At 37.7% G+C, this 507,284-nt stretch overlaps 25 protein-coding genes, 1 long non-coding RNA gene, 5 other non-coding genes and 1 pseudogene across 54 annotated transcripts; 21 read left to right on the top strand and 11 right to left on the bottom strand.

Annotated features, from left to right (window-relative positions):
* Window positions 1-19,382: 19,382 nt before the first annotated feature.
* On the top strand, window positions 19,383-20,833 carry rgs5b (regulator of G protein signaling 5b). The gene is made up of 4 exons (XM_055202882.2): window positions 19,383-19,517; window positions 19,688-19,830; window positions 19,936-20,102; window positions 20,205-20,833. The coding sequence occupies exons 1-4, from the start codon at window positions 19,474-19,476 to the stop codon at window positions 20,376-20,378; spliced, it is 528 nt and encodes a 175-aa protein (XP_055058857.1). The 5' UTR covers window positions 19,383-19,473; the 3' UTR covers window positions 20,379-20,833.
* A 12,770-nt stretch (window positions 20,834-33,603) lies between these two features.
* nos1apb (nitric oxide synthase 1 (neuronal) adaptor protein b) lies at window positions 33,604-47,432 on the top strand. 3 transcript variants are annotated; one of them, XM_055202880.2, is made up of 10 exons: window positions 33,604-34,168; window positions 34,591-34,662; window positions 38,945-39,037; window positions 39,140-39,201; window positions 39,687-39,795; window positions 40,324-40,402; window positions 40,913-41,007; window positions 43,066-43,191; window positions 45,177-45,348; window positions 45,568-47,432. In XM_055202880.2, the coding sequence occupies exons 1-10, from the start codon at window positions 34,064-34,066 to the stop codon at window positions 45,924-45,926; spliced, it is 1,272 nt and encodes a 423-aa protein (XP_055058855.2). In that variant the 5' UTR covers window positions 33,604-34,063; the 3' UTR covers window positions 45,927-47,432. The 3 variants fall into 3 exon arrangements, with proteins under 3 accessions (XP_055058855.2, XP_055058854.2, XP_055058856.2); XM_055202879.2 differs by having other exon boundaries at window positions 39,137-39,201; XM_055202881.2 differs by lacking the exon at window positions 34,591-34,662 and having other exon boundaries at window positions 39,137-39,201.
* A 953-nt stretch (window positions 47,433-48,385) lies between these two features.
* On the top strand, window positions 48,386-58,535 carry ddr2b (discoidin domain receptor tyrosine kinase 2b). 3 transcript variants are annotated; one of them, XM_073854237.1, is made up of 16 exons: window positions 48,386-48,464; window positions 50,448-50,550; window positions 50,630-50,861; window positions 51,287-51,434; window positions 52,042-52,147; window positions 52,384-52,567; window positions 52,697-52,937; window positions 53,392-53,451; window positions 54,218-54,354; window positions 55,324-55,522; window positions 55,917-56,143; window positions 56,219-56,340; window positions 56,440-56,637; window positions 56,807-57,041; window positions 57,122-57,271; window positions 58,060-58,533. In XM_073854237.1, exons 1-16 carry the CDS (start codon window positions 48,392-48,394, stop codon window positions 58,189-58,191), a joined length of 2,547 nt encoding a protein of 848 aa, XP_073710338.1. In that variant the 5' UTR covers window positions 48,386-48,391; the 3' UTR covers window positions 58,192-58,533. The 3 variants fall into 3 exon arrangements, with proteins under 3 accessions (XP_073710338.1, XP_073710323.1, XP_073710329.1); XM_073854222.1 differs by having other exon boundaries at window positions 48,389-48,464; window positions 55,938-56,143; window positions 58,060-58,535; XM_073854228.1 differs by having other exon boundaries at window positions 48,389-48,464; window positions 53,440-53,451; window positions 58,060-58,534.
* A 597-nt stretch (window positions 58,536-59,132) lies between these two features.
* Window positions 59,133-87,324, top strand: xpr1b (xenotropic and polytropic retrovirus receptor 1b). Its single transcript, XM_055202878.2, has 15 exons — window positions 59,133-59,530; window positions 65,813-65,864; window positions 72,886-72,987; window positions 75,200-75,420; window positions 76,816-76,965; window positions 77,074-77,157; window positions 77,252-77,333; window positions 77,443-77,639; window positions 78,941-79,120; window positions 79,266-79,434; window positions 82,431-82,625; window positions 82,738-82,898; window positions 82,985-83,124; window positions 83,437-83,658; window positions 85,766-87,324. Exons 1-15 carry the CDS (start codon window positions 59,462-59,464, stop codon window positions 85,818-85,820), a joined length of 2,079 nt encoding a protein of 692 aa, XP_055058853.2. The 5' UTR covers window positions 59,133-59,461; the 3' UTR covers window positions 85,821-87,324.
* A 4,385-nt stretch (window positions 87,325-91,709) lies between these two features.
* Window positions 91,710-93,436, bottom strand: LOC129443403 (uncharacterized). Its single transcript, XR_012357953.1, has 2 exons — window positions 92,804-93,436; window positions 91,710-92,396 (listed from the first exon to the last, which is right to left on the bottom strand). It is a non-coding gene; the product is annotated as an uncharacterized lncRNA (long non-coding RNA).
* Window positions 93,437-100,445: 7,009 nt separating this feature from the next.
* On the bottom strand, window positions 100,446-102,354 carry LOC129443401 (lipoamide acyltransferase component of branched-chain alpha-keto acid dehydrogenase complex, mitochondrial-like; annotated as a pseudogene).
* Window positions 102,355-105,835: 3,481 nt separating this feature from the next.
* On the top strand, window positions 105,836-135,487 carry cdc14aa (cell division cycle 14Aa). Of its 3 annotated transcripts, none has more exons than XM_073854216.1 (16): window positions 105,837-106,122; window positions 106,246-106,303; window positions 106,505-106,595; window positions 106,749-106,824; window positions 116,435-116,527; window positions 116,986-117,065; window positions 117,220-117,286; window positions 118,752-118,814; window positions 118,890-118,977; window positions 123,603-123,833; window positions 123,996-124,134; window positions 124,207-124,372; window positions 128,277-128,374; window positions 131,195-131,323; window positions 131,431-131,821; window positions 135,004-135,487. In XM_073854216.1, the coding sequence occupies exons 2-16, from the start codon at window positions 106,258-106,260 to the stop codon at window positions 135,031-135,033; spliced, it is 1,788 nt and encodes a 595-aa protein (XP_073710317.1). In that variant the 5' UTR covers window positions 105,837-106,122; window positions 106,246-106,257; the 3' UTR covers window positions 135,034-135,487. The 3 variants fall into 3 exon arrangements, with proteins under 3 accessions (XP_055058840.2, XP_073710317.1, XP_073710308.1); XM_073854207.1 differs by having other exon boundaries at window positions 105,837-106,132; XM_055202865.2 differs by having other exon boundaries at window positions 105,836-106,303; window positions 131,437-131,821.
* Window positions 135,488-135,758: 271 nt separating this feature from the next.
* Window positions 135,759-139,673, top strand: LOC129442653 (vascular cell adhesion protein 1-like). Its single transcript, XM_073854189.1, has 4 exons — window positions 135,759-135,949; window positions 136,063-136,347; window positions 138,974-139,291; window positions 139,396-139,673. The coding sequence occupies exons 1-4, from the start codon at window positions 135,889-135,891 to the stop codon at window positions 139,656-139,658; spliced, it is 927 nt and encodes a 308-aa protein (XP_073710290.1). The 5' UTR covers window positions 135,759-135,888; the 3' UTR covers window positions 139,659-139,673.
* Window positions 139,674-139,752: 79 nt separating this feature from the next.
* On the top strand, window positions 139,753-141,387 carry LOC129442654 (uncharacterized). The gene is made up of 4 exons (XM_073854198.1): window positions 139,753-139,849; window positions 140,762-140,863; window positions 140,953-141,057; window positions 141,156-141,387. Exons 1-4 carry the CDS (start codon window positions 139,816-139,818, stop codon window positions 141,299-141,301), a joined length of 387 nt encoding a protein of 128 aa, XP_073710299.1. The 5' UTR covers window positions 139,753-139,815; the 3' UTR covers window positions 141,302-141,387.
* Window positions 141,388-148,108: 6,721 nt separating this feature from the next.
* On the top strand, window positions 148,109-164,036 carry LOC129442655 (vascular cell adhesion protein 1). The gene is made up of 11 exons (XM_073858271.1): window positions 148,109-148,196; window positions 148,370-148,663; window positions 151,954-152,265; window positions 152,350-152,604; window positions 152,708-152,924; window positions 154,674-154,678; window positions 155,621-155,899; window positions 162,433-162,744; window positions 162,848-163,102; window positions 163,202-163,465; window positions 163,560-164,036. Exons 1-11 carry the CDS (start codon window positions 148,109-148,111, stop codon window positions 163,694-163,696), a joined length of 2,418 nt encoding a protein of 805 aa, XP_073714372.1. The 3' UTR covers window positions 163,697-164,036.
* Window positions 164,037-165,913: 1,877 nt separating this feature from the next.
* On the bottom strand, window positions 165,914-171,804 carry extl2 (exostosin-like glycosyltransferase 2). Of its 2 annotated transcripts, none has more exons than XM_055202873.2 (5): window positions 171,648-171,804; window positions 170,483-170,910; window positions 168,104-168,174; window positions 167,874-167,989; window positions 165,914-166,785 (listed from the first exon to the last, which is right to left on the bottom strand). In XM_055202873.2, the coding sequence occupies exons 1-5, from the start codon at window positions 171,704-171,706 to the stop codon at window positions 166,392-166,394; spliced, it is 1,068 nt and encodes a 355-aa protein (XP_055058848.2). In that variant the 5' UTR covers window positions 171,707-171,804; the 3' UTR covers window positions 165,914-166,391. The 2 variants fall into 2 exon arrangements, with proteins under 2 accessions (XP_055058848.2, XP_055058849.1); XM_055202874.2 differs by lacking the exon at window positions 171,648-171,804 and adding an exon at window positions 171,042-171,088.
* A 238-nt stretch (window positions 171,805-172,042) lies between these two features.
* On the top strand, window positions 172,043-177,910 carry LOC129442649 (uncharacterized oxidoreductase ZK1290.5). Of its 5 annotated transcripts, none has more exons than XM_073854194.1 (8): window positions 172,043-172,163; window positions 172,481-172,637; window positions 173,520-173,768; window positions 173,871-173,972; window positions 174,057-174,148; window positions 174,344-174,526; window positions 174,986-175,045; window positions 177,497-177,910. In XM_073854194.1, exons 2-8 carry the CDS (start codon window positions 172,559-172,561, stop codon window positions 177,596-177,598), a joined length of 867 nt encoding a protein of 288 aa, XP_073710295.1. In that variant the 5' UTR covers window positions 172,043-172,163; window positions 172,481-172,558; the 3' UTR covers window positions 177,599-177,910. The 5 variants fall into 5 exon arrangements, with proteins under 5 accessions (XP_073710295.1, XP_073710294.1, XP_073710293.1 ...); XM_073854193.1 differs by having other exon boundaries at window positions 172,066-172,374; XM_055202861.2 differs by adding an exon at window positions 176,839-176,967 and having other exon boundaries at window positions 172,067-172,637.
* Window positions 177,911-179,334: 1,424 nt separating this feature from the next.
* rc3h1b (ring finger and CCCH-type domains 1b) lies at window positions 179,335-195,197 on the bottom strand. Of its 3 annotated transcripts, none has more exons than XM_073854177.1 (19): window positions 194,992-195,197; window positions 193,250-193,701; window positions 193,044-193,164; window positions 192,728-192,967; window positions 191,160-191,335; window positions 190,865-191,065; window positions 190,353-190,485; window positions 189,855-190,086; window positions 189,152-189,379; window positions 188,744-188,892; window positions 187,133-187,560; window positions 186,628-186,786; window positions 186,398-186,544; window positions 186,105-186,321; window positions 185,765-185,858; window positions 185,581-185,671; window positions 185,317-185,484; window positions 183,771-183,865; window positions 179,335-183,529 (listed from the first exon to the last, which is right to left on the bottom strand). In XM_073854177.1, exons 2-19 carry the CDS (start codon window positions 193,478-193,480, stop codon window positions 183,367-183,369), a joined length of 3,273 nt encoding a protein of 1,090 aa, XP_073710278.1. In that variant the 5' UTR covers window positions 193,481-193,701; window positions 194,992-195,197; the 3' UTR covers window positions 179,335-183,366. The 3 variants fall into 3 exon arrangements, with proteins under 3 accessions (XP_073710278.1, XP_073710273.1, XP_073710281.1); XM_073854172.1 differs by having other exon boundaries at window positions 195,002-195,197; XM_073854180.1 differs by lacking the exon at window positions 194,992-195,197 and adding an exon at window positions 194,719-194,856.
* Window positions 195,198-199,921: 4,724 nt separating this feature from the next.
* LOC129442647 (uncharacterized) lies at window positions 199,922-212,952 on the top strand. 3 transcript variants are annotated; one of them, XM_073854171.1, is made up of 10 exons: window positions 199,922-200,492; window positions 200,990-201,893; window positions 202,921-202,990; window positions 204,664-204,804; window positions 205,421-206,508; window positions 208,216-208,330; window positions 209,776-209,995; window positions 211,769-211,890; window positions 212,320-212,489; window positions 212,603-212,952. In XM_073854171.1, exons 1-10 carry the CDS (start codon window positions 200,415-200,417, stop codon window positions 212,794-212,796), a joined length of 3,102 nt encoding a protein of 1,033 aa, XP_073710272.1. In that variant the 5' UTR covers window positions 199,922-200,414; the 3' UTR covers window positions 212,797-212,952. The 3 variants fall into 3 exon arrangements, with proteins under 3 accessions (XP_073710272.1, XP_073710269.1, XP_073710264.1); XM_073854168.1 differs by having other exon boundaries at window positions 208,150-208,330; window positions 211,772-211,890; XM_073854163.1 differs by having other exon boundaries at window positions 208,150-208,330.
* A 6,454-nt stretch (window positions 212,953-219,406) lies between these two features.
* On the top strand, window positions 219,407-250,818 carry LOC129442643 (ephrin type-B receptor 3). The gene is made up of 4 exons (XM_073854158.1): window positions 219,407-219,587; window positions 220,710-220,774; window positions 248,638-248,922; window positions 250,538-250,818. Exons 1-4 carry the CDS (start codon window positions 219,524-219,526, stop codon window positions 250,568-250,570), a joined length of 447 nt encoding a protein of 148 aa, XP_073710259.1. The 5' UTR covers window positions 219,407-219,523; the 3' UTR covers window positions 250,571-250,818.
* Window positions 250,819-251,097: 279 nt separating this feature from the next.
* colgalt2a (collagen beta(1-O)galactosyltransferase 2a) lies at window positions 251,098-267,955 on the top strand. 3 transcript variants are annotated; one of them, XM_073854155.1, is made up of 12 exons: window positions 251,098-251,240; window positions 261,216-261,329; window positions 261,427-261,544; window positions 262,023-262,157; window positions 262,244-262,448; window positions 263,080-263,199; window positions 264,623-264,696; window positions 264,796-264,902; window positions 265,030-265,162; window positions 265,284-265,411; window positions 265,846-266,052; window positions 266,831-267,955. In XM_073854155.1, the coding sequence occupies exons 1-12, from the start codon at window positions 251,233-251,235 to the stop codon at window positions 267,072-267,074; spliced, it is 1,593 nt and encodes a 530-aa protein (XP_073710256.1). In that variant the 5' UTR covers window positions 251,098-251,232; the 3' UTR covers window positions 267,075-267,955. The 3 variants fall into 3 exon arrangements, with proteins under 3 accessions (XP_073710256.1, XP_073710249.1, XP_073710250.1); XM_073854148.1 differs by lacking the exon at window positions 251,098-251,240 and adding an exon at window positions 258,823-260,375; XM_073854149.1 differs by lacking the exons at window positions 251,098-251,240; window positions 263,080-263,199 and adding an exon at window positions 258,823-260,375.
* Window positions 267,956-270,440: 2,485 nt separating this feature from the next.
* Window positions 270,441-275,817, bottom strand: LOC129442639 (Krueppel-like factor 9). Of its 2 annotated transcripts, XM_055202849.2 has the most exons (3): window positions 275,672-275,817; window positions 274,970-275,591; window positions 270,441-273,810 (listed from the first exon to the last, which is right to left on the bottom strand). In XM_055202849.2, exons 2-3 carry the CDS (start codon window positions 275,472-275,474, stop codon window positions 273,539-273,541), a joined length of 777 nt encoding a protein of 258 aa, XP_055058824.1. In that variant the 5' UTR covers window positions 275,475-275,591; window positions 275,672-275,817; the 3' UTR covers window positions 270,441-273,538. The 2 variants fall into 2 exon arrangements, with proteins under 2 accessions (XP_055058824.1, XP_055058822.1); XM_055202847.2 differs by having other exon boundaries at window positions 274,970-275,768.
* Window positions 275,818-277,723: 1,906 nt separating this feature from the next.
* LOC129442636 (uncharacterized) lies at window positions 277,724-324,685 on the top strand. The gene is made up of 63 exons (XM_073854144.1): window positions 277,724-278,004; window positions 278,133-278,183; window positions 278,261-278,409; window positions 278,558-278,628; window positions 278,877-279,042; window positions 279,220-279,357; window positions 280,207-280,384; window positions 280,469-280,605; window positions 280,681-280,784; window positions 281,118-281,283; window positions 281,365-281,550; window positions 281,638-281,790; window positions 283,841-283,985; window positions 284,114-284,272; window positions 284,363-284,481; window positions 285,255-285,449; window positions 285,522-285,677; window positions 285,935-286,119; window positions 286,333-286,515; window positions 286,586-286,677; window positions 287,041-287,204; window positions 288,169-288,322; window positions 289,284-289,363; window positions 289,461-289,641; window positions 289,761-289,916; window positions 293,768-293,898; window positions 293,988-294,146; window positions 294,250-294,433; window positions 294,536-294,747; window positions 294,985-295,173; window positions 295,265-295,407; window positions 295,547-295,706; window positions 297,189-297,272; window positions 298,574-298,711; window positions 300,483-300,599; window positions 300,718-300,935; window positions 301,020-301,207; window positions 302,720-302,941; window positions 303,029-303,180; window positions 303,426-303,503; window positions 303,622-303,695; window positions 303,941-304,022; window positions 304,112-304,249; window positions 306,372-306,525; window positions 306,623-306,726; window positions 306,816-306,959; window positions 307,175-307,288; window positions 307,429-307,557; window positions 307,651-307,809; window positions 309,554-309,715; window positions 309,818-309,980; window positions 310,971-311,152; window positions 311,235-311,327; window positions 313,982-314,183; window positions 314,621-314,808; window positions 314,911-315,005; window positions 318,755-318,939; window positions 319,209-319,411; window positions 319,523-319,685; window positions 320,251-320,360; window positions 323,391-323,510; window positions 323,801-323,957; window positions 324,099-324,685. The coding sequence occupies exons 1-63, from the start codon at window positions 277,932-277,934 to the stop codon at window positions 324,101-324,103; spliced, it is 9,042 nt and encodes a 3,013-aa protein (XP_073710245.1). The 5' UTR covers window positions 277,724-277,931; the 3' UTR covers window positions 324,104-324,685.
* A 2,571-nt stretch (window positions 324,686-327,256) lies between these two features.
* Window positions 327,257-331,634, bottom strand: asip2b (agouti signaling protein, nonagouti homolog (mouse) 2b). The gene is made up of 3 exons (XM_055203946.2): window positions 331,381-331,634; window positions 328,957-329,033; window positions 327,257-328,687 (listed from the first exon to the last, which is right to left on the bottom strand). The coding sequence occupies exons 1-3, from the start codon at window positions 331,517-331,519 to the stop codon at window positions 328,502-328,504; spliced, it is 402 nt and encodes a 133-aa protein (XP_055059921.2). The 5' UTR covers window positions 331,520-331,634; the 3' UTR covers window positions 327,257-328,501.
* An 11,349-nt stretch (window positions 331,635-342,983) lies between these two features.
* Window positions 342,984-345,352, bottom strand: LOC129442635 (sorting nexin-16). The gene is made up of 7 exons (XM_055202844.2): window positions 345,096-345,352; window positions 344,810-344,896; window positions 344,562-344,707; window positions 344,090-344,150; window positions 343,808-343,932; window positions 343,469-343,558; window positions 342,984-343,350 (listed from the first exon to the last, which is right to left on the bottom strand). Exons 1-7 carry the CDS (start codon window positions 345,246-345,248, stop codon window positions 343,227-343,229), a joined length of 786 nt encoding a protein of 261 aa, XP_055058819.2. The 5' UTR covers window positions 345,249-345,352; the 3' UTR covers window positions 342,984-343,226.
* Window positions 345,353-349,437: 4,085 nt separating this feature from the next.
* ripk2 (receptor-interacting serine-threonine kinase 2) lies at window positions 349,438-365,897 on the top strand. The gene is made up of 11 exons (XM_055202843.2): window positions 349,438-350,141; window positions 350,565-350,718; window positions 351,586-351,741; window positions 354,626-354,783; window positions 356,191-356,240; window positions 356,552-356,713; window positions 359,795-359,880; window positions 360,842-360,934; window positions 361,041-361,140; window positions 361,229-361,453; window positions 361,554-365,897. Exons 1-11 carry the CDS (start codon window positions 349,951-349,953, stop codon window positions 361,934-361,936), a joined length of 1,758 nt encoding a protein of 585 aa, XP_055058818.1. The 5' UTR covers window positions 349,438-349,950; the 3' UTR covers window positions 361,937-365,897.
* A 781-nt stretch (window positions 365,898-366,678) lies between these two features.
* On the top strand, window positions 366,679-380,855 carry LOC129442633 (Y+L amino acid transporter 2). 2 transcript variants are annotated; one of them, XM_055202842.2, is made up of 11 exons: window positions 366,679-366,869; window positions 367,043-367,098; window positions 368,289-368,815; window positions 373,071-373,196; window positions 373,607-373,751; window positions 376,984-377,107; window positions 377,191-377,294; window positions 377,364-377,460; window positions 379,103-379,252; window positions 379,351-379,534; window positions 380,063-380,855. In XM_055202842.2, exons 3-11 carry the CDS (start codon window positions 368,290-368,292, stop codon window positions 380,155-380,157), a joined length of 1,551 nt encoding a protein of 516 aa, XP_055058817.2. In that variant the 5' UTR covers window positions 366,679-366,869; window positions 367,043-367,098; window position 368,289; the 3' UTR covers window positions 380,158-380,855. The 2 variants fall into 2 exon arrangements, with proteins under 2 accessions (XP_055058817.2, XP_055058816.2); XM_055202841.2 differs by lacking the exon at window positions 367,043-367,098 and having other exon boundaries at window positions 366,680-366,869.
* Window positions 380,856-390,132: 9,277 nt separating this feature from the next.
* Window positions 390,133-444,887, bottom strand: ccdc39 (coiled-coil domain 39 molecular ruler complex subunit). The gene is made up of 20 exons (XM_073854125.1): window positions 444,536-444,887; window positions 444,342-444,461; window positions 443,958-444,104; window positions 443,630-443,788; window positions 442,497-442,589; window positions 442,280-442,408; window positions 441,270-441,461; window positions 440,883-440,986; window positions 440,435-440,567; window positions 438,981-439,175; window positions 438,721-438,885; window positions 438,284-438,421; window positions 437,953-438,161; window positions 437,057-437,180; window positions 434,934-435,093; window positions 396,256-396,362; window positions 394,858-394,998; window positions 394,034-394,213; window positions 392,373-392,461; window positions 390,133-390,780 (listed from the first exon to the last, which is right to left on the bottom strand). Exons 1-20 carry the CDS (start codon window positions 444,623-444,625, stop codon window positions 390,510-390,512), a joined length of 2,946 nt encoding a protein of 981 aa, XP_073710226.1. The 5' UTR covers window positions 444,626-444,887; the 3' UTR covers window positions 390,133-390,509.
* Window positions 444,888-445,346: 459 nt separating this feature from the next.
* Window positions 445,347-449,654, bottom strand: dcun1d1 (DCN1, defective in cullin neddylation 1, domain containing 1 (S. cerevisiae)). The gene is made up of 6 exons (XM_055202839.2): window positions 449,429-449,654; window positions 449,040-449,208; window positions 448,777-448,907; window positions 448,593-448,675; window positions 448,374-448,470; window positions 445,347-446,182 (listed from the first exon to the last, which is right to left on the bottom strand). Exons 1-6 carry the CDS (start codon window positions 449,643-449,645, stop codon window positions 446,106-446,108), a joined length of 774 nt encoding a protein of 257 aa, XP_055058814.1. The 5' UTR covers window positions 449,646-449,654; the 3' UTR covers window positions 445,347-446,105.
* A 6,841-nt stretch (window positions 449,655-456,495) lies between these two features.
* On the top strand, window positions 456,496-462,608 carry eif4a2 (eukaryotic translation initiation factor 4A2). The gene is made up of 11 exons (XM_055202835.2): window positions 456,496-456,618; window positions 457,369-457,426; window positions 458,007-458,139; window positions 458,229-458,368; window positions 458,786-458,954; window positions 459,174-459,283; window positions 460,781-460,924; window positions 461,229-461,366; window positions 461,590-461,679; window positions 461,762-461,841; window positions 461,930-462,608. The coding sequence occupies exons 1-11, from the start codon at window positions 456,590-456,592 to the stop codon at window positions 462,072-462,074; spliced, it is 1,236 nt and encodes a 411-aa protein (XP_055058810.1). The 5' UTR covers window positions 456,496-456,589; the 3' UTR covers window positions 462,075-462,608.
* On the top strand, window positions 458,627-458,699 carry LOC129443545 (small nucleolar RNA SNORD2). Its single transcript, XR_008644205.2, has one exon. It is a non-coding gene; the product is annotated as a small nucleolar RNA SNORD2 (small nucleolar RNA).
* LOC129443546 (small nucleolar RNA SNORD2) lies at window positions 459,025-459,098 on the top strand. The gene has a single exon (XR_008644206.2). It is a non-coding gene; the product is annotated as a small nucleolar RNA SNORD2 (small nucleolar RNA).
* On the top strand, window positions 459,317-459,494 carry LOC129443538 (small nucleolar RNA SNORA81). Its single transcript, XR_008644200.1, has one exon. It is a non-coding gene; the product is annotated as a small nucleolar RNA SNORA81 (small nucleolar RNA).
* On the top strand, window positions 460,974-461,162 carry LOC129443539 (small nucleolar RNA SNORA81). The gene has a single exon (XR_008644201.1). It is a non-coding gene; the product is annotated as a small nucleolar RNA SNORA81 (small nucleolar RNA).
* Window positions 461,434-461,508, top strand: LOC129443547 (small nucleolar RNA SNORD2). The gene has a single exon (XR_008644207.2). It is a non-coding gene; the product is annotated as a small nucleolar RNA SNORD2 (small nucleolar RNA).
* A 487-nt stretch (window positions 462,609-463,095) lies between the features above and the next one.
* b3gnt5b (UDP-GlcNAc:betaGal beta-1,3-N-acetylglucosaminyltransferase 5b) lies at window positions 463,096-481,796 on the bottom strand. Of its 2 annotated transcripts, none has more exons than XM_055202836.2 (2): window positions 481,720-481,796; window positions 463,096-467,824 (listed from the first exon to the last, which is right to left on the bottom strand). In XM_055202836.2, exon 2 carries the CDS (start codon window positions 467,616-467,618, stop codon window positions 466,479-466,481), a length of 1,140 nt encoding a protein of 379 aa, XP_055058811.2. In that variant the 5' UTR covers window positions 467,619-467,824; window positions 481,720-481,796; the 3' UTR covers window positions 463,096-466,478. The 2 variants fall into 2 exon arrangements, with proteins under 2 accessions (XP_055058811.2, XP_055058812.2); XM_055202837.2 differs by lacking the exon at window positions 481,720-481,796 and adding an exon at window positions 469,585-469,672.
* A 3,308-nt stretch (window positions 481,797-485,104) lies between these two features.
* tbl1xr1b (TBL1X/Y related 1b) lies at window positions 485,105-505,736 on the bottom strand. 4 transcript variants are annotated; one of them, XM_073854112.1, is made up of 17 exons: window positions 505,384-505,736; window positions 500,358-500,423; window positions 497,173-497,301; window positions 496,859-496,959; window positions 496,596-496,741; window positions 496,302-496,512; window positions 496,013-496,145; window positions 491,851-491,992; window positions 491,330-491,393; window positions 491,146-491,243; window positions 490,980-491,040; window positions 489,621-489,742; window positions 488,448-488,522; window positions 488,205-488,332; window positions 487,951-488,116; window positions 486,674-486,771; window positions 485,105-486,549 (listed from the first exon to the last, which is right to left on the bottom strand). In XM_073854112.1, the coding sequence occupies exons 4-17, from the start codon at window positions 496,914-496,916 to the stop codon at window positions 486,519-486,521; spliced, it is 1,533 nt and encodes a 510-aa protein (XP_073710213.1). In that variant the 5' UTR covers window positions 496,917-496,959; window positions 497,173-497,301; window positions 500,358-500,423; window positions 505,384-505,736; the 3' UTR covers window positions 485,105-486,518. The 4 variants fall into 4 exon arrangements, with proteins under 4 accessions (XP_073710213.1, XP_073710207.1, XP_073710206.1 ...); XM_073854106.1 differs by having other exon boundaries at window positions 505,461-505,736; XM_073854105.1 differs by lacking the exon at window positions 497,173-497,301.
* Window positions 505,737-507,284: the final 1,548 nt, after the last annotated feature.

Raw genomic sequence — 507,284 nt, 5'->3', positions numbered from 1 at the left:
TACTTGTACAAGACCTTGAATCTTGAATGATTATCTACAATAGCGAGTATTTTTATAACAATTATATTATATTTATATTATTGCTTACATTTTAATATATCTGTGATCAATTCTACTTATACTGTTCTAATGTGGTATTAAAAATATAAAATCTTGCAAAGATGTATCAGATATAAACCAATGTCACCGCTTGCCCTCACTGACCAGAGGGTCACATCACATGTCAGCTTATTATATAGAGTCTAAAGTACATGTGAACATATGTGACACGTGGTTCTTCGTATAATCAAATCAACTGACTCAATGTTAAGCTGTGTATTGCAACCCAATCTCACCATTTATTGAAATGTCGGTGCTCAAGCACCTCAGCTTTTACAATGTTCTCAATTAAGTGCTTGTAAACATCCTGTGGCGAGGTCATTTTCATTTGGTGACTTGTTATCTTTCCAGGTAGCACAGGGAGAGCTTGATTCTGCAGAAACTAAAGGAAAATTGTACTGTTCAATGCAGACCAGTGTTCAAGACCCCTATTGTTATTCACTGAATCCCATGAAATGATTTTGAAGAAAGGTTACATTTTTAGTCATAGAACGAGATGCTTCAGGTACAGTATAAGACAAACACTGTTCAGACTTAAATCATTTACCTGTAAACTCTTTACCTTAAAGGAGCATTGTGTACTTTCTTGACAGAAATGCATGTTATCAGTGGTGTGTAAAGACCTTAATATAACATAATGAACTGTATTGATTTTATTAGCTTAGCATGAGCCATTTTTATCTATACACCACGCGTCTCCTTACATGGAAGTCGGCGTCATGTTTCTATAGTAGCCCTAAATGGACAAACTGTTCTACAGAGCGCGTTTCGTCCCTACGTTTTCTCAGACGACGTCATGTTTGTCCTGTGACGTCTACCACCATATGCGTTTTGAAATTGAGGGGTGAGCTGTTGTTTGCAATTCGCAGTCTCACCACTAGATGCTGCTAAAATTTACATACCTTCAAAGGGATAGTTAGGCTAAAAATGATATTAACCTGATAAGTAACACTGTGCCGTACACGGTACACCCCCCCCCCCTTGCACGTGAGGCTGCATTACGTCATTGTAACTTTGAAGCATTCAATTTTCAAAATATACGGTCATGCGGCACATCGTTGGAAAGCTTAGACTTTCAGGATTCCATTAAGCGCACACACAAAGCATAATATGATTTTTAGCAGTCATAAAACTGTAATCTAGTTGTTAGTTACCTGAACCGGCGGCGCTGATTTAGGATGTTTACTCACCTTCAAAGTCTTCCCTTTATCCGCTTCAGTGAAATTGTCCAAAACAAATTGTTCATAAATCCCCAAAAGTCCAAGGAAATGGAATATCCAAGCCTTTTAATCCAAAACGATTTGTTCATCTCACAATCTTGACGTTTCTGACCCAATTACGATATAAATACTGTATACAATTAGTTTACTAACGGACATTCGTTCAAATCTCACTTTTCATTCACGATTTATAATGAATATATTCGGATGTCACGTTTATTGTGCAATGTCTAAGGAACAAATACGCCCCCTTTTGGAATTTCAGCCGTTCCATAAGAGGCAACACCCATGATTTACTCACTCTCATGCCATCCAAGATGCATATGTCTATCATTTAAGCTAACACATTTTCAGTTACTTAAAAAATCTTTCAGTTTATAAAATGCAAGGATATGTGGGGGCCACCTCCTTCAAGTCCACAAAATGTGCATCCGGGTGATTCTCACGAAACCATTGAAACACCACGGCACTAATGATTTTAGCTTTAAAATGTGTAATATAGTAACATTAAAAAGCATCAGAATTAACACAATACTGTGTTCTACCTTGCACAATGTGTGATTTCAACATAAGAATTTATAATTGTAAATTTTATCTCATTTTCTGCTGAAATTCTCATTACCGCAATGTGTCCGGCTGTGTTTGAACATGCGTTATGTTGTAATTTAATCAAATTAACACAAAAATATTAAGAAAAAAAATAAATAGATGTTTTGCTAGACTACTTTAGATGACAGAATTTTTTTTTTTTACTGAATATTCATGTATAATAATAATGAAGAAAAATTAGGAAAATGATGTGTCCATGCCTGATGTTCTCATCCTCCGCAACACTTTTTGAGAACAGTTTAAGCACACATACAGAATTTTAATAAAGTTTGATTTTGAGTGACCAAGCACATGGACCAGTTACTTCAAGATGGCTACCAGGTAAGATCATTTTTTTTACAGTTCATTTGAAATATTGTCTTGTCAGAATGCTTACACAACATTTTGATTATCATTACCGCAACAGATGCTTATTAAATGTTAATTTAATTAATAGAAGCATAATACTTTGATTTTAAATGCATGTGCAGAATCTCCAAATTATGTTCTTTCAGGTTTGTAATGTCATTTTGAAAATATGTCAGTGTTGATGTTTTCTGACTGTTGCGGTAATGAGATTTTTTAGGCCTAATTTTTTTAATTATGTTACAAAAAGTGTTAAATGATAAGTAAAAGTTTTTAAATTTATGTTACCATTTACTCCAGACTTTGTTTTTCAATGTCTGGTGGGAAAAAAAGTAAATTTAAGCAATTTATACATTTTCATGCTTGACATTTTTAAAACCAAGTTTTCGTGAGAATCACCCATCCATCCTTCACAAAAGTAATCCAACCGGCTCCAAGGGGATAAACAAAGGCCTTCTTATCAAAATACAGGCTGATGGTCGACCTGCTGGGCATTGCTGCCTGACGCACCTCCACCGGTGCCTTTGTGCAGTTGTGCTCCACCTCTTTAGGGCATGAAACGGGTCATCAGCTGGGGACCACCAGTCATGGATGTTTCGCTCCTTTAACCCCAGTACATCTCCTGGTGGCGGAGCGATGGCAGGGATCACTCCCTGCCACCCCCTGCTGATGCCCTAGGTGTCACTTGGCCCCCAACTCCTATGCTTCCTCCTTAACCACAGCCAAAAGCTGCCCCTTTCTGCCTCCTCTGCCAGTTCTTTAATGGCTTTTCGACACCCTGCTCCTGTACATCCCATCTCGCGGAGCAGGCGAACCGTTGAGGACCCTACAAAGCCCCTGCATCCTACTTCAACAGGATACGTGGTGGCTTTCCACCCAGCCTCTCTGCAGTCTTCTACCAGGTCTGCATACTTGGCACGTTTCCGCTCATTAGCAGCCTCCATTCCCTCCTCCCATGGGACGGTGAGCTCCACCAACAAGATAGTTTTAGTTGGCTCTGACCACAGGATGAGGTCTGGCCGGAGCAAAGTTTCTGTGATCTCTCTGGGGAATTGAAGCTGCCTCCCCAGATCAACCCTCATGTTCCACTCCCTGCCAGATAAGAGAACTCCAAATGTTGCTCTCTGGTAAGGTTGGTTGATTCTTTCTCCGGCCCTTGCGAACTGGATGGATCTACTTGTTGACACGGAAGGTCTCCTATTGGCCTCCTGTCTGCATGACTCTGCCACCTCTGCTAATTTGTTCAACACAAGATCGTGTCGCCACCTGTAGCGGCCTTGAGACAATGCCGTCTTGCAGCCCGACAGGATGTGTTGGAGGCTTGCATTGCTGGTGCTGCAAAGGGGACAAAGTTCCTCGGTGCCGAACCATTGGTGGAGGTTTCTGGGACAAGGTAGGGTGTCATAGGTGGATCTAATCAGGAAACTGAGCCTGGCTTGGGGGATCTTCCACAGATCAGACCATGACAAATGCCTATCCATGACGCCTTCCCATGACATCCAACGTGCCTGCCGACTCTGAGACACCGCCTTGATGTTAAGGCGCTCCTGCTCGGTCCTTGTCACTTCTGCCACCACCATGGCTCTCCGCTCTTCCTTGGATGCCTTTGACCAGAAGAGGGGGGTCTTGCTCCTTCCAAGGCCTGCTCGTCCCTCCTGGACTCTGCCAACTACTTCACAATGTTTCAGCCTGCTAATTGCCATGTCCACTTCTTTCTGGGCTTTCCACTTCCTCCCTGTTTGTATGGTAGGGCCAGCTGCTCTCACTAGATGGTCAGTGGATTCCCTCAGCTCCAGTACCATCCTAGCCTTCTCCTGCTTATATCCTAGGCTAATGGATCACAGTGGCAGCTGTAGTGTGTTCCTGCCAAAGAGGCCTACATCTGATAGGCATCTCGGCAGACCCAACCACTTCCTGATGAATGAATTCACAACCCCAACCATCTTGTCTGCCACCGACGAGGGAACTTAGCTCATCTTCAGAGGACACATCACCCTTGGGTACAGTCTGAACTGGTAGCTCCAAACTTTATACTTGCCGGGGAGCTGGCTCTGATTGATCCTGGCGAGGCCATCTGCGAGCTGCTTCCTCACTGTCTCCCCCATCTGCCTATCAGAGAGGTCTGCTGTATAAGTGCGGCCCAGGCTACGAACGGGCTGGTTTGCCAGCAAGGGGATTTCTTCCCCACCTGCGACAAAGACAGTCTGGTCACTTCTAACCCCTTTCCTCAGGGACAGTCTGCGTGATTTGGAGGGTTTGATCTTCATCCTCGCCCACCCCACAAGCTCGTCAATCCTCTTCAGCAGTCTTCTTGTACATGCTGCTGTCTGTAGTATGGTGGTAATGTCATCCATATAGCCTCTCACTGGTGGTAGCTTTTGGCCTGATGGTAGCTTCATGCCTCCAACCATCACCCTTGCTCCAATCAGGATGATCTCAAAGGCTGCTACAAACAGGATGGGAGAGATTGAACATCCCATGGCAATGCCCACTTCCAACTTTTGCCAGCCTGTTGTGAAGTCCTGATGGGTGCAGCACATCTTCATGTCCTCAAAGTACTTAGCCACAAGGTCACGAATCCTGACAGGGATGTAGAAAAAATCCAAGGCATACTCGATGAGTTGGTGGGGGACGGACCCGTATGCATTGGCCAGATCCAGCCATACCACATGAAGGTCACCTTTGTCTCTTTTTGCTCTTTGGATCTGATCCCATATGACTGCGGAGTGTTCCACGCATCCTGGGAAGCCTGGTACACCTGCCTTCTGGCAGCTTGTGTCGATGTACCCATTGCTTATGAGGTAGGTGGTCAACCTCTTAGCCATGACGGAGAAGAAAACCTTGCCTTCAACATTCAAGAGTGCAATGCTCCTAAACTGGCTAATGGTGGTCGAATTTGTTTCCTTTGGGATGAACACTGTAACAGCTCGTTGCCACTCTGAAGGGATGACTTTGTTCTTCCAGGCCACTCTCAGGAGATTCCACAGATATTTCTGGACCCCTGGGCAGTACTTGTACAGCTTGTACGATACCCCATTGGGGCCTGGAGCTGAGGCTGCTCTTGCTTTCCTTACAACTTCTGCTACCTCACTGAGCTTGGGGGGATCTTCGTTGAACAGGAAGGATGGAGGGGCTGGACGAGGAACATAACCTGGTGATCCCAGCGGCGATGACTTTTCTGGGTCACTGTACTGCTTCCTTATGAAACTCTCCAGTTGTAATTGTGTTATTTCCAGCTTCCCATTTCTTTTGTCCTCCAGTAGCTGTCTCGCATGCTTGAAGGGGTTTTTGAAGAAGTTGCTCCTCTCCTTCTCCTTCCGCCTTCTTCGTTTGCGGATGCGCTCTGCCCTCCGAAGGCTGGCTAAGTTTTCCTTCACCTCCTCCCACAGTGGCTTCAGGCCCTCCTTCTCCTCTTTGCTTGCCTTTCTCCACTGCTTTCGGAGATGGCGACGCCTTTTCACAAGTTGCTCGATCTCTCTCTCTCTCCTCCCCTTTTGCTTTGAGCCCTTTTGTTTCCCAGCCACTACTCCAAACCTGCTTCTGCATTCCTCGTACAGGATGTCTCCAATGCGATTCAGCTTTGTTTCCACCTGGCCACGCAGTGACTGCTCCAGAATAATGCTGAGGTCATCATCGAGCTGCTGCCACACTGCTACTTCATTTGCCTTTGGCCATTTGATTAGCTGCCTCCGCCCGGGTTCTTTCTCTGTCCTCTGGTCTGGCTCCTGGTTGCTGGGGTTAATTGCTAATGGTGTCCTAAGGGTGTTTTCTCCTGTTCCACCCTCAGAGGAATATGTATTGGCCAAGGACTCTCCTGTGTTCTCCACCTGCCTTCCTTCAGCAACGCTGGAACCCTCAGCACTGTGGTTAGCGACCTGGCTTTGGGCTCCACTTGTCTGACCTGCGGTTGCAGAGCAATGTTGCTGCTTTTCCCCCTCCTGACACTTCTTCTTCCCTTGGTGAATCCTTAAACCTCTGAAGGTAGTGACTTTCTCCCATCCGCACCTGCATCTTCTCAAAATCTTTAAATCATTGTCTTTATCCGTTCCGGTCATTACCATAAAGTCCGTCAAGTTTGGCCCTTCTTCCACCCCGCCTCTCGGAGGGCCACCGGGTTGTTTCCCTTTCTTCATCTTCGTAGTTTGTTTAAGGTGTCCCCTAAAGGACTGGTGGATAAGGTAACTAGCCTGCCACCCCTGGTGCAGACTTTCCTGCTGTCATCCAGTCTCTCCTGGCTGTCCTCCAGTCTTCCCTGGACGCCAACTGCCCTTTCACAGTAGTCACTGGATGCCTCCAGATTAAACTTATCAAAATACAGGCTGATGGTCGACCTGCTGGGCATTGCTGCCTGACGCACCTCCACCGGTGCCTTTGTGCAGTTGTGCTCCACCTCTTTAGGGCATGAAACGGGTCATCAGCTGGGGACCACCAGTCATGGATGTTTCGCTCCTTTAACCCCAGTACATCTCCTGGTGGCGGAGCGATGGCAGGGATCACTCCCTGCCACCCCCTGCTGATGCCCTAGGTGTCACTTGGCCCCCAACTCCTATGCTTCCTCCTTAACCACAGCCAAAAGCTGCCCCTTTCTGCCTCCTCTGCCAGTTCTTTAATGGCTTTTCGACACCCTGCTCCTGTACATCCCATCTCGCGGAGCAGGCGAACCGTTGAGGACCCTACAAAGCCCCTGCATCCTACTTCAACAGGATACGTGGTGGCTTTCCACCCAGCCTCTCTGCAGTCTTCTACCAGGTCTGCATACTTGGCACGTTTCCGCTCATTAGCAGCCTCCATTCCCTCCTCCCATGGGACGGTGAGCTCCACCAACAAGATAGTTTTAGTTGGCTCTGACCACAGGATGAGGTCTGGCCGGAGCAAAGTTTCTGTGATCTCTCTGGGGAATTGAAGCTGCCTCCCCAGATCAACCCTCATGTTCCACTCCCTGCCAGATAAGAGAACTCCAAATGTTGCTCTCTGGTAAGGTTGGTTGATTCTTTCTCCGGCCCTTGCGAACTGGATGGATCTACTTGTTGACACGGAAGGTCTCCTATTGGCCTCCTGTCTGCATGACTCTGCCACCTCTGCTAATTTGTTCAACACAAGATCGTGTCGCCACCTGTAGCGGCCTTGAGACAATGCCGTCTTGCAGCCCGACAGGATGTGTTGGAGGCTTGCATTGCTGGTGCTGCAAAGGGGACAAAGTTCCTCGGTGCCGAACCATTGGTGGAGGTTTCTGGGACAAGGTAGGGTGTCATAGGTGGATCTAATCAGGAAACTGAGCCTGGCTTGGGGGATCTTCCACAGATCAGACCATGACAAATGCCTATCCATGACGCCTTCCCATGACATCCAACGTGCCTGCCGACTCTGAGACACCGCCTTGATGTTAAGGCGCTCCTGCTCGGTCCTTGTCACTTCTGCCACCACCATGGCTCTCCGCTCTTCCTTGGATGCCTTTGACCAGAAGAGGGGGGTCTTGCTCCTTCCAAGGCCTGCTCGTCCCTCCTGGACTCTGCCAACTACTTCACAATGTTTCAGCCTGCTAATTGCCATGTCCACTTCTTTCTGGGCTTTCCACTTCCTCCCTGTTTGTATGGTAGGGCCAGCTGCTCTCACTAGATGGTCAGTGGATTCCCTCAGCTCCAGTACCATCCTAGCCTTCTCCTGCTTATATCCTAGGCTAATGGATCGCAGTGGCAGCTGTAGTGTGTTCCTGCCAAAGAGGCCTACATCTGATAGGCATCTCGGCAGACCCAACCACTTCCTGATGAATGAATTCACCAGCCCATCCATCTTGTCTGCCACCGAGGAGGGAACTTCGCTCATCTTCAGAGGCCACATCACCCTTGGGTACAGTATGAACTGGTAGCTCCACACTTTATACTTGCCGGGGAGCTGGCTCTGATTGATCCTGGCGAGGCCATCTGCGAGCTGCTTCCTCACTGTCTCCCCCATCTGCCTATCAGAGAGGTCTGCTGTATAAGTGCGGCCCAGGCTACGAACGGGCTGGTTTGCCAGCAAGGGGATTTCTTCCCCACCTGCGACAAAGACAGTCTGGTCACTTCTAACCCCTTTCCTCAGGGACAGGCTGCGTGATTTGGAGGGTTTGATCTTCATCCTCGCCCACCCCACAAGCTCGTCAATCCTCTTCAGCAGTCTTCTTGTACATGCTGCTGTCTGTAGTATGGTGGTAATGTCATCCATATAGCCTCTCACTGGTGGTAGCTTTTGGCCTGATGGTAGCTTCATGCCTCCAACCATCACCCTTGCTCCAATCAGGATGATCTCAAAGGCTGCTACAAACAGGATGGGAGAGATTGAACATCCCATGGCAATGCCCACTTCCAACTTTTGCCAGCCTGTTGTGAAGTCCTGATGGGTGCAGCACATCTTCATGTCCTCAAAGTACTTAGCCACAAGGTCACGAATCCTGACAGGGATGTAGAAAAAATCCAAGGCATACTCGATGAGTTGGTGGGGGACGGTAATCTGTGTGGTTTTGTCATACAAATATCCATATTTAAAACGTTATAAACAAAAAATAACTAGCTTCCGATTTCCGCAATCTTAGACGCCTCGGCATTCAGAAGACAGTATCAAATGCATAAAATGTTAAAATGTAAGGTTATTTGACATAAATGAAAAGAAATAAAGTTTGTTTCTATGACAACATCTCAGTGCAGAACAGTGAAGAAAATGTGCAGAAATGCAAACTATAAACGCTAATTCATTTTCCTGTCAAATTTCACAGCTCTGCTGCAAGTTATTGCTGATTTCATCATGCACAAATATGGTGACCTATTTTCAAGTACATGTATGTGTACAGTACCCACATATGCTGTGCAGATAATAAGATAAAGTTCCCATTCACAATAGCACACGTCCAGTCAAACATCTGGACACACCTAAATCAACCACAATTAAGAAATGATCAAAATGGTGGTATGGGAATTACAACCCCAAATCAGAAAACGTTGGAACACTGTAGAAATTGTGAATTTAAAAAGCAATAATTTACAAATCTCATAAACTTATATTTTATTCACAATAGAATATAGATAACATATCAAATGTTGAAAGTGAGACATTTTGAAATTTCATTTTGGATTTCATGAGAGCTACACATTCCAAAAAAGTTGGGGCAGGTAGCAAGAAGAGGCCGGAAAAGTTAAACGTATATATAAGGAACAGCTTAAGGACTAATTTGCAACTTTTTAGATCAATTGGCAACATGATTGAGTATAAAAAGAGTTTCTCAGAGTGGCAGTGTCTCTCAGTTTTCTGAGTTTCTCAGAGAAAAATGGTAAGAGTTTGAAGTTATCATCATCTACAGTGCATAATATCATCCAAAGATTTAGAGAATCTGGAACAATCTCTGTGCGTAAGGGTCAAGGACGGAAAACCATACTGGATGCCCGTGATCTTCGGGCCCTTAGACGACACAGGAATGCTACTGTAAAAGAAATCACAACAGGAATACTTCCAGAAAACATTGTTGGTGAACACAATCCACCGTGCCATTCGCCGTTGCCGAAACCATATCTAAACATGATCCAGAAGCACAGGCGTTTTCCCTGGGCAAGGCTCATTTAAAATGGACTGTGGCAAAGTGGAAAACTGCTCTGTGGTCAGATTAATCAAAATTTGAAGTTATTTTTGGAAAACTGGGAAGCCATGTCTTCCGGACTAAAGAGGACAGGACAACCCAAGTTGTTATTAGCACTCAGTTCAGAAGCCTGCATCTCTGATGGTTTGGGGTTGCATGAGTGCGTCTGGCATGGGCAGCTTCCACATCTGGAAAGGCACCATCAATGCTGAAAGGTTTATCCAAGTTCTAGAACAACATATGCTCCCATTCAGACATTGTCTCTTTCAGGGAAGATCTTGCATTTTCCAACATGACAATGCCAGACCACATACTGCATCAATTAAAACATCATGGCTGCGTAGAAGAAGGATCCGGGTACTGAAATTGCCAGCCTGCAGTCCAGATCTTTCACCAAATGCGACAAAGAAGACCTAAGACAGTTGAGCAACTAGAAGCCTGTATTAGACAAGAATGGGAAAACATTCCTATTTCTAAACTTGTTTTCTCAGTCCCAAGACATCTGCAGACTGTTATAAAAAGAAGAGGGGATGCCACACAGTGGTAAACATGGCCTTGTCCGAACTTTTTTGGAATGTGTATCTCTCATGAAATCCAAAATGAGGCAATATTTGGGATTACATTTCAAAATGTCTCACTTTCTACATTTGATATGTTATCTATATTCTATTGTGGATAAAATATAAGTTTATGAGATTTGTAAATAATTCCATTCCTTTTTTTACTCACAATTTCTACAGTGCCCCAACTTTTTCTGATTTGGGGTTGTAGGTAGTGACCTAAATCTTTATGAAAAATCATGAAAACTCACAAAACAGATACCTATCACATTAGATTCAAATCCACTGAGATGTCATGTATCAATGAAATAATTGTTTTTCTTGATTTACGTGTGTTGTATTTGCTGAACTGATCATTTTCTGCTACTCATGACTGATATTCATTTGCTTAATCTTAGCAGCATGACCCTTGAAACTCTCATATTTCAAACTGTCTTGAGACTGGCTCGAGAGATTTGTTGTGGCCCTTAGTTTCATTGGACGATTGCCAGCTCGTGATGCAGTGTTCCCACAAGTCCTGCTATCCTTCCAGTTATCCAGAGCTTGGGCAAATCCAACATTAGCTGAAAGATTAAAATGGGCTTTCCCAACGACCGAGGTCCAGTAAAATCTCATCAATAGCGCGTGATATCTTACGGACTTCCTGTTTGTCATCATCTGTCATGGGTTCGGTAATTTTTTTTTAAATGAACTACCCACTCAAGAATCACGAGGGATTTTTGGGTGATGTCTAGTGTAAACATGCTGTTAAACTTGTGTGTATTCCCAGAGAGAGTTTTTGTGGAACAGGATAAAAGACCCAAAGTCACAAGGGTTTATCTGGCACACTTAAGGAACGAGAATTTAGATGCTAAATTTGTTGCTGACTTGGTCAAAAAAATAACTTGAAAGGTCAGTGTTTTCCATGCTAATAAGATTATATGATAAGCACCATATACAGCATCAGTTAATCTTAAAGGGGTCATACTGTGAGATTTTTTTGAAGATGTAAAATAAGTCTTTGGTGTTCACAGAGTGCATATGTGAAGTTTTATCTCAAAAATACCCCACAGATAATTTATAATAGCATGTTAAAATTGCCACTTTTTAGGCCTGAGTAAAATGTGCCGTTTTTGGGTATGTTCTTAAAAATGCAAATGAGCTGATGAAATGCACTGATCACAATGACGGTGCTTTGTTCAAATTGAAACTCAGTTGTGCTCTCAATTATCTCTCTTTCTCTCTGCATTAAATGGCAGTGCCGTGGTTGGATAGTGCAAATTAAGGGGCGGTATTATTGTAATTGGCCTTGCTACCTACCTCACAAATCAGGCAAAATCTGAACGACCTAATTTTTCGACCTTATCAACGACCTTATCAAAACAAAGTTGGTGGCCTGTTATTTTTCATATTTTCTAGATTGATTGATGGGGACCAAATTTTAGCACTTAAACATGGAAAAAGTCAGATTTTCACACTATGACCCCTTTAAATCATTACTCATCAAATTCATTAGAAAGAAAAATATATCTCCATTCCATTGTCACTCTTTTATAGCTATCTTTTCAATTTTTTATATTTTATTTTGTTTAATAAATTATAGATTTATACCTGCTTCTATTGTTTTTTTCTTTATTGGTTGTTTTACTAAAAACTAAGGAAAGTTTCGTGCAAATTTCGAAAAGATATAAAAACACGTTTCCGAAGACGAACGATTTTCCAGTGGAAGTTTTTGTTGCTTGTGTCATCAAACCGATACGGGTTGGTAGGGGCTTATCATCTGTTTTGTCAACTAATTCTTAACACAATGACTGAATGTGTTTTCATTATCAACTCTGTTTTTGGTGTAATTTAAAAACAGTATGCATATTATACAGAAACAACCCGTGCCTTCACGAAAATAGTTCAGAAAGATGTTCACAAACATTTTCTGTTCAGAACGTTGAACATTTTAAAAGAAAATGTAAAAGACTGACATATTTAGGTCACAATCAAAATATCACGTAACAGCATCACAAACTAGTTGAATAATATGGGGTAGAAAAATAAGCGCTTTATATCTTTGACCCAATTTCCTCCAAAAGTACCTGATTTCAATTAGATTTTCTCTTAAAGGATACTGTACACCTGACCCGACTCTCCATTATACTACGCAAACAAACTTTTTATTGAAAATAATAAGATTAAAATTAAACAGGGTTTTGAATAACTCTATTTACGGTACAGTTCTCATGTTCAGACATAACACAGGTTGCTCTATAAAAATAAAGATGACATGAGCATTCCTTATTCATAAGTGTGACCCAATTATAGACCTGCAAATGGGTCTATTTGTTAAAATATGATGTAAACCTTTGTTCACGCTTATTGATTTGGCAGCGTGCCACATCCTTCTAGCTCACATAACAGATGTTTCATTAAAAAATTGATAAGCTATTCTAAAGGTAGCATCATAAACGGTAACCTAGAAATAGAAAGAATATAATGTCCTTTACGGCAATATCTATTTAGTCAAACAAACCCACTTCCAGAGAAACATAATAAATTTAACCAATGCTTTAAATAGAAACAGCATTGTGGCTCAGCAATTCCCTGTTAACTATTCCCATTGTTTAATAAAACAGGAAGTCAGACTTCAGGGAAGTGCATTTTTTTCTTGCAATCACAAAAGCTTAGGCTTTGTGGATGGCTGGCGCCCACAAACAGGCGCCAGCACCCTGTCGCCATACACAGCTGTCTGCACAAACTCAATGTATAAGGTATAAGATATACTACTGAAAGGCACTGTCCTTCACATGTGATTTGCTTTCTAAATCAACGGTGAAACATTGGGACTATTTGTATCATACAAACATTGACAAGTCTTGTTTTTCCAAAATCCAATGTCTTTCTCACAATATTTTCCAGTTTGTGATTTTGCAAGGCGTATATTATTATGAGCACTCACAAACAAAACATGTTTACATATTGACTGAGCTGACAGTGGACAGATAGCAGGAGAGTCTCTGTATAATGTACTACAGCTGGCCTGAGACACATGCTGTAACACTGTGTCCTCTGAACACATAAACACAGCACAACATTTAGGTCTTCTAAATTAATGTAATAAAGTTCACCGTTAAATGTCACTCTTTTTACGAGTAGAGTACCAAGGCTAGGAAAACAGTGTTTTATTGACAGATTGAACGCTTTTGAAAATCTCAAATTTGTTCTTGTAGCATAATTGGTAGAGTATTGGGTTAATAGCGCAAAGGTCATGGGTACGATTCCAAAACACATACCCTGCGCCGTCTGAAATCGCATACGCAACGTATTACATCTGCCATGTTGATACTGTACATCACGTGACACATGTTGCCATAACAACAAGTGAGTTGTTAAGTTGAATGATTTTAAACAGACACAATTAGGGACAACTGTTTTCTATATGTATTTGCGTATGAATAAAGCTGTGTTAAAGCTTTCCGACATTTTTTAATATGATGACGCCTCTCCTTCTTGTTCTTCATAGGGTGCCTCTTCCTAGGGCTCAAAGGAAAGTAAAGTGTCCATCAAAATCTTCCAAAAGTAGTTCAGGTTTAGGTCATTTTCACTTACTTTTTTTCCGAATACTATGAATTCGGACATAGTACTCGCCTCGCAGACATATTTTTGCCTACTATGTAGTGTGGAAGTAGTCAATTTTGAATAAGCAACTGTAGCCTATGACTTGAACGCACTGTAAATGAGTTTGGGATGCCAAATGCATAAATGTAAAACATAATAGTAAATGTAAATAGTAAATGAGACATATTTACTGTATATCTACCAGTGGCGGCTGGTGACTTCTTTTTTTGAGGGCGCACGATGCGAAGTTCGTCACAACATTTATGTAGCTTGACATGTGTGTGGTTCGTAATTTCAGGATGTGTGTTCTGCGCTTTGGGGGATCGTCTGTGCATCGCGTGTCCTGCCAAGTTGGGTGCCTGCTGCAGACGCGTCTAAAGGGTTCGTGATAAAAGAGTTTGCCAGATACTCGCATAATCTCATGCGTAATCAGAGTTTACTGTAAAGGAAGTGTCTAGCGTGTATTTTGGGAACGTAAGCATTTTTTTTATCATAAACGGTTTTGACGCGTGTGCAGCAGGCACTTGTTTTTACAGGACACGTGATGCGCACGGGATCTCTCGACGCGCGGGACACGTGTTGTGGAAGAGGGAACCACACACGTGACAATCCAAACACTTATTTTGAATCAGCGCATCCTCAGATGAGCAGTCACGAGCCGCCACTGCTACACAAACATTTCTCTAGATTATCAGACACCAGTAAATTACCTTCTCTTGAGTGTCAGAAGAGATCTCAATAATGACAATGTACGCAAACTTTGAAATTAAAAGTCTGATATTTCAATGTTATCTCATGGCAATTCGTACGTTTTTTACGAGGTGGCTAATTCGTATTCATTCATACAGCCACATTTGTACATTTTTTTGACAATTTGCCTTTTCCACCGTGACGTGAGTTAGGGGGTGGAGTTTCGTTATTGTTTTTTTATGATAATCATACGTTTTTGAACGATTAACTTCGAATTTATGGCCAAGTCGTAAAATATCTACAATAGCCTGATCTCACAAAATACGTGAAATAGTCACACATTATTTTGCTCAGTTTTGCGCGACTTTGCACGTATTTCCACCATTTTACGACTTTCTTTGCCGTGACAGTTTCACGCATTGGTTACTCAACTGTTTTCCCTATTTTCTTACAATTGTCGCTTCGGTTTGGGGTTAGAACAACTTTCTGTTACATAAAATGACATCCTTAGCCAAACCCAAATCTAACCCTAACGTCAGGCGACAATGGTTTAAAAAGCATACGAAAAAATACATTATACTAGACACATCACCAGACAAAGCTAAAAGTAAGATGAGATATTAAGAATTAAGTTTCTTATATGACCAAACTATGATAATCGTACGTTTTTGAACGATTAACTTTGAATTTATATGAATTGGCGAAGTCGAAAAATATCTACAATAGCCTGATCTCACACAATACGTGGGGTGGTCGTGCATTGTTTTGCTCGGTTTTGCGTGGCATTGTCGCGTATTTCCACCATTTTACGTGCCCCTGCCACGACTTTCTTTTCCGTGGCAGTTTCACGTGTTGGTTGCTCAACTGTTTTTCCTATTTTCTTACAATTGTCAAAATAGTATAAACCAATACTTTAAGTGACATCCTAACGCAAACAGCAAATCTAACTCCAAACCGAAGCGACAATTTTTTAAAAATAGGAAAAACAGTTGAGTAACCAATACGTGAAACTGTCACGGAAAAGAAAGTCGTATAGCAGGGGCATGTAAAATGGTAGAAATATGTAACAATGTCACACAAAACTGAGCAAAATAATGCATGACTATTTCACAGAAATTTGTGAGATCAGGCTGGATATTTCTACACAAACATCATCAAATTTGTTACTAAAAAGAGAGTATTAATGTTACAGCTCTATACTCTAACTGTACTTGTAAGAGTACACAAAAATGTCTCTTTTTTTGTTTTTATTTCTCCTCAATACAATCTACTAGACACATCACCAGACAAAGCTGATGGTTAGGTGAGATATTACGAATTAAGTTTCTTATATGACCAAACTCTGAGCAATAAAATCCCCCTCAGTGCTTATCAAACAGAATATTAAAGCATCTCATCTCTCCAGGTCAACTATCTGAGCCATTTCATACTTTAAGGCCATCAAAAATCATTATTCGTACTGCTTTGCCCTAAAAGGCATTTGGCCTAACAGCAAATGCAAATCATTAATATGCACAGATGTATCTCTTCATTTTCTAGTTTCCCTTGAATTCTAATGGCGTTTGCATTCATTTCCAACTAATCCTTTGTGTCTGTTTCCCTGTTTCCGGACAATGCTTTTAAGATCCCTCCTCTTGAATGTCAGACGAGTTCAAACCGCAAGAGTGGTGCTGTGACATCGGCAGGGGGTAAAAAAGTGTAGGCGGACCTCATGCGCTCTACAGAAAGATCGCCCCCCACTTCCTACATGCTACAGACGACCCTGTTTACCCAGATATGCGGTTAAATACATTTACTTGTGAAACATCAGACTAGAAGAAACCCCCTACACCTCTTGAATCAGATTGTGTATCAAAACTGATACTAAAGGTTGATGTTAAATAATGAACCAAGCGTGACCAAGTCCAAGGTACCAATTGTTAAGTAACATAAAAAGTATACATATATATATGTTTTAGATTTTGTTATTATCTGAGATAAAAACAATAGATGCTGTACTTACCCTAAATATTCATCAATATCAAATAATTGCATAAGTGACCTTGACCTTGTTAAAGATATCAAGCTTATATTTTCACGAAATGTTCTTTAGATTATGTATAGGATGATTTTATTCAGAAAATCACACAAAACAAGATTTAACTGGGCTTTTACATGCAGGGTCGTATTTCCATTTGATCCCTCACAATATTGCTGACTTGAATTTTATTTAGATGTTACTGGATGGAGTACATTATTAGATTACTGTATCTGGTAAAACATTACAGTCAGCAAATTCATTTTGTAACATATTCTTCAAATGTAGCTAACTGATCACGCATGCAAAATAGCATCATAAAATAACTGTATCTACCTTATTTTTAACGTAAATGTGGGTGCCACCATCTTTGAGCTGTTACAGTATGTGTAAAACTTCCGGTGCTGCAGGGTAAACCACTAGAAGTCATATTGCGAGTGACAAGGGTGTGCTGTTTTTACTGGCTAGTTAATGTTTATTATGAAATCCAGAAAGGCCGGCATAATTTGTGCAGTTAGGGGTTGCCATAATAGCTGTAAATCTCTACAAAAACATTTGTTTTGACTATAATCTACGCACCAGAGCTGAATGTGTATGTGGCTCACGTACACCCATGATCTGTATTCACACATCCATCCAGTAAAACCTTTCATAGAAACTACCAGTAAACAATAAATACATTTGACCCTTTTACTGTTTGTACACAATGATGACGTGGCAACGTATGCACGCGCAGTTTGGCAACGGATGTATGGCAAGAATCATCAGTAAAGCAACACAGACGGAGAAAGTTATTTTACAAAGTTGACTTTATCAAGTTTTTCAACACAGCTACCAGATCCGTATACTATAGTGGAGTGGATAGAAGGCGTTATGTGGCTTTCACATAGGACATAGTGTGCGCCGCGCTATGAAACCCATTCATTTCAAATGGCATTTTTTTGTTGCCGTGGTCAAAGTTCAAAATAGTTTAACTTTTGCGCTGCGCTCTGTAACGATTACCTACCAATAGAAAACGAGGCATTCCAAAAAAGCAAAATGGACGAAAAGCTTATACTCGGAATTCCCGGAGCTTCATAATACATGTTTACGCTCCTACAGAGACATCGGAAGGAAATCCGTGTCATGGAAACACGTAGCAATTTAAGTTGGCATGTTTTAGGTAGGCAGCTTAAAGTTACGTGAAATGGAGACAGGCAACATCAGTCTCTGTATTCCTCATCGACTATTTAACGCAAATATAAACACCGTAGTAATTTAATGAAAACCTCGCCTACTTAGGTCTGGCCATCAGAGCACAAATCGCTTGGCTGCGCTGAACCCAGCGGCGAGCGCAGTGCACACTGCGTCCTATGTGAAAGCCGCATTAGCAGATTGCCAAATATAAAGTGGCCAGATACATATATAGTATATTAGTATATTATCTTAGTGCAACCAAATGCAACAACCAGTCCTTTTGCCGTTTTAATAAACTTTCTGAGTTGCTAACACGTTAAAACCACTGGGGAAAAACACCACTTCTGTTGCCAAAATGCGCGCGCAGGCCATTTGATCACTTGGGCTGTAAAAGGGTCTATAATTGTTCAAAAACAACTAATATTATGCACCACGTGCGGGTCGCGACGCACTCGTTTTTTTTTTAGGGGCGTCCGCACCGTTAAAAACATTTCAACTTTTCAGAATGCCGCAAGCGCACCGCAGGTCATGTGAGAAGAACCAACCAACGGTCGCGTTTTCCGCACGGTTTTAGACGCGAAATGTGAACCGCCCATAAAACTGCTTATTAGTTCATGTTTATAATACTTGTTAAAGTGTTTGCGCATACTTTTGTTATGTTTTAAATGAAAAAGCTAATTATTTCCTAAATGAACTGCCCAAGAAAATAATAGGCCTACTGAATAAATGTAATTGGTTTATATGTTTATTATGGTCTTTCCAAATAACTCATAATGTGTTGAATAAGAAAGATACACCTGCTGACTGTCAGGAGAAAGCGCCACATGCACATGAAAAGCTTGATGTGTAGCAAAAAAAAAATAATTTAAAACATTACAACTTACAGTCAATTAAAAATTGCCATTTATAAAACTCACTCCAGGGTGACAGTTGGGACATTTTACACATGCATAAGAAGGTAAAAAAACTAATTCTTGGTCTATTTTATGTACAAACCCTCAACTGACTTTCCCACGGTACAGGTACTGTATGCCTCTGTGCTTTTATAGTTGCACCAAGCAACAACACAAAATAATTGAACATATCTTTATATGATATATCTGGCCACTCTTTAGTTCATCCTCCCACTGGGTTCTACATGGTGGGTATAGTAAATATTTACCATTACTGTTTTAATCAGGTTTTGTGCGTGCTCCCATTACAGCATATTGTTTTCTACCGCCCGGCTATTGAAACGATAGTCTAAACAAAGAAATGCAAAGAAATGCATTTTGAAATATTTGATAAAATGAATTTTGTAAGAATTGGAGACAGTAAAGCAAAAGGAAAAAGTGAATCTTTAAAATAGTGCTAGTGGAAATGAATCACCGGAGACTGAAGGCAGCTTGAGAGGCAGAAACCCCCCTCCCTCCACAGCTCGCATCCTATTGGCAGAGGCACGTGACGTTGCTGAGGGGAAACTGCATAAATAGCCTTGCACTGCTGACATTAAGACAGATTCAAAAGTCTAAGACCAGTTGTTCGACAACCACTTCTGGAGAATAGTGGGACATCATTAGACCTTTTAGCATGTGTCGATCACTCGAGCATCTGCCAATCACCTGTCTGGAAAGGTACGTTTTTATATTTGTTAAAAATTTTACTTATTACAAGAATACAGGGAATGGTTAAGTTTCACTATAGTGACAGTTTAAGTAGCTTGAGGCTTCATTTGAGACTGTATAACATTGAAAAAATTAAAGTTTTTTTCACTGACTAAAATTATTGTTGATTTTCCTTACAGGGCAAAGGAGCTAAAAGCTCGGTTTGGAAGTTTTCTCCTCAAGCAAGAGCTGTACATGGGCCATTCTCATAAAACCGACAAACTATCTCAGGAGGACAGACACAAATGGAGTCAGTCTTTCCACGACCTCCTGGCTCACAAAGGTGAGTTAATGCCAGATGAACATAAACATAAAATCACTCGTACTTGCCTAGAATGTTGGATGAGACATCAAGGTCACCTAATGGTTTCTTCATGTTTGTGTACAGATGGACTGTGTGCATTCAGAGCGTTCCTTTCATCTGAGTACAGCGAGGAAAACATTGCATTTTATTTGGCCTGTGAGGACTACAAGAACACAAAGCCCTCGTCCAAGCTGTGCGCCAAGGCCATAAAAATCTATGAGGAGTTCATTTGCAGTGACGCACCGAAAGAGGTAAATATCAATGATGAACAATGAATGCAAGACAAGATGAACAATGTTTAGATCATCAAACAAGTTCAATAGTTGCTAAGTAAATATTCTCTTTATTCTCAGGTTAATCTTGACCACGAAACCAAAACAATCACCAAGAAGAATATGGAGGACCCCACCTTCACCTGCTTTAACCTAGCCCAGAGTAAAATTTACACCCTGATGGAGAAAGATTGCTACCCTCGTTTCCTCAAGTCAACAGTCTACCAGGAACTCATCACACAACATGTGGGCTAAACAACTCATGGCTGAAGCGCAGCCGGATCTTGACACAACAGCATTGGAATGTGTCACGGACAAACACAGCGTTTGTGGGACGTTACGGGCTGGTGAAATATCTGACTCTGTTTCATGAGGTTCAGAAACCCGAACACAAAAAGCAGACTGGAAAGTAGCGTGATGCTCAGGCTTTGGAAATATGAAAATATTGTTTCTATGAATACAGTAATGAAGCGCACAAGAAGGTCAAGTTTGTACTGTAGCACTGTGAATGTGTAATGACTTTTGCACTTTTATGTTTTTTTGTCTTTTATGTATGTGTTTTGTATTGCCTGATGAGTATTTATTTCGAAGAGTTACATTGCGAATACTTTTATTTATATTGAATGAATGAATGTGGGTTATTTATTGAACATTCCTGTGAAACGAAAACTATAAAAATGTTTGAATAAATTAAATTTTTTACATACAAACATCTGCCTCAATGTATCTTTTGTATATAATATATTGTATATTAGTCAGTCACTTACTGTGCGTTGCAGAGGATTATTTTATTGTGGCTAAAGGGAAAACGATTGTTTCATTGTCCTTTTGAAATACGCAAACGCTGACCCCCCCCCCACACACACACACACACAGATCCTCTGCCCACACAAACCCCACTTACGAGGTTAATGGAGGCTCTTAGTCACCTCGAATTCACAATGCCTACCACCTTAGAAACCTTTTAAACCACATTATACACATACACACTTGCAGAGACTCATAATTAAGAGGACATTTCAGGTTTTCCAGAATATTCAGATTGCCAGCTGTGTATTTTCTAGGAGAGGTCTATTGAGTGGTGGCTGGTCTCCATGGCGACCGTGTGGCCCACTCATCTCACCCACTCCACGCCTCTGCAGGAGCTTGATTATCCGTGTTGTGATGGCACTGAGAGACATAAACATGTTTCAATGACCGACTGACTCACCTGCCTGCACTTCCTCCTTCATATTATGCCCTTTAACGGTGTCATTGACCAGCGTGTGTAATAATTTTGTGCTTATTATTAAATAGGGGAAACTGGTTTTAAACTTTATAAGCTTTTGTCCGTCTTATGAAAATATGTCATGCTCACCACACAATCGTTTACTAATAGTATTTGTTGTGTATACTTAAAAAACTATAAGGTTATGTTTATAGAAGTAAAATGAATTTTAACTGATTTTTCAAGTTTCATGGGTTTTATTATAGGTTCCTCAGATTAGTTCATGGGTCATTTGTTTAACTAAAAGAAACTTTACTCTTCAATTTTCCCATGTTCTCAAACGTGGGTCTGCAAGCATTGTGAGTCTATTAAGAACCTATAGGGTTCGTCATAAACCATATGTTTGTTTAAAACTATAATCTCTGTACAAAGTTTGGGTTGTTTCAATCAATTGCTCAATAAATATTAGACAGAACCAAAACTAAATATAACCTATGCTAGGTTGCTGTCAACCCAACCATGGATTGTAACCTCTCACCGATGCAATGATTGGTTCTGTCCAAACTTTACCCAACAATGGGTTAAAACAACCCAACCCACACTGTAAAAAATACTTTGCTGCCTTAAATTTTTTTTGTTAAAGGATTAGTCCATTTTCTTAAAAAAAAATCCAGATAATTTACTCACCACCATGTCATCCAAAATGTCGATGTCCCTCCCTGTTCAGTCGAGAAGAAATTATGTTTTTTGAGGAAAACATTGCAGGATTTTTCTAATTTTAATGGACTTTAATAGAACTCAACATTTAATACTTAACTCAACACATAACAGTTTTTTTCAAGGAGTTTCAAAGGACTATAAACAATCCCAAACGAGGCATAAGGGTCTTATCTAGCAAAACGATTGTTATTTTTGACAATAAAAATGACAAATATACACTTTTAAAGCACAACTTCTCGTCTGAGATGAGTTGTTAAAACCTATAAAATGAAGTTGACTTTTTTCAACTAAATTTTATGAGATATAACAACTCACCTTTAGTTATAACAACTAATCTCTATTCAAGATAAATTATAGTAAGTTGAAAGACTTGTAAATCAGAGTTGATTCAACAAAAATTTAAGGCAGCAAAGTATTTTTTACAGTGCAGATTGTATTTAAAAATATAGAGAGTCTAGTTCTGTCATGCAGTTTAAAAACACTAACGGTATAGGTGAAAGCGTTAACGCTTGACCGAAGGCTTGTCTGAAGCGTGGCCAACAGCCAATCACCGTGCCCGCAACGCATGGTCCGGTCTTCCATAAACGTAATTGGCTGGCTCTGCCTAGGTTATTTGCATAAGGCGATCTGATTGACTGACGCACATGTTGCTGCTTGAAAAGTTGAGAAATTTTCAACTTCTGCCGCGAGAAACGGCACTGACGTGGCACAGACGGATCCACAATTCAGTTTGGCAACACATGACATCACCCAATAAAAGTGAATGGGAAGCGTCAACGCTTACGCCCCATGTGAATGTACCATAATAAAGTGGTAATTCCACTTTAGGAGCCGTTAAAGGTGCACTGTGTAGATTTTTAGTGGCATCTAGCGATGAGATTGTGAATTGCAACCACATCAGTCCACAGCTCACCCCTTCCTTTCGAAACTCAGAGAATATAATGGCCGCCACAAGACAAACATATTATTGTCTGAGACAACGTAGTGACAAAACACGCATTATAAAGTTTGTCCATTTAGGGCTACTGTAGAAACATGGTGGCGCCTGGAGTATATGTAGATAAAAAGTATTTTTACTTAAAAATATTAACAGTACATTTTTTTAAGTTGATTTAACTATTCACTTTTTACAGTGCACTGATAATATAATTATAAATATTATATTGCATTTCTGTCAAGAGATCATTCTAAAATTACACATTGCACCTTTAAATGGGAAATGAAAATAACTTTTGTAGAATATTGTAAAATAATCTACTGATATGTTCCACATTACCATAAACAATAGTTTAATGTAAATTGTTTCTATAAATCAAACTATGGCGGTTTTTTATAAAAAAACAGAGCAGAATTACAAATAACAATCAGCCCTTGTATTTAGACTACCTCCTGTAGTTTGTAAAGTTAGATATATTGCAGTAAAGACATTTTTTAGGGCAAACCCCTGATTGTGGAGTGTGCATTTCTAGACAATGACTCTACACCACTGGCACACACTTCCTGAGCGTAATGTATACTGGGCCTCTAACAATAAGTAGACATTTCCTTCCTTTCTAAAGTTAACCACTGATGTGATCCACTGATGTGATAAATGTGCTTTTTCAGTAATTCAGTTATTGTAAATGTTGATGAAAGTAATAACAATGACGTCAAACTGACATCTCAAGTATTTGCTGTAAATACTGCCACCTTTATTCACCGCTGATGATTCAAGTTGCATGTTCTCCACTCACCTCTCTCAAGGCAAGTTATTCACACCCTGAGGGATATTTATGGAGGGTGATAAGCTATGGTTTAGGTCACACTTGGGCATGCAGACATAACAATAGAACAAGAACAGAATTCAGAGAAATGATCTTGTGTTATCCACTCTTAATACATGTAGGGCCAGTTTCCCGGACAGGACTTATCCTAGTCCCAGACTAAAATGCTTAAATATCCTTACACAACTAAGGCCCTGTCCTGGATTAATCTAAACCCGGTCCGGGAAACGCAGCATTTATTCAGCATTTATTAATGTTTTAATTTCTAATATTAGACATAAAATAAAATAAAATAAAATAAAATAAAATAAAATAAAGTTAAATTAAATTAAATTAAATTAAATTAAATTAAATTAAATTAAATTAAATTAAATTAAATTAAATTAAATTAAATTAAATTAAATTAAATTAGAACAAGACAAAGCAAAGAACAACAAATGTTAAATTATTTTTAAAGGGATAGTTCACAACAAAAATAAAAATTCTGTCATAATTTTCTCATTCTCATGTTGTTACAAACCTGTTTAAATTTCTTTGTTCTGATGAGCACGACGGAAAATATTTTGAGGAATGTTTGTAAACAAACAGTTCAGACCCAAAACAGACCCATTCACTTTTATAGGTTTCTTCTTTCCTACTATGGAAGGGAATGGGGCTCATGGTCGGTTTGGTGCTCAAAATATCTTCCTTTGTGTTCATCAGAAAAAAATAATTTATACAGGTTTGTAACCACATGAGAGTGATAAAATTATAACAGAATTTTCATTTTTGGGTGAAATATCCTTTAAAAGGGATTGATAATAATATAAGGATGCTATTTCAGTTGTTTGTGAAGTTGCAAAAATTATGTAGGAAAATGTATTGTATTTTTTAAGCCTCTATTGCATTATGGGTATTTTTGTTTAGATTTTTATGGCTGTGTCAGAAATAGCCCCCTACACCCTCATTCACTATTCCCTACATTAGTCCACTAATTTAGTTCCCTCGAATGCCTGAATAAAAACTTTGCTCACCGGAAGTGCTACAGGGTGCTGTCTTCCACTGAGACGAGAGAATTCATTCAGTGTGAACCTCGATGGACATGTAGTAGTTTATTGTGGTGCATTTTGGGGTTGAATGAGTGCACTTAATAATGTCCATGATTTTGGACACCACTAAAAATGGATGCTCCCTCAAATAGGTAAACTATTTTAGGGTATATAGAGATATTTTATCTTTCTTGGGCTCAAAATAAGACTGTTATTGATCTGTAAGCATTGTAAATCATATCTGAGTAGGTCAAAGTCACAAATCATGAACTGGGGAATGACTTTTTGGCTCCCCAAAAGTTATAAGATAGAAAGGACGTACTGTGCCTATTGACCTAAGACGCCATATCCTCACCTGTCTCTCGGTTGTGAAAACAGACTGTGTCAAGCACCACACACATTAGCTGTGTTATTGTGTGCACGTATTTATAGTCACATCACAACCAAGTTCGGTAAGATGACGCAGGTCTCTTAACACTTCAAGTGGTAGTGCATGAGCCAGAAGAACACAAAAAGAACATTATGGTCTACACTTGTCTCTATAAATGGTGACAGTAGCAAAGCCACCTGAAATATCAAACCAGCATCCATGAGGCAGCTAGTCATGTAAGGCAATAGACTATATTTTGCACCCCAGCTGTTATTTACTGTTACACAATATATTGGCTGGGAAACTGTAATGTTGTCTGTTGTTACACAGAGTGGTGCCCCATGCCCCTATTCCACTGTAACTTGAAGGCATACATAAACTATACAGATTCTATGTGTAAAGCCAACAATAAAAGATATAGCCTACCAAAATGGTGCACTAGCATTACTATAAATGTAGGTGAGGAAATGCAACAGTCAACATGGTCGCTCAAGTGAAGCGACTCTTTAGACGGTTTTAGCAAGCGGCTGTCTTGGTCCGCACGTAACTTCTGGTAAACTCTGCTAAGAATAAATAACAACAAAGTTCTTTAAACGTAGTTTATTTATATAACAAGCAAAAAAACAACACATAGATTACCTAGGAAACCGAAACATTTGTTATTTTTGACGAGGCATTTGTTCAAGAGATCATATAGTCAAAGTAAGGTTCAGATCCAGACGTGTATCGCGTCAGCGCACCTGCGTCCGATGAAACCGTTTATACAGAGTCGCGTAAGGCACTTCCCAAAATGCAATATTTGAACCAACTTCAAATAAAAGGTGTTTTAGCCCAATTTGAGCTTAAAGGTTCTGTAGAATGTAAAACTGTATTTACAAGCATCTATGAATAATATGACATGTACATGGTAATGACATATTGCGAGCCTCAAACGCGATTGTTTCCTCCTTCTTATGTAAACCTCATGCATGCAAGACAGCTGTAAAACATGCCAATCTCAACATAACACCGACTGTGATGTATGCCCAAACATTAAATTACACATAAGTACAATGTTGCTACCGTGCTAAAACAAAGCACTGCTGAGACTGCTGAGTTAGCGCTATATGCTATTTTGGTGTAAGTAACAATATTTAGATGCTTTTCTCAATAATTTGAAATCTATCATTTTAAAGTGATAGTTCATATATCCCCAAAATTCTGTCATCATTTACTTACCCTTGTATTGTTCTAAGCCTGTAGGAGTTGATTCTGTTGTATTTATTAGTACACAAAAGAAGATATTTTAATAATTGATGGTAAGCACGGTTGATGGTACCCACTGACTTCCATAGTAAGAAAAACAAATACTGTGGAGGTCAAGGGGTATTGTCAACTATTAGATAACCATCATTTATCAAAATATTATCTTCGCTCAAGAAATTTAACTCATGCAGGTTAAGAACAACACAAGAATAAGTAAATGAGTACAGAATACAATTTGGGGGGGGGGTACCTAAAAAGGCCAATCATCATTTCATTACTCTTGATATTCAAAACTCAAGAAGAATGCCAAAATTTAAGCATAATGCTTAACATGTTAATGCTATATGCTAGCGCAGTGTCGGTTCGTGACTGCTCTTCCGAGTGGCGCAAATGCAAAATATGTGTTCGGGGTATCATGTGTGTTGCTCGTGTTTTCAAAATATGCATTTGTTGCATCATGTGAACCATGTGCATCACGTGTATTGTCAAAATAAGTGCCTGCTGCACACGCGTCAAAACCGTTTATGATAAAAGAGACGCTCACGTTAACAAAATACACGCAAGACACTCCCTTAACAGTAAACTCTTACGCATGAGATTACGTGAGTATCAGATAAACGCAAGCATCTCTTTTATCATAAACCCTTTAGAAGCATCTGCAGCAGGGACTACAAGACACGTGATGCACACATGTTTCTTGACACGCCCGAACACATATTTTGAAATTACAAATCACGCACATGACGGCCTACATGCATGTAGTGACGAACTTCGCATTGTGCGTCCTCGAAAAAAAAGAAGTCACCGGCCACCACTGTGCTAGCGTTTAGGCTATTATTGACGTTACAGTTATGTTTTGCAGGGTCATACTGAAAAAAAACCCACAAACTTATCACTTAGAAATGTCCATTAACAGTTAACAAACAATTGATGATTCTGTATCTGCTTCTGTAAAAGAGCTGTTCTGAGACAGCCAATCAGAGCAGAGCTTAACATTATTATTCATGACCCTTTCAAATAAGGTAATAATGGACCATTTCATTCTGGGGGCAACCGCCTCTGGATCATTTTTGCACTTAATAAAGCCACATACCTTCTGTGTATATCAGAGAACAATTTAAAGTATTATTTTAATGCATTCTTTGGCACCTTTAAGTACAGTTAATGATAGATTTGATTGTTAGTAAGAAATATGTTGTTTAATTGTGAATTTAGCATGTGATTTTTGATATATTTGTCTTTCCGCATTCAAGTAGATAGGACTTTATTATTGCATGACTGAAATAACTGCCTGGAGCGTTGTGATTTCCCTAAAGGGACTTTGGTAACCCTCCAACACAGCATGTAATGAGAATAATCATCGTCTTTGTTGATGGCTGTATTTGCATTAACTGCACCATTACATATGCAGTGTGGTGTACAGGACCTTCAATTTAAAAAGTAAACTTGGATTCTCAACATGTGCTAGACATTTGAGGTTTGGTGGTTGGATGGTGGTGTATTCTAGTTACCATTAGAAAAAAATAATGTGATTATTTAATAGCTTAAATAGCTAATGCTTAAGTTACTTATGGGAAACCTGAGCAGAAGCAAATAGGGACTTATATAGGGACTTATATAAATAGGGCAGATATCTTGTACTGTAAATCATAAACATATTCACCTGCCATATTGGTCCAGGCAAAAGTGCCCCATAAACACAAATCAACACAACAAGCTGTGTGCGGGAAAAGCACAAAAACTTTCAGTAGTTTACGATACCCCTTATGAAAATTAACCATGTTTTTTTTGTAGTAACCATGTTTTGGCATACTGACTACCACTAGCAAAACCATGATTTCACAACAGTAACAATGGTTTAACCATAGTTTTTTTGTAGCACAACCATGTTTATTTTGTGGCAACCACGGTTTACAAAGACAAAAACTACACGTTTGGTCAAAATTGAGGTTTGAAATTGGCTTTGTGTCATCTGTTCTGTCTTGTAACTTTCTTGATAAAATTTTGTCCGATGCATTTCAGAGAAATGAGTGTGTCACAATTGTAGTAACATGTCTGACTGGCTGGTGTTAAAACTTTAAGTGCATTTTTTTCCAGTTTCAGTTTGCATAGTTACTGCACTTTGTATTTTTAACTGTGGATAATACATATTCAAAACTTTAAAAAACATAATACACAAAAAAATCTTGTTCACTTTGAAAAAAAGAAAAAATAGATAAGTACTATTAGATCTGTAAGTACTATTAAATTAATATAGAGCTGTTGTGCTACTTTTTACCATATGACAAAATGTGTACCACTGTAATGGTTTGCCAGATAGATAATGAATTATATTTTAAAATAATTTTTAATCATCTGTTTTGAGGTATATCTGTATCCTTTCATCATTACATTTTTATTGTAACATAGGCCTATCATGCTGATTGCTGTGACAAGCAGCACAAGAAAATGATGACAGAAAATTCCAATATACAAAACACTTTGTTTTTATATTATCTTAGAGGTTTTTTAATGATTCAAATAAAATACTTATTAAACGTCTCGTTCTGGTTCTTCATTCTGATTGGTTGAAACGCGTTCTAAGCCGTGATAAAATACCCCGGTAAACCCACGGTTCAGACCGCATCACAAGTATCACTGCGCCACTGTTGCTGCATACTGATTTATGAAAATAAACACCACAGTCTTTAATCATATTTAAATGTTTCTACATTTGCACAATTATGGCGATAGCCAGATAAATGTCATAGATATTGTTGAGTCATTTCGTCAATAAAGAGAAAACGTTCTCTGGGTTGTTTTAGTCTTAAATTGATATTTCGGCTATTGTCCACTAGATGGCAATCTTACCCAACTTAAACACTTTACTCAACACAACAGCGTTGTGGTGGATTTAGCGTAACGTGTGAGTTTTGATGGCTCTGAATCTGATCTCTTACAAAAGTTCTTCACAAAAATTGAATTATCTCTGCTTTTGAAAATTTGAGAGGTGATAACTGATAAGAGAACAAATGAAGGTAGGATGAAAGGGTTTTTTTTGTTGTTGTTGTTGTTGTTGTTGTTGTTGTTGTTGTTGTTGGAAAGCGAATGGTCTGTTCTTTCATTTGATATTTTATGTTTATTTAAAGAAGATAGTTTTTCTGTTAGGCATTAAACTAAAACTGGGTCGGGCAACTTAAAAAAAAAAAAAAACACTGACGGGGAAAGAGTTAAGCATGCTTCCAAGCATATTTGATCATCACTTCAACAGTTGCACGATATAAATGTTAATGTATATTTTAGATGAATGTTGATTTATAAAAATAAACACCACAGTCTTAAATCATATTTTTATTGTGTCTTTGCTGCGTCGGTGTTGCTTGAGGATTGCGCCCTGTTGCAGCCACACTTGATTCTGAGGAACTACTTTGTTTGGTGGAAGAGCAATATTTGTACTAATATAATTACAACTTATTTGTGTTTCATTTTGTGAAACCCTGCTATGCATATGAAGTAACCGTTTTATAAACGCAATAAACCCCCGCGAAGCAGTGGGGTTACAGTGCATTTTATAACAGCTAAGGGGGTTTTAGGCACTCCGCGAACAACGCTTCTTGGGGTTTATTGCTTTATTTTTTGTGTCAGTGTTGAGTGTAACAAGTAACTAAGTATTTAGTTAATCCAATTACTTTTTCCATGAAAGTAAAGAATTATTCTTATTTTTTCATTAATTTAATTACAGTTACTTCTGATTAGAGCTGCAATAACTAATCAATAAAATTTATAAAAATCGATTATGACATTTGTTGTCAAGAAATGTCATTATCAATTAGTTGGTCTGTGACGTCATATGCTCCCCAACCACAAGGTTTAATTTTCTTTAATATAAGCACGCTTGTATTTGTTAAATTGTTGTTGGGTTTTCATAAAAATAGTAATGAACCACAAGCATCTGTTTTAAAGTAAGGGGGAAATCCAGGTTTTTATTACTGTAATAACGCATGTATATCACCACTTTCATATCATAATGGCTTATTTATTTTGTTAATATCAAATAATCTTAATATTCATCAAGATCCAAAGCTGAAGATTAAAATTAGTTTATTAATCTGTGGCAAAATTCTCAGCAGATCCCTGAAGACTCAATTCATTTTTTTAATTGACATTTTGACATTTAAAGATGTTTTACAATTCAAAAGCTGCACAAACTTTTTTTATTTAAGGCTTAAAATATCTAAATCAAAATTATTATATTAGTAAAACTCTAGTAGTGTGTGGTTTTTGCACTTTTACTTCTACACGTGAATACCCAAATTTTGTGCCTTATTTAGGTATAATACGTGAAAACATCTAATTAAGTAAATATTTATATTTAATCCGATTAGTTGTTAAATCAAAAAAATAATCGCCCGATTAATTGATTATGAAAATAATTGCCCGATTAATTGATTATGCAACTTAACTAAATGAATTATATTACAACTAGGCTATATATAATACAATAGTGGATTTAACAGTAATATTTGAAGTCTAAAGTTAAAATGCATGTTTTTTGTGTATCCTTCTCACTGTAAATACTTTGGTGAGTTAAAAAGAATAATGGTAACATTCTAGTGTACTGCCCTCCAAATGCTAAGTGCAGTATCTACGCAAACACTGAAACTGAGAAAAATGGCTTTAAAGTTTTTTACACCAGCCAGTCAAACATGTTACTGCAATTTTGGCACACACATTTCTCTGAAATGGGACAAAATTTAACCAGGAGACTTTGTCACAAGACACAACAGATCTCACAAAGCCCATTTTAACCCTTAACTCAATTTTGACCAAATGCGTAGTTACTGCGCTTTCGCTTTGTAGGGCAGTGTAGTTTAGGTACAATTCTCACTTTGAACTGGTTGGTTATTAGCATTAATATTACTGAGATATCGCCTGTTTACTTAAAAAGCACATATTAATGCCTGATTCTGCAAAACCTTTATCCTACCCAATTCCTGCCAATACTTAAAGGGGACATTCCATGAAAATCAGACTTTTTCCGTGTTTAAGTGCTATAATCAGGTCCCCAGTGCTTCTACCAACCCAGAAAACATGAAAAATAGCAACCCTGTAACTTTGTTTTGGTAAGGCTCTCTCTGCAAGCATGTGAATATATAGGTCATGCGGATTTCGCTCCCCGCATGACGTAGCTAAGGGATCTCATTATAATGATACCGCCCCTGCAACTGCGCTATCCAATCATGATGCTATCTCGAGTGAGAGTGACCGAGAGAAAGTATGACTGACAGCACGACGCGTTTGTATTCCATCAAACACAAACATGAGCCTACAATCTTATAACTTGTAGTTTTAATAATCTTTCTAAAGACTGAATTAACGTTCTAAAGGATTAACGTTACCTTAGTGCAAGAGAGAGAGCGAGTGAGCGAACGAACGAGAGAGAGAGCAACGCGACGGTTCGCTTTCAAGTAAGTTATGTTGTTTAATATGTTTCTCTGAAGTTTATATAAATGAACACGATGATTAATGCACTGCACGAGACAGAGTGAGTGAACAACACGTATTCACTATCATACACAATAAGTAAATATGTTGTTTAATGTTTCTCTGAAGTTTCAAATGAATGAGGAGTTACAAAATAGATGAGAGACTGACAGAAACGCGAATGTGTTCAATATAGCCGAAAGTATACTAGGGACGTCCGCGTATGCGCGCCGTCCGCATGACGTCATTTTCGTCATCAAGAGGGTCCGCGGCCGGCCGCGCGGACCGTCCGCAAGCCCAAAATTTGAGACCGCGCGGACAGTGCGCGTACAGTCCGCGTACAACAGCGCATGCGCGTTAAAATATTTAGACAGGACACTCCACTATAAACAATTATACAAAGGAAATAGACAGCATTTTGCACACACACTATCGTTTTTCTTCTTTAACTTTTACTTCTTCCAAGAAGAGAAAGCACTGGAGCATGTTTGTTTGATTCCTGTTCTTTGTTGTCTTGTTGTTTGTTCTAAACTGTGTTTGCAATGGTGGATCTGTTACTTTTCTTCACCTATCCTAATGTTTTAATGTACTGTAAATGTCGCCAAATCAGTGCTGTCCTGACAGCCTGTTAGACTAATAATTTGAGTAAGAAATCATTTGTATTGCGTATAGTGTCGAACGCGGCCATCCGCGTGTGGCCGCGCGGAGTATACTCGGAAAGCTTCGCGGACGCGTGCGCGCGCGAGCCGGACGCGGACGCGGAAAAAAAGTATACCCGGGCCTTATGTGTGCACAAAAACTTAAACATGTCATTTGATCTGTTTCTCTGAAGTTTAAGCATTAAACGTGTTGTTTTATTACAGATCATTTAAATGTGCTCGTGTGGTTTGGTCAAAAAGTAAACTTCTGAGTGTTTGTGGACGTGTATTTTATTGTAACATGCTGAAAATCATTGTGCCTGTTTAAAACAAGTGCAGCAATGATACCTAAAAGTCTTGGTTTTTATTCCACAATGTTCCCCATCTGCTGATAAACATGTATTTAGTATGCATAAAACAGATAATTGACTTTTTAAACTTGTTCAAATATATAATGCTTAACATCGCTCACTAACTTCTTTCGTGAGAGAATCTCCCTCGATGCTTTGTCAGCTCTACAGCGGGAGCGCTTGAGACTCCGCCCACCTGAGCAGCTCGTTTGGATTTAAAGGGATACACACAAAACGGTGCATTTTTGCTCAGCCCCATAAAGTGCCTATTTTAACATGCCACAATAAATTACCTATATGGTATTTTGAGCTAAAACTTCACATATGTACTCAAGGGACATCAAAGATTTATTTAATATCTTAAAAACGTCTTCTGGAATGTCCCCTTTAAACATAACAACTACTTTACCAAGCATTAATCAGCAGTAATTTTGTTTTATTCTCTACCCATGTGGTGGTTATTCTTATAATCATTGGCTCTCATAGTATCAATAACATAATACTTAACATAAAAATATAGTTTTGCAGTGATTGTGACATGAATTGGACAGCCAGCAGCTGCCATAAACCTGGCAATGTATTCTTACCCAAGAAGACGACTTAATATTTTTATCCACTAGATGGCAGCATTTCACAAGCAGTTCACAATTTTCAACAAAATACTTACCCAAACATTTTCAAATACAGATCCTACTATGTTCAAGGCTTGGCTGTAAATCTGACCTCGGTCATCAAACAACCTTCTATACAGCGATTGCTTTGTTCATAAATTACATAGATCGTAAATGTTGCTTAATAACCTTTAAATAGTGAATGCTTCATGAATATTAATATCTAAGCCTTCGCCATAGCACGACCTGTGCATTCAGAATGAGGACTGCCTGCACCAGCAGTGACAGGTGCAGTATTTATCATCATGCTGGACTGATGCTGCTGAAAAACCGGACTTTGCATACTAACAGACAGCCACGCGGCGGTGCAGATGCCTCCTTTTAGTTAAGAAGCAAACACCGAGATCGTATTTACTATAAATGATGCTAAGTCGTTTGTGGCGAACATTTCGACGCTCATCTTTTCATTAAAACCACGTAGCTCAGTGTAGTAGTGTCAGATGTTTTGAGTAAATAAAGGAAGCGATTTAGAGTCTTATATCATAATGCTTGAAAAGAGTAAATATAATTTGGTAGACGACTCGATAGACCCGAGGATACCTACCGATAATGAAGGGCAATTCCAGCATGGACTCTCATTCGAGGTTAAGGTGCGTATTAATAACATAAATATTTAGCTTAGCCTGCTGTATTAGTGGCTTATACTTTACATTATTGTGGACATTTACAATGTGATTTAGTAGTGCTTAATACTAATGACTATCTTTGAATAAGATGTTTTTTTAAATAGCTTGCAATTACAGTAGTCTATAAATATAGGTATTATGTGTAACACGGACACTGTACTTTATACTATAAATACCTGCATGCGGACCTCACCTGTTGCATGAATGCAATTTTTATTGACTTTTCTGCAATATGCATAACGCTTTATCATAACGTATATATATGTGTGTGTGTGTGTGTGTGTGTGTGTGTGTGTGTGTGTGTGTGTGTGTGTGTGTGTGTGTGTGTGTGTGTGTGTGTGTGTGTGTGTGTGTGTGTGTTACTTATTCTAACATCACTGCTACAGTTCATAGGAAGTCTGGATATCGTGCGACCTAAAAGCAGGATTGAAATCCTGGCAGCTATGAGACAAATACGGGTAAGCCTTTCTGCATTTAACTGATGCCGTTTCAGACAGAAAATCTCCATCAAAATACACAAAGTTAACTTCCTGGACATCCTTTTTTTTACACCATAATACTTAATTCTGTGTAACTGAAACCTGTTGTACACAAACATTGACAATTACACTAGCTGCTTCATGTTTAAAGAAAAATATTTGGTTATTATATTTATTGGTTCTTCCTAATCCCAAAATAGCTGGTACAAATCTGAAAAAAGGGACAAGCCAAAGCTCGGGTCTTAGGGGGTTAATGACATTTTGAAAAGTAATAAAAAAAATTAATACTATAAAATAATATAAAAAATAGTATACCGTAATTATACAATAAATAAAAAATATAAAATGCCCTATTTTAGATTGTACTGTATTAGTTTTATACGTTTTTAGTGTTATTCTTCTCAGAACTGGCAATGTCATCTGAAGCACCATATCCTTTGGTGGACATTATTAAAATCAGTATTACGCCCAATAAATTTCCATTTTAAACATATTTTGCATCAGTTTCTGTGCCATAGTCTTGAAATGAAGTCATGGTTTAGTTTTGTGCTGGTAAATGCTTTGTGTGGATGTAACACTTGTTCTTTATTGAAAAAATAAATACCACAGGATATGTGAGGAACAATAGATAAAAAAAGTTAATAATGTAAGGAATAATTGATGACTGACCATTGAATTATAAGAAAATTATGCACACCCAAACTGCAATGCGGCACGACGCGAAGAGGAGTGCCGTCACACTGCAGGTGTGCATTATTTTCAAATAATTCAAAGGACCGGAGTCAATTATTCCTCTTATACCACGGTTGCCACAAACATTGCTCTGGTGCCTATTTCTAACTGTGGGTTTACACCAAACGCGAAGCTTGCTCACTCTTGATTACTTGTGGGATTTAACTTCGTGTCATGCGAATGTTTGAGGACGTGTTTGAGGCGAATAGCGTGTGTTTTCACGGCAAACGCGCCACCCATATCATGTCATTCGCATCGGCCCACACGAGAACGCGTCTGATCGCGTCTTTGCATTGACTTTGTATGTAATCTACTCACGCAAATCATTGAACTCGCATCTGGTGTAAACCCACAGCAACTGTGGGTTTACACCAAACACGAAGAGTGCAATCGCATCGCGTTGGTTGCTCTAGATTACTTGCGGGATTTAACTTCGTGCATGCAAATTTTTCGCTCGAGTTGAATATTTTCAACCTGGGTTGAAGACGCGTTTGAGGCGAATAGCGCGTTTTCACGGCAAGCACGCAGCCCATATCGCGTCATTCGCATCGCCCCACAGTAACTGTGGGTTTACACCAAACGCGAAGTGTGCAATCGCATCGCGTTGCTCGCTCTAGATTTCTCGTGGGATTTAACTTCGTGTCATGCGAATTTTTCGCTCGAGTTGAATATTTTCAACTTGGGTGAAGACGTGTTTGAGGCGAATAGCGTGCGTTTTCACGGCAAACGCGCCGCCCATGATCTCATTTTGCATTGACTTTGTATGTAATCTACTTGCGCAAATAGCTGAACTTGTAACTGTTGTAAACCCACAGTAAGTGTGGGTTTACACACCAAATGCGAATCGTGCTCGCTCTTGATTACTCGTGGGACTTAACTTTGTGTCATGCGAATTTTTCGCTCGAGTTGAATATTTTCGCGTCTTTGCATTGACTTTGTATGTAATCTACTCACGCAAATCGTTGAACTCGCATCTGGTGTAAACCCAGCGTAAGACATTTGACAAGTTAGGTGTGCGGTTATCAGAAATTAATGCATACCCACGGAACATTTCTCAGCCAATCAGAATACAGCATTCAACAGTCCTGTGGTATAATAAAAATGAATGCACACCTGTGGTGGTAAAGTAATATAACCACAATGCAAAGTTAAATAGCTGGATGTACTTTTTTCTTGAAGGTTTTTGCTGAATTTTACAAATTTGTAGAGAAGAGATTTATTGAGAGTAAACTACTATTTTTCATTAAAACACAATAGAGTGGGACAATATTACTAATATTAGATTTGCTCTTTTGACATGTGACTTTTCAAAAATAATATTGTATGGCATTAATGCAAGTGGTGAACTTTTTTTTTTTTTGACACAATATGGATCGGGTCATTGTTTTGCATATAGATTCCAGTGTGGCTGTATTTATGACTATGAGATTGCAGCAGTGTGCTGGCAGCAGCAGTATGGTTTGGACGAAATGACTTTGCTTCATTAAAAAAAGTGTCTGTGCAGTGACAGCTTTATCCAGGTTTTTTGTTAAGGTAACATGTTGATAAATCTAACCTGTTTTTCACAGCACAAAGCCAGACAGCATCACCCTTTCAGGCATTACTGTCTATTTTTGGTTAGAAAGTGAACGTGTCAGAAGAGACACACTCCTTAAAAACAAGCTCGCTCTGCACTACATTTAATGGTAGCGTTAATCAAAGATGAAGTAGGTTTCCGATGAAGTGTTTTTCTGCAGAGATCTTTTAAGCCAGCCACACTCAAGTATGCGTGCTGCATCGCCTCTGATCCCACCCTTGTCGATTTTCTGTTATGTCCTTGTCTTTGATTGCTTATCTGGGCGCTGGATCTAACAGAGCTCTTTCAAGTCTTCCAAAAGCAGCAGTATCTTTATTTGTGGTTGATCATATCTGTGAAGTAAGTGATTGCAGCGCTCAAGTCATTTGATAAAAAGATGGTCTTTAATCACAAAAATTACTTTAAAAGCACAATATACAGTCTTCACTGATGAACACATCTTTTATGTGTCAACGTTCTGCTTTTTATATCGTCTTGTAATCAATATAACACATGTATTTATCGGTGAGAATTAACTTGTTGTTGGACAAAACGTGCAAGTGTCATAAATTTTGTTAAACACAAAGTTTCTTTTCTGTGATAATCCAAAAGTCTATGGGGAAAATGTTTGGTCTTTTTTGCGATGGAACCACTTTATAGGCACTTTATAGCTGCATCCCAAATGGTGCATTCTTGTGACTTGCGGTCTTGTGAACTTACAATGTCCACCGCATGCACATCCTTTAAGACAGAAGACCATAGGAAGTCCCTTTTTTTTTCGTTTCCACTTAGGGGTGTCCCGTTTTTTTTGTTTTTTTTTTTGGGTGTCCCGTTTCGTTTCCACTTTTACTGCTGTAGACATCATAGATGTGGTCGACTTCATGCAGTGCTGCGCAGACCAGTCGGCATATGACATCATAGTATTGCAAAAGCAATCCAAAAGCAGTACTATCCAGTTGATTTTACGAGGGCGGCATTACACAACCAAAGGCAGCTGACTTGTTGCCTCGCTGCCTGACTTCAGCAGCTAAAGGCAGTTTCGGGAAATGCATTCAGACAGCTTTCATAGGAAGTGCAATGGAATTCTGTTTGAAAATATAAACAGAGAGCGCCGCTGTGATAACTAATACCATATTTGAAAATTGCAATACAAATTTCTCGCTAGAAATGCAATTAAAAGGCGTAAAAAGTGAAAATAGGACTTTTTTTACATTAAATTTGTGATCCAGCCGTATTCGGTCGCCATTTTATTTTTTCGAACTTGACCAGGCTCAGCCAATCACAATTCATTCAAATTGAATTGTGGGACAAGATAGTGAAGGTATCTCAGAAGACAGGAAGTAAAGCAAAAATTGGATTAGGACGTGCCTTAATGCTTTCCTGCCTTGGAATGCTGCCTCTGAAGGCATGTCAGAGATTTCGGACATAGCCAAAATGTTATATGGGATTGATCTGAGGAGCACTGCAGAAGTAGTGTTGTTGTGTACTGTTGTCTAGCACGCCTTTCTATTGTTGTTTCTATCAATCCACTCTGTTGGCTTACATTATAACAAAACTGTTTTCATTACATCATCCATTAACATGATTAATAAATCTCATTGATTAAATCCCAACCGGCAGTAGTGGTAAAGACTCCCATCATTCCACGCTCCTTCACAGCATCATCAAGCTGAAACTTTGTTTTAGTGTGGCGACCTCTAGTGGTGAAAATTACATATTGTGCTATTAAAGTCTTTTTTATGTTCTCAGTTGTAGCCTGAACTTGAGCGTCTCAGTGGTAATAGAGGACTTTTATACATTAACTGACCTTATAAACCCCTTATAAATAATGAATTTCACGTAGTTTAGAAAAGAGGTCAGTTATGAAGGGAATTTAATGAAGCCCCCATCCTATTAACTTGTTTTTAATCTTGTTAAATTAACATTTTTAGTTGTGTAACCTATTTGTGTACATTTTTTACATATTATTTGCAGTACGAGTTTAAAATTAAGAACATTAAGAAGAAGAAAGTCGCCCTCATTGTGTCAGTGGATGGTGTCAGAGTGATTTTGCGGAAAAAGAAAAAGGTGAAGACTTTCAATGTATATTAAAACATCAATGGTGTATTGTTATTATTTATTTCAGTAATGTGTTTTTTATTCTTTTGTGATAAATCTTTTACTTAGAAGTATACAGCTGGATACAGCTGGGACGACAGTCAAGTGACACTCGCTCAGGACCCTATTTTTAGGTAATTTAATAACATATTTGTTTAGACCAGAGTCTATATGTTATGTTGCTCATGAACAGAGTGACATGGTCTCTGGGGTGTGATGACCTTTATCATTGTGCATGTCAAAATCATTTGATTCTGTATGCTGCATCAGTGTCCTCCAAATCCCCATAGCAACAAGTCTGCTGTTAGCATAAATAGAAAGAGTGTTTAGCAGTAGCATCATTACAGTGTTAATCAGTGCACTTTCATTAAATAAATAAATAAAAATAGAGAGAATAAAGAGAAAATGTTTCTGCATTATTTCTGAAATAAATAAACATTTACTGTTACAAAACTATAAGATATTGCATAGTCTTAAATCTACTTGGGAGTTCATGAAGTGTTTTTCCTGTTGAATGCTTAATAACATACTGAACTGAGTTCATGAGCAATGTGGCCTTGTTGTTGCCATGGCAGTGAGGTCTATCATTGTTGCTCATTAATAATTTTTTCCTTTTCAGAATATTTTATGTCTCACATGACTCACAGGACCTCAAGATATTTAGTTATATAGCGAGAGACAAAAACAACAACGTGTTCCGCTGCAATGTCTTCAAATCAAAGAGAAAGGTAAACAAACACCCAGTCGTTTATCAAAAATATCAACCAATCGTCAGTTATAAAATCATCGATTCTGTCTGAGACTAAATGCATTGTAACAATGCTTAACAAATAAATTGAATTGATTTTTTTGGACTGAAAAGGTAAAAAATTTATATGATTTATAACAATATTAATATAAAAATTATAAGTTTAATATTCGCTTAGTTATGTTAGCTATATTGCTTGGTCACAAATTTTGAAAGTATTGAACCTCATCTTCGATAGTAAAGGCTGTAGCTTGTCAGTATGATTCAATTTGGCTTGAATTTTGGTCGTCGCATCAAGGACTGTCCGAAATGAACTAATCCATCACATTGACAGCACTGCTATAATGTGGAATTGACTCGTGAATGTAATGCCCCCCCCTCTCTCTCTCTCTCTCTATCTCTCCATATGTCACTCTCTTTCTCTGTGAATGATTTTTTCTATTTTTACCTACGTAGTTATATTTTCAATAAATCTTGGTTGCTTGAATGTCTGCTGTCTTTGTCACAGAGCCAAGCCATGAGGATAGTCCGAACGGTGGGCCAGGCGTTTGAGGTGTGCCATAAACAAAGTCTAGACAATGCCGATGGTGAGAGATAGTCAGAGTGACCTCAACTCACTATTCATTTCATCTGACATGAAACTCATCTGATGAAAAACTTAATGTATTGTTTGGTTATTTTTATAGGGGTCAAATTTGATTAGGCCATGATCATCCTCATTATCATCATCGTAACACAGCTGCATGGCATCTTCATTCAGTTTATATGTGCAAAGTTATGTGACTTGAGGTAGTTTTTATGTGAGGTACGTGTAAAAACATCAAAATATTTGTATGAATCTTTCAAAATGTTTTTTACGTGTTAAGTCATGTTTAGACATACGTAGGCTGCTTGACAAGTATTTCTTTGACTGACTTTCTTTGCAGAGCTGCTTTGGAGAAATATGTGTTTAAATGCCCTACACAAATAAAGAAATATTAGTGGCAAAGAAATAAATGTGTATTACTATTATTAATAAACATATATTTATTTACATTTGTCATATTACTTTCTGCTTTTGAATGTGACACTGACCCTTCATGAATCTGCTTTGGCAGCATGGCTGGTTAAAGGAGAAGAGGAGAGAAGCAAAGAAGAGCCACAAGCATCCAGCGACAGCACTGAGAGATCAGGCAGTGTGAGAAATGATAAGGTAATGTCCTCTACCTGATGTTAAAGGCAATATGTAACCTTAGCAGAAACCCTGTACGTTTTTTGTCTTATTGTCTCATTTACTTCAATTCAAATGATACACATTCCAGGTTAAGTCAGTAAAATTGTACTGATTTAAATTTTTGTGCTTTTTTAAGAAAAACAAAAGGTTGGTTTAGACACAGCATAGAGTGTGCAGTACTAATATGGATAAAATGATGTTAAAGTACTTCACTTTTATTTATAGATGTAGTTTGCTGATCCCACATGGTTTTATAGGGCAAAAATTGGGCCATGATTGCCTAAATATTGCTTACAGCCAATTGTTAGTTTTTAGTTTTCAATTTTTAAAAAGACAATGTTTTAATGACTTAGAAATTGTTGTTGCAAATGCGAGTCTTCTGGCAGCTGTGGTATGAATTAATGAATAATACATTCAAGAAAACTGTTCTAAATGCTTTTAAAGCTTTTGCTTGACTCTAATGAATAAGATATGAAATCTTAAATAAAGCTTTAATGTATTTATAGACATTTACATAGTGCTTTGATATGGTTTAAGCTGTGCACTGAAATGATCTTTTCTCACATACGGCAACGTCCAGCCACTGTATTGAGAGTTTTATGAGTTCACTGGAGATCAATCCAGTTTATAAGTTGCGTTTATCAAAACTTCCAAATCAAGAAATGAATTTTTTTAACTTTTTGCATGATTACGACACATCCGTAAACAGAAAGAAGAGGACCCAGCTACTATATTGCATGTGTGTACTGCAGCAGATGGAGCATTTGTAGCTTGTTCAACAGTTGCTTAGAATTTTAACCTCTCATCTAGATGGCGGTGTTGTTACTTTTAAAATGTTTTAAGTGACGATCATCTTGGGAATATGATGTAAACATGTCAATTTATTGTCCGAGCTGTGCAACTGATGCTATTATGATGCTTAAAGATGAGTTTTAAAGGGACAATAAGTAGGATTTACCCCATCTAGTGGTGAAATTGTATTTTGCATTCAAACGAATCGTGCTCTCTAGCGCCTCGCTTTTCCAAATGTGTGTTGCAATTACGGCAGCCGTTATGAACTCACTGATCTTCTTGTCCGTTTCAGCTAGTTCACGTATTCTGAATGAAAACGCGTTGTGGAAACACGTTGGTAGGCTAGTGCTTTTTGTCCCTCTCTGCTATTATATTTTATCAATATGGCGGAACGAGATGGAAGCCTCCTTGGACTTACCCGTTCAATGTAAGTAGAAATTCTGAGCTTACAAAGAAAAGTCAGATCACTGGCAGAGGTCATTTGACACCAACGAGGACATATTTATGAATAAAGACATTGATTTTGATTAAAGCAACACTGTGTAGTTTTGTAACCTTTAAATAATGTCTCTAAAATTATTTCAGTGATAGAACAACTTTTAACTGGACAAATTGTACTGTTGCTGCAACCTGAGCAGCCTCCTAGCTGCTACAAGCACACTCTGAAAGTGGCGGTGGAGGGTAGGAAACACAGCCCCGCCCCTCCCCCTGCCTGCAGAAGAGTGTCTGATACCAGGCACTGTTGCGCTTTCAACCACATGGGGGAGCTCTAAGTCATTTTTACATGGAAACTACATAGTGTTGCTTTAATAAAACACTTAAAACACTACTTACTGTCCCTTTAACTGATAAAATTATTGACTACAGCTAGACTTGACTATGAATTTTGACAGGTGTTCGTATGGTAATGCCGAGTCTAAGAAAGGTAATGGCAATAATAGCAGGTAATGTCAGATTTTAAATTGAATCATTCCCATCAGGATAGGGCTCCACGTCCTAAAACAAACAATTTACTATAAATGTGGGTAGCAGCGATGTTACATTCATATCTGATATGCTTCATTCTGATACAGAAAGACGACATTAAAGATGCAACCAATTTGGCATACATTAAATCAAGTACCGACCTACGTTTTTCTCATCCAATGGCTTGCCTTACTGGCACGTAACAAAATTAAAAGGTGTTGTAAATGTCATTTTAAAGCCAATAGTTAAGTCAAATAAATGGCACAAATCTCCACACAGGTCTGTGATGACCAAGTGCTGGTCATGGAGGCTCTCTCAAGCCCTCTGACAGTGAACCACCAAGTTCAGCTTCTCCAGAGGCAGTTACAGCAGCAGGAACAGATGAGCCAGGCCGCCTCTGCCCAGGTGAGATGTTTTATGTGTTAGGGTTGTCAAAAGAAGATTAATTAAAATAAAAGTTTGACTTTGCATAATATGTGCACTGTTTGTAATTATTTTGTACACATGCATGTACAGTATGTATTTGAGAAACATTTATATATACAGTACTGTGCAAAAGTCTTAGGCCACCACCACCAGACTTGTTGTTTTAGAAGATTTAGGGCCCTATTTTAACGATCTAAACGCATTGTCTAAAGTGCACAGCGCAACGTCTAAATGGACGTGTATCCACCTTTGCTAATTTAGCGACAGGAAAAATGGTTTGTGCGCCGAGCGCATGGTCGAAAAGGGTTGGTCCTATTTTTTTATTGAGTAATGGGAGTATTTCGGGCGTAACGTGCAATAAACCAATGAGAGTCTCAGCTCTCATCCCCTTTAAAAGCCTGTTGCGCTGGCGCTATGTCTAATCCCTATTTAGATGACGGCCTTTGTAAACTGAAAAACTAAGCGGAGGAAGAAGATCCCCAGTTTAAGATAAATGTTAAATAATTGTGTTGTTTTTCACTTGTATTGAAATATTTTTTTTTTCATTAAAACCTTTAAAACCCGTTTTCTTTTAGTCATGGAAGTAAAAAAGCAGGCTTTTAATTGCTTTAAATGTATGGCTATCCAATATCATCAAAAAATAATTTACAAGTATGTAAGAAAAGGTCGGTACTCTAAAAATACTTTATTTGTTACAAACAGGAGATAAAGAATTTACAAACGGCTCACCGCACGTTTCAGCACTTGGACAGCGTCATGAGTTTTTTTTAAGCATTACTTAAAAATGTTTCTCATCTCACCATATCCACAGGTACAGAGTCATCATATACAATAAACCTTTGAGGTATCCTTTAAAAACATTTAAAAATACATGTTTAAACCAAAGCATTTATTACCATGCTACAGGTGAAGCAGTTCTTTGCGCCTTCTATGTCTCATAATTAGTCCTCATTTATGTCCAAGAGACTCAATGATAATCTTTTACATTCAATCCTTTAATCTTTCATATTAAAAACGTTTTTGTGCTGCTGTGCATTCATGTGTGTGATAAGCAAACCCGCGTTGTCGTCCCGTTTAGGCGCATATTACTAATGCGCTCTTTAAATAACAAAAAACTTAATGTGCCATTGACTTTAGACTTTAGAGCAGGTTTTAGTTGGTCAATGGCATTGTCTATTTTAGTTGCCTCAAAATAGTAACGTGCCAACAATGCGCATGAACACACCTCGTTTTCAGAACAGAACGCCCATGGGCGCAAAAGGGGGTGCAAATGCATTTGCTATTTAAACAATGCAGCGCTAAACGTGAAAATTATAATTGCGCAGGGTGGAAACTAGCAAAAGACACTTGCGTCGCGCATTGCGCTGCATTGCGCCAGGTGTAAAAGAGAGCCCTTAATGTCAATCCATATTTACGTTTAAATCTATTTTATTAAGATACAAACAGAAAATACAGGATATATTTTACAAAAAAAAAAAAAAAACATTTTCAGGACTAAATGTCATCGTGAGCGTTTTTGAGCAGAATGAAGTAAAAGACAAATTTCTTTAAAATTAGAAATTAGGATTTAATTTAATTTAGGTTTAAGAGATCCTGCAGTTTCCTGCTATTGCTCAAGTAGAAGGGGAGTTTACCCTAAAAACTTGACACATCAGTTTACATTTTTATACAGTTTTTAATACTATTTCCTGTATTTTCTGGATGTATTCTATTAAAGAGACTGAGAAACAATTATATATGATCACTATAACATTGCAAAAACAACTAATCTAATTCTGGCATGGTGGCCTAAGACTTTTCCACAGTACTTTACATAAATATGTTATGCAAACACAAACTTTTATTTTGTATGCGATTCATCGCAATGAATCTATTAACAGCCCTAGTTTACATGTAGCTTAAATATCTGCAGTTAGTCGTTTGTGGTCCGTATGGACAAAGTAATAGTTGTTGTTGTTGCTCAGGTCTGTCTGCTTCAGCAGCAGCTGTCGGTGGAGACCAGCGCCAGGACCGAGGCACAGACCAGAGTCCAGCAGCTCCTTCAACAAAACACTGAACTCCTGCAGCATCTCTCTCTGCTGGTCAAACACGTCCAGGAGCTGGAGCTGCGCACACAAGCACAGAAACGCTCACCTTGTGAGTCACCTCAATGTTTTTGATAAGTTTGAGAAGTACTTTTCTTCATTACTACATTCCTTGTCATGCAAGTTCAAAGTGGTTCCAATGTTACATACACTAAATATGTTTGTTGCACTTTTTCAACAAGTTTAACACAAAGAGTGGTAATGACACAAACTAATTTGTTATAATGATTAAGCAATTAATTATGCCATCATGTCCAATTCCTCCCCAAAGTGGGATCACAGGACAGTCTTCTTGAAATCGCCCTGCGTGCCAACATGCCACGTGTACCACGTGACCCCAGTCCCAACCCTCCACCACCACCTAGAGGGGGCTTTCCTCTCTCAAACAGCCTGGTTGGGCTGGATGCCTTCGGTTTCTTCAATGAACCTTCAGACCAGGAGAAGAAAAAGCCCGAGCAGGACCGCGACTCCGGGCAGGGTCAGGATGAGGATCACTCTGGAAATTGCTCTCCTCCAGGGATCCAGTTTCTCAGCTCTTTGGAGACACCTGGATTCAGAGAGTCCGGAATCGCCTCTGGATACGAGTCCAACACAGATGAAAGCGATGATCGTGACAGCTGGGGCCAGTAATTGTGTGTTTCTGTGTACAGCATACACCACTATTGTCAGTTCACATTGTGAAACAGCACAGTTATGTTGCTCACCAGCAAAACTTGTATATCCAACACATGACATACTGTATGCTAGTGGCCAGCATTACCGGTCTTTTCAGCAAAGGGAGATGATCTTAAAGTAATTCATGCACTTTGGCTTTGTGGGGTATTTTTTGCATCGCAGTGTCATGTGTCAGACAAAATTGTGCAGTTGTCCAGAAAACAGCTATCTACAATATAAAAGTAAGACATCTCTTGCTATTATTTTATAAAAAAATATTCCTGTGTGTGTCCAGGTTGTCTTTATATTTGTAACAAATCTGACATGGTTTTATTTTTTATAATATGTAATACATTAATCATAGTGACGAATCCTATGGCACAAGTTATGATTTGTGTAATGTTGCATCCACATCAGTAGATGTCAGTATAAAGATGTCTAGAAAATTGGACAGTGAAATTGATCATATAGCATACATACATACATACATATATATCAGTATCGTAACATACTTTATTTTACTTCTAAAGAATTAATGCACTTAGGGGTGGTTTCTCGGACAGGGATTCGCTTAAACCAGGACTAGGCCTTAGTTTAATTGGGATATATAACTAGTTTTAACATGTATGCCTTACTAAAAACATTACTGGGGTGCATTTTGAGGAAAAACAAAGGGCACTGATGTATTTCAAGATATTTGAGTGCAAGTTGTTTTCAGTTTCAGCCCTTGCATTCATTTTAGTCTAGGACTAGTCTAATCCCTGTCTGGAAACTGCCCCTTAAAGAGTTAAACAGTTAATACATTTAATGAGCTTTGTTTTTTCTGATCAGTATTATTGCATGTGTTTTATAAAGTTTAAGATCAGTGATATATGTTGGTAATGATACATTTTTTTGTGTTTGAATTTTTTATGTTTTTGTCAGTGTTTTGAAATGTCAGTGAAATGCTAAAGAGCGAGAACAAAATGACACTTAATTTAAGCAGCTAAGTGGCTTTAACTGTTACAAACCTAAAATACTGTCTTTAAGTAAATTATTTATGTTATAAAGTTGCATAATTGTGACTTTTTTTGTGAAATCCAGCATAAAGTCTCATAATGTAGCTATTAGGATTTGGAGCATCAAATTCATTCATTCTGTATTGATTTCAGATTTTGACATGCAGTATTAAAAGATATCAAGGTTATATTTTCACAGAATGTTCTTTACATTATGGATGATTTTATGTTGAAAGCACTAAATCACAAAAATGACTTTAGGTGGGTTTTCATAGACAGGGTCACAATTTGTTAAATGGTAACAACACAAACATTACTTTTTTTTAACCAATCACTTTTTTCCTTGGACAAAATGTAGCAAGTTATACTAACACTGTGCTTTTTGTGCTAACAAGCTACTGTACTGTGACATCTTCTATACAATACATTCAGTTAGTAACTCTGTTCTGAATGCATTAAATGAAATAAAAAATGTGATTGAGCATTTTAATGTCTTCATTACTGTTTAAATTTAAACTTTTTTTCTCAATATTTTAATTTCATATAGGTAAAGTGCCTCAGTTTTCTTAAGCTATGGAAAACAGCAAAATATGGTGTAAAAAGGCCCTAGACTATAATTAAAACTCTTGGCTGTTTGGAGTTTCCTGCATTGCCCCCTGTTTATTTCTGCTCCTGTATGAGGGTTAGCAGTCGCAGCCCCTCATTTCTCTCAGGATGGCGAAAGCGGTGAGTGTCACTTCTATTATGTAGGACATTTGATTGGTCTATTTGATTCATTGCAGATTATTAAAGTTATTCAATATATACTCAATATATTTAGTGTGGACTGATACCACTTATATAATACTAATAATTCAAGGCAGATACTGGATAATTGCATGAAATTAATGTATATAGTGTAATTTAAAATATACAAAATTTACAATTTATACTGTTCTTTAAAGTTTTGTCTTGTTCGAACAATCAAAATAATTATTAAAAGTATGTACCAAAGAGGCATTTATCACTCCTGTATAAGATTTTTTTTATGATTTGTTATGCTATATAAAGAGTAAAACCCTTAAAATGAGCGTACATAGAGTACTGCTCTTCCACATGAAGATGACTGAATCTTCACCCACTACATAAATAAACACCACTGACATAGTGGACGTTTGTGTACTGGCAGAATTTTCTGACCAGAGGGCAAATCCACCAACAAGAGGAACTTTGTTCTTCACCTTGTGGGTTTGTGGTATTAAATACCTTTTGAGAAAACATCTAGCCTTTTTCATTTTGCATTTAAAGGAGGTAATGTAATGTAATAAATGGTGTAATGTATGTATAAAACTTATATTTAGAAAAATCATCATTGTACTTATGAAGATTAAAAATTAATTAGGACAGAATAAAAAAAATGATAATGACAGATATTTGATGAATGTTGTTTTTGCAGGAATTAAAATGATGTTTCAGATAAGACAATACTTCACTGTCCTTCTTCTTGTTGGAGCAGTGAAGTCACAGGTCAACCCAGGTAAGTCACAAGTATTGAGTATTAAAGGTGCAGTGTGTACATTTTAGCGGCATCTAGTGGTAAGGTTGCAAATTGCAACCAATGGCTCAGTCCACTGCTCACCCCTCGCTTTTCAAACGCATAGAGAAGCTACAGTAGCCGGCACCAGACAAGCATGTCATCGTCGGAGACAACTTAGTAAAAAAAGTTTGTCCGTTAAGGGCTTCTGTAGAAACATGGGGACACAGAATGGCATCTTCCATGTAGGGGGACCCTCTGTGTATGTAGATGAAAATGTCTCATTGTAATATGTAATAAAAACATAATGGTTCATTATGAAAGGTCTTTATACACCACTGATAATATAGTTTTGTATATTATATTGCATTTTTGTCAAGAGATCCTTATAGAAATTACACTCTGCACCTTTAAATTATGATCATTTTTTGTTATATGTTCTAAAAGCCTTGGGTCAGAAAGAGACAAAACATGCCATTGGGTTAAATTAACCAAGAATATGTGTACATTTGACCCAACAATTGGTTAAAACAGCCAAGCATTTTGATTTTAAACAACCCAGCATAGATTAAATTAACCCGGGTTCGTCCCACTTTTGACTTATTTCAACTATATTTTAAGTTACAGCAAGTTTAAAAAGTAAGTTGAATTGACTTGTAGAGGCAAAATGATTTTACTAAAAAATTTGAATACAGTGCAAAAATGTGGTGTACCAAAACTAGATATCTGGGTTGATTTTTAGGGTGACCAAAGCTACTGTATGACATCAGACAACGGGTAAATCATTGCCAAAGCTGGAGGTTTAGTGTCTGTTTTATCTGCCAAGACTAACAAGTCACATTTACGAGGAGGACTGGCTCACTGCATTACTGCCACCAGAGTTTGTCCCTTTTTACATACTTTTAGCAGATGCTTTTTTCCAAAGCCATCTAAAAATGAAAAAGCATTATGTCTTGGAAACCAACAAATGAGGGAGCATTCAATGTTTTTAACTTAAGAGCCAACAATATTGTGGATAATACAAAAATTCATTGGCAAAAGTTTCACTGAAGCTTTTATTGTTATATTGAAAAAACATAAATTTACTTGTAAATTGTGACCCTGGCCACAAAACCAGTCATAAGGGCCTTTTTTCAAATTTAATGAATAATTTTTCCATTGATGTATGGTTTATCAGGATTGGACAATATTTGGCCAAGATAAAACTGGAAATCTGAATACAAAAATCTGGAATCTGAGGGTGCAAAAAAATAAAAATTAAAAATACAATGCATCTTATGACAGCAATAAAAGTGATATATGTACAGTAGGAAATTTACAGAATATCTTCATGGAATATGATTTTACATTATTAAGCTAATGATTTTTGACATAAAAGAAAAATCGATAATTTTGACCCATACAATGTTTTTGGCTATTGCTACAAATATATACGTATGACTGGTTTTGTGGTCCAGGGTCACAACTGTCAAGCATTTGAAGGATTCTTATGAATTAACTGTACAAAGCTGAAGAAAGTCATCTAGTTCATGGTGAACTTGTCCTGGCATGAACATAAAAGTCTCTCTGTTTTCTGCTGGTGGAGGCCTCATGGATGGGGTTGAGTGGTATTTTGGGTATTTGCTTATGGGGTGTGGATTCATGCTGCAGAGGATGTGTGTCCACCTATATGCACAACCCTCTTGGTGAAGGTTTTCAGGTTCTTACATGTACTTCCACAACACAATGCCACCTACTGTAGAGATGCTGAGTAGATGTTTCGGTATCTGTTGTGCAAGTAGCTTAATCCCAAAAAGATACGATTTTAAATAAACGCTTCCTTTGTTTTAATAACAATCAAATATTTTAAAAACAAACCTAACAATGTGCAAAACATGAGCATTTACATTTACAATTAATTGGTGCCTTTTACTACCAAGCATTGTCAGTGTTATTTAAACACATGTGTGAATATTTTCAATAATCTGTTTTCTAAATCTGTGATAGCTGTATGTAGGTACCCACTGGGTATGACAGGTGGCCAAATTCAAGATGAAGACATCTCTGCTTCCAGCCAATGGTCAGAATCCACTGCAGCTAGATATGGCAGGTATAACCAAAACATTTATTGTACAAAAAAACTATACTAACGGATCTTATTTTCTACACCACATTATTTGTCATTCCAGATTAGACTTTGATGATGGAGACGGGGCATGGTGTCCAAATGAAATGGCTGAATCGGACAGACTTAAGCAATTCTTGCAGATTGATCTTCGCACACTGCATTTTTTGACTCTTGCTGGCACTCAGGGACGCCATGCGGATGGAGTGGGCAATGAATTTGCCCAGCGTTACAAGATCAAGTACAGCCGTGACGGCACCCGATGGGTCTCCTGGCGTGATCGACATGGTCAACAGGTGAGGTGACGGTGTTGTTTTTATACGTTACACTGAGGTTATCTGTATGTGTTTATGTATCTGCCTTCACTGTTAGAAAAAATTGTCAAAATGTGTACCCGAGCTTTAAAAAGGCCCTAATTTGTACCATTAGGTATATATATGTATTTGGTACCAATACCTTTGAGATACTAATATGCATCATTTGGGGTACTCTCTTTGGTACTACTATGAACTCTTTTGACAGGGTACTGCCCCAGTGACAGCTAGGGACCCTAGGGTACATATTTTAAAATATTTTTTGACAGTGTATCCATCTGTGGTTGTGGGAGTCCTTTTATTCTCTCAGAAAGAAATGTTTACTTTGCAATGTCTAATCTATTTTGTGTATACTGTTGTTATTGGGTAACACAGGAAGTGATGTAACTCTCAATGTCTCTATTTAGATAATTGAGGGAAACAAGAATGCTTATGATGTTGTGCTAAAGGACTTGGAGCCTCCCATTATTGCCCGTTATGTGCGTTTTATGCCCATCACTGAGCCCTTTATGACTGTGTGCATGAGGGTGGAGCTCTATGGCTGTGAATGGCTAGGTAGGTTGTGCTTTTTTAATGGATATCCTTTCCTCTTGTTAAATGGGGCTGCTTCCTTTAATGTGCTTTTTGAGGTTCTTTGGAAAGCCATAGACAAAATGAATTGTGTATAAATGGCTCCTAAATTGCGTCCCAATTCGCCTACTGATATTATAATGCTCTAATAGACTAAACTGTTTTTGCATTGGGAAAGTACATAAAGTTTTTGAGTGCAGAACAAAAAAGTATCCACTAATATGAAGCGGAAGTAATGGCTGTTTACTGGACGACGCTGATCTTTAAGAAATTCAAACATCAGAATACAACTTATCTTTGCCTATTTTTAATCATTATTTTTCAAGTAATGTTTACTCAGTAGTTTATTTTATTGATTCAGTGAGACATCATTTATTTAATTTGTTAGTTCTTTGTAGCGCAACTAAACTCCGCCCTCTCGCGATGAGTAATCAGCTGTTTGAGTGTCCATGGATCTACACTATTAATTTTCACCTAAAACATTTTAACATACTATGATTTGGGACATATTTATTCTAATTTCGAATACTATTTAGGATAGATAGTATGCAGATTGGGCGCAGGGATAAACTTTCTACTCTGTTGTTTGCAGATGGTCTTGTGTCCTACAGCGCCCCTGCTGGTCAGCAGATGACTATCAAGGGGCACCAAATCTACCTAAATGACACCGTGTATGATGGAGCCATTAGTTACAGCAGGTAATGTTTTAAATAAACATGTCATGACAAACAAATTCTGTTATGCATTGACATGCTAAATATTGAATGGGTTATTAGCTCAGAGTTTACCTCAGAGCGATGAAACAGTATTTGTCTCTTGCTCTTGATACAGTAGCCTATACAGTGTAAAGTGGTTTTATAGGAGCATTCTTATTCTCAATATTTATTGAGCAAAATTTGCATATAAGACTGTAAAGAAGATTTTTGATCGCCAGCATGACACAAGGCCTAGGACAGCTTACTGATGGAAGTTGCGGTCTGGATGACTTCAATAAAAGTCACGTGTATCATGTCTGGCCTGGCTATGACTACGTGGGCTGGACTAATGCTAGTTTCCCTGGTGGCTCATTGGAGATGACATTCGAGTTTGATCGGGTCAGAAACTTCACATCCATGAAGGTAAATCTAATAAACTTTAGCCTATTTGCTTCAATATGTGCTCTGCTGCTCTTTTCCAATTTTAACTACAAAATTGTACATAGATCATTTGTTTTTTACTAATGTGTTGATGATGTTTTGTTTAAACAGGTTCACTGCAACAACATGTACACACGGGGAGTAAGAATATTCCAGCAGGCTGTTTGTTACTTTCGTTCAGAGTCAGACTGGGAACCCAATCCTGTGTCTTTTAAACCGAAAGCAGACAACATCAGTCCAAGTGCTCGGTTTGTCACGGTTGCCCTTGGCAACCGCATGGCCAGTGCAATTAAATGCCAGTTTGCATTCAATGACATCTGGATGATGTTCAGTGAAATTGCTTTCCAGTCAGGTAGCATTTCCAATCCTTCTTTTCTTTTTATTTTTAATATTTCTTTCTTTCTTTAACAATTCATTTGTGATGCAGCACATACTGATATTTATCAAAATTACTTTAATAAACACTTAAAGGAACAGTATGTAGGATTGTGGCCGAAACTGATATTGCAATCACAAAACTTGTGGCTAAAACTGGTACTGCAATAACACAACTGGTGGCCAATACACAAAATGACAACATAAACATCAGTTGAGGGCTGCAACTCCACTTTTTAAATGACAATATCCTGGCCAGACCACTGTTGTCAGTGATATAAGTATTTGAAATGAAAATGATTTCTTAATGTCAAGTGACATATTAGGGCCATTTTATGATTAATTGATATAAATTTCTTACATACTGTTCCTTTAATGGTCAATTTCCTTTGAACACTGTTACCCACATGTACTGTTTTCAACTGTTTCAGACACAGCTGTGTATAATACCTCTCTTGTTCCTCGTAAACGTAATCAAGGTGTTTACCCAGGTAAATTTTATAGTTATTCTCATATTTGGATACAACGTATTATTATATATTTTTAAAACAATTATTGACGTTGTGCATGTACGTATTTGCACGCAACAGCGCCCTCTAATGTTTATTATTATTGGGTGCATTACAATTTCCAACAATTATGCCTGATGTCCATGTCTCAATCATGTATTGAAAGGGTTTTATAGAAAAAGCAAATTCACACTACTATTATTATGTTTTTAATTCAGTTTTAGTCAGAAAGTAACTTAACTTAGTAAATAGATAACATCAATATGTGCATACTTTTGCAATATTTCTTTTAAAATACACTGTCAAAAATAAAGGTACAAAAGCTGTCACTGGGGCAGTACCCTTTGAGAAAGGTCCTAATATGTACCATTTAGGTACAAATATGTATCTTTGAACTACCAATATGTACCTTTGAAGTAATAATATGCACTCTTACAAAAGTGACAACTTGTGTACCTTTATTTCTTTGTTTCCAGCAGCGTAACTCAAGAGAGAAACAGAAAACATTTTCCCTCTTTACCATATAAGCTGTGGCATTTTACATTGAAAATGAACCATTACGAAAGTCAATATCTTACACTCAAAGTGGACTGAAAAGCCTTTGATGTTCACTCAACACCTCTGACATTCACTAAGTTCTTTAGAAAATTCTTCTGAAGGCCCCTCCAATTCCTCACAGGCATTGTTGACCTATTGTCGCAGTATAAAGTAACACATGGCTGTCAATTTTCTTCCTAAACATCTGCAGGGGAAGACCCAACCCACAAAATCGATGACAGTAACACCCGGATCCTGATAGGCTGTTTGGTGGCCATTATTGTCATTCTGTTGGCCATCATACTTATCATAATGTGGCGACAGGTTTGGCAGAAAATGATTGAGAAGGTAAGATCATCATGTCAATCATCAATAACTTGTAGAGACTCTACACTGCAAAACAATTATTTTCAAGAAAAAAATTCTTAGTATTTTTGTCTTGTTTTCAGTAAAAATATCTAAAAATTCTTACTGATGAGCAAAACGACCCAAGAAAGTAAGTCTAGTTTTTAGACCAAAAATATCAAATTTAAGTGATTTTGTGCATAAAACAAAAAAATCTTATACATTTTTCTTAAACACTAAATTCAAGAAAAATTTGCTTGCCCCATTGGCAGATTTTTTTTGCTTGTTTTATGCACAAAATCACTTAAATTTGATATTTTTGGTCTAAAAACTAGACTTATTTTCTTGGGTCGTTTTGGTCATCAAGAAAAGCATCTTTATTTAAGATTTTTTAGATATTTTTACTGAAAACAAGACAAAAATACTAAGAATTACACTTAATTCAAGAAAAAAAATAAAGAAAAATTAGCTCACCCCATGGGCAGATTTTTTGATTGTTTTAAGCACAAATTTGTTATATTTTGTCTAAAAACTCATCAAGAAAATGCATTCTGATTTAAGAATTTTTAGATATTGGTACCAAAAATAATACAACAATACTAAATAAGAAAGTCATTTTTGCAGTGCAGTAAATCTGAAGCTTGTTGTGCATGATTCATACATATATTGTATTGTACTCTATGAATTTCTTCTTTATTGCAGAACACAAAAGAAGATATTTTAATAAATGATGGTAAGCACATAGTTGACAGTATCCTTTGAATTCCATCGTATTTGTTTTTCCTACTATGGAAATCAATGTCAGCTGTGTGCTTAACATCATTTATCAAAATATCTTCTTTTGTGTTCACAGAAAAGTGAAATTCATACAGGTTTAGAACAACATGAGGATGGGAAAATGATGACAGAATTTTCATTTTTGGGTGAACTTTCCCTTTAATATAACATGTTAACACCTTATCTTTCTTGAAGGCCTCACGAAGGATGCTGGATGATGATAGGGTTCGTCTCTCGGTACAGAGAGAAGCTTTCAGTCACAGCCATTCCTCTCTGTCCAGTGATACGGAATCCAACTCCACATATGAGCGGATTTTCCCCCTGGGCTCTGACTATCAGGAGCCATCACAACTTTTACGAAAAATTCCAGAGTTCCAGGCTACAGAAAACCTTGGTAGATCAGCACTTCTTTAATTGTTAAAGCACCTGTATGGAATTCTATGGAAACTTGCATGCTGATATTTTTGAGTTTTTTATTTTTAAAATATTTTTTTCCCAGCACAGTAGTTCATGCCATGTTAAAGATCTGACTCTCTTAAAGATGGTGTTATAATTTCAAGCTGAACGTCAGTGAGGTTGTATGATGCTTTTCGGTGTTGGTCCTTTTTGGACCTTGACAGATGTACTCACTATAAACTATTGTTATATGAAAAAGAGTTGCAACATTTGCATTTAGCTGAAAAAAACTGGCATTGTAAATTGCAACAATTTTTACTTTAAGTCAACTTCTCCCCATTTTATTTTACAGAATAAAATATCTATTTGGTATTGATGTGCATATGTTACAGCAAATATCGATGCCCCTTCAGAACCCCCTACAGCCCACCCCACCGATGAAATCCCACACTACGCAGAAACAGACATAGTAAGTCAGGTGGAAGCTGCTGGTTTCCACAGTTACCGCATCCCTGTTGTCAACATGCCGTTGTCTCCTGGAAGAGATGTAGCTCTGGAAGAGTTTCCAAGAGAGAGGCTAACTTTCAAAGAGAAGCTTGGAGAAGGGCAATTCGGAGAAGTACCAATCAGTTTCTTACTCTAAAGTATTTTGCACATTATTTGTTACTATAATATAGGTTCACATTTGTCTCAGGTTCATCTGTGTGAAGCTGAGGGTATGCAAGAATTCATGAAAGACCATTGTGGTGACATCAGTGATGAGCCAATGCTTGTAGCAGTCAAGACCCTAAGAGAAGACGCAAACAAAAACGCAAGGTAACGCAAAAGTGTCTCACAATTATGAGTTATGAACTTGTTTCTACAGAAAATATATATTTAGCATTTTAGGAAAATCTAGGAAATCTACATTTTCAGAAACGACTTTTTGAAAGAGATCAGGATCATGTCACGGTTAAGAGACCCAAACATTATCCGGCTACTGGCAGTGTGCGTTGAAAGTGACCCGCTGTGCATGATTACGGAGTACATGGAGAATGGAGACCTCAATCAGTTCCTATCCCACCATGAGCTACAGAAGGAAGGGGTTAAGGCGGCTGACAAAGTCACCATCAGGTATACAGTATCAGACACTAAGGTTGATATATAAACAAATCCAGTCATTTTATGTGATTTTCAGTTATCTAAAAAATCATCTACAAAAAATAACATTTTGTGAAAACATATCCCTGATATCTTTAATATGAGTTAGGGCATGTCAAAGATTGAAGATTTTCTTCTGCAGCTACAGTAACCTGATCAACATGGCCTCTCAGATTGCCTCTGGAATGCAGTATCTCTCATCCCTGGATTTTGTTCATCGTGATCTTGCTACTCGCAACTGTTTAGTGGGCACGAACAATACCATCAAAATCGCAGACTTTGGAATGAGCAGGAACTTGTATCGTGGGGATTATTACCGCATTCAGGGACGAGCTGTCCTGCCTATCCGCTGGATGTCCTGGGAGAGCATCCTACTGGTAAAGCAAAACTGCAGTGGCATAGGACAAACTATTTAAACTTGGTTATTCTTTTTATCTGACCTCTGTTGTTTCTACAGGGTAAGTTCACCGTGGCTAGTGATGTGTGGGCATTCGGTGTGACCCTGTGGGAGATCCTTACTCTATGCAAAGAGCAGCCATATGCTCAGTTCACAGATGAACAGGTGATCGAAAACACAGGCGAGTTTTTCAGAGACCAAAGCAAACAGGTGAGATTGAAGCATGCAAACAAAATCCATTATCATCCCAGATCAACCGAATCTTCCAAGCATTTTCAAGTAATACAGGGGCCTAGATTATCTCATGAACACTCAAAAAGATCTAATTAACTATTAAAGGGACACTCCACTTTAAAACTTTTTTTTTCCATTTTCCAGCTCCCCTAGAGTTAAACATTTGATTTTTACCGTTTTGGAATCCATTTAGCTGATCTCCGGGTCTGGCGGTACCACTTTTAGCATGGCTTGGCACAATTCATTGAATCTGATTGGACCATTGGCATCGCGCTAGAAATAACCAAAGAGTTTCAATATTTTTAAAGCTTGACTCTTCTGTGGTTGCATCGTGTACTAAGACCGATAGAAAATTTAAAGTTCTGATTTTCTAGGCCGATAGCGCTGCATAATATCATTGCGCCTCCTGCAGCCATGTTACGGCAGCAAAGTCCTTGATTATTATGCCAGAATAAGAGCATAGTTCCATATCTGCCTAGAAAATCGCAAACTTTTAATTTTTTGTCGGTCTTAGTACATGATGTAATTACAAAAGAGTCAAGTTTTAAATATGGAAAATATAGAAATTCTTTGGTTATTTAGCCATGCTAAAAAGTGGTACCGCCAGACCTGGAGATTGGTTAAATGGATTCCAAAACGGTAAAAATCAATTGTTTAACTCTAGAGTAGCTGGAAAGAGAGCATATTTTGGAAAAAAGATGAGAGAAATCCATGTAATAACTCGAAAAGAGCAGAAGAGGGCAGTGATGATCTTTTTGTTTCAGGTCTATCTTCCGAAGCCTGCTTGTTGTCCTGATTCAGTCTACAGCCTGATGCTTAACTGCTGGAAAAGAAACGCTAAAGAAAGACCCACATTTCTAGAGATCCACAACACACTGATTGAAGATCACGACTAACTTCATGCTGGTTTCAGTGCAACACCCCCCATACATGTACATACAGCCCCTGAATGGTGTAAATATGTGTGCTGGTGTCGAGATTATAATATCAACACCCTTACTCCATAAAGATTGGTATATGAATTTGACATGGACATGTATTTGAAAATATGCAGAATATTTTGTAACATTAAAAATACTGTATCTTGTTCATTTTTATTGGGATTACAGTTGTAAAGAAATCACACACACTTTGTTGCTGTATCTTTTGCTGTTATTGACATTGTTGAATATATGCATGTGCAGACTTTTTGAGGAAATAATAAAAAAATGACTGTCAATCATTTAACATTACTTTATCACACCAACATAAAACTAACTTTATATAAATACGCATGATCAGAAAAAATCACCTTAAAACAGATTTTCTGTTTTATTTATTTATTGAAGAAAACCAGGAGATGGCATTTAATATACAATCATATCTGAACATGTTCAACAGTATAAAATAATACATTTTAAATTATAGTTAGGGTTTTTAGCACTAAAACACAATCATACAAAATTATTACGTGTATTAAAATACACATTTTTAGGCATGTATTTATTGACATGTACCATACAACATAGCAGTTAAGCTGCGCACAAAAATTCATAATGCAGTTTTTCTCCCATGCACAACCCTCTATTTGAATATTGCAGCATGCATCTTCTATTTGTTTTGAAAATGCTTTGCAGCTTGAGGCATGGCCTCCTACGTTGTTAAGAAATGTCACCCAGCCTAGCTACTGTCACATAAACAAGCTAATGTCGAAAAACTACATAAATTCAAATGCATTTTTGTGTAACGAGAACGTGTTGTTAAAGCAGTCAGAGCTTCTTCTAAAATGCATCGTAATTATTTTGAGAGCCACGAGCTATCTCAGCGCGAGCTGGAAAACATCTACTCTCGTGACGCGCTGTGACGTCACACTCCGACAATGATGGCGGCTACGGGAGCTTCAGCCTCAGATATCAGACAGAAAGAGCAGCTGTCTAGAGCTCCTTTAGCCCTTTAAACCACTACTGCCAACATCCCGCAGTACTTTACAAACACACGAAGGGATAATGAGGAACAATCAGGTCTATTGTTTGTAAATTTAACTATATTTCCCCTGAAAATGTGTGTTGCGGAGCGGCGAAAACAGACGTTAATCTGAGGGCGCTTTTCAACTCGCGATGATTCACTGGTAATTTTCCAGCAGCGCGACTCTCTCCTCAGACAAAACATCTTGAAATATACATAAAAATGAAATTTACCGAGCACCTGTCTGCCCACATCACACCGGAGTGGAGGAAGCAATACATTCAATATGAGGTAAGAGTCGAAGCAAACCTTACGTTAAGCTATTTTACCTCAGTTTCTCTTTGTCTGGTTCAACTACGTTAACGTTAGTCGTAAAAAGCAACTGTTATTATTTTATAACGACTGGGGACAGATTTATCTCTGAATTTATCTGATTGATATCTGTCAAATGTCTGTAGGTTTGTCAGTAATAAATGAAAGCTAACAGCTGGTAGCTTTAATGCTATTCAATGTGAAAAGCAGTGATGCAGGTGAATCAGTCCAGATGTCTCGCATTGCTCGTGATCAAATCTGTTGTGTTTTTTATATAAAAATACTAATCCAATATAGCACATTTATTAGACTGATGTAAAAAGGTTTAACACCTCTATCATTTAAAGGATAGTTTACATGCTTATCCACTGCATACCTACATTTAATCCCGTTAAAAATACAAAACTCGTGATCAGCCAATTAAATCCAATGTTTTGGGTGCACATCTTGCTATATAGTTAAATGGAAGCCACTGTATGCTTTCATGCAACACTAATTTATATGTTTAATCCAATTCTCGTTATTCTTAAAGAATCTGGAGGGTAAATTGGTTAAGCAAGATTTGTTATAAAATTAACCAAAGTCTAGCACGGAGTTGGTTAAATTGTGCTAACACATTTTTGCATAGTTTACTTTGAAGAGGCAGTGAGGTTAACATTACAGTGAGCATGTGTGTTTAGATTGTATTACTTTTACTTGCAAAACCATGTTTTTCTGGTCTGTGATTACCTGTAGGATGTCATTAACAAATATATATATGCTCGTACCGACATTGGAAACCAATGCTTTACAGGTTGCAAAATTAAATTATTTCACATGAGCGCACAGGAGGCAGTTTTCTTTGTCTCTTACAGCGGGCCAGGTCTGAGTCGACAGGGCTTTAGTGTACTGGAGCTCTCCTTCAGGGTTTAATGGCCTGCACATAATGAGATTATTGCTTCCCCTCAGCCATTTTGCTAATTAATTAGTCATCATTCGAATTTCAGAGTTAAACACAATGTATTTTTGGTTAACGTGGGTGTATATATGCCCAAATCACATATAAAACAGTGTTAAAGATCACATTTGTAAGTAACCGGGTTTTATTTTCTACTTCTTTACTGATAATTTCTCTAAAATGTCTGAAATGTCTTCCTGCCATTATTTAGATCTTGTTGAGATCTTTTATTCTCTGTTTTTTTATTACTTAAGAGCTATAGTCTTGATTTGTTGTTATATTGTAAGCTTTTGCTGTGACCTTTAATTTGCGTCACACAGTCTCGACAAAGCTGATGTCAGCAAATTTAGAGATATGAGCATTTCTGCTGATTTTTTGGTTTTCTGTGTTGGTTATCACATGATTCCTGATTTCCAGAGAGAGGAGAAGTGAAAGAAATAGTTTTAAACTGCCTGGTAAAATATTATAGTAGCTGTGTTATACAGTGGAGATTACATAGGCAAGACTGACTGCGTGTTAAAAATCATATCCTTGGTCGTGGGAACGCAGTATAGACTGGCCTGTGTGCAGAGCTGTGCAGGCCTGCTGGTAAAACAAGTAAACATCCCTCATCCCACTGCCAGACTTCTCCCTCCTGGGCCATGATCTTGTCAGTTCCCTCTGAGCCAGTGTTTTTTACAGGAGTTTGTTTTTGTAATGGGGTGTTGACCTTCGTTCGACAACTGCAAAACGTACATTTGCTTTTATGCCTTTGGCAGCAGACGCTTTTACTCAATGTGAATTACAGTGCATTCCTGGGATCGAACCCACAACCGTATTTCGCTGCAAATGCAATGCTGTACTAGTTGAAAAACAGGAACATTTGTATTGCAAAACTGCTGTTGGTTAGAATTTGCATGCAATTATAGTCTAATTATGATTTCATCCAACCGTTGGTTTCTCTTATCAAATTTAACTTCAAGCTGTAACTCTAAAATATTAAAATGTTTTGTTGTGATGGCTGTACACTATTTTTACTGTGGAGTTACCTGCTGCAGACTGTCTCACAATAGTGGACCTTTGGCAGGGTCATCAGTTCATTCAGTTCAGCTCCCCAGATAAAAATCAACTCTGAATAACATGAGCTGTTAAAAATGAGATGTGATGTCATATGACATACAGTTGTGGACAAAAACATTGCACTCTTGGTAAATATGAGCAAAGAAAGTTGTGAAAATAAAGCTTTAAAGGACAAGTTCGGTATTTTACACTTAAAGCCCTGTTATCAGATTGTTTATGATGAAATAGAACGGTTTTGACTGAAATTTCGACATATGGGGCTGCCCAGAGAATTTTTGGGTGTTTGTGTTTCAGCTCCTACCTTTACAATAGGTTTAATGGTGCACTGGAACAATCCTTCCTAAAATGCATATTAAACTTTTGTTTACAAAGACGTGAAACTCACCGAGTGGTCAGGGGTGTTCACTGGTATGCTCACACAAAAATCGCTGCAAAATACGCATTCCTTCAGGTTTTATCGTAGTTTTTGCCAACTCCATTGACTTGTATTAGTTGTGCTGTGAGGTACGGTATTACTCCGCGCCGCCGCCGGGAACTTTGTTTCTATTCTTGCAATTGGCAAAGGCGGATTAGCCCCACCAGCTGGGCTGGAGTGTGTATTATTCAAGCTCTAAGCGGAAGAATATACGGGTGTGGGGCGTTTGGAAAAATAGGTCCACAAGTTAATAACGAATGCTAAAACAGCTGTTGGAAAGCATCTTTTAACGCGATTTTTGTGTGAGCATATCATTGAACACCCCTGACCACTTGATAAGTTTCACGTCTTTGTAAACGAAAGTTTAATGCATTTTAGAAAGGATTGTTCCAGTGCACCATTAAACACATTGTAAAGGTAGGAGCTGAAACACAAACACCCAAAAATTCTCGGGGCAGCCGCAAATGTCGAAATTTCAGTCAAAACCGTTCTATTTCATCATAAACAATCTGAAAACAGGGCTTTAAGTGTAAAATACAGAACTTGTCCTTTAAATAAAAAAGTCACAAAAATACACCAAGGTGACTAGAAACATGATGTTGTCAGGAGATAAATATTAAGTAACACAAACCCCTTATTCATTTATCACAATGGGTTAACCCAAAGACTATAGTTCTGATGTTCAGCGAAAGACTAGAATAGTTAAACCATAGATATGTTTATAAAACGGTTAGTTCCAATCCTTGATTCTGATTGGTCAATAGGTGTGCTTTATTCACGATAAAACACTGCTATTACTGCTTCACCCAACGGTTCTGTTTATCACTGCACCCTTAGCAACACCCTTAGCAACCACACATATCGTTTGTTGTTTTTATTTGAGCTTTGATGCATATTACACATTGGAACACATTTTTGTTCATGGTCAGGGACTATTTTTTCTAGCGGAAACAATGCATTTTTTTATTTAACTTCATGAAAGTTGCACTAATATTTTTTTTACTTTAATATTGTGTGGTAACTGTTTTATAAAAGCAATAAGGTACTCGAGGCAAGTGCTGTATCGTGAATAAGTAACGGCTGAAGGGGTTGCAGGCACTCCGCTTCGCGTCGTGCCTAACAACGTCCTTCAGCCGTTACTTATTCACGATACAGCACAGCCTCTCGTACCTTATTGCTTACATAAAGGCTAGATGTCTCGCCCGCGCTGCTGGTCAATTGAGTGGAACGTCCGCATTTGGCAGCCATCTTACCACAGTGGTAAGATGGCCGCCAGGTGATGACGTTAGAGACTCCGCCATAACACATCTATCCTTTATACATATCTATGTTTAAAACCATTAAAAAATTCACAATCAGGGCAATAACGAAGACGTTTAAATCAACTGGAGATGTTGCAAATCTGCCTGAAAGAGGACGTGTGTCTATACAGTATTGTATTAGTGCTCAGCAAGGAAAATAATTTAAGTGGCCAAAGATTCTCCAAGGATCACAGATGGAGATCTTTAGAAATCAGTTAAATATTGGGGTTAGAAAGCTTAAAAATAAAAGGAAAATAGCACCGCTATAACCACAAGTTGTTTGGGAAACAGTTTTAGAAAAAAATCTTTGCTCTCATGCAAAAATAAACTCCAGTATCCATACTGACTGAGTTCTGTGGCCATATGAAATGAAAAAAAGTTTATTGACCTCAGGAACGCAAGATAGCTTTGGTGCACAGTACACAGAGTTTAAAATGTGCTTCATGTCTTTAATATACCTCTGAATATTTATTGTTGTGAATCTACTTTTATACCAGAGGTCCTGGACATCATATTCAGATACATGGCATCAGATAAAAAATTCTAAACCTGACTTGCTCTGCTAAAAAAATTTTAATCGGTTGTGGTTAAATCTTCCATCCAATTTCTTAATTGGTTCAAAACAAAAACAAAAACATCAAAAATGGGTCACTAAGCACAAAAATCAAGGTTCTGCCACAGCCATCCCAGTTCCCTGATTTAAACCATACAGAAAATGACTGGAGTGAACTGAAGAGGAGAGATCATCAACATTTGAAGGGTCTGGAGAAATTCTGTATGGAGAGATCTAAGAGATCACGTGTCATGAATTCTTCAACCTCATCAGACATTATAATAGAAGACTCAGAGCTGTTGTTCTTGCATATAGAGGTATTTAATGAAGGGGGCCAATAATTGTGGCCAATGTCTATTTGAGAAAAAGCAGGCAAAAGCACGTTCATCAATCTTAGTTGGGTGCTCGACCAAAAAAATCGTTATTGCATTCTTATACTGTTGGCAACACCAAAGCTCCAAAAGTATCAAAAGATTTTATTATTAAAAACTATTGCATAGCGTGTAGGTAATGTTTCAAGCATGCATGCATCATCAACGTCTTTTTGAGGAAAAACATTTTCCCCCTGCACTTTCAAATATTTTTTATTAATGAAATATTGGATTTTTGTGAATTGTTTTAATTCATAGGTGAAACGTAGATTTATTTTTATAGCTTTCTGCTCACATTTACCAAGAATGCCAATATTTTTGTCCACAACAGTATGTTCAGCATACTGAACATCTTGTACTATCCCTTTTAGTTCAAGAAATTTAAATATGGTGTCTAAGGTCTATATTTGTACCACACCATTACCATGCTATAATTCGTGTCATTTGCTGAGGTTGGGCTGAGCTTGTGGTCACATTTTCTATGCTAAATGTAGAGGAAATTCTGCAGAATGAATTTGGTTATGGTATGGTTCTCTACTTGTATTAGTAGTCCCAAACATTATCAGATGAAAAAAGTCTGCCTTTTATTTAAATGTGTATTCAAAACATTCACAATATGTACATTCACAATTATATGTAGCAATGTTTTGAATTCACCTGATTTATCTGTTTCATTTGATTCTCATGCAGGCTGAGTTATAATAGGCGACTGCGTATTAAACATAACTTTCAAGTGCATTAATGTTTCGCCAATCATTATTGCATATTTAGGTTTTTAGCAATAAATAAATGGTTGTTGTTTCGATGGGTTTAGCTTTGCTTGTCCAATCTTACTACTTATTGACTCAGTAATATCCGGAAGTCATATTTTTCAGAATAGGCCAATGACAGCCTTTGTGATGGTCAGTAGCTGTTGTTTTTTTGTCACTTTTTCCTGTCAATATACTTTAGTGTAACAGTGATGAGTGATCACTAACAGAGGGCCAGCAAAATATTGATTGTGTTGTTATTGATTTGACTTCCACAGGCAAAATGACTGCCTCTACATGTTCCTCCATGACAGTATATGATCTTTGACCTACGGTGCTGTTAATGACAAATTTAACTCGCACAAACTTACAGAAATAAGTTACTCAAGTATAAATGTAATGCAGAATAAAATGCCTATAACCTGATGTGTCATGTGCATTATGTGAGACAATAGGCCTTCATGTGCAAAACAGGCTTACGTAATTTCTTTATAGCTAGATTTATAAACACAATATAACCCAATCACTCATGCTTATTGTAAAGCCTGTAAGTTTCTTCCCAGTAAGCCACTTTGTATCCAATGCATTGTCCTCTTTTATGTATTTGTCAAGGACACCTTGCAGTTTCCATAGAGGGTGTATCCAATCCTAGATTCTAGACATGGAGATCATGGAACAAAGTTAAAAACAGTTATTTCCTCTATCGTGTTTTTAGTACTTCCTCTTCTGTTCTCAAAAACTCATTCCTATGCTGTCTCACTCCATCTGTATCCTGGCAGAAGTTCCTTTGTCAGTCAGCATGGGCACTGGTCCAGTCACATGCTGCTGTGTAATATGAAATTTGTTTGACCTCTCATAATCTTCTTTTCTTTACAGGCTTTTAAAGATATGTTGTATGCTGCCCAGGATCAAGCCCCATCAGTTGATGGTAAATTATACTTACTGCACATACACTATCTTCTTATGTTGCCCCCATAGATGCATAGAAAACTTACTCTTTAACTTTATTTTGGAAACTCTAACTAAATTTAACCCACAAGCATAAATGATTGGTATTCAGAGGAGACAAGTTTTTCAGTCCTTTGTCAATGATTCAATCAAAGTAGATTGAATTGGTAAAAGGTGGGTTTGATACATTTCCGTGGTTAAATCTTTCAGTTTGATCATATTAGATGGTGCCCTATACGTTATTTCTCTCCTTCTCTCTCTTTCAACAGTGTATATTAGCATCATTAGCATGTCCAATTTATTAATCAGTCAAACTGTTGGTAATCATTATAAAGGGAGGGACAAAGGTTAGCATTGCGTGTTGTAAATTCACTCTGTCATAGGGTGTCACAGTTTTATCAGATAAGAGCAGAGCAGAAAGCTGAGTTTGCATTAGCATCTCTAATTAGAGCCCAGTTAAAGTTTGTTTTTCCCCATGTGTCCATATTTTCATCAAACCGTGTGTAATAGTATATTCTGAAAATGCTTTGCTTGCAGGTCACCGGTGTTTGTACAACAACATACAATTGCTAATGGTTTCATGGCCCCATTCACCTGAATGTTTTCATACAAAAAGCTTTGTTTTGGGTTCAGTTTGTGCTGTTTCAGCAGCTACAGAATCTCATTTGATGTCATGGTACTTTCTGTTTTCTTGCTTGGATATCAGTAATTGTAGGCCTGAATGCTGGGTGGGGACGAGACTTGGATCTCAGTAATGATTTTAAATCAAATTTACTCTAGCATTTTGTGCATTTACAGTGTTTTAGGTTTAGTTGGCAACAGCATAGTTTCAATACTTGTACTGTATACAAGACAGGACAATCCAATGTTTGATAATAAACAATGTAATACACATTGTGATACACAAGTCATGCATCAGTTGCAGTGTAATAAAAATGTGCAGAGAAGCTCTGCGTGTCCGTAGGCTTCGTTTTGGTCTGCACCTCATATTTTGTGCTATAAGAAATATCGGCCTCCGAGTTTGTGCTGATTAGTTAACACACTTTAAATGCTGGTCATTGAGTGATTAAGTATTAATAAGCATGTTTGAAGGATCGTTACAACATAATGAGAAAAAGTGTTACAAATATATGATGGTTCAGCACAGTCCTATACCCACACAAAGTCCCCAAGGCCAAGTTTGCTTGCTAGTGCAAAGTAGCTCCAAGTCCACATTTCATATCAAGGCCTTACATTCAACTAAGATGTAGGCCTACAGATAGATATGTATAATAAAGGCTAGATGTCTCGCCTGCGCTGCTGGCCAATTGAGTGAAACGTCCGCATTTGGCGGCCATCTTACCACAGGCAGCTCTAGTTGAGTTGTAATGGTGCAGGTACTTTTAAATGACCACAACTTGCGTAATTTTCTATCAATTTTCAAACGGTTTGGTTTGTTATAAACATCAAAGATGTATCTATGACACTGCATACTTATACTAAAAAACATTAATGAAACATGTTGAAGCATCCAGAATTATAGTGTTAAAGGAATAGTCTACTCATTTTCAATATTGAAAATATGTTATTACCTTAACTAAAAATTGTTGATACATCCCTCTATCATCTGTGTGCGTGCACGTAAGCGCTGGAGCGCGCTGCGACGCTTCGATAGCATTTAGCTTAGCCCCATTCATTCAATGGTACCATTTAGAGATAAAGTTAGAAGTGACCAAACACATCAACGTTTTTCCTATTTAAGACGAGTAGTTATACGAGCAAGTTTGGTGGTACAAAATAAAACGTAGCGCTTTTCTAAGCCGATTTAAAAGAGGAACTATATTTTATGGCGTAATAGCACTTTTGGGAGTACTTCGACTCGCCTGAAAAGTCCGCTCCCCTTCTCACTCTCATAATGGGAGAGGGAGGGTGTTACTGCGCCGAGTCGAAGTTCTCCCAAAAGTGCTATTATGCCATAAAATATAGTTCCTCTTTTAAATCCGCTTAGAAAAGCGATACGTTTTATTTTGCACCACCAAACTTGCTCGTACAACCACTCGTCCCAAACAGGAAAAACGTTGATGCGCCCGGTCACCCCCAACCCCACCTCCAAATGGCACCATTGAATGAATGGGGCAAAGCCAAACGCCATCGAAGCGTCGCAGCGCGCTCCAGCGCTTACGTGCACGCACACAGATGATAGAGGGATGTATCAACAATTCTTAGTTAAGGTAATAACATATTTTAATATTGAAAATGAGTAGACTATTTCTTTAATAATAACGTTTGTAAGAAACCAAACCATTTGAAAATTGGTGGAAAATTGAGCAAGTTATGGTATTTTAAAAGTACCTGCACCATTAAAACTCATCGCTGCCTGTGGTAAGATGGCCGCCAGGTGATGATGTTAGACACTCCGCCGTAACACATCTAGCCTTTATTATACATATCTATGGTCCTACATATCAACTCCAACGGCATCAGCTAATTCATAGTAGTCATCCATTTATCCTTTTACAGATGACTACAAGCTGACACTTTTCATGTCTGATAACCCCCCCCCGTATATCAAACAGCACGAATTCCTCTGTCTTTGTATGATAGCAGTATCCACCTGAAGATGACGTAGACTGACCTGCAGTCCGTCAGTGTAAAGATACTCAGCTACTGAAAGCATGTAATGCGTAGTTATCCCTGGCACCAGCGTGTAATTAAATAGCTTTGTCAGGATTTTATCACCTAAACATAAGTGATAAAAAAACCTTTGTCTCAGTTGTAATGTCCTGCTATCTATTAGAGCTCCCGGGACTCAGCCAAAGACCAATAGCTGTTGGGAACCTTATACGGCTTGTTCCAGCTCACAGATAAGCAATGATTTAGATCCAAAGGTTACAGCACACACACATTCAGATGCCCATTTTTCTTACAATAGTGCTAAAGCTCTCAGAAAGCCATAATAGTGCACACTGAGTGTTTTGCTAAAGCTGTGGGATGAAGGTAGTTGTGATTATCTAGAAATTACTGTAATCTTCTGTCAACCTTTGTGGCTTTTCTGGGTGGTGGTAGGGGTAGTTAATGGGATTTTTTAAGTGAAGCTATGATTTCAAAGGGAAAATTACACAACCAGGGTTTTGGTTAATAAGATGCTGATTTTTTTTTTGATGACGAATGTTAAAAATGCCGGCGTATGAAGTCAGAAACGTGTAATTTGAAGAGTTTTAGCTTGCTGAATTCTGAATATGACGGTCTTCATTTGTCAGTGCTTGACAGTTTTGGGAGTGAGATCCTCTTCAGATTTCTTAATGGAAATGACTGGTTTTACCCCATTATGCAGTTAACACCCAAGCTGCATAATAACGTTTTAGCTAGTTTTGTTTAAATTTAACGCAAATGCCAAAAGCTGTGGTTGACCTAACTAAATAAACATCTGTTTACACTGTATTTAAAAAATTAAAGTAGGGCTGGGACGATAGATAGTCAATCCCTCCTGAAAAACGCGATTATGCAATTGCATGATTCAACGCATAAATTGCAGATTTCCTTAAGCAAAATGTGCAGGGCGTGCATGATTTCATCCCTGCATTTTCAGAGCAAAAATCACACATGTCTTAGCAGAAAGTTGAAAAATGTCGCATTTACTTTGCACAAGCGCAGCCATGTCCCTTGTTGCCATGAAAACGTTATGAAGTGACGTGATTATGTGGCATGAACATCATTGAAAAGCTGCAACAATCACAAAAAAACTCGTGTTTTTCTGGAAGGACTGGATAGTGCAATTCTGCTTGCAATGCTTCTCAATGGATTACACTGAAATGCTGCTACATCCAAAAGCCAGAGGGCACTCTCGTGCAGAAACTCAATATGTGCCGCAGAAGAAGTACCATTTAAACCAGGGGGGCAGGGTTTCATATTTTGTTAAAGCTTCCCCGGGCCCGCCATTGATTAGCGGACCCCCACCTGCTCTTAGCATGACATTGACTTCCACTCATTTTGGTGTCACTTTACATCTGAGGTGTTTAAAGACTCCATTTCTCCATTAATTATTTCTAAAGAAACACGAAAATGTATAAAAGGCTCCATTTTCTTGTATCTTACGTTATGGCCCAGTAGAAGCAGTTTTTGTAAAAATAGGCTAACGATTGCGTCATAACCTGCGACTCTCTGTCGCACAGTAGAGAAATTACCGTATGGACAGGAGGAGAAGCTTGCAGACAATCTTTTAAAAATTAAATAAATTTGAAAATAAATAAATACTATGCAAGGTGACAAAATAATGAATCAGAATACTTACCTCTATGATTTAAACACACAGCTCCACGAAATGCCTATAAGCATATTTATATTGCTGGTCATCAAACCTTTACAGGTATTTTTATGATGGCAAAGAATTTTTATGATTATGTTTGAAGAGTGTTGCTTTTTTGTTGTTTTAAACAACTTAAACACAGTGATTTTTTTAGATTGATGAGGACTTCCTACTGATCAAAGAGCCATAATACATGAAAGAGCTGTGCATAATATCGCCTTATCGATTAAGAATCGATATAAGACAGTATAAATCGGGATTAAGCATCCCAGACCTAAATTAAAGAAATGTATTATCCATCGTCAATGCTGTTCATTTTAAACCTGACAGTAATACTTGTCAATAATAATGGTCAATAATTCACAGTTATAAGTGGATGGCATGAATCTCAAAATGGTATAAAATTGGCCAATTATTTGGCCTGGTCTATAACAAGTACAGAAATTGCAGTGTTGCGTGTTGTTCACTTTTAGAAAAAAAGGTGCAAAATACTTTTTGAAAAGGTCCTAATATGTACTATTTTGGTACAGATATGTACTTTTTTTGAGGTACCAGTATGTACTTTTAGGTGCAAAAGTGTATTGTTTGAAAAGGTGACAACTTTTGTACCTTCTTTTATCTTTTTTCTGAGAGTGAAGATTTGCATAAAAAATTCTTACTATAATGCTCTCTTATTCACTGGAAAAGTTCCCAAGTTAAGTTCCCAAGCGCAAAGCCGGTTTATTTTCTCTCCCAGGATCTCCAGCTGAAAGAGAAAGCTGTGTATGTTCATCCCTGCCGAGCAGATATGAAACTGAGCTGTGTGTTTTCATAACAGGCCAGACACAATGACCCAACGAAAGGTCTCACTTGGGAGGGTTACTCAAACCACAACACGGAGAGATTCCCTACTGTAGAGCTGGCACAAACCAGTTTTATCATTGGAAAAGTACTCACACATTTTGTTTGTTATTTAACCTGAACCCTTTCACTCCTAGTTATTGTCTTCTATACTTGGCCTTACAATAGACTTACTAAAGCTACCTCTGTTATCTCTTAAATACTTAGACACTTTACATTAATTATTTCAGGCAGATTAAAAACATGTTTTTAAAGGAACACGCCCACATTTTGGGAATTTAGCTTATTCACCGTACCCCGCCAGAGTTAGAAAAGTCCATTATACAAACCTTTTTCATCCCCGTGCATGCAGTAGCTCTGTCTGACGCACGTCATGCACCCACTGCTAGATTAGCTTAGCACAAAGACTGGAAGTAAATTGCTCCAGCTAGCTTTGTCTTCAGAGAAAATAGTTCCCAGTATGTATACGATTAAAAGATGGCTGTGTCTCTCATGACCTTGTTATTTGTACACGGTGTGACTATACAAATCACATGTAAATAGGAAAATGTTTGCGTTATTTGGTCACTTATTGGAGCAGTATGCTAGCTGGAGCCATTTACTTCCAGTCTTTGTGCTAAGCTAAGCTAGCGGGGGGTGCGTCAGATAGATTTGCGGCACCTGCGGGGATGAAAAAGGTATGTATGCACTTATCTAACTCTGGGGGATACGGTGAATAAGCTACATTCCCAAAATGTGGGCGTGTTCCTTTAAATAATAAAGAGCTCCAATATTTTTGTTTGACACAGCTGATGCTGGTAACAGGATCTGGTCAGTCAAACAGCCTTGTTTTGAAAGTGTAGGATTATGGGATGTTTTTGTGCTGATTCAAACACCGCTGAGAGTTCCCTCAAAGGACAGAACTTGCTGTACGAATACACCAGATAGATGTGTGTAGTGATGTATGCAAAGTAAACTTCCCTGTCCCTCATTTAGCACAGAAGATTCAGTCTGCAAACATAAGTGACAATACGCAAGTGTTACATTCATAGCGCATCTCCCCACTTGACTGGTGTGAAAACCCCAACTCAAATTAGTTAAGTTGGAAACAATACTTCTAAAAATGTTATTATAAGCAGTGAGTCATTTCCTAAAGTCTGCGAGTGTTTTTGCTCATGGGAGCACTTGTGCTTATTAACAGTCACATTGAGTAATGGCCTGTCTGTCTGGACAGTATCAGCCACACTCGGTGTCAGTGCGATCTGTGTTTTGTCCATCAGATGTGAAATGTCACACAGTCTCTAATAGTGTCACTCTATTTACTGTTAACAGAAACAGAGTAATTTCCTCCACCCTCGAAGCGTAAATGTTTAAAGTTATGACACAAACTGTTATTATTGTTGTGATTTGAAAACGCATTTACTTCATTAGCTTTGACTGGCACTTCACACGCTGTGGAAGTTGAAAACAGATAATATTATTAACACGGTAACAAGTGTATTGTAATGTACGTTTACATAAGCCTCTGCAATAGGGTTGGAAACCATTGTTTCTCTGTTTTTAAGAATGCTGCATTGAATTGGCTCTTGTTGTGGTAAAATAAAGACCTTATCTAAATGCACGCGATGACTTGAGCATCTCACAGAGCTAGTGATCTCAGAAATTGTGATGTCAACTAAGAATAGATTTTCTGTGGCTACTTTATAGCCAGTAATTTAGATCCAGAGGACATAGTTACTATAGTTGCTGAGGGTTCACTGCTTATTTTTCCCATCCATCTAACAAACACACACAAAATAATAAAATATGTTTGCTCTCTAGGTTTTCCACAGTTTTCTTCTGTTGTTGTGTTGTTTTTTGTCTTTTTTACTTTTTCACACTTGCTTCTTGCTTTTAGTCACAGATGAAGACACAGTCAAGAGATACTATGCCAAGTTTGAGGAAAAGTTCTTCCAAACATGTGAAAAAGAGCTGGCCAAAATCAACACTTTCTATTCAGGTAACAATGTTTAAACATTGCACTTGTCTCACGGTTTGCATCAGTTGTTTCTATATTTCATGTCATTGGTATTTACAGTCACAAATCACCCTTTACACCAAGATAAAACTTCAATAACACAGACGTTAAAACTTGGCAACACTGTGAGAGCCAGGACTTCCATTACCGTATTGTCCCGAATAGAAGACAACCTTGATTATAAGACACCCCCCTATTCAGAGTGTACTTTTTGGGAAAAAAGCTTTTTGAAGACCAACTTTTGTATTTTATAAAGAAAATGCTTTAATTTCAAAATATCAAAGGGGACCAGTTTGGTTGCCCAAATTCTTTAATACTTTTCATATGGCATACAGTAACATATGAAGAGTTTGGTTCCAAAACGCGATAAACGCCATTTTTTAAAAAAATTAGTTGCTGCAAAAATTAGTATTATATCAGGTAAGTATTTAAAAGCAAATAATTAATTTTACGCAAAATCCAATATCCGCCGTGTTATTCTGTCATCTTTTCTACCTTTTTTCCCAAAATGCGATGAACGCCCCTCCTCCTTTTAAACAGAACGCAATAAATCCATTCCAGAAATTACAGCCCACCGTTCACGCAATGTAAACAAACAATGGCGTCAAAATCGATCGAAATTAAGTCACAACCTCTGGAATCGTCGATGCTGCTACGCCCTCATGTAACGTCATTTACCATCTAATCTGAGGTACTGAGCACAATGTTTTACGTCTTTTCTGACTTCTGGCGCGAACACACGGTGTACAGCGCTATTATTAGCCTTTCATTGATAAAACTAAAGCGGCTGATCTCCGCAGTTTCATTTTGCAAGCACGTGAAAGTTGCGCGATCTTATTTCATCAATTGCGCTGAAAATTCAGAGAAAGCTGTAACATATGCATGTACAAAACACTGTGCAGCATGTTTACTTACAACACAAGCATAATATTAGTTCGCGTTTGTAAAGTACTGACAGGAATGTTCATCTGACAGGAAGTTTTGTTTTATCAGATATGTGCGTGTACCATATTTTTTCACTGGCAGCCCAACTAACATGGCAGGGCATCTCGGGGTTCAAGGTCAGATATTATATTTCATAAAAGTCAAGTCGAAAAATGGCATAGCATTTTTTTGTGCTTTCAAAAAAAGGTAAGAATCGAATCGTGACATTAGAATTGAAAATGTAACCGAATCGAGGATTTGACGAACCGTGAAACCCCTTACAAGGCTGCCTATCTCATTGTGAAAAAAACACATAGCCTATGAAAGGATTAGTCCATTTTTTTCCCAAAATGCTGATGTCTTTCTTTGTTCAGTTGAGAAGAAATTATGCTATTGTAGTTTCAAAAGACGTATGCGAAACTACGCCCCAGTGTTTACAAGTGTGGAGAAAGACGACCGCTCCGATGTTTTTGTATGTCGAATGATACTAACTAATGTCTTTGTGTCAGTTTATTGTTTAAAATGGTCCGCGAATGTGCGTTTCATATATGTAACACGTGACCTTTCCACGTTATTGCGCAATTACGTGAGGTCACGCTGGCGTGTCATCGGACCGGAGGAAGACGAGAAGTTGTGGTTTAAAAGTGCATATTTTTTATTTTTCTTGCAAAAAATTACAATGGTTTCGCTAGATAAGAACGACTGTAGTGTATCAGGTTACTTTAGTCCAGGTGAACTTGTTTATGTGTTATTGTTGCCACCTACCACATTTTTGCAGGTGTACAGAATGATTGATGTGCAATTGTCTAGAGCTCAAATACAAGACTGTCTTATATGTGGGACAATACAGTATATTCGGACTGCTATTCTTTCATTATAGACCCCCCCCACCAAAAAAATGTATTCTCTTTTTCCGTCTCACACTATTCTACTCTTATTTCTAACTATGTCCATATGGTGTCTGATAAATTGCTTAGAGAGAGTTTATATTCAATAATGCAGTGTTTGTAAAGTCAATAAATTGTAACAAATTTTGCTTTTGCAGTGTGACGTATTCCAAAGTGAAAAAGGAAAATGGTTTATGACGGATTTAATTGTGAAAACCGGGCTTTACAATCGCCATTGATGACATCAGTCAAAAAGCTTATATGCGATGCAGAGAAAGTTTACAAAAAAAAACTTACAAAGACAAAATTTTTTATGTAATAATGTGAAAAATTTGCATTACAGACTGACTATTAACAATGTTTTGTCTTCATTCATGATACAGAGAAGCTTGCAGAAGCCCAGCGACGTTTTGCCACTCTACAGAATGAGCTGCAGTCGTCTCTGGATGCGCAACGGGAAAGCAGCCGAGCTACGGACCTACGGCGACGGCGCGCCGTCTTCCACCTCTCGCATCAGGAGCGCAGTAAACATCGCAATATCAAAGACTTGCAGCTGGCCTTCAGCGAGTTTTACCTCAGCCTCATCCTGCTTCAGAACTATCAGGTCTGAAAACACATGACGTTTTGTAACAGGGTAATGAATGTCTATGTTGGTACCACAATCTCGATAATGCATTTAGTGCTGCAACGACGCGTCGACCTCATTGATTACGTCGACTACGAAAATACGTTGACATGCGTAAAATGCGTCGGCGTGTCACGCTGTTTACATTAATCTCGCGTAATGGCGGCTTCTGCTCCTGGCAGTGTTTTCCATACATTTATTTGTTTGTGTGCGCCACAAAATCAACAATGGTCGCAACATTTACATTTTTATTTTCATTTAAAACGGCTTCATTTATTGTTGTGAGCACTCGGTGGTTCCTCTCTTGTGCACGCGCTCTCTCTCTCTCTCTCTCTCTGCGTGAAGCCCCTAGACAGTGCCTCTCATACATGACACTGAGTGAAAGAATTAAAAGTTGGATGTGTTTTCCATGCGGATTCCTCTGTGTACTCGATTTTCACGTAAACGTCAGATGTTACTGACAGAGAAGAAGGCTGATTCGAGTTTATCATGAAAGGTTAGCAGTGTTTTCTCACACACACTGGTTCTCTATGTGCTTGTGCGTGAGCTCTCTCTCTCCTATGCCCGCGCATGCCTTCTGTAGTAACTCTGTGTAATGGCAATTTTGTAATTTGCACCGAATTGTCTGCATTGTCGCGTTTATAAATCAAGATTTTAGTAACTTAGTAGTTAAAGTAACAGCTGGTTGGATTAAACACAAGGTTATTGGGTCATGTTTAGTCACTATTTTAATAGTCTTTGGGGTGGTTTCCTGGACAGAGATTAGCTTAAGCCAGGACTAGACCTTAGTTTAATTAGGAAATATAATTAGTTTAAACAAACATGCCTTACTAAAAACATTACTTGTGTGCATTTTGAGGCCAAACTAAGGGCACTGATGTATTAAAAGATATGTCACTGCAATATGTTTTCAGTTTGAACAGCTCTTATATTTATTTTAGTCTAGCTCTAGGACTAGTCTATTCCCTGTCTGGGAAAACGCCCCTATATGTCTGACAACAGAACAGATAATATGTGAAAATAGCATTCAGTTGTGTTAAAATACAATAAAACAAACAATGACTATCAGATCAGACAAAGAGTAGAAAAACAGATTATCCAACAGATTAAATAGCTAATCAAAAAAAGAACACTTTATTAATAAAAAAAATAATCGTTAGAGTAGTCGACTAATCGGAAAAATAATCCCTAGATTAGTCGACAGAAGAAATAGTCGTTTGTTGCAGCTCTAAATGCATTACAATCATTTTTCTATCCAGTCCTGTCAGTTAAGCGTTGCTAACTTTTAAACTGGCTCTTTGGTTTTTCTGATTCTCAGCAGTGCTTTTGTTAGTATTCATGTTAAATGGATTTTTATTTGTTTCTCTCTGTCAGAATCTTAACTTCACAGGCTTTCGTAAGATTTTAAAGAAACATGACAAAATCTTTGAGACGGTGCGAGGGGCAGATTGGCGTGTGGCCCACGTGGAAGTGGCTCCTTTTTACACATGCAAGAAGATCACTCAGCTCATCTCTGAAACCGAGGTACTGTACGGCAATCTTCTCACATTAAACAAAAGTCAGACTGTGACTGACTATGTAACGAGCAGTGGTTAGTTTTTTTTTTTAATGACATGTTTTTCAAACTTCCAGGCCCTTGTCACCACAGAGCTGGAAGGAGGAGACAGACAGAGAGCCATGAAAAGGTTACGAGTGCCTCCACTGGGTGCAGCACAGGTATGACATCCTATAACCTTTACCCTATAACTTTCACTTTTTTATTGGATAAGAAAGGACCTATCATTGACGCTCTGCCTTGTCTTTTATTTAGCCCGCACCATCATGGACGACTTTCAGAGTTGGACTCTATTGTGGAGTCTTTGTCGCTTTAATCGTCACAGTCATCATCACAGGTAGACCGTTTTAAACTCTTCCAGCAGATCTTGCTTTAGCCAAGGGTTCTGTTGTTTTTGTCATTCCTGTCATTTTACTGGGTTTTCATCATGTTTTGCACATGCGCAGGTGTTGTAAAGCTGGTAACAGGAGAAGAGAAGAATGTGTGGCCTCTAGTAAGAATTTATCGTGGTGGTTTCCTGCTCATCGAGTTCCTTTTCTTGTTGGGCATCAACACGTATGGCTGGAGGCAGGCTGGTGTGAACCACGTCTTAATATTCGAGCTCAACCCTCGGAATAACCTGTCCCACCAACATCTCTTTGAGGTAACACGAGATCTGTCTTCTGAGCTCAGTGCAGTAAAGTATATGTTATTTATATCCTTTTAATGCCATACAAAGGGTTATTTTAAACCACATGGTATGCATGAATGAAGCTATTTTATGAAAGTATGATATAGTGGGGGTTATGACATTTTAGAACAGTGTTACAATGACATTGGTTTAATATGCTTAATCCTGGAGTATAGTTTTTATGCTGTTTTTTATGCAAAGCATAGTTTATTTGACTAGTACATGTAAGCAAACGTTAGAAAATGCTACATTCTCCTGTATCGGCATGAGTGACCTATGTATACAATGTATGCACAGTTACAAAAATCCAGTGGTGCATGTAATGTGCACTAATGTATACTGTTCTGCAGACGAAATTTGCGCACTTTACGCAAACCTTTAAATATGCGTGAAAACAGAACTATACCTGTATCTTTGAGACGAAAATGGTTGTTTATATCTATATCAGTCCTTAGTAATCTTGGTTCAGATTTGAATAAGATTTCAGTTACGAGTGTCTTTGCATGTTTTTATTACATTTATAATTCAGATAACTAAAGAGCACTTATTGTCGATTCACGTTTTTTTAATTTTCTTTGGTGTTTAAGTGTGTATTAGTACGTTACCGATATGCAAAAGGTACAAATCCCAAAGTAAACGATGACAAGAGTTGTCATCTCCAACGTAAATCTAATTTCTTGGACTACAAGAAACACACAGATTTTAGGCAACAGTTTACTTCCTGGGATTGGTGATGTAGACATTATCATAACTTCTCCCGCTTCAGGCTTTGAAACGTGGTAAGGAGCGTCACATTTCTGGCTGACGTCAGAGGTATTCAGGCCAATCACGACGTACAGATTAGCTGGCCAATCAGGGACACTGCGCTTTTCAAATCTGTGCATTTCAGGAAGAGAGTGAAATCTGGAGCTACAAAAATGTACTGTATGTTGAAAATAATGTGTTTTGTTAACCATAAAATACGTGAACACATTGTATTATACCAAATACACAGAATAACGTTGTTTTTAGCAATGAAATAGCTGCTCTTTAAACAATTGAAACAAAAATGAACATTTTGGACGAAAGGGTGTTCAAAATTCTGTTGATTCTTTGACTCAAACTCCTAATTTAACTTGAAAAATAAACTTTTTTGATATTAAAGTAGTATCGTGACCGCTAGTTTTTGACTTTAATAATTAGCAGTGATGTGTACCCATCACATTTTTTTGTCATGCTGAAAGCTATATTACATTTGAAGAGACAGATTTATGTTACTCTGTGTTTCCTTCTAGATTGCTGGTTTTCTCGGTGTTCTTTGGTGTGTCAGTATTTTGTCCTGCCTCTTCGCTAAGGACATAAAAATCCCTATACAAGCAAACCCTCTCGCGCTCTATGGATTCTTCTTTTTATTCCTCATCAACCCTTTCAAAACCTGCTACTACAAATCTCGCTTCTGGCTGCTCAAATTGCTGGTAAGGATCCCATAGCGGTTTTATTCAATGATATACGAGTGTGCTTTCATACTCAGGAGTTTTATTAGCATTCTGTTAGGTTTGATTGAATATGCTTCATTTGACGTTTCTTCTCCCAATTTGTTGTCCATCTTTTTTTATGTAGTTTCGAGTGGTCACAGCTCCATTCCACAGAGTTGGCTTTGCAGATTTCTGGCTGGCTGACCAGTTGAACTCTCTAGTAGTGGTTTTAATGGACCTAGAGTACATGATATGCTTTTACGGCATGGAGCTGAACTGGAAGACGACTTATGGACATATAGAGATTATAAATGGTAAGTTATTTGTCACTATCCAGGTGTTGTAAAGTCTGATGTAAGGTGTTGTAGAGCAGTGTTTCTCAACCAGTTATTTTGAACTGACAGTATTCGTCAGAAAAACACTAATGTCTCAAGTAACTTCCCTTTACTTGTCACTGTTCTCTGTGTGTTCCCACACATGCATCCACAGCTTGTGACAGACGTGAGAAAAACCGTGTCCGGCCTGTGCACGTCCTCCACTCGCAACATAGAAATTACAAATAGTGCGATCGGCTTAAGTATTAAAAATTAATATGATGTTGAAGCCATACACATGCCCCAAATCAGAAATATGCTGCTACATCATGCTTTGAAAGTGCACGGAAATTGCATTTGTGGGCACTGAAGGCTGGTTTTTGAAAAGCAAGTGATATACTCGATAATATAATTTTGCACATTGATAAAACAACAACAATGATATTGCAAAAGTTAAATCTTGCACAACCGTAGTCTAGTAATACAAAGCTCAAGTTTAATTTATTTTCTAGAAATTATGAGTAGGGGGCCTTCAAACATTGTTGTGGACAATGGGGGGAGGGGGTTTGAAGGTTGAGAACCCCTGATCTAGAAGGTTTAAAACAAAAATATGAAGCTTATCTATGTCTATAGACCTTTTATCAGTGGCACTACTGAACTTCTGGTTACTAATGATGGACTTACTGTAGTCCAGTGGTCTCAAACATGGGTTTCCCGCACAGAGTCTGAGACCAAAGCACATTCTATTAATAGCTTAAATTTTTATATATGAAGAGTTTGGTTCCAAAACACAATAAATCCATTTTGACTAATTTCGGTAAAAATGTGTTTTCTATACCAAGAAAGTGACAAGATGAAAACCACTATTTTCTGTTACAAACTTTCAGATAGCATCTTTAAGTTGTAATAACATTAAAAATTCAAATCCAGAATTTGATTTTCAAAGATTTATTATAAAAACTGATTATTTTTTATTATAAATCTATTGAATCAATATATAAATGTGCATTCATCTTTGCCATGTAATATTCATTTAGTTGACTAGTGGTATACACTGATTAAAAAAGAGAACACTTTGTCATATTAAGAACATTGCCATTGCTGCTGTCATCCTTGGGATGTCATCGCTGAACTTTTTGGACAGCAATCAGCTGTAAAATGTTTTGGTCCTGCTCGATTTTCTTTGACTTTTCGGGTAAAATAATGGAAAGTTTTTCATAAAATCCCTGGGGTCAATGTGTTAGCATGACAGAAGCTTGATGCTGCCGTGTGAGAAAAAGCACGTAAATTATTAGATTCTGATGGCTTATGTTTCTTCTCCGCCACAGAAAACCATCACAGGTTTATAATACAATCACAAAGTACAAAGAAGATGAGGAAAACTAGGTGTATTCAATGCACCGTCATTGTGGTTTACAATGTGTGGAATGGTGCGCTGTTATTTGTTGAGCGGATTTATTGCATTCTGCAGAGAAGGAGTGGCGTTTATCACATTTTGGGGAAAAAAGGGAGAAAAGATGACAGAATAACACGGCGGATATCAGATTTTACATAAACTTAAGAATTTACTTTTTAATACTGACCAGATACAATACTGATTTTGATGGTAACTATAAAAAATGCATTTATCTCATTTTGGAACAAAACTTTGTTTCCTCATTTATTTTTATGTATTAGCATGGTAAATTATGTATTTATTAATGTTAACATTTTAAACAATGTTATATTATTCTATTTAGGGATGCTCCGATCAATGCCGATCTCCACTAATAATACGTGTCCGAATCGGACAGCCGATCTAATTCACATCTATTTCATGTACTATGTCTTTTGATCAGTAAGTCCTTATCTATCTAAAATCACTGTTTGTTTGAGTTCTTTATAACATGCATGAAAAAGCAACACTCGTCAAACATAATCATTATACATATTCTTTATTATCATGAAAATACCTGAAAAAGTTAGAAAAACAGCAATATAAATAAATCCTTAAGACATTTCCTGGTGCTGCATGTCATCATAGCTGCGTGTGTATCATTCTTTGCGCATTCGGAGTTTCTGCACGAGACCGCCTCCTGGCTTTTGGATGTAGCGGCATTTCAAAGAAGCATAGCACATTTCATTAAGAAGCATAGCAAGCATTATCGGCCGATCGATCGGAGCATCCCTAATTATATTTATTATATCATAATATTAAAATAATGCGTAATACAAAACATTTTGAGTAGACTATGTCAAAAAAGTAACCCTCCAGATTTCATTCAATGTGAAAGCCCTTGCTTAAAAAAAAGGCTGGAGACCCCTGCTGTAGACACTGTGTAATGTAAAGTGTATAATTACCTTACGGTGTCTAAAGCTAGGTACACTCCAAGCCGATGGTTTGGCAGGTTTTGAGCATCATCTGATTTAATTTTTTGGTGTTTTTGCGACGTAAGTCATCGTCTGGTTTTCAACATCGGGAGGCGGATTTTTCGGATTGCAACTGTTCGGCATAGCCAACCAGTGCAGAAGATAAATGGAAGTGACGATGCAAGCAAACGAAAGAACGCTTCTTTAATCTCTTTTTTTAAATATCATATTCCAACATGTGATACGGCTCATAAGACATTACAGATATATCATGAATCCATCTGTGATGAGCGAGACTTTTGTGAAACTGGTAAGCAAGCGCTGCTTTATGTTTTTTTTATCACCGCAGTCACTAGATCTTCCAGTTTTCTATTTTAAGTTATGAACACCAACTACTGGCACCTGCTGGTACAGAAAGCAGAATGGACATGCTACTTGGCCGCCATCCATTTGATGTGTCAGGGCAACTTTGGACCCAAACACAGCCAGAATGCAGGCAATGTGAGTCGACCTCACAGTCTGCGCTACTTTGTTGCCATTGGTTTGGGGTGTCCCTATGCTAAAACGTGGTAAAACCCAAAACGTTCCTTTAAGTTCTTGTGAACTTAAAATGACCACAGGCTGATGTCCTTTTGTCTTCCAATTAGATGGACGGATTTGTCACTCGTATTCATACGGAGTACGAGCTGTAATCCAGTGTTTGCCTGCCTGGTTCCGGTTTGTGCAGTGCCTGAGGCGTTATCGGGACTCAAAGCGTGCCTTTCCTCACCTGGTCAACGCTGGCAAATACTCCACTACTTTCTTCGTGGTCATCTTTTCTGCTCTTTATAAAACACACGAAGGTAAGTCACATTCTGTACCTGGTTGTTTGGGATATTGTTTATTTACCCAACATGATAATTCCTGTTCTCCTGTCTGATTTATAGTTTCTTTTTTTCTATCTGTTCTCTTTAGGAACAGATGAAGGTCAAGTTTTCTTTTACATTCTGATTGCCTGCAAGATAATAAACTCCTGCTACACCTTATTGTGGGACCTGAAGATGGACTGGGGTCTGTTTGACCGTAATGCAGGGGAGAACACACTCCTCAGAGAGGAGATTGTATATCCACAGAAGGTAAGAATGGTTACCAAACTCAATATTTGTGTAGAAAACGGCATTTTCACTGAAGTATTAAAAAAGTTCGTGTGCTCTCTGAACAGGCTTACTACTACTGTGCCATAATAGAAGATGTAATCTTGCGCTTTGCATGGACCATTCCTCTTACTCTTGGGGTTTTTACTTCATACCCGAATACTTCAGATATTGTGGGCACTGTCCTTGCACCATTGGAGGTCTTCAGGTAAGTGTGATATTATATAGATGCACACTCATTCACCTGACTTATCAACTTACCCTCATACAAAATTTATAAATGATCTATTCAATTAAAAATGTCATTTAGTTTTAGTTGTGATGTCTCTTAAATGACAGGAAAAGAAAATTTTAAAGTACAAAAATTTGTTTGTTTTTGCTATTTAAACAAAATGGCCATACAGATTTCTAAATATAGTCATGGCAAATGGGCATTGCTAGTCGTAAATTGCAGTCAAGTTTTTGTGAAATGAGTTTTTTCAATCAACATTTTTAAGAGACTTACCCTCATTGTCTTCAGGCGCTTTGTTTGGAACTTCTTCCGTCTGGAGAACGAACATCTTAATAACTGTGGTGAGTTCAGAGCGGTGCGGGACATTTCAGTAGCACCTCTAAACGCAGATGACCAAACGCTGCTGGAGCAGATGATGGACCAAGAGGATGGTGTAAGGAACAGATTCGGAAAGAAGAACTGGAAGAGGAGCTACAGCATGTCCTTGAGAAGACCACGTCTCTCCTCACAGTACGTTCAACATCATTGCCTCTAACAGGGTTCCCACGGGTCCTTGAAAGTTTGTGAATCTGGGGGAAAGATTTGAATCAAGGCCCTGGAAAGTTTTTGAAAATATACATACATAGATACAGGTCATTGAAAGTGCTTGAATCTATTTTATGCATATTATTTCCTGTCTAGTGTAGGATAATATCATATAAATTCTAGACTTTTTAAGCACACATGCTAAACTGTTCGCTTTAAATGCTTATATCTTCTGTATGCGAATGTTGATTCATACCAAAATGCTTTTTTGCATAATTGCGTTTGACACATGAAAACGTCTCTGGTTACGTATGTAACTGTTGTTCCCTGATAAGGGAACGAGGCGCTGCATCTCCCTTGCCATACTTCCTGCGTCCCCGTTATGCCGTCTTTGGCGATATTTCAGATAGATATACTTCATGGCTCCCATGTCACCCTGGGGCACTTACCCCCGGAGGCGTCCCCAAAGTGTCACCGCAGTGACGCAGCGCGAGTTCCCTCAAAAGGTAACTGTAACAATGTATCTTAAAAGGTAACACGATGTAACCTTGCTCTCACTTAAAATGTATCCCCACATTTAGTCCTTAAATTTGAGGGTATTGGACCTGGAAAGTCCTTGAAAGGTCCTTGAATTTGAAGTTAACTAAGGTGTGGGAACCCTGCTCTAATGACACAGACACAATAGAAACCAACTTTTAATAATGAATTTAATCAGTTTCTGTATACATTTTATAGAAATTAGGGGTTTGTCTATTGTATCTACACAAAAAAAAACGCATTTAATGTACAGTATTAGAGGGATAGTTGACCCAAAAATGAAATTTTTTTCATGTTGTTCTAAACCTATAGACGGTTTCAGCAGTAACAACATAAACAAGTGGCTTTCGTGGTCAACACGTAACTTCCGGTAAACTCCGCTAAGAATGAATAACAACAAAGTCCTTTTAAAGTAGTTTATTTATATAACAAGCTAAATAATTATTATAAAGTTGCCCGCCAGCATTTTTTGTGTTTTTTCACAAAATACCTTCCAGGAAAATTTTCTTCTAAAAATATTTAACATACAAATTAGTCAAATGAAAGAACAGACCCTCTGCTTTTAAACAAACAATAAACAAACAAAACTGGAAAAAAGTTTCATCCTATCTACATCTTTTTCTAATAAACTCTTAAATATGGATATTTTTCTTTAAAAATACTAATTATTTAGCAAAAAGCTGAAATAATTGCATTTTTGTGAAGGAATTTTATTAAAGGTGCAGTGTGTACATTTTAGCGGCATCTAGTGGTGAGGTTGCGAATTGCAACCAACGGCGTAGTCCCACTGCTCACCCTTTGCTTTTGAAACACATAGAGAAGCTACGGTAGCTGCCACCGGACAAACACGCATCGTTGGAGACAACTTAGTAAAAAAATCTTCCGTTAAGGGCTTCTGTAGAAAAATGGCGGCACAAAATGGCGACTTCCATGTAAGGGGACCATCTTTGTATGTAGATAAAAAGGTCTCGTTCTAACGTAATAAACACATAACGGTTCATTATGAAAGGTGTTTATACACCCCTGAAAATATAGTTTTGTATATTATTTTCCATATCTGTCAAAAGATCCTTCTAAAAATTACACACTGCACCTTTAAAGATCAGATTCGGAACGACTATCAAAACATACACAGAGTTTAAAATTAGTAAATAGCGTTTTGGCTTCAGTTTTTTCATAAATTGGGTAAATAGTGGATAATCACGGTATTACAGATTAACATAAAATTTCATCAGAAAGAGTTAAGCACACAGCTGATTGTAACCATTGACTTCCATAGTAGGAAAAACAAATACGATGGAATTCAATACCGTCAACTGTCTGCTTACCATCATTTATCAAATATATTCTTTTGGTTTCATCAGAAAAATGAAATTCATACATTCATTCTTTATAACAACATAAATGAGAAAACAATGACAAAATTTTTATTTTTGGGTGAACTATCTCTTTAATACCAATAAGTTTAAGACCCCTGCTCTGCACCATCATACAAATCATTTCACATTGAAACATTTCTTAAATTACTACTCAACGTTCTCTGCTCTCTTCTCAGGTCGAAGGTCCGAGACACCAAGGTCCTTATAGATGACACAGATGATGACACCTGACCCTTGCGTCCTCCGTGGCTTGAGAAAGTCTTTTATAAAGGACCATAAAGAACTCTGTGAGCCTCAACTCTTTAAAAGCTACCAGTCAATCCATCACAAAGCTGCCTGACTACACCGACACATTTCACACCGAGACTATACTGACTCGCACACGCATACAAGCTCACGACAGGAGCGTCTGCCACTTAGTTACTGTAATAGTTTTGATTACTGCCTTGATCACTTTTTGGAGGTCCAATGTGTGGAAGAAACAAAAAAGGATTTAAAGGACAGCGCATATATATGTATGTCAGTTCATAAACCACTTGAACTTCAATCATTGAAATCATACTGGCTGTGGAAACGAACACTTTATTACCACACTCATGCTCAAACAGTCAGTTTGAACATGTCGTCTCCAAAGACTTTAAGGATGGGGGGATAAAGACATTCATGTAGCAGACACTTGTCTGGTTAGCAGACATGGACTGGCTAACCCTCATTCAAGAAAAAGCAATTACTCCTTTTTTCCTTTTTTTTTTTTGAATGTACATTTCATTGTTATTTATGTTAAGGATAAATGCCTTGAAAGTTGCTTTAAATAAGGAGATTTAACTGACTCTAGATGTCTTCAGCTAGGATGCTTTTGAATAACCCTCAGGTGGCTCTGAATGAACAATACAGGCTTTTTAATACACCAATGTCATTACTTGCATTGCTTACATGGTCTCAAATGCCAAATGTACCCAATATGTACCCCGTTTTTCTTTGAAGACATTCTCTAGATGTGTGTTTTAAAGCATCAATTCAATGCAATTTGAAAAACTGGTGCTAGGTGAGAAAAAACATATTTTGATTTAGGCTCATTTAAGAGCAAGCCAAATATCTAAAACATTCCCTGAGAAAAGTGGTTCATGTATTGTTTTATTGATGCATAGTGATGTGCACACTGTCCTTTATTATTCCCTTGTCACATTCCACTGAAGTAGCATTCCAAGTCTGTGATTTTATTTTGTGTCTAACCTGTTTCTCGAAAGCCACCTGAGGGTTTCTATTGAAGTGTCTTTGCACCTCATTCATAAAACAAGCGTAAGGACAATTACTCGTAAAACCTCTCTTAGGTAATTGTTGCATTCAGGTTGATGTGATAATTAAGGTAAGAATGGTTTTAAGAATAGTTGTGCCTTTTGAGAATCGAGGTAGTTCTCATATTTATAAATGTGTACTTGTACCTCTGAAAGCCTAGACCATCTGTGAACAATACGACTTGTGTACAACAGGTACACAGAATATGGCTGAGAGTTGTTACATTCTTTATATAATCACACATAGATGATCCAGGTAAACGTGGAGGCATTGGATTTACGTGTTAAATCGGTCTGGGTGGTTAACAGAAGCTTTGCTTCATGGGAATATTCATGGGATCAACCAAGCTGCAATACTCGACCCTCGCCAGCTCATGTACCATGTCATGTACTACTGTCCCAAGTAAACAGTTGGACCAAAAATAAAGGGTTTCTCTGTGGATGGTATCTATCTATTTGTTGGATATGCGTCGTTCCATTTAGCCATTGGAGAAATATACTGTATCTGGCTCCGGCTTTATCTTTTCCTGCTCGGATTATAGGCTGTAAATGGTGACACTGTGGGTGCATCCCAATTCAGGGTCTTCAAGACTTGGTATTTGAAGACTGCAGCCTCTGAAGTCCACGAAGCAAACTAAAATGAGACAGTCTAGTCTAGTCTACGGGGGGAATTGCGTCACTTGTTGTTCCTGCCCAGCAAGCTTGTCAGCGGGACACAACAGCCGAGACCTATCAGACTTTTACAAATAAATATGTAGCCAGATTTTTATTTATTTTAAGAAAATATGACACATTGATGCAGATTAAACTACCCAACAGTATGTAAAATTGGCCTACCTTAGAAATACAAAACGCGACATTATTGCAGCAATTATATTAATTCACAAAACGAAAACATGTATAATAATCAGGGTTCCCACGGGTCCTTGAAATCTTTGAAAGTTTGTGAATCTGGGGGGAAAATTCAAGGCCCTGGGAAGTTATGAAAATATACATACATAGATACAGGTCATTGAAAGTGCTTGAATCTATTTTATGCAAGAAAAAATCCATATTATTTCCTGTGTAGTGTAGGATAACATCATAAAAATTCTAGATTTTTTAAGCACATGTGCTAAACTGTTCGCTTTAAATGCTTATATCTTCTGTATGTGAGTGTTGATTCATACTAAAATGCTTTTTTGAATAATTGTGTTTGACACATGAAAATGTCTCGGTTTAGTATATAACTGTTGTTCCCTGAGAAGGGAACGAGACGCTGCGTCTCCCTTGCCATACTCCTGTAAAGCCGTCTATGGCAATATTTCAGATAGTGATATACTTCCTGGCTACTGCGTAACCATGTCTTTGTCATTAAGCCTCACCATTGGTGAAATTTGATATGCACATTCAGACGCACTTACCCCTGGAGGCGTCCCCAAAGTGTCACCACAGTGACGCAGTACAAGTTTTCTTGAAAGGAAACTGTAACAATGTATAATTAAAGGTAACACAATGTAACCTTGCTCTCACTCAAAATGTGTCCCCACATTTAGTCCTTGAATTTGAGGGTATTGAACCTGGAAAGTCCTTGAAAGGTCCTTGAATTTGAATTTAACTTAGGTGTGGGAACCCTGAATAATAAAACCGTGACAAGGACTTTTAATTTGCAAAATATACACTTTTACTTAACTACAGTTCTGAATGTTTATTTCATAATACCCAGATGGCACAGGCACGCATTGAATCTTGAGATGAAACGAAGGCCACATTTGGAGGCTGCATGTGAAGGAGCCTTTGTCGCAGCCCAGTGGCATCATTGGCCTTCAAATATGGCCTTTGAAGGATACAACCCCTGAATTGGGATGCACCTATTTTTGACAAACAAAATGAGCAAGTATTGAGAAATGAAAATAAAAATTGCACACACATGATATGAAAATATAAAAACACAAAGCAAACGGTTTTTATTTCCATTTGAATTCAGTGACAATCTATCCACATAGTGGTTTTAGATGAAGTGGCTATCTGTCTATTAAACACACAGACTATTTGTGTTTGAATGAGCTGTCAGAGAAAGTCGGCAGACAATGAGATGCCAGTCCAGATGCTTCCACTGCAGCTCAAGAGCCAGTCAGTATCAGCCACTCCACACACAGATACACTCTTATAAAAGTAACTTTTGTGCGAAGATTCAGTTCATTTCAACTATAAATAATGTATTCGAAAACTCTGATGCACATGGATTCTCCAAATGACTTAAAGGAATATTCCATTTTCCCAAAAGAAAAATCCAGACAATCCACTCACCACCATGTCATCCAAAATGTTGGTGTCTTTCTTTGTTCAGTCGAGAGGGGGTTGTGTTTTTTGGGGAAAACATTGCAGGATTTTTCTCATTTTAATGGACTTTAATAGAGCCCAACATTTAATACTTAACTCAACACTTAACAGTTTTTTTCAACGGAGTTTCAAATGACTATAAACGATCCCAAACGAGGCATAAGGGTCTTATCTAGCGAAACGATTGTCATTTTTGACAAGAAAAATATGCACTTTTAAACCACAACTTCTCATCTAAATCCGGTCGTGATGCTACTAATTAATGTCTTTGTGTCAGTTTATTGTTTACAATGGTCCGCAAATGTGCGTTTTATATATAAAACACGTGACCTCCCTACGTCACTACGCATTTACTTTAGGTCGCGCTGGACCGGACCTAGACGAAAAGTTGTGGTTTTAAAGAGCATATTTTCCATTTTTCTTGTCAAAAATGACAATCGTTTCGCTAGACAAGACCCTTATGCCTCGTTTGGGATTGTTTATAGACCTTTGAAACTATTAAATGTTGGGCTCTATTAAAGTCCATCAAAATGAGAAAAATCCTGCAATGCCCTCCCCAAAAAACACAACTTCCTCTCGACCGAACAAAGAAAGACATCAACACCCTGGATGACATGGTGGTGAGCAAACCATCTGGACCCTTCCCCCAAGAAAATGGAATATTCCTTTAAGGCTAGTGCAATTCTTAATAACAGTAACAGTCTTTAATCTGTAAGGCAACAACAGAAAAGGCTGACGTTTATTGACCACTAAAGGTGCAGCTACTGTAGGTGCAAATAAACCGACACTCCTGTGAGTAACAGACGGGTGTGCGAGTACAGATCTCATTTCCAGAGCAGCTTTCATTTGAGATCCAGCACCATAGAAACTGGATTTTCCAAGTAAGAGCGCCATAGGTTGGAAAAGCGGCACATGGTGGCCCCGTCTATGATGCGATGATCAGCAGACCAGCTGACGTTCATGATGTAAGCCTTGACCACATCATCACTTAAGGTGAACCGGTGCAGTACCTGGACAGATGAAAGATTTTGAATAATAATACAGGAATTTGAATAAAGGTAGATCAATTCTTTTTGCTATGACATTAAGAAGATTGTCATAAAATTTGTGGCAATATTTAAACATTATTAACTTTATAGGGTTTATGAGATTTTTTTTAAGGTGTAAAATAAGTCTTGGTGTCCCCAGAGTGCGTATGTGAGGTTTAAAGCAACACTACAGAGTTTTTGCTCTTTGCTCCCCCTACAGGTTGGAAGCGGAATTGTCCATTACCACTGTGGTAAATAATTTAGCCTACTGCAGCAAAGCTGGCTCTGATTGGATTGTAGGTCTGCCGTAAAGCAAGTTTTTGCAGTTTTCACTCAAACTACAGGACCACGACCCGACGGTTGAAAACTTCTTTAGTGCGGTTTTGGCCAATAGAGGGCTGCAAAGCGAATGTGAAAGTGCCGTTCACCCTGTTTCGGGTGGATGAACGACTGAAACTTTTTTGAAAATGTTATTTTAAGGTAAAAAAACTCTTTGGTGTTGCTTTAAGCTCAAAATACCACCACAGATCATTTATTATAGCATGTTAAAATTGCAACTTTGTAGGTGCGAGCAAAAATGTGCCGTTTTTTGGGTGTGTCGTTTAAATTGCAAATGAGCTGATGAAATGCAAACACTGATCACAATGATGGTGGTTGTTGAAATTAAAACTCAATTGTGCTGTCAATTTCTCCGTTTCTCTCTGCACAAAATGGCAGTGCTGTGGTTGGATAGTGCAGATTAAAGGCGGGGTGCACGATCTTTGAAAGCCAATGTTGACATTTGAAATCACCTAGACAAACATTCCCCTACCCCGATAGAACCTGGACCTTTTTTTGATAGACCCACCCCACACATACGCAACCCAGGCAACGATACATGCTGCAGGCTTAAAGACTTGCACAAATAAGTGTCCTAGCTTGACTCAATTTTTTCAACAGTGTTTGCTTAAACCCCTTGGAGCAGTGGTTCTCAAACTTTTTCGGCATGCGGTCCCCTATGTGTGTGGTGCATCGCATTGTGTGTGTCCCCCCTAAAGAAATTTGTTGACATAAAATTTGACATTTGAATGAAACAAAACATATTAAATTGTACAACATATTGCTGTTGGTTAATAGCCTTATTTTTCTGATGTTAAATTAAACAAAAATTAATGAATAATGAATGTGTTTTATAAAATCTCATAAAATGGGGCCCCCAGCACCATCTTGCGGCCCCCAGTTTGAGAACCACTGCCTAACTGTGGGTTCACACCAGACGCGTTTGAGGCGTCAAATTTGTGTCTATTGTGCGTAGTTGGACGCTTGAACATTTTGAGTGTACTCGCTTCATTCGCGTGTGAATTCTAGTCAGACATTCACATGGAAATTTGCGTCATGGGAGAGGCTTCTGCGACTTTTCCTGTAATCACGTCACTACTAGAGCAAGCTCCTGATTAACTCGCCGCATTTTTCCGCCAAAGTTCAAATTTTTCAACTTGTGCATTTGCCGCGGCAACGCTCAATTTGCGTCATTTGCGCAAACGAGGCGGAATCGCGTCTGCCGCGCTTAAAGCCTCATTCGCACTGCGAGACCTCCAGACGTGCATCAACGCGTCTTTATATTGACTTAACATTGAAATCACTCCTGCTTGACACCTCTACTGTCTAGTGTGAATGCAGCATTAGAGGTTTGATAGAACTGAGCGCTCTATTCTCTGTCATTAGTAGACAAGCCCCTTACTGCTGATTGGCTACAAATGTGTTTTAATACTTACTTTCAAAGATCGTGCATCCCGCCTTTAAGGAGCTGTGTTATTGTAATAAGACATGCTACTTACGTCACAAAACAGGTGAAATCTGAATTACCAAATTTTTCACAGGCTAGCAGAAAATGGTTTACCAAGGTTTCTTTTTCACGTTTTCTAGGTTGATAGAAGCACTAGGGATGCAATTATTGCACTTAAACATAGAAAAAGTCAGATTTTCACACCATGACTCCTTTATACAAACTCTATTTAACTGCATTAAATACTTGCTGCAGATTCAGTGATCTGGATTCTTGAATGTACTAAAGTGTTTTTATTAGAGGGTGAAGACAACAAACTGCTCACCTGGATCTTTCCCAAAGCACCGATGGCCACCTTCGGGGGCAGAATCGCTGGCTTGGCATAGGTCCCTCCAATCTAAAAAATAAAACTAGAGTCATGTGCTGAACTAATTCTTATATGATGAGAGATTCAATCATCACTAGAGTGTAGTGCTTTGTCCTCCTCTCATATATAACCTCCAAAACATGATGGGTCATGAGGCCCAACATTAATGGCTGCGGTGAAGGTCTATCAAGGAGTAATATTTTATTCCATACCAAATACAAAACACTTTAAAAGGTGCAGTGTGCAATTTTCCACCAACAAATGGTATATTTATCTTTGGTACAGCTTATCTTTGGGGCAGGGCTACCTCTTTGGCTGAAGTGAATGGTAAATGAGAAGTGTTTTTGGGAGCCTATTTAATAAGGATGATTATTTTGGTGGCATTAGCAGGAGAGATGTTGTTTAGGGAAATCTGCAGAAAGCAGGCAGAGCCTCACCGAGCCAATGTTGGAGAGGGTGAAGGTTCCTCCAGTGAGGTCAGGGGTGCCAAGCTGTCCAACTGAACCCAGTGCCTGCAGACAATTGAGCTCCACAGCAATGTCAAAAACAGTAAGGCTCTGAACGCTCTTTATGTTGGGCACAAGAAGGCCCTGAGGAGTGTCCATTGCCAAGCCGATGTTATGAGACGACTAAGAAAAATCAGTTACTAAACAATAAAAACAGATTCAGATGCTTTCTATTAGTATTCGTGGTCCCTGTTTGTTTAATGCTCTGACTAGTTGCTGAAACTGAACTCTTAAACAAATACCTCGTCAAAAATAACAAATGTTTTGGTTTCCTAGGTAATCTATGTGTTGTTTATTTAGCTTGTTATATAAATAAACTACTTTAAAAAGACTTTGTTGTTATTTATTCTTAGCAGAGTTTACCGGAAGTTACATGTTGACCATGAAAGCTGCATGTTTATGTTGTTACTGCTGAAACTGTCTATAGAACCAATGACGTTTGCACTACTAACTGAGCTACAGGAAGTAGATTACACCTAATATTTTAAAAACTAAATGAGCCTCTAAATGAAAGTCTAGGTAACTTAAAGACAGGTTTGGAATTTCCTTGCCTTATATGTGATGTTCTGGCAGCCTTCCTCCACAGAGGCATTGAGAACAGGAAACTGCAGCAGTCCGAGTGATGCAGCCTAAATAAAACACAAGTTTAAAATCTGATCTAGTGGTGGGCTAACAGAAGATTTGTTTTTCTACATTGTGATTGGACATTTGTCCATTTATATTTGATGATGTTTGTAACAATTGCAGTTGCCTGATGAAGATCAGTTGATCGAAACGTTGCAACGCAACTTTCATTAAATACATTTTTTCAGCAAGCAGATAGTGTGCGGGAATTGTTCTTTGTATATTTTGAGACTTTTTGTCGTCTTATCCTACGCACCTATCTATTGACTTCAGGTGTGTGACGCTAATTTGTTTGACTAACAGAAAATTTAACATCAAATTCAATCTTGGAGACGTCCACGATCCATTTTTTAAGCGAATCGAATAGATCATGATCTTTTTACAAGTGGCGGAAGGTATATCCTCTTCCAAGGAGGCAATAAAACTAAATATGTGTTCGGTGCATCGTCAAAATACATATACAAATATATTGATTCAACAAGGTGCTGAAAGCATTCTTTAGAAATGTTGGCCCATATTGATAGGATAGCATCTTGCAGTTGATGGAGATTTGTGGGATGCACATCCAGGGCTCCCGTTCCACCACATCCCAAAGATGCTCTATTGGGTTGAGATCTGGTAACTGTGGGGGCCATTTTAGTACAGTGAACTCATTGTGATGTTCAAGAAACCAATTTGAAAATATAGCTGTAGACAGCGATACGGGGCCAAGCAACAATGGTCCTGCAACACGCAACGAAGCTGAAAGGACATGCAATTGAAGAATGCAATGTAGCAGATATGTATGGGAACTATCAGCACACAGGACTCAGAGATGAGAATGAACATAATGAAAAAATAAAAATTTTGAAGTATAATATTTATTTGCATGCTGAAAGAAGGACCGATTAGTCCAATGCTGACCTAGAAAACAATTGAACCACCAAAGCATCATACATGTTACACATGAGACTTAAACCAAAAGAGCACAAACGAAATAATACCTGTAAAAATAATAAAGTAAAATACAAATAATGAATTGAAGCTTTTGACTCTTAAGTAAGAGCCTTCAATTGCTGCCCTAGCCAGGATTTGAACCCATGATCTCCAGGTTTCATGCCTGTCACCTATCTGGTTGAGCTACAGGGGAGACCTACATACAGACAGCTGCTTAAGCTAGATTGCTGTAGTGACAATGTGTATGTTCAAGTTTGGAGAGATTTTTCTCAAGAACAGAATATTTTTTTAATCCCCTGTAGGTAGTCAAACCTGTTTGAACATTTGACGCTACATGACACAAATTTGTCAACCATTTTAATTGCTGCCCTACGCTGGATTTGAACCAGCAACCTCTGGATTTCATGCCCATCACGCATTTGGTTGAGCTACTAGGAAGGCATAGATTATCCCATCAAATATTCTCCATAGAAGTTTAGTTGATTAAATGGTTTAAAAGTTATTCCTGTTTACAAATGTATTACTTTTGAACAAAGATAAATATCAAAATTCTGTTTGGTCATTTCTATGTGGCTCAGTCCAAAGATAATCTGAGCCAAATTGTGTAACAATTCAACAAACACTGCAAAAGTAGTAGCAAAAAAACTGAATACTGTACTTTTCAAAATGGCCGCTACTGCATTTTTGAACTGGTGATGATGCTTGGCCACCAAATTGCAAGCCGTGCAGAACATGGAAAACAGACTGGTTGATAATAATAGGTGAGAATAAACTCAAAACAAATATTAATAGAAAAACATAACACATGCATCAGACTGGATTCGAACCCTTAACCTCTGAGTTTTGATGCATGCGATTTAGTAAACTGAGCTACACAGGCAGTGTAGCTTGCCAAGGTTTTCAGAGCTGCAAGCATTCAAATGGAGGAAGGAAGGTGCAGACATGACATTGCAGAGCAGAAATAACAAAATTACAATTTATATGAGAATCAGATAGTTTAAGTGAGAAGAGTTAAAGTTTAAGTCAAGAAAAACATGTTGTATAGGAATGCACAACATGTTGTAATATTATAGTCATAATAATTTAATATGACAAAGAGACAATGTCACAGGGACAGTCAACTTTGGACAGGTATTTCTTGGGAATGGCAGAGAATATCAAAAATGTGTTCGGTCATTTCTGTGCGGATTGCTCCAAAGGTTATGTGAGCACAGCCTGGCATAAAATAGACTTAATTTGCAAAAGTAGTAGCGAAAAAACTACTTCACATATGCTATGAAGTAAGATATGAACAGAATGTTGAAAACTGACAAATGAGATATCGTTGCAATCGACATAAACCAGTGAATGAAAATTCACAAAGAAAATGAAGATCAGACAAAGTTTTCAGAAGTTATGGGCTGTTTTATATAGTTTATGAACCCTAGGTGGCGCTGTCTTCAGATTTCCCAGGTACCTTCAGGACATCATACCGATGCATCCTACCGATTTTTGTGCCGATACATTATATAGAATAGTAGTTATCCCAATTTAAAACAAAATTCAAAATAGTGGACAGGCGGTTTGGTCATTTCCGGCATAATATATATCGACAGATTGGTCATGAGCCAAGGAATCCATAGACACCAAGATCATAATTTTCTATCAAACATTTCAATAGTTATGGGCAAAAATAGCCATTTTTCATATCTCATGACCTATAGGTGGCGCTGTCCTCAAATTTGGCATGGTACCCCAGTGCATGGTCCTTATGAAGGGTACCAAGTTTCATTTCAATTGATCAAAGAATGGCCGAGATAATGACTCAGAACGAATTTTGGGTCGACATTGATAAATGTACGCATTTATTACTTTTGAACAAAGATAAAAATCAAAATTCTGTTCGGTCATTTCTCTGCGGCTCGGTTCAAAGATTATCTGTGCCAAATTGCGTAACAATGCAATGAACGCTGCAAAAGAAGTAGCGAAAAAGCAAAATACTGTACTTTTCAAAATGGCCGCTACTGTAATGGGTGGAGTCTTAATGTAAGGTGGTCACTGTAATGAGCGTGAGGAGAGGAATCAGATGTAGTAGGTAGAGTTTTTGTTGATCAAATGATTCTACAGTTATAACCATTTGAATATTGAATTTTTGAAGTGTTGGTGGCGCTATAGAGTTAATGCTAGAGACCCCATAGTTGGTCACATGACTATTTAGGACCACCACTACAAGTGTGCCAAATTTGTTTCATTTTCCTATGTACGGTTCATAGGGCTGCCATAGACTCCCATTGGGGAAGAAGAAATATAATAATAATAATAATAATAATAATAATAATAAATATAGCTGCAAGCAGCAATTGCGGGGTCAAGCACCTTCAGCGCAATGAGCACCCAAAGCACAGCAAAAACCACACGACGCAGCAAATGCGCAAAGCGCAGAAAGCGTGCAATACAGAGCTCGAAATTGAAGCAAAGCAAATGCAGAGCAGAACCACTGCAGTGCGGAGCAACAACAGTAAAGATTTCAAAAATATCACACGTGTGGAAAACCAGACAGGTCGAGAAGAACGTGTTAAAGGGAACACAAAAGGAAATCTCAATAAGTGAAAGTAAGAGCTGGGATTTGAACCCATGACCTCATGTTCCCAAAGCGCAGCACTAACCACATGCACCACTGAGTAAACGATTAAACCACTGAGTTGGTGTGTCCAAGCTATAGAATACAGCTTTACAGCTATAAACATTGATATCCAGCAATTACCAAAAGTGTAGAAATGACAACAGAGAGCACAAATAACTGAAATACAATGTATAGTATGAAAATCACAAAACTTAAGTGAGAAAAAAAGTTAAGACAAAAAACAACTGCACATGGGATTTGAACCCATGAACTCAGGTTCTCAAAGCACAGCACTAACCACACGCGCCACTGAGGAATCATGGGTTGAAAGGCTGTGGAAAAGAGGCTTCAAAACTGCAAACATTGACATGCCAATCACTGAAAGGGCAGAAATAACACAACAAAGCAAAAATAAACAGAAATACAAAGCGTAGGGCAATCAGATAACTTAAATGGCACTGAATTTGTGAAGAACATTTTGTACAATAATGAACAACGTGGGCAAATTTTGTCAGATTCTTTTTAATATGACAAAGGGACAGCATGACAGGCACGGTCCGCTTTACAAAGGTATTTCTCAAAAATTTGACACTCAGCAGAAAATTCTTTTCACTCACGTCTGTGCGGATTGCTCCAAACATTATACAAGCAGAACCTGGCATAAAATAAACAAAATTTGTAAAAAGAGTAGCGAAAAAATCATTTACCATATGCCTTACAATAACACATGAACAGAATGATGGAAAATGACAAACAAGGTATTGTTGCGATCGGCAAAAACCAGTAAATAAAATTTCACAAAGAAAATGTATATCAGACAAAGTATTCTGAAGATATAAGCAGTTCTATAAGAACTGTTATAGTTTATAACCCCTAGGTGGCGCTGTACTCTGACTTCCCAGGTACCTTTAGGACATCATGCCGAAGCTCCCTGACTATTTTTGCACGAATATGTCCAATAGTTCAAAAGATATAACAATTTATGATCAATTTCAAAATGGCAGACAGGTGGTGTGGTCAAACCCGACATAATACATATCGACAGATTCGGCATGAGGCAAGGAATCCGTAAACACCAACATCATAATTTTCAGACAAACAATTCAGTAGTTATGGGCAAAAAAAGCAATTTTTCATATCTCATGACCCATAGGTGGCGCTGTCACCAAATTTTGCATGAACCCCAAGTTCATGGTCCACATGAAGTGTACCAAATTTCATTTCAATTGATCAAAGAATGACCGAGATACAGCTTCAGAACCATTTTTGCGCCAACCTCGTTAAGTTTGCGCATTTATTACTTTTCAACAAAGATAAATATCAAAATTCTGTTCGGTCATTTCTGTGCGGCTCACTCCAAAGTTCACCTGTGCCAAATTTCATAACAATTTAACCAAATTTGAAGGAGGAGTAGCGAATAAACGGAATACTGTACATTTCAAAATGGCCACTACTGTAATGGGTGGAGTTTTACTGTAAGGTATTAAAAACAATAAGCATGAGGAGAGCAATCACGTGTACTAAGTAGAATTTTCATGGATCAAGCGAATCAGCAGTTATAACCATTTGAACATTGAATTTTTGCACTGCTGGTGGCGCTATAGAGTAAGTACTAGAGACCCCATTTTTGGTCACGTGACTTTTTAAGACCACCACTACAACTGTGCCAAATTTCATCATTTTCCTATGTACGGTTCATAGGGCTGCCATAGACGCCTATGGCTAAGAAGAAGAAGAAACAGCAGAATAATAATAATACTGACAATTCCAATAGGTGTCTCAGCACCTTCGGTGCTTGACCCCTAATAATAAGAAAACCATCAAACGCAATAGTGGCCTGCCGCCCTGCGGGCTTGGCCCCTAATTATTCGAGCTTTGTGACATGGTACATTATCTTGCTGGAAGTAGCCATCAGAGGATGGGTACATGGTGGTCATAAAAGGATGGACATTGTCAGAAACAATGCTCAGGTAGGTTGTGGCATTTAAACGATGCCCAATTGGCACTAAGGGGCCTAAAGTGTCTCAAGAAAACATCCCATTACACCACCAGCCTGCACAGTGGTAACAAGGCATGATGGATCAATGTTCTCATTCTGTTCACGCCAAATTCAACTTCAACAATTTTTGTGAGCTTGTGCAAATTGTAGCCTCTTTTTCCTATTTGTAGTGGAGATGAGTAATACCCAGTGGGGTCTTCTGCTGTTGTAGCCCATCCGCCTCAAGGTTGTGCGTGTTGTGGCTCCACAAATGCTTTGCTGCATACCTCGGTTGTAACGAGTGGTTATTTCAGTCAAAGTTGCTCTTCTATCAGCTTGAATCAGTCGGCCCATTCTCCTCTGACCTCTAGCATCAACAAGGCATTTTCACCCACAGGACTGCCGCATACTGGATGTTTTTCCCTTTTCACACCATTCTTTCTAAACCTTAGAAATGGTTGTGCATGAAAATCTCAGTAACTGAGCAGATTGTGAAATACTCAGACAGGCCCGTCTGGCACCAACAACCATGCCTCGCTCAAAACTGCTTAAATCACATTTCTTTCTTTTTCCATTCTGACATTCAGTTTGGAGTTCAGGAAATTGTCTTGACCAGGACAACACCCCTAAATGCATTGCATTAATGAGAAATTGAACAATTGTTCCTAATAACCCTTGAGTACAACGCTATAAGTCCGATTCATGAATCAATGGCTCTTATGATTTGGTTCTTATAGTGAATTACTGAAAAATCCACAAAATATGACTCGTTTGAAGTTTTTCTACAGCACAATTCAAAACAGGAGGAAACACTGCTCTAGATTTTCTGCGTTTATGGGAACCTTTTGTCAATAGACCAAGACTATAAAAACATTGATTGATGTCTGCAATAAAAAAAGTATAATTGTCCATTACCAGAAACTCTGTTCTGATTAGTTGATGGCTTTTGAATTTTTAATGCTTAAATTTGCAGCTTATCAAAAAGTGTCGATATGGTAAGTAAGGAAAAATTGATGACAGGCCATTGAATTATTCAATTATTCAAAAATAATGCACACCCAAAGTGGTAATCCGGCCTGACGCAAAGCAGGGTGTGTGCATTATGTAAGGAATAATTGACGACGGGCCATTGAATTATAAGAAAATAATGCACACACCCCCAAGGTGGTAATGTGGCATGACGCGAAGCGGAGTGCCGTTACACCGGGGGTGTGCATTATTTTCAAATAATTCAAAGGGCTGGAGTCAATTATTCCGCTTATACCACGATTACCACAAACATTGCTCTGGTGCCTATTTTTATGACATTTGACATGTCAGGTGTGTGTTTTTCAAAAAATAATGCATACCCCTGGAACATTCATCAGAATAAAGCATTCAAAAGCCCCATGGTATAACGGTGTAATGATGAATAATAACAGAAGATCCGAACCTTAATAAAAAAAAGGCATATATTTGACTCCCCGAGACTCTGCAAGATCCTTCAACTCTGAGCGCAACCGCACCAGCTGTGTCAGGTCCACCTCATCACAGTAACCAAAGTGAGGAAACTTCAGAGCGGCAGTCATAGTCTTCAACATGGTCTTCTGGAAACCTGCATTAACAAAGGGATATGTTAACAGATCCACACAAAATATGCTCCGAAAGTCACGTTTACCGTTTAGTGGCTCTGTCCTGTGTTTGCCGGTGAAGATGGGTCGAGAGATTGCTGGAGGAGCCATGAAAGGCGTCTTATGCTCGGGTGGAGCATCTGCAGTGGGTTTGGTCATCACAGGTGGTATTGGAGGTTTTTGGACCTCGTAAGGGAGGATGGCTCCTGTTTGCTTGGCTATGAAATTGAGAATGTCTTCCTTCAGTATACGGCCGGCCTTTCCTGTCCCAACTATTTCACTTAGTTTAATCTACAGAACAGAGAAATGGAGATCAATACATTAAAGATGAATAAACAGATTTGTGACCCTGTTTGTGAAATCCAGGCTAAAGTCTCAATCTAAAATCAAAGCTTGATTTCAATCTTTGACATGATCTTACTCAGTCAATATTAAAAATATCAAGATTATACGTGTACATTTCTTGAAGAAAAAGGGAGATGCAGAAGAAAATGCCTAGATGTTGCGAGAGGTTTCTACACAGCACTACTATTGTATTGTATTGTATTGTATGTGGCTGTACTATTCAGAAATCTATATTAATTTGTTAAAATATTAGATTAATGGAAATATCAAGGCAAACATCTTTACAAATATCAAAACAGAAGCTAAATTTGTGCATCACACTAACTGACCTCTACATACAAAGCTATTGCATTTCTAGCAGTAAACTACAGTGTTAACAAATACAGAATTGCATTGCTGCATCTAAGTAACCATTCAGCCTGGTTGCTTTTGCCTTAATGCACATTTGTTCAAATTAAATTTACATTGCTCTCAATGGCCAGGCTGCGTACTGCTGGCGTTGCCTGGGTTTTTTGGCCCTTGATTTCCTAGTGTGGTTGTTTATGAGAGATGGCTGGAGTCTCTACTACATCTTCTTCTGGGGCGCCCTCTGGAGGTCAACAAAAGACAAAGTTTTTACACAATGACACAAAGTGATTTTAAATATGATGGTTATAAGCACTGCACTGACTGACCAAGGGCTCTGTCTGTTTCAATGTCTACAAGAGGGGAGCCGACATGAGCGGTGTCATCAACGTCATAATACAGCTTACGAATGACTCCATCATAACGGCTTGTGATGGTTACGGATGCTTTGTTACTTTGGACCTCACAAATGCTGTCAAAACTGGGACACAATATCGCCTTCCTTTACATACCTGCAAAGATAAATATGACAGCTGCACAAATTTCATGGCAAAAATGTCAAGGTTGTGAGAAATATTGACAGTATATCATCATTATATATATTCACAGTACAACAGGTTCAACTGCAGCACAAAAGTCAAGACCTAAAGCATGTCATACTGCTTCCTACAAAACTGTTTTGCTAAAAATAAAGGCCCAAAATAGGACCTACTCCAATATACATCTGCAATGCACATACCACTCTAACACGGTCACCTCCATGATGCCCTCTCCTATATCGGACAGTTTGAACTGTAGCACCTGTCCAGAGAACACTGGAAGAATAAAAGTGTACATATCAGCAATGAAACAAATGCAAAAATGCAGATTTCATTACTGTGCAAATCATAGCCTACATAAAACCATTCTTGTATAAACTTGTATTGTAAGAAACAGTTAAATGTAAAAATATTTACGTATTTGGCAGATACTTTCATCCAAAGTGACTTACAGTGCATTACAAGGTATACTTCTTATTGTTATTTGTGTTGCCTGAGTTTGAAGACACATTGTTTTGCACCGCTAATGCAGTGCTCAACCACAGAGCCACAGGTGTGCCTGTGCAAAATGGCTTGGTGTAGTATAATATAACTAAATGACTACATTAGGCACTTATTACAATGAACATAAATAATGTGCACAACCAGCTTCTGAGGTTTTAGGCAAATATACAAACCAACACCAGTATGCAATCTTGATGAAAACATACAATATAAGTACACAAAAAGTCTAGATGAGAACACACGTTTATTTGTTTCATGTACGAATTGTTTAAGCAACTGCACAAATAAACTTCTAAAATGAAAATCGATGACGGGGTGTGGATTATATGTGTGTGAAATCATGTTTGTAAATTTACAATTTGTCTCAGGATTATGAGAGACCTCCGCATTGGTGTCACCGCCGCCATGTTTGCCCAAGACGCTTACAAAATACGTTCAAAGTGTCAGGAAGTTTCACTCCATGAGCAACAGCAGGCTCACTGGTGGTGTAACAGTTATTTATTTATAATAAAAAAAATATGTTATTAAAACAACTACATTATGCATCTAGAAAAAAAATTGTGCGTCTTAAATAAGAGAAACTAGAACAAAACAAAACTCGATCCGGAAATGGTGCTGAGTTTGGTATCTCGCATTTTTGCATCGTCTTTGTTTCTTTACGCTCTACTGACCTCTCTTGATCAGTCAATGGTCTGTTTTGTGGATTGTGAAAAAATATTTGATAGTTATAAATATGTATGATGAATATTTATTTAGTGAATATACAACTTTACAACTTTTTTTAAGTTTATGATGACATTTTGTGAATGTAAACTTAACAATACAGGTTTAAGATGACTTTCCAAATTCCAAAAACTATGCCAAGTAAATGGAGATAAAGAAAATTGTATCATAATCATTTTAAAGATCATTAGGGAACATTTTAGATCTGTTGCACGTTTAAGATACGTCTGGTTTAATTACAGGACTGTGAAGAGATGAGCACGGGTGGCCTTGAGCCTGAACTCTTTCCATCACCCTGGTTAAGCTACTGCTTAATTGGCTGATTAGTGTTAATACATTAGGATAAGAATAGATGATGAGGTCTGTGTAGGTGAGGTAAATCATGGGATAAGTAATACATTATTAAAATCTGCCATTTACTTCAAACTGAATAATGTCAGATTTGTGTATAGAATCTTAATATACAAGTTAAATTATATTTAATCTTAAAGATTTTTATGATTGTCATTACAAATACATTCACACGATACATGATGCCAACCAAGAATATAACGGGCAACACACATTGACCTTCTGATAGGCTATCTGTCTGCATTACCTTGAAGGTGTCTAAATAATTGGTCATTTGAAACCCTTTGTAATGTCATAGGTTACTCATTTAAAGATCTATTTTCCCCCTTTATTATACATGAACCTATTTTCAGTGTTGCCAAAATGTATGTTTGTATATCTTAATTTTATAAAAACTTTAAGCAACTGCACAAATAAACTTCTAAAATGAAAAACAGTGATGGGATGTGAATTATATGTGTATGAAATCATGTTTGTAAACTCACTATTTGTCTCAGGATTATGACAGACCTCTGCATTGGTGTCACTGCTGCTATATATCAATATTTATTAATGTTTATATAAACATCACCACAAACAAAATACTAAATTATAAACAACATTAATAATAATATTTAAAGATAACCCTGTACAAGATAAAAAGAATGTACTGTTCCTTACATGTCTACATACATGATAACCTCTACTGTAACACTGTGGGTGGCCTTGGCTGTTATTAGAAACCCTGTTTCATTTGAACTCTGGTCTCTACCACGTCCTCATCTCAGGTGTTGCCTCAGTGCAGCCTCACAGTGACTGAGTCTTGAATAAAAGAAAGAGCCTCCACACACCGGCAGAATGGTGAAATTCCCAGGCCATTTGATTGTGATAGAGACAGAGACAATATAGGAATGTGCTATCGAGGTCATATTACAAACCCAATCAGAGTAAGAAGTAAGGAGTGACATTCCCACCTGTATGGGAACTGAGGGAAACAGAAAACCTCCAGCAGTACCGGAGCCATTGGATTTTCTTTTTAGTTGAGCTGTAACCCAAGTCTGACACTTGAGCTGCTTTTTCGTGGTACATTGGCAGGTGAGGTTCTGTGATCCACCGTTACCTGGACTGCTGTAGGAAATGCAGCTTATTTTTTCTGATCTGTGACTCTGGTTTAATACATGGGGAATGATATATGGATGTTTATCTTCTACATAAAGTCTTCATCACCATTATCATCTTTCTCTATTTACGGAACTCAATGAAGGCATGTCCCATGTGTCGGCCTGGAGGGGACATTGGCGCATTAAGCGTAGAAATCCAGCCATGGTGCCACCGACGGCCTGGATAACACACATCAGAGGTAAAACTAGCAAAACAGTAGTAGGTATGTATGCATGTACAATAGTGGCCAAAAGTGACATCTAAGACATTCATTTGCCAGTGTTGGACATCACCTTTGGCCGGGACCTTAGGCTATGTATGTACAGTGGATGTATGTAAAATCACATACCTATAGGTCTACAAACTCATGGTCATAATCATAACATGCAATAATGATTTTGTGATAATGGGTCTTTTACACTATTTTTATATAAAATACTATATGAAGTATAGGCTATAGCATGGTTTTACTGAGCTACACAACTGATGGCATGTTGTTGGTATTTGTGGTTGCTGAACCAAGCCTGCTGAAAAAAAACAGCATCAAACTAGCATGGGAATTATGCTGGTGTATGCTGGTTTAGCTGGTGGTCACCAGCACCAAAACACAACATATGCTGGTCTTGCTGGTATAATGGGATGCTGGTGCTAATGCTGGTTTGGTGCTGGTTTAGCTGGTGCTAATGCTGGTTTGGTCCTGGTTTAGCTGGTGCTAATGCTGATGCTGGTTTAGCTGGTGTTCACTAGCAAACCAGCAACAAAACACAACATATGCTGGTCTTGCTGGTATGCTGTTTTTTCAGCAGGGAATGGTGCATTTAATATTTTAATTACAGTGCTTTTATGCAGCTTTAAAGTTTATGCTAAAATGGCTTGTAACATTTAATACGCATTTCTACAAAGTAAAAGTCTAGTCATATTGGAAATAATCACATTTTTTTTAAATGATAATAATTAATTTCAGGTAACCAAAACTGTAAAAACGCATTAAAATAATTTAAGGATTTTAACCTATTTATCACAGCAGTTTATCACAAGTCAAGGTTTAAAATAGTACCTGAAAATTATCATCATAACATTGAAGGCAACATTTTTACCAGTTAAAAAAATCAAACAAAGAGGGAGAAAGATATGATAGATATGGCTTTGGGCTTTTATTTCATGATTTAATTTACACGACAGTGTGTATTTTAATATTGTTAAATCTTAAAAACGATGGCACACTCTCATTAAAGTGTTTCCATTAGGCGCTACATCTCCGACGCTGATTGGTTGAAATTAACTCCTCCCTAGCAACGCGCCTTTGTGTGGTGGTGTGGCACGTGGTTACTAGGCAATATTCCTTTAACGCTGTGTTATAAAGTTTTTAGAGATTGATAAACGCGTACAAAAACGCGAGTAAGCTGTGCTAAATATAAAAACTAACAAACAAGAACATCATTCGGCCTGATCAAACAGACGATGCTTTTCTGGCACTTTCCGCTCGGAAGTGATTTAGAAGATTTGCCTAAGAGATTACGGGATTCAGGAGTGGATTATAACAAGACTTTAATGTATTTCTTTGTGAGGCACGCATGTGGATATATTTTTGCAATATATTTTTCTTCAAATTCCCCGGGTGTTTCAACATAACTCGAATTGAAACGTGTGGAAATATTTTGCCATCCTACGTTTAGTGAATACATAAAATGGGAGATGACAGGGAGCTGCTTGAGGCTTCTCAGTTTATCAAAGGTACATTTTATTTACTAGTCTTGTCAGTCCATATACTGTAACGTTATATATTTTAAATGAAAGTTATATTATTTTTAGAAAGTTATCTATTCATCTATAGCCTAACAGTTTATCTAGTTCAAATGTTGAAAAATGAAAGATGATGTTTGCTTTGTCATTATGTAATGTTATTTTGATTTCTTGATTTTTTCCCCTTCCCAGATCGTCTGTATTTTGCTACACTTAGAAGCAAACCCAAAAGCACAGTCAACACACATTTCTTCTGTACAGATGAGGAGTTTATTTATGAAAAGTGAGTGATTATTGACCTGGATTTAGACCCTTGAATGAAATAACTATTAGTTGAAAATGCCCCCCATTGTCTTGATTTTCATTTTTATATTAATCATTATTATACAACTTATATCTTATGTAAGTGTTAAGGTTATGGTGCATTTCTGTCCAGTTTTTATGCAGATTTCGGACCCCTCAATCTGGCAATCCTCTACAGATATTGCTGCAAACTGAACAAAAAACTAAAGGTAAGATTAATCTCTTCTGTTTGCGGTTTATTGAATAAATAATTCAAAATGCTTTTATTATGTTATTTCACTTTTTCATTTTTTGTTATTTTTGTTACTGTCCTGAAGAATTTAACATATATTTATATGAGTTAACTTACTGATCAATAATAGCCATTTTTTCTAGGTAGTCTTCCAAGATTTTTATTGAATGAAAACCCAGTTGACACCAAAATAAAAAAATTCGAAGCTAATAAAATATTTTCTTTAGATAAATCTCATTCTTAGAAACACTGATACTCTTAAAGTCAATCCAATGTAAATAGATTTTTCTGATATTCAAATAAAATTTCCATCAATAGATGTTTGTAAAGTCTAATATGTTTTGGTTAACACTTCTCAGATGACTCAATCACATCCTCTTAATTTCATGTTGCCAGAATGTTTCAGTTGTATAAATGAATTACAAGCAATTTCTATTATAACCAGTAGAGGGCGGTATATGGCTACATCACCAGACCTCAGTATTAATGAGGATGAGAAACAGAAGTTTCTGGCATGAATGAATGAAACATTTAAGCTTTATTGGCATTATCCTTAAATGACTTGCTATATCTGGAGCTGACAGATAAAGAGTGCTGTGCTGGGTTCAAGTTAATAGTGTGTGTGTAACCTGTCTGTCAGTTACTTCCGCAATCCTTCGGCATTCTCTGCTACTCTTCGTCAATTTTCCCCACTATGTATTTCCCGCTATTTTTTTCTCACAGTGCAATCTAGGACACAAATCTGTTCTTCCTGGTAAGTTTTCCACAAGTTTTGATTGTCCAGCATTCTCCTGGATACTTGGGTCTGAAGCGATGTTTATTGAATCACAACTATTCCCAGAGTTTGATACTTTGAGGCTTCCTTTTTCCATTTCTCTCAGGTCCTTTTCCCTTGTTAAAGCTGTTGTCATGTCTGCTGAAAACATGAAGTTTATTAACTCTTTCCTTGGCATTAGCAGCAACCTAGACAGCAGATTTCTTTGGCCACTCTTCCACAGGACGCCTAAGGAAATGTGGTCCATATTGCCATTCAGAATCTTTGTCAAGATCCTTAGGAGCGCTCCCCATTGTAATAAGGTCTGCTATAATGACGTCCCCTGGGATCCACCACCAGTCACTAACGGCGCCAGCTTTTTGGCTCCAGCACGGTTTGCTTGTCCACTAGGTGGAACCAAGTTTCTCAAAGTACTTTAAATGAAGCCAAGTCCTGGATGACAAACAACTCACTGCAACTAAATGAAAATAAAACCGAAGTGCTGCTTCTGGGTCCTGTTGCTACTGACAACTCAGTTAAAACACAATTAGGTTCTATAAGTAAAAATCTGCATAATCACGCAAAAATCTTGGTGTTTATGTTGACCCTCATCTCCAATTTGACAAGCACATAAATACAGTTGTAAAGAGTAGCTTTTTTCAACTTAGATCTGTGGCAAAAGTAAAACGCTTTCTTTCTAGTAAAGACCTTGAAATTGTGATCCATGCACTAATCTCTTCAAGATTGGACTACTGCAATTCTTTTTATGTTGGTCTACCACAATCCACATTGTCTCATTTGGTCAGTAGGAAGTCGTTATCAATCTAAAATTATTATGAGTCGGAGTCGTTTATAATGTGCATTTAAAAAAGCAATACCCGTTAAACGAAATCCTTCAAAATATTCTTTATTATCATGAAAATATCTGAAACAATTTGAAGAACAGCGATATAAATATTCCTGTAGACATTTCCTGGAATAGCATTCGTAATACTACTTTTTCTGTGGCACAAAGGAATTTTCTGCACCAGAGCGCCCCCTGGCTTTGGGATGTGCCGGGATTTCACCGTAATTCATTAAAATTAATTAATTGAGAAAACGTGCATTTGCACAGTTAATCGTTATGCTGCGTTTACACCAGAGGCGTGAAGCGCGAGTGATTTCAATGTTAAGTCAATGTAAATATGCGCTGACGCGCATATGGAGGTCTCGCGGCGCGGATGTTCGTTTGGCGCGAAAGACACGTTTCCGCCTCGTTCGGGCGAATGGCTCAAATTGAGCGCCTGCCGCGGTACGCGCGAATGGTGCTTTTTGTGTTTGACGCGAATTGCCCGCTGACGCCTGAGTTAAATTTTTTTAACTTTGGCGGAATTTCACGCTGCGTTAACCAATCAGGAGCCTGCTTGCTGCTGTGGCAGCAGCCCCGCCCTGAGTCACTCATTCAACATGAAGGAACGCTTGATATTGTCCGTGAGCAGGCACCCGGAGCTAAACGACACAAGTTCTTATTTCTATAGAGACAGGGATAAAAAGGACCTCGCTTGGAAGTGTAAGCCTGGTACACATTTCACTTTTAAGTCACGTCACGTTTATCGACCCGCGTCGTTTATTTTCCCCTATAGTAAGGTTACCAAATACAAACTGGTAACTCTCTCGATAAATGCACAATCAACATCAGTCATCTTGCAAACAGACAGTCGCATAGCCCCTCCCACAAGAAGCAGAGTTTGCCTCTGATGCGCGTCAAATGCTTGCTTTTTCCGCTCTACACGCGCAAATGCATTCAAACTGTTCAAGCGGCAAACTAGGGCGCGGTAGACGCGATTTTGACGCCTGAAACGTGGTTGGTGTAAATGCAGTATTACACCCCTAGTGTGTATATGTATGTGTGTTTATATATATATACATACCTCTTTATCTCACATATCTCTTTATAGTTGGCACTTCCAACTATGTATATACACCTTTGTCTGATTGTTTTGATATTTGATTTTATCCTCATTCTTGTTTTCTCTTCCTTTCTATTTCTTTTATTTTTTTAAACTGTTTTATTGTAAAGCACTTTGGATCAACTACAGTTGTGTTAAATCTGTGCTATATAAATAAACTTTGACTGGACGATGTACAGCTGAAACGGCGCCACAGATTTTAGCCTTTACAGCATCTCACTTTTGGTCCAGTGGTGCTAATTTGGGTTTGGACTCAACTAATCTGACATCTATCCCTTAGTCTGTGTCCCACCTTAGGTACAATACAGCCCCATAAGTTCTATCGCTACCATCAGAGAATGGGTTTTCCATGGCTTTCCCTTCCAGTCAACTGGTGTGACTGAACTTGACCAAGCTGAACATACTTCTCAAAGAGTTTGATGGCTTATTTCTGAGACTTTTAGAGAGTGGTTTATCGCATGTTTGTCGAGTAAAGCTCCCAGTTCCTGTCTTTTGAAATAACTTCCTGACAGGAATTGCACCCTTTTGCTTTCTTTTTGAGAAGTTAATAGAACTCATAATATAGAGTTGGTCTTCCTCTACCAAGTACCCTGTGCCTAAAGCCTTGTTGTCTTCTTCCTTCATCTGGTTCGGGAGTATGATTATACGAACTTGAGTTTGCGTACGTGCCTGACCAAACCCATGGCTTGAGCGCAAATACGCCAGCTGTCATACGCAAGATTTCATCAAGCCCATTTATTATCTTGCTCAGTTGTCTTGGTCATTGTGGGATGTGAGGATATCATCTACATAACTGTCCTCCTCTGCGCTCCTGTTTTAGATGAGCAAACTTTATTAGTCTTGCCATCTCCCACTAACTGCGCAATGCATCCAGCAGGCCAATCTTCAATGTTAACTCATGTGTGTCTTCTTTAGTATGTCAGATGCGAGGTCTGTGGGAGTACCATTTTTCTATCCTGCATTTGAAGTTCTTCTGACAGACTGTTGCCATTTCTAGGATTTCTGGTGACAGCTTTGCCTTTACCCATGTTCTTGAGTTCCCCTCATGGACAAGGAAGTAATGGTGGTCTGACCCTCTTTTAAAATCTTTGTTTCTGGAAAGGTAACTGTCGTCATCCTCATGACATCCTAAGCACTTTTTACATAGTCCCAGCTTTCCCACAATAGATTTCTTCTCTGCTAGTTTTTGTTCTTTAAACTTCAGAGTGGTATTCAAGGCTTGCGAGATGCCGCGGAAACTTTTAATAATAAGTTAATAAATGGATATTACATATTATTTTGTTATTAAAACACATTTCATTGGTGCAAACATTGTTATGTATTTTGTAAAGCATTTGCAACTGCTTTTATCACATAATTAGAAACAACATTAATTCTGTCTCATTTATTTAGGGACTACTGAATAAACAATAAAGTTTAATAAAGCTGAATGCACAAAATTAAGAGTTTTTTTTACAGGTGCAAAGAATTCTGCTTCTGAAACTTTCAGATACGTGTAAATAATAACCTTTAAGTTCAGCAGATATTGATTTTTAGATTGTTTATGTGTTCATTTTATTTAAAGAAAACGCTTTTATAAAAATATGTATATTTTAAGTAGCCTAAATAAAAAACAAATACGTTTTGCAATTATCTGTGTCGCTAGTGGAGTACGTGTGTGGTCCCGGCGCACACTTTTAAAAATCAACATCATATTAATTTTTAAAACTAGCCGGCCACGCTTTTTTGTCATGATCGGAGGACGCGTGTGAGGTAACAAACACCATGCACAGAGACCAGCGACAAGTAAAGGGAAGAGAAAGTATTTTGTGTTTTTCTGATGAATACAGTCAGTTTGTAAGAATATTTTCAAATGGACTATAAGATCATCAATATGAACTCTGAACAATAAACTATTATATGCACGCTTCACACCCACTAGAACACTTAAGCACACTTAGCAAAATACAGGAAATGCGTTATGTAAGTAGTCAAGTGGTCAGCAGGGCTCTCAAGTTTGACCAAAAGTGAGATTACCTGTTAGGGGAGGGGGTATTTGCAGGAGCGCCCCAGCTAACAGTTTAATTGTACCAATTGTTTTGTACCAATTGTTTTGTAAACTAACGTTAATGAGCCCCATTCACTTTTATAGTATTTTTTCCTACAATTGAAGTAAATGGGGCTCATTAAAGGATTGCTTACAAACATTCCTCAAAATATCTTCCTTCGTGTTCTTCAGAACAAAGAAATTTATACAGGTTGTAACAACATGAGACTTGAGAAAATAATGACAGAATTTTATTTTTGGCTGAACTATTGAGTGAAGTTTTGTACATAATATATCAAAAATTCTTCTTTAGTACTTAAGATGATCTTAAAAACATATAAGTGTCCTTATCTGTGCTATTTTGAGATCCCATCATGAATATGAACTGAAATATGCTTTTAACATACTATCTTTGTAGTATTACAAAAATACCATTTGTAATAAACTTTATACAAAGTTTAAATTTACTACAAGTCATAATTTTTTTAAAATACATTTTAGCATATTTTAGTTCATATTCATGTGAAAAAGAACAAAAAAGTAGGCTATATTACGTACAAAATTAGTACACGAAAATAGAGGACTTTAAGTACATTATGCAATTGCATTTTTTCACTTGGGCATACTCTACACATAGTGTAAAGTGGGGCGAGTTGTGTCAGTTTTTACTCAAAGTGACTTTAAAGTGAGGCCATAACAGTAATGGCTTCAACTTAAGGATGTACATTTCAGGATGTGGTGCATTCCTGAGAACAATAACTTTGGGTCTGCAATAAATTGTTTTTAGAAATATAGCTTTTGGACAAAATGGTCTCGTGGCACAACTTGCCGCTTGTGGTAAGTTGTGCCTTTGGGGAAATACATTGGGGTAAATTGTGTCAGTATGTTATAAACTGTAATGCTATAAAAAAGTAAGACAAATTCAATACGCAATTACTCATTTAAGGTTTATTTAGATATTGTCATTATTAAACTGTTGGAATAAATCATATTTTGTATTTTTGGAAAAACACAACTTAAATACACAATATATGATATTTCTGAATATTTTAGGCAAAAAGGCTTTGGCAATAGATGCCTGTTGACATAGATAGAACGCTGTCTGTCAAATATGTAATATATAAAAATAAAGTGACTAGACTAATTTCTTAACATCCTATTGTGACTTGGCCACTTAAAAACTTAATAAAACTTCTCTTCAAAAACATAGCAAACTCAAAACTGAAATCAATATTAGCTAAATTAAACAAATGACAGGTAGGCCTAAATCAAAAACTGATAAGGCATGCCCATCTCATCACTTCTCCAGACCTGCTAACCTTGGAAATTTTTTTTAGTAGCAACTTCCTGCAGCGGCGCAAGGTCAGGCACATTTGCTGATCAGTATTGCTTGAGCTCACATGGTCATTCATCACAACTTATTACTAAGCACATAGTTCCCACTCACCACCATTCTTCTAGTTATTCAACATACAAGTATATGAAGAGCTCTTTTAATGAAAAGGCAATATATTTCACAGTTTTGATATAGGCTACTTCAAAGACATTTGACATAAGGTAACTAAAAATCCCCCCAAAATATGTCTCTTAAACTGAAACATAATTAAAAATTGTATTGGCATATAAGACCTATGGCATATGTCTTATACATGGGGCATTATAAATAACAAAGAATCAACAAATAGCATGCTATGTCCTTTTTGACAATTAACATTGTATTGTAGAAATAACAGAAAAAAACTAAGGGCTTTTCTATGCAACATGCTGGAACAAATTTATAATAATTTTATAATAACAAAAGGTTGTTTATTTGACCTCCCTTATCATCTCTACATTCTGCATCCATTTCCCTGCTTTGCACAAAAAATCTGCTTTTGGGCTTTTGGGATGTGGGTAGTTTCTTGAGCACATCACCTCTGGCACAACTTAACCCAGGCCCTTTGGTACAAATCACCTCCAAACTACAAGTTTGAAAAATTAGCATGATCCAGCAGTTAAGAGCTAACATTATGCTAACTGTAGACTCATTGTGTAGCCTGCTAAAGCACTAAAACATAGGATGACCATAGGTGCCATTCTTCCCGGACGCGTCCTGGCCAGGATTTCGGTGCGTCTACCGGAAGTCGTATTTGTTGTTTGCATGTACGCCATTCAGTTAGACATACAATCGTAGTTACCTTAAAATGTAACGGTTGCTTTTCTGAATAAGATAATAATCCTCTATGATGTATGCGGTCGACAAATACGACTTCCTGAAGACCAACCTGAAATCCTGGCCAGGACGCGTCCGGAAAGGATGGCACGTATGGTCACCCTATAAAACATGCGAGCATACCTGACATGTCAATGGCCAATTCCTATGTATTTAGAGCTCGTATAGATACGGGAACAAAACTCTTACTAAACTTGGTCTTTCTACATATTGGTACCCTAAACCTATGGCCAGAGGGCAGAGGAATAAAATATTTGTAAAGTGGATGTGTTAGATCACTTACGATTTTTGTCTTTCGCAATGTGAGTGTCGAGACACTCTCCAATAAATTTGGGACAGGGATGCCGATAATTTTACTTGCTAAGTGAGTTACCTTTAAGAATTTATTCTTATTGGTAACTGTAAGCATATAGAAAAAAACAAATGGCACCATAAGTAAGGACTGGCTCAATAATACTACGATACAGAAGAAGGCATGGTGTACACACAAGTGCCTAAGTTTACGGATAGATGTCAGTCTTTGTTGACAGCGTTTGTAAACCCCTAAAGTGTGCTGGTTGAAATAAGGTTTTGGTCCAAAATAATGCCAAGAAACATGGTTCTGTCTTTTTAGGGTGCTAAACACCAATTCCTTAGTCTTTAAAGTATTGAGTTGCAGAAAGTTATCCTCACACCACTTACTAAGATGTGCTGCAGAACACTGATAGTTCACAAGAGAGTCATTGTCCTCATTAAGCAGAGCAAAAATTGGTTAAAATGACCAGAAACAATAGGTGGAACTACTTCCCCCTGGCACAAACCACCCCACTCGTCCCTACAGTATTGCAGAACATTTAATGATGAAAGGGCAATAATAATGAAATGCATCTCTATTACATCAATTTCATGTAGCCTAGTAGTACTTTTCTTAGTTTCAGGTATAAGCTGGTTGCAAAGCTGTTGGAGAGTTTTTGACCGAATCAATAAAAAATTTGCACAAATTTGACTTTATTCTCCAACATCAGTTCTCATTCCCTACTAAAAAATCCAGCTAAAACCAGCATAAGATGGTGAGCTGGTCTCCCAGCTTGGTTTTAGCTGGTATTGCAAGCTGGTCTAGCTGTGTTTTGATCACTTTCTAAGCTGGTCTAGTTGTGTTTGGGTCACTTCTTTTATAACTGGTCTAGCTGGACTTAGCTGGTCAGGCTGAAATACCAGCTGACCCACCAGCTTGACCAGCTTTGCCAGGCTGGGATCCCAGCTTAGATCAGCTACTGCCACCTTAAACCAGCTAAAACCAGCTACCAGCTTATGCTGGTATTTGCTGGATTTTTCAGTAGGGTTGTCTTTGATCAAAGGCAATTGATTTTGTCCAGGAATCGTAAAATCAAAATGCATCCCTGCTTAAAAAACAATAATTACAGAAAATTCTAATGGTTTCCATTAAAATACCAATAAGAACCATTAGCTTTTACCATTAAAACCACTACACTGTAGTGTGTTTTTGGGCCATATTCCATTAAAACCAATACATAGAACCAATACATACCATTAGAGACCATAGTGTGTTTTGGGCTATATTCCATTAAAATTCCCAATTAAACCAATAGAATTTCTGTGATGGTGTCTATTGTTTTTTTAGCAGGGATATCTACCCCATTTATCAGATCTTCCAACTTCCACTCCGTTAAATCCATGTTAGTAACTAACGTGCTTGCAGTAATGTAATTTAACCAGAAACGACACATTCTCATTTCTTTCTGATTGCCTGGTAGGATTAATTAATAGGTGTGTACGACTTTATGCGACGCTGCAAGAAACGACAAATGATGACATCAGAGTAACGCGAGAGCGATTTGAAATCAGCCTCCTCCGCAAGATTTCTCGCGTTACTTAAGAACACAAACTTAAAAAAAATAGCTGAACTTGACAGAACTGCCCAGGGTATGACTGCGCCTCATCCATTAATTGTATATGGACAATTTATCTCTTACTTCAAGTTCTCGGCGTCAGAAATACAAGGTGTGGCGTCGTGCCGATATCTCACTGACGATTACGCTTTTCCGCCATTCCAAATGCACGCGCCCATCCGCGATGCGGGTCTTTCAGTTACTTCCGCATTCCTTCGGCATTCCATAGTAACCGTTTCTATATTTTCTCACAGCGCAACCTCGGACACAAATCTACTTTTTAGCCACACAAGGATTTAAAACTATGTTTAAACATTGGCTGTCAGAACTTTCTACCACTTTACGTTTAGAGAGGCTAGACACAACCTCTCAGGTAACATTACTAGTGGCCACCTGGGAACGATGACTATTACTATTATTAAAGGTTTGACACGTGTCATTGTCTGCAAGTCTTGTTATATGCTCCCTGTGCCCGCTGGCTAAATAATACATGTATTACATATATTTTTGCATTAAAAATTAGTATAAAACTGGAGGAAAGACTAAATAATAGCAAAAATACCCTTTCAAATTTTTATTTCACACCTCCCCCAACCACTATTGTCATCTTTTTGTATTGTTGTTCTATGTTATCTCAATTTCAAAATAAAAGCATAATTAAAATAAAAACTACAAGCAACTTTTTTTGCAAAATAGCATAATTACATAACCAAGTGTTGACTTCCACAGCATTAATGTGTGTTTTGTATATCTGCAGTCTTTCACTTTATCTAGAAAGCGTATCATCCACTACACCAGTTATGATCAACGAAAAAGAGCCAATGCTGCTTTTCTTATTGGTGCTTATGCAGTGAGTCCAACTTTTTTGTCTTTTACCAAGCATCAGTGTTAATTTATTTGTTGATTTGTGATCCCTGTTTTGGATATTAAAGAAATACTTCTACCCAACCATAAACATTCAGTCATTATTTACTCACCCTCAGTACTTTTTAGTCCTGTGTGACATTTATCTTTTGAACATAAGATTGGATGACTGGAGCTGTCAGGTCTTCATTCACTGTCATTATATGGAAGAGAGATACAGGAAATATTTTTCTCATGGCGGAAACAGTTTTACAGGCTCAGAATGACCTGAGGGTGTGTAAATGTCAGTCAATGTTTTTCTACGTGAATTATTTGATTAATAGACAAGGTCAAAATATGCACAGAGCAAAATAAAGCCATTTTTTATATGCACTCAGTTGAACTTGTGTTTCAGATTCTGTCCTTCAAAATCACTAGTAATGTCTTGTTCCTGTCTTCCTCCAGGTAATCTACTTAAAGAGAACTCCAGAGGAAGTGTATCGGGCTTTGATTACAGGAACAAATGTGTCATACCTGCCCTTTAGGTGAGTTTAGTGACCATAATGCTAATAAAACATTACATAGTCCATTATTATGTCATTTTGAAGCAGCCTGCATCTGCAGTTATTTCATTCCTTACATTTTATATTTTGGCTTTTGCTGCTCTTTTTAAAAATCCATGACTTTGTATCCATGCAGGGATGCTGCTTTTGGGAACTGCACATATAATTTATCCATTTTAGACTGTTTACATGGTATCCGCAAGGTAAGTGTATGTTTAAGAGGTCAGTTTATGGTATTGCTTTGCTCTTTATAACAGCACTATTTTTAAAAGAATAGAAAAGCGTATGACACTTTTGATCCATTAGTTAGGTGTAAGTTTGTTCAGGCCTTGGGCTCAAGGCTGGATTGCCTACATGTGAAATGCCCCTTATCCCCAGTACAAAATCTTCTAGTCCAATTATCTCTCTTCTCAGTGGTGATATGAGAGAAATAATTGGCACAGTGTGTATAAGAAGGTTTATACAAGGACATTTTACACAATGCGAACAGGAAGCATGATAAATGAACAGGAAGCATGATAAAATGGGACAACAGGGTGGAGAAATTAAGAAAAAAATATTCCTCACTTATAGAGTTTGAAAAATATTATATAACACACTTTTTAGATGGCTTTGCTTGCAATAAAAATTTGTCTTAATATACAGAGATTAACTATAACTAAATAAAATGTAAGTAAACCATGTACAAGTTGAATGCCATCTAAAAAACTTAAACATTTTGGGTGGCATCAATTAGGGGTGCACAGATAAATGCCGATATGCACTAATAATACGTGTCCGATAACTATTCTGAATCGCACAGCCAATAGTATTCACAATTTCATGTACTACTGCTTTTAATCAGTAAGTCCTTATCGATCTGAAATAGGGATGCATAATGATTAATCGTGATTAATCTATAGCAGAATAAAAGGTTTGTTTACATCATATATATGTGTGTGTTTGTGAACTGGTTATAATAACTTTGTATAGATACATGTACACACATGCATGTATATATTTAAGAAATGGTTAAATGTGTATATTCATTTGTATATTCATATATAATTTATATTATATATAAATATAAATATATAAATATAATATATTTTTTCTTAAAATTATACATGCTTGTGTTCATATTAATATATACATAATTATCATACACATTTCATATACATATATGATGTAAACAAAAACTTTTATTCTGCTATAGATTAATTGCGATTAATCGTTATGCATCCCTAATCTGAATTCACTGTTAGTTTAAGTCGTTTATAACATGCATTTGAAAAAGCAACACCCGTCAAACATAATCATTATACATATTCTTTATTATAATGAAAATACCTGAAAAGGTTTGAATTACAGCAATATAAAAATATCCTTAAGACATTTCCTGGAGCTGCTTGTCGTCATAGCTGCATGTGTATGGTTCTTCATCTACAGCGCATATCGAGTTTCTGCTTGAGAGCGCCCTCTGGCGCACCCCTAGCATCAATGCATTTCTTCAGTATGTTTAAGCATCCCGAGAATACCAACATAGCAAGATTGGCTCACCCAATAACGTGAGGTTGAAGACAGGACTGTGCACATTATCCAGCCAATGGCAGTGAGGGAAATGGCAGGCTACAGAAATGATACCTTTTACTTTGAATAAATATTTAAATTCATTCTGCATCTCTACAGGCCCTACAGCATGGGTTCTTTAACTTTGAGAGCTTTGATGTTGAAGAATATGAACATTATGAGGTATTAATCTCCTTCCTAAACTATAATAGAGTTTATTATTAATACAATGCTCAACTATTTTCTCATCTTTTTAAGCGTGTTGAAAATGGTGACTTTAACTGGATTGTTCCAGGAAAGTTATTGGCCTTCAGTGGACCTCATCCCGAGAGCAAAATTGAGAATGGTAAGCTGCCAAATATGCACGGCCACCAAACATATCAAAGGATCCTATGAAACGGAACCTATAGACTGTTTCAGTGGCAACAACATAAACAAACAGCTTTTGTTTCCCAAACTTAACTTCCGGTATAGAGTCCCTCTAGAGTAGATTATTTTTAATAACAAGCAAATTACTTTCATAGCTAAAGCATATTAACCATCACACCAGTGTCGAAGCTACATAAGGGCCCGGGTGGCACTGGCCCACTCAGATTGACGGCTGGCCCACCCAGTCAGAAGAGAAACTAATTAAAAGCAAAAGAAAATCACTCATAAACAGTGTTGGGCAAGTTACTGAAAATTAGTAATTAGTTACAGTTACTAGTTACTTCTTTTAAAGTAACTGAATTACTCTACCAGTTACTGTATATCAAAAGTAATAAGTTACTTAGAATAGTAACTTTTAAGTAACTTTTATGTCTGCTTTTTAAATGTAAATATGAACAGTACTGAACAGTCAAACAGTAAAATGATATGAATGGGCTATTTTACACGTAAGACACTAATATATCACATACTGTAGCCTATTTTGCTTTAGATTCAACCTTTGAATATTTTTGTTAGAAATTATCTTAATATGTAAACTTAGTTTATTTATGTATATCATTTAGACCATTTAGACAAATATTCTGCATGTTTACCAAAATATATAATGTGTTAAAATTGTGTAGTGTCTTTTTAAAAATTTGGAGACAATTGTTTCAACATGTCATATTTTCTAAAATAAATTATAATTTTTCTGATTTCATATTTATTTTAATAAGTTAGAAACGTCTCCGCTGTGTCCTGCTGACAGGCGCGATGCGCGTGCAGAAGATGCGGCAAATTATGGGTCCTCCGAAGGTTAGACAGTCTCATTTCAGTTCTCTTCGCGAACTTCTGAGCGCCTTGAAAGGCCGAGTGCTCACCTTTTATCGCATGCTTAGTAGGGTGCAGCCCTTGAATTGGAACACAGCTTGTGAAGCTTGCCTCAGGGACTGCGCTCTTTGGTCATATATTGTTTGTTTTCTGTTGGATTTAAATGATACACAGGATTAAAGGAAGATATTTAATCAGAAAACGGAGTAGGCTACGTGGATTGTTTTGTCGGACGGACACAGAGCGAGTGGATTGTTTTGTCAGATGGACACAGAGCGAGTGGATTGTTTTGTCAGATGGACACAGAGTGAGTGGATTGTTTGTTCGGATACGGAGAGGCTGAAACTAAAACTAAAAGCTAGCTCACACATACTATGGAGTTTTAACACGGGAGTGTGAATATTTTAGTGGAAACAACAATCGCGGATCGTTCTCTTCCATGAAGCCAATGTAAACATCTAAGAATATATGAACATTTCTCAGATTTATTATTTTTGTGGACTACAAATGCAAGTTGATGTCATACTGCGATTGCTTGGTGAAGATAATTTACAAACATGAGACCGGATGGATTATGACTTGCTCACAATTTTTAAACAAAGGTATGTTGTCCCGTTTAGATTTTTCATGTTCATTCTATATGCACTGTCAGCTATGATGAAGTGTAATGAATCATTGCGCCGCCAACTACGGTCCTGCAACGTCAGATATGTCTTGTCTATTTTTTTACAAAATAGAGTAACGCGAGTAACGAACTCATTTAAATTTCAGTAATTGTAATTGCGTTACTTGATTTAAAAAAATACTTCGTTACATGCTCGTTACTGCTAAAAGTAGTGGAGTTACAGTTACTCCCATAAATGATAATAATCTCTATAATAAATAATAATCACTCAAATACACATAATTTAGAAATAAATAACTAATAATATAGTAAGTTTATCAGTTGCATGTGTTTCTAAACCTTACAAATTTTAACATTCAAGCCATTTTAAACAATTTGAGCACAAAATGTTAAAGTAAGCTGTTTTTTATGCGCAATGACACTCACAAATACTCAACTCAAAAGTACATACACTCATATGCGCATGCACGGAGACGTGACTTTCTAAAAGCATGCAAACACAGGACATTTAACAGGACACCCAAGATTATCTTGAAATTCCACAGTCTTGGCGAGTATTCTCATAAAAACAGTCAGTTCTGTCTTAAAGTGAACGCAAACAGTTCAGAAAGAAATCGAATGTGTGTGTGTCGGATCCGTGCTTGTTCGGTCTTAAAAAAATCTGTTTTATCTGTATGAATTACTATATTGTAACATTATGTATTTTAAGAGTATGCATTAGCTTCTTTCACACAGTAATATATTACCATGAATTTACCAGAATGAATTTACAAGTAAATAAAAAAATGTGCTGTTCACACACACAGTGACGTTCTGTATTTTTACCAGTAAGACATCATTTACTCATCAGTACCAATATATCGGTAAACTCGGAGAGAAAGCAGAGTTACCTGTGCCGCGCGGAAAGCTCAGTATTGTATTCGTAAATAATGGCGAGTTATGACTTTATATCCACAGTCCGTATTTTGTTTTATTCACATCTGGTCAAGCGCTGACAGTCGCGAAATTGTTCGTGACCAAACAACATTGCATTGGGTGACTTCAAATGTAACTGGGGAAGAGACGCAACCTGCGTCTTGAACAGCAGTAATAAGTGTGCTAGGGACATCGACAATCCGGCTAATAGATGATAAGCTGATTTCAACAATTTTGGTGAAGAAATTTGGACGTTAATTGTGCTCGACTTTATGCAGGGTGCGTGTGGAAAAATCCGTAAACAGTGTGAGGGTAAACACGTCATCTGCATCAAAACGTTATGATTGGGCCGATGCTGTCAGCGTGGTACGACGTTGTCTGTTCAAAATGCCGGTAATTTTTATTTTTTGTTCACACATAGCACCGCCACTTACCGGTAAATTACTGGTAATATTACAACCTCTCTTACTGGTAAATTGGCAGCACTTATTTAGCAGAAAGGTTCTGTTCACACATGACCTGTTAACTGCAATTTACCAGTAAAGACTGTATGTGTGAAAGGAATTATTGAGGTACATCCTATTTCACCAAGGTCCACTCAGTTTAAAATATCTGGCTGCCTCCTATATCACACTGAGCCAAGTTATTGTGTAAAATGAATGTATACAATGTTAGCTACAGATCCTTAAATTCTTGCATGGCTGCCAAGTATGTGCGCATTGTTGATGAAAGCTCACTGTCTCCCCTTGTCTTCCGATAAAAAAGTACAGAACACTTTAACTTGGTGCCAAGCGCGTAACCATGTGCTGCCGATGGAAAAAGTTTGTAATTGGGAGAGAAAACAAAACTTTTTAAACATCCAGACAACACCAATGTGCCTCTCTGTCTGTTTTGTTACTCTTCGGTCTCGTACACACTGCAAACTTTCGGGAGTGACAACCGCATTTAAATGCGGGAGTGAATCCCCTAAATGTTTGTTTCATGTCTGTACGGAACAAGACTCACTCCCGAAAATGTGATGATTGACACAGAAATAACCATAGCAACGTTCTGCCGTCTCGCGTGCTTATCACTCAAAGCTTTGACCAAAATAATCTAACAGCATTGTTTTTTGCAATGAACCTCCATTTTGGCGTTGTGTATTGTACACTTCTTTTGTGAGGCTGCTTTACAGCGTGCGGTCTTGCAGTGTTGCCAGGTCCTCGGTTTTTTTGTACGTAAATACCGTTTTGGCGCTTAACCATATATGGCTTTTGGCTCATGAAGCGATTACGTTTTTGGTGTTAATAAAGTGTGAAGGTGCCGGTCCCAATATTTTGATCTTTGAATCATTTTCTGCACCGCACAATCACATACAGAAGACTTTTCCCCCTCCTAGGCATTTTATTTTCAGAGGAGAGACATGTCAATGTTTAAATGCTTAATTTTGCACACCAAGGCCTCGTACACACTACAAACTTTCGGGATTGGCAACCGCATTTAAATGCGTGAGTGAATCCTAAAGGATGTCTGTGCGAAATAAGACTCACTCCCGAAAATGTGATGATTAACACAGAGATAACTATCGCAATGTTCTGCCTTCTCGCATGCTTATCACTCACAGCCTTAACCAAAATTATTTAACAGCGTTATGTTTAGCAATAAACATCCGTCTTGGCGTTGTGCATTGTACACATTTTTCAGGCTGCTCCAGAGCAGTGTTGCCAGGTCCTCGTCTTTTTTTGCATGTACATACCGTTTTGCCTCTTAACCGTTTATTGGCTTTGGCTCTTAAAGCTATCAAGTTTTTGGTGTTATTAAAGTGTGAAGGTGCCGGTCCCATAAATTTGATTTTTGAGGTAAATCATTTGGATTTATTTTGGTTTATTGTTGGATTTTTCTTGTTCGCTGTTTTTTATGTGCATATTCTCATATTCCTCATATTCCTAAACATTTTGGAAGCCTTTACTGTTGCCTTTGTTATGAGTTTAGGGGGTTGCCGTTTTCTTTATTTTTATTTAATTGTATGTTATGATTACATTAAGTAATGTTTATTTCTTTTCCCCTTTCAGATTGCTTTGAAGCATTTGTAAAAAGCACTATGCAAATAAATGTAACAATTAGAAGAAAACAGCAGTGATGATAAAACGCCTTTGATCACTGAATTACAAGGGTTACACAGGATATGAGATAATGATGCTTTGGCTTTGTAGGTTACCCTGTTCATGCTCCAGAAGATTACTTCCCCTACTTCTGCCAGCACAACGTCACAGACGTTGTGCGCCTGAACAAAAAAATCTATGAAGGCCGGCGCTTCGCAGATGCTGGGTTTGAGCATCACGACTTGTTCTTCGTAGATGGCACCACGCCTAGTGATCTGATCATAAGACGCTTTTTGCACATCTGTGAAAGTGCCAAGGGTGCTGTGGCGGTCCACTGCAAAGGTGAGGATATCCAAACAGACCTGCAAGTGACAGCTATGGCATAGTTTGTGATCAGTTGACAGCCACTGATATCAATTCACGCATGACATATAGTGAAGCTTCATATAAGAGATGTTGTGTGGCAAATGTATCAAAAGTCTTATTCTCACACTCTCTGCAAAGCTGGGCTTGGTAGGACGGGGACACTGATAGGCTGCTACCTGATGAAACATTATCGTTTCTCAGCACCTGAGGCTATTGCCTGGATACGGATCTGCAGGCCTGGCTCTATCATCGGACCGCAGCAGCAATTTCTCGAACAGTAAGTTGAGGTGGAAACAGAAAAACTGTAATTTATTTAGAGATTGTATTAAGAAGCAATCTTTCTCTTTAGGAAACAACACAGTATGTGGGTACAAGGTGACCTTTATCGTTCAATGCAAAAACAACAGCAGCTAAGGCAAAGCCGGCAACAGGACAGAGACATGTCCCATCTCATCTCCAACATGGATGACATTTCCATCGACAGTACCCGTATTCAGCCACAGATTGTGAATGAGGTGAGATGTCCTGCTGATGTCCATCAGTAACCCATGTATCCACAGGACAATACATTTTTATTGACTTCAAAGGAAGAATAGTCATTTTGTTGCAAGACGTCATAAAACAATAACAAAGGCGTAGCTTGATGACGGTGTAAAAAAGTGTGGGATGATGGGAGTTGTATTCTTAACAATTCAATTTGACAGTTTTATAACCGTTATGTTATAATGTAAGCCAACAGAGCAGCATGCTAGATGTTTCAACAACTACTTCTGCATTTTATAATGGGAGCTGGCATTTTTTGTGCTTGATTGGATGGATGCGGCGCTACGTATTATACTGGTTAAAATTGTGAATTTCTCTAGTTTTCAAACATTAATGGAAACTTTTGGGATAGTATATGTACACAAGTGAACAAAATATATAGTACTTTGCTGTTGTGTTTATTGTTTTTTTTTTGTATGCCAAAATCACACTAATGTGCCTTTTTAAGAGCATTTTTATAGCTTGAAGCTGGAGATAAGCAATTAAGGAACTCAGATTCAAAAGGCGCTATACATCACCTCTGTCAAAAATGAGGTATCAGTATAAGTCGCTCCGGAGTATAAGTCGCATCAGTCAAAAATGCATTTTGAAGAGAAAAAAAAACATATATAAGTCGCACTGGACTATACATCGCTGTTATTTAGAAAATGATTTCACAAAATCCAAGCCGAAGAACAGACTTTTAGGGCCCTATTTTAACGATCTAAGCGCATTGTCTAAAGCGCACAGCGCAAGGTCTAAACGGGCGTGTCCGAATCCACTTTTGCTAATTTAACGACGGTTAAAATGGTTTGTGCGCCAAGCGCATGGTCGAAAAGGGTTGGTCCTATTTTTTTTAACGAGTAATGGGAGTATTTTGGGCGTAACTTGGAATAAACCAATGAGAGTCTCAGCTCTCATCCCCTTTAAAAGCCAGTTGCGCTGGCGCTATGTCTAATCCCTATTTAGATGATGGACTTTGTAAACTGAAAAACTAAGCGGAGGAAGAACATCCCCAGTTTAAGATTAATGTTAAATAATTGTGTTGTTTTTCACTTGTATTGAATTTTTTTTAATCAAAACCTTTAAAACCCGTTTTCTTTTAGTCATGGAAGTAAAAATAGCAGGCTTTTAATTGCTGTAAATTTATGGCTATCCAATATCATCAAAAAATAATTTACAAGTATGTAAGAAAAGGTTTACTGTAAAAATACTTTATTTGTTACAAACAGGAGATAAAGAAATTACAAACGGCTCTCCTCACGTTTCAGCACTTGGACATCGTCATGAGTTTTGTTAAGCATTACTTAAAAATGTTTCTCATCTCACCATATCCACAGGTACAGAGTCATCATATACAATAAATCCATAGGGTAGCATTTAAAAAAAAACATTTAAAAACAGATGCATTTGTTTAAAGCAAAGCATTTATTTACTTACCAGGCTGCAGGTAAAGCAGCTCTTTACGCCTTCTTACTTCTCATAATTGGTCCTCATTTATGTCCAAGAGACTCAATAATAATCTTTAACATTTGAATGCTTTAATTTTTCATATTTAAAAGCTTTTTTGTGGTGCTGCGCATCCATGTGTGTGATAAGCAGACCCGCGTTGTCGTCCCTTTATAGATGCATATTTCTAACCCGCTCATTAAATAACAAAAAACATATTGCGCCATTGACTTTAGACTTTAGACCAGGTTTTAGTTGGTCATTGGCGTAGTCTATTTTAGTTGCCTCAAAATAGCAACACACCAACAATGCGCCTGAACACACCTAGATTTTAGATCAGAACGCCCATGGGCGGAAAAATTGGCGCAAATGCATTTGCTATTTAAATAGCGTGGCGCTAAACGTGAAAACGATCATTGCATCGTGTTGAAACTAGCAAAAGACACTTGCGTTGCGCATTGCGCTGGGTGTATGATAGAGCCCTTAATCTGGAAAGGCAAGTTATTCAACTAAACAATAGCACAGAACAGAAGGCTGAATAGGTGTCTGTACATGTTAAAGTAACATAAACGGTTATTTTCATGATACAAAATAGCATACAGAACATACCTGGGAGGCTGAATAGGCTAAATTAACACAACAAGCCAAATCAAGTCCCGAAGTCATTCCACATCACTGAATCCATTGAATTACATAAATACAGGAGCAAAATAGAGCAGACTTTCATGGGTGTAGACGGTAATGGTTTCTCTTGGTTCATACGAAAAAATTTTGTCACACCTGTCCTGACTATAAGTTCCAGGACCCGCCAAACTATAAAAAAAGATATAGAGGGTATGCATTGACGTCACTTTTTCACGTAACCACGCCAGATCTCGCCCTGTTCAGTGGCAAACGTTCAACAAAATGTCTGGTTTTCATAGCGACTGCTGAGAAAATGCCAGTAAAACTGACTATTATCAGCTTAAATTGAACTTAGTTGGACTTAATAGCAGAGGTGGACAATACTTAGTTACATTAGTTACATTTTCCAAGCATCTGTGCTTTATTAGGGTGTTCGTCTTGGGAAATATTTTACTTCACTACATTCTAAAGCATATAATCATACGGTGTATTCTTTAATATTGCATATAAAAATTGATTTAATACATAATTATATTAAAATTGTGTGCTTTTACTTTTACTTGTGTAAACAAAAACTTGTGAAAATTTATGAAATGTAATAGAGTAAAAATTATGATAATATGTTTTGGAATGTATGTTTTCCAAAGAAAAATACTGTTAAAATATAAAAAAATACTTTTAAATAGAAAGTAAAACCTCTCCTTGATAGTGATCAACTTGTCAACCCACCTGTGGTCTGTGGATGTTGGCATGAACGATTAATTTATTTCTCCTGTCCGTGTTTTTTGGCAGTCTGTAAAACGATAGCTCTGAATTCTTGTCAAATCTGTTAGTACAGTCTATCTCACAACAGCTGTTTCCCATTTAGACGCTTTTTCTCAGTGTATCCGCTGAATTCACAAGGTACACAAATCCTGTCTGCCGCTCTGTCTTTTGCCACTCAGTAGGCATAACCGCAGTCACTTTCGCCGAAGGAGACGTCATGTGCATACCCTCTATTAGTCTGGAAAATATGGTAATAATATTAAGCAAATGCTGCATTAGGCCTATTTGTTAATCAAATAGCAATTCTTGGTTTCAAATACACTTAATCCTGGCCTTAGGCCATTCAGAAATACAGATTTGTTGGCAGAATCCATCAAGAGTTTGATCAAAATAAAAAGGCAAATTTATAAGAAAACATGCTGTCACACTTAAAGTTTTTTACATCTGAGCTGTTCATTTATAAATGTGGGGATATGATGTGTAGATTCTGACAAAGATTTCCATGCATATTTTTTCACGCATAGACAAATCAATTAATTCATTCACAGTAACATCACTTAACACACCCATCGCCAACAGAAGCCTAGTTTCTATTAAATCTAACTATCATAACTTAAGCAATATTTTGTAAATAACGATAAAAAACCATGGCGCAGACGCAGAGTAGACAAATGACATCAAAATACTGTAAGGGCGATTAGAAAGCATACAGAGCAGTCGACCCTCGAATCTCTCTCACTGTATTTTGATGTCAACTGTTTGTCAGTGTGATGATGCATAAAGTCGAACACACTTTTCTGTCTTGTCCTCCAACCAAACATAGAGCCATAATTAAAAAAATCATCATGTGACTTTTACGCACGTTAGGTGACCTGCAACTGCAAAAAAATAGGTATATTTTACCTCATATGCCGCCACAAGAACCGGCAGACAGAAGTTCAAAGGCTCAAAAACCAACTATCATTAAAAATGTCTTCCTGTCACTTTTTTGCCATAAATTATTGTCAATTTAAACAACCCTATGAGACTATTATGACAGTATGTTTTCTTATATTTTAGAATGACTTCAGAGAAGAGGAAATGATTCAAACTCAAGGAGACAAACTACTAGCCTTAAAGGGCCAACGCCATCCCAGATCTTCCATCACAGCCCATAGGTAGACTTTAAATTACACTGTATAAATTCACAAATATTTTCTCAATAGACATACTTCACTTAAAGCCCCCCATATCCTAGAAAATGCGTAATGTGTTTCTAGCAGAAAATGAGTCGCCTGTGTGCAGAAACATCCTATAATTATACAAATCCATCTTTTCTTTTTTGTGTAATCTCCTTTAAACCATAACAGTCACACAAAACAGGCTGTTGGGGATCTCCTATCAATGTGATGTCACATTGATTACTCCCCACCCATGACGGCTCACAGACTCCGCCTTATGAGCGCGTAGTTCAACCTTCTAGGCATATGTGTAACATGTGTAAGCCCTCTACCCCTTTCTTTGCATACGGGGAGGAGAACAGAAGCTTCTTTGCATTTAAAGAGACAGCGTGCTTTTCATTGCAGCCACAAATGGCCATGTTCAACATCGTATAATGAAAGATCTGTGGTGTATTTTGAGCTGAAACTTTACAGACACACTCTGAGGATTTCTGCTCCTCTTCTGTGAACATGTTTTGCATATGCCACTGTGCACCCTGTTCATGCAGACATCATATGGCATCAGCTCATTGATGTTCTTTCTATAAACAAACTTTCCTGCTGAATTGACAACCTGCACAGGAGCCATTCAATTGAAAAGACATTTTTATGAAACAGCAACAACAAAAACTGTCTGGATCAGCAAAGAGCAAAAACCTGAATTAACAATGGTAACTTTATTGCTTTGCTAGAAGATGGAAATGGAAGCTGCGGGAGACAAAGGGTATGAAAGGGTCGTTGTTTCTTTTGGAAAGGTGCACAGTATGGTTATATTTAGATGGATTCAGATATTCTACTTTGATGGTACAACCGTACTACTTTGATCCAACTTACCTTAAATGGTAAGTTGCTTATATAGTTTGTGTACCTTTACAAAATTGGCGTAACGATATTTATGTTTTCAAAATTACAAGCAAACTACTACGTCCACACAACCGAATACGTGCTGTATCTAATTCCGATCTAAAACTGTTGGTAATGTATTCACTTTGTACTGCAAAGTTTTCTCAATGGTGAATGAGACATGAATGGACTTCTGGTCTATGTGTGTTCATGTGTTTTGGAGGATGCGTGACTTTGGATGTCGATTTGAATGGAGGGTGGGATTGTGATATCATTGCTAGTAGCCTATTTTTAGCATTTTTCCAAATCTGATGCCTTTCCTTTAAGCCAAACTATTCCAAACTTGTATAGAATATAATGTATAGAAATAGTTTACAATATTTTAGACTTACAGTTTTAAACGGCTTTAAAACTTCGTCAAATAGATGAAGTAATCTAAGATCATTGTAGCAGTGATATAGCAAGTTTCATGTAATATGCTGAGATAAAGACTCACTTTTTGTTTTGAGAATTGTTACCTATTCATGGGTACCAAAGACGTCACTTCCGCTATGCCCATCGCCATATTTGTGTCCGTCTTGGCAGTGAACACAGCATATCTAATGCACTAAATGGTCACATTTATAGTTTAATACTGATAAAATACTGATTTTACAATGTGCGAAGTTAGATGTCGACTGCCAGTCAGTCTCTCCAGTTGTTTGCAATCGCAGAAGAGTGCAAAATCAACAAAATGTCGAATTTTTTGTATTCTGCATTGTCATATTCTGTATTAAATATTTCCAGAAATTGAAAATGTCTCATAAAAAGAAATTATATAAAATATCTCAACTTGGCTATTTTTGGCTGTAATTTACTAACGCGAATTAACAATCCCTCTCATAGCACGGTGTATCCTGTCATCATAACAGCCCTGCACTCCATAGTTAACAGTTAATCACATCTTCTGAGTACACATAAAACCATTATTTCTACTATATTTCTAAGTTTAATGGTAAGTTATTATGCATTATTTTCATGACGATACACACGTGAAAAGTCCTTGTGAAACCTGCTTGGTGCACCTCCTGTCTCATATGCAAGGATCTGGTAAAGCAATACCATAATGTATTACAATTATTGTTTTGTAGTCCTTAAAATAAGTTGCTGAGACACAAAAGAAAGTCTACTGTTCATAACATCTCAGCGGGAACAAACGTGCACATGCAGAACTGTGATCTTTCAGTTGGATGTCACATACTCTCATGTTCATACTCTCATGTTCATTAAAAATGTTAATTGGCGTTTATAAAAGTATATAAAAAGGTTATGTGTAAAGTGCAAAGTTTAGGAAAAAAGTGGTTTAGGACTTATGAATTCATAGGCTTTTAAAAAAAACAATCTGCAACTTAATGTAATAAATTAAATTCATTTCTCTGTTCTTATCACTTACTGTTTACTTGATTATTTAATTACTTGAAAACTTTTTACTATTTAATTAATATTAGGCAAGCAGTTCTGTTATCTTTGTGGTCACTTCTGATTGAAGTCAATCCCTTATTCTGCCGATCTAACTCCTTTGGAATGAATAAAATTGCAGTTCAGGGTTCCTCTGTTGACTGTTGCCAACAGCACAACATATCCCGGACACATTGCAATCTTGTTATAAAACCTCCTGGGAGTATTTTATTGATCTTTATCTGGCAGTTGTGGCTGTTTGGACTATAGACTAAAGCAGAGGGCGCAGCTGTGACCGGACACAAAAATGGCGGCAACGACACGCAGTGATTTCACATGGTCCGGATGAATAAGCTATTTCAAAACTAGCTGAATACAAACGAACACACAATGTATTGAAATTAGGAAAATGCTTCCTTCCTTGTGTGTCTACATTCCATGCGTTATGAATAATGTTATAAATAAACAATGCTGAATTCTATTTGTCATTTCTGGTAGTGGAAAACGTCCAGTTCCAGGTACCATTTCCCCTCCAAAACCTTCCAAAACTCCTCTCTTTCTCTCCTCCTCGCCTGCACAGCGAAGACTAGCACGTAGCCCTTCATACTCTGCTGGCAACCTTAAAAGGTGGGTACACTACATTGATGTGTCCACTTAGCATGTGTAATATTTAGACCAGATTTTTTTTTACATACACAAATCCTTTTACCCCCCTGTTTATGCACCCTGCACAGCTTCAGCCCACGATTAGCTCACTCACTTGGAAACCTTTATGATGAAAATAACTTCCACGAAGATGACAACAGCACACCTCCTTCTTTCTTCCCTCCTTCGCCATCTCTTGCCCTAACCCAGTGCCCCCCAGCTCCTCCATCAGGGTTAAGCTTTGGCTACCCCACTGCTGACACCAGACTCCCTCCTTCCCATCTAAACTACAACCAAGAGGCCGACACTAATCTCAACAGCCTCAATGGAGTTAGCACCATCAACGCTAGCCGCGCAGTCAGGCCTGTAAACAGGACTGGCTACAATCTGTTCTCTAGTAACCGCCCGAACCCGCGTAGAGGTCCAGGACGTTCTGGACTTCGTGGGTTTCCAGCACGCTACCTCAGCAGATCCATTCCAGTGAGTGACAAACATCTAGCAGCTTCTGTTGTTACCTTATAGACCTGATTTTTCTCCTGCTGTTAAACTGATTTTTCTGTCCTGACTGCACCATGCTTTGTCTGAAGTTTGTGTTTCTTTACTTACTATGAAAAAAACACTAATAGGTATCAGTACCTAAACAATTATATTTGACCCTGGACCACAAAACCGGTTATAAGGGTCTGTTTAACTGAAAGCTATATAATTGAGCTCTCCGTTGATGTATGGTTTGTTAGGATAGGACAATATTTGGCTGAGATAAAACCATTTAAACATCTGGAATGTATGGGTGCAAAAAAATCTAAATATTTAGAAAATCGCCTTTACAGTTGTCCAACTGAAGTCCTTAGCAACACACATTACAAATGATGAATACATTTTTTATATACAACCATTAGAAAACTTTGGGACACAGTAGAAATTGTGAGTAAAAAAGGAATTAAATAATTTACAAATCTCATAAACTTACATTTTATTTACAATAGAATATAGATTACATATCAAATGTAGAAAGTGAGACATTTTGAAATGTCATGCCAAATATTGGCTCATTTTGGATTTCATGAGAGCTACACATTCCAAAAAAGTTGGAATAAGAGGCCAGAAAATTTAAATGTACATATAAGGAACAGCTTAAGGACTAATTTGCAACTTATTTCAGGGTTCCCACGTGGCCTTAAAATCCTTGTAAGTTTGTGAATCTGGGGGGAAAAATTCAAGCCCCTGGGAAGTTTTTGAAAATATACATAAATAGATACAGGTTATTGAAAGTGCTTGAATCTATTTTATGCAAGAAGTTTTCTGGAAAAACGATATTATTGCCTGTGTAGTGTAGGATAATATCATTAAAATTGTAGAAACACGTGCTCAACTGTTCGCTTTAAATCCTTATATCTTCTATATGTGAATGTTGCTTCATACCAAAATGCTTTTTTGCATAGTTGTGTTTGACACATGAAAATGTCTCGGGTTACGTATGTAACTGTTGTTCCCTGAGAAGGGAACGAGATGCTGCATCACCCTTGCCATACTTCCTGCGTCCCTGTAACCCTGTCTTTGGCAATATTTCAGATAGCGATATACTTCCTGGCTCCCGCGTCAACCTGTCTTTGTCCTTAAGCCTCACCATTTGTTGAATTTGATATACACATTCAGACGCACTTCCCCCTTGGAGGCGTCCCAAAGTGTCACCGCAGTGAAGCATGGTGAGTTCCCTTGAAAGGGAACTGTAACAATGTATCTTAAAAGGTAACACAATGCTCTCACTTGAAATGTGTCCCCACATTTAGTCCTTGAATTTGTGGGTATTGGACCTGGAAAGTCCTTGAAAGGTCCTTGAATCTGAAGTTAACTAAGGTGTAGGAACCCTGTTATTAGGTCAGTTGGCAACATGATTGGGTATAAAAAGAGCCTCTCAGAGTGGCAGTTTCTCTGAGAAGTTAAGATGGGCAGGGAATTATCAATTCCCTCAATGCAGCAGCGAAAAATAGTTTTCTGAGTTCCTCAGAGAAAATTTGCAATTTTGAGTTTGAAGTTATCATCATCTACAGTGCATAATATCATCCAAAGATTCAGAGAATCTGGAACAATCTGTACGTAAAGGTCAAGGCCAGAAAACCATACTGGATGCCCGTGAATTTCGGGCCCTTAGATGGCACTGCATCACATACAAGAATGCTACTGAAATGGAAATCACAACATGGGCTCAGGAATACTTCCAGAAAATATTGCAGTGAACACAATCAACCGTGCCATTCGCCGTTGCCAGCTAAAACTCTATAGGTCAAAAAAGAAGCCATATCTAACGCCATGGGACGCCATTTCAGCTGGACTAAAGAGAACAAGGACACCCCAAGTTTTTATTAGCACTCAGTTCAGAAGCCTTCATCTTTGATGGTATGGGGTTGCATGAGTGCGTGTGGCATGGGCAGCTTACACATCTGGAAAGGCACCATCAATGCTGAAAGGTTTATCCAAGTTCTAGAACAACATATGCTCCCATTCAGACGTCGTCTCTTTCAGGGAAGACCTTGCATTTTTCAACATGACAATGCCAGATCACATACTGCATCAATTACAACATCAAGACTGCGTAGAAGATGGATCTGAGTACTGAAATGGCCAGCCTGCAGTCCAGATCTTTCACGCATAGAAAACATTTGGCGCACCATAAAGAGGACGATGCGACAATGAAGACCTAAGACAGTAACTAGAAGCCTGTATTAGACTAGAATGGGACAACATTCCTATTCCTAAACATTGGTCCTCCTCCAGCTGTTCCTTATATGTACATTTACATTTTCTGGCCTCTTATTGCTACCTGTCACAACTTTTTTTAAATGTGTAGCTCTCATGAAATCCAAAATGAGCCAATATTTGGCATGACATTTCAAAATGTCTCACTTTCAACATTTTAATGTTATTTATATTCTATTGTGAATAAAATAAATATGTTTATGAGATTTGTAAATTATTTCATTTCTTTTTTATGCACAATTTCTACATTTTTTTTTCTGATTTGGGGTTGTATTTACGGTAGGGGATTTACAAAATATCTTCATGGAACATGATCTTTACTTAATATCCTAAACCTGGCGGCACATGACAACATGTATGTAGCCCGACTTGTGTGGCTCGTCATTTTAAAATATGCATTTAGCACATCATTTAAACTTATGTAGATCATGCCTGATGTCAAAATATGAGCCTGCTGCAAAGGGGTATATCATAAAAGAGATGCTCGTGTTTGATACTTGCTTAATCTCATGTGTAATCAGTGTTTAGTGTTAAGTTAGTGTCTTGCAAGTATTTTGTGAACGTAAGCGTCTCAGTTATCATAAACCCTTTCGATGGTGCAAGATTTGACAAGATTCATGATGCACGTTTAACATAATAAAACAAACACATATTTTGACATAAGGAGCAACACACATGACCCTTGGAAAAGAAGTCACCAGCCGCCACTGATACTCATGATTTTTGGCATTAAAAAAAATATATAATTTTGAACTATACAATGTATTGGTAAGTGCTACAAATATACTCATGCTAATTATATAATTAGGTTTTGTGGTCCAGGGTCACATTTTAGTTGATTCTAATATTATTATTGTTAGTAGATTTTATACATGTAATTTTTCTAATCTGTATTTTTTCCCCAGTCCCTTCAGTCTGAATATGCTCAGTACTAAGGCTGTGGATATCCACTAAAGAAGATTACAGCTGATCTTCTGACCATCGTTTGATCCTCAATTTCTTCACAAAGCTGCTAAAATACGAAATATATCACACACTGGGTGTAAAGTGTTCATTAATGACTTTATTAAGTCTTTCAATTAATTTAGAAAGTAAAATTTCAGTTTTATGTAAAATTTACAAACAAATGTATTTTATTTTGTCTACACAAAATCAAATGTATCTACTGTAGCTGCTGGATACAGTGACTAATATTTCTTTGATTTTTTTGTAGAAAGTCCAATTTAATGGAGAGTTTAGCTGTGTGTGTGTGTGTGTGTGTGTGTGTGTGTATTACATGGGTGTGTGTTTGCTAGAGATATGTATTATGTTCCTATGTCTTTTACTCTCATGGCTGAATCAATAGTCATGTGATTGTACAGAAATGTGATTTATAAAACATTTTGTACATCTGGTTGTCTGTATGTATAGTTTTTGACTACTGTGAATAATCAGAACTGTAAAGGAAGTTATTAGATTTATTAAAACGTGATTGGACAAATCTCTTAAGCGTTTAGAAATTGTCTTAGACTTAGATAATACACCTGAAATTTTAGGTAGCATGTAAAAAAACTGATTTGGACACTTGTCAATAAAATAAAGTGTCCCACTTTATCCCCCATTTAAATTGAATGGCAATACATTGGCATTACAGTCCAGATAGAGTGTAGATATAATACAGTAGACATGTGAGCAGGTGTGGCTTGTGATGGAGAGTAGCCTATAAGCCCTCATGCTCTCGACAGACAGACTCATTTCAGCAACTCAGAATCAGTAATTGAACAACAACAACAACAGAAGCCAAAGTGAAAATGTACGGAAATAACGGCATTATTTTAACAATGTGCATTCAAATCCTGAATGTCATATCAGGTGAGACTGCACGCGCAACTTTTTTTTTACATTTAATGCTTTCAATATGTAGCTTAATCAGACTTCTTAATTAAAAATAGTTAACATAAACAGGAAACATTTTTCTTTCGTAGCAAAAAATTTTTTTAGAGTGGAGTTGTTTCCATTAAAGTCCGTGGCTCCTGTTGGCAGTGCTCTGGAGTTAAACTGTCGCGTGAATGATTGTCCGGGTAAGGCGAGCTTCTTCTGGAGTGCTCTTGGAGACAATTCTCACGGTGGAGTTATTGAGGACAACCACACTGTTTCCGTTTCCCGACTCATCTTCAACTACATCTTACCTGAACACAGTAAAAAAATTTTGTGCAAAGCTCAATGCTCGGGACAACCGGGAGGGAAAACCGCTGTCGTACAAGTGTATTGTGAGTAACGTTAATGTTTCTCTTTTAATTTCTAACATCACTGGTTGCAGTTAGTTGCAGTTTACGGGTTGATGAGCTGTATGTTTGTTTAGAACGTCAAAGTCGTTAAAATGTTATTCAATACAACATAGGCTACTGTTAATAGGCTATAGTTACTGTTAACGTTACCTGTATTAAGTTTTATCATTTTTTCAGTTACTGATTTTTAAAAAATTAATTTCCCAAATGAAAACATAGTATACTTTAGTATTTACTATAGTAAACTGTAGTAAAATGTCTAGATACTAGTGTTTTTTAACCTAAAGGTTAAAGCCTATATTATAAACTCACAATCCTACAAATTACTATAGTATAGGCTACAAAGTGTTGTAATTAGGCTACTACATTACAGTTTACGGCAGTTTAGGCTACTATACTAAATTATAGGCTACAGTATTTATCATGTGGGCTATATGTAACATTTTCATAACTTTGCATTGTTGTAAATCAGCTTCACTGGAAATTTGAAGACTTTGGTTCCAAAACCAGATAACTAGCCTACGTTTTTATTTTATTTTTTCAAAACATGTTTTTATTATGTTATCATGTATTATTTTGTAAACGATATTTTTGGGGAAAAAACTGTATGAAGAAAAGAAATTAGAAGTTCAGTTGCAATTACTTCGTCTGATATATTTTCTTGTAAATAGTGAATTTTCATCATTATAAAACCTTATTTTAGGTTCAGTAATTTCAATTTAATAGAAATTAAATGTTTAAGGTTATAAATCCGTAATTGAATGCCTTATTTCCACAAATGTCATTTTATTGGTATTTAACAAATTTGACTTTCTTTCGCTGCAAAACCCTTAATGTGCATGCAAGCTTTTTTGGCAAAACCTCCGCTTCTAAAAAATCCACTTCTTTGAACAAGACCTGGTAAACAGGTGCAAAATCAATAAAGATGCAACTAGAAACAATTGATGAAAGTCAGAATGTAAAAATTAAGAAACTGAACCACACATTAGGGGGCGCTGTGATCCATGTTACTGCCACATGTTATTTTCAGGTTCCATTGCTCTTAAAATTTAAGGTGCTTCATGATGCTATAGATAAACCTTTGAGGTTCTTTGAAGTACAAAAAGGTTCCACAGATGATATACAAATAAGAAAGAAATAGCTCTTTAAAGATCGTTTGACTAAATTGTTCTTTGAGGAACCAAAAATGGTTATTGAAGAACCTTTCAAGCACCTTTATTTTTAAGAGTAATGGACCTCATCCAAGTTCAAATGTGATTCACAGTCATTATTAAGTGGATTCTACCAACAAAGCAGTTTTTCTGAATGGCCCGAGGCTGGGGTTAAGCAGATTATCAATTTTTTGCTTAGGGTCTTTTGCACCTGAGCTCCTCAAATGTAATAAATCAGGAAAATTATAAAATACATAACCTGTTAATAGAATACATGTCATTCTTTTACTAGTTTAGTTCAATTAAATTTAAATGCATTTACCAGAACAGAACAGAATCTTATGAAATATACACTACTGCAAAGTCTTAGGGAACCCCCACCACCAGCAGCTTTGTTGTTTTAGCAAAGTTTTAATGTTCATCCATATTTATTTTTCACTCTTTTTATAGAGATACAAACAGGAAAAATGTACACAAAATTAAAAACAAAACAATGTCTCCAGACATCGGTCAGTATTTAGTGTGACCTCTGTTGGCAATAAACACATCTTGAGCTTTTTTGAGGAGACTGAAGTCATTTGATTAGAATTAGGATTTAATTTCATTTAGGTTTAAGAGATCCTTTCAATTGCTCAAGTGAAATGGTAGTTTACCCTTACCCTTAAAGAGACACTACACTGTAAAAAAATGATGTGTTAATTTTTTACACATTGTGTGTGTCATGCCATTAATCGGGTTATTTCATGTTAAAATAAATGAAAGGGACAACACAAGTTGTGTTAAAAACAGGGATGGGAGTAATGCGTTACAAAGTAATTCCGTTATTGTAATTCTACCGTTACTGTAATACGTTTAGCGGTAACGAGCATGTAACAAAGTATTTTTTTAATCTAGTAACGGGGTTACAATTACTGAAATTTAAATGAGTTTGTTACTCGCGTTACCCTATTTTGTGAAAAATGAACACTTGCAGACAAGACATTTCTGATCTAACATTGCAGGACTGTGGTGGGCGACACAATGAATAATAACACACAAGGTTCAGGGACAACACATTAAATGAATTACAGTAACGGAATTACTTTGTAACACGTTACTCCCATCACTGTTTTTAACACAACTTGTGTTGTCCCTTTCATTTATTTCAACATGAAACAATGCCCCAAATGGCATGACACACACAATGTGCAAAAAATTATCACATCATTTTTTCCATTGCAAAAAAAAAAGATTTAATGGTGGCCTAAGACTTTTGCACAGTAGGCTACTGTGTTATTATATAAATACTATTTATTAGTAGCCTCCCTATTTATGTAGGCTATACAGGTGCAGGCTGCTAGTAAAATTGCTAATCGTTGTACCAATTGCTATTTTATTTGTTTATTATGACCTGTAAATCTACTTGATAATAACATGTTACAAATAGATGTGCTAATCATAAAGTGAATTATCTGCAGCATTTCCTACAGATCCTGTGGTAACCAGAATAAAACATTTCAAAGCAAACCAAGTACAAAGGCTCAACTGCACCATCCACAACATTTACCCTGCAGAAAAGTTTAAAATTGAGTGGATTCGTGGAAATGAGACCCTTCATGAAGTACCTGGCGATTCTGTGTTAGGGGACTATAACGATGTTCAGAATTTCTCCTCTACGTTCAACTACACTCCTTCTGTCACTGATCTGGGCAAGAATATCAGCTGCAGGGTAACACTCGATCTCCCTGATGTCCCTTTTGAGTCGTACAGATCAAGTCGTACAACAACTCTTGAATGTAAGTTTGTGTTATTTTTACATTAATGAAAGTTTACACAGAACTCAGTATTAGACGGCTTCTGAAAATATCAGTATATTTATACAGTACATATTTTTTTCAAGATGGACCTGGAACAATTAACGTTTCCAGTAATAACGCAACAGTTCAGCTTGGGGAACATTTGGAGATATCATGTCATGCCGATGGAAATCCTCAACCAAAAATCCTGTGGAGGAAATTTGGGGAGAGCAATCCCATAGCTGTGGGTCAGAATGAGAAGCTGGTAATAAACAATGCTTCCTCATCTCAGGAAGGTTTGTACGAGTGTGAAGCAAGAAATGACGTGGGGAGCCTACAAATGAACGTCACAGTTAATGGTAGGTAAGATGAAAATGAAAGGAAGAATGAAACTTACTCTCTTGCCTGATTCCCTAGGAACATTTTAAAAGCAATGACCTTTGCTCTTACTTATTTTTAACACAGTTTACAAAATCCAGCTAAAGAATGGTGTAGACTCAAGTGAAGCTAAAAATGACTTTGGGATGAATATAAGCATAACCAACTATACAGTTAAAGGTAGGTAAGATGAAAACGAAAAAAAGTGTGAAATTTACTCTCTTGTCTGATTCCCTAAGAACATTTTAAAAGCAATCAATCAATCAAGCTTTATTGTCACATGGTCACAGGTACCAGCGAAATTAAACCATCAACCTGTCCATACATACAATACATAAAACTGACAAGAGGGTAGACAGAACAGGTCGACAGAGCATTGAGGAAGAAGTACAGCATTACATGAGGGAGGGGAGGAGAAAAAAAATAAACCCCCCAGACTATGGTCCAAAGGGAGTACAGTGTGGGAACATGGAAAAAACACCTCAGCAACATAAGCACATAGTCAGTACACCTTACAACATGAACAACACATGTCTTGCAACACGTTATGGGGGAATGGGGGTGGAGATAGCCCAGCACATGCAAGCAGCCATCCTCACAGACCGGCCTGTCAGGCTGGGAGGTACAAAGCGGCGAAGGCGAGGGATGTGGGTACCGGGTGGTGAATGCATATATCTGTGTGTGTGTGTGTGTGTGTGTGTGTGTACCTGGTAATGATCACGTTGTGGGGACCAATTGTCCCCATAAAGATAGGAATACCAGTGTTTTTGTGACCTTGTGGGGACACTTTTCCCCATGAGGAAACAAGCTTATAAATCAAACAGAATGATGTTTCTTGAAAATGTCAAGTAGCAGAAAGTTTTCTGTGATGGTTGGGGTTAGGGAATGGGGTCTATGGAATGTCCCCACAAAACATGGAAACCAGAATGTGTGTGTGTGTGTGTGTGTGTGTGTGTGTGTGTGTGTGTGTGTGTGTGTGTGTGTGTGTGTGTGGGTGTGGGTGTGTGTGTGTGTGTGTGTGTGTGTAGGCCTGGAGAGAGTTGCATCGCCTGGCATCCAAATCTTCTTATTTTTAACTTTTTTTTAACAAAGTTCCTCTAAAGAGCCCCAAAAACCAGCTGGAGAATGGTGTAGACCCAAGTGAAGCTAAATATGACGGGATGAATATAAGCATGATTAACAATACAGTTAAAGGTAGGTAAGATGAAAATGAAAAAAAAAGTATGAAATTTACTCTCTATTTTAAAAGCAATGCCCTTTGCTCTTACTTATTTTTAACACAGTTCCTACAAAGATCCCCAAAAGCCAGCTGGAGAATGGTGTTTATCCAAGTGAAGCTAATAATGACTTTGGGATGAATATAAGCATGATTAACGTTACAGTTAAAGGTGAGTTTAAAGCTTTCTGGCATATTTGGGGCAGTGAGAGTGTTTTTTTTTTGTTCTCTGCACAGAATGGAATTTAATTCTCTTTATCCTTTTTGCAGAACTACAGGATATTTCCATGACACCAGACCTACCAACAGTCATAGTGCCAGCTGTAGGGTCAGTGTCATTTCTGACTGCAATAGCTGTGCTGATCCGATACCTTAGGAAAATCAAGAGAAACTCTTTCAACATACCAATGAACTAAACCAATAATCTTGGAACCCTGACAATGCAACATCATCTGCGGATTTTTATCTATACAATTTCTCATAAACAGGTATGGATACATTGCTGGGCTGTGTATTTGTTATTTATGTACTTTGTGTACACAATAAATTTAAATAACTGCATATTTAGATTAACTTGAGTAATAAATAAGTAAAAATAATACATAGTATATTAAGGGATAATGTAAATAGATACAATTCAAGATGTATATGTGTATTGTATTGTTTCCATATTGTTTTGGTATATTTTTCTTTTTTTAATTTTAAGAACTGAACTGTTTCCTTTAAAATTTCGAAGTCTCCATCTTAAACTATTTAGCAGTTAAAGTTTATACTTAAAATTTAACCATTAGAAACAACCTTACTATTTTGTGCCTTTTTCAATTTTATAGAAAAGCTTTCAAATTGTAGACTGTTCATCTCATTTAGGGGGCATGCGCACCAAAGCTTTTACGCTCGCGGCCGGCGCATGTTTCAGTTGTTTCAGCGTTTTTCAAAAAAGACAGCAGCTAGCATTTGTTTTCCACGCTTAAAGGACAAGTTCGGTGTTTTGCACTTAGGGCTCTGTTTTCGGATTGTTTGTGATGAGGTGGAGCGGTTTTGACTGAGATTTGGACATTTGATGCTGGCCCGGGAATGTTCGGGTGTTTGTTGTATTGCCCCCCATACAGTGGCTGCATGGGTGCACTGGAGCGGTCCTTCTTAAAATGCATTAAAATGTTTGCAGGGACGTGGGACTCGCCGAGTGGTCAGGGGTGTTCACTGGTGTGCTTGCACGGAAATCGCTGCAAAAGATGCTTTCCAACTGGTGTCTTAGCATTCGTTGTAAACTTGTGGACCTATTTTTCCAAACGCCTCACACCCGTACATTCTTTCGTTGAGAGCTTGAATAATAAACACTCCAGCCCAGTTGGTGGCGATAATCCGCCTTTGCCAATTGCAAGAATACAAACAAAGTTCCCGGCGCAGAGTAATACGGTACCTCACAGCACATCTAATAAAAGTCAATGGAGTTCGACTAAAAGTACGATAAAACCTGAAAGCATCTTTTGCAGCGATTTTTGTGTGAGCGTGTCGGTGAGCGCCCCTGGCCACTCGGTGGGTTTCACGTCTTTGTAAACGAAAGTTCAATGCACTCCAGGAAGGATTGTTCCAGTGCACCTCTGCAGCCATTGTAGAGGTAGTTGGTGATACAACAAACACCCGAAAACCCTCGGGCCAGCATCACATGTCCAAACCTCAGTCAAAACCGTTCTATTTCATCATAAACTTTTTCCTTAACCTTTCTTACGTTTTTTTTTTCAAGTAGAGCACCTTTTATTTTTATACAGTGTAGAAAGAACCACTTAAATGGAGTTTATAGATTTTTGTCCCAGTATACTGTTTAATTGAGTATTCTTCTGAGTACATACACAGCTGCTCAAACAATTATCACATACAGAAGGAAACTCCTTAATCTCACTTTCATTTTCCACCACAAACAAAGCAACACCAGACCTGTTTACTTGACACATGACCTGTCAGTTATTACAGGCGTTGTCTATTCTTCAGTCCCCTTTATGTTTTCAGACGATTACCTCAGGAAGGAAAGTTCAGTTTTTTTCCCAAAACTCTAGGGACTTAAGTAGATACAGCCAGTGTATTGTTCCAGCATAGATCAAGTAATACAAGTGAAAGTAAAGTGTTTTGTACTCGAAATGTACTCACTGTGATGGGTTAAATTCAGAGGTCAGTGAACACACCCACCTAGAGCAGTGGGCAGCTATCCCAACAGCGCACAGGGAGCAATTGGGGTTAATGTGCCTTCGTTCAATTATCATATATAACGTGTAAAATTAATGTATATAGTCAGTGTAAGCTACAGGTCTTTGAATTCTTGCCCGGGAGCCAAACCTCTCCGCACAGTTGTGATCCATGCTCATCGTCTCCATTCGTCTTTAGCAAACAAAATTTTTGCTTTTTATGCTTGTTGTTGATTATAGATGTCAGTTTATCTACAGAAAATGTGTTGAAATATATGCTACTTTTTAAGTGATTTCTCATAACAATGCAATGATTAATGATATTCTAGATTGTCTGGATTGAAACTTTCACATTGTTTATAAAGAAAAAAAATGAAAGGCATTTCTTCTAGCGCCTACATTAAAATATTTCTTCAATTGTGTTATTGTGTTCAGTTTCCTTTCGGAAGCAGAAAGTGAAAGTAAATTCTTCAAACAATTTGGCGAGTGACCCTTTCCTGCTGCATATTATTTTGTCTTCCTGTTCTTTGTTTTACTATTGTTCGTTCTAAACTTGGTTTGCAATGATGGATCTGTGAATGTCCTGTAAAGACGTAACTCAGCGCTGCCCTGACGGTCTGGTAAAGTAATCACAGGACTCTCACACGCGTTTCAGTCAGTCACTTGATGTCATCCAGTTGTCATTTCTTGTAGCTCCGCATTAAGTTAAATCTACCTATTAATGCATAACAGGCAATCAGAAAGAAACGAGACTTTGTTGTTTCTGGTTAAATTACATTATGCCGCTGCAAGCACATTTGTTACTAGAAAACGTGGATTTCATGGAGTGGAAGTTGGATGAGCAAGATCCGATGAATGCGGTAGATATAACTCATTTTTAATGTAAGAGTTTTGTCTTGTCTTCTATGTAGTTTATTGTTAAGGTCTTTTATTTTGATATCATGTTCTTGTTTCTAGTCTTTTATTTTGAAATCTGGTCATGTCATGCTTCACATTCCACTTCCTGTTTGTCCCTATATAACTGGTTCAATTGCAACATCACATTGCGAAGTATTGCCAGAGTTGGGGGCCAGTCACACCAAAAGCGCTTTAAACGCTTGCAAACGCAAGGCGCGACGCACTGCCTTTTTTAAAAAAGAGCAGTGCGACGCGGCTTTTCATATTGCTAAGCAACCACCGAGTCAGCTGTCTTGTCAATCAAATATTGACGCGTGAGCGCTCTTTTGCTGTTAACTGTCATATTAGCAAAAACTTTTAAAAGAGGGCGCTTGCTCTGACCTTGTTTGAGGGTGAGAGGTGCACAAACACGCAGGAGAGAGTGAGCGAGTGGAGTCCGGTTCTTCAAAGCAAATATAAACTTCCCTCACCACAACGTAAGGCCCGCCTCTCCCCTCATTCGATTAGACAATGGAAAGAGGCGAATGACGTCGGGCGCTTCTCCGCTCTCAGCGCTCCTTCAAAAACGCGTGCGCAGCAGGCGGCAAAAAACAGCGCGCAAACGCGCCCTGCCCATAGAATATCATTCAAAAAAGGCGCCTGCAACTGCCATAAACGCTTTTGGTGTGACTGGCCCCTAACACCTGCCTTATTGAGCGTGTCATTGTCATTGTCTTGTTTCATGGTTTTCTGTTTTCATGTCATTGTTTTGACTCTTGTCTGCATTATTGGATTACGTTTTTGGATTGCCCTATTTTGGATGTGTTTGCCTGCCTACGTGGAATATCTTTAATAAACTTCTCTGCACATGGATTCGTCTTTCGCTCTCACTTTGTGTAAGCAGCCCTTTGTTACATTTAATCATTTTGATTTTACGATTCTTTGGCAAAATCACTTGCCTTTGATAGTTTGTGTTGGGGAATAAAGCCAAATTTGAGGTAAATCGTTATTGATTCAGTCAGTCACAAAACTCTTCAACAGCTTTGCAACCAGAACTGAAAGGAAAGTTGCTAGAGGCTTTCTGAAATTAATAAAAGGAGTAGAGATGAATTTCATTATTATTGCCCTGTCATCAAGGCATCAATGGTATAACAAATACAACACAAAAGACCATAGGATGAAATTTGTAGGCTAAAATAAAATAGAGCACTTTGAAGAGATAGTTCACCTAAAAATGAAACTTCTGTCTGTTACAAACCAAATTTTTTTTATTCTGAACACTGCAAAAAAATGTTTAAGAAAAATGTTCAAGATTTTTTGATTACCCCATTGGCCATTCTGCACCCAGGTAAAAACTACAATATGTTAGGCACAGCAGTCTTGGTTGTAAAGTGTTTAACACTTTAAATTGAAAATGAAAATGTGCAGGATATACTCCAGGAACAGTACTGGGAAACAATGAGGAATTAGAAAATAGCATGCCCCATCTACTGGACAGATGTAAACAGTACAAAATGTTTGTAAGTGATACCCTTCAATCAACGCTAAAAAAATAATTTTGTGACCTGCTTGTTTTATGTCCTGCATGCTCTTACTGTAAGTAGCCCTTCAGATGTTTTTTTTTCCTTTGTGGCAGCCCTTGCTCACAAAATGGTTGGAGACCCCTAGCCTTCTCCTCTTATTTGCTTCCTCCGTAGCATCTTCCTAAAGTACTGTCAGTTCGATAAAATAGACAGACTTCAGAGCGTCGGATCATAGTAAATTTGGCCTTTGTGTGTTTTCCCAGTCTTCTACTCTATTATTTTGAAATACTGTTCTGTCATTTATGTTCCTGTAGTCTTTTGTAGTTCTGTGTCTTATTGATATTTGTTCTTGATTTTTTCACAGTTGTGTCTTGTTATCTCGTTTACTCATGTGCATATTGCCCTTGCATTTCAGTTGTCCCTGTTTTTTTTTTAAATTATGAAGATATTAATTTGAATACATAATGTAAATTCACAATAGTTCAGGAAGTAAATTAAAAAAAGTGCAACACTGGCTGCAGCCACCAAAAAAGATTGTAGATTGCTTGGCGCCACCAGAGTAGCTGTTTCACAACCCCCCGCACACCCCCCCAAGCCCACACAGGACTTCCCACGCAGCGCCAGCAGGACTGACTGATTCAATCACAGGAGACTGAGAGCATCTACACTTTTTGAAAAGACGACAAACGGCAACAGGTATGTGCCATACAGTAGTGACTTAAAGAAGATTAAAATTAATGCTAGCGTTAATAAGCTGCACAGTTAGTTAGACTGACACTGTGCCAAACTATTCCAAACATGTATAGAATATAATCTATAGACAATATTTTAAAACTTGGTTAAGGTAATTTAAGATCACTGTAGCAGTGACATATCAAGTTTCATGTAATATGAAATCTTTAAAAACATTGCTGAGATATAGACTCGCTTTTTGTTTTTACCTATAAGGTAGCCTGAATACAAACAAACACACAATGTAGTTGTGTGCACAGTGTATTAAAATTAGGATAATGCTTCCTTCCTTGTTTCGTGATTGACATTTATGGTGGTGGGAAACATCCAGTTCCAGGAACTATTTCCCCTCCAAAACTCCTCTCTTTCTCCCTTGCTCTAATTAGGACTTGCTACAGTCAGTCAGTAACCCACGTAGAGGTCCAGAGATTCCTGGACTCATGGGTTTCCAGCACGCCACCTCAGCAGATCCCAGTGAGTGACAAACACCAAGCAGCTTTTGTTGTAAATAAAGTTGCTTAAAAGGTTCTTTGTCAGGCTAGGAGGCCCAGCGTAAACCACCTTAAACCAGCTACCAGCTTATGCTGGTTTTAGCTGGATTTTTCAGTAGGGTGTACCGGCAACTGCATAGTTTAGCATCATAACAAGAGCTCCCAGTTCACACACAGGTTATCAACCAGCATATATGGCTTGGCTATACTCATTGCAAAAACTCATTAATTCCTAAAAACACCTTCTATTGCAGTTGCTTGTTAATCAATTTAACTGACAGTGGGACAAATGAATATTTGTACCGATTATGCCTGCACAATGGAACCCTATATCTCCGGCCAGAGTTCATCAATGCATACTCAGAGTGCAAGACATGTGAAGGGTCCTGTAGAATCTTATTAGCGTGCTGGACCATACAAATCTCAAAAATATCTGGTAAGGAACTGAGTGTCTTAATTCCCATAATTTTTCCCGCTACTTTCACCAAGTTATTTATTTGAGCTTTCATTTGTACAGTTAGATTGCCGAGCCATGCAATAATACCATATCTTAAAATATACTCTATTGATGCTCTATAAAAAATTAGCATTATATTTATCAAATTGCAAAAAGATGAGGAGAGAGTGCACACTTTAAACAGGCCATGTGCTTTTCAAAACAGCCACGCCTACAATGAACCTTTGACCCATGAAGAAGTTGGCAAGGATTGTAACACCAGTGACATGAAATTGAGGGACAGGTATTCCCTGTAAATTATTTATAATATTTAGCTGATATTTTAGTTTTTTAACTAGTCCACTAAAGAATTGTCCTACTTCCCTTTGTATTATGACATTTAAAGGGGGATAATAATATATTTTTTAACTCAAAATATGTCACTAAATCACGACTCCTGACCTGAGGGACAAGCCATTTTCATTGTACTGACCGTGTTCTACAATATATATAAAAATGGTTTGCAATATAACTGTCTTACATATGCTTTATTAATAATAAAACACTTTAATTAAAACAAAAAACATATATTTTGTGTCATTATCTGACACTTTTAAGTGTTTTTCATGGTGGTTGGGGCCGGGACAGGAAAGCCACTATTTTCATGGAATGACCCTTTTATGTTCATGTCTTTAATGTTGTCATGTGATTGTACAAAAAATGATTTATAAAAATTTTGTACATGTGGTTGTCTGTATGTATAGTTTTTGACTACTGTAAAGAATTTATTAGATTTATTAAAATGTGATAAAAAATCTCACAGCGTTTCAAAGTTCGTCTTGACTGAAATTTTAAGTACTGGCCTATCAGACATGACATGAATGGGAAATAATTGGAAAAAAATTATCACTTTATCCGCAGTACACCTATTTTGAATTGAATGGCAATACATTGACATTACAGTGTAGACATAATTACAGTAGACATGTTAGCAGGTGTGGCTTGTGATGGAGAGTGGCCTATAAGCTCCTCGTCTCTCGACAAACAGACTCATTTCAGCAACTCAGACTCAAGTGAACAACAACAACAGAAGCCAAAGTGAAAATGTATGGTAATAACGGCATTATTTTAACAATGTGCATTCAAATCCTGAATGCAATATCAAGTGAGACCGCATTTTTTACGACTTTAATATGTAGCGTAATCAAACATACTTATTAAAAATATCGTTAACTTAAAAAAAAACACTTTTCTTTCGTAGCAAATGACGCTTTTAGACTGGAGTTGTTTCCATTAAAGTCCAAGGTTCATGTTGGCAGTACTCTGGAGTTAAACTGTCGCGTGAAAGATTGTCCGGGTGACGCGAGGTTCCACTGGAGTACTCATGGAGAAAATTCTCACGGTGGAGATGTTAACAGCAACCAGACTGTTTCCAGACTGATCTTCAGCAACATCTTACCCGAACACAGTAAAACAATTGTGTGCAAAGCTCAATGCTTAGGACACAGGTGGCAGAAAACAACTGTCGTGCAGGTGTATTGTGAGTAACGTTTATGCTTTTATTTTCATCTTTAACATCGCTGCACACTGGCTGCAGTTAGTTGCAGTAGGCTACTAGTATACGGGTTATTCAATACGTCATAGGCTACTGTAACTATTTTATAATTACTGTTTGTACCAAGTCATTTATCATTATTACTGTTTTTTTTAAATTCAGTTAAATTTTCCCATATTAAAACATAGTATACTTCAGAAGCTATTTTCAAAGTTTTGGAATTAAGGTTAAAGTAGCCTATATTACTACAGTGTATCAACTCACTTTAGTTAATCCTGCAGCCTTTACAAAAATTAACCATGGTTTTATTGTGGTAAAAATGTAGTAGCCATGGTTTTTTGGTGTATTGATTACTATCAGCAAAACCATGGTTTTACTACACTAACCATGGATGTCAAAACCATGGTTATTTGTGGTTATCATGGTTTTACTACAGTAACCATGTTTTTTTGGTTTTAACTGTAGTAAAACCACGGTTAATTTTTGTAAAGGGGGATACTATTAGGCTACATTGACAAAATGTAGTAATTACAATACATTACAATTTACTGCAGTTTACTAGTATACTAAACTATATGCTACTACAGTATTTGTCATATTGGCTATCACTTGGTAGCACTTTTATAACTTTGCATTATTGTAATCAGCCTCACAGAAAATATATTTTAGAGACATAAGAAGAAACTGTATGGAGAAAAGAAATGATATGTTCAGATGTAAAACCCTCTAAGTGTGTCTGACATGTTGTCTTGTAAATAAGCATTTTCATCATTATAAAACCTAATGTTTGGGTTCAGTAATTTTACTTTAATAACAATGAAAAGTTATTAGTCAATAACAGAAAAGCCTTTTAGTCATTTTATTCAAAGTCTTTTGCTACAAAACCTTTTTAAGACCATGCAAACTTAAAAAATTCACCTTCTTTGAACAAGACCTGGTAAACAGTTGCAAAATCACTAAAGATTCAACTAGAAACAATCAATGAAAGTCAGAATGTAAAAATTAAGAAACTGAACCACACATTAGGGGGCGCTGTGATCCATGTCACTGCCACATACAGGTTGTATTCAGGTCCAAGTACTCACAACCACTCTTAAAAATAAAGGTGCTTCATGATGCCATAGAAAAACATTTGAGATGAAAAAGGTTCTTTAGGTTATATAAAGGTAAGAAAGAAATAGCTCTTTAAATAATTTTTGACTAAATAGTTCTTTAAGGAAACAAAAATGGTTCTTATGAAGAACCTTTCAAGCACCTTTATTTTTTAAGAGTGAGAGACCTCAACTCAGTTTGAATGTGATCCATGGTCGTTAGGGGATTCTACCAACAAAGTTGTATTTCTAATGGCCTGAAGCCGCGGGGTTAAGCAGATTATCTCATTTTTGTTTAGCGGCTTTTGCATCTGATCTCCTCAAATGATATAAAACAGGAATGTTATAAAATACATAACATATGGTAATGGAGTTCATGCTACTCTTTTACTTGTTCAGTTCAATTAAATGTAAATGTGTTTAATAGAACAGAACAGAATTTTATGAAATATACAGTAGGCTACTGTGCAAAAGTCTTAGGGCACCACCGCATCCATATTTATTTTTCACTCTTTTTATAAAGATACAAGCAGAAAATACCATAAAAATGTACACAAAGTTAAAAACAAAACTATTTTCAGAACTAAATGTCGTCTTCAGGCATCAGTGAGCATTTAGTGTGACCTCTGTTGGCTTTTCTGAGGAGACTGAAGTCATTTGATTAGAATTAAAAATTAGATGTACATTTTCTGAAGAAAATGTGAAGTGGTGCACATTTCGGGGGACAAAATGTTACAATTATGTGAAAATGAGTTATAAGAGCTCTACGATGTTCTAATGCAGATATATAAGTTTTGTTATCAGTTGCTAGGTACCTCTGTGTGGTTGCTAGGGAGTTAATTGGCATCCACCAGTGATTATACTCCAAGTAAAACGTTCCAACTCCCGTGTCTTTATGATGTTCTGATGCAGAGATATAAAGCTTTGTTTATTCTGTTGCTAGGGAGTGGCTTGGCAGTGGACAATGATGATACTCCACAGGCTACATGCCAGCATGAATTATATAAACCAACCCCCATGTCGCCATGACTTTCAGATTTTAAGATATATCTGTTTGATTTTTGTGTTGATAGGGTGCTCATGTTTTTGCTAGGGGCGTGGCTTAATACCTCTAAGGATCATGAAAGACTGAGTTAAATTTGCCCACCCCCGTGTCTCTATGACACTGTGCTGCATCTGGGCATTTTATAATGGCAGTCTATGGGATCGGTTGCTAGGGTGCCCAAAATGGTTGCTAGGGGAAACGTTCACCCCATTGTGGGGTACGTTCTTAAAGAGTCTAGCATCCTCTTTAAACTTAGCATCCCACATGTTTCTAGGAAATCATTGCTCGGAGCTACGTCAAAGTTCTTTGCAATGTTAATGGGATTTTTGCCCCATTGCTTGTCTATGGGAAATATCGGGCGCCTCTGACACTCTTACAATGTGAGGTATGGTCTTACAGAGTTCACCACCCTCTTCAAATGTTGTAACCCACATGTTACACTCATGTAACCCCAAAACCCTTGAGCGGAGCTATAACCCGTCAAAGTTCAAAGCAATGTTAAGTATATGGGATTTTTTCGAGTGGTCCCCCCTTTCGGAAATCCTGCACTCGATCGCTTATAAAAGTCATAGCACACCCCTCTTCAATAAACCGGTCAATTTGAGCCCTCATTTATGGTTCTATGATAAACTCTGTGGGACAAGTTACCTGCCTAAGTTTTGTCCAGATGTAAGAGGAAGAAGAATATCCCTGAGCAAAAATAACAGTGATGCATAAATGCAAAAGCATCACTAATAAGGATTGAATTTCATTTATATTTAAGAGATCCTGCAGCTGCCTGCTATTGCTCTAGTGAAAGGGGAGTTTACCCTAAATACTTGACACTTCAGCTTATGCTTTTATACTGTTTTAAACATTTCCTGTATTTTGTGGTTGTATTCTAAAAAAGACACTGAGGAATAACAATCTAATGGTGGCCCTAGACTTTTTCACAGTTCTGTATGGATTATTGTTATTATATAAATGATTATTTATTATTAGCCTACCTATATATTTAAGCGACAACAGGTGCAGGTTCTTATAAAAATTGCTAATTTTTGTACCAATTGCTCTTTTGCTTGTTTATTATGACCTGTAAATCTACTTGATAATTACATGTTACAAATGGATGTGCTAATCATAAAGTGTATTATCTGCAGCATTTCCTACAGATCCTGTGGTAACCACAAAAAAACATTTAAAAGCAAACCAAATTCAATGGCTCAGCTGCACCATCCACAACATTTACCCTGCAGAGATGTTTAAAATTGAGTGGATTCGTGGAGATGAGACCTTTTACGAGGAAGTACCTGACATATATGACTATGAAGATGTTCAGAATTTCACCTCTACATTCAACTACACTCCTTCTGTCACTGATCTGGGCAAGAATATCAGCTGCAGGGTAACACTCAATCTCACTGATTTCCCTATTGAGTTTTACAGATCAAGTCGTACAACAACTCTTGAATGTAAGTTTGTGTTATTTTTACTTTAATGAAAGTTTATACAAAACTCAGTATTTGACTGCTTATGAAAATTTTTATTTTTTTAAGATGGACCTGGAACAATTACCATTTCCAGTAATAACGCAATAGTACAGCTTGGGGAACATTTGGAGATAACATGTCATGCAGACGGAAATCCTCAACCAAAAATCCTGTGGTGGAAAATTGGGGAGAGCAATCCCATAGCTGTGGGTCAGAATGAGAAGCTGGTAATAAACAATGCTTCCTGGTCTCAGGCAGGTCTATACGAGTGTGAAGCAAGAAATGAGGTGGGGAGCCTACGAATGCCAGTAAAGATTCAAGGTACAGGTAGCTAAGATGAAAATGAAAGAAAGTATGAAACTTACTCTCTTGTCTGATTCCATTTTAAAGCAATGGCCTTTGCTCTTACTTATTTTTAACACAGTTCCTCTAAAGATCCCCAAAATCCAGCTGGAGAATGGTGTAGACCCAAGTGAAGGAGATGACATAACCATACTCTGTTCCTCAGAGAGTGGACAAGCAACACTCAAATTGTCTGGAAATAACCAAGTAGTAGAAGTGCTGAACGGGTTAGCCATGTTTTTTAACCTTCCATCCGTTACAACAGCAGATGCAGGGGTTTATGTTTGTAAAGCTAAAAAGTGACTTGGGGATCAAGAGAAGCAACAATACAGTTAAAGGTGAGTTTACAGATTTCTGGCACATTTGTGGAAGTCAGACTGTTTTTTGTGCTCTGTACAGAAGTGAATTTGAATCCCTTCATCCTTTTTGCAGAACTACATGACATTTCCACGACACCAGACGTACCAACAGTCAAAGTCCAGCTGTAGGGTCAGTGTCACTTCTGACTGCAATAGCTGTGCTGATCCGACACCTTAGGAAAATCAGGAGAAACTCTTTCAACATACCAATGAACTAAACCAATAATCTTGAAACCATGCTACATCTTCTGCTGATTTTTTCTATACAATTTCTCATAAGCAATAGATACAGTAAATTGGGCTGGGATGTCTATTTAGTATTTGTTATATGTACTCTGAATAAATACAATGTTCAATCAATTTACATAACTGCATATTTACATTAACTTAAGCAATAAGTAAAAAGTAGTATATTAAGGAATAATGTAAATCATTTTCAAGACGTATATGTGTATTGTATTGTTTTCATATTGTTTTAGTGTATTTTCTTCTTTTAATCTTCCATCCATGTAATCCAATGTATTACAGCCAGAATTGTTTCCATTTAAATTTCGGAGTCTCCATCTTTAGCAATTAAAGTTACTCAAAATATATATCTATTAGAAACAACCTTACTATTTTGTGCCACTTTTAAGTTTATAAAAAAAGCTTTCGAACTGGATACTGTTCATCTGATTTAAACTAAATGCATAGTCATAATCAAAAACAGGTCAGACATATACACCATAATGGATGTGTTGTTATTTTTATCTAATATCCATCTGGTTGCCATTTCGAAGAAGCAAAGATGCATAAATGAATATATCAAAACCTTTATTATTCTAACGGCTCTGAACAGAAATTAACTGTCCAAAAATCTGTAGTAATTCTGATGTGAATGACACTGTAAAATGTACAAATTTGAATCAACGTAAAAAAATACTAATTGGTTTTTCAGCCTAAATTTACTCCTTTTAAGTGTAAAATATTAGATGTTACCAATTGAAGAGAAAATATACGTTTTTAAAACTTTTTTTAGTTTTGTAAATTGAAGTAAGTTAGATGCTTTTATTTTTTTTACACTGTAGAAAGAACAACTTAAATGATATGGAATTTACAGATTTTTAGTAAGTTTAATTGAGTATTCTTCTTAGTACATACACAGCTGCTCAAACACATTTGGCACATATAAGGAAACTCCTTTATCTCACTTTCATTTTCCACCAAAAACAAAGCAACACCAGATCTGTTTACATTTGAGTGCTTTATCTTTCTGTATAACATTCTCATTTTGAACCCAGCATTGGGTCAAAAAGGAAGGAGTCCAGCCGTTAAATTATCCCAGAAAATGTTTATATTTGACCCAATTACAGGCGTTGTCTATTCTTCAGTTTCCTGTATGTTATCAGACGATCAACTTAAACAGTTACCTCAGGAAGGAAAGTTCTGTTTTTTGTCTCAAAACTCTAGGGACTTAAGTAAATTAAGTACAGCAGCCAGTGTATTTTTCCAGTCTAAATCAAATAATACAAGTGAAAGTAAAGTGTTTTGTCACGTATGCAACGCATACTCGGAATGTACTTAAATTCAGAGGTCAGTGAACACACCCACAGACCAGTGGGCAGCTATCCCAACATCACCCAGGGAGCAATTGGTTTAACGTGCCTTCGTTCATTTATCATATCTAATGTGTAAAATACATGTTTACAGTCAGTGTAAGCTACAGGTCTTTGAATTCTTGCATGGCAGCCAAACCTCTCTGCACAGTTGTGATACACGCTCTTCGTTTCCTCTTGTCTTTGGCAAACAAAACTTTTTATTTCCTATCGGAAATTAAAGCAGAAACTGATGCCTTCAGATTTTTAATTTTTTCTTTGTCTCATCACAAACATCCTGATTGAGCACCCTGACAAACTGAAATAATACAATAAAATTGCAATCCAATAAAACTTTCAAAATGTAACACAAATATTCAGCAAGAAATAGATTTTATCTATGCCAGCTACATTCTGACCATCGGGGATCCTCGGTTTTTTGACAAAGCTGCTAAAATATTAAATAAATCACACACTGGGTTTAAAGTGTTCTTTGATAAAGTATTTCAATGTATTTAGAAAGTAAAATTTCAGTTATGTAATAATGACAAATGTGTTTATAAATCTATATATTTTATCTAAGGGGCTTAATGGGGCCTCAGGTCCTTGAACTTTTCTTAGATATAGTGCCCCAAAATGGTAAACACGCCACACAGCAAAATCATTAGCGTTAAATGGGTATCACCAGGTCATGTGGTACTCTCCTAACCAGCATTGTACATTTTAACACCGGTGATGTTGCTTGCTGTGCACTGTCCGTAGGCTACATAGTGTAGACATAATAGAGTAGACATGTGAACAGGTGTGGCTTGTGATGGAGAGTCAAGTCCTCCAGTCTTTCGACAGAGAGACTCATTTAATCAACACCGTCATCCGCAACAATAACAGAAGAAAATGTACAGAAATAACGACATTATTTTAACAATGTGCATTCAAATGCTGAATGCAATAGCAGGTGAGACCGCACGCGCAACTTTTTATCGTTTTTAATATGTACGTAATCAGACTCCTTTTTATATAAAAAAATCGTTAACCTGAAAAGAAAAATCATTTCTTTTGTAGCAAATTACGCTTTTAGCGTGGAGTTGTTTCCATCAAAGCCCTTGGTTCGTGTTGGCAGTGCTCTGGAGTTGAACTGTCGCGTGAAAGATTGTGCGGGTGACGCGAGCTTCTACTGGCGTGCTCTTGAAGACTATTCTCACGGTGGAGTTATTGAGGACAACCAGACTGTTTCCCGACTGCTCTTCAGCAACATCTTACCCGAACACAGTAAAACAATTGTGTGCAAAGCTTATTGCTTAAGAAAACCGCGGCAGAAAACCTCTGTCGTGCAGGTGTATTGTGAGTAACGTTAATGTTTTTCTTTTTATATTTAACATCACTGTAAACTGAGATTAAAATTAAATTTAGTTACATTTTCCTAAATGAAAACACAGTATACTTTAGTATTTACTATAGTAAACTAGTAAAATTCCTACATAGTGTTTTGGAACCTAAAGGTTAAAGTAGCCTATATTACAGTTTATCAACTCCCTTTAGTTAATTCTACAGAATACTATACATTGACAAAGTGTAGTAATTACAATACATTACAATTTACTGCAGTTTACTAAATTATAGGCTACTACAGTAGACCTATTTGTCATGTGGGCTATAAGCATAGGTGGAAAGAGTAATAAAATATTCTGCTAAAGTAAAAGCATTACTTTAATAATATTTTACTGAAGTAGGCTAAAAGTAAAGTTAAATTATAGTGCAATAACAAAAAGTTAATAAAATCAAAAGTTTTTTTATAACTAAGAAACAATTATAGAATTGTTTTGTGAATTTCTGAGGCAAAAAATATGAGGTCAGCAGCTATACAATAGCAATAGTTAGGTTGTAATTCATTTAGAGCTGGTAACATACCTTATTTTATATACAAAATTAGCATATTAAGCACACTGTTAACCCAGATATTGTCTTTACTTAAACAATCAAGTAAACATCACTTAATATTTTCTGTTTTGAAGCCAAAGCTTAAACAGTTTAGTTGATTTAACTTTTAAGCTTACAAAATCCATTAATCTAAAACATTCAAGTAAAATGAACTTAAAATTATTAGTTCATGTTGTGAGGAATACCCATAATCCTTTTTGCCTGAATATTTTGATTATTTTCTGCTTTTTCACAGAATAAAAACTGATATAAACTTTCACAACTCAAACATTTGTTAATAAAATGTCATATAGGTTCAAGCTCTTATGTTTTTGTTGTTGTTTTGTTGTAAATAATAATTTTGTGAAGTCACCGTTCAGGTGATCAGTGTTTCCGTACATGAACCCTGTTCAGAACATTTTATTGTATTTCTCTCCCCAGTACTGACAATGATGTCAAAAACACAGTTTTGTGTGTGTCAATCAACTTATTAGGGTTTTCAGTGCAAATAATAAGATGAATGCCATGGCTATACATTTATCCTTTACACGTTTATCTATTTCGCCATATATCTCTATATCTAGTTCGCCAAATTACAGTCAAAATGCAAGCAGCACATTTCAAAAAGCCAAACCACCAGCTAGTAAACCACCTTTTAAATAACTCTTCATTGCAAAGTAATAAGTGCTCGTATAATTTTGTTCACATTTGGAAAGATGTCCTTAGGAGTATTATCCAGTACTTCCATAAGTGATGCAAAACCCTGACCGGCATTAGCTTTTCATTTTAACTGCTGAATTAACACTGTGAGCTCAGCATCACCAATGTCTATGCTGTAATGTTTACATGCTCACTGTTATTGATTCCCTGTCTCCAAAAGTGCTTAATCCAAGTGAAAATACAGCAGCACGCATGAAACCATATACGTCGTCATGAAATCGGCTGTTAAGCTCTGTTATTTGTCTATCCAACACCTTGTTCCACAAATGCCTCAGATCTTTATTTTTCAGTTTTAATACTATCACTTTTCCCAAGAGAGCTTTTAATTACAGAGGCAGACAATTTAGATGGAAGTTTCTTTTCACGGTAGGCAGCGAGGTCCCATTTGTGTATGTCGTGTTTTACCATCAGGTCTTGATTTAATTTTAGTACTTTTTCAAAATCCTGGAACCTTTTTTTTATTTGATTTCAGAACCTCAATCAAATGAACGCAGTCTGTGACAGATTCGGCTGGTAATTGCAGTGCTTTTGTTGCAAAATCGCTCATCTCAAAAAGTTTTCCAAACATTACAAGAAGAAACAGGAATTTCTTAGTTTGCATTTGCAAAAGAGAGTCGGCTTCTAGTTTAGTTAGACCACTGCTGGTTTCAAAATATAAAGTGTTTATTTAGAATTTAGTGTTTCAAAGAATGTATTTATGTGATTTTGCATCACTGCTTAAAACAAGATTAAGGCAATGTGAAGAACAATGTACATAAACAGCAAGAGGAAAAGTGTGTTTAAGTATGCTCTGTACTCCTCCCTTAGCACCCGACATAACAGAGGCACCGTTAAAGGAAAATCCCACACATAAATCTGGGTTGATGTTAAGAAGTGCCAAAACTTGAAGTATTTTCTCTGAAATCACAGCAGCCGTCATGTCACATGTATCCAAAAATCCCATGGCCCTTTTTTTTAAAGGTTCTCTAAGCAAATTCACGCGTTTTAGGCCATATATATTTTTTGTTTCATACAGTAAACATCTCACTATCTGCTTGCTGCCTTTCCCCTGAACACACTGTAAAAACACGGTCTCTGTAGACAGCCCAGGCTCCACAAACTGCAACAAAAACAAAGTGGTCAAACCTACCACCAAGAAACATAAAGTGTTCCAGCCAATAAATGACAAGAAGGATTTGTGCTGCATGGCTGGCTCGTCCAGGTCCGGTGGTGGGGATGTTGATGCCATTGGTCCAGTACTGTCCTCCGTGTGTTTAATTGACTCAAGCTCATGTAGTTTAGGGTCAACTGTATGTGGTTTGACCTCATTTGTAGATTCATTGCTAGGCTTAGTTTCTTGTGTATCTAGTTTAGGCTTTGTGAAATATTGACTGATTGATATTTGTTTCGCCATTTACGAATTCTAACTGAACAAACACGCGGATCTTACAATAACATCTTTAAGTTCCTACGTAGGCGGAACTAACAATAATGAATCATATTTGATTTTTCACGTTGACAAGCCTAAGGACCTATAAGGAGAGGAAAACAGCAAAACTGCCCACAATTTACCATGGGCTTGTATTTATTTTATTTTTTTTAATAAACATTGGCGGCCAGTGACTTCTTTTTTCGAGGGGGCTCAATGCAAAGTTCGTTACAACATGTATGTAGCTCGTCATGTGTGTGGTTCTTAATTTCAAAATATGTGTCCTGCGTGTTAAGAGATCCTGTGTGCATCACGTGTCTTGTCGAAGTGAATGCCTGCTGCAGATGCGTCTAAAGGGTTTATGATGAAAGAGATGCTCGCGTTTGCCAGATACTCGCATAATATTATGCATAATCAGAGTTTAGTGTTAAGGGAGTGTCTTGTGTGTATTTTGTGAATGTGAGCGTCTCTTTTGTCATGAACGGTTTTGACGCATATGCAGCAGGCACTTATTTTAACAAAACACGTGATGCACATGGTTCACATGACGCAATAGACCCCTTCACCGTTCACGTCACAGTCGGTTCCCACTGCGCATGTCAGGGTCAGAAAAGTCATTACAGCAGATTGAGTTGCGTGTTATTCGGTATCATAAAAAATGCCTACTTACGTCGTGGGCTCTGAAAATCGCACCAGGTCTTCCGTTAATTTTTCGTGATTCATGCAGAATCTCAAAAACAAAAAAATACAACATCTGCGGCTGCAAGCAATTAACGTGCAGACTGAGACAATGCAAATATCAAAGAGGCTTGTGTTTGTAGTGCTCACTTCATTTCAGGTAAGTCATCATTTTTCAGCCCTGTTAGATTAAATTTTAAAGCCTCGGTTGTATGAACAGTTTGACCCCATGCTGCGCACGCACCCGATAGTCATTCAATGTTTACAAACCCTGAAGGGGTCTATAAACACATATTTTGAAAACACAAGCAACACACATGACACTCCGGACACTCATTTTGAATTTGCGCCCCACGGATGAACAGTCACGAGCTGCTACTGTTAAATAATATAATGTTAAAGTGTGACAAAACATTTATTCATAAAAATATATTTTTGTTTGGCCTTTTGATTGGGTGGGCCATATTGCCAGGTGGGTGGGCCCAGGCACCGCTCGTAGCTTTGTCGTCTTCTAGTTTTCCTGACCTGAGTACCTGATGTCTAAAGACCTCTCTCTCCACAATGTCTAATGACCCTGCGCATTCTGAAGGACGTTCTTAAAGGGCGATTTATAGTCGTGCGTTGGCTATCTGTAGCCTGTGCGTAGCTCTGCGTAGCGTGACGCGCACCTCGCAAAATTTTTAACAGCGCGTCAGTTCTACGCGGACCGCAAGCGCTGTGATTGGTCCACCAGAACCCCTCCCGTCAGGTAAAAAAACTGTGTCATGGGTATTTCCGTTTGCGACGGTGAAAACAAAGCCAAGTTGAGGAGTGATTTAACTCAAACTGCAACAAAAGTCGCTATTTATTTACATCCATCATTGCTGGTCTTCTCAAATCATACACAACAAGTTGCTGTTTCTTCTTCGTTTGTGGCTTAACCATAGACAGTAAAAGAAATGGACACAGCGACCCCATTGGATTCAACGGAGACAAGTGAAGTCAATTAGAAGCACGCACTTATAGGTCTCGAGCGTACTGCGCAGACTCAAACTGAGCTTAATGAAGTAGATGTCAAGTGAGCAACCTGTCTGATATTGTAAGTCTTCTAATAGCCGTGCCACGAGAAATCTGAATCACCCACCGAATCTTGCAGAGACGGTGAGTGTGAACAGGAGCAAATTTTGGTAAGTATTCTGATTAATAATCTCCCTTGACTTTATGCCTTCACATCCACCCGATTGCCTCATAGTCAGTAAAAGATTGCCTGTGAGCTTCTCTCCCAGTCAATACGGTAATTTCTCTACTGTGCGACAGAAAGTCGCAGGTTATGCCTATTTTTCGTTAGCCTATTTTTACAAAAACTGCTTCTACTGGGCCACAACGTAAGATACATGGTAATGGAGCCTTTTCAACATTTTCGTGTTTCTTTAGAAACAATTAATGGACAAATGGAGTCTTTAAACGCCTCAGATGTAAAGTTATTCGCTGTCAAAGTGACGCCAAAATGAATGGGAGTCAATAATGGGATGCTAACAGCAGATGGGTGTTCGCTAAGCAATGGCGGTGTCCAAGGAAGCTTCAATAAAATATGAAACCTTGCCCCCCTGGGCTTAACTTGGAAAGCTTCTTCTTCTTTGGCGTTTGCGCTGCTACTGTGGTTACACGTGTGGTTACTGCCTACCAGCGGCCTGCGCGCGTGTTTGGCAAAAGTATAAATGAAAACCGTCGCGGAACCTACGCCGTACACACAACTATAGCAAGCCCTAAGTTGTTTGATTTCACGCGAAGCTGCTAGACCTCGGAAGATAATGCGCATGGTGTCAGAAATGATTGACGCGTCGTGTAAATGAGCAGTAAAAACCCGGTCGACAATTCGGTACTCACGAGCGTAAAACTTACCTTGAATGAAACATTGGCTACGCTTCAGTGCACACGCGCACCATGCAGCGGGCTAGTGATGGTCATTTTCGAAGCACTGCTTCATGAGGCTTTGAAACATTTACGAATCTTTTGTTTCAAATCAGTTGTTCGGAGCTTGTTTCAAATTGGCCCAAGTCACGTGATTTTAGCAAACGTTTCGAAAATCCGATGGTTCACCACTAGGGGGAGTTGATCACATGACCAGTGTCTAATATGTTTAGGTGAACTCCGGTCAGTTTTATTATGAAAGTTCATAAAACATTTATCCTTCTGACTAATAACACTGCCATTTTGTCTACTTTTTGTTTATAGACAGATTTAATGACAAAAATGTGCATAATTAAAAGGGTAGTTAGTTTTAAGGATTTGTTTGCCCTAAATAAAACTAAAAACACATAATAGACTTTAATAGAATTAAGTTAAATATTTTTTTTACATATTTTAATACAAATCTTGCTATTATTTTGTCAAAAAAGTGCATATCTGGACATATATTTTGACCAGCAGGGGTCGCCAACGTGTGTGGTGTTTTGAACTGCTTCGAAAAGCTTAATTTCTCCCATCACTACAGCGGGCACACTGGCACGGAGCAGAGCGAGACTTTCAGCCTGTGTGCCTGGGCTCAACCTCTGCCCAATTTAAACCCTGAGTATCATTACACTACCTGAACATGCTTGCGCAGGATCGATGTCGAGTTTTTTAAGGTGCACAGTATTCGCTTAAATATGGCCAGGTTTTTTTCAGTAAAATTGAATTGAGGGTCTGCATCAGCTCTGGCGCCGGTCTCGTCCGTCTCCATTTGTGAGTTTACCGCGCTCCCCCGCCAATCAATCAATCAATATATGTGGCGTCAATTTAAGTCATTCAAGTATTTCATTTCATTTGTGTTTGAGAGATCCTGCAGTTGCCTGCTATTGCTCAAGTGAAAGGGGAGTTTATCCTAAAAACTTGACACTTCAGCTTATACTTTATACTGTTTTTAATACTACATATACACATTTTCTGGTTGTATTCTAATAAAGAGACAAGAAGAAATAATAAAATATGATCACTATAACATTGCAAAAACAACAAATACAATACTGTATGTATTTATGTTATTATATAAATATTATTTACACTGTAAAAATGTCTGTAGAAATTACAGTATTACTGGCTATTATTGGCATCATTTTATTTTTGGATTAAATCATCTTAAAAATGACATGTTACAAATGGATGTGCTAATCATAAAGTGTATTATCTGCAGCATTTCCAACAGCTCCTCAGCTAGCCAGAATAAAACATTTCAAAGCAAACCAAGTTCAAAGGCTCAGCTGCACCATCCACAACATTTACCCCTCAGAAAAGATTAAAATAGAGTGGATTCTTGGAGATGAGACCTTTCACGAGGAAGTACCTGACATATATAACTATGAAAATGTTCAGAATTTCTCCTCTACGTTCAACTACACTCCTTCTGTCACTGATCTGGGCAAGAATATCAGCTGCAGGGTAACACTCAATCTCACTGATTTCCCTTTTGAGTCGTACAGATCAAGTCGTACAACAACTCTTGAATGTAAGTTTGTGTTATTTTTACTTTAATGAAAGTTTATACAGAACTCAGTATTTGACTGCTTATGAAAATATCAGTATATTTATACAGTACATATTTTTTCAAGATGGACCTGGAACAATGAACGTTTCCAGTAATAACTCAATAGTTCAGCTTGGGGAACATTTGGAGATAACATGTCATGCAGACGGAAATCCTCAACCAAAAATCCTGTGGTGGAAAATTGGGGAGAGCAATCCCATAGCTGAGGGTCAGAATGAGAAGCTGGTAATAAACAATGCTTCCTCATCTCAGGCAGGTCTGTACGAGTGTGAAGCAAGAAATGAGGTGGGGAGCCTACGAATGCCAGTGAAGGTTCAAGGTAGGTAAGATAAAAATGAAAGTAAGTATGAAACTTACTCTCTTGTCTGATTCCATAAGAACATTTTAAAGCCTTTGATTTAACCTATTTTTTACACAGTTCCTCTAAAGAGCCCCAAAATCCAGCTGGAGAATGGTGTAGACCCAAGTAAAGGAGATGACATAACCATACTCTGTTCCTCAGAGAGTGGACCAACAACACTCAAATTGTCTGGAAATAACCAAGTAGTAGAAGTGCTGAACGGGTTAGCCGTGTTTTTGAACCTTTTATCTGTTACAACAGCAGATGCAGGGGTTTATGTATGTGAAGCTAAAAATGACTTTGAGGTGACGAGAAGCATAATCAACATAAAAGTTAAAGGAGGTGAGTTTAAAGCTTTCTGGCTCATTTGGGGAAGTCAGACTGTTTTTTGTGCTCTGTACAGAAGTGAATTTGAATCCCTTTATCTTTTTTGCAGAACTACAGGACATTTCCACGACACCAGACCTACCAGCAGTCATAGTGCTGGCTGTAGGGTCAGTGTCACTTCTGACAGCCATAGCTGTGCTGATCCGATACATTCGGAAAATCAGGAGATACTCTGTCAACATATGAACTAAACCAATAATCTTGGAACCATGACAATGCAACATCATCTGCGGATTTTTATTTATACAATTTCTCAAACAGGTATGGATAAATTGCTGAGCTGTATTTGTTATTTAGGTACTTTGAATAAATACAATGTATACACAATCTATTTACATAACTGCATAGTTAAATTAACTTGAGTAATAAATAAGTAAAAAGAATACATAGTATATTAAGGGATAATGTAAATAGATCATATTTAAGAAGTATATGTGTATTGTATTATTTTCATATTGTTTTAGTGTATTTTTCTTCTTTTAATCTTCCATCCATGTCAACCAATGTATAACAGCCAGAACTGTTTCCATTTAAATTTTGGAGTCTCCATCTTAAACTATTTAGCAGTTAAAGTTTATACCTTAAAATGTATCCATTAGAAACAACCTCACTATTTTGTGCCATTTTTTATTTTACAAAAAAGCTTTCAAACTGTAGACTGTTCATCTGATTTACACTAAATATAGGTCAGACCGTTTTCGTATACACCATCACAGAAAAGACGAACACTTGATCTTTGAAGGTGGCAGCCTAGAAGTCTACGAAGAGAACTAACCTCCGGAGGACCCATAATTTGCGTCACCTACTGCAGTGGTTCTCAAACTGGGGGCCGCGAGATGGTGCCAGGGGGGCCCCAGTTTTATGACATTTTATAAAATACATTAATTTATCATGAATTCTGTGTAATTAAACCTAAAACAAAAATAAGGCTACTAACCAACAGCACGATTTTGTATAATTTTATATGTTTTGTTTAATTAAAATGTTAAATTTTAGAAAAAATGTTTTGTCATACATTTTCTTTGTGGGGGCCGCAAAGGAATGCACTGTACACAATGGGGGCCGCACACAGGAAAAGTTTGAGAACCACTGACCTACCGTACGCGCCGCCTGTCAGCAGGACACATCGGAGACGTTTCTGAATAATTAAAATAAATATGAAACCAGAAAAATATTAATTTATTTTAGAAAATATGACACGTTGATGTAGATTAAACCATTTAACAGTATATCAAATTAATCAACCTTAGAAATATACGCAATATAAACAGAATAATATTAATACAAAACATAACTTATAGAAGGATTTTGTTCCTGCTATATACACACTTTTATAAAAAAAAAAAAAATGTAATTGTTTATTTTAAAATATCCAGCCGTTACAGGTGCGCAATGAATCTTGGGATAACCTAGGCTGTGAAGATCCATTTGTACAACAACCAGTAGTATGTGGCCAGACATTGCTCATGCCTGACATATGTTTGTCTTGCCTAACACTATTAAACCATCCCACCTTGTAGAATAAAAGGCTCAACATAATGGATGTTTTTAATGAAGGCTCACTGACAAAACGTTGCAGTTACACAGAATAAGGGTATTCATTTGTTTATTTATTAACCCAAAATTTTACATAGGCCTACCTGACATATGGTACTGCTACCGATTTACTTCTCCTTTAAGTGTTTTTTTGGCAGTCTGGAAGAAGACCAATCTGTATTTTTGTTGAATCTGTTAGCACCGTCGATTACTTTTTCCATTTTAGACGCATTTTTACGATATGCTGCTAATGCTATCGCTCAGAGACTTTTGCCACTCAGTGCGCGTAACAGCAGGCGCTTTCCAAAGGTGACGTCACGTGCACGGACCCCAGACCGATAAATAATGTTACTGATAATAAAAAAACTTCTCTATATCACTTATCTATACTCATAAGTTGTTTGCATAAATTATGGCTTGTTGATGATGATAGATGTCAATTTAATACAGGAAGTGTGGTGAAATATATGCTACTTTTAAGTGATTTCTCATAGCAATGCAATGATTAATGATATTCTAGATTGTCTGGATTGAAACTTTCACATTGTGTACAAAGGAAATAAAATGAAAGGAATTTCCTCTAGCCACTACATTAAAATAGTTATTCAATTGAGTTATTGTGTTCAGTTTCCCTTTTGGAAACTAAAGCAGAAAGTGAAAGTAAATTCATCAAACAATCTTGGTGAGTGACCCTTTCCTGCTGCATATTATTTTGTCTATCTTGTGGATGCTGCTGCACCTCTAACAAAAATATTTACTTCTGTATCTTGCAATCCAGTAATGGGAGTGGTGCAATCTGGGGTCAAAATCAAGTCACTGTTGGTTTGGATTTTTAAACAGAGCATTTGACTTACTATCAAATCAGCACACAATTATACTTGTTTTATTCAGTTACTGTCCCGTAAGAAAAACACAAGAAAGGTACAGCAGTCTTAGTTGTAAAGTATGCCTAACACTTTAAATCGAAAATTAAATTTTGCAGGAGATACTCCAGGACCAGAACTGGGAAACATTGAGGTTTAAAAAATAGCATGCCCCGTCTACTGGACAGATGTAAACAGTACAAAAAAATGTTCACCAAACTTGAAAGTGATACCCATCAATCAATGCTAAAAAATAAAAAATAATTCGATTTTTGACCTGCTTGTTTTATGTCCTTCATGCTCTTACCGTAAGTTCACATGAGGAAATGACGTACAAATAACTAGTTATTTTAAATTTATTACAGTTACATTAGTGTTGTAGACCACAAAAGTCACACAAAGTAAAGATGATCACCAGGTAGGTCCCATTTTATGGAACTTAACACAACAAAAACATGTAAGATGGATCAGATCTGTTCCCATTAGATCCTGCTCTTATGATTAGCATAGCTGGGGAAACCAAACTGTGAGATCATCATATTGGAGTAGCGGAGCGGCATGCCTCGATAGATCTGCACCAGCTTATTCAGACAGTAGGAACGCTGGAGCATGTGCTCAGCCCTGTGCCACATGCCGACGTACCCGCTGCTGGCTTCTTTTTCCAGATTACGTATATCTACAGGCTTCACGAAAACCCCTGAGGGACGCTCGAGCCCAGACACCAGTGCGAGTTGGCGTGCCACGACAAAGTTCATGGCGATGTCGTCACAGTTCTGCGTTTCATCCACCAGTTGATGCACCTCAGTGGGCTGGTCTCGAAACAACTCCAAGAAGCGCTGATGGAAAAAAGCTGCACCCACTAGGATCATAGAATACCTGTTGGAAAAGTTAAATGCCAGTTCAGTGGAATTCAACTTAAGTGTGTGGTTGTTATCTGATGCTACTTAACTCTTTCCCCGCCATCGTCAATCAAGAGAAAATGCTTCCCCGCCAATGACGAGTATTTCCGTCTTTCCGCAATACCGCTATTATCCACTAGGTCCGCAACGTTTAAAAACCAGAAGTATTGCCCTATGGCAAGCAGCTGCATGTCCGTGTCTGTTTTAAAGACCGCTCTGAATGGGATCTCTATGAAAAGTCCGTCACAAAAATGGAATTATCTCAGCCTTTTGCTCAAAATGTGGTGTTTTTGCAGAAACCTACCCATATTCAAAAGCTGATTACAAAAGAAGTACTGAAGGTAGGATGAAAAAACGTTTTTTTTTTTTTTGTTTGAAAGCAGAGGGTCTGTTCTTTCATTTGGTATATTGTATGTTTATATACTTGAAGAACAACATTTTCTGGAAGGCATTAAACTTTTGTGAAAATCATGAAAATCGCTGGCGCTGGCTGGCAACTTTTTTTAAAAAACGCTGGCGGTGAGAGAGTTAATTAGTTCTTAAGGAGTGTTTTTTGTTGCATTCAACAGGTAATGCAAATTTCCAGGGAAGTTCTGTCATCATTTACACACACCGAAACTCTCTAATCCTATATGCACCTGTGCATATTCAGAAATGAAGCAGGATAGACATTTACAGCATTAGTTATTGGTGTATCTATTCTTGGTTTTCTTTTAATGTATAAATTGATTTAATGTATTAAAATTCTGAATGCTTTTTATGTACTCAGAAATTCACATCTGGGTTAGGTTTATGACATTAAAATCAAGTGCTTTTATTTATCAAAATGTGAAAAAAAAATGCACAAAATTATCTGGGCATAAAATAGCTTAAAAAATGTAAATTTAGCAGTGTAAGCAAAAAAAAAAAAAAAATTTGCAGTGTAAGCTAATAGCATTCCTGCACAATATTGGAAATATAATCATATGGACTCAGCAAAAAACTTAAAGCAATCAAAATATCTTCCTTTTAGGGTTTGCTATTCCTTAAACTTGGAAATACTGCACTATTCCCAACCAGTCTTACCAATCACCACCACCTCTGTCTGGATCCTGAAGCTCAAAGCTACCATAGCTGTACACTCCTGATGCCGTGGTCACATGCTTCCGTGGAACAAAACCCACAATCTGATCTGGGAATTGCTACAACATACACAGGAAAGAAACAAATTAATATTATTAATATATATAAAACAAACATCATATTAATTAGCAGTGCATTTAGATAAGTTTAACATGATTTCTTTCATTTATTACCTTCCAGACAGAAAATGCAAAGCTGATATCAGGAACACTGACCAACGTGTCATCATCTAGCATCAAAACAGCTGGCAAAAGATAAAAAGGGCTAGTCAGAACATCAAAATCACATTTTGCAATAACAAGAGGACAACATAGTTTACTCTAAATATTGGCCCTCTAATGAGATAGATACAAGGCAAATATTACTACATTTACTACTTGGTTATCTAAATAACTTGATTCTGACTGGCCAATAGTAGGTATGTGACAGATATGTTCAACATGGTTAATTGCTAAAAGTTGTTCAGATAGAATGAGCTTGAAAAAAACTTTACAATGACACAAAGACCATGTCTATGGGTTCAAGAATAACAAAATACTGGCCATTTGAAACTCGAAAATCAAAACCTTATTTTGTCCCTTTGTTTTTCATTTTGCGAGTGGTAAAACAACCCTTGCGTGTCTTTCAAATTCATTGACATTTCATTCACTTGCAGTTTATCATTTAAACTAAATGTAAGTTACAATTTCAAGAATTTTACTCCGCACGTCGCTTGAGGTAATCTGAAGTTTCATCAAGAGGAACCAAATTGACAGCCATGACAGCCGAGATTGTCACATTCCTACCAATAGCAGCATTATGTGGTCAACTTTTTATAATGCCTGAATTATTGACTGTTGCTGAACACAACTGATTATACACTCACCTATAGGATTACTAGGAACACCTGTTCAATTTCTCATTAATGCAATTACCTAATCAACCAATCACATGGCGGTTGCTTCAATGCATTTAGGGGTGTGGTCCTGGTCAAGACAATCTCCTGAACTCCAAGCTGAATGTCAGAATGGGAAAGAAAGGTGATTCAAGCAATTTTGAGCGTGGCATGGTTATTGGTGCCAGACGGGCCAGTCTGAGTATTTCAAAATCTGCTCAGTTACTGGGATTTTCATGCACAACCATTTCTAGGGTTTACAAAGAATGGTGCGAAAAGGGAAAATCATCCAGTATGCGGCAGTCCTGTGGGCAAAAATGCCTTGTTGATGCTAGAGGTCAGAGGAGAATGGGCCGACTGATTCAAGCTTATAGAAGAGCAACTTTGACTGAAATAACCACTCGTTACAACTGAGGTATGCAGCAAAGCATTTGTGAAGCCACAACACGCACGACCTTAAGGCGGATGGGCTACAACAACAGAAGACCCCATCGGGTACCACTCAATTCCACTACAAATAGGAAAAAGAGGCTACAGTTTCCTCAAGCCCACCAAAATTGGACAGTTGAAGACTGGAAAAATGTTGCTTGGTCTGATGAGTCTTGATTTCTGTTGAGACATTCTGATGGTAGAGTCAGAATTTGGCGTAAACAGAATGAGAACATGGATCCATCATGCCTTGTTACCAGTGTGCAGGCTGGTGGTGTAATGGTGTGGGGGATGTTTTCTTGGCACACTTTTGGTCCCTTAGTGCCAATTGGGCATTGTTTAAATGCCACGGCCTACCTGAGCATTGTTTCTGACCATGTCCATCCCTTTATGACCACCATGTACTCATCCTCTGATGGCTACTTCCAGCAGGATAATGCACCATGTCACAAAGCTTGAATCATTTCAAATTGGTTTCTTGAACATGACAATGAGTTCAATGTACTAAAATGGCCCCCACAGTCACCAGATCTCAACCCAATAGAGCATCTTTGAGATGTGGTGGAATGGGAGCTTCGTGCCCTGGATGTGCATCCAATAAATCTCCATCAACTGCAAGATGCTATCCTATCAATATGGGCCAACATTTCTAAAGAATGCTTTCAGCACCTTGTTGAATCAATGCCAAGTAGAATTAAGGCAGTTCTGAAAGCGAAAGTGGGTCAAACACAGTATTAGTATGGTGTTCCTAATAATCCTTTAGGTGAGTGCATTTCTTTTATGTATAAAGTCACACAGCCAAATATCATATATTGTATTACTGTCCTGTTACATTTATTTTTAATGAATTACATCTGCAATGGCCCTAGGAAAGAACCTTGCAATTCACAAAAAATAAAAGTAAATATTATTATTTACCCAACCTGTGGTTCCAAACCCATGTGACTTGGATGCACAAATGTCACTTGTGTACTCTATTCCAAGCATTAAATGCCAGTTCAGTATTATATGTCACATGAAAACATAAACTATATAGCTCACTCACTATATACCTTTATGGTTTCTCATATGTTTTTTTATAATTTAAGTCTTTTTTTGAGAGTGCTAGTGCTAATTCACTTTATGGAAAAGTGTGTCTAGAATATTGTTCAAAAGTTTCCCGTTGTGTTGCACAAAAAAGTAAATACAGGTCTGTAGCAACATGAAAAAACGGTTCCTTTAACCTCGACTCTTGTCAGGAATCACTCACCATCAGTCTTGATCTCAGGGTGTGGTTGCAGTCGATTGCGCATTCTGTTCACGCTCTGCTCTTTGAAGATGACTGGTACAGGGTGTGGGGCAAGTGAATCCCATAGTTTCCTGGGTGGTGACTCTCCAGCGTTGTTCCAGACTATGATGATGCTGTGCAGGTGAGGCATACCCTGATAATGGTTGAGAAGTTTGAGGAGAACGTCTGTGCGGTTGTACGTTTGCATAATAATAGTGAAACTGTCCTTGGGGTCTGGTAAGGTAAGTGAGGTGTTGGAGCTTTGGCGGAGCTCTCTGAGAACGCTGTTATCTTCATTGTTAGGCAGTAAAAAGGTCAGAGCCACTCCGGCCAGAAGCAGCAACAGTAATGGTCCAATAATGAAGTGTGCCCGCACACGGCCCAATGACCTGCAGCGGCGAAGATGGATCCTCATGGCATAAGAAGCCGTGTTGAGGAAAAAAATCTGTCATTTAACACTGATAAGAAGAAAGTTTCATTTGATATAGTGCACTAAAAATGCTGGGTTATTACACTGTGATTGGGTAAAGTGTGGACAAACCTAGAAAATATCCATACTTGACAACCCAGCATTTTGGGCTGTAAAACAATCTAGCAAAAATTTGGCTTGACCATTGCCTTTAAAATTAGGGCTGTGACGGTTGCAGTGGATGAAGTTACTTTATAAATTCATATGCATGCCATTTACTTTACAGACTTTCCAATAAAACGAAGAAAATAGCCAGTTTATGTTATTTGTAAAGTTTAAAACCAACTGACTATTTTACTGCTATCAGCTCTAGTTGATATTGTTTAACTTAAATTTGTTAAATTAAAGTAACCAAAATAACGTTATATGTTGATTTGACAAAAATGCTGCAATTTTTAAGTATGTTTTAGTTACATATTTGCATTAAAGTATTAATAAGCAATATACATAATAATAATCTGCATGCAAATAAAAGTTGTAAAGTAGACTGTGTGTATTTGCGTTATTTTTTATTACCAGCATATAATCTGTGCAGCTGTCTTAACATCTGAAATGGGTGTAAATAATACTCGCAACGAAACAAAATGTGACGGATCGGTTTTAAACATTATAATCCTTTAATAAAGATTAAACTTCGCTATTCTAAAGTGTTTAACAACTTTGAGTAACAAGCATTACCTCATGGCATTCCCATCACAAGTCTCCAGGAAGAAGTCAACTTGACCGCGCATGCGCATTTACTGGGAGTCCAGTTAAAAGTTTAGCTTTGAATGCAGAAAACTTTTTATTAACAGAATGTATAATTTATAAGCAAAACAACATTAAATAGAGCTTCCTATATTTCACATGTCAGTTAAAAGCTTTAAAGACTCAGTTTAAAAAATGTTGTATTAAATGCATACATTAGAAGCGCACTGCGGTTAACTACGGTGCGGGTAATTTCACACTGCGCTGCGCCAACCGCTAGGCTTATGACCACAAAGTACTGCGAGAGCGATTTAGAAGCACATAATTCAAATCGATCTCGCGGTACTTTGATGTCATAAATCGATTAGGCTGCGAAGCATACTGCAAAGCACCGCCTGAAATCAAACGTCACATGAACAAACCGGAAATAAGATCTAACCGCAGATCCGCTTTTCAGAAAGTGATGATAACAATGTCAATTGACGGCGATATCTATGAACTTTTAAGGTATTCAGCTAATCTAGCCGGTTGATTTTATTTTTGGCGTTTTATTCTGTTTTTATTCTATTTTTATGTCAGTGAGAGGAAAATTTGTAGCTCCTTTTAAGGCATGTTGACTCCCTGCCAGATTATAACTGTCCTCGTAAAAATTGCAACATGATTCAGTAATCATTCCCCTCGGCATTTAATCATAAACCCAACTACACTAGGGATTGAGGTGCGTCATATAGTAATTTGGCTGGAGTTATTTCTCGGCACCTCACCAGAAGCGGTACAGGTGTTCTCATTTTTAATATTCGAATAACTAAAGCTACGTTTTGCAGTCTTTAATGAAATAGCACACACTGAGATGCATTGTGCAGTGCCATAAGGATCCCCAAACACTGAAAGAAGTTACAAATATGATACCCAGGAGCGCTGCCTTGTCCTGTCCTGCAGTATCGCTGTCCAACGGACTCGACATTCCCATCCTGGGTTTAGGTAAGTAAAGCCTGGGCATATGGACATATACTGATAAAATGCCATACATTGATAAAAGCATCAGCCAAATGCATAAAGATGTAAAACGTAAACATGTTGGTCATTTTTTGTATGTCATTTCTTTCGAAAGCCTACCTATGCACAAAACTCACTATAAAAAATGATTTTCAAGAAAAAAATTCTTAGTATTTTTGTCTAAAAATATCTAAAAATTCTTAAATTAGGATGCTTTTTCTTGATGTGCAAAACTACCCAAGAAAATAAGTCTAGTTTTTAGACCAATAATATCAAAATTAAGTGATTTTGTGCATAAAACAAGCAAAAAAAAAAGTCTGCCAATGGGGTAAGCAAAAAAATCTTGAATTTTTTTCTTAAACACTAAATTAAAGAAAAATTCATGAAAAATTTGCTTACCCCATCGGCAGTTTTTTTTTTGTTGCTTGTTTTATGCAAAAAATATATATATTTTTGGTCTAAAAACTAGACTTATTTTCTTGGGTCGTTTTGCACATCAAGAAAAAGCATCTTAATTTAATAATTTTTAGATAATTTTACTGAAAACAAGACAAAAATACTAAGAAAATGTTTTCTTGAAAATAATTTTTTGCAGTGCACCGTTAAATCTTTGCCAATGGTGGAAAGTTACCATTCATTAAACAATACAAATATTTACAAGTAAATATGTTATTAAATATCTGTCCTTGTTATATATTATTGGTCAGATAGGACTTGACTCTTCCTTTAAAATGCCATTTCTTCAAATTTTCTTAGCTACTTTTTCATCCCAGATGTGAGGAAGAATCGCTTCTGGAGAATATCTGGACTCTTGTTTGCTTTGAAACGCTTGTATTTTGTGAATGATTCCTGTGACCTCTTGATCAGGTACATCTCATCATGGAGGCTACAGTCATGAGGCAGTAGTGTACGCTCTACAGCAATGTGGCATAAGACATATAGACACAGCGAAGCGTTACGGTTGTGAAGAGGCATTGGGGAAGGCTCTGGCTGAAAGTGGAGTACCACGAGAGGAAATCTGGCTTACTACCAAACTGTGGCCTGGAGACTACGGCTACCAGAGCGCCAAACAAGCCTGCCGAGCCTCGTGTGCCAGACTTGGAGTAGATTATTTAGGTAAAAGTCATGTTAGGTCCGAGTTACTGTTTTTTTGTAACTTGACAGTGTCGCTTGTTCATCTATTGCTGATTTTAATACATTTGAATTGTTTCATCACAGACTTGTTTCTGATGCATTGGCCCGAAGGCATGGCTTCAGGTCGTTCTAACAGTGAGGTTCGAGCAGAGACGTGGAGAGCTCTGGAAGATCTTTATGATGAAGGTTGACGGCTCACACTGTTGTTTTAACCATTAGTTAATCTTTACTATATGTAACTTAAGCAACATGCACTGAACTATGTTACAGGTTTGTGTCGTGCCATCGGAGTAAGTAACTTTCTCACCTGTCACTTGAATGAGTTGAAAGATGTTGGTGGAGTTGTTCCTCATGTTAACCAGGTAAGGCTGAGCGAATGAAAGATTTGATTACACTTAATACATCTGTTACGTATGGTCACTTGAATTTTCTTTATAAAACTGTATTAGTTACAGGCGTATGGCTAGGATCGAATCACAGCATTGCTGAAATTCAGGTCAACGGCACTCTTTCTAGTGTTAAATGATTTGTGTGAATTGTATATGATTTACTCGCAGGTGGAGTTTCATCCTTTCCAGCAGCCAATGGAGCTTCTTAAGTATTGCCAAAAGGAGGGTATTGTGTTTGAAGGCTACTGTCCTCTGGCCAAAGGTCAGGCACTCACCAACCCTGTGATTCTTCAACTGGCCCAGAAATACGGCCGCAGCGCATCCCAAATCTGCATCCGCTGGAGCATACAGGTGAAGATTTTTCTCAGATTTCATTGGCTGTATAATATACATTATTACAGTGGTTCCCAATTTCAGTCTTATCCCTCCATGTTTTTAAATTCTTCCCATAAAAATCAGCTGATTTAACTCATCAGCCCTCACCCAGGAGAGGCTTGTTAGAGTTCATGGGGTGCTGCACCGAATAACCAGCGTGTGACATCACAGTCTTCTACTTTTGAATCGCTCTCACAGTACTGTGATGTCACACGCCAGTCGGTCTAGGTGGCAACAAACCTTTCTACCTAGTATTTAAACACACTAGCTGGTGAGTTGAATCAAATTGGGCATCTAAAACATTTTGGGAGGGTTGGGCACGGGGGGACTGGAATTGAGAAACACTACATTAACTGCATTCAAATGGTAAGTGTGTAATGTGAAACTTATTTCCTGGTTAGGATGTTATACATTAATTTAATTATGTCTTGTCAGAATGGAGTTGTCACAATTCCAAAGTCCACCAAACCAGCAAGAATTCTTGAAAACTGTCAAGTAAGTTTTAACCATTAACATGAAACTGCAATTTCCATCTATTCGTTAAAAAACATATGTTTTTTGTTATAAGTTAAGCTATTGTAGCCATATCTTGTTTTATTGATATTACATCTGTCACATTCTCTCTAATGATGTGCTTGCATGGTTACTAGCCTAAAATAAAATAAAATAAGATAAAGGGGTAGTTTCGTGGACAGGGCTTATCTTAGTTCCAAATTAAAATGCATGTTTGAGCTGCTTTGATTCCTAAACACCTTGCACTGACGTATCTTAACATACACTCACCTAAAGGATTATTAGGAACACCTGTTCAATTTCTCATTAATGCAATTTATCTAATCAACTAATCACATGGCAGTTGCTTCAATGCATTTAGGGGTGTGGTCCTTGTCAAGACAATCTCCTGAACTCCAAACTGAATGTCAGAATGGGAAAGAAAGGTGATTTAAGCAATTTTGAGCATGGCATGGTTGTTGGTGCCAGACGGGCCGGTCTGAGTATTTCACAATCTGCTCAGTTACTGGGATTTTCATGCACAATCATTTCTAGGGTTTACAAAGAATGGTGTGAAAATGGAAAAACATCCAGTATGTGGCAGTCCTGTGGGTGAAAATGCCTTGTTGATGCTAGAGGTCAGAGGAGAATGGGCCGACTGATTCAAGCTGATAGAAGAGCAACTTTGACTGAAATAACCACTCGTTACAACCGAGGTATGCAGCAAAGCATTTGTGAAGCCACAACACGCACAACCTTGAGGCGGATGGACTACAACAGCAGAAGACCCCACCGGGTACCACTCATCTCCACTACAAATAGGAAAAAGAGGACAGTTGAAGAATGAAAAAATGTTGCATGGTCTGATGAGTCTCGATTTCTGTTGAGACATTCAGATGGTTGAGTCAGAATTTGGCGTAAACAGAATGAGAACATGGATCCATCATGCCTTGTTACCACTGTGCAGGCTAGTGGTGGTGGGGTAATGGTCTGGGGGATGTTTTCTTGGCACACTTTAGGCCCCTAAGTGCCAATTGGGCATTGTTTAAATGCCACGGCCTACCTGAGCATTGTTTCTGACCATGTCCATCCTTTTATGACCACCATGTACCCATCCTCTGATAGCTACTTCCAGCAGGATAATGCACCATGTCACAAAGCTCGAATCATTTCAGATTGGTTTTTTGAACATGAGTTCACTGTACTAAAATGGCCCCCCACAGTCACCAGATCTCAACCCAATAGAGCATTTTTGGGATGTGGTGAAATGGGAGCTTCGTGCCCTGGATGTGCATCCCACAAATCTACATCAACTGCAAGATGCTATCCTATCAATATGGGCCAACATTTCTAAAGAATGCTTTCAGCACCTTGTTGAATCAATGCCACATAGAATTAAGGCAGTTCTGAAGGCGAAAGGGGGGTCAAACACAGTATTAGTATGGTGTTCCTAATAATCCTTTAGGTGAGTGTATATCAGTTCCATTTTCTTGCACACCAGTATTGTTTTTTTTTTGTATGGATTGTTTGTAAAACTACTTAAATGTCCTAATATAACTAAAGCTTAGCTATGGATTAATCTAAACCCTGTCCGGCAAACCGCCCCTAAAAGTTTAGCTATGTATGCAATGATGGATACATTCAAACTAACAATCGTCTGTTTGTCCCTGTAGTGTGCTGTAACTGTGAGTTAAAGTCTGGTGTTCATTAATTTCTCTTTGAGATCATCCTTTTTTGAACACAGTTCATGTCTGTGTATGATTTTACTTTGATCTCGTCTCACTGCTGCTGTGCAGGTGTTTGAGTTCAGGTTGGATGATTCAGACATGGCAGCGATAAGTTTGTTGCATGATGGGAGACATGTAAGCTGGGACCCAACCCATGTGGAATGACCATGAACATTTCTAAGAATACCACTTGCTCAGGTGAGCTTGGGAGATAAACTGGAGATGATTAATAGGACTGTCAAAAGATTAAGCGCCATTAATTGCATAAAGAATATATATATTTGTGTGTGTATTGTGTGTAATTATTTTGTGTATTTATAAGTACATGCACACATCAATACAAAATCTAAATGAATGTATATACATGTAAATGTTTCTTAAATACACGCATGAATATGTATGTATTTATATTATACAAAATAATTACACACAGTTAACAAATATATATTATGCAAAAACAAACTTTTATTTTGTATGCGATTAATCTTTTGACAGCCCTAATGATAAATCAGTTTAACAGTAAGTTATTTGATGACAATGATAAAAATGATTGGTAATTGAGTTTTTGTTTTGTGGCTATAAAAGACCTCTCATGTCTGTACTTAAAAGCACATATAATTATATGGGTACAAAAGGAAGGATGATCTCAAAGACAATATTTTTTCTAACAGTTAAGTGATTCATTTAAACTTATCTATATATGTTGATTCATGTCAATTCTCTACAGGTTTTTGGGTTCACACTTACAGAGGAGGATATGAATCGAATGAGGAGGTTACACACTAATCAGAAACTAATTCATCTCACTTATCCCATCTGGAAAGGGTAACCTTAAGGGATTTGCTTTGCGGATATATGGTACTCTTTTAAAATCCATGATCTGATCTTACTAGAGGCTGTTGTTTATCAAAGCGATCATTTCAGTGCAGGGGATTTTTTTCTGAATGCTGCTGATGTCACACGTGCCTTTTTAAATGACATTGAATTGTGTTGTTTAATCATTGTAATGAACCTGGAGTGGAAGTCTAGGGACAAGACATTTGGGATGTTTAGCAGAAATGCAAAGCTCATATATGTTGAAATGTTTATATGAAATCCAAGTTTTTTCAATAAAGTTTGATCTGTAAAGTTATACAAATAATCTTTAGTAGTGGGACTACTATTCCAGCATTATGGGTGTAACATTTGCAGCCAAAACTTGAAATATAATTGCTCAGAGAATCGGAACAATATCAGTCTTAAAACAACACAACTTGGGGTGGCTTCCCGGACATGGATTAGCTTAAGCCAGGACAAGGCCTTAGTTTAATTAGGAAATATAACTAGTTTTAACAAACACGCCTTACTAAAAACATTACTTGTGTGCATTTTGAAGCAAAACAAAGGGCACTGATGTATTTTAAGTTATGTCAGTGCAAGTTGTTTTCAGTTTTTAAAGCTCTTACATTTATTTTAGTCTAGGACTAGTCTCTGAATCCATGTCCAGGAAACCGCCCCCTTGTGTCTAGTTAAGGACAACGCATTTAACTATACACATCTCTGTGTTATTATTGGAACAACACATTTTGTGTTGTTTTAACTCATAACCAACACAAAATCAAATAGTATAACACAAAACAAAGTGTAAAAAATGAATACATCCTTTCTTATTAGAGTAACTCATGTTTTCTATTTTAGATGAGGAACACATGCATGCTTTATGGATGTGACAAAAAATGGACACATGTTCCTGCTTTGTAGGAATTCTGTAAATTTAAAGGCACAACCCAGAAGCAATAATACCCAATGAAGGGTGAAAGACAAATATTGATTTTATTTTATTTTTTGTATGCGCATTTATGAGGAAGAAACATGTGCATTTGTACGGAAAATCAAAGTGTTGAAAATAATTTTAAAAAGCTTTAAAAACTTTAACAGAGACATTGCATGGGTATTTAACCCATTAACCGCGCTGTCCCGTGAGCGGGACACCCAAGTTTACTTCAATATATTTAATGTAAATGTTAATCTATCACAACCAAATATATATTGTTGGAAAGGTCTAAGAATGTAGTTTTCATATTTCAAAACCTTTTAGCAGTAATAATAATGCAGTAACTGTAATTTATTAATTTGTGACAAAAGTATGCAGCAAACCTCAGTTTTTTTGATAATTTTATGTATTAAAAATAATACTATATTGCATTTTTGTTTATGATAAATAAATGTAAAAAACTGTAAAGTGTCTTCTTTAAAAATTATTCTTCTAGACAAAAAAAAATGCCAGAGTTATATTAATTTGAAGGTGTACATCACCTTTTCACCAACTCCCGCTCAAAAAGGGCTGCGATAGTTAAAGGATTAAACAACAAAATACTGACATATGCGATACCAGTATGGTTAAAAACTTTTGCATGGAATTGCCCAAATGTAACAAAGCATTTTCATAGAGTGGATTAAATGTTTTGTTGTAAACAGGCAGGTGTGTTGTCTATACAGCTCACATTGTATTAAACATAAAAATTCTGATAATACAGTGCAACTTTAGATAAACAATAAAGAGAGTTAGGACACATCAGACAGATCTTTATAGCAGTGTTACCAATATTGTTTATTCCATCCCTCTCATTTAGAAGCATTGTACAAGTTACATTTTCTTCTCCATATCACAGGTTTCAGTTAAATTATTATTTTTTTATCTCATTCTCTAACATCCAGTTTTACCTCCCTATCCTTTAAAACAAAAAAGCAGATTGTATTATACAAAAATGCAAACCAATTTTCACACAGTGAATTCTTTTACAAAGTCATTAAATGGCGTAATAATGGCTACATCCACATTGGAGTAAGATGGTTCTAAACATTCCTTAATGGAGTATAATATATATTTATATATAAAACCTTTCCTTGTTGAAATTGAGCCTGTACCTTAATTTAAGAGATTTTACAAGACAACTTGGAAGTAATCATAAAAAAGCCATTACATTTCCCAAAAAGTTAGGAATAAAACAATAACCAAAAAAACAAAAACAAAGCCATAACAGTGTTATAAGATTCAAAATGAGTTAATTTGCTCTTCATTTAAATGAATTCAACAGGTCTGTTCAAAACAGACAGGATTCAGGCAGAGAAATGAATATCATCCATTAGGAACAGACCTATTCTCTAAGAAAATCACAATATCCTGCAATTTCTCTATTAAAGAAAAAAACTCATGCACACAAACTGTAAATGAGCCTTTACGGAGTCGTTTCCCATAAAGTTGCTAATGTAATCGACATGATTTAATTTGTAAAACAAACAAACAAAAAATATCCACACAGAAATAATTCTCTCAGTGAGATCACTGATAATTGAAGAAAAAAAAGTTCTACAGCACCCAAGCAAGTGCTAAATATTAAATACAAGATAGCACATTCCCATATAATCCAAAAGATTAAAATAAAAAAGCATCCTGGCAGTGCGTCACTCGAGAATGCTTACTGTAATACAACATTGGGCACTCCGTGAAAGCCAAACGGAAAATATCAGCACACCAGGCAAGCGCTGGCTAACGTGTCAGGCTCTGTTTAACTGTCGTAGCAGCAGTTAGCATTGTGAAACAGAATGCTCGTCATGCTAGCACGTCCACCTAACAAGAACCGCAAAAATTCCAATGCTAATGGAGCGTGTTAAGTTTAGTGAAGTACTGATGGTAGTCATTGGATTTAAACGTATCCTATGCAAATTTGAGAAGTGCGAAATTCCCCGTTTGCATGTAAATTAAATTCAGTGAGTGCATTCTCTTTAAAAGAACGCAATTCATTAATGTACTTCAACAGTAAACTTAACGCAAATGGGATGGGTGAGGTGGCTCGTAAAAGTAATTCAAAACTAGCGGTTGGGTCAACCTCACAAGTTGTCTAAAGACTTATTTCACACAAAACCAGAAAAAAATGCTATTCTTATTATTGTAATAAAACATTATGTTTATGTACTTCTGGTACCGTATTATGATGTACATTAAGAAACAATATTTTTCCAATAATGCAATCCCCATTGAGAATAATGGAAATTACAAAGTTTAATGTCCATATGCATAACGGTAATAAGAACAGTCGTTAAATAATGTAACATCCTTGATGGTCTTAAAAATAAGATCAACTTCCATTATGCAAAAAGTTTACATTTTTCATTAGGGATCTTGGGACGAAATATGTTTTAGTGAAATTGACCCAACTACATGCTACAACAAAGCGTAGAACCTTACGAGCAGATTTTGATTGGGGGTCTAATTGGGGGCAGTAGTTGTACCAAAAAGCATTAAATATCAGTCAAGGCGTGAACTAGGTCTTTTGAAAAACTTTACTATTCGAATTTCCTTGTTAAAGAGAACGAGGACGTAACAATTTAGCATCGATAAAGGTGACTTTCTGGAGAAACGGCTACAAGATAATTTTAAAGCTCATTAGAAAGGTTGACGTCATCTCTGCGTGTCAGCACAGCTCGACTTCAATCTTGACGATTGCGTGAAAAGTCTGTGCGCGCTCTGCACGAGCAATAACATCGAATGACCATGACTACAAGTCATCAAAATAGGAGAAATTAACTATCATCACGACTAGAGCACAAAAACGACAAAGATTACATGTTAAGAGGTTGCACCCAAAATCGGAGCTGTATATCATAGTCGGTCTCAAGAGACTAGAACAAAATGTCACACGTGAAGAATGTCATCACTATAGGAAGACTTCAAATAATCTTGTTCTCGTACGGGGCATCGTTTTAAAACAGTCGCTGAATAGACACATTTAAAGGGATTGTTCACCTAAAAATGAAAATTCGGTCATGATGTTCTGAACCTGTATGAATTTCTGATGAACACAAAAGAAGATATTTTGATAAAGGATGGTAAGCACACAGCTGATTGTAACCATTGACTTCCATAGTAGGAAAAACAAATACGATGGAAGTCAATGGGTACCATTAACTGTGTTGTTTATCAAAATATCTTCATCATTTATCACAATATTTCCATAATATTTGTTTTCCTACTATGGAAGTCAATACAGCACCTGTGTGCATTATCAAAATATTTTAATATTTTAAATATAAAAAAAACTCAGGGTTAGAACAACATAAGAGTGTATTAAATGACAGAATTTTCATTTTTGGGTGAACTATCGTTTTAAGTCAAAGCTGGGTGATCGAAATCATTTGACCTCATTTGCTAAACTCGAGCAGAATGAATTGTGTTTAAGTAGTTCGTAAAAGTTCTTACGTAAATGGTCGCATTTAATTCGATGCAATAATTTGCATATTACAAACCATTTAGAATTCTTTTTCTGCTCTTGGCCAAAATGCGTAAATATTTCCAGATGATTGATTTTAAACAAATCGAACCAACAAATAGGTCATTACAGTTCTATTTAATTAAAATAAAAAAACATTAAATAGCTAATCTAGTATAAACGCCTGTCTGGAAAGCCAACAGAATTTTTATTGAAATTCATATGCAAAGTTTCCTTGGCGCATCAAAACTGTAACTCGGTCACTCGGCTGTTGTTGAAACTATCTGCCCTGGTAGGTTTCCTTGCAGCGGTACGCCTGAATATGCAAACTCAACCAGTAAAGCCAAATACGCAACTTCACAGAAGTTAGGGAAAACTGATGAAATTTTTCCTAATAGGCTGTAATCTTACAAAACAACTGTGGCGCTAAGAGACAAAAAATAATTTCATCCCGGACCACAAAGCTCTGAAGAACACAAGGGACCTGAAGTGTTGAACCTCCCCTACTGAAAAGCACACACTCATGGAAAAACATGGAAAAAAGTGCTCATTTTTAAAGACATTTGTTTGCGTTCTATAAAACGGAACGCTCACGACACGTTTTCCCATACATGTACAAATCCTTAACAGTTATATAGCCAAACCATAAATTAAACATAATCTGACAACTGATTATATATATTTATATCTTTCCCTTTGTGTTATTCAGAGCTCAATCTAACTGTTTTACAGCGATACACTGCCACGGTTGTATGTATGTTGTGTGGGGAGTCCCATGTTAACGGTCCATAAAAATGGATTCATAATAGGTTCTCCGTGCTACTTTACACCTGGTGAGTCAGATCATATTCAAGGCTGCAGGGATCCAAGGAGTTTAAACGTTTCAACCGAGCCCCAACTGCATCGCCCCCCATTTCGGTAATTAAATCAAATTTGTGTCGGCTTCTTCGTGCTAGCTTTGGGTTTACTGTTGATATCCGGGGAAAACTGCAAAAACATTATTCAGATGCCCTGGTTTCCAGGTGATGAGAAGTCGTTTAAAACAAAAAGCTCATTCACAGAACAAAAAGAAAGAAAATTTATATCACGGCAGATACTGCTCATTTTTCTAAATAAAACAACAAAAGTTTGTGTGTGTGCATGCATGTAGCAGCATGCAGGTGTGTGCGCGTGTGTGTGTGTGTTCCTCATATCAGCGTGCTCTGTTTGAATATTAAAAACACATCATCTCGACGTCTTCCGCCCTGCTTCTCCTCCCGTTCCAATAAGTCAAGGTGTTTTAAAGCCCCCTCAAAAAAGAATACTGACCATTGGAAGTAAAGAGGATATTATTGTGTAATTAACACTCTTAAGAGCAAGAGTGAACAACACCATTCTTCTGAAGGTCTGAGCTACTTGCTGATTGGTCAGCAGAGCAGAGGGTGAGAGAAGACGTCTTATTGGTCAGCGACAGCATAGATCCACCCACCCCACTGGCTGGCTTCATGCCACTGGATCCATTAGACACCTCACTGATGGCGAGAAGAGGAATGCAGTTGAGAATGTCAACAACAGTGTATGTGGCGACATTATTCAAATGCATTTATGGTCTAATAGGGCAGCAATAGACATTTTATTTTGAATCACCAGTATATTCTTACTGCGGGTAAACAGTAACTGCTATTAAGAGATTTGTGGGTTCCCTGGAGCAAAAGTGTCTGCTAAATGGCAAGTAACAAGGACTTCTGTGTACAAGCTTATTTGCTCACTCACCCCAGTGCTAAAGAGAGTTCCTCCAGCTGGGCTTTATGGTCAGGCTGCCCATTCTCAGTGGCCTTCATTTTGTATTCATGTGCCACCTGATTCTCCTGCAATTATAAAAATAGACAGATATCCAACCTTTAGTATCAGACATTAAACAAATGGGTCAAAAAATATTTTTTGTAATTAAATGATTTTGTAGAACAAAACTTAAAAAAAAACACTAAAGTTAATTTGCATGGGCTATCATCCATCTAATTTTCATACCCAATTTGAGCTTTGGATGCATTAAAAAATAAACTTGTGCGACAACACCGCATGTGACATGCCGCCGTATATGCTGTATTCTGATTGGTTGAGTAATGTTCCACCTCCATCACAGACCAATTTTTCACCTCTAATAGAGGGGAGGGGGCAGCAAGACGATGACGACGTCTATGCAACACACCAAAGCAGTTTTGTTTATCCAAGGCGGGAGCAGATGTGAAGTTACTTTTCGATGCAGCCTTACTCAGTGTTCTAAGTAGTTTTGAACGCAAGTTTATTAAAAAAAAGCAACTTTTGCCGTTAAACAATTTCATATCCAAGAAGGATGTTTGGATATGGCAAAACATGATAGCCACGGAGTTTAATAGGACCAACCTGCTCGACATCGTCGTTGACAAAGTCCATTTAACTTATAAATGGTATTTATTAATATCATATTGTCTTTATGCCAGTAGCCTACATACTGTGGTTGTCACAGTGCCACTAAGTTGTGTTGCTTTTTTATATCAATATACAGCTACCGGTTTAGTTGCATAGCTTTCAGCTGTGTGCACATGTACCCGATAAAAGTTGTTGATGCTACATACGTCATCTGGTATAATTTGAAACGATTAGCTATGAGCTAGGTACAGACATATTTGATAGACATTCGTAGCGCCCAATAAATGGATCCGGGCATTCGTAAATCACGCTTCAAATATGAGAAAATGAGCATATGGTTCCCAGACCACATTTCATTCTCTATGAGACTGGTCTGGTGTTAGCCAGGCTATCCATCACAGCTAATTTTCTCAAATCATACACAACCTGATGCTTTTGTGGGTTTACTGGCCAATCAGCTTTTCATCCGCAGTTGCACTGCTATTGTAGGTTACACTGTGGACTGCCTACTAGTGGTCTGCAAGTGTAAGTGCACATTGATGCGGTTGATGACGCAGAATTATGAATGAAAACCAAAGCGTAGCCTATGCAGAACTAATAACTATAATGAATCTTTTTACATTAGGATGGCCTATGCTTGTTCTTGATTGAGTGGTTTTCCAGTGTATGGCATTGCCAACAAGGCTCTTTATTAGTGGTCTTTATTGCCAAGGCCGATATATAAATCTTTCAGTTTGGAAAACCCATATCGGTTGACCACTACTTATTAACATAGTGCCTCGTTTGCCACGTCACACACTAAATAGTGGAATGCCTCTCTTGAGAATGTGCGTAGGCTGTTACTGGAAGAAAATACACAAGGCTCAAAAGCATGTACATTTTAAGGTGTAGCTCACAAAGTCTGACTCACCATGGCGATTTCACGGGTCCTCTTTCCGATCTCTCGCTCCACATGATGCAATTCCAGGTTGAGCTGCTCACTGGACACCACGGCACCTGTAGACCATTTCACCGGTGCCGCTGGCTGGGACGCCAATGCACACGCCTCCCTCTGCAGGAGCATGGAGTTACTGGCAGCCTGTGTGTTAGCAACAAGCCAGCCTATTAGTTTACCGAGTGGGATACAGTGAGCTGATTTATGAGTCACACATTTAAATTGACATTTCAAATGCACCTCCATGCCACGGGTCTGCTGACTTATCTGTTGGTTGACTTGCTGGAGCTCGATCTTGAGCTGCTCGCGGTCAGGGCCAGACACGGGCATACTGGTAAAAACACGAGAAAGAAATTAAGTAAGAAGTACAACCACACATCATCATATAGTTCACAGGAAGATGAAGAGGTATAAGGGTGTGTACCGCTCGCTGAAGTGTCCCTGAGTGTTCATGCTCTGGTGCGGGGCGTACGACGCTCCGCCCCACCCGCTGTGGTTTCCATACGAATAGTCGGCTGCGAAGTAAAAAACTATTTAGTAAAAGAGAAATTGTGGGTTCTTCTGATGATATACTCTGGTATAATTGCTTTGCAATGCATTTCTTCATTATGGTCATTTGCGCAATGTGTGCATTACATTTTGGTTAAGACTCTACTAAGACCATTCAGGAATCAAATCAATGACCTTAGCATTGCAAGTACCATGCATTAGCAATTGAACTAAAAAAACAAAATACTACAGTATTAGTAAGATTTAGTCAGCTGTCATTGTCATATGTTTGGAGCTGGAGGCCTGTGAAGAAGCCATGGCCTGTATTGGCCCAGTGGTCTGATAACCCGTTTTAGATGTGCGCGAAATGGCACCAAAGGGGGAAACTGTGGGCAAAGGGCCGAAAGGAATGATGGGATCGTCATCTTTGGCTTCTGCGGAGCGTCGCTGGCTGTCTAGCGGAGGCTCGCGCAGAACCTTTCCCTCTGCGTTCTGCATTAAGAAAGTTCAAGAAGTTAAAAGAGAGTCCAGTAAAATCCGTATCATGTAACACAAGCGAGTCACTTGCCATCATCTGCACAGCGCTACCGATATCTTTTGGTTTAGCATCCTTGGAGCCAATGTATGATCCTATTGTATCACATGACCAGGGGGAATACTGCCCAGCGTACTCTGGCTCTCGACTTCCAAAGGATTTTGAGCCATCTTCTAAATACTAAAGACATTGAAAATTGTGCATTAGATACAATCTGACGGCATGAGATGGGCTTATTTAAAGCTATTGGGAGATTGTCTCACCTCCTGAGGGTAGTCGTTGGGGAAAGGGTGTGTGGGGAGAGTTGGGGAGGCAGCGAAGGGTGGGGGAGAGATGACTTTTCTCTCCTCCAGCTGGACCAGCAGCTCCTTACGCCTGCGGTGCAAATCATCCAGACTGGGCTGAGAACGACTGTACGGGTCCTTTAGGAAAGGAAAGAAGACAAAAACCACCATGATGACTGATATCTGTGACCTGTGGAATCTTTCTGCTACATGGATCAGAGATTTTATTATGCGTTTATGGGTTTGGAAAGCCTACATTTGCTGTAGTCAAATATAATTTATTTTAGTTTGCTCATCAAGGACAATTTTGTTACTATTTACTCATCCTCGTGTTGTTTCAACCCTCTTTTATTTTGTTTGTGATTAAGGTTGTCATACCACAAAAATCTGCCTCTTGTGCTCCACAGAAGGAAATCAACTTATGCTAGTTTGGAACAACAAAATCTGTAACAAACTTTTTAAGTAAACTATCCTTTTAACTTACTCTCATGTGGGATCTCATTTGGCTGGGGTGTGGTCCAGTGGGATAGTACCCATCTTGTGGGTATCTGTCGCGTGATGAAGACTCCTGGGGGTGGTACAGAGATCCTGGGGCCCCTCCTTGAGGTGGAGGCATAGAGGCTGGAGGAACATCCAAAGGAACAGGGCTCATCCTCACCAAGTCATCTCGGGGAGGTGCAAATTGAGGTGGGGGTGCAGGATAATGTCCATGTCTGCGGCTGTAATGAGAGGGAGGTGCGTAGGGGTGGGTTGAGAAAGGAGGACCGGAATGGTGGCTCTGATATTGGCGGTCTGGGCCGTAACCAGGGTAGGGCTCTGGGTAGGGGGACACTGCTGACTCGCCAGGTGGAGGTGGGTTACGGATGTAACGGGGAGATACATACTGCGGAGGCTGGTATGGGTAGGGGTTGCCTGTAAGAAAAATAACATGAATGTTATGACTTGAATCGACATGAAAGGGCATGCACATAGTTATACAAATGTCTCGGTGACTGCTGGTTCTGATAGAAAGTTCTAGTGAAGTCCATGCCTGTTTTGGTTGCAAAAGGTGGACCTACACATTATTAGGCAGGTGCTCATAATGTTATGGCTGATCGGTGTATATGAAAAGTTTGGTTCCAAAACGCGATAAACGCCATTTTTGAAAAAAAATGAGTTACTGCCAAAATCAGTATTATATCAGGTCAGTAGTTAAAAGTAAATTCTTAATTTTACACAAAATCCAATATCCGCCGTGTTATTCTGTCATCTTTTCTCCCTTTTTTCCCAATATGCGATAAGCGCCATTCCCCCTTTTTTACAGAACGCAATAAATCCTACAGCGCACCATTAACACAATGTAAACAAACATGGCGGCGCGCTGAGTACATGGAGTCCTAGTTTTCCTCATCTACTTTGTACTTCGTGATCAACAAACAAAACAAAATAATACTTTAATTGCATTCATAAAGGTTTTCTGTGACGGGAAAGAAACGTAAGCCATCAACATCTGATAATTTCCCTGAGAGGCATCGGGAGACGGGTGCTTGTTCTCTCGACAGCATCAAGCTTCTCATGCTAACACATTGACCCCAGGAGATCTTATGAAAAACTTTCCATAATTCTACTCAAAGTCAACGAAAATCGAAACATTTTACAGCTGATCGCTGTGAAAAACGTTAAGCGAGGACGTCAAGTATAACCGCAGAAATGACAGTATTCTTAATATGACAAAGTAAGTATTTTGATTAATGCCATTAATGTTTATATTTTTAATTATTGTGTACAACTAGTCAATTAAATGAATATAACATGGCAAAGATGAATGCACATTTATATAGGCTATTGATTCAATAGATTTATAACATTTTGAATAAAAACTTGTCATGGATTTATTGCATTTTGTGGAAAAAATAATCAGTTTTTATAATAAATCTTTGAAAATCAACTTATGGATTTGAATAAGTTGATTATATCATCACAGCCGTGATGATATAGAGCTATATCACACTCCTACTCGAGCGATATTGCTTAAACATGCATATTTTATAATTTTCTATGTATGCAAGACATTTTTGTAAACAATCTGAAAACATCCATGTGTCTAAACACTCACCTGGTGGATATTGAGCATCATACTGAGATCCTGAGGTTTGATGTCTAGGTGGCTCCGAGTAGAAAAGCTCAGGCTGTTGTTGAGGATACATCTGTGGAGCACCTCTGGACACAACTGGCAACTGCTTAGACATGGGTAAGTGCTCTGCCCTGGGGTGAGACACAGGATGGGGTGTCAAGGCAATGCTAGATTTATCCAGACTAAATTTACAACAAAATGGCAGAAACCACCCAACAGAAACTTAAATGTACATTGTTTTTCTGTTAAGGTATATTCTAGTATGCAATTCTGTCAAGTGTCTGGATGAAATGTTTTGTCATTTTTAAGGCTTTATGAGGAAAGGCAACAGTTTTTATAACAAAGGTTAATGAACTTCAAAAGAAAACTAAAACAGAAGCAAAAACTTACGAGTCAGGTGGTGACCCAGGAGCGCTGAGGCTAGTGGCATCCATCTTGGGTTTGAGTAAGAGTTCATAATTAGAGGGATCTGTGCCTCTGGGGATGAGCTGGGGAAGAGGACCACCAATTCCATTGGTAAGGGACTTCCGTCCGGGGTCTAATGAAACCACATCTTCAGGAAGCAGACCAGGAGTGCAGGGCAACCGTGCGGCAAGACGTTTGTTCATTTTACGGTATCTGAAGTGGGGTTCATAAAATAAGATTATTTTAAAATTTATGGATTACAATCATCAGACATGTTTCTCAATATATGGGATATGTTGACGAACAAGTGGCAGTTAGGTAAGTGAATAACTTGATAACAACAGAAGCAAAATGCTAAAGGAACAGTTTACCAACAATATGCCAGTTGGGTGAACCTACTTTAATAGTGGGCAGCCCACAATGAAACCAAATTCATTCAATTACATTTTTTTTGCCCATTAGCAAAAAAAGCCACCATTTCTAAAAATCTATAAACAATTTGCCAAGTGACAGTTAAATATTTCATTACTAAATATAAACAAAGTAAACAGTGTTAAATAAGTAATGCATTTAATATGCCATTATGTGGTGTTATTGATAGGGTAACTAGGAAATAAAAACCACAAAATATATAACATTACCATGACTCATTCAAGCTTTTAGATAATGTAATAGTGTTGGCACTCACTTTTCCAGCTCCTCCTGAGAGTGGGCAAAGGTGCAGCTGGCTCCTCTGGGACAGCCTCCTTTCTGCTTCATGTCTCTGCACATGTATGTTTTATACTTGCTGTGCTGGGGTGGCTGCTGCGTGTCAGCACCCTTCTTACTGTGGTTCTGGATGAAATCCACCAGCCCATGCACCACCGTCTTTACTGCTACCAGCCCCTTCTCTAGCTGATCCCAAGTAGGAGGAGGAGCATCTGAAGAAAGCAACAGAGATCATGGTGAATGTACCCTCACAGCAAGTATCTTACTTTATCTTACCGTTACATAAGACCTTCAATATATTATTTGGAAGATGATGTTTTTATGAATTCTTCATATAAACACCATCTTCTTTTTTGATGTGAAAGTGAAGTGATTGCAAAGTAACCCCTCCAATAAATAGTACACAATGCAAGCTGCAAAACCAGAGAAGCAATTTGTTATTTTATAATAGTTATTATAAAGTTGTTTTATAACTTACCCGGACTGGGGTCGATGTTAGCGAGCAGCTCGAGGTGAGGTCTTAGTCGGTTGAGGTTGGCGGGGTCACCCGTCCTCTGCAGTGCAATGGTCAGCTCCTGTACGCTCTGAGCAAACGATGCTGGCGTTTGCAGCTGAAAGAAAAAGCACAGTAACATTTTCTATGAATTCATCTTGCCTGATTGTTGTGTACAAAAGAAAGGTCAGAAAAGAAAAAAGCACATGAGAAAAGGAGAAGTAGGTAGAAATAAATGTGGTGTTGGAGCCTCTGATGCAACTTAGTATAGACAGAGAATCATGCTGGGCTGAATTACTTTAGACCAGGGGTGCCCAAGTGTCCTGCAGAGTTTAGCTCCAACCCTAACCAAAGCCACCTGAAGCAACTAATTACAGTCTCACTAAGCATACTAGACACTTGTGCTGAGGAAAGTTGGAGCTAAACTCTGCAGGACACCGGCCCTCCAGGACCGAGTTTGGGCACCCCTGCTTTAGACTTTTACTTTGGGCATGTACCTTGTCAATAATAGATTGCATGTGGGACTTGTGGGACTGATCTCCATAAAGCAGAGAGGACCACTGATCGGGGGCGATGCGTAGGCCTCCCTCCATGGCGATCTGAACAATCTGAGAGTCGTGCTCCCGCCGCAGTGCCTCATATGTGCGGAACTCCTCTTTTAATTGCATTAGTGACGAGTCCTCGTCTCGCTTTGTCACCTGCAACAAAATTAAATTATTCAGTTGACACGTTAAAGCTAAAGTAGTTAACAACTATTATGAGTATTAACAGGATTAATAAAACCCAACTAACCTTGAAGCATGAGGCACGATAGAGGAGCTGAACTACATGTCCAATACTGGTTTTAGAGGCCTGAGGAAACCTTGGTTCAAGTCTCTGGACCACAAACAGGACCAGAACTTTCCTGGAAAGAGCAGATCCATCTTCCAAGGCCAACAGTACCAGCTTTAGTGCCTCTTCCTGCATAGCTGTAGATAAATCATGATCCAACAGGTAAGACACCACAATCAAAACTTCTACACACAACACACCAAAGGTTTCAGGTAGAGGTCGACCGCTATGGCTTTTTCTCTAACCGATGCCGATATTTTTGGCCAATTTTCTATATGTACATAATAATCAAAATGTTCTCATCGTTAGCAGATATTTTAAATGTAAAAATTTCACTATTTAAGTTAAAGTATTTAAAAAAATTATGACTGGTCTTTCTTAAGAGTTTTACAACCTCCTCTGCACCATGCATTTATCAGACACAGATATTACCTGACACTCTGCTGTCATCATCTTTGATCAGTTTTTTACCATGGCTTTTATTGCTTAGTAGGATAAAATCCTTATTTATGGTAGACCTGATAAATTATTTATTCATCATAAAGTTAACATAGTAAATGTCTATGTTTTTTAGTTGAGACTGTTATATAGGGCAAATCTTTCTAAACACATTTACATTCTCATTTCTGAGACGCTATAAGTGACTGATTGTGCTGACAGTGACGTCTTGTGAGTTTAGTGTTGGGACAGATCTGTTGTTTCAACCGTTCATTCAAACGAATCCGTTCAAAGGAGTCAGTTCGCGAATCGGATGTGCCGTGTTCTAATCCAGGCTGAGCAGCGCAAAACTGTAAACAAAGTGTTACTGTAACAACACGAAAAACATTTCCTCGGTGGATATGATTTGGTCTTCCGACCTTTCGCCATCGAGTCAGTTTTGTTTTGAGTAATAAAAGCAGGGAGACAGTTTAAGAGCGCGGCTCTGCTCCCTCCATCACGCAAACAAAGATCATCATCACTCATTAATCACATTAAATGAGCCTAATCTTTGCACGGACAGTGCACCGCGAGATATAAGCCCGTCGTGCTGTTGTACTGGCTGCTTAATTCGCGCGATCCCGCCATCGTTTACTAAAGCTGTTTGTGAACAAGGCATGGCTGCACACACACGGGAGCGATCTGCTTGCAGCAAGAGGCAGCGTCACGAGTTCTACAACATCGCTTAGTTGCCCGCAGATGCGCCTGCATATTAATCGGCCTAATTTTGCAGCTAAATCGGCCAAAGCGACAATTTAAAATATGCCAAAAATCGGCCAATTAATTGGCCCGGCCGATAAATCGGTCGACCTCTAGTTTCAGGCGACATGTAACACATGCACCACTAGTGTTAACAAACAAAAATGCAGATAATGACACATGGAAAATTGGTTTCCTTAACACTACCACTGTAATCTACAGTCATCAAACATCCAAACTACAGCTACTGCTTAAGCCAATGTTGTCATGTTGGACTGTTTGTTAGACCTTCATCCGAGTTGCCATGACAGGAAGGAAAGTAATTATTCATCACCTTTAGGATGTCATCTTACCTGGACCCAGGAACTGGCAGCCTCTGGCTCTGACAGCAGCCCACAGGTTGGATGAGAGCTGCTGGGGGTTTTGGTGCTGCAGGATGAGCTCTGTAACAGTTCTTTCACCCAGAGAACGGGCCGCCCGCATGGCCCTGACCCTACCTTCCTCTTCCACCAGCTGACAGTGCACCAGAGTCACCAGCTTCCTCTGCATTGGGCGGCTCAGCATGCTCTGAGCAGCATTGCTTAACCCCACCCCTAGACACAGGCAAAGATATTTAAATGATTTTGGCCACGACCATTAAACTTGAGCGTACGATAGCACGTCCGTTACCTCGTGCATTGCTGAGGGGTTTGAGGTAGAGGGCAAGCTCCTCCACACACTGCCGTGCCTCCTCATAATGCTTGGTGTCCTCTGGACAGGTAATGAGTGCCACAGGTTGCTGTTTGGGCACCTGAGAGAAAAGGACAAAGTATATAAAGCATTAGTGGTGCATATAGAAAACTGAGGACATGTACTTAGTTAGAAAAATGTCTCACCTGACCACCGACCAGCTGTAACAGGGCAGAGTTGACGGGCAACTGCTCAATGTCAGTGTTGATGGCCGTCTGGTCGAAGGGACAGGCCTTGCGGTGCAGCTTGTTCAGGCACATTTTGCAAACGGTGTGGCCGCAACCTAGACTGATGGGTCGACGCACCGTCTCCTCGAACGTTTGGGTGCATATGGGGCACAGTAAAAACTCTGTCCATTGTGGAGCTTGTACAGGCATCGTAGCAAGGGTCTTCTACATGTAAAAAAGGGTAGGGGGGTTTCTCCTAGGTGAGTGCACGTGTGTATGTGTGGTTGCGTGTGTCATTTAACAAAATGGGAAAGCAGGAGATGAGAAAAAAATGGAAGATTCCACTGGAATCAAAAAATCTTCTCAACACAGGAGTTCTTAAATAAATTCACACGTCCCGGGTGATCAGCACATAGTGTGAAACCTGAAACCTGGAACAAAATAAGAACATTTCCAAAAATGTGTCAATATAAACACAGCATTTTTAACAAACTCGTTATTTTACTTACAGTGAATACGTGGTTAAAACTATAACTCTGGAGTAAAATGCAGTTTATGTCATTTTAGGATTACAGCCACAATGATGATGATGATGATGATAAAAGCAGCTGTTGCTAGTTCCACCCAAACAAGAGTACAGTAACAACATTTATTATATTAAACTCATGAAAATATTCCTAAATGGTAAACATAATACATTTTCAGTTGAATGTCACTGGAATTAAATATAATTTGTCTAGGAAAAATAATAAACAGTTTCTGTTATGTTATTCAGCAAACTGGCTAGCCAACGCTAACTCGACTGTCAAACCTACACTTTTTAACCAATAAGAAACCTAAGACACTTGCATAAACGTAACAGCATAATGTGAAAATCTACCAGTTACTTGCGATAAAACATGTCTAACTGGTTGACTATATTTGTTCCTCGACAGTCAACCACTAGTCTACACTACACTGTAGCTATTAAGCTAACACAACGTTCTATGTCTCTACATGGTTTCACAAACTAGCAGTTTCACATTGATACTACTCTCAACATCACACTGTTGTCTAGTTTTGTACACAAACTTTAGAGTAAATGGGGCTCCACGATATTTTCTTGCAAAGGTGCTAATCTGTGAGGTGAAATGATGGTGAGGCGCAAGAAACGTGAGAAATATAAACGTTTATTTTGTCTGCTAGACCACAAGAGATGCCGCGATTATGTAACGCAGCGACCGCTGAACCCCGACAAAATACTTCATTATAATTCATCACAGTATCAAAACAATGCGAGGTGGATACGACTAACAGTTAAATACTTCGCAATTAAGATACACGTGAACAACTGTAAATAGCTCACGTATTTTGTTAGCGAAGGCCTCCCAGTGACGTGAAACAGCGCTCTGTTTAGCTATTCTTGCTAATAAGCTAAATAAGCTAACTTGGGTTAAACTGCTACTTACTTTCAGGTGAGATTTACAATTTAGACAGCAATAAAACACCCTGGACATAGCAATAGCCGAAAACCAACCAAGTCCTCACGCTTAACGTTGAAAGAGCTAAAGCCGAAGCTAAACAGCCTAGCCGGGCGGCTAACGTTACATACCTGCTGCAACGAGCTATCATGCTAGCCAGCAGTGTGCGGTCCACACCCAGAAACGCACAAATAATGCACATAAATAAAGGCTTGTGCAATTCAGAAGCAACTAAAACATGATGAATATTTAATGACTCACTCATTCTTACCGAGTATTTGCTATCTTCATCTTTTCTTAAGGAAACGCTTAATAATTTCCTCGGTCGCCATGTCGACCGTTATAACGGGTTACCGAAATAGTTCGGGAGTTCCTCGCATAAACTACCAGCAGCGGCAGCAGCAAGACTCCACAAGGAAGCGAAGAAACGGGTTAGTACCGGGGCGCCCCGTGTGGCCGACAAGCGTACTGCACTCAGACTTGTGACAGGAATTGCTCCCAAACTGTTGCTCGGCAACAACATTCAGACTCACACACTGTAACCACAACTTATCCCTAAAATGGGAGAGAAATGAAATGAGACAATAACAATGGCGTATAAGCATTTAACCGTAAATTTCTCAATCACTGTAAAATTGTTCATTAAATCTAAATTGTTGATTAAAATGTTGATGTCAACATTGATGTTGACACAGGAACATTTCTTTCTTGGCAAAAGTAGGATGTCCATTACAGAACGTCAACATTTTTTAGCATTAAAGAACATGCACAAGTTTAAATGTGAATTTACAAAGCATGATACACCTTGCGCAGTAGAATGATATTATTTATCAATTAACAAACCCCTTGAAATATTGCTGTGAACAATGGGGGCTTGAAGTCAAAATGTTGAGATCCACATACATCACACAATAAACAAATGACGATCACTGACATTTTTTATTAATACAGATTGTATTTCATAAATTAGACAGCGATAATATATCATCTTAGGTATACATTTACATCATATAAAGCCATATAACACATTCTTGTGTGCCTGAACAGTATGTATAAATGGGACATAACATGAAAATCTAATTTTTTCCATGTAACTGGGTCCCCGGTGCTTCTATCAATCTAGAAAATGTGAAAAAGAACAACCCAGTAACTTAGTTTTGGTAAACCACTCTCTGGAACCATGTGAAGGGGATCCTAATTAGTGTGAGAGAGAGAGAGAGAGAGAGAGAGAGAGAGAGAGAAAGAGAGAGAAAATAATTGACAGCACAATTAAGTTTCAATTTCAACAAACCACCATTATTGTGGTCAGTGCTTGTATTTCATCAGCTCATTTGCATTTAAAAGGACACACCCCAAAACATTTTGCTCACACCTACAAAGTGGCAATTTTAACATGCTATAATAAATTATCTATATGGTATTTTGAGCTTAAACTCCACATACATACTCTGGGGACACCAAAGATTTATTTTTACATCTTAAAAAGTCTTGTGAAATGTCCCCTTTAAAACAAAACATTCTGACAAACAAACAAACTGTTTCATTTGGTCATTAAAACAATTTAAACCGTATTAACTACCTTAAAGGGATAGTTCACCCAAAAATGAAAATTCTGTCATTATTTACTCATCCTCATGTTGTTTTTAAACCTATTAATTTTTTTTACTGATGAACACATAAGAAGACATTTTGAGAAATGATGGTTAACACACAGCATATAGACCTTTTGCGAGTCGACGTCACAGTTGTGGCAGAAAAACAGTGGAAATGAATGAGACACGAGTGAAACGAACAATATAACTCACTAGAAAATGTTTTGTTGTGCTGTTGAGTGTCAGAATAGGAATGCCAAAATAGATGACCTTCATTTTTAGTATACCGTCGTCAAAGACGGTTCTTATAGCGTTTTCATCACGTTACGTTTATTATTTTTTAGAAAGATTAAAGATTTGAATTAGTTCATAATATCAATAATATTACCATTTATTAAAGTTTTCATATTTTTTTCGTTTTCTATTAATTCTTTTTACCTTATATCTTAGCCTATGTCTTCTTCCTGTTTGTTCTAAATTATGATGTTTACTAATAAATATATAAACATATCACACACACACGATGTAAAGTGTTAATAATATATAAACAGGCCTATACACATTAATTTGTATGTAAACATAATAGTTTTAGAACAAACACGTAGGCTAAAAATATATGGAAGAAATTGAAAACAGGAAATTATGAAATATTTAACAGGGAGCTACACTGCGACCAAAATGGTCGCATATGCGACCTTTTGAACTGCCGTTGCGACCCTAATTTTTAATGGGTCGCAAATGTGCTACCTAATGTTTTAGACAATATGCTATGATTTACTATGAGCATTTATTAAAACATAAATGTGGATTTTAAGAATACGTTTTAAAACGAGAACTGAGCCATCAACACATTGGCTTCATTTTGCGTGAAAGCACGTCGTGTCTCTCCCTATCAGTGTGCGTTTGCGTGCTCAGCTGTTTCTCAATGAATTGGGTGCGACGCGACGCAAGCGCAGTGTCTTCCATGTTTCTGAACTTGAGCAGAGGTCTTTCTTCACTGAGGACGCGGGACCCGTATGGTTCCGGGTTTATATTTTAAATGGTCTGTCGGGTCCGGTTAGGTCCTAGTTTAATTACTTTGGGTCCCAAGTCTGATTAATATTGAGTTTATAACCCGAGTCGATCGGAAAACGGCCATGAGCGCTACCGCTACCGCGCTAAAGCTCGAGTGCAGTTTAGCGTGCCTTCGGTTTCTATGGCGATGGTTCTTGTTACGTCCACGCGCTGCGTTTTCTTTCTCACATGTTTTTAATAATCTTATTATTAATAAACCATATATTTTCTAATACCATATCCATATTAAGTTTGCACAGATTGTAGCAAAAAAGCAGTGCTAATGTCAAGCCCATTGACAGCAAGTAGATTTGAAAATAAAATAAGTGGAATAATATTATTGAAATAATAAGTGGATTAAGCTTTTTAAATCGGCAAGAGAGAAATAGAAAGATAGAGCAGAAGCAGTAAAAGTGCCTATTTAATAGAAATTACCATTATAACATCAGTCATAACATCAGTCACATTTATAATCTATAGACCTGCACTGTCTATTAATATACTATACATAGTATTGTATTATATTGAGTTTGATAAAAGGGGTCTAATTGCTTCATATATCAGTGCAAAAACAGTAAGTGTTTTCGTGGTGCTTTGACAAACAGCGTCAGCTTTGTTAATGGCAAAGAAAGTTTGGAGTGTTTAGATTAATGAAATATAATGTGAAATTAATATTAATTTTCAATAAATCAAAGTATTGTGTTGTGTCACACATTATTAGTTCTTCGTCATATGTATAGTAGACCATTATTTGTCAGTGGGTAATGATTGCCCTTTTTACCGGTTACCACCACCAAGTAAATTACAGATCTGTGGGAAATACTGACTGCAACGTTTAAGAAAACAAGGCGGCATGTGGTTTAAAAGATGGCAAGTAAAATAAAAAGCATATCTGTATGCAATACAGTTTCATTATTGTTCATTATTATCCAGAGCGCCTTAATATAACTTGAAAAAAATATGTGCGACCAAATCATATTTTGCGCCAGTAACTGAAAAAGTTGGTAGCGCAAGTGCCACCAGTGGAAAAGGTTAGTGTAGTTCCCTGTTTAATAAATGATATTATACAGAATACATGATAGTATTGCTCTTATAAGTACTTCAGCAATTCATACTGTAAAAATAATTGATTTACCAATAAAGAACAATACATATACATTATGCACACATCAGTAGCCGGGTGATTCTCACGAAACCATTGAAACACCACAGCACTAATGATTTTAGCTTTAAAATGTGTAATATAGTAACATTAAAAAGCATCAGAATTAACACAATTCTGTGTTCTACCTTTCACAATGTCTGATTTCAACATAAGAATTTATAATTGTAAATTTTATCTAATTTTCTGCTGAAATTCTCATTACCGCAATGTGTCCGGCTGTGTTTGAACATGCGTTATGTTGTAATTTAATCAAATTAACACAAAAATATAAAAAATAAATAAATGGATGTTTTGCTAGACTACTTTAGATGACAGAAAAAAAAAAAAGATGTTCTCATCCTCCGCAACACTTTTTGAGAACAGTTTAAGCACACATACAGAATTTTAATAAAGTTTGATTTTGAGTGACCAAGCACATGGACCAGTTACTTCAAGATGGCTACCAGGTAAGATCTTTTTTTTACAGTTAATTTGAAATATTGTCTTGTCAGAATGCTTACACGACATTTTGATTATCATTACCGCAACAGATGCTTATTAAATGTTAATTTAATTAATAGAAGCATAATACTCTGATTTTAAATGCATATGCAGAATCTCCAAATTATGTTCTTTCAGGTTTGTCATGTCATTTTGAAAATATGTCAGTGTTGATGTTTTCTGACTGTTGCGGTAATGAGATTTTTTAGGACTAATTTGTTAAATTATGTTACAAAAAGTGTTAAATGATAAGTAAAAGTTTTTAAATTAATGTTCCCATTTACTCCAGACTTTGTTTTTCAATGTCTGGTGGGAGAAAAAGTAAATTTAAGCAATTTTTACATTTTCATGCTTGACATTTTTAAAACCAAGTTTTCGTGAGAATCACCCAGCCAAGCCATTTAAACTTTTAATTTATTTAAAAAAAAACGTAACTTGGTGAAAACGTTATAAGAAACATTACACTTAAAAGAAATATAGGGGAAACAGACTTCTACAGAACACCGGATCCTTAAAAATCTCAGTTTAATGCTAAAACACTTCACACAGCTATTGAAAAGCATTCACTTTCTGCCACCAGTTGGGCTCCTCCCACAAAAAAAACGTCATCTCTGTTTGCAAACACGCAAAAGGTCTATAGTGTCCATTGACTTCCATATTATGAAAAAATATTTTGTTATTGTGGTATTGTGAACTGAAAAAAATGATTCATTAAATTTAATCAATTTCTTTAAGGTAAGTGGTTGCAATCAATTTATTTAAGCTACAACAAAAAAGATTAGTAACGTAAAATAAAATATAAAACTTTTGATTAAATGTAGCTTAAACAAATTGATTGCAACCACTTACCTTAAAGAAATTTATTAAATTCAATCATTTTTTTCAGTATGATAAGTGATGAAGAAAATATTTTGATAAATGATGGAAAGCACACAGTTGACTGTACTGTTCTGTTCAAAATAGCATTTTTCGTTTTTATGTTTTGTTAACTCCAGGATATTTTCAAAGTTCTCACATGGATTATCTTTATGTGCATTTGCAATCAGATCTTTCCCTCACAAATGCTTGATACACGTAACCTTTATATAGTGAGTGGACTGTTTAAATAATGTTTATGTGGATTGTACCAACTTATGCAATAAAAAGCTACAGTTGGCACCAAAGGAATTAAAGTACGCATTTATTTTCCATTTTTGTCTAATCCGTCTGATTTCAGCGGGGATTAACAGACCAATCATGAATATTGAGCGAGCGCTCATAGGTCGGAAATGGAATCCATCACACAGTAATAGGTGATGATGACATCAAGAGGAGCATGTCAATCTCAATGGTTTGAATTTGAAAACGTTTTTTCTGGGGCTGGGCAATTCAAGTAATACTGAGCAAAGAGAGGCATGAATGACTCTACATCTTTGGATAGAGCAATTCATACATCTGAAACCGTGACAGACTTAAATGGTAAAAGGATTAAGGTAAGATGTTAGTATTAATTCATCTTTATTTTGCAAAATATAACTGCAAATGCAAGTCTTTACCTAAGCTTAGTCAAAATTGTTCTTTACCTATGCAAATTTATGCAAAATTGTGATATATGTTCAGATAATTCATCTACTACAGAATTACAAAAAAACTACATTAAGTTAAAAATCACCCTTTTGTGTAAGATAGCCCTTAATCCTCTTTATTTTCATTTTTTTGCCATTGTGTTGAAATATAAATAATACATTTGTTAATACAGCATGGTATTTCTATCTGTCTAACAAAGATCATAATATTGCATTACAGGAATTGCATTATAATTTCACCTTATAATTTTGAGTTACAAAAATAATTAGTGTGGGTAATCTATTGATATGCACATTTTTGTGTAGTGTTGAGCAAGAATGATAGGAGCAACCCATTGAGTCGTTCAGTATAACAGCTCTGCAAAAGCTTCTCTATATATTGTTTATATTGGTTTATTTTACAGGGTTTATTATCAATGGAGACAGCAGAAGCCCAATATATCACACATTCACGCACAAGTGGGGCACAAGATGCTGAGCTATTTGATGACTCTCAAAATGAGCTTTCAACTTGTCTTTCAAAAACGTCCTCACCTGCAGTCTGTGGTTCAGCTGTTTCTGCCCTGCAATCTAAAGTCAGGGCAGTGTCACAGAGAAAGTTCAGGGGAAAGGACAGAGACCATCTTTTCCCAGAAGTTTGCACAGAACAGTCAGTGAAGAAAAAACAGGCCCCTGAAGAACAAAGATCTCTGTCTCCGTCATCGACTAATGATAACGTTGCTCTGCCCAACTATGTGATACAAGAAGCATGGGAGACCTACAGCCTCCAAAGTGAATCTCAGGGTGTAACAGGAATGTCCCGTGGGCTTTGTGAAGGGTCTAGCCTGGACAACATTGCATTGGGTGGTGGAAGTGAGCTTCAAGGAGACACACCACCAAAAAAATCCCTAACGTCTTCTCCCAGGCATTGGGCTCCTCCCAAGGGCTTCTGGAAAGTCTCCCGACCAGAAACATTATTGCTGAATGCAGATAGTTCTCTCACACTGGCGGCTCCAAAGGATGCACCACCTACAAATGAGGTGGATTCTAAACAAAAGCGAAAGCTGAAAGCAGTAAATGCAATGGTTCACAAAGAGCTACAAAGGTCTGACAGCTTGGAAAGTGCTTTTCATAGGTCTCTCCAAACAAAAGAAACTAGTATGACAGATCAAGTTGGTGGGCTGTGGAAGGCAGACAGTTGGGAAACGGTATGCTCCAGAGGAGTGATGAACAAGAGATACCTCAACCAATACAAAGTGAAAGCCATTGAGATCCCAACATCCATGCGTCCAGGTGGACAGTATAAACCACCATTGGAGCTGAACAAAGGTAGGTAAGCTTTTCAGCATTAACTAGTTTAGGTGCCAAGAGAATATCATCCAGCTCATGACCAGTATAAACCAGCTAGAAACCAGCAACCATGTTCTGCTAGTTTACAAAGAAAAACAGCTCTGATCATTTGCTGATGGTTAAGTTTTCACTGTATTTCTGATTTAACCAGAATTAGTCACCCACGGGTCACTGAGTCAAAACTCGCAGCAGGAAGGTTAGTATGATCTCTCAGAGCAGATGTGCCTGACTGTCACTGTCATTACAGATGCTGGGGGAGGGAACAGATAAAAGTATTATAATTCTGTATGATGTAGAGAAAGCCTGAAATCTGCTGGCATGTTTTCAGGAGTGTTGTGTAATACAACAGCAGGCAGAGCTCTACTGGCTCAGTAAGCTACAAAAAAAGGTTGAATGGGTTTTGTCAATTCCAGGTACCATAAAGCTATTAACACTTTGTTGAAAGTAAAGAAAAGTAAGATATTAAGTCCTATCTTTGTGCCTTTGGCCTAACATAACATACTGTCTATTTCTGCTTTTATTTTTCACCTTATCACTAACATGACCATACAATAACTCGATTGTGTTCCAGCTCATTTGGTAAAGAATTGTGTTAGCAACACAAATGTAAAGTGTTGGATCACAATTGTACAGATTGGTCAGAGCCAAGGGGGGGATGGCCAGTGGTGGTGCTAATGCACTTTCAACAACCCAAATTCAAATTCTTTCTTTGCCAATATCATCGCTCTCTCCACCCTCCACCCTCAACTTACATTCTGTATATCAAATAAAGGCAAAAATTGCCCAAAAAATAATTTGGGAAAAAATAAAGCTTGAATGCATTGTAAATCGCTCGGGATTAAGCATCTGCCAGAAGCGTAAACGTAAACAGAAATGACAATGAGATTTACCTTTCAAGATTAGTTTTGAAATCAATTATATTACTATAATTCTTAAATACTTGTTTGTGGAACAAAATAGATTTTCAGGGTGTGCTTATTCCATGTCAATGTCTGCTTTTACACAGATTTATCTTCTTACAAAGTAGGTGATAGGAATTCAGAAATTATTCCAAAGGAGCCTGTGTTTAATTATAGGTAAGTATATCAACATAAACAATATCGAAAAGGGTTATTAGTTTGTATTTGTGGACCTCTTATTAACAGAATACAAATCTACATGACAGACGCATTATTTAAAGATTAATCAGCATGGGCATAACATTCCCATGACAGAGATTACGTAAAACAGATTTATCAATCTGGCACTCTGTATGTTGAATGGTTTTTCATTTGTGGATGCTATGTAGCAAGATCCTCCTATTAATAATCCAGTATTTCATGTTAAATTACAATACAATCAAAACACTTTTAAAATTTCTGTAGAAATTACAGTATTATGGCAGCTGTTTGCCAGTAACTTACTGTAGATTTAAATGTATGTTATTTACTTGCAACAGTTTGTTCCAAGTTAAAGGGATAGTTCAGCCAAAAACGATATTAAACCCATGATTTACTCACCCCCAAGCTGTCCGAGTTGCATATGTCCATCGTTTTTCAGACAAACACATTTTCGGATATTTTAGAAAATATTTTAGATCTTTCAGTTGATTAAATGTAATGTTACAGGGTCCAGCAATAGTCCACGACCCTCAAGTCCAAAAAAAGTGCATCCATCCTTCACAAACCAAATCCAAACGGCCCCAGGATGACAAACAAAGGTCCCCCGAGGGCAATCCGCGCGGCGCCGTTGTAGAAATATCCATATCCAAAATGTTATCAACGTAATCAACTACCTTCCGGTAGCACCGCCATCTTAGTCTCATCCGCATTCAGGATGAGAGCTTACGCAGCGTACGGAGGTTTCTCTGCTGCTGCTCTGTGCCCCCGCCCTCCGAATTTGTCGTACGTCACTAAGAAAAGTGCGTACACTACGCTAATACTCTCTCCTGAATGCGGATGAGACTAAGATGGCGGCGCTACCGGGAGGTAGTTAGTTACGTTAATAACATTTTAAATATGGATATTTCTACAACAACACCGCACGGATTACCCTCAGAAGACCTCTTTTATCATCCTGGAGCTGTTTGGATTTAATTTGTGAAGGATGGACGCACTTTTTTTGGACTTGAAGGTCGTGGACTATTGGTGGACCCCGTAAAATTACATTTAATCAACTGAAAGATCTAAAATATTTTCTAAAATATCCGAAAATGTGTTTGTCTGAAAAACGATGGATATATGCAACTCGGACAGATTGGGGGTGAGTAAATCATGGGTTTAATATCGTTTTTGGCCGAACTATCCCTTTAAATGAACATTAAACATTAATGTCTTTATCTTTACAGAATGAAACTAAAATAACAGCCTCATGCAAAGCATTCTGGGAACCAAATCTGAAAAAAAAGGTTGATGAGTATTTCTGGTTCCCAGAATGCTTTGCATGAGGCTGTTAATTTATAGTTTTATTCTGTAATGACAAAGACTTGTTAATGTTTATTTAACTTTGAACAAACTGTACATAAATTTAAATCTACAGTAAGTTACTGACAAAAAGCTGCATAACTACAGCAATTTTACAATGTACATCAAAAACTGTTTAGAGAAAAAAATAACTCAATAATCTTTAAACATTCTTATAGTATGAAAGTATAAAAATAGGATGAAGAGCCTTTTATTAAGTGGATGACTGACAAATAAAAACCATTCATAATATTGTGACCAATTGTTCCAACTTGATCATTAAACTGTGAAACCTTTGTTCTACACAGACCCCTGTTTGCCAGCACAGAAGTAACTCTCAGTCCACGTCATGAGCAAGCCAAGCGTCTGTTAGAAAGAGCTCGATTGAAAGCACGATCGCAAAATACTAAAAGTGAAAACTCCACCTGTCCTGCTCAAAGAGAGGACCTGTAAGTCACCTCAGGCTTTATTATTGGCTTCTTGTTGATTAACATAAAGGTTGCATGCCATTGATATACACAGTTCAGTTTAAACACAGTTCAGAGATCAGTTTCAAAACAATAAAAAACCTTTCTAGAACCTTGACCATGACCTGCAATTATTAAAACAAAACAATTCTTAAAATTAAAGATATGCTCTTATGTTATACAGCGGGGAAAATAAGTATTTGACACATCAGCATTTTTATCATTAAGGGGATTTCTAATTGGGCTATTGACACAAAATTTCCACCAGATGTAGCCATCAAGCCAAATATTGAATTCATACAAAGAAATCAGAACATTTAAGTATACAAGTTGAGTCATAATAAATAAAGTGAAATGACACAGTATTGAACACTTATAATCACATAATGTATACTTGTAAAGTTCTATGAATTGTTTTATATTTCATGGGAACACATATCTCTCAGTTAATCTATTTCAAACAAAGCATACATTTTGCATTTGATGCTCTTGTCAGGATTAAATGATAATTATGTAACATTATTCAGTGATGTAATGGAGAAATACAATGACAGCAATCCCCAGGTGTTCTCCAACAGCTCTTGTCTTTACCTTGCAGGGAGCTCTTGCACAGTACTGTTATTGTCACGGCTCAGCAGCAGGACATCAGAGGCAGGAACCATGAATGTGTAGTGCGTTCACGTCGATGTGGACAGTCACCCACAAGAGTACGATTTGAAGACGAATCAGAAAAAGAGGCTGAACGGCGATACTTAGAGCGAGTGCGCCAACGTGGACCTGTGGTGGTTGACAAATCTCACTCCGTCCTTGAACCTGACGAAAGCAGGGCGAGTGCAATAAATTGGGTAAATGTTGGTATCCCTCTGGCTATATTGACCAAAGAGGGAGAGTGTGTGGCCACCATGGTTCCAAAAGAAGAAATTGTTAGGGCGTGTGGAGCCTGTGGAAGCATTTTGGGCCCTGCACAGACCAATGACTCTTCTTCAACTCATAGTGGCACGGATCGGGGTACTGCAGCTCCTCGATGGGTCAGCCCTGGTCATGAAACCATCTCTGACACCAATATGAAAGGCATTACTTTGACTAGAGGTCCCAGTCTGGATGAAAGTGGGGGAAAAGAAGGGGTTGGCGGTGCGGGTGAGAACATGTCAGCTTTCGGAAAGCTCAGGAGGAGGAGCAGAAAAGGGGAGAGCAGAATTGAAACAGGTCATGGTCCATACGCTCGTAGTCAGGATTTATGGGCTCAAAGAAGAAACTCCAAAACCAGGTCTAGTCTGGAGGATCAAACTACTCGATCTAAATTTACGAATAGGCCTGAACAAGGTGTCAAGTTTGCTGCGGAAACCTCGTCTGAGCATGAGACTAATGTCCAAGATTCTCCTTTCCAACTTCCTATCAAATCAGCACTAAAATCAAGGAGCAAGCAGACAGGGCAACGAGTGGTTAAGCTAATGCCATCGGTTCAGTACCGCTTAATTCACCTTGACGCCCAACTGGATGGAGGATCTCACCACGAAAACATTCAACCTGAATGCGTCACTTTTAGTGCCTCTTCACAGGTGCTACCAGTCACCTCAGGACTGACTTCTAATAACAGATCGTCTTCTCTCAGGTATTCTTCAGCTATGCTGACCACAGACCTTCAGGGTTTAACAATATGGGACACTGCAACAGACACTGTCACTGGTAAGATGTTATAGAAACAGGCCATTGCCTATTATGTTCATTGCATTACTCCCACTAAACCAGTGCTTCTCAATTATTTTCTGTCACGCCCCCCCCTAGGAAGAAGTAAACATTTCGCGCCCCCCAACTCTCCACCGCGCCTGTATATAGTATCATTTGTCTATAAAATGACACATCTGCAAAACATTGTATCTTTATTAACATTAAAGAAAACACAAAAATAGAAATATCGATCAACTTACAACAAAGAATAACTTTATTAACATTGTTTTTAGTGTCGCTTCGAGCCCCCCCTGGGGGTCCCGCCCCACTATTTGAGAAGCACTGCACTAAACAATGTTAATCTTTAGGCATATCTCACAGAAATATAAACGTACACTTAAAGGATTAGTCTATTTTCTTTAAAAAAATCCAGATAATTTACTCACCACCATGTCATCCAAAATGTTGATGTCTTTCTTTGTTCAGTCAAGAAGAAATTATGTTTTTTGAGAAAAACATTCCAGGATTTTTCTAATTTTAAAGCACCCCAACAATTAACAGTTTTAATGCAGTTTAAAATTGCAGTTTCAAAGGACTCTAAATGATCCCAAACGAGGCATAAGGGTCTTATCTAGCGAAACGATTGTCATTTTTGGCGAGAAAAATAAAAAATATGCACTTTTAAACCACAACTTCTCTTCTTCTTCTGATCCTGTGACGCGTCAGCGCGACCTCACGGTATTGCGTAATGACGTCGAAAGGTCACGTGTTACATATATGAAACGCACATTTGCGGACCATTTTAATCAATAAACTGACACAAAGACATTAAAGGTTCTCTAAGCAAATCTGTGTGTTGATTTTTGAAATGTGTTTTCAAACAAACTGAGCGTAGTTAACTCCTCCCCTTCCCCCTCCCTTCCGTGCTTTCATGAACGCGCCCAAACCCAACCCCCAAATCCTTCTTGCCGTTTATTGGTTAGAACACTTTGTTATGGTTTCTGGTGTAGGTTTGGCCAGTTTGTTATTATGGCAGTTTGTGGAGGCTGGGCTGTCTACAGAGATCGCGGTTTTTTACAGTTTTTACAGCGGACAGGAAGTAAGCAGATGGTGAGGAGATGTTTGCTGTATGTAACAAAAAAAATGTTTTATGGTCTAAAACGCGCGAATTCGCTTAGAGAACCTTTAATTAGTATCATTCAACATACCACAACGTCGCAACGGTCCTCTTTCTCCACACTTGTAAACACTGGGGCGTAGTTTCGCATACGTCATCCGTGACCTCTTGACGTGATGACGTATTACGCGAGGTCGCGCTGGCGCGTCACAGGACAGGAGGAAGACGAGGTTTAAAAGTGCCAATTTTTTATTTTTCTTGCCAAAAATGACCTTTATGTCACGTTTGGGATCGTTGGGAGTCCTTTGAAACTGCATTTTGTTGGGGTCCATTAAAGTCCATTAAAATGAGAAAAATTGCTTTTCGACTGAACAAAGGAAGAAATCAACATTTTGGATGACATGGTGGTGAGTAAATTATTTGGATTTTTTTAAAGAAAATTGACTAATCCTTTAATGAAATAACAAAAACGCAGCAATTCATTTACACAGAACTGGTTCTCAAATTCCAACCTTACATGTTTTGCATTTATTGTACATCAGGTCATTTAGCAAGTGATGGTGTCTACATAGATCCCAGATGCATTTCCACACCCTCTGTTTCCTCAGAATGTCACCCAGCTTTGAGAGCTACGTCCAAAGCAGATGACCTGAGGGCAGAACTGCTGAGATCAGAGCACCGAAAATTTGAAATGCAGTGTGATGACAATTTAGCTGTGTCTAGGTAAGTCACATCATACAGTATCATCAAATCCTTTGTTTGTTGAATCTTCCATGGACTACAAATATAATGGTGCTAAAGAGGATTCTTCAGAGTAGTGTTATAAGAGAAGACATCTGTCAGGGAGTCAACTGAGCCATAACCCTATGCACCTGTTCACCCTCATCAACCAGCACTATAAAACCTCCACCCAGTCCCTTCACTCACCGTAATCTCATGCTGTGTAACCAATCCTTTGATGTTGTTAAACTTACCGTACCTGTCCTGTTGTCTCCCTGTTTACCCAGTTCTTCGCAGTCTTTTGTCCCTTTGCTCCTTTGTTCTCACTGGTTCACTTGGAACACACAAATACCTCATTCACACAAAACTTTGGTACCAGAAAATATCCGTAAAATTGTCAGACAGGCTTCAGTGTGGACACAAACACGTCTTGTAAATGTTCTGGGATCTCTCCCAAAAAGAGGACCTAGTAACATTGCCGTAAGATACACGGGAAGCGTTGTGTGTAAATAAAGCCCTTTTCACAGACATCAGTGGCGGCCGGTGACTTCTTTTTTCGTGGGCGCTCATTGCAAAGTTTGTCACAACATGTCTGTAGCCCGTCATGTGTGTGGTTCTCTATTTCAAAATATGTGTTCTGCGCTTCAAGTGCGTGTATGTGTATCACGTGTCTTGTCAAAATAAATGCGTCTGAAGGGTTTATGATAAAAGAGACGCTCACGTTTGCCAGGTACTCACATAATCTCATGCGTAATCAAAGTTTACTGTTAAGGTAGTGTCTTGCGTGTATTTTGTGAACGTGAGCGTCTCTTTTATCATAAACGGTTATGAGGCGTGTGCAGCAGGCACTTACCTTGCAAAACACGTAATGCACATGGTTCACATGATGCAACAAACACATATTTTGAAAACGCAAGCAACACACGACACTCCGAACACATATTTTAAATTAGCGCCCCTCCGATGAGCAGTCACGAGCCGCCACTAACAGACATTACAAAAAATACACAGAAAATGCATCCAGTATTTGTCCGGGATGGTTTGATTTTTCGTTAATTCACACTGCCAATGATTTTCCCGAATCTGCGCGTGCGTTCACACAGATACCGTTAAAAGACATAACGTGTTTTAAATCTTGCACTTGGTAGTTTTTTTCTCTGCAGTGTCTGAAGTTTGCTTATTATCCTTATTATTCTCCTTTCTTTGTCATTTCTCATTGTGAATTTTAAATCTCAAAATGTTAATTTAAAACCCCCTCATTACAAACCCATCCGTTTACCCTGGACATTTCTATTACATGCATTCTCACCAAAGATATCACCACTACTGCCACATTTATCCTGTTCTCAATAAACGTGTTACATTTATACTACTTACCTCTGTGTTCTGGTCTAACAACACCATTCAGTCATTTATTGCCCTTTTTTTTTACATGATCTAATGTGCAGGAGAGCAGGGGAGCGGGAAGGAAGGCCCAAGTTGTCTCTTCGTCGCTTCTTCTCAGCTATGGGACTAAACAGCGTAGGTAAGCTGGTGAAAGGCAGTCGTTCCAACAGCATGGAGCACCTGTGTTCCCCCACTGCCCGCTACAGTTCTGCCTCCTCCAGTCCTTCACACAGAGGCCTGGTCTCTCTGCAGAGAACCCCTTCTCTTCAATCTCTCCACACAGTAAGTATGCTGTCAGCATTCAGAATAGTTTGTTAGAGGACATCCAACAGGCACCCCATTGCAATATCATGAGAGATTGTTTTATGTATCTCTGGCTTAGTTTAATGAAATTGCAAAACCCATCATGTGGTTAATCTGGTGATCATAATACATCGGGCTTATGTAATGAGATACTTCAATCAGTCTGGGGAAATGAATGGAAAAAACTAAAAGCAACTGCTTTCTATCCAGGTAGCAAAGCTGACTTAACAGGTGTTTTTTTAAATACTAAATTTATTACTAAATGAAACTGTAAGAGTTAAAAAGAAGTAATACTATAACTATGGTGAATCTCTTAACATAGAGGACATAGAGAAAATTTTATATGCATATGCAGTACTGTGCAAAAGTCTTAGGCCAACATGCCAGAATTAGATTTGTTGTTTTTGCAATGTTATAGTGATCATATATAAATGTTTCTCAGTCTCTTTAATAGAACACATCCAGAAAATACAAGTAATGTGTATATAGTATTAAAAACTATATAAAAATGTAAACTGATGCGTCAAGTTTTTAGGGTAAACTCCCCTTCCACTTGAGCAATAACAGGAAACTGAAGGATCTCTTAAACCTAAATAAAATTAAATCCTAATTTTAAAGAAATCTTTTTACCTCATTCTCCTAAAAAACGCTCAAGATGTGTTTAGTGCCAAGAGAGGTCACACTAAACACTGACGATGCCTAAAGAAGACATTTAAGGGGGTCACAGCGCCGCGCCGTTCTAATAAAATCGAACACATTGTTTTCTATGAGTGTACGCACACCGTCGCCGACAGGTGGCGCCTGTCTACAGCGCCCAGCTACAGGGGGTCGCACACCGGACGCGCAGCTTAGCACCGCGTCGCGTCTAGGACAACTCGGAGGTATCGTAAACCGGAAGTGCACATTAAATAGCGAGAGCTTCTTCAGAAAGCATCTACTTCAAAATGCACAATATATACATTAGCAGTATATACGTATATATTGTATATACAGTATAAACGTATATACGTTAGCAATGTTAATCGTTAATGATTTGGGACATATATGATATTATTTAATGTTAAATTATGTGAGTGGCGCTCTGTGTCGCGACAGGGATTTGAGCAACTTCCTGAGTCATAGCTGGGCGGCGTGGACAGGCGCCACCTGTCGGCGCCGGTGTGCGTATACTCATAGAAAACAATGTGTTCGATTTTTTTATAACGGTGTGGCACTGCGCGTCCGGTGTGCGACCCCTTTACGAATTAGGAAGTTGCTCAATTCCCTGTCATCATATTTATCCCAAATCATTAACGACTAACATTGGCTGCTAACGAATATTTAGCATTTTGAAGTAGATGCTGTCTGACTAAGCTCGCGCTATTTAATGCGCACTTCCGGTTTACGATACCTCCGAGTTGTCCTAGACATGACGCGATGTGGCGCTGAGCTGCGCGTCCGGTGTGCGACCCCCTTTAGTCTTGAAAATGTCTTTTTTATTTTTTGTTACATATTTTTGGTATTTTCTGTTTGTATCTTAATAAAATAGATTGAAAAATAAATATGGATGGACAGTAAAACTTCTAAAACAACAAGTCTGGTGGTGGTGGCCTAAGTCTTTTGCACAGTACTGTTTATATAAATGAAATGATATTGTATGATATGATTACTGTAATGGGAAAAATGTTAAAGGATTCAGATTTGAACATGGCTGTACATTTAGTAAGTGAGAATAGTGTTTCAATGCTGTGATGATGTTGCTCTCTCCACCAGCAGTCTCCTTTGGCTCAATTGCGCAAAGTCTCTTCTGTCCAAAGTCTACAGTCCCCAAAAAGGAAGTTTGAACGTTCCACTATACTAGGAGAGTTACCACTGCCTATGAGTTTGGCACCCAGGTGTGAAAAAAGTCTTTAAACACTTCCTTCATTGAAGGCTTAAAGGGATAGTTCACCCAAACATTTAAATTCCATCATCATTTTCTCATTCTTATGTCGTTACAAACCTGTATAAATTCCTTTGTTCTGATAAACAAAAAGGAAGATATTTTAAGCAATGTTTGTAATCAAACCGATCATGAGCCCCATTCACTTCCATAGTAGGATAAAAGAACACAGTGGAAGTCAGTGGGGCTCATGAGTGGTTTGGTTACAAATATCTTCCTTTGTGTTCGTCAGAGCAGGGAAATTTATACAGGTGTGTAACAGAATAAGGTGGAGGACATGATGAGAGAATTTTCATTTTAGGGTGAACTATCCCTTTATTACATTTCTGGAACCCATTTAGACAGAAAGGATGAGAACTGCCTGTTAATATCTTTATTGCAGGGAGCTACAGAAGGAGGAGAGGATAAAAGAGGCACTAGAGGATTCTCAAGGTCCAATAGGACGGTTGGTCCATGCTCTTCCTGATGGAACATTGCTCATAGAGCTTATCAGACCGGTGAACGCACCCTTTGGCTTTGTCATCTCTAGGGGTAAAGGAAGACCAGACTCAGGTAGACACCCATTACCCACAAAAAAGTATGAACCCTCTGAGGGATGTTTGAGATGATTCAAAGCATTTAAAGGTTTCTATCAAAATCAGTGACTTGTTATGCTGGTTTTACAGGTATATATGTGGAACGGGTTGGAGATAGTCCAACTGAAAACATCTACACCGGACTGTTGGGTGTTGGAGATGAGATTCTAGAAGTGAATGGAGAAACCATTGCTGGAATGACTTTAGATCAGGTCACACGCCTAATGACCCGTGAAAGCAAAGCCAAGATACGGATCCGTCCAAATTCCTGGATTAAGCACTGATGCACAAGGAGCAAATTACATATGTAGAAGATTTATAGAAATTAGGATTTTTTAAAACACTGTATAGACAGGGTGACTTTTGCTCAGTATATTTCCTGTTGTGGGCAGTAAGAATGTAGAATATGCAATGTATTGTTTACAGAAAAACTAAATTAAACCTGGATGTTTTGAACATACTTGATATTGTTCCCATTGTTGATTATTTTAATGACTTATGTTGACAGACAGATTGATCAATCATAAACAGCAGGGACATCGGGTGACTTATTTTTCGAGGGTGCATGATGCGAAGCTCGTCACAACATGTATGTAGCCCGTCATGTGTGTGGATCATCATTTCAAAATATGTGTTCGGTGCGTCATGTAAACTTATGCATCATGTCAAAATACGAGCCTGCTGCAGACGCTTCGAAGGGGTTTATGATAAAAGAGACGCTCACATTTGCTAGATACACGCTTAATCTCTTGTTTATTAAGAGTTTAGTGTTAAATAAGTGTCTTGCGAGTATTTAAATGTGAGCATCTCTTTTATCATAAACCCTTTTGACGCATCTGCAGCAGGCACTTATTTTGACAAGATGCATGATGCACATGGTTAGCATGACACAATGAAAACATATTTTGAATTCACACCCCTCAGAAAAGAAGTCACCGGCCGCCACTTATAAACAGTATTTTGCTTGTATTTCTGTAGTATTAAATATCTTCACTTACCTGGACGACACTGTTACCAGCATCCAAGCTGCAATTTGTTCTCTGTCTAGTGACATCTCAAAGAAAACAACAAATAGTTAATTAACTGTTTTAATACAACACTGTGCAAAACTAGCAAGACTTGAAACAAATTTCACGTTTAACTAAAATACAATTAGCATCAAAAAAGCCTAATCCCAACAAATTTTGATACAATAAATATTAAATCTGACAGATTTGTGTTGATTCCAGCATGCTATAAACTAATTAATAGTTTTTGGTCGTATTATTTTGGTAAATATGACCGTGGCAAGGTTTTAGACTGTGGCAAGGAGCTGGTTAACTAATAGGCCTATGTTACTACTTGATGCTGTGAATTCAATTTGCACTGTTTAAACGAGGACGTCTCCCTCTGCTGGTTCAAGTGATCGACGCAAAAGGTGTATCAGTAAACCGTAATTTGTTATAAAACGTATTTAACGAAGTATTGTAGTAACGATAACATTGTCCACTTTTAAATCAAATTATTTTACCATTCATTGCATATGCAAATGAGCATATTTACACAACAGTATGTCACTCAGTGTTGCATTATGGGACGGGGGCGCCATGTTTAGAGGAACCGCCGAACCTTTACTGTCTATGCGCTGACCGCTATGCCATTTAATTGTGCGTGTGTTAAAGCAACACTAAAGAGTTTTTGCTCTTTGCTCCCCCTATAAGCACAATGAAAGACATAGCAGCATTGTGAAGCAGTGTGACTTTCTTATGAGGCATTTAGCTATTGCCCCCTAGTGTTACTCGTAATAGATATAAAAGATATGATAAATATATATTAAAGTTGATGGCCACCAGTAATAAAATATTAAACAATTAAATCTATTTTATTCACACATTATACACAACAAATGTAAAATATAAGAATTAAACTATTTATTATTAACGATAATTATTACCTACAGCTTAGTTCACAAAATACCACTGTTGACTATATTCATGAAATGTCCGAAAATGTAAAGAGAAACAGTAATTTCATCGATTTACCAGCAGGTGCCATTGAAATGAATGGGCTTCAGTGCTGCGTTTGGAACTATGTGTCACTACATGACACCGGGTTACTTCCGCATTCCAGTCTTCCAACGGACGTCTATGTGAGTGTCGTAACTCTCTTATTATACGACTCTGGTTGTAGCCTAATGCTTTCAAAAGATGCTTAAAATATACGTTAGATTACATCCTGAGCAGGGGCATCATGCACCAATTTTTTTAAGGGGGCACAGTGTCAACAGCTCACAAAAATTTGTGCACACACAGACATCAAACGAAATATTATAGAGCTTTCAGTCTTTTCCATGGGACTTACGTTTCTAACAATCTGAAAACCCCTGCTTTCATGCAAAACCCTCCAAAATAAAAGTGATGACTAACTTTCATATCAAATACTATTCAATCGGAATAATGACACATTTGCATCATATTTACATCTGAAACGACATGTTTTATTTATTTAAGTCTTAATGGCTTGTTTAATTGTGTCATTATGCATTTTGCACAGCAACTGCATCATATAAAGTTAATGTAATTTTAAATCGTTATAGTTGTGGTAGGTCCTACGGCGTAGCCGCGACAGCGTAGGATCAGCGTCGGTTTTCATTTATACTTTTGCGTCATCGTCCGCGTCGACGTGCAAACACACGCGCAGACCACTGGTAGGCAGTAACCACGCGTGTAACCACAGTAGCAGCGCGAACGTCAAAGAAGAAGAAGCTTAGCAAGTTAACCCACAAACGAAGAAGAAACAGCAACTTCTTATCAGTGTTGGGGTAGTTATTAAAAAAATTTAATTAGTTACTAGTTACTTCTTTAAGTTGTAATGAGATTACCTTACTAGTTACTGCATTTGAAAAGTAACTTCACTTAATACTTTACTTTCCTTTTTCTTAATTTACCGCAGGATCTTTCGCCACAAGTGTTGTATTGCCATGCTGGGCTTACAAATGCTCAGACAGGTTGCTCATCACGTTGGCAGCAGTTGAAAGACACTTGTCGTGTGGGCATAGTGTGCATTTCACACAAATATTTTTGTCCTTTCGAGCAATAAGCTGAAAGTAATGTGAATATCGCCCCAGTGGCCGAAACCCTCCATCTTCATTTCCCGCTCCCCTTTGCACCAGCAGCTACGTCAAATCAATCTCTATGGTAATGGCACACGTACAGGCACACGCATGCACCCACCACTTAAGCAGACAGAACTTTACACCCAGGCAAACACTGCTTGGGTTACGCAGGAAAGCGCGTTCCTATAGTCTAGTAAAGTAGTGTAGTTACCAATATTATTAGTGTAATGCGTTACTTTACTTCGTTACCCAAAAAAGTAATATAGTTACTGTAATCCGTTACTTTGTAACTTGTTACCCCCAACACTCCTTGTTGTGTATGATTTGAGAGGACCAGCAATGATGGAAGTAAAAAAACAATGACTTTTGATGCAGTTTGAGTTAAATCGCTCCTCAACTTGGCTCATCTTTGTTTTCACCGTTACAAACGGAAATACCTATGATGCAGTTTTTTTACCTGACGGGAGGTGTTTTGGTGGACCAATCACAGCGCTTGCGGTCCACGTAGATCTGACGCGCTGTTACAATTTTTGCGAGGTGCGCGTCAGGCTACGCAGAGCTACGCACAGGCTACGAATAGCACGACTATAAATCGGACTGCCGCCTTTCCACTGCACACGACAGTCAGAGTTCTCCCCCAAGTGGCAGTCATAATGAAATTTCAGTTTAATCGTATATGGGAGAGAAGCTCATTCCAGCGCAAGAGGCTTAATTCCAATATGTTTACCATGGTGGAAAAAATAAATGAACGCAAATAAATGAAACAGTAAACAGCATATATGACAAAGATTTCCAATATTTTTTGGAGAGAACATATAAAGACAAGATTAAAATAATAACGTAGACAAATTAAATTAATAATGTATTACTTATCAGCAGAGGTGGAAAGTAACGAATTACATTTACTCACGTTACTGTAATTGAGTAGTTTTTTGTGTACTTTTACTTTTTTGAGTAGTTTTTAAAATCTGTACTTTTACTTTTACTTAAGTATGTTTTGTTTAAAGTATTGTACTTTGCTACATTTTAAATCATATCCGTTACTAAGAAAAAATATTTTAAAAAGCAAGGTGATAAAGACGCGCAACGCCGGATGGGCGGGGGAACGCGCCAAAAGGACGAAGGAGACGGACGAGACAGGCACGCGCTAATGCAGACCCTCAATTCATTTCTTATGAAAGAAACCTCTGGCCATATTCAAGCGACCACTTTCCACTGACGCGAAGCGAGTGTTTCATTCTTATGAAAGGTAGGATTCATGCTCTTGAGTACAAAATTACAGACCGGGTTTTTACCGCTCATTTGCACGACGCGTTATAATACAATGCGCATTTTATCCTCCGCAGTCTAGCAGCTTTGCGTCAAGTCAAACACAACTTCAGAACGTCCTTGAGAATGCGCAGGTCATTAGACATGAGAGAGAGAGAGAGAGAGAGAGAGAGAGAGAGAGAGAGAGAGAGAGAGAGAGAGAGAGAGAGACATGAGAGAGAGAGAGAGAGAGAGAGAGAGAGAGAGAGAGAGAGAGAGAGAGAGAGAATAAAGGTCTGACATCAGGTACCCAGGTCAAGGAAGCTAGAAGACAATAAAAGTGTCAAAAGTATATAGGCATGGCACTAATCTCATTATATACTCATTTAAACTAGATAAATAGTTTAATAAAATAATGTATGTTACCAGCAATACATCAATTACAACCTTACTATAGTGATTGTATTTACTAGCTGCTGACCACCTTCGAAAAGTGCATAACTCAAATGTAAAATCATTAAACAATTCCATAAATGTTTCTTAGTTTAAAAAAGCTTTTTATTTTACTAACTTTTTGTTATTGCACTTTAATTGTAAAGATGTTCCTACAATTGAAAATAACTAGTTTGAGATTTATATTCCCTTCTCGTTTTTGAACTTTACTAGAATCCTTCACCTCTCCCTGCTGTAAAAAAAGTAACTTTTACTCTGAGTAAAGTTAAAATGATTTACTTTTTACTTTTACTTGAGTAGATTTTTAGACCAGTAACTTTACTTTTACTTAAGTAAAATATTATTAAAGTAACTTTACTTTTTCCACCTCTGCTTTTCAGTAATCAAAAGTATTTTTTTAAGGATTCAAGTGTTACTAATAAAGTTAAACCAAAAGGATTAATCATTTTCACCTCACACACAGTTTGTGATTGGAATACAATGAAATACATTACGATTTATAGTCGTGCGTAGGTTCTATGCCGTAGGCTATCCGTAGCCTGTGCATAGCTCTGCGTAGCCTGACACGCACCTCACAAAAAAATTTAACAGCGCGTCAGATCTACGCGGACCGCAAGCGCTGTGATTGGTCCACCAGAACCCCTCCCGTCAGGTAAAAAAAACTGCGTCATAGGTATTTCCGTTTGTGACGGTGAAAACAAATATGAGCCAAGTTGAGGAGTGATTTAACTCGAACTGCATCAAAAGTCGCTGTTTATTTACTTCCATCATTGCTGGTCTTCTCAAATTATACACAACAAGTTGCTGTGTCTTCTTCGTTTGTGGGATAACTGCTAAGCTGCTTCTTCTTTCACGTTTGTGCTGCTACTGTGGTTACACGCGTGGATACTGCCTACGGAACCTGTCGCTGCTACGCCGTAGGACCTACGCACGACTATAACGAGCCCTTTAACACGTAGTGGGTGTTAACACGTGATTTTAGCACGTTTTTGCTCTAACGGCGTTCCATACTGTCCCGATCCGACAGATGTTTATGCATTTGTGTAAATAATGTAAAACGTAAGAATTGTTATTTGCTTCAGACAATACGTTTTTTAAAAAAGTTAAATGTAGTTTATTATCCTTTGTTTTGTTGTGTCATAAATAAATAAAAATTTAACACAAATCTTAAAAAAATAAAGCTTGAGCATAGAGGGGTTGCAAGTTTACAAACATTGCAGGGTGCGCGCGCATCCAGGGGGCAGAAAGCCCGATTGGTGAGCTGATCCGCTACTGCAACAACCTTAATTATTGAAGCGTTCTTTATTGTTTGTATTTAAATAAGACTTGATTTTAGTTGGATCTGTTTTTCTGTCTTTATTTTTGCAGTGTTACTGTGAGACATGTATGAATTATAATGTTATAATTATAATGTAACGTAATAGTCGCATCTACTGGTATGTTAACATCAGGCACCCACCACTGACTCTGTTGGTACTATTTTCCACGCAACAATTCCTTGGCATTTTGAATTAAAGACACCGCTACTATCATACAACACAAAGCACGTCTCTTCTTTCTGCCCCTCGGTTGCGCGCGCAACCACTTAGTGACGTCGCCCTGCAACCCGTCTATAAGGCATTTTAATAGACGGGTTGCACGGCGACGTCACTAACTGGTTGCGCGCGCAACCGCGGGGGCGAAAGAACAGAACAGCAGTGTGTTGTATTCTAGTAGCGGTGTCTGTAATTCAAAATGCCAAGGAATTGTTGCGTGGAAAATAGTACCAACAGAGTCAGTGCTGGGTGCCTTATGTTAACATACCAGTAGATGCGACTATTACGTTACTAGCATTATAATTATAACATTATAATTCATACATGTATCACAGTAACACTGCAAAAATAAAGACAGAAAAACAGATACAACTAAAATCAAGTCTTATTTATATACAAACAATAAAGAACGCTTCAATAATTAAGGTTGTTGCAGTAGCAGATCAGCTCACCAATCGGGCTTTCTGCCCCTTGGTTGCGCGCGCACCCTGCAATGTTTGTAAACTTGCAACCCCTCTATAGATTCGTCCACCTCTGGTCCGAGATTACAACTCCGCCCACTTCCGGCCTCAGACTGTCAGGCTGGGGCTGTCAGTCTCAGACTGTCATGACGGGCTTCTGCAGTTGGTCCTATCTCATCCGATCAGGCAAACCGCTATTCATGTTGCAAACCCGAGCTTTATGACAATGGATTATTCGCTGTTACTATACAGCCTTTGGGTTCCCGTTATTCTGGCTGTTGAGGGTAAGTAAATGCTCTTTGTTACGGGGCTACTCTTGTTTCGGGGCTGTCGTGGTCATCGATGGGAAATCAATGGTCTGTCTCCGCGACAAAATGCATAAAAACTCACATTCTGTGACATTCTGTGATTAAGGGTGTGACGATGATTATATAACCGTAAGACTGACGGATTAGAACACCGTCATTAGAACTTTATTACCGTTCTATAACCTATAAAAAACTTTTTTTTATCACAGAGAAAGTTTAAATATTGATTAAAAACAATTGTTAACAGTCTGTGTTATTAATATAACCTATAAAAAACTTTTTTATCACAGAGAATGTTTAAATACTGATTAAAAACAATTGTCGTTTACAACTGTATTTGATTCTTTGGAAAACAGCATGACGTCCCAGGGACGTGCACAGGAATTTTGAGCGGGAGTTGCTCTGACCTAAAAAAAAGGGCACTCCCCACAAAAAAAAAAAAACAAGTCACTGATAGGTTTCTCTAAATTTAATAACTGAAAATGTGTTTGTCTGAAAAATGATGGACATATGCATATTGGACGGTTTAAGGGTGAGTAATACTGAGTATATCATGGGTTAATATTATAAACTTGGCAAACTCAGCCTGGCTTTATGAAGATTTTAACAGAGGTGGAAAGAGTAGCCAAACACATTTAATGCATCAGGACACTTCTGAGCCAATGGTCTCAATATGCCCACATTATATAGGAGTATTAAAATACAAATGTGTTGTTTAATTGAGGTGGACTATTGTTTATGTTACAACAGATAAAAATGTGATACATTCTGTACGCTTGTCTCATGTTCATCTTTTAATGTTTAGATATTTCTTTACTCCACAGCAAACAAAGGAATTTTGCCTGTATTTTACCAATACTTATGAAGGGCACTAATATAGTATGTATGTGTAAAACTGCCACATAAACCAACAGTACAGAAGAAAGAATACAAACACAGAATAGACAAGCATTTTAAATGAACAAATTAACTCTAGTCTCAATGCTGATATCAGACAAGTAAACTGACAAGAGTTTTGCATTCACTAAGTTAGAGAATTCCCTAAGATAGTCTGAGGACATCAACATTTTAGAGGCTCATTGCTTGTCTATTTTGCAGAGACTCTTATGGACAGCAGGTTGGCTACTACAGAGCTGGCGTGGACCACCTATCCGGAAACCGGGGTGAGTGTATTGGCATTTTCCTTTCTGTAATAGTCCATAATGGTGAGCAGATGTCGACATGGGTATTTACATCTGTTGGAGAAAATGATTTATTTATTACCATTTATGGAGGTTTCTTTATAACCAGTGCTTTCTACTTCCTCACAGCATGTGAGTATGTGCTGTTCTGTAACCCCACCCTTCAGAGTTTTAGGGTGGTGGAAAGTTTTGCTCATCTAGTTAACACACAGCTTTCACACATAGGCTGTGTTCGAAAAGTCTAAATTGCTGCCTTCTGAGGCAGCTTTCCAAGGCAGGAAGGCATCAAGGCATGTCCGAATTCAATATTAGGTTTACTTCCTGTCTCCTGAGATACCTATGCGTGGGTGTACAATAAGAATGTAATTGGTCGAGCCAGCCAGGTGGAGTTCGAAAAAATATAATGGCGGCCAAGGTAGCGACTGGAGCACAAATTTAGTGTAAATAAAGGTAGAATTTCACCTTTAACACCTTTTAATTGCATTTCTATCAAGAAATTAGTATTGTAGTTTTCAAATATGCGATTAGTTATCACAAAGGAGCTCTCTGTTTATATTTCAAACACGCTGCCTTTGAAGTGTGTCCGAAAGTCTTTCTCTGAGCTGCCTTCATGCCTCCAAAGTGATTTCCTCATGAGGCAGCGAGGCAACGAGTCACTGCCTTGAGTTTTCGGACGCAGCCATATTCGAAAAAATAAAATGGCGGCCAAGAAAGCAACTGAAGGACAAATGTAGTGTACATAAAGTACATATTTCAAACACGCTGCCTTTGAAGTGTGTCCGAAAGTCTTTCTCTGAGCTGCCTTCATGCCTCCGTGTCATTCATGTCATTTCCTCATGAGGCAGCGAGGCAACGAGTCAATGCCTTGAGTTTTCGGACGCAGCCATACACTGTAAAAAAATTCAGTAGAAATTACAATGTTATTGCATCTGGGTTGCCGGTAATTTACCGTAGATTTAAATTTATGTTATTTACTGGCAAGAGTTTGTTCAAAGTTCTAAAAAAGTAAAAAAAAGAGCAGTGCGACACAGCTTTTTATATTGCTAGGCAACCACCGAGTCAGCTGTCTTGTCAATCAAATATTGAAGCGTGAGCGCTCTTTTGCTGTTAACTGTCATATTAGCAGAAACTTTAAAAAGAGGACGCTTGCTCTGACCTTGTTTGAGGATGAGAGGTGCACAAACACGCTGGAGAGAGTGAGCGAGCGGAGTCCGGTTCTTCAAAGCAACTGTAAACTTCCCTCACCATAACGTAAGGCCCGCCTCTCCCCTCATTCGATTGGACAATGGAAAGACGCAAATGACGTCGGGCTCTTCTTTGCTCTCAGTGCTCCCTCAAAAGCGCGTGCTGCGGCTGGCGGCAAAAACCGCAAGGCGTTCGTCGCAGAACCCAAATGTCACCTATGAGAAAGCATTCTATTTACCTAAACCCCCGACATGAATTTAATTGAACATTTTGAGCTGTTCATTATCTCCCTGTTAGTTGTTAATAAAGCAATAAGCCCCAAGAAGCATTGGGTTACCAGTGCATTTTATAACAGCTATGGGGAGTTGTTATAAACAAGCTGTTATAAAATGCACTATAACACCACTGCTTCGAGGGGCTTATTTAAGCAATATCGCTCGAGTAGGAGTGTGATATAGCTCTATATCATCACGGCTGTGATTAGGCCAGAGGCACGAGGCCATAGGCCATAGGACCTCCATTCACTAGGTGGCAGAATGATACAAAAGGTGAAGCGGTTACTGTGCCGTTATCAGTAGAATATTGCACGGCTCTTAGCCAATCAGATTCGAGAACCAGAAAGAACTGTTGTATAATAATGGTTAATTCATATGCATAGCAGGATTTTATAAAATAAAACACAAATAAGTTGTAATTATATTAGTACAAATATTAATCTTCCACCAAACAAAGTAGTTCCTCAGAATCAAGTATGGCTGCAACAGAGTGCAGTTCTTAAGCAACACATATGGAGCAAAGACACAATAAGAATATGATTAAAAACTGAGGTGTTTATTTTTATAAATCAACATTCATCTAATTTATACATTAACATTTATAGGTGGCTGCATATATGAAAAAAAAACACCTAACCTTAAAAAATTCTAACAAAAGGTTTCTCAGCTGTTTTTTGTAGTATTAGGTGTCCCTAATAACATACTAAAAGTTTACCAAAGTTTGACCACTAGAAATGTGTAATTTTCAAGATGGCGTCCAAGACAGGCAGGAAGCCCTTAAAATATAGATAACTCCTTCATCATTTGACATAGCCAAGTAATCTTGGTGTCTAAGCCCATGATTTATGGGTCTATGAATCCATTGGACTTGTCTAAATTGCAATGACATGATTATGTTATACATGATGTAATGGAAATTTATTCTTTATGCATTTATATTATTTTTGTATTCTTCATTGTATGATTTATGTCAGTCATGACATTTTAATCTGCGTGGGGTGAAGTCTAGGACAGGAAGTCTAGCTCGATAGAGCTCGGGATAGGAAGTATGGCAAGGTGCAAGTGTGGTTTTTGTTTGGGTGATGATGTGCTTAAAAAACATATGTATCGTCTGCCTGGATACAAGTAGAGTAAATATAACCACCCAGAAGTGTCTAAACTACACCTAATAAGGAGTTGTTTTGATCGAATAGCATGGGGGGGTGGTACAAACTCAATGTCAGTATATAATGAAGGAAGGATTTGAGATTCTTCACTTCTTCACATATCGTTTCACTGTCGTTATGTGTCGAGTCCTTGTACAAGTAAATAAATCATCTCTGATGGACAGATCCTGGTATTCGTATTATTTTTCCACGACAATGATTTTGTGAGATTACTGTAAGGTTTTATCTTTGTTTGGGGTGAAACCAGAGATGTAAACAATGTAGCCTATGCCATGTAGCTCCTACTCAATATGTGTGTTTAGACACATACCCTTTTCTTGCTAAAACACAGACTTGATATTCAATGTAAAATGTCTTGCACCAAAAAATAACTTAAATTGGAGTTGTGTAACTTTGATCTTAAACAACTGTGAATTAGCCCGAACAGAGGCTTGTGTGTGAGCCCTCTAAAATGGTTATTCATTTCAATTTGAATAAGGTCTTACATATGTAATGCATCCTCTATAGATGTTTTTGAGTATAAAAGTGGCATTATACTAAACCTAACAAAACTAAATCTACAATTGTTAGAAATTAAGAAGATGATGGACGAGAACACTGACATTTGATATTGCTTGCCTCATTGAAATGTTGCTGGTAGCACAGTGTATTCCATTTTGTTCAAACAAAATAAACATTTTGACTACTTAAAGGGGGGGTTTAATGGTATTTCAAGCATTCTGACTTATTAACACAGTTATATAGTTGTTTTATGCTAAACGTAGGCAAAGTGTCAAAAATGCAGTTGGGCGTGTTTCAGAGTATTTCTGTGCTGAATGCACTTCGCCAGGGTTCGTACAAGTTTCGGCTAATTTTTTTCGATTACGGTTCTAACTGACGTTTCAGGGGTTTTCGATACGTATCAATTCTTTATATGGGCTTCCGCCGGAAAACTTCCCCTGGAAAACCCCGCCCAGCCGTCAGTCAGCGGGAGACGCTAGAGCTTGCTAACAGCTTATCACGCCACTCAGCTTTGTTTAATTTCAAAACTCAACAATGGCACAACAAGAAGTGTGTTTTTGGATGTAAGGAGAAGACATCCAGCCTTATGGAAACAATGGATATAGTTTATTATCCGGATTAGCAGCGGAGTTTTGCGTGTGTGTTTGATGCGGTGGATTTTCAGAACCGGGTCATGACGAGTTACACGTGGTAAGTAAGACTTCTGTCTTATGTTGGAAATAGGCGCGTGTATATTATATAAATGACACGAACATGTAGTGAATCATACGTTATAAGTGTTGTATGGTGTTGCATGACTCGTACTCGCTCCTCCCGTGTTATAACTCCTCCTTCTTCATTTTTTCGTACGTTATCGGAAAGATTCGGTAAAGCTAATCTTTCTTTTATAAATCTGATTAAACTAAAGACTCTTCAGAGATATAAAGGATGTCATACTACTCTATAGGTACTCCAGATTGATATCAGAAATGCAGAAACAGTGTGTGTTACGTGAGCTTTAAACTACACACCCCCACCCAGATTTGGGGATGGAAACTGGTGGACAGCCAGGATGAAGCTTTTCAGCTCACTTTTGGGGGCTTTTTCACTGGGTATACAATACTTCTTTTTGTACAACCTCGGTTGAGGTTCCAAGCAAGCTGAGTTGATGTTAAAACATGATGTCAAAGCACTGTAGATAATTGATTTGTCTGAGAGAATCGTCATTACCAGTTTCATCGCTAAATGCAAGATTAGTTTTACCATAGAAGCAGATGGTGTAGTGGGCAGCGCTCCGACATGTGGTGCTTTCGCACTTTCGGCGACCCGAGTTCGATTCCCGGCTTGTGGTCATTTGCCAATCTCATATTCTCTCTCCTCTCTGTACTTTCCTGTCCTTTCCTCTATCCCTGTTTAAATAAAGGCAAAAGGCCAATAAATATCACTTTAAAAAGTTATATTTTTAAATATAACTTGAACCTTTAACCGCCCCCACCTTCATCTGACTTGATGGCTGACGATTTTGCTTCTTTTTTTAAGAAGAAAACTAACACTGTCAGCAGTCCGTTCTCTGCGCTGCCACCACTTGCACATCTTCAAACTCCTGATACATGCTCCCTCCCCTATTTCTCTCTTCTAGCGGATCCATATGTTTCCACAATCTTTGTTTCTAACCACCTGACTACCTGGCTGCTAGATCCCATACCCACCCATCTCCTTCAGGCCATTTCTACATTGGTTATCCCTGCTCTCACCCACATGACCAACTCATCTCTTCCACTGGTACATTCCCCACAGCTTTTAAAGAGGCCCGGATAACACCACTGCTGAAGAAACCCGCAATTTATCCTGCAATGTTAGAAAACTACAGACCGGTATCTCTCCTTGCCTTCATTGCAAAGACTCTTGAGTGTGTGGTTTTAGACCAGCTTTCCTGCTTCTTCACACAAAATAACCTCCTAGACAGCAACCAGTCTAGTTTCAAGAGCTGTCACTACACTGAAACTGCGCTGCTCTCAGTCATGGAAGCTCTAAGGCAGACAAGGGCAAATAATCTGTACTGATCCTACTGGATCTATCTGCCACTGTTGACATTGTCAATCACCACATCCTCCTGTCGAGCCTCAAGGGTATGGTTGTTTTTGGCACAGCGCTACTATGGTTCAGGTCTAACCTCTCAGGGAGGTCATTTAGAGTATCCTGGAGAGGTGACGTCTCTGAACCCCAACGTCTCAATTCCGGGGTACCTCAAGGCTCAGTGCTTGGACCACTGCTCTTTTCTATGACATTGACATGACATTCCTGGGTTAGAACTTCTATCATAATTCTATCTATTTTAGAAACACGGCCTTTCCTACCTCTGCTATGCCACCCTGGATGAAGGATTATCATCTCCAGCTAAACTTCGCAAAGACAAAACTGCTTGTCATATAATCTGGCCCTAAGATTCATCACAATCTTTTTATTCAACTTGGTTTTTTGATCATTATGCCTTTCAGGACAGCCAGAAACCTGGGTTTGGTCATTGATGGTCAGCTTAGTTTCACAGAGCATGTTGCCAGCACCGCCCGCTCTTGTAGATTTATCCTCTACAACATTAGTAAAATTAGACCTATCACTGTGGAGTTTATGCAATGGAAAGACTGCTGCCACAGAAAGCCTCCTGCAGATGATCCACTGTAATTGCACAACTGTCTGCTGAACACAACAGTGCAGTTGGAGGGCATATTGACTACTTGTGGACCATATCAAGTTGGGAATTGTGAGAATCACTATAATCAACCTCTATGGGAGAAAGAGCGCAACGACTAATGGTAAATCTAGTCACAGTGCAAAAAAGTATACAAAATGAACCAGAATAAAAGGAAACAACTGAAGAAAATAGAAAAGATATGTATAAATAAGAAAAGTATTAAAAAAGGCCAAAAAAAAACACATTATAATACTTTAAAAAATAAATAAATAAAAGAGGTTATCGGTACTGATCCTTCACATGGCGGCCCTCTTTTGACTAATTTTACAGTACCACACAGTTCTAATGAATTTATTTTTTTACTGGAATCAAAAGAATGGTTATGAACTACAGAAACCACCAGCACTAGGCAAAACAATATAGACCCTTTGCAAACACGTGACCTAGACCACGTGACGACGCCATGCTGGACGGCAAAATCACTGACGCACTAGGTTGATTAGTAATAGACGAGCGGGATTTTTGATTAGTTTTAAACAGTTTAAATATATATTACACTAAAATACACGGCTTCTTATATTAAGGAAGTTGTTGTGCCGTTATCGGTCGAGGTAGGGCATTTGGTAGGTCCTCACAAAAAGCGCTATTAAGAGAAGTTAGAGATAGCGGGACTGGATACCGACCCTTACCTTCTTCCTCCTTCAATTTTCACGGACCTCATTAAATCGCAGAGTCTGCCGACTTCAGCCCGCATGATTTGTACCACTATGTGGTAAACGGGATATCCCCATACACTGGTGCTGATCTTAAGGCTTTTAAAAGTCTGCAGAGCTGCCAACTTCTGAGTTCAGCTTGGAGTGAGATTTTTTTTGGTGGGTGGGGGTTTGTGGTAATAATTTTCTATTATTACTAGTCCTAACCATTTGCCAAATGATAATAGTGTGGATTTTAGCTATTTCTGTGTTAAATAGTTGGAAAAAACTGCGTTAAAATGGTTCACAACACAAATCGAATCATATTTTAGAAATTAAATTGAAATAAAAGCTTTTACTGAGTTTAAATGCCTGAGATTAGAGTCTTTACTATTATTTTTAGTGATGCTCCGATCGATCGGCCGCCGATCGTAATCGGCCGATAACGGCATTAAATGACGCGATAGGCACTCGCTAAATTTGCCGATCTCATGAGCCGATTTTTCTGTTTTGTAACAGAATTTTGTAACCCATTGCTCATGTGTGACGTGATTTCCCTCTCTGCCTTTACAGAGATATGCGTATTTTCTATGAGGACGCGCAACACACACATCTCTACATATGAACAGCGTATACAACACATATCTATCGCGGACAATTGCATCCTCTTGCCGAAAGTTTATTACTTGCATTCGTTTTAAAGTTTTGAAGGTTTAAACATCCATTTTCCTCATAGCTGCTCTTGTTTGCGGACTATGAGGACGCGCTCTGGTCCTCAGCGCAATGCGTCTTCACATCCCTATCAAACAGCGTATACAACACATATCTATCGCGGACAATTGCATCCTCATGCCGAAAGTTTATTATTTGCATTCGTTTTAAAGTTTTGAAGGTTTAAACTTCCATTTTCCTCACAGCTGCTCTTGTTTGCGGACACCCGCCGCACGCATACACAGCAGCCTGTCATCAGTGCACGTGAAGAGAACGATCTCTCCCACATCTTAAAGCTACAGTATCCTAATTCATCTCTCAATAAAATTACTCTCTGCTCATCATTGAAGAACTGTTGTACTTCATACGAATGCGTGTATATTTAATTCATACAGTAAAGACTGTGAAGTGTTTTATTTTAATTACTTCTAACAGACATAAACCTTTTTAAAGGCATGCATTTCTCTTTGCAAGAAGAAATATTTGTTGTGCTTATTTATTTGATTCTCTATTAAAACAATAATATACCTAATTTATATAGTTAGTTTCATTTCTACAAATGGTGCAAACACTGCTAGATTATAGATAAAAGATTCCCATTCCACTGCCATTCTGTGATCGGCACTGATCGGCGATCGGCAGATCATGATCTTGGTGATCGGTAATCGGTGATCGGCCCCAAAAATGCTGATCGGAGCATCTCTAATTATTTTATACACTTCTATTATGCTTTTCTTCTGATAAAAGTGCCAAAAAAGTTCTTAAAATCTAATGAATAGGCTACTGGTCTCTGTAAAATGTATAACTGCAGATAACAGCAGCTTTGATTCAGTTTATCCACTGAGAAAAAGAAGCGTAAAGTGATGATTTGATTGGTGACGGACTGTCACAATCAAATAAACCAAATGAGTAGTTTATATTAAACTTAAGCAACAGATAATGTGTATGTCAATGACATATAATTATATTTCGTATATATTATTGTTTATAGATGTCAAATATCAATTGACTTTTTTCTCTTTTATTAAAACCTGTCACCGCAAACATCACGCAGGCTTGTACTGCTTGCAAACATGCACACGCGAGTGATGGTTGATTAAAATTGCTGTTTTCTGAGGGTATCTGCGTGCGTGGAATCCGGGCAGGTCTCTGCTTTTGATCCAGACCTTGACGCTTTGTGTGTTTGACTGGTGCGGAGCTGACTGATCGGCGTATGACATCAGAGTAACGCGAGAGCAAAGGTTAAGGCGGACCCTTTTGTAACATTTCGACTTGCTCTCGCGGTACTCTGATGTCCTCGCCGCCGAACTTCCTGCGCAGCGCCACATAAAGTGAAATGCTCTTTGACTCTTTGCAGCAAAGTACCAGCAACATGAGAAGTGGTGGCACGCAAAAGACAGTTAAGGTACGCTAAAATATAAAAGTGTGAGTACTGCGAGCACTGGTTTAGCTACTTACATCGTGAAAATGGATGTGTGGCGTGAGAATGGGGTCAATTGCATGGGTCTCACGGTGAATGCGTGAGAGTTGGCAGCTATGATTTATGGTGTCACTGCAGCATTAAACAATAACATTCATGGAAAAATAATGTATTTATGCCACTTTTCTGTAATGGTAGGCGCATCATAGCAACACGAAATAACAATTTTATGACCCTAACGAACACAAACACGTACTTGTTCGGCTTGCCATCCGTCTACAACATAGCACTTCCGCCGTCCGTCATGGCGTCCATAATTCGCGCGAGTAGAGCGTGACGTCACGTGCAAGGGGTCTATAGGAAAGGAGAAATATCCAATTACTTACTTGTTTGTCGCATAAATATGCTTGTAACCAATCTTTTAATGTATAATTGTACTTGTCATCTATTATTCAAGTATGCTTATTAGAATATTACATGGTCAAAACATGTATCCTGCATGTTTTTCTGGTTTAGGGGGAATACAAGGGAGTAATGGTCATTTTAAGGACCTGACGGCCGCCATTTTGAAAATGGGGCCTTTCTTGGAGTCGGACTTTGGTGAACTTTTGGTGTGTTTTTAAGTACATCTGATACTACTGTAAACCACGGAAAAACCTTTTGTTAGAATGTTTTGGGGTCAAGCTATATTTGCAGCTGACTATTATATCGTGCAACTGTTGAAGTGATAATCAAATATGCTTGGAAGCATGCTTAACGTTAACTCTTTCCCCGTTTTTTTTTTTTAAAGTTGCCACCCAGTTTTAGTTTAATGCCTTTCAGGAAAATGTTCTTCTTTAATTAAACAAAAAATATATCAGAAGAAATAACAGACCCTCCGCTTTCAAAAAAAAAAAAAAGGTTTCATACTACCTTCATTTGTTCTCTTATCACCTTTCAAATTTTGAGCTAAAAGCTAAGATAATTAAATTTTTGTGAAGAACTTTTGTAAGAGATCAGATTCAGAGCCTGATCAAAACTTACACTGTGTTTTATTGTTGAGTGAATGCGTCAGTGTTTAAGTTGGGTAAGATAGTGGATAATAGCGGAAATTAGGGCTGGGTATTGATTCAGATGTTCCAGATCGATTCAATTTTGATTCACAAGCTATCAAATCGATTCTATTTCGATTCTTGATCCAATTTTTGATTCCGATTCTCGATTTTTATACCCGATTATCGATTCAACTCAATGAATATAGATTATATAGAATATTATATTATATTAGAATATATTAGAATATAGACTGAAGGAATGAATGACAGGCTCGCCTCTCACTCCTTGGTAACATTGTGCAAGGCAAAAAAAGGGTGATATCTAGTGGAGAAGACCAGTAATTAGATTAACGTTAATCTTAAATTCAATGTTTGCGGAAATAAAATGGGAAAAAATAGATTCGGGGCCTGTGAGAATCGATTTTGAATCAACCACAGAAAACAAAACGATTAAGCGAAAAATCTATTTTTTTGCCCAGCCCTAGCGGAAATATGGATTTGATGTTAAATTATTTTAATTATTTTCTATTTCTCTTATTTTTATTCTTATTTTTAACTGTTTTATACTTTTATTCCTGTTTTATTCTTTTTCACACATTTAAACAGTTTTTATTAAAATCACATTTATTTTCTTTTAATTGATATTTTAAATTCATGTATCTTTGATTTTTGTTTTCTCATTTCTATGTAAAGCACTTTGAATGACCTTTGTGTATGAAATGTGCTATACAAATAAACTTTGCCTTGCCTTGCCTTGCCTTGCCTTGCCTAAAGAACAATAAAGAGAAGCGTTTTCTCTTTATTGACGAGATGACTCAACAATATTTATTGACATTTCACGAGTTCACACTTACAAATAAGTTGGTTAGATTAAATTAGTAAACATATTTGGCGTGCTGTCCGGGGAGAGGGCTCTGAGCTCGGAAATGGGCCCGAACGCAGAGTACCCCCCCCCCCAGTTTAGGAATTAACCTGGTGAGTGAGAGGTGATGCGGTGGTGGAGGGATTCTGAAGACTGCAGAGGATCTTTGCAGAGTCAAACTGGGACTTATATATGGCTTGCCTTTGTCCTGATTGGGTAGATATGATGATTACTGATTGAGGACAGCTGGTGGTACTAGAGTATTTGTTGATTACTGATTAAAGACAGCTGGAAGTACTTAAGTGGTTTATTTTACGTGCTCCTCCCGAACTACGTTAATAAAACATCATTTCACGAGTTCACACTTACAAATAAGTTGGTTAGATTAAATTAGTAAATGTATTTGGCGTGCTGTCCGGGGAGAGGGCCGGGAACTGTACCCCCCAAAAATAGAAATGATGAGGCTGATGTTGGCTGTGTTTGCTATGCATCCGATGGGAGTTCAATACTCGCTGAAATCAGAGCCATCCGACGGGAGTTCAATACTCACTGTGATTGGAACCCGTCCAACGGGTGTTCAATACTCGCTGCGATCGGACGAGTAAGCCCTCACTGATGATAAGGTAGGCAATTTATATCAGGAGGGCTTTGCAGCATCCGACGGGAGTTCAATACTCGCTGCGATCGGAACCCGTCCGACGGGAGTTCAATACTCGCTGCGATCGGGCGAGTAAGCCCTCACTGATGATGGGGTGAATGAATTATATTGGGAGGGTCTTGCAGCATCCGACGGGAGTTCAATACTCACTGTGATCGGAACCCGTCCGACGGGAGTTCAATACTCGCTGAGATCAGACGAGTAAGCCCTCACTGATGATAAGGTAGGCAATTTATATCTGGAGGGCTTTGCGGCATCCGACGGGAGTTCAATACTCGCTGCGATCAGAACCCGTCCGACGGGAGTTCAATACTCGCTGCGATCGGATGGGTGAGACCCCGTTTGTCGATGATGTGGACGATTTGTATTAGAAAGGCTTTGTGGCATCCGACGGGAGTTCAATACTCACTGTGATCGGAACCCATCCTACGGGAGTTCAATACTCACTGTGATTGGATGGGTAAGCCCTCCGTTGGTGATGAGGTGGACAATTTATTTGGGAGGGCTTTGCGGCATCCGACAGGAGTTCAATACTCGGTGCGATCGGAACCACGTCCGACGGGAGTTCAATACTCGGTGCGATCGGACGGGTAAGCCCTCGCTGACAACGAGGTGGATGTTTGGTTATTTTAGATATGAAGGGCTTTGTGGCGTCCGACGGGAGTTCAATACTCCCTGCGATTGGACGGGTAAGCCCTCGCTGATGACGAGGTGGATGTTTGGTTATTTTAGATTTGGAGGACTTTTGCGGCGTCTGGCAGGACTTCAGTACTCAATGTGATCAGGCGGTTAAGCCCCTGCTGACTATAAGGTGTACATTTGGTACATTTGAAGGCCTAGATGTAGGCCTAAACATGTTGGTGGTATTTTTAAGTTCCATTATGAACTAGCACCTTTATTAAAGCGGTTTTAAAATTAAGAAGAGTGCCTTGGTGTCCTTTTGTTATTTTTGATACATTTGGTTATTTTAGATTTGGAGGGCTTTGCGGCGTCCGACGGGCGTTCAATACTCACTGCGATCGGATGGGTAAGCCGTCGCTGATGACAAGGTGGATGTTTGGTTATTTTAGATTTGGAGGACTTTTATGGCATTTGACGGGACTTCAGTACTCACTGTGATCGGACAGGTAAGCCCCCGCTGTCGATGAGATGTACATTTGGTTATTTTAGATTTGGAGGGCTTTGCGGCGTCCGACGGGAGTTCGATACATGTTGCGATTGGACGATAAGTCCTTGCTGACAACGAGGTTGATGTTTGGTTATTTTATATTGGGAGGGCTTTTGCGCCGTCTGACGGGAGTTCAATACTCGCTGGGATTGGACGGGTAAGCCCCTGTTAATGTAGAATTGAATACGTTAAGGTATTACCAATTGGGAGGGCTCTAGCACCATCCTACGGGAGTTCAATACTCCCTGCGATCGTATGGGTAAGCCCCTCCGACAATCGAACGGGTTAGAGTTGGTTTGCTGATAAGGGTTTGTTTGGTGCGCTTTCTTGATGTGGAAGCGGTAAGAGCAAGCATCACTACCGCAGCAGTGGAAAAAACTGACCCTCCGTTAGAGCATAGGAAACATCACTGCGGCGGTTGAAAAACTAAACTTCTGCGGGAGCAGGGAAAACATAATTGTTGCAGCAATAGGGAAATTATTGAATATACAATATAGCTGGCTGTGTGTAAATGTAGTTGCTTTAAGAAATCCTTGTACCTACTTCGACCAGACTTTTGAATTGATGTTGGTTAAAGGAACACGCCCACATTTTGGGAATTTAGCTTATTCACCGTATCCCCCAGAGTTAGATAAGTCCATTCATACCTCTCTCATCTCCGTGCGTGCTGTAACTCTGTCTGACGCAGCCCCCGCTAGCTTAGCTTAGCACAAAGACTGGAAATGCATGGCTCCAGCTAGTATACTGCTCCCAATAAGTGACAAAATAACGCGATCATTTTCCTATTTATGTGTTGTGATTTGTATAGTCAAACCGTGTACAAATAACAAGGTGATATGAGACACAGCGATCTTTTAACAGTATACATACTGAGAACTATATTCTCTGAAGACGAAGCACTGCCGCATGGGCGGAGTGATTTGCACAACTCTGACTACCCTCTGCTCCTCACCAGGGGCTTCTCGTGTGCTGCGAGCAAATCACTCCGCCCATGCGGCAGTGCTTCGTCTTCAGAGAATATAGTTCTCAGTATGTATACTGTTAAAAGATCGCTGTGTCTCATATCACCTTGTTATTTGTACACGGTTTGACTATACAAATCACAACACATAAATAGGAAAATGATCGCGTTATTTTGTCACTTATTGGGAGCAGTATACTAGCTGGAGCCATGCATTTCCAGTCTTTGTGCTAAGCTAAGCTAGCGGGGGCTGCGTCAGACAGAGTTACAGCACGCACGGAGATGAGAGAGGTATGTATGGACTTATCTAACTCTGGGGGATACGGTGAATAAGCTAAATTCCCAAAATGTGGGCGTGTTCCTTTAATAATAATGATAATAATGATATTTATAAATTATAAATGTTTTGTGTACTTGTATAGTTTGTATTGTATGGTATATTGTATTATGTTTTATGGTCAGTGCATGTGGACTAGGGGTGAGCAGCAGAGTTCGTATTTGTATTCGTAACGATCTCAAAATTGTTTGAATCTGAACACAGCAAAATCACCAGCGTCAAATCCACTCCGCCGGCGCAAACACGGGCACCACCAGCTCTGGTGGCACTCGTATAAACACTAGCAGCATACATCCAACACCGGCGACTCCACTGCGTAATATTTGTTTTGAAAATAAAATGCAGGACTTCCTTAATGTTAAAAGGGGTTATTAAGAGATAACGTTTGGAACTTGATTGGTGTTAAAAAGTGATTAAGATAGATGAAACTTGAAAACGATCTTTCTGGCACTGAATGACGAGCAAGTGCGCAACCTCAATATATACACACACGCAAGGTTGATAATTGTATATTGTTTTTAAAAGCTATCATGTCCGGTTCTGCTGTAAATCATGGATGGATGAAGTTGTGGCTGCAGGTTTAGCATCAAGCCAATGCAGTCTGGGATCAACATTGTAGAAACTAAATGCCTAATACATGGACTTTCCCAAACACCCCTATCGTTTCATCAGAAATGGACTGTTCCAAAAGGTCGCACTGGGGTTGCTAGGTTACGGAGCGGGAGAGAGAACCGTATAGCGGAGTTGGCTGCACGTTGTAGATAGTTTATAGACCGAAACAGGTGGATTAAGTGCCAAATTATTGAAGTGTTTATTGATTATGTATACGTGTGCGTGCATCACGATGTAAGTAATCAGATATATGTATATAAGTAACTTTTACATATATTATAGTTATGATTGGTGTGATAACATGCAGATGTTTACACTCAAAACTGTTATTCGATGATAATATGATTCGATGATATCCAATCAACTATTACTTCATCCGGTTAGCATTCTTGTTATGTGTATATATTTATATTTGAAGAGTTTGGTTCCAAAACGCGATAAACGCCATTTTTGAAAAAAATGAGTTACTGCCAAAATCAGCATTATATCAGGTCAGTAGTTAAAAGTAAATACTTAATTTTACGCAAAATCCAATATCCGCCGTGTTATTCTGTCATCTTTTCTCCCTTTTTTCCCAAAATGCGATAAACGCCACTCCCCCTTTTTTACAGAACGCATTAAATCCCACAGCGCACCATTCACGCAATGTAAACAAACATGGCGGCACGCTGAGTACATGGAGTCCTAGTTTTCCTCATCTACTTTGTACTTCGTGATCAACAAACAAAACAAAATAATACTTTAATTGCATTGATAAACCTGTGATGGTTTTCTGTGATGGGAAAGAAACGTAAGCCATCAACATCTAATCATTTCCTTGAGAGGCACTCGGGAGACGGGTGCTTGTTCTCCCGACAGCATCAAGCTTCTCATGCTAACACATTGACCCCAGAGGATCTTATGAAAAACTTTCCATAATTTTACTCAAAGTCAACGAAAATCGTAGCCTGGTTAGCCAGACCTACATCAAGATGTAAGGTCTGGCAACTCTTCACACAAACGGCTCAATGCAAGGGGCGGGATATAAGGTTGTCCCTCAAAATGCCTCTGCTCGCAAAAGGATAGCGCTATGACCAATCAGAGCAACGAAGAAGGTGACGTATGAGTCCCATGCGTTTCAGTGGAGCTAATTGGTATATCAAACTTTTACCGTAACCAATCGGCAAAACTCCAAACACATCTTTCTTGCTTAAAAAGGACTTCAGTAGGGTTATTTGCTCTTCACTCAAAGAAAAACATAAGTCTAAGTCCTCCAGAGTCGCGGCCAAAGCCGCTTCAAAAGAAAGCTGTTCGCCAGCAGCAGCAGCCATTCTTTGTTTTCAAGTAGGAACCGTCGCAGGCAGCTCTGTCGTCATCATGTTAAGCCCGCCCCACAGACGCTACACACGATGTGATTGGCCTGACCAAATTTTGGTTTTTGGAGCTGTTAAGTGTATTGTGAGTGCCTAGACTAAACCCTGGCAGCAAATATATTTTGCGGCCGCTAGGGTGCGTCTAGATTTCTAGGCTACGAAAATCGAGCAGGACCAAAACATTTTACAGATGATCGCTGTGAAAAACGTTAAGCGACGACGTCAAGTAAGTTATAACCGCAGCAATGACAGTGTTCTTAATATAACAAAGTAAGTGTTTTGATTAATAACATTAATGCTTATATTTTTAATTAGTGTGTACAACTAGTCAACTAAATGCATATAACATGGCAAAGATGAATGCACATTTATATAGGCTATTGATTCAATAGATTTATAGCATTTTGAATAAAAACTTGTCATGGATTTATTGCATTTTGTGGAAAAAATAATCCGTTTTTATAATAAATCTTTGAAAATCAAAGTATGGATTTGAATTTTTTATGTTTATATTACCTAAAGATGCTGTGTGAAAGTTTGTAACAGAAAATAGTTGTTTTCATCTTGTCACTTTCTTGGTATAGAAAACACGTTTTTACCAAAATTTGTCAAAATGGATTTATTGCGTTTTGGAACCAAACTCTTCATTTATTCATTTAAAATCATAAATGCTTCTTTACATGTTAACAACGCACATGCGCTCTAAGTTTTGCATAATAGCAGCGCCATTGCACGTGCACGGCAGAGACGAGCACGTGAACTGTGCATGCACATAAATAACACACTTTCTACGTGTTTGTGTTTAAGTTTATAATATAAGTAGTTATAATTATAGTATAAATGCAGAGTTGTAGTGTTTTAGTTATTCATTATTAATCTGTTTACTAGTTGATTATTTAACCGTTGTAATATTTACATATTCATGTTTGTACTTTATTAATCTGTTTCAGAACCACACATTTCTTATTCAATAAACAAACAAACCTACATTTCTTGAGATATTGTTGTCTTGACCAGCAACCTGTAGCCTTCAGCAATCCAAACAGTGGTTGAAAAAGAGATTTTACAAACATGTTTAATAAATCATCTAAAAGGTGTCAGGACTCTGCCTTGAAGTCTTGTTATATTTGTATTTTGTCATGGTGGCAGAGTTCTGGCAGTCCCTGGCCTTGTGTGGAGGTTCATGCCTTGTTTTTGTGTTTGGCATGTGCCTCCAGTGTCTTGTCTCTTGTCCCTGCCCCCTCATTCTCCTGCTTATTGTTAATTATTACTTATTCCCATCACCTGTTCCCGCTCGTTATCTTGTTTGGTTTTCTCTATTTAATGTCAGTGTTTCTTTTGTTCTGTGCAGGTTCATTGTGCTGTGTTCTGTTACTCGTGTTCGTGTCTAGTTATACAAGTCAGAATCAAAGTCAAGTTTAGTGTTATCTGTCAGTGTTTCATGTTTTGTACTAGTGATGAGCAGTCCGGCTCTTTCCATTGATTCGGCTCTTTCGGCTCAAGCGCTGGCTCTACATTTTAGTGATGGCAGTCCGGCTCTTTTCATAGATTCTGCTCTTCTGGCTCGGCTCCCTTAGAAGAGCCGGCTCCCCTGCATGCGTCTGAAGATTCGGCTCTGCTCGTTCGCTACAAAGAATCAGCTCTTAGAGCCGCTCGTTAGCGAACGACCCATCACTATTTTGTACCCCATTGTGGGTTTTTGTTTTTTGTAAAAATAAAGTGTTTTCTGTTTTCCCCCGTCATCGTTTGCGTTTGGGTTCATCTGTTCCTGCTAATCCTCACAAAAGGTGAACAACGTAGGAATTGCAAAGTTGTTAAGGAGAACCCATCAAATGCTTCTAGTAGCATATAAAAAATCTCGGGTATCTTTGCAGGCAAGTAAAAATTCTCTATGCCATAAATCCAGATGACTGAGCATCACTTTTAAATGCACAGGTGATACCTACTTTGCCAGCCGAGCACCGCGACTGATGTTTTTGATCAGGGTTACAACTTGATCAATGTTATGATAGTGAATAGAGAAAATCTTGGATAGCTTTTATCAAAAGCCGTGTTTAAGTAACTAAAATATAATCTTTATACGACAGTAACGTTGAATGCGTGTACATATGACGTTTCCCAGATAGGTACGTTTGCAAGATGTCTGTTAAAGATCTGGAGATCTGGAACACATCTGGTGTGTAAAACATCTTACAAAGGTTTTAGAATGAGCTGCTTTATATGCATTCTAAATTAAAAAACGTCTTGCAGACATCTTCAACATGTCGATATGACATCTTTTCGGAAACGTCTCAGAGACGCGTTGCAAATGAGCAAAAAATCCAAATACGTCTTGCAGATGTAAACGCAGACATCAAATAGACGTCTTCAAGGTGTACCTATGCCAGTAGGGTTAACACCTGTGTCGTGGAAAAATAATACGAATACCACAAACTGTCAATCAGAGATGATTTATTTCCTTGCAAGGATTTATCGGATACAGAAAGAAAGACGATATGTTACATTATATAGTGACATTGGATAGTACAACCCCCTATGCTTATTCTATCAAAACAACTCCCTATTAGGGGTTGTTGGCACGTCTAGGTGCTTATAATTATCTTACTCGTCAGCTATCTCTAAGCAGGTTGTTATATACATATGTTTTACTAAGCACATCATTACATAAAAACTCCTGCACCTTAACACAGTCCCAAACTCGAGCAGACTTCCTGTGCAAGCTCAAGTTCCTGTTTCACCAGATAAAAATGAAATGTCAGACATAAATCATAAGGCCTTACTTGAAGCATAAAAATAAAGAATAAATGCCATAGAGTCATAGAGGCCCTTCATTTCCTCATTGATAAAAGAGAAACCCAACTCTGTGCTATTTGCCAATATCTGCACTTGCCACGCCAGCCCATTAATTTTACTTAGTGCTGAAGCAATTCCTACCGGTGGTATCAATGAGTACCCCAGCAGACCCCCTTTGGAGGTCCAAGGGTCCCACAACACATTACCTTCAAATGACTGTGGCATCTCGGCCTCACTTAAGACCGTGGATCTCTTTGTTCTATGGTTTGCTCGGACCGGGTACTTCCCTTCAGCTAGATACGCCTCACTCATAGTATTGACTAACCCCGGATAACAACACCCTGCCCAATTTGGACCTAATTCGTGTCTGGCATGGTTACCACAGATCCACATTACCGCAGGTGAGGTTTCATTTATTAATTGAGAGGTCTGTTTACAGACTGTCTGGTCCAACACAACCGTTGTACCGTTCTCCCACTTATAAGTACAATTGTTTGTTTTGATATGTAACACATTACTACACGTCGACCAGCCTACCCTTACGGTGCCTTGTGTTTTACAGACGCAAATATGACCAGTGGTTGGCTGAATGGTGAGGGGTGCCGCTCCTACCCAATCTTTTAATTGCTGCCCAGTGACGTTTACGACCACTGGGGGTTCCTGTTTGAGCATTAGGAACGCAGGCGGAACACTATGATTCATTTGAGGAGTGAGAGGAGTTACTTCCCACTGATTGCCTACATGCAGACACCACCAACAGCTTTTCCCAGGGGCGGTGCTATTGTGTTGCAGTAACGCTAGAGTACAGGCATGATTCCCCTCGCACGCCACCAATGCAGCTCTTACATCTATTTCCCCTTTAAACGTTTCTCGTTCAATTTCTTGAATCTCTTTCGTGAGCGGGTCGTTTTTTATCGGTTCTACAGGGTTTGGTAATTTTTTTATCACGGTCAGTGACATAGTGTCATACGGGTCTTTCCCCGATGCATACCAAAAACACTTATATTCCCCTTCGTCCGCTTGGGTTACATTTTTAATACTAAATCTCCACCATCTTAACCCAAACTCCATTCCCTCCTGTGGGGTAAGCATTTCTTGTAAACCATACCTCCCTCTGGAGTAGCTATGGGTCTGTTTTGCTACCGCCTTACTTGCTGGCTGGAGACCTCCATAAAAACCTGCACCCTGTATCCGAAATCTTAAATTATTATACCCTGAATCCACCTTTACATCTCCCCAACCATGGGGGTACCGGGTTACATAAACGTTCGGGGGGTCTAATAGTAGGTGATCCCAAGTCTGATACATTGGAGCTATTGGTGCACATGCCATAACTGCTGTGTCCCCTTCACTTACGGTCTCAGTGTGCACATGCTCTCCATGCGCCAACCTTTCCCCTAGGATTAATGCTGTATATACAATAAAGATGTGATGTGCCATGTTCGCCTAATAATAGAACTGGATTTTATAACTAATTCCCCTTGTGAATTTATATCGGGTCTCCACCCGTGTTTACAGAAATAACACAAATTGGTGACCACAGTACCTCTATTTGGGTTCAGCACAGTGGTGCGTGAATGCACCGTTGCTAAAATTGCTGGATCTATGTTTACCAATTCCCTGCCTCTCAAATACTCCACCCTGTTTTGATTATATTGGTCACCTCGCGTTGGCCACCCTGCTTTGAAGCCTCCTGGTTCCCAAAAGCAGAAGTCGGAGTTGGTCGCACTACGGCCTATTCCGTGGCGACTTCGTCGGGGCCTGGCACCCTCTTGCAGTGAGTTGCGTGGATCCAGGACGTTCTTTCGGCTACCTTTACCGCTGTCTTAGTTACCAGAAGGACCTGGAATGGCCCGTTCCACCTTTCTGACTTCCACGTTTTCCGACGATGGTCTTTTATCACTACCCAATCACCCGGTCGGATACTGTGCTGCTCTCCGTCGTTTCCACTCCGATCCCCTCTGGCTGCTGTCACCTGTGCAGAAACATTCCCCAAAACCCTTCCCAGGTTAATACAGTAATTAAGCATATCTTCTTGGCCATATAGAGTCTCAGACCCCAGTGTAGGGGCACTCCACCCCATGAAGGGTGGTCTTCCCCACAAAATCTCGAATGGGGTCATCCCACATGCAGCCCTGGTTCTCATTCTCATATACATCAAGGCAATGGGCAGAGCGTCTGTCCACCCCAACTCAGTCTCAGCCATAATTTTGCACAATTTGTTTTTAAGGGTACCATTTTCCCTCTCCACTGCTCCCCCCGATTGCGGGTGGTAAGCACAGTGCAATGCCAGATCCATTTGTAACTGTTTACCCAATTGGGTAACAGCAGTATTAACAAAATGTCTTCCCTGATCACTAGAAATTTTCATAGGGATGCCCCACCTGGGTAAGATTTCCCTTAGTAACATTTTGGTCACCCCTGCCGCGTCTGCCCTACTGGTTGCCATGCCCTCCACCCACTTGGAGTGCATATCCACCAGGACCAGACAATATTTCTTACCTTTGTGTGGAGTTAACTCAATGTAATCCATCATTACATGTTCAAAAGGCTGAGACGGAGTTGGGTGGCTACTCTTTGGGGTGGGCGTTCCCTTCCCTATGTTGTGTCGTGCACACACCATGCATCTTGCGCAGTACTTCTCAGCTGCAACTGAAAAACCTTTTGTGAAAAATGACTCATTAATAGCTGATAACATAGCTCCTTTTGAGGCATGGTCTAAACCATGTGTGATAGAACAATACATGTGAAAAAAATGTCTTGGCAAACACGGCTTACCATTACCCATCCATACCCCCTTTGAGTCTTTTAAACAACCGGCGTTTTTCCATTTAGAAAGGTCTGAAATATCCGCCCATTTCTGCATGTCTGCAATAGAAGCAGTTTTTAACTCAGGGGTGTGAAGTAAACAGGAAACCACTGGCTGTGGTTGCATGAGGGAGCAAGCAGCTTTTGCAGCAGCATCCGCTCTCGCATTCCCTCTCGAAATCAGATCAGTACCTTTAGTATGAGCTGAACATTTTATGACTGAGATGCGTTTAGGCAACAATATAGCGGCCAACAAGGCTGCTACCTTTTGGTGATGCAAAATAGGCTTACCGTCTGCCTTCAAAAAATTCCTATGTTTCCACAACGCGCCAAAATCGTGGACGACGCCGAAGGAATAGCGGCTGTCTGTCCAGATGTTCACGCTCTGACCCTCCGCCAACTCGCAAGCACGTGTTAGTGCGTGCAGCTCCGCTGCCTGTGCAGAGTGTGGACCGAGGGGGCCGGACTCGACCACGGCGTGGTCATTGACCACTGCATAGCCGGAAACGGTGTTATTACGGCCGTCTTTGGTAGCACTACCGTCAACATAGAAATTTAGATCGGCATTTGGTAAAGGGTCTTCAGATAAATCCGGGCGCGGTGTACATGTTTCTGCCAATGTGGTGACACAACAATGAGGCTCTCCGTCCTCCTCCACAGGCAGCAAAGACGCAGGGTTAAGTGTTGTGCAACGACGTACATGTATGTTTGGTAGGTCTAAAAGGGTGGTACTATACCTCAACCAGCGTGCTGCAGATAAGTGTGAAGTTTTCTGTTCCAGCAGTATCATGGAGACATTGTGTGGTACCAGAAGGGTGAGGTCTGCGTAGCCTACGTAGTCCCTACTTGACAGCACAGCTTTCTCTGCTGCCGCTATAGCCCTAAGGCATGCAGGGAGACCTTGGGCCACTGCATCCAGTTTGCTAGAGAAATAAGCTACCGGCCTCAACTTGTCCCCGTGACACTGCAACAGAACAGATTTCATAAACCCATGCTTTTCATCCACTGCTTGTGTGAAAGGTCGTGAAGGATCAGGCAGGCCCAATGTAGGGGCCTGCTGTAATGCCAGTTTTAGATCCTCAAAGGCAGCTACTGCCTCTGGTGTCCACGTTATGTGGTCATGGGCCTTTAACGGTTTCCCATGAATTAAAGAGGCCAATGGCGCTTCCCTGTGTGCGTAATCAGGAATAAAAGTACGACAGTATGACGTCATTCCCAGAAACGACATCATCTGTTTCTTTGTGAGTGGTTTAGCGATGCAGGCGATGGCCTGCACCCGTTTTGGGGAAATGGTTTTGGATGGGCCAGTCAGTACATGGCCCAGAAAGGTTACTTGCGGTACTACCAACTTCACTTTTTGAGGATTCAACTTGTGGCCGTCTTTGGCTAAGTGTATCAAAAGAGTCACGCTTGCTGCTGCGCATGCTTCTCTGCTAGGCGCGCAGAGTAAAAGGTCGTCTACATACTGCAACAGTACCACGCCCTCTGGCAGGGTGAGCGTGGACAAGCTGTTTGCCAGGGCTTCGTTGTAGATAGTAGGTGCCTCACGATAGCCCATGCAAAGGCGTGTGAAAGTAAATCTGCGGCCGGCGAATGTAAATGCAAACCAAAACTGGCTGTCCGGATGTACTGGCACTGAATAAAACGCATTGGAAATGTCCACGGTCGTATAAAATGCGGTGTTCTGTGGTATTTGTGACAGGATTGTATATGGGTTGGGCACGTTCGGAGCCCTGGCTTCTACAGCTGCATTTACTGCTTGTAGATCTTTACAGATTTGGGCATATCATCAACACGCAGTATTGAAGTGGTGGCCCCTGAATCTACAATAAAAGGAATCTTTTTGCCAGAGATAGACAATAACACATATGGTAACCTTTCAAATGGTTTTCTTACGAAAGACTCTTCAGTATCACAGAGTAAAGTAGGAAAAATACTTCTTACCTCAGCCAAGCATTCTTCATTGCGACAGAGCATAAAAGAACCTACTTCAGTCTCCTCTCCACCGGCCCCCTCCCCGGAGTTCAACCCATTTCAGTCTGCATGAGGTTTTTGCCCTCCTAACTCCGGGCATTGGTCTTTCCAGTGGTCCATTGAACCACAGATGAAACATCCACGCTGAATCCAGCGGTTTTTTCCTCGTCCCCTTCCTCTGCTTCTACCGCGACCCCTTCCACTATTGCCAAAACCGTCATACGGTGCACTGAACGGTGATGGTTGTGGGACCCGATCGTGTTGCTGTCGATCGTTGAGTGTGCATTGCATGAGGGTAAGATTCAGATCTTGCGCCTTCTTGTTCTTTTTGAGGCGTTCTTGTTTAAGTCTCTCCTCGTGGTGTTCTGCATGTCTCACCACTTCCTCCAATGTGGCTGTACTCCACCCGATAAGTGTGGCTTTGATGGGTTTAGACAGTTCTGTGTCCAAATTTCTCATAAAATACATGGCTAAGTGCATGCTGTATGCTGGATTGGGGTCATTATTGGGCAGTTTTGCAGTTATGCCCGAGTGTCTCTCAAAGTCTTTTTCCAGTCTTGCCAGGAAATTACTCACTGTCTCTCCGTCTTGTTGTTTGCAGGCATACAGTTTTCCCGGGTCGGGTCTGGTGGTAAAGACTGTACGAAGGTGGTTGCAAAAAGTCGCCACAGCAGTTTCGTAAGCGCCGGCGTCCGCCCATGTGGTACTTTCCCGTGCCACTTCAGTCATCCACTTCCCATCCAACTTTCGAGCAGCACTGGCTCCATTGTGTATGGTAAAAATGGCTCGCAGTTCTGCAGCAGTCGGACTACATTCTTTGCAAAAGTCCAAATATGCGTCAGCCATCATTTCTCCTCCACTTGTCACTCTGGGCAGATGTTCAGATACTTTCTGAAGTTCTGGTCGGGACCACGGGCGATGTACGAATACGGGTCCGTTTGTACCCATGACCTGCACGTAGGGCCCCGTGAAGATGGGGGAGTTTTCTTTTGCCTTCCCGCTGCGCAGCTTTGATGCATAGGTATCATTCTCCTCCATATCAACTTCTTCATATTCGTCACCCTCTGTCAACACCCTTTTCTCAACTCTACCTCTGCCTCTGCCTCTGCCTCTGAGGGCGCCTCTCCCCAGCGAGTTAGGCGTCAGAGGGAGTTTCTGTCCATATTGCTGCACATGGGAGTCCAGCGCAGCCACGGCGTCGTCGTAGAGAACGGCAGGGGGTACTGAGTCGGCTTCCGATTTCGGTGCGGCTGGCAGCACTGGGGCTCCTCCGACTGCTCCAATTTGTTGTTCATCGTATGGGGGTGGTGCCGGCATAGGAGGTGGTTGGTCATCTTCGAGGAGGGTTTGGGTGTGAAGGAGACTGGGAGTGCAACCTGCATTATCAGGTCCACTCAGGTCACGTACATCATAGGAGGAAGAAGAAGAAGAAGAGTCACTAAAAGGCATTATTTTAGAACACTGCTTATTCAATCTTACTTCAGATTCTCTAATGAACATATCCATTGCTGTTAACATTCTACCTTTATTCTTAGAACAATCTTTCTGGAGGATTTTGTCTCTGAGCTCTTTATTTTTAGTTACACTAAAACTTATTTCCCCATATTTTTGTATCAGAGGCATGGTTTTTATCCATTCTGTACCATAAGTTCTAATTAATTCGGTTTCATCTCTGACCGACAGTCCACTTTCCGTGTCCCATTTGGGTCGGGGAGCGCTACTTCCCTTATTTCCCATTATCTACAGGCGGGTACAATTCCGTCAGTAATTTTAGAAGAGACTTACTCTTCAGTGATTACAATTTCCCGCAGTGATTTTCCGGGAGAGACCACTCTCCAGTGTTTACTCACTTAGACCCCTTTCTAGAGGTGATTTTCCGGGAGAGAATTACTCTCCAGTGTTTACTCACTTAAACCCCTTTCTAGAGGTGATTTTCCGGGAGCGAATTACTCTCCAGTGTTTACTCACTTAGACCCCTTTCTAGAGGTGATTTTCCGGGAGAGAATTACTCTCCAGTGTTTACTCACTTAAACCCCTTTCTAGATAATAATTGCTATTTACCGTATTATAGCCACTGGTTCGTCTGGATTCCGTCACCTTAGGATCAGAGCCAACGCCCACGTCCCTTCAGTTGGGGGTTTGGGTCACCTCCTATCTATGGTGAGTTGATCAGACCGTTGACCTGCCCTCAGGTTATTGGAATGCCATCCTCGTCGCCAAATTGTCGTGGAAAAATAATACGAATACCAGGATCTGTCAATCAGAGATGATTTATTTCCTTGCAAGGATTTATCGGATACAGAAAGAAAGACGATATGTGAAGAAAGTGAGGCAGTCTCACATTCTCCTTACATTATATAGTGACATTGGATAGTACAACCCCCTATGCTTATTCTATCAAAACAACTCCCTATTAGGGGTTGTTGGCACGTCTAGGTGCTTATAATTATCTTACTCGTCAGCTATCTCTAAGCAGGTTGTTATATACATATGTTTTACTAAGCACATCATTACATAAAAACTCCTGCACCTTAACCCAGTCCCAAACTCGAGCAGACTTCCTGTGCGAGCTCAAGTTCCTGTTTCACCAGATAAAAATGAAATGTCAGACATAAATCATAAGGCCTTACTTGAAGCATAAAAACAAAGAATAAATGCATAAAGAATAAATTCCCATCACACCTGTTACATGTTTTAATGAAAACCCTGTTTAATATAACAGACCACTGGCTGATATTGTGCGATTTTTGATAAATTTTGTGTTAATGTTAAATAAACTTACATTTTGCCCGTCAATCATCCCCTCAGTTTAGGCAAAATGGTATCAGCATGGAAGAGTACTGATGTTGAACATTTACTATTCGTTACATGCATGCCCAAGATGTATGGTGAATACAGATTATGCACGGGAATATTGTCTTCTTTCGAGTCGGGGTGGCTGTTGAGCAGGTCTGACAGTGAATAACTTCTGGATCGTTGCTGTTTGGAGACACAAATGTTTAAAACGATTCAGTCCGAATTGGAGAACGGTTTTAACTTGTTTGCCTTAAAGAACCAGTTCAAGATAATGATTCGTTCACAAACTAAACAGACATCATTAGTCATCACAAATAGTATTTTGGGATGGGAAGCTTTCAACGTAGCTGGGTTTAAACTGTGCTCGAGGCCGGGCAATGAATACCGATGGTAAATTAAAATCTAATTGCTTCAACAATGATTCACTGTTTCTAAGCACTAGAAAAGCCTAGATATGGCACCACCTGCTGGTGAAAACGTACTACACACTTTATACAAATTCCACCAAGCAGAGGTAGGCTCTCGCTTGGGGGGCAAGAGAATAGAAGAAGGGAGCTGAAGAAGAGAAGAATATATGGCGTTCGGGCCTGTACCGGTAGCGGAGGCAGCCTCACGCTACAGTTTTCGGTCAGGCCACAGCCGGAGGACAGGATTAGAAGGAGAAGCCTGTTCCACTAGCGGAGACATGCTCACTCTTTGGAATAGCGAATAATGGAAGGAAGCTGAGGAAGAAAATAGGGTGTCCGGGCCTGTGCCGGTAGCGAAGGCTGCCTCGCTCTACAGTTTTCAGTCGGAACATGATTAGAATGAGAATGATCCTGGGTCTGAGCCGCTAGCGGAGTCATGCTCACAGTGCAAGGTTGCCATGCGTTGCCGATGGCTGTTGCTGTTGATCCATAGCATGATCCGGCCGTGCTGGAGACTGTAACATCTACTCTAGAGCAAGGGTCTAAGCACATTCTATTAATAGACAATTGTAATATTTATTTATTACATATTTTCTATATTAGCTTGGATTGGTTTATGCATGTTAACATTTTAAACAATACTAAAACATATTAACAAGTAAAACAAACATTTTTGAGTAGACTATATCAAAAAGTTGCCCTCCAGATTGTTTTATCCATTGTGGTAGCCCTTGCTAACAAAAAGTTTGGAGGCCCATGGTCTAGAGCTTCTGAAGACTGCAGAGGATCTTTGCAGAGTCAAACTGTGACTTACATATGCTTGCCTTTGTCCTGATTGGGTAGATATGATGATTACTGATTGAGGACAGCTGGTGGTACTAGAGTATTTGTTGATTACTATATATAGACAGCTGGAAGTACTTAAGTGGTTTATTTGACGTGCTCCTCCCGAACTACGTTAATAAAACATAATTTATCTGGATATCGCCATTAATTGTGCAATTGTAGAAAAAAAATATGATTAAAGACTGTGGTGTTTATTTTCATAAATCACTACGCAGCAACAGTGGCACAGTGATAATGCGATCTGAACCGTGGGCTTACCGGGGTATTTTATCACGGCTTAGAACGTGTTTCAACCAATCAGAACGGGCCGTTTTATAAAATTGCTTTTGGTCTTTGTAACAATCAATATATAGAGACTTTTATGACAATTGCATCTTAGAATATATAATATATTACAGGATTATAGGATTATAACTCTTCATTAAATACTAATAAAGCCAATAGACTGTATCAGTCTATCACCTATTAAGACCTTGAATGATAAATTACACTTACTCATTAAACTCATTTCACACGGCTATTTCTGTGATGGTTACTGTTTAAACTTGTAACAGTACAGTAGCCTTGTAGAGAAGTGCAGTGTGCAGTCAGTGACAGTATTTTATCCTCTTCTCAGTGGGAGGAAGTACCTGGATATGATGACCACATGAGCCCCATTAGGACATACCAGGTCTGTAATGTGAGGGAGCCCAATCAAAACAACTGGCTGCGGACTGACTTCATCCCCCGGCGAGGGGTCCTCCGCGTATATGTGGAGCTCAAGTTCACAGTGCGAGACTGTGACACTATCCCAAATATTCTCGAGTCCTGTAAGGAGACCTTTAATTTGTTCTACTATGAATCGGATGGAGACACGGCCACAGCGAGCAGCCCGCCTTGGAGGGAGAACCCCTATGTAAAGGTCAGTTAAAATGAGTTTTGCTTTTAAATGTTAAGTTTGCACAAAGATGCATTTGATGGCATTTTGGTGAATGGTGGCATTTTCACTTTTACCTAGGAATATAATACAGGTTCAGATATACACAAAGTATTTCTAGATGTATCTACAGAGATTTTAGTTTCAGACTGTGCTCAGAAAAAAACTAAATGTTCAATCTTAAAGGTATAGCGGAAGATTTCCGTTTTCCGGGTGGATCATCAAGACTATTGGTCATCCCAGATGTCAATCATTCTGATTATATGTTGACGTATAACCGTCGTACGTGCTCGCCTCTAGGTTCGCTTGCTGCACATGCGCACTTTCACGTGTATGTGTGTTGTGCTACGGTTTCAACCATTAATTGAAGCTCGCGTTCTCGCTGTGTTTTTTTCAAAATGTCTGAGGGTCGCAAGAGAAAAAGTGTCTACGAATTGTATGGCAAGAAGAGAAAGGACTATAAAGAAAGAAACAAGACCAGAATGTTTATGGGAGACTATTTCACACGCTGGCCGCTGGCATGAGCTAAAAGGACAGGTTGGGCTTCCCACGCGAAGTTTCTACTGGAAAGGTACATTTTGTCATGCTATTTGGAGAAATCCATTTAAAATCACTGCTGGTAAAAGTTGATGTAAGCTATGATTAGCGATGCTAGCCCTGGCACAAGTCACGAACCGGTAAACATGCCGACAGAAACTTGTAAACAGAGCGAAGAGAAGAACTGAGCTCCTGCATGCTCTCTCTCTCTCTGTCTCGTGCACGCGTTTAACAGGCGTTCCCTCTCGGGAGTGTTGCGTGTGCATTTTTAAAAAAATATCGAGGGGCGGTTCTTTTAAATAATTCGGTAAAATCTTCCGCTATACCTTTAAGTGAAAGCTTTTGAATAACTCTGTTGAATTCAGTTGTTTACAAATTCCCAAGGCTTAAAAAAATTAAATTAAGATGCAGTTTTTTGATGAGCAAAATGACCTAAGAAAATAATTCTACTTTTTAGACAAAACATATGAAATTTAAGTGAATTTGTGCTTAAAACAATTAATTGTGCTATAAAAATGTATGTAAATTTTTCTTACCCTAATTATCAGATTTCTTTTGCTTGTGTTAAGCAAAAATTCACTTAAAGGACAAGTTGGGTATTTTACACTTAAAGCCCTGTTTTCGGAATGTTTATGATGAAATAGAACGGTTTTGACTGAAATTTTGACATATGCGGCTGCCCCGAGAATTTTCAGGTGTTTGTGTTTCACCTCCCACCTCTACAATGGGTTTATAGGTGCACTGGAACAATCCTTCCTAAAATGCATTAAACTTTCATTTACAAAGACGTGAAACTCACCGAGTGCTCAGGGGTGTTCACTGATATGCTCACACAAAAATTGCTGCAAAATACACATTCCAACAGGTTTTATCGTAGTTTTAGACGTATTTTCTTAGGTCATTTTACTCATCAAGAAAATGCATCTTAATTTGAGATTTTTAAAAATTTGTATTGAAATCAAGACAAAAATACTAAGCAAGAAAGTGATTTTTTAAAGTGTATACCTTGTATTATTGTTTGTATGACTCTTTTGCATCTGCAAGTGACTTGTTATACACATAGGTCGCAGACGTTGCATTCTTTAAAACCTTCTGAGTTAAGTATTAAACACAAACAGCAGTATTTCCCCACATGCAAAGTAAAAAATGCACACCCGGCCACACGCATTAGTCAGCACATCCAAATGTGTGCTTTACCGGAGGTGAATGTAGCAAACATCAAATACGGCCAGTTAGACTAATAATATGGGAAATGATTTAAACGAGACCAAATGTATTTGGAGAAAAAGTTGATAAATCAATTTAAAAAAATCAAGAGCTTAATTTTTTTACGAGCAATTCATTCAAGCAATACAAGTCTTCTTGCCTTTTGTCACAGGTGGACACCATAGCCCCCGATGAGAGCTTTTCGATGCTGGAACCAGGTATCGTCAACACCAAAGTACGGAGCTTCGGGCCTCTTTCCAAAGCTGGTTTCTACCTGGCCTTCCAGGACCTGGGTGCCTGCATGGCTCTCATCTCCGCTAGGGTCTTCTTCAAAAAGTGCTCGACTTCCATCGCCAACTTCGCTGTCTTCCCTGAGACGGCCACTGGTGCTGAAGCCACTTCTCTAGTCGTCGCCGCGGGGGCCTGCTTGCCAAACGCCGTAGAGGAATCGGTCCCTTTAAAGCTATACTGTAATGGAGATGGAGAATGGATGCTTCCCAAGGGAGGGTGCACCTGCATGCCGGGCTTTGAGCCGGCCAAGGAAGACACTCAATGCCAGGGTGAGTGTTTGGCTTTTTTGCACTAAAGCAGATTGTCTCTAAAGCTTTTGAGTGTTTTTGTGCAGATGCCCTAATACGGATTATAAAATCTGTGTGGTAGAGATGCAAAGGTTATAATCAGGTCATTTAGGCTGTTTACACTTGGCATTAACATGCGTTTTTATTGATCGGATCACAAGTGGATGACGTTAATGCCAGGTGTAAATGGTGTTCAAACCGTTTTGAGCTCGTCCACTTTCGACCACATTCAGAGGTAGTCAAAGCCCATTTCGACGTTCGACGTTTCATTTTTTGGCTGATCTCCACAGTTTCATTTTTGCAAGCGTATAAAAGTTACACAATCTTAATTCATCAATTGGACTGAAAATTCTGAGAAAACTCTAACATATTCATGTACAAAACACTGTGCAGCATGTTTACTTACAACACAAGCAGCGGACTCCAACATAATATTAGTTTGCATCCATATAAACTCGTCATTACTCCCGCTCATGTTTAAATGACAGCGGAGAGACTCGCCTACCGTCTCAACAGACCACCCCCTCACAGTATTCAGGACAGAAGCGGTCAAAAGTGGACAAAAGAGATGGATTTAAATACCAGGTGTAAACGTAATGTGTCTTGTCTCGTCCACTTGTGATCAGATTGATGAAAATGCATCTTAATCCCAAGTGTAAACAGCCATAGGGCCCTATTTTAATGATCTGAAACGCAAGTGCGAAGCGCAAGTTCCCGGCGGGAGAAATAACTCTTGCGCCAGGCGCAAATCAATAAGGGGTTGGTCTGAAGTAGGTTCATTATTCATAGGTGTGGTTTGGGCGTAACATCAAATAAACCAATCAGAACGCTATCCAACATTCCCTTTAAACGCAAGGGGGCAAGTTTCATGGCGGGTTGCTATTATTATGACGGATTTACCAGGCGCACGCCAGGAGCGGTTCACAGCCGAGGTGACCCACGTTCTTGTAAGAGCAGTCAAAGACAGAGAAGTTGTTTTGTATGGGGAAAGGAGAAACCCGCCCAAATCAGCGTCGGTTAAACAGGCGTGAGAGGAAATAGCCCCAATTGTCTTATCAGCTGGCATCCCCATCGTTGCACCAAGCGCTACAATGATGTCAGGAGATGGGGGAATCCCAAACTTGCCAGCATAAATCGGGCCTCCGTGTAACGGGAGGTGGATCTGCCTCTACACTTGACCTGACGCCAGCAGAGGACATCGCTGCGTCCACCCTCACCGCTGAAAGGGTTTGGGGGCTTTGAAATCGGACCCAAGAAACGCAAGCAAGGTCCAACCCCAAAGTACACGTACAAATCAAGTTCATATACATTAAGGTTTCTTATAAAAACATTTTAATTATTTACATAAAATAAACGTAATACAGCCACACAGCAAACGTATGAAAATATTTTAATCATTATTTGCATGAGAATTTTTTAACGCAGCCACACAATAAATAAAAACTATCACCACAATGCTCACTATGATTTCCCTTATCTCATGTGTTAATATTTTTTATTGTAACAATTTATGATTTGCAAAAATAACAGTTGCATCTGTGTAGATTAGATAAGCAAAGTGTGTGCGCGTTGTGCACGCTATACATTATGGTCAAGCATGCGCCCTTAAAATAGCATAATGAACCACGCGCAACGCGCCACTGACTTTAGACTATTTTTTTTTTTGGTCAGTGGCGCAATTGTTTTTTGAAACCGCAAAATAGCATCAGGGATGGTTTGAGCCGGAACACGCCTCCTTTTTTGCGCTGAACCGTCCAGGGAGCGCAAGTTCATTCCCTAGTTTGCCGACGTGCATCTGTGGAGGGAAAACCCCGCTATGCGCCGGTGCAAAATATGAATGATACATGCTTCACTGACAAAGTCAATTGCGCTGGGTGCAAGATAGGGCCCATAGTGTTTTTGTTATGCTTTTCTCACTGGTAATGCTAATTTTAACCAGTGTTTTTATTATGCATCCTTAAAATGCATGCATTTTGTTTGCTTTCTTTTTTAACAGAGAATACCAAAATTTCAAAATTTAGGTGACTTTTATCGTGTAAGCTAATTGGTATTTATTTATGTAGCTATTTAAATATTAAATTTGTATGTTTGTATTAGTAAACATTAAAGGTGTCTAAGGGAATCTGCGAGACGTCACTTTTTGTTGATGTTTAAACTGTTTTCAAACAAACGGAGCATAGCTAACTCCTCCCCCTCCCTTCCGTGCTTTCATGAACGCGCCCAACCCCCACCCCTAAATCCTTCTTGTCGTTTATTGGCTGGAACACTTTGTTTTGTTTCGTGGTGCTAGGTTTGGCCACTGTGTTTATATTGAAGTTTGTGGAGCCTGGGGTGTCTACAGCGATCGCGTTTTTTACAGTTTGATCAGCGGACAGGCAGCAAGCAGATAGTGAGGAGATGTTTGCTGTATGTAACAAAAAGTGTTTTATGGTCTAAAGCACGTGAATTTGCTTAGAGCACCTTTAAAATTGTATTAGTTATTAGTAACTTTTACTAGTTTACATGCAAATCAAAATTCACATTCCATGTAATCTCTATAGTAACTAGACATAAAATATCATGTTTGAAAGTAAATACCATGTAGCTTTTATCCAAAGTGATTTACAGAGTATAATTATTGCAGTGGGCACCCTGGGCAACCTATATGACATAAAACATTGTAAATGTATGACATAAAACATTGTAAAACTTACAATTTGAATTGAACAAAACATTAAGTTATACAATCTAGGGCAGGGATGGGCAACTTCGGTCCTGGAGGGCCGGTGTCCTGCAGAGTTTAGCTCCAACTCCTCAGCACACCTGCCTAAAAGTTTCTAGTATAAGACCTTAATTAGCTGCTTCAGGTGTGTTTTAATTATGATTGGAGCTAAACTCTGCAGGACACCGGCCCTCCAGGACCGAAGTTGCCCATCCCTGATCTGGGGCTGTTGGTTAGTAGACTTATTTTTTCGGAGGTTTAATAACACAGAAATCATAATAAATTTGTGTATTTTATAAAATGTCATAAAACTGGGAACCCCTGGCACAATCTCACGGCCCCCAGTTTAAGGAGTGCTCTTGGGGACAGTGGACTGGTCCCTGAAATTTACTGTAGGTTTACCGTCCTTGTCCGAACATTTGGTCCATGCAATAAAGGCAAAACTTACTGTGCGCTGTGCACACCCTGCTGGTTAATCTGCTATGCTATCCTCTTTCTTCCCTCTCCCCTTGCATGCTTTGATTTTGAAAAATGACGGTGGCAGGTGAGTCTCAGGAATCAGGACCGAAACCTTCCAAAGTATAAAAGTATTTTAAGCCAAGTTGTAATAAAAAAGTGGTCTTTTACACTGTGCCAAATGTCGCTGGCTTATCACGGGAGCACAACGACAATGCACAAGCATCTCAAACGAAAACACTCAGGAGCTATTGACGATGCACCCACAGAGAAGAATCGGACAACTTAAGTATATGATTATTAATGAAACGGCGAGCTAGTCTGTACTGTTTATTAACTCTTTTGAGAAGTACAATGACTCTGTCTTTGGATGTTAAAGGCGATCAGTGTTTCCCATACATTGATTTGTTTGTGGCGGCCCGCCACCACTTGCCGCCACGATTTTTAATGATTCCCATTTACATTTCTGTATTACTATTTTAAACGGCTCAATTCATTGTTGCTAGTGCTCAGTGCATCTCCCCCATCTCTCTCTCCCTCTCTCTCTCTCTCTCTCTATCCCTCTCTCTCTCTATCTCTCTATCTCTCTCTCTCTCTCTCTCTCACCTCTCGTCGTCACATGCACATTACTTTGCTTCCTGATATCCCATGTGCAAACAACATGACACAGACGAGGAAAACTCGAAACATTGTGTTTGATTTCAGTTTGAGGAGAACATCAATTTCAGAAACAGTTCCGTGCCTCTGAAAAGGAAATTTGACTTTTTTTTTTAAAAAAAAGTTTGTGTCGTGTTATTCAGGAACTGACTTGCCACTGACTCTTTTCCGCCAAGAACTCAAGTAAATGCTTCTTTAAGCACCTTTATATTTAAAAGAAACACACAAATTAAAAGAAAATGACGCAATTTATGTGTATATTTATATCTGGTCTATTCACACGGGATAAGTGTTACCTTTTTACAGAAGGTAAAAGTCGCCGTAATCTTTACTGACATTGTCCGTAATGATTACTGACATGGAACATTCGGACAGGACTAAAATCACTGGAAAGCTCTGATAAAAATTGCTTTACCCCAACTTCTTATGTAAAACTAACCCCGTCCGAATAGTACCAAAAGTAAATGTAAAATCATGAGTTGAACGATAGTTGCTCTTTAATTAGAAAAACACAAGAGTGTGGTTATATAAGAGAGTGGGGATATATCACGGATATATGCCTCAATGTCACTGATTTGCCAGGTCCTTCCACTCACACCCCTCATTATTACCATTGTTCACAATCACCGGAATTTTAATTTGCTGCACCTGTCACCCCTCATCAGGACTGCTCTATATATATGTATCATACAAAAACACACAGACATCATACGGTCTGGTCTAATGCAAACTAGTTATGCTATTGTGACTAAACCTGACTCACACTCTCTCTATCTTACAGAGATACCCGATATTCACAATTCTACAGAGATACCTGATATTCACAATCATTGTCATCGTTGGAATTCTACATTTGGAGTCTTGGAGTTCATTGGAGTTTTTGGAGTGTGTCTTTATGTTTGTGGCTTCTCTCTGGACTTCTCAATATTATTCCTTCACCATTGAAACTCCCCTGTGTGTTAATAAACTGTGCATTTAAGAGAAGTACGACCCCCGGTGTCTTCTGTCCGGCTTTTTGCCGTTTTAAAGGTGCAGTGTGTACATTTTAGAAGGATCTTTAGACAGCAATGCAATGTAAAATAGATAACTGTGTTTTCAGTGGTGTATAAAGACCTTTCAAAATGAACGGTATTGTTTTTATTACCTTAGAATGAGCAGTTTTTATCTACACACACAGCGGGTCCTCTTACATGGAAGCCGCCATTTTGTGCCTTCATGTTTCTACAGTGGCCCTAAATGGACAAACTTTTTTATAGAGTGTTTGTCACTACGTTGTCTCAGACGATTACATGTTTGTCCTGCATGGCTACCATAGCTTCTCTATGTGCTCCGAAAGGTAGGGGTGCAATACATAACCTCACCACTAGATGCTGCTAAAATCTACACACTGCACCTTTAAAAGAATCTTGTGAGACAATTTTATCTCATCTTCTGGTTTGGCTTCATTATAATGTCTCCTAAAACCAACTGTTTTCCTAAAGCCCCATGAGGTGTGAAATAAATTTAATTCTGTCCGCTTTGACAAAAATAATTGCCAATTCTCCCCACAAAGATAGGAATACCAGTATTTTTGTGACTTTGTGGGGACATTTTGAGGTCCCCATGAGGAAACAAGATTATAAATCAAACAGAATGATGTTTCTTGAAAATCTGAATTAGCAGAAAGTTTTCTGTAATGGTTTGGGTTAGGGATTGGGTAGAATATACAGTTTGTACAGTATAAAAACCATTATGTCTATGGACTGTCCCCACAAAACATGGAAACCAGAATGTGTGCGCGCATGTGTATGTGTGTGCGCGTACCTGTGTGAGTATTTTACATCTTTGTTTTGCATATGTGGCTGTTTCTTTGCCAAATTCTCTAAGAAATGCTCTCTGTGGCAGTGTGATTGAGCATGTATTTTCTATGTAACATTTGTGCTCTAGTACCAGGCCTACCTTTCTGTGTTATAATTTTCAGATTTATTCTGGATGCATTGACAAATAAAAATAAATAAAAATATTTTTTTGCATTTCTCATTCATTTCAATTGGGGTCATTTTTACCCCCAAAGGGACTAATTAAGAAACATTCTTTACGCCTCTTTAGAACGACCGAACCAAGCCCAGTTTTTTTTATATGAATCTTGACAGATAAAGTCACAAAATCTTATTCTACTAAGATGATGGGAACCATGTTTTTAAACTAAATAAAAGTGGCTTGGGGGTAGGATTGACCCCAAGGGTCTTATTAGGGTTAAACTTATTTGTTTACATTAGAACAAAAACATGCATATAATAAAATGACAGGCCCATCTCAGCCACAATTGAGGGACAAGTTCGGTGTTTTGCACTTGGAGCCCTGTTTTCAGATTGCTTGTGATGAAGTAGAACGGTTTTGGCTGGGATTGGACGTGTGGTGCTGGCCCGAGAATTTTCGGGTGTTTGTTGTGTCGCCTCCCACCTCTATAGTGGCTGTGTGGATGCACAGGAACAATCCTTCCTAAAATGCATTAAACTTTAATTTACAAATACGTGAAACCCACCGAGTGGTCAGGGGTGTTCACCGACATGCCCACACAAAAACCACTCCAAAAGACGCTTTCCAACACGTTTTATCGTAGTTTTTGTCCAACTCCATTGACTTGTATTAGCTGTGCTGTGAGGTACGGTATTACTCCGCGAAGGGGAACTTCTATTCTTGCAATTGGCAATGGCGGATTATCGCCACCAACTGGGCTGGAGTGTCTATTATTCAAGCTCTCAGCGGAAGAATATACGGGTGTGAGGCGTTTGGAAAAATAGGTCCACAAGTTTACAACGAATGCTAAAACACCTGTTGGAGGGCATCTTTTGCGGCGATTTTTGTGTGGGCATGTCGGTGAGCGCCCCTGACCACTCGGTGAGTTTCACGTCTTTGTAGGCGAAGGTTTGATGCATTTTGGGAGGGATTGTTCCGGTGCACCTATACAGCCATTCTAGAGGTGGAAGGTGATAGAACAAATACCCGAAAATTCTCGGGACAGCATCGTGTGTCCAAATTTCAATCAAAACCAGTCGATTTCATCATAAACAATCTGAAAACAGGGCTTTAGGTGTAACATACTCAACTTGTCCTTTAACTTTTATTTTAACTCACAAATAAAGTCTTATTTTATGACACTGATCTGATGCACAGCCATTGCTCTAGATGTGCTCTTGTTAAATTCTTGTTAAACATGATTGTGTTCTTCCATCTTTAAAACTATATTTAACATCAACTGGTCTATAAGTGTTAATAATTACAAACAAAACAAAAACATTTAACAAGAAGTAGCATAATCTAACCCAGCTAACTTCTACAGGCCGGGGAAATGTATGAATATCTTTGCATGCATCTTCATGTCCACTGAGTTTTCACACCCCATAAAGAGTCTAGCATCTAGGTGATTCTTTGAACATCTTTTATACTCATCTAGTTTGTACATCGACATAACATTAAACCAAAAACAAACATTAAATAGATTATTTAAGCATTATTTTTACTAAATAAAATAAAAATATACTATTTTAACACCTTAACCTGATATTAGGTTAGGTTTAAGATGAATCATGGTTGCATATGCAAGCAACCACTTGAAAGAATGTCTTAAAGGAATAGTCCATTCACAACTTCTCGTCTGGGTCCGGTCCTGTGATGCGCCAGCGCGACCTACGTAAATGCGTAGTGACGTAGAGAGGTCACGTGTTACAAATATGAAACGCACATTTGTGGACCATTTTAAACAATAAACTGCCACAAAGACATTAATTAGTATCAGTTGACATACAACAACGTAGGAACGGTCCTCTTTCTCAACACTTGTAAACACTGGGGCGTAGTTTCGGGTTCGTCCTCTGTGACCTCTTGACGTCATGACGTATTGCGTGGGGTCACGCTGACGCATCACGACCGGATCTAGACGAGAAGTTGTGGTTTAAAAGTGGATCTTTGTTATTTTACTTGTCAAAAATGACAATCGTTTTGCTAGATAAGACCCTTATGCCTCGTTTGGGATTGTTTATAGTCCTTTGAAACTCCGTTGAAAAAACTGTTAAGTGTTAAGTATTAAATGTTGGGCTCTATTAAAGTCCATTAAAATGAGAAAAATCCTGCAATGTTTTCCTCAAAAAACATAATTTCTTCTCGACTGAACAAAGAAAGACATCAACATTTTGGATGACATGGTGGTGAGTAAATTATCTGGATTTTTCTTTTAAGAAAATTGACTATTCCTTTAACTCTGTTTATCGCTTTATGGCTTACAGCACAGAATCCCTGGTGGTTATGTCTGGTTTGTTTAGAAGGTTTAAATCAGTCTGAGCTCTCACCCATCTTCAGCATAAAGTCACTGTTTTAACACAACATAGCTTTTTTTTTGTGTAATCCGAGGGAGGAAAAATTGTTTGGTTATACACTATAAAAATCTAATCCATCAGCAGAAAGTTCAGCTTTCAGACCCCATAAAGCTGAACTTCCTTTGCTAACTAAGCAGCCAGTCGTGTCGATGGTCGCGTATTTTTCCGTGAGCAGAAGTCGTGACCAATGAGCAGGTGATACTACATACGTGTGAAGCTACGTACCTCTGGGCCTAATAAAAATATATATAATTACATGTTTGCACTTTTAATGACAAATAAGTTAAAATAATAAGTTGAGAAGTATGACTTACACAAAGACACATTTATTCAATAGTAGGCCTATGAAGTATATGAATATTTGGAGCGTGGGTCGATTTTTGTAAGCTCTGATTTATGGATAAGGAGGATTAAATAAATGTTTTCCTTCTTTTCATCCCTTTTCGAACAGGCAAAGAACATTGACTATAAACTTTGTTGTCAAATGTTTTAATTTGAGTATTTTATGTGTCAGATTTAATAATGCCGCATTCAATTGTTTCATTTTTAGCTTTATGAAGTGTAACATTATAGCCATAGTGTTGCTATAGAAATACACACAGTTGTCCCTCACATCTCTTTACATCATATGAGAGGGGCGGGCTGTTGGGTTTACAGTGCAGTGTTAGTGGGTCGTCCGTGTGCTTCCACGCTCACAGTGTAGCATAGCTCTGCTGTTTCAGACACCATGAGAGGATCGGCAATGTTTCTTTTAGCAGTATTACTGATAGAGACATGGCTCGGATTTATTCATACACTCACTGTTCTGGAGCCTATTCTACACGAGTCATCTCTTCTCAAGCCCACAGTAGTCATTGCGATTTTAGCCCGTAACAGTGAACACAGTCTTCCTTATTTTCTGGGATGCATTGAAAGACTGGACTATCCAAAGGACCGCATCTCTATTTGGTAACTTGGATGTTTTTTGTCATATTATTGTGCTATTAAGTTATGTATCAAATCCAATTCATTTTATTTAATAATTTATTTATAAGCTGTTTTTGTTAAAAATAAAATTTATTTTATAATAGAAAGCTTCCTAACCTCAATTAATAGCATTATCAATAATTATTTCATTGTATAATGCTTAATCAAATTTTTAAAGTATTTTAAAATGCCTTTGAACTATATTTGATTTTATTTGTTACATTGTTATATTGACATATAGCTTTATCCAACACATGATACAGAAATATAAATTTGCCAGTGTTCTAGGCTAGGGCATGTGACCATATATTGAATTAAGAACTGGGTTTTTAATACAGTGGTTTCCAAACTTTTGTAGCGTGCGGCCCCCCTTGTGTACGATGCATTCCTTTGCAGCCCCCCAAAGAAAATTTTTGACAAAAAACTGTTCTAAAACTCAACATTTTAATTAAAAAAACATTCAATTATACAGTAGTAGTGCTTTTGGTTAGTAGCCTTAATTTTTTAGGTTTAATTATACAGAATTCATGATAAATGAATGTATTTCATAAAATGTCATAAAACTGGGGCCCCCCTGGCACCATCTCGCGTGGGGCCCCCAGTTTGAAAACCACTGTTTTAATACACCTTGGTCTGAAATATCCTGTAAAGCTTAAAAAGTGAATGAAAATAAAAAGCATAGAGAAGTGAAGGAATATGTGTATATATAAAAGGAGAAAATGAGGCAATTGATATTCTTTAGATAAATAACAATGTATTTGTATGATATGATGATGATTTTTAATTAATAACCATATTCAAGATGGATTTTCTGTTTGTCAGGGCTGCTACTGACCACAATATTGACAACACCACGGCTATGCTGAAAGAATGGCTCTCTGAAGTGGAGAATTTGTATCATTTGGTAAAACTGCAGACCATGGAGGAGGAGACGAGGTGTCAGTATAAACAAACTCACTATATAAACAAATGCAATGTAAATGTGTTTTAATAGCAGTATTTTAAATCCTGAATATACATCTATCTTGTACAGTTTCTATGTGGATGAGTTGGGACCAAAGCACTGGCCTGACTCTAGATTTACTCATGTGCTGAAACTGAGGCAGGCTGCACTGAGATCAGCCAGGGCACAGTGGGCAGACTACATACTGGTGAGATTACCTTCCTATTTAGACTCTTTTCTATTTATTCTTGGTCATTTTCTGGTGTCCCTGTAGATGTTTGTGATGTTTTTTTCTGGTTTATACTGTGCATTACCATATAAAATGCATAGATTAAAATATTCAGATACATTTGAAGTCTGACTGTCCCTGATGCCCTTTACCTTTCACATTTTTACTAGTGCTGGGCAAAGATTAATCGCATACAAAATGAAAGTGCATTTTTGCATAATATATGAGTGTGTGCTGTGTGTATTATGTATAAATACCCACACATTCATGTATGTATTTAAGAAACATTTACATGCACTTTTATTTTGTATGCGATTAATCTTTGCCCAGCACAAATTTTTACTAAATTTTAAACATATCGAGTTCAAAAAAAAAAGGGATCGTTGCTGCTTGCATAATGTGTTATTTGGAATAAATTTAATCAAAGGTTCAATAAGTTCATATCCATTGTACCCAGTTTGTAGACAGTGATAACCTGCTGACAAACACACAAGTGCTAAATCAGCTGATCGCTGAGAATCTTACACTGGTTGCTCCAATGCTGGAGTCCAGAACACTCTATTCCAACTTTTGGTGCGGTATGACCCCACAGGTACTAGTATCTTTTTGTCTTACATTTATTGTTTTCTGTTTGAATACCAGTGAAGCAGTTTCTAAGATGCTTTCTTCTTTTTGGAGGGATATTACAAACGAACACCACATTATGTACCCATTCGGAATTGGAAACGTATTGGTTGCCATCCCGTTCCCATGATTCACTCCACCATGCTGATAGACCTGCGTCGGTATGCTAGTGCATCCCTGGCCTTTTACCCCGTCCACCATTACTATGTCTGGACTCTGGATGACATCATGGCATTTGCCTTTTCTGCAAGACAAGCCGGTAACAAAATGTCATTTATATACAAAAGAGTGTCAATTTTGGTAGGGACGCTAGGAGCCTGTCCCAGCCAGGGAACACTAAATTGACACTGGCAACAATTTTGACCAAACAATTTATCTTTAAAAATATTTATATAACCATTAATGTACCTCTGTGCCTTTCTTTCACTAATATTAAACTTATTTTTTAAGCACAGTTTGAAGTACACAAACAGTTAATGGCGGGGTGCATGATCTCTGAAAGCCAATGTTGATATTTGAAATCACCTAAACAAACACGCCCCACCCCAATAGAATCTGGAATTTCTTTTGGTAGACCCGCCCACACATACGCAACCCAGGCAACGATGTTGGTTAGTAGACACACACCTTACTGCAGATTTCCAAAGTGTTTTTCAAAAATCATGCACCCCGCCTTTAAGGAATCTCCTCGCACATGTTTCTGTGCTGGGGTTATGTTTTAGAAAATTAAAAATACAATTTTAAATAATGTTCAATAAACGTTTGTGACAATGCGGCTCTGCAGACAAATTTTAAATATGTCCTCAATGTCAAAATCAAACTTATGCTCTAGTACTATACGGAACAGTAATATCTAGACATATATTCATTTATGTTATATAATTGTACAGGTGTGCAGATGTTCGTATGTAATAAAGAGCATTATGGGTATCTGCCACTCCCTTTGAAGACAAAGCAGAGTCTGGAGGAGGAGGTGGAGAGCTTCAGCCACACTGTCACAGAGGCACTAAGTTTGTATCATTAAGTATGCTTATAACCTTACCTAACATAAGAACAATGTGAAGAATTGACAAGCATATTTGCAAAGAAAAATTGGGAGTAAATCTTAAACTTCTAGTGATGTAAATACAGATGAGGTGATTTCCAGTATAGTTTATTATCAACAGAATAGTCACAGTATAGTACACCGTTAATATCTTTACTGATAGAAATATGTTTTTGTTAGATGACAAACACTCATATTAGTGATATACTGTGATGGGTGGACTGTCCATTCACTATTCTAACCAGCTCACACAACCACTTCACTGTATGGATTTCCGTACAATTTTTACAGGGAAGAGTGAGATTTCACGCCACAGTGACATCTCTCACACACTCTTTCAAGTTTAAAACTTGGTTGCCATTAGATTATCTTTAACCTAATGCCTTATTTTTGAATGTTTAAATGACACCACATTTATTTATATGATATGTCTTCTTGAGATTGAAAAATTTCCAAACAAAGTCTATACTCCAAATAAAATTTAGAAAGTGAGTACTGAGCATATGATTTGTTAATCATATCGCTGGTATCTACATGCAAAGTTGATTTTTACAAATACCTTTACTTTGTACATTTACATTAAATCATAGCAGATCCTTTTATCCAAATCCCAATTAGCAATTTTAAGTTTAAAAGACATCTAATAGCCACTAGCCATTGGGCCGTCAGTGAAAATATATTAGGCGTATGTAGCTCAGAACGAAATGATATAAATAAATAGATAAATAACACCTTTTAAAGGTGCAGTGTCTAAATTTTAGTGGCATCTAGTGGTGAGGTTGCGAATTGCAACCAACGGCTCTGTCCACTGCTCGCCTCTTGCTTTTGAAACACATAGAAAAGCTACGGTAGCCGCCATCGGACAAACATGTCATTGTTGGAGACAGCTTAGCAAAAAAGTTTGTCCATTAAGGGCTTCTGTAGAAACATGGCTGCACAAAATGGCGGCTTCCAATGTAAGGGGACGCTCTGTGTATGTAGATAAAACATCTCATTCTAAGGCAATAAACACATAAAGATTCATTATGAAAGGTCTTAATACACCCCTGATAATTTAGTTTTGTATATTATTTTGCATTTCTGTCAAGAGATCCTTCTAAAAATTACACACTGCACCTTTAATCACTGTTGACTTTGCTTATAAGATGAAGTATCATACATCTCACAAGTTATTTAGGCAAAAACAAAAAAAATTAACAGTTTATTTAACCTAGAAGTAGGTTACCAGACAGACTTTATCGAGTATACCTAGAAGCTGAAATGACAGCTATTGCTTGTTGGAAAGTGACTTACAATAAGAAAACATGTTGTAGTATGACCCACTTCCTATTTATTTTACTACATCTATTCAACTGTTTCATGACAAATAACAAGTTTATCTTCCTTAGTTTACTTTAAAATGGAAACTTCACAATATCTGCACACTTCCTTCAAACCCAAAGATACCATGGCATTCAATCAGGTATAAAAACCAATACATTAATTTATTACAAAAAAATTGAATTACGTTTTTGTAAAAATGTTCTTTAGTATGAACTGCATAGTTTCCATTCTTCTTCAGGTCTACCTGATCAATCTAAAGCACAGAGCAGATCGTAAAGATCGTATGCTGCGCTCGTTGGAGGTGCTGGGCATAGACGTAACCATCACAGATGCGGTGGATGGCAAGTATGACGTTATAACCCACTTTCTCACCACTGACCAGTGGCAAAGTTCATCCTCATCTGTAGAATATTTTCTTATAGTATACTTCTCTGTTGCACATTAAAATCTAATTCAATACTGTTTATCCCAGAGCCTTAAATTCATCTCAGCTGAAGGCTTTAGGTATTGAAATGCTGCCAGGTTATAAAGATCCTTACTCTGAGCGTGTCCTAACTAAGGGGGAAGTCGGTTGCTTCCTCAGTCATTTCAACATTTGGAAAAAGGTAGACAACAAAAACTGATGATCTGCACTATGAATTACACATGATTTTTAAATGGTATCTGTTTTTCTACACACAAGTCAAAAGGGCCAGTTTATTTGTTTATGCTATTTGTCGCCCACAGGTGGTGGAGCTCCAGCAACAGCAGGTGCTTGTACTGGAGGATGATGTGAGGTTTCAACCCGACTTCAAAAGCCGCCTTAGTATCATCATGGAGGATGTAAAGCAATCTGGACTTGAGTGGGACTTAATGTAAGTTATGGCTTTATGATGAAAATATCTCTGTTCTCCAATCTCCATTCTGCTGACAGCCTTTACTCTTCATTGACTGAAAAAAATAAGGCTGGATTTATAAAAAATATAGTACATCATTTTTGCATCCATCCATGCAATTGCTTAAAATTTCAAGTAAAACTTTAAAAAAGTGGATGCAAGAATGATACTTTATTTTAAGTAAATCCAGTGTATTATTTTTTTCCAGTGTTTCTTTACCACTTCCATATTGTGATTGCTAGTCTTCGTGGTGTGCACAAGGACATGCAATGTCACATTTTGGTACTTTTCACACAAGAGAAAACCACAAAAGCATTGCTAGGTAAGAAAGAGCAACATGGCAGTGTCTTTTTGAAATGTTATTTATTGACAGTGATTATAATTTTATATGTTCTGTTTTGCTTCTCTTAAAGTTATGTGGGGCGTAAACGATTGCAGATCAAGCACCCCGAGCACTGGGTGGAGGGGGTGAAGAACCTGGTGAGCCCAGATTATTCTTATTGGACTTTGGGCTACGCCCTTTCACTGCAGGGGGCACAGAAGCTTCTGGATGCAAAGCCCCTCAGTAAGATGCTGCCAGTGGATGAGTTTCTGCCCGTTATGTTTAACAAACACCCCAAGTGAGTACTAGTTAATCCTACTTTACACTAATGAATAAAAATGTAATTATGCCCCAGCTTTGCCTGATGTTTTAGTCAATGTATAAACAAAGACAATCGACTGTAAACATTTTTGCCATTTAGACAATTTAAGTTCAATTTAGTTATATTTGAGGATCAATATAATGCTGAAATAGTCAAATCAGGTATCATTTAAAAGTAGTTTTTTTTTTGTTACAAGTATTTTTATGTACTTGCTTATCTTTAAAGGAGTCATACAAGGTACAAACAGGTACATAGATTGTCACTGGGGCAGTATACTCTAAAAACAAACGGTGCTAAATAGGTGGTTGACTGTCTCGTAATCATAGGGGAACCTTTTTAAGTGCCATGTAGCACCTGTGTAGAACCATATAGAACCATATCTGGTGCTATAGTGGTGCTATATCACCCCCGAATGGTTCTTCATATGTACTTTATAGGTGCTATATAGCACTAAAATGGTTCCCCTATGATTACGAGATTTTAGTGCTATTTAGCACCATTTTTTTAGTGTGATATAATTTTAAAAAGTACACGTTTGTACCTAAAAGGTGCATACTGATACCTCAAAGGTACACAGTGGTACCTTAAAGGTACATACTGGCATGTCAAAGGTACAGTGCTTTTCCAAAACAGAACATAATAGGACCTTTTTAAAAGGTACCGTCCCAGTGATAGCTTTTGCACCTTTTTTCTGAGTGTATATGTTAAAATAAATCTTGTCTAACACCAGCATTTACTCTGTCCTACTCTGTAGGAAGGAATATATGTCTTACTTTAAACTGAGAAACTTGAGGGCTTTCTCTGTAGAGCCTCTGCTTCTCTTCCCCACACACTACACTGGAGAGCCGGGTTATTTCAGTGATACAGAGACCTCCACTATCTGGGATGACGAGACTGTGGCCACTGACTGGGACCGCCATCACATCCGCGGAGACCGCAGTCGTGGTGATAAGACCCCTACTCCCATCTCTGAGAGTAGTGGAAAAGATGAACTTTGATTACAGAATTATTATGGAATTTGTCAAATGTCTTATAAAACAGCATGGACTTGGGTAAATAATATGGAAAAGGTGCCAAGTTGAGCATTTCTTTGTTGAAGATGTAACTGGTATGGTTAGCCAGGCATCTGTACCAGTTGAAGCTGTGAGAAAAACACTGAACAGGTAAAACAATGCCTGATATTATAAAATGTAAAAAAATTGATGAAAATGATGGATGAAACAATAGTTTAAGCCATTAGATGAAGTTGGGTAATACAACACTCTTTGATAAAATACATAATAATACATGATATTATGTAGTTCATTGTTGCAGTAAGGTAGCTACTAATAAAATACAGGACTGTTGATTTGTAAAGATTATCATGACAATTGTCTGTGTCTTTGCCATCTTTCATGAATAATCTTCTAAAAATGAGAGATTTTCTCAAATACAAGTATTTACAGACCACTGTAGACTTCAAAACGGTTTCAGCAGTAAAAACATGAACAAACGCCTTTCGTGGAACAAATGTAATTTCCAATAAACTTTCGCAAAAAATTATCAATAACAAGTCCTTTAAGAGCTAAATAAGTTTTTAGTTCAGATCGTAGCTAAAGAGTATCAAAAACTACACTTAGCTCATGCTACTGTGTAAAATGTGTACTATATAATGCATACAATGTTAAAGGCGGGGTGCATGATTTTTAAAAAACACTTTGGGAAAGGGAGTCGGGCCGAGTACCAAAACACACTTGTAGCCAATCAGCAGTGAGGGGCGTGTCTACTAACCAACATTGTTGCCTGGGTTGCGTATGTGTGGGGCGGGTCTTTCAAAAGAAGATCCACTTTCTATAGAGACAGAGCGCAGCGCGTCATAACCTGAAAACCACGCCCACCGAGGGGAAAACAATCCAATCGTCTCCATTGACTTTGTGTTGCGAGAGGCCGCCTCCTTGTCATTTCTGGCTTATAGCAAAAAACAGAGTAATGCCTTGAAGCTGCTGTGTGGCAATGTGTGCAGCTGGCAAGCCAAAAAACCCAGAAATATGTTTTTATAAGCTGTTGAGCTCAAAAAACGAGCATTTGCAGACAGAAAAGTGGAAACAGGCAACTTTTCATAGTACTCATATTAGTAGAACTGCGTCCACTAGGGGGAAACGTAGTCGGCGATCCACTTTTTTCTCCTCAAAGGCAGGGTTTTACGGCTCGACAGTTTATAAAAATGTATTTCTGGGTTCTTTGGCTTGTTAGCTGTACATATTGTCACACACCAGCTTTTAGGAATTATTCTGTTTTTTGTTATAAGCCAGAAATGACAAGGAGGCGACCTCTCGCAATACAAAGTCAATGGAGACGGTTGGATTGAATTCCCCCCTGGTGGGCGTGTTTTTCAAATTTGCATAACTGCGCTCTGTCTCTATTGCGGTAGGGGTGTGTTTGTTTGGGTGATTTCAAATGTCAACATTGGCTTTCAGATATCATGCACCCCGCCTTCAACTACAGATTGGCTCACCTTTCATACCACTGATCCATGATCGTCACCTCCCCTCATCTTTAGGAACCCCAAAAAAAGTGTTATTTTTGACAAGATATTTGTCCAAGAGTTCAGTTTAGCCACTAGCAAGACCATTAAAGGGGACATTTCATGAAAATCTGACTTTTTGCATGTTTAAGTGCTATAAATGGCTCACCGGTGCTTCTATCAATCTAGTTAATATGAAAAAGAACAGCCCAGGGCTGACACGATTATGAAATTTGTCTGACGGTTAATTGTCTAATAAATTGTGACGGTTATGACAATTAATTGCCTGTTTTAGGGCTTTGGCAATTATGACGATTAACTGTCTGTTTTATTTCTTTGATATTCAATTCTCATCATTTTTTTGTTTGTTCATGGAATAATTTTCACACATTGTTGATTATTTGAATTAAATGTTGTGCAAGGTTTACCTGGCAGTAAATATTAATACACATAAAACATATTTAAGAGTAATTGTTTATTTTTGTTAATATTGTTTTACAAAATTGTTTATTTTTGTTAATTGTTAATATATCTTTCAAAATCTAAATATTCTTTATAAAAAAATAAATACAATAAAGTATCTGAAAAATAACTGAGAAAAAAAATGTAATCAAAATAAACTGACTATACCAGAACAGGCCACAATTAATAGCCAATCCTAGGTCATATTGGACCACATGTCTGTAGTGGCTGCAAAAAAATCTATTCCTTACAGATTCTTAAGATAAGCATCCTTCACTTCCCTAAATTTGGAATTGCTTGTCCCTTGCAGTTCATACTGCTTATCAAAGTTTTTGCAGCATTTCTTTAAATGCTGTTTTTTCCACTTTATTGAATGGCTTTGCAATGTATCGCGTTACACTGTTAGTTAAAAAGCGCCATCTGATACAGTCTCGTTTATCCAGGTGCTGCAGCTCCCCCTTGTGTTTTTAGAGAGATGTGCAATCATTGCGGTGATTTGCAATCATTGCAACGAGGTCAATCAATCACAATGGGGCGGTTTCCCGGACAGGGATTAGACTAGTCCTAGACTTAAACACTTTTAAGAGCTCTCCAAACTGAAAACAACTTTCACTTACAGATCTTAAAATACATCAGGGCCCTTTGTATTACTTCAAGATGCACACAGGTAATGTTTTTAGTAAGGCATGTTGTTTAAAACTAGTTATATTTCCTAATTAAACTAAGGCCTAGTCCTGGATTAAGCTAAACCGCCCCTATGAGACGATTATTTAATCATTGTGACAGCCATACAACCCAGTAACTATTTTGGTAAACCATTCTCAGCAAGCATGTGAAAAAATAGGTAATTGGAATTTGGCTCCCTCTGTGATGTCAGAAGGGGATAATAACATCCTTAAACTGCACTATCCAACCATGGCCATTTAGTGCATAGATCAGCTAATTTGCATTTAAAAGGACACACCCAAAAACGGCTAATTTTTACTCAAACCTACAAAGTGGCAATTTTCACATGCTATGATAAATGATCTATATGGTATTTTGATTTAAAATTTCACATATGTATTCTGGGGACACAAAAGATTTATTTGACATATTAAAAAAGTCTTGTGAAATGTCCCCTTTAAACAGACCCCGGAAGTTCCATACAGACGCGTAACTGCGCAATGCGCACGCCTCCGATGAAACCATGGTGATCCAAAAGTTTTTTCAGCCACATTAAAAATATGTGAAATTTCAAACCTGTTTAATTTAAAACAACCAAGAGACGAGTTATTGCCTTATTTCGAAATCAAAGATTACATTTAATCGTGTTAAGATACTCAATTATTTCTCAACTGATAAAATTTTAGTAAGTTTAGACATATAATAGTATTTTAAAACATCACAAACACAAAAACACATTTAACTCTTTATCAGTTTCTTTATTATTTAAAAAGCACTGGAAGGTTTTTTCAAGGCAAACAATAAATCAATTGCCTAAATCAAATTAATAGTCAAGTCTCATACTATAAAATGATATTTTAAAGCACATCAACAAAAAAAGCAAGTAATAAATTAAAAAAGCAGAATAATGGAAAAAAGCAAAAGGAAAGAATGCTTAACATTAGGTCTTGCTCAAAGAAGATTTTCAGCATTTAGTTTTATCACCTGAGGAAATACATGGAAGCTTTTGTACTGACAAAACCTGCTGGTCCACTGATATGAGACAAAGCTGTAGACTGAGACCTTGATCAGATCTCATCAGACATCCTTTTAGTGTGATTACTGTAGACAATCTGCCAATCAGTGCATAATCGGTGTAGTGTGTGAAAACATCTGGATGGACAATGTCTAGATTGTACGTCAAGCAACAAAGCAGTTCTTGAAACGAATTCTCAATGGATCATCGAGATATAAATCAACCACACATCTCAGTTTACTTGCATTTGATATACAAAGACAGGATGCTTAAAAACAGCAAGGAAGAAACTATAGAATACATCACTTCTTTGCTATACGATTGCTAGGCTTTACCAGATAACTGGGCTCTGTTCTAAGCTACCCACTATGTTCTGCATACTTTAAAGACATCTACAGTATATAAACTAAGGCAAAGCAAAAGAAACACAACTTTTCAATACAACAAACCAAACAATACAAAAACACACAAATAAAAAAGAAAACAAATCGGATGTGAAACAGTGGTTTGTGACGGCATAAACAGTCCAGAGTTTAGCTGCAAATATGTGAAGCATAATAGGAGGTATCTCAAATGCAAAGTTGACTCCAAAATGCAAAAAAGAGGGCATTGTAAGCGAAAAAATCAAAAGACGTGATCACAATGGTCCAGTATCGCATACAAAGCCCATATAGCACAGTGTACCATTGATGCAATAGTGCATTAGCCGAACACCGTACAACAGCTCCAAAGACAACTCAAACCATGCATCTGAATGGAGGAAAACAACTCTTTCTTGAAAAAGAACAATCTTAAACATACAAAGCATTTCAGCAATATACAATTTAATTTACTACAGAACACATATAGTCTTAGATACTATTCTGGTTTGGTTTGTTATTGTTGAGAAAGTAGAATTTGTCATTGCACTTTAGATATCTGCCAGCAGCTATCTAAAGTACTTTAAATATTGCATGATTTGCACAGAAAAACATGTACGAACCGTATCATACAGTAATAAAAAACTGTTATCTGTAGATTTGAGAATAAGACAGCAGACAAATTCATGAACTTCACTCTGAAAGAGCATTACACTTTTGAAAGTGTATCGGTTACTGACATCTTGATACTACAAAACCTGAAGAAAAAAATACAACTAAACTGAAAGTTTCACAAAAATCTAGTTTAAGCACTCAGACAAATGTGCATATTTAAGACTAATGTCTCGATTTATTGTGACGGGTCTTTAACCCCTTCCACTTCCACAGTGTTCGTATTGTAGAACTATGCAGTAGCATCTATACAGTGTTACCCATCACACTAGCAGATTAATAATATCATTGACAATACCAGTAAGAAAAAGTGCAATATTGCATGTGTATTTCTTTAGTTGAGTAGATCAATGCCTGACGGCATACCTGTAGAAAATATCAAACAGTAAACAATGGTGCAAAACAAGTCAAAGTATTTAAGGCTTTCTGAGTTTCCTGATGTGTTCTTTGTTCTCTGAGATGGTTGTAAGAGGTCCACAGATGGGACAGTTTTGAGAGAGAACGATTCCTTTTTCCTCTCCCGTGTGAGTATACATACACACAAACGTGACGCGCAAAAACATTCGCACACAAGCAGCACTATTCTATTCAAGCGTGTACTGTCGTAAGTATTACTTCTAGTAGTTTATATAATAACATCTTTACCATTGAAGCTTCAAGCATAGATATTATCTACACATATCCACATCACTATTAAACACACTGCTACATGTATCAACATGTCAAGAATACATGGATAAACAAAGGAGTTCCTCAATGCGCAAAGCAGTATTAGATTAGCATGGTCTAATAATATTAATTATTATTATTTAAAAAAAAATTATTTCAGAGGCCATGCTGATCTTACTAGGTAACATAAGCAAAACAGATAAAAAGTAAACTTAAACGACAATAAGTTATTATCATTTCAATCATTTCAGTAGGGAAAGTTGTGGAAATACTGGCAGCGTTTCTACCCAACAGAAACTCACTGGCCATTTTATTTTGTAATTATTAGCAATGTTTGGTTTCAATAGGCATCATATTATTTTAGGGAATGGATAAACTACACCTCATTGGCTTAGCTATACCAGGCATTTTAAAAATGCACAACGTTGTAAACGATGTGATAATATTGCGAGTAATACACAAATACTTCGCTAGAAATCGATCTGGTAACGGTCTCGTACGGCATGTATGTCTATCATCACAAGATTTCGCTATTCTGTCAATCCAGCTGTACAAGACAACAAGGTTGTGCTAAATTTTCAGATGGAGCGACTGCAAATAAAAGACCAAAGACTGTTGAGCGGGTAAACTGTGACTCCCTTTTGGAGGTTTAAAACATGGCTGACAAGTGATACACACGACTAGATGACACATAACACAACTGTCTTTATAAAACGCTATGCTACCCCCGGTGGCCATTTTGTCCACATGCATCACATTAAGGTATTTCTGTCCACCCAAAACAGGCACATTTATGGTCAACTTTATATTCTGCATCACTTGCCAGCCATGTGATAATATAATCACATGACTGTGCCTAGTCGTAAGGGAATGTGCTTGAAAGTCTGTGTCTCCGTCACCCATTTTGGTCATTACTGGTTGGGCGAAGGGGCTCGGAGGAAGACGTGAAGTTCTCCTATTTTGGCCTGTGGAGGTAAGAACTGAGCTCAAAAAAATCCCAGCATGCATGGTAATCAAATCAAGCCGCAGCGCGTCTTACGGGGATGGTGGTCACAGTGCAGAAAACAGGTGTCTGATGGAGGTCCCGGAGAGGTCGTGGTGAGGCAGTGGGCGTGTCTATTCGGCAGTGCTGGCGTACTCGGAGGAGGCAGTGGGCTGGGCAGAGGTGGATTCTTGAACCGAACCCTTACGGTTGATCATGGAGGGGTGGAAGTTGGGATGTCGACGAGCGTGCTTGATGAGGTGGTCACTGCGCATGAAGCGCTTGTCGCAGAGGGGGCACAGGAAGCGCTTCTCGCCCGTGTGGGTACGTAGGTGTCGAGCCAACTCGTCGGAACGAGCGAACTTCTTTTCGCAGTCAGGCCAAGTGCAGGGAAAAGGCCTCTCACCTAGAAAATTAACATGGAAAATTAGCTCTCTCTTATCTGTTTAACAATAATATAGCAGTAAGACAGAAGTACCTTGAGAGGAAGAACAGAGTGTAACCCATAAAATCGACTGTACTCTAGCTTGTACAATAATAAATTGTAGAGTACTAGTAAGCGCACTAGAAACTGACAAACTGCTTTTTGTGCACTATTTTGTACTAGTGCTTTAATGATATATAAGCACCTGTCTTGGTGTTTTTAAGTGTATTAAAATTGATTTAGTACACTAATAGTTAGTGTAGGATACGTGGTATACTACTAACCACTGCACTTCCATTAGTGTTCTAGAAACTGCACTAGTGTGCTCTTTGTGTGTACTAGCTCTCATTCTAGTGGTGTTTAGTATTTTAGTACACTAAAATTAATTTCATGTACAAGCTATTATGTACTAGTGTTCAGTTAAAAGCTATATTATTCTCTAAATGTATAGTTTGTCAACTGAATGCCTTATAAAGAAATGCCAGGTGCGTGGTATAAGAGTCCTTTTAGCTTTAGTCAAATAAAACACAAGGTGCATTTAAATGGAACCTTGCGCGTGACCGGACGGGCGTTCGCGCGCGCACGGTTTTTGCTCGAGCCCTGTTCATATGCAAATCCGGGGGTTCGTCACTACACTACTATACTCGGTCCTCCCTCACGCGCTTCTTCCTTTGTTCATAAACTTTCTTTGTTCGAAGGCCTCAGTTGGGTGTTTTCCACTCTTTTGTGCAACTAACGAGTAGTAAATGACATTGTTATTCACAAATTTACGTTTAATATCTTTTTTCATGGTCGATGAAGAGTGCTGACAGGAAGAGACCCTGACAACAGTCAACAAACAGACGCCTGGCAGGAATAAAAGTTCTCCCGTACGAGAACTGTAATAAAACACACAGAAACCATGGGCCCACGCTTTAAATATAATTGCTAACGTTATTTGTCATTATCCAAACTGTACCCACCTACAAAATACTGGAAAAATCTACAAACAACACTTTTACGTTATATAAGTTAACATTCAAGAAGTAAATATCAAGTGCTGTCTATACATAATGAATAATATTATGTAACAATTAATTTTATATAACCACATGATATCAGCATCATTACTGTTCATCCTCCACCATGTGGTTTAGCTTACCTGTGTGTGTCCTGATGTGCGCTTTCAGGTGCGATGATTTGCCGTACACCCTGTCACACCCGTCGAAAGTACAGGGGTGACGCTTGGTTGGGGACCGGGGTGCGCCCCCTCCTCCCCAAATCGGCTGGGGGGTGTTATTGTACTGTCCCGGGACAGGGGTGGCAGAGGGGGTCATGGTAGGCGTCGGGGTGGTGGAGTCAGACAACGTGGTGTAACCGCTCTCTCCGCATGACGAGTTGCTGCTCTCGGAATAGGCCGACATGGGACGAAACTTGCCGTGCAGGTCGGTTAGGATCTCTGCCACCGTCATCATGTTGGCCCCCTCTAACCGAAGCGTCTCCCGCACCTCCCTGTCCTCGCTCGACCCGTCTGGCTCCCCGGTTGTAAGGCCCTGAGGAGGGGCCTGAGCTGCACCAGACACCGGGGTGGGTCGATGGAGGACGGGACCGCTGGATATCGACACCAGACACTTCGCAGCTAAATAATCCGAAAAAGCGTACGACATTATACCGCGACTGCGTTTAACGACAAAGCAAAAGTTACAGGCAGCCTCGTTTCCTGAGCTCGGTCGGTTCTTCGAAATTGTTCAACTCCTTGTTTTTTTCATCGGCGACTCTGCTCTCTATATACAGTGGATACACAAGGAATAAATAAAATGAAATACAAAACGTCCGAAATTAAGTAAAAAGAAAAATACGCTACCGGAGTATCTGCGTTTCAAGCCCCAACGTGGTGCCCTACATTGCCCCTCGTTTCATTGTGTCTGCTACTGCTAGAACCGGCAAAGCCCACGCCACGCCCCCGGTAGCGATTTTAGTAATACCACTACGATGAAGGCTTGACTCATGAATATTAATTACGTACCACGCCGTTTTATCCAGCGTGTGTAACTGATTGGCCGAAATGTAGATGTTTGTAAATAGGCGGTGCTAAAATGACAGATTGACGAATCATGGCTCTGACGGATGCGCTACTCGACATAATTATTATTCATGAGCTTGCCCTTTCGCCATAGTAGGGGTTTTAATCTCACAGGCAGCAAAGAGAAACACGCATGGAGTGACGTTGGGAACTGACGCAGTCCATTTAATAATGAATCAAATTACACCCCGAAACCGTTCAAACAAACTCCTCACAGACAGCGTAATGACCTTCGTGATAGTATTGTTGAAATAATAACGGTTGTATTTTAATCACTTATGTTTATCAGATATGAACAAATGTGTGGTGGGAGGGGTATCCGGCTAACAACTAATTTTGATATTTGATATCTTCAAAGTCAACGTAATCTACAGGCCAGGAAACAGGCTTCATGTCGGAGGTAGAGTTGTTTAGTTCGTACCACGCAGTTTAGGTCCGTTTCGTTTAGGTCTGTTTTTCGTTTACGCCAAACGTGGGGGTTGGTTGCGACGTTTACAAAGTGTCCTTTCGCAAACAACGTCAATATAAAACTTAATTGTGCATATTGTATAGCGCAAGCAGGATCCATGCACAGTAAATTCCATCAGATATAGATTAAAACAGGGCTTAAATCTCCACTATATACGTCAGAATATAACAGAGAAACTGACACTAGAAATAAAAGTAGGGCATCCTACAAGCTGTGATTTATGATAGCCTCCTCCCATTTTTGTCCAGAATCTTATGCAAGTGAAGGTGCAGTGGAATAATAAAAGGTAAACGTTTGATGTATTAATAGGTCAGTAAATGTAAAAGATGCACATTAATTCTCTGAGCTGAATGTGTTGAAAAGGGCATACAGGGCTTTTGAACAGCGCAAACAGGTAAATATAACAGTTTTGCAGGATATTTCATAATATCATTATCAAAACATAATACACTGATATTTAGTTTTAAATATATTTTGAGACCTACAGTGTTTATTTTGTAATATTCTATTGACAAATTATTTACCACCTAATCAAATACATGCACTTAAAGGTGCAGTGTGTAAATTTTAGCGGCATCTAGTGGCGAGGTTGACTGCAAGGGGACTCTTGGTGTTTGTAGAAAAACGTCTCATTCTAAGGCAATAAACGCAAAACGGCTCATTATGAAAGGTTTTTATACACCCCTGATAATATAGTTTTGTATATTATATTGCATTTCTGTCAAGAGATCCTTCTAAAAATTACACATTGCACCTTTAAGTTCTGGATACATTCTTTGAAATATTTCTTAATGTTTTATGAAAGTTTGCTTCTTAACATTATGTATTTGCATAAAAATGTTTAATTATTTTAATTAGAAACGAGACAAATTAACTGGTTTAAAGTAAGCCACTAAAGTGAAGTATTTTTGCCTGAATCTCATTATTTTAAGCAGAGCCTTAACAACGTTGCCCAGTAGATGGAGCCAATAAAATGCATCTGAGTGTAACCGAATAACCACGTTTTCTTGCAAAGCAGAACTGTGGTGTTGTTCACTAATCCATCTTCTTCCTTTTCTGCATCTTCCGTTTCTTCCCTTCTGCTTCCTCTTTAATAAAGCGGAAAATTTCTCATTATATTTACAAAATTCTGATTTTTTAAAAATGTTTTTTTATGTTTTTTTAACCAAATAACATAATTATTTTTTATATTTGAATGAATATTTATATTTAATCAAATTTAATCAAAATATCATTGATTTTGACAAACTAAAATATATATATATATATTATTGATTAAACCAAGAAACAAAAACTCAAGCCAGAAATCTTGCCAAACTATTTATTGACAATATTCTTAAGATACTAACTGGGATTTCAGCTAAAAATGTCCGTCAGAGTACGTAGTAAGATTTGGTAAGCTGAATTGACCCCTGGTGAGTGACTGTCTTCTGATTGGTGTCTGAGTGTCCTGTGGGTTTTTCTTAAGGCTTGGCCCCACATCTATCCATTCACTTATGTGGTTATGCTTTTCCAGTAATGATCTTTTCCGTGAAGACTTGTTGTTGGGCATTGCTCTGAATACAATTATTTATGGCCATGTCACGGGTCAACCTTTTATCACTCAGAAATCTTGGTTTAGTTATTGTGTTCGCCTTCCTAACTGGTAAGTGTTTCATATCAGTAAAAGATATAATAATTGTGTGTGTGTATGTGTTAGTGTATTTGCAGATGCATTGATGATCAAAGCTATTTAAGTTGAATACTTCTGTTTATTAACTGTTTTTGTTGAAGCTGACTGTCACGAACTGGACCAAGTTGAACTTTGCAAGTCTACTTGCCTTGGTAAGATATACAAAAATATTTTGTTATTTACCTATATATATTTGTACAGATGTTTATGTGTATTTGTGTGCATACAGATGTGCAGAAGGCGCAAAGGCACACCTATAGATACAGTACAACAATAGCGAGTACCCTGAAAGGTCCTTCATTAGGAGGCAATCAGTTAGCTTTGGATTGTGTTGTTGACATTGATGTTCGACCAGGATGTCCAGAGATGATTCTAAAGGTATGTTTCCTTTACTATCTTATAAGATTCACAAATGCATTTGATACACTAGTGTTTTGTTATTTCAAACCATACAACATTCAACTGGTTTTCATGTTTTTATACCTTCGCATTTGATTGATTTACTGTTTCATATATTTGGGCATAGCTGAGGAACATACAAATAAAGCATAGCTCATCAAAGAGAGACAATTCTGTGCTTCGCTTAAAGAACATCAGGTAATTTAAAACTTTCTCTTGATGCTTCACACTTATGACATCTCTCCGGTGGTGCATGCATACTGATAGAAATGCTGGACTTTGTACTTCAAATTGATTAAAACCTCATCAAAGCTCTTCAAGTTTCTATGTTTTTCATAAACTGTAATGCTTTACTGACACACTGTTGCAGAAAGCAAGTATGTAGGCATCATGGATGATAGTGAGAGTGAGAGGATTAAGGTCCATCTGGTGTTTTGATTTCTCAGAGAGTCATTGGAGAAGAACCCCCTGCGGTTCTCGCTCGAGGGGGGAAAGGTCACAAAGCTCTGCCCACAGGAGGCTGAGCAGGTGTGGACCCTCAATATCAAGAGATCCATTCTGAGCATGCTCCAGACCTCTCACTCGGGACGAGTTAGGGAAACAGTGAGAGAGGTGAGAGAGTTTTGATAAACTACTTGAATTTTTATAGGACTCACTTGTGTCCCAAAACATGTCAATTTTTAAGGCATATTTGACCCATGCAAATGAACAAATATTATAATAAGACTAAGAGAATACTTATAATTTTAAACAATTATGTTGTTAAACTGTTATGTAATTTCACTGCAGACTGATGTGTATGGGACATGCTTGAGTTCTTATGAACAAAGGGGACCAACACTAATGAAGAACAGAAACCTGCAACAGTGCCTTAGTGACAGAATCAGTCGGTTTTGGAGTCACTCAGTCCCCTTAAAAGAGGGCATGGTAAGCCCCATACTTCACAACTGTGTGTTGGCTCTCAACAAGTCATTAAAGTGATAGTTCACCCAAAAATGAAAATTTTGTCATAATTTACACTCATGGATGGTACTCATTGACCTCCATAGTATTTGTTTGTCCTAATATGGAAGTCAATGTGTACCATCAACTGTGTGTTTACCATCATCTGTTCATCAAAAGAAAAAAAATCATACATGTTAAGAACAACATGAAGGTGATTAAGTAATGACAGAATTTTCATTTTGGGCTGAACTATCCCTTTAAATAATCATTTAGGCTATGTTCTAACAATGGTTAAATCACAGTAGTGCTCACCCTTAGTGTGTATGTACAGCTGTGTACACAGCAGTGGCGGCCGGTGACTTCTTTTTTCAATGGTGCACGATACGAAGTTCGTCACAACATGCATGTAGCCTGTCATGTGTGTGGTTGTAATTTCAAAATATGTGTTTTGCACGTTGAGTGAACCTATGTGCATCACGTGTCTTGTCAAAATAAGCGCCCGCCGCAGACACGTCCAAAAGGTTTATGATAAAAGAGACGCTCGCGTTTGCCAGATACTCACATAATCTCACGTGTAATCAGAGTTTACTGTTAAGGGAGTGTCTTGCGTGTATTTTCTTTTATCATAAACGGTTTTGACGCGTGTGTAGAAGGCCCTTATTTTGATAAAACACGTGATACACATGGTTAACATGATGCAACAAACACATATTTTGAATTTGCACCCCTCGGAAGAGATGTCACCAGCCGCCACTGGTACACAGTGCCTTTTTATACATTTATGTGTTTTGAGTTTGGCTTTAGTTTAAGTTTGGTCTGTGTTTTGATTAGACCGTAAGTGCCAGCCTCACATGCGTCCAGATCTACGGTGGGACAATGATGAACAAGGTCAACTGTACAGAAATAGTGTCACTGGTACCCTTACCAGGCCTGTTAGAAGTAGCTGAAACCAAGACCATTTCTAGCCTAACTCTTCTCAGAACACTTGAAGTGATATCGTTGGGTTCAGGTATGTGTGCATATTTGTTTTTGAATTTACTGCATGTAACACTTGCAATATTTTGCAAAATGCACATTTCCACTGTAATTTTAGTGCAGAACACAGGCACCTTGGCTAGTCTTGTGTTTGAGGCAGAAGTGCAAAACCCAGGCAAGCTTGGCGGATCATCAGTTGAGGAGGTTACCAACACTGTGAGGAGGTTGTGCGCTCACTTCGCTAATCAACAACAGGTCAGGTGCTCGTTCACTTTATTAATACATTCATAACTTATACGAATTCAGGTTTCTCATATCTTCTTCTCATAGCAATCAGAGCTTCTCCTAAATCTAGTGCTCCAGTTGAGGTCCCTGTCATCCCATCAGTTGAGAGACTTGTGGAAGGAAGCATCCTTCAAATGTCGAGATGACTGGTTAGTTCTTATATGAATTTAAAATGGCTAAATGGGCAAGTGTTCTTATGCACTTCTACGTCAAAAAAAGTACATGGTGAACCATGTTATGGCAGTCCATTGGCATCCCGACAGGACCTGGTGGAAAGTCTGAGATATTGAATATTGCATCAATTCTTGTCAATTACCTTATGTTACCTTATGGCCCACAACCTTACCCCTTGATATTTACATAGTACTTGAAGAAAAATATCTGTCCATATTGATCCTTTATAACACATGATGTTATAATTATTCCCCAAAAAACTATATTTTGCATTCATGGTGGTCATGTTGATGTTGGTGTCACGGCAGGCAGCCCCTATTAGAGACCCTGTCAGCGTGTGGAAGTGAGGATTGCATCCTCTTCACTACAGACCTCATACTGAATAAGGAAGTTGAACAGGAGCAGGCCTTGTCTCTCCTTAACACCATCACATTTGCTTCCAACCCCACATCTTCTATGATTGGCCACACTAGTGTAAGTGTTTAAGTTAGCCTTCATTTTAACACAGAAACACACCCTCTTGGCATATTCATTTGGTGGCTCTTTCTTCAACAGGCTCTGCTTCAGGATCCTCTTATCCGTCCAAAAGCACTGCTGGTTGTCTCTTCACTGGTCCACAGGGTGTGTCAACAGAAACAAACCCCTTGCAACGAGATCACAGAAGTCCAGCAGTTTGTCCATGCATTGAAGCAAACACTTGAGGCTGGATGTGTAGTAGATGACCAATCGGAGATCACAGAGGTAGAAAGATAAGAATGGCACATTAGACAGCAGAGATGTTCTGAAATGAAATTTACTGTACACAAATGTTTTTTCTGTCATATACAGTTGCTGCATGTGTTAAAAGCAGTGGAGAATGCAGGCATGGCCATCTCGGATCTCATTTCAACACTGAGCCGTTGTGTTCAAGATCATGCTGTGCCGCTGGAGCTTCGGCTGGCAGCTATTCGAGCGTTCAGGAGAATACCATGCCATGAAGATGTTAGTATTACCAGAGTATGCATGAAGAGAGAAGCAAATGTATTGTATAGTTCTTAGTTGTTTCATAACTTTGTGATGGATGTTTCTCTTCAACTCTTTTTAAAGGAACACTCCACTTTTTTTGAAAATATGCTCATTTTCCAGCTCAACAAAAATTAAACAATTGATTTTTACAGTTTTGGAATCCATTCAGCCGATCTCAAGGTCTGGCGGTACCACTTTTAGCATAGCTTAGCATAATCCATTGAATCTGATTAGACCATTTAGCATCCTGCTCAAAAATAACCAATGAGTTTCAATATTTTTCCTATTTAAAACTTGACTCTTCTGTTTCGCGTAGTAAGACCGACGGAAAATGAAAAGTTGCAATTTTCTAGGTAGATTTGACTAGGACTATACTCTCATTCTGGTGTAATAAGCAAGGACTTTGCTGTCGTAACATGGCTGCAGCAGGTGCAATGATATTACGCAGCACCTGAAAATAGTCCCCTTAGTAACTTTCAATAGCAGGGGACTATTTTCGGGCACTGCGTAATATCATTGCGTAATACCCTCAGTGGTACTGCCAGACCCGGAGATCAGCTGAATGGATCCCAAAACGGTAAAAATCTAATATTTAACTCTAGGGAAGCTAGAAAATGAGAATATTTTGAAAAAAGCGGAGTGTCTCTTAAAGATGATTCAGTTTAATTGGCGACAACGCAGAGAAGTTTTGACATAAATAGTATGCTCTAAAATAAAAAGCAAAAATTTGAAAGTTAGGATAATCTGAATAATTTAATGAGAAATGTTTGAGATCACTTTCAAATATCTGACTAAGATATTTTGATTTCTACACTGTAAAAATTCATTGTTGCACTTAAATTTTCTTTAAAGAAAAATCCAGATAATTTACTCACCACCATGTCATCCAAAATGTTGATGTCTTTCTTTGTTCAGTCGAGAAGAAATTATGTTTTTTGAGGAAAACATTCCAGGATTTTTCTAATTTGAATGGACTTTAATAGAGCCCAACATTTAATACTTAACTTAACACTTAACAGTTTTTTTCAACGGAGTTTCAAAGGTCTATAAACAATCCCAAACGAGGCATTAGGGTCTTATCTAGCAAAACGATTGTCATTTTTGACTAGAAAAATAAAAAATATGCTCTTTTAAACCACAACTTCTCGTCTAGATCTGGTCGCGATGCGCCAGGTGACCCCACGCAATGCGTCATGACGTCAAGAGGTCACAGAGGACGAACGCGAAACTCCGCCCCAGTGTTTACAAGTGCGTTGAAAGAGGACTGTTCCTACGTTATTGTGTGTCAACTGATACTAATGAATGTCTTTGAGTCAGTTTATTGTTTAAAATAGTCCGCAAATTTGCGTTTTATATATGTAACACGTGACCTCCCTACGTCACTACGCATTTACGTTAGATCGGGCTGGACCGGACCTAGACGAAAAGTTGTTGTTCAAAAGAGCATATTTTCCATTTTTCTTGTCAAAAATGACAATCGTTTCGCTAGACAAGACCCCAATGCCTCGTTCCGGATCGTTTACAGACCCCCGAAACTCCGTTGAAAAAAACTGTTACGTATTGAGTTAAGTATTAAATGTTGGGCTCTATTAAAGTCCATTAAAATTAGAAAAATCCTGGAATGTTTTCCTCAAAAAACATAATTTCTTCTCGACTGAACAAATAAAGACATCAACATTTTGGATGACATGGTGGTGAGTAAATTATCTAGATTTTTATTTTAAGAAAATTGAATATTCCTTTAAGCTAATTCTGCTTAATTGTTATAATTTATAGTAACTCCTAACTATATAAATGTAAGGCATCTTAGTTCAGATCTTCAGTAAATGTCTAGATGAGATTTTTGGGGTAATTTTCTCAGAAGAAAAGTCTCAATTTGCCCTCGGTTTAATTTTTGCGTTGTTCGGGTATTTTTCTCTGTGCTTCAGCTTCTTAGCTTCTATTGACTAGCTTGAATCAGGGATTCAAATCATATTTTTTTGTCATGTGACTCATAAATGTTTACCTTCTTGTATTTTTTTACTAGAGGAAAGTCCTTGCTTGGGCATTTCAGAGACAACATGAGCATGTGGAGGTCAGAATCGCAGCATATCAGCAATTAATGCACTGCCCAAACCAGGAGATCTTCAGAATTGTGAAGACAACATTAGGCATCGAGAAGTCAAGTCAAGGTTTGAGTCACATTATATGAACTGAATTTGTTGATCAAGGTGGTTTGATTTGAAGTTTTAAGCAGATCTCTTATTAAAAAAGGCTGTTATGAAATGATGTACATTTTAACTTCCTGTCATCTCCTCAGTTGGGTCATTTATTTGGAGCCACCTGTTCAATATCCAAAAGACAGAAGACCCTCTAAAGAAAGATCTGATGGAGTCACTCCCAGATGATATTATTAGTAAAGACTTTGAAGCTGAGCCTTGGAAATATTCCTCACACATGGACTACACAGTGGACACGGGTATTTTGTGTTAACATTTCTAGACTTTGCTAATGTTTACAATGTATAGATTGTCCCTAACTCTAATTTCTGGTCTCATGTCTGCTTCAGGATTTGCTGCCGCTAACATGGAGGGAGCTGTAGTTTTCTCCCCTGAATCTTTTCTTCCACGTTATGCTATGGCAAATCTGACAGTTCACATCCTAGGCAGAGCTGTCAATCTCCTAGAGGTGAGGTTTACTCACATGTCTGTGAAGCTCCGGATAAATAAGACACTAAAAAGCACCATAAAAGTGATATTGTGCATTTTTCCTAGTTTTTAAAGTCAACAAATTTATTTAGCAGATGTAGTAATGTTAAAGGGGACAGTTCACAAGACTTTTATAAGATGTCAAATCTTTGATGTCTCCAGAGTAAGTATGTGAAGTTTTAGCTCAAAATACCATATAAATAATTTGTTATAACATGTTCAAATTGCTTCTTTATAGGTGTGAGCAAAAATGTGCTGTTTTGAGTGTGTCCTTTTAAATGCAAATGATCTCTGCACTAAATGGCAGTGCCGTGGTTGGACAGTGCAGATTAAGGGGCGGTATTACCCCCTTCTGACATCACAAGGGGAGCCAAATTTCAATTACCTATTTTTTCACATGCTTGCAGAGAGTGGTTTACTGGGTTGATCTTTTTCACATTTGCTAGGCTGATAGAAGCACTGGGGACCCAATTATAGCACTTAAACACTTTAGGGCGGTTCCCCGGACAGAGATTAGACTAGTCCTAGACTAAAATAAATGTAAGAGCTGTACAAACTGAAAACAACTTGCACTGACATATCTTAAAATGCATCAGTGCCCTTTGTTTGGCCTCAAAATTCACAGAAATAATGTTTTAGTAAGGTATGTTTGTTAAAACTAGTTATATTTCCTAATTAAACTAAGGCCTAGTCCTGGCTTAAGCTATTCTCTGTCCGGGAAACCACCCTTTAATGTATTGATTTTGTTTACAGATCAGTTTTAGAATGGAAAACCTTGAGCTGATTCTGAGGAACATGTTTGAGGAACATCCTCTAGCACCTTCCGATAACTCCAAATCTAAGGATCAGACAGACTCTGTGACATATGGACAGGTGGGAAAGAACAGTGATAAGGAGCAGGCGGATGTCTCCAGACAGGGCTGTCAATCATCAATTTTAAGTTCCAAGGTGAGACTTATGCGAATGGTGGTTTGGTGTCTGTTTCACGCTTTTACACATTACCTGATTTTTTTGTTTAAGTTCACAGGACAGAGGAAAAAAGACAAAACTTTGAGATGCTGGATTAATGTGAAGATGTTTGGCAGTGACCTCTCTTTTTTAACCTGTGATGACCTCCATGCATTGAGAAGAAAGCTGTCATTAAGCACAACTGCACTTTTGGTGAAGCTGTTAAAGGTCAGAGAGTGTAAAAAAACTATTTCTGCTAATTTTGAGATTAGGAGCATCAAAGTTGGATTTCACATTGATTTCAATCTATGACATGACCTTACTCACTCAATATGAAATATATCAAGGTTATAACAATGTTATTTACTTTGGGTAGGATTATTTTATGAAAACATAAAAAATAAATCCTGGGTTTTCACAGACTGGGTGTATGGTATGCCATAGTAACAATATCTTACCCAATTGTTTTTATTACTTATTCTTAGGGGCAAGAGATTAAAATTAGTAATAGGCCAATTTTAATGGCAGAGGAGTTGGTTTTACCGTCCCTTTCCGGATTACCCATGAAGCTGAGCATCAACATGTCCACAGCCTTTTCACTAAGGCTTAAAGGCACTGCTAACTATAAGACCTGGTCTCATTTCTCAATGGCTGGCTATGTCAAACCAAGGTATGTAGTGAGCTGTCAGGTTGAAGTCAATAAAAAAGGTACAAAAGTTGTCACTGTAGCAGCACCTTTTCTAAAAGTACACGTTTTACCTAAAAAGTACATACTGGTACCTCATAGGTACATATTAGGACCTTTTTGAAAGGTACCGTCCCAATGACATCTCTTATAGCTTTTTCTAAGAGTGTATACAGCTACATTGTTTGTTTTATGTAGTGCACTCGTTGCTATCTCTGTGAGAGCCGGAGTGGATGGAGCTTTCGGTCGCATTGGATCAGAGTGGGTCACTCAGCTTAAAACGTCTACCAGCTTAGACGGCGGTGTTTATGTGCACCATGGTCAAAATCTAAAGGTGGCCCTCAACACTCCAGAAGATGTCATGGATATATTGACCTTTAGGTAGTGCTTACAGTTTCTTTAAATTATATAGAGATGGGTGTTTGCCTTGACTCTTTTCTTTATGAAACAGCTCCAGGATGTTTCGTGTGAGTGGGGACACCAGAGAGGAGCTCATAGCTACGAGAAATCTTAAGGAGAAGAACACATGCACCCCTAAGACATGTGGGTTACTTTAATTTTCAGTGACTGATACCACAGAAAAGAAAACTAAGGATTCAAATGTTTAAAGGAACAGTATGTAAGAAATGTATATCAATTAATCATAAAATGGCCTTGATATGTCACTAAACATTAAGAAATAATTTTCATTTCAAATACTTATATCCCTGACAACAGTGGTCTGGCCAGGATATTGTCATTTAAAAAGTGGAGTTGCAGCCCTCAACTGATGTTTATGTTGTCGTTTTGTGTATTGGTCACCAGTTGTGTGATTGCAGTACCAGTTTTAGCCACAAGTTTTGTTATTGCAATACTGGTTTTGGCCACAATCCTACATACTGTTCCTTTAATATTGTAATTTTGCAGGGTCTAAGATGATTGGCTGGCAGTTATGTTCAGAAATCACCTATCCCTTGACGTTGAGAAGCTTTCCTCCTCTGGGTCCGGTTGCTTTTACTCTCAGACTCCACAAACTTGACAAAAGTCTTAATCAGTATCTCTTGGAAGCTGCCTATACTTTTGTACCTCAGGTAGATGCAATTTTATCACATATAACAACCCATTCTCACTCCCCAAGGCGTCAAAATCGGAAGCATGTTCAAACGCCTTCAGCGTCAGTATGAAGAAGCGAAGGGTGCCCCTATGCGTCACTATATCGTCGAAATGGGAACTCTGTTGCTTTCATGCTAATCCCTCAGCGTCGTATATAGACGAAAGGGAATCCCGGAAGGTGATGCCGTCACGTTATGCGACGATAGGCAGGATCATGCCGCTTCTGGACGGTAACTACTCAATTTTTGTTCAAAATTTTTTACCATTGTCGCTTGGGGTTGGGGTTAGAACGACTTTCTGTTACATAAAATTACATCCTAACCCAAACCCAACTCTAACCCTAACCCCAAGCGACAATGGTTTAAAAATCAGAAGACAAAAAGTATAAACCAATACAGACATCCCAACCCAAACTGGAACTCTAACCCCAACCCCAAGCAACAGTGGATTAAAAATTAGAAGACAAAAAGTATAAACCAATACAGACATCCTAACCCAGACCGGAACTCGAACCCCAACCCCAAGCAACAGTGGCTTAAAAATCAGAAGACAAAAAGTATAAACAAACTGACATCCAAACCCGAAGTCTAACCCCAACCCCAAGCGACAATGGTTTAAAAATTTGAAAAAAATTGAGTAGTTACCGTCCAGAAGCAGCATGATCCTGCCGATCGTCGCATAACGTGACGGCATCACCTTCCGGGATTCCCTTTCGTCTATATCCGATGCTGAGGGATTAGCATGAAAGCAATGGAGTTCCCATTTCATCGATATAGTGATGCATAGGGGCACCCTTCGCGTCTTCATACTGACGCTGAAGGCGTTTGAACATGCTTCAGATTTTGATGCCTTGGGAAGTGAAATGTGTTGCATATAATGACAAGATATGAGTGCTATGTGCATTAACTAAAAAAATTATCACTTTCTGTGGGTCTTTGCCAGCGCAATTCCTGGATGCCCCTAGAAGTTACTCTGCTTCTCTTTCTTGGCACACCACAATCCACTATCCCCAGAGATGTGTCACTGGACCTGAATCTTACTCCAAAGAAGCTGATTCTGAAACTAATCCATCCCTTAAAAAACATTCTCATTCAAGGTTTCAAAAGCACAAAAATCACATCAAACATCACATTTATAATGATTTGGTATAGATATATCTGGTAATGCTCTTTTATCTGTAAAGTTTTTGTGGTACATCCTGAAGGACAAACATTTGATTTTTACCGTTTTGGAATCCATTCAGCCGATCTCCGGGTCTGGCGGTACCACTTTTAGCATAGCTTAGCATAATCAATTAAATCTGATTAGACCATTAGCATCGTGCTCAAAAATAACCAAAGTGTTTCAATATTTTTCCTATTTAAAACGACTATTCTGTAGTTACATCGTGCACTAAGACCAACGGAAAATTTAAAGTTGCGATTTTCTAGGAACTCTCATTTTGGTGTAATAATAAAGAACTTTGCTGCTGTAACATGGCTGCAGCAGGCGCAATGATATTACGCAGCGCCTGAAAGTAAACAAGGGGACTATTTTCGGGCAGTGCGTAATATCCCTACGCCTGCTGCAGCCATGTTATGGCAGCAAAGTCATTGATTATTACGCCAGAATGAGTGTAAAGTTCCTAGCGATATTGGCCTAGAAAATTGCAACCTTTAATTTTCTGTCGGTCTTAGTACACGATGTAACTACAGAAGAGTCAAGTTTTAAATAGGAAAAATATTGAAACTCTTTGGTTATTTTGTAGCGCAATGCTAATGGTCTAATTAGATTCAATGGATTATGCTAAGCTATGCTAAAAGTGGTAGCGCCAGACCCGGAGATCAGCTGAATGGATTCCAAAATGGTAAAAATCAAATGTTTAACTCTAGGGGAGCTGGAAAATTTGCATATTTTTTTAAAAAAGGTAAAGTGTTGTTAAAAATAGCCTTAAGAACTAAAGACTAAGAGTTATGTCACTGTATGACACATGATCTAATTTGATGATAAAAGCTTTATCCTAAAAAAAAAAAAAAAATTCTGTAAATATTTATGATATTTATTATTTTTCATAACAGGGCAGCTGGAGGAATTACACAACCAACATTCCGGTAGAATTGAACTACTAATAGACAACATACACCATTATTTTATCAAAGTAAGTGAGATTTGCTTAAAGATTTCCTAATCATTTCTCATCGAAATGCTAGCATTTTCAAAAATGTGTTTAATTGTGATTCACCGCTGTATTCAAGGGCCTAATGGAGACAGTGAATTCTGCTTCAGAGACAAGGGCCCACTTTCACTTAGATGCCAAAGTTATGGCAGATGGACATCCAATCACCCTGTCTGTCAACACTACCCATGCTCGCAGCAGAAAGATCACAGTACATGCCTTGCTTAAAAATGTCTTCAATAAAGATGCATCACTCTCAGGCATGCATTCGCTGATATAACTGTTACTTTATTATAACTCTTCCAGCATGTTATTCACAGTGGTGTGTTGGTTGGCGGTCAGTGGATTAGAGGTCTCTGTGATCTGCTTTCATTCACAGTGCAGCTGGAGAGAAATTTGGAAGATGGCCAGAGACGTTATTCCGTTGATGCCGGGATTCTTTTGCCTAGCGCTTTCGGCATCAGAGCTCTTGGGCTACTAACGCAGAAGGGCCCAGAATGGAGCTCTTCATTGAGGCTTAAGTTTGGTGTACAAGGTAAGACATTTTTACCAATGGTATGACACAATTTATACCACGGGCCTGTGGTAAAAGCGTAATAATTGACTCTGGTCCTTTGAATTATTTGAAAATAATGCACACCCGCATTACCACCTTGGTGTGCATTATTTTCTTATAATTCAATGGCCCATCGTCGATTATTCCTTACATATTGATTATGCTATAAAGTAACAACCAGTGAAAGCTTGACACAAATAAACCAATCAAATCTCATCCATGTAATTTTGTCCTAACTACCTACATTTGTGACAGTATGCTAAGTAGCCCCACCCACACTGAGATCTCATTGGTCCAAAATCCTGCTCCTTGATCCAAATTAATTGCACATAAACACCAATTATTTCTTAAACTGGCTGTGACTATGCCCAGTAGTTATTGTAGAAACTTTCAGCGTCATGGTTAGGTTAGGACATGGCTTAAAGGCCTTTTAAATTAAAGAGAACACATTAAAAAGCCCACAACTTTGTAACTATGTGGATACAAAGGAACAATACTGGGCTGCGTTCAGCCCCGACAAAACGTTGCACAACGTTTATTAAACAAAAACAGTGATGCGTTGAACACCCTGTTGTGATGACGCAAGAGTTGCAACTACGGTAGCTGAGAGGCCATTCTTTGTGTTATTTTTTAAATGTTTCAAGAGCCTGATGAAATCGTTACAGATAAGTGTTACATACTGTAAAATACGCTCGATGTTACAGTCACCGCCATTGCCGTCCAGAATAAAAAAGAATATTCCAGCTTGAGCCCATTGGGGGAGCTGTCTCTTTGCTACCGCGTGCCTTGTTTGCATGTTGCTGCTGATTGGACTGCAGTTCTGACACATCCACCAAACAAGAGAAAACGCTTCTAAAACCTGTTGAACACCGTTTCCAGGAAACATGTCGTTCAACCCGGAAACTGTAGCAAAACGTTGTGCACCGGTGTGAGCTTGAACGTGCCCCTGGTGTTATCACTTTCAGAGTTTTTTTTATAAGTTGAAAAGAGATAAACACTTGAAACCAATCAAAATCAATTCAGGGGCTCTGGCATTTAAAGGAACAGTATGTAAGAAATTTATATCAATTAATCATAAAATGGCCCTGATATGTCACTAGACATTAAGAAATAATTTTCATTTCAAATACTTATATCACTGACAAAAGTGGTCTGGCCAGGATATTGTCATTTAAAAAGTGGAGCTGCAGCCCTCAACTGATGTTTATGTTGTCATTTTGTGTATTGGCCACCAGTTGTGTGATTGCAGTACCAGTTTTAGCCACAAGTTTTGTGATTGCAATACCAGTTTTGGCCACAATCCTACATACTGTTCCTTTAAATGTGAAACTGCAGCATGCAAGCTCAAAATAAACATGGCTGTTGTGCGCTGGTCTGGATGCTAATAGTTATCGTTACAGTTATTGTACCTGGTGTGAATGGGCCTTAAAGTGATAGTTCACCCAAAAATAAAAAAAATCTGTCATCATTTACTCAGCCTAAAGTTTTTTTGTTCTGCTCAAGACAAATTAAGATATTTTGAAAAATGTTTGTAACCAACCAGATCTGGAGCCCCATTTACTTTCATAGTATTACTTTACCCTATGAAAGTCAGTGGTGCCCCGGATCTTATTGCTTGCAAAAAATTTTTTCATATCTTCCTTTGTGTTCAGCTAAACAAATACATTTAAACAAGTTTGGAACAACTTTAGGCTGATTAAATGATTACAGAATTTTCCTTTGTTGGGGCCATTTTTGGCCTTTTTTGGCCACAACATTCTGGGTCCTATTTTAACGATCTAAGCGCATTGTCTAAAACGCACAGCGCAACGTGTAAATGGGCGTGTCCGAATCCACTTTTGCTAATTTAACGACGGGAAAAATGGTTTGTGCGCCGAGCGCATGGTCGAAAAGGGTTGGTCCTATTGTAATGGGAGTATGTTGGGCGTAACGTGCAGTAAACCAATGAGAGTCTCAGCTCTCATCCCCTTTAAAAGCAAGTTGCGCTGGTGCTATGTCTAATCCCTATTTAGATGACGAACTTTGTAAACTGAAAAACTAAGCGGAGGAAGAAGATCCCCAGTTTAAGATTAATGTTAAATAATTGTGTTGTTTTTCACTTGTATTGAAATTGTTATTTTTTTATTAAAACCTTTAAAACCCGTTTTCTTTTAGTCATGGAAGTAAAAAGCAGGCTTGTAATTGCTTTAAATGTATGGCTATACAATATCATAAAAAAATAGTTTACAAGTATGTACGATAAGGTTTGTACTCTAAAAATACTTTATTTGTAACAAACAGGAGATAAAGAATTTACAAACGGCTCTCTGCGCGTTTCAGAGTTTTTTTAAGCATTACTTAAAAATGTTTCTCATCTCACCATATCCGCAGGTGCAGAGTCATCATATACAATAAATCCGTGAGGTAGCATTTAAAAACAGATGCATTTGTTTAAAGCAAAGCATTTATTTACTTACCAGGCTACAGGTGAAGCAGCTCTTTGCGCCTTCTAACGTCTCATAATTAGTCCTCATTTATGTCCAAGAGACTCAATAATCTTTTACATTCAATCCTTTAATCATTCATATTTAAAAGCATTTTTGTGCTGCTGCGCATTCATGTACTTTGTGATTAGCAAACCCGCCTTGTCCTCCCGTTTATAGGCGCATATTACTAATGCGCTCTTTAAATAACATAAAAGACATTGCGCCATTGACTTTAGACTTTAGACCAGGTTTTTGTTGGTCAATGGCGTAGTCTATTTTAGTTGCCTCAAAATAGCAACGCGCCAACAATGCTCCTGAACACACCTCGTTTTCAGACCAGAACGCCCATGGGCGCAAAAGGGGGCGCAAATGCATTTGCTATTTAAACAACGCGGCGCTAAACGTGAAAATTAGGGTGGAAACTAGCGAAAGACACTTGCGTCGCGCATTGCGCTGCATTGCGCCGGGTGTAAGATAGAGCCCTCTGTGTGTTTCAGCAAATGAAATGATTATTGGTGGCAAATCTTATATTTATACATATTTTAAGAAAATGCTTTGAAATTTTCGAAAAACTCAACAATATACTGTGGGCAAATTGACTACCCTTTCATGTTGTTAGTGTCCATAAAAGGCCACTAAATTAAACTGCTGTAAACATTTATCAGATTAATATTTTTTCAGGGTTTTTTTGTACAAGACTACCAAATGTTTACAAAACATTCCATGATTTTAACTTTTATTGTACAAACCAGAAATTAAGCTGTTTTTTTGCGGAGGCCTGCTAAAGGGTTAATTGTGCCACATGGTGATCAACAGTAAAAATGACAAATTTGACCTCTTTGCAAAAGGAAAAACCACCAACAATCAAGAATGCATGACAATAAGTTGTCATGGCTCTGCAATCAAAAAATGTTTTTATAATGGAAGTCAATGGGGCAAAAATGGCCATGAACCATAAATGAGAGAGAAAAAAATAAAATCTGATGCTGCACAAAAACAAAAAATGCATCAAAGCCTGTGAAAGACTGTGAAAAAAGGTGAAAAAAATCCAGTCCATAATCACTTGTTATATTTAAAAAATCTGTCATTTTACTGTATGTTTTCCCCCCAAATTAGTAACAGCACTTATGAACTTGGCAATTTAAGAGTTAAAATCATGGGATTTTAGTAAACATTTAATAGTTTTGATAAGTACTGAGGTTGATTAACAGATTTATGCAAAAAAATCTGATACATTTTAACAGCCATTTAATTTAGGGGCCTTTTTTGGCCATTAACAACGTGAAAGGGTAGTGAATTTGAACAATGCACACGGGTTAATATGCAAGCACAACAGATTTTTCATCCACTAACAATATTTTTTAGAGGATTCACCAAACATGCAAGAGTGTCACATGACCCAGAACCTACACAGTGAGTCTGACACCATCCAGACAAACCGTATAACAGCATCTCATGAACTCCACTGTTCTCAGTTCTTCAGTCTAAACCACAAGGTACCAGTCTAATGTAGACATTTGAAAGGTTCGGTGATCAGACGCCTGATGTGTTAACCAGCTGATCGACGAATTGCACTTATCAACAGATTCAGTTCAGACATGAACGGAGTCCTATCAACATCCAGTCATCACTTGACATAAGCTATGGGAAGCAGTGGAACCAAAGCAGTAACAAACAGAGGATCCTCTTAAACCAGTCACTAAAAAACCAATCTGGACCCAGCCTAACCAGTTATGCTGTTGAGGTTTGACACTTGTATCTAGATGTGCATTATGAATGAATATGAATAGAACATTGTGGGATTGAGTCCCAAAGAGATCTATATTAATATCTTTTACCTCTTCTAGCTCAGCTTACGTCTTCTAGACAAAGGACTGAATTTCAGAACGCAGCTTCTGCACTCTCATTTTAAGAGACCAAAATCTGAGAGCAGCACTCACCTTAAAATCAACTACAACAATCAAGTGCCTCTGGTTGCCGGTCTACACTGGAAGAATATGTCAGCAAAGGCTTCACTTCAAAACTGGGAAGGTGCATTAGTGATATATCCTCCTTATAGAAAAAGTTGAACAAAACAAAACTTTTTTCATTTTTATTCATGTGAATTTTGTATGTCACTCTCTGCATTTACAGGTTCATTCAACATGGACACACCCTGGCTTTATGTGTATGTAACCCAGAAACTAACTCAGCCCCAGCGTGGCATCTCACATTTCAGCTCTGAAATCACTACGAGAAAACTAGTAAACATCCGAACAGTTACATTGGAGGGCTTATATAAGGACAAGGGTAAAGAACGGCAAGGTCAGCTACACCTGTTCACTCCCACTGTCAGCTATATCAAGGTGTGTACCATCAATTCTGTCAAGCTACCACGTTCCTAAGAATGCACAAATATAAATTCTGGTTGAACTTAAAAAAAAATGCTATTTAACTGATACACTGTTCCCTCTTGAGATTGAACCTGCAACCTTTGGGTTAATTGCTCAGATTAAACACTAACAATTAACCATAGCTTTTAACCGTTAAGCAACATCAAATCTGTTTTGAGCTTTTTAAGTTATTACTGTATGTTGTTCTAGGTCGGTGGCTGGAGTTTGCTGGGCAAACGTGGAGTTAAGGGTACATACTCCATCAGCACAGCTTGGACACCGGCCCAGCATGGAGAAATCTCTCTAAGCAATGGCAAAAACATGAAGACTTTGGAAATAAGTGGAGGTTGTGGCAAGCAGGACTTCAACATTTCTGCAGTCTTCAGTACACTTGATAAGGTAATAAAAACAGTCAAGAGTGTTTTATTCCAAAATTGGTTGTCCGAAACTCATGACTAGTTTTCATGGAATCATGTGACTTTTCTTTCAGAAACTGAAAAAGAGACTTTTGATGATGACCATGAGCCTGTCAGATCTTAAAAACCCTTACGTGGAGTTCCAGGTGGAGGGCGCCATAGAGGAGATGAGGAAAGACAGGAGGATTTATCAAAAACGATGGAGGCTACACTTCAGGTCATTTACTTGTTATTTCAATTATGCCGATTGTAGCAGCAACAGTGACTTCACTGATATGACCTTAGAAATATTTGCAGTATTCTTATACTTTGAATATCCATAAATGTGCTTTGTAATGTTTTGTTTCTACCAACAGACAGCCATTCAATTTTATTCCTCAAAGTTTAACCCTTCAGGAGACATTTTCAATTGCTCTGTATCAGAAAGTTTACAGTTTAGAATCAAAGATTCATGTCAATGGAAACAAAAAGGCCATTCATGTCCTTACTCTGGGTTATCGACCTCAGCATCCATATGTGAGTTCAGATACTAAACACTTATTATGTATAAATGCTACCTTAAAGGACACCTATTATGGCCTTTTACAAGATATAATATATCGTCGCTGCCCGATGAAACTCATTTATGTCCAAAACAGTTACTTTTCAGGTAGTGAAAAGCAGTTGAATGTAGCGTTGTCATACTTGGTATGGTATCTTTATATGTAACCATATTCTTGCCAGTGTAATGATATAATCCACAATTGACCAAAATAGAGTTTAAGTGGACATACGTGCATATTTTACAGTAACGCTGGTGGATACGCGTTCTTCCGATCATTAATTAGATTGGCCAAGTCGCGTTTTATATTGACAGATGAATATGCTCAGTTTATTAAATAGCCTACGTCTTAGTTGATTAAATACGCTTAGTTTATTTAATATTAATAAAACATTTATTAAATGTCTTTTGCAAACTATGAAGGGACAATGAATCAATACACTGACATGGTAATGCTAGACAAATACTTTGTTTGCACAGTCCTACCGTAATTTTGTCACTCCTAGACATACGTCTGGCATCAGGGGGAAACGTTTACCTTGATGAAGGAAAGTCATTGTCTCACCAGGCTATGTTTAGTCAGCTATCCAGTGCTGAGCTTCAAAGAAACTTCACGAGACCGCCGAGATGCTTCCACAGGGCGGGAGATACGCGGCGTGATTGACAGCTTTGACACCAAATGGATATATGTGAAAATCAGATGACATGATTTCACAACTTTTCATTGACCATTTAGATATGTGAAGCATACTGTATACGGAAATGAACCTGGACATTCAATCCGTCGAAAAATCTCAAAATCAGCTAAATGGACATACGTGGTTTTCATCAGACAGCAACGATATGTCTTCGGTGTGCCCAGAATGTGTCTGTGAAGTTTCAGCTTAAAATACCCCACAGATAATTTTTTATATCAATGCCCCTATTTGGACGGGAGCAAAAAAGCACTCTTTTAATGTTTGTACCTTTAAATGCAAATGAGCTACAGCTCCTCACTTCCTTACAAACAGACAGTGAGCGCTTTCAGTTAAAATAGATCTGATTAATACAGTCCAAGATAAAAGTATCTAGTGGACAGAGTACAACTCGCTGAGGGTGGAAACTATGGTAATGCAGAACTGTAAGTGGGTGGGACTTTATCATTGTGACCTCACATTGATAAGAGAATCAAAAGGGCATGTCTAATGAGACATATAATGGGGATTAAAAAACAAGTAGTAGGTTAATTTTTTCCTCATCGTAGGGTGGTTGTGTTTACACACCTCCAACACACATTTATGTCCAAACACCTTGTAAAAGTGCATTTTGCATAATAGATGCCCTTTAAACCTTTAACTCAGGGTTTTAAAACCTTGATGTTAGTTTTAGTTGTACTGTAAGTACTGATTAGAGATAATATGCCCTGTTATGTGATTATAATAATACGTTAAAGTAATATATTGTGGTTTATTTATTAGGTTTGCTCCTCATTAGTCCAATCTTTCAGCACTGACACAATTCCTCAAGATTCAAAGATCTGTCTCACTCTCCAAAACAAACAGGTAACAGGAAGAGATATCATGTGTATCTGTATAAATGTTGCATGACTTATTGTGCATGCTTGTTAAAAAATAAAGTACATCAATGGTTCTTGAAAGATCTTGAATTTCTTAATATCAAGAACCGTTTTCACTGTAAAGGTTGCTGGAAGCTGCTTAGATTTTCAGATCAGTGTATTTGGGTTATTTAAAGCCCAGTATACTGTATCTGGGTGATTCTCACGAAAACTTGGATTTAAAAATGTCAAGCATGAAAATGTAAAAATTGCTTAAATTTACTTTTTTTCCCACCAGACATTGAAAAACTAAATCTGGAGTAAATGGGAACATTAATTTAAAAACTTTTACTTATCATTTAACACTTTTTGTAACATAATTTAAAAAATTAGTCCTAAAAAATCTCATTACCGCAACAGTCAGAAAACGTCAACACTGACATATTTTCAAAATGACATGACAAACCTGAAAGAACATAATTTGGAGATTCTGCACATGCATTTAAAATCAAAGTATTATGCTTCTATTAATTAAATTAACATTTAATAAGCATCTGTTGCGGTAATGATAATCATGTCGTGTAAGCATTCTGACAAGACAATATTTCAAATTAACTGTAAAAAAATGATCTTACCTGGTAGCCATCTTGAAGTAACTGGTCTATGTGCTTGGTTCCTCAAAATCAAAATTTATTAAAATTCTGTATATGTGCTTAAACTGTTCTCAAAAAGTGTTGCGGAGGATGAGAACATCAGGCATGGACACATCATTTTCCTAATTTTCTCATTATTATTATACATGAATATTCAGTAAATATTTTTTCTGTCATCTAAAGTAGTCTAGCAAAACATCCATTTATTTTGTTTCTTAATATTTTTGTGTTAATTTGATTAAATTACAACATAACGCATGTTCAAACACAGCCAGACACATTGCGGTAATGAGAATTTCAGCAGAAAATGAGATAAAATTTACAATTATAAATTCTTATGTTGAAATCATTGTGCAAGGTAGAACACAGTATTGTGTTAATTCTGATGCTTTTTAATGTTACTATATTACACATTTTAAAGCTAAAATCATTAGTGCCGTGGTGTTTCAATGGTTTCGTGAGAATCACCCATCTATCTTTAGCAGGTTCCTCTATGGCATCAGGCTGTAAACCCATTCTGCTTTAAATTAGTAACATTAGTAACAACAGTGTAAAGTGTGTGTAAACGTTTTATTAAAGTTTTTAAAATATTTTATGAAGCAAAAGTGTAGATATGCAGAAATGAGTTTGAAACCTTGTTAATCTCTCCCTTAAGAGTGTGCATGAAGTTACAGGGCAGTTGTGGACTGGAAAGGAGGAAATATTTTCTGTTCTTGGTCGAATTCAACTTGACATAACTTCAGCATCTCAGCAATGTATTACAATGAAAGCCAATCTCTCCCAGTTGCTACAGGTAAACCAAAGGCTTATACTTTACATTCTGTGATATTTTTTTTAATACTTTGCTGGTATGTTGGTTTCCCCACCAGACGTTTAGGCTGAGCTCACACTACAGGTTTTTGAAAATTATTTGCTGATTATCTGGTTGCAGCATACACATAAAGAGAATCTTGACAGATTTTCTTTTCTCAAATCTTAAACATGCTCACACTACAAGATTTGAAAATCATAGCGCATCACACACTACAATATATTATTACATTTTGGCATTACTTACGAAGATTAGAAAACAATAAAAGCGATGTGTCATAGGGAGGTGCTTATAACAAGATACAAGTTTTTACTATTTTGAAACAACACCTGTTGAGAGAAAAGAAAGAGTTAGTTTAGGTATTGTAGATACAACGTTGGATTAGGGAGAACGAGAGGATAAGGCACTGGCCGGCACATGTTTTTGGTGGTCGACGCACTGAATCCTGTACAAGAACCAGAGTCCCACCCCCGACCAGTGGGCTTAACACTACAAATCGATACCAACTGAGCGTTATCAAAATCCGGGTGAGTAAGGGGAGACAGGGACGAGACCTAGCATCAACGCTGATGCATGTCTTGGCTTTATACTAATCCCTTAATTGACGCCCTCCTCATCAGAAACCTCAAGAGGAGGATAACATTATACTTGTATTGTGGATTGTACAGACTGATCTCACTGAAAATCGTGTTATAGTCACAATTTTTTTATTAATTTATTCATGTTCATGAAATTCTGCTTTTTTACATGCCTTGAGAACAAATGTCTTTTCTTGTCATTTTATGTATTGTTTTCTCGTTGTTTTTTTCCTATCTTCTTACCATTGGGGTTGGGGTTTAAATCACTTTCTGTTTCATTTTTAGACATCCTAACCCAAACCCCAACTCTAACCCCAACTCCAATACATAAAAGTACTCCCTAACCCAAATCTAACCCCAACCCCCAGCAACAATGATTTAAAAATAGGCGAAAAAATTAGAAAACAATGCAGAAAATGACAGGAAAAACAAAGTTGTGCAACGGTAACGAAAAACTATTTATAGCAATTTATGCGAGTGACACAAAAAGACATTCGTGCTCAAGGCACCAAAATAGCTGAATTTTCATTGTCATGGACACGAATAAATGAATCAAATATTTGGTGACTATAACACGACTTTCTGCGAGATCAGATTGCGATCGTATATAAACAAAGTAGCGTTCTATACTATTACTGTACTATGCTTTTTCCTCTTTTCCGAATTTTTTTTAGAGTTATGGCCTAGTTTAGTGGACTTTATTTTTATACTTAAAAGGGAGAAGGGAAAAAAGCGGTCATCTATGTCAAGTATTTTTGGAAGAGATGGGCCGCGAACGACCGCTTTACATCACCTTACAGAAAGCAAATGTAAACAAATGGAGATTGTGACACATTTATTATTATTTTTAATGTTTACATTTGCTAGCTAGTGCGCTAGCAGCTTCTACGCTCACCTGGTTTGCTTGAAACCTAGACTAATTCTCCTCAGCTTCTGTTTTACTCTCTGTGTTTTATCCGATTTACTCTCGGATTCTCAGGAGGGGAACATCTGGATAAATTCGGGTCAATAATCCTGTAGTGTGAGCCTGGCTTTAGCAGGGTATTTAAATTACAATTTGCTTATGTGTAGTTTATTTAAAACTCACAACTTTACCTCTATGTAATGTATGTCTACCCGTTTTTAGTTGAGTTGACCTAAAAAAAAATCCCTGTACTGTTTTGGCTTTTCTTCAGTCGAATTTGCCAACCTCTGTCAGCATAGATGTTGAGGCACTCAGGAGCCACAAGAACATCAGCGAGTCTGAATGTGTTTCTAATGTGACCCTAACCATTGACGACAAGAATTATCACGTAAATACCCTTAAAAGTGATAATGCAGTTTTACAAGTAATACATTGCATATAGTTAAATTGATTTTGTGATGATGACATTTGTGGGCTTTTTCTTTGATATGTTTGTGACATTTTAGGCTCATGGAGCAATGACAGTTTCCTCTACCGGAAACATCAGCAGTTCCATCAGCTTGAAGGAAGATGAAAAAGATGCTACTATTTACTTTACTCTAGAAAACACTGTGCCAAATGAGGTTAATGCAGTGGATATCCATGCTGGTTTTCATCAGACTTTATTCCCCGGGATCTCTTCTGATGGTCATATTCATTTAGCTGCAAACTCTTCTTCTAAAAGGTACAATATGTTCATTACAGTTTCGTCATACACTCAATAAAAGATACAAAGGTTCTGTCTCTCTCTCTCTCTCTCTCTCTCTAGTGTGTTTTTACAGTGCACAGTAGAACAGAATGAAGGTACACTGAGTGCTCACTTGAGTCTCGAGCATGATCCAGGATTACGGATGTCTCTTTCAGGGGATCTTGTCAATTCATTCTCAGACCTTGCTGCTCTACCTAATATAACCACTGTGGTTGGGGTACTAACGCAGTCTGATGGTCAAACTGAAGGTAAATTAGTGAATATGTGTAAATGTTTTTAGATTTAATTAATTATAGTTGTAATATGTGCAGTGAGCAGTAAACACAAAATCAGTATTTGGTGACCACTGTTTTATTATTGACCTCCAATTATTTGGTTATTTGCTACAGTACTTCCTATAGCTCATAGAGCATTGAATTAACAGTGCAAAAGGCCATGTATTCAATCCGAGGGAATACACATAGGGGAGAGCGGGGCACAACCTAACGCTTTTTGGTTTTGACTCAATCATTCAAAAAATATTTGAGTTTGATTAATTATATTTTACACAAGCAACACAAACATCTCTGCTACACATGAACATTTGAAGTTTGTTTTTAGTACTTACCATTCTTGGACAATTACACCAAACGTGACAGAAGTGCAAACGTTTCAACTAACCCCATAGGTGGGGTTAATTGTAACAGGCAGGGGGTTAGTTGTAACACTTGCTAAAAATTTAGTTTGCAGGCAAATATTTCAATACTATTTTGCCTATATACTTGAAGTGGATATTGTTTATATATCTGTCTATAATAGACAGATAGGTATCCACGCTGTATTCATTCATCCAGCCCTTTTCTAACAATAGTTCAATTATAAATGGATACAAATGTTTAAATATGTGAGAAAAGCAGAACAATTATGACAATTTTTTTTATATGTGACCCAGTCTGTAATAACCATACTACAGTTTCAAAATCAAATTCTAAGATAATGAGCATAAAAGTCTGATTTTAGCCATTCATTTCATTATTATTTCAATCTTTGACATGACCTTATTCAATCAATATTAAAGATATGAACAAAAATACATTTGACACACGATTTTTGATAAGACAGGCACATTTATTTTGTTGGCAGCCAGCAATCTTTCGTGTGTAGCCTATTTAAAACGGCGGCAAGAATTACGCTAACGTTAGCGGTTTTCATATCGTAAGTGCTGAGGGGTTAGTTGTAACACAGCGTTACAATTAATCCCCCTGGGTGAAAATATTTTCAAGCCCACTAAAAAAGTTGCTAAGAGCTGCAGACATATTTTAAAAGGATGCTATGTTTTAGTCAACAAGACAGTGATTAATATGACATAGCATTGGATTTGGTATCTTACACACTCAACTTAAAAAACGAAAAAAACATATGATGAAAATATTAACTCTCTGAAAAACATTATACATTTCCAATAATTTGCGGGAGATCGTCTTTTGGCAGTGTGAAGAAAATAACGGAAAACCAAAACGCTCAACCTTGTGCAACAATGTAAACAGTCCGTGTTACAACTAACACCGCGTTAGTTTTTGCACCACGCACCCCTACTGATAAAATGTATACTTTGTAATGCACTGTAGGTCACTTAATAAAAAGCATCAGCCAAATGTATAAATGTAAATGCAATGCGACACATTTCTTTAAATTGTCTATGTTTCAGTATCTTATATGCATATTTAATATGTGCTTAATAATGTTAATACGCTCATATTCGTTGTGTGTCTGTGGTGTAGGAGAGCTCACACTAGTAATGGATGATGCTGTGTACGGGTTAGATCTGACCCATCAGCATGCGAGTAACTCCAAAGATGATCCGAGTGGAAATGAATCTGCTTTGCTCTGTGTACTGTCTATGGAGCAGTCACTATGTGTGAACATCAGTAGTTTTACACAGCAGTGGTGTAGGAGTCTGCACACCCGAGTGTCTCACCCGTTTACTTGGCAACACTTTGCAGGTATTCACAGAAATATCACCAGCCGTGTGTTCAGTATGAGTTCAGATTTCAGTATGTTTATCTCTCTCTCTCTCTCTCTTGAACAAGGGCTTCCGTTTAACAGCACTGCAGATGTGTATGTGAACTGGAACGAAAGCAGTATGTGTGTCCAAGAGGAACTGCACACCGGGGCCTGGGGCCCAAGAGCCATACTGGAGCGAAGTTCACATCATAACACAGAAACTTCTGAACATTCTCAGGTCAGAGACACATACAGTAAACATTTGGGCAAACATGTGAATACTTAGTAATATCATTCAAATAATATGAATCAAACGCACAGCAGTAATCATCAGTGTTGGTTTGACATGCATTACTATTCATATGGTTGCCCCACAAACCCCTTCGACACTTTGGGTCAGTTCCCATGTTGTTGAAGGGAAATGCCTCTGATTCCACACTTCTCTCCTACGAGCAAAGCAAACTGAGGCCATTGTTTTTACAGGTGAAGTGCACAGAGGGAATTGACACTGATCACCTTTCGGGTGTCTGTTCTGGACCAAACCAGGGACGCTCTCTGAAAGTACGCATGGAAACACGTTGAGAATCATTTCCTTTTGAAGAACGATTCAAGTTAAAAATGACCATCTGGTCTTTGGTTCTGTTTACATTATGTGATCAGAGATGTGATGTTTTTGTAGGTTGGAATCAGAGTTGGCCTTTCAAAATCTGAAAGTTTCTTGTTTGATCTTCAAGGCCATCACAATACTTCAAAGTACAGTATTCTTATCTAAAGCAAATATCAGTACATTACAATAATCTATCAGTGCTGAGCTACTGTAAGGCATTTATTTTTTTATTTTATTTTATTTTATTTTATTTTATTTTATTTTATTTTATTTTATTTTATTTTATTTTATTTTATTTTATTTTATTTTATTTTATTTTATTTTATTTTATTTTATTTTATTTTATTTTATTTTATTTTATTTATAAATAAAACCATGTGCTTTATTTTAGTATTGGGCTCATGGTGAATATGTCCCACAACGTGTCTGCTTTAGAACCGTACTTACCATTTGAATTTAACTCCCAATCACAGGTATGACAAAATCAATTTATTTTTTATAATGTTTTGTACCATGACATTTTTCTTCACTATGACTTATCTGGACTTTTATTTCTATACAGATGAGCCATTCACATTCTTCAGTAAAGGGTAATGCAGAACTTCTGGTTGGCGTTACTGGCGTAACCTTTGAGGGAGAGCTCTCGAGCAGCAAATCTGCCTTTAAGCAAGTGTTGATGTTAAAACACTCAATACCTCAGGTATTGCAATTATCATACAAAATTATAAGGTGAAGTGTGCACTTATTTGGTATGCCACTATACTGTCCAACCGAATATGCAGACAACTATAAGTTTAATCTACTGTATTTGTCTGTTGATTTACCAGAAAACTGTAAAGTGGCACTATCAAAAATGAAACACATTATAAATGTAAAAAATTTATTGCTGAAACATGTTACGAAGACTTTGAAAGGTGTAGTACTGAATTGTGGAGTAGCTGTGCGTTCACATCAGACGCGGAACAGGCGGCAAAAACACGCTATTCGCACATAGTTGGACGGTTGAACATTTTGAGTTTACTTGCTTCATTCGCGCGTAAAAGTCGTGCATGAAATTCTAGTCATTCGACACATTCACATGGAAATTTGTGTCATGGGAGGGGCTTCTGCAACTGCCAGCTGGGCGACTCCAGTCGCATTGCAAAATGGCGGACATGGATGTTGTTTATAGGGCAGTTGCTGTTTATTTGATTTGGAATGCTGAAAAACGGCCTGGACTCGCTCGGTGCCGTGTCTGAGTCCATCAGATCCTTCAGAGGCACACCCAGCTTGGTGAGTTTCACCAGCTCCTCCAGGAGCTCCGCTTCCGCTTGCTTCCTGTAATCACGTCACTGCTAGAGCAAGCTCCTGATTGGTTAACGCGGTGCGGAAATCAGCCAAAGTTCAGATTTTTCAACTTGCGGGTTTCCCACGTCAACGCTCAATTCGTGCAGAATGTGTCATCCACGCCATTTGCGCCTCGCCTTATGTGCATTTTGCACCATTCATGCGGAACGCACCGCAGGATGCCTATTCGTGTCTTTGCATTGACTTAACATGTAAATCACTTGTGCTTGCTGCCTCTTCGGCGTCAGGTGTAAATGCCACATAACGCACGGGAGCCACTGAACATGACCCTAATGCTGGATTCACACCAAACGCGGTAGAAGCGGCAAAAACGCACTATTCGCATGTAGTTGAATGCTTAAAAATTTTGAGTTTATTCGCTTCATTCGCGCGTGAAAGCCGCTCCTGAAATTCTAGACATTCACATGGAAATTCGCATCATAAGAGGGGCTTCAGCGACTCCGCTCACTTTATGTAATCATCTAGAGCAGTGGTTCCCAAACTTTTTCAGCGTGCAGCCCCCCTTGTGTACGGTGCATTCCTTCGCGGCCCCCCAAAGAAAATTTGTGACAAAAAACTGTTCTAAAACTCAACATTTTAATAAAAAAACATTAAATTATACAAAAAAGTAGTGCTTTTGTTTAGTAGCCTTATTTTTTTTAGGTTTAATTACACAGAATTCATGATAAGTTAATGTATTTCATAAAATGTCATAAAACTGGGGCCCCCCTGGCACCCTCTCGCGGCCCCCAGTTTGAAAACCACTGATCTAGAGCAAAGCTCCTGATTGGTTAACGCGGCATGATTTTCCGTCAAAGTTCAGATTTTTCAACTCGCACGTTTTCCACAGCAATGCTCAATTCGGTCAACCTAAGCGTGGAAATGAGGCGGATTCGCGTCTACCGCGCCGCGCTAAATGCCTCATTCGCGCTGCGGTAGACGCGAATGAGTCTAGAATGACTAGGGTAAACGCGTCTTTACATTGACTTAACATTGAAATCACTCACGCTTGATGCCTCTACCGTGGCTGGTGTGAACGCAGCATCACACTATCGCGAGCATCCATTCAAGTTGTTGTAGCAGTATTTGAAAGTTGAGAAAGACGGCTGCTTTTTGTGAGTGGGTGTGGCTTCAGTGCAGACAGTGTACATGTCTCAATAGTTTGAAAGCAGAGAGTCTTGCTTATTTTCCCAAGATTTTGATAACTTATATTTACCTGGTGGTTTATTTCGTTGTTCACAGACTTTAAAGTCCTGACAAACGAAGTTTAGCTAAACCAATGGCAGTAAATTTAATGCAGGACTTTCTGCTTTTCTGACCAGAGACAGATTTCAAATGAAAACAGTTTTTCCTTTTTGCAACTAAGTTTTTTACAGAAAATTATGCATTTCACCATTACAGCACTTCACAGCAAATGTTTTCTTTCATGTCGTTATGATACAATGGATTATGTTATTTTACATTGTTAATAAAACGCTTTATTTTTCTACAACTAGCTGTCACTGCCTAAAAGTATGACAGCTAGGACCGTCTATGATAGAAAGGGATGGTCTTATAGTCTCACACACCGAATCCAGTGGGAAAATCAGTCGACACAAACCGAACCCTTTGAAGATGTTAAACAGTTACAGCATCCAAAACTGACAGGTGGTAAGTGACTTATGAGTGAAAATTAAAACATGTTAGAATAGCTGACTTGCATTACCATATTTTTATTTTATTTCAATGCAGCTATGTCTAATTTTAGGAAAAGCTCATGGCTGGGGTTTGGATCTTAGAGTAGAAAGTGAGGCCCAGAAAAAACTCGGAAATCTGAATATTGACTGGACTGTGTTGGGAATCCATGAGCAGGTGAGCACAGTGTTTTTCGGTGTCTGTTGTAGTTTGGGCTTGCCTAGTATTTCACTGATATATTGTAAGGCTCTCTTTAATGTGTTCAGATTAGAGCTGAAGGCTCATGGACTTTGGTGAACAGACAGACTGAGACTTCAGAGCACAAACAACCTTTTACATCAACACAGTCTCACTTTCACATACATGCTTTTTTACATGGACCAGCCCATGGATACAGCCGCAACAAACAGGTGCGGCTTCTGCACACTTTTGCTGTCAAATACTCTCAATAGTCTCAAATTAAACCTATAATACTTGCAAGGAGCTTGACGGAGGTGGGGTTTAGAGGCTTTTGTATCTGAGCTCCTTAAACGTTCTCCATACTTCCAAATGCTAACCATAGGCCTCTCTGCATTGCAAACTTTCACCTTGCATGATCTGAAAAGTTATTTTTTTGTTTGTATAGGCCCATGTTTCCTGGGACCACAGAAAGCCTATAAATGTTTCTGTAACAGTGAGCAAGCACTGGCATGATGACTCCAGCCGGGGTCAGGCCTGTATCCTTTTCTCACCAGGCGAGGTACATTAGCATGAGCTCATCTTTTGCACTTTCATGTTGCATGCATTACTTGTAAAGTGCTGTTTAAAGTGTGTGTTATTATATCCATCTGCTACAGAGATTGCAGGTGTGATTAACTGTAAATGTATGTTTTGTGCCAGTTACAGCCTGTGCTCCCTCTAGTGGAAATGGAGGGATGTTTCGCTGTGGAGATGGAGGGGAAGGCCTATTCCCAAAACACAGAGCTCAAATGGAAAGACAAGAGAGTCACACAAAGCATGAAATACCAGGTATGGGAAAAAATAATAATAAAGGGACTTAAATGCATGATAAAGTTGGCTCTTAAGAAGTAAAATGTTTCTGTGTTTTATTCTTAATTTAAGGGAGGGGTCAAAGGAATGCACACACTCCTGGTGGAGATGGGGGCTCAAAATGTCTCTCCATCTCCGTGCCCGTCTCACAGTCTTTTGACCCAGATACACACCAACCTGAGGGACCGTCTGGAACACCATGTTCAGCTAGGCATCTGTCCACCACAGCCTGTAAGTTCAAATCAGTTTTTTGTTAATGGGGACATATCATAAAAATTTGACTTTTTTCATGTGCTATAATTTGGTCCCCAGTGCTTCTATCAACCTAGAAAATGTGAAAAAGAACAACCCAGTAACTTAGTTTTGGTAAACCATTCTCTGCAAGCATGTGAAAAAAATAGATAATTGAAATGTGTCTCCCCTTGTGATGTCAAAAGGGGATCCTATTATAATAATACCGCCCCTTAATCTGCACTATCCAACCACGACTTTGACACTGTAACCGTGGGTTCACACCAGCCGCGTTTGAGGCGTTAAATTCGCGTCTACCGCGTCTAGTTTGCCGTTTGAACATTTTGAGTTTACTCGCTTCATTCGCGCATGAAATTGTAGTCATTGAGACATTCACGTGGAAATTCTCGTCATTGGAGAGGCTTCTGCCACTCTGCTCGCTTCCTGTAATCCCGTCACTACTAGAGCAAGCTCCTGATTGGTTAACGTGACACGTTTTTCCGCCAAAGATAACATTTTTCAACTCACGCCGTTTTCCGCGTCAACGCTCCATTTGCGCCATTCACCCGAACTAGACGCGAATGAAGCGCAATCGCGTCTACCACGCCGCGCTAAACGCCTCATTCGTGCTGCGATACCTCCAAACGCACGTCAACGCGTCTTTCCATTGACTTCACATTGAAATCACTCGTGCTTAACGCCTCTAACGCTGCTGGTCTGAACGCAGCATTAGTGCGGAGAGAAAGAGAGATAAAAATTGACAACAGAATTCAGTTTCAATTTCAACAAACCACCATCATGGGTGTTTGCATTTCATCAGCTCATTTGCATTTAAAAGGACAAACCCTAAAAATGGCACATTTTTGCTCACACCTAAGTGGCAATTTTATCATGTTATAATAAATTATCTATATGGTTTTTTTGAGCTAACATATGTACACTAAGGACACCAAATATTTATTTTACATTTTAAAAGTCTTGTGAACCCTGGGGAGGCAGCCTTCTTGGGCTTAACTTAGCTTCCTCTTCTATAGACGTTACATTAGTAATACGCTCGCTTAAAATGTCGAGTCATAGCCGCAGCAAATTTGACTGCTTATGCTATCGTGTATTATGTTGTGCTATCTGTCGTTTTTCTGTGCTTTTACTGCTTCTATTAATGTAAAGCTGCTTTGAAACAATTAAGTATTGTGAAAAGCGCTATATATAAATAAAAAAAATTGAATTGAAATATCCTCTTTAAATTAAACTACACTAAAATGTAAACAAATGTAACTTTGCGTGTTACTGAAACTCACAAAGAGATATTTTATCTCTAGTTTTAGTGTTCAGTTTAAATATGTTTTACTGTGATTTATTAAATTTGATGCTGTCATCTTCATTGATAACCTCAATGTTTTTGTGCAAGATAAATACTGCTCGTAAGCTCTTTATAATAGAATCGAATAGAGTTACATATAAATACTATAATTATATAATTATATTATATTAATTATGCACCCTTACATAGCTTTAATGTAAAGTACTTAGAAACTTTGGTTGGTGTAGCTGACTTCTTTCTTTAAAGGGTTATTTTACAATAGCTGAATTATAAATAGCTTGTACCAGACAGGGAAATTGTTTTTTAGTCACAAAAGTCACTTTAACTAAGCAAAAGACCTTCCTACTGTTTTATACTAACACCAAATTTTGTTGACTATAACACTGACGTTTATGTATTTCTGCTTGTTGGTTTTTCTGACAGGCTTTGATTTGGTCTGGATTTCACAGAGTGAACTCAGGCAAGGAGATATTGTACACTAACACTCGTCTGTCTGTGTCTGGACACCATCAACAGAACATCTTCACACTGTCACTTAGAAATATAACCAGCAGTCAATTTTCCAACTACTCGCTGCTTTCTGAGGTACTCAAACTGTGTTGATATGAGTTTAATTATGAAGTTATATCAATAATCTTCAATGGTTAAAAATAAAAGGTAGTTATTGGAAGTTTGTGTGTGTTTTAGTTTCAGGTAGGAAACTGGAGTTTGGAGCTGGCATGGAGTTCGGTGTTTTCAGGCAGAAATGTTGGCATTCAAGTTCATGCGAGGTTGGACCGCAGTGAGATGATCTGGCTGCAGGGGGCGCTGGAAAAACACTGCTTACAAGCTGCTGCTGGATTTGACAATGGTGATGATGCTACATGAATTATTAAATAAATTCATTAATCTTTATTGTCATTGTATGACAAACAACTAGATTAGGTTAGAAAGTCTCTTAAGTTGCCTAAACAACATTATAAACATTACAAACTTTATGATGAATACAACATGAATGGATGCAGTTCATTATCATTACACATTTAACAAAAAAGTACATTTAACACAAAGTGCCATAGTATACCATGTTATAAGAACATAGTTCCTAAGTTGATAATATCATGATATTTTAAAGGGGACATTTCACACGACTTTTTTTAATATGTCAAATAAAACTTTGGTGTCCCCAGAGTACATATGTTAAGTTTTAGCTCAAATACCATATAAATAATTTATTATATCATGTTACAATTGTCACTTTGTAGGTGTGAGCAAAAATGTGCCACTTTTGGGTGTGTCCTTTTAAATGCAAATGAGCACTAAATGGCAGCGCCGTGGTTGGATAGTGCAGATTAAGGGGCTGTATTATTCCCTTCTGACATCACAAGGGGAGCCAAATTTCAATGAACTATTTTTTCACGTGCTTGCAGAGACTGGTTTACCAAAACTAAGTTACTGGGTTGATCTTTATCACATTTTCTTGATGGAAGCACTGGGGACCCAATTATAGCACCTAAACATGGAAAAAAGTCAGATTTTCATGATATGTCCCCTTTAAAGTAACATATAAATAACATATGTGATGTACACTTCTGTTAAAAGATTAAAAACACTTGTTTAGACTTAAAAACTTGCAAAAGTACGATTTTGCAAGTTTGGCTACACTGTAAAAAATACTTTGCTGTCTTAAATTTTTTTTTGTTAACTCAGATTTACAAGTCATGTCAACAGAGATGAGTTGTCACAACTTATAAAATATAGTAATATAGTATAATAAAACAAGTAGTTGTTTATCATATGCTTTTATGGTTATTATGAATATGTAGAGTATTTATAGTTGTGCATTTCTCTTTTCCATCAGAAACATCTGATGATATGCGAGTGGCTCTCTGCATGGAAGGGCATCACTGGTTTACACTAGAGACTCAAAGAGGAGGGAGGGGCATTGAGAAAGAGACTCTCACCCTCATTTCTGTAGGAGCAGCCAATCAGAGTCTGCAATTTCAAGCTAAGGGATGCAGGGATTGCCTGTGGGCCACTGAGGTGAGAACAATAATTATAAATCTGGCCTGTACCTTGTTAAAAATATATTTTTTAGGTCTGCCTTTATATCGTATCTTTACAGGCACGGCTCCAACAGCTGGGATCTAACATTAGGAGTAAACTTTTGGACAGGGTTCAAAGACTTCACCATCTTCTGTTAGCATTCAGAAGACAGGTTTGTGATATCTCACAAAATATACGTGCAAGGAGTCACAGGATAAGTACGCTATAATCTAGAAATAATGTCATAGAGGTTTCAAATGGCATGAGGGTGAGTAAATCATGACTAAGCTTTCATTTTTGGGTGAACAGTCCCCTTAAAAACGCTTTATCTTTATTAATGTGCTGCAAACTTGAATACCTTCATCAGATGTCTTCTGATCTCTGACTCTAGCAAAAAGTCAACCCATGATCATTTTTAGCACTGTTAAAGAAGTCTTGTGTTATCTTTCACGTTTATGCATTTGGCAGAAGCTTTTATCTAAAGCTTTTAACTATCTTTGATGTGTTTCTCCAACATGATCTCACGGAAAGTCGTGTTACAGTCACGCAAAATTTGATTAATTCATTCGTGTCCATGGCACGAAATTCAGCTTTTTTCGTGCCTTGAGCACAAATGTCTTTATCGTGTCACCCGCACAAATTTCTATAAATAATTATTTGCGTCCGTGGCACGAGTTTCTTTTTTGTGTCATTTTATGTATTGTTTTCTCATTTTTTCCCCTATTTTTAAAATCATTGTCACTTTGGGGTTTGGATGTATTTTTATGTATTGGTTTCTACATGTTTTTCTTCCGCTTTTAAAACTATTCTTGCCTGGAGTTGGGGTTAGATTTGGGGTTTGAGTTAGGATGTCTAAAAATGTATCAGAAAGTGATTCTAACCCCAAGCGACAATGGAAAACAATACATAAAATGAAACAAAAAAGAAAGTCGTACCATGGACACGAAAAACTATTTATAGAAATTTGTGTCACAAAAAAAGACTTTGCTTGAGAGAAAGTTTTGTTTTTTTCTTTGTCTTTTGCTATTTTTCACATTGTTTATACCCTTGGTTACCCTCTGTCATATTTGAATATATGTGACCTTGCCTGTGATATCAAGTCATTTTTTAAATAATACTACATAATGTTAAAAAACATTTAGTGAAAATATAATCTTGATATTTTTAATATTGACAGAGTAAGGTCATGTAAAAGATTGAAATCAATATGAAATTAATGAGTAAAATCAAACTTTAATGCTCTTAATTTTAAAATTAGATTATGAGACAGGGTCACATATATCTGTTTTTTTTCTAGGGTGCTCGATGTGAAGTTCGTCACAACATGTATGTTGCCCGTCATGTGTGTGGTTCCTTTTTCAAAATATGTGTTCTGCTTGTCGAGTGATCCTATGTTCATTACGTGTCTTGTCAAAATAAGTGCCTGCTGCAGACGCGTCTAAAGGGTTTATGATAAGGGAGACGCTCGCGTTTGCCAGATACTTGCATAATCTCATGCATAATCCGAGTTTACTGTTAAGGGAGTATCTTGTGTGTATTTTGTGAACATCTCTTTTATCATAAACGTTTTTGACGCGTGTGTATTTTGACAAGACACGTGATGCACAGGGTTCGCGTGACACTCCGAACGCATATTTTGAGAACGCAAGCCACACACATGACACTACGAACACTTATTTTGAATTTGCGCCCCTCGGATGAGCAGTCACGAGCTGCCACTGTTAAGAACCATGTTTAAACCGTTCAAGAGTATTGACCATAGACCGTAAAAAATATGGACGTAGTGTCCGTGACGTCACCCATTGGTTTGCGAAGATCGTTTTTGAAGCTTAAAGTAGGCATTTCCTGCCGTCGCCATCTTGGCCGCGCGTCACCGCAAATCACTCGCGGAAAACCGAAAATGGGTAAAGATGCGGGACATGGGTGAAGCTGAGGTGAAACCACGCCTGCCTTTCACGAGTCTAGTGACAGCAGTGGCTGTTCAACCGTCAATCAAGCAGCCACGCCCTTAATTATGCAGAAGTTTAAAGCTTAATATAATTTAAACAATGGGTTACAAACAAATTCACCCCCCTCACAGTTGTCATGAAGGGCAAAATTAGCTATTTAGACCAAAAACACTGTTTGTACCAGGCTGTAAACATATATTTTTCTACTGTAAAGTTAGGCATTTGTAACATGGGAGTCTATGGGAATTGACTCCCTTTTGGAGCCAGCCTCAAGTGGCCAGTCAATGAATTGCAGTTTAAGTCATTTCTGTTTTGGCTTCATTAGAGAGATCGGAAGGTTGCCCCTCGGTATTGTCAGAGGAAAATCTACTTATTTAAATCTATTATTAATGTTATCTAGTCTGCAAAATGGCAGTCAAATCAAACTCATAGCCATTCATTTAGTCTAAAATACAACTCTACTCTGTGTTTCCACAACCAACTTTATGAGCACTTGTCAGCGGTTTTTCTTCGCCTACCAGATTCATAAAATTTGTGGTGTACAAATAAAATGGTCTTTATATTTAACATTTTTAAAGTAGATGTCCTTTACAGCTTTGTGAACTCTGGCATGCTCTCAACCAACTGAAATCAAACTGAGTCCAACAAGTCCAACTCATCCATGAAAAACACATAAATCCTATTTTTATTATAAAGGAAATCATACATTCAACATCTCATTTTAAGCATTTAAGAAAAAGCGATTTTAAAGAAAAGAAATTAATAAAACTTTTAGGCTTCAGTAATTCTTTCTCTAACATGATTTTGATCTGTGAGATCATTTAAAAGCCATAAAACCATAATATTTACAAATACGCTATTTATTTTTAACATATAGGCAGGGGACAGCATGTTCCTGCAGGAGCTGAGTGAAGGCCCGCTGTCTCTGACCCAAAGAGCCGAGACCTTGCTGTTCAGAGCAGGGGGTGTGTGGAGTTCATGGACCACCGGCCCACTCCGACACGCTCTTACACACAGCCTGCCACACACACTTCAGCATCTGCATGATATGTCTCAACAGGTTCAACTAGAACTCAAGAGTGAGTTTTTTGATGCAAGTCATACTTAACCCAGGTAACCAGCTGTATGGTGACCTACATTTACATTTATTCATTTGGCAGACACTTCTATCCAAAGTGACTAACACTGCATTACAACATATACATTTTTTTCAGTATGTGTGTTCGAACCCATGACCTTTCGCGCTGCTAATGCAATGCTCTACCACTAAGCTATACAGAAGGCAACCGAGGTCACATGATCCAGAATTAATCTAGTTAAACTGTGGTTTAAAAAAGCTACAAGAAGGTACAAAAGTTGTCACTGGGGTGGTACCTTTGTACCTAAAAGGTGCTTACTGGTACCTCAAAGGTACATATCTGTACCAAAATGCTAGATATTCTGACATTTTAAAAAGGTACCATCCCAGTTAAAACTTTTTTCTAGTGAACATATACTCAGGTTTGATTTCTCCCAGAGCCTCTGGCGACTCTGGCCGGAGCGTACCTTGATGTGACAGGAGAGCGTTTGGACACCGTGTGGCAGGAAGGAATGGAGCTGTGGACCAGAGACCTAACCGAATTTCTGCCGTCTGTACTTCACGATCGTCACCTGAATACGCCATCGCGGACCGCTCTGCAGATTGCTATTATTGCACTGGATATGGCAAGCCAGCTATATCTGTTTATTTTTTTGATGAAATGCAGTTCTCCATACAGATTGAGTACAAATTATACTTGTGTATTGAAGCAATATCCTGTTTTTTAGGTGAGCCAGCAGACATTTCAGTGGATGGAGGCCAGGTTGGCTGCCATGCTGGTTGGATTCAGAAGGCATCTTTCCCTCATGTACAAGTTTAGAAGGTAAGCAGTAAATCTTACAAAGATGTGGCTCATCACAGTTGATCTAAAGATACCGGTATTATTCCATGTTAAATATTTTCTTTAATATAATCTCCCTGACCCCAGTCAGTGTATGCTTATGGCTCTTGTGAGAATATGTTGATCTGTATTACTAATCTGGATTTAAATTTTCAGGATTTCTGCATAAATGGCTTCTTACAATGTAATATGTTCCTCATCTAAGTCATTTTAATAAATGAAGATAATCTTATTTGACAAGCAATACAATTGCTATTTTGTTACTGAGATCAGGGTTTAGAAAATGCAGTGTGACCGTGCCCAATCAAAAGAGATTTGAATCAGGGTTTAAGAGTGAGGCTGGAAAGGATTACAGATGGATTTTATAGACTTCTTACAGATATTCTTTGTCAGGCAAGAGGATTACAATGGAAATAGTTGCTTCTTGCAATTTTTACAAATAGGGTATTATGTCCTAAAATTAATTATTTTTTGAATAAATGGTCCATGCAAAAAAACATATTAGCTATCATTTATTAGGAGTAGCTAGTTGTGAAATAAATTTCAAGTTTCAAGTCTTTATTTGTTTGCATATATATATATATATATATATATATATATATATATATATATACATTTTTGATAGTACAGGTTATAGGGGAGAGGTGGGCACAACCTAACGCCTTTTGGTTTTGGCTCAATCATTCAAAAAATATTTGAGTTTGATTCATTATATTTTTACACAAGCAACACACACATCTCTGCTACAAATGAACATTTGAAGTTTGTTTTTAGTACTTACCATTTTTGGACAATTACACCAAACGTGACAGAAGTGCAAACGTTACAACTTACCCCATAGATGGGGTTAATTGTAACAGGCAGGGGGTTCGTTGTAACACTTGCTAAAAATTAAGTTTGCAGGCAAATATTTCAATATTATTTTGTCTATATACTTGAAGTGGATATTGTTTATATTTATAATAGACAGGTATTCACACTGTATTCATTCATCCAACCCTTTTCTAAAAATAGTTCAATTATAAGTGGATACAAATGTCTAAATATGTGAGAAAAAGCAGCACAATTATGACAAAACATTTTTTATATGTGACCCAGTCTGTACTAACCATACTACAGTTTCAAAATCAAATTCTAAGATAATGAGCATCAAAGTCTGATTTTAGCCATTCATTTCATTATGATTTCAATCTTTGACGTGACCTTTTGCAATCAATATTGAAGATATGAACAAAAATAAATATGACACACGATTTTTGGTAGGTCAGGCACATTTATTTTGTTGGCAGACAGCAATCATTCGTGTGTAGCCAATTTAAAACAACGGCAAGATCGTACAGTAAGTGCTGAGGGGTTAGTTGTAACACAGCGTTACAATTAACCCCGCTGGGTGAAAATATTTTTAAGCCCACCAAAAAAGTTTCAAAGAGCTGCATATTTCAAAACGATGCTGTTTTAGTCAACAAGACACTGATTAATATGACATAGCATTGGATTTGGTATCTTACACACCCAACTTAAAAACTAAAAAAAACATATGATGAAAAAATTAACTTATGTGCCACTAAAACACTCATTCATCAATAACTGTTTGGAAAAACATTATACATTTCCATAAATTTGCGAGAGATCGGTTTTTGGCAGTGTGGAAAAAATACCGGAGAAACGAAACGCTCAATCCTGTGCAACAATGTAAACAGTCCGTGTTACAACTAACCCTGCGTTAGTTTTTGCCCCGCGCACCCCTACTGTACGTTGAGTGGTTTAACAGTAAAATTTAAATTTTAGGTAAACATGAAATTGTAACCCAATGTGACTTTTTCAGAAATGAACAAACTACAAATATTTCAAACACGCCCCCGGTATCCCCCCAAAACCCTTTTCCCCATGTGTGTAAAGACCCCCTGGATTTTGAACAACACTACTGAAACAGTGTTCTGTGGACAATGAGACCAAATTTACCGTTCGTTAAATCGACTCAGCATGATGTTTTGTTGGAAACAAAAGGCATACCAACACTAAGCCCTCGTGATGTGGGGCGGTTTGATGCCTTAAAGTCTGGACTGCTACAAGCACTGAGGGACCAATGAATTTTCTCTTGTAACATAATCTAAACCTTATGCCAGATGACAGTCAAAAAAACAGAAGTAAATTAACAACAGAATAGCCCTATCAAATTAAGTGGTTTGCACTGACAATGTATTCACAATATGCATCTATTGAAAATAAGCAAGATCTGTGATCATTTCAATCAGAAAAAAAATTCAAAAAATGGTCCTTAGCTGTCACAGGGGTGACACCTTTTCAAAAAGTAAACCTTTGCACCCTTTGAGTTCATATTAGTACCTTTTGGGACCAGAGAGTGCATATGAAGAGTTTTGTTGCAAAACAAGATAACCACCATTTTTTTTAATTGTTCAGAAATCTCGTTTTTTGGTTGTGCATTCCAATTAATTTCAATTCAACTGCAGTTGGTTTGTTTTGATTTAAACCTTCATAACTTAAAAAATACAGCTAAGTAGCACCATAAAACTAAATGATAACATGATAACATAATAATAAACATGTTTTGACAAAAATGTAAAAAAATGGATTTATCTCGTTTTGCAACGAAACTCTTCATATATTATTACCCAAACGGTACTTTTTTTACTGCCCCAGAAGCTAGAGACCATTTTTTTAACAATTTTTTCTGATAGTGTAGAAGTTTGTGTATCACATTTCATTGTCACAAAGGCTCTTGTTGAAGGATGAAGAACATGCTGGTCAGGTCCAGCCAGACTGATCTCACTGAAAGTCGTGTTATAGTCACGCAAAATTTTATTAATTTATTTGTGTCCATGCACGAAATTCAGCTTTTATCTTGCCTTGAGCACAAATGTCTTTTTCGTGAAACTCGCACAAATTTCTATAAATAGTTTCTCTTGTCCGTGGCACGACTTTTTTCGTGTCATTTTATGTATTGTTTTCTCATAGTTTTTTCCTATTTTTTTACCATTGTCGCTTGGGGTTGGGATTAGAATCACTTTCTGTTACATTTTTAGACATCCTAACCCAAACCCCAACTCTTACCCCAACACCAGGTGAGAATAGTTTTAAAAGCGGAAGAAAAAACATGTAGAAACGAATATATAAAAGTACATCCTAACCCAAACCCCAAATATAACCCCGACCCCAAGAGACAATGATTTAAAAATGTGGGGGGGGAGAGAAAACAATACATAAAATGACACGAAAAAGAAAGTCATGCTACAGACACGATAAATTATTAAAATAATTTTTTTGCGAGGGCCACAAAAAGTACTGAGCCCCTAAGGTGACATGGAGCTAAAATTAAATAAAGTTTAGTTTCGCGTGCTCGCGCAATAGTTTCACGCGAGCATGCGATAGTTTCATGCAAGCACGTGAAACTAAACTTAAATAAAAATTATGCACATGAAGGTTTTGCGTGAGCACATGAAAGTTTCACGTGAGCAAATAAAGGTTTCACATGAGCACATGAAAGTTTCACGTGAGCACATGAAACTAAACTTTAGATTTTTTTACTCCAATGTCACCTTATGGGGCTCGGTAGGGAAACCACCCTATAAAGTTTAGATTATTTCAGACAAATTTTAGGATTTTCTTTGCAGTTTAGTTCTCTTTTTTTCAATTAATGGTCTTTAGATATTGATCTGGACTTAGATGTGGATGTAGAAATGTACAATCACAACCGCTATATGTTGATCCAGTGATGGTGAGGTGATCTTCAGGGTGCCACTTCGTGTCGGCTCCTGGCTGAAGGTGAAAGAAGCTGGTGTGACTGAGGTTCTTCTAGAGGAGTTTGTCATGAAGCCGCTTCTGGAGTTAAACTCTTTAAGCCCCATTGCAGAACTTTACCGGCTGAAGAGGAAGATCATGGACAGTCCTGTCAACCGTGAGTGTTCGGGTTTTATTTTGTGTTTTAATTTTTCTGTTTATGGTGCCATTTCCACCATTAACCTAGCCTGGGTGCCAGCCGATCTTAGCCCTGCCCACCACAATTTGAAAATCGGGGAAGATCGATTTCTGACTAGAATTGAGTATGACAACGTCAGGCTACCATTAACCCCAAGCTCTAAATAGGATTTTTCATGCTAAAATGTGCTTACTATTTCTGTGACTGAAATTACTCCCTTACATCTGTGCTTTCATTCCCCTGCCCAGATCAGGCATTTGTAGTGGCAGATAACTATTTGGTGTCCTTTGATGGCCACTTGTTAAAAGTCCCAGCATCCTGTGATGTCATACTTGCAGCTGACATCATCAAGCATACCTTCAGCATCATGCTAAAATCAGACAGATTTCGACGTCGCTCACTCATGATTCAGATGGGAAACACAACAATTGGAGTTCATCCTAATGGAGAGGTAGATGTAATTGTTAATTTTATGCCCATTATTAAATCCGGCACAGTTTGGAGCAAATTGTATTGGATCAAATTAGATGATTTATAAAAGAATTTTGGTTGCATTTTTTAGGTGGAGGTTAATTGCCTTGCAACACACACACCTTACAAAAACACTGAAGTAAATATCAGAAAGAATATGAACTTGATTGAGGTGTCCAATGAGAAAGGAGTAAGGGTATCATGTGACCCCCATCTGGACATCTGCACTTTAATTCTAGATACATGGCTTCATGGTAAGATCATTAACTTCGTTTATTTTCTAATTTCAGCTCTAGATATTTAAGATTTTAAGAGTCTCTTTAAGGAAAAAAATAATAATTCAGTCATCATTTACTCACCCTCAAATTGTCCCAAACCTGTACATATTTCTTTTTTTGCTGAACACAAAGGAAGATATTTGTAATCGAGCAGGAAACAGAAGCACCATTGACTTCTATAGTAGAAGAAAAAACTATGGAAGTTAAAGTTAAGAGAATTATTCATGATACTTCTAAAACCTATTTGGCTTGCTGTTCATTGTTGTTGTACCTTTATCATTTTTTATTTATTTTAGCTTCAAATTGAATGTTCTTATTATGTTCTGATTAATTTCAAAGACTAAGGACACTTAACTGGAGTTTTTTTAATGTAAAAATTTTATGAAAACATGATTTGGAAAATACTTCTAGAAACAAGGTCGCTGAAAATGCTCAATTGTAAATGTTAATGTCCTTTATTAACCCATTCTGTTCATTACAGTTAACGTCAAATCAAGAACAAAAATCTTCATTTACTTTAATGAAACATTTTGTTTTGAAGGCGTATCTGCGGGTCTATTAGGAACAAACGATAATGAGGCAGTTAATGAACTTCCTCTGCCAGATGGCTCCCACACACACAGTGTGCTTCAGTTTACTCACAGCTGGCAGGTAGCAAAAGAGAAATCTACACTTATCATATAGCACAACCAGAACAACTGGATACAAACAACTACATTAGTTTTCTGGTCTTATTTAATGTTCAGACTGATCATATGAAAAGTTGTGTAATAGTTCCAGAAAATTTGATACATTTATTCGTGTCCATGGCCACAGCTTTTTTTGTGCCTTGAGCACAAATATTTTTTTCATGACACTACAATAGTTTTTCGTTTGCGGTGCACAACTTTCTTTTTCATTTCATTTTATGTATTTTTATCATAGTTTTTTCCAATTTTTTTACCATTGTCGCTTGGGGTTGGGTTTAGAATCACTTTCTGTTACATTTTTAGACATCATAACCTAAACCCCAACTCTAGACAAGAATAGTTTTAAAAGTGGTAGAAAAACATGTAAAAACCAAAATATAAAAGTACATCCTAACACAAACCCCAAATCTGCCCCAAGCAACAATTATTTAAAAATAGGGGGAAAAAAGAGAGAAAACAATACATAAAATGACACGAAAAAGAAAGTTGTGCCACTGACACAAGAAATTATTTACAGAAATTTGTGCGAGCTACATGAAAAAGATATTCATGCTCAAGGCACGAATAAAGCTAAAATTTCGTGCCATGGACACAAATAAATTGATAAAATTTTGCATGAATATAACAAGACTCATGTTGCAAATGTTTTATCAGTATTTTATAAATCATGTAATAAAATGAATTACAGAAGTGTTTTTGAAAAGATTCATTTTAAAAGTATTTGCTTTGATCAGAAATAATGAGTTAAAGAAATAGTTCACCCAAGAAAAGTAAATCCTGTTCATCTTTTATTAACTCAGTGACCACCCTAGAAGTTAATAAAGCACCTATAAAAGTACCCTAGCATGCTAATCCTCTGTGTTACTTTTTGTTTATAATTTTTATTATTATTAATTATTTTATTAGTTTTTCTTTATTACCATATTATTAAGACTTCTAATCTAAAGCAACACAATGGGCCCTATTTTAACAATCTAAGCGTATTGTCTAAAGCGCACGGTCTAAACGGGCGTGTCTGATGCAACTTTTGCTAATTTAACGACGGAAAAAATGGTTTGTGCGCCGAGTGCACGGTCGAAAAGGGTTGTTCATATTTTCCTAATGAGTAATGGGTGTGTTTTGGGCGTAACGTGCAATAAACCAATGATAGACTCAGCTCTTATCCCCTTTAAAAGCCTGTTGTGCTGGCGCTATGTCTAATCCCTATTTAGATGACAGACTTTGTAAACTGAAAAACTAAGTGGAGGAAGAAGACCACCAGTTTAAGAATAATGTTAAAAATTGTTGTTGTTTTCATTTTTATTGAATTTTTTTTTTTTATTAAAACCTTTAAAATCCCTTTTCTTTCAAATAGCAGGCTTTTAATTGCTGTAAATGTATTGATATCCTACATAATCATTGTTATCTCATAAAATAATTTGCAAATATGCAAGAAAAGGTTTGTACTCTGAAAATACAAAGAAGAGATGAAGAATTTACAAACGCGTGGAGAGCCGAGGCGTTTCAGCACTAGAACAGCGCCATAGGATTTTTACAAAGCATTACTGAAAATGTTTCTCATCTCACCATATCCACAGGTACAGAGTCATCATATACACTCTAAAAAACAAACGGTGCTATATAGCACCAAAACAGTTGCTTTGGATCGTAACGATAGAAGAACCATTTTTAGTGCCATATAGCACCGGTGAAGCACCAGTGAAGCACCAGTGAAGCACCTGTGTAGAACCATATAGTGCTATGTAGAAACATATGTGGTGCTATAGTGGTGCTATATGGCCCCTATATGGTTCTACACTGGTGTTTCACTGGTGCTTCACTGTTGCTTCACCGGTGCTATATGGCACTAAAATGGTTCTTCTATTGTTACGATCCAAAGCAACTGTTTTGGTGCTATATAGCACCGTTTGTTTTTTTAGAGTGTACAATAAATCCGTAAGGTTGCATTTAAAAACATTTAAAAACAGATGCATTTGTTTAAAGCAAAGCATTTATTTACTTACCAGGCTACAGGTGAAGCTGCTTCTTGCGCCTTCTAACGTCTCATAATCGATCCTCATTTATGTCCAAGACACTCAATAATAATCTTTTACATTCAATCCTTTAATCTTTCATATTTAAAAGCGTTTTTGTGCTGATGCGCATTCATGTATGTGATAAGCAAACCCGCATCGTCGTCCCGTTTATAGGCACATATTACTACGCACTCATTAAATAACAAAAACGTATTGGGTTTTTGTTAATCAATGGCGTATAACGTCAAAATAGCAACGCGCCAACAATGCGCCTGAACACACCTCGTTTTCAGACCAGAACACCCATGGGCGCAACATTGGGCGCAAATGCATTTGCTATGTAAACAACGTGGAGCTAAACGTGAAAATTATCATTGCGCCAGGTTGAAACTAGCAAAAGACACTTGCGTCGCGCATTGTGCTATAAAATACTATAATAAATTTGTATATATTTACGAAACATGCTATGTTCGCGTATCAGTTTGTCTATAAAACTAGGCTGAAGGCAGTATACTCTCTTTTAAAATGGGGCCTTGCTTGTCAGAATGTCTGTTTTTGTTTTGGTCTGTGTGATCCCTCTGCCAATATACCCAATAGTGTATTTTGACAACTCGGTTGCCAGTTATCACGATTGCTTAAATGAGACCGCAATGCCCCATAAATGCGACCTCCGGTGGACACAACCTCCGAAATGAGCTGCAGATTGAGTTATAAAATCCACACAAGCAGACAACAAAAAACATTGAAAAGATACAAATGAGCAGATAAACTTTCCATGCTTATGCTAAAAGTTGCATACAGCTCCTTTATGATTCACTAATAATCTTGCATTTATCGTAGCTCCATATTCAAGCTTAAAGAAATGACAGAAAAGTCAATATTGACAGAATTTTTGTTTCAGGGTGAACTGTTTCTTTAAATATGTCGTATATCTCTATGGATATAACATAACATTTTCACTGCGCCCATTGCTGTAGGTGGATTCCAAGTGCGTCAGCGTTGAAAATGAATTCTGTGAAAACGGCACCGCCGACTCCCCGTCATGCAAATCTCTGTTTCTTTCCACCAATTCACCTCTAAGCCCCTGTTTCAGAGTGGTAATTACTATACTCTTTGTTCTCCCCCACCCAACATCTTTCACCAACATTGACATGTGCTATCTAGTACAAGCAAAGGAATATAAAGACCCCTTTGATTGAATTGATCAAAAGACACAGAGTCGTAGGGGCATGAAATCAACAAAAGCACGAGAGAAATAGTAAACAAGAATAAAATCAACTTCAGATGAAGAATTCAGTCTCTGTTCACTATCATATGTCACACTGTCAACACCTTCACATCACATCCATGGCTGTTCTTTGATTCTCTTCTTGATCTCCTCTCATAGGTGGATCCCGAGCAGTTCATGATGGCATGTGAAAGATCCAAGTGTGAGAGTGTTGGACGTGCAGATATTTCGAAGTCAACCCCTTGTACGCTGGCCTTTGCTTTTATCTATCTGTGCCACAGAAACTATGTTCCCCTGGAGCTGCCTGTTCAATGCGGTCAGTATTTCCCCTTTGTGCACAAATCGAACTAATTGTGTGGCGCAAACATGTCATATATAACCTTATTTCACATAGATAAGTAGTAAGATGTTACATAACAGCGAAATGAATTCGTTTTGTGAAATGTTTCGTCTGTAGTGTGAGCGAGGTACTCGGATGAAGATGCTATTTCACCGAGGACAGGAATCAGGATGTATGCTGATTTGTTTAACATATTAAATGCAATAAGACTGTCATTGCTCTGCTCTCGGTTAAAAAGGGAAAACGCATACTGATTGACCACTAATTCCAAATTGCTCAATAAATGTTGCTCAATGCCTGTGTGATGGTGGCCCAAATTATTAGCTTGGCTATTATTTTTATATTCTTTTTGGAGAGAAAAAAATAGTGTCTTTTAATAATAAACAAAAATGTAATAATAACAGGAACACTTCTGTCAGCAATAATGTCCAATGTATTACTTTCTAACTTAATTTCATGCAATTTAATATTTTTTATTGCTCAATGTATACTAACCATAAAAGTGTGTTAGTGACCTAATTTTTGTTCGAAACATTTTAAACTACATTGTGTTGTGGATGTGCATTTCAGAAAGTTAATTTAGAGCATCTGCTTATGAACCCGTTTTCCTCTGTAAACCTAAGTGTGCATTAGCTCAGTCTGTTTTATTTGATTCACTGCTAATAAAAGTTTAAAACGTAGATCTACAAAACAATCGTCTGCTACATCTGTGTAAGCGAGAAATGTGGGAGGCAGTTTTGACTTTTCTTTCATGTTACTCATGTAAGCCGGTTGAAGGAGTGGCAGGAGTTTTTTGTTTTGGTCTATTTTTGCTCGGGGTGCTAATTTTTAGAGGGCCATTAATCTTTATAGGTCTGCCAAATCATTATAAATACACTATAATTTGTGATTTGGCGCAGATCTTAGTAAGAATTAATTACGTAAAAGATTTAGATCTTTGTAATAGTCCTGTCATCCTGCAGTAATTTAGATGTGGGTTTTTTGTAATTCAATAGTATTTAATTTTTGAAAGGTTAAAAACAAGGTTTTTATTTAATAAAGATCACAAAAGGATCATGACACACTTTTACCTTTTATTGTTAATTTATGTTATTTTCCTGAAGGGATCTTTCAGTCTCCTATTTCCTTTTTTTTCTTAAGAGCAAAACTACGGAGCCCTTAAGGGAAACTATGCACAGATAAGGGGAAACTATGCGCACGCAATAGTTTCATGTGCGCACGCGATATTTTCAGGTGCGCACGCGATATTTTCACGTGTGCACGTGAAAATAAAAATTCTCGCATGAAGGTTTCGCATGAGCACATGAAAGTTTCACGTGAGCACATGAAACTAAACTTTAGATTTTTTTACTTCAATCATGTCACCTTACGGTAAAAAACTGGGCTGAGTTTCCCAAAACCTTCTTAACTCTACGTCGTTCTTAAGTTGTACCTTAAGCTGTATCGTTAATACGTGTTTCCCGAAACGTTCTTAGTTACGTATCCCTTCTGTAAGTCATACTTTTGGAAGGTTGGTCGGAAGCACTCTTAGCTATACCTTATCCTACTTGACTCCACTAGGGGCCATCACTGTGATAAAAGCTTACATTGCAGTCTATATAATAAAATATTTGTAAAAAATAAAAAAAGTTGCAATACACTCCGACTCCGTGTTCAATTAGGCAAATATTTTTTATTTAAATAATAAAACATTCACATAATTAGACATCATGACATGAATTTTAATCATGTTTCTGAAATAAACATCAGCTTCGAACTATTAAATGCTACAGGCTTAAGAAACTATTTAACAAATCTATTTTAGGTGGAGGAGTTGGTGAAACTATAGCAGCTATACAGCGAATCTCACTATTTCATTTGTGCATTTCATATCTGTTAAATCTTTAAAAAGCTGCATGAATAAAGCAGGTAAAATCGCATGTACGGGAGCACATTCGTCACAAATTCATAATTGTTGATTTTACTAATTGTGATTATTAATGTTAATTCGATTTGGATAGAAGTTTTTAATGTTTTATAACTTTGAGGCAACTGCATGCCATATTCTTAATAAACATTCAAAATAAACTGCTACACTTAATTACTGCTTGTATCTCCTAGGGTCAACACATTTTCCACTAAAACTAATCAAAGCTAAAATCTAAAGCAATCATAATATATATTTATTTATTATAGGTTTATATTTTATATTTCAGGTAGACAGACAGGCTCCAGAAATGCATCTATTAAGCTTTATCTGCATTGTAACTGCGCTGCTTGCGCATCCAGTGTCCAAGCACAATAAACGCGTGAACTAATGAAAAACAATTTGTTTTTGTATATTTTAAGTTTAATGCACAGCCAAGCCAGGTGACTTGCACGACCCACCTTATTCCCCTGTGCAACGCATTTATTGGGAACCCCTAATAAATTATCATAGCGCATGCATGATACGTTTGGAAATGAATTGCGGGTTTTGCACGGGTTTGATATATAATAAAAGGTTGAATTTAGTTGTTTGCAATTTGAAATATTTTTACAAGATATTCCTAATAAATTTAACTTGAACGATTTCTGAAATGTTTCTTTAATAAAGAACACCGTTATCTCATAACGCAGCGAAACCTATTACATAAAGTGAACAATTGATTGTCAAGCAATCGATTCAGCACCATCGCCATGGACAGCACCTGGTAACGTCGTACGTAAGAAGGAATACCTTAAGAAACCCGCTAAGGTACAGTTCGGGAAACACGCCTAAGGTATAACTGTAGTTAAGGTTTAACTTAAGAGTCTTCGTAGCGCGCTAAGAGACAACATTATCGGGAAACGCAGCCCTGCTCATTTGCATTTTCTTAAAAAAATCTTTGTATTACATAAATTTTTATTTTAGAAATTAAACTATTTAAAACTAAAACTTTTTAGTTTAATCTAGGAAATTAAAAATCAAGGTAAGCAAGTGGTCACACACACAAGAAATTTGTTTTTGTTAACAGGTTTTATGTATGAATATATGACATACAAGAATAATTTGACATTTATATTAAACATCTAGAAAGAATAAACAGCAAAGAAACTTGGATAAGCAAACTTACTGAATACTTTTAATAGTAATGATAGCCTTTTCTAAATATGACAGACTTTCCCTATTAAAATATTTCTTTCATAAATATAATATTTCTTTCTTAAAATAACAAACTTGCTTTTTTAGTAAGTTTGAGTCAGACAAATATATCTCACAACCTTTAAGAGTGTGATGATTGATTTTCTAAATCTAAAAATAATGTGGAAATCAGTGGGATAATAAATGTTGTTTTATTCGAAATAAATGTGTATTTCCCAATAATATTCAGTCAATATGACCTGACAATAGATAGAAATATATGATGAGGGGTAGTAGTTTACAACTTTTTTCTCAAAATAACTTTAAATCCACAGTAAAGCTTATACTTTACATTCACAGACAGACAGAGGCGGACACTACTTGAATATTTTAAGTAAATTTTTCAAGCATCTGTGCTTTATCAGAGTGTTTGTCTTGGGAAAAAATGTACTTATACTAAAAAAATGTTCACTACATTCTAGAATCATACTGTGTATTCCTTTTATATTGCATATTAAAATGTATTTAATACATGATTACATAAAAATTGTGTACTTTTACTTTTCTTGAGTAAAAGTAAAAACCAATAGATGTTTAATGTACTTAAATATTAAATATAAACCAAAAACTTGAAATTATAAAATGTAGTGGAGTAAAAATTATGATAGTATGCTTTGGAATGTGTTCTCCAGAGAAAAACACTGATAAAATACAAATACTTAAAAATTTACTTTAATGTAGAAAGTAAAAATACTTAAGTAGTGTCCGCCTCTGCAGACAGAGCTGTAATTTTCTGGATATAAACAAACACTGAACATTTGCAGTCGTTACAATAGAAATGAGAGTGGCTGAAAACAATAACATTCACATTAATTGCACCGAAAATGACTTTTCTCATACAAAGGTATTTTAGTGACTAAATCGTTTAAGGAAGTTAAGATTATGTTACATGCCCCTGGCATTGAATGATATTAATAAAAGAGCCTTTGCCAGCACGGATCTACAGTATAGGAGATCACTGTAATAACTGGCAAACATGTCGCAACAGAGTTGCTTATAAATTTACACATACATTATACAGGAAAAAATACAATTATTCCTTTGTTAAATGTTAGTGCAGCAGCATGTGTGATACATAGCAATGTTTCTCAACTGGTGGGCTGAGTATCGGACGGCATAACAATACAATACTAAACGCAAATAATATATTTATAGTTCAAAAAGGCTTAGTAGAAATATGTCACCACATACTGGATGTGAAAATAAAACTACCAGGCTACATTAAATACAGAATCATCTGTAAAAAGGAAAAATATATATTTTGCAGTTAATTATTGTTTGCTGAGAGCATAAACCATCACAAAGCTCAGGAGAGTATACCAGTTAATATTCACCGATATATATATTTACTATAAAACCGTTGATTAAATGGTAAATGCTAGGTCTTCTTGGTGCAGAAGGGTCCCAGTCTCCAGCAGTGACAGATTGTATTGAAAAGCCTGCAGTGGCAGGAAGCACACGGGTCGCAGCAGGGAGTAAGTGAAGAGCAGCTCTCCATCAGACCTCCACAGCGACGTGCTGGAGTCTGGACAGGAGAAGGTGCCTCGGGCCTGGGCTTAGTTCTCTGGAAGACAAATTTAAGAGAAGAGAGTGAAGAACAACTATTTTTTTTATTATTATAATTAAGTATTTTAATGACAATATCTTTGTGAATTATATTTGGTGGCTCATGCAATAATTGGTAAAGGCGACGTGTGCATTTATTTTGAAGATAAACAATGCAATTTCTGTGTGAGCAGCTATCTTTATCAAAGCATAAAATGACCAATATTTTTCACAGTTCATCTGGTTGGGAATTACAGCTTTGGATGACATGTGATGAGTAGAACATACCACCACATGATGTCTCTGCTGAGACAAATAGCGAGTCCTGGAAAACAGTCTCTTTGGTTTCTCCTGATTCCACACTCCTGTTGGACACACAGAGAACCAGTTACTTTGAATTAGTCAATTTTGCCATACTTTATGTACAAGTACAATGAAAAACTTTTTGAATGCCTCAAAAAACTACAAACAAATTAATAAAAAATATTAGACAATAAGTGAACACAATAATGTCACGAAAGTAATTTTAAAATGTCCAGTATCACTATATGTAACAGATTATGTGTGTTGAACAGTGTTTACTACAGTTAAGTGTACGGTACTTTCATGTTGGTATGGTCTTATAAGTTGTTAACCTAAAAGTTACATACTGGTACATATCTATACTAAAATTATATGTATTAGGACCTTTATAAAAGGTACTGTCCAAGTGACAACTTTTGTACCTTTATTTCTGAGAGTGTAGGATAATTAAATTGTCTGCCAAATGCATATAAGAGTTTGGTTACAAAACGAGATTACTCAGTTTTTTATTATTGTGTTATCATGTTTTTATTGTGTTTTATTGTGCTACTTAGATAAGAAGGCCAGATCAAAACAAACCAATTGCAGTTTGATTGATATTAATTGTAATGCACAATCAAAAACGAGATTTTTTAAAAATAAATCTTGCTTTGGAACCAAACTCTTCATATGTAATAAGAGGTTATAACGGTATGTATTTTTACTTTCTACTTAAGGACATTTTTCAAGTATCCATACTTCATCAGTGTTTTTCTTTGAAAACATACTTCTAATTCTACTCCTCTAGTCACACTGTATCACGAAATTATGTACCTGTAGTCACATAAATTTGAGTCTTTTTCGTTACACTGACACACTTTTCCGCCTTTTTGCGTGAACATGTCACGCATTTCTATTTACATGTCACTGTCACATATTTGTTACTTAACTGTTTTGTCCTATTATCAAACCTTTGACACTTCGGTTTAGGGTTAGATTTGGTGTTTGCGTTAGGAAGTCACTTAAGTATTGGTTTAAACCTTTATTCGTGTTTTTTTTTATATTTTATGATTTTAAACCATTGTCGCCTGCATTAAGGTTAGAGTTAGGTTTGGGTAAGAATGTCATTTTATGTCAATCTAACCCTAAAACCGAAGCAATAATGGTATAAGAAAATAGGACAAAATCAGATCTTTCTCTACTATTGCACCCAAACTTTGGAATTCTCTTCCCTGCCCTCTCTGCAATGTAAATAATATAACTGAATTTAAATCATTACTCAAAACTCACCTGTTCTCTGAATGCTATTCCTACTGATTTGATTACTCTGTATTTATCACCAATATCTCTCTGAATGTTATGTTATGTATCTTAATGTCTGTTTTGTATTTTTGAACTCGACTCGGTCTCTTTATGCCTCCCTGTAGGCTACATCATTGTTGTCCCTTATCATTGTTTTCTTGTTCACGCAAAAAGGCGAAAAAAGCGTGTCAGTGTCACGGAAAAGACTCACAAATTTACGTGACTATAGGTACGTAATTTTTTGATGCATTTATTTAATACAAATCATTGTTTTACATGTAATATTTAAAAAATCTAGTACTTATAGTAGTAGCCTACTCTTACTTTTACTTTAGTGGGCTACTTATTTTTATTTGACTAAAATCACTTAAAAAACAATAGATGTAATTAACTGTTAAGTGAAATTGAATTAAAGTTAGTGGAATATAAGTAGCCGTTTTCCAAAGAAAAAAAAGCACTCTGATCAAGTAATACTTTAAAATGTACTTAAGTGCTGTCCTCTGTAGACTATATTTATGTATTTATGAACCACAAACAAAAACGCCCAGCAAAACAGTCGTAAATAAACCCATGCAAGAGCGCATGCAGGACACGTGAAACAGATGATAAATATTTGCTGTCGGTTTGCTACACGAGCGCCTTTCTTGAGAATAATGAATGTTTCACACACAGCTGCTCTGTGGCTTTGCATTATGAAACTGTGTGTGGAAAATGCCGAAAATCGGTTTTCTTGCTAAGCTTATTAGTGACGTTAAGCTACTTAAAATCCCCAGATAAGAAAAGACTCCTTTATGTCGAAATAATGACAAGCATAGCTATACCAGCCTATAATGTGACCCCCTAACTAAAGCGTCCATCAGATGATACATTATCAGATCAATAGTAAAATATAAAACGTCACAAGACGGCACAGTTCACAAGGAGGACTATGTGCGTTAGCCTATCAAACAGGTGTTTTTTTTTTAAAGAAAAGCACACAGAGAGCGTTAAGCTGATGCACTGCAAGACAGAATATAATTTATATACATATATAAATTATTGTCTCAAACAACCTGAATTCATCTTATACATACATACAAATAGACTTGTATATCTGGTGTATAAACAATATAATATACGTAAATTTACCTGTGGTTATGGTTATTGCAGAGCTGGGAGACCCCGCGTCGTTTTCATGTTTTTTACGCACATCTATCCTGTTCGCTTCTCCTATGATACACTGAATAGCTGCCAAGAACAAAAAGATGAACATCAAAAATCCCTTCATTGTCGTTGTTATCTGTCGATCAAAATGTGTCAGATTATCGTAAGACTACTCTCACTGAGCTCTCTGTGGTATCTCTGTATTAAAGCCCATTTCCACCATTTATAAATTCATGCAAACTTATCCACGCCCACTTTAACAAGCGCTCCTCATTCAGTTCAGTCAAATGAGGCAAAATGAAAATGTATTCTCACATCACTGGGAGCCAACTCTAATGAGAAGTTATGACTGACTGAAAAAAGCAAGATGCGTTAAAAATAAATGTAGTAAATAAAATAATACAATATCAGCTCTCTTGTTTTGACACTCTTAAATTATGTTACTTTTAAAATAATCTTAAATTATGAGTCTATAAGTTATTTGAAATTTACTGCATACCATCACATATTTTAACCTTGACATATTTGCTCATTCTTGGCAAAATTGGTGAAATTTGTGAGGAGGGTGTGAGAGTAAATTTTTTTGACAGATGTTCAAATGGACTCTGGGTTTAAGCAGGACATTTAACCATGAAACCCTCTGGCTCACTGTCCTGTTAAAACCTGAATAATTCTCCAGGTGTTCATGGATCACAGCATGCTTCCCTGCACGCAGTTCTATTTGTTTTGGAACTTTTTGGAATTCTTTATTTAATCTTTTTGGAATGTGTTGACATCTTTCATTTGAAATGAGTGAGAAACAGATGAGATACAGATTTGGGTACATTATCACAACGTTGGTGTATCAAATCAGGAGATCTAAATCTTGACATATTGACATGGTTTAAAGATCAAGCCTTGTTATGAGTTCATGACATACATTTGTATTTAAACAAAGCATTATTCATCAAATTATTATCAAATATAGGTTTTCTTTTAAAAGTCATATAGGATAAAAATTAAGAATCATCCGAAAATGAAGTAATTATGCAATAAACTTTTTCATATTTAATAATAGACACTGGTATAGTTAACCACAAGAGCATTTTAGGACCTTTTTTTAACTTCCAGAGGACAGTACTGGGGTCTTTTCTTTGGGGGAAATTAGGAGAATCCAATTAGATTTTCTTATGTCATTGTTTTAAATTAAAACAATGGAGATACAAATAAGATACTTATTTTTATTAATTTACAAAATGTCTGTACAGTATTTAATATGTTAGTTAGTCTGAGGAAGCCTTATACAATCCATTTTATTTGTTGGTTATAGAGAAATACATAAAAGTATCTAGTTACTTAAAAAGCTATACTATAAGTAACATTTCTATAAGTAACTGATACTATAAGTAACACATCAAGTGCTCAATTTACAATTGGATCCTTGTGTAAGAGTAAATCTAATAAATCCAGTTAAATACAAAATATTTCACCTACATATTTAAAGCCAGCTGTTGAGAATTATGGGTACCTCATAGTCTGCTATGACACTGAGTTACGTGAATGTATGACTCACTTTAAAGTAAATTTACAGCCGCAAGTTATTTTACTATATTGTTAACACTAATTTAACCTAATTTAAATAAACACTAAATATTATAATTGCATTATTTTAATTAATTTGTTTTTATGATTTTGGCACTCATTCTGTAATTTTATTTCAGGAAAGTAATGTTAGACAAAGTATCCATATTATATGACATATCTTATATATTCTGGATTATAAGATAACTAGTCAAATGTATTTTTCTTAACTTGACCATGTTAACTCATTTGTAAAGGTCAGAATTCCTTGCTTCCACTGAAGCTGGGATAACATGGATGATGAGGTTTTCCACTAGCTATATAGGGAGTTTTACAGGCTGATAATAATTTTTTGGTCTTCCAAAAGAACATACGTAGACAAATTCACATTAGTTCTGGCTGTAATTTAATTGGTTTCTCTGCTGCTTCCATCAGCCATACAGTATATTATTCTGTCTTATAAACTCACATTATCTTAGTCAACAGCAGTACTCCAAAAAAGCTCAATTCCTTTAAATCTCTTCTACCCCTAAAGATGTGAGTAAATGCAACTGCTCTCGGGAAAACAGCAAGTAATGTGCAGCTGACATATATTCATTTAATGATCCATAGGTTGTGTGTTGTCTTATGTGCTATGCAGTTATTTTCTTACTCAAAATGGAAGTTTTTCTCTCTCTTTATTGCTATCTTTGTCGTCTCCTAAGCTTTATACCTTGTTACAGAAATGCATTTAAAGACAATCAAAAACCAAAAAGTCTCCTACTTCCCAGAAATATGCACAATGTGTTAATGAAACTAGTTCAATGCTTTCCATTATTTTTGGGGTATTTTGGAAAATCACTAATACAAATAAATATTACATTTTCAATGCATTTTAATCAGTTAAAAATAATACTTTTACACTGAAAAAAAGATTCATTGAATTTTATCAATTTTTTTAAGGTAAGTGGTTGCAATCAATTTATTTAAGCTACATTTAAACAAAAAAGATTAGTAACGTAAAATAAAATATAAAACTTTTGATTAAATGTAGCTTAAATAAATTGATTGCAACCATTTACCTTAAAAAATTGATTAAATTCAATGAATCATTTTTTTCAGTGTAGTTGTTGAATCGGTTTGGTTAGCAAAAACATTTGCATTCAATATGTGCCAAAGTAAAGTGGTATGGTAGCATACGGTATTGAAAAGACTGGTGAAGATTTGTATGGACTGAAGCTCTTGCAAATGTCCTTTAAATACAAGTCACAACCAACTTGATTTTCAAAATAATTACCACACTTTCAGAAAGAAAAGGAACAAAAGCTGTCACTGGAAATTTACCCTTTATAAAGCTACACTGTAAAAAAAATCCGTAGAAATTGCAGCTGAGTTGCCGGTAATTTACCGTAGATTTAAATCCATGTCATTCACTGGCTACATTTTGCTCAAAGTTAAATGAACATCCAACATTCACAAGTCCCCGTCTTTACAGAACAAAACTAGAAAAAAACAGCATCAGGCAAAACATTCTGGGAAACAAAATCTGAAGCAAAAAAACGAAAAAGGTTGATGATGATTTCTGGTTCCCAGAATGCTTTGCATGAGGCTGTTATTGTATAGTTTTATTCTGTAAAGATAAAGACTTGTTAATATTCAAAATTCATTCAACCCTGAACAAACTCCTGCCAGTAAATAACACAAATGTAAATCCACGGTAAACCACCGGCAACCCAGCTGCAATAACATTGAAATTTTTACGGACTTTTTTTACAGTGTACTTATATGTACAGATATGTAGACATTTAGTGCCATATCTTTAAGGTATGAATATGAACGCTTTAGGTGTATTTCATGAAAGGGTTCTGCCCAAGTGTCAGCTTTCGTGCCTTTTTTTTTGTAAGTGCATAAATCGTTCACACTGAAGTAAATGAATCACGCCTTAAAACAAAATCAAACAAGAAATCATACAGATCAAATTCCCCTCAATTCGGTTCTTTTTCCATGAACAAATAAATTAAGATTACATTAAAAACAAACAAAGTCAAGGTAGATCTTGTTTCATTAAAATGTAAAATACCTGGAAATCAAGCTCTTTAACAAAAAATTCCAACATCTTAACCAAGCTCATTTTAAAGCAGAAAACCAGACGGAGGAAATGGTCCTAAGAATCATTGTTCTTTTGAAGATTTAATGAAAGTAGATTAGAAATAGATATGGGTTTAGCAGAAAACAACCCTTCAGTTGGTCTTACACATTAGTTTCATTCATATAAAACAAAAACAATGTGTACTAAAGCTCTGAGACAAACAGTGAAACAAATATACAGTAGTACACAATTGTCTCTCTTCTGCTCGAATATATAATAAAAAAAATAATTCACTTAAAAATTTAAATTTTGCCATTCTTCCACACTAAAAGGTACAAAAGTTGTCACAAAAAATACACAACTGTACCTAAGATGGGCATACTAGTACTTCAAGACCTTTTAAAGGTACCACCCCAGTGACAACGTTTGTACCTTTTTTTTTTGAGAGTGCACTTTTATGCGTTTTAAACCTCACAACTTTTTTAATTTTCTGGGGATCACAAAAATTTGTTATTTATAGGATAAAAGTTGCTATTTTCTAAGAATTAAAAGTGAACAGTGACCATGGCTGTCATGCAAGGCAAGATTCAGTAAATAATATATATATTTTTATATTTTACAAATCTCTCATAAGGCTTCAGAAAACATGTAATATATCAAAGTATGGAGCACTTTACTTCTATAGTGATTTTTGTTCTTTACGGAGATTGACAGGCCCCATTCACCTTTGCTTAATTTCACTCATGGTTTCCAGATGAGAAGGAAATTATTTGTCGCGAAGAATTTCTTCAGTAATTTGTGCAGTTTGACCCTGTACTTTTTTCACATTTATCAGGCAGGTCTGAATGTTAAGCTTTTCCACTGACCCTAAAACAGTCCCTGTTTTTTATTGCTTATAGCACCCTGATAAAACTCGTTTCCCTCTCTTAAGCATTAATGGATATTAAATCACTGCCCACCCAAATGACCCATACTCCAGACAGAATGGGCTAAAATCCATGCATACACACATCTACAAACACGATACGGTATGACAAACATATACGTGCATGTTCATCGTGAAATGTTTGATGACCGCTTTTGGTTAAACAGATGACTGGTGCTAAGCTCTTGTGCTTAGTATTTTTAATACAGCCCCACAGTGCAGCCATAAAAAGGTTCCCCAGAATATGTTTCACATTTGGCATGACGTAGTTCAAGCTACACTGAAGATTGATGGAAATTAGATTCATATTTCGTGCTTGTTCCTGTGTATCCAAGAAACTAAAAACCAAAAAGCAGCCCTTTGAATGTTAGACCCCAACATTCATAATGATTTCACCAATGTGTATTGAGCTTAAAAACATCATCCAGATCGTCATGCACCCTAATCCACCAATAAATCGTTGCATGGTTAGATTTGATACAGTTATGCAAGAACACACTAACTGTCTTGCTAACAAGTAGTTCTGAAAAGAAATTAATGTCTATTTATTTACCTATCAAGGTTTTTGGATTAAGATTGTGCTTTTGTATTAGCCTATAATGTAAATCAGAAGAACAGCAAATTGGCCAAAAACAGGATTTATTAAAAATGTTTGTGTGCGGTTTCTTGGTATGGGAGTCGCATGATTTCAAAATCTCATTTTTACACATTGTTATGGCACTCGTAATTGCGTTACTAAGCAACTGGCCTATTCACACTGTCATAATAGCTCGTGAGTTGGACTAATATATTACACATTGCAAGATGATCATAAATGAAATGAAAACCCTGTTGTTGAAAACCTGGAGAAAAAATCTAAATGAAAAATATGTATTAAAAAGAAAATTACCATATATGATATATATATGTATGTATGTATTTATGTATGTATGTATGTATGTATGTATATATAAGAAAGGTACCATATATGTATATATATATATATATATATATATATATATATATATATATATATATATATATATATATATATATATATATATATATATATATATATATATATATATATATATATATATATATATATATATATATATATATATATATATATATATATATATATATATATATATATATATGTATCTATGTATGTATATACTGTATGTACACATATATATACATATATATACATATATATATATATACAAATACAAATGACGTTCTTTCACTTTATTATTCAAATCAATAACTTTTTATGTTTTCTGCTTGTGGAGTATGTTGATTTTTATATAGGCTACACTACATCTACATTAACGCATGCATATGGTACATTATGCATTGTATCAAGCATTGCATAGACATTTCAAAATCATGTCAAAGTTCACAATGTTTTTACAATGTTAAAGATGTGGTTAAACACTGAATACTTCTTTATACACATCTATGTTTGAACATGCGTCATCAGCTTTGTTGAATATTTATAAATAACATAAAAGGTGATTGAAGAACCCTGCGTGCATTCCAAGTATATGCTTATGTATGGAGCAACAGCTGCCAATTTGGGGAGATCTACAGTTCACGAAAAGGGAGTATATTATTCAAGAGCACTGGTCTGTAAAAACATAACTTACATCCAAAAGTAGATGAAATGAAACATGAATCTTTCCAGTATTCACTCACATTCATCATTCACTACAAAAAAAAGGGTTTATTCAAGTGTCATATACTTCTTTTTAACTAAAAATAAGTTTACTTTCAGTAGCCCTTTTATGCATTTTTAGAAATACACTTCATGTGCTTTAAAAATATATTTAAAGTTTAAACTTTGCCTTAAACTGACAGAGAAGTATATTTGGCCTATAGCCTACACTGTAAAAAAAATTCTGTAGAAATTACAGTATTACTGAGTATTACTGGCAACTAGCTGCCAGTAACTTACTGTAGATATTACATTTACGTTATTTACTGGCAACATTTTGTTCAAAGTTAAATGAACATGACACATTTTTAGACTTTATCTTCTACAGTAAGTTACTGGCAACCAGCTGCAAAATTACAGCAAATTTTTTACAGTGTACCTGTATTCAATTTTTTGATGGAGATGTATTGCACTTAAAAGTGAAATTCAGTACTCCTAATATACTTGGCTTGTGGTTGTGGTTGCTTTTTAATGGTATAGCCAATTCAATTAATATTTTCTTCACATATCACTGTAAAAAATAGCTGTAATTATTGTAGCTGGTTGCCAGTAACTTACTGTATAAGATAAAGACTGAAAATGTTTCATGTTCATTTAACTTTGAACAAACTGTTGCCAGTAAATAACATAAATGTAAAATCTACAGTAAGTTACTGGCAGCTAGTTGCCAGTAATGCCCAGTAATACTGTCATTTCTACAGAAATTCTTTAGTTTGTTTAGTAACAAGTTATCTTTGGGTTGGAATAGCTTAAATTTAACACGCATGAAACTGACATATTACTGCTGAACTTACTAAAATAAAATTACTTTAAGTTTGTTGAGGCTATTAGTTTAACTAAGCAATGACAACTTTTTGTAACTCAAGGTGATTAAGCTCAATAGATTCATTTAGCTCTGCTTGCATAAAGCATATTTTAAAGTTATGACTGCATATGCGCAGTTCCACAAGTATACCTGCAGGTGGGGTCGATTTGAATATTGGCAAAATTGGAGCTTTCTGAGGTGTAAGTATTAAAAACATGAGGTTATTCTGAGAGACAAAATTATTTGACCATTTAATGAATGCATAAGAGCAATAAAAGAACAACTACCGAGCAGTAAGCTTGCTTTTGCCTATTTAATATTTATATTAAATATTAATATTTAATAATGCAGTTTTATGTACTGTAATACAAATGCATTTGTGAAAGTGTAGACTGTCTGTATGACTAAAATAAGCTTAAAATTTTCCAGGAATATCATTGCAAATTGTACAATAATTCACCTTGACACATCTTGGTTGAGATATATATGAATTTTATGTGGAATGATAAATAAAACTATAAAGGAGACTTAAATTGGCAGTGCATTAACTTACAGCCACACTTCCCTTCCCCTTTTGCGTTCCTTTAGCATTGCATTTAGAGGGAGATATAGGACTCAGAACATCTATTAATTAAATTCAATAATTTTGTATCTAGCAGGCCTTTACTGCCACATGTTTCACCTATTTGCATAGTTTTCTAAAATGCACTGTCTCCTCCTTAATGATATTTACTGTATTAATGAGTGCACTTTGGTCACACTTCAGGGATGTATGTTTTCTTAAAGACGACTGTTTAAACTGCAAAATGTACGTGGCTGGATTTGCAGACACTTTTGCCAATACACATTAATTATCAAAATGATGCAAGCTTGCATAGATTCACCATGTGTGAAACTTTAGCAATGGATGTTTCGCCATGGATTATTTACTGAGTACAACATCCAATCTCAAAAAATTTGCTGTGCTTAAAATATGGGAAAGCCTGACTTTCACAGCAGACCTCATGAGGGATGCGGACCCACAAGCAAAGAGGTGTGAAAAACATATTTTTCTCATGATAGTCTTTAGGGATGTTTTTGTAACAACAAGGTAACAATCGGTTGCCCAACGTTTGTCAAAGAACACTTAAAATACAGATTTATACACTTTAACAAAAAACAGACTTTACAAGACTTTACATCTACCGCGGACACAAATTTTGGACTTCAAAATGGATTTAAGGTTTAGGTTGCAAAAGCACAGGCTAGGTATAGAGCATATGGATTAATTTACAGGCCGTAAAACTCCACTGAAATCTTGCTTTTTGCAGCTTTGAGTCCGGCACATATGTGAAATATTACCACATTTACTTGCTGCTAATAAATGGCATGTTTTGTGCTTTCTCTGTGTTTAATTTTTTACGATGTGATGTGACCAATGTGGGATAATGCTCCTCGAAGAGAGACAAATTTGTGAGGGGGTTTTGTGACGCATAGATGCAAATTTGTATAGGGTTCACTGATCTAAAAACAACCTTGAAAGCACAGTATCTCCAACAAAAGAGCCATTAATTTAAGGCCTTCTTGTGTGTTGTGAGATGAACTGTAGATAAATTTGCTAGGGAGAAATCTTTTATGTTTGTGCCAAATAAAACACTGAGGTTCAAGGTTTGATTCTCCACTACTGATTTTCTTGCTTTTGTCCCGCAAGGGTTAGGCCGTCTCGACTAAAATAGTTTTAAAGAGTGTCTACTTCATTTTATAGTGACCATTCACATTTTGATGACAACCACAAAAATACATAACCACTCTGTTACCACATAGTCCTGTTAAGTTCCCCTTCAAAACATTTAGTGGTGTGTGTTGTATTTATTTATATAACTGAATTTCCACAAAGGACAAAATAATTCATTTTGTATAGACTTAGAGTGAAGTAAAGAAGTATATAACTGTAACAGCATCCTGGAAATAATATCTGACATCTTATATTCAGGAATATGTGCTGGACGGCTTCATCGGTCACACACATGTTGTCAAGGTTACGGGCCTGTACCACAGTTAATGTTTCAATCTATGTTTGTTTACCAGTCTGACTAGTGGCTAAACTGACAAAACTGTGGCAAATTTTTTAGAAAGCATCTGAAAAACAATCATTATTTTTGGTATAGGGCTGAGCAGAGCACAAACTAATGCGGGCTTAATTTACATTTACATTTTACTTTACATTTTTTTCAGGGCCGAGCAGTCTGTGATTTTGGTCTTTTTCTCTACTGTCAGAAGATCTCCTGTGAATTTGTGAAAAGTTTTGATGTGTTTTCATTAGATATTGAACAGAGAGTGTTTTGATGGCATGGAAGTAAATTTCTTCGTCTTATGTTTTTTTTTTTTTTTTTTTTTTTTTTGAGTATTTTTGAGTTTGTGTGTATGTCACCAAATTCAACATTATATTATTTTAATCACTGTCTTGTTACCTAAAACATAACACCACTTTTTGAAGATGTCAGCAACTCCTACTGATAGCTGGGATTGAAAACATTTTTACACAGCTGGGTTAGTTGTAACACAGTGTTACAATTAAACCACAGGTACACAAAAAAAATTCATTGAATTTAATAAAAAATTTTAAGGTAAGTGGCCGCAATCAATCCATCTAAGCTACATTCAAACAAAAAAGATTAGTAAAGTAAAATAAAATATAAAACTTTTGTTTAAATGTAGCTCAAATAAACTAATTGCAACCACTCACCCTAAAAAATTGACTAAATTCAATGAATCATTTTTTTCAGTGAATACAATGATAATTAAATGAAATGTATGTAAATCCTATTAATCAAAACTGTTACAATATCAGGGGAAATAATTTACAGTTATGATTTTTTTGTCTTAACTGTGCGGCCCTTTCAAAAAAATATATTTATCTGCTCCATAATACAATGATGGTTAGATGAAGAATCATGGATGGATGAATGTGTGGATATCTATCTATATATAAACACTATTTACCTTTAGTATATAGCAGGGCCGGTCTGAGGCATAAGCGAACTAAGCGGCTGCTTGGGGCCCCGAATCGTTTTTACAATTGAATAACTTAAACAAGTAATATAAATGAAGGAATGAATGAATGAATACGAATGAATAAATAAATAATTCAAGACAAGAAAATTCTGATTTCTCTGATTGGTGGGAGGGGGGCCCCCAAACAAATTCTGCTTAGGGCCCCCAAGAGACTCGGGCCGGCACTGGTATATAGACAGAATTGTATTAAATTGTGTAATAGTTTAAACAAAATAGATTACAACATACCCTCTGTTTGTTACAATTAACCCCACCTATTCACTTTCAGTGTAGTTGTATGGTAATGGTAGTCCAACAAAAATTTGAGTGTTGATTTGTAGCAGAGATGTATGTTGATTGTGTAAAGAAACTATAGCCAAAAAAGCGTTACTTGTGCCTCGCTCTCCCCTATATTCTGTTTGGTTCACTTCAAGAATCACTAAACAAAATTTTGTTAAAGTGGCCATACTGTTTGATGGCACTAAAATTACATACTTTGCCTTTAAAGCACTGCCACTGAAGTTTGAGTGTTATTCCAAATCTTTAAATAATGCAAGTCACAATTTTATGGCTAGGCATCTTAAGTTTCCACCCAACAGAAATAGTAAAGATGGTGAAAAACATTGAAAGATGTCTCCACAGGTCTAAAAAAAAATATGCGTTTACTGCTCCACCAAGTGGGCAGCTCCAGATATTGAGGAGAGATTTGTAACGCTGCCTAGTTCTGTTTTGTGCCTCTTCATTTTGATTTTTATTGGATTTGGCCTGTTTCTGTTTCCTAAATATCTCAAACTTTCTGTGAAAATGATTACTGGCAGCTGTTTGCCAGTAAGTTACTGTAGATTTTAATGTGTTATTTACTGGCAACAGTTTGTTCACAGTTAAATGGGACACTTCACAAGCCTTTTTAAGATGTCAAATAAATCTTTGGTGTTCCCAGAGTACATATGTGAAGTTCTAGCTAAAATACAGATAATTATTATATCATGTTTAAATTGCCACTTTGTATGTGTGAATAAAAATGTGCCATTTTGGGGTGTTTCCTTTAAAATGCAAATGAGCTGATATCTGTCCTAAATGGCAATGCTGTGGTTGGATAGTGCAGATTAAGGGGTGGTATTATCCCCTTCTGACATCACAAGGGGTGCCAAATTTCATTACCTATTTTTTCACATGTTTGCAGAGAATGGTTTCACATTTTCTAGGATGACAGAAGCACTGGGGACCCAATTATAGCACTTAAACATGGAAAAAGTCAGATTTTCATGATATGTCTCCTTTAAAGCAACACTATGTAGTTTTTTTACCTTTAAATAATGTCAGGCACTGTTGCGCTTTTCAACCACATGGGGGAGCTGTAAGTCATTTTTACATGGAAACTACATAGTGTTGCTTTAAATGAACACTAAACATTAACAAGTCTTTGTCTGTACAGAACGAAACTAAAATAACAGCCTCATGCTAAGCAGAACCACAGGAGCCTCAGAAACATTTTAAAATGCTTGTTTGGGTGCCGTAATGTTATAATGCACAAAAGGGATAAAATGCAAACGCAGGTTTTAATTCACAAATGCAATAATAAATATTTTACAGGATTGTTTTCATTAGTCATTAGTTTTCATTAGCTCCAAATATGTTTTTGTTTTAGTTAATCTTGTAACGACATATTATGCCAAGAACAAACCTGAGGATAATAGCAACCCTGTCATAATACATGTGGCATATTTTATCTTTTCTGTTTTTATTCATTCATGGAATTCTTGGAATTGTCTTCTAGATCCATGTTCTTCTTGATGTTAGTAAAAACATCCTCAGTGGCTGATCCATACCAGCATGCTCCGTGACTCATGAATGGCAATTCAGAACTAAAGACATACAAACAAGTAAAACAATGTGCACAATATAAGATGTAAATCGGTTTACTGTGTATTCTCAAAGAGAGAAAAAAAGAAATTAATTTATATTTAGAGAATGTCTAAAAACCTTTTATTTGGTTTCCTGTGGTCATCATGTTCCCCTTCTCTACAGTCTTGCTTTCTTAAAAACTCTCCATTTGCAGCTGTGCGAGTCCCTCTGTTAAGGTAATTGTTTAAAAGGACACTTAATGGTCGTATTAGTACAATATTATTATAAATTATAGTGTTATGCTGTTTCAGCATACAACAAGCTCAATGCATTCTGGGTAGCACTTAATCAAATTAGACCTCATTTCCTTACGCATAATAATCATTTGGTGTCATTAAGTTCAGCAAGAAGACAAACATCCACCTGCTTGTCCCTGTTTCCTAAGCAACCCACAAATAGCTCGTGTGTTTACTTTACATCATTGCTCTCTCAGGCCTGCTAATTTGAAGCTCCTTGTGCACCAGGAAGTTTCTCAGGGTCTCAATTTCACACTTCTTCTCCACCGATGGTCTTTGAAGGCAATAATTGGTGTCGCAGCAGGCCTTGTAAACAAATAGCAAGAGAAAGGAATTTGTCCATTGTGTGAGTTTTTCGTTTGTGGTTAGGAATGTGATTATAAGCTGATGTGTGCCTGGAGCTAATAAATATGTGCAAAACATTGACTGAAAGCTATTGAAGTAAATATGAGTTTACACTTACATCCAGACCATCAATGGCCGCAGGTGGTTCATCTAAGCATAAGAACCATCTGACTGCTTCGCTAGAATGCAAAGAAAACAAAAGGCGAGATTCTGTTGCCATCATGATGCCACAGTGTTGTGGGTGGATGCCAGAGAATTTCTAAGACATTTTAGTGCACTTATATGCAAGTTATGAAGTATATGAAGTTGGTTTTTGGCCCAAATTAAAATGGTCCACACCCAAGAAGATATTACAATTTAATCTTTAGCAAGCACCACTTGTATGAATCGGAGCTGGTGACAAATATATTTTTCAGAGATTTCTCATATTGAGTGCCCAGGCAGAGTTGTTGGCATACTGATTAAAAAATTTCATACCAGTCGAACATTTTGGGTTTTTGTGTAATAATGATAGGCAGTACTGTATACCTTCACACTGCTCCCATCAAATTTAAAGATCTCTGCTATATGATGCATAATGTACAACGTACCTATTAATCACATCTTTATTGGCAACCAGACTCTGCAGAAAGTCTTCAAGGGCTACTTTTCTCTCCTCCAGGAACTCAGCACTAAAGTTCTTAAACCAGCGCTTGGGTGGCAAGGAAAAGGTAAATAAGGGAAACATCTCCCTTAACTAAAACACACGAATAAACAGAATTACTCACAACTGAAAGACAAACATTCATGGAAAAATTAAGTGTGCACACTCATCTGATGTGAGTCAACGCTGTCTGACCTTGTCATGTAGTTGTGAGAAGTCTGTGTATCGTCTAAAAATGACCCAGCTGTGGTCCGGCGCTCGCTTTACCAGGATCTTATAGACCTGAGGAGAGAGGAAGAGAGAGAGGGAGCATTATTTCCATAGGTGGTGGTGAGACACATTATTTTCCAACATCATGTGACGGTGACTGAAACAGATTCATTTTAGACTTTTCTTATAAAATGTGATAAATGTAATTAATTGCAACTATGACAGAATGATATTGGTCTGATAATCTGAAACAATTAAGTCAAGTCCTTACTGTGTATTTTGTCTCCTGTTCCATAACTTTATAGCCAAGCAGGGTGACCTTGAGTGTCGTCTCCTCTTTACTCTCTCTAGAGAACCCATTCTTCTTGAATTCAATCCCATTTCCTCTCCTTACAACCTCTGGACTGTGGTTCTGGTAGAACATCTTCTTCTCAAGTGTGCACTGCTGGATAAGGAATCAGGTCCTGTCTAAGTCACTGCCTTCTGAAGTTCTCAGAGTGGAAATAAAAGAGGAAGTCTTTTGTAATATTTTGAGAGATGAACATGTAAGAGTGCAGGTCAAAACGAAAATTAACATTTTTTATTTAATATAAATGCTTGCAAAATGTGCTGCCAGAGGCTTGGGTCAGTTAAGGTAAGTTTGTTTAATTTTGCCAAGATTGCAAGTCAGATTACTTAAAATTAAATCTCTGACCATGAGGCAATAATAGTGTAATTTAGCACAAAGTCTATAAAAGTGGATCAAAATCAGAACGGAACTTCATTTTATACATGTCCGATTGTTGATAATATCTAACATGTATGCTACATGATCACAGGCAATTCAGACAACAGAGTATTTGATAAGCTATACACTGTAAAAAAAATCCGTAGAAATTACAATGTTATTGCAGCTGGGTTGCCGGTAATTTACCGTAGATTTAAATTTATGTTATTTACTGGCAAGAGTTTGTTCAAAGTTAAATTAATTTTAATATTAACAAGTCTTTATCTTTACAGAATAAAACTTTACAATAACATCCTCATGCAAAGCATTCTGGGAACCAGAAATCATCATCAACCTTTTTCTGTTTTTTGCTTCAGATTTTGTTTCCCAGAATGTTTTGCTTGATGCTGTTTTTTTAGTTTTACTCTTTAAAGACAAAGACTTGTAAATGTTTAATGTTCATTTAACTTTGAACAAAATGTTGCCAGTAAATAACATAAATTAAAATCTACGGTAAATTACCGGCAACCCAGCTGCAATTTCTACGGATTTTTTTTACAGTGTAAGTTCATTTAAAAAAATCAAAAAGAGAGTAAAGATTAAATTATAAACAGTTACATTTTTAAAGCTTAAAGCTTAACTGCTACAGATTACTCTTTTGATAATCTTAATAATTTCCAAAAGACTACAAATGTCTTATATAGACATTCACATGTGAAAATGTAAATGTAATATTTTTTGCCTTACCAAAAGCATCTTAATATTCTGAGCAGATCATTTGTCTGGCTTGAGACCTGATAAACAGAAACCGTTAATTTAATGTTTAAAGGGGACTTTTTCTATAATTGGGTCCCCGGTGCTTCTATCAACCTAGAAAATGTGAAAAAGATCAACCCAGTAACTTGGTTTTGGTCAACCATTCTCTGCAAGTATGTGAAAAAAGGTAATTGAAATTTGGCTCCCCTTGTGATGTCAGAAGGGAATATATACCACACTATCCAACCTCAGCACTGCCATTTAGTGCAGAGATCAACTCATTTACATTTAAAAGGACACACTCAAAATGGCACAGTTTTGCTCACACCTACAGAGTGGTAATTTTAACATGCTATAATAATAAATTGTCTATATGGTATTTTAAGCTTAAACTTCACATACATACTCTGGGGACACCAAATATTTATTTGACATTTAAAAAAGCTAAATCCCATTCCTTCTGCATTCCTTACTATTAGGAGAAGTGAAGCAATACGGTTTTACCAAAAAGACACAGCCCAACCACACCTTCTTCTTTTGTGTAACATCAATGTTTGTTATTCTGTTGAGCTATTACTGTTAAAGGGATCATATAAACAATTATTCAGAAATGGTTTGGTTACAGACATTGCTCAAAATATCTTCTATTGTATATCCTATAATACAATCAATTTAATGAATAAGTCAATGTAATTAATTAATGCACATGACTGTTGTTACAGAAACCCTGAGATGAGGAAGCCCCACTAAAGCTTATAGGTAAATTAACAATATAATGTGTCCCTCATAAATATTCTCATTTCAAACAAAGCTGTAAAATCATGAACCGGAAAACAGCCATGATACCCAAACAGACTTGCTAAAGATGCTTCAACTAAGTAGGCTACTATACTGTATAGGATCTGTAAATGTAATATTTTAGTGGTCTGAAAACTTTCTAAATGCACTAATAAAAAACCCTTTGTAAAAATATTGTGATTGCTAATATTATTTTGCTATTGCAGAGTCAACACAAATACATAAACATTTGGATATTGTCTGTATATGCAATATATTAACTCAAAACTTACACAGATTGTTGAATATTTATTTTGAATTTTACTTGCATGCATTTAGAAGATGCTTTAATCCAAAGCACCTTACAGTGCATGCAAGCTACACATTTTATATATCACTATGTGTGTTTAATAAGAATCAAACCCACAACCTTTTGCACTGCTAATGCAATGCTCCATTAATTGAGCTTCAGTAACACAAGACAAGAGTTACAAATGTGGAAAAAAAAATTATTCTGTGGAGTAAGTAAACTTCAACCAGCTTTAATATGATTTACATAGCCTTAAATAACTACATTATGTTAATAGTATTAAGAGGACCTTTAAAAGTTGTTTATAAATACAGGTGATGTGACAAACATCTTCTAAGATACTAGCCACTAGATGGCGACATTATATAAAGACTTGTTTTACTTTGTCTATAAACAGTCTTCATTTAAATATGTCAATTCAGGTAAACTGGGACACTTTTCAATATTGAGATGACTAGCTGTCAATCTACCTGAATTCACCCTACCTTTAGGCATTTTGCAAATTAATTTATCCAAAGTAACTTTGGAAAAATTAGGAAAACAGTGAAGTGAATCACCTTAGAGGAAAATCAAATGAGAGATGCTATTCAAATAAATAAAGCAGCTTATATTAAGAGAACATTGTAATGTATAACATTATTGTTTTAGACAGGCAGAAACTTCTGTATCACACTTTATTTAGTAGTGTGGGGTAGTATTTGAATAACTTAAAGCCCCCCAACCTAAAAAAATGCACTTTTAAATGTGTTTCTATCAGAAAATGAGTAATTTTAAACCGCAACAGTCACACAAAACAGGCTGTTGAGGATCCCTCATCAATGTGATGTCACATTGATTACACCCCAACCATAACCGCAGACTCCGCCTTATGAGAGAGACACATGTTTTGATGTAGTCCAAAGCAAATGTGTAAGCGCTCTACCACTTTTGTATACAGGAAGGGGAACAGAAGCTTTCTTTGCATTTAAAAAACACACACGAAAACAGCGTGTTTTCCATTTCAGCCACATTGGCCATGTTCAACATGGCAAAATGAAAGATCTGTGGTGTATTTTGAGCTGAAACTTTACATACACATTCTGGGCATACCAGAGACTATTTTATATTGCTGAAAAACACCTAGGTTAGGGGCCCTTTAAATTAACAGTGTTCACAATTTTTTATTTTTTTTGATGAATGTGATATTTTGCATTCATATTCACTTTATTACCCTTTCTATGTGGTGTATGTATATGTGTACAATGTTATAAATTACTGTATGACTCTTCCTCAAATAGATACAAATAATTGGCGTATACTGGATTGTGGGCACAAAAACATCCTCATTAAAAGGATGAGCAATAATGTTAATTACTGTAGGCAACTTCTCCTTCCATTGTGCCAAAATAAAACACTTTACATAACTAAGGCAACCTGCTTATGTTATAAAGGACAGGATTTGTTTGTTATCAAGAGCGAAGCAAAATGAATCTAGAATCCTCCATTATATAAAATATATAAAGGAATAGATGTAGGACTTCGTACTTTTCGTTGGAGTCACTGAATAGACAGAAGCATTGTTGCGAGGGCAAATCCCTTCTGTTGGGAATTCCCTTAGATCATCATAATGGAATCAGCACGCGCTCTGACGTACGGTTTATTTTTTGGTCTATGTACACATGCGCCAAACGGATGAAAAGAAGTCTTTCTTTGTTTAGTTACTTGCAATAAGCTTTAATGCTAACCTATTGTCGAACTTTTGTAACAGTTGAATAAAAAAAAACATAAATAATAAAAACACATGGGATATTTTGCATTGTTTAGCATAAGTTACAGCAACAACCGTCCAAATGTCTAAAGTAACCTACGACAATAATAAACCCACATGTATACTTAAAACAGGTCTCAAACATGACAGTTCTTTTGGAATGCACTGTGACTGTCGTGATAAGCGTTGTTCATTTTCCTTTCACCTGTGTTCGAGAAGTTCCGCCTGCTGTGATACTATTGGCTGTCAGAAACTGTTATCAGTCTATGATTGGACGATTGAGAGGTCACTCATAATCGCAGCAAACAGTAAATTGCTCAAGGGCGGGACTTGTCGGGTGGTTAAAAAAATCATAACGTTGCGTGAATGCGTGTTCGGTTTGATCAGACCTGCTAACACACAGCTGTGAAATAGCTAACTATTTCTAGCGCTATCACAACACATTTCGTTTCCGACAAATTTCACACGCCGTGATTTTATTTCATTTTATCGTCAATCTGCAGTTTGTTTATGGCGTGAGCGTTGTTCAGTTTGGGGGCGTGTCTCCAAGCGCGAGCTACAGGGCATGTTTCATTTCCAGCTCTGATTTTTTAGTAGTACTTTGTCAACATAGTTAAACCTTCATGATTTAACGCTCGTGTAGACGTTTCCCAGACGCGAGTCTCTGGGCCATTTAATACGATAATCAAACAGCGTTCGCAACATATAAATAAATGCGCGAGCTTTTCTCTCCACGCGAGCGTTTCGGTCTTAGCGCGAGCTTTCATTTCCCCTTTTATTTGTCATACTGAAGCTGAACGGGCCCGTATCCTCGTGTGATATCACGAAACATGGAGCACACAGGCTGCGTCAACATCTGCAGTCTCACCAGCACCTTACCGGTGATTCCGTATCGAAAACTAACGGACTTGCACTACATCAGTAAGGGAGGATTTGGGACTGTATTCAGGGCGCAGCACAGTGACTGGCGCACTACAGTAGCGATCAAGTGCTTGAAACTCGATTCACCGGTTGGCGAGAGGTTGGTCTAGTGATATTTACATTGCTTCCTTCTTGATTCTGGCTAAAACATTGTCAAAGTGTATGTGATTGCCGTTTTGTTACGTGGGACATATGTGCTGTATGCATGTCTTGGAAAGTTTTCAGTAATGTACTTGTTACCTGCTGTATTGCATCTCTTAGGTATGTGGTCATACAAGATGTTTTGTTTATGTGCTGCGGGCACATAAACTAAACATGCGTAAGATTTCATTGTCCAGATGTGATGGTCCGGTCATGGGAAAGTCATTTTTAGAAAATCTTATCTACTTATTGTGAATGAATGGAAAAAATCCTGAAAATGTATTAGACAGAAGGTGTGGAGACCCTCAGTTTAATGTACCCTAGAATCATGTATGGTAGAAAAATCTTCTAGGTTTTTTTCTAATCATTAACTTTTTTGCAGAGAAAGGAATTGTTTACTGAAGGAAGCTGAGGTGCTTCACAAGGCTCGATTTAACCACATCATTCAGATTTTTGGGGTGTGCAATGAGCCTGAGTTTTTCTGCATTGTGACAGAGTTCATGACCAATGGATCGCTGGATGAACTACTGCATGAGGTATATTATGTAATAGACTTCCAGTTTATTTTTGTATTGATGGTTAGACGCATCAATACTATTCACACAGAGTTTCACTTTAAAGTTATGACTTAAAACTCATTTTGAGCATCATATTAGAATAAGTTTTTCCTGTGACAGTGTTCTTCGTGCTTTAAAATAGTGTGAATATAACTACAACTTTGCCTTATTTAGTTATACAGATCTATGAATATGCAAATTAATCCCCACCTCCGCTTAATTGCACCAGCTCGAACCATAGATATATATGCACATAGATGCTACATTCAACACATAGCTGCTAAGTCCAGTTTCACAATGCATATGTGAGTTTTTTTATGTTAACAGTTTAGAGCATTCACACTGCACATGTAAACAGGACGTGGACACGTCACAGAAGTAGACTTGTAGATTAGCTGTGTTGCAATTGTTTCAGTGCAGGGTCTATGCAGCATCCATATATGTCTATGGCTCGAACTACTGATGAATTTGTGAACTGTGTTGCAATTGGTTAGATGTTTGTGGTGTAGGAAACTGCAGTTTTGAGACTGTCTTTGGGAAAACTCAAAAATTTAAAGAGAAAATACTTAACAATGGTGCTGCATGATAAATTTGCTCATGGTTTGTCTCAAAGCATATTTTAAAAACATCACGTATACATATAAACAACAATAAAAAGATAGAGAAAATACTAAACAATGGTGCTGCATGATAAATTTGCTCATGGTTTGTCTCAAAGCATATTTTAAAAACATCACGTATACATATAAACAACAATAAAAAGATGATTTTCACCGCATGGGGACTTTAACCTTTGTAAATACCATTCATGTTATTCACATTAAGTTTTGCATTTCCTTATTACAGAAAGATATGTACCCAGTGGTGGCCTGGCCATTGAGACTTCGCATTCTTTATGAGATAGCTCTAGGGGTCAATTTCCTCCACAATATGACCCCACCTCTTCTACATCATGATCTCAAAACTCAGAACATCCTGCTGGATGGGGAATACCATGTCAAGGTTAGTGCGTTTGGACAAATAGATTGTGTAGGTTGCAATGCAAATCTGTTGGTTGAAATTAAATGCTATTTTTCTTCCTCATACCCTTTGAATAAAAGTTCCTATAGCTGCACTAATAGATCATGGTGTTAGCAGCCTTAAGATCTTGTGTTTGATTCAGGGGAAACACAAACAAATTATATGTGCCTTAAATGACCCTAATTGCTCCCCGGGCGCTGCAGGGATAGCTGCCCACTGCTCCGGGTGTTTGTGTGTTCACGACTTGCAGTGCGTGTGTTCACTATTCACTGGATGGGTTAAATGCAGAGGTCACATTCCAAGTATGGGTTACCATACATTGGCAAATACTCACTTCACTTCACTTCACATGAACTATAGTTCGGTTTGGAAAAAGATAAGTAAAGTTGAAGATGTTTGTCAAGGTGATATACTGTTAATGCATTGTCTTTTGTGCGCAATGAAACGTGGTTGAAATGTTAACTATTGTGAGAATGTGTTGGTATGCTTCCCTGTATGTTATCTGTTCCATCATATAGATGAAACTCTTATGATGTTACCCCACAAGCATCTGGTACCAATTTTAGAGTGAATAAACGTTATGTAAATTAAGGATATAAAGTAACGCATATGGTTTGTACTTGTAGTGAGAATTTTTTTTGAACTACCAACAAAACCATTATAAACCATTTAATTATAACATTTGATCAAATATGTAACAAGTTGTTGATGTATAACATAATTCAGAAGAAATTATGCATATAGAAATAAAATTGAAAAGTGAAAGAAGTCAGAATGCACACATTGTGACTGTTCACTGTTTACATATATATTGGTCCTAAAGTTGCAGATCAGACCTGCACAACGGTCAGTTTGGACCATTCCTCTTTACAAAAGTGTTTCAGTTCAGCAATATTCTTGGGATGTCTGGTGTGAATCGCTCTCTTGAGGTCATGCCACAGCATCTCAATCGGGTTGAGGTCAGGACTCTGACTGGACCACTTCAGAAGGCGTATTTTCTTCTGTTGAAGCCATTCTGTTGTTGATTTACTTCTATGCTTTGGGTCGTTGTCCTTTTGCATCATCCATTCTCTGTTAAGCTTCAGTTGGCGGACAGATGGTCTTAAGTTTTCCTGCAAAATGTCTTGATAAACTTTGGAATTCATTTTTCCATCGATGACGGTAATCCGTCCAGGGCCTGAGGCAGCAAAGCAGCCCCAAACCATGATGCCCCCTCCACCATATTTCACAGTTGGGATGAGGTTTTGATTAGGGCTGGGCAAAAAAATTGATTTTCCGATGAATCGTTTTTTAAAACGTGGTCTAATAAAAATAGATTCTCAAAGAGCAGAATCGATTTTTTTCTTTCATATTTATTATATAACTTTAATCTAATTACTAGTCTTCTTCAACGTTAGTGTTGTGGCTTTTATTTTTTTTTATTGATTACCCACTTGTAAACTGCTGTTCACTGTTCTATTTTATTAATATAGTATTTGTATTAAATCCATATTCGAGTTGAATCGAGAATTGAGTATAAAAACCTACGGAGAACCAGAATCGAAAATTGAATCGAGAATCGAATCGATTTTTGCTTGTGAATCAAAATCGAATCGATCTGGAACATCTGAATCGATACCCAGCCCTAGTTTTGATGTTGGTGTGCTTTGTTCTCCACACACAGCGTTGTGTGTTCTTTGCAAACAACTCAATTTTGGTTTCATCTGTCCACAGAATGTTTTGCCAGTAGTGCTGTGGAACATCCAGGTGCTCTTTTGCAAACTTCAAACATGCTGCAATGGTTTTTTTTGGACAGCAGTGGCTTCCTCCGTGGTGTCCTCCCATGATGTCCATTCTTGTTTAATGTTTTCCTTGTAGATTTGTCAACAAAAATGTTAGCATGTGCCAGAGATTTCTGTAAGTCTTTTGCTGACACTCTAGGATTCTTCTTCACCTCATTGAGCATTCTGCGCTGTGCTCTTGCAGTCATCTTTACAGGACAACCACGCCTAGGGAGTGTAGCAACAGTGCTGAACTTTCTCCATTTGTAGACAATCTGTCTTACCGTGGACACATGGACATCAAGGCTTTTAGATATACTTTTGTAGCCCTTTCCAGCTTTATGTAAGTCAACAATTCTTGATCGTAGGTCTTCTGAGAGCTCTTTTGTGCGAGGCATGGTGCACATAAGACAATGCTGCTTCAGAACAGCAAACTCAAAACTGGTGTGTTTTTTATTGGACAGGGCAGCTTTAATCAACACATCCAATCTTATCACATTAATTGGACCCCATTGGCTGACTCCTGGCTCCAATTAGCTCTTGGAGAAGTCATTAGACTAGGGTTTTACATACTTTTTCCACCCTGCACTATGAATGTTTACATGTTGTGTTCAATGAAAACGTATAATGTTTGTGCGGTATTAGTTTAAGCCAACTGTGTTTCTATATTGTTGTGACTTAGATGAAGATCAGAACACATTTTATGACCAATTTATGAAGAAATCCAAGTAAGCCCAAAGGGTTCACATACTGTTTCTTTCAACTGTAATTATTATTCACAGTACACACACACACACACACACACACACACACACACACACAACCACACCTAGTCCCAACAAACAATAATATTATAATAATTTAATGTGTACAAGTTACAGCAAACAAGGAACATTCTAGAAAGGAGATTAAATATTTTAATATTACTTTATAACATGTCTCTTGGACAAAAGTAGTCTGATTGATCTGTAAACCTTTTATTAAAAATTAAAAATGTACTTTTACTTGTGTACTTAAAATAACAATGCAATTTGTTATTTTGTGCATAAATATGCCATACTCTGATCTAAACTCTGTTGTACCCTGTGTGTCTGTCTTTTGAATAGATTGCTGATTTTGGGTTGTCTAAATGGCGTCAGCTCTCTATCACTAAAGGCTCTGGCTCCAAACCTGCTGAAATGGGAGGCACTGTTATCTATATGCCACCTGAGGAGTATGAACCATCAAAGAACCGTCGCACTGATGTCAAATATGACGTGTACAGGTCAGTCAGTACATTTTACAAATAGCTTAAGACTCATCTTAAGTCCTGATGTTTTGTTTGTACTCATGACTAGTTTTTTCCAGTGATGCACTGTAATGAACATGGTGGGCCGAAACAAGTCCTAATTAGTGGGCATTTACAAGAACATAAAATTGCCTAAAGGGTAAATGTAACAGTAAATGACCACTCACCAATACAAAAATTGTATTCTAAATAAAATTATTTGTTTAAGTGAAATAATAAAAACCAGAGAACAGTAACCACAATCTTTCTTTGACCAGATGAGTGAATGTCTGTTTTATACAGTTTTCATACTATTTCTGTCTTTAAAACACTAATGGTGTCATACTCTCTCAGTTCCCATATTCTCGGGACATCCCCTTGAGCAGTTCAACTGTCTCTCTCTTTACACCAAAACCAAAATATATCTCATGTGTAGCATAATTTATGTCACGTTCTACCTAGAATGTATGTTTGGTTGGGATGGGATGGAGAAATAAAATGGGTTGATGTTAATCATTGCCCTTGCTGTCAATAAAAAAAGATAACACATTTGTAAATGCACCCATTGTGCAAGTTGTCTCTTAAATACCTTGTGGGTATATCATGTTGCTGCCGATTGTGCTGGCATTTTCGACACACCCATTAATGAAGAGAAAACATATCTCAAACCTGTTGCACACCGGTGCACACAATTTCCAGGAAACATGTCGTTCAACCTGGAAACCATAGGAAAACATTGCGCACCTGTTTGAGCTTGAATGTGCACCGGTTTTCAGTCAGCATGGCCAGAAAATATAAAAAATATAGGTGGTGGTCACCAGTGTTGGGGAAAGTTACTTTTAAAAGTAATGCATTACAATATTACGGTAAGTTATTCCCAAAAAAAGTAACTAACTTACTTTTCATGGAAAGTAATGCTTACATTACTTTTTAGTTACTTTTGCGTTAATTTTTTTTGGCTGAGGCTGAATCTCTTTCAGGCTTTGCAGGTGTTTTTATGACTGAAAGTGGTCCCACACAGGCCTGTACACATAGAGTGCATAATGTGACTACGTTTAGTTTAATTAAGTACATAATTTTTTTAAATCAAATTAATTAAACTAAAAAAGTAACTTGCATTACTTTTTTGAAAAAGTAACTCAAATATTAATGTGTACATTTAAAAAGTAATGCGTTACTTTACTCATTACTTCAGAAAAAGAAATTATTACTTAATGCACGTTACTTGTAATGCGTTACCCCCAACACTGGTGGTCACATTCATTTTCTGTTGGTTCTGTTGAAATCATGGCACTGGTATGCGAGTGCAATGTCATCTCTAAAGGGGATTGCCAAATGTGGATGTAGGGGCTGGATGGCAACAGTGAAACCATTAATTCATCTGTTCTCTGCTTCCTCTTTCAGTTACGCCATCATCATGTGGGAAGTGCTTTCAAGACGGATACCATTTGAAGGTAGGGGACATGTTGAGTTCATAAAAGTGTACAAACATAGCTTCTATCTTGTCATTTCATTACAGTTAGATGGGCATAACGTTAGCTTTGGGTCCTTCAACAACCAGCGTTCTTGTAAACTATGTAATGGGTATATTAAGGCTTGCTATCAGTTTAAACTTTACATAGCACCCTGAAGGAACATAAGTTGATGTTTTCAGCACTAGGCATCAGCATATTTAGCTGTGTCGTGTTTTCGTGCCCAAAAACACAGATTTCATGACTTGGTGGTGTTTAATTCTCTTCCCTACTGTATTTCTCTGTACTGGCAGAGGCCACCAATCCAATGCTGATCATGTTCAGCGTCCTTCAAGGGTCGCGGCCCGACACGGGTCCAGACAGTCTGCCCGCAGACATTCCCAGCAGAGAAACCCTCATAAACATCATGACCTCCGGCTGGACCGCCAACCCAGACGACCGGCCCTCCTTCCTCAGTAAGTTGAATCTCACCTTTACCCCTGCTTTGCAAAATCTGATGAACTCACTGTCCAAAATGCTGACCTGTGCTTGTAGATTATTAATTGGCTAAGCATCTAACCACATTTGTGTCATTGTTACGTGACTTTAGTCAGCTTATTATAAAGTATGGATTTCGACACATGGGTTTTACAAATGCAATTCCTTGCTTGGTGTCAGATGATGACAGATCAGAAAAGATGAGGAAATTTGTTGTGTGTGTGTGTGTGACAGAGGGAGCATACTAGGGTCATGCACTATGTGTCCCTTCATACCAATACAAAATTATGTAACAAGATATGGTGTAACTAATATGAAGTTGTGTTAAACAGTGTGGAAATCTAATATCCAATATTTTTCTGTATTCACTAGTGTAAATACTTTTATTTTACTCGCTTCCTAATAAGCAGTAGACCATTTTAGTAGAGTTTTCAGTAAAGAGCTGATGATTCAGTGAGTTATTTTACTGATTCAGATCATTGATAACTGATAAATTGCATCTCATTCACTAATAATTGGGTAAGTTTTTCGTATTATGCACATTTGAACTTCTCATGAACCTAATTCACAACAAGTGCGTAGACACATTCATTTGTTCTTATACTTTGCAATTTTGATTTGGGAGGTTTTCCTGGCGGTGGGGGAAGCCAGATATGCTGTGTGTCTACCAGAGTAACATTAGTATAAAAGAAGTATAGGATGCCATAACAAATACCTTTAATATAACTTCACCAGAGACACATACCTGTATCTTGCAACATCTCCGGGTGGGCGGGGCTTAGCTGGAGGCAAAAAGATCCGCAGAGGCAATGTTGACAAGCGTAAGCTAGGCCTTTTTCGAAGGGATTTATTAAACATGGATGCAGAAGAAGGTTAGGAACTGTCCGAATATGACAGTCACTGATTCTGCGGGATCGTGACAGCTATTTTTGTAAATTAACTCTGGCGATTTTAACCAGGTTTTGGATCTGACAACATATGAATTACTTTCGGGTGGTTTTGGAAATTTTGTCAAGGCTTATTGTCTAATGTAACCTATCGCTGGGCTAACTATGATAAGCAATGTGGATTATTTTAAGAGACCATTCAAAGGATGGCACACACATCTATCGCTGTATGTTTGTTTAACATTTAACCTAGCTAGTGTGCTGAAGTTTGGTGACTTTTCACCTATAAAACAGAAACTTTCTGATTTGTACTAGATAAAACCAACACACCAGTACATATGCATAGATTATTTTACCTGATATGAAGTGTGCACTGCAAACACGAGCAATTATATCTGATCATCTCCGTCCAGTCCGTACATCGTATTGTATTCAACCACAATTGTCTTCTTGATTTCTTCGAAGGAATGTCTGCCGGGATCCGGTAAAACTTTAGTTTTGAACCAAAAGTGCTGTTCCTTCTATTCTGGCAGCCAAAAACACAAGAAGATGACATTTTAAAGTCAAAACCTCAAACTTTTAGCGCACCTGCTATTAATTTCTACTTATGTTTTGCCTCCAGCTGGAGCGGTGACGTGACAGTGACGTAGGCGATTAAGGGGTCTATAGGCTAGTTTTTTTTTGCTATAGAGTATGTGTGGTAAATGTTGTAGTCGAGACCAGCTGATTCAAGTCTAAGACAAAGATTGGTTGAGTCCATGTCAAGACCGAGACCAGAGAGTGCAGAGTCCGAGTCAAGACCGAGTCCATATAAAGTTGATCTAAGACTTTTAGTTAAAACAATAAAGTATACTATACACCACATATGGTACCTTATGATACCTTATAATCCTACCTTAGTATTATGCTGGAAACATTTCTGATGGCGTGTGAAAGTAGGACGAGCCCAAAGCTGTGTCTTTTTTTGTGCAACCCTCTGCTTAAAGGTGCAGTGTGTAAGTTTTAGTGGCTTCTAGTGGTGATGTTGCAAATTGCAACCAACGGCTCAATCCACGGCTCACCCCTTACTTTTGATACGCATAGAAAAGCTACAGCAGCCACCACAGGACAAACATATCATTTTTGGAGACAACTTAGTAAAAAAGTTTGTCCGTTAAGGGCTTCTGTAGAAACATGGCGGTACAAAATGGTGACTTCCATGTAAGGGGACCCTCTATGTATGTAGATAAAAACGACTCATTCTAAGGTAATAAAAACAAAACATAAGTTAATTATGTAAGGTCTTTATACACCACTGATAATATATATTTATGTATATCATGTTGCATTTCTGTCAAGAGATCATTCAAAAAGTTACACATTGCACCTTTAATTTATTAACGCACAATTATGATGCACAGTACAGTCAGATGACCGAGTGTTTAAACCGATTGGAACATATTAGACCGAACCCCGCAAATTTTTCTAATATTTTTGTTGCATGAGATCCTCTTGTTTTTTTCTCATTGGCTCATTTGGCCTTAAAGGGGGACACACAAAAATTTCACATTTTTGCTCACATGTAAGTGATTTTAACATACTGTAATAAATTATCTGTGGGGTATTTTGAGCTAAAACATCACAAGCAGACTCTGGGGACACCAGAGATTTAATTAGCATCTTGTGAAAAGTGACATAATAGGTCACCTTTAACAACTATTAATCAAACATCAGTTTAGTTGCCAAAAAATAGTAAGATAATAATTATGATCATAGGCACTGATTTATTTTTTATCAATGCCTTTCTCTCCATCCCTAATGCGAATGAAAATAAACATCTATTATCTACTTGAAGGAGGGTGAATGCACTAGCACGTATACTGTACATATGTGAGTCACATTTAAACAAAACCCACAACGTGTTTACTTCTAATGTGAAAATAATCAAAAGTGAGAATATTTCACAATATGTTCAAACACGTTGCAGATAAAGAATCAAATCACGACAGTACTGTAACGTTTGTCTATGCATTTTTTTATTTCATGTTATATTAATTGTCAGTTCATATTAAAGAAATGGACCTTGTTCTAAATATGAAGACTCTGCGGCCCGGTAGTTGTGCACATTTTTTACAAAAGCAACCTTCTAGATCGTGTAGCATCTCAAGTATTTGTTTTTTCTTTACTTTATAGATTGTCTTATTGAACTGGAGCCCATGTTGAGAAGGTTCGATGATATTGAAGTCTTAGAAGCAGTACTGGAGGTCAGACGGACAAAAGTGAGTGCTCAGAACGACCTTGAACTTAAACTCTTAGAAAATTATCTGAATTTATATCTATATGGGTGATTTTCACAAAATCCAGATTTAAAAGGTGTCCGGCATCTGAATTTTTAAAAAGCCCTTAAAGGTCTGAACTTATTATAATTTTATAGGAAATATTTTTTGAATCCTCTAAAAAGAATGTTTATTTACATTTTTTAGATTATCATTATCAAAAATTATCATTACCACAACATGATATAACATTAAATATATGCATTTACAAACTCATTTCGGTAATGAGAACTAAAAAGTTGTCTAGGTACTATGACAAACAAAATTTCAACTTTTATCTGGAGAGAAAAAATAAGAACTGCTTACCTGGTAGCCATCTTGAGTGTTACAGTCAATTATGTCTCTTCCAACTATTTTTTTTTTAAATGTTAGTTAATTTAGGGCTTAAACAATGATTGAAAATTGTTGCGGAGGATGAGAAAATTTTCTTGGGCACATTTATATTCCTTATTATTGTCTCTACATTTACCAATGATCACCAAATACCACATGTTTCTTTACTGTAAATGTTTATAGTATAACATGCACTGAAGCTTTTTATTTTTATTTTTTTTTTAATTATAAATATTTCCATGTCAAAGAACCAAAATCCAGTCATGGACACGTTGGGTAATGAAATTTTCACCTTAAATGTGGAAAAAACAACAAAATTGGTTTGTATGATGTCATTTGATATCATGTGCAAAATAGTACATGAAGAGATGTTTGTAACGGTCTGCTTCTCATTTTAATAGCATTTACTTTTATTATCAAAATGTTTCATGACACCTAATTTCACGAGAATCACCCATACATAGACATTTGCCTTTAGTTGAACAGATACTCTTGTTTTCAAGTCTCTATCTTTGTATTATATAATAAAACTCTGTATTTTTTTATTTCTCCTCCCTTTCTTTTACCCCAGTATATGAGGCCAGGAAGCTGCTGCTCATCAACTCAAACAAACGGAAAACAAACCAAGGAGAAGAGTGTAAAGGAGCAAAACGTCCCTTGGCCGGTCATTATGTTATTTATATGAAGTGTTGTGTATTTATTTAGCATTTGAGCAGAAATGGGAAGTGTCTGGTGAGTTTCTTAATTGTGTAATTCTTGTTCCACAATAGTACAACAGTTCCACATCTGGATCGGGTTCCTGCTCTTCCCAGGAAGCAGACATTTCTCTTCCAGGCTTCCTTACCATATCAAATATACCACCTTCTCAAGGCAGGATTACCTAACAGACACAAACACGTGATCTTATTAACTTTTATCTTGCGTTTGTTTACAGCTAACGTTTCTGCATGTTTTTCAGGTTTGTCAGCTGCTCAGGCTAGTCCACAGCCTTCAATAATGTCCCTTCCAATTGATCCTCCAAAGCCTCTTGTGGACAACTGCTCTCGAAACAATCTCAGTCCTGAATACCAGACGGCCCAGCACGTATCTGACTTAAACATACGCATGAAGCCACATTCGCCCCAGAGTGAGATTGATTTGGCCCTTGACATACAACCGCTCACCATACAGCCACACCCACAAGGTACTAAAGGAACGTGCACACTTATAAAATGTATAAAAATAAATGTAAAAAACCTGACTAAAGTATCTTCTTAAAATCCACATCCTGACACTGTCAACAGATTTTGCCACACCATTGGACTCTGAAGGTCCTGCTGCCCGCTGGATCGCATCCCGACGGGAGGACGTTGTACGCCAGATGACGGAGGCCTGCCTCAACCAGACTTTAGACGCTCTGCTGGCTCGCGAGCTCCTGATGCGTGAGGACTACGAACTAGTCGTGAACCAATCGACACGCACCGCCAAAGTACGCAAGCTTTTGGACACCTGCGAACGGCACAGCGAGGAGTTTTGTCGCGTGGTGGTAAAGAAACTCCTGGACAACAAGCAGATGGGACTGCGGCCCTACCCCGACCTCAGCACCGTTAGCCCACCTCCACCTTATACTCCTGTCACCTCCCCTTTCGTTTCTAACTCCTTCAACAACACACGAAACATCTTCTGACCTCCTGCCAGCTGAAGAAATGTGAGTCTTGCTTTCTCATTGGGCTTTTGCTAAGGGATCATTCCTGCATTGGTTTGCTGCTTAGGTTGCAGTTTGTGTTCCTGTGCTTTCGGCAGTTGGGGAGTTGAGCACTTTTGTCCCGAGTTTAGCATGAACCATTTTAAAGCTACTGGTGCTGGGAAAAACAAGTCTAGCAATGTTGAAGTTCCACTAAAAATGTTTAGATTGCCAGGAAACAAGTTCCTGTCTCTCTGAAAGCAGTAAAATGCTTAAGCTATCAATCATTTGATTCTTCCTTGCCAGCGCGTCATTTGCAAAAATTCATCAGGAATGCCACATCCTTTTGTTTGGCTGCCTTACCCACGTAACGCATCTTCATAACCACACAGGCCTGGACTTGGAATTAGTGTGAATCAGCATTTTCTGTCTTCCTTTTTGTAAACCAGTGTTTTCGTTTTCCAAATTGAAACTTAGATAGTTTTGACCGTCTTTTAATGTGTGTTGTGCTGCGTCAGGGTTTATCTATTGAACAATCTGTACATATGTTGTACTCTCATGTGGTTCAGCTGAAAAACTGAGGACATGACGGTCTAAGAAAAGCATTGAAATGCTGTATGTTTTTTTCTCAGACTAAGGTCGATAATCATGCCTATGGTTTAGCCTTAATACATTATGGTGTGCCAACCAGTCCAGTATTCTTTCTTTTCTTCTTGCTTTGATTAGCAGTGTGACCAAAATGCAGTATATAGGGACGGTTTCCCAGACAGGGTTTAGATTAATCCAGGACTAGACCTTAGTTATATTAGGACATTTAAGTAGTTTTTACAAACAAACCTTACAAAAAACAATACTAGTGTGCATCTTGAGACAAAACAATTGTACTGTTATATGTTAAGATATGTCAGTGCAAGATGTTTTAAAATTAAATCAGCTCAAACGTGCATTTTATTCTGAGAGTAGGAAAAGCCCTGTCCTGGAAACCACCCCATTTCATCACAGTTGTAGTACAAACACAGTACATTTTTGGCATAAGATTTGTGAGGTTTCCTTGCTTTTGTACTTTTTTCCAGTAGTGAGTACTGTAGCATTATGTTCACAAGCAATACTATCACATCCGACTTATTCAGAATGGGACGCTACAGTAGAATCTGTAATGGTACAAAGGCAACAACAATGTAATTCATTCAGAGAGTACCTTAGGTCACCTCTTACAGTAACTTTGTATAAACATAAAGTCATTCTCAGAAGTTGCATAATGGCATGTGTCAAACAAGAACGTGCTCGATGTCTGTGACCACACCTGTCTGCTAAAGCATATGCAGTCATGCGCATGAAACGCCTTAGATAAGTGTCTCCGATAAGTTCTGCTTATTGGTTAAATGAATTATTGTGCCATTGGTGGTGTAAAAGCAGACAGGTTTACGCTGGTTAGCATCGGCTCTAGATGTAGCAGAATATACAGAGTTTACAGCACTTTGAGTAGGGCTGCAAGGTATACCGAAAATATTCATATTGCAATATGCATATCGCAATGGTATGAAATAACTGAATGACTTTAAAACAAAAAAATTAGGTTGATGCGAGTGATGCTTACTTTTCCAAAAAAGAATATGAAATATGCTGGTTATATCATTTCAGTTTTTAAATATATTCTAATATAATTTAAATGGATTTAACTCATTTTAAGCATTACCGTATCACATGCCGTACACTGCGTTATTTAACAAGTTATTGCATATTGCATTTCCTTTAATATCATGAAGCCTTGAAGGGACACTTCACTTTTTTTGAAAATATGCTCATTTTCCAGCTCCCCTAGAGTTAAATATTTGATTTTTACCTTTTTGGAATCCATTCAGCTGAACACTTTTAGCATAGCATAATCCATTGAATCTGATTGGACCATTGGCATTGCGCAGAAAGTAGCCAAAGAGTTTGGATATTTTTTATTTAAAACTTGACTCTTCTGTAGTTGCATTGTGTGCTGGGACCGACAGAGGATGGAATGTTGTGATTTTCTATGCAGATGGTTAGGACTCTCGTTCTGGCGTAATATCAGGGACTTTGCGGCTGTAACATGGCTGCAGCAGCCGAAAATAGTCCCCTTAGTAACTTTCAATTTCAGGGAACTATTTTTGGGCAGTGCGTAATATCACTACGCCTGCTGCAGCCATGTTACAGCAGAAAATTCCTTGTTTATTACCCCAGAACGAGAGTATAGTCCTATATCTGCCTAGAGAATCGCAGCTTTTGGTTTTCTGTCGGTCTTAGTACACGATGTAAATACAGAAGAGTCAAGTTAAGAGGAAATGTTGAAACTCTTTGGTTGTTTTTTAGCGCGATGCTGGTGGTTCAGTCTGATTTAATGGATTGTGCTAAGCTATGCTAAAAGTGGTAGCGCCAGACTCAGAGATCAGCTGAATGGATTCCAAAAATGGTAAAAATCAAATATGGTGGAAAATGAGCATATTTTCAAAAAAGTGGAGTGTCCCTTTAACTTTATATAGAGCAACTGTATCAGATATACTGTATTACAGTTCACATCATCACCACTGCAGAGATTTGCAGAAAGCTTCTACTGGCAAAATTCATTCATATTGAACTCAAAAACATTTTGGGGTGGTTTCCCAGACAAGGCTTGGTCTTAGTTATTTTAGGACATCCATGTAGTTTTTACAAACATACCTTAAAAAAAATACTGATGTGCATTTTTGTGTTTTTAAATTGAGCCAGCTCAAACATGCATTTTAGGACTATAAGCCCTGTCCGGGAAAACGCCCCATAGTACCTCTAGAGTTACTTATTAAGACCAGCAAAATTTTTACATATTGTTTAAAGATTTTATTATTTCTGATTTTTTTTAATGACTCATTGTGATTCGTTTGTAGTATAAACCAAAGGGAATGCCTATAATAAACATTGTAAATACTGGCACTAGTGATCTTTAAGCAAAACACAAACAGAAATTTATGATGATGTAAATCTGTGACTTTCATCCTCATAGTGTTTTTTGCTTACTTTTACCGAGCCAACCATGTGCTTCTTTGATAAACATTTAGCGATACCTTTACATGTTTTTCATGGTTGAAAGTTCCTGTTACAGTCATTTTGCATGCTGCTGCGCTGTAGATTTCCCCTTTTGCAGAATTTCTTCTGAAGTGATGTCAGTATTTTGGAGACGTTCCTCAGGTCGACAGTACACTTTTGTCCCCTGGAATGTCCTGAAACTGGCTGGTCTTTTTCATGTTTCCACATCTAAAACTTTTAAGCTGTGGTTTTAGGATTTTTGATCATCATACAGAAGTCTGTACTTACTGACAAATAATGCTTTTAGTAAGTTGGTGTTTGATGTTATACACTTGTTTTCAATGAAATATCCAGATCTGTATTTCTTTCTCTTTTTGAGGGACATTTTTGGTGTGGTTTGGGACCATTTACAGTATCAAGAGTATGTATGACTTGTTAGTTTGTATTTATTTATATAGTCATCTCTAACTTTTGTTGATCTTTACATGCATTGGTTTGGGATAAGTTGTGTTTTTTAAGCGGTTATTATACTACTATTATGTATTAAAGTGCTGTGCCAAATCTATTGACGGTACTTAATAAACATGAAGTGTTAGTGCACATATCTCAGCAATACTGAATTGCCTATAGACATAATGTAGGCCTTTACAGAAGATGTTGCTTGTTAAGATGTACCGAACATTGTCATTTCCATTATATTTTTAAATGTTATGTAACATCACACTGGCTGTGGATTTAGTTGAAATGGCTTGTGCTACCATAAACTTTAATTTTTGCTTTAAGCTGTTGGACTTTAAGAAAGCATCAATATGTAATGACAATAATATATAGCTTATGTAGCAGTGTACGAGTAGCATCTGGGTTCTGTTACTATAAGAAACTTCTACAAATGGTGAAGTTTGAGGTGTTATTAAAATGTGTTGAATATCCTGAATGCAAGCGTGGTCTCTTGTTTTGTGTTATGTGATGCCTAGAAAGTACATTCTGAACTCTGCCAATACTTTCTGTGCACAATGATGAATGCTAATCCAGTTTAAAGTGCTGATCTGTAATGGTGGGTTCTCAATGACTTACCCATACTGCACATAATGAAGGTACAATCAAACTGGTTTTGCAAGTCATTTCAATTTAATGTTTTAAATTTTTATGCATTTTTAAACTTTTTACATTACGTCAGATCAAAATAAGTTAAACCATTTCAACAGATTTTTTTTTAAGTTTGAGCAACTCAACACTGTACAAAATGTGTTATGTAAGGGATAATGTGCAGCCATGTTTACACTTCTTTAAATGATTTGCAGCATCCGGGTTACCATGTGTTATAAGTTTTGAGCGGTTGTTATCTAGGAATGTGTTGTGACTGGCCAATCAGAATCAAGCAATTTAATGAGCCATGTAATAATAATATATATCGTGTGGCTTGTTAAGATTTTCATATCTCTAGTTTTATGATCTACCAGGCAAAATTCATTCACTGACATCAATATGAGCTTTGTATTTACTATTCCTAAGCAATACGAATAATGGGAAGGTAGTCTGTCCTTAAACAGAACTCCACAAAAGAATGGCTCAGATGACAAAAGCATTATTCAGTTTAAATACTTTTAATTTTGCCTGTAGGACGGGCATTCTCTCTCTCTCTCTCTTTTTCTCTCTCTCTGAAAACAGACCTCTTAAAATAGACAGAGGAACTCTAGAAGCTATCTTGTAACTGTTGGAAAAACACATCAGGGTCTCTCTGTACTCTGGGATTGCAACAGCACTTGTTTTGACTGGTTTTACTCTTACAGTCTGACTTTATTCTAACCGGGATTACCATCAGACAGCAAACTTGCATGACCCATCTGTACACGCTTCCTCTCCACAATCCAGCTCTATGGTTCCATTCCATCTTGGATGAATAAAGGTAGAGTATGAGACTTTTGTTTTTATAAAACTGCTGGCACCTCAGTATCTGTTTTGATATGTTTTGCTACGAGGCATTAAGGACATTGCCTAGTGCAAAAATGTAAATTCCGAAATGTTTCCTGTTGTCTATTGGCTCTTTTTAAATAAAGCTAATTTTTTTTATCTGTGTAGTTGTTGTGGTCTTATAAAGCCTTGTTATATACTGTGTGCTGAAGACATCATTAACTGCAAGATTTTTTATAAATCCTCTCTAAACATAATTCAGTTTTTGTTTTCTTGCTGTAAGTTGTTTTCTACAGAAGTACACTATAGGGGTTATTTCCTACCCAGCATTGGGTCAAAGAGGTCGAACTCGGCTGTTGGGTTAAATAAACCCAGCAACCCAACAATGTTTACATTTGACCCAGCGATAGGTTAGTTAAATTAGGTTTGTCCCTATTTGACCCATGGCTGGGTTGAAAGCAACCCAGCATTTTTTTAGAGTGTTTGTTTATGGTGGATTAATTTAGTTTTCTGGGAATCAAAAACAAGATATCAAGTTTTGTTGATGCTAATGTAAAACAAAACCACAAGTTGAATTGAAAAGTGACATTTTAATGCATGTGGGTGATTCTCATGAAATCCAGACTTAGGTGTCCAGAATAAATTTTTTTGCACATATAAAATTAAGGTCTGAACTTACTAACTATTATTTTTTTGAGGATTTAAAAAATATTTCCTATAGAATCATTTAAAATTTTTAGATTATCATTATCAAAATTATCATTACCGCAACATGATATTACATTAAATATATGCATTTACAAACTCATGTTTCGGTAATGAGAACTAAAAAGTGTCTAGGTACTATGACAAACAAAATTTTAACTTTTATCTGAAGAGAAAAAATAAACTGCTTACCTGGTAGCCATCTTGAGTGTCACAGTCAATTATGTCCCTTCCAACAATTTTTTTTAAATGTTAAGTTCCTTGAGGGCTTAAACAATGATTGAAAATTGTTGCGGAGGATGAGAAATGTTTTCTTGGACACATTTATATTCCTTGTTATTGTCTCTACATTTACCAATGATCACCAAATACCATGTTTCTTTACTGTAAATGTTTATAGTATAACATGCACTGAAGCTTTTTATTTTTTAGATTTTATAATTATAAATATTTTCAAGTCAAAGAACCCAAATCCAGTCATGGACACGTTGCGGTAATGAAAAAATTCCCCTTAAATGTGGAAAAAACAAAAACGGTATGCTTCTTATTTTGAGACTCTTTGCATTTACTTTTTTAATCAAAATGTTTTATGACCTCATAAGTCTAATTTCACGAGAATCACCCATGTACATTATTGTTAAGTAAAAGTTGCATTCAAAAATGTAACTAAAACATTTCATCAGTGACACTGATTTTCATTTTCCTGCAGCATGAAGCAACTAATGTCCATAGGCCAAAGGTTCTGTCCTATGTTAAAGAAAGATTCAGACCTGGATCTGAAGAAAACAGCTGGTCCATGCAATGGTCCAGAGAAGCAGGATGAGAAGATGATCTTGAGGAGAGAGATTTCTCTCGGCAATGGCATCTGCTTAATCGTTGGTAATATGATTGGCTCTGGCATCTTCGTGTCGCCCAAAGGCGTGTTGATGTACAGCGGCTCGTACGGCCTTTCTCTGGTCATCTGGGCCCTCGGTGGCATATTTTCGGTGTTTGGCGCTCTGTGTTACGGGGAACTTGGAACCACCATTACAAAGTCTGGAGCTAGTTATGTGTACATCCTGGAAGCTTTCGGCAGTTTCCTTGCCTTTATCCGACTGTGGACATCTATTTTACTGATCGAGCCGGCCAGCCAAGCTGTTATCTCGCTGACGTTTGCCAACTACCTGGTGGAAGCGCTTTACCCCACTTGTCAGCCTCCGTATGATGCTGTTAGACTGATAGCAGCAGCTTGTCTATGTGAGTCCTCTCTAAATGAAATGGTGATAACTCCTTAAAGGTGCAGTGTGTAATTTTTTGAATGATCTCTTGACAGGATCTCTTGACAGAAATGCAAAATAATATACAAAACTATATTATTAGGGGTGTAGAAAGACCTTTCATAATGAACCGTTATGTGTTTATTACCTTAGAACGAGACCTTTTTATCTACATACATAAGGGTCCCCTTACATGGAAGTCGCCATTTTGTACCGCCATTTTTCTACAGAAGCCCTTAACAGACAATTTTTTTACCAAGTTGTCTCCTACGATGACATGTTTGTTCGTTGGCAGCTACTGTAGCTTCTCTGTGTTTCAAAAGCAAGGGGTGAGCAGTGGACTAAGCCGTTGGTTGCAATTCGCAACCTCACCACTAGATGCCGCTAAAATTTACACACTGCACCTTTAAAGGAACAGTATGTAAGAAATTTATATAAATTAATCATAAAATAGCCTTGATATGTCACTAAACATTAAGAAATCATTTTCATTTCAAATACTTATATCACTCACAACAGTTGTCCGGCCAGGATATTGTCATTTAAAAAGAGGAGTTGCAGCCCTCAACTGATGTTGTCATGTTGTATATTGGCCACCAGTTTTGTGATTGCAGTACCAGTTTTGGCCACAATCCTACATACTGTTCCTTTAAGGGCAACATGAATCAAAATTGAACATATACAGGCATGTGACCCTGCCTGTGAAAACCCAGCTAATGTAATTTTTTTGTGATTTACTTACATAAAATAATCCTACATAATGTAAAGCACATTCAGTGAAAATATAACCTTAATATAAACATTTAATATTGACTGAGTAAGGCCAAGCCAAAGACTGAAATCAAGGTAGTGACTGAAATCAATTTTTGATGCTCCTAATCTCAATAAACTTATGAGACAGACAGGGTCACACTGTATTTACTTTTCTAATATACATTCCTGGTCTTACTGTGCATGATTCAAAGCATTTATCCAAAAGAAAATATTTGTCTCTGAAACAACTTAACTTTTTGGTTAATGTCACCAATGTCACTAAGGTTTTAACCAATGAGTGCCATGGAGCAGTCATTCTCAACTGACTACAAATTTTCTAAAATGGTTGATTCAATTTACTCAATTGCTTAAGGTAAGTGGTTGCAATCAATTTATTTAAGCTCCATTTAAACAAAACATAGTAAAATAAAATAAAAAAACTTTTGTTTAAATATAACTTAAATAAATTGATTGCAACCACTAACCTTAAAAAAATTAAGTAAATTGAATGAATAAATTTTTTTAGTTTATCAACTATCGAGCTGGATACCAAAAGATCAGCCTGATCTCATGAAAATTCATACATATTTTAGGAGTTGGCAAATTCGTATGAATTCATACGAAGTTAATTGTGCAAAAACGTACGCTTTTCATGAAAAGAACAACAACAAAACCTAACCCCAACATCACAGAGGTCAAGGAAAATCGTACAAAAACGTATGAGTGTGGTCGTATGAATTAATACAAATTAGCCAACTCTTACATGAATTCACGTGAAATAGTGTTGAAAAAATACATTTAAGCCCCATCGGGCATTCTTAAAAATAAAGGTTCCTAAAATGGTCTTTTTGTTTGGCTGTATGGTTTCATAAAAAACCTTTAACACATAACCTACTGTTCCCCCAAAAGGCTCATACAGGTTTAAAGATAAAGGGAAAAAATAAGCATGCTATTTTTTACTCCAAAATGTTTTTGAGGTAACAAAAATGGTTCTTTTCTTCACTGAATATCATGTTTTACTTACTAATAATATCTCACATCCTGATGTTATAAATGGTTGCGAATGCCATTTGATGTTGACCTTTAGCACTAAAGTATCCATAGAAAGTTTGTGTCTCAGGGTCATGTACTGCACACCTGTGTGTAATTTTCAGATTACTAAACTCTGCTGGATTGTAACTCAGTAACCCTTAATGTAAAATGAGGAAACCAAGCTGGTGTTGAACACTCATATTTCCACCTACACATACAGGATGCAAAGAAAACTTTAAGCCAAGCTTTACTTCTCCTTTTTGAAGAAACAAACACTTAATTTCCCTGAGACACAGGGAGGATATCCTGGCTGCTCACAGAACCGGTTTTAACCACTAATTTCTCACCAATATTTATTTTAACCGGTTTATGGCATGAAAGGTCTTTAGTTTGTTTCTTTTGGCTTGTCTGATAACGTATACGAAGGATTTGTGCATGATAAAACAAGAGTGACTTCAAAGCATCAACGTACAAAATGTTGCACAATACAGTCATGTTAAGAGTTCTTCAATACAGTAGATGTGCTTTTAATCCAGCTGGCAGTTCTGGGATCTCCAAATGCATTCTTCATTGAAATTGGATTTTGAGAACCATTTTGCTGCTAAGAACTGGACTAAATTATTTCAGTGGCTCACAAACTCTTTTTATGACTCAGCTTTGCCTTTACATAGCAGACAGTTTTGGTAACTGGGTGAAAGATCAACAACTGACACATCCCTTTATTAACAGTACTGTGGTGTGCATGGTACAGTAGTGCTATCAGATCATTTTATGGTGTATATATACCAAAGTACTAAATGTTTTATTTTTGGTGCTGGATTTTAATCTTGTGTGTTTTTTCTTAATATATGACTATACTGTATATAAAAAGCTCATATGCAAAGGCCGCCAAACGCCATCCTCTGTCAAAAATTAAATGATGATACTAACTGAATGCTTTTGGTATATGTATTATTATACCACAGAGCTGTTGAATGCTTTATTCTGAAAAATGCGTAATTTTTTATGTGTATTTACAAGAAAACATGTCAGACGGGTTTCACATCTGAACTCTTCATATACAGTACTTCACAACTGTTTAATACAACCAGATCTTACAAATTTCCGTGTTGTGTTCGCGGAATAGTTTGCCTATTTATCCGTGTCATTGTCACGGATCTCCGCATTTTTCTGTGTCCGTACCACAGACTTTTTTTTTCCGTGTCAGTTTCACATGTTGGTTGCTCAATGGTTTTTCCTGTTTTTAAACCATTTTCACGTGGGTTTGGGGTTAGAATGACTTTCTGTAACATAAAATGATATCCTTACCCAAACCCAACTCTAACCCTAACGTCAGGCGACAATTGTTTAAAAAAAAACGGATAGAACCAATAGTTAAAGTGACATCCAAACCCAAACTCCAAATCTAACCCCAAACCCACAGAAAAATGGTTTTAAAAAAGGAAAAACAATTAAGTAACCAATACGTGAAACTGACACGGAAAAGAAAGTCTGTGGTGCGGAGATGGGGAAATGCGTAGATCCGTGACGGATAGGTTAGCAAAGTATTCCGTGACTATAACACGGATCTTTGTGAGATCATGTTAGTTTAATACTACCGAAACCTCTATATGCATGTTTTTGTAATTCTTAACATAAAGTTTTCCAGGTAATATTCTGTAAAAGCTGAACCAGGATAAAGGTGTCATCTTTCTGTGATTTTCACTGCTCTAATGCACATGAAATGTGTTTCAGCTGTTGCCCTTTACAGTCAGAGCAGCCGGAGTTCTCAGAAAGCAGAGATATAATCCACCTAATGCACGAGGACGAGCAGTAACATCACAAACAATTTAATAACATACTAATCTAACTAAAACTGTTTTGTGGTTGCTGAGCAAAATGAAACCAAACCAACACTATATATTCCTTTCCATCTTTATATTCATTCCTCAATGTTTGTTTTCCATTCGGAATTTTTAAAGAATGGATGTTTCAAACAACTGAAATTATTTTGGGACATACCATAGATCAGGGGTCTCCAACCTTTTTTGAGCAAGGGCTACCACAATGGATAAAACAATCTGGAGGGCTACTTTTTGATAAACTTTTTTGTTTTACTTGTTGGTTTTATTTTATTTTACTTTTTGATATGTTTTAGCATTGTTTAAAATGTTAACACACGTAAACTAAGACAAACTAATATAAAAAATGTAATAAATATTACAATTGAGACTATTAATAGAATGTGCTTTGGCGGGCACTACGTTGGAGACCCCTGCCATAGAAACACTGGAAATGAACCCAGTGCACTTGCTAGTGAACCAGTGAAGGAATTGAAACCTTTAAATTTCCTTGCCATTGCACATTGCAAAAGTACTGTATGCAGCATCATTCAATATTCTAGTTACACATCGTTGGACAACCAACTTTTGCTGATGTCAATATGGGTCACTTTGTCTCTCTTTTCGCAGGTATTCTGATCTTCATAAACTGTGCTTATGTGAAGTGGGGCACTATGGTTCAAGATATGTTCACATATACCAAGATCATGTCTTTAATCCTTGTCATCACAGTGGGGATCATTAAGCTCAGTAACGGTAAAAGAGGTTTGGAGGTGGATTTCTAAGAGGGGTTTCCTGGAATTACATTGTGTTACACAATTAAGTGGTTCTTAAAGTGATAGTTCACCCAAAAATGAAATTTCTGTCAGCGATACTCAACACCAATTTGTTTCAGACCTGCATAAGTGTCTTTGTTCTGCTGAACACAAAGGAAGATTTTTTGAGCAATGTTTTAACCCAAGAGATCTTCCTGCTTGATAACAAATATCTTTCTTTGTGTTCAGCAGCAAAGACATTTATGCAGGTTTGGGACATCTTGAGAGTAAATAATGACATAATTTTTCTTTTTTTGGTGAACTATACTTTTTTTAACAAAAACTGAAAATTACTGAAAAAAATACTTTTCATTTTTTGTTCATACTGTACTCTCATTATGTTCTCTATAGGAGAAACAAAGAACTTCAATAGCCCATTTGAGGGCTCCTCTATGGAGGCGGGCAGCATTGCTCTGGCCCTTTATTCAGCTCTGTTCTCTTACTCTGGCTGGGACACGCTTAACTTTGTTACAGAGGAGATCCAGAATCCTGAGAGGTTTCGGCACCAGACATTTTTTTCTATTAACTTTGTTAAAGTACTCTTAGGGATGGTTTCCCAGACAGGGATTATCTTAAACCAGGACTAGGCCTTAGTTTAATTAGGAAATATAACTAGATTTAGAAAACATTCCTTACTAAAAACATTACTTGTGTACATTTTGAGGCAAAACAAAGGGCACTGATGTATTTTAAGATATGTCAGTGCAAGATGTTTTTAGTTTGGACAGCTCTTACATTTATTTTAGTCTAAGACTAGTCTAATCCCTGTCTGGGAAACCACCCCTTAAAGTCTGTGTAAAGTCCAATTTTAAATGTGTTCTCAGTTTGTCATACCACAGAAAAATGTGTTTTTAACCACCCAGCCAAATTTAAATTATTAAAAAAAGGCAAATACATAAAATAAGTTCTCAAAATTTTGGAAAAACAGGCAGCATTCTCTGCTCTCAATGCTGGGGCGTGTCCTCTTTCTATTTAAAGTCTGTTTCAACTTTAAATAGAGTGGCGCAGGAAAGACGTAGGCTATTACCTGGAAGTAGGCGGGACTACAGTTCTCTCGCAAAAGCATACATTTTTTCATAGACTTTTGGATTATCTCTAAAAATAAGCTCTGTTTTTGACAAAAGGTAATGACGCTTACACGTTTTGTCCAAGAAATTAATCTTTACAGATGAACACAACTATTTTGAAATTTGAAGCGTAAATCCATTTATTAGAAATATAAAAAGCCAAATTTTGACTTTAAAATTCATAAAAGTTGTGTGAAGATTAACTTGTTGGACAAAACGTGTAAGGGGTTGTGTACACCAAAACTTTTAAACGCAGCTTTTTTCAGCCGAGCGCTTTTTAGCTGTGATACTTAAAGGAATATTCAATTTTCTTAAAGGAAAAATCCAGATGGTTTGCTCACCACCATGTCGTCCGGGATGTTGATGTCTTTCTTTGTTCAGTCGAGGGGAAATTATGTTTTTTGAGGAGTTTCAAAGGACTATAAACAATCCCAAACGAGGCATAAGTGTCTTATCTAGCAAAACGATTGTCATTTTTGACAAGAAAAATAACAAATATACACTTTTAAAGCACAGCTTCTCGTCTAGATCTGGTCGTAATGCGCCAGGTGACCCCACGCAATACGTCATGATGTCAAGAGGTCACAGAAGACGAACGTGAAACTCCGCACCAGTGTTTACAAGTGTGTTGAAAGAGGACCGTTCCTACGTTGCTGTATATCAACTGATCCTAATTAATGTCTTTGTGTCAGTTTATTGTTTACAATGGTCCGCAAATGTGCGTTTTATATATGTAACACGTGACCTCCCTACGTCACTACGCATTTACTTTAGGTCGCGCTGGACCGGAACTAGACCAAAAGTTGTGGTTTAAAAGAGCATATTTTTTATTTTTCTTGTCAAAAATGACAATCGTTTTGCTAGATAAGACCTTTATGCCTCGTTTGGGATTGTTTATAGTCCTTTGGGACTCCGTTGAAAAAAACTGTTAAGTGTTGAGTTAAGTGTTAATTGTTGGTGTCTATTAAAGTCCATTAAAATGAGAAAAATCCTGCAATGTTTTCCTCAAAAAACATAATTTCTTCTCGACTGAACAAAGAAAGACATCAACATTTTGGATGACATGGTGGTGAGTAAATTATCTGGATTTTTCTTTTAAGAAAATGGAATATTCCTTTAAGCTGTGAGCCAGTTGGTAGTTGTGATACTTGTCCCGCCCCTCCTCCACTGTGATTGGACAGCCATGTGAGAACTGACATTGACGAGCGGAGCTTTTCACCCAAAGTTGAATCTCTTTCAACTCTCGACGCTTAGCGCCGAGTGGGGAAAAACCGCTAGGGGCCAGCTTTTTTGAAAAACGCAGTTTCCATTGGAATCAATTAAAAACATGCGCCAGCCGCAGGCGTAGAAGCTTTGGTGTGCACAAGTGTCATGAACTTTTGTTGAACACAGAGCTTATTTTTTGCGAGAATCCAAAACTCTATGGAAAAAAATGGGCAGCAACAAAAATAGGTTATCCCTGCGGCACTCTATACAGCTACAACCTAAACGGATGCTCGCGACTGTGTTAGGGGCGGGGCCATGCTCAAATAAACCTGAACACAGAAATGGTGAAAACTGTTCAAAGGTGACAGAGAATGAAAAAACGCTTTTACCATGTCTTAGTTGAATAATGGTAGTTGTCTACCCATATTCACGAACATACGAGAAGTGTTAGACGTTCTGAACATTTCTGTTTCATAGAAATTCCTCCTTTAGAAATGTCTGTCAGAAAATGGCCCAATCTGAACATGATATACATATTTCGTAAAATGCATCTCACTCCCCCCCACTCTCATTCAATTCCCTCCCCTTCAAAATAATTTGCATACATTTGGCCTCTCGTCTCCAACGAGAAGTAAACTGCAGCAGTGTTCAGGAAGTTCAAGGCGAAATGGGAGTCGCGTTTCGAGGTGTGCTCTTCTATCTGTAAAATTTTGATCTGTCCGTATTCTGAAGACGGCAAAGTTTACATTCTTTTGAGTGGCAGCAAAGGCAGCCAATCAGCATCAAGTGCTTGCATTTCATAATGAGGTTGCCAGTTAAGCCCAAAGGGATGCCAAATAGGTGCAAAACCACGGTTTAAAATTCCCCATCCTAATATAGCTTTCTAAAAGAGGTTTTTAGGAAGCTGCTAAGGCATTACAGACCCAACCAAAATTTTGTTGTCTACATGTCACATCACAGAACAAGAATAAATACCTCGTTCAATCATTCTATATCACCTTTAACAGTTAAAACCGATCCAACTCCCCAATTTAGTACTATATAATTCACAGTTTACATTTCTTATAATTTGTTTAGAAACAATTCTCTCAAATGACTTTACACAAACTTCCAATGAAATCTGTTTAAGGATGGAATAGTCGAAAAAGTATATTCTATTATAACATTCCAAACTCTATTACTTTCTCTTCTGTGGAACATAAAAGGAGATAATGAAGAATGTAATACTGGAAAAAGAAAGAAAGTCATATGGGTTGAGAATGATATAAATACTGACAAATACTGAAAATGTTGTGGTCAGCCATGTCTTTCAGTTAAAATGAGTCATGAAGATACTAATGTTGAGTAACTTTATGACCCAGACTCAAAGCTACACTAACCTTTAAAGCTACCAATGAGGATTGATACACAAGTGGTTCATCCTTAGCCATTCATTTTTTTCCTGATTATCTCTAGGAATCTTCCTTTGGCCATAGCCATCTCCATGCCAGTAGTGACGATCATCTATATACTGACCAATGTGGCGTATTATGCAGTTCTGGACATGCCTTCTTTTATGGGTAGTGATGCAGTGGCTGTTGTAAGGATCTTTTTGTGTATCGTATATGTATTCATAAATGTTTCATTATTAATTAAAGCATTAGTATCTGTTCCTGTCTGTAGACCTTTGGGAATCAGGTACTTGGGCCTGTTAGCTGGATCATTCCCATCACTGTAGCCATGTCTTGCTATGGAGGTCTCAATGCCTCTGTTATAGCTGCCTCAAGGTAAGATACCCAGCATACAGATTAGCTTAATAGCTCTTTTTCTTACCAAATCACAATTTTTCCCATTAGGTTGTTTTTTGTGGGGGCAAGAGAAGGTCACCTGCCAAACAGTTTGAGTCTGATCCATGCTGAACGCTATACTCCAGTACCAGCTCTTATCTTCAATGTAAGTCATGGCTTCTATAGTCGACATGTAGACTCTTTGATCCAGATAAATTATTATACTTACATACAAATCCACTTTTAATGTCCACTGACAATGTTAGTCAATGATTCTTGCATCAAAAACTATATATAAAGAGTTTTCCACCTTCTCCCTGATTTTTATTATTGTTTTGACTGGGTGTTACCAATTGAAGTAATATTTTAAGTTTATTCAACTTCAAACACACAATTTTTGAGTTCATTCAATTCTTTTGTTTACATCAATCTAATTTAAAGCATTAGTCCATTTTCTTAAAAAAAATCCAGATAATTTACTTACCACCATGTCATCCAAAATGTTGATGTCTTTCTTTGTTCAGTCGAGAAGAAATTGTGTTTTTTAAGGAAAACATTCCAGGATTTTTCTCATTTTAATGGACTTAAATGTACCCCAACACGTAACAGTTTTAATGCAGTTTAAAATTGCAGTTTCAAAGGACTTTAAATTATCCCAAACGAGGCATAAGGGTCTTATCTAGCAAAACAAGTGTCGTTTTTGGCAATAAAAATTAAAAAATATGCACTTTTAAGCCGCGGCTTCTCGTCTTCCTCTGGCTGTGTGGCGGGCCAGCGCAACCTCATGTAATTGCGTAATGCCGTGGAAAGGTCACATGTTACATATATGAAACGCACATTGGGGACCATTTTAAACAATAAACTGACAAAAAGACATTCATTGGTATCATTCCACATACAACAACGTCGGAACGGTCCTCTTCCTCCACACTTGTAAATCCGTGACCTCTTGACGTGATGGCGTATTGTGTGGGGTCGCGCTGGCGCGTCGCGCAGCTGGAGGAAGAGGAGAAGTTGCGGTTTGAAATTTTTCTTGCCAAAAATGACAATCGTTTCCCTAGATATTATGCCTCGTTTGGGACCGTTTAGAGTCCTTTGAAACTGCAATTTTAAACTGCATTAAAACTGGTAAGTGTTGGGGTCCATTAAAGTCCATTAAAATGAAAAAAATTCTGGAATGTTTTCCTCAAAAAACATAATTTCTTCTCAACTGAACAAAGAAAGACATGAAAATTTTGGATGACATGGTGGTGGGTAAATTATCTGGATTTTTTTTTGTAAGAAAATTGACTAATTCTTTAAATGTATTAGTTTTTTCCCAAATATGTTTTTTTTTCAATTAATAAGTAAAAAAATATTTCAAAATTGTACTATTTTTATTTTTATTTAAGTTGTAATTTTTTTCTGAAAACTATTAAAGTTATCCCAAGACTCAAATTACTTCAAAAATATTTATTAATAATCATCTATACACACTTACAGTACTTTCCTCAAAACAAAAATCTTCTAATGTACAAAGTGACATCATCTGAAACTTAAAAGATCTATAAAAATATTAATTCCACTGTTAATATACATAATGACAAAGCAATTCAAAACTGCATCTAGACATTCATAACTAGACAAACTTGATTCCCAATAGATAAACTCAAGTCCCACAACTCCCACCTATACTTGGAATATCGTGTCAGGTTATTATGAATGTAAAATAGGTTGCAAATCAGGTTGACTTTAACAATGACTTTGCTAAATATGATACTGTTTAAGTAACCATATACACATCAGAGGGTTTGTGGGTGTATTTACAGGGTATTATGGGCCTGATCTTCTTGTGTGTTGAGGACGTGTTTCAACTCATCAACTACTTCAGCTTCAGTTATTGGTTATATGTGGGTCTGTCCGTGGCTGGACTCATTTACCTGCGGATCACTCAGCCTGACAGACACAGACCTGTCAAGGTATCAGGAATCCATGCATTGGAGTCCAGTTATTACCAAAATTTAATGAAAGATTATTGTAGGTATTACCAGTTGTTCTGTGTCTTTTTCTCCATCAGCTCTCGTTATTCTTTCCCATCGTCTACTGCTTCTGCAGTCTATTCCTGGTGATTATTCCTCTTTACAGTGACACCATTAATTCACTCATAGGAATAGGAATCGCATTGTCCGGAGTGCCTGTCTATTTTCTATGTGTTTATCTACCGGAAGAGAAAAGACCTAAATGGATTAGTAAAATAAATGGTAAGGATAATCATTTTACACATTAGCGCATGTGTGACACTATCTGTGAAATCCAAGCTAAAGTCTCACAATCTCATTATGAGATTAAGAACATCAAAGTTTCATTTCAGTATTTGACATGGCCTTACTCAGTCAATATTAAAGATATCAAAGTTATATTTTCACTGTCTTTACATTATTCAGCATAATTTTATGTGGAAAACAACAAATCACAAAAAAGACTTATCTGACCTAACCAAAGTTATCTGGTTCACATATAGTCATGTGGTAGGAGAATTACAACCATTGCAGCCACATCTCCGCCACAACAAACACATGACTATTGTTCATGCAAGTTCACAGTTCTGCTTTATCTGTGCGTAAACAATCCTGTAATTCAATAGACATTTTGGTCATTTTGGCTCATTTGAAGTACAATGTTGCACACATTTTTGGCTAGGTTTTACAACCACAGAAGTGCAGCATATAAAAATCTCTTAAAAAGCATTTACTGATGTCTTAATTCTCTCTCTTTTTCCTCTGTGTAAGTTGTTATCACCAAATACACTCAGATCATGTGCTACTGCTGTTTAACTGACTTGGATGAAGAGCCAGAGAAGTTAGCCAATGCTAAGACTCAATAAAAGGTTCAAGAGGACGTGCCTGGTGCATGAAAGGAGAAGTACATATATTTGTCAAGAGCAAATATCTCGCTGCTTTCTAAAACACTAAGTTAATATCTCATAGAGATTGAATTCTTCTGATATCTCAGAGACATCTTACTTAAATACAAATGCAAAATACTGTGTGTGACATTTGAAGTGTTTTTAATTATGTAACCTGATCTTTAAGATCTGTTAAGTTTGATCTCTTTAAATGACTGAATGAATTAAATGAATTGTCCACCATGTACAAAAAGCTTTTTTTACAAAGTAGATTGTGCTAAGGCAGTTTTGAAGTGAGTTTTGAAAGGAAAATAAAGCGGAAGAGCTGGAAAAAACAGTTCAGGGCAACTGGATAAGAGGATTATTATTTCATCTCTGCCATTTGAAGAAACTGTGTTTTTAGGTGTGTTTTGTTTTTAAATTAATGTGATTTTTTTATATTGACTTAAAATGTGTTTTGAAAAATATTGAAAAACTTTGTATTTTGGGACTTTGTTATTTTGATATTAGTGCACTTTTTTCTGTATGAACACTACACTCTTTTGTTTGTGGGAAAACGAAAAACAGGAAATATGACTCAGCTTCTCAGACAAGTGCTCTGAGAATTTGTAATTTTGTTCCTTTCTAAATATCTTAGTTGTGCTTCACTGTTAAAAATAAAGGTGCCTAAAATTCTTGCCTTTTTTGTTTCTATTCAGTTAAAGGTTCATTAAAGAATAATTTCTTTTTTATACATTTTTATAATCTGAAGAACTTTTTTGACCTTTTGTAAAACCGAAAGGTTCTTTAGATGTTAAATGTGCTTTAAAGAACCATTTAGACAGAAGAGGTTTTTCTAAGCCATCATGAAGCACCTTAACTTTTAAGTGTGTTGTTTTGAAAATGTTATGCTGGTGAGCCAAGGCTTAGTGTCTTTTACAGACAGCTAAAGCTAAAAATAGAAAAAAAAACTATGGCACTCTGTCAACTCCGGTATGGCGGGTGACAGGTGATGATTGTGTAAGATAGCCTGCATCTATTTTCCTGAAGCACAACAATGTACTTCTAAAAATAAAGGTGCTTAAAAGGTTTTTTACAGCAATGCCATAAAAACCCTTTTTTGGTTCCTTAAAGAACCATTTTGTTCATACATTTTTATAATCTGAAGAACCTTTCTTTCACCTTAATGAACCTTTTGTGAAACAAAATGGTTATTTAGATGTTAAAGGTGCTTTAAAGGTTCTTCACAGAAATGCCATAAAACCCCTTTTTTGGTTCCTTAAAGAACCATTTAGTCATGGTTCTCTAAAGAACCATTTGGTTCATACATTTTTATAATCTGAAGAACCTTTTTTTTAGCCTGGTCCAACCAGACTCTCGTACATTCATTTCATTTGTACAGAGAGTCTGACCACGCTCCATTGCAAAGCGTTACTTCCGTTAAGGAGGGTCCTCTGTTAAAGTTTAAAACTATTGGATCTGCCCAGAGTCACTCTGAATCTGCCATAACCAATCGCTAACGTTTGGTCGTGACGTATATCATGCACCGAAACCGGCCGGAAACAACAAGTAAGAATAATCAGACAAACAAAACTTAGCAAACCTGGTTCTTGCTCCGGCTTTAACTTCTGTATATTCGGCAGTTTTGCAACAACGGACTGAATAGCTTTTCTCACGTCTTTCTCCGCTGCCATTACTGAACTACAACTCAAACTGACGCACAATCTCAACGTCATCGTTCTTTGCCACCCCCATCTGTTCGCTGATTGATCCTGCAGATACGTGCGGAAGCACGTAGGAGGGCGGAGCCAGAGTACCTTTTTTACCTTAATGAACCTTTTGTGAAAGAAAAAGGTTATTTAGATGTTAAAGAGGCTTTAAAGGTTCTTCACAAAAATGAAAAATCACAACTACGTATGTCAATGTCATCAATTCCAGCCAGGATATAATCTTTGTGTTCATCAAAACAAGTGTACTTGCATTGAATGTGAGTTCTACATTTAATATAGTAAAATATTCTAGTTAAACAAGTCATTTAAGCATTGCAATAGAGGTTTGTGCATTTCTTTTAATGCTTTTTGGTATAGTGGTGTGCCGTATGATTTTTTTACTTATTAAAACTGTGCCGTGGCAGATAAAAGGTTGGGGAACACTGCTTTAAAGAACCGTTTTCTTCATACATTTTTATAATGTGAATAACCTTTTACACCTTAAAGAACCTTTTGTGAAACAAAAAGGTTCTTCAGATGTTAAGGGTACTTAAAAGGTTCTTCACCGCGATGCCATAAAAACCTTTTTTGGTTCCTTAAAGAACCATTTCTTAATACATTTTTATAATGTGATGAATTTTTTTTCACCTTAAAGAACCTTTTGTAAAACAAAAAGTTTTTCAGATGTTAAAGGTACTTAAAAGGTTCTTCACAGCGATGCCATAAAAACCTTTTTTTGGTTCCTTAAAGAACTATTTCTTAATACATTTTTATAATGTGATGAACTTTTTTTCACCTTAAAGAACCTTTTGTGAAACAAAAAGGTTCTTCAGATGTTAAAGGTACTTAAAAGGTTCTTCACAGCGATGCCATAAAACCCCTTTTTTGGTTCCTTAAAGAACCATTTTCTTCATACATTTTTATAATCTGAATAACCTTTTTACACCTTAAAGAACCTTTTGTGAAACAAAAAGGTTCTTCCGATGTTAAAGGTATTTAAAAGGTTCTTCACAGCGATGCCATAAAACCCCTTTTTTGGTTCCTTAAAGAACCATTTCTTAATACATTTTTATAATATGATGAACTTTTTTTCACCTTAAAGAACCTTTTGTAAAACAAAAAGTTTTTTCAGATGTTAAAGGTGCTTAAAAGGTTCTTCGCAGTGATGTTAAAGAAAACCCTTTTTTGGTTCCTTATAGAACCATTTAGTCAAAGGTTCTTTAAAGAACCATGTTTTCTTCATACATTTTTATAATCTGATTAACCTTTTTTAAAGAACCATGTTTTCTTCATACATTTTTATAATCTGATTAACCTTTTTTACCTTAAAGAACCTTTTGTGAAACCGACCACAAAATGGTCTTTTGGGAGACCATTTAAATGTTCTTCAATGGCATCGTGAAGCACCTTTATTTTTAATAGTGTGAGCTTTTGGGGCAATTCACTCATATTTTATTTTTGTCTATAAATCCCCTTTCTCATTATATGTCAGAAAATAAGTTTCCTAAAGAATTTAACTGAATTTAACTTTGATTCCAGAGGAAAAGGTTATTGCTCGTATGTTGCTCTTTCATATCTTAGGACATCTGAAGGAGTTCTCAGTTGTGTTTAAGTATCAAGCCTCAGACGTTTCTCCTAAAATTGGTAAGAAGAAACAATTATTAAAAAAAACATATAACGCTGTAAACGAAATAAAGGTAAGGATTTAAAAACAATTGATGAAAAATCTTTGTTTATATTTTAATCTTCGATAAAATTATCTTTTGATTGCAGACTTTCTAAATCTGTGCTCAGTTTTTGACATTATCATAAACTTTAATGGACCCATTTGTGAAATTTCACAAGAGTCTTTTTTTCCAGAGAAGCATCTGTGACACTCAAGACTTGAGCAAAAAGTGATCTATGTTTAAGTAATATCACCTTAAAAAAAAACTTTTTTAATGTAACCTGTTTCCTGTTGTGATCATTGTGTGTTGAAATAGTTTCATACACATTGGTTGAAACAAATGCACTTTACAGGATGAGTCAGTGATTAATAAAGCGAAACTCTGTGATTCACTGTGTCATGGAAATCTCTGACTTTCCCTCTTCACATAGTTTTACTTAAAAATAATCTCAAGACAGAAAAGAAAATAACTTTACAGAGACAACCAATGAAATTACAGAGAAAACAGGCTCAATTGAGCAAAATACTGTAGAAACCTGGCCACATACATTATAAGCACATACTGTAAAACACTGAGGTCAGTGAGTCCATCTGCTACCCAGTATCTGTGACCAAGTATTAAATCATGTGATGAAGTTTATCCCCAAAGCTCTTTTATACACAGTTTTGTTCTACGTATTATAATCATCGTCTTACGAAAGTGAGCTTTTATTTTACAAAACTGATAAATGCAGTTCCGCATGGGATCAAAGCAAATATTTCAGCAGTGGTTCTAAAACTTTTTCTTGCAGAATTAATGTATTTTATAAAATGTCATAAGGTGCAAATGAAGCTGTTTAAGAATAAGAAACATAAATGTGCAGAATGGGATTTTTGTACAGAGCAGGTATTCTTTAACATTAAGTAGTGCACATTATGTAGTATTTTACAACAACAATTCAGACATTTGTTCCATGAAGATGTTCCATGTATCCTTTAATAATCAATGCTATAGTTTTAACCCTCTGGCACCTCACATGACGTGTTATGTGACGCTACTCTATACAGTACATAATATACATCTAACTTCAAGAATTAAACCAGTATACCCAGCTCATCAGTCATATCATCGACAGAAAAACATTGCGAGATCTTTGAGATCACTGATCACCATGCAGACAAGAACCTGGATACTGGCGCTGACTTTATTTATGGGCTGAATTATTTATGATTATCTGTTTGAAGACAACTGCAGAACCACTTCATGCTCAGTGCAAAGTTATATGGTAAGACGTGTTTATGGGAATCCATACTAAAAATGATCTGTAATGAAATATTAGTGGGAAACTTACTGTATATGTCATCTTGCAATTTTGCTGATCTTCTATACTGGTGGATAAATGTTTTTGTGCAAATCAAAGTGTAGCCTAATATTAGGAAAGATCTGGTATGAAATACTAGAGAAACTGGTTATGAAGTACTCGTAAATAATACACCACAACCATGTCAACGTGCATAATAAACTCTTACAAAACAGCTTGTTTGATGATTTATGTCAATGCATGAATGAAACTGGAAATAAGTGTTCAGTATGTTCTGTGGCACTGCCACTAAAATATTTGGGGTGGGTTATGTAACACTCACTCGCAAATAAAAAGTAAGGTATGAAAGTTGTCACTGTGACGGTACCTTTTCAAAAAGTACACTTCTGTACCCAAAAGGTGCATATTGGTACCTCAAAGGTACATACGTATCTGTACCAAAACTGTACATATTAGGACTTTTTTAAAGGTACCATCCCAGCGACAACATTTGTACCATTTGTTGATAGTTCACTTTAAACCTGTATGAATTTATTTTTTCTTATGAACACAAAAGATAATATTTTTAAAAATGATGGTAAACACACAGCAGATAGTGACCACTGACTTCCATAGTAGGAAAACATATTTTGGATGTATTGTGATTAATGATGAAGAAGATATTTTGATAAATGATGGTAAGCACACAGTTAATGGTACCCATTAAATTCCATCATATTTTTTTATTCCTACTATGGGAGGTCAGTGGTCACTATCTGCTGTGTGTTTGCCATCATTTCTTAAGGTATCTTTTTGTGTGTTTATCAGAAAAGAGAGATTCATGCAGGTTTAGAACAACAATGGGATGAGTAAATGATGACAGAATTTTCACTTTAAAGTGAACTACTCCTTAAATAGTGTTGCCGTAATAGAGCCTCGATGTTATGAATGTAATTTTAATTTAATTTATAACTTTATTACATCGAACAAACATGGGTGAATGTGTTCAAGCAAGGCAGATCAAAAACAAGTATATGACTAAACCGCAATCTATTTGTCTAGAGCAGTGGTTTTCAAACCAGGGGGGCCGCGAGATGGTGCCAGGGGGGCCCCAGTTTTATGACATTTTATAAAATACATATCATGAATTCTGTGTAATTAAACCTAAAAAAAATATAAGCCAGGTATACTTTTATATGTTTTGTTTTGTTTAATTAAAATATTTAATTTTAAAACTGTTTTTGTCATAAATTTTCTTTCAGGGGGCCGCAAAAAATATGCACTGTACACAAGGGGGGCCGCACGCTGAAAAAGTTTGAGAATCACTGGTCTAGAGTATTCGACCACCAACTGCACCATCTACTGATCAGATGTGTTTGACTTTTATATGGTTTATTATCTTACTGATGAGTACCATTAAAAAAACTTAGCATTTCATTCTTTAGTTTTTCATACACAATGGTTGACAAAATCACTAAAGTTAAAACCAACATCTTCCTTCCGTTTTAGTGGCAAATAGGTATTAAACAAACAATTGAAACAAAAATAGCTCATTGCATGGTTGATGTGTTAATAGGAAACTTTAATTTCTTAAGTATTGCTTTTGATTCAAACAAGAAAATTTGTCACTGTTATTCCATAAATAGTTGACTGAATAGTAGCTGTCGTCAAAAACACCTTCATCCTGAGCTGTATGACGTACATCAAAATATTTCCAAACAAGTAATCCCAAGTTTACTGTAAAGAGCCGCATGCATAACTGAGATGCATGAATGTATTTTGGCATATTGAGGACAGACTACTAATAATACCATCAGTATCAAATGTATTATAAAAAGTTATCTCCACAGATAGACTAGAAGTGCAGTACAGTGTTTTGCATTTACATGTAAAAACAACTATTAGGACCTGTCTATTCATTTTGGTTCTTCTCTTTTGAAAGATTCATAATAACCACATAATGAATTAAAGTTCAATGCATTATCAAGAAAACAAGCAGCTTTACATTCCATTAACTTATGAATGTGGTACTGAATTGATCAAAATGTGTTACATGATGGTTTTGAAACAAAATACCCAGAATTCATTTGAAATGCTTCTTTTATTGGATGTATACAGTACACTGAGCCACTGCCCTATGTAAGGAAACATGAAACCTGAAACATGGTTAATAATAGTAATTATATCTATTGAGTTTCTGTTATTTTGAATGATGCTCAGTTTCTTAAATAGACAAATTAAGTAATATGGTTACACTTTATGATAACATGAATCAAAATGAACTAAGACATGAATGTATTGAACTAATGCTATAAGGCATGTACTAATAATAGAGTTATCATTAAGTACAACCTATTTTTAGTTAATGTAATAATTAACAATGAATTAATGTGTTAAGTGTGCTTTTGAAATCTTAAATAACTCCTTTAAAATGTTTAGTTTTGACATTATGTCCTAGAACAGCAATTTTCCAGTGGATGTGTGATTTTTCTGACGTAATAGTAATTGTGAAAGTATATTTAGGAAAAAATGCATTTAGGTAAACTTTGTTTTAAAATGTATTCATTACCAAACAAAGGATTACTTGCATGGTAATTATTACAATTATTATGAAATTCACTGTAAAAAAAATGCCTATAGATGTATCTTATAAAAAGTAAGGCAAGTGGCTGCATTGGATGTTGTTTAAAGTCGAGTCAACTTGCAGTCTTTTTTAAGTACAATAAACATTGCAATGTTACCTAATACAAACGCAACAAAATCAAGTTGAGTTAATTAATATAACTACACTGTAAAAAATCTTTGGTGCCTTACATTTTTTGTTGAATCAACTCAGATTTACAAGTCATGTCAACTTACTATTACGTATCTTGACTAGAAATGAGTTGCTACAACTTATTAAATATAGTTGAAAAAAATCAACTTCATTTTATAAGTTATAACAATTTATCTGTAGTTATAACAACTCACGTCAAGATAATAGTAGATTGAAATGACTTGTAGATCTGAGTTTTTTCAACAAAAATATTTAGAGCAGCAAAGATTTTTTTTACAGTGTAGTACTAGTCAGATTAACCTACTTCTCTTGGTACAGCTAATTTATTTACGGGTTGCTACAAGTAACCTGTACTAATTTAAGGTTTTATGAACTTTATGTTCTTAGTAAAATTCACCTAATCATATGTGAATAAACATTTTAATTGAATCCTGGCTATAACCTCAGAAAATAAATCTAAATGTCTATATTCTAAGCACTACAGCGATTAACTTTACATAAACATACGTTGTCAATAACAATTACAAATTTAATTGAAGACAAAAGATAGGAAGATAGATTGAAGACAATAACGTCTATACACCAGTCTTCTGAACAATTATAACTATAAAATTCAAATAAGAAACATAAACTCTCGAAGATAAATGAACATTAAACACTAAGAAGTCTTTCTTTTAAAACACATATATTATTATTATTATTAATATTGTTTAATTTCAAATTTTACTCTCCAAATGCAGTACCATGCAATGCATGCTGGGATGTTTAATAAAATCATTCATGTAGTTTCAACACAAAATTATTAAATACATTTCTTGCAAATTTAAGTGGATGATACATGATAAAATAAAGTTGAATTTACTCAATAATGTATTCATTTAGAATTACTCAAATGATTCACATTTGTATGTTATTTTAACTCATATTTAGATAAAAAACAAGAATTCAAAAGGTTTAATACAGTTTACTCATTTTATTTTTATTAAATCTACTAAGACACAGAAACACTTTTTACAGTGATGATACAACTGCCTCTGGATGAGGGACAAATGTACAATATATATGGAAAATGTACTTGAAATAATAAAGACACAATCAAAGTGATTAAAACTATTATCCCAGCAACCCTGAGATGATGGACAAATTCCCCTAGTTTGAAAATCAGAGAGTTTATGTTTCTGCTTTCAAACAAACAATAAAGAAACAAACAAAATGGGGAAAAAACGTTTCATTATATATTTACTTTTTCTACTTAATTTAACCACTGAAATATGGATATTTCTCTTCAAAAATACAACATTTTGAGCAAAAAGCTTAAAAAATTGCGTTTTTGTAAAGGAATTTATGTTAGAGATCAGACTCAGAATGACTATCAAACATAAAGGCAGTTAAAATAAATCATTAAATCTTTTTAAATTCCGTTTTTGATAAATTTTCGATAGTGGATAAAAGCGGTATTACACTTTCACTTTGAAATTCGTCCAGAAAGGCATATTTATTAGTTAAATATGAACTCATAAATGACGAGATAACTCGTCAATGGCGGTGAATGAGTTAAAGTAACTTTTTAAGTTAATCCAACTTATACTTTTTAGAGTGTAAAAGGTTAAAACATTACAAGTAAAAGAACATTTAAACATTGGTGGTACTGGGCATTTTTTGGATGCTTCTCACAGTGATGTTAGTCGTTGCTTTGTATTGATCTGGTATGAAAGTCTCCATCTAAAATCACATTTAAACATATTAAACCGTCATCTTCACAGTAAAGGAACATAAATATTCCTGGTATATAATGTGTATACATATATTTATATTATATAAGCTAACTTAATTTACCTGTTGCACAAGGGCCTGAATCTCAGGTGAATCCATAGACAGATCAACTGAAGATACGGCTGCTATTCTATAAAAAGCAATTCCTGGACGGTCTGTGAAAAAAAAGAGATCTTTGAGTCGTTACAATAATCATTATATACCAAGGTTACACCAACAGGTTAAAAGATTTTGTATAAACCAAATATGACTTTCACCATACCAGTAGGCTGTATTGTTGGTTGAGTTGGCAAACTGATTGTGTTGTTGTTTGAGGTCATCATACCAGCGGTCGTACTTGCTTCTGTAATAGTAATTGCTACGAGTGACATTAAACAAAGACATTAGTTACTGACCAGTTCAATTTATCAGCCACATTAGACCAGAGACGGTACAATACTGCTAAATTTTCCAAAATTATGTGTTATTGAAGTATTTTGGTATTTGACTGACAATTAGAGATTTACTTACCAGTGTTTGAAAAACAGAGAAATCCAACAAACAGGATAAAGTGAAACATTTTCTCAGATGTCCTGCAAACAATCTGTTTTGAAGATGTATGTTCATGACAATCTGCGACACACCAGGTTTATATGCTGTATGGGGGCGTTACACACTCATGGGTTTCCTGGGAGACCGGACACACCCTAGCGCTACCAACCCAAACACAATAGCCCTCAGACAGTAGTATTTCTCTAGTTTCTTGTAACTGATTCTCCAAGGATCAAAGCATTTCATGGAAGTAGGGTTTTATTGCGTATACTCTTGTGTTCAAAAAACACATCACAGTAGAAATGCATACAATGACATTAAGCATTGAAAATCACACATCATCAGGGCAGAGTTATAATTCCAATTGAACAGAAAGAAAAAGTAAAAAACAATTTTTAATTTAGTTTTTTTATTCTTGGAAGTGATAACGAGTCAACAAACAGAACCTTCTGTTTATAGTCAATGTCTTACAATGTACAGTAAAGCTCCTTGAATGTGTGAGCAATTACCATAAACAAAGTCTAATTCAAGAGAATTTTTATTAAATAAATTAGACATTCAGTTACATCCAGTCTGAGAAAAAGACTTGTGAGTGTACTTGTTCACATAAAGAGGTGCTATGAATCTGAAGGTCTTTTGCCCTTGCTGCTGCTGCTGCTGCTTCCACTGCTGGTCGGGCGAGATCCTTGTGGGGACTTGACAGAGAGACCCAAGCCCAGATCCACTACCTTTACAGATGCGCCAGATTGGCTTCTGCTTCCACTGCTGGTGGGGCGAGATCCTTGCGGGGACTTGAGAGAGAGACCCAAGCCCAACTCCACTACCTTCACAGGAGAAGATGTGCCAGATTGGCTTCTGGGGCTGCTGTTAGCTGACTGATCTGAGGATCTGATACATGTGCAACATTTGGCAAAAGTTTAAAGGGACTTTTTACTCGAAATGAAAGTATTGAATAGGGCTGCAACTAACGATTATTTTAATAATCGATTAATCTGTCGATTATTTTTTCGATTAATCGATGAATCGGATAAAAAACAAGAAAAGCATTCATTTCCAACCCCTTATTCAAAACAGAACAAAAATCTTTAGAAATTACACAAACATGTTGCTCCTTGAACATACCTGAGCTGTTACAATAATAATAAAATAAAATAAAAATGGACTAACACACAAAAAATACACATGTATGCTTTACATCTGCCAAATATATAGACTTTTTTATGATGCATTTCCCATCAAGAAGCCTCTCTTGATGGGATCAAAAAGATAGTAAATGAGTACACTAGAAATAAAGGTACAAAAGTTGTCACTGGACAGTACTCTTTCAAAAAGGTACACCTTTGTACCCAAAGAGTGCATATTAGTACTTCAAAAGTACATATTGGCAGTTCAAAGATATATATTTGCTCCTAAATGGTACATATTAGGACTTTTTATAAAGGGTACTGCCCCAGTGACAGCTTTGTACCTTTATATTTGACTTCATGTGTTTTCTCTGATCAGATAGCTATCTCATTTGTTAAAACTGTTCTATTTACATTTGGCCACATACATGCGTCGTGTGAAAACGGAAAATGCTTCTTCTACTTCCGCGCAAAATGCAAATACACCATTCATTACTTCGCCTTAAAAAATGTAAGACGATGTTTATGCAACAAAAGGCGGCACTTACTGTATGTTGGGCCGGGCACGCGCGTCTCCTTGCTTGGCAGTCGGCATGAGCTGGAGCGCGCAGGAAAGGGCAGCAGGAGAGTGATGGCGCGATGATTTTACGTAAAGGTCCATGACGGGGAAAAGCGTTCATACAACTCCCTCTCAAAGTTTTATTTCATTGTTTAATATCAGTGGAGTTTGTCATTGGAGTTTTTTATTCGTTCTAGAAACTTTTTTTACCCGCTGTCGTCGCTCCATAAAGCATAAGCGTGTCGTCTTTGTTTGTTTACCTCTTTGCCGGCTAACTTCCAGGTGACGCGCTTACGTTTGGGATGAGTAAAACACTGACATGTGGTTTTCCTCTACCTTTGCTGGTTTTTTCATCTTTTCCCCGCCGCCCTGTCTTTTCTCCGCCCTGTCTATGAGCCGCCGAACTCTGCAAGCAACAGTGCGCGAGAGAGACCGACGCTGCGTCCCAAACAGCATACTTCCATACTATATAGTAGGCGAAAAGCACTACTTCACATACTCTTTGCCTACTATATAGTATGGAAATAGGCTGTTTGGGACGCAGCACGAGTGTGTTCACTCCGCTCCGCGCTTAACTGAAGGGTTTATTTTTTTCTTTTTTAAAATTAAACGTCTCTGCGTCACGCGACACGACGAATCGATAATGAAATTCGTTGCCAACACTTTTAGTAATCGATTTTTATCGATTTAATCGATTCGTTGTTGCAGCCCTAGTATTGAATAACATTGTTGGAAATGTGGAATCTTAATTTATTGGCGAAAGCTTGAATAGGTAAACATTAAAGGAATGTGTTTACCGAAGTGAAGCAGAACTCCGTGCTGAGCCGCACTTTGAGCTTAGGCGACTGGATGGGGTAGAGGCAGGTGAGGGCAGTGACAGATCAGCCTTTAATATGGAAAATAAATAATTCACTCAAAAACTGAATGATACTGCATAACAGACATAGTCAATGTAAAGCAACAATTCTTGATCGTAGCTCCTCTGAAAGCTCTTTTTGGGAGGTATGGCTCACATAAGCGTGTTGTTTTTGTGCAGAGCAAACTCCAAAAATTTGAGGGTTTTTTATCAGTCAAATTAATTGTAGTTCACACCTCCAAACGTATTATCTTAATGAGACGCCAGGTGTGCTAAAACCTGACTCCAAATTGCTTTTTTGTGGTCAATATCTCAAGGGTTCACATACTTTTTCCATAAGCACTGAGTTTTTTTGTTTTTTTTTGGGTGTTCACAATAAAGGCATGAAAGATCAGATATTTTTGTATAGTTACTTTTTAGACAAATTATGTTTGTCAATACCCTTGATTAGATCACATTTTATGAAAAATTTATTCAGAAAACTATGAAAATCCAAAAGATTCACAAACATTTTCCTGCTATTCTATAAAGTATTGCTCAACTTAAAGGGACATTCCACTTTTTTGAAAATATGCTCCAGCTCCCCTAGAGTTAAACATTTGATTTTTACTGTTTTGGAATCCATCTAGCTGATCTCCGGGTCTGGTGCTACCACTTTTAGCATAGCTTAGCATAATTCATAGAATCTGATTAGACCATTAGCATCGCGCTCAAAAATAACCAAAGAGTCTAAACATTTTTTCTATTCAAAACTTGACTCTTCTGTAGTTACATCATGCACTAAGACCGACAGAAAATGAAAAGTTGCGATTTTCTAGGTCGATATGTCTAGGAACTATACTTTCATTCTGGCGTAATAATCACTTTACTGCTGTAACATGGCTGCAGCAGGCGTAGTGATATTATGCATGCACTGCCCGAAAATAGTCCCCTTGGTTACTTTCTAGTGACCGTCAGTCTTAGTACACAATGTAAATACAGAAGAGTCAAGTTTTAAATAGTAAAAATATTGAAATTCTTTAGTTATTTTTGAGCGCGATGCTAATGGTCTAATCAGATTCAATGTATTAAGTAGTCGCGACTAATCGTTTGCAGAATAAAAGTTTTTGTTTACATAATATATGTGTGTGTACTGTGTATAATAATTATGTATAAATACACATACACACATGCATGTATATAAATAAGAAACATTTGCATGTGTATATACATGTTTATATTTATATATAATCTATATTATATATAAATATAAATATTTATTATATAAATATATTTTTTTCTTAAAATTATACATTTATGTGTGTGTATTTATATGAACATAATTATTATACACAGTACACACACATTTATTATGTAAACAAAAACTTTTATTCTGCAAACGATTAGTCGCGACTAATTGTGAGGGAGCACTAGTATTATGTTAAGCTAAAAGTGGTAGCGCCAGACCCAAAGATCAGCTGAATGAATTCCAAAAGAATAAAAATTAAATGTTTAACTCTAGGGGAGCTGGAAAAAGAGCATATTTTCAAAAAAAGTGGAGTGTCCCTTTAGTAGCATTATTTTAAGATCACACTGAGCATTATTCATCATGTCAAGCTGTACCTGCATGAAGTGCATCTGTAACAGTGATGACAGGTCAGGATTTTCTTCCATGATTTGCAGAAGCATCGTATTTACGTTTTTATTTAATTCTTTAAGTTGACGTAGCTCTATGTCACGTTCCTCAAACGTCTTCTCTTTGGTCTTTTTAGCAGACCGAATTTCTTTGGTATATTTTTCACACTGTAAAACAACAACAGAATGTGATTATGAATATAGTATCATAATATGTTCAAATATAATATTTGTAGCAAAAGCAAAAAAATGATATGGGTAAAAATGATAATCATTAGGATATTTTGTAAAGATCATGTTTTTATAAAATATATTTCCTACCGTAAATATATCAAAACTGTGAGTGGGTGCAGTTGCTAAGAACTTAATTTGGACAACTTTAAAAGGTGATTTTCTTCATATTTAGATTTTTTTGCAGATTCTAAATTTTTTAATTTAAAAAAGTGACCCTTATGACTGGTTTTGTAGTCCAGGGTCACATGTAAGGGAGGCTCAGATATGCCCCTTTATAATGTAACCTCTCATACTATAACGTATAATATGCCTACTACTTATACACCGGGATGTTTGTTATCAGATGAAATTCTATCCCACAGCTACCTTTTTAGCAAAAAATATTGTAAATTATCATGTCAATGATGTGTCTCCCATCTTACCCAATGTCCCATCCAACCCCACTCTCCCCTAGAGTCAATATGATATTTAAAAATGCTAATTGTTGGAGGAAAAAGTTAAAATTGTACATTCTGTAATGTCTGATTATTTTTCTTCAAACAAAGAGAGTGGTAGGTATTGTACTGGACAATGTTTACCTGTTTTACAGCTCTTTTCAATTTCTCCTCTTGAGAGATGATGTCTTTTTTGAGAGAATAGACTTGTGCTTGGATGTTTTCATTAGTTTCATTCTGGACTGCTTCCTCCTGAAGAAGAGTCTCAAGTGTACTAGACATGCCCTAAAATAAAAAACACAATGTAAACATTTTTTCAAACAATTTAAAAGGTTTGATTCATGCACCTAATCAAGTAGATATTAACCGGTGGGTTGCAGATCTATTCTAAATGCACGAGCATGCTATTCAATAAGCATGATAACTTAAAAAAGAATAGATGAAAAAATGATAAAATCAATCCAAATACTGTACAATTCATATTAATAAAAAGAAAAATTAGCTTGTTTTTGTGTGATCGTTTGATTTGTATGATCACATGTACTAGATTTTGTGGAGGTACAAATTTAACAATTTGTGCAAGTAGATTACATACAAAATCGACGCAAATTAATGCGAATAGACGCTAACTCACGCGGGGTTTGCAAATGACGCTAACTGGGCTGCGCAGTTGCCATGAATATTGTTTTTGTTTCTATTAGACACATTTGAGGTGAATAGCGTGTGTTTTCATGTCTTTGCATTGACTTTGTATGTAATGTACTCATGCAAATCGTTGAATTTGCGTTTGGTGTGTACGCCCTATTATGCTTCGTACACACCGAACGCAAGCATCGCATTCCTTAAGGGATGTAAATTCATGTCATGCTAATTTTTCATTTAAGTTTAATGTTTTTAACTTGTGCAAAGATGCGTTTAAGGCGAATAGGGCGTGTTTTTCGCGGCAATCGTCACCACGCTGCGCGAGTTTGCGTCTTTGCATTGACTTTCTATGTAACATACTCGAAATCAAATTCATATTTGGAGTGTACGCCTCATTATGTGCGTACACACCAAACACAAAGCAATGCGTTCCTCGCTTTAGATTACTTGCAGGATTTAGCTTTGTGTAATTGCGAATTTTGCGTTTCAATTTAATGTTTTCAACTTGCAACGAGACGCATTTAATGCAACAGCGCTTGTTTTCACGGCAATCATGCCTGCCAATTTGCGTCACTCACACCGCCCCACGTGAGTTTATTTTTTTGCATTGACTTTCTTTGTAATCTACTCGCACAAATCGTTGAATTCGCATTTGGTGTGTACCCCATTAGACTTACACACAATTGTTAGCATTTACTGAAATTGCTAGTTATTTGTGTAAAAAAATCTATCTATTTTCAAATTTTCTATGGTGGTTATGACCTTAACCATTGAATATTTCATTTCTTAACATATTACATTTACTTATTTAAAAATATTTAAGGTTGAGGTTGTTGCAACATTAGGTTTTCAGCTCAAGCAATCTGTTAGTGGTGTTTGGGTGGAAAAGCAAATATTTACTTCAATGTCTTCCTGTAGCTCTTGGATTTGTCTTTTCTTGTGCTTGTATTTCTCCTCAGCAGCACGTTTCTCTTCCTCCAGCTTCAGTTTCTCTTGATGCTCTGGACCTGAAGCAAGATTGTATACATTCACTGCAAGAATTTGACTGTATACACTGTATATAAGTAACATGTACATCAACATTAACAAGTCATATCTGTGATGCTTATAAACAGCAAATGATTCTTATTATGTTGGCTTGACAAAGCCAACATACTGTTCTTCGATCTAAGCTTATTATTATTATTATTATTATTATGTTGGCTTGACAAAGCCAACATACTGTTATTGCTTTTAAACTTATTAGTGGTGCTTGCATTTATGCAAAGCATCACTATTACTATTGCTCATACTTATTATGTTGGCTTGACAAAGCCAACATACTGTTATTGTAGTTAAACTTATTATTATGTTGGCTTGACAAAGCCAACATACTGTTATTGTAGTTAAACTTATTATTATTATTTTTCTTCTGAGACTAAATTTCTGCAGCTAACTCGTCCTACAGCTTTCAAGCTACATCCACCAAATTTTCCACGGACATTCTAACTGGTCTGAAGAAGTGTGCTATGACTTTTTGAAGGGATCCGACTTACAGAATTCCTAAAACGGGAAATAAAAATTCCGAAAGTCCCATTGACTTAACATTGGACAAACTTTGACGGGTTCTAGCTGCGAGCGAGAATTTTGTAGAAACTTGTGGTTTACCACATTTGAAGAGGCTGGCAGGCTGTGTAAGAACATACATCACATTGGGGTGTAAGTTTCACCCCTGGGGTGTAAGAGGCCCCCAAAATTCCCCATTGACTTATAACGGGGCAGGAAACACGCCCATATAAGGGAATAAAAACGTTCCAGATGGGATATCTTTGCTTTACAGTGTCGTAGAGATAAGTGGGTGGGCTCATTTTACTCGGACATCCAATCAGTCTCTCTGGATCATCCCATAGCAATTAAGCCACGCCCCTAGCAACCATTTTTGGGCACCCTAGCAACATCTCCCATAGACTGCCATTATAAAATGCCCAGATGAATATCTTTGCAGCACAGTGTCACAGAGACATGGGGGTGGGCTCATTTTACTCAGGCATCCAATCAGTCTCTAAGGATTCTTATTGAGCTATTAAGCCACGCCCCTAGCAACCAAATATGAGCACCCTAGCAACATAATAAACAAAGCCATATATCTCTGGATCCGAACATCATAGAGACATGGGGGTTGGGTCTTTTGGTCATGTTAGCTTCATGCTAGCTTCAAGCTAAGTCAAACTAGCTTCATGCTAGCTTCATGCTAGCTTTATGCTAATTTCATAATAAATCTTGCTAACTTCATGCTAAATCATGTTAGCATCGTCCTAGCTTCATGCTAATTCATGTTAGCATCATGCTAGCTTCATGCTAATTCATGTTACCTTCATGTTAGCTTCATGCTAATTCATGTTAGCATCATGCTAGCTTCATGCTAATTCATGTTAGCATCATGCTAACTTCATGCTAATTCATGTTATTATCATGCTAGCTTCATGCTAATTCATGTTAGCATCATGCTAGCTTCATGCTAATTCATGTTAGCATCATGCTAACTTCATGCTAATTCATGTTAGCATCATGCTAGCTTCATGCTAATTCATGTTAGCATCATGCTAGCTTCATGCTAATTCATGTTAGCATCATGCTAGCTTCATGCTATTTCAAGTTAGCTTCATGCTAGCTTCATGCTAATTCATGTTAGCATCATGCTAGCTTCATGCTAATTCATGTTAGCATCATGCTAATTCATGCTAATTCATGTTAGCATCATGCTAGCTTCATGCTAATTCATGTTAGCATCATGCTAGCTTCATGCTATTTCAAGTTAGCTTCATGCTAATTCATGTTAGCTTCATGTTAGCTTCATGCTAATTCATGTTAGCATCATGCTAGCTTCATGCTAATTCATGTTAGCATCATGCTAGCTTCATGCTAATTCATGTTAGCATCATGCTAGCTTCATGCTAATTCATGTTAGCATCATGCTAATTCATGCTAATTCATGTTAGCATCATGCTAGCTTCATGTTAATTCATGTTAGCATCATGCTAGCTTCATGCTAATTCATGTTAACATCATGCTAGCTTCATGCTAATTCATGTTAGCATCATGCTAGCTTCATGCTAATTCATGTTAGCATCATGCTAACTTCATGCTAATACATGTTAACATCATGCTAGCTTCATGCTAATCATGTTAACTTCATGTTAACTTCATGCTAATCATGTTAGCTTCATGCTAGCTTCATGCTAATTCATGTTAGCATCATGTTAGCTTCATGCTATTTCATGTTAGCATCATGCTAGCTTCATGCTAATCATGCTAACTTGATGCTAGCTTCATGCTAATCATGTTAGCTTCATGCTAGCTTCATGCTAATTCATGTTAGCATCATGCTAGCTTCATGCTATTTCATGTTAGCATCATGCTAGCTTCATGCTTATCATGCTAACTTGATGCTAGCTTCATGCTAATCATGTTAGCTTCATGCTAGCTTCAGGCTAATCATGCTAGCTTTATGTTAAATCAGGCTAGCTTCATACTTAAACATACTAACAGCCAGATAGCCTACTAAACTAAACTTCTGTCAAACCGTTTTTAACGTTCAGGCCAGGCTTTGTCAAGCCAACATAAAGTTTGTCAACAAACTTTTCTATCTAGTTATTATTATTTTTATATCTGGACAAAATTTCGGCGCGTAACTCGTCCCGCACGGTTTGCCGTAGTCCCATGAAAGCGGGCTCAAATCGACCGGTTTATTGAGGAGAGGTGTGCTATGACTTTTATAAGGGATCGGGTGCAGGATTTCCGAAAGGGGGGCAAAAAATCACCCAAAAAATCCCATTGACTTAACATTGCGCCCAACTTTGACCAGTCATAGCTCCGCTCGAGGATTTTGTAGAATCATGTGGGTCACAACATTTGAAGAGGGTGGTAGGCTCTGTAAGAACATACATGACATTGGGGTGTAAGTTGTACCCCTGGGGTGTAAGAGGAGCCCGAAAATTCCCATTGACTTATAATGGGGCAGGAAACATGCCCATATAAGGGAATAAAACAGTTCCAGATGGGATATCTTTGCTTTACAGTGTCGTAGAGATAAGTGGGTGGGCTCATTTCACTCGGGCATCCAATCCGTCTCTCAGGATCATCCCAGAGCTATTAAGCCACGCCCCTAGCAACAATTTTGGGCACCCTAGCAACATCTCCCATAGACTGCCATTATAAAATGCCCAGATGGATATCTTTGCACCACAGTGTCATAGAGACATGGGGGTGGGCTAATTTTACTCAGGCATCCAATCAGTCTCTCAGGATCCTTACATAGGTATTAAGCCACGCCCCTAGCAACCACTTTTGAGCACCCTAGCAACATAAAATTCAAACAGTTATATCTCCGCATCAGAACATCGTAGAGACACGGGGGTTGGACCGTTTGACTCGTGACTCGGAGTGTAATCATTATGGGATGCCAATTTTTTCCCTAGCAACCAAATACAGTACCCTAGCAACAGAGTAAACAAAGCCTTATATCTCCGCATCAGAACATCGTAGAGACACGGGGGTTGGACCGTTTGACTTGTGACTCGGAGTGTAATCATTATGGGATGCCAATTTTTTCCCTAGCAACCAAATACAGTACCCTAGCAACAGAGTAAACAAAGCCTTATATCTCCGCATCAGAACATCGTAGAGACACGGGGGTTGGACCGTTTCACTCGTGACTCGGAGGGTAATCACTCGTTGATGCCATTTTTTTCCCTAGCAACCAAATACAGTACCCTAGCAACAGACTAAACAAAGCTTTATATGTCCGCATCAGAACATCGTAGAGACACGGGGGTTGGACCGTTTGACTCATGACTTGGAGGGTAATCACTAGTGGATGGCAGTTTTTTCCCTAGCAACCAAATACAGTACCCTAGCAACAGAGTAAACAAAGCCTTATATCTCCGCATCAGAACATCGTAGAGACACGGGGGTTGGACTGTTTGACTCGTGACTCGGAGTGTAATCATTATGGGATGCCAATTTTTTCCCTAGCAACCAAATACAGTACCCTAGCAACACAGTAAACAAAGCCTTATAACTCCGCATCAGAACATCGTAGAGACACGGGGGTTGGACCGTTTGACTTGTGACTCGGAGGGTAATCACTAGTGGATGCCATTTTTTTCCCTAGCAACCAAATACAGTACCCTAGCAACAGAGTAAACAAAGCCTTATATCTCCGCATCAGAACATCGTAGAGACACGGGGGTTGGACCGTTTGACTCATGACTTGGAGGGTAATCACTAGTGGATGGCAATTTTTTCCCTAGCAACCAAATACAGTACCCTAGCAACAGAGTAAACAAAGCCTTATATCTCCGCATCAGAACATCGTAGAGACACGGGGGTTGGACTGTTTGACTCGTGACTCGGAGTGTAATCATTATGGGATGCCAATTTTTTCCCTAGCAACCAAATACAGTACCCTAGCAACACAGTAAACAAAGCCTTATAACTCCGCATCAGAACATCGTAGAGACACGGGGGTTGGACCGTTTGACTTGTGACTCGGAGGGTAATCATTATGGGATGCCAATTTTTTCCCTAGCAACCAAATACACCACCCTAGCAACAGAGTAAACAAAGCCTTATATCTCCGCATCAGAACATCGTAGAGACACGGGGGTTGGACCGTTTGACTCGTGACTCGGAGTGTAATCATTATGGGATGCCAATTTTTTCCCTAGCAACCAAATACAGTACCCTAGCAACAGAGTAAACAAAGCCTTATACCTCCGCATCAGAACATCGTAGAGACAAGGGGGTTGGACCGTTTGACTCGTGACTCGGAGGGTAATCACTAGTGAATGGCAATTTTTTCCCTAGCAACCAAATACAGTACCCTAGCAACAGAGTAAACAAAGCCTTATATCTCCGCATCAGAACATCGTAGAGACACGGGAGTTGGATCGTTTTACTTTTGGCTTGGAGTATAATCATATATGTTCCCCAGAATTTTGCCACGGCAAGCACCACTCACATTTTCTTCAGGAAATGTACCTATCTAGTTATTATTATTATTATTATTTTTCTTCTGAGACTAAATTTCTGCAATTAATGCGGCCTACAGCTTTCAAGCTACATCCACCAAATTTTCCACGGACATTCTGACTAGTCTGAAGAAGTGTGCTATGACTTTTTGAAGGAATCCGACTTACAGAATTCCTAAAACGGGACATTAAAATTCCGAAAGTCCCATTGACTTAACATTGGACAAACTTTGACGGGTCATAGCTGCAAGCGAGAAATTTGTAAAAACTTGTGGGTTACCACATTTGAAGAGGCTGGCAGGCTGTGTAAGAACATACATCACATTGGGGTATAAGTTTCACCCCTGGGGTGTAAGAGGCACCCAAATTTCCCCATTGACTTATAATGGGGCAGGGAACATGCCCATATAAGGGAATAAAAGCGTCCCAGACGGAATATCTTTGCTTTACAGTGTCGTAGAGACATGGGGGTGGGCTCATTTTACTCAGGCATCCAATCAGTCTCTCAGGATCGTCCCATATCTATTAAGCCACACCCCTAGCAACCATTTTTGGGCACCCTAGCAACATATCCCATAGACTGCCATTATAAAATGCCCAGATGGATATCTTTGCAGCACAGTGTCACAGAGACATAGGGGTGGGCTCATTTTACTCAGGCATCCAATCAGTCTCTGAGGATTCTTATCAAGGTATTAAGCCACGCTCCTAGCAACCAAATATGAGCACCCTAGCAACATAATAAACAAAGCCTTATATCTCTGGATCCGAACATCATAGAGACATGGGGGTTGGGTCTTTTGGTCATGTTAGCTTCATGCTAGCTTCAAGCTAAGTCATACTAGCTTCATGCTAGTTTCATGCTAGCTTTATGCTAATTTCATAATCAATCTTGCTAACTTCATGCTTATTCATGTTAGCATCATGCTAGCTTCATGCTAATTCATGTTAGCATCATGCTAGCTTCATGTTAATTCATGTTAACATCATGCTAGCTTCATGCTAATTCATGTTAGCATCATGCTAGCTTCATGCTAATTCATGTTAGCATCATGCTAGCTTCATGCTAATTCATGTTAGCATCATGCTAGCTTCATGCTAATTCATGTTAGCATCATGCTAGCTTCATGCTAATTCATGTTAGCATCATGCTAGCTTCATGCTAATTCATGTTAGCATCATGCTAGCGTCATGTTAATTCATGTTAGCATCATGCTAGCTTCATGCTAATTCATGTTAGCATCATGCTAACTTCATGCTAATTCATGTTAGCATCATGCTAGCTTCATGCTAATTCATGTTAGCATCATGCTAGCTTCATGTTAATTCATGTTAGCATCATGCTAGCTTCATGCTAATTCATGTTAGCATCATGCTAGCTTCATGCTAATTCATGTTAGCATCATGCTAGCTTCATGCTAACTTCATGCTAATTCATGTTAGCATCATGCTAGCTTCATGCTAATTCATGTTAGCATCATGCTAGCGTCATGTTAATTCATGTTAGCATCACGCTAGCTTCATGCTAATTCATGTTAGCATCACGCTAACTTCATGCTAATTCATGTTAGCATCATGCTAGCTTCATGCTAATTCATGTTAGCATCATGCTAGCTTCATGTTAATTCATGTTAGCATCATGCTAGCTTCATGCTAATTCATGTTAGCATCATGCTAGCTTCATGCTAATTCATGTTAGCTTAATGCTAGCTTCATGCTAATTCATGTTAGCATCATGCCGGCTTCATGATAATTCATGTTAGCATCATACTAGCTTCATGCTAATTTATGTTAGCATCATGCTAGCTTCATGCTAACTTCATGCTAATTCATGTTAGCATCATGCTAGCTTCATGCTAATTCATGTTAGCATCATGCTAGCTTCATGCTAATTCATGTTAGCATCATGCTAGCTTCATGCTAATTCATGTTAGCATCATGCTAGCTTCATGCTAACTTCATGCTAATTCATGTTAGCATCATGCTAGCTTCATGCTAATCATGCTAACTTGATGCTAGCTTCATGCTAATCATGTTAGCTTCATGCTAGCTTCATGCTAATTCATGTTAGCATCATGCTAGCTTCATGCTATTTCATGTTAGCATCATGCTAGCTTCATGCTAATCATGTTAACTTGATGCTAGCTTCATGCTAATCATGTTAGCTTCATGCTAATCATGTTAGCTTCATGCTAGCTTCAGGCTAATCATGCTAACTTTATGTTAAATCAGGCTAGCTTCATACTTAAACATACTAACAGCCAGATAGCCTACTAAACTAAACTTCTGTCAAACCGTTTTTAACGTTCAGGCCAGGCTTTGTCAAGCCAACATAAAGTTTGTCAACAAACTTTTCTATCTAGTTAGTGGTGCTTGCATTTATGCAAAGCATCACTATTACTATTCCTCAGGGATATTATTATTATTATTATTATTATTATTATGTTGGCTTTGAAAAAGCCAATATATTGTTATTGCTATTAAACTTATTATTATGTTGGCTTTGAAAAAGCCAACATATTGTTATTGCTTTTAAACTTATTATTATTATTATTATGTTGGCTTTGAAAAAGCCAACATACTGTTATTGCTATTAAACTTATTATTATTATTATTATTATTCTTTTTCTGAGACCAAAATTACGAACAGTAACTCGTCCTAGAGCTTTCAAGCTACATGCACCAAATTTTCGACGGACCTTCAGACTGGTCTGACGGAGTGTGCTATATCTTTTCTAACTGATGGGACCTTCCGAATTCCTAAACGGGGGGCTCGAACACCCCAAAATTTCCATTGACTTAACATTGAGACAAATTTTGACGGGTCATAGCTGTGAGTGAGAAACTTGTAGAAACTTGTGGCTTACCACATTTAAGGAGGCTGACAGGCTCTGTAAGAACATACATCACAATGGGGTGTAAGCTATACCCCTGGGGTGTAAGAGGCCCCCAAAATTTCCCATTGACTTATAATGGGGCAGGAAACATGCCCATATAAGGGAATGAAAGCGTCCCAGATGGAATATCTTTACTTTAGAGTGTCGTAGAGACATGGGGGTGGGCTCATCTTACTCAGTCATCCAATCAGTCTCTTAGGATCGCCCCAGAGCTATTAAGCCACGCCCCTAGCAACAATTTTGGGTACCCTAGCAACATCTCCTATAGACTACCATTATAAAAAGCCCAGATGGATATCTTTGCACCAGAGTGTCATAGAGACATAGGGGTGGGCTCATTTTACTCAGGCATCCAATCAGTCTTAATAGGATTCTTATTGAGGTGTTAAGCCACGCCCCTAGCAACCAAATATGAGCACCCTAGCAACATAATAAACAAAGCCTTATATCTTTGGATCTGAACATCATAGAGACATGGGGGTTGGGTCCTTGGGTCATGTTAGCTTCATGCTAGCTCCATGCTAAGTCATACTAGCTTCATGCTAGTTTCATGCTAGCTTTATGCTAATTTCATAATATAACTTGCTAACTTCATGCTAAATCATGCTAGCTTCATGTTAAATCTTGTTAGCTTCACACTAAATAGTGCTAGCTTCATGCTAATCATGCTAGCATCATGCTAATCATGCTAACTTCACGTTAAATCATGTTAGCTTCACGCTAATCATGCTAACCTCATGTTTACTTCATGCTAATCATGCTAGCATCATGCTAGCTTCATGCTAATCATGCTAGCTTCATGCTAGCTTCATGCTAATCATGCTAGCTTCATGCTAATCATGCTAGCTTCATGCTAGCTTCATGCTAATCATGCTACCATCATGTTAGCTTCATGCTAATCATGCTAGCATCATGCTAGCTTCATGCTAATCATGCTAACATCATGCTAGCTTCATGCTAGTCATGCTAACATCATGCTAACTTCATGCTAATCATGCTAACATCATGCTAGCTTCATGCTAATCATGTTAGCTTCATGTTAGCTTCATGCTAATCATGCTAGCTTCATGCTAATCATGTTAGCTTCATGTTATCTTCATGCTAATCATGCTAACATCATGCTAGCTTCATGCTAATCATGCTAGCATCATGCTAGCTTCATGCTAATCATGCTAACATCATGCTAGCTTCATGCTAATCATGCTAGCATCATGCTAGCTTCATGCTAATCATGCTAGCATCATGCTAGCTTCATGCTAATCATGCTAGCTTCATGCTAGCTTCATGCTAATCATGCTAGCATCATGCTAGCTTCATGCTAATCATGCTAGCATCATGCTAGCTTCATGCTAATCATGCTAGCATCATGCTAGCTTCATGCTAATCATGCTAGCATCATGCTAGCTTCATGCTAATCATGCTAACATCATGCTAACTTCATGCTAATCATGCTAGCATCATGTTAGCTTCATGCTAATCATGCTAGCATTATGCTAGCTTCATGCTAATCATGCTAGCATCATGCTAACTTTATGCTAATCATGTTAGCATCATGCTAACTTCATGCTAATCATGTTAGCATCATGCTAGCTTCATGCTAATCATGCTAACATCATGCTAGCTTCATGCTAATCATGCTAATCATGTTAGCATCATGTTAGCTTCATGCTAATCATGCTAACATCATGCTAACTTCATGCTAATCATGTTAACATCATGCTAGCTTCATGCTAATCATGCTAACATCATGCTAGCTTCATGCTAATCATGCTAACATCATGCTAGCTTCATGCTAATCATGCTAACATCATGCTTATCATGCTAGCTTCATGCTAGCTTCATGCTAATCATGCTAGCTTCATGTTAGCTTCATGCTAATCATGTTAGCATCATGCTAGCTTCATGTTAATCATGATAGCTTCATGCTTATCATGCTAGCATCATGCTAAATCATGTTACCTTCATACTTAAACATATTAACAACCAGATAGCCTACTAAACTAAACTTCTGTCAAACCGTTTTAAACGTTCATGCTACGCTTTTTCAAGCCAACATAAAGTTTGTTCACAAACTTTAACCTCATCTAGTTATGTTGGCTTGACAAAGCCAACATACTGATATTGTATTTAAACTTATTATTATTATTATTCTTCTTCTGAGCGAAATTTCTGCAGCTAACTCGTCCGACAGCTTTCAAGCTACATCCACCAAATTTTCCACGGACATTCTAACTGGTCTGAAGAAGTGTGCTATATCTTTTTGACGGGATCCGACTTACAGAATTCCTAAAACGGGAATTTAAAATTCCAAAAGTCCCATTGACTTAACATTGGACAAACTTTGACGGGTCATAGCTCCGAGTGAGAAATTTGTAGAAACTTGTGGCTTACCATATTTAAGGAGGCTGACAGGCACTGTGAGAACATACCTCACATTGGGGTGTAAGTTTCACCCCTGGGGTGTAGGAGACCCCCAAAATTCCCCATTGACTTATAACGGGGCAGGAAACACGCCCATATAAGGGAATAAAAACATTCCAGATGGAATATCTTCGCTTTACAGTGTCATAGAGACATGGGGGTGGGCTCATTTTACTCAGGCATCCAATCAGTCTCTCTGGATCATCCCATAGCAATTAAGCCACGCCCCTGGCAACCATTTTTGGGCACCCTAGCAACATCTCCCATAGACTGCCATTATAAAATGCCCAGATGGATATCTTTGCAGCACAGTGTCACAGAGACATGGGGGTGGGCTCATTTTACTCAGGCATCCAATCAGTCTCTAAGGATTCTTATTGAGCTATTAAGCCACGCCCCTAGCAACCAAATATGAGAACCCTAGCAACATAATAAACAAAGCCTTATATCTCTGGATCCGAACATCATAGAGACATGGGGGTTGGGTCTTTTGGTCATGTTAGCTTCATGCTAGCTTCAAGCTAAGTCATACTAGCTTCATGCTAGTTTCATGCTAGCTTTATGCTAATTTCATAATAAATCTTGCAAACTTCATGCTTATTCATGTTAGCATCATGCTAGCTTCATGTTAATTCATGTTAACATCATGCTAGCTTAATGCTAATTCATGTTAACATCATGCTAGCTTCATGCTAATTCATGTTAGCATCATGCTAGCTTCATGCTAATTCATGTTAGCATCATGCTAGCTTCATGCTAATTCATGTTAGCATCATGCTAGCTTCATGCTAATTCATGTTAGCATCATGCTAGCTTCATGCTAATTCATGTTAGCATCATGCTAACTTCATGCTAATTCATGTTAGCATCATGCTAACTTCATGCTAATTCATGTTAGCATCATGCTAACTTCATGCTAATTCATGTTAGCATCATGCTAGCTTCATGCTAATTCATGTTAACATCATGCTAATTCATGTTAGCATCATGCTAGCTTCATGCTAATTCATGTTAGCATTATGCTAGCTTCATGCTAATTCATGTTAGCATCATGCTAACTTCATGCTAATTCATGTTAGCATCATGCTAACTTCATGCTAATTCATGTTAGCATCATGCTAGCTTCATGCTAATTCATGTTAACATCATGCTAATTCATGTTAGCATCATGCTAGCTTCATGCTAATTCATGTTAGCATTATGCTAGCTTCATGCTAATTCATGTTAGCATCATGCTAGCTTCATGCTAATTCATGTTAGCATCATGCTAGCTTCATTCTAACTTCATGCTAATTCATGTTAGCATCATGCTAGCTTCATGCTAATCATGCTAACTTGATGCTAGCTTCATGCTAATCATGTTAGCTTCATGCTAGCTTCATGCTAATTCATGTTAGCATCATGCTAGCTTCATGCTATTTCATGTTAGCATCATGCTAGCTTCATGCTAATCATGCTAACTTGATGCTAGCTTCATGCTAATCATGTTAGCTTCATGCTAATCATGTTAGCTTCATGCTAGCTTCAGGCTAATCATGCTAACTTTATGTTAAATCAGGCTAGCTTCATACTTAAACATACTAACAGCCAGATAGCCTACTAAAGTAAACTTCTGTCAAACCGTTTTTAATGTTCAGGCCAGGCTTTGTCAAGCCAACATAAAGTTTGTCAACAAACTTTTCTATCTAGTTATGTTGGCTTGACAAAGCCAACATACTGATATTGTATTTAAACTTATTATTATTATTATTAGTGGTGCTTGCATTTATGCAAGGCATCACTATTATTATCTCTCATACTTATTATTATTATAATTATTATTATTCTTCTTTTTCTGGACACTTTTTTCGGCGCGTAACTCGTCCCGCACGCTTTGTCGTAGACCCATGAAATAGGGCTCAAATCGACCGGCTTATTGAGGAGAGGTGTGCTATGACTTTTATAAGCGATCGGGTGCAGGATTTCCGAAAGGGGGGCGAAAAACCACCCGAAAAATCCCATTGACTTAACATTGCGCCCAACTTTGACGGGTCATAGCTCCGCTCGAGGATTTTGTAGAAACATGTGGGTTATAACATTTGAAGAGTGGGGTAGACTCTGTAAGAACATAGATCACAATGGGGTGTAAGTTGTACCCCTGGGGTGTAAGAGGCACCCGAAAATTCCCATTGACTTATAATGGGGCAGGAAACATGCCCATATAAGGGAATAAAACAGTTCCAGATGGGATATCTTTGCTTTACAGTGTCGTAGAGATAAGTGGGTGGGCTCATTTTACTCGGGCATCCAATCAGTCTCTCAGAATCCTCCCAGAGCTATTAAGCCACGCCCCTAGCAACAATTTTTGGCACCCTAGCAACATCTCCCATAGACTGCCATTATAAAATGCCAGGATGGATATCTTTGCAGCACAGTGTCATAGAGCCTTGGGGGTGGGCTCATTTTACCCAGACATCCAATCAGTCTCTCAGGATTCTTATTGAGGTATTAAGCCACGCCCCTAGCAACCACTTTTGAGCACCCTAGCAACATAACATTTAAACAGTTATATCTCGACATCAGAACATCGTAGAGACACGGGGGTTGGACCGTTTTACTTGTGACTCGGAGTGTAATAACTGGCCACATCATTGGCAGCCCCCAAGCCACGCCCCTAGCAACCAAATATGAGCACCCTAGCAACCGAATAAACAAAGCCTTATATCTCAGCATCAGAACATCGTAGAGACACGGGGGTTGGGTCTTTGGGTCATGTTAGCTTCATGCTAGCTTAATGCTAAGTCATACTAGCTTCATGCTAGTTTCATGCTAGCTTAATGCTAATTTCATAATAAATCTTGCTAACTTCACGTTAAATCATGCTAGCTTCATGCTAACTTCATGTTAACTTCTTGCTAATCATGCTAACATCATGCTAGCTTCATGCCAATCATGCTAACATCATGCTATCTTTATGCTAATCATTCTAACATCATGCTAACTTCATGCTAATCATTCTAACATCATGCTAATCATGCTAACATCAGGCTAACTTCATGCTAATCATGCTAACATAATGCTAATCATGCTAACATCATGCTAACATCATGCTAAATTCATGCTAACATCATGCTAACATCATGCTAGCTTCATGTTATCATCATGCTAATCATGCTAACATCATGCTAATCATGCTAACATCATGTTAGCTTCATGCTAATCATGTTAGCTTCATGGTAACATCATGCTAGCTTCATGCTAATCATGCTAGCTTCATGCTAATCATGCTAGCTTCATGCTATATTCATGCTAATCATGTTAGCTTAATGCTAATCATGTTAACATCATGCTAACATCATGCTAGCTTGATGCTAATCATGCTAGCTTCATGCTAATCATGCTAGCCTCATGCTAATCATGTTAGCTTCATGTTAGCTTCATGCTAATCATGCTAGCTTCATGTTAGCTTCATGCTAGCTTCATGCTAATCATGCTAACATCATGCTAACATCATGCTAGCTTCATGCTAATCATGCTAGCTTCATGCTAATCATGTTAGCTTCATGCTAGCTTCATGCTAGCTTCATGCTAATCATGCTAGCTTCATGCTAATCATGCTAGCTTCATGCTAATCATGCTAGCTTCATGCTAGCTTCATGCTAATCATGCTAGCTTCATGCTAGCTTCATGCTAACTTCATGCTAATCATGCTAACATCATGCTAATCATGCTAACATCATGCTAATCATGCTAGCTTCATGCTAATCATGCTAGCTTCATGCAAATCATGTTAGCTTCATGCTAGCTTCATGCTAATCATGCTTGTTTAATGCTAGCTTCATTCTAACTTCATGCTAATCATGTTAGCTTCATGCTAGCTTCATGCTAATCATGTTAACATCATGCTAGCTTCATGTTAACTTCATGCTAACTTCATGCTAATCATGCTAACATCATGCCAACTTCTTGATAATCATGCTAACATCATGCTAACTTCATGCTAATCATATTAACATCATATTAGCTTCATGCTAATGATGTTCGCTTTATGCTAGCTTCATGCTAATCATGTTAACATCATACTACCTTCACGTTATTTATGCTAACATCATGCTAGCTTCATGGTAATCATACTACCTTCAATAAACAAAGCCTTATATCTCCACATCAGAACATCGTAGAGACACAGGGGTTGGACCGTTTGACTCGTGACTTGGAGTATAATCATACATTGCCCCCAGAATTTTGCCACGGCAAGCACCACTTCACATTTTCTTCAGGAAATGTACCTATCTAGTTCTTTTTCTTCTTCTGAGACTAAAATTTCTGCGGCTAACTCGTCCGACAGCTTTCAAGCTACAACCACGAAATTTTCCACGGACATTCTGACTGGTCTAAAGAAGTGTGCTATATCTTTTTGACGGGATCCGACTTACAGAATTCCTAAAACGGGACATAAAACTTCCGAAAAGTCCCATTTACTTAACATTGCGACAAACTTTGACAGGTCATAGCTGCAAGCGAGTAATTTGTAGAAACTTGTGGGTTACCACATTTGAAGAGGGTGGCAGGCACTGTGAGAACATACATCACATTGGAGTGTAAGTTTCACCCCTGGGGTGTAAGAGGCCCCCAAAATTCCCCATTGACTTATAACGGGGCAGGAAACACGCCCATATAAGGGAATAAAAACGTTCCAGATGGAATATCTTCGCTTTACAGTATCATAGAGACATGGGGGTGGGCTCATTTTACTCAGGCATCCAATCAGTCTCTCTGGATCGTCCCATAGCTATTAAGCCACGCCCCTAGCAACCATTTGTGGGCACCCTAGCAACATCTCCCATAGACTGCCATTATAAAATGCCCAGATGGATATCTTTGCAGCACAGTGTCACAGAGACATGGGGGTGGGCTCATTTTACTCAGGCATCCAATCAGTCTCTAAGGATTCTTATTGAGGTATTAAGCCACGCCCCTAGCAACCAAATATGAGCACCCTAGCAACATAATAAACAAAGCCTTATATCTCTGGATCCGAACATCATAGAGACATGGGGGTTGGGTCTTTTGGTCATGTTAGCTTCATGCTAGCTTCATGCTAAGTCATACTAGCTTCATGCAAGTTTCATGCTAGCTTTATGCTAATTTCATAATAAATCTTGCTAACTTCATGCTTATTCATGTTAGCATCATGCTAGTTTCATGCTAATTCATGTTAGCATCATGCTAGCTTCATGCTAACTTCATGCTAATTCATATTAGCATCATGCTAGCTTCATGCTAATTCATGTTAGCATCATGCTAGCTTCATGCTAATTCATGTTAGCATCATGCTAGCTTCATGCTAATTCATGTTAGCATCATGCTAGCTTCATGCTAATTCATGTTAGCATCATGCTAGCTTCATGCTAATTCATGTTAGCATCATGCTAGCTTCATGCTATATCATGTTAGCATCATGCTAGCTTCATGCTAATTCATGTTAGCATCATGCTAGCTTCATGCTAATTCATGTTAGCATCATGCTAGCTTCATGCTAATTCATGTTAGCATCATGCTAGCTTCATGCTAATTCATGTTAGCATCATGCTAGCTTCATGCTAATTCATGTTAGCATCATGCTAGCTTCATACTAATTCATGTTAGCATCATGCTAGCTTCATGCTAATTCATGTTAGCATCATGCTAGTTTCATGTTAATTCCTGTTAGCATCATGCTAGCTTCATGCTAATTCATGTTAGCATCATGCTAACTTCATGCTAACTTCATGCTAATTCATGCTAATTCATGTTAGCATCATGCTAACTTCATGCTAATTCATATTAGCATCATGCTAGCTTCATGCTAATTCATGTTAGCATCATGCTAGTTTCATGCTAATTCATGTAAGCATCATGCTAACTTCATGCTAATTCATGTAAGCATCATGCTAGCTTCATGCTAATTCATGTTAGCATCATGCTAGCTTCATGCTAATTCATGTTAGCATCATGCTAGCTTCATGCTAATTCATGTTAGCATCATGCTAGCTTCCTGCTAATTCATGTTAGCATCATGCTAACTTCATGCTAATTCACGTTAGCATCATGCTAGCTTCATGCTAATTCATGTTAGCATCATGTTAGCTTCATGCTAAATCATGCTAGCATCATGCTAGCTTCATGCTAATTCATGTTATCATCATGCTAGCTTCATGCTAATCATGCTAACTTGATGCTAGCTTCATGCGAATCATGTTAGCTTCATGTTAGCTTCAGGCTAATCATGCTAGCTTCATGCTAAATCAGGCTAGCTTCATACTTAAACATACTAACAGCCAGATAGCCTACTAAACTAAACTTCTGTCAAACCGTTTTAAACGTTAAGGCCAGGCTTTGTCAAGCCAACATAAAGTTTGTCAACAAACTTTTCTATCTAGTTGCTATTAAACTTATTATTATTATTATTCTTTTTCTCCCCCCAAAATTTCGGCAACTAACTCGTCCTAGGGCTTTCAAGCTACATGCACCAAATTTTCCACAGACCTTCAGACTGGTCTGACTTAGTGTGCTATATCTTTTCTAACTGATGGGACCTTCCGAATTCCTAAACGGGGGTCTCGAACACCCCAAAATTTCCATTGACTTAACATTGAGACAAACTTTGACGGGTCATAGCTGTGAGTGAGAAACTTGTAGAAACTTGTGGCTTACCACATTTAAGGTGGCTGACAGGCTCTGTAAGAACATACATCACAATGGGGTGTAAGCTGTACCCCTGGGGTGTAAGAGGCCCCCAAAATTTCCCATTGACTTATAATGGGGCAGGAAGCATGCCCATATAAGGGAATAAAAGCGTCCCAGATGGAATATCTTTACTTTAGAGTGTCGTAGAGACATGGGGGTGGGCTCATTTTACTCAGTCATCCAATCAGTCTCTTAGGATCGCCCCAAAGCTATTTAGCCACGCCCCTAGCAACAATTTTGGGTACCCTAGCAACATCTCCCATAGACTACCATTATAAAAAGCCCAGATGGATATCTTTACACCAGAGTGTCATAGAGACATAGGGGTGGGCTCATTTTACTCAGGCATCCAATCAGTCTTAATAGGATTCTTATTGAGGCATTAAGCCACGCCCCTAGCAACCAAATTTGAGCACCCTAGCAACATAATAAACAAAGCCTTATATCTCTTGGTCTGAACATCATAGAGACATGGGGGTTGGGTCTTTGGGTCATGTTAGCTTCATGCTAGCTCCATGCTAAGTCATACTAGCTTCATGCTAGTTTCATGCTAGCTTTATGCTAATTTCATAATAAATCTTGCTAACTTCATGCTAAATCATGCTAACTTCATGTTAAATCTTGTTAGCTGCACGCTTAATAGTGCTAGCGGCATGCTAATCATGTTAGCATCATGCTAATCATGCTAGCTTCACGTTAAATCATGCTAGCTTCATGCTAATCATGCTAACCTCATGCTTACTTCATGCTAATCATGCTAGCCTCATGCTACCTTCATGCTAATCATGCTAACATCATGCTAGCTTCATGCTAATCATGCTAGAATCATGCTAGCTTCATGCTAATCATGCTAGAATCATGCTAGCTTCATGCTAATCATGCTAGAATCATGCTAGTTTCATGCTAGCTTCATGCTAATCATGCTAACATCATGCTAGCTTCATGCTGATCATGCTAGCAACATGCTAGCTTTATGCTAATCATGATAGCTTTATCCTAATCGTGTTAGCATCATGCTAATCATGCTAGCTTCACGTTAAATCATGCTAGCTTCATGCTAATCATGCTAACCTCATGCTTACTTCATGCTAATCATGCTAGCCTCATGCTACCTTCATGCTAATCATGCTAACATCATGCTAGCTTCATGCTAATCATGCTAGAATAATGCTAGCTTCATGCTAATCATGCTAGAATCATGCTAGCTTCATGCTAATCATGCTAGAATCATGCTAGTTTCATGCTAGCTTCATGCTAATCATGCTAACATCATGCTAGCTTCATGTTAATCATGCTAGCAACATGCTAGCTTTATGCTAATCATGCTAGCTTTATGCTAATCGTGTTAGCATCATGCTAATCATGCTAGCTTCACGTTAAATCATGCTAGCTTCATGCTAATCATGCTAACCTCATGCTTACTTCATGCTAATCATGCTAGCCTCATGCTACCTTCATGCTAATCATGCTAACATCATGCTAGCTTCATGCTAATCATGCTAGAATAATGCTAGCTTCATGCTAATCATGCTAGCTTCATGCTAATCATGCTAACATCATGCTAGCTTCATGCTAATAATGCTAGCAACATGCTAGCTTTATGCTAATCATGCTAGCTTTATGCTAATCGTGTTAACATCATGCTAATCATGCTAGCAACATGCTAGCTTCATGCTAATCATGCTACCATCATGCTAGCTTCATGTTAGCTTCATGCTAATCATGCTAGCTTCATGCTAGCTTCATGCTAATCATGCTAACATCATGCTAACTTCATGCTAGCTTCATGCTTATCATGTTAGCATCATGCTGGCTTCATGCTAATCATGCTAGCATCATGTTAGCTTCATGCTAATCATGCTACCTTCATGCTAATCATGCTAGCATCATGTTAGCTTCATGCTAATCATGCTAGCATCATGCTAGCTTCATGCTTATCATGCTAGCATCATGCTAGCTTCATGCTAATCATGCTAGCAACATGCTAGCTTTATGCTAACATTATGCTAGCTTCATGCTAATCATGCTAGCATCATGCTAGCTTCATGTTAATCATGCTAGCATCATGCTAGCTTCATGCTAATCATGATAACATCATGCTAGCTTCATGCTAATCATGTTACCATCCTGCTAGCTTCATTATAATAATGCTAACAACATGCTAGCTTTATGCTAATCCTGTTAGCATCATGCTAATCATGCTAGCAACATGCTAGCTTCGTGCTAATCATGCTACCATCATGCTAACTTCATGCTAGCTTCATGGTAATCATGCTAGCATCATGCTAGCTTTATGCTTATCATGCTAGCTTCATGCTAATCATGCTAGCATCATGTTAGCTTCATGCTAATCATGCTAGCATCATGTTAGCTTCATGCTTATCATGCTAGCATCATGCTAATCATGCTAGCATCATGCTAACATCATGCTAGCTTCATGCTAATCATGCTAGCATCATGCTAGCTTCATGCTAATCATGCTAGCATCATGCTAGCTTCATGCTAATCATGCTAGCATCATGCTAGCTTCATGCTAATCATGCTAACATCATGCTAGCTTCATGTTAATCATGCTAGCATCATGCTAGCTTCATGCTAATCATGCTAGCTTCATGTTAATCATGCTAGCATCATGCTAATCATCCTAGCTTCATGTTTATCATGTTGGAATTATGATAAATCATGCTAAATCATGCTACATTCATACCTAAACATACCAACAGCCAGATAGCCTACTAAACTAAACTTCTGTCAAACCGTTTTAAACGTTCAGGCTACGCTTTTTCAAGCCAACATAAAGTTTGTCTTCAAACTTTAATATCTAGTTATTATTATTCTTTCTTATCCCCCAAAATTTCTGACACTAACTCGTCCTAGAGCTTTCAAGCTACATGCACCAAATTTTCCACAGACCTTCAGACTGGTCTGACTTAGTGTGCTATATCTTTTCAGACTGATGGGACCTTCCGAATTCCTAAACGGGGGGCTCGAACACCCCAAAATTTCCATTGACTTAACATTGAGACAAACTTTGACGGGTCATAGCTGTGAGTGAGAAACTTGTAGAAACTTGTGGCTTACCACATTTAAGGTGGCTGACAGGCTCTGTAAGAACATACATCACAATGGGGTGTAAGCTATACCCCTGGGGTGTAAGAGGCCCCCAAAATTTCCCATTGACTTATAATGGGGCAGGAAACATGCCCATATAAGGGAATAAAAGCGTCCCAGATGGAATATCTTCACTTTAGAGTGTCGTATAGACAAGGGGGTGGGCTCATTTTACTCAGTCGTCCTATCAGTCTTTTAGGATCGCCCCAAATCTATTTAGCCACGCCCCTACTAACAATTTTGGGTACCCTAGAAAAATCTCCCATAGACTACCATTATAAAAAGCCCAGATGGATATCTTTGGACCAGAGTGTCATAGAGACATAGGGGTGGGCTCATTTTACTCAGGCATCCAATCAGTCTTAATAGGATTCTTATTGAGGTGTTAAGCCACGCCCCTAGCAACCAAATATGAGCACCCTAGCAACATAATAAACAAAGCCTTATATCTTTGGATCTGAACACCATAGAGACATGGGGGTTGGGTCTTTGGGTCATGTTAGCTTCATGCTAGCTCCATGCTAAGTCATACTAGCTTCATGCTAGTTTCATGCTAGCTTTATGCTAATTTCATAATATAGCTTGCTAACTTCATGCTAAATCATGCTAGCTTCATGTTAAATCTTGTTAGCTTTACGTTAAATAGTGCTAGCTTCATGCTAATCATGCTAGCATCATGCTAATCATGCTAACTTCACGTTAAATCATGTTAGCTTCACGCTAATCATGCTAACCTCATGTTTACTTCATGCTAATCATGCTAGCCTCATGCTAGCTTCATGCTAATCATGCTAGCATCATGCTAGCTTCATGCTAATCATGCTAGAATCATGCTAGCTTCATGCTAGAATCATGCTAGCTTCATGCTAATCATGCTACCATCATGCTAGCTTCATGCTAATCATGCTAGCATCATGCTAGCTTCATGCTAATCATATTAACATCATGCTAGCTTCATGCTAATCATGCTAACATCATGCTAGCTTCATGCTAATCATGTTAGCATCATGTTAATCATTCTAGCATCATGCTAGCTTCATGCTAATCATGCTAGCATCATGCTAGCTTCATGCTAATCATGCTAGCATCATGCTAGCTTCATGCTAATCATGCTAGCATCATGCTAGCTTCATGCTAATCATGCTAGCATCATGCTAGCTTCATGCTAATCATGCTAGCATCATGCTAGCTTCATGCTAATCATGCTAGCATCATGCTAGCTTCATGCTAATCATGCTAGAATCATGCTAGCTTCATGCTAACATCATGCTAGCTTCATGCTAATCATGCTAGCATCATGCTAGCTTCATGCTAATCATGCTAGCATCATGCTAGCTTCATGCTAATCATGCTAGCATCATGCTAGCTTCATGCTAATCATGCTAGCATCATGCTAGCTTCATGCTAATCATGCTAGCATCATGCTAGCTTCATGCTAATCATGCTAGCATCATGCTAGCTTCATGCTAATCATGCTAGCATCATGCTAGCTTCATGCTAATCATGCTAATATCATGCTAGCTTCATGCTAATCATGCTAGCATCATGCTAGCTTCATGCTAATCATGCTAGCTTCATGCTAATCATGCTAGCATCATGCTATCTTCATGCTAATCATGCTAGCATCATGCTATCTTCATGCTAATCATGTTAGCGTCATGCTGGCTTCATGCTAATCATGCTAGCATCATGCTAGCTTCATGCTAATCATGCTAGCTTCATGCTAATCATGCTAGCTTCATGCTAATCATCCTAGCATCATGTTAGCTTCATGATAGTCATGCTACCATCATGCTAATCATGCTAGCATCATGCTAGCTTCATGCTAATCATGCTGGCATCATGCCAGCTTCATGCTTATCATGTTAGCATCATGCTAAATCATGCTACCTTCATACTTAAACATTCTAACAGCCAGATAGCCTACTAAACTAAACTTCTGTCAAACCGTTTTAAACGTTCAAGCTACGCTTTTTCAAGCCAACATAAAGTTTGTCTTCAAACTTTAATATCTAGTTATTATTATTATTCTACCCCAAATTTCTGACACTAACTCGTCCTAGGGCTTTCAAGCTACATGCACCAAATTTTCCACAGACCTTCAGACTGGTCTGACTTAGTGTGCTATATCTTTTCTAACTGATGGGACCTTCCAAATTCCTAAACGGGGGGCTCGAACACCCCAAAATTTCCATTGACTTAACATTGAGACAAACTTTGACGGGTCATAGCTGCGAGTGAGAAACTTGTAGAAACTTGTGGCTTACCACATTTAAGGAGGCTGACAGGCTGTGTAAGAACATACCTCACAATGGGGTGTAAGCTGTACCCCTGGGGTGTAAGAGGCCCCCAACAGTTCCCATTGACTTATCATGGGGCAGGAAACATGCACATAAAAGGGAATAAAAACGTCCCAGATGGAATATCTTCACTTTAGAGTGTCGTAGAGACATGGGGGTGGGCTCATTTTACTCAGGCAACCAATCAGTCTCTTAGGATCACCACAGAGCTATTAAGCCACGCCCCTAGCAACAATTTTGGGTACCCTAGCAACATCTCCCATAGACTACCATTATAAAAAGCACAGATGCATATCTTTGCACCAGAGTGTCATAGAGACATAGGGGTGGGCTCATATTACTCAGGCATCCAATCAGTCTCAATGGGATTCTTATTGAGGTATTAAGCCACGCCCCTAGCAACCAAATATGAGCACCCTAGCAACATAATAAACAAAGCCTTATATCTCTGGATCAGAACATCATAGAGACATGGGGGTTGGGTCTTTGGGTCATGCTAGCTTCATGCTAGCTTCATGCTAAGTCATACTAGCTTCATGCTAGTTTCATGCTAGCCTTATGCTAATTTCATGATATAGCTTGCTAACTTCATGCTAAATCATGTTAGCTTCATGTTAAATCTTGATAGCTTCATGCTAAATAGTGCTAGCTTCATGCTAATCATGCTAACATCATGCTAATCTTGCTAACTTCACGTTAAATCATGTTAGCTTCATGCTAATCATGCTAACCTCATGCTTACTTCATGCTAATCATGCTAGCCTCATGCTAGCTTCATGCTAATCATGCTAATTTCATGCTTACTTCATGCTAATCATGCTAGCCTCATGCTAACTTCATGCTAATCATGCTAGCATCATGCTAACTTCATGTTAATCATGCTAGCATCCTGCTAGCTTCATGCTAATCATGCTAGCATAATGTTAGCTTCATGCTAATCATGCTAGCATCAGTGCTAGCTTCATGCTAATCATGTTAGCATCATGCTAGCTTCATGCTAATCATGTTAGCATTCATGCTAGCTTCATGCTAATCATGCTAGCTTCATGCTAATCATGCTAGCATCATGCTAGCTTCATGCTAATCATGCTAACATCATGCTAGCTTCATGCTAATCATGCTAGCATCATGCTAGCTTCATGCTAATCATGCTAGCATCATGCTAGCTTCATGCTAACATCATGCTAATCATGCTAGCATCATGCTAGCTTCATGCTAATCATGCTAGCATCATGCTAGCTTCATGCTAATCATGCTAGCATCATGCTAGCTTCATGCTAATCATGCTAGCATCATGTTAGCTTCATGCTAATCATGCTAGCATCATGCTAGCTTCATGCTAATCATGCTAGCATCATGCTAGCTTCATGCTAATCATGCTAGCATCATGTTAGCTTCATGCTAATCATGCTAGCATCATGCTAGCTTCATGCTAATCATGCTAGCTTCATGTTAGCTTCATGCTAGCTTCATGCTAACAATGCTAGCTTCATGCTAATCATGCTAATCATGCTAGCATCATGTTAGCTTCATGCTAATCATGCTAGCATCATGCTAGCTTCAGGCTAATCATGCTAGCATCATGCTAGCTTCATGCTAATCATGCTAGCTTCATGCTAATCATGCTAGCTTCATGCTAATCATGTTAGCTGCATGTTAATCATGATAGCTTCATGTTAGCTTCATGCTAATCATGCTAGCTTCATGCTAATCATGCTAACATCATGCTAGCTTCATGCTAATCATGCTAGCATCATCTTAGCTTCATGCTAATCACGCTAGCATCATGTTAGCTTCATGCTAATCATGCTAGCATCATGCTAGCTTCATGCTAATCACGCTAGCATCATGCTAGCTTCATCTTAATCATGCTAGCATCATGCTAGCTTCATGCTAATCATGTTAACTTCATGCTAACTTCATGATAAATCAAGCTGTATTCATTCTTAATCATGCAAACAACCAGCTACACTAAATTGAACGTCTTAACTTTACGTTTATCCTGTGAAACTGTTCAGGCCACGCTTTTTCAAGCCAACATAAAGTTTGTCTTCAAACTTTAATATCTAGTTATTATTATTATTCTTTTTCTCCCCCCAAAATTTCTGACACTAACTCGTCCTAGGGCTTTCAAGCTACATGCACCAAATTTTCCACAGACCTTCAGACTGGTCTGACTTAGTGTGCTATATCTTTTCTAACTGATGGGACCTTCCGAATTCCTAAACGGGGGGCTCGAACACCCCAAAATTTCCATTGACTTAACATTGAGACAAACTTTGACGGGTCATAGCTGTGAGTGAGAAACTTGTAGAAACTTGTGGCTTACCACATTTAAGGTGGCTGACAGGCTCTGTAAGAACATACATCACAATGGGGTGTAAGCTGTACCCCTGGGGTGTAAGAGGCCCCCAAAATTTCCCATTGACTTATAATGGGGCAGGAAACATGCCCATATAAGGGAATAAACGCGTCCCAGATGGAATATCTTTACTTTAGAGTGTCGTAAAGACATGGGGGTGGGCTCATTTTACTCAGTCATCCAATCAGTCTCTTAGGATCGCCCCAAAGCTATTTAGCCACGCCCCTAGCAACAATTTTGGGTACCCTAGCAACATCTCCCATAGACTATCATTATAAAAAGCCCAGATGGATATCTTTACACCAGAGTGTCATAGAGACATAGGGGTGGGCTCATTTTACTCAGGCATCCAATCAGTCTTAATAAGATTCTTATTGAGGCATTAAGCCACGCCCCTAGCAACCAAATTTGAGCACCCTAGCAACATAATAAACAAAGCCTTATATCTCTTGGTCTGAACATCATAGAGACATGGGGGTTGGGTCTTTGGGTCATGTTAGCTTCATGCTAGCTCCATGCTAAGTCATACTAGCTTCATGCTAGTTTCATGCTAGCTTTATGCTAATTTCATAATAAATCTTGCTAACTTCATGCTAAATCATGCTAACTTCATGTTAAATCTTGTTAGCTGCACGCTAAATAGTGCTAGCGTCATGCTAATCATGTTAGCATCATGCTAATCATGCTAGCTTCACGTTAAATCATGCTAGCTTCATGCTAATCATGCTAACCTCATGCTTACTTCATGCTAATCATGCTAGCCTCATGCTAGCTTCATGCTAATCATGCTAACATCATGCTAGCTTCATGCTAATCATGCTAGAATCATGCTAGCTTCATGCTAATCATGCTAGAATCATGCTAGCTTCATGCTAATCATGCTAGAATCATGCTAGTTTCATGCTAACATCATGATAGCTTCATGCTAATCATATTAACATCATGCTAGCTTCATGCTAATCATGCTAGCATCATGCTAGCTTCATGCTAATCATGTTAGCATCATGCTAGCTTCATGCTAGTCATGCTAGAATCATGCTAGCTTCATGCTAATCATGCTAGCATCATGCTAGCTTCATGCTAATCATGCTAGCATCATGCTAGCTTCATGCTAATCATGCTAGCATCATGCTAGCTTCATGCTAATCATGCTAGCATCATGCTAATCATGCTAGCATCATGCTAGCTTCATGCTAATCATGCTAGCATCATGCTAGCTTCATGCTAATCATGCTAGCATCATGCTAGCTTCATGCTAATCATGCTAGCATCATGCTAATCATGCTAGCATCATGCTAGCTTCATGCTAATCATGCTAGCATCATGCTAGCTTCATGCTAATCATGCTAGCATCATGCTAGCTTTATGCTAATCATGCTAGCATCATGCTAGCTTCATGCTAATCATGCTAGCATAATGCTAATCATGCTAGCATCATGCTAGCATCATGCTAGCTTCATGCTAATCATGCTAGCATCATGTTAGCTTCATGCTAATCATGCTAACATCATGCTAGCTTCATGCTAATCATGCTAACATCATGCTAGCTTCATGCTAATCATGCTAGCTTCATGCTAATCATGTTAACATCATGCTAGCTTCATGGTAATCATGCTAGCATCATGCTAGCTTCATGCTAATCATGCTAGCATCATGCTAGCTTCATGCTAATCATGCTAACATCATGCTAGCTTCATGTTTATCATGCTAGCTTCATGCTAATCACGCTAGCTTCATGCTAATCATGCTAACATCATGTTAGCTTAATGCTAATCATGCTAGCATCATGCTAATCATGCTAGCATCATGCTAGCTTCATGCTAATCATGCTAGCATCATGTTAGCTTCATGCTAATCATGCTAGCATCATGCTAGCTTCATGCTAATCATGCTAACATCATGTTAGCTTAATGCTAATCATGCTAGCATCATGCTAGCTTCATGCTAACATCATGCTAGCTTCATGCTAATCATGCTAGCATCATGCTAGCTTCATGCTAATCATGCTAACATCATGCTAGCTTCATGCTAATCATGCTAGCATCATGCTAGCTTCATGCTAATCATGCTAGCATCATGCTAGCTTCATGTTAATCATGCTAGCATCATGTAAGCTTCATGCTAATCATGCTAACATCAGGCTAACTTCATGCTAATCATGCTACCTTCATACTTAAACATTCTAACAGCCAGATAGCCTACTAAACTAAACTTCTGTCAAACCGTTTTAAACGTTCAAGCTACGCTTTTTCAAGCCAACATAAAGTTTGTCTTCAAACTTTAATATCTAGTTAGTGGTGCTTGCATTTATGCAAGGCATCACTATTACTATTGCTCATACTTATTATTATGTTGGCTTGACAAAGCCAACATACTGATATTGTATTTAAACTTATTATTATTATTCTTCTTCTTCTTCTTCTTCTTCTTCTTCTGAGACTAAAATTTCTGCGGCTAACTCGTCCGACAGCTTTCAAGCTACATCCACGAAATTTTCCACGGACATTCTGACTGGTCTAAAGAAGTGTGCTATATCTTTTTGACGGGATCCGACTTACAGAATTCCTAAAACGGGACATCAAACTTCCGAAAAGTCCCATTTACTTAACATTGCGACAAACTTTGACAGGTCATAGCTCCGAGTGAGAAATTTGTAGAAACTTGTGGCTTACCATATTTAAGGAGGCTGACAGGCACTGTGAGAACATACCTCACATTGGGGTGTAAGTTTCACCCCTGGGGTGTAGGAGGCCCCCAAAATTCCCCATTGACTTATAACGGGGCAGGAAACACGCCCATATAAGGGAATAAAAACGTTCCAGATGGAATATCTTCGCTTTACAGTGTCATAGAGACATGGGGGTGGGCTCATTTTACTCAGGCATCCAATCAGTCTCTCTGGATCATCCCATAGCAATTAAGCCACGCCCCTAGCAACCATTTTTGGGCACCCTAGCAACATCTCCCATAGACTGCCATTATAAAATGCCCAGATGGATATCTTTGCAGCACAGTGTCATAAAGACATAGGGGTGGGCTCATTTTACTCAGGCATCCAATCAGTCTCTAAGGATTCTTATTAAGCTATTAAGCCACGCCCCTAGCAACCAAATATGAGCACCCTAGCAACATAATAAACAAAGCCTTATATCTCTGGATCCGAACATCATAGAGACATGGGGGTTGGGTCTTTTGGTCATGTTAGCTTCATGCTAGCTTCAAGCTAAGTCATACTAGCTTCATGCTAGTTTCATGCTAGCTTTATGCTAATTTCATAATAAATCTTGCTAACTTCATGCTTATTCATGTTAGCATCATGCTAGCTTCATGCTAATTCATGTTAGCATCATGCTAGCTTCAAGCTAATTCATGTTAACATCATGCTAGCTTCATGCTAATTAATGTTAGCATCATGCTAGCTTCATGCTAATTAATGTTAGCATCATGCTAGCTTCATGCTAATTAATGTTAGCATCATGCTAGCTTCATGCTAATTAATGTTAGCATCATGCTAGCTTCATGCTAATTAATGTTAGCATCATGCTAGCTTTATGCTAATTCATGTTAGCTTCATGCTAGCTTCATGCTAATTCATGTTAGCATCATGCTAGCTTAATGCTAATTTATGTTAACATCATGCTAGCTTCATGCTAATTCATGTTAGCATTATGCTAGCTTAATGCTAATTCATGTTAACATCATGCTAGCTTCATGCTAATTCATGTTAGCATCATGCTAGCTTCATGCTAATTCATGTTAGCATCATGCTAGCTTCATGCTAACTTCATGCTAATTCATGTTAGCATCATGCTAGCTTCATGCTAATTCATGCTAGCTTCATGCTAATTCATGTTAGCATCATGCTAGCTTCATGCTAATCATGCTAACTTGATGTTAGCTTCATGCTAATCATGTTAGCTTCATGCTAGCTTCATGCTAATTCATGTTAGCATCATGCTAGCTTCATGCTATTTCATGTTAGCATCATGCTAGCTTCATGCTAATTCATGTTAGCATCATTCTAGCTTCATGCTAATTCATGTTAGCATCATGCTAGCTTCATGCTAATTCATGTTAGCATCATGCTAACTTCATGCTAATTCATGTTAGCATCATGCTAGCTTCATGCTAATTCATGTAAACATCATGCTAGCTTAATGCTAATTCATGTTAGCATCATGCTAGCTTCATGCTAATTCATGTTAGCATCATGCTAATTCATGTTAACATCATGCTAGCTTCATGTTAATTCATGTTAGCATCATGCTAACTTCATGCTAATTCATGTTAGCATCATGCTAATCATGCTAACTTGATGCTAGCTTCATGCTAATCATGTTAGCTTCATGCTAGCTTCATGCTAATTCATGTTAGCATCATGCTAGCTTCATGCTATTTCATGTTAACATCATGCTAGCTTCATGCTAATCATGCTAACTTGATGCTAGCTTCATGCTAATCATGTTAGCTTCATGCTAGCTTCAGGCTAATCATGCTAGCTTCATGCTAAATCAGACTAGCTTCATACTTAAACATACTAACAGCCAGATAGCCTACTAAACTAAACTTCTGTCAAACCGTTTTCAACGTTCAGGCCAGGCTTTGTCAAGCCAACATAAAGTTTGTCAACAAACTTTTCTATCTAGTTATTATATCTTATTATTCTTATGTCTGCACGTTTTTTCGGCGCGTAACTCGTCCCGCACGGTTTGCCGTACTCCCATGAAAGCGGGCTCAAATCGACCGGTTTATTGAGGAGAGGTGTGCTATGACTTTTATAAGGGATCGGGTGCAGGATTTCCGAAAGGGGGGCAAAAAATCACCCAAAAAATCCCATTGACTTAACATTGCGCCGAACTTTGACGGGTCATAGCTCCACTCGAGGATGTTGTAGAAACATGTGGGTTATAACATTTGAAGAGGGTGGTAGACTCTTTAAGAACACACATGACATTGGGGTGTAAGTTGTACCCCTGGGGTGTAAGAGGAGCCCGAAAATTCCCATTGACTTATAATGGGGCAGGAAACATGCCCATATAAGGGAATAAAACAGTTCCAGATGGGATATCTTTGCTTTACAGTGTCGTAGAGATAAGTGGGTGGGCTCATTTCACTCGGGCATCCAATCAGTCTCTCAGGATCATCCCAGAGCTATTAAGCCACGCCCCTAGCAACAATTTTGGGCACCCTAGCAACATCTCCCATAGACTGCCATTATAAAATGCCCAGATGGATATCTTTGCACCACAGTGTCATATAGACATGGGGGTGGGCTCATTTTACTCAGACATCCAATCAGTCTCTCAGGATCCTTACATAGGTATTAAGCCACGCCCCTAGCAACCACTTTTGAGCACCCTAGCAACATAAAATTCAAACAGTTATATCTCCGCATCAGAACATCGTAGAGACACGGGGGTTGGACCGTTTGACTCGTGACTCAGAGTGTAATCATTATGGGATGCCAATTTTTTCCCTAGCAACCAAATAGAGTACCCTAGCAACAGAGTAAACAAAGCCTTATATCTCCGCATCAGAACATCGTAGAGACACGGGGGTTGGACCTTTTGACTTGTGACTCGGAGTTTAATCATTATGGGATACCAATTTTTTCCCTAGCAACCAAATACAGTACCCTAGCAACAGAGTAAACAAAGCCTTATATCTCCGCATCAGAACATCGTAGAGACATGGGGGTTGGACCGTTTGACTCGTGACTTGGCGGGTAATCATTATGGGATGCCAATTTTTTCCCTAGCAACCAAATACAGTACCCTAGCAACAGAGTAAACAAAGCCTTATATCTCCGCATCAGAACATCGTAGAGACACGGGGGTTGGACCGTTTGACTCGTGACTCGGAGGGTAATCACTAGTGGATGCCATTTTTTTCCCTAGCAACCAAATACAGTACCCTAGCAACAGAGTAAACAAAGCCTTATATCTCCGCATCAGAACATCGTAGAGACACGGGGGTTGGACCGTTTGACTCGTGACTTGGAGGGTAATCACTAGTGGATGGCAATTTTTTCCCTAGCAACCAAATACAGTACCCTAGCAACAGAGTAAACAAAGCCTTATATCTCCGCATCAGAACATCGTAGAGACACGGGAGTTGGATCGTTTTACTTTTGGCTTGGAGTATAATCATATATGTTCCCCAGAATTTTGCCACGGCAAGCACCACTCACATTTTCTTCAGGAAATGTACCTATCTAGTTAGTGGTGCTTGCATTTATGCAAGGCATCACTATTACTATTGCTCATACTTATTATTATATCTTTATTTATTTATTATTCTTATATCTGGACACTTTTTCGGCGCGTAACTCGTCCCACACGGTTTGTCGTAGACCAATGAAACAGGGCTCAAAATGACCGGCTTATTGAGGACACGTCTGCTATGACTTTTATAAGGGATCGGGTGCAGGATTTCCGAAAGGGGGGCGAAAAACCACCCGAAAAATCCCATTGACTTAACATTGCGCCCAACTTTGACGAGTCATAGCTCCGCTCGAGGATTTTGTAGAAACATGTGGGTTATAACATTTGAAGAGGGTGGCAGGTTCTGTAAGAACATACATAACATTTGGGTGTAAGTTGTACCCCTGGGGTGTAAGAGGCACCCGAAAATTCCCATTGACTTATAATGGGGAAGGAAACATGCCCATATAAGGGAATAAAACAGTTCCAGATGGGATATCTTTGCTTTACAGTGTCGTAGAGATAAGTGGGTGGGCTCATTTTACTCGGGCATCCAATCAGTCTCTCAGGATCATCCCAGGGCTATTAAGCCACGCCCCTAGCAACAATTTTGGGCACCCTAGCAACATCTCCCATAGACTGCCATTATAAAATGCCCAGATGGATATCTTTGCAGCACAGTGTCATAGAGACATGGGGGTGGGCTCATTTTACCCAGACATCCAATCAGTCTCTCAGGATCCTTATTGAGGTATTAAGCCACGCCCCTAGCAACCACTTTTGAGCACCCTAGCAACATAACATTTAAACAGTTATATCTCGACATCAGAACATCGAAGAGACACGGGGGTTGGACCGTTTTACTTGTGACTCGGAGTGTAATAACTGGCCACATCATTGGCCACTCCCAAGCCACGGCCCTAGCAACCAAATATGAGCACCCTAGCAACCGAATAAACAAAGCCTTATATCTCCGCATTAGAACATCTTAGAGACACGGGGGTTGGACCATTTTACTTGTGACTCAGAGTGTAATAACTGGCCACATTGTTGGCCACTCCCAAGCCACGCCCCTAACAACGAAATATGAGCACCCTAGCAACATAATAAACAAAGCCTTATATCTCTGGATCCGAACATCATAGAGACATGGGGGTTGGGTCTTTGGGTCATGTTAGCTTCATGCTAGCTTAATGCTAAGTCATACTAGCTTCATGCTAGTTTCATGCTAGCTTAATGCTAATTTCATAATAAATCTTGCTAACTTCACGTTAAATCATGCTAGCTTCATGCTAACTTCATGTTAACTTCTTGCTAATCATGCTAACATCATGGTAGCTTCGTGCTAATCATGCTAACCTCATGCTATCTTTATGCTAATCATTCTAACATCATGCTAACTTCATGCTAATCATGCTAACATCATGCTAATCATGCTAACATCAGGCTAACTTCATGCTAATCATGCTAACATAATGCTAGTCATGCTAACATCATGCTAGTCATGCTAACATCATGGTAAATTCATGCTAACATCATGCTAGCTTCATGCTAACATCATGCTAATCATGCTAGCTTCATGCTAGCTTCATGCTAATCATGTTAGCATCATGCTAACATCATGCTATCTTCATGCTAGCTTCATGTTAATCATGCTAGCTTGATGCTAATCATGCTAGCTTCATGCTAATCATGCTAGCCTCATGCTAATCATGTTAGCTTCATGCTAATCATGCTAGCTTCATGTTAGCTTCATGCTAGCTTCATGCTAATCATGCTAACATCATGTTAATAATGCTAACATCATGCTAACATCATGCTAGCTTCATGCTAATCATGCTAGCTTCATGCTAATCATGTTAGCTTCATGCTAGCTTCATGTTAGCTTCATGCTAATCATGCTAGCTTCATGCTAATCATGCTAGCTTCATGCTAGCTTCATGCTAATCATGGTAGCTTCATGCTACCTTCCTGCTAACATCATGCTAATCATGCTAACATCATGCCAATCATGCTAACATCATGCTAATCATGCTAACATCATGCTAATCATGCTAACATCATGCTAATCATGCTAGCTTCATGCTAATCATGCTAGCTTCATGCTAATCATGTTAGCTTCATGCTAGCTTCATGCTAATCATGTTAACATCATGCTAGCTTCATGTTAACTTCATGCTAACTTCATGCTAATCATGCTAACATCATGCCAACTTCCTGATAATCATGCTAACATCATGCTAACTTCATGCTAATCATATTAACATCATATTAGCTTCATGCTAATGATGTTCGCTTTATGCTAGCTTCATGCTAATCATGTTAACATCATACTACCTTCACGTTATTTATGCTAACATCATGCTAGCTTCATGGTAATCATACTACCTTCAATAAACAAAGCCTTATATCTCCACATCAGAACATCGTAGAGACACGGGGGTTGGACCGTTTGACTCGTGACTTGGAGTATAATCATACATTGCCCCCAGAATTTTGCCACGGCAAGCACCACTTCACATTTTCTTCAGGAAATGTACCTATCTAGTTATTATTATTCTTATGTCTGCACGTTTTTTCGGCGCGTAACTCGTCCCGCACGGTTTGCCGTAGTCCCATGAAGGAGGGCTCAAATCGACCGGTATATTGAAGAGATGGTGGCTATGACTTTTATAAGGGATCGGGTGCAGGATTTCTGAAAGGGGGGCGAAAAACCACCCGAAAAATCCCATTGACTTAACATTGCGCCCAACTTTGACGAGTCATAGCTCCGCTCGAGGATTTTATAGAAACATGTGGGTTACAACATTTGAAGAGGGTGGTAGGCTCTGTAAGAACATGGATAACAATGGGGTGTAAGTTGTACCCCTGGGGTGTAAGAGGTGCCCAAAAATGCCCAATGAAAAGTCAATGGGGCAAAATCCCATAGACTTACCATTGCAAAAATTTTGACGGGTCATAGGTCCGAGTGAGGATTTTGTAGAAACATGTGGGTTACTAAATTTAAAGAGGGTGGTAGGCTATGTAAGAACGTACATGACATTGGGGTTTAAGTTGTACCCCTGGGGTGTAAGAGGCACCCGAAAATTCCCATTGAGGAAACATGCCCATATAAGGGAATAAAACAGTTCCAGATGGGATATCTTTGCTTTACAGTGTCGTAGAGATAAGTGGGTGGGCTCATTTCACTCAGGCATCCAATCAGTCTCTCAGGATCATCCCAGAGCTATTAAGCCACGCCCCTAGCAACCACTTTTGGACACCCTAGCAACATCTTCCATAGACTGCCATTATAAAATGCCCAGATGGATATCTTTGCAACACAGTGTCATAGAGACATGGGGGTGGGCTCATTTTACTCAGGCATCCAATCAGTCTCTCAGGATCCTTACATAGGTATTAAGCCACGCCCCTAGCAACCACTTTTGAGAACCCTAGCAACATAAAATTCAAACAGTTATATCTCGGCATCCGAACATCGTAGAGACACAGGGGTTGGACCATTTGACTCGTGACTCAGAGTGTAATCATTATGGGATGCCAATTTTTTCCCTAGCAACCAAATACAGTACCCTAGCAACAGAGTAAACAAAGCCTTATATCTCCCCATCAGAACATCGTAGAGACACGGGGGTTGGACCGATTGACTTGTGACTCGGAGTGTAATCATTATGGGATGCCAATTTTTTCCCTAGCAACCAAATACATTACCCTAGCAACAGAGTAAACAAAGCCTTATATCTCCGCATCAGAACATCGTAGAGACACGGGGGTTGGACCGTTTGACTCGTGACTCACTGTGTAATCACTATGGGATGCCAAATTTTTCCCTAGCAACCAAATACAGTACCCTAGCAACAGAGTAAACAAAGCCTTATATCTCCGCATCAGAACATCGTAGAGAAACGGGGGTTGGACCGTTTGACTCGTGACTCACAGTGTAATCATTATGGGATGCCAATTTTTTCCCTAGCAACCAAATACAGTACCCTAGCAACAGAGTAAACAAAGCCTTATATCTCCGCATCAGAACATCATAGAGACACGGGGGTTGGACCGTATGACTAATGACTCGGAGTGTAATCATTATGGGATGCCAATTTTTTCCCTAGCAACCAAATACAGTACCCTAGCAACAGAGTAAACAAAGCCTTATATCTCCGCATCAGAACGTCGTAGAGACACGGGGGTTGGACCGTATGACTAATGACTCGGCGTGTAATCATTATGGGATGCCAATTTTTTCCCTAGCAACCAAATACAGTACCCTAGCAACAGAGTAAACAAAGCCTTATATCTCGGCATCAGAACATTGTAGAGACACAGGGTTTGGACCGTTTGACACGTGACTCGGCGTGTAATCATTATGGGATGCCAATTTTTTCCCTAGCAACCAAATACAGTACCCTAGCAACAGAGTAAACAAAGCCTTATATCTCCGCATCAGAACATCGTAGAGACACGGGGGTTGGACCGTTTGACTCGTGACTCGGAGTGTAATCATTATGGGATGCCAATTTTTTCCCTAGCAACCAAATACAGTACCCTAGCAACAGAGTAAACAAAGCCTTATATCTCCGCATCAGAACATCGTAGAGACACGGGGGTTGGACCGTTTGACTCGTGACTCGGAGTGTAATCATTATGGGATGCCAATTTTTTCCCTAGCAACCAAATACAGTACCCTAGCAACAGAGTAAACAAAGCCTTATATCTCCGCATCAGAACATCGTAGAGACACGGGGGTTGGACCATTTGACTCGTGACTCAGAGTGTAATCATTATGGAATGGCAATTTTCTCCCTAGCAACCAAATACTGTACCCTAGCAACCGAATAAACAAAGCCTTATATCTCCGTATCAGAACATCGTAGAGACATGGGGGTTGGATCGTTTTACTTGTAACTGGAAGTATAATCATATACTGTCCACAGAAATTTGCCACGTCAAGCACCACTTCACATTTTCTTCAGGAAATTTACCTATCTAGTTATTATTATTCTTCTGGTCCACACTTTTTCTCACAGTAACTCCTCCTAGAGCTTTCAAGCTACACCCACAAAACTTTACAAAACTTTTAAGACTGGTACGTAGATTTATGCTATATCTTTTCTAACTGATGGGACCTACCGAATTCCTAAACGGGGCGCTCAAACACCCCAAATTTTCCATTGACTTAACATTGCGACAAACTTTGACGGGTCATAGCTGCAAGCGAGAAATTTGTAGAAACTTGTGGGTTACCACATTTGAAGAGGCTGGCAGGCTCTGTAAGAACATACATCACATTGGGGTGTAAGTCTCACCCCTGGGGTGTAAGAGGCACCCAAATTTCCCCATTGACATATAATGGGGCAAGGAACGTGCCCATATAAGGGAATAAAAGCGTCCCAGATGGAATATCTTCACTTTAGAGTGTCGTAGAGACATGGGGGTGGGCTCATTTTACTCAGGCATCCAATCAGTCTCTCTGGATCGTCTCATAGCTGTTAAGCCACGCCCCTAGCAACCATTTTTGGGTACCCTAGCAACATCTCCCATAGACTGCCATTATAAAATGCCCAGATGGATATCTTTGCAGCACAGTGTCACAGAGACATGGGGGTGGGCTCATTTTACTCAGGCATCCAATCAGTCTCTAAGGATTCTTATTGAGGTATTAAGCCACGCCCCTAGCAACCAAATATGAGCACCCTAGCAACATAATAAACAAAGCCTTATATCTCTGGATCCGAACATCATAGAGACATGGGGGTTGGGTCTTTTGGTCATGTTAGCCTTATGCTAGTTTCATGCTAAGTCATACTAGCTTCATGCTAGTTTCATGCTAGCTTCATGCTAATTTCATAATAAATCTTGCTAACTTCATGCTAATTCATGTTAGCATCATGTTAGCTTCATGCTAATTAATGTTAGCAACATGCTAACTTCATGCTAATTCATGTTAGCATCATGCTAGCTTCATGCTAATTCACGTTAGCATCATGCTAATTCATGTTAGCATCATGCTAGCTTCATGCTAATTCATGTTAACATCATGTTAGCTTCATGTTAGCATCACGTTAGCTTCATGTTAATTCATGTTAGCATCATGCTAGCTTCATGCTAATTCATGTTAGCATCATGCTACCTTCATGCTAATTCATATTAACATCATGCTAGCTTCATGCTAATTCATGTTAGCATCATGTTAGCTTCATGCTAATTCATATTAGCATCATGCTAGCTTCATGCTAATTCATATTAGCATCATGCTAGCTTCATGCTAATTCATGTTAGCATGATGCTAATTCATGTTAGCATGATGCTAATTCATGTTAGCATCATGCTAGCTTCATGCTAATTCATGTTAGCATCATGCTAGCTTCATGCTAACTTCATGCTAATTCATGTTAGCATCATGCTAGCTTCATGCTAATTCATGTTAGCATCATGCTAGCTTCATGCTAATTCATATTAGCATCATGTTAGCTTCATGCTAATTCATGTTAGCATCATGCTAGCTTCATGCTAATTCATGTTAGCATCATGCTAGCTTCATGCTAATTCATATTAGCATCATGCTAGCTTCATGCTAATTCATGTTAGCATGATGCTAATTCATGTTAGCATCATGCTAGCTTCATGCTAATTCATGTTAGCATCATGTTAGCTTCATGCTAACTTCATGCTAATTCATGTTAGCATCATGCTAGCTTCATGCTAATTCATGTTAGCATCATGCTAGCTTCATGCTAATTCATGTTAGCATCATGCTAGCTTCATGCTAATTCATATTAGCATCATGCTAGCTTCATGCTAATTCATGTTAGCATCATGCTAGCTTCATGCTAATTCATGTTAGCATCATGCTAGCTTCATGCTAATTCATATTAGCATCATGCTAGCTTCATGCTAATTCATGTTAGCATCATGCTAATTCATGTTAGCATCATGCTAGCTTCATGCTAATTCATGTTAGCATCATGCTAGCTTCATGTTCATTCATGTTAGCATCATGCTAGCTTCATGCTAATTCATGTTAGCATCATGTTAGCTTCATGCTTATTCATGTTAGCATCATGTTAGCTTCATGCTTATTCATGTTAGCATCATGTTAGCTTCATGCTATTTCATGTTAGCATCACGCTATCTTCATGCTAATCATGCTAACTTGATGCTAGCTTCATGTTAACCATGTTAGCTTCATGCTTGCTTCAGGCTAATCATGCTAGCTTCATGCTAAATCAGGCTAGCTTCATACTTAAACATACTAACAGCCAGATAGCCTACTAAACTATACATCTGTCAAACCTTTTTAAACGTACAGGCTACGCTTTGGCAAGCCAACATAAAGTTTGTCAACAAACTTTTCTATCTAGTTTTATTTCCCCTACTTCAGATAAGCAAACAAAATATACAGTAAATTTAAATATTAAAAATCAATAAGCATCACATTGTGAAGTGCTTAAAAAAGATGTAGACTCACTAAACAAGAGTGAAATACTATACCAAAATCCAAACCATACTTTAATCTGGATAAAAGCTCAGTGTAACGTATAAATAGTATGTCTGAATGTACATACTGGACTCTTTGACTTTGCTTTGTGCTTTGCGATAGGTTGCATTGCGAATATTGACAACTTCAAGAGTGTTCTCCAAAGCTTTGATCTCTTTCTCCTTCTTGCTGATTTTAGCATCCAGATCATCGCCCTGACGCTGGAGTTCCTCCTTCTCCTGTGCCGCCTTAAGAAATGTCAAGAGTTGCTTAGATATTATAATTTACTTTTGACTTTGATGTTGGTATTAAAGGGACACTCTTTTTTTGAAAATATACTCATTTTTCAGCTCCCCTAGAGATAAACATGACATTACGCACTGCCCGAAAATAGTCCCCTGCCATTGAAAGTTACTAAGGGGACTATTTTCGGGCAGTGCGTAATATCAATGTGCCTCCTGCAGCCATGTTACAGCAGCAAAGTCCTTGATTATTATGCCAGAATGAGATTATAGTCCTAACCATATCGGCCTAGAAAATCGCAACTTTAAATTTTCTGTTTGTCTTAGTACACTATGTAACTAAAGAAGAGTCAAGCTTTATATAGGAAAAATATCCAAACTTTTTGGTTATTTTAAGCGTGATGCTAATGGTCTAATCAGATTCAATGGATTATGCTAAGCTATGCTAAAAGTGGTAGCACCAGACCCAAATAAAATTTTTAACTCTAGGGGAGCTGGATAATGAGCATATTTTCAAAAAAAAGTGGAGTTTCCCTTTAAATGACAAACAGATTGTAAAGATTGTAAAACTAGTTAACTAAATTTATATTTGCATATTTATATGTATAATTTTTTTAGTGTGTCCCCCACATTTACAGGATGCAAAACATTTTTATAGCCAAGCGTCACATGTGGAATACTTAAACGTGTACAAAAGTATTTGTATCTATTAATGAAGACATTTGTTCATTTATTTCTCAATTACATTTTTTTTGAATTATTGCAAGTTTGGTCTCCCATATTGTGACACACTTAATCATCTACATATTGGGTGATGAGAATAAGTTTAGACCAGTATTTGACTGCAAAAACACAAGTTGCTCCTGAAATGCAGCCTGCATTTCAGGAGCAACTTATGTTTTTAGCCAAAGAGAAGAAAACAAAATCATTAAAGGAATATTCCATTTTCTAAAAAGAAAAATCCAGATAATTTACTCACCACCATGTCATCCAGAGTGTTGGTGTCTTTCTTTGTTCGGTCGAGAGGAAATTGTGTTTTTTGAGGAAAACATTGCAGGATTTTTCTCATTTTAATGGACTTTAATAGACACCAAAAATTAACACTTAACTCAACACGTAACAGTTTTTTTCAACGGAGTTTCAAAGGACTATAAACAATCTCAAACGAGGCATAAGTGTCTTATCTAGCAAAAAGATTGTCATTTTTGACAAGAAAAATAACAAATATACACTTTTAAACCACAACTTCTCGTCTAGATCTGGTCGTGATGCGCCAGGTGACCTCACGCAATACGTCATGACGGCAAGAGGTCACAGAAGACGAACGCGAAACTCCGCCCCATTGTTTACAAGTGCGTTGAAAGAGGACCGTTCTGACGTTGTTGTATGTTGAATAATACTAATTAATGTCTTTGTGGCAGTTTATTGTTTACAATGGTCCGCAAATGTGCGTTTTATAAATGTAACACATGACTTCCCTACGTCACTACGCATTTACGTTAGGTCGCGCTGGACCGGACCTAGACGAAAAGTTGCATATTTTTTATTTTTCTTGTCAAAAATGACAATCATTTCGCTAGATAAGAAAGACCCTTATGCCTCGTTTGGGATTGTTTATAGTTCTTTGAAACTCCGTTGAAAAAAACTGTTACGTGTTGAGTTAAGTGTTAATTGTTGGGCTCTATTAAAGTCCATTAAAATGAGAAAAATCCTGCAATGTTTTCTTCAAAAAACATAATTTCTTCTTGACTGAACAAAGAAAGACATCAACATTTTGGATGACATAGTGGTGAGTAAATTATCTGGATTTTTGGAATGGAATATTCCTTTAAGCATAACTCTTCTCAAAATGCACAAATGTATATTAACCTGAATATTAACTAAAACAAAGATTTCAGAATTTGAGAGAATTTTTTGTCTCATCACTATAAAATAAGAAAAAATTGCATTAAGAAAAACAGCACAATACCTTTATGATGAAGTAGGCCTGTGACTTCTCTTCCTCTCCCTCTGGTGGTGCCATGGAAAAGGTGAGGATCTCATACCTGCTCTTCAGCTTGTCGATTTTGGACAGTCTCTCGTGGAGTTCAGCACTAAGGTCATTCATCAGCATAAAAGTGAAGGAACCAAATATATGTAACAGGATATAACAGGATATATAAACTTTTATTGGGCGTGCAGAAGGCAATTGTATTTAAAACTCGACTCTTCTGTAGTCACACTGTATACCAAGACCAACAAAAAATTAAAAGCTGCAATCCTCCAGGCCGATATGGCTAGGAACTATACTCTCATTCTGGTGTAATAATCAAGGACTTTGCTGCTGTAACATGGCTGCAGGAGGCACAATGATATTACGCAGCAGCCGAAAATAGTTCCCTTAGTAACTTTCAATGGCAGGAGACTATTTTCAGGCAGTGCGTGCTACCACTACGCCTGCTGCAGCCATGTTACAGCGGCAAAGTCCTTGATTATTACGCAAGAATGAGATTATAGTTCATAGCCATATCAGCCTAGAAAATCGCAACTTTTAATTTTCTGTCTTTCTTACTACACTATGTGACTACAGAAGAGTCAAGTTTTAAATAGGAAAAATATCAAAACTCTTTGGTTATTTTTTTACGTCATGCTAATGGTCTAATCAGATTCAATGGATTGTGCTAAGCTATGCTAAAAGTGGTACCGCCAGACCCGGAGATCGGCTGAATGGATTCCAAAACGGTAAAAATCAAATGTTTAACTATCGGGAGCTGGAAAATTAGTATATATATATATATATATTTTTTTTTTTTTTTTTAAGTGGAGTGTCCCTTTAACAGTAAGTTACCAATCCAACCACTTTCAGTTTAAAAGTGCAAACTGTACCTGAGCCTTTGCCTATCCTGCTCCGTGAATTTGATCTGTTTATTGATCATATCTCTATGCACATTGATCTCCTCTTCTCTCTCCTTCATGGCTGTCTGCATTTGCAGACGTCTCTTCTCCAGACTAAGTGCTCCGTCTGCTTGGTTATACAACATATCTCTCAGATGCTGTACCTCCATCTTCAGCAGGTCTTTCTCCACCATGCTTTCCTAAAAGAGGACACGTACACAGGTATACAGGTTTGTTTGAATTGTGCGTAAATCCCCAAAGCCTCTGTGGAATTCTGCTGACACACAGATCTTTGTCAGTGAAGGATAATCAAGTTACTCACCTGTTTTTTGTGCCTGAGTTTCTTTTGCTCTTTCTCAGAAACGTCAATAAAGAGCTGCACTTCCTGGATCCTGGAGGTCAGATCTTTCTTCTCTTTTTCAGTTTTTTCAGTCTCTTTCTTAACACAACGAATATCATCCTGGCAAAAGACAAATTCCATTACAAACCACTGACTTCATACATGCAAAAAGCATAACACCGTACATGTGCGGATAAATCTCACTACCCAAAATAAAAATAAAAGATAAGATAGAGAATAAAAGATTTTAAAGCCTGGTTAGAACTATTAAGATTTGATTTGGAATTACATTTACATAACAACCAAGTACATTCTTACATAATTCTCATTACTTTAAACTAAAGCTGCTCTTTCACCAGACCCAAGAAGAGTTGGCAGACATTAAAGTTTTGTGTGTTGATAGTCAAACACGCTCTCACTTGTTGTTTCTTCAACTGTTTGGTGAGGTTTGCAGCAGTTTTCTTCTTCTCCTCAAGGGCTTCGGATAGATCTGAAACCTTCTTCTCCAAAGCTTTCTTCTCCTCAGTGTTTACCCGTCCCTGCAAACGGGCCATTTTCCTCTCTAGCATCTGGATTTGAAAATCCTGGAACAAAAGAGCAAATAACTCTATTGAGACAAACCTAATCTAACTAGCATTGTTATTGAACTGGTGTTACCATCATTTAACTATTCTCTTGCCTGGTTGAAGATAATATTTTGCTGTTTCAAGGAGTTCTGGCTCAGTTTGCGAATTTTGCCGGACAGGTTTGAGATAGTGGTCCGGGTGCCTTGGATTTCAGCCACGGCGTTCTTCTCTTTAGCACGAAGCTCCTGCAGTTCCTTACTCTCCCTTAACATAATTTCTCTCTTTCGCAGCAGCTGAGCATCGATCTCCTACATACACAAGCAAAAAACTACTTAAAAAGGAATGTTCATTACTAGTGTTTGTGACACTCGCAAGCTATATAATTCCCACTGTTACCGCTAAAAGTTATCTTTGGTCATCATAATTACATATTTAAACATTCCCACACCTGCATAATTTCAAATTCAAGGACCTTTCAAGAACTTTCCGGGTCCAAACTCTCAAATTCAAGGACTAAGGGGGACACATTTCAAGTGAGAGCAAGGTTACATCATGTTACATTTAAAGATACATTGTTACAGTTCCCTTTTGAGGGAACTCGCGCTTCGTCACTGCGGTGACACTTTGGGGGCGCCTCCAGGGGTAAGTGCGTCTGAATGTATATCAAATTCAACCAATGGTGAGGCTTAACAACAAAGATAGGGAGACGTGGGAGCCAGGAAGTATATCGCTATTTGAAATATGGCCAAATACGACGACGTTACAGGGACGTATGCAGGAAGTATGGCAAGGGAGACGCAGTGTTTTGTTCCCTTTTTAGGGAACAACAGTTACATACACAACCAGAGATGTTTTCATGTGTCAAACACAACGATGCAAAAAAGCATTTTGGTATGAATCAACATTTACATACAAAAGATATAAGCATTTAAAGCAAACAGTTTAGCACGTGTGCTTAAAAGGCATAGAAATGTTATGATATTATCCTACACTACACAGGGAATAATATGTTTTTTTTTCCAGAAAACAAATTACATAAAATAGATTCAAACACTTTCAATGACCTGTGTATGTATATTTTCAAAAACTTCCCAGGGCATTGAATTATTTTCTCCAGATTCACAAACTTTTAAGTATTTCAAGGACCCGTGGGAACCCTGTTTATGCTTTTTAGAAAAGTTTAAATGTAACTCTACACACATAATACATTTATAATCAATAACTACGCAAATGACTCCAGGCCTTCACCCAATCACACCAACTCAGACTACCTCATCCACTCGGACAGCACATTGACAAAAAAAACGGTGGTTTCAAACCGCCTTTAACGATCTTCGGTAAACTGCAGTTTTTAGGAGAAAATGCTCAGAATGGTTTTGAGTGATGAATTTGGAGAGAACCATTCAAGCACATTAAAAACACCACACAGACAATAAAAACTTGATTTTCACCACAAAGGGACTTTTAAGTGTACCTTTAAAATTAACAAAGCATTAATAATAAACTGAAAACTGAGATCACAGTCTTTCCACGAATGTGAAATGCTGAGAAATAGACTCAAACTCACTTTAATCCTAAGCTCTTGTTCTTTAAGCAGTTGCTCCATCTGTGCTGCCTGCTCCTCGCCATTCAGCGCCGCCTCCGTCACTAGTCGCAGCTTTTCTTGCAGAGCAGCATTATTCTGCTTTGCCTTTTCAACTCTATAACAGATAAAAATAAGAAATTAATGGGAAAAGAGATAAAAATGGGGTCATGACACGAAAAGACCTTGGATGACTAGACTTCAACCTCAAGAGGTTACGGCCATACTATAATTATAACATCCATTTAAATGATGATGGCTATAATTTCTAATAGCTGTAATGCTTAATGTTTGCAGGGCGATGGTAACAAAATAAAAACTGTATGTTTTTAACATTTCACAAAGAAAATAGACAAAACTGAAAAAAGCCATGCCAAATGACTGACTGACTGATTGATTGACATGTTATGAAAAAACAAACATTAGCTTTTACTTGGCTGATCTATCTTTAATCTCTTTTTTCATGTTGGTTATTTGAGATCTGGCTGTCTCCACATCTCTGGCAGTTCGGTCTAAAGTTCCCTTCAGGCTCTGTAGCTGTAGGAAAAAATTGCATGTTAGACAACTATAGACAAACTTAGGTTTGCCCTTAATTACCATAAAAAATGCAAAACAGAACACTCAACCCTAACAAAATTACTGTGGTGTATACCATCATGTACAGTGATGGTAAGAGGGTTCTGAATAATTATTATATCTTTGGTATTATCGTGGTACAACGATCAGCAAGAGTCATTAGACTCACAATTCAAATAAAATTGTCTTCTTGATTAGTTTAAATATCAAAGCAGATTAAAGGGTTGGAAGCTGCAGGTGATACCTCATCCTGAAGACGCCTTTGGTTGCTCTCTTCCTCCTGGAGCTGCTGTTTGAGTCGAACTGCCTGACGTTCAGCTGTGGCTATCTTCCTCTCCAGCTCCTTATTGTTTTCTATCTCACGCTTTAAGAAATCCTTCCTCTCCTTGATCAAATCGTCCTTCTCCCTTATCATTTGGTTCACCTCCGCCAACAACTGGAAGATTTAGCGATTTAACATATCTTCTGGATTAAGTAGCCAATAAAACTTGGTACACTGAAAGCAATTTCATTCTCCAAAGACTTTAATATTAAATAACTTTAAAATGAGCCTTAAAACTTTTAAGGTACTAGGTTAAAGGGGACATGGCACAAGACTTTTTTAAGATTTCAAATAAATCTTTGGTGTCCCCAGAGCACATATGTGAAGTTTTAGCTCAAAATACCATATAAATAATTTATTATAGGATGTTAAAACTGCCACTTTGTAGGTGTGTGCAAAAATGTACCGTTTTGGGTGTGTCCTTTAAAATGCAAATGAGCTGATGAAATTCAAACACTGATCACAATGATGGTGGTTTGTTGCAATTAAAACTCAATTCAATTGTAATTTTCTCTGCACTAAATGGCAGTGCTGTGGTTGGATAGTGCAGATTAAGGGGTGGTATTATTATAATAAGAGCTCCTTATGACATCATAAGGAGAGCTACATTTCAACAACCTATTTTTTATGTGCTTGTAGAGAATGGTTTACCAAAACTAAGTTATTGGGTTGATCTTTTTCACATTTTCTAGGTTGATAGAAGCACTGGGGACCCAATCATAGCACTCAAACATGGAAAAAGTTAGATTTTCATGCCATGGCCCCTTTAAATAACTACCCACCTACTATTAATAACTGGTATTTTGAATATTGTCAGGGAATCTTCCTATACATTTAATATTCTAAAAGTATGGCAAGGGTACACTTATTAAGCTTATGAAGATGGTGTGGATTTTAGGATGTTTAGAGTAACTGCGCCATCTTCAGGTTACCATTGCACATTCTTGTATCTCTTGGTCTCTCCTCCTTATTTGTTGAATGGTGTTCTCCAGCTGGCTGATCATCTCCTGTCTTTCAGTGTGGGCTTGACGAAAGCTCTGGACTGTCTTGTCTAAAGCAAGCTGCATCCCAAAACACAAGCATGTCAGTTAAATCCACATTCTTGGCATTTTTTAAGTATTCACTTTAAAAGTGAATGAAATGCATCACCTGTGCCATAGCGGTCTCAGTGATTTCATTGTCTAAGGTCTTTCTCTTCTGGTTGGCTTCAACAGTCAGTTTCTCAACCTTCAGCATCAACTCCTGATTTAAAAGAAAGTAGATATTATTTCAGGCCAGTGAGCAGAGTTTGTGAGTGTGTTTTGTTGTCATGAAATTAAAGGGATAGTTAACTCAGAAATTAAGATTCTGTCAAATTTTCTCACCCTCATGTTGTTACAAACCTAAAAAAAAATCTTTGTTCTGCTGAACACAAATTAAGATATTTTAAGCAATGTTTGTACTCAGACCATTTTTGAGCACCATAGCATTCCATGGAAGTTTTGTTTCCTACTATGGAAGTCAATGGTGCTCCTGCATCCTGCTTGATTACAAATAAATTATGAGAGAATTTTCATTTTCGGATGAACTTTTTAATATCAATGCAAAAAATCATTCCAAAATGCTCCATTTTTATGCCAAATAGAATTTCTTATGTCAAATTTCAAATTTGGGGTACAATGTGATGCACACGTCTTTGACAGGACTTGTGAACTTTACCCAGGTACTGTTATTTGTTATTTTATCCTTTCCAGATTTGTGTTACTTGTTTGAAAAATAATTCCAATAGAATTGTAACTCACATAATGGACATAGATTTGTTTTAAACATTGAAGTGTCAACTGTGCATATGTTTTCATTATTCACTATATAAATATTTGTGTGGTTATGAATGCTAGTTTTGATTATTGATGCTCCTACTGAAAAATCCAGCTAAGACCAGCATAAGATGGTGAGCTGGTTTAAGCTGGTCTCCCAGCTTGGTTTTAGCTGGTATAGCAAGCTGGTCTAGCTGTGTTTTGGTCACTTTTTAAGCTGGTCTAGCTGTGTTTTGGTCACTTTTTAAGCTTAGCTGGACTTAGCTGGTCAGGCTGGAAGACCATCTGACCCACCAGCTTGACCAGCTTTGCCAAGCTGGGAGGACCAGCTAAGACTAGCTCTGCCACCTTCAACCAGCTTATGCTGGTCTTTGCTGGATTTTTCAGTAGGGGCGTTACCACTCCAGCCCCTATAACCCCAGAAATGATGCAGAACATTTTCATCTCGCACAACTTCTTCTGGCTATTAGCCTACTATGAACTTACTCGAATCTTGCTTTCATCTTGCTTGGCATACTTCATGATTGCCATGATGTCCTCATCTTTGTGTGCTGACTCCTGAAACCAGGCATCCAAAGCCTGCTGGTCCAGGTTGAGCTGACTCTTTAATTCATCAAGCTTCTGAGTGGCTTTGAAGATGTTGTTCTGTGCAAAAGATTGCAAGTTTAAGGAAAATGTTGTTTTGTATATGCAGATCTGCGATTAAAGCATTCATAGTTTGCTTTGTTGTAATCATGCATCTTATTGCTTTTCCTATTGTGTCACTAGTGTTTGGCGCAAATTAAATGGTTAAATTGTAAGGGACAACTGGAACCTCTTTGGAGTTTTTCTTCTCATTCAGGGCTTTCAGTTCATCATCTAGCTTCTTGATCTCCTGCTTCAGGCGACCTGTCTCCCGCTTGGCGAGCGCCTTGAAATGCAACTCTGATTCGGTCTCTTTCTCTCTGGCTTTGCACACTGCCTGAACACATGAAAATATTCCAGTTAAACATTTTACCTGCAACCGTAATTTGGTAAAAGAGCACAAGGTGCACTCGACTTCATGCAGCGCTGCGCAAATTGATCGGCGTATGACATCAAAGTATCGCGAGAGTGAACCTTTAACTCCGCTTAAAGTCGAACACACCTCTATATGAAATAATCACGGATTTAAATAAACACCTGTTACAATGCAAAAGTAATATTTGCAGACCGATACCTGAGTGTGAGAAACCTCCTGCCTTAAATTTTTTAGATGTTCTGTCAGCGCATTTATAATGTCCCGATGTTTATTCAGTTTGTTCTCAAGGTTGACTTGTTCTTTTTGCTTTCTTCGAAGCTGTGGGCAATAAGACAACATTTAGACACACACAATGTCTTAAACATCACGTAATTTATCATATATAAACTTACCTCCTCCTCTAGTGCTCTATTCTCTGCATTAGCTACAGGGATGGCAAAACCATCGTCCCAGTCAACTTCAGCTAACACCGCTTCTGCCATTTTCTCTTTGTTTCAGAAACGATCATTAAAATAAAGCAAAATACAAAACAAACGGTTCGGCGAGAGTACGGGAAATTCACTAATAACGCCGCTTGTGAGCCATGCTGTTGTCACGGTTCGTTTCCTAGCAACGACGTTTACGTCCATTTACACGCGCTTTATCCTACAGGTAGATGGCTCCAAACGCTCTTTTTTTGAGGGGAGGAAACGTAAAGTACCAGAATCATGTTTGTGTTAAATTAAGGGAATTGTTCAATGAAGTACAAAAAAAGAGTATATAAATTTAAATTTGCTTATTATTTTGTATTGAACACTTTTGGTGGATTGTAAATTAATTAAAGGGATAGTTCACCCCCCCCCAAAAAATGAAAATTCTGTCATCATTCACTCATCCCCATGTTGCCACAAACCTGTATAAATATATTTCTTCTGATGACCACAAAGAAAGATATTTTGAGAAATGTTTGTAACCAAACCGTTCGTGAACCCTATTCACTTCCATAGTAGAAAAAAATAATACTATGGAAGTCAATGGGGCTTTTAATCGGTTTGGTTACAAACATTTCTTAAAATATCTTCATCAGATTAACAAAATGTATACAGGTTTGTAACAACATGAGAGTGAGCAAATAATGACACAATTTTCATCTTTGGGTGAACTATCCTTTTAAGGAGGTGTTTTATGGATCAAACTTTACTGACAACCATTACTACACTTGAATTTATTTTCACGGCCATCTGACTTTATTCATCGACTATAACCTGATTTTATTGTATTGATTATGTTACTTATCAAAGTGCTGAATGGACTGCAAAACCAGTATATCAATACATCAAATGGAGTCATTAATCAAGAAAAGATGAGGTAATATTCAAATTAATATTTCTATGATTGTAAAATATAATATTCTCAGTTAATATGACCTATCCATTTTGATCAAAACCAAACGAGCAATGTGAACACACTGTATGGACATCAACAGAAAACATAACATATTGTCACAATAAAACAAAAAAACAAAAAAAAGAAAGAAAACCTGACTGTTTTATAAAAAAAGAGAGTACAATCAAAATTCTCTGACTCAGATTTCCATAAATGCATTAAAATATTAAAATTTTGACATTTCCTATTTGAGCACTGAACAAGGATTAATGTGTCATCATCGTACACGGCAGAGTATCTGTGACAGCTTGCTCTTGTCAAACTGCTTCATCTGAACGAGAATACTGACGTCCCAGAGAATGAATCAGATATTGCATGAAGTTGAAAACAAAAACCGACCAAAAAGATAAAAAGCCCAAACCACCATTAGACGACTGAAGAGAAAAGATGCCTTTATAATGTCTCTGGTTTGTATAAATGTCTCAGTCCTGAGGGCTTGTAGAAAAGGCAAATGTAGATCTCACTTCAGTCCTCTGTGCCCAGCAGAAGCTATGTGTGTTTTGTCTGAGGTTCAGATGTCCCTCAGAAAGAATGCAATTATACAGCTGTACTTTTGGTGCCGATGTACGGCCTTGCAAACTCCACAAAGTCATCAATAAGAACTGGCCATGCACCTGAAAAAAATGACACTATTAAAGACATATTCATATTGAACTTTTGCAAAACTTTTAAAAAAAGCCTTTGATATATTACTAGAGTCATTAGTTTTGCTAGACCCATCTGTGAAATCTGTAACATGTAAGGGATAATCCACGGCTAGCCATGCATTAAAGGGTTTTAATGCACGACATAGAGGCGAAGAACCACCCGACGCGTAAATAAAGTAGTACCCTTGTATTGCTTTTATTTAAATGAATTATCACATTTATTTAAATTCATTATTAAAAGAGAGAGACAGAGAACTGAAAGAGAAGGACCCGAGGGAGAGAGAGAGAGAGATGCGTGCGCGAGTTACCTGTGGCTGTGTGTGTCTCTTCTTTAAAGTCTATCCCCTCGTTGCTTAAGCATATAGCTAACTTAATGATTCTTTAATTGATTTATTAAAACAATTTATGAATGACAGGCAAGACTGACAGTGACAAGGCAATCTTTTGAACTAATCTAGTCATTTATTTAAATGAATTATCTAAAGTGTGAAATAAAACCAGCGTCTCTAACCACGATTACTATATAAGGACACATTACATTTATTGAAATGCATTACATTAAATGAAACCAAAAACAAACAGTTGGAAATTTCGAAGCGATGTTTTAAAAGAGATAGACAGAGAACTGAAAGAGAAGGACCAGAGAGAGCGAGAGAGAGAGAGAGACGCACTTTAAAGAGAGATGCACTTACGTCTCTCTCGCTCGCTCGGTCTCTCTCTCGCTCTCTCTGCAAGTGTAACTGTGTTACTATGGTTACCAATGTTTAGAAATCAGAATCGAGTATTTAAACAGACCATGGTATAACGCTACATATTTAGAGTAACAGTAGTTGAAGTAAGATATTTTATGATATTTTACCGTGATTGCTCACCCTAAAGGCAGGGTGCATAATCTCTGAAAGCCAATGTTGACATTTGAAATCACCTAAACAAACACGCCCCTACCCCAATAGAATCTGGATCTTCTTTTTGATAAGCCCGCCCCACACATACGCAACCCAGGCAACGATGTCGGTTAGTAGACACGACTCCCTTTTCCATAGTATTTTTCAAAAATCATGCACCTTGCCTTTAGAGCAACACTATGTAACACTATGTAACACATTGTGCGTTTACTTCCATGTCTTCAATGCGGCCTGCCTATCAAAACGGAGCATTTCTCGAGCCAGCTTTAAAACCAGGGTACAAAAAAGCCCATTACTTAAGGCTTTTGATGTGTATGAATGTAAAAACCACGCGAACATCATAAGTAGATGACAACCGTATAAAACAATAAAAACAGCCGATTAATCGCCCCTTTAATACCATCATTGTAGAAGTGAATACACGTGAATTTGGTGACTAAGCTGATGGAACCAGTGAATGCAGAAACATAGTTTGGAAACCATGTCCACTGACCAAGTAAAGTAAAATTACATAATGTGTTAAAATTACACATGTTAAAACCATAAAACAAAAAGATGTGTAAAGAAATACCGGTAAACACATCCCTTCTTAGAGTGTCTATTCTTCAGATGTTTTATTATTATTAAAAGCTTTATTATTATTTTATTAAAAAATGACTGCATGCAGTAATATCTGATGAAATTCGAGATGGACCAAAATTTCAATTTGCAAAAATTGCATTACCGTAAAGAAAAAACAAACATCTGATAACATAAATTGAAAATAAACAGCGCTGCACCTCTCCTGTCAGTTTAAAGCCAATATCACAGCACTACACGGCAAAACAACATCATGACTGCTGTGTGGAAATACAAAATGACACAAGTTCTGCATGATGCCCCACTGCCGTGATAATGCTTTATGTGTCTTTAGCGTCGAAGATCATGCTTTTTTATTTGAGCTAAAGCCCTCCCAAGAAATGCAACAGGCTATCAAATACACAGTAGTTGATAATGTTCATCTGTCAGTAACTGATGATGCACATCTTTCAGTAACTCATGCTTGGCTGTTCAACTTAATTGTTTCTTAGAAGTAAATTTTGTGTGTCACTTACAAAAGTGATTCTTTAAATAAATTAAATGAGAAAGTTTAATATTAATCCAATTATACAAAACCTTTTTAAATGAAAGGTTATCTTTAGTTTCAGCCCAGGATTTTTATTTCAGTGCATTGCTAGATAAAACAGTGAAAGTTTTTTGGGAGAGAAACTAACCTTCCTCATCGTAGTTTGACATATCATCTGTGATCATCGTGCTGAAATCTAACAATAGGTTCCATGTGTCTTTGGGAATTGATCGCTTATGATGCTCCTGCAATGCATAAATAAATCATAATGTTTTCTTACAGTTTTACAGTATTTAAACCTAACTTTTACCAGATGTAAAAAGTTATAGCTTTATATAGCTTATGACTGTGAATATTCAGTACTTACCAATAAAAATTTGTTCCATAGATCTAGAAATTTAAAACGCCCAGCCAATATTAAATTCCAGTATGCAATTGCCATTTCAAGGTCTGGTAGAAAAAACAGCAATGGCAGTTAACTAACTACATAACAAACCGAAGTAAAAAAACTACAAAATTCCCCCGATACAAAAAGTGTGACCTCAACATACCCAACCCCTTTTGTCCTGGATTCTTAGCGAAGTTGAACGTGAACTGATAGAAGTCTTTAAATTTCCCTTGGTCCCTTAACTCCTGCTCCATCCTGGGTAGTTGTGCTTTAAGTTTTTCTATGCTGTCACACCTTTAAAAGAATATTGTATAAAAATAAATTAACAAAACATTGCAGACTGCAAATCAATAGAGCAAAAATATTTAGAGAACTCTGACATAATCTAATGTACGTGTAAAACAAACAACAACAGAAAACATTTACCCCTGCTCAGCCATTCCATCTATGAATTCTTGTTTGGAAAACTCGCACTGTGTGGCAGCCCGAAACTTCCAAGCGATTAGTAGTACGCTTACACTGGCTGGATCAAGTCCCAAGTCATCACAGAACTGTTGGATCCCATCTATACCAATCTTGTTGTCGTCTTGAGGGTCTGTATAATAAAAAATAAAATTACAATGGAAGACACTACTCTTTTTTTAATATGGAAACTTAAATTCTAAGTTATAGGATGCAATAATATGTTTAGAATATATTTCTATTCAAAGATCAAGATACATTTTTACATAATTTATTTATTTAGCATACAAGGAAAGGTATACATTAGTTTGTCTGTTCACTGGCACCCAAAGAGGTTTACCAAAAATCCATACCTCTGTACCGATTGTAGAGCTGTTCTAACTTCTTTCGATCTAATGTTCCCCTTAGATTATGTGTGTAGAGGTCAGGATTTTGGAAAAAGTTGTCTGTAGCAACATCTAGTTTCCATTCATTCTGTGACAAACAATTCAGTGCTGTTTTCTCATTTGACTGGGTAAAAATCATGAACTGGCGAACTTTATCCTTCTGAGAGGATTTCAGCTTGTTCATGTGGGAAAAAGAAGGAAGGTATCATTAAGCTGGTGAAAATATTATAGGTCTTAATCGTGTGTATTAAGATGTAAAGAATAGTACGTTTACTTAGCACAGCATAGTAATGCCCTTGTGTACATTCACAAAAATTGCTGCCAAAACACACCACCGTGTCATATGCACTGTAAATAGCTTATCTTTCGTCTTTGCACTCAAAACAAATGCTTTATGTAAGTTATATAACACTTTTACAAAACGGACTGCTGATATGTTCATCTGATTTCAGCAACATTTTACCGTGTCTGGTAGCCGGTAAAGAAACACTTGACGCATCACAGTGTCTCATTACACAATCTTCTTAACTATTACATGAACTTGACAGTCCTGCTCACTAACACTTTGACCTCGCTAGCCTTAAAGCTACCTGCTCTTAATAGCTGTTCAAATGTTTTAATCAATAAACCAACCGTCCTGCAAGATAAAATTGAATGAATGACGTCGTCGCTTAACTAATAACTAAATATACTTTGTCGTAAGGCTTTTGGCTTTTTGTGTCTGTACCATAAATCACATAAAAAATTGTTTTTTTACATTTACCATGTTTGTGATTTCCAGACTCCCTCCCTCTTCCGCTATCCCTCGCTGTCCTGCACCTACTTCCGCTCATGCGCGGTGTCATTTAGCTGTTCACCATTGCGCCTAAGTTTAGTTGGGAAAGCACACAGACACACTTTAAACATACAATCTATCTCTTACACATGTATGATACTGTAATACTGTACTGTGGTTCAAAATGTTACTTTGTATATGTATTTTTTTCCACTGTTCGTCAATTTCTGAACATGGACTTTGCAAAAATCTTTAAAAGTTTATAAAGATCTAAAGTCAACATACAATTGTAGTGGAGATCATGTCCAACACAAGTACGTAAATTGTATTCCCTTGTACGATGTTGGACATTTTATGTGTTTCTAAAGCTAGGACTTCGGATCCTCTTTTAAATGTTTATGTTAATCATCGCGTAGTAAACAGGAGTTCCCCCGAAGTGAACCGTATTGAAAGGAAACACATGCTTGATATAGTGTCTGGAGTCTGTACTCGTCCCTCGGGGCTTTTCGTGAAGCCTGTAGATATACATAATCTGGAAAAAGACGCCAGCAAGCGGGTATGTCGGCATGTGGCACAGGGCTGAGCACATGCTCCAGCGTCCCTACTGTCTTGAATAAGCTGGGGCAGATCTACCGAGGCACAGTGCGGGGTCGTAGGGGGCATTGCCCCTCCCCCCAGATTTTCCCTCTGTCCCCCAAAAAGGTCCAGCCAACCATAAAAAGTTGGTTCTTTAAACAAAAATATCTCCTGTTGGCAAATGCTAGTTATTTCGGCTCCCCACTTAAGTCTGATTTTCTGACTTAAAGTTTGGAGGTCTCTTTAGCAGTATTTAACTCACAGGAAAAGTACTGCTATTCTCTACGATGGTAACGCATCTTTAAAATATATATCAGAAACAATACAATTTAGTATTACATAAATTACATACAATAAATATTTAAATGAATTTTTTATAGTAAAAGATCCCCAAAATAGCCCCTTATCCTTTCTAAGACTCACCTCATGATTTATTCATTAAAATACAACAGCCAATGGCAAGTCTCCAGCAGCATTTATGTGTTTGTTTTAGACATAGTTCTGTTCATTAAAATTAGAACATGCAGTTTGGTTGTGGCATAATATATAGTAGATATAGATGATATGAGATGGTTATACAGTAAATATACAGTATTGTAACAGCTGAGCATACTGTTAGTGTGAGCTGCAACGAGACCAAAGATAAATCACACTGCTTTGTTCATAACACAGCAAATTATGCAAATTATAAAGTGCCTAACAAGTGTTTATTTAGAATAAAAGCATATTGGGTAGGGTTGGGGTCGGAACCAACTTATCTATAAGTAAAATAATACATTAAATGCAGTGTACACATTAATAAAATAAATCCTATATGTATAGCTTTGCAAATCACCTGCTTGTCTGATTTCATTAACTGTGACTTGATGTGTAAAATAAAAAATATAAACCGTGTACTCATTATAATAATTAACAATGATAAATTATTAAAGATTGATGATGCAACACGTAAAAATAACATTTCGTTTGAACAGTTTGCGTATGCACTCGTTTTAGACATGAAGGCCTGCCTCTGTCTGTCTGTCTGTCTGTCTGTAAAATTTTAAATTTGAACTTGCAAAAGAACATATGAATGGCCCTTTATTATAAAATAAAATTGGATCGAAACATCCATCCTTTTAGTGTATGAATCATTTTAATCGAGAAATGGCTGCCCCCCCCAGTCCAGCAAGCCTAGAGGCATGCTGCTCCACTCCAATATGTTGATCTCACAGTTTGGTTTACCCAATCACAAGAGCAGGATCTAATGGGAACAGATCTGATGTATCTACATGTTCTTGTTGTGGTGAGTTCTATCTTGTGATCTTTTTTTACTTTGGGTGACTTATGTAGCCTGCAACACTAATGTAACTGTTATAAATTTAAAATAACTAGTTAGGTGTCATTTCTTCATGTGAACTTACGGTAAGAGCATACAGGACATTAAACAAGCAGGTAAAAAATCTAATTATTATTTTATTTTTAGCATTGATTGATGGGTATCGCTTACAAGTTTGGTGAATTTTTTTGTACTGTTTACATCTGTCCAGTAGATGGGGCATGCAATTTTTTAATCCTCAATGTTTCCCAGTACTGGTCCTGGAGTATCTCCTCCACATTTTCATTTTCAATTTAAAGTGTTAAACACTTTACAACCAAGACTGCTGTGCCTAATATAGTGTTGTTTTTACCTAGGTGCAGAAAGGTATACAACTGTAAATGTGTTTTTCTTACGGGACAGTAACTGAATAAATCATAAGTATATTGTGTGCTGATTTGATAGTAAGTCAAATGCTCTGTTTAGAAATCCAAACCAACAGTGACTTTATGCATTTGACCCCAGACTGCACCACTCGCATTACTGGATTGCAAGATACATTAGTAAATATATAGCATAAAGACACAGGTGTACTTTCATTCCGTGCCTGTCTATCATGATTTCTTTTTCAATTGATTACTTTACCAGGCCGTCAAGGCAGCACTGAGTAACGTCATTGACAGGACATTCACAGATACAAACAATAGGAAAACAAATAACGGGAAATTTTATGGTTAAGGAAATGCCTTTAGCCGTCTATACAGCAGGTGGTGCACAGATAAGGACGGCCGAGGGATATTTTGGGTTTAACAACATGACAATTAATTAGGGGTGTAACGATTAACCGTGCAAATGCGCGTTTTCTCAATGAATGAATTTGAATGAATTACGGTGAAATGCCACAGAAGAAGTAGTATTACGAATGCTATTCCAGGAAATGTCTACAGGAATATTTATATCACTGTTCTTCAAATTGTTTCAGGTATTTTCATGATAATATTGAATACTTTAAATGATTTTGTTTAACGAGTGTTGCTTTTTTAAATGCACGTTATAAACGACTCCAACTCGTTATGATTTTAGATTGATAAGGACTTCCTACTGACCAAATGCCGTAGTACACGCACAAGCTGTGCATGAAACAAAGAATCGCAGCCTTGCAATTCAGAATCGATTTCAGACAGGCATTTTTAATGAGGCACACGGTTGAATCGTTACACCCCTACAATTAATACTTCTTTACAGTAAAAGTGAATATTCTTTAGGAGTATTCTGCAAATTTGCAACATCTTATTTAAGATTGATGAAGTAATTTGAAAAAAGTCAAGTTCTGCTTTTAAGTTAGAAAGCTGATGCATCTGTTAGAAAACTAAATGGCTTTTATGCTTTTACAAATTTATTTTTATATAAAATGTCTTTTGTTAGAGGTGCAGCAGCATGACTTTGTAGAAATGGTCCACAAGAATACAAAGAGAAAATAATAGGTAGTGAAAGGGTCACTCACCAAAATTGTTTGATACATTTACTTTCACTTTCTGCTTTAGTTTCCAAAAGGTAAACTGAACACAATAACACAATTGAAGAATTATATTAATGTAGGTGCTAAAATAAATTCATTTCATTTATTTCCTTTGTACACAATGTGAAAGTTACAATCCAATCTAGAATATCATTAATCATTGCATTGTTATGAGAAATCACTTAGTTCACTTCAGAATTACTGCTGATTTTTGGCCAGTTAATTTCTGTTCAGAGCCGTGAGAACAATACAGGATTTGGTATATTCATTATGCATTTCTGTTTCTTTGAAATGGCAAGCAGATGGACACCATTTTGGTGTGCTTGTTATTGAATTCACAGATGGTGTAGAACAGTCTGACCTGTTTTTGATTATTACTATATGCATTTAGTGTAAATCAGATGAACAGTCTACAGTTCGAAGGCTTTTTTGTAAAATTGAAAATTGCACAAAATAGTGAGGTTGTTTCTAATCAGGGGCGTCATGCACCAATTTTTTTTAAGGGGGCACAGTGTCAACAGCTCACAGAAATTTGTGCATGTATCAGACATCAAACGAAATATTAGAGAGCTTTCAGTCTTTTCCATGGCACTTACATTTCTAACAATCTGAAAACCCCTGCTTTCATGCAAAAACCTCCAAAATAAAAGTGATGACTAACTTTAATATCAAATACTATTCAATCGGAATAATGACACATTTGCATCATATTTACATCTAAACGGCATGTTTTATTTATTTAAGTCTTAATGGCTTGTTTAATTGTGTCATTAATGCATTTTGCACAACAACTGCATTATCATATAAAATTAATGTAATTTTAAATCCATAAAGTATATAAACAACGAAAATGACATAAGCTATAGCCACGTGATTGATTTTAATGTTCAATTATGATTTTAAAAATATGTTTAGATAAAATTATTAGAGGAACGGATTTTTGCATTAAATTTTACCTCATATTTGAGCATGTGAGATTCCGCGCACGCGTGAACTTTGGCATTGTGCCAAGAAGATGAATCTCTACTAATATAACGTTGAGACGGTCACATTTAAAACCATACATTTTCTACACAGAGGAGGTTAACTGCACATTACCGTACTGGGGTTTGGAAATGTTGTGAGCGTTTCTAACACGTTTTAATTCCTCAGTTGCCAAATGCAGCAGCAAGCCAGCAACAGGAGAGAGCTCGTGAGCGCGCCCAGACGCTGATGACGTCTGCGACTGTGCTGAGTGCAGCACGAGCTGCCGCCAGAATAAAAGTAATGTAACATGATCAAAACACTATCAAAACGGCGAAAATCTCCGAAAAGTGACAAGGATGCAGCACAGAATGTATAATAGTGTGCATATTAAATAGATTAAAAGTCAAATAACAGATTAATGGACGCTTATTTGATTTTGAGGTTGGATGCAAAATCCATTGGCTCAAAAAAACCAAGGGGGCACGTGCCCCCTTAGTTTGAATGGGCATGACGCCTCTGTTTCTAATGGATACATATTAGGGCTTTTCACACTGCTTTTAACCCTGGGTTAAGGAGCGTTTCACATTTGTAATTTAGAAGCGGAGTTATCCCTGAAATTAACCCAGGCTTATGATTAATCGGAGTGATTTCCTAAGTTATTTACGCCTGTCGGCTGTGTAAGAACGTTGCTTTGTTCTGCTATTTTTTATGGAAGTCAATGGGAAGTCTAGTTTGTTTTCCCCAAAAAGGGGCGGAGACAAAATTGACAGTCAAGTTCCCTGATGTGCCGGTAGTCCGTATTAAAACTCAATGCTACGAGTGAGCGAGCTGCCTGTGGTAAGATGGCTGCCAGGTGATGACGTTAGAGACTCCTTAATTACCTTGCTCAGGTGTATTTGATCAGGGCTGGAGCTAAACTCTGAAGGAAAGTGGATCTCAAGGGCCAGAGTTTGGAACCTCTGTTCTATGGCATCGTGAAGCACCTTTATTTTTAAGAGTGCTTTTGAGTACTTGGACCTGAATACAACACATGGATCACACAGCGCCCCAAATGTACTTTCCATGAAAAGTAACTAAGTAATGCAATTAGTTACGTTTTTGGGAGTAACTTGATATTGTAATGGATAACTTTTAAAAGTAACTTTCCACAACACTGCATATAAACTCTGTCCATGCATAAACACCATAAATATAAACTTGATGCACACATACACATAAAAACACTCGCATATAAACTTGATGTATGCATACACCTCTTAAACACTCACATACAAACTTTTAGTTTAAAGAAAGTAATTTCAGTATAAAGGAAAACAATTTTAGTATAAACGGAAGGCATTTCAGTATAAAAGGAATTGTGTTGTTTTCTGTTATAAATTGAATGTTGAATGTCTGATGCTGCATAAATTGCCCTGTAAAGGGACGAATCAAGATTTATTACTACTGCAACTGTAACAGTTTTGTTCAAAGAAGTAATTTTTTTTTTTAGAAGTTTTTGCCAAAAAAGCTTGCATGCACTTAAAATGTTTTCTAGAAAAAGACATTAAAGTGAAATAAACAATAAATAAACAATAAATAAACAAAAAATTTCGACGCATTTGGAAATAAAATGGCTAAAAAGTATAGTAAATCTAGTCAGTTGCCTTTATAATTTTGGTCAGTTCCCTATCGAGGCCAGAAATGTGGAGACCCCGTAGCGGCTCCACTACACCCTATCAATGCTGCAATATCCTTGCGCTTCTGCATATAGTTCCATGCCACAGAATTTAGATCAATATAAGTCTGACATAACAAAATAAACACTCTAAAATGAACTTGTATTTAACTCGAATTACAGCCCTTGAAATATACACAAAAAATCAAACACCGTCTACCTTTTTTTTAATGTTTTTGCAGTTTCACTTTAAAAGTGAAAAACGAGTTCCGGTTAGATAAAATCGCCTGAGACACACATGTTCTTCCTTTCCAAGTGAATGCCGAAGTCTTGAACGGACCATGTCTAGCGTTACTGCTGATTACAACAGGTAAAACATTTATGTTTAATATCTAAACATAATGTAGTGTTGGACGGTGTTCGTGGTTTTGACTCATAGATACGACTGGCTAATTATAACAACGGTATTCTGGGTTTTAACATGGCGCATATGATATAGCCAGGCCGCGTAACGTTAGCTGGCTAACTCGCTTATTTGCTCTCGAATTAGTTACTTTTTTAGCACACATTTACTCATTTGGTTATCATTGAGCCGTTTACTTTCTGAAAAGCTAAGACTCTTGGCTTTATGGATTGATTCGCTGAACGTTAGCAACATTTGATGCCCACCCTGAAATCTAACGCGTGGCCTCCATGCTTGAGGCCTTACATTTAACGTTACATCGCTTTCATTTCCTTTAGCGTATAAACTTTCTTTTATGATGTTGTGAAATCGCAGCCATGTCATATTTTGACTTCACACATTCATTTTTAATATGTAACTGATTTATACTAGTGTGTAAAATGGCGAAGATGCTTGTAAATAGTGCACAACAAATTTACGGCCTAGTAGCTTATAAACAGGATCTTTAACTCTTGATTAAGACATTTTAGATATTTACACAGAATACAGTGAGTCAATATGAAATTTTATTTCCCGTTTACCTCATTTGCTGTTATGCGCTTCCACGTGGCGTTTTTTAAACTGTAGCACACATTGGCAGGAGTCTCGTGAATGTTTCAAGTATGCAGTATTCCCCTTATGGAGTGAGTAATTCTCTCTCTTTCTTTCTTATTTTAGCTCACGAGATCGAGACCATGGAGGGCCCGAAGGAATGGAGCCTGATGGTGTCATCGAGGTTTGTAAATTCATAGATTTACTCTAATGGGGTGTTGTGGCTTAGTAGTTTAACATGGACTAATAAAACAAATTGCACAATGTGCCCAGTAAAAAAAAAGAGGGATACACGTGGTGGCATTCATGCTCATGTTGTAAAAACAATCATTCTTGTGTATTAAAGACAGTATGTTGTCAATGTGCACTTAAAGGGGTAGTTCATGCAAAAACGAAAATTCTGTCATTTTCTCACACTCATGTTGTTACAATCCTGTGCAGATTTCTTGGTTCTGATGAACACAGAGAAAGATATTTTAAGGAATGTTTGTGGCCAAGCCGAGCATGAGCCCCATTCACTTCCATAGTAGGAAAAATAATACTGTGGAGGTGAGTGTTGCTCATGAACGGTTTGGTTGCAAACAGTATATCTTCCTTTGTGTTCATCGGAATAAAGAAATGTATACAGGTTTGACTGTTATGAACTATTCCTTTAACCTTATGTTACTCACACATATTTGCCAATTGAATGATATACGAATGTTTGTGATATAAAACAAGACCAGTGTATGTTGAAGTCTCTCGTGTATGGTGTTGTTTTACAGAGCAACTGGAACGAGATTACAGACAATTTTGATGATATGAACTTGAAGGAAACTCTGCTTCGTGGAATTTATGCCTATGGTTTTGAGAAACCTTCAGCTATTCAGCAGAGAGCTATAATTCCCTGCATAAAAGGTACAAACGCCATAACGTTTATTGACCTGGGATGTGCATTGAGAGTCTCATTTTGAATTGCTAACATGCATTATTTTATTTCTTTATAGGTTATGATGTTATTGCTCAGGCCCAGTCAGGGACTGGTAAAACAGCCACATTTGCCATTTCCATCCTGCAGCAGCTGGAGATTGAGCAGAAAGAGACTCAAGCTTTGGTCCTGGCACCAACTCGAGAACTTGCGCAGCAGGTATGCTGGTCCTGAGGTCATGATAAACTTAAATGTGTCTCAGACCAAGGCGGCATATTCTGGCAGTAGCTCAGTTCAAGGTATTTTTTTTGCTGTTCTTCCTGCTATATTAGTCATCATGTTAGTTATTGTGAATGTTTGTATACTTATCTCAACTTTTTTCAGCAGGAAGTAATAAATGTTTGTCATGTTTTGTTGATCAGAATTGTCACTGGATCCATCCAGATATATTGCATAGACCTGTGATTTTGTGGACAAGTGTGAGATGATGGCATACCATCTTTCGGGACTGACATGTTATGGAGATGACTTTTTTTTCAACTGATCACACTTGTCTGCTAATTGTGTAGCTGCTCATTTAAAATCAAAGTTCGGTACAGATTACAAATGATGCACTTTTGTCCACTCCCTCTGTAGATTCAGAAGGTTATCCTGGCCTTGGGCGACTACATGGGTGCGTCTTGCCACGCTTGCATTGGCGGCACTAACGTGCGGAACGAAATGCAAAAACTGCAGGCCGAAGCTCCTCATATTGTTGTTGGCACGCCAGGCCGTGTATTTGACATGCTGAATAGGAGATACTTGTGTAAGTAAACTATGGAAATGTTTTGTGCCCAAACAATACAGACTTTGTCAAGTTTGCCTGTTGCGAATATGTATGAGATGATGGCATACCATCTTTCGGGACTGACTTCCTATGGAGATATTTTTTTAACTTTACTGATCATACATTTACTATTTACTTAGTTGCAAGCTGTTGGCTTGATGATCAAATTAAATCCTAGATTGTTTCTTTTAACTGCAGCTCCTAAATGGATCAAGATGTTCGTCCTTGACGAAGCTGATGAGATGCTAAGTCGTGGGTTCAAAGATCAAATTTATGAGATTTTCCAAAAATTAAGCACAAACATTCAGGTAAGTTAAAGCCCTGTCGCCAGACTCGAGTTGTCTTCCACTTAAAAGAACTGTGCTAAAATTGCAGAGTCCAGGTTTTCCTGGTATATGTAATGATGCTAGCAGAGTACAATGTGGAAGAAGAGTAACAGCCCTGCACTGGAAATGAAACTGAGTCGGACCTCTTTCTTAATGTCCTGTGACTTGTGTTTCAAGGTTCAGAGCAACAGTTATTTCCTAGTTCAATATACTTTGCCTTTTGAGTTTAAATACCACATTAGTCAAATATTTAAAAAGTTTCTAATCTGGAAATTGAAGTTTCTTTGTAAAGATGCGTCCTGATTTCTGTGTAAATAATCAAATTTAAGCAAATTTGTTACATTTGTCTCAATGTAAAAAAGGTCAGTGTTTATTGCTTTTGTTCAGTCACGGATACTCTTAAAGGGACACTCCACTTTTTTTAAAAATAGGCTCGTTTGCCAGCTCCCCTGGAGTTGAAAATTTGATTTTTGCAGTTTTTGAGTCCATTCAGCCGATCTCCGGGTCTGGTGGTACCACTTTTGGCATGGCTTAGCGTGGTCCATTGAATCTGATTAGACCAGTGTTCTTCAACCCTGGTCCTGGAGGACCCCCTTCCAGAAAGTTTTAGATGTCTCCTTATTTAAAACACCTGAACCAGCTCATCAGCTTCCTTCCAGAATGTCTCCCTAACAAGCTGATAAGTTAAAACAGGTGTGTTGATTAAGGAGACATCTAAAACATTCTGGAAGGGGGTCCTCCAGGACCAGGGTTGAAGAACACTGGATTAGACCATTAGCATTACGCTAAAAAATAAGAGTTTTGATATTTTTCCTATTTTAGAGCTTGACTCTCTTGTAGTTACATTGAGTACTTGGGCTGATAGAATTTAGAAAGTTCGATTTTCTGGGCAGATATGGCTGGAAACTGTGCTCTCGTTCTGGTGTGGTAATCAGGATCTTTGCAGCTGTAACATGGCTGCATTGCGCAGCAGCCGAAAATAGTCCCCTTAGTAACCTTCAATAGCAGGGGACTATTTTCGGCCAGTGCGTAATATCACTACGCCTGCTGCAGCCATGTTGCAGCTACAAAGTCCTTGATTGTTGCACCAGAGTGAGAGTGTATTCCTGGCCATATCTGCCTAGAAAATCGCAACTTTTGATTTTCTGTCGGTCTTGGTGCACAGTGTAACTACAGAAGAGTCCAGTTTTGAATGGTAAAAATACCCAAACTCTTTGGTTGTTTTTGGCGTGATGCTAATGGTCTAGTTAGATTCAATGGATTATGCTGATATATGCTGGGGGTGCTAGCGCCAGACCCGGAGATCGGCTGAATGGATTCCAAAACTGTAGAAATCGGATGTTTAACTTTAGGGGAGCTGAAAAATGAACATATTTAAAAAAAAAAAAGTGGAATGTCCCTTTAATTGAGAAATTAATTTGTGGTTTTTATGCATAGTCTTTTTGCGCATGTCATATTAAAAGTTTTTTTCTTTACCAGGTTGTGCTGCTTTCGGCCACCATGCCTGCTGATGTACTGGAGGTGACCACCAAGTTCATGCGTGAACCCGTTCGCATCCTGGTGAAGAAGGAAGAGCTGACTCTGGAGGGTATCAAGCAGTTTTACATCAATGTAGAACGAGAGGTGAGGTAATGCTTGATTTGCCATCCCATTATGCTAGTCTCATCTCAGTCCCTTCTTTTATAAAGCACCGTGCTAAAATCATCAGCGCAAGACCTTCGGGCCTAGCGCTGGTGTTCATGCTAGTACTGGTTTTAACCACAAAGAAGGGAGATCAAAAGCACATGGTCGGAAATGAGTCTAGTACGGACCTCTTTCTTAATGTCCAGTGTCCTAGTTCTCAAGATGCTGTGCCACACATGAACCCAGGATATTAATTTTATTTTTTTACTTGGATGTAATGCTAATTACTTTTTTATAATTGCAGGAGTGGAAATTAGACACACTTTGTGACCTCTACGAGACGCTTACAATCACCCAGGCTGTTATTTTCTTGAACACAAGAAGAAAGGTCGACTGGTTAACTGAAAAGATGCACGCGAGAGATTTCACGGTTTCTGCTCTGGTAAGCACAATCCTGCAAATTTTTGTCCACAGTGGGATGGGGCATGTAAAACACCCAAATGTAAAAAGTATGAAATGATGCTCAACCATCTTTCGGGACTGACCTCTTATGGAGATATTATTTAAATTGTGACTGATCATACTTGTCCAACATAAATAAACTAACATGACATACTGGCTTACATTGGTATACATTTAAACCTAGTTTTAAATTATTTTTTTAGCATGGAGACATGGACCAGAAGGAGCGAGATATAATCATGAGGGAGTTTAGGTCTGGCTCCAGTAGAGTGCTTATAACCACAGATTTGCTGGTGAGTGTTTTAGGATTTCCTAAAACTTAATAACGGCATATCTCTTATTGTAGTTCATTAATGTGTTGTAAATATTTTTCAGGCACGTGGAATTGATGTTCAACAAGTTTCTCTTGTCATCAACTATGATTTACCAACAAATCGAGAGAATTATATTCATAGGTGAGTAAAATTACGCTTTTCACAAGGTTTTCATGAATTATCACAGATGGGTTTAGTGTTGACTGTGTGTTTTATTTTCCCCTCTCAGGATTGGCCGTGGAGGTCGGTTTGGCAGAAAAGGTGTTGCCATCAATTTTGTTACTGAAGAAGACAAAAGAATTCTTCGAGACATTGAGACGTTTTACAATACAACCGTTGAGGAGATGCCCATGAATGTCGCTGACCTGATTTAAACTTTTTTGAGATTTGAATGCAGGGATAGTTGTCGAATGATCTCCATTTGCGCTTATATTATTGGAAGATAAACCTATTCGATGCTGGCTGCGGATCCGACTTGCGAATTCAATACTTAACGTGACTCTGTGTGGACGATTGTAGACTCCTACCATATCAGTATTTACTGGTGGTGGCGTTTACAAAACATGGGTTCTTTACATGTATTCTTTATCAGGTATTTTTTCCCTAGTATGTTCAAAATGTACGTGTTAGATGTTCTTCATCGTTTAGTAATTTACTTGTGGACTAAAAGATACAAGTGCTGCATCAAGTCTGCCAATTATGTTATGCTAACATATGTGTGCAGTTTAGCTTGATTCACTTCATCTACCTTTTCAGTAATGGCACTTTTTAGTTTTGTGGAATGTATTTAATTGTATATTGTTTTATCAAATACTTTTTTGTGAAATCCTCTTCCAAGGTGGGTCTTAAGATCTTAAAACGAAATGTTTTATGTTTGGCCCATTTGACAATAAAGAGGATCGTGATTATTCTGTCTGAACTTTGTCTAATGTCTCTGATAAACTGGTTCCTTAAATGAACATGAACTGAAAAGATCTGTAGGGAAAAGGAAATTAACAGAGCTCTACCATGTGGGCCTCCAAACTGAACATTTGTGTTTAATATTTCAATGTTTTACGTTGTGTTAAGAGTATCTGTGAGCACTTTCTCCAATTTGGACGTGAGGGTCTGTGAGGTCAAGCGCTGATGTTGGTTGACTTATCTCTGTTGTTTCTATTTATCTCAAAGATGATTGGTGGGTCTTGAGTTTAGGTTTTATGCAATGAAATATTGAAGTGTTTAACTTGATGCATAGTCATTGTTATGCTTTGAAAGAAATTTACTTAATACAGAATAAAAAGTGCCTCTGTTAGGGATGGCCTACACTTAACTTCACTGCCTGTATGCCAAGCGTCTACATTTGGCTTGTTTGTACAGATGTGCATGAATTTTATGCAAGTTGCTTTTGTCTGTGTGTACAATTGGGTCAAAGAAACCTTTCGGGTTTAGAAATGCATTCAGCATTGCACACATTTGAAATGCAAATCCACTTCTTTTCCATGTGTAGCTAGAGAGGATGTGACATGCAGAGCCTTAATGTGTCCAATAAAGCCCAAATAATCCAGTAGTATAGCAAAGTGATTTCTAGATGGCTTTATGAAAAGTATATAATCAAATTGTCTTGTGATCCTCACCTCATTCAAATAAAATGCAAGGTGTTATATAAACCTGGAAGAATCACCAGCGACTTAATTCAGTTTTTATTACATAGTACTGTTTTTAACTGGTTAGACGCAATCAATTTTAACAATCTTCATTCTTTGATTTGGAAAGTTGTCTGAATTTTATGTTATTGGGTCATTCTACAGAAACGTCCACTTTTGGTATGGCAAGATGTCTTAAAATGTATTTCTTTTTGTAACATTTAAACTTAGACCACATTATTAGATTACTCTTTGACTTTATGAGTACACAAATGACAGCTCAATGATTTTTTTTATTTTTTCTGTGCATGTTCTTAAAGACTGCATACACAATGATTTTTTTGTCACTGGTGTTACCTTACTTCTTAAGCAATATTAAAGGTGTTTATGAAGTATTATTTTTATTTTTTTTTCAGCTTTAAAGCTTAATTCTGAAGTGTAGCAGAATTTAATGAATTTAAAATTATCATCATGTCACATGTTAAAGATTTTATTTAATGTGAAATAAAAAAAAACACAGTAACACCAGTGACAAAAAGTCACCAGTCAATGGTGTTACCCATAAGGAAGGTAACACCAGTGACAATTTTCATGAAAACTGCATTTTATAAAATTACTGCTGCAAAGTGTCAAACCACATGTTGTCAATCATTGTATACTCACTAAATTAAGTAGTTTAATCCAGTTGTATTCTAGTTTTTTGCAGTTCCCAAACAATAAAGGAGGTTATACCAGTGACTTAAACTAAAAGCTTCATGTGAAATCATGAGATAAATACAAAGATTTCTGATAACTGAAAAGAGATACTGATCTCCAGGAAATTGAATGAAGGAAGTGAAGTGATGTCATCATTGTGATTTTTATTTAAAAATAAGAGCTTTTTTGTTAAACGGTAACTCCAGGGGACCACTACTTTCATTATATATTTTATAATGTTTATTTAGCATTTTGTTTTTTAATGTAATTTACATCATATATTTAATAGTTATTGACACATTATTGTATTTTAAATGGAAGAAAACACTGTTTTTGATCTCAAAATAAAGCATTACCCTCTGTACATGACTGTGGGGACGAGCACTTCTGTGGTTTGATGGCTCAAGGTGGTGTAATTGTTCAAATGACATATTGTTTCATTTTAAAAATTAAAAAAATTGTAACCCTAAAGTGTTTTTCAAGTGTAATATTTCTGTCAAGGCTAGGGACAGAAAAATGGACATTTCTGTGAATGACCCAATTACTGCAGTGAAAAATAAATGCGTCAAGACTGTCCCCATAACTATTTCTTAATGCATGTTATGGTTTTATTGTCCACATTTTATGCTTGCATATTTCGTCTCCTTGCAAGATTTTTTTTACTTTAAGTCATTGACAGTGTAACCATTTAAATGCAAGTCTGCCTCAATTCCAGTGTGCAACGCTTACAATCCAAAGTCAGAATTTTTTTGCTCAGTAAGAAGTTTGTCATAATTGTCATAATTTTTCTAAACTTAAACAACAAACTTTCATCTGCCTCTAAAATATTGTAGTCATTTTTCAAATTACATCTGCATTGACCTTTCAGTGATCAGCTTAGCCACCTGATTCTCATAAAAGCAAATTATTTGTAAAACAATGCTACTCCAGTACAGTTTATTGCAGAATTAGAAAACAGTGATGCGTGGTTATTGGTTATTTAAAAATGCACTATTGTCAAGCAAGAGATTTGAGACTTATAAAAGACTATTACAGTTTGGTCAGAAGTATTACCACTACTTTCTCAGAAAAAAATGGTACACAAGTTATACAGTTTTGTCACCTTAAAAAGGTCATAATATGTACCATTTTGGTACAGATCTGTACGTTTGAGGTACCTTTTAGGTATAAGTGTACTTTTTGAAAAGGTACTGCCTCAGTGACAACTTTTGTACCTTCATGTGCCTTTTTTTTGAGAGCAGTGATAATATACATGATGCCCAATACATTCATCCATTCTCTGAAACAGTTGGCCCTATGGAGGGTCACAGGAGGGCTGGAACATATCCCATCATTGTAGGCCAAGGGCTTTCCTTGATATGTATACATTAAGGCTACGTTTACACGTGGGCGGCTATTTTCATAAACGGACATTTCAACCTCTCCGGTTTCAAAAATAATATCGTGCACACATGTCAGTTTTTAGAAAAGTTTTCATTTACACGTACAAGTGCATATATGCCCACGTAAGCCAATCACCGGCAGCGCTGGTGGTGACGTGGACTGGTTTTTCGTGTTGGAGGGAGGAGTTGTTGCAGTAGGTGTTCGATGACGTCAAAGTACCACGAGAGAGAATTGAAATTAGACCTCTACGTGTGATTTCTCAACTCGCTCTCGCGGTACGTTTTCACGAGTTCACACTTACAAATAAGTTGGTTAGATTGAATTAGTAAACATATTTGGCGTGCTGTCCGGGGAGAGGGCTCTGAGCTCGGAAATGGGTTTAGGAAATAACCTGGTGAGTGAGAGGAGACGGGGTGGTGGAGGGATTCTGAAGACTGCAGAGGATCTTTGGAGAGTTAAATTGTGACTTAAATATGGCTTGCCTTTGTGCTGATTGGGTAGATATGGTGATTACTGATTGTGGACAGCTGGTGGTACTAGAGTATTTGTCGATTAATGATTATAGACAGCTGGAAGTACTCAAGTGGTTTATTTGACGTGCTCCTCCCGAACTACGTTTATAAAACATCATGACATCATCCGCCTGTCGGTTCTTGCAGCACCGCATAAAGTCACGCGTAAAATTGCTGACCTCCGAGCACTCGTCTCTGTTCCTCGACATAACGGAGCAGCTGTATTTGCAAATACAAACACACGAAACGAGTTTGCACGAACATAAATGTGATCATGTAAGCGTTCAGAGTAGCAGTCACATGTAAACATAGGTCGCACTTTTGACGTAGGTGTGAGCTCTGGCGCATGCTGTGACATTGGCCGCGTAAACATCCGTTTGTCTGTTTACATGCAAACGTGGATACGAAGGTTTTCAAAATAACCACTTTGGCCGGAGTTTTTGGAATGAATAAATTTCAGAGGCGAAATCTACGTTTATGTGTAAACGAAGGGCGCAAACGAAGGTAAATGTCTCCGTTTTTCAAAATAACCATGTACGTGTAAACATACCCTAAGTTGCATGGTCTACAAAAAAGATGCCTTGCATGGATATGAGTTTGAAAAAAATGGCACACATAGCAGCCTCACTTTTACAAGGGTGCAGTAGAGTCTCGAAAAAAGTCCTGAGGACAGCTGAGTAACTTGAGGATCTGTTGCCATCCTCCAGACTTCATAGATGTCATTCACGTGGCCATGTGAAGTCATCATCTGGTTGTAGATGCAACAGTGATAAGGAGCTTTTCCCTCTCCAGAAAAAAACACGTGGTCCTTCGGAGAGATGCCCATAATTGTAGCACAGATGCCAAGAAAGGCATCATCAATGTGAAGGGAAGCGTTTAAGGTGCGTGAAGCCTGATACATTTTGGTAGCCACATCCTTGGAGAGGACGTATCCGGATCCAGGGGTGTAATCCGGGTAGGACAACCACGGGTACATATCTTGAGAAACATAGTATTTGCTTGCCTTATCCCGGTCGGGCGGAGATCCGCGGTGCACCCTTCCTATCCAAAGCGTTTTCGCATCACTGCGGCCGATCTTCTGCAAGTACCGAATTAAGTTTGGTATGTGGACGAAGACGTCGTCGTCCGCAGACATGAAGAACTTGGCATGGGGGCAGTAGGTTTCTTTCCAGCTGAGCTGCAAAAGGAGCTTGAGGGTAAGATTGTGGAAAGTGTCTATGAAGTCCTGCTGGATGAGGTCTTTGTATTTTTTGTCCTCTAAGATCAATTGCGGCTTGAGCATTTTTCTCCACTTTGGCTCAGGATGAACACCAAGAACAAACAGCACTTTAACAGTGACCCCAAACATGTTATTCACGTACACCTCATTCCCCCAAGTAGAACGGATGGCGTGTCTTCTGTCAAAGTTCTCAGAGGAGCTCTTCACAAATAGCAAAAGCAGAATGTCTCTTGCACCACATTTCTTTTCTTGATTTAGCAGGTATGTATAATTGTGGTACTTCATAGCTTCTATGGGACTGACTCTAAAACTTGTATTAATGAACTTGAAGTTATTCCACAGGTAGCGGTACGTGTAGGCTTTGACGTGGGTTACAATTTTATTGTCAATCTTTTCCCAGTTCACCAATATGAAGAAGATAGTAAAGCATGTTGCGATTAGCCCTAGCTGTTGGTATTTTCTAAACCTACGCATGTTTATGAACATCTTGAATCTGAACTTTGGTGCTGGTTCAGATTCAACAGATATTAGCAGATTCCTGGCTGATGTGGTTTCATCTGGAGTCAATACTCAGAGTTCCAATACTCAGAGTTCCAATAAATCCCAAGAATGATGAACTGAGGGTGCAGGTCATCAATGTAGAGACCTTCATCATAACAAAGGACCAGTCAGGATCTCTCAGTGTGATAGGCCTAGAAAAGAGATGCACACAACAAGTTTTAGTGTTATAGTCTTTAATCAGATCGATTCGTTCATTGCAAAAGATCACCAATCATGCTGTCATAAATTGAGTTCAGGTTTACCAGTCCACAATTAGGTTTAGTTACTACTACATGTATTGTCGGATCCCTATACAAAATGTTTAATGCTCTCTCATTTGCAAGTTACTTTGGCTAAAAGTATCTACTAAATGAATAAATAAATAATGGATTAGAATATGTTAAACATTCAAATATACTTTTGTGGTTCTTGAGCAACCATTTTGTTAAACTTGTAGTCATCATAACCTTAACAATTAAGTACTCTCTGGGTTATTTTCAACCCAGCGTTGGGTCAAAAAGGACAAACAAGACCTGTTGGGTTGTAGTTTAACCTATCTTGGGTTGTGTCAACCCAAAATGCTGGGTTGCTTTAAACCAAATATACCAAATATACCCAACAACATGAGGATGAGTAAATGATGACAGAATTGTCACTTTAAAGTGAACTCCCTACTGAAAAATCCAGCTAAAACCAGCATAAGCTGGTAGCTGGTTTTAGCTGGTCTTAGCTGGTTTAGGGTGGTTTACGCTGGTCCTCCCAGCATGACAAAGCTGGTCATGCTGGTGGGCCAGCTGGTATTCCAGCATGACCAGCTAAGTCCAGCTAGACCAGCTTAAAATGTGACAAAAACACAGCTAGACCAGCTTGCTACACCAGCAAAACCAGCTTCCTACACCAGCAAAACCATCTAAAACCAAGCTAGGGACCAACTAAAACCAGCTCACCAGCTTATGCTGGTCTTAGCTGGATTTTTCAGAAGGGCTATCCCTTTAAAAAACTTGGTCAATTCAATTTACTTATTTTAATAACTTAAAAACTTGTTTAACTTAATTTATTACGTTAAAGTAACAAAAATATATGTTTACTGTTCACTATTTTTTTACAGTGTAGTTTTTAGTGTGTACAATTAACATGATTGCAATGCTGGTTAAAGGGATAGTTTACCCAAAAATGAAAATTCTATCGCCATGTTCTTTTAAACCTGTATGATTTTTTTTTCTTTGATGAACACAAAAGAAGATATTTTGATAATGATGGTTATCACACAGCTGCCGTATACATTGACTTCTAAAGTAGGAAAACAAATATTATGGAAGTATTGTGATAAATGATGAAAAAGATATTTTGTTAAATGATGGTCGTCACACAGCTGCCATAACCATTGACTTCCAAATTAAAAAAACAAAAATTATCGAAGTATTTTAATATATGATAAAGAAGATATTTTGATAAATGACGGTAAGCACACATTTGGCTGTACCTATTGAATTCCAGTATTTGTTTTTCCTACTATTAAAAAGTCAATTGTTACCATCAACTGTGTGCTTACCATCATTTATCAAATATCTTCTGTTTTGTTCATCAGAAAAATAAATTCATACAGGTTTAGAACAACATGACGATGAGAAAATTATGACAGAATTTTCATTTTTGGGTGAGCTATCCCTTTAAGGCTAGCTTACGGTTGCTGCTGGTCTAGCTGGTTAACCCAATGCATCAATTCACAGATTACTTTACGTCAATGTTACACCCCAACATAATACTTACTGACAATGACCGACTAGCAAAAACCAACGTTGTTCTGTGGCAAAACACTCAGTGACACACCTTGTAAGAATATTCAAATTTGTAGAAAATACCTATGGTTAGCCTTGGAAAAAGATGAATTATACCAAGAAAAGCCACAAACCTCCAGAGAAAGTTCGATTTAATCCCAGAAAGTACGCAATGGTGCAGGACAAAGAGCAATGTTCTTCAGCTGTCAGTATTGTTCTAATGTGTTTTATGCAAAAATAAAGGTTTTGTAAGCTTTGCTGGGTCTTTCTCGTGCATCTCATTTTAAAATCCTTTCCTGTTTTGCATTGAACCAAGTCTATCCAACTGTCAGTAAAGGGTTTCATACGCACTAGTCCAGAGGTTACAAAACCTTTTATTTTGCGACTCACTCATAGTATAATCTTTCACGAGACCCACCAACATATTTTTAAATGTAAATATGAGTAAAACATTTATTTTATTAAAGGTGCAGTGTGTAACTTTTAGGAGAATCCCTTGACAGAAATGCAATATAATGTACATTTTTATTTTTATTTAACCTTTATTTAACCAGGAAAGGTCCCATTGAATTACATTAACTCTTCTTCCAGGGAGTCCTGGCCAAGAATGGCAGCCAAGGTACAATACATAACAGACAAAACATAAATTACATGATACACCACAAATCTCTATACACTATACATAGTAAAATAATTGTATAAGATACTCAATTAAAAACAGTTGTATTGTTCAGTCAGAGTTGACTTTAAAAGGTTTTTAGAAGTATTAATCGATGGAAGTGATACTAAATTTAAAGTATTTTGGAGTTCATTCCAGACATTTGGTGCATATGTTGAGAAAGCCTTTTTACCAATAGCTGTTTTTGTTAATGAAGTAATTAATAGTATTTTCTTTGACGACCTTGTCCGGTAAACACTATTTTGGTAAATTAGCAAATTTGAAATATAGAGGGGTAATTTACCCATTAATACTTTAGCAATAAAAATGTATAAATGAATTTTCCTTCTGAGAGAAAGGGAGGAGCATTGTACAGTTTCATACAGAGTGCAGTGATGAGTCCTAGCTGCTGCACCTATAATAAAAAGCAAAGCTGAGTGGTATACTACATCTAATTTATTTAAAGTGCCCATCTTATGACTGCTTTTCCACAAGTTAAAACAGGTGTATGAGTTCCATTAAGCATGTTTCAAAAGTTGTTTGCTCGAAATAGCTTGTAGGAAAAGATTGTTAACCATCTCTAGGAGCCTCTGTTTCAGGGCAGTTCAGATTGTGCCGTTTTGAGCTAGTCATTACATATTTATGAGCTGCTGCTCCTTTGATCACGCCCCACTACTAACGTCATGTGCGCGCGCATAGTGACATCGTGAGCAGTACAGACCATACTGTGTTATTATTTTATATATTATTATTATTAATGGTTTATGTTGCCAACAGACAAATCATGCAGAAAAGTCTAATCACTAATAAGTACACTACAGGAGAAGAAACGCATGACACATAATGATTCCAGAGTAAATTGTGATGTAGCAGTTTCAACAATAAACGCGTTTTCCCAGGACAATGCTAACATATTCCCGTTATAAAACATTTTGAAACGCATTATTTTCGCAAATTACAGAAATTAAGATCCGGCGGGGGATGTATACTGCTTGTGGACCGCGTGCTAATTGCTAGAAGCTAGCGGGAGGTCCGGACCGTAAAGTTATAAGAGGCTTGGGGGTTAGCCTCATCAGAAAAGCCGGGGCGGTAAGGCCCGGTCTCGGTTAGTTTGGCAAAAAAACTTTTAGTTTGGCAAAGCACTATTACTTAGTTCTTGTAGAATTGTAAAATAAAGCTGTTAAATATTTTTTTTAACTTTCGAAACCACGCTGTAAACTATCTAGCCTGCAAAAATATCTATATAGCCTACTGTTTACAACCAATTTTAACATCACTATACATTTAAAAGGTATAATTTACGGGATTAGCATCGATGTATGATCTCTGTTTTGAGATACAGATGCTCTAGCAGCATAAATGTAGTATTTTGTGCCAGAAGATGACAACATGCAAAATATAACGTGACTTCTTACCTTTTGTGTTGATACAACGATCGAATCCAGTCTGTTTCAGATGTGTGAATGATCCATGAAAGTCCAATAAAATACATCCAATGACCATTTTTGTCCACAAATGCGTATAATCCGTGAAATATAGATACATAGTCTGTTGTTTACATCAGATTTCGCATGAAGGTCTTATCGCCTACAATCTGATGACTATTTGCGTCGTAACACACTGTATATAAGATTACTCCAGGTTCCAATAACCACGCTTTGAAACTTTGTTTTTAAAAGTAGGCGGGAGTATAATCCATAATATCCAAATAGCGCTGTTATTTCAGTGAGACATGATAACAGCAGGGTATCAGCGAAGTGACTGACTGCTCTGTGCTCTCTCTAGCTCCCTGGTGGGTGGAGACCTGCGAGTGGGGTGTGGGCGGGAAAATTCAAACTGAATGTGACGAAACGGCTAGTTACGTAACAACGGAGCTGAGTTTGAACTCGCACAATCTGAGACTCAAGGCAGAGGACATTCAGAAACCTGTATCTCACTCAAAACAGCATGGATGGATTTTTTTCCAAGTTTGTATGCGTGTAGGAGCATCAGAGACACAAAATACACCCCAAAACCCAGAAAATGCGAGTTTTTCATAATATGGGCACTTTAATAAAAGTGAAGTAGAGTGCATATATACATAACTATATTATCAGTGGTGTATAAAGACCTAACATAATAAACTGTATTGTTTTTATTATCTTACTATGAGCCGTTTTTATCTCCATACACCGCGGGTTCCCTTACATGGAAGTCGCCATTTTGTGCCGCGGCCGCCATGTTTCTACAGTAGCCCTTAATAGACAAACTGCTCTACAGACCGTGTTTCATCACTACTGTTTTTTGTCTTAGACAACAACATGTTTGTGCTTTTACGGCTACCTTAGCTTCTCTATGCATTTCGGTGAACGGTGGACTGAGCCGTTGGTTGCAATTCACAATATCACTGCTAGATGCCGCTAAAATCTACACACTGCACCTTTAAAAACAGAGTAGTTTTTATAAATAAAATTTAATTGCAATATCAAAATTACTTTTGGTATATCATGTCAAAATCATTGACATTGCTAGTTATTAAGTGGACTACATTTTTTTGGTGTGTGCCAAGCGACTTTGCATGACAAACCTTATCCCACAGTGCGACCCACAAGTGGGTCCTGACCCACAGTTTGAAAACCCCTGCACTAGTCCATCATGTGTCATATATCTTGTGCTTCTGAACTCAAATAGTGCATTGTTTTCATAAAAATTGCAATCATGTACAGTACACCTTATATTACTGAAATATTCACCCAAATAGTTCACCCAAAAAAAATTAAAATTTTCATCATTTACTCACCCTCGTGTTGTTCTAAACCAGAACAAAGTTTTTTTTATTTTGATGAACACAAAAGAAGTTATTTTGATAAATGAACAGTTTTCGCCTGTCCTTATTGTACTCGACCTCCAAAACCAAATCCTCTGTTTTTTTTTTACTAAACTCACAGAGCTATTTACATTTGTCAGCTCGGTTTGTCCAACAATGATTGTGACTGGAGACATTTATATCCATGTGGATAACTCTAATAGTAATCTAACAGTCAATTTTATGGATGAGTAGATCAGTGCTTCCCAATACTGGTTCTCAAGGACCCCCTCCCAGAAAGTTTTAGATATTTATCTTATTTAACTCATCAGCTTGTTAGGGAGACATGTTTACCATTTTGGAAGGATGCTGATAAGTTGAATCAGGTGTTTTAAACAAAGACTCATATAAAACTTTCTGGGAAAGGGGTCCTCAAGGACCAGGATTGGGAAGCACTGCGTTAGACTGTTTTAACATGACTCAGCACGTGACATTTCCCACTTATAAAGGGCACACACTTGATTTGATGTGTTGTGTTGGGTAAGTTACTCAAAAAAAGTAATTAATTACTAGTTACTAATTACATCTTCAATCATGTAATTAGATTACTTTACTCTCTCCAAAAAGTATTTAATTACTTATTACAAAAAAACGTTCTAAATCCTATTTAGTACATGATACAAGGATAGGCTTGAAATGGCACAAAGAAATAATATATAAAGTACATCAATTATTCTGGTTCCACTTTAGGGTCCAATTCTCTCTATTAACTAACTATTAAAGGCGGAGTGCACAATGTTTGAAAGCCAATGCTGATATTTGAAATCACCTAAACAAACACCCCCCTACCCCAATAGAATCTGGACCTTCTTTTAAAAGACCCGCCCCACACATACGCAACCCGGCAAGGATGTCGCTTAGTAGACACGCTCCTTACTGCTGATTGGCTATAAGTGTGTTTTGGTAGTCGGCCCATCTCCTTTAACCATAAAACGCACATTTGCGGACCATTGTAACCAATAAGCTGACACAAAGACATTATCATTCCACATACAACAACGTAGGAACGGTCCTCTTTCAACACACTTGTAAACACTGGGGCGGAGTTTCGCATTCGTGTTGGTGTCCATTAAAGTACATTAAAATGAGAAAAATCCTGCAATGCTTTCCTCAAAAAACATAATTTCTTCTCGTCTGAACAAAGAAAGACATCAACATTTTGGATTACATGATGGTGAGTAAATTATCTGGATTTTTCTTTTAAGAAAATGGACTATTCCTTTAATACTAAAGAAGTTGTTAATTTTAAGTATTGGTAGAAATTGTGTTAAGGAAGTAAAATAAGGTTTTGCAGAATCAGGCATTAATTTGTGCTATTAAGTATTAATAAACAGCCAGCATCTAATAATAATGCTAATAATCAACCAGTTAATAGTGAGAATCAGGGGCGTAGCCAGAATTTTATTTTTTGGGGGGGGGTCCTATCTTAAAATGAGGGGGCAACTCGTGTATATATATAGTAGTTTATATAAGTTACGCACAACAACACGTGACATGAGCTAATCCAATCAAGTTTGAAAATAGCTGCATTTTACCGCACAGCATTTTGATTGGTCAATTTATCAATCAGACTAAGAAATCAACAATCTTAGTTTATTTTAAGCAATTGGAAATCTGAGGGGGCCGGACATGTAAATGCTACGCCCCTAGTGAGAATTGTAAACTTAAACCATGATAAATCTACTATTGTATTATAGTATACATAATTGTTTTAGAGTCCATACACAGTATTTAGTTACATCAGAAGTAACTGATTACAAGAAAAATAAAAGTAATCCCTGACTTTACTTTTTCAAGGAATTAAATTACAGTAACTAATTACTTAGGAACTAGTTTCACCCAACACTGGTTAGGGTGGACATTGATCAGATAGTAGTCTCTTGTGCATCAGTGATCATAAACTTCTTATTTTTAAATGTTACATTTTTAAGAAGTACTCAAATAAGGGTCATTAGTTTAAGAAATGTTAAGAATCTTAACGTTGACAGTCTCTCCTGCCTGATCTCGGAGCATTCAGAAGTTAAAACTGTTGATCACTATATATAACTGTTGATACACATTATGGGGTGGTTTCCTATACAGGGATTAGCTTAAACCAGGACTAGACCTTAATTTAATTAGGAAATATAACAAACATGCCTTACTAAAAACATTATTTGAGGCAAAACAAAGGGCACTGCTGTATTTTAAGATATGTCACTGCAAGTTGTTTGCAGTTTGGACAGCTTTTACATTTATTTTAGTCTAAGAATAAGTCCCCTGTCCGGGAAACCGCCCCTAAGAGTATCAATTCAATTTTATTTCTATAGCGCTTTTCACAATTGTTTAATTGTTTCAAAGCAGCTTTACTTTAATAGATGCAGGAGAAAACAAAGAAAAAAATCAATGGACAACATAAGCAGCAAAATGCAGCGGCTAAGATTAAACCGTACTACTAGAAGAAAAAAACCTCCTGGCTTTTTTAGTCAAGGAAAAGTCCTAGGAGGATATAAAACCTTGAGAGAGAGACAGACATATGATTCATAGCTGTATCACAAAATCTGCTTTTCATCATCTCAGAAACATTACAAGAATTAAGCCTTTTCTCACTCCACCCAATGCTGAAAGGCTTATTCATGCATTTGTTACTTCCCGGATTGACTATTGTAATGCACTGTTTGTTGGCTTACCTAAATCAATCAAACGGCTGCAGTATATACAAAATTCAGCAGTTCATGTTCTTACATATACTTCATCTTTATAGTTTGCATTTCATGCAAGTGTTGTTTTTAAAACACAATAACATACAAAGCTATGCCTGGAATAGCCCCTCCTTATTTGTGACTTACAAACCTTCTCATTCCCTTAAGTCTGCTGATTCTCTTACTCGTCAACAGCCTCCCTGTAATTTCAAATCTATGGGAGAGAGAGCTTTCACTGTTGCTGCACCCAGGTTATGGAATGCACTTCCCTCGGTCACTATCCAGTTTCAAGAAGCTGTTAAAAACTTTTTAAATTGCTAATATGGACTGTCATTAACATTTAATTGTGTTGTAATGATTGTTTTATGATTTTATGTTTTGCATTAATAATGTAGTTTTATATTTTATTGGTTTGTAGTGCTTTGAGTTTTAGAAAAGCGCATTATAAATCAAATGTATTATTATTATTATTAATAACCCTCATAAGACCCTATTTTCCTGTATACGTTATAGTGCCTTGGGGGTAAAAATGACCCCAGAGATTAAAAGAGTGATTACAAAAAATATATACATTTTTAATGATACAAATAATATATCATTTTTTTTCATTTACTTCCCATTTATACATTAATGCTGTGTTTTGGGAGATATGAAGTACCTTTATAGTCGTTTACCACTCAATTCCTCAACTACACCATTAGCTTGCCTGAAAAATATAAAACTTTTATGAAAAATTCACATAAATTATGATCTAAATTTGATTTAAATTGTTTTTAGATATTGATCTAGATGTTATGTGTTGAATTCAGCCATTTAGTGTTTAGAAAAAAACAGTTTTATCGTTACAGTTTAGGAAATAAATCACTTCAACCAGCAGAGGCCCATAGAAACCCATTCATTTCACTGAATGTGGCCAACTGCTCAACATCAGTACTTTAGTGAAACGTTTTGTGAATTTATGTTTATATAAACATTAGAAAGGACATTAAAATAAATATTATTTAAAATAGTAAAACTTTTTATAGTTTTTGATGCATTTTGAAATGTCTGTTTTTACAAAATGCCACAGAAATTTGACTGAATGTAAGTGTGTGTGTGTGTGTGTAAGTTTTACTGTGTCTTTGTGTGTGTATTTGGGCGTGTGTGTGTGTGTATGTGCGCACATGTGTGTTGGGTGTGTGTGTGTGTGTGTATGTATTTTTTGAGCATGTATTTTCTATGTAACATTTGTGCTCTAGTACCAGGGCTACCTTTCTGTGAAATTTTCATTGATTTTTTTTACAAATAAAAAGAAAAAAATAAATATTTTTTGCATTTCCCATTCATTTCAATTGGGGTCATTTTACCCCAAAGGGACTAATTAAGTGAATTTTTACGCCTCTTTAGAATCACCGAATCATGGCAGATAATCTGGAAAAATCACAAAATCTTATTCCACTGAGATGAAGGGAACCATGTTTTTAAACTAAAGAAAAGTGGCTTGGAGGTAGAATTGACCCCAAGGGTCTTATTAGGGTTAAATGATGGTAAGCACACAGGTGCTGTAACCATTGACTTCCATAGTAGGAAAACAAATATTATGGATGTATTGTGATAAATGATGATTAACATATTTTTATATATGATGGTAGTTGACGGTACCTATTGAATTCCATCGTATTTGTTTTTCCTACTATGGAATTCAATGGTTGCAATTGGCTGTGTCCTTACCATCATTTATCTAAATATCTTATTTTGTGTTTATCAGAATAAGGCAATTCATACAGGTTTAGAACAACATGAGCATGAGAAAATGATGACAGAATTTTCATTTTTGGGTGAACTATCCCTTTCAATGATCATTTAATAAAGTCTGGGGCTGTCAGTCTTTGTAGATACAGAAGAAACATTGTATCCTGACCTTTAAAACAAATCTAAAGGTGCAGTTGTGACAATAAGGAACAACAAAAGCATCCCGCACATCTGAAGTGCTGTGTAATGCAAACAATATGCAATGTTAATGCAAATTTAAAGAGACGTCAGTCCAGAGGGTCTTAGGAGGACCAATGACATGAAGAAAACAGGTTACAAACAAAGCTGTATCTCAGCAATGAGCCTCCTACATTCACACAGCAATACTCAAGATACTGTAAACAGCAAATCGTCTTTAGCCTCGAATAGTTTTTTAGCACTACAAGACAATGAATGCTGTTGGTAATTTTATTTAGATATTTGTTGATATGCCAGGCAGTGGCATTTGAACGATACTTGTGATGCTGTGAAAACATCAATACTGCATTTCGTTTTACCATAGCTTAAAGGTGCAGTGTGTAAATTTTAGCGGCATCTAGTGGTGAGGTTGCGAACCCTCGGGACCCTCGGTGTATGTAGATATAAACGTCTCATTCTAAGGTAATAAACACATAACGGTTCATTATGAAAGGTCTTTATACACCCCTGATAATATAGTTTTGTATATTATTTTGCATTTCGTTCAAGAATCCTTCTTAAAATTACACACTGCACCTTTAACAAGAAGCATAATAATAAAAGGGATTCATTGATGGATTACACAAGACTTTATAATGCTCAAAGATAACTTGATTTTTTGAGGTCCACTTCAGCATAGGGCTGTCAAACGATTAATTGTGACAAAATAAAAGTTTGTGTTTGTATATGTCTGTATTCTGTGTATATTTAAGAAACATTTACACACACATGCATACATACATACATACATACATACATACATACATACATACACACATACACACATACACCTGTTAAAAAAGTGTTATGCCGGATGTTTTTGCAGCACATTCTGTTTATGTATCAGCTGTTTCTTAGAATTACTCAAAATGGAAGTGTACAACAATTGTTGCAAATGTGTAAAGTGTGATCTGTGAAAGAAATGTGTGATTTGTGCAAGCATAGGTGTGAAAAGCATATATAAATCAATAGCTGGGATCATTAGGACTCACCAGGGGTATATAAACACAAACTTTTATATTGCGATTAATCACATGGCAGCATAACTTCAGCTTATTTGTCATCAGAATATTATCTATCAAATGTTTCTTTATGCAAACAAAAACAGATCAGACTGGTAAAGTGAAGTACTTTGAAGTAAGTAACCCATTCTTTGAATGTGACACTGCATTTAACCCATCCAGCGAGTAGTGAAAACACCCTCTGCAAGTCATGAACACATACACACCCAGAGCAGCGGGTAGATATCACTACTACAGTGCCCAGGGAGCAATAAGGGACATGTGCCGTTGCTCAAGGGCATCTCAGTTGAAAAACTGCTTGAGACTTGAGTCTTGAGACTTGAACCGGCAACTCTCAGGGTTGCAAGCACAACTCCTATCCATTAGGCCATAAGTGCCCACTAATGTCAAATAAAAGAGAGAGAGAGAGAGAGAGACAGAGAGAGAGAGAGAGAGAGAGACAGAGAGAGAGAGAGAGACAGAGAGAGAGAGAGAGACAGAGAGAGAGAGAGAGAGAGAGAGAGAGAGAGAATAAACGACACAGAAATGCAAATGGAAAGTCATTCAAGGAAATAAATGACCTAGACTGACTGTATTTACAGTAAAGGTATTCATGTTAAGAAGGAAGAGGTAACCACTGAAAAGGGGAAAACAGGCTGGTACATTTTTAGGAACAAATAATTGATTTATTTTAGACATTTATTAACAGAAGTTCATTTTTTTACAGGTTTGGTAATTGATTTATTAGAAAGCTTTGCATGGAAAACTGTTGCATGGATAAAATAACATGGCATGAAAAAAAACGTTTTAGGCTATCTTGTGGTTGAAGCCAGCTAGTAAATTTTGAAGTGTAGTATTGATTTCTCTGTAGATGTTATTTATCTAATTACATTTTATCTTTACTTATTTTTACTGTTTTATGATTTGAGCATTTATTGCTGTTTATTAAGATTTTTATGGTATAAGCTGCATAAGTTAACTTTTCTGTCTTGACCTTAAAGGAATAGTCTACTCATTTTCAATATTAAAATATGTTATTACCTTAACTAAGAATTGTTGATACATCCCTCTATCATCTGTGTGGGTGCACGTAAGCGCTGGAGCACGCTGCGACGCTTCGATAGCATTTAGCTTAGCCCCATTCATTCAATGGTACCATTCAGAGATAAAGTTGGAAGTGACCAAACACATCAACGTTTTTCCTATTTAAGACGAGTAGTTATATGAGCAAGTTTGGTGGTACAAAATAAAATGTAGCGCTTTTCTAAGCGGATTTAAAAGAGGAACTATATTTTATGGCGTGAATAACACTTTTGGGAGTACTTTGACTCGGCGCAGTAACACCCTCCCTCTCCCATTATGAGAGGGAGAAGGGGAGCGGACTTTTCAGGCGAGTTGAAGTACTCCCAAAAGTGTTATTACGTCATAAAATATAGTTCCTCTTTTAAATCCGCTTAGAAAAGCGCTACGTTTTATTTTGTACCACCAAACTTGCTCGTATAACTACTCGTCTTAAATAGGAAAAACGTTGATGTGTTTGGTCACTTCTAACTTTATCTCTAAATGGTACCATTGAATGAATGGCGCTAAGCTAAATGCTATCGAAGCGTCGCAGCGCGCTCCAGCGCTAGGGTGGCCATTCGTGCCAGTTCCGCCGGACACGTCCCGAGCATGTTTTCGGGTTCGTTCTCCGGAAGTCCCGCAAATACGTCATCGAGGTTCTCACATTTCAGTTAAAATACATTAGAAAATTAAGATTTCTTTCTTTTAAGACATACAATCATTGTAGTTTCATTCTTACCATGAAATGTAATGGTTGCTTTTCTGAACTTAAACCCGAAATATTAAACCTTGATGACGTATGCGGTCGACCAACGCGACTTCCGGAGAACGAACCCGAAAACATGTTCGGGATGTGTCCGGCGGAACTGGCACGAATGGCCACCCTATCCAGCGCTTACGTGCACGCACACAGATGATAGAGGGATGTATCAACAATTCTTAGTTAAGGTAATAACATATTTTAATATTGAAAATGAGTAGACTATTCCTTTAAGTTTAGTTGACTATGGGGCGGTTTCCCAGACAGGGATTAGACTAGCCCTAGACTTAAACACTTTTAAGAGCTCTCCAAACTGAAAACAACTTGCACTTACATATCTTAAAATACATCAGTGCATGCATGTACTAATCATAAACTAATGAAGATTCATCATTAATTTTAACATGAGATGCTTTTTAGTTGTTAGTCAATGAACAGTGAATTCATGTGTTGAGTCACGAGTCCTCGTGTTAATATGACTCTTCATTAGTTATTAGTACATGCTTCAGCATTACTTTGTATTAAAGTAAGACTTAATTTAGGTAAAAGTTTATTATGATTCATGGACCCTACTTAATAAAGTGTTACCAATGACGGTATAACGTAAAATGTGCAGGCTTGTCATTTCAAGATGACCCTGATAACTCATACTTCTTGAAAAGGGAAGGATATTTAGTCAGAGGTTGAAGATAAAAAGATTTTGTAAATGTAGGAAAATACTTTTTTTCCTAAAACAAGCTGCATAAATTCAAATAGTAAACCCAAAAAAGCGAGACTTTCAGTAGCAGTTGCAAGACATGGTCAGGAGTAGCACGTGGCCAATTAAAATCAATTTAGGAAAAAGAAGAAAAGGCAACATTAAGGACTTTAGCCTCAGGCAACCTGTCTGAACTAAAAATAAAGTATCTCACAAGGGAAAAAATTAACATCATCTATTCTGATAATCTACAAACGATCCTATCTTGCTAGTCGTACTGTCAAGTGGAAAAAATGATTAAAAATAATGGCCATGCCAAAGCATTGACATGGTTTCATGTATAAAATCACACAGATTAACAATTACATCTTTTTGTAATTAATATCTCTATTAACATAAACTTGTCCATCCAAATTAAAAGTCGTTTTATTTATTTAAAGATAATGCACGTGTTTCAGTAAACTTTCAGACATTAGCCATATAAATGAATCGTTTGCATAGAAAACACTCGATTAAAGTAAGTAACAGTGCAAACAAATTGTGCTTTTCTTAGATATATAACTTCAGCTTTATAAAGAGCTCGGATGAAGGTCTTACCTAGGTGTCGATTCGGATCACTTTATCAATAAAGTCCCATTGAAGTTCAGCAGATCCACAGGTAACAGTCAGTGTACTTCTGTAAAACACACAGACCCTAACGCGCAACCTTCTCTTTATAGGAAGCTGTCGTAAAGCATGGGGTGGATCCTACGCGTTTTTTTTTCAACCTTTAATGTTGCGTTTCTGGATAATTGTAGTAAAGTTTGCTTTATTTGTAGGTTAATCTTTTAGTTAGGCTACACACGACAATACCTTAATGCATTAATAAAAGCCCCCTTAAGCATTTTTTGTAATGGTTTATAAAGGGTCGTGTACTGAATGTGTGTTAATCTCACTGTCTTCGTGTGTATTAATCACCGTCTTAATATGTATTAAGCAGCATCTTAATGCATTAAGCAACATTGAGCATTTTTATAATATTTTATTGATAAAGTACAATTACCGTTTTTTTGCATTAATCTACGTTATAAGCGTTGCATTTATATTCTGAGCTTATCTGTAGCATGTAGGCTTTATGTGTTTTATTAATAAGGTGTGTCTGGTTTGCAGCTCTGCTTACATCACACAAAGTAATTACACCCATGTTTAATCTAAATAAAATTACTTTCTGATGGTGACGGTGTTGCGTTATGCCAACAAGATCCTTCCTAATATTATATTACTGTTTAGCATCACATTCACAATAGAGGGTATGCACGTGACGTCACCTTCGGCGAAAGTGCCAGCGGCTACGCCCACTGAGTGGCAAAAGCGGCAGCATTTGAGTACAGTGAGAAAACAGCGGAAACTTGAGGAAAACGCATCTAAATGGGAAACAGCTGTTGTGCGATAGACTCTACTAACAGATTTAACAAGATTACAAAGCTATCGTTTTACAGACTTCCAAAAAACACAGAAAGGAGAAGTAAATAGATCGTTCATGCAAACGTCCACAGACCACATGTGGGTTGATAAGTTGATAGGGTCACTATCAAGCAGGGGTTTTACTTTGTACTAAAAAGTATTTTTTTCAAAAATTTGTATTTTATCCATGTTTTTCTTTGGAAAACATACATTCCAAAAGATATTATCATAATTTTTACTCTATTACATTTCACAAATACAAGTTTTTGTTTTACATTTAATATTTAAGTACATTAACATACTTTTACTAAAGTAAAAGTACACAATTTTAATGTAATTAGGTATTAAATAAATTTTAATATGCAATATTAAAGAATACACAGTATGATTATATGCTTTAGAATGTAGTGAAGTTACATTTTTCCTAATACAAACATCCTAATAAAGCACAGATGCTTGGAAAATGTAACTAATGTAACTAAGTATTGTCCACCTCTGCTATCAAGTCCAACTAAATTCAATTCAATTCGTTTGCCACTCAACAGGGCGAGTTCCAGCGTGATCACATAGAAAAGTGACTTCAGTGCATACCCTCTATTAGTTAATTAATACATGGTTAAAAATAACACAGGGTGAACAAAGGTAGGAAACAGGGGCCTATACCAAGCCGGTTTAGTTGGGTTAAGTTTAGGATTAGTTTGTGCAAATCCTGGGTTTTGCGTACCTTGAAAATAGCTTATACCATCAAGGCCTGTTCACATTGGCTTGGCTTTGTCAACTTGAAACTCATCCTGTTACCCTGAGTTTGTTAAACCATTTCATGGTACAAGCCCACGGTCTATATAGACTCCTTAAACAAATATAGTGAATATTTGAAGCGGATCAAAAACGTCAATCAAAGTTGTCCTAAGTCAAGAAAGGGTATTGGGTGTTGGTTTAAAGGCAACTTTTAGGAAAGGGTTTGATCCACTTCAAATGTTGACTAGTGTACAATATAAAATTCCATAATAACACAGGCTATGGAAATTCTGAAAATTGTGTATTACAAATGCTCATAATTTGTAAAAAAACGTATAAGGGTCCTGAAGAACAACATGACAAGAGTTGCTTTAGCCAGCGGTTTTCCAACTTTTTGATAGACCCCTATATGAACCTTTAGCGAAGGACACCTTTCCTAAACTATATATTTTTTTAAATTGTGACATTATAAAGACAGTGAATTTTATTTACAAACTTAAAATAACTGGCTACCCAGACCTTTTGCTTTGTCTCTTTCTCTTGAGATTTTCTGGAGACACCTTGGAATCTTCTAGGGGTCCCTGGATCCCAGTTTGAAAATCCCTGCCTTAAGCTTCCGCGTAAAGATTATCCTTTCCATAAGTCTTTTTATGGTTATTGTATGTTTTCTGGTCACATACACAACCATACAAAGTATGACATGCTTTGTATGACCACTTCACACAGTTTACGCTAAGAAATTACAGACTACAGGAAAAAAACATAAAAATATAAATAGAAAGAAATCTTAAAATTTAAAATTAATTAAAATAACTATAGATTCTTGAGCATTTACAACACAATAAATCCAATAAAGTGAGAAATATGCATTAGAAAATTAACAACTTAATAATTCTAAGTTATAGTTCTGAATAAATTTTTTCTTACGTTAGACAATCTGTAGGTTAATATTGCATATCTTTTAGAGATGTATACAAGTAAACACAAGAATTTAAACAGTGATAAGGAGCAAATAGAGCATCTTACCAAATATTACCAATTATGATTTTATTAATAATAATAATAATAAACTTGGGACTATTCTTTACTTTATGAAACTCACAAGCTGCAACGCTCTTGATGCCACAAAGTGGCAGTGTTTCTGCATTAGATGGATAACGCCAAAACTATTACCAAAATATATTTTATTCTGGACTTCGATTTGACTCAAATCACAATAGTCAAATCAACATTGCAGTAAGTAATTTCTGCTAGAGAGTAACCAAAAACAAGGGAACAAAACAAAAAGTGAACCGAGACTAAGTTAAAGTTTAACCAAGTGAGACAATCACTAAACGAGTACTTACATGGTCCCAGATGTGTTTGATATGCCCATGTACGTGCTGTTGCTTAGAGCTCAAAAGTTAAAAAAGTACAAAAAGGGCCGTGGAGGAAGTGCTAGGCATTTGAACCAAAAGATGCAAATGCTTGCACACACAATGCTAAATGTATATATTTGAATCAACCCATTATAAAATACCATTCCACTGTCTGCTTGTTGAAAACTTTTGTTATTTTAAGGAAAAATTACATTTGAGAGGGGTTATCCTTGGAAAGAGATTTTCGGGAAAACTGGTGAACATTTAAAGTTATTTTTAAGATTTCAGCCCAAAAGATACAAGTGTTTTAAGTGCTAAAATGGTAACAAGTGTGCTGGGTAAAATTAGCTTTTCGGCACTATGACCGTCTAATGGTATTTTATAAAGACGCGTGAAAGCCGAACACCGGCGTGTCAAAACACCCTAAAAAAACAGGCTTGAGATAAATCCAAAACATTAACTGATTTTACTTTAAAATCCATCCTTTTATAACAGTAGCATGTAAAAGAAAAATAAAAACAAATCAGTTCAAATGTTTCTCCATGTCAGTCTCTAGGTACATCCATACCTTCACCTTTACTGAGCAATCATTTTCAAAAAGACAAAACATAACACAAAATAGAGAAAAAATACACAAGCAAAAGCAGCACCACCATGACCTGACATTGGACTATCAAACCGGTTGTCCGTTTCCATGCCATGAGACTAAATGAAAACTGAACGGTCCCACGATTCTCGGTCACTCTTATATGCTGCATTAGTTTCTTACCTCACATGAAGCCATAAAGACCAATGCTGTTACAGTCACACATATACCAATTCACTGCAGTACTTAATGATCATTTAGAGCTCAGACCTCTATGGAAAAGCAAAACATGACAGATGAAGCATTAAAGAAAGAACATTAAACCAGGAGAAAGCTGTAGCGTGTTCTACGAGGCCTTGTTAAATTAAACGAGCCGAGCGTGAGGATGGTAGGAGGATACCCACCCTAACCCACCTAAAAGGAATTAAAAAACCCAACCATAACTAGTAATCGTTCTGTAACTGTGCCGTTACATTTTTAGGGTGGGCCTATCACCGTTTCGAATGCACAGGCTTCACCTACGGAGCCCGTAGACACTTAAATACCCAATGAATGAGTTTCACCCATTCATGCACTGAAAGTTCAGTTTTGTCTTACCATAAAGTTGCATAGGTTGTACAAATAACACAGGGCATTCGTTTTTAGAAAATATATCTAAGTAATTTAATAGGCTTTCTGTACTTTGTTATTACTCTGTATTTAAAAAAAAGATAATCAAATTATCTATGAAAATTTGGCAAAAAACAAAATCCTTGAGCGTTGTTTTTTTTCCTTTTTTTCTTTTAAAGAACAATTCCAAAAGTCTCAGAGCCACTAAACAAACATACAGTGCCAATACTCTGAATTGTCAATATCATTACTCGCCATATTGAACAGCTCTTCTCTCTAGCTCATGCAAATGACACCTAACGAAATATAAAAACCATCCATGGAGCGCTAAACGTGTACAATATGCACACGGCAGTAGCGTGGACCTCAGCCCTCAGGGTCTGGAATGATGCTGTGTGTGTGTGTGTATATGGGGTGCGGTTTATTTTTCGTGTCTGTATATAACAGTCCATTGATCACACTGATTTGGTGTGTGTTGTAAGCGTCATGGGTCCACTTTGAGAGGCTGTGTGTTATGGTGGGGCTGAGAGACTGTTGGTCCAAGCTGTGGTCTGGGATCTCGCACGCGGACTACAGCAGTGGTTGATGGGCCAGGGACAGTCGGTAAATTTTGCTATGCACACATTCGTAGTCGGTCCATGGCTTCCCAAACGGCAGCATTATCATTTCCTTAGGTCTAATACACAAACCGAGATGGGTAGAGCAGAAATAAGGTGGTTAGAAATAGGATCATTTTTTATTTCACAAATAAAATAGTCCTCTACTGTAATTTGTTTAAAGATAATAGTGCTGTATTGGTCTGCTCATACTCACCGAGCCATCTGATGCACTTGCGCCCACTTTGTCCCCAGTGGAGTTCCAGCATACTTCAAAAATGCCCCCTGTCCCTCTGTAGCTGTTGACTAAAGCACCACTCTGAAGGGTAAAATTGAGGCTCATGTTAAAAACATCAAAACTGATGGATTATCTACCTGAACATTACTGCATGTTACTCACGGCTTGCTATTTAATTCCTATGTAGGATTAAACTTCATAACATTAAGTAATTTAGCAGATGCTTTTATCTTACGAATGAGGAAACATTAAACACTAAACATTCTTAAAGGATTAGTCAATTTTCTTAAAAAAAAAAAAATCCAGATAATTTACTCACCACCATGTCATCCAAAATGTTGATGTCTTTCTTTGTTCAGTCGAGAAGAAATTATGTTTTTTGAGGAAACATTCCAGGATTTTTCTCATTTTAATGGACTCCAACACGTAACCGTAATGAAGTTTAAAATTGCCGTTTCAAAGGACTCTAAACGATCCCAAACGAGGCATAAGGGTCTTATCTAGTGAAACGATTGTCCTTGACAAGAAAAATAAAAAATATGCACTTTCAAACCACAACTTCTCATCCATCTCCAGTCCCGTGACGCGCCAGCGCGACCCCACGCAATACATCAGCACGCCGAAAGGTCACGGATGACATATGCAAAGAAAGAGGATCGTTCCGATGTTGTTGTATGTCGAATGATACTAACTAATGTCTTTGTGTCAGTTTATTGTTTAAAATGGTCCGCAAATGTGCGTTTCATATATGTAACACATGACCTTTCCATGGCATTACGCAATTAGTGAGGTCGCGCTGGCACGTCACAGGACCGGAGATAGACGAGAAGTTGTGGTTTAAAAGTGCTTATTTTTTATTTTTCTTGTAAAAAATGACAATCGTTTCGCTAGATAAGACCTTTATGCCTCATTTGGGATCGTTTAGAGTCCTTTGAAACTGCAATTTAAAACTGCATTAAAACTGTTAAGTGTTGGGGTCCATTAAAGTCCATTAAAATGAGAAAAATCCTGGAATGTTTTCCTCAAAAAACATAATTTCTTCTTGACTGAACAAAAAAGACATCAACATTTTGGATGACATGGTGGTGAGTAAATTATCTGGATTATTTTTTTAAGAAAATGGACTAATCCTTTAAGGATTTATTAAAATTGCATTTGGCCATTTACAGTGCATAATATTAAAATACAATTTTAGATTATTGTCATTTGAAAATGACCATCATGAGGGATGTTGTTTGAATTAATTGGAGCCTGTAGTACCTGCGTGTTCCAGATATGGACACACTTGTCAAAAGAACCGCTTGCCAGGTGACGTCCATCCGGGCTGAAGGCCACGCTGTAGACGGGCTCCTGGTGTTTGGTTAGCGTGTGGATGCAGGCACCACGCTCTGCGTCCCACAGACGCACCGTCGAATCGAACGATGCACTTAAGGCAACGAATGGCATGTAAGTTAAATTCTATTTTTTAATTATAGGTATATGTAATGATGATATACTGATTTGTTGTTCTGTACCTGGCCAGCATGAGGTTGGCATTGGGATTGTTGGTTCCAGGTCCAGTAGGGCTCCATTTAATGGTGTAGATCTCCTTATTGTGGGCTTGGAGGTCATGAACACAAGTGTCCTGTTTCATGCTCCAAAGCTAAACAATCAATACAAAACAGCAGTGTTTCATTTATCATCTCCAAATGACAATGGAAACACATTCGAACAGAAAGAATCGAGTATGCAGTGTTTTTTGTTTGTTTGTTGCTCACCTTCAGCGTCATGTCATCAGAACAGGACGCTAGGAGATTTCCCGTTGGATCCCATTTGATTGCATTGACTTCATTCTGAGGATAACATGTTCAAACCTTAAGTAATCATACTTGAAAAACATTTACACTAGCAATTGTGTTACAGGGTTCCCACACCTTAGTTAACTTCAAACTCAAGGACCTTTCAAGGACTTTCCAGGTACAATACCCTCAAATTCAAGGACTAAAGTTACATTGTGTTACCTTTAAATGTACATTGTTACAGTTCCCTTTCAAGGGAACTCGCACTGCGTCACTGCAGTGACACTTTGGGGACGCCTCCAAGGGTAAGTGCATCTGAATGTGTATATCAAATTCAACCAATGGTGAGGCTTAACAACAAAGACAGGGACGCGGAAGTATATCGCTATCTAAAATATGCCAAAGACGGCGTTACAGGGATGCAGGAAGTATGGCAAGGGAAATGCAGCGTCTCGTTCCCTTCTCAGGGAACAACAGTTACATACGTAACTCAAGACGTTTTCATGTGTCAAACACAACTATGCAAAAAAGCATTTTGGTATGAATCAACATTCACATACAGAAGATATAAGCATATAAAGCAAACAGTTTAGCAGTCTAGAATTTTTATGATATTATCCTACACTACACAGGGAATAATATGTTTTTTTTCCAGAAAACATCTAGCATAAAATAGATTCAAGCACTTTCAATAACCTGCATCTATGTATGTATATTTTCAAAAACTTCCCAGGGCCTTGAATTTTCTCCGCCAGATTCACAAACTTTCAAGGACCCGTGGGAACCCTGTGTTACTTAAAGGGATATAGTTCACCCAAAAATGAAAATTGTGACACCATTCACTCACTCTCATGTTGTTACAAACCTCTGTATAAATTTCTTTGCTTTGATGAACACTAAGGAAGATATTTTGAGGAATGTTTGTAACCAAATCGATCAGAAGCCCCATTGAATTCCACAGTATTCTTTTATCCTACTATAAAAATCAATGGGGCCTCTCATTGGCCTGGCTACAAACATTCATCAAAACATCTTCCTTTGTGTTCATGATAACAAAGAAATTGGTTTGTAACAACATAAGTGGGAGAAAATTATGACAATTTTCATTTTTGGGTGAACTATCCCTTTAAGTGATATTCGAATGTGCCTTACTGTGTGGCCCTGGAATGTCTTGACTGGTCGGTCTTGGCCCAGTTTACACACGTGAATGCACATGTCTGTGCTGCAGGAGGCAAATGTGTTGTTGCTTTGCCAGTCCACATCCAAAGCTGGTGCTGCAGGTGTCAAAGAGAAAGGCATTACTAATAATCGTTCATTATTGTTCTTCTGAAACATGCTAACGTATTACAAAGCTTTATTCTTCACGTCATTCCAGCATCTACGTCTATATTCATGGCAAAAGCTGGTTAATCCAAACACAGGTTTGCAAGCAATTTGGTATCTCCAATTCAACTTGCATGTTTTTTGGCATGTGGGAGGAAACCGGAGTACCTAGAGTAAACCCACGCCGATACAGAGAAAACATGCAAACTCCACACATAAAGTGCTAACAACTGAGCCACCCAAAAAGCTTTCTAACGGCGCTTTTCCATTGCATAGTACCCCATGGTTTAGTTTAGTTTGGGTCGGGTCAGCTCACCTCACTTTGGCGTGGTTAGCTTTTCCATCGAGTTTGGCATCACTTCGCAGTGGGAGGGATTATAGGCGTGTCGTTATATTTGCGCTGCCTACTGCTGTGACATCATACAAGCGAGAGCGTTGTTGTAAATTCCCATTTATTTATTTCTCAGTCCGCCACAAAATTAAAATTGGCCACCACAAATAGATGTTTGCTGATTGCGTTTATCACTAACAGTAATTGACGCACTCCGCTGAGCCTCAATAAAGTTGCGTTTAAGCATATATAATGCTGACGTGCTCGTCGCGAATGTTCCGCCACAAACTGCAAGTTTGGAAAAAAAACTGTTATGCTTTCTCTGATTCTCAACCTGTGTATGTTTTTCGTTGCTAAAATGGAGTTTGGGAACTTATGGCAGAGCACAGATGACAATATGTTTGCTCGAGACAGCGCAAGCTAGCACTAAAGGTAAAGCTAATCTTTACATTATAGCGATGACGCGTAGTGACAATTCTCTCAGACCAATCAGTGATCTTCTGTGTTTTCGCGTCATGTTTGGTATCAGCTCGGGTCGCTTGGAACACCAACCGAGAAAAAGTATCGGGTACTACGTACTGCACCCAATGGAAAAGCTCCCAAAAGTAAGCTGACCCGACCCAAACTAAACCAAACCAAACCGTGGAGTACTATGCAATGGAAAAGTGCCATAAATATCTTAAAAAGAGAATTATTCGGGTATAGGCTGATTACCACGTATACATAAATATTCTGAATTCTAGAGCATGCAAACCTGTTTTTAATAATTTATATATGATCAACTGGACAAGCAAGATATATTTTGGGAAACCATGATTGAGTCATTCATGAATACAATGCTTAAGAGGATCTGTTACCTGAATGGAATGGAAATTGCTGTTTGGCTTCTCCTGTGTGTGCGTCCCAAATGATGGTGGTCTGAAAGATTCACATTTTCATTAGCACAAGCCTTAACTTTGACCCTATTATCTCACTTGAATAGAACGGGATAATGGCAAGCTGAAGAATCATTTTAAACTTTACCTTATCAACCCCAGCACTGAGGATAAAGTTTCCTTTCTTGTTCCACTTTAAAGCAAATATAGGACCCTTGTGCTGCCCCAGTGTACTGGCAAGATTACCTGTGAGTAACAGGGCATTGATTGGATGAAAAGAGAATTCTGTCGTATTTGTACCGATGGTAGTAATAGAATTAAAAAAAGCTAACCATCTTTAGTCCATATTCGGGCAAAGCCATCATAGGACCCTGTGGCTAGAAGTGTACCTTCACTCTATCCAAAACAAAAAAGAGAGAGAACTCTGTCTGAATCAATTTCTGAAAATGTAAGCAAATACATGCTTTAACATCATTGGGGTACTAATCTGAGATATTATGTGATTTGACACCAATTAATAAATAAAATCCTGCCCTGCATTTGTTGTTTTTTTAATTATATGGATGCAAAATAAGTTGCAAAAACACTTTTATTTTAAAGGAATAATATTGTTTCATAAGATAACGTATCGTTACTTCAGAAGACACATATTAACGCACCAGAGTCATATGGATGGATGCTTAAAAAACCGTGGTCACTTTTCAATGCATTACAAAACTAGAAGAACCCAGACTGTATTTGGCTCAAGAAAAAAAAGGCACCCAGAATGGCACGAGGCGAGTAAATTATCTCCTAATATTTATTTTTGGGTGAACTATTTCTTTCATTTTCAGTGATAACCACATAACTCACTATTCCAGTCCAGTGAGGTGACATCTTTGTTACTGGGCACATCCTGCCCCCCCTCCCTGATACAGTGACGCAGAACCAGTTGAGTGGATCCTCCAGCGCTGCTCTCGCTCAAGTTCCAGATCCGTGCAGTCGAGTCCCCGGAACTAAGAGCAACAATATCACAAACATATAGAGGCTGTTTACACTTGGCATTAACATGTGTTTTCGTCGATCGGATCACAAGTGGACGACGTTAATGCCAGGTGTAAACGGTGTTCAAAACGTTTTGAGCTCGTCCACTTTCGACCACTTTCAACCACATGCAGAGGTGGTCGAAACCACTTTCGATCGGATCGCTTTGGAGCTGCGGAACGCACATGTGGTTGAATGCGTTCGAACAGCCACACGTGACCGCCTTCTCTCCGCCCATTTATCTAATCTGAGGTATTAAACACAAGTTTTACGTCTTTTTTGACTTCTGGCGTGAACATTCGGTGAGCAGCGCTATTTTTAGCCTTTCATTGATAAAACTAAGCGGCTGATCTCCGTAGTTTCGTTTTGAAAGCGTGTGAAAGTTGCGCGATCCTATTTCATCAATTGCGCTGAAAATTCAAAGAAAGCTCTTACATACTCATATACAAAACACTGTGCAGCATGTTTACTTGCTATACAAGCAGTGCACTCCGACATAATATTAGTTTGCGTCCATATAAACTCATAATTACTCCCGCTCGGGTTTGAATGACAGCAGAGAGACTCGCCCACCGTCTCACAGACCACCCCCTCACAGTATTCAGCACAGAAGCGGTCGAAAGTGGACAAAAGAGACGGATTTAAATACCAGGTGTAAACGTAATGTGTCTCTCTCGTCCACTTGTGATCCGATCGACGAAAACACATCTTAATACCAAGTGTAAACAGCCCTGAAGATAGATCCTTTCAAAGACTATGGGGCGGTTTTCCAGACAGGGCTTTTTTAGTCCCTAAAATTACATATACTATGTTACTATGTTCTTACCTCAGCTTAGACAAATTAATACATACCTATCTTTTTTCAATGCGTGCACTTTATCTTTGTACAGCGCGTCGTGAATGTGTTAACATTTAGCCCCATTCATTCCTTAGGATCCAAATAGGGATGAATTTAGAAGCCACCAAACACTTTCATGTTTTCCCTATTTAAAGACTGTTACATGAGTAGGTACACGAGTAAGTCACAAAATAAAATGTGGCGATTTTTAAAGCGGATAAAAAATGAGAACTATATTGTATGATGGAAGAGCACTTAGTTTGTAGCATTTCGACCTCGGCGCAGTAATATTGACGAAAGTTTGAGCGAGAGGGGGAGTAGTCAGGAGTGATGATGTTACTGCACCAGAGGTCGAAGTGCTGCAAACTAAGTGCTCTTCCACCACACAATATAGTTCTCATTTTTATCCGCTTAAAAAAAAAATCGCCACGTTTTATTTCGTACCACCATACTTACTCATGTAACTACTCATGTATCAGTCCCCAAATAAGGAAAACATGGAAGTGTCCGGTGGCCTCCAAATTCATCCCTGTTCGGATCCTAAGTAATGAATAGGGCTAGGCTAAATGCTAACACATTCACAACACGCTGTACAAAGATTAAGTGCACGCATTGAAAAAAGATAGGGATGTATTAATTTGTCTAGGGGTGACCCCGAATAGTCGAAGATTCGATGCATCAATAGGAGAAGCCTGATTCGACAACCAATCTCACAGTGGAATCGTCGCAGATGTATTATGAAATGAGGATCATTAATTTTGGCAGTATATTATCTGATTTCACATATAACAGCTTTATCCCAATATATTAATATACAGCATATTATGGTAATGCGATGCAAATAATATGTGAAGTAGCAGCTTTCAATAAATATTTTTAAAATGCGTTAATAAATCCAACAACCCCAGTGACATGGCAACACGTCCATAAGAGGTTTTTATGTTAATAAACAATTGCCTCTTTGTTTCTACATTTAAAAGACAAAGCTGGCAATTCTGGCTATACTTTCGTGCTTTTAATAATTATTTTATTTTATTTATAAATCACAATTTTCTGATTTATCTATTTGGCTTGTGTTTTGTTTCCGTGCACTTCAGGCATTTCGCAAATATTTATTTCTCACCTTGATACTTCTGACCTTATTTTATTATTATTTAATTTATTATAAACATAAATTTGGACCTAATTTAAGTCTGTACATTTTGGATTGCTTTTTGTTGTATCGATGTTGCGCTATACGCACAACCGGCGCAACGTCATAGAATGTCTCTGAACAGGTTCACGCCCACTTTTGGGGGAAATCGCACTAGACGTTCCATTGACTTCCATTCAAAACAGCGGAACAAAGCAACCTTCGTGCACAGCCGGCAGGCGTAGGTGACTTGTGGGATCACTCAGATTGGACACGTTGAGTGGTTGTCTGTCCACCCTGCCGGCCGTGGAGCGCGAGGGATGCATTGACACGTTTGATTTGGTCAATGTAGAAACATGTCTCTTTCATTCTCCCAGCATCAAATTTGTGTAACAACGCTCCCCATTGGCCAGAGGTGTCTTACCCGGACATTAAACTCGTACCTCATCAAGTCAACAGGGAAGCAAGTGAATGATTTTACTTCGTATTTGAAAGTTACATCGTATTTATTTATTATGTCTTTATATTTAGAGTAATGAGTGCACTTTTCCGTCCAGCCATACAACTAACTGGCTTAGCGATATTTCCAGCAATCACTGGATGGCGTTGTTACACAAATTTGACGCTGTGAGAATGAAAGGGACATGTTTTTATATTGACCAAATTAAATGTGTTAATGTATCTTTCGCGCTCTATGGCAGGCAGGATGGACAGATAAATACTCGACGTGTTTGATCTGAGTGGTTTCGTAGGTTATTTGCGCCTGCCGGCTGTGTGAAAACGTTGCTTTGTTGCGCTGTTTTGAATGGAAGCCAATGGAGGCGCTGCTTTTTTAACCCCCGAAAAGGGGCGGTGACGAAATTTACAGTCAAGTTCCCGGATGTGCCGGTAGTCCGTATTGTGTGCTGGTCATGCTTGTGCATGCAATATGTAGGAGTGCATCAAACTAAACATAAAAAACTGATGTTTTTCGACGGGTATAAGTTTTAAAATGTATTTAAAACAGGGTGGTTATCTTGTCAAAAGTTCTTGTGATTTAATATTATGGTCGGTGTTCACTTTCAAATGATAGAAAAGAGATACCTGAAATAAATAATATAAGAATAATGAGGTGTTTCTGTACCTAAAGTGAATAGAGATGATCAAAGTCAAAGCAAGCAAGCAGGTATTTCTGTGCTAAATAATGAAGCGTGGCGTCTATGAAATCATTAATTTCAGTGTTTTTCTTGTTATAAATTACGTTAAATGAATTGTATATACAGCTTCGTTTTTATCATTTACATTAACAATCACAAATTATATGTCATTTGTCGTTTTTTGGGCATGACTGCTTTGAGGCGCTAAATCTCCAAATTAAATAAAATCACTGAATTGTAGCCAGGGTTTCCAAGGCAGGATCACATTTGTTTTTTTTTAGGTTTAGTTATCGAAATATTTTTTTGTTATATCTTTGTGTGATGTTCTGTAGATCGTGGCTTTAAAATGTTTTAAAGGAATGATTAAACAAATGATTATGTTGCCTTACATTTTACCTTTTAAAAGAAAAAGATATAAATGCATCGTCAGTTTTGTCTTCGTTCATCACTTGAAAGACAGTTTTGGTCACTTTATCAGAATGTTGTTTATGTGTGCTGCTTTTGAAAGAAAATAAAAGTTAAATGTACCTTTACCTGGTCTGTCCCCCTTCCCAACCCATGCACACACAAACATAGATGATTCGAATAATGGTCGACATAGAAAGATTCGACAATTCTGATTCGAATATGTAAATCCTTAGTCGAGGACACCCCTAAAGTTGAGGTAGACAAATCAGTGCCCTTGTTTTGACTCAGTATTGTTTTTTGTAAGGTTTGTTTGTAAAACCTACTTAAATGTCATAATATAACTAAGGCCTAGTGCTGAATTAATCTAAACCCTGTCCGGGAAACCGCCCCCTAAATGTATTACTTTATGGCAAAATATTTTCACAGATTCACTGAAAAAAAGAAAAGGTCTATGAAGAAGCTTTTGCTTGATACTGACCCAGAGGCCAGCAGGTCACTGACAGGGTTCCAAGCACAGATGAAGACCTCAGATTCATGGCCCCGTAGCACCATGGCTTTACTGGCTGGGATCTCCACCACCCTGTCCACCTCCATCATGTCTGAATGGTGGTCTGTAAAAGCAAGATACCAAAACTTAATTACTTTAATTTGACTGATCTCTAAGTCAAAGATTAAGCATTATACTAAACAAATATTCTGTTAGACTAAACTGGACTTTACAAGATCTCATCAGTTTCCAAACAGTTAAATACAGAAAGTGAGCTCACTGGACAGCGTGTGTGCGCCGTTCTCCTCTCCATTAGCCGTGTTTTCTCCGTTCTTGGCAGCTGCAGCCGATGATGCACTGGAGGCGGCGGCAGCTTGCTGCTGAGCCAGCTTATCTTTATACACCTGCTGCCGCGTCTGCACCACATCTGGCATCACAGCATCAATCAAGGACAGAGACTCGATCGGCCGCCCGTCAAACAGGGTACCGTCCTATAGACCACAATTTATTAAAGGTTTAAGATGCGACATTACTGATCTTACACATACCTCTGAGACTTATATTACTCACTGACCTCATTGATGCTGACTTCTGCCTCCACATACTGCAGGCCCTTCTGGATGATGGAGATGAGGGCAGCAGGGGGCACCAGAGCTCCGTTGATGTTGGACTGGCTTATGTGGCTCTCTATGCCAAAGGTGAATGCTGAATGGGAAAATCCTGCAGAGGAAAGGAAGGCGTTTGTTTAACTTATGAAGGAAAATATTTTTCCCAATGCATTCTGGGATTGCCTGGTTAGCAAGCTTCACAAGGCACATAAAGACAGATGATACATACCCGACTCCTGCAGGTATCTGTACACCAGGAAATTGACCTCATCACTGCTTATGCTCATTTTGGATCCTGGTTGAACCAAGGGGTCAGGGCGAGAGTGGAGCCTGGGAAACAAAGGCACAAATGTGGTACTTGTTTGTCACAAAGCCCATTCACAGGGATATCAGACATCCCTGGACAATTTGGCCATAACAATACGCCAGCAGGATCTAGTTAAAAATCGGTTTAAAGCAGTGCTATTTGTGTTACCATGGAGACGAATATTCAATAAACCCACTCTCAGTATCTATAATCATGAGAACTTTTTAACCACTTACGGGATTAAACATGACCTTGTCAGCTAAACTTTCTCACGGAAGCTCTTTTAAGCCCTGCAGTATTTTTCCACCCATTTGCCCACCACTGGAAAGAATTACAATTCTCTGGAAGACGCCACACAGTAGGCACTGGAATTTTGATAGGAAGAGTTACACGTGTGAAAACAAGATGAAATACTCCAGATACACTTGCATGGCTGCTTCACAACCTAATAAGCCTTCACATTAAACAGTAACCCATCAAATGACAAGCATCCCTGTTGTTTACAGCATGCCAACAGCCCTGAATGTGAATGAGGCAACCATCAAATAAACATTGGCTAGTGCTTAATAAAAATAGCAGTTTCAACGCATTAATGGAGTATTCGTATGCATAGCATTAGTCGGAATATATATATTTTAAATAATCTGAGGACCATGTTAAAGGGACAGTTCACCCAAAAATGAAAATTCTGTTATCATTTACTCACTCTCATGTTGTTACAAACCTGTATACATTTTTTTTCTGATGAACACAAAGGAAGATATTTTGAGGGATGTTTGTAACCAAACTGATCATGAGCCCCATTCACTTCAATAGTAGGAAAAATAATACTATGGAAGTGAATGGTGCTCATGAACAGTTTGGTTACAAACATGAAAATGGCCATGGTATTGGTCCAATAAAGAGGGTATCAGCCCAGATAAACTGGTGTTAAACACTCACGTGCACAGCTATGGACAAAATATTTTTAAATCATCTAAGTGGCTGTTTACACCTGGTATTAAGATGGACAACGCTAAATACAGGTGTAAAATGTTTTGAGCTTGTCCACTTCAGAGTTCAGACCACATTCAGAGGTAGTCGAAACACATTCAACCAGATTTCTTTGGTGGTGTAGATCAGTGGTTTTCAAACTTTTTTAGGAGCGACCCTAATTTAAAAAAATAAAGATTATGCGACCCACACTCTACCCCACCCCCCACACACACTCTCGCAGTAGCATGAAGCAGGGCGGGGCCGAAAGCCGTCAGAATGGAGTGAGACCTGTGAAACGTGCACGTCTGTATGTACATACCGTACCTAATGAGCAGACCCGACGCCAGACACAAATTCACGGACGGGCATTTCATTTTTTCAGAGGGGCACAAATGAGATCAACCTCACTGCAATGCATAATATCATGAATTATGATAATGGACAAAAAACGAAGAGGAACTGACACACGCAATACAACGGAGGGGTCATAAAGATTGGACCTAGCCTGTACCTACCAAAGCAGTCTAAAAACACGTCGCAGGGCTCTACATCAAACACTTGTCCGCTTATCAGGGGCAAGTAAGATTAAAACGCCAATAACAATCACCAAAACACAATAATGATTCTGCATCCTTTTCTCAATGACGACCGAAGTGCATAATGTAATAACACTAAGTTAAACAAATAAGCACAGCAAACACAAAGTGAGTTTACACTGTGTTAACAAAGTGGGTTTAACATACTGCGGTAAAAATGTTGAGTTTTTAATAACATGATACAGCTAAGCAGCATCACATCACGGTTGAAAATTTACAGATTTCATATGACAGTTTACTAAACAAGTAATTCATATTTAGTCAATTACATTTTAGACGCAATGTTGACTGTTTTTGTTTTATCAGCAGCGAAAATAGTTCAAAGATAACAGCAGAACCACAACGTGTCAGTCTCACGTCAAAACTCAACCAAGCGGTGGCGCGCTCACTATCCACAAACCAATCAAATACATTTAAAATATATATTTGTTAAAATCAGACCAAACACATTTTTATTTTTATTTAGGAGTTTTTATTTCTCCTTGCATCATTTCAAGGGGGAAAATGGCTGTGACCCCGCGCGCAATTTAATACACTAAGCTGCGCAAGCACATGGGTCATGTGACACAGTGGTGGAGTATTTTTTTGTTTCGTGTATTTAAAAGATATTTTTTACTGTGCTTTTATTCAAGTATGTTGTTATTATTATTGTTTTTATAATAAAATTGAATAAATTATTTTAGTAACATTTTTCTGAAATCTTTCTGGCGACCCAGTTTTTAATTTCCGCGACACACCAGAGGGTCGCGACCCAGGGTTTGAAAACCACTGGTGTAGATGGTCATGTGGTTGAAGGCCGGCTATTAGAGGTCTTCTTGGGTCCAAAAAAAAATGTACCCGACCCGAAATGACCTGAATTATTTTATACCTGAACCCGACGTGCATAAATAATTTTTTTTAAACGAAAGACCCGACCCGAGACAAACCCAAGAAAATTAGACCAGAGTCCGAACCAGTGGCAATTTTTTAACCCGACTGGACCCGAATGTAAACAACACCGACGTGTGCAGTCTGCAGCCCCTCATGCAGCAGTCAGACGGAAAGAAAGCCCACTGGTCTCGCAACAAATTGGGTGAGCTGCTCCATTTGTTTTATTTTGTTATCTGATGACGACACCAAGGTAACCGCTAAAATGTAGGGATGCTCCGATCAATCAGCCGATAGTGCTTGCTATTGTTTCTCAATGAATTACGGTGAAATGCCGCTACATCCACAAGCCAGAGGGCTCTATCTATTTTTAGTGGAGACCGGCAATGATCGGAGCACCCCTACTAAAATGTACATTTAAAATTGACTGACATGTCCGTCTCAACGAAAATGTGTGACTGGTGGTAGGTTCAATGTCGCAAGTGCTCCATTCTCATTAGCTGTGATTTTTCTTTTGGGGGAAACCATGCACATGCATTTTTGTTTATGACAAGGTCATAAGGAGCACGTGATGCGCTGTTCTGTCATGCTGGTGAATGATCTCAGCTTTAGCGAAGATAGTGATGAGCTCCCTGATCTCTGTTTCAATCCAGTTTTCTGACATTTCTCGACATGAATGTTGATCTGCGTTGAAACCCTGTGTCAAAGAGCTGAACCATAACTTCTGGTTGAAATGACATTGCATCTCCTGACTACGGCACACACCTTACAGAATTGTTTCTGTGTCTTTTTCACACTGAATTCTTTCCGTAAATGTTACGCAATATCACCAGGTCCTCTTTATGGGAGCAATCCCAAAACACGGGACGTGTTTGTGTTCACACAGAAGTCCATCTGCCAATTTTATAGGACCAAAGTGCTGTGTGTTTAGAATAAAGGAATAGCTGTTAAAGCCATAGAGTAGTTAATAGTAAGTCACTTACCATGAGATCAAGTGTTGACTAGATGCTCACACTCTTGCCATCCATGTGGAACACTGTTAAATCAGCCTATAAGCAAACACATTTTATGTATTAGTGGTAGTCATTTTTATAGAGACATCACAAAGTGCCTTAAAGGGATAGTTCAACCAAAAATGAAAATTCTGTTATCATTTACTCACTCGCATAAGATATTTTGAGAAATGTTTGTAACCAAATGGTTCGTGGACCCCATTCACTTCCATAGTAGGAAAAAGAACATGGAAGTAAATGGGGTCCATGAATGGTTTGGTTACAAACATTTCTCAAAATATGTTCCTTTGTGTTCATCAGAAAAAATAAATTTATAAAGGTTTGTAACAACATAAGGGTGAGTATATGGACAGAATTTTCATTTTTGGGTGAACTATCCCTTTAACATTAGCATGTGTGACATCATCAGAATCTCCTATCAAAATGATTAGCTTTAAACAAATGGCAAATAAACTTAACAAAACCATTTTGGATAATTTTTTTGGCACCTACAGACACAGATGTGCAAGAACAAATCTGAATTTTCAGGCTTCGGAAAGTTATGAAAATTAATAAAAACCTGGAAAGTTGTGTAAATTGTTTTTGAAGCCTAAAAAATTCGTGGATTTTCCAGGAATTCAGTTTCCATGTGAAACCTGGCATGTGGAGTATATCTAAGTGTTTGCTCCTGATGTGAGCTCTTACTTTCTCAAACATGTAAAGCAAAAGCGAAAAAGTATAGCAGTGAGCGGTCAGAGAAAAAGGCTCCAACAGGTGACTTATTATTTCGCTCATTGACATTAAGAGAAACAGAAGAGTTCAGTTTGTTTCGACAAATGTATGGTCACTATAAAACATCTGAACTAATGATTGTGGTTCACATCTCAGTGACCAACCGATATGAGGTTTTGAAGGCTGATGCCAATACTGATGTCTACAGAGCAGATGTTCACACTTTCAGTCCAAATGCAATTTTTTCAACATATCTGATCAAATGAGCAAAAAAAAAACAATTTCAAGCTATATTCATAGGTTTAAAATCCTATTGAAGCATTTCTGGAAATCCGTTTTAGGTCTGAACACTCTGATCGGATTTGTCACATCTTCCCACTCACACCACAAAAAACGCAAGCATGTCAGACGTTGTTCTGTTATTGTCGATGTGCGAGTGGAAAGTGCAAAAACTGAAAAATGCGTATGCCAGCGCCCTATGTTCCCTCTGCTGCTTCATTTAGGCCAATTCACACTGGTCCAACAACTACCAACTCCAACAGACACCCACATTCTAAAGCATCATTTACTTTGATTCAACAACTGCCAACAGGGGTTTCACACTGACCCAACAGACTCGTCTGTTGGATTGGCTTTTGGACGCAGTAGTCCAGAACACCAAAACTGGTGTTTTCTTTCCCATTGTCACATACACCTAGTGACAGCTACAGGAATTAGGCTATATACACACACTGTCAGTCCAAATCTGTCACTGTTCACACTGTGCATCACAATGGTTCAAATACATTTTGTAGTACTGCGTAGACTGTTCAGCTTGTAACATGATCATGAACACAATTGTGTTTACATATTACATGGTGTGAGAACGGAAAGATATGCCAAACCCGATCAGTAGGTACGTTTACACGCAACCAAATAATCCGTTTGTAATCGTATTGATGGCTCAATCGTATTGAAAAGTCTTCATGTAAACACCTGAATCAATATGACTGAGGACTATCGGAGGCAAATTTGGATCGTATTGAAGGAGGTGGTGTACTCCGATATGTGATCCGATCAGCAGGAGAAAAGTAAGCATGTAAACGCGTGATTCGTAGTATTTTCTAAATCGGATGCAAAAATACGTTGTGCACATGTGCAAAACATTTGCGCTCCAAGTTCACATATTATATTTATGAATCTCAAGTTCACATATTATATTTATGAATCTCGTCACAGAAACACGCAACAAAAACGCATCACGTATTATTAAGGTAACGTTAATGGGGTCATGCGCTGTACACGCAATGTACTAAATTTTTTAGCGTTTATGTATACTTTTAAAATATTAGGCTACTTAAAGTAATAAAATAGCATTGTGCCTTTTGAAAAGTGTGTTTTCATTCCTTATATCTGAAAACTTCTTAACAACTCCAACTCAGTTTTGACTTTTATACAGAGTAAAGCATGAACCCCAACGAGAGATGCTGTCGCAAGCGTAGCATTGCCAAGTCCTCTGCTTTTTTTGGAGTTTAGATTTGGGATACTGTTTAAACTGTTTCCACCAGTTGTTTTTTTCTGCGGGTTAAAGATTAAATGATTTCGTTGATAAGTTATTGGGATGCTTTTGGGCTAGTTTTGAACGTCCAGTCGTATGGTTTTGATATGTGAGTCTAGCAACCCTGGCTGTGCGCTTGCGCAGACTTTCGGTTCGGATTCAATATAATTTACATGTAAACGAACATTTTAATCGGATTGCAATGTTTAGGGTGCATGTAAACTGTATCGTCGTACCCTTCAATCGTATTAAATTTAGTCTGAATGACAAAATTTTGTGCATGTAAGTAGGGCTGTCGCGGTGAAGGAATTTCCCTTGCGGTGATTTTGCGTGGCTCACCAGCGCGGTATGCGGTTTTACCGCCTTCATTTACTAAAATAAAATATTTTTTAAATCCAGAACAATGAGGTCAACTAATAGATGAAGGGTAGGCTACAGGTATTCCCCCTTATGAAAAAAAAAGATAAACACAGCTAAATATATTTTTGAGAAAACAAAAATAAATTGAAGAACATCATTTAGGCTTGTTAAGCGCAAATTAACAGAGCATCGGCAAATACAGAACACAGCAGTGTCTTAAAGAAATTAAAATTAGCCAGTATTTGTGCACCTGTAAATGTACAAAACGAATGCAATACAGAAGGCAATGCATAATAATTTAGGGCATTTTAATAATACATTAGTAGATAAATTAACGTTTATATATAAAGTATAAAAACGAATGTATCATTATTTTGGCTAAATTAAGCTGGAGAGGTCATATTTAGTCACAAAGATTTGTCATCATTTCAGACCAAGCTTAAATGCTATCTATAATAACTTACATTATATCCTGTGTCTTCCTTTGTCAAAAATATGTAGAATTATATGCGAGTAAAAAAGCAAAAAGCGGAAACGTTTAGCTCACGCGGACCGAAGGAAAAGCCGTTAATAAAGCAGACACTCCGTGTATAGAGGATGTGATGAAACAGTCGAGTCGGCAGTTGATCATCGGTGTTTATAATGTTTCACGCAGATACTGTTGATGAAAAACTTGGATATTTAAATGTAAAAGTCAAGTGTGCAGTCAGTCAGTTCAGAAAAGCAACCGCAGCGTTATTTTGGCTGCATCCACGGAGCGGACGCTGCAGATGCACAAAGAAAAAACCTATAAGGTCTTTTTTATGAGGTTTTAATGCTGGTAAGCATCCAGTTATATTTTGGCGTCATTTGGGTTGATCAGTTATATTAAAGTACTTTTAATCTTTAAAACTGGATCTAGAGGGAGACGACGCCACAGTTATTCTGTCATCTCAGTTTTACTTTTTCACACATTCACTATGATTTAACGAAATATGAAGTATTACATTTTTAATTGAAATTTACGAAAAACAAATTGGCCTACTCTCTTAACTCTTGACAATCTATTTGGCCTTTAATATACATGTCAGCATGACGTGAAAAACAAGGCGGCATATAGTTTCATGAATTTAACGTGAAAGGTGCGGTTGTTGCGGTTGCTTTTTTTCCATGCGGTTGGGCTTGTCAGTAGCACGGTCATGCGGTTACCGCGACAGCCCTACATGTAAGCATAGCCATTGTGTTCTAAAATGGATTTCCAGAAACGTGATTTGAATAGGAATGCACATATAAATGTAGCTTGAAATTAATTAATGAAATTAATTTTCATGTGATGTTTTGCCATTCACACTTGCTAAATAGGCTCGCAGAAAAGTCGAATTTGGACTAACAGTGTGAACATAGCCTTAGAGGAAAATGTAGGACAGACATTGAATAGTCAATACAGTCCCACGTCATAGAGAGATGTCATAGGGAGGGGAGGTTAATGTTTTTGATTGAAGATTACAAGGGCACAATTGTCCGTGTTGAATTAATAGTGAATTTATGACCCCTAGTTATGGCCAATTTCATATTTTTCCTGTTATAGTGCAACCATGTGGCTCTATTTGCCTTCTAATTTAGTTAAAGTATTCATTCCCGTCGCAATATTGGATTTGTTGTGATAATTGTTATTATAATTATTAAACAGATTCCAACGAATATAACAAATGTGGAGTTTTTGTTAGAATTTTTTTTAAGTTTCTTACCAAAAAGAACCGGATTTTAATTTAGTGCTTGAACCTCTAATAATAATAGATTGTAAGTAATAAATCCTTCAAAGAGAGTTTTAAAGTTGAACCCTTCTAAACCCCTGTTATTATAGCGCCATACACATTAGTTACGAAACTCCATGTGTTGACTGATCACAATTCACTCTCAATAAAAGTACGAAGTTTCTAATTATTTGCCTGCATACGACAAGCGTTCACGTGGGTACATCTGTAAAATATCATTTAAGTTAACTCAATATATTATTTTGAAGAAAAAACAACAACAACATCATTATGCATTTATTTGATAGTAACATGTATCGCGCTAACTCTCTACCGGAAGCTCAATTACACTCCATTTGGCTATTACCACACGGCTAATAAACATCGCGCATAACAGTCGCAAAATAACCTGACTCGATAAAAGACACAAAATAACGATTCTAGTTTCAGCGCGTGCCTGTTTACATAGCAACCCAGCTAACTAGCCCGTTTAATAAAAGCTAGCTGTTGTCAAGGTCCACCGCGCGTGCACAACTCGAGGAAGCGTAGCGCCCATCCCCCACCGCTATCGCGCGGCCACGCGTACTGCAGCTTTACCCTGCAAAAAAGCGCTTAAGAAATTATTTAACTGTACAAAATTAATATAAAAACACACATTGATGTTATAATGGCCAGCTCGAGCACATCCGTGTCACAGGATGCGTCGGGGGGTGAATGAGAGTCTCGTCTTACTCGGGCCGCCGGAGCACCGCTGCCTCCACTGATCAGCCAGCTAACGTTAGCTTCTGGAGCTAATGCACTGAACAAATGTGCCACAGCGTCGATGTAACTCCGACAGAGGCGTGTTGCTCGGTTTTTCCAATCCACAATTATTCCCCTATCCTTGAGCAATGTAAATTTTCCTATTATCTGCACAAAATATGGAAAAATATAAGAAACATTTAGCAGCTTATGGACAGCCAAGCGCTTCAGAGGAAGCCGACGGCCCCAGACTAGCACTAGGGCGGAGACTTTCCATGCGAAAGTGAGGCATCACAGACTGGATTATCAACGGACTTCCTACTTTTGATAAACACATAATTAATTATATTACAAACGTGTTATGAAATAAAGTTTGATTTTGAGGTGCTGATACGAGAGAGCAATTCTAAAACCGAAAGTGTCGCGTTTTTGTATTTCTTGTGTTTTTATTGGTTTTGAATAGTAAATTAAAGACATATAAGACAATTAAACGTTTTTATATTTTCCCAAGACACATTATTTTCTAAATTAAATAAAACGATAACAAAGTTCATCAAAACATAAGTTACAACTTATTTGACTGCCCAGAGGTAATTTATGCCTGGCTGGGCACTGCCTGCAATTCCGCCACACCCACAATCTCCTCTGCTCAGTCATTCAATAACAGACTGACATCATTGGTCTGCGTATTACAATGCTATTTTCAAGCTACCGTAAGTGTTGTAAAAGCATCGCAGGTGTTTTGTTAACAACAAAAAATTAAGTGCTTGAACATTCAGTAGATGTAAAACTGATTCCTTGGTTAACATGTCATGGTTTAAACTTTGTAGTCGGATAAGGTAGCAGCCTCCTTAACAATGTTTAATGGGATGACTACAAAACTTTTCTCTCCAGAAGAAGATGATGACACATCCATGTAACATAATTTTTGCTGGTTCGAGAGATTGTCGAGAAGATTAGATTGTGCAGTAGAACCCCACGAAGCACATGCTGTCCAATAAATGATTGCCTGACAAATAAATATCATAACCAATCTATCATTTTGTATCTGCAGTTGTGGTTTATTTGTTATTTATTTCAGTTTCAGTGACTATTGCTAGTTAATTCAGCCTTAAATAAGGAATACATTTTGGACAAGAAAGAATCTGAAAACGTATACGTCAAGGGAAATTTGAATGAATAGCTTAATTGTAATCAATTACTTGAACTGGTAACTAGAGGCAGTCAATGATAAATACAAAATCTTTAGTTTGGAATGTAAAAGTAGGCTACTCAGCACCAAGTTGCATCTAGATTGGATTACAGCTTCATAATGTGACATTTGCCTTATTGGCAAAATCATATTATGACATTGGAAAGAAAGAGAGATATCTTAAATGTTAAGCCGTAGTGGTTTTTATGAAGAGATAATAGTGAGTGTGTACTGTGTGGATTATTTTTTTCTGAATGAACATTAGACCATGTGCACTTATCTTATTTACAGCATATCTTTCTCTCTGTAACATGAGAAACCTAAATGTACAGGTCAGTTTAAGCAATAGCTCATGCTAGTATACAAAATATATGTGCAATTATTATTATTAAAGGGGACATTTTACAATATTTGTAAGATGTCAAATAAATCTTTGGTGTCCCCAGAGTACATATGTGAAGTTTTAGCTCAAAATACCCCATAGATAATTTATTATAGCATCTTAAAATTGCCACTTGGTGGGTGTGAGCAAAAATGTGCAGATTTTGGGTGTGTCCTTTAAAATGCAAATGAGCTGATCTCTGCACTAAATGGCAGTGTAGTGGTTGAATAGTGCAGATTAA

The sequence above is a fragment of the Misgurnus anguillicaudatus genome, chromosome 2 (assembly GCF_027580225.2).
Source record: "Misgurnus anguillicaudatus chromosome 2, ASM2758022v2, whole genome shotgun sequence".
NCBI classification, from domain to species: Eukaryota; Metazoa; Chordata; class Actinopteri; order Cypriniformes; family Cobitidae; genus Misgurnus; species Misgurnus anguillicaudatus.
Note: the sequence above shows the minus strand (reverse complement) of the source record. Positions and strands in the feature narration are given on the sequence as shown.

Bases quoted from the DNA above. Each gene is read 5' to 3' on its own strand.
- xpr1b (XM_055202878.2), top strand. From the start codon at position 59,462: ATGAAATTTACCGAGCACCTGTCTGCCCACATCACACCGGAGTGGAGG. The intron at 76,966-77,073 runs GTACTGTACGGC...TCAAACTTCCAG, and splicing joins AGCTCATCTCTGAAACCGAG to GCCCTTGTCACCACAGAGCT. The intron at 82,626-82,737 runs GTAAGTCACATT...TGTTCTCTTTAG, and splicing joins TCTTTATAAAACACACGAAG to GAACAGATGAAGGTCAAGTT.
- ddr2b (XM_073854237.1), top strand. From the start codon at position 48,392: ATGATGTTTCAGATAAGACAATACTTCACTGTCCTTCTTCTTGTTGGA. The intron at 52,148-52,383 runs GTAATGTTTTAA...TTTGATCGCCAG, and splicing joins GGAGCCATTAGTTACAGCAG to CATGACACAAGGCCTAGGAC. The intron at 55,523-55,916 runs GTAGATCAGCAC...CATATGTTACAG, and splicing joins CCAGGCTACAGAAAACCTTG to CAAATATCGATGCCCCTTCA.
- LOC129442654 (XM_073854198.1), top strand. From the start codon at position 139,816: ATGAATATAAGCATAACCAACTATACAGTTAAAG. The intron at 140,864-140,952 runs GTAGGTAAGATG...TTTTTAACACAG, and splicing joins GATTAACAATACAGTTAAAG to TTCCTACAAAGATCCCCAAA. The intron at 141,058-141,155 runs GTGAGTTTAAAG...TCCTTTTTGCAG, and splicing joins GATTAACGTTACAGTTAAAG to AACTACAGGATATTTCCATG.
- extl2 (XM_055202873.2), bottom strand. From the start codon at position 171,706: ATGCGCATGCGCGGTCAAGTTGACTTCTTCCTGGAGACTTGTGATGGG. The intron at 168,175-170,482 runs GTGAGTGATTCC...ATCTTTTGCCAG, and splicing joins CCCTGAGATCAAGACTGATG to CTGTTTTGATGCTAGATGAT. The intron at 166,786-167,873 runs GTAAGACTGGTT...CTTTTCCAACAG, and splicing joins GACAGAGGTGGTGGTGATTG to GTATTCTATGATCCTAGTGG.
- rc3h1b (XM_073854177.1), bottom strand. From the start codon at position 193,480: ATGCCTGTACAAGCTCCACAATGGACAGAGTTTTTACTGTGCCCCATA. The intron at 192,968-193,043 runs GTAACGGACGTG...GCCTGTGTCTAG, and splicing joins ACCCCTCAGCAATGCACGAG to GGGTGGGGTTAAGCAATGCT. The intron at 183,530-183,770 runs GTGAGTGAGCAA...TCTCGCCATCAG, and splicing joins GAACTCTCTTTAGCACTGGG to TGAGGTGTCTAATGGATCCA.
- LOC129442633 (XM_055202842.2), top strand. From the start codon at position 368,290: ATGAAGCAACTAATGTCCATAGGCCAAAGGTTCTGTCCTATGTTAAAG. The intron at 373,197-373,606 runs GTAAAAGAGGTT...TGTTCTCTATAG, and splicing joins GATCATTAAGCTCAGTAACG to GAGAAACAAAGAACTTCAAT. The intron at 373,752-376,983 runs GTTTCGGCACCA...GATTATCTCTAG, and splicing joins GAGATCCAGAATCCTGAGAG to GAATCTTCCTTTGGCCATAG.
- eif4a2 (XM_055202835.2), top strand. From the start codon at position 456,590: ATGTCTAGCGTTACTGCTGATTACAACAG. The intron at 458,140-458,228 runs GTACAAACGCCA...ATTTCTTTATAG, and splicing joins TATAATTCCCTGCATAAAAG to GTTATGATGTTATTGCTCAG. The intron at 460,925-461,228 runs GTGAGGTAATGC...TTATAATTGCAG, and splicing joins ACATCAATGTAGAACGAGAG to GAGTGGAAATTAGACACACT.
- LOC129442653 (XM_073854189.1), top strand. From the start codon at position 135,889: ATGTACGGAAATAACGGCATTATTTTAACAATGTGCATTCAAATCCTG. The intron at 136,348-138,973 runs GTGAGTAACGTT...AATTATCTGCAG, and splicing joins CGCTGTCGTACAAGTGTATT to CATTTCCTACAGATCCTGTG. The intron at 139,292-139,395 runs GTAAGTTTGTGT...ATTTTTTTCAAG, and splicing joins TCGTACAACAACTCTTGAAT to ATGGACCTGGAACAATTAAC.
- ccdc39 (XM_073854125.1), bottom strand. From the start codon at position 444,625: ATGGCAGAAGCGGTGTTAGCTGAAGTTGACTGGGACGATGGTTTTGCC. The intron at 442,409-442,496 runs GTGATGCATTTC...TTTGGGATGCAG, and splicing joins CTGAGACCGCTATGGCACAG to CTTGCTTTAGACAAGACAGT. The intron at 440,987-441,269 runs GTATCACCTGCA...TTTTTCCTACAG, and splicing joins AAAGGCGTCTTCAGGATGAG to CTACAGAGCCTGAAGGGAAC.
- LOC129442643 (XM_073854158.1), top strand. From the start codon at position 219,524: ATGACAATGGATTATTCGCTGTTACTATACAGCCTTTGGGTTCCCGTT. The intron at 219,588-220,709 runs GTAAGTAAATGC...TCTATTTTGCAG, and splicing joins CGTTATTCTGGCTGTTGAGG to AGACTCTTATGGACAGCAGG. The intron at 220,775-248,637 runs GTGAGTGTATTG...TCCTCTTCTCAG, and splicing joins CCACCTATCCGGAAACCGGG to TGGGAGGAAGTACCTGGATA.
- colgalt2a (XM_073854148.1), top strand. From the start codon at position 260,155: ATGAGAGGATCGGCAATGTTTCTTTTAGCAGTATTACTGATAGAGACA. The intron at 264,697-264,795 runs GTATAAAAACCA...ATTCTTCTTCAG, and splicing joins ATACCATGGCATTCAATCAG to GTCTACCTGATCAATCTAAA. The intron at 264,903-265,029 runs GTATGACGTTAT...TGTTTATCCCAG, and splicing joins ACAGATGCGGTGGATGGCAA to AGCCTTAAATTCATCTCAGC.
- LOC129442647 (XM_073854163.1), top strand. From the start codon at position 200,415: ATGAATGACTCTACATCTTTGGATAGAGCAATTCATACATCTGAAACC. The intron at 208,331-209,775 runs GTAAGTCACATC...TCTAATGTGCAG, and splicing joins GACAATTTAGCTGTGTCTAG to GAGAGCAGGGGAGCGGGAAG. The intron at 211,891-212,319 runs GTGTGAAAAAAG...TCTTTATTGCAG, and splicing joins CCTATGAGTTTGGCACCCAG to GGAGCTACAGAAGGAGGAGA.
- cdc14aa (XM_073854216.1), top strand. From the start codon at position 106,258: ATGGGAGATGACAGGGAGCTGCTTGAGGCTTCTCAGTTTATCAAAG. The intron at 118,978-123,602 runs GTAAGCTGCCAA...TTGGCTTTGTAG, and splicing joins CGAGAGCAAAATTGAGAATG to GTTACCCTGTTCATGCTCCA. The intron at 124,373-128,276 runs GTGAGATGTCCT...CTTATATTTTAG, and splicing joins AGCCACAGATTGTGAATGAG to AATGACTTCAGAGAAGAGGA.
- LOC129442655 (XM_073858271.1), top strand. From the start codon at position 148,109: ATGTTAGCAGGTGTGGCTTGTGATGGAGAGTGGCCTATAAGCTCCTCG. The intron at 148,664-151,953 runs GTGAGTAACGTT...TATTATCTGCAG, and splicing joins AACTGTCGTGCAGGTGTATT to CATTTCCTACAGATCCTGTG. The intron at 152,605-152,707 runs GTACAGGTAGCT...TTTTTAACACAG, and splicing joins AATGCCAGTAAAGATTCAAG to TTCCTCTAAAGATCCCCAAA.
- dcun1d1 (XM_055202839.2), bottom strand. From the start codon at position 449,645: ATGAACAAGCTGAAATCCTCTCAGAAGGATAAAGTTCGCCAGTTCATG. The intron at 448,908-449,039 runs GTAAATGTTTTC...ATTCTTTTAAAG, and splicing joins GATGGAATGGCTGAGCAGGG to GTGTGACAGCATAGAAAAAC. The intron at 448,676-448,776 runs GTATGTTGAGGT...TTTTTCTACCAG, and splicing joins TCCAGGACAAAAGGGGTTGG to ACCTTGAAATGGCAATTGCA.
- tbl1xr1b (XM_073854112.1), bottom strand. From the start codon at position 496,916: ATGAGCATAAGCAGTGATGAGGTCAATTTCCTGGTGTACAGATACCTG. The intron at 496,513-496,595 runs GTCAGTGAGTAA...TGTGGTCTATAG, and splicing joins CAGAAGTCAGCATCAATGAG to GACGGTACCCTGTTTGACGG. The intron at 491,993-496,012 runs GTCAGTATCAAG...TGTTGCTCTTAG, and splicing joins AGTGACCTGCTGGCCTCTGG to TTCCGGGGACTCGACTGCAC.
- LOC129442639 (XM_055202849.2), bottom strand. From the start codon at position 275,474: ATGTCGTACGCTTTTTCGGATTATTTAGCTGCGAAGTGTCTGGTGTCG. The intron at 273,811-274,969 runs GTAAGCTAAACC...TTAATTTTCTAG, and splicing joins GCACATCAGGACACACACAG to GTGAGAGGCCTTTTCCCTGC.
- rgs5b (XM_055202882.2), top strand. From the start codon at position 19,474: ATGTGTCGATCACTCGAGCATCTGCCAATCACCTGTCTGGAAAG. The intron at 19,831-19,935 runs GTGAGTTAATGC...GTTTGTGTACAG, and splicing joins CGACCTCCTGGCTCACAAAG to ATGGACTGTGTGCATTCAGA. The intron at 20,103-20,204 runs GTAAATATCAAT...CTTTATTCTCAG, and splicing joins GCAGTGACGCACCGAAAGAG to GTTAATCTTGACCACGAAAC.
- nos1apb (XM_055202879.2), top strand. From the start codon at position 34,064: ATGCTTGAAAAGAGTAAATATAATTTGGTAGACGACTCGATAGACCCG. The intron at 34,663-38,944 runs GTAAGCCTTTCT...TATTATTTGCAG, and splicing joins CAGCTATGAGACAAATACGG to TACGAGTTTAAAATTAAGAA. The intron at 39,202-39,686 runs GTAATTTAATAA...TTTCCTTTTCAG, and splicing joins GCTCAGGACCCTATTTTTAG to AATATTTTATGTCTCACATG.
- LOC129442649 (XM_073854194.1), top strand. From the start codon at position 172,559: ATGATACCCAGGAGCGCTGCCTTGTCCTGTCCTGCAGTATCGCTGTCC. The intron at 172,638-173,519 runs GTAAGTAAAGCC...CCTCTTGATCAG, and splicing joins CATTCCCATCCTGGGTTTAG to GTACATCTCATCATGGAGGC. The intron at 175,046-177,496 runs GTAAGTTTTAAC...AATTCTCTACAG, and splicing joins GAATTCTTGAAAACTGTCAA to GTTTTTGGGTTCACACTTAC.
- b3gnt5b (XM_055202836.2), bottom strand. From the start codon at position 467,618: ATGTTCATAAACATGCGTAGGTTTAGAAAATACCAACAGCTAGGGCTA.
- LOC129442635 (XM_055202844.2), bottom strand. From the start codon at position 345,248: ATGTTCTACCAGAACCACAGTCCAGAGGTTGTAAGGAGAGGAAATGGG. The intron at 344,897-345,095 runs GTAAGGACTTGA...CTCTCTCCTCAG, and splicing joins AACAGGAGACAAAATACACA to GTCTATAAGATCCTGGTAAA. The intron at 343,559-343,807 runs GTAAAGTAAACA...TTACCTTAACAG, and splicing joins AGGCCTGAGAGAGCAATGAT to AGGGACTCGCACAGCTGCAA.
- LOC129442636 (XM_073854144.1), top strand. From the start codon at position 277,932: ATGGCCATGTCACGGGTCAACCTTTTATCACTCAGAAATCTTGGTTTA. The intron at 286,120-286,332 runs GTATGTAGTGAG...TGTTTTATGTAG, and splicing joins GCTGGCTATGTCAAACCAAG to TGCACTCGTTGCTATCTCTG. The intron at 294,748-294,984 runs GTGTGTACCATC...ATGTTGTTCTAG, and splicing joins CCACTGTCAGCTATATCAAG to GTCGGTGGCTGGAGTTTGCT.
- asip2b (XM_055203946.2), bottom strand. From the start codon at position 331,519: ATGAAGGGATTTTTGATGTTCATCTTTTTGTTCTTGGCAGCTATTCAG. The intron at 329,034-331,380 runs GTAAATTTACGT...TGTGTCCAACAG, and splicing joins TGCAATAACCATAACCACAG to GAGTGTGGAATCAGGAGAAA. The intron at 328,688-328,956 runs GTATGTTCTACT...TTTGTCTTCCAG, and splicing joins AGCAGAGACATCATGTGGTG to AGAACTAAGCCCAGGCCCGA.
- ripk2 (XM_055202843.2), top strand. From the start codon at position 349,951: ATGGAGCACACAGGCTGCGTCAACATCTGCAGTCTCACCAGCACCTTA. The intron at 359,881-360,841 runs GTGAGTGCTCAG...CTTTTACCCCAG, and splicing joins TGGAGGTCAGACGGACAAAA to TATATGAGGCCAGGAAGCTG. The intron at 361,141-361,228 runs GCAGGATTACCT...CATGTTTTTCAG, and splicing joins AAATATACCACCTTCTCAAG to GTTTGTCAGCTGCTCAGGCT.